The sequence below is a fragment of the Acomys russatus genome, chromosome 2 (genome assembly GCF_903995435.1).
Source record: "Acomys russatus chromosome 2, mAcoRus1.1, whole genome shotgun sequence".
Lineage (NCBI taxonomy): Eukaryota > Metazoa > Chordata > Mammalia > Rodentia > Muridae > Acomys > Acomys russatus.
The window spans coordinates 21,356,313-21,894,692 of NC_067138.1; the positions used below are offsets into that span (position 1 = coordinate 21,356,313).

General features: G+C 38.9%; 1 protein-coding gene across 6 annotated transcripts; it reads right to left on the reverse strand.

Moving 5' to 3' along the window:
* Positions 1-24,035: 24,035 nt before the first annotated feature.
* Positions 24,036-450,950, reverse strand: C2H8orf34 (chromosome 2 C8orf34 homolog). 6 transcript variants are annotated; one of them, XM_051159035.1, is made up of 13 exons: positions 450,704-450,950; positions 349,707-349,854; positions 344,333-344,464; positions 321,332-321,460; positions 309,690-309,718; positions 287,764-287,936; positions 279,143-279,309; positions 179,906-180,032; positions 133,044-133,129; positions 120,376-120,452; positions 59,910-59,957; positions 50,516-50,609; positions 24,036-24,129 (listed from the first exon to the last, which is right to left on the reverse strand). In XM_051159035.1, the coding sequence occupies exons 1-13, from the start codon at positions 450,770-450,772 to the stop codon at positions 24,050-24,052; spliced, it is 1,359 nt and encodes a 452-aa protein (XP_051014992.1). In that variant the 5' UTR covers positions 450,773-450,950; the 3' UTR covers positions 24,036-24,049. The 6 variants fall into 6 exon arrangements, with proteins under 6 accessions (XP_051014992.1, XP_051014983.1, XP_051015015.1 ...); XM_051159026.1 differs by having other exon boundaries at positions 179,897-180,032; XM_051159058.1 differs by lacking the exon at positions 321,332-321,460 and having other exon boundaries at positions 179,897-180,032.
* Between the last annotated feature and the right edge of the window lie 87,430 nt (positions 450,951-538,380).

Genomic DNA, 538,380 nt, shown 5'->3' on the forward strand with positions numbered 1-538,380 from the left:
CATTAAACAAGAACCAATAGTATTTGTATCTGATTCTAGAAGTAATTAAGGTGAAAATTGTCTAGAATCATGATACCTCCTTTCCATTCCTAGTTTGCATCCCACTTAATCTCTTAAATTGAACAGGATATGTCTTTCTCTGCGTATTATCTACACAAAATCAGATATAAGGCAAGCATGGGAAATGCTGGGACTAGCTCGCTGGTCTTGTCAGCACCTATTTTTAAGCACCTCACTTCCTTGCTCTATGGTAAGTGATGAGATGCAGGCAGTCTAGAATCATCCAAAGATGAGTTGTAACTAAGCATAAGTATGCACCACAAGGCAGAGCATTTTATGCTGAAATACTAGTTTGTCACTTGCCAACACATCACAAAATCTGACTTTGATTTAACATTATAGACCACCCTAGGGGTATATGACAAATGCACAATCTCAACTAGAGACCATGATTTAACTCTGATATGTACCAGAGAATGGGGTTATTATATTACTGAGCTCTCTGTAGTAACATATCTTTTGGATTTGGGAAAGTATATTTGAATACTGGTTTGAAGATAGATGTTAACATAAAAAGTCAATGCCACTGACGGACAAATGACATGATAAATGTAAACTTTGCAAAAGGACATTGTGGAGAGTCCCGCACATCACAGCTCACCTCTTTGGTCTGGATATTTTGCTGGAAATCTCATAAAATTGGACTGCTGTGTAGATTTCCTGTGTGTCTTGGATTTGACCCTGTCAGTAATACCACAAGTGAGGTTCTCTTTCTTCTATGGTATTGATCTCCCTCCAAGTCTATGAGTCTATACAGCAAAAGGATCAAGCAAGCAAAACAAAGAACATGAAAAAGAAAAAAGAAGGAGACTTAACTAATGACCTCAAATCTCCTCTAGGATCTGGTTTGATTTTCATGGCACTTGCTGGAGGGGCACTCAAACCAACCCCAGATTACCAGGTTTCTTCTCTTCATTTCACATTCCACTCAGCAAGATTTCAGCACAGAGATGCCAAGCTGGTGCCTCAGATTTATTATTGTATCTTAGTGTCACTTCATATGAGAAACCTGCCAAGAGACCCTGAACCTGCATTTGGCACAGGTTGACTAGACAGGTGAAGACCTTCAACCTGTAGTGAAAGCAATGTTGCTGTGTTTCCTAAGCGGCTGTCATCAGAATGTATGTGGCACATCATTTGCTTAGAGATGATGAACTCTTCTGTTGAAATGCAATGTGAAAAAGCAATGCTTAAGAGGAAATTCTCATCACTGAAGGTGCTTGGCTTATAGCTGGTGGCTTTGATGCTGGTGCAGGAAATCATGCCCAGGTCTTCCCAGTCAAAGGTCCTTCCTAGTATGGAAACAAAATATTATGAGCACTCTACTACAGTACTCAAGAAAATAATATGAGGTGTGACTGGACGGAGGCAGCCAAGATTGTCAAGGAATGAGGTATTGAGATGGGAGCTGTTCCAAGTTCTGCAGAGTTTTCTTTGACCCATCAACACTCAAAGCTGCCTGGCTGTTGCTACCCTTGGGAAGCCCTTCACTTTCATCACACAGCAAGAAGTTGGGCCTGATGGCCTCCAGCGAGGTGCCAGCTTAACCTTTGAAGCAGTTAGCTTTTGAACAGTGTGTACCATTGGCCTGCCTTCAGTTGTTCCTAGATTCAAAGTCTCTTGAAACATCTGAATCAAAGGAAAGGAACAGGATGACGAAATCACCTCAACAACCATAAAACAGTCACAAATACTTACTCTGAGTTCTTTCCTGCTCTAACTCTGCAAAGCCAGTGGAAAAGAAATATATCAAAATCTCACAGCGGGAGTAGAAAATGAGGGCCACACCTTGCTTTGCTGGACAGCTGAGCACATACACTAACAAACACTGAGGAAGACAGATTAATGTTCAACAGTTACATTCTTGGCTTCACGCACCAGGCAACTGGGATTGTTGGCTCTACTGCTCTTGACTTGGGCAGTTACATGGGGAATTGAGACTAAACTCTATTTTTCTCAAAAGAAGAGAAAAAAAGCAGAATGATTTCCTGTGGGTAAACAAAAAATTTGGTGCACATTCAGCATTTGAACGACAGTAAGCGTGTTGACTTATCTTTGTTATGACCAAACATACAATTAAACCTCCATTAAAATATCTTATAAAACAAAATGCTCCTGGTGAAAAAGGGATTTACAATCAGAGAGGCTCTGCCTGGGTGCCTAAGTAGACTTGTTAGTTTACAGTCATTAGAAAAGCATCCTTAACATCATGATTCATTCATTTCTTCTGTACTTCATTAGCACCACACGCGCTCTCTAGCAACAACACTGTCTAGTTATTGACACACTTTCAAGTCTGACCCTTTGCTCTAATGCCCACAGCCCAGTGCCTCATAGCAAGAGTTTCCAGATGGGAGGATATGGTGATCTTTCTTCTCGATTGCTCCAGCAAAAAAGATGTAGGCCTAAGAAATCGTCCCCTAGGCTACTGGATCAGTATATGCACATTTACTGATGTTCTGAGATGCCATTCTGCGTAAGAACTGACCCTATAAATACAAAATCAAGTCAGAGGCAATCATTGCTGAGAGTGTCACTTAAGAGATGGGGCCATGAACGAGAGATGTAGCCAGCAAAAATAGCAGCATAGATTACTCTCTGATGTTGCTGATATGAACTCTTAGGAGACCACGGTCTTCTCATGACTAAGATTCATCAAGGTATTCTGAAGTCAGCTCCATCTGGGGAAGTCTTAAACTCCCTGGTCTCCTGTTTTACAGGCTTGCTCACAAGCTGCACCATCATCCAGATGAGTTAACTCACATCTTTCTCCTCTATAAGAGGAGTGTGGTGGACAGTTTTTTTTATTAATTTATTCTTGTTACATCTCAATAGTTATCCCATCCCTTGTATCCTCCCATTCTTCCCTCCCTCCCATTTTCCCCCTTTTTCCCCTCCTCTATGACTGTGCCTGAGGGAGATTACCTCCCCCTGTATATTCTCATAGGGTATCAAGTATCTTCTTGGTAACCTGCTGTCCTTCCTCTGAGTGCCACCAGGTCTCCCCCTCCAGGGGACATGGTCAAATGTGAGGCACCAGAGTACGCGAGAAAGTCATATCCCACTCTCCACTCAACTGTGGAGAATGTTCTGACCATTGGCTAGATCTGGGTAGGAGTTTAAAGTTTACCGCCTGTATTGTCCTTGGCTGGTGCCTTAGTTTGAGCGGGACCTCTGGGCCCAAATCTGTCTATCATAATGTTCTACGTGTAGGTTTCTAGGACCCTCTGGATCCTTCTACTTTGCTATCCTCCCATGCTTCTCTCATCTAGCATCCAATAGGATGTCCTCCCCTCTGTCCCAGTTTCCAGGTAAGTGAAGGCTTTTGTGGGACATGCCCCTTGGGCTAGTATGCAGATATAAGTGAGTATATACCATTTGAGTCTTTCTGCTTCTGGGTTAACTCATAAGATAAAAAATTCAAGCGACGCCACATGTTGGCGAGAATGTGGGAAGAGAGGAACACTCCTTCATTGCTAGTGGGAATGCAAACTAGTACAGCCACTTTGGAAATCTATCTGATGCTATCTCAGAAAAATGGGAATAGGGCTTCATGAAGACCCAGCTATTGCACTCCTTGGAATATACCCAGAAGATGCTCCAGCACACAACAAGAAAATTTGCTCAACCATGTTCATAGCAGCTTTGTTCATAATAGCCAGAACATGGAAACAGCCTAAGTGTCCCTCAGTAGAAGAGTGGATAAAGAAACTGTGGTACATATACACTATGGAATACTACTCAGCTATTAAAAACAAGGAATTCCCGAAATTTGTGGATAAGTGGTAGACAGTTTTATGACAACTTGACATAAGCCAAAGTCTTCTGAGAGAAGGGAACCTCAATTAAGAAAAATGCAGCCATAAAATTGGGCTGCAGGCAGACCTGGGGGGCATTTTCTTAATTAGTGATGGATTGGTGAGGGTGGTCTCTATTGTGTGTGGTGCTTTCTGTAGGCTTGTGGTCCCGGGTTCTATTAGAAAGCAGGCTGAACAAGCCATGGAGAGTAACCCAGGAGGCAGCATCCCTCCATTATCTCTGTGTAAACTCCTGCCTCAAGGTTTCTGGCCTGTTTGGGTTCCTGTTCTGACTTACTTCAATAATGAACAGTAATATGAAAATATAATCCAAATAATCACTTCCCTCTTCAGCTTAGTTTTGATCATGGTGTTTCATCACAGCAGCAGAAATCCTAACTAACACAGAGTGAAATGGTCCAAAGACTATTTCTTAGGGCTGTTGTAAATATTAGATGATAAAATGGACACAGACTCTGTGGGGAGAAGCTAAAATGGCAGACACCCAGACGTAACTTACTGAGAAAAAAAAAGTCATTTTCCAAAAAGTTACTTGAAGGTTTGTAACTATAAGTCCATTTTGCAAGGAAAATTGTGTGCTTGGCTACTGATTACAAAGAAAATGTTGTTTACAGATCCACTTCATGTGCCATGTCACGTCATATTTTAAGTTGTGCTTCTGAGCCTCAGTGTATACAGAAGGGTCACCCAGAGAGGCTCACATGCATTCATGGCTGGCTTCATCCTAGATGTTCTGAATCATGGCTCTGGGGCTATATCCTAGCCCTGGATCTTTTTTAGAATCCTTACTAATGATGAGGTAGATTCTCTAGAGAATGTGGTGAAGTACTTAGGTTAGAAAACAACAAGGTCAAGCTGATGCATATTGAGTTGGGCCTGTACCCTACAAATAGGGTTTTCTTTAGTTAATCACTATGAAGTATTGAGAAGTCACAGCCAACTAGGGTATTTTGGAAAAAAAATAATATTAAGATTAACACATCAGGTTTCTTCTATAGGTATGTTGCAGATTCAGTGCAATTTCTGTGGCTCCAGAAAGGGCTGAAGATAAGTGCCTAGAGCTAACATACGTAGTTCAACAGTTGTCTTAGTTAGGGTTTCCTTTGCTGAGAAGAGACACAGAAAGAATTTATTTGGGGCTGCCTAACAGCTCAGAGCTTTAGTCCATTATCATCATGGTGGGAAGAAGCACAGAGGCCCTCAGGCAGACATGCTGCAGGAGAGGTAGCTGATAGCTCTACATCTGGATTGGCAGGCAACAGAAGGAGAGAGAGTCACTGGGTCTGGCCTGGGGTCCTGAAACCCCAGAGCCCAACCCTTCAGTGATACACTTCCACCAACAAGGACACAACTTCTCCCACAAGGCCACATCACCCAATAGTGCCAATCCCTATGAGCCTTTGGTGCCATTTTCTTTCAAACCACCACAACACTCCTTTCTTAAGATGAATAATAGTGCTACTACTATCAGAATGGTAGTCACTACCTTCTAGTTAGAATTTACTGTATCTATTACCCAATGAACATTTGTGTCTCCTAAAGTGCATATACTTAAGCCCTAACTCCCAGTGCAATGGTACCTAGAAGGGAGCCTTTGGTTTAGATAAGATCACAGTCTGGGACACTGGTGTTCTCTCTGCAACAGGGTGTAATGAGAATAGAGTCATTCACAAGTGAGGAAGCAAGCCTCATCATAACCTGATCACCTTGTACCTGGATCCTGGTGATGCAGTTCCAGACAAATGTGTAGTAGCCATCTTTTATTAATCCATTTAATGGCTGATATTCTCTTTTTGAGGCTCAATGACCACATCTCTCACTATGTCAGAATATTAAAAACTGCCTTATCTAACTTCATTTAAATATAGATATTATTATGTTGTAGCTGAATAAGCCTCCCAGAAAAGCTACCGATGAGAGGTGGACTAAGATGCACTGGTTATGAGCCTCTGTCTACCCTAATGGCAAAATCAGACGTGGACTGAACTCTTCCAAGTGTTATAGAGGCATAGTAATAATGGACTCAGACCTCAGGGTAACATCTTCCTGGGCTTCTTTACCGTAATAATGTTATTGTGCTGAGATCTAGTGTAAGTATATGCTTATTCAGCCTTTGAGGAATGCAGCAAGTGCTAAAACCCAATGTGAACAGCATTTATAGTCTGGGAATTATGACATGCTATTTCTATCTTTTCCCTTCAAGAGATCTATTTAACATAATAAAGTTCCTCCTAATATGGTACAAGCTTAAATCTCAATGTCATTGGCAGGTTACTGATGCAGAATTTGTTTTTTTTTTTTTTCTGAGAGCTTCCTGAGGGCTATAGTTCTTGTCTGGGAACAGGAGACACCAAGAGCACACTGAATGAAGGCTCATTTCATGCTCACATTGCTTGTCCATAGCAAAAGAGCACTACTCCACCCAGCTATGAACTAGTCAGCTTTATATGCTGCTATCTCAGCTTGTAACATCCATTAGGAAGAAGTGTGTATGCCCAAGACCTCTTTCAAGTGTCTTGGCTTGGAAGTAATATATGTCATATCCTCTGATGACTCATTGGCCGGGACTAGCCATGCAATCTACCTAACTACACAGAGTTCTGGGAAACCTTCCAAGAGTCTAGGAAGCAGAGAATAAGGAAAAAAATAGTAATCATCACAGATCCATAAAACAGTATTTTACCATGAACACAGAGAGTGGGTATATAAACATTACCAATACCGTGTCTTTTCTATGTCTTAAGGTAGACATATAGCTGTTTCCCTCGTGGAAATACAAACTTCCATAGCCCAGCAGAAACCACTAATGTATGATCTTGATTGTGCTATAGGAAAAGTATGTGGTGCAAGCTCACCGTTATTTTTCTTAAGAATTTCAAGGTCTAACGTGAAGTTTCTACAACCACTGTTATGCTCTTTTCACTGGGAATCCACATAGTGATACGTGCCTTGGGGCAGTCACTCATCAAATACCCATTACTCATAAAGGCCTTCATACAAAGCTGATAAGCTGTGTGCTAGATCTACAACCTTCTCAACTGGTTGTAAACGCTCTCTAAACCTCCATTGTAAGTTATATGGAGGTAAATCATATGGAAATCGTGCTCGCCATTTCATCTAAGAGGCTGTATACTCCTGTTTGCATGTACTAAGCAACATCTAAAAAATTCGCTATGTGGTTTCTATCTTACTAAATCAGTGATTCAATTCTTCCCATACAGAGGACTTAATACTCTTCATACAAATCATAAATTGTTTATGCCCAGCCCCCACTGTCTTTCAGATGCTCACATGTTGGTTTTCCAGAGGAGAAGGGGGGTGTCTATAAACTTTAAAGACAAGAAGCACCACACGAAAGTTTCAGAACAAAGAACACAAGTTGAAAACCCACAGGTACCAGAAGTTGGGATCAGCAAGAGGGCTTCTCCAAGGTCCATACCTAGTGGCAGTGGCTCTCTGTATACTCAGTGGAAATTTATGTTTGATTAGTTTGAAAACAGAGAAGATGTATAAAAATATAACAAATTAAAACTATAGAGAGAGGCTAGAATTCAGTGGGTAAAATGCTTATGTGCAAAATTGAGCACCAGAGCTTGGATACCCAGAACGCTTGTGGAGCTGGAAATGGTAGTGCGTATTCAGGTTTCCTATAGGGAGATAGGAGGTAGAGACAGTGGAAGTCCTAGAAGAATGCTAGTCAGCAAGCCTGGCATAGAAATCAGTGAACAACAGACACTGTTTCAAACAATATGCAAGTGTGCAAGGTGAGGACGGATACTCAATGCTGCCCTCTGACCTCCAAATGCATGTTATTGTGTATATGTGCCCACATACTCACACACGCCTAAATGTGAGTACATACACACATATACACACATACACACACATGCACGCATGTCCGCATGCATGCACAAAGATAAAAATAAGTAAGTAAACAAATACATAAAGACTACACAGATATAAGCCAGCCAGACAAATCTTTAAACCCCTAAGGAAGTTGATTGGTCCTTCTTTGCTACAAAATCAATAAATTAGTGCTCTCAAAGTATATGATGTGAGCATTCATGGGCTGAAATTTAGCTCATTTTTAGGAAGTAAATGAGGGAAATGCTAAGCTTCTTACATGCCTTCTTCTATTCCAATAGAGCTGTTTTTATTCCATCCACCCACAGGAAATTTCTATAGCCTAATTAAACTTAACTACTAAAAGTTGCTCCACAAATGAGGCCACACTTGTCTTCCCTTGAAATCCAGCTGCGCTTATGGGAACCAGAGATGTAGAGGTTCAAGGCATTTGCCCTTCTGCTTCCTAGATGCAGTGTGTGGACCACCCACTCTGTGAAGTGTCCATAAAATGTTTACTTTTGAAATCACTTTTTTAATCTCCTAAATCCCAGTGTTTTCCTAGGATGCCTGTCCTCTATCCACCACACAGTCTCCCATCAGGTGACATCATCTACTGCCTCGACTTCTGTTATGCTCTGTTTGATCATCTGCACAAGGATGACATTTAAAATCTTGGCTCTATCCTGAGCTGAGCTGAACATCTGCACATCGTTTAAAGATATTTCACCACCAGGTGTCCTGGCCAGAGATTTGAACAATATCTATGACCCTTTCTCTCCCATCTTTAATCAATTAGCTGTCTAGATTCCTCCCCTCTTTGGGCAGTTTGGTCTCCACTTTTGAGGCTGTAAGTGCCCTAGACATTCCTACTGCACCCAGTCTCTATCTTTTCTGATCAATTTCCTCACTATGCCCCAAAACTATATTCCTAAAAGACAAATTATGTTGTTTATGTGCTCAAAACTTTTCCTTGTTTTCCTTCCCCTCTGGACTGGGTGTATCTTGCACTTGCCCTTGTGATTCAGCTGCTAGTAGCTTCTCCTCCTCTCTACTTGGCAATGCCATCCGTGCAGCCCTGTTTCAGCTACGCTCTACTGTGCACTTCAATTGGTTGACTGTTCATGCTTGTCTTGGCCTCTAGGTCTCGACACATGCTAGCCTCTTGAAATACCCTTTGCTTTCTCTTTCATTGCTATCTGAAATTCTCCTCAACTTTCCTGTACCTCAGACAGTGAACTCTCTTTGTGCTTTAGATTGCAAATAGATCAAAGCCCATGATTCATTATGTGTGATGTAAATTACATGCTCCTCAGGTGTGGTCTCCTATAATTAACATATGTTATAATGGCCTATTTGCCAGAGTTATACCCACCACAGCCACCTAGCTAACGAATGGAAGGACTATGTGTATCCTTAGATTCTAACATGATTTTAAACAAATGGATGTGTTCAAGGAGCAAGGGCGAGACAAAGCAGAGTGATACTAAGCCTTCTGGAAAGGAATTGTTACCTTTTCTAAAGAAAAAAGGGCAGAGCAAGCATCAGACTTTGCTCTGTTTCCTGTGGGCTCTCTGGTGACAACAGTCACTGTCCTTGTCTGCATCATCCCTGGAAACTCTACCAAAGTAAATATTCTCCTTGGTGGCCAGCAAAAGGGAAAGCTATTACTTAAGGAAGTGTTTTCTAGGTGTGACCAAGTTTCGAAAGTGCCAACTCACACTTGAATGTAAGAAAAACTGCTACAAAAACATCTTACAAGTCACGGTTGTCCATTTTCATGGTATTTGTGAGACCTTTTGCTTTACTTCTTTCTGTCAGACTTCCTACTACTTCATTAGGTCTCCTCCTTTTACCTGATTCTTAAACCTGGATGCTTAGAAAAATATCATTCATTCCATAGGTTCTTTCTTCTCAGGCATGTGGCTCCATTTCATCATTCTGAAAAATCTCACATATGCACATAAACAAAAACCATCTTCCTTCATCTCTACATTTTAGTACTAATGCCTGTGGGGCAACTCAGATCAAAGGTCCTCTAAACAACTCTCACCACATATGCACTATGGATGTTTCTTCTGCTTTTCCTATTATTGACCTAACTAAGCTCCCAGACCCAAGCTAAAGTCCCCAGAGACACTTGGCAATTACCCTATCAAGTCACCTTTGCCATATAGCGCTACAGGCATTAAATATACAAAAGCTATTCATGTATCTTTAGTTTTCTCTTGTGATGCCGTTAGTTGGATATTCCAAATGCATTTAGACATTTTTTGCCATACTTTGGTATTAATAAGCCAAATAGAACTTTATGATCTTATCTTAACTTCTGCAATTGCCTTCTAATTCCTTCCCATGCTGACCTTGCCCACTTCTTCTATCTTTTACCATCACATTTATGGCTTCTGGGGTGACCGAACCTAACTCTGAACATACCAGTCTCTTCTTCCCTGATGACAATCTTTATTTGCTCTTTAGTAATGGAGGTCATCTAGTGCTACTCAAGTGCAAAGCTTCTTAACACATAGTGGTCACATCAGTCCATCTGAATACTAATCTCACGTAAGAGACCTGAGATTCCTTGACTTTGATGAACATTCAGAGTTGAAGACCATGTGACTCCTGTGACCATGTGACGAAGATGTGACTCTTCTTGGTCAGCTTCCATCCATCTCTCTACCCAATCAAGCCCTTCATTATCTTAATCTGTGTGCTCTGTCTTCCATTCACAGCACACTTTGTTTTGCTCTCTGCTCAGTCATCCCTCACACAAGATTCCTTCATTTGTCATTACACCTCTTTAGCCCTGCCAGCATTGACCTCTTATCTCCATCTCATCTTTAGAAAAACAGCAGAGCTGCATCCCTTCAAGGGAGGCTTGCTTAACCCGCAACCCACCCAGAAGTCATCCTTTCTTTGACCTCTAATCCGTTTTGGGGCCAGATCCCCAATGTGTTAGTAGCTGCTCTTCAATGCTTCTCATGAAACCCTGGCTACAAGTCATTACAGGTTAATGCATTTTGCTTACAATGTATCATTATAAATTCCTTCCTCTCTAAACTGTGAAGCCCTTAAGAGTAAGGGTCTGGGCTTCATGTCTGGAAGGTCAGAGGCTGCAACAATGCCTGCTGTGGACATGCAGAGGCCATGGGGGACAAAAGGCCTAAAGCTGTTGTTATACAGTAACGATACATTTGAGTGGGGAATCTTAAGCCTCTCAAGAAGCTAGTTTCATGTTGAGTTTCTTTCTTTCTTTCTTTCTTTCTTTCTTTTTTTTTTTTTTTTTTTTTTTTGTCTTCCTGCTGTTGTTATTTTTGTTGTTGTTTTGTTTTGCTTTGTTTTTGATACAGGATTCCTGTGTAGTCCTGGGTGTACTGCAGCTAGCTTTGTAGACCTCTAACTCAGATCTGCCTGCCCTAGCCTCCCAAGTGCTGGGATTAAAGGTGTGCATTACCATGCTTGGATGATATTAGCTTTTTTTTTCTTCTAATTTTTAATTTGTTCACTCTACATCCCTATCATAAGCCCCTCCCTAATCACTTCCTGATCCCACTCTCCCTTCCTCATACTCTCTTTCTCCCTTCCCTAGTCCTCAGAAAGGAAACCCTTCCTTGCCCAACATCTGACCTCAGCCTATCAAGTCTCATATGGACTGCCTGGATCCCCTTCCTCTGTGGCCTGGGAAGGCTGCTCCACTAGGGGGAAGTGACCAATGTGGGGGGGGGGGCAGAGTCCGTGTCATAAGTAGTCCCTATGCCCCATATTATGAGACCCACAGGAGATTTCCTGCCTATGTATTACATCTGAGTAGAGGGTCTGTGTCCACACGGTGCACAGTCCTTGGTTGGTGCATCAGTCTCTTCAGCACCCCCCTCCTCTGCCTGGATTTTTTTGGCTACATTGGTCTCCTGGTGGAGCTCCTAACCCCCTCCAGGTCCCTCTATTCCTCAAGTCTTTCATAAAACTCCCTGTGCTCCATGATGGAATTTGGCTGTGTGTCCCAGCATCTGCTTGGATCTCTTGCTGGGTGCAGTCTATCAGAGGACCTCTATGGTAGGCTCCCTTCCTGTTTTGTCTCTTCAACTGCTTCCAGGGTCTATTCTATTTGCCCTTTTGAATGAGAATTAAGCATTCTCCCTTGGTTCCTCCTTGTTATTTAGTTTCTTAGGTCTGTGTATTGTGGTGTGGTCATCCTGTATTATGTAACTAATATCTGTTCATAAGTGAGTATGTACCATATGTGTCTTTCTGGGTCTGGGTTATCTCACTCAGGATGATCTTTTCTAGTTCCATCCATTTGAATGCAAATGTCAAGATTTCCTTGTTTTTAGTAGCTGAGTAGTATTCCATTGTGTAAATGTACCACAGTTTCTTTATCCATTCTTCAGTTGAGGAACATGTAGGTTATTTCCAGATTCTGACTATTATGAATAAAGCTGCTATGAGCAAATGTCTTTGCTATATGGTGGAGAATCTTTCGGTATATTCCCAGGAGTGGTATGGCTTGGTTTTGAGGTATCACTATTCCCAGTTTTCTGAGAAAGCAGCAGATTGATTTCCAAAGATTTTTTTACAAGTTTGCACTCACATCAGCAATGGGGGAGTGTTCTCCTTTCCCCATATCCTCACCAGCACGTGCTGTCACTTGAGATTTTGATCTTAGCCATTCTGATAGGTGTAAGATGAAATATCAGAGTTGCTTTGATTTGCAGTCCCCTGATTACAAGGGACATTGAGCATTTCTTTTTTTCTTTTCTTTTCTTTTCTTTTTTTTTTTAACTTTTATTGAATGTCTATGATTTACACATCATGCACCAAAATCCTTTTTAGCCCTCCAGTAAAATAAAACAGACAAACAAAAAGTCTTGTCACAGAAGCTGTAGAGTATCACATAGTATAGCCTTTTGTTAACCTATGTTTACTTTCAAATGTTCATTGCTAAGAGCCATGGGTCTGGGTGGAGGCCAACACTATCATTACCAGATCCTCACTGGGACTGCTGTCAGATATCCCATTGTTGCTGTGTGTCAAGGAGATTCTTAATCTTTGAATCTGCAGATCTGCCCCCTTCATGTATTCTAGCAGGTCATACATGGGGTAGATGCTGGAGTGAGGTTCACTCAGAGCCCTGGATCAGAGCTACTCCCTTGTCCTCAGGGCAGGGCCTACTCTCTTGCTCCCATATCATCCTGGCAGGGCCAGCTCTCCTGTTCCTGTGTCTCAGGGAAGGGACAGCTCACCTATTCCTTTTTCCTCAGGACAGGGCCCACTCTCCTGCTCCCATGTCATCAGGGCAGGGCCGGCTCACCTGCTCCCATGTCATTGATCATCTCTTTAAGTGTTTTTCAGCCATTAGATATTTCTCTGTTGAGAATTCTCTGTTTAGTTATGTACCTCATTTTTAATGTATTATTTGGCTTAGTAGTGTTTAATTTCTTGAGTTCTTTTTATATTTTGTATATTAGCCCTTGGTCAGATATGGGGTTAGTGAAGATCTTTTCCCAGTCTGTAGGCTGTTGCTTTGTTCTGTTGACAGTGCCCTTTGCCTTACAGAAGCTTTTCAGTTTCATGTGGTCACATTTATTAATTATTGATCTTAGAGCCTGAGCTATTGCTGTTCTGTACAGGAAGTTGTCTCCTATGCCAATGAGCTCAAGTCTTTCCCCCACTTTTTCTTCTAACAGATTTAGTATGTCTGGTTTTATGTTGAGGTCTTGGACTTTAGTTTTGTACAGGGTGATAAATATGGGTCTATTTGCATTTTTTACAAGTAAACATCCAGTTAGAACATCACTATTTGTTTAAGATGCTACCTTTTTTTCTTGTGTGGTTTTGGCTTCTTTTTCAAAAATCAAGTGTCCATAGGTGTGTGGGTTTATTTCTGTGTCTTCAGTTCTATTCCATTGATCCATTTGTCTCTTTTTCTGCCAGTACTTTGTCATTTTTATTACTGTTGCTCTATAGTACAGCTTGATATCAGGGATGGAGATGCCTGCAGATCTTTTATTGTGTAGGATTGTCTTAGCTATTCAGGTTTTTTGTTTTGTTTTGTTTTGTTCATTTTGTTTTGTTTTTGTTTGGTTTGGTTTGGTTTGGTTTGGTTTTCCAAATGAAGGTGCGAATTGTTCATCAAAGATCTGTAAAGTATTTCATTGGGTATATACCTTGTGAGTCTTTCTGATTCTGGGTTAACTCACTCATTATGATCATTTATAGTCCCTTCCATTTGTCCACAAATTTCGAGATTTCCTTGTTTTTAATAGCTTAGTAGGATTCCATAGTATAAATGTACCACAGTTTCTTTATCCATTCTTCAACTGAGGGACATTTAGGCTGTTTCCAGGTTCTGATTATTATGAATAAGGCTGCTATGAACATGGTTGAGCATATGTCCTTGTTGTGTGGTGGAACATTTTCTGGGCATATTCCAAGGAGTGGAATAGCTGGGTATTGAGGAAGCCCTATTCCCAGTTTTCTGAGAAAGCACCAGATAGATTTCCAAAGTGGTTGTACAAGTTTACATTGCCACCAGCAATGAAGGAGTGCTCCTCTTTCTCCACATCCTCACCAGCATGTGATGTCACTTGAATTTTTCATCTTAGCCATTCTGATGGGTGTAAGAGTGAACCTCAGAGTTGTTTTGATTTGCATTTCTCTGATGACTAAAGATGTTGAGCATTTCTTTAAGTGTTTCTCAGCCACTCTTTGTCCCACAAAAGTCTTCACTTACCAGGAGATTGGGATAGATGTGAGGAAACCCTACTGAGACTCTGGGTAAGAGAATTATAGCAGATGGGGAAATAGAAGCACCCAGGTCATCCTAAAAACCTACAAGAAGAACATCATGATAGGTGGATCGGGGCCCATGGCAGTTTGCTCAAACTATTGTACTAATCAAGGACAATACAAGTAGTAAACATCGAACCCCTATTCTGATCTTCCCAATGGACAGGACATGCTCCACAGTTATGTAGAGAGCAGGGACTGACTTGGACATGAACTATGGTGCTCCATATTTGACCACCTCTCCTTGGTGAGGAGGCCTGATGGCACCCAAAGAAAGAAAAAGCAGGCAACCAAGATGAGACTTGATAACCTATGACCATATAGTGAGGGAGGTGCTCCCCCTCAATCTTAGACCTAGGGGAGGGGAATAGGATGAAAGCGGGAGGGAGGGAGGAATGGGAGAATACAAGTGATGGGATAACAATTTAGTTGTAATCTGAATAAATTAATATAATTAAAAGAAAAAAATAAATAAATGAAACATTTTTAAAAAGAACTGCATTGAGATTTGGATGGGAATTGTATTGAATCTGTAGATGGCTTTTGGTAAGATAGCCATTTTTACTATGTTAATCCTGGAACTGTAGTGAATCTGTAGATGGCTTTTGGTAAGATAGCCATTTTTACTATGTTAATCCTGGAACTGTAGTGAATCTGTAGATGGCTTTTGGTAAGATAGCCATTTTTACTATGTTAATCCTGGAACTGTAGTGAATCTGTAGATGGCTTTTGGTAAGATAGCCATTTTTACTATGTTAATCCTGGAACTGTAGTGAATCTGTAGATGGCTTTTGGTAAGATAGCCATTTTTACTATGTTAATCCTACTAATACATGATCATGGGAGATCTTTTCATCTTCTGACATCATTTTCAATTTCTTTCTTCAGAGACTTGAAATTTTTTTCACACAGGTCTTTCACTTCCATGGTTAGAGTTACACCAATACTTTGTATATTTTGTGTCTATTTTGAAGGGTGTTATTTCCTAATTTTTTTCCCAGCTTGTTTGTCTTTTTGTATAAGGGAAAGCTACCAATTTTTAAAAATTGATTTTGAATCCAACCACTTTGCTGAAGGTGTTTATCAACTATAGGTGTTCCTTGGTAGAATTTGTGGGGTCACTTATGTATACTATCATATCATCTACAAATAATGATCTTTATTTCCAATTTGTATCCTTTTGATCTCTTTTAGTTGTCCTATTGTTCTACCTAGAACTTCAAGTACTATATTGACAAGATATGGAAAGAGTTGGCAGCTTGTCTTGTCCCAGATTTCAATGGAATTGATTTGAGTTTCTCTTCATTTAATTTGATGTTGGATATAGGTTGTTGTATATTGCCTTTACTGTGCTTAGATATATGTCTTGATTCCCCAATCTCTCCAAGACTTTTACAATTAATGGGTGTTGGATTTTTTCAAATGGTTTTTCAGCATCTAAGATGATCATGTTGTTTATTTTCTTTCAGTTTGTTTATAAGATAGATTATATTGATAGATTTCTATGTATTGAACCACCCCTGCATGCTTGTGATGAATCATAATTGTTCATGTTGAATGATATCTTTGATGTGTTCTTGGATTCAGTTTGCAAATATTTTATTGAATATTTTTGTATCGTTGTTCATAAGGAAAATTGGTTTGAAGTTCTCCTTGTTGGGTCATTGTGTGGTTTAGGTATTAAGGTGACTGTGGTCTCATGGAATGAGTTTGGTAGTATTCCTTTGGTTTCTATTTGTGTAATAGTTTAGAGAATTAGTATTAGCTCTTCTTTAAAGATCTGGTAGATTTCTGCACTGATTCCAAATTGTCCTGGGCTTTTTTTGGGGGGTTGGAGGAGACTTTTGGAGACAACTTTTATTTCCTTAGGAGATATAAGACTATTTAGTTTGTTTATCTGATCTTGATTCAATTTTGGTAATTGGTAGCTATCAAGAAAATTGTCCCTTTCATTTAGAGTTTCAATTTTTTTTTTTTTTTTTTGGCATATAGGCTTTTTAAGTAGGACCTAATGATTCTTTGGACTTCCTCGATATCCATTGTTATATCTCCCTTTTTATTTCTGATTTTGTTGATTTGAGTACTTGCTTTTGGCCTTTTAGTTAATTTGGCTAAAAGTTTTTCTATTTTGTTGATTTTCTCAAAGAACCAGTTCTTTGTCTTATTATTTGAATTGTTGTCTTTGTTTCCAAGTTATTGATTGTAGCCCTGAGTTTGATGGTTTCTAGCTATCTACTTCTCTTAGGTGTATCTGTTTCTTTTCGTTCTAGAGCTTTCAGGAGTGCTATTAAGTTGCTAGTATGGGATCTCTCCAATTTCTTTAAGGAACTTATTGCTATGAACTTTCTGCTCAGCACTGCTTTCACTGTGTCCCATACATTTTGGTAAGTTTTCTTTCATTTTCATTTAATTCTGTGAAGTCTTTTATTTCTTTTTTTTACTTCATCCCTGACCCAGCAGTCATTGGGTAGATAGTTGTTCAGTTTCCGTGAGTTTTTAAGCTTTCTCTTATTGTTGAGCTCCAGTTTAATCCTTGGTGGTCTGATAAAATGCAAGGGGTTATTTTGATCTTCTTGCTTCTGTTGAGGTTTGCTTTGTGGCCAAGAATATGTTCAATTTTGGAGAATGTTCTATGAGTTGCTGAGAAGTAGATATATTCCTTTGTGTTTGGGTGAAATGTTCTGTAGATATATGCTAGGTTCATTTCATTCATGATGTCTATTAGTTTCATTACTTCTTCATTTGGTTTCTGTCTCAATGATCTATCTATTGGGGAGAGTGGGGTGTTGAAGCCTCCCACTATTAAAGTGTGGGGATTGATATATGACTTAAGCTTTAGTAGTGTTTCTTTGATGAATTTGGGTGCTCCTAAATTTGGGGCATAGATGTTTAGGATTGAGATGCATATATTTCCTTTTGAATAGTATTAAGTGTCCTTCCCCATCTCTTTTGATTAGTTTTTGTTGAAAGTCTATTTTATTAGATAATAGGATGGCTACTCCAGCTTTCTTCTTGGGTCCATTTTCTTGGAATACCTTTTTCCAACTCTTTACACTGAGGTAATATCTATCTTTATTGTTGAGGTGTGTCTCTTGTATGCAACAGAATGATGGGTCCTATTGTGACATCCATTCTGTCAGCCTGTATCTTATTATTGGGGAGTTGAGGCCATTGATGTTGAGAGATATTAATGACCAGTGGTTGTTAGTTCCTGGTTTTTGTTTGTTTGTTTTGTTTTTTATGTTGATATTGGTGGAGTGTGTGTGTGTGTGTGTGTGTGTGTGTGTGTATGTACGTGTGTGTGTGTGTGTGTGTGTGTGTGTGTGTGTGAGAGAGAGAGAGAGAGAGAGAGAGAGAGAGAGAGAGAGAGAGAGAGAGAGAGAGAGAGAGAGAGAGAGAGAGAATTCCTTGGTTTTTCAGATATAGGTTATTTACTTTCTATGCCTTCCTAGGTTTAGTTAGCCTCCTTGAGTTAGAGTTTTCTTTGTAGTATCTTCTGTAGATCTGGATTTGTGGCTAGGTACTGATTAAACTTGGTTTTGTCATGGAATATATTCTTTTTTTCCATCTATGGTGATTGAAAGTTTTGTTGGGTATAGTAGTCTGGGTTGCTGTCTGTAGTCTCTTTGTGTCTGCATGACATCTGTCCAGGCTCTTCTGGCTTTCACTCTCTGTTGCAAAGTCTGGTGTGATTCTGATAGGTTTGCCTTTATATGTGACTTGGCGTTTTTCTCTTGCAACTTTTAATATTCTTTCTTTGTTCTATACTTTTAATGTTTTGATTATTATGTAGGAGGAGGATTTTCTTTTGTGGTCCAATCTATTTAGAGTTCTGTAGGATTCTTGTGTGTTTATGGGCATTTCTTTCTTTAGATTGGGGAAGTTTTCTATGATTTTGTTGAAACTGTTTTCTGGGCCATGGAGCTCGGAGTCTTCTCCTTCTTCTAGTCATATTACTCTTAGGTTTGGTATTTTTATAGTGTCCCAGATTGCTTGGCTGTTTGTGTGAGGAACTTTTCAGTTTAACATTTTCTTTGACTGATGTATCAATAACTTCAATAGTATATTCTGCCCTTGAGATTCTCTCTTCCATCTCTTATATTCTTTTGGCATTGCTTATGTCTGTGGTTCCTGTTCTGTTCCCTAGATTTTCTAACACTAAGATTGCTTCAGATTGTGTTTGTTGTTGTTATTGTTGTTTCTCATTCCTCTTTTCAAGTATTTCTATTTCAGGAATTCAGGAGCTGTGTTAAAAACTCAAAAGAGGCCAAATGGATAACAGATATTGAGCCTGGGTTCTGTGAGAGATGCCTGGAAGATAAGATAAAGAAAGCCACCTAGAGAAGTTTCCTCACTGTTCACAAGTCTTAGGCTCTGAAAGTGAGTAAAGGCATTAGCAAAAACTAGAGGGCATACACAGAGATGAAAGACAGAGGGATGGAGAATATATAGATGGGTTCTCTGAGTTTTCTCACCAGCAGAAGCCAGCCCTGGCCTCTCTGAAAGGCATGGAGTTTTAGCACAAATGATTCCATATGCCCTTCTGTATATTTTTAAAGATGTAAAAAATTCTAATGTAGAGTGTCATAGCACAAAATCATATGCTTAGGATACTAATCCAGCCTGCCAGGTTTCTGCCTATGAAAGCTCAAAGCTTCCAAAAGAATTCATTGCCTGTTCTAGGTAGAACGTAAGGCAGAGCAACTGTCTACCTGTCTCTTTCATAGCTTAGACATGTAACTTTGGAAACACCCATGAGCAAGGCCAGATGAGTTTAACCTGGACCAAATAATGTTTTTCTTTTACTCTTTCTCTCTTTGCTTCTTTTAAAATTTTTTTCAAGAAATTTCAAATTTCTCGATGTAGCCTTGGCTGTCCTGGACTTGTTTTATAGACCAGGCTGGGCTTGACTCTTAATTATGGAGATCCAACTGCCTTTGCTTTCCTGAGTACTGGGATTTCAGAGGGTGCCAGCATGCCCACCTATAATCATCCTTTTTCATTCCTACTTTTTGAAATTTCTATTTCCCTGACTCTACTCAAACCCTCAGCTCTCCCTGTGTCTATTCATCCATTCTGTCTTGAAATCACTCTCTCATTTTTGTATACACTGGGGTTGGGCTTAGGCCATACTAGACTCTCTTCTGTTTGAAGAAGTTGGTTCTTGATTGGCATCTAGATGTCCTTTCCTTTCACTTAGTACATGATGTTGCCTATTTTCTATGGTGCATTCAGAAATATCTTTTCTCACATCCTGGTGTATGTGATTCTAGAGATTCATGTGGGACAATGAGGCTGATAGTCTTGAGGAAATGTCAATTGGCAAGTAGAGGACTAAGTCTGAGCAAATCATTGTTGGAAGAAAATGACATTCTCAGGAAAACACATTATTAATGACATGTTTTAAACAAAGAAAATGTCTAACAAGAAAAATATTTTGATACCTCAGTTGAATCTTTTTGAAGTTTCATTCATGATGCAGATTTTAAATAAAAAAATATCCTGCTCCTGTAAACTTAGTCTCTTGCCGTCATGTTTTCTGCTTTAAAACTCACTGTTTTCTCAGCTGTTATAATTTGGATAAATAGTGTCCCCTCTCCAAGACTTAAGGGTTCCCAATAACATTTTCAGAGGTGAAGTTTTTGAGAAGCAATTGGATCTCAAGTTGTCAGACCTAAATCAATGGTATAATGTATTGTTGAATTGTACAACCCACAGTAGACTAGGTTATCTCAGTGCAGTGAAAACTGGAAAGCTGGGCCTGGCTGGAAGAAGTAGTACCTGAAAGAATCTCTTGTACCTACCTCCCACTCTCTATCCTTCTGGGCCTTCATGAATTGAGTGATCTCATGTCACATACTACTTCTGCCATAACAATCTTCTTCATCACAGGCCAGCAGCAAAGGAGCCAATAGACCATGTTCTGAAACCTCCAGAACCATGAACCAAAATAGTGCTTTTCTCCCTTAAGCTGATTGTACTCAGTTATTCTGTCACATTCATAAACAGCAATTAATACATGAACCTTTATTTATATCAGTAAAAATAGCTATTACTAAAATTATTTTTATCATACAAGAAAACAATAATGTAAGAAAATTTATTACATAATTTATAATTTTGTTATTTATATTTATGAACAAGACTTAATTCAGAAGTCATGAGTTGACTGTTTATTCCTTAGCTATGTGTAGTCTTTAATAGCTACACAGTTTCTTTTGTAGCTGTACAAAGAATTAATTTAGCCTTAATTCATTAAAGCCCACCAAAAAATTCCTTGCATTAAGACAAGTAAAATAAAAAATATCAGATACAATCAATAGATTGACTGAAATTCATTAATTTAGAATCAATATATAGAACATTCCAAGAGTAAGCATCCATCAGATTGAAACTGGATAATCTTAATGTGCCTTAATAATTGCATAAAATGATCAAGTCATTTTCCTTGAAAATGCTCTGAGGGCATGCGTTTCATTATTCATTGTTTTGTTTTACTGAAGTAACATGTCAGTCATATTTTAATATGCATGGATGAATATAATCATGTTAGGGCAATGGTGGGGGATAAACTTCTTCCTGTTTCAGAGAGTTTACACCGAACAGTCAACTGGTGCCCAGGACTAATGCGGTATCTTGGCACATGTGGGCAACTGTAATTCTTTGTAATCCAAAAGATGAGATCCTGTTATAAAAAGAGAAGTAGGAAACCCTAGATAAGTTAAAATCCAGAAATTTTTAAGTATTTGAGTCAGGCAACACTTCATATATTAAACATTAATTTAATAACTACATATAAAGTAACAAAAACCCTAGACAATGATGAGATTGAAAGGTATTAGATTTGATGACCAATAGATTTCTCTGCTTAAATTAGTGTTCTTGGACTATACATAGGTGCACTCCCTCCTTCATGAATGCTTGTTTATTGTTGATATTAGAAAAATAACATTTCTTTAGAGATTACATTTAGTCTATCAAATTGGGACTATACATATGTAAGGATTCATTCAGCTATCATCTCCTTAATCGCTGGAAACTTCCTTTGCCTGTTTTGCAGACAGACCTGTAGAAGAGAAAGAAAGGAAAATGCATTCAACAACGCATGGATAGAGCCTCATATCAGAAGGAGAGACTAGGACTTCAGTGCCTTCTTCTACTCTGCATAACGTCTTCCTATGGCAATGATCTTAGCATACATTGATCTTACCTACATAAACCACATGTTTCTAATAGTATGTAAGTTCTGGTATCTGCATAAAATTCTGATTGGATTGTTATTTTGTATTTTTAAGCATTGTGTCATAATTATATCTAGTATTTTTTGGTTCACCAATTATGACATAAACATATTGGAAGAAAATTATCAATCTCCACACTGCTCACAGGGCTTGGAGAAATGCTTTGCATTCAGCAAATTTTTCAATAAATATTTATTTAATGAGAGAGAAGGAACGAAGGGAGAAAGGATTGCAGAGCAATCCATTTTTTTTTCTTTTCTTTTTTAGTTTTTTAAAACAAGGTTTTCCTGTAGCCTTGGCAGCTTGGCTGTCCTTGACTTGCTTTGTAAACCAGCTTGATCTTGAACTCACATCCACCTGACTCTGCCTCCCTGAGTCCTGGGAGTAAAGGTGTGTGCCACCATGCCTGGTACCTCTTTCTTTTTTACCCAGAATTTATTATTTACTCCAATAAACCCCAGGTAACTCCTTTTTTTGACTAATTCCTATCACCCTTGACTACCACTCTCTTGACCCTCAATCAGAATTGTCTGGTGCATGGACTTATCATAACAATGCTTAATCATCAGGATTTTGTCCAGAAGATTGTTCATTATCTATTCTGTCCATGCCTTTTTCCTCTTCCATACATTCCTTAACGGTAAACTAAACAGTTTGGCATGCCACCCACAATTGTGATATGCTATTTTCTGGTATATTTCCAAATCCACTTATTAGATATTAAAAAGCAGAGTGACAGAGATTCAGGAGCTCTTGGAATGAAGGGTAGTATAACTATGTACCATGCAAAGATCATTTGAAAGACGAAATGGCCTTAACAGTTGTGGATCTAATGGTAAAGTCATTCTGTGGAAGACAGGTGAAAATGGACTGAAACACAAAGAATACTGGAAGGGCTCAAAGCTGGGAGCAAGAAAGATAGGATTTCTTTTTACCACATTTTCAAAGAAAAGATTTTAAAGAGTTTTATAATTTATATAATATCTTTTCATTATATAAATATGATAGAAAAAACAAAAGCAATTGTCATATTACAAAACACAACATTAGGGATATTTTCCTAATCATTTATATTCAATAAATATGAATTTTTATGTTTGTGCCTATATTTTACATAACATAAATTAGTTTATATTTAACATTTCATCCTATGACTTGATCTCTTTTTATAAAAATACTGGAAAAAATCTTTACATCAAAATCAGGATGTATGTGTGTATTTGTGTGTTTATGTATTCAAATATATAAGTGTTCTTGTTTTGTTTTGTTTTGTTTTCAAGACAGGGTTTCTATGTGTAGCCTTGGCTGTCCTTGACTCGCTTTGTAGACTAGGCTGGCCTCAAACTCACAGCGATCCATCTGTTTCTGTCTCCCGAGTGCTGAGATTAAAGGCATGCGCCACCACCACTCGACTGAATGTTCATTTATATATCTGATGCTTCTTAATAGAATCAAAGTTCTCTAGTATGTAAATTTATAAATTTAAAATTAACTTTTGTTGTTGGAAACTAGATTGTTTCTACTTTTATATGCTTTCCACATTTGCTATAAAAACTTTCTCGTGTTTTGTAGTATAACTTTTCATATTTCATTTAAAACATATGGAGAAGAATGGACTATTATGATAGCTATATAAAATGCATTGAAAAGATTTTCTTCAAGTGATTTCCTAATATGGAATTCACATGTCAATGAGTAGCTAGGGCAGAACAAAACCAAAGGAAAACCATGGGAGACTCCAGCTGCTGAGAGGCCCCCTTTTCCAGGGTCCACAGTGACTCTGAATAGCCACATGTAAGGGGTACTGAGAAAAGAGTGCACCCGTGGGTGAAGAGAGGGGTAGAATATTTCAAAGTTTTTTCTAATTTGACATTTTGCAACTCGGAGGATATGAAAGGGAAACACAACTCATTTGCTTCTTTCTGACATATGTCAAGAAAAGATAATTCTGAACTTTATTTTATATTTTAAAATGTCTGCTGTACAGTTTTTGCACACCAGAAAGCACACACTTCACAGAATGTAGTGTTTGCTGTTCTGAAACTCCAGGAGGTAATCAATGGCAACACGGAGTCTAGCACAGTTGGGAAGTGTGGTTTCATCTCATACCCATCTAGATTCTAAAGTTAGATTCTAGAAGTTATTTGTTCAAGGACAAAGAGCAGAGGAAGTAGAAGGGAAGGGAAGAAGGAAGACGACTTGACACAAACGTTCTTTCTCATGCAATCCTAAGCAGTGTGTATTTTAAGCAATCTGAGCTATGAGCATTCAGAGAATAACTACAATTACCTGTCATTGGTATTAAATGCCCTGAGCAAACATACCAGAGTAGGCCAGGGTAGGACAAGAAGAACATGGGACACAAAGAAGATCAGCAGAACCTGTACAATGGAAAGAAAAAGAGGTAATACACTAGATCTAGACAAAAATTAAAAATTTCTGTTAGCTTATCCTGTTCCTCAAGAAAATTAATTACAATTAATATCAAACTTGCACCTACAGTATGTACAGAATGACAGCGGCATTTTACATTTAACACTGTATAGTTTATCATTCTGTAGCCCAGTCACTTTCAATTTTAAAGTTTTTTTAAATCAAATATAGAGGAAAATAGCTCTCTTGGTCATATCCTGGGGAAGACCCCCATCTAGATTGCAGTCAGTGGTTGAGCCTTAGTGTGAGTTAGACAAGGTAAACTGAATAGCCATGTAAACTATATTATGATGCTATAAAATATAGAAAATTTTATTGTCCTAAAGCTGGAGATTTACATATGGTAGTGCACATGAAATAACAAACCATATTTATAACAGGGGCCTCACAATATTACAAGCAATGGCATTTCCCTAAACAAGTCATGAGGCAGAAAGGGAGACTGGTTTGTTCTCTAAAGAAAGGGGAGAATAATGACTACTAGGATGGTGGGACATGATTGTCTTATTCCAAAAAAAAGTGAAAAAAGGAAATGAAGAAAAATCAGAAAATATAAAGCTGTGAAGGAAGACATGTTTTAAAGAGGAAGAAAGTGGGGAAGAGTACAAAAGAATCCTTGGCAGCTCTAGGAACACCAGTCCTGAGTGTTATGATAGATGATCTACGATTTTGTTTATTGCCCAAGGGTTTTGGACAACATTATACTATGTCTGCTCTTTAAAGGGTCAAAATGCACAACTGTCTATTAAAAAGACTTATAAATGGGACAGTAAAAGGAATTAACTTGACAGTCATCAAAACTACTCAAAAACTTTTTTTCTTCATGGAGCATTCATTGTAGAGGATTCCATTAAGGGCTCTCATGAGAGGTCAATGGCTAAAGTATTTGCTGTGCAACCATGAGCACCAGAATTTGGATTCTCAGCACCCATGTTAAAGGCAAATGGATGCAATGGCTCACCTTTATCATCCTAGCCCACTGTATATGACATAATGACAGGGGATTCCTGGAACAAGCTGGCATTTAAAATTGGCTAAATCCGTGACCTCTGGATTTGAATGTGAGGTCTTGTCTCAATAAAAAGGTGGAGAGGACTGAAAAAGATGTTATTCTTGGGCTTCCATATGCAGATTCATATGTGCACACATATCCATACATATATGTGCATCCCTACACATTAAAACACACATACTCACTAGATATATTTATAAGTGGAATAAAAAAATTTATTAAGTATCTGCTTCAACTAGAGTGCAGAAGACATTGACTATTCAGTCATTTTTACATAATTCATCAGTGAACTTGCAAAAGCATGATTTATGCTTTCAATAGACTAGGATCCAAATCGTATCATAAGTAGGTTAACATTTCTCATCATTTGCAAGAAGCAAAGCAGCCCTGGAGTATCAGCAAGGAATGAACATTTAGCATTTTCATGGTTTTTAAATTCAATTGACTTGGAGAGATATAAAAGACATGAAAACAGTACTGAAGTGTAGGAGAAGTGGAGAGTGGGAAATGGTGGAGAATGTGATATATTTTTAGACGGCTTCCATGTTATAGAGTTTGGATGAATTCTTATTCTTTCCATGCTTGAATACGCACTAGAGCTTGAAGATATTAAAGGTACTGAGAAGTAACCACATAATCTCTCATTAAGTTTATTAACTAGACATGCTAGTTTTTAAGGCACAGGCAGCTAATAAGCAAATACTTAATGAGTATTTATAATGTAACGTAGGAGAATGAAGACTGAGTTTTTTTAGTAGACTAACTCTTTAATTAGATAAAAGCAATGGTCAAGGCAAAAAATTGTCTATTAATGGTACAAATTAAAAAACATCATTTTAATTGCTAACAATGGATAATATTCTGTGTCCTAGTATGAAAGAGGATGTCACTTTTAATTTATGCCTCAGAATAACACAGAAAAGCCATGTCTTTGGTTTGAACAATGTTTAATTATACTAAAGATGATATACAGTTCTAAGCTATTTAGTCAACATTTCAAAACAAGTCATTTTGAAGGAATTTGGCAGTATGTTTTGAACAGTTGTTCTACTTTTAATAGCTGACTATGAGACTGAAGACATGCCTGATGTAATTACTAAGTAATATTTATTTTATTCTGTCAAATATCTAATTTTTATGTTTATCATATATGCCTCCCTTAATTTTCTGGATGACTTTCCTCATAGATAATAATTTGGAACACAATGTAAACATAATGAAATCAAGTTGGAGTTTCTATTAAAACCAGATTTCTTGCCCAAATGTATTAGTGTCTCTGTGCCTTTCTCTCCTTATTTTCTTGTGTTTTTCCTATGCTACACAATGCATTGTGGAATGATCCTTCCCATTATGCTATGCATATGCACATTTGTTCACAGTATAGTTTTTTAGCTTCTATTATAATTTGAATGTTAGATGCCCTTTATAAGGGATGGTTGGCATAGTTTTGAGAGTTTCTAGAACCTTGGAGAGCAGAGGCCAATGAGAGGAAGTCCGTCACTGGACATAGTTCTTGAGGTTTTATGGTCTCAGTCCACTTCCTGTATTGTCTCTGCTTCCTGGACTGTGGTAAAGTGAGGAGTCCCAGTCCTATACTCACATCACAGCACAGTGAGTTCCATGATGCCTTCACTTACGTAATGAACTGCACCCTCCCACACCATTAGATAAAATAATTGCCTCCTTTAAGTTGGTTCTTATCAGGTATTTTGTCACAGCAGTGAGAAAAGTAACAAATATAGCTGTCATAGATGTAGAGACATTCCTAAGTAGAGCACACAGCCTTAGATTAGGCTAGAGTGTACATTGTAATTCAAATATTCTTGTGAAGTGAATATTTTTAAAAGGTTAGTTTATAAAATCAAAGTAATAATACACATTATCTTGGTTGCTTTTTTTTATTATATACAATTTATTTAATAGCTTAAGATCATTCAAAATACAATGCTAGAGCATTGTGCAGTTGAACAAGCCACGTTTGTCATGAGGTACCTCTGTTCATGTGATATGGGTGGTACCCCACTACTTCTAGTGGTTTCTGAAATTAAAGCCTAAGCATTGCTAGTACCTGCTCTTCTGCACCATCAGTGCAGACAATCCCTGCATGTTTCACCTTTCTAACACTACCCCCACCCAAATATACACACATCGGGTTTAAAAAGACACACCGAACATCTCATCTCTATCAACTTAAAACGTCTATCTAGACCTAAAAACATCCTAACCCCTAAACAAGTAAGCTTAATTGTAAAACTAAACTATCTGGTCTTCAACTCCATTAGAGACTTGGGAAGGAATAAAATTAGTTACCCGAGTAAACAGGAAATGCAGGTTAGCAGCGTCCAAAGTGTAAAAAAAAAAAAAAAACAAAATGACAGAGACAGTTTGCTGGCTGCACAGTCACCCAAACTCTCTATAACGTTGGAGCATCAACTTTAGCCTTCTGGCCCAGTATATCTGACAGACGTATTTGTGGGACAGAAACTATTGAGGAGGTGGTTACCCTGTCTTAGCAGAGTTTAGCCTCACCAAGATAGGAAATATGTTTTCTTCAAGGCTACCAAATAAAAATAGCCAAACCACTGTGAATGTAACATTAATATAACTCCTGATTGTTTTGTGGTTCTTCTTACTGTGTGTAGTTTATTTTATATGCGTTTAATAATATAAGTGTATATGTAAAAAATTTAAAATATTTTCAAAAACACACCTAATAGATACTTACACACAATCACTCTACAGTAATGCTCGTTACTAAATTAAGATGTAATGACCTTGTTAATCCACTCTAAATCTTTCTAAGATGGAGTAGCGCATCAGCAACAGGTGGCCAAATACATGAGACAACATTAATGTAATATAGAAATTGGAGGCATTTACTGATTACAGCTTCACATAGATGTGCACAATGAGGGACTAGCAATTCATTTTCAAGCCCAACAACTCAAGTTCACATGTGGTAAGTGATGCCTAAATCCTTTTTATTTTATTTTATTTCTGTGATAAGACGCTGTGACCAAAGGCAAAATTGAAATGCAAACATTGAACCTGGGGCTTAAAGTTCCTGAGGTTAGTAGAGTCCATGGCCACCACTGGGGAGGGGCATAGCAACCAGGTGGAGAGGCACTGGAGCAGTTGCTGACAGCTTATATCTGATTGAGAGGATAGAGAAGGAGTGAGGCAGGAGTGCTAATCATGGAATGATGTGGGCATTTGGAACCTCAAAGACCACGCCCAGTGACACACCTTCTACAACAAGGCTACACTTCCAAATCCTTCCCAAATGGTTCCTCAGACTAGGGACTAATTAATCAAACATAGAAACCAATACATGTCATTCCCAGTTAAACCACCACACTGATCACATTTCCAGAATGATTATAAAATATCTTACATTGCATATAAAAACTAAGGTTCAATACATGTTGGTTTTCTTTCTTTTCTCACCTTTTTAAAAGGTGTTTTTGGGGGGTTTTGTTTTCTTAAGACCTTAAAATGTCAAATACTCTAAAGTGTACTGACATGCTTTAGTGTTAAAAAGACTCTACAAATACACTAGGTGGTTCTATTTTATGCTAGGGTATAGGGGAGTTTTCAAATTTATTGTTAAATAAGAATTCTTTCAGAACATTTGATGACTTATTCAAAATTATAGATGTCTTAAGCTCTGTTTTTAGGTTTCTTCCTTAAACCTTATCTTGTTCCTGTCTATAGCCCTGGCCTCTATAGTCACCCCCAAGTTAAGCACACCGAGGACTTGCAGCTGGTATCTGCAAATGAGAGAGCACACACAGCATTGGTCTCTCTAGGCCTAGGTTACCTTAGTCAGTGTAATTTCTAGTTCATCTATTTCTTACAGATTTCGCCTTTATTTACTGTTGTATACAATTATATTGTGCATCTGTACCACAGCTCCATTACCCATTCTTCAGATGGAAATCGAGCTGGTCTCATTTTGTAGCTATGGTGAAAAGAGTAGCAGTGAACATGGATATGCAACGTGTCTAATAGGATATGGGGTCATTTGTGTATATGCTCAGGAGTGGTAGGCATTGGGTGACATGGAAGTTTTACTGTTAGCTTTTGAAGGGCCTCCACACTTGTTTTCATAGTGGCTACATCAGTTTCCATTCACACCAACAATGAATAATGACAGTTAATTCCTCTCATGCTCATATGATGTGTTGTCATTTATTATTTTTTTTAGTAGAAGCTATTTTGACTAGGGTAAGTGCCATCAAACTGGAATAGGAGAACCCTTATTCTGGAGCTAGAACTGGTTAAGTGGAAGAGGTATACGAGTTTATGACAGAGAGGGATGACCAACACTAAAGATGTTTGGAAAACAATAAGAAAATCTACTGGTTACTATCCTCTCGGAGGCTCATAAGTTCTTAAAAGCCACATAATAGTAGCAGATATACAATACTTCTCTACACATTGTTGGTCAGGAGTTCTGGAAGATACACTAAGCTGCCCACCAGAGCTTGATGATAAAGCCATCTAGCTGAAGATATGGCACTCTGGGCAAAATATGCAGAAATCAAATAGAAACTGACCTTGAAACTTCCTCCCTCCAGGCTAACTTTAATAATGCCAGAAGATTCATCAACAGCCTTACCTGGTCAAAGTGCCAAGAGTCAATTACAGTGGAATTCATGACCCTAAATGGAATGCTTATAGCAATTCCCCCACCAAGGCTCAGGGAACATTATAAAAAAAAGAACAGAAATATGGAGAGGGTAAAGTATAGGGAAGTATGCTACAATAAACACTTTTTTTTGCATGTAGCAGGGCTGTTATATTCATGAAGTCACTGCAGTTGTGGTTGCACACATAAGACTTGAGCAAGATTGGACTTATCAATATTTCAACATGGCATGGGAGGGGCTCATGAGGACCCACCCTTCCCTGAGGACACTTTGATAGTTAGTGCTTGCTGTAGGACGTGCTGCCACTTTTATAAACGGTATAGCTGTGGATAAATTTCTGTGCTACAACAAATAGCATACAAACCATGATCATTAAAACTAACCTAACTAAAGTCAGACACACACACACACACACACACACACACACACACACACACACACCATGAAAATAACTTGGAGACTTGGAAGAAGAAGAAGGGTTTCACAGGAAGAGGACAGGGCAATGAGAGAGGCTATGGTGGTTTGAATGGAAATGACTTTCATAGACTCAGATATTTGAATATGTGGTCTTTGGTCAACAGACCAGTTGAGAAAGGACTGGAGGAGGCATGTCACTGAGGGCAGGCTTTGAGGTCTCAAAAGCACACACCATTCCAAGTTAGCTCTCTCTGCCTTGTGCTACTGGGCAAAGGTGTCAAATAGCCTTCACCTGCTGTTCCAGTGCCATGTCTGCCTACATGCTGCCATGCTTCCCACAATGATAGTCATGGCTTCTGACCCTCTGACCCTCTAAGTACCAAAAAATCAACCCCTCTTTTTATGGGAAGTTTCCTAATTTATTTATGTTGGTTAGTTTTACATCAATTAGACACACGTTAGAGTTACTAGAGAGGAGGGAGCCTCAATTGATAGAATGCCTCCATAAGATCAGCCTATAGACAGGTCTGTAGGGTATTTTCTTAATTAGTGTCTGATATGAGAGGGCCAGATCACTGTGAATGTGCCCACCCTTAGGCAGGTGGTAATAGATTCTATAACAAAGCAATCTGAGCAAGCCATGGAGAGAAAGCAAACAAGAAACCCTTCTGTGGTCTCTGTGCCTCCAGGATCTTGCCCTGTTTGAGTTCCTGTCAAAACTTCCTTCAATAATAAACAGTGATATGGAATTATAAGGCAAATAGATCTTTTCTTCCTCAACTTACTCTTTGGTCACAGTGTTCATGCTAACAGTAGAAATCCTAAGACAGTCACGTGTCTTATAAAAAACACACTTACAAAAGTAGCTGAAACGTCTGTAATGAGAATAAAAATATTCAATTTCATCACATCTCCCATCTATTGAAATCTACATGCATGGTCCCTTATTAGTTCCATGAATTCTATGGGTACTTTCCAATGTAAACGCTTATCTAAAGAGTGAAAGCTATCATAAAAACGTATGAGAGAGAACATGTGACATTTGTTTTTGTGGGTCTGGGCTATCTCACTGAGAATGATTATTTTCATTTATACCTGGAAATTTTGTAATTTCATTTTTTTATGGCTGAATAATATTACATTGTATGAATACCCTACATTTTTTTTTGTTATCCTTCCATCAGTTGATGGACATCTAGGCTATTTCCATTTCCAACCTATTGAAAATAGAACAGCAGTGAGTACACTGGGTGAGTACCTCTGTAGTAGAATGCCTAGTCCTTTGGGAATATGTCTTAAAGTGGTGTGGCTGGATCATATGGTCAACCTAGATCTAGCTTTTTTACTAGCAACCACATTGATGTAAATAATTTTAATAGACTTATCTGTTAAAAGTGAATACAAAATTTCTTAAAAGTTAAAGAAAGAAAGAGCATTTACACCAACACTAACCAATGCCAGGTGATGTGAAAATTAATGCAAACTTATTGCTAAGAATAAGTAGTTGTATTTCCTAAAAATTCAAATTTATCAGAAAAGTGTACTTCTAAAATTGTGTAAAATGAATAACAAGGAAATTTAAAAATCAAATCAAAAGTTAACATACATGAAAGAGAACAAATCCATATCCACACTAGGAGTTTTTAAACATATATTTCATAGTGATGAATACAATACTGCCTGCCCGAATAGTCGACAATGACATGGAATATATGCCCATCAAAATAGCCAACACCACACAGTAGACATATCAAGAAAACTATTGCTAATGACAGAACTGATTTTTCTCATTGCTGTTCAGGAATGTGTTGCTTCTAAACAATTTTCTCATGCTAGTCATATCCTGGATCACCTGTGCAGTATCAACACATCTCAAATGATTTAAAGCAGACACATAAAATAAAAGCAATATGAAAACAGAATTAGACAAACAAGAAACACTTCCCTTTAAGCCATGGGTCTTAAATGAAGAAGGGCTGAAAAAGAGCAAGGCCAGCCTCTACTGTCAGAACCATCTGTTTCCAGGTGTATGTTTTGTCATTGGTGCCCAGCTTTCCACCAGAAATTTCTGCCTCGTGGTCTGTCTATCTGTGGAGCTCTCAGTCCTTCTACTGTCATGTAAGATTGCAGTAATGAGGCTCAGTCATGAATAGAGGAAAGCAAGGCCTTCACTCTGCTGGGTCCTTGGTACCTGTGTTAATTTAGTTTGCCTCTCAATTGAAAGACCTTAGGGAAGTTAGTTTAGACAGATTTCCTTAGTTCTGTCTCATTTGTTTTCTTGAATATATGTAAAAATAATGAAGAGCTATTAATTTCAATATATAGACTGGTGACAGCATTATTATACTTTGAAATGGTTTCTAATTTTGTACACCTGATTTGATTCATTAGAGCATGGTTTATAATTCTTAGGTATTAAATTGCTAGCCTTGATGGAGGGATAGCAGCCCCCAAAGATATTTTAAGTTGGTGAGGGGAGAATTTTATTTTTGTGAAATTTCAACAAACGATGTTAAATGACTCTATGTCTGAGGAAAATCTATATGTGGTGCAGAATGTTTCTGTCAGAATTCAGTTGCATAGGAAACGAGAGTCAGTGCCACAGCCAGTGCTCCAAAGATTGTGTGACTTGTGGGAGCGGGCTGACTCTATGTCTGAGGAAAATCTATATGTGGTGCAGAATGTTTCTGTCAGAATTCAGTTGCATAGGAAACTAGAGTCAGTGCCACAGCCAATGCTCCAAAGATTGTGTGAATGCTTCTATATGACTTGTGGGAGAGGGCAAAGCTTTCACAAACTGTCGAATGACATTCCATATAGAAATCACTTACCAGGGGCCAGAGAGATAGCTCAGCAGTCAAGCGTGGATATAGCTCTTGCAGAGAACCTAAGTTTGGCTCCCAGCACCTGAACCAAGTGGCTCATAGCTGCCTTTAACTGCAGCTCTAGGGGTTCTCATGCCTTTTTCTGGCCTCAACAGGTCTGTGTCATACACATAGGCACACATACACAAATACATATACACATAAACTTTAAAAAAAAATAGTAGCACATTTTAATAATTCAACCATGTTCAAAAGTAAAGAACAAAAATATTTTAAGCTGCTAGAAAGTCAAGAACATTGTAAGGCTATTTCTCTGAATTCTTTTTGTTAAGTGAGTGATTTTTAAACTATTATTTTTTTATTAATTTATTCTTGTTACATCTCAATGGTTATCCCATCCCTTGTATCCTCCCATTCTTCCCTCCCTCCCATTTTCCCTTTATTCCCCTCCCCTATGACTGTTCCTGAGGGGGACTTCTTCCCCCTGTATATGCTCATAGGGTATCAAGTCTCTTCTTGGTATCCTGCTATCCTTCCTGTGAGTGCCACCAGGTCTCCCCCTCCAGGGGACATTGTCAAATGTGAGGCACCATTTAATTAATTTATTCAGATTATAACTCAATTATCCCATCAGTTGTATCCTTCCATTCCTCCCTCCCTCCTGTTCTCACCCTATCCCCTCCCCTAGGTTTATGACCAAAGGGGACCTCCTCCCCCACTATATGGTCATTGGCTATCAAGTCTCATCTTGGTAGCCTGCTTATTCTTTCTTTGAGTGCCATCAGGCCTCCCCACCAAGGGGAGGTGGTCAAATATGAGGAACCAGAGTTCATGTCAGAGTCAGGCCCTGCTCTCCATATAATTGTGAAGAATGTTCTGTCCATTTGGTAGATCAGAGTAGAGGTTCGATGTTTACTACTTATATTGTCCTTGGTTAGTGCCCAGGGGGGTCTTCTCTGAATTCTTAAATGTAATATCATACAGAAAAATACAAAGTACTAGGTAGTTCAGTGATACAAACAATGCCACGAAGCTCATTAATCACCACTCATGTTGATAAATAGAACACTCTCAACCAAACATGAAAGTATTATGCTATAGTCGTACATGGTTTTAACTCCTTAGTTTTTTCCAAGATCATCACTAGCAATTTAAAACCTAAGAATTATAAACTGTGCTTTAATGAATCAAATTCGATGTACAAAATGTAAAAAGTAGTTTCCTAGATGTTTCTGTGTAGTACAATAGAAACATGTTTGTACTCTGTTAGTTTGTATTTTCCTACAGGACACATTTTGTTCTCCCTCCTGATCTAAACAGAGAAGGTTGCAATTTTGCATTGTGTAGTTTGCTAAAGGGATTTTTTTTAGATTAACAAATTTACCTTACATTTAAAGTAAACCGAGTCTTTTAATATAATTCGTTTATTGGTTAAAATTCTACCCATCTATAAATTTAAACAACACGTTCACCGTGAAGACCCCTCTAAGCCAGTGTTCCTGCAATCCACTCTGAGTGATAGGTCTGTCTTTTAACCACCTTAATGTGTTTGTCTCAAGAAATGGTGTAACCAATTGTAAGATGTGTATCTATATCTGTGCACAGCAGTAGAGAGAAGAGAAAGTCGATTTCTTGACTTATCTCTGCATCTGCAGTCCACAAAGCCCAGCACGTGGAAGCCACTCAGTATGCATATGTATCCTTTTAAGGTCCATAGAGGGGGCTGTCCCAAGCTGATAATCTGGCCTGTATGGCTCGTGAGATTTATGTTGGAAGATCTTAACTGTTTCTAATTTGAGACAAACATGTCCAAGACTGTATGATTTGTGAAAGTGTAGCCAGTTAGTGCAGCCAAAAGAGCCACAGAGAATTCTGAAACAGTTCAGCTGCTGTGAATACACTCAAGTCTTTTCAATAACAAAAAAGGCAAGGATAAAATCCAAAGCACCAGGGATAAACTTTGCTTCCAAGCAGCCAATTCCTCACATTCGTGAAGATGTACTCCATCTGATATCAAAGTCTGTCCCAAAGTATACTCATCAAGGCTTGAGAATGAACTAAGGTTTCCCTGTTCATTTTATTGTCACTATTTTGTAGTTTAAGGCCACACCTAATGCAAAGATAAGAATATTCCAAGACAAACAAACATGTTTGGTAAAAGGATTAAAGGCATATGTTATTCATTTATAACTTTGATTTCTTAAAAAAAAATATTGCATGATGTAGCTCCTATTTTTAGTTTAGGGAATTCAACTCCATGAACAAATCTAGCCCAAAGAATTTGCAAAATAGTGTTTCAGTCTTCTTGTTTAAATACACCCTTTCTGATGAGTCTAACAGCTGCTCTTTGTGACCTAGAGTTTTAAATAAGGGAAGCATGTAGTTTACAACTTGTAAACCTATAGCTTGCTGAGCAATGTGACACATTGGTTCTGCTATACTTAAGACAAGTGTATTTGGTGAAATTTAGATTTTATATTATTAAAAGTTACCTTTAATTTTTCCAGGCCCTTAAGAATTAATTTAACATTTTATAATTTTTATAATTTGAGCATCCCACTACAGACCTAGGGAGGATTTCCACAAAAGACTATTACATGAGTCATTCACAGGCATTTGCCCACTATAAATTGTAAAATCTTTTTCATAACCAAAATAGTCCTCACCATTAAGTTTGTAGTAGACACTTCCAATTTGACACTGGAATTGATTGCTTTTAACAGCTAACTGTAACTACTAAAAATTATTTTTATACTGATGAAAGATCAATCTTAAAATGTTTATTATAAGCCACACATGGGGTGGTTCAGACCTCTAATCCCAACACTTGGTAGGCAGAGGCAGTTGGATTTCTTTGAGTTAGAGGCCAGCCTGGTCTACAAAGAGAATGCAGGACAGCCAAGGCTGCCCAGAGAAACCCTGTCTCGAAAAGAAAGTTCTTATAGTTATATGTCTGCTGTGTCAAACATAGAAAATGTACTGTCTGACGTGATTCAGATTATCTAAGCTATGTAGGAAAAGCCTTGTTTTCTAAAGAACATAGAAAGTTTAAAGCAAAAAAAAAAAGTGAATCAAATTATTACTACAATTTATATAATAGTAAAAGAACAGCTACTCCTGTTTGCTGTCAAGTTTTGGCTGTTTTCCCTGTGACAGCTCATCTTCGTCGTTACCACATTTTGGTTTTAATACTTTTCCTACTATTCTTGTTTATTACTTTTGTTGTGATAGTCTTAGCTTCTTTGCAGCATGTAAGTCTTTTCACTTAAAAATGTTCATAGCATGAAGATAACTAACATGATCCTTAAATTACCACAAAACACCAAAGCCTTATGTCCTCTGACTCTTGTGACATGGATAATATAATATCTAATCCTGACTTTGATGACACAACTCTAATATTATAGTAATCCCAAAAGTTCTGAGTTTCTTGATGTTTTCACACCTGTCTGACCTAATTTATCATCGAGTAGTTCTTCTTCTTAGGTCTCAGACCATTCACTACCCTCACACACATTTCTTCTACCACTTTCTGTATTATCCCCACCCATTAGTACTTTATTTTGGACATGGTGATGTAATCGTCTGTGGATCTCCAACATCCATACCTTATACGTACTTCAAAGCCAAATCTTGGGAAACTACCTAGAAAGAAAGAGCTTAGGTAAGTTAGGAGGAGGTTCTTCAAGGTCAAATGCCTAAACACAGATACAGATTCTGTGACTTCATTCTGTGCCCCACACACTTCTGATGTAAAGGGTCACAAACAGCCCTTGACAATGGGATTGAGGTAGGGGAGTTACAGCACCAGAACTGGCCAGAGAATCTTGGATCTGACCTTTTATGTGTTACTCTGTTAGAAAAGAGGTGAGAAGACAGTATTGGGGAGTCTCAACTTTCCCATTACTTGGTTGAGAGAGGTAATGTTGCAAAGGTTATATTTGATGGACGGCTCTTAAAAGCCAGAGCATCCATTCTTATAGAAGTGTAGGCTGAAATTATAGATGGCGTTCTTCAAAGGGGATTCATGCTCAATGTAATCAAGCAAACCTTGTATGTGTAGAACTAAGTAGTGACTTTAGTATGCAAGTATTTTAGAAGAATATCAGAAACATTTCCTCTATCCCAAAAATGGACAATATTTTAACCATTTAAGCCATCACACTGGTTGTATTTGGTCTGCACATTTACAAGTATACAGTTACTTTGCCCTTTTTGAAAATTGGTCTCCACATCAATGACTAAAAGTTGCAAACATAGTAATAAGTAGAATCTCCCCAAAGTTATTTTACTGCATTTTATTAAAAATTTATTTTTCTTTTTAATAGTTTCCTTTGAATCTGAGACTCAGACAGATACTGTTTGACTCTACACTCCATGGTGAATGGTCACATTCCTACTTCTGAGACTAAAAACATTAGGTCAAGAAAAGCAGATGGGTCACCAAAAGCCCTGAGTTATGCACAGTTTTCACTGCTCTCTATCAATACAATTCTCTCTGGCCTAGCAGTACCCACAAAAAATAAAGTAGCTTTACCATGGCAGAAACTGTGATCAGAACATCGTAGCAAGCTCAGAGGGTAGAATGGGTTTGGAATCCCTAAGTGCACATATTTAGAGAGTTATTAAGGTTTAACTTCTATGGAAGACACTCAGACAACACCACTTTGTGGTCTTCTATGTCTAACTTAAATTCATTCCATGAGAAAACACATGCATCTAGTACATTTATTAAAAATAAACAGAATTGGCCAGCCTGGTCTACAGAAAAAGTTAGAGGACAGCCAAAGCTACCCAGAGAAACCCTGTCTCGATACCTCTCCCTCAAATCTCAAGGATAATATTTGTGAATACCAGTCCCTGAAGCAGTTACAACAGTTGGAACAAAATCAAAAAAGGGAGGTCAGCTAAGAAAAGAAGAGGAGGAGAGATATGGGAGAGAGAGAGAGAGAGGAGAAAAGGAAGAAAGGGGAATGAAGGAAGGAAGGAAGAGAGATAGAAAGAGAAAGAAGAAAAAGACAGAAGGAAGAAAGGAAGGAAAGAGTAAATTTAATGAAACTGGTTTCCATAAGAAGCTGCATACATATGCAAAGCAGTACATCTTACTACAAAGCCCTAATATGGCTCTCTCTCACCTTTGCTTGACTTACAGACCCTGCATAATCAGAACTGTAAATGATTAATGTTTTCATGGCATATGATACCTTGTGGTGGTTTGTGTTACAAATGCTTGCCTTTCCATTGGCGGCACTATTTTGAGAGGACCTGGAAACTTTTGGAGATCTAGCTGAGCTGGCAGAAGATGGTCACTGGGAATGGGCAATTGAAGGTTTTATCTATCCTCTGGATCACACTGTATTCTCTGCATCCTGTCTGCAATGCTGTGAACAGCTGTTTTCTCTCACAGATGCTACAGCACATTAAAAGCTTAAGTTCTAACACTGCTCCAAGAGTTATAACTTGCTGTGGGTCTATATCATTTCCTCTATATATGTATTTCCCAAGCATATGGCATCCAGTTTACAGGGCTAAAACCCTGTAAACTCTGAGTAAAATAAAATAAACTTTTTACTCTCTTGAGGTATTTCCTTACAGATTTTTGATCACCATGGCACAAAAGTAAGTAGTGTGTTACATGTTATTATCTGTCTAGTTGGTACCTACGCCACTGAATAGAGCTAAAGTAGTCAATTCAAAAAATAATAGACCATGGCAGCGGGAATGCTCCACGGTTTGGAGGGACCAGGGTGCGGAGGACCTGCGTGCCCCTGCACATGGGAGGAGTGCAGATTTTCTCGGATCGGAGTGGCAGCGGCGGAGGCATCAGCAGCACCAGCACACCAGCATCAACAGCGGCAGTGGCTGAGGTTTGCAGCTCGGAGCCTTCCGATGGAGGCGATTGGTGTGGTGTCCGGTGAGAGTTGCTGCAGGAGAAGGGACTCTGGGCAGGATTTGGGTCGTGTGGTACCTTGGGACCCAGACTGGATTTGGCGGACAATTCGGCCACAGAGTCCCGGGTGCAGCTCAGTGCGAGTGCCGTGGAGACGTTGGCTCGACTCTGAGAGCAATTCTGCCTGAGGCACTAACTCAGTGCAGCCACAGCTCCCCTGCTGGGCTGAGCGCTCAGTTCCACCCATGGCACCAGCTCAGCTCAGCGGCAGCTCCCCTGCTATGGCACAGGCTGGGCTGAGCGCTCTGTTCCACCAGCAGCGCTAGTTCAGCGCAGCCGCAGTTCTCCTGCTGTGACGTGGGCTGGGCAGAGTGCTCAGCTCCTCCGGCTCTAAGACTCTGGTTGGACAGTGTGCAGTTTGAATCCAGAATTCCTGGCTGAGCTTGGCAGACAGTATGGGCCCTGAGTCAATAACTGACCACAGTACACACTTTGGGCCAAAAGCCCCTAGCTGGGCTTGGTGCGCAGTCCCAGCCCAAAATTCTGGCTGGACCCTGTGTGCATTTTGGGCCCAGAATCCCTAGGTGAGCTCAGCAGAAGGTTCAGGCCCTGAGAATCTAGCTGAGTTCGGCCCATGGTTTGGGCTCAGTGTTTCTGGCTGGACTTGGCAGGGGACACAGAAGGCTGTGGATACCTTGGCCTGACCCAAGGCACATTCAGAGACCCAGAATGATTGCAGGACCCACAACACAGGGGAGCTGAGGATCACTGGCTGTGAGAGTCCAAAACAACAGGGCTAGCCTCCTAACATCCACACGAGTGAAGCATCAGCGCTTCCAGCCTAGGGAAATCATGAAAAAACAAGTGAATATATCATCAGACTCCCTCCATCCAACTCTGGAAGCTACCTAACAAAAACAAAGATGGCAAGATGTCTAAAGGACAGCATAAAAGCATACGCAAAAAACCCCAAAACAACATGGCGTCTCCAGTTTCCAGCTATCCCAAAGAAAACAACCCAGAGAACTCAAATACAACAGAAATATAAGAAAATGACCTCAGATCCTTAGTAATGAGGATGATAATGGAGGAAACAAATAAAATTCGTAATCAAATGCAAGAAGACACAGCAAAACAGGTGAGACATACAAAAGAAGCACATAAAGTAGAACTGGAAAAAATTGCAGGAAAATGCAAACAGCCAGATGAAAGAAATAAATAAAACGGTTCAAGCTCTGAAGACCTATAAAGAGGCAATGGAAGAAACTCAGGAATATACAATCAGATGAAAGAAATCAAAAAATCAGTTCAAGATCTGAAAATGAAAACGGAGTCAATGATAAACACACAGACAGAAGAAAAACGAGAATGTGAGAGCTCAGAGAGGAAGGCAAGCAACACAGAGGTGAGCTTTTCAAAGAGAATCCAAGAGATGGAAGAATGAATCTCAGGTCTAGAAGATACAATCACAGATCTTGAAGCAACCATTAAAGATAATGCCAAATCTGGAAAACTCCTGACACAAAACATCCAAGAGATTAAGGACACCATGAAAAGAAGAAATCTGAGGATAATAGGCATTGAAGAAAGAGAAGATATCAGATTCCAAGGCCCAGAAAATATTATCAACAAATTCATAGAAGAAAATTTCCCCAATCTAAAGAAAGAGATGCCTATAAACATACAAGAGGCCTACAGAACACCAATTAGAATTGACTAGAAAAGAAAAACTGCCCATCACATAATAATCAAAACACAAAACATACAGAACAAAGAAAAAATATTAAAAACTGCAAGGGAAAAGGGCCAAATAACATTTAATGGCAAACCTATCAGAATTACACCCAACTTCTCAGCAGAGACCATAAAAGCCAGAAGGGCCTGGACAGAGATCCTGCAAACCCTAAGAGAACACAGATGCCAGGCCAGACTACTTTACCCAGCAAAATTATCAATAACCATTGATGGAGAAAACAAAATATTCCATGACAAAAACAAATTCAAACAGTACCTATCCACAAACCCAGCTTTACAGAAGGTACTAGAAGGAAAACTCCATCCCAAAGGGTCAAGCTACAACCAAAACTACTCAGGAAATAGATAACTATCCCATGGCAAAAACACAACTACACAAATGCTCGACTGGAACCAACATCAAAATTAAGACTCTTAACAGTCACTGGTCATTAATATCTCTCAACATCAATGGTCTCAATTCTCCAGTAAAAAGACACAGACTAACTGAATGGATGCATAAACAAGATCCAACATTCTTCTGCATTCAAGAAACACATCTCATCCATAATGATAAGCATTACCTCAGGGTAAAAGGTTGGAAAAAATATTCCAAGCAAATGGTCACAAGAAGCAAGCAGGCGTAGCCATTTTAATATCGAACAAAATAGACTTTCAACCAAAATTAATCAAAAGGGATGAGGAAGGACACTTCATACTCATCAAACGTAAAGTCAACCAAGATGACATCACAATTCTGAACATCTATGCTCCCAATACAAGGGCACCCACATTTGTAAAAGATCTGCTAAAAAGCTTAAACCACACATTGACCCCCACACAATAATAGTGGGAGGCTTCAACACCCCACTTTCACTGGGGGATAAGTCATTGAAACAGAAACTAAACCGAGAAATAACATCATTAACCAATGGCATGGGTCAAATGGATCTAACAGATATCTATAGAACCTTTCACCCAAACAAGAAAGAATATACCTTCTTCTCTGCACCCCATGGAACCTTCTCCAAAACTGATCACATCGTAGGTCACAAAGCAAGTCTCAATAGATACAAGAGGATTGAAATAATACCTTGTATCCTATCAGATCACCATGCTCTTAGGCTGCAATTCAACAACAACAGAAATAACAAAAAGCCTACACGTACATGGAAACTAAACAACTCTCTGCTAAATGACACCTGGGTCAGGGAAGAAATAAAGAAAGAAATCAAAGTTTCTGAAATTCAATGAAAATGAAGGAACAACATATCCAAATTTGTGGGATACTTTGAGCAGTGCTAAGAAGAAAATTCATAGCACTGAGTGCCTTTAAAAAGAAATTGGAAACATTGCACATAAGCATCTTAACAACACAACTGGAAGCCCTAGAAAAAAAAGAAGCAGAAACACCCAAGAGGAGTAGACGTCTGGAAATAATCAAACTCAGGGCTGAAATTAACAAATTAGAAACTAAGAAAACAGTCCAAAGAATCAACAAAACCAAGAGCTGGTTCTTTGAGAAAATCAACAAGATAGACAGACCATTAGCCAAACTAACTAAAAGGCAAAGAGACGGTATTGAAATCAACAAAATCAGATATGAAAAGGGAGACATAACAACAGACACTGAAGAAATACAAAGAATCATAAGATCGTACTTTGAAGGCATATATGCCACAAAATTTGAAAATCTAAAAGAAATGGATGATTTTTTTGAGAAAATTTCATGCCAAAGTTGAGCGAAGAACAGATAAACAAGCTAAAGAGTCCCATTTCCCCTACAGAAATAGAAGCAATCATTGATAGCCTCCCAACCAAAAAAAGCCCAGGGCCAGATGGTTTCAGTGCAGAATTCTACCAGACCTTCAAGGGCAAGCTAATACCGATACTCTTCAAGCTACTCCAAAAGATAGAAATGGATGGAACATTACCAAATTCATTCTATGAGGCCATAGTCTCATTGATACCTAAACCTCACAAAGACTCAACAAAGAAAGAGAATTTCAGACCAATTTCTCTTATGAACATCGATGCAAATACTAAATAAAATACTTGCAAAATGAATACAAGAACACATCAAAGATATCATTCATCCTGACCAAGTAGGCTTCATTCCAGGCATGCAGGGATGGTTTAATATATGGAAATCCATCAATGTAATCCACCATATAAACAAACTGAAAATAAAAAAACACATGATCATCTCTTTAGATGCAGAGAAAGCATTTGATAAAGTCCAACACCCATTCATGTTTAAACTTTTAGAGAGATGGGGGATACAAGGCACTTTCCTCAACATAATAAAGGCTATATACAGCAAGCCAATAGCCAAAATCAAAGTAAATGGTGAGATACTCAAGGAAATTCCTCTAAAATTGGGAACAAGGCAAGGCTGCTCACTCTCTCCATATCTCTTCAATATAGTACTCGAAGTTCTAGCCAGAGCAATAAGACAACAAAAGGGATCAAAGGTATCCAAATGGGAAAGGAGGAAGTCAAATTATCCCTATTTGCAGATGATATGAAAGTGTACATAACTGACCCTCAAAATTCCACCAGAGAACTCCTACAGCTGATAAAAACCTTTAGCAAATTGGCTGGATACAAAATTAACTCAAAAAAGTCTGTAGCCTTCCTATACACAAATGACAAGCTTGCAGAGGAAGAAATTAGGAAAACCACACCTTTCACATTAGCCACAAGCAATATAAAATATCTAGGAGTTACTCTAACAAAGCAAGTGAAGGACTTGTTTGAAAAAAATTTCAAAACTCTGAAGAAAGAGATTGAAGATGATCTGAGAAGATGGAATGATCTTTGTTGCTCATGGATCAGGAGAATTAACATAGTAAAAATGGCCATCCTACCAAAAGCAATCTACAGATTCAATGCAATCCCTATCAAAATACATACACAATTTTTAAAGACATTGAAAGTTTAATTCTGAACTTCATATGGAAAAACAAAAAACCCAGAATAGCTAAAACAATCTTGTACAATAAAAGGTCCTCCGGAGGAATCTCCATACCTGATCTCAAACTGTACTATAAAGCAATAGTAATTAAAACAGCATGGTACTGGCACAGCAACAGGCTGGTTGATCAGTGGAATAGAATTGAAGACCCAGATATGAATCCACACCCATATGGTCACTTGATTTTTTACAAAGAAGCCAAATCTATTCAATGGAAAAAGGATAGCATCTTCAACAAATGGTGCTGGTCTAACTGGAGGTCTATGTGTAAAAAAATGCAACTGGACCCATATTTTTCACCTTGCACAAAACTCAAATCCAAGTGAATTAAAGACCTCAACATAAAATCCAGAGACACTAAGTCACTTAGAAGAAAAAGTGGGAAAGAGCCTGGAACATACTAGCACAGGAGACAACTTCCTGAACAGAACACCAACAGCACAGGCCTTAATGTCAACCTCTAATAAATGGGACCTCATGAGGCTGAGAAGCTTCTGTAAGGCAGGAGACACTGTCAAGGGAAAAAAGCGACAGCCTACAGACTGGGAAAAGATCTTCACCAACCCTACATCTGACAAAGGTCTAATATCCAAAATATATAAAGAACTCAAGAAATTAAACACCACCAAACCAAATAACCCAATTGAGAAATGGGGCTTGGAACTAAACAGAGAATTCTCAACAGAGGAATATCAAATGGCTGAGAAACACTTAAAGAAATGTTCAACCTCCTTAGTCATCAGGGAAATGCAAATCAAAACAACTCTGAGATTCCATCTTACACCCATCAGAATGGCTAAGATCAAAAATTCAAGCACACCACATGCTGGCGAGGATGTGGGGAGAGAGGAACACTCCTTCATTGCTGGTGGGAATGCAAACTAGTACAGCCACTTTGGAAATCTATCTGGTGCTATCTCAGAAAAATGGGAATAGGGCTTCCTCAAGACCCAGCTATTCCACTCCTTGGAATATACCCAGAAGATGCTCCAGCACACAACAAGAAAATTTGCTCAACCATGTTCATAGCAGCCTTATTCATAATAGCCAGAACATGGAAACAGCCTAAGTGTCCCTCAGTAGAAGAGTGGATAAAGAAACTGTGGTACATATACACTATGGAATACTACTCAGCTATTAAAAACAAGGAATTCCCGAAATTTGTGGATAAATGGATTGAGCTAGAAATGATCATAATGAGTGAGTTAACCCAGAAGCAGAAAGACTCAAATGGTATATACTCACTTATATCTGCATACTAGCCCAAGGGGCATGTCCCACGAAAGCCTTCACTTACCAGGAAACTGGGACAGAGGGGAGGGCATCCTATTGGGACTCTAAATGAGAGACGCATGGGAGAACAGCAAAATAAAAGGATCCAGAGGGTCCTAGAAATCTACAAGTAGAACAATATGACAGGCAGATTTGGGCCCAGGGGTCCCACTCAAACGAAGGCACCAGCCAAGGACAATACAGGCGGTAAACTTTAAACCCTTACCCAGATCTAGCCAATGGTCAGAACATTCTCCACAGTTGAGTGGAGAGTAGGATATGACTTTCTCACGTACTCTGGTGCCTCATAGTTGACCATGTCCCCTGGAGTGGGAGACCTGGTGGCACTCAGAGGAAGGACAGCAGGTTACCAAGAAGCAACTTGATATCCTATGAGCATATACAGGGGGACGTAATTCTCCTTCAGGAACAGTCATAGGGGAGGGGAATAAGGGAAAAATGGGAGGGAGGGAAGAATGGGAGGATACAAAGGATGAGATAATCATTGAGATGTAACAAGAATAAATTAGTAAAAAAATTTAAAAAAATAATATAGTAAAAATCCAAGCAAGTGACATGTTACAAAACAAATAATTTTTCAAGCCAAAATAAAGCAGATAATAGTCCCCAGGGAAGTATAGATAACAGGTACACAAGCTGAAGGCTTTAAACAATAATGCATTGTTAAAGATATACTAGGGTAATTAACAACATGGTGTCAAAACTATGGCAAAATATGAGAAAGATTTCTTGATAAATATAAACTATCATTAAAGAGATGTGAATTACAAAAGACAATGAAATAGAAATTCTGAAGTGTAGTGGATGTAAGCATGTTTTTATTTGATCCCAAGTCTGTGATGGAAAACAGACTTGTGAGAGAACAGGTGATGTTTGTCCACTAGAAGAGGAACTGCCCCTTTTGGGGGCTTGGTCTTTGCTAGCTGAGGCTTCTTCGGCCTTGTCATGCTTTCCTATGATTTCGGTGTTCATTGCTTCACCCTGATAGGTAGGTTGGAAGGGAGGTATAATCATTAAAGAACCTAAAATAAAATATGAGAAAGTGTGAAGCCTACATTGGAGTTGAAATTCATATTCATTGAAGTGAGTCTCAATAGCAGAGGTGAGTTCACGTAAGAAGGAATCACAGAGTTTAAAGATTCAATTGAATGTGTGCATTCTGAAGAGTAAAAACATTAAAGAAAAAGACACAGTAAGAGTAACTTAATTCTTCAAACAATGCCAGGAATGTATACAGATATATATTGGAATTCCCCCAAAGAGATAAAGAGATTAAAAGGGACAGATTTTTTGAATGAACAATGGTAAATAAACAAATTCTGTTAAACATTAATTTAGATAACCAGAGCTTCTAAAAAGATATTCATACCTACACAGATGTTGTCACAAACAAAATGCAAGAGATAATCCTGGAAATAGCTAGAGAAAACATCGTATCATCTATAAAGTGTCCCTAATAAGGCCAGTATCTAACTGCTACTCAGTGCGTGTCAGACCCATGAATGCAAAGCAGCACTGGTGGTTTGCTTACAGGACACAGAAGGTAAAACATTAACAACTAGGTTAACCATGACTTTATGGTGCTGTAATTAGAACACACTGCTGTGTAAATGATCCAACCTTCTACACTGAATGATTTCTTTCATATCTTCTAAATATCCACCATTTCTAATATTGTTAGCCATTTAGCATGCTTATCTGGCTTTCTTTTGTAGTTTCAAATTGTTGACCAGACGGCCCTGTTCCCTTGCATCCTGATGGGACCACTTCTCTTTTCTTCACCCACTAACTTGGTCTTGAGCTCCAGTGACTTTTCACGGAGTTTGTAAAATCCTATCTGAGAGCTCATCTCCAGAGAGTTGATTTTCAAATCTTTATGGTCTTCAGATATTGCAAGGGCCATGTGAATTTCATTTAAAAAGGTGAATTTCTACCCCAATGTAGGTTTCTAACAGTATATGGCATTCACCTTTAAACTCAATTAAGTTGAGGGGCTGACCAATTGCTCTTCTATGGATAACTGCTTTTTTTCAGCTAAAGGCCACAGAACAACACAGATTACTCCACATCTGGAGATCACAGGTTGTTCATACTTGTGGGGACTCCTCAGAGTTTGAGCATTGTATAGCACACCTTCCCCCAAGGACACAGGATGCCTCTATGACTTTTAGAGCATAGGACCTCAACCCCAACTTCTTCTGCCTTCCTAGAACATTAAGCCATCTCTGACACCTCAGTGCATCATGAAACAGCTGGCTTCTATGCACCATTCTGACCCTTGTTTGTTTTCTGAGACAGTGTCTGGCTGTGTAGCCCAGACTGCTCACAAGCTCAGACCCTGCTCTGGCAGCTTCCAGGGTGCCAGGCTCACAGCTGCAAGCCACATGCCTGGCTGGTACTTATTTATTTTGGACATCAATTGTTTTGTGGATTTGGTTGGACATTTTGTATCTTTCCTTGTTTGCTTTTAGTTCTTAGTTACTCTGTGGTGCTAAAGATGGAACTTAGGGCTTCACACATTCTAAGTGAACCCTGTTCACAGGAACTACGCTACACCAAACATCACTTTATGCTTTCACACACATTTCTTTTTAAAGAAAGCAAGATGTAACTAAACAATGCTGTCTGATATTTCAGCCTTGACTTTAGAACATAGACGTCAGTGTGGAGGACCTGTCCCATGTTCCTGTCTACACCCATTCCTTCTGATTTTAGTCTTCCTTCAGCTACCTCATATTTAACATACAAGATTGACTTCTGCATCAGGGAAAGAAAAGATCTCGAGAAGCAAGGACCAGTATGAAATCAATACTAAAACAACAACTTCTAGTTTGTTGAACTCTTCTTTGCAATAGTTACCAATTTTTAGGGTGAGCGAATTTTACCAAGGGTTTATTAAAAACGCAGAAATCAGAGTCTTTTGCAACGCACAGAGCTCCTGGTTTGAGGTCCTGAAGAACTCTAGTAGATATAGACATTTGTTCTTAACCTCTTTAGTGGCTTTGGATTATAATCTGAGAAGTCCAAGCACACATGTGCACTGTAGACATGAGTTAGGCTATTCTGAAGCATAGCATTTGTTTGTAAAAGACAGTAAAAGAGAAAATCTCCATAACCAAGTGCTATGCTTGCTTAGAGCCAAAGCATATAAAGATTTCCTTTCAGCTGTTCAAAAGTATCTTTTCTACCAGGTGCACATTAAAACAAACAAGCAAACAAAGCATTTGAGCTAAATTTTTATTTTAAAACAATGCAATAAGAAATGTGTACTGCTACAAAGATCCTGAGATTTTCTGGAAACTTTCTTCCATGATGTTTTGATGCCAGAAGAAACTAAATAGTTTCACAATATTGCCTAAGCATTATTTATAAAAATCTGAGTCTAGAAACAGGAGTTAGTGTTGGGGAGATAAGCTTGTTTCCTATCACATTTATAAATTCCCAGCCTATATAGCTGTAAATTACAAGATGCTCTGTTCATAGAGATTTATGCCATCTACTTTCTTGCACTGAGAATACAGACATAGGTGATCTAGCCGTGTGTTGCCAGCTGTTCCACTCCACACAGAGAGTTCAAGTAGATCTGATGCCAGAAGTTCAGTGCCTCCAACTTGCACATGTCCTATTACCTAACTATTAGAAGCCATTTTTGTCAAATATTTGCATGCCTATGCTTTGATACAGCTACAATGCATGCTAACATTCCATTTCCAGATGGCTCTTATTACTACCTAATTATTTTTAACCCTGATTTTATTTCAAACAATTTACCATTGCCAAGGGTCACTTCTGTATAGCATTAGTGAGAACAAGTACCTTTGGTCCTACATCTCATTATAGGAGTTTAGAAATGGCCTTCTTTAAAATGATTGATTGACTCAACAAAATCCATGAATAAAACAATGTACCCAATATTAACATTGTAATATAGCTACAGATACAATGATAAATATAAATTATAAATATACTATTTATAATAATATTATTAATACCTTTTTAAATCTATTTTTTTTCTTATTAAGCAAGCTGGAAAGCACCAAATCTTCCTATCATCCATTCAGTGAATGACTCATACTTCTGGTATTTGTGGAGGCTTGTTAAGCATCTAAATAAGATGAAGAAAGTACTAATTCGCATCTTATGGGAAGAGAAGAAAATTCCAATTTATTTTCAGAAGTTTGAGAAGATTACATGCAAAATCGCGGCATGTATTGAATGCCCACAGTTGAAGAAAATTCTCAGGATTTTCATTTCCTTTATATTGCTTGGCTGTGTAGTCTCATCTTAGGACTGCTCTAAGCATGGGTTTCAGGGAAAGGGGAAAGTCCGCATCTGAGATTGCTCATCAAACACCGTTACACATCTTTCTCTTGTACCTAGATTCCAGGTCATTATCACAGTCACATAAATCCACTTACCAGACAGCATTCTATAAGAATTTCGGTTTTGTCAAATTCCGGCACCTTTGTTTGATTTAATAGATAAACTAACTCACATCATACATGTAGCCTGTCTATATAATACTAGCAACAATGGTTTGGGTTTTTAATACAAACTTCATAAAGGCTTCAAAAGAATTTGGTGAAAATTACTGAACAATATAATAGCGTATGACCTCATATCTATTTAAGTATGTATAGCTAGGCCAGGGCGAGGAGTGGCTTTCATGTGTGTATAATGACACTTGCTTTGATCGCCAACTTCTGAATAATGACACAGAGACCTTTCATTAACTATGAAAGCTCAGTCTTAGCTTAGTCGTGTTCCCAGATAGCTCTTACAACTTAGATGATCCCTTTATACCAATCTTCATTCTGCCACATGGCTTATTACCTTTCCTTAGTCTCTCAGCCCTTGCAACTCTTTCTTCCTCCATGTCTTGCTGGTGAATCTCCTGTGCATGACTCTTTCCCAGACTTCCTATCTCTATCCAGAAGTCGGGCCTATCCTTCCCTGCTTTGCTATAGGGCATTTGGCTCTTTGTTAAACCAATCGGAAGGTGATGGAGAGGATGTTTACAAAACACTGAGACAGATTATGCTTCATAAAAATTACGGTGCCAAAGTCAAGCCTGTTCTCAGCTCTCTGCTGGTACAGAAGTCAAGATTTAAATATTACAAACACAACCTTTACACAGTGCACAAGAGATTATCCAACATGTGTGTGCATGTTTTTTCTATGTATGTTCTAGGTTGTTAGTAATTGCTTCAGATATAGAAATTTTCTATTTTGTATTCCACAATGCTTGTTTCAAGATTATTTTATTAATAATTTAACAGATAAGTATAATTCCTCATATAATATGTCCTATGATAGTGTGAAATTTCCAAATTCTCCGAAGTTGTCGTTAACACTATCCTATACATAGGACATTTTAGCTGGACCTTCTCCTGCTGATATCAAGATGAACAATTGACATTTCAAAAGTTAGTTAGTTTATCAGCCTCTCTCCCACAGTTAAGATAACACTGAACCAATGCCCTTGTGGAGTTGGATTAAAAAGTCATCTGTCACAGAACATGGACTTTACTCACGTTTGTCTTGCTCTGCTTCAATTCCTTCACTTTCTGTGTCACTTGGCAAGAGCCATGGCTGATGCACAACCTGCAATTGCTTTAAAGACTCATCCTGCAGAGAAAAGAGTATTTTATATTAAAGTCTAGGTTGATGTCACAGGCATCAATGCAGTTAAGAAGTTCAGTTTCCACAAATTGCATGTTCAAAATCCGTAAGACCTCCCCATAGCAGAGAAGTATTCGAGACGTAAATTCATTTTGAGGTCATACATATTAATCCCTTGGCTCTAAAGTAGTTTTATATTCTTCTACAGTAAAAGTCAGACAATAATAATTAAATCTAGACTGTTATCCTTCTGGGTTAATGTTTTGTGTAAATGTCAACTTTCGTTCTTGGAAATCCCATCACAAAATGCACAAGATAGAATAGGAGAAAAGGAGCCTTTACTACATACAGACTTTAGCTTCTTACAAGAGTGGAGATTAGCACGATTGGCACTTGTCTATCTCCGTTGCATCCTCAGTATTTGCTCACTACCTTCTCTCTCTTTCTGCTGAGTGTGCCAGGACTGCAGATACATACGACTATACACAGCCTCAATTGTGTGTTTCAGTTAAGAAATTCCTCCCTTTTTGATCTTCTTTTGCTCCAACTTAGGATATTTTGCTTTATGTCACTCTGACGAACGCTAACAATATCAAATCTCATAACTCTAAGAAACATAGGATACAGAATTAAATGTCTTCTTTACTTATGATGGCTCCCATGTGTGAGAAATGAACTGTACACAAACGCTTGATTTGATGGTAAATTCTGGGGGTGTTCAGTCCTTGTGTAGGCTTTTTCCAAAGCCTAGTTTTCCAGGGATGTAGAGTTGGGGTGAACAAGGGAAACACAAGGACATTTCAAGCCAGTCTGTCTAGTATTACAGTTAATACATGACAATGCACACAGGTTGAAACCAAACCAGCTCCATGCAACAATGAAAGTTTTTAATGTGCTCTGGTAAAAGAAAAGTCAGGGAATCTTAGGATGGACAATGGATTAGGAAGAAAGTATGTAAATGCTTTAAAGGTAAATGAGACACTCAAATTTAAACCTGGAGTACGTAAATTCGCATACTAAACGGGCATCATAGAGGAACTGTACTTTAGGTGATAAGTTTACTATGGACTTATATCAGCATTATGTTACTAAAGACAGTACAAGCTAAGTATGAATCCTTATTGCTAAAAATAAACAATTCCACAAAAGAGTGTGCGAATGACTGATCATAGACAAATACACATAGGAAGAAATTGGGAAGTTCATGTACACACTATGCCCTTAAATTAAAAAATAACTCTCACTCTGAGCTGTGTACAGTGAGTTTAATTTCAAAGGTGGCACAGAAAAAAGACTAAGTTCACAACAGAGTAAAATGACAAAAACACTGAAAGCCAAGCAATCAAGGGCAGTCAGTTGATTGCACTGGTCATGCACACCCTCGTTAGTAAAGAGTGGAAATGGGATTTCATTTCTTTGTCACTCTTTTGTATTTATGTCAGTATATTTGTGATTCTAACTAATAAAACTAAAGACAGTGAGTCATGACATGAAATGCGTATTCTTCCATGGGATCTTGGAACAAAGCAGATTTTTTTTTGTGCTAAACTTTCCTTCAGTAACCCAACTCATGGCATTCTGAACAATGTGTATATTTTGTTACTAATATACCAACAATTGGCAATTGAGACAAATGTCCCATACTATATTCTATAATAATGTGAGATGTCAACATTTGCTGGAATCTAAGTGAGAGAAACATAGGTACTATCTTATATCTTTACAATAATACTGTAACACTAAAACTGCACTAAAATTAAACCATTTATTTTAATAATTGAAGCAAAAGAAACAGAATTTTAGAAATGGTTTTCATTTAAAAATTAAAAGCTTGATTTTTGTGTGTGTGTACCAGCAACTTGTATAAACATTTTGTGATTTGGACTGAAGTATAAATTCCTATGAAATGAGAGATAGGTTCAACAGTGAAATGTCTTTGCCCCAGGAGGAATCATGGCTGGTCCAAGGCCATCAAGTTCTCATCTCTGTTAGTTACTCTTCCAGCTGCTGTGGAAACATACCTAACAGAAGGAAGAAACCTAAGGAGAAGCAACTTACTGTGCTGTGTGGTTTTAGCCCATCACGGTGGTAAAGAAATGGCAGAACTACTTAGTCTGTGATAGTAGAAACCTGTGGCAGTGAAGGATCATGTGGTGACAGACCAAGAAGCAAAGAGAGGAGGCTGCAGGCACAAATGAGGAATAGCCTTAAAAGCCCACCTCAGTGTCCTCCTTCCACCGCAACAGCAGTACACCCTAATGACCACAGCTTCGAAAACAGCAACTAGCTCCACACAAAATATTCAAAACAGGAGGGTATGGGCATTCAGATTCAGACTGTGCCACCCTCTCAGAACAGACAGAGAAGGGGAAGATCTTAGCTTAGACAATGCCTAATTCCAGCTCTTCAGAAAATTTAATGAGAAAGATTCTAGTTGGGTTATTGAAGGGAAATTTAGCACACGTTATTCTATCTTGGAATACACGTAAATCGATGTTTATTCTTAGGATTTAATTTAATTTTTCAATTCTTGTCAACAATGAGATTTGGCCTTGCAGAGCTTCCCAAAAAGGCTGTGCAAGTATGAAAATATTGGTTTTATTTGGTTTAAAGTTCTGTGTGCATGTGTGCACGCAGAAACACAATATCGGAATGTTTCATGTATCAAAGAGGGAAAACCACATTCCTGAAAATTCCCAAAGCAGAGTGTGCAGTCTCCTGTGTTTAAAGAAGGAAAATGAAAGATGGCTTTAGTTTTCTAAGGAGAAATCAAAAGGCCAGAGCTCCTCAATTAAAATATAAAGCATAAAGCAACCAAGAAAAACAATGTTTATTGACTTAGAACAGCATTTTTGTTGTTTAGCTTCTTGTCCCAAATATTAAAATCCATTTTATAAGAAAGGATATGACTAATAAGTCAGTTTTGTTATTTTCCCCATAATAGTTCAAGATAATAAACAATATAGCCAATTCCCTTCCTATGCTAATTCTTCTGAGTGAAGATCATTCTACTGGTCTTGGTTTTATTGCAAGTAGAATGAAGCAGAAACAGAACAGGATTCAGTAGAGTTTAAGGCGAACTTTACACTGTTGACACAGAATCATGAAGACAGAGCATGGATTACTATCAGATGATTTCAATGTTGTACTTAAGTTCTCCCTGGACAAGAGCTGGAACTAGAAGCCCCCCAGCTTGCCTACCTCTGATCGACAAGAGCACTGCACGTCCGAAGCTCACCCTTCAGTCTGCATATAATTCTTTGTGAAAGGGTCAAGAAGTTAAAATCCTGAACATTTTTCAAAAACAATAGCTGATGTGTTTGCTCCTTCTTGCTAAGTTTATTCACATTTTTTTTCTGCAGTATGTTAAGCTATATCCCAGTGTAGCACAAACGTTTTCATATTCCCTAGAGCAAGTTCCCGGGGCTGCTTCTAGAAAATGCCGTTCATCCTTTTTCTAAAACATTTTTTGCCATAAGTGCAGCAAATTCCCAGGGAGCAGGGGTGGTGAGAACAGGTGACAAGGATCACATGGAGAACAGCGACTAGTCCTGACTCAACAAATCCTTCTATGTTCTTACAGAGCAAGAGCTTTATAAACTAGCAGTATTGTTGGTCCTCATGCATAGCTTATTTTTGTATTCTTACAATTTTAAATCACCGATTTATGTCACATCTGGCCACAGAAATTCAGTATATTTAGAGGGAAAAAAAGTGTTCCTTTGTCGAAAGCAACATTTTAATTCTGAATGAACTATTTCTTTCCCTTGGGTATGAACAAGTAAACCACGTACAGCCAGCGTTCTCAGTATTCTTTTTCGGAACCACTTCCTCAGTTTCTTTGAACTCTCAAGTCAAAGAATCCCTCTGAAACGGTGGTCCATAAACTATAGTAGGTTTACTAGGTGAAGGCATTTGCCACCAAGCCTAATGAACTGTGTTCTATCCCTGGGGCTTACATGGTGAACGTTGTCATCTGTCCTCCACACATGTGCCAATACATACATGTGAAATAAATAAATGTAATATTTTAAAGTATGTTGTACTTAAAACAGTTAGTCTGTTCCAGATACATTTCTTGGGCTGCTTCAAGTGACAGACAATTAATTCTGTACTTCTGTTAAAGTAAAATTTCCCCTAAGTAATTTATACAGTTAAGTTAGCAAGGTTAATACTGTTTCTTAGCACTTGTTAACAAAAATCTCATATAATTAGTCTGAAATCACTAATTCCTTTTTTTATAAATAGTAGTTCTGTAGCCCAATTATTTGAGAACCATAAAAGCCAATTAAAATATCAGAAGAAAGTATTAACTAAGTGTGGGAGCTGTAACTTTTAATGAATAGGTTCTGAGGAAAAAGAATAACAAAATTATAGAAAAATATGGTAAATTTAAAAAAAGGAAAAAGTACAAAATGACTGAAATTACTTCAGAAAATATAAACATCTGCCCTGTTTGCTCTTCTATATTGAGCATTGGAAATGCATGAAACTGCACTATGGTGTCCTTAGGCTTGATGGCTTCTTCCCCAGAGAAAAAAATGAAATGTTATTTTAGTCCATGAAAGTTTAATCAATGAGCATATACAGGGGGAGGAGGTCCCCTCAGTCACAGACATAGGGGAGGGGAATAGGCGGGGAAGCAGGAGGGAGGGAGGAATGGGAGGGTACAAGGGATGGGCTAACAACTGAGATGTAATTTGAATAAATTAATAATAAAAAAAGGAAAAAAAGAAAATTTAATCATTTCCCCATCATTCCCTTCGAGATGCTTGAGTCTGTGTGATGTCCTTTAGACATCAGCTATTCCACAGTCTGTGATTTGTAGAAAATGGTAACACTATAAATGACCCTTGTCTATGTAGATGCAAACTGCATCCACAGTCAATGGTGTTGATTGTCACCCTATGGAAACGGGTTCACTTTCTCACTTTTGCCTCTATTTATAATGTCATTTTAACATTTCTTATTTGCCCTTTCATGTAATTGAATTCTCCTTTGAGTGGTTTATAACATCTAACTTGTTCCTGCATTAATATACTGGTTCTATAAGTTTGACATGTATTCCTCCCCATGTGTATGCTGTGTGTGTGCGCACTGTGTGTGTGTGTGTGTGTGTGTGTGTGTGTGTGTGTGTGTTCATGTGCACATGTGGAGGTTGCATATGTATAGGGAAGGGACACAGGACAACCTCAGGTGTCATTATGCACGTGTTACCCACTATCTTTGAAGCTCACCAAGTAGGCTAGGGTGACCCAAGGAGTCAAGCTTGTCACTGCGTCCCCAGCCATGCAGCTATAAACTTCCTCAATCACATTTAGGTGTTTTGCTTTTTAACACGGCTCTTCAGGGATGGAACTTCGATCCTTGTAGTTATAAAGCAAACAGTTGACTGACTTAGACATCTCCCTAATCCAACTTCATTTTAAATTTCCACAAAGGCTTTGGGCATAACCTTTTAGGAAATGTTATTTAGCAACCAATGCCAAAAATGTTAAACGGCAATGGTGAAACAGGGTTTTATTTTGCAAAACATAATACAATTCACTCGTTTTCTAAAGGGAATAAACTATGATAGTGACAAAAGTTAATTTGATTTTCTGAAAGCTAGTAAGTACATCTGAAGAACACAATGTATGTTATTGGTTTTCTACAAGTAAATGTGCCCTTTCCATCAGAAACACAGCTGGAATTTCATTTACGTTGGAGGTCGTAGAGGGCAACCCTGGTGAAGCCAGACAGGTCTGAATGGGTGTGAGTGATGCGGAGGCCTCGTTTTGTGTAGAATCAGCCCCATTCCTGCACAGATGGTGCATCTGGCAAGCTGCGTCCACGAGTCAGGAAAGTCTTCACTTTTGTTTCCTGGCTGGCACCGCTAGAGGTGGCAAAGCTGCCACTTGTCACCCTGAGTGAGTTCACACTGCTTGTGTTGTTCCTGTTTTGCCATCTTGCCATCATCGACTTGGTGGAGTCATGACTGCTTTCTTGAAAGTTACAGAAACTGTTGACTTGAATCTGTAGTTCCCTGTAGCTTCCTGACTGTTGAGGTTACTAGCACTTCATAGATATCTGTGTCCACACCAGTACCCTCCACCAGTGACTAGGGCATATTAAGGCAGCTCATTCCACACTATTCCTCTGGGTATTGTGATGTTTTAAATAATTCATTTATTTAGGAAAGGAATGGCAATGAAGATATAGAAATATTTAAATTTGATAAATTGTTTTTAATTTATTGAGTAAAAACTAGTATTATGATGGCAAATGATAAAGTGTTTATACTTTGAAATTATTACTAACTTGAGTTGTTAGGCGACTCCCATGTGAAAAGCATACAATTTCTTAAATTTAAGATCAGATTTTGGGAGGCAGAGACAGGCATATTTCTGTGAGTTCAAAGCCAGCCTGGTCTACATAATGATTTTCAGAACAGCCAGGCCACACAAAGAGACATTGTCTCATACTTTTTCCCTATCAAAAGAAAAATGCAAATACTTGACTGAAACACTATATGTTAAAATAGATTACATAGAATAAGACTTGGCTTATTATTACATAGAATATCATTATATGGAATAATTTTAGGCTTAATTTTAAAGGAACTAATATTGCCTCAGTTTTTCTATTTAGACATCAACATAATTCCCCAATGTCATGTGGTTACAATTCATGACTAGAAATAAGTAAATATATAAATAAGAAAACAAAACAAAACAGAAATCCCAGCAGAAGGAAACAAAACAAAATAATAGAGATGTTGACCTGTTAAGAGTTGTTTAAAGTTTAATAAGAACTGTTCAATGTATTTAAGCATCAACAGTATCGTTTATTTGTGTTTTAGTGTGTGCTAAATAAAAACAAATGTCTGCAAGCTCAGTTTTTATTCCAGTGTTTCTAACATTCACAAAAACTGGTTTTTTGTTTGTTGGTTGGTTGGTTTGTTTTGTTTGCTGATCCTATTACATAAAGAAAAAAGTAAAACAAGAGTCCAAATGAGGAAAAAATGTTATTTTATATCTCACATTTGAAACAGGTTCCCAATGGAGAATTTAAATATATATTTTCTAAAAATGAAATGTAAAAAAAAAATTGAAAGAAAAAACTAGTAGCTAATTTCTAAGTCACTAATCAAGGCCACACAAACTTACTGTGATGGTAATGTATTGGTTTATGAAACAGCTAATACTTAATGAAAATATTCCACGTAATAATGAGCCATGATGATAGGTAACATTTACACTGGGTGGTTCACACATGCTTACAAAGCTCACATGGAGAGTCAGTAATGAATCTCATAAGCTAAAGACATTTATACTCCCAACATACAAACAGAAAATGACTCAGAACAGATGAGTGAACAAACCTCCAATGTATTAATAAGGTTGCCCTCTTTCTCCAGACTACAGAATGGGCATGGGGTTTCCCATGATGCATGCCTTTAATTCTAGCAAGAATCTTGTACAATCATTACATTTAAGGTGAACATTGGAAGACAATAGTTGTTTTCTAGAAGCACTGTTTTCTATTTTCTATTGCTGTTTTTCTGAAGGCGCTTTACAACCTTTGCATGACTGGTCAGAAGACTCCCCTGGCATGCCTGGATTGCCTTGCACATTGATTACTATAAACAGTGCACAGTAAGGACTGAGGGTGCAGGAGCATGGTGGTTTCCTTCAGGAAACATAAAGATTGGATTAGGGGCTTTGGTATCAGGAACTTGTTTTACCCAGTGCTGCCAGCAAGGCCTTAAGTCATCCTTGAGTGACCCTTTTTCTTTGATCCTCCCTTGCTGCTCAGAACACCAACATTTCATCTCTGAAAATCATTGCAGAAAAAAAAAACTAGCTAGAGAACTCTTTCCATAGCTTGGGGTATCTGTCATCTCATGGAGACCTTAGCAAGCTTAGCAAGATGAACACCGCGCGTCCTTGGCACTGGCAGAATTCTGAGGTTTCTTGTTTCCAACAAACCTGCATCTGATGCTGATCTAATCACACTTGGGCATCAATGCCTTTCAAAGAACTTCTAATCAGAAGACACAAATATCAGAACAAAACTGATTCCCACATGCCTGTTCTTGGTTGGCAGCCCATACAAGCCTCAGCGATCTCCTTTCACAGCTTTAGACCAGAGGAGAGGCATCCGCAGCCTTTCTGTGCAAGCTTGCCCAGCTCCACCAACACAAGGTGAGGCTGGGGTCAAGAGCCTAAGTGACCATAAAAATCCCCAATCTCTGAAAGTAACATTAATTGTTCAAATATATTGTAAGCCTTTGCTTCAAATTCATTAAATTCAAACCTAGTATTCATGTTCAAATGCTACCACGTTTTGCCCACTTATTTGGATGCATATAAACCTGGATGTCTTCCCTGCTGTTTCCTTCATTTTGTTATTCCTAGCTGTGCTTTTTCAAAAGCTCCAATTATCTCTGGACAGATAAGAGAACCTGGAGGGAATGTGCATCATATAGTCCCTCCTAGTGATATTTGGAATCAAGGGAGAATTTCAGGATCCATGTGCCATCCTGAGCAGGAACTGCAACACTGTGCCCAGGAGTTCTCTGGCTTTTTTTTTAATGGACTCTTGAATTAGGAAGAAGTGGAGGAGCACATCTGACCCTGTTGAGAAGGAGAATTCCAAGCCAATAGTGGGTACTATCCATGGACGGCCTTCACTCTCAGCAGATTCACACTGCTTTCTTAATGAGCACCATGGGTTTGCCTCAGGTCTTAGGGGCTCTGCAAAAGTTTCTGAGGGTTTCCAAATGCCTGTCAGTCAGTGCAAAGCTCCCTGACACAGAACACTCTTCAGTACCTTCCCCAATAAACCAAAGAATCTAAGGCATTTTCCAAGAATGTGCCTTCCATTTTAATAGGTGCAGCAAATAGCACCATGACAAGCATTTGCATATGAATGAGTGCAGATCTATTATGACTGTTCTGATAAAAGCCAAGACTGGGTATTTCTTTTTTCCTTCCTTTTGTTTTTGCTCATGTCCGGTATAAAACATATGTTTCTCATTATCATATATCAACAAATGTTTGCGCATGAAAACATATGACAGCACTAGGTTCATGCACTTTCTTCTCCATTTTCAGGATGACTGGATCGATAGAAAGAATCTCTCTACCAATGAAGAACAAAAGCAATTTTCATAACAATATTTATTGTCTTTTTCTAAACATGGCCCATGAACAGATATGTCTGAGCAACCCAGAAGACAGATGGGAAAAGCCCAAGTGAGTGTTTCATCCTACATGATAGACTGATGGCATGCTACGTCTGTGAGATCCTCTTAAAACTCACTTCTTCCATGTAGGATTTCAGAGAGTGCCCTCCACTGGAGGCTTCTTCCTAGAGGCAAGCAGAGGTTGAAAAAGTCAGAAGGGGAAAGAAAGAGCAGTGTAGAGGGCAAGTGAGCTGCCTAAGTGATGCCTGTGAGCCCGTCACTTGGACAATTTCAGAATCTCTGAGGAGAATAGCATCCCCCCCGCCAAAAGACACATCTTACAAATACAGATATAAACAGTCAGTCGGTGAAGCTTATTACGTATAGGAAGAGAATGCTAGGTGGGTTTGTGAAATTTTCCGTTATTAACTTTCTCATTATGCTCTTAAAATTAGATGCAGTCACTAATTCCATGTGCTATGAATTTTCAGGAAGATCTCACATCTGGACTTAAGACTATCCTGTAAGAAGAGGATACATTTCTAATGATTTTGTCTTTGCATTGAGTCTTTCTAGCCATGCTGGTATGTGGTTAGTCAAGTCTCCATCATCTGTGTGTTTTGCTAATACATCATTGAACACTAGAGACCCATGAGGCTGAGATCACTAAAACTTAAAGCATCAAATTAAATATATTCTAGACTGTCAATCAAGTTGTTGGTTTGTATAAATTATATTTTTAGAGTGCATAGGCAGAGACATTTAGAAATAAATTCTGGGATGTCATGAGTTGATAAATTTGAAAAATAGCTAATAAATGTGAATATGGCTTACAAAGGTTTCACAGTGTCTTTTGTGACTTTTCAGGTCCCTCATATGTGTTATCGCATTGGACTACAGTGGGTTTTTTAAAAAGCACAATTTAAGGACAAGGCAACCTCAGGTCAATTTGATATGTTGAGAAATTGAATCTAGGAGGAGTGGAGGGAAAACAGTGAACCCAGGAGCTAAGCATACTCAAGGTGGGTAGAGGGCCTGTACTTAGCCTGACACTCTCCTATCATGCTATGATTAAAAGCAATTTATCATTAAAAAATTAAAATCACTTTTATTTAAAAAGTTTTCTTTGGTTTGGGGTTTTCTTTTGTTGAGTGTTGGTTTTTGAGAGATACTGGTTTTTTGCATGTTCTCAGTAGTAGGACTTGGGAAAAATAAAGACAGCATGCTTATACGAAAACAAGAATCTACTTAGGAACAATAGGCTAGCGTTTCTGAAAATTTAAACATTACAGATCAATCTGGTACTATTTCTTCCCAACTCATGGTTCATGGTTTTCATGAGTATTGAGTACACACACACACACACACACACACACACACACACACACACACACACACACACACCAATATACTACAAAATCTCCAAGTGCTTCTAAGCTTGTGGGATTTTTCAATGCATAAAGCAGTCAAAAAGATAGAATACTCCTATGCTCTTAGATTACAAGCTATTTGGGGAAATCAAATTCGTGCAAGTTTTCTAAAAACTGAAGGAATTAACTTGAGTCCCCGAGTTGAATATTTAATCCCTCATTTGCTGAACAACTAGCCCGAGAATGCTGTAGACCTTGCCGTGTGGCTCTTTCATGGCTATTTTTCTTCCCTTTCACTCAGTTGCCAGGAGAAGGAGGACAAGACGGCAAATTGCTTTTGATGATAAACACACTATCATTGGGTGAAACCTGCATGTCAGACTCCTGAACACCGGAACGTGAAGTGTGACTTCAGACCTCCTTGCTGCTCACCAGAGGGATTCTATTGCTTCCAGCTAGAAAACAATAGTTTCCCCCAATATGTCTAGATTACTACAGTCTCCTTCTAAGACTTGGTGATGATTGAAGATTTTCTTGACCATCAAGTATCAATATACAATAAAGATGGCTTCTTGACACCCTTGCTTCTTCAACTGTGCCAAATTTTGAATGTCTATGCCATAGTAAAGGATGGTGAAAGGTGATGATACCAATATAAAATTGTTCTTGTGAAAGAAGCAGTACCACAGAGTTAAAGCAGGCAGACATGGGAAGGACTCATGCCTTCCTGCCCAGCCAAAGGACTTTTTAAGAGATCAGAAGAAATGTCTCATTGGGCATACAACCTGTACTTCGAAAACCTCACATATGCCCACAGATTTATGTTAGACGTTAACAGTCTTTAAAGTTGGGCTGGAGAGATGTCTCAGTGTTTAGGAGCACAGGCTCCTTTTCCAGAGGTCTTGAGTTCAGTTCCCAGCAGCCACAGGATGCCTTGCAATCATCTTGAGAGTGATCTGGTGCCCTCTGACATTCGGTACACATCTTTAAAACTACAACAGTCTCAACAAAGTGCGTGTCCAGCAACAGAGCCTCCACGAATGAGCTAATGTCAAATTCCTCAGTGCTTTCCAACATCAGTGATGCTTTCTCCATCACCTTTAAGGGTGTACCATTGCCTCATCCTTCTTGATAGACCAAGTTTAGTGTGGTTCATGCATTCCCATCACAATGCTCTTGAATCCCACATAAATAGCATTATTCTCCAAGAAGCTTTCTCTGCTCTTTAGGTTGGCAAGAGAACCCACACTGCATTTGTTTCACACACTGGAATCTGGCTACAAGCCTCATCCACAGACCACTGAGTTGGTGCCTCCAATAAATGAAGAGCATAAAATTAATGTCTCTAGTAAATAATACAGGGAAAGGATTGTTTGGCAGAAAGGATTACAAATGTACCCATGTCCAAGTGAACAGATGCAAAGACAAGATGGAGGTTCTCTGCTTTTTAGAGTCAAAGGAGCCCAGTGTAGGACAGGGCTTGACATGTCTGCTTCAGCTGTTAGGAGTCTGCTTCAGTCTACCTACCTGTAATGTCACTGCTTACCTGCCATCGGGGTGTGCTCCTGCCCAGGGTCATATAAAAGACAGACCCTCCACTTGGCTCGCTCTCTCTTTTTTCTTTCCTCTCTCTCTCTCTCTCTCTCTCTCTCTCTCTCTCTCTCTCTCTCTCTCTCTCTCTCTCTCTCTCTCTCTCTCTCTCTCTCTCTCTCTCTCTCTCTCTCTCCCTCTCTCTCTCTCTCTCTCTCTCTCTCGTACCTCTTTCCACTTTCCTTCTCCCCACCTGCTCATTTAATAAACTCTGTGTAACATAATATCTGCTGCCTGGTACCTTGTATTCTATCATTATCTTAATTTTTATATATAACAGCAGCTTCTTCAGAGACTTCTAAATAATGCATCTTTCCTCCCACACTGAGGGTGCTAAGGAAATTAAACACCTTCATATCACAAATGTGTCCATTACAGTCCACATTTTCTTAAGATTAAAGACTGGTATGGTACTTTTAATATCAAGCCGTCCTAATAGCATAATGTTTTGATAATCACCCTTTAGAAAAGAATCGAAAATACCCAAATGCAATTTCCCTTGAAAAACAAAAAGGGTAAAAGGCATAAAAAAGAGGAAGAAAGGGGCGTGTGAAGGAGGGAAAGGGCAGGTATATGGAAACTATTCCTTTAAAAACAAAAACAAGAGATGGTATTTCCTGCAACATGGTTTCACTTACAATGAATTTCTAATATAATCACAGTTGAAAATTTAAAATGTTTTAAATATGTATCAGAAAATACACTGAGAACTCAGAGATTGGCAAGAGTGAGGCTGAAGTGAAGAGGACCCAACCAGATGCTGTGAGCTGTTAAGTACAGTCTATCTTACCTTCCTAGATATTTTATATTTGAAGAAAACATTCTCAGTAGTATAGAGCATCCAAAATTTACTTTTTCCTCATTCCATTTGCATTTTAACTATCATATGCACCTCCTGCTCCAATCAGTAAGTATTTTGTAATTTATCTCTTACTAAGTTTTAGAGGAAATACAGACTGGCTTTCTCACTGGGGATATTTATTTACAACAGTAAATATGTCTAAGACCTCTGGTGCCAGCTTCCTTCAAAGATAAGTTCATGAAAACCTTACTTAACTGAAATCTTCTTGCCTCCCACTCGCAATAATGCTAGCACAGTCTGCCTTTTTCTTCTCACAAAGTTCCTGAGTTATTTGTCACTCACAGAAGGATTGAAAATCAATGGGATTGGCCAAACCATTCCTAACCCCAAGCAAAACATCAAATGTCATCATCATTTATTTCAGTGAAGTATCAAGCACGTAGTGGGAGTCACAGCTGTTTGTAGCTGTCAGGACAAATAGTTGGACATGAACCTACCCCCATTGCAAAAAGTTTGCCATGGGAGAACAGACAGACAATTGGGATCCAGAACAAAAGTTCTTTGATACACGTAACATTAGGCTGCCACGGGAAAAGCTAAAAGGGAAAAGCACTCAGGCTTTCATTCTTTCCTAAGCAGCTACTGAGAAAGCTGACATGCTGAGACCTGTTGTAGTCACTGTGCACATCAGCTGAGGGCAAAGGGCTCATGCTTCAAATTGTTTTCAAACATAGCCTTGAAGACTTAATGAATTAGCCTCATATCCAAGCAAGATAAGGAGGTCTCAGAAAGAAGGAGCATTCTGTCGAAGACACAATAGAACAAACTGAAGAAACCATGAGAATCACAGGGAAAAGCACTAAAGACACCACAAAGCTTCCTGAAATGTCGGATACACAGCTACTAGCAGTGTGCTGGGTCCTAATTTCTTATGGAAAGTGTGTGTCATAGAGATACAGACACGGGTGATGTTCTGCTTTCCAGATGCATCATCATGCACCATCCTCACAGGAGATGAGGAGAATGGAAATCAGCCTTTGAGCTTGGCAGACCCTACAGAAAATGGCTATTATTGTCCAAGAAAATAAGCCATGATATCTGTTCGGATTAGTGGAAAACTAACATGATTGTCCAAACCCGGGATACTGTGGTGAGATCAGAGGTCTGTGAAGTCATTTATGTATTTAGGAAGTTGAGCTTGGTTTGTGTTCATACTTGCGTCTGTGAACAAATGCTGCTTCTTTGTAAATGCCTCACTATTCTTTCATATTATGTGTGAAATTTATGTCTTGAAAATATGTCAACCATTTTATGGATCTACATAATCTCACAGCACCTTTTTCCACAAATGACACCTACATTCAGTAGCGGACACTTGAACACTTTAGCACTGTTTAAAAAAACAAAACAAACAAACTAAAAATAACAACACAGATCAGTGGTTCTATTAGGGCACTGAGACTGTGATTCACTCCACTTTTAAGGCTTACTGGTGTAGCAAGCTGAGTCTCTTCTGGCATCATCAAGCTGCCTCTAAGGAAAAACAAAACAGGGTCTGGAGAAGTGGCTCAGTGGTTAAGAGCACTTTCTGCTCTTACAGAGGACATAGGCTCAGTTCCCAGCACATACACATTGCCTTCTGTGGGGGCAAAACTTATTCAATCTCTATGCAAATAACCAATTTCTAAATTTAAATAAAAATGATTCCCATCTTTCTTCCAACTCCTTGATGCCGTGTTCAAGAGTTCATTTAGTAACAATGGAGATGAGCAGGGATAATTATGAGAATAATGATTATTATTAAGAATGTTCAATTTTGAAGGCTTTAAATCATTTCATTGTTCCCGTTTACTTAAAAGTGGCTACTCGAGGAGGGAGGGAAAGCATGTTCATGCTTTGCTTTCCTTCAATGCTGTAAAAACAAAGGTGGGTGTGCTAGAAGCAAGGCAATCCACATCAGGGGGGATGGTGACCTGCAAGAGTGAACGCTAGATCAGAGAAAGAACAGAAAAAAAAGATGTGACTCACTTTTACAGCTGTTTTATTGGAAGGAAATTTTCCCCCTGAGGAGGAGGGAACACGTTAAGTCTCAGGTTGAAATTTAAGGGGGAAAAAAAGGTTGAAATTTAAGAAGGAAGCCTTTTTAAAAAGAAAGTATTTTAGGTAAAGTAGAAAACATCAAAAATAGGCAAGAAAGACCAACTATGTGAAGAACTTGAAGCTAGAAACATAAACAAACAAAACAAAAAGGAAGATATAGAAACCAGTTATTTCTCAAGAAAATGTTCCTATGGATTTTAGCAGGCATACTAGAACAAAACGGGAGAGACAGGAGACATTTACAGCAAGGGTGTTGAAATAAATATCTGGATCCCTAAGGAGAACAAAGATCAGCTACAGGGTCCAGAGGTGCATACGAGAAGAGAAATATTTTACTTTGGAAAGTTATGTGTTGCAAAGTTAGAATCATACTTGACAAACATAGGATCGGGGGCTATATACAGGATGTAGGCCACTGAGGCACAGCTATCTGGTGAAGATAAAGTTATTAACCTCTGTAGGTTTTTCTCTCAATGTTGATTAATTAAGGCAAGTATTTGAGTGCTTTTCCTGTATATATATAACAAAATAGGCTTTAAAATAAATAGCAATGTATTTCTGACATTAAGTTGTATTTTGTACGTGGATTGAGAGACCAAGTGAAACCTTTAAAACATTAGAATGAGATGTTATCAAGCTCTGCTTGTTGGTGGTATTGTCCATGATCATGTCCCCAAGCCATGGGTCTGTAATGTGGTACATATATCCAGAGGAGGGAGAAACACTCTTAGTGTGCTAATTTAATCTTGTGGGTAACCTAATTATAACAATGACCTCATAAAAACAAGGTGACAATTTGAATTTTTACTTTTTGAAATCCTTAAGCCTTTAAATTCTCTTCCATTATGCTTTTTAAAAAATCAATAAGTGTCACTTTGGAATCTGTAAAGTACCTGGATAAACTCTCCAAGGTCAGTAAAATATGAATGTGAGCCTCATAATTCAAACCAAACACACAATGTATTCTTTTAAAATTAAATTAACCTGTGCCTCGCAAAATGACCAAATGGCTAAAATGACTGCTTCCTGAACTGAGACTCAAATGGGAATGCAGAGGAAAACTGATCCACGAAGTACAAAAGCTCCTAAAGTACCAAGGGCTCCCGTCTCTAGGGTTCTCAGACTACATTGTTCTGATTTTAAACTGTGATTGATATTTTAGGTACATCGTATCACCAGGCATTTCTCTGGATTTAGGGAAATACACTTCTCTTAACATGTACATCAAACCTAATTTTGTCTTTGCCATTTTTAATGTCTGTCTTTGATTTTTGCATTTAATATAGCAAAATGATCAATTTCATTTTCAGATACATCTGCATATTATTTAATATACAATAAAAAGCTATAAGAAAACAGTAAGAAACATTACTTTTACTAACTTGTAAAGAAATCTGGGCCATAGAAAGCAGAAATTGTTTGTCTGATTTGAGACAGTGTCTCAGCTAAAGCCAAGGCAAGCCTCAAACTCACATTTTTCCTGTTTCCCTTTCACAAGTGCTGGGATTATAGGCAGACAGTCTTACTCTCATCAACAACACAGGCGCACTATTCAAGTTAAAATTTCATTTTAATCTTTAACACATTTCCCTGAAAGGGCATTATTTTTTTATTCTATAAGTAGTCCATAGAGAATAATATCTCCAGTGTCAAACTGCAAATCAACTAATAAATAAAATATCTGAATGGATGATGTAGCTTTTCACAAATTAATAGCCGAGGCCAGTAAACATCACTAGCAGAATTGTGGCTTGTCGGAGGAAAATGAACAGAAGTGTGAACAATTGTGCAAGCAAAGCAAGTCAGAAAGGCTGGTAGAGGGTATTTTATTTTCCCCTGTCACTTGAAGGGTACTCTGTAGAGGTGATACACTACCCACTCCTTACTCTTGTTTCTTCTGTTCAATGTGTGGTAGATATGAACTGGTCATCAGAGGACAACCAGATCTGGACTATGCTCACGGAATATGAGACAGATGAGAAATCAGGCTTTTATGTATGTGGGGTGACCCAAACATTTGTTAAATCTCTTCTTCACATATGCTCTTGGGCCTGGATCTTAGATTGCTCACCTGTAAATGATGACAGGACCATTTCCTCCAGGGTTAAATAAAATTGTATCCATATGGCACCCAACCAGAATGAAAAACGATCTAGTAATACTGATCACTTTAATAATAAATATGAGTACTAGTTTCTAGAGAAACGGTTTTGTGGTTAAAAGCATTTCTTTCTTTTTTGGAGGACTGAGATAGGTTCCCAGAACCCCACCAGGTGGCTCATGACCACAATTAACTTCAGCTTCAGGAGGTAGATGCCATGTTGCAGCCTCTGATTTTGTCTTCTATGGGTACTCTATCATACGCTTCCATAGACTAATGTACAAACACATAAATAAAATATTATGAGGTTTAAAATAAACAAACAAAAGTAACATGTGGGCCCTGACCCCCATCACCTGCTATACTAAAAAGGCCTGTGTGGGGCCAAGTAACATTCAGTATAGAGACATCTCTGCCTACACCCTCTCTGCCTAGTCTACCTGGGGCATATCCAGCAGAGCCAGCAGAGATGAGCTGCATGTGGACCTCAACCCTCATCACTGCCATCCTGAGCAACATTCAGCATACAGCCCTCTCTGCCTATGTTCTACCTGACTGATAAACCTGAGGTACATCCAGAAGAGCCAGCAGGGCCTTCTGGATCCCAGGAATATTCAAGTTCACCTGAGGCCCAGCTACCACAGCCACCAACAAGAAGGGCCAGATGGCTAAAGGCCAGCTTAAGAACACAATCAACAAGACACAGAACAATATTGCACAACCAGAGCCGAGCTATTCTACAGCATGCCCTGAATATTTATTCTAAAACAGCCAAAGCAAAGGAGGATGAACTTAAATCCAACTTTATAAAGATGAGGCCTTTGAAGAGTCAAGAAGGAAACCCCTTAAAGAAATACAGGAATATACATTTAAACAGACAAAGGAAATGAGTAAAACTGTTCAATATCTGAAAATGGAAAGATAAGCAACAAAGAAAAAAAAAACCAAACTGAGGGAATACTGGAGATGGAAAACCTAGGGAAGAGATGAGAAACAACAGACCCAAGTATCTTCAACAGAATACAAGAGATGAAAGAGAGACTCAGGCGTAGAAGATATAATAGAAGAAACTGAACACATCAGTCAAAGAAAGTGTTAAATCTAAAAAACTCCTGACGCAAAAATCCAGGAATTCTGGGATACCATTAAATGACCTAACCTAAGAATAACAGGAATAGAAGAAGGTGAAGATTCCTAGCTCTCAAGACCAGACAGAAAATACTTTAAACAAAATCATAGAAGAAAATTTCCCCAAACTAAAGAAATAGGTGCCTATAAACACACAAGAAACATACAGAATGACAATTAAGACAATCTTCCAGCACATTATAATCAAAACAGTAAAACTACAGAAGAAAGAAGAATATTGAAGATAGAGGCGGGGAGAGGGGAGCAAAATAATGTAAAAAGGCAGACCTATCAGAATTACATCCTACTTCTCAACAGAGACTCTAAAAGATAGAACCTGAAAAGATGTCTTTTGACCTCTAAGAGACCACAAATGCCCACCTAGACTACTATACCCAACAAAACTCTCCATCACCATAGAGAGAGAAAACAAAATATTCCAAGACAAAACCAAATTTAAATAATATTTATCTACAAATGCAGTCCTACAGAAAGTACTAAAACCAATTCTGACCCAAGGAGGTTAACTACATCCAAGAAAACAGAGGAAATAAAAATTCAATAACAGTAAAAAACAAAAAAAGGGAAACACACACACACACACACACACACACACACACACACATACACACACATGACCAACATCAAAATAACAGGAATTAACATTCATTAGTTATTTATGTCTCTCAACATCAGTGGACTCAATTCCTTAATAAAAAGACACAAGCCAGGAAAATGGATAGATAAATAGGACCTTTCATTCTGTTGCAGATGAGAAATCTCAGCAACAAAGATAAACATAACCTCAGAGTAAACAGCTGGAAAAAGGTTTTCCAAGCAAATGGACCCAAGAAACAAGCTGGAGTAGCCATTCTAGTATTTAATAAAATAGACTTTCAACCAAAATTACTCAAAAGATATGGGGAAGGACTCTTAATACTCATCAAAGGAAAGATCCATAAAGATGTCTCAATTCTGAACATCTATGACCCAAATGCAAAAGTACCCACATTCATAAAAGAAGCATTACTAATGCTTAAATCACACATTGAAGCACACACATTAATAGTAAAAGACTGCAACACCACTGTCTCATCAATAGACAGATCATTAAAATGTAAACTAAACAGAGAAATAATGAAATTAACAGACATTATGAATCAAATAGACCTAAAAGATACCGACAGAACAATCCATCCAAACACAAACGAATATATTTTTTTCAGCACCTCACAGAAACTTCTCCAAAATTGAACACATAGTCAATCACAAGCCTCATCAGGTACAAGAAAAATTTTTTAAAAACACTTATATTTTATCAAGCCATGATGGATTAAAACTTGATTTCAGCAACAGAAATCGTACAATCTCATGGAAACAGAACAACTCTTTACTCTATAACCACTGGGTCAGGGAAAAAATAAAGAAATTAAAGACTTCCTAAAATTCAATGAAAATGAAGCTACAACATACACAAACTTATGGGACACAATGAAAGCAGTACTAAGAGGAAAGTTCATAACACTAAGTGCCTTCATAAATAAATTGGAGACATCCCATACTAAACTTCACACCAGACCTGAAAGCTCTAGAAAAAAAAAGAAACAAACACACCCCCAAAAGAGTAGATGGTAGTAAATAATCAAACTCAGGACTGAAATTAGTAAATTAGAAACAAAGAGAATAATACAAAGAATTAGTAACACCAACATCTGGTTTTTGAGAAAATCAACAACATAATTAAACCCTTATCAACACTAACCAAAAGGCTGAGGGGCAGTGTCCAAATTAGCAAAATCAGAAATGAAAAGGGGAATATAACACAGATACTGACAAAATCTAATCCAAAGAATCATTAGGTCTTACTTCAAAAACATATACTTTTTGGTTTTATTTTGTTAAATATATTTTATTAATTCAATCATATTACATCTCAATTGTTATCCCATCCCTTGTATCCTCCCATTCCTCCCTCCCTCTCATTTTCCCCTTACTCTCCTCCCCTATGACTGTGAATGAGTGTTACCTCCTCTCTCTGTATATGCTCATAGGGTATCAAGTCTCTTCTTGGTAGCCTGCTCTCCCTCCTCTGAGTGCCACCAGACCTCCCCATCCAGGGGATGTGGTCAAATATGGGGCACCAGAATTTATGGGAAAGTCAGTCCCCACTCTCCACTCAACTGTGGAGAATGTCCTGTCCGTTGGCTAGATCTGGGTAGGGGTTCAATGTTTACTGCACATAATGTCCTTGGCTGGTGCCATAGTTTGAGCCCAGATCTGCCCATCATAATGTTATTCTTGTAGGTTTCTAGGACTCTCTGGATCCTTCTATTTCCCCATTCTTCCATGCTTCTCTCACGTAGAGACGCAATAGGATGTCCTCCCCTCTGTCTCACTTTCCTGATAAGTGAAGACTTTCATGGGACATGCCCCTTGGGCTAGTGTCCTGATATAAGTGAGCATATACCATTGACTCTTTCTGCTTCTGGGTTAATACACTCATTATGATCATTTCTAGTTCAATCCATTTGTCCACCAAGTTTGGGAAATCCTTGTTTTTTAATGGCTGAGTAGTATTCCATAGTGTAAATGTACCGCAGTTTCTTTATCCATTCTTCTACTGAGGGACACTTAGGCTGTTTCCAGGTTCTGGCTATTATGAATAAGGCTGCTATGAAAATGGTTGAGCAAACATATACTCCACAAAATTTGAGATTCTAAATAAAATGAATGATTTTCTTGATAAATACCACTTACCACCTTTGAATCAAGATCAGGTAAATAATTCAAATACACCTATAATGCCCAAGAAAAAGAAACAGTCACTAAGATATTTAAAAAAGAAAAAAAAGAAAAGCCCGGAGCCAGATGGTATTAGCACAGAATTCTACCAGACTTCCGAGGGAGAGTTAATACCAATGCTTCTCAAACTTTTCAACAAAATAGAAGCACATGGAAGATTGCTAAACTGATTCTATGAGGCCACAGTCACCCTAATACCTGAACCACACAAAGACCCAACAAAGAAAGTTTCAGAACATAAACATTGACCCAAAAATATCCAATAAAATACTTGCAAACCAAATCCAAGAATGCATCAAAAATGTTATCCCCCATGATCAACTAGGCTTCATCCCAGGGATGCATCAATAATTCAATATATGAAAATCTATCAATGTAATACATCTTTTAAACAAACTGAAAGAAAAAAACTCCACATGATCATCTCATTAGATGCCAAGAAGGCCTTTGACAAAATCCAAAACCTGTTCTTGTTAAAAGTCTTAGAGATATCTAGGATACAAGGCAGATACTTAAACAAAATAAAAGCAGTATACAGCAAGCCCATAGCCATCATCAAGTTAAATGTAGAGAAACTTAATACAATTTCACTAAAATCAGGGACAAGGCTGCCCACTATTCAATGTAGTACTTGAAGTTCTAGCTAGAGAAATAAGACAACTAAAGAAAATCAAGGGGATACAAATTGGAAAGGAAGAAGTCAAAGTATCACTATTCACAGATGAAATGATAGTATATATAAGTGATCCCCAAAATTCTACCAGAGAACTTCTATAGCTGACAAACACCTTCAGCAAAGTGTCTGGATACAACATTAACTAAAAATAAGTCTGTAGTCCTCCTTCGTACAACTGATAAATGGCATGCAAAAGAAACTAGGGAAATAGCATCCTTCACAATAGCTACAAATAATACAAAATATCTTGGTGCAACTCTAACGAAGCAAGTGACAGGCACATATGACAAGAAATTCAAGTCTTTGAAGAAAGAAGTTAAAGAAGATATTTGAAGATGGAAATATCTCCCATGATCATGAATTGGTAGGAATAACATAGTATATATGGCCATCGTATCAAAAGCAATATACAGATTCAATGCAATTCCTATCAATATTCCAACACAATTGTTTACAGACCTGCAAAGAGGAATTCTCAAATAAAGACTCAGGACAGCTAAAACAATTTTGTCCAATAAGAGAACTTCTAGAGGTATCACCTTCCCTGATTTCAAGCTATAATACAGAGTAGCAGTAATGGTATTGGTGTAAAAACAGACAGGCTGATCATTGTAATCAAATTAAAGGCCCACTCACCTACAGACACTTGATTTTTCAACAACGAAGCCAAAAACATACCATAAGAAAACAAAAGTATCTTCAACAAATGGTGCCTGTCTAACACTTTCTGCACGTAGAAGAATGTAAATATATCCATATTTATCATCTTGCCCCAAACTCAAATCCAAGTGGATCAAAGACATCATCATCAAACCAAATACCCTAAATTTATTAGTAGGGAGAACAGAGAATAGCCTTGAATTCATTGGCATAGATTACAACTTCCTATACAGAGCACCAATAGCTCAGGCTCTAAGATCAATAAGTAAAAAATGGAACCTCATGAAACTGAACAGCTTCTGTAATGCAAAGCACAGCATCAATGGCATAAAATGGCAGCCCGATGAATGGGGAAAGATCTTCACCAACCCTACATCATACAGAGAGCTAATATCCAAAATATATAAAGAACTCAAGAAATTAAACATTAACAAATCAAATAATCTGATTGAAAAATGGGGTATAGAGCTAAATAGAGAATTCTCAAAAGATGAAACTGTAATGTCTGAGAAACACTTAAGGAAATGTTTAAGGCCCTTAAGCACAGGGGAATGCAAATCAAAAGGCCTCCTCTAAGATTCCATCTTACAACCATCAGAATAGCTAAGATAAAAAACTCAAGTGACAGCACATGCTAGAAAGGATGTGGAGTAAGGAGAACACTCCTCCATTTAGTAGGAGTGCAAACTTGTAGAATCACTTTGGAAATCCATCTGAAGGTTTCTACAAAAATTAGTAATAATTCTAGCATTTAAACACAGTGAGACAACTCTTGGGGATATACCAAAAGGACACCCCACCATACCACAAGGACACTTGTTTATCTATGTTTTATTTGTAATAATCAAAAACTGGAAACAACCTAGATGTTCCTCAACTGAAGAATGGGTAGACAAAAGTGGTACATTTACACAATGAAATATTACTCAGCTATTAAAAACAAAGACATTGTGCAATTTGAAGGCAAATGGATGAAGCTAGAAAAAAAAAGATAAATTTGAAGGTAACCTAGATCCAAAAAGACCCACATGGTATGTATTCACTTATAAGTAGACATTAGCCATAATGTACAGGATAACAATGCTATAATCCACAGACCCAAATAAGCCAAGGAGGACTTATGGGAAGATGCTTGAATCTCATGCAGAAAAGGAAATAAAATGGTCATCTGAAGTATATGGAGGGAGGGATCTGGTAGGATAATGGGTGGGGACAGTAATGATGGTGGGGATCATATATGAGGAGAGCTGGGTGAGGGACGGTGGAGGGTGACAATGGAAGGATGAAGGAAATCAGTGGGGGAGCATCTCTGAAACAGAGGAGGCCCCTGGAAGTCTATAGAGTTAACTCCAGCTGAGACCCTTAAGAGCATTGATCCTGACCTTGCCACCTTCTATAGCCAGGAGGGACTCTCATTAGAGGGAGGGTGATCCCACTGCATTCATAAATCCTTTGACCTAAAATTTGTCCTGCTTACAGGAAGTGTATGGATAAAGATGGAGCAGAGATTGAGGAAATGGCCAACCAATGACTGGCCTAACTTGAGATCAACTCCATGGGAGAGAGTCAACCCCTGACACTATTAATTATACTATGATATGCTTTCAGACAATGGTCTGACATAGTGTCTTCTGAGGGGCTTCATCTAGACGTTGATGGAAAGAGATTTAGAGACCCACAGCCAACAATAGGCTGAGCTAAGGGAATTTTTTCAGAGTGGCCTGAAGGTTTGAGGGAATCAGAAGGGTCAAGGATACCACAAGAAGACCCACAGAGTCAACTTACCTGGGCTCATGGAGGCTCACAAAGACTGAACCATCAACTGAAGAGCATGCATGGGCTGGACCTAGACCCTGCTAAACATATGTAAAAGATGTATAGCTTGATCATTATTAGGGTCCCCTAACAATGAGAGTAACGACTATATTTGACTCTGTTGCCTGCCTGCACATGTCTACATCTCCAAGAACTGGAATTACCAAAGGTTGTGAGCTGACACATGGGTGCTGGGGGTTGAACCTGGGTCCTCTGGAAGTACAGGCATTGCTCTTAACTACTGAGCCATCTTTCCAGCACTTTCTATATCTTTTCCAATTACAAAAAATCTAAAACTTTCCATAGATTATTGTATTGGATATAAACATGTTTTTGTTTTGATCCCAACTGTGGGACATGAAACAGACTTGTGTAAGAGGACACCTAGTATTTGTTTGCTAGAACAGGAACTGCCTCTTGCAGGGGCATGATCTTTGCCAGCTGATAAACATCCTTGTAGGGACTCTGAGAGGAGATATATATGAGGCTAAAACCAAAGGCTTGGCCTTTTGGTTTTTGTTTCACTTCCTTCCTATTGTTCGGCTCGTTATCCCTCTACTTTGCAACAGTCCTAGAAACACTCCAGCAAATGCTTCAACATTATGGGTTCTACATGTTGCTTTGGGCTCTGGCTGCTGCGGTTGCAGTCACCTTTACTAAATTGCTGGTGTGCTGTTTAACAGGTCAGCTGGAATCCTGACAATGAAGAGTGGAATCTCGACAAGGAACTCAGTCGACAAAGGTCGACTTCTCCTGTCCCCATTAAGCTCTTTTCTTTCCTGTCTAGGGTAGGTGAGTAGGAAGGAAGGTATAGGCATTAAAGAACCCCAAATAAAGTAGGTTCCTAAAATTTCAAAGCCTACAGATTATCTCTGAATTTTTCTAAGTTATTTTTCTTTCAAAGTAATGGTTTTAGCAGTACCTAGACTATTAATTGTAGTCACTTTACTCCTCTCACCAGCATCTGCTATGACTGGAATTTTTTTGTTTATGACCAGTTGGAGGGATTTTGTTCCCATTTTCAGCCTGTCCCTTTTTATACGGCATCGTTTTATATCGTATGTACGTTCTTATTCCGTTTGCTTTTGAACTAAGGGAAGACTCTTGTCTTCGGCAAAGTTCTGTTGCCACAGGACACACCATGACCAGGACAACTCTTATAAAGGAAATCACTTAAGTGGGGCTACTTTAAGTTCAGAAGCTTAGTTCTTTGTCATCATGGAGGGAAGCATGGAGCAGGCAGGCAGGCACGCATGGTGCTGGAAAAAAATCAGAGAGTTCTTCATCAGGAGCTCATCTAGCAGCAGGCAGAGAGAGTAGCACTGGGCCTGACTTCAGCCCTTGGAACCCCAGAGCCGGCTTTCTGTGACATACTTTCTTCAACAAGGCCACACCTCCTAATATCACTCCCTAAGCATTCGATAGGTGAGTGTTGTGGCAGGATGGGATGGGGGTGGATTCTTACTCACACTGCCACAGATCCCAAATGTTTTTGTAATACAACTAAGTCTTTTGAAGAAAGCTCAAGGGTGAATGGAAAGTTGACTAATATTGAATAGACAACTAACAAAATATGGAGATGCAGAACTGGAAAGCAGCAAATGGTGAAAAGCAAGAAAAGTCAGTGCCTGATACAGATGTAGGAACATTCTCAGTAAGATTGTCCCTAGCCATAGAGGCTTCTTTACTTAACCACCTCCTAACTCTCTAGTGACAGACAACACCCTGCAGGCCCCCAGCTGTCAGTCTTGTCTTTGTTTTTCCCTCTCCTTCCTACTTCCTATGACTTTTCTTCTTCCTCATCCCACTCTCAGATATTGTAGGCCTTTCCCCCAATACCACCCAGTAATATTTCATTCTTATCAGGTCATATCTCTGTTATCATTTGTTTGGGGAAGAATCCTCTGATGCCACACTTCCCTTCCTCCAATTTCTTCCCTACTCCCTTCATCTTATTTTCCTCCCAACTCTTGTTTTATTTTATTTACTTTTTTTATGCCCAGAGTCTTCTCAGTGCTGCCTCTATATGCATACTAAAGGACTATCTACTGGATAATAGGAGATAATAGGAAGGCTTTCGGGGCTTGCATCATTGAAGACATTTTTACCAACACCATCTGTAGCAGTCAGCAATTGAAATAGCATTTTAGTTAGGGTGATGTTTTATGAGTTCTTCCATCATACACATTGAGGTTTTGGATGTTTACATCTTGTATGTGTGGGCGTGGCCACTGTAATTTTCTATGTGCAGCAACCCTGTGAAGTCCTGAGAATACTGTTTCACCATGGACATCTATATCTTCTGGACCTTAGAATTGATCTACTCCCTCTTCCACAGTGGTTGCTGACCCTTAGCTGGTGGAGGTGATATAGATACTTCATTTACAGATGAATAGTCTGTAGTCTGCTATTCTCTGCACACTGACAGTTGTAGGTCTGTGTATTCATAGCCATTTGTTACAACAAAAAAAGCTTCTCTGATGAGAGTTGAGAGGTGCATGAATACATTGGTATAAAAATTAAGAACTTACAGGATCAGTTTAATGCTATAGACATTGAGCAGACTAGTAGTATTAGATTCTCCCTTAGCACTTATGACCTGCCTAACCATTCATTTGGAGTCTATGGGATCCCACTGACCAACAAATTGAAAAGATGTAAACCGTACTTGGTAGCAGGACTGTGTTGTCTAAGAGAAGCATTGCCCTGCTGTTATAGAGTGACACTATTTAAAATCCTTTTATCTATTTTTAATAACCTTCTACAATAGTAGGTTTCTATATTTCTTTTTCAAAAGTTTTAGTATTAGATATACATCCATTAGATAACTCTTCCTCTATCTTGCCCTTCCATCCACCACTCCAATTAACCGTCCTATTTTTTATTATTGTTCTATTATTCTCCCTTTCCTTTTCCTATGCCATCTGTGCTTTATTCTTCTTCCTCCAAAATTTCATGCTTGTTCCCTGCCTTCTGTGGGCTGTCCTATTTAAGCATGTATATCTAGAGTCAAATCTACCATTTACACAAAAGAGAATACATACAGAGTTTGTCGTTTAGATTCTGGTTACTGACTCGGTGTGATGATTTACATTCCCACCCATTTATCTGTGAATCACCCAATTTCATTTTGGTTTTATAGCTGAATAGTATTCTATTAAAGTAACCTCTTCTACACTGTTGGCTCCTAGGACTAAACCTCAACACTTATGGGGCCTAGGACAAAAGGTCAAGCAAGGGTGACATTGCCAAGACTTGTTGATATGAAATGAATCCTAACTGCCAGGCAATCTTAGGCAACCAGTTTCAGGGTTGGAATTATAAAAATAGTTGAACCTGAATTTTTGAGCCATACTGGTGGAGTGCATAGAGCAGCTAGACATGGTGGCTCCACTACCCATCTCCGCCCCTTTACTCAATAATTATCACTGTACCTCAAAGCAGTGACTACTTCTCCCTGTCTGACCCAGAGCTCCCTCATACACTCCAACAGATACTTCTTCTTTACTTCTTAGGTCTGAATCCCTTTTGTAGGAGTTAATCAGTTAAGGACAGTTCTCCCAAGTAGGCATGGAATCATTTGTACAAGGACCCTGGGATCTTGGTACCTACCACATACATGGTAAATCTCTCATTAAATGTCTCTTCTTGGCAGCATGGCTTCCTCATGACACATGGACAGAAATGGTCCTGGGCTCATCTAAGGACACTACTACATCTCCCACAAAGAAGGACATACTCATCTCATTACCACTGACAGCTCAATCCTGGCACCTGATTCATTTCACAGTTGGTGCTGAATAAGTGAGGACTATTCCAAGAAACATACATCTCTGATTTAATGGTGAAAACAGCAGAAAATGTAGCTAAGACTTTAGCTTTTTTGAATAACTCAAATTTATAAAAATCAAGAAGAATCTAAAGGCAAGATATAAAGGATAGCATCATATTTTGTATCTATAAAGCAACAGAAAATACGTTTGAATACAAGGCACAGACAGAGGTTTAAAACTGCCTACAGTTATTTTAAGTTTTTTAACTGTCACCAGATCTTAGATAAACAAAATTATGCTAAAGATAAGATATCTGGATAAAACTAAAGGAAAGAAAGAAATCAAAATTTTCTACCAAGAAGAAGGCTTAGGTCCAGCAGCTCAATAGTAATTCTGGGAAGGGCTTAAAATGAACGGTTTTCTCAAGAACAGGTGGGGTGGCTTGCAGTCATTATCAAGGATAGCGCACAAAGCTTAGAGATGACATACAGTGGGGAAGGACATGGAGGAAGTCACAGAAAACATCTTTGTTATCATATTTCTCTAACTGGAGTACTATTGTCTAGAACCTATCAGTTGAATCTTGAACATTCTATTCAAAACTGAGTTTAGTAAAACACTAGTGCAGCATGTATTGAAAAAACAAACCATGGAATTCATTTCCATGACACAGAATTACAAAGTAATCAATGGAGTAAACATATTAAAGACAAAACCATGACACATGCCAGACATGACAAGCTGAAGAAGCATAACCTGAGACAGGGCCTCATCTGCCGGTCTAATAGTGAAGCTCATTGTCTCTTCAGTGCAGCACAGTTTCTCTTTCAGGGTCTAAATCTCTTGCCCCTTTGAGGACCAGAACTCCAGGATGTTTTATTAGGGGAAAATGCTTCTGTGAACTCTCAAGCCTGCAGTGAACTTAATGTGCTGTGCAGAACAAAGCTTACTTGGGATCCTGAAAAGGGCCAAACCACATCACACAGAGAAAGAGGATATCTTCTATTCTCATGAAGGTATGCCTGCCTGGAGGACTACGTTCAAAGTAAATCTCTTTTGAGGTTTTACTGAACATGACTGAGCATTGAGGTTCATTACAATGTTTTTGCATGTGTTTGCATTTTGCGAAAGCAGCTGGGAACAGAAATAGAAGGGCCAAAAAACTCCCTGCTAGTTTTGGAGTCTAAAAGACATTTCCAAAGAAAAGAATAATGTTTATGTCATGTGTCACTTGATTTTATATTCTTTCCATATTAATTGAGATGAACACTTTGAATGTTGGATGCTTTTTGATAATCAAATTCAGACAAAACTATCCCTGTTTAAAACTCAAATCAGCATTTCAAGGTTATTCATCTTAAGGTCACTGCAAGTAAGTTAAACAACTCAATAAATCCAAGTCACAAAAAGTCAATCTCAATATTCTTAAGGATTCCCTGTTCCCCTGAGAAAGTATTCTTTTTACTCTTGCGCGGTGCTTCCTGAAACCCACAGACAGATCACGCTTACCAAGGAATCTTCCAAAATCTTACCTGGGAATATTGGTAATTTTTAAAAACGTTTTATATCTTATTTAGTATTTGTGTGTGGTATATGCATGTGTGTTGCATGCCTTATATGCGAGACAGCACACCCATGTATGTCGGTGTGGGAATGAGAGTGCCCTTCTCCGAGGAGCTCTCCACATTATTGCTTTGAGATAGGGTAACTAAGTACATAGGAATCTCAACAATTGGGTGGGCTCCATGACCAGAAACCCCCCAGGACCCTTCTTTATCTCTCTAGTATGAGGGTTACCGACATGAGCCGTTATATGCAACTATGGATCTGAACTCAGGTCCTTAGGTCCTTATGCTTACCCAATGGCTGAGCTACATCCTCAGCTTGGGAATAGTAATCCAATAGCAGATATCATTTATGAGAGTGTCATGCACTGTGCATCATTGATGGTTGGGTAGTAGTTGGCCAAAGGAGAGAGCAGTGATTTTAGGCTAGGTGGTGTGTGAGAAAAAGACACAACAAAATGAAAAGGGAAGGCTGCACAAGGGATGTTTGGAAAAGGCATCCTTTTTAAAAAAAAAAAAAAGAAGAAGAAGAAGAAGAAGAAGAAGAAGAAGAAGAAGAAGAAGAAGAAGAATTACTACTGAAAGAACAATACCATAACTAAGTGAAAACTTTTTTTTTTTCAAGTCGAAAAAAATGAAGTAGTTTTTTAATTTGTGGGGCTATTTTAAGTCTTCCAGGCAAGATATTCAAGGAGGTCAAGACACAGATAGGATATACACAGACAGGATCAAGAAGACTGAGAAAAGAGTTAGTGCCTGAAATCTGAAGGCAGTGGGCCACGAAAGAAGCATTTCACCAAGGAAAATTTATGCCATGTTCCAACACTAAACGTCTCTGAAACAGTTTTGCTTACAAAGGTCAAGCTGTTCCCAGCATTCCAAAGCTGGATTTAGAAATGAGAGATAACAATTAAGATGTAATATGAACATATATATATATATATATCTTGCTGCTGAGGAGCAGGGCTACTCTGCAGCCTTCAGTTAAAAATATTATTGAATTCAATTTGGGAGAAAGAGGTAAAACAGCTTTAAGACAGATTTGATTCGATTTGGCTGCATTGTCCAAACGAAGGAAAAGGAAACAGCCTTCTCCGGCACTCACTGCAGAGCAGACATGTCCAGGAATACTCAGTCCTCACAGCCATTCTGATGAAATGTCATCTCCACTGTACATCTGAAGAACCTGAGACTAAGAAACTGATGGTGGCGTCTGGTCTTAGTCCACAGCCTATGGTTTCTCTAGAAGATGAAGCGAACTCAATCATTGTGTCAAAGCATGAGTTTGAATGTGGAGTTTGCCATCTTTGAACACCAAGTTTACTTCATTTTTGTAATATTATTGTTTTCTTCTTTGTAGTTTCACTGCTTTGAGGCCAATCCAACAAAGATTCACAATAAACTTGAATGCAAATTATTACTGTTACAGACAAAGGAACTCCAAATAATGTCTAAAACATCACTTCAGGGAAAGAAAATTCTGTAAGTCATCAAATGGAAAGTCTTAGAATTTAAAACATAATGTCACAGAAATTCACTAACAGATAAATTTGTCCATTTTTCCAAGGAGAAGGAAAAACAAACATTAGAATAGTAAGCAGTGTCCTCCAATATGTAAAAAGACTATTGGTCTGGATATTTTTCTTTTTCATCTTTCACACGAAGCAAGACAAATAAACTATTCAAATTGCCCAACTTTGTGTTATAAAGAGAATAAAAATAAAAATACATTAGATTAAAATAAATAATGATTATGTCAGTAAATCTCAGTTGTGGGCACTGGATAAATGACAACTGTTTTTATTATAATCTGTCATGCCTAGCACCATGGTTAGCTCTCCTCCCTTGTTAGGCATATGAATTGTCACCTGGGTGTCCTTTGCAGTAATGATAGTAATGAATCTTTTAACTTTTCACTTAGCCACAAAATCAGAGGCTACATTCTCCAATGATGTTTTCTTTGTTCATTCTCTATCCTTAAGGGACATTCTTTTATTATCTTAAATTTAAATATGATAACTACTGATGTTCTATTAATTGCCCTTACATTGCTTGATAAGGAAATCTGTGAAAGAAAATACAAATATCCACTACAATTACATCCTTGACAAAACAGACACATGCTTGTCAATTATAATTGTGGGTTCTGTAATTGCTCACATGGTACTTATAACTACCTTCCTCTACTAGCTTTTCTGTATTCCTCTACCCTCGGCAAGCACCTCAGTAGGTCTTGGTCCTTTTCCTAGAAGAGGGACCCATACCTTCATTCCTGAAGGGTCTGTGCTCTTTGTCATTCAGCCTAGATTAGGTTGTTGTAGTTTTTCATTGACTTTAGTCATGGGACGTGGTAGTACCAAGAGATGTCATAACAGATTCCCTGCACTCCAGACATGATGTGTCTTATCTCCATGTGAAGAAACAATCCAATTTCCCCTCGGTAATCTGGATCAGTCATTAGTCATTACTTTTGTTATTCCTTTCTTTGCCTGTAGGTTTAAGGGCAACAGAGACCCATAGTGGCCAGGGGGAAGTCTGGCTTCCAATTCAATGGAATGTTTGGCAGGAGTGCTCCTCACTCTGAAACTAAAACTTCTAGGACAGTTACAGAAAAAGAAAATAAAAATAAAAAATCCTAGCGGATCACTAAGAGGGATGATGAGTGGAACTATTCCCTTTTCATGCTTTGGTTCCTGCACTCATGTATCCTGACTATGGGAGAAATAAATAGTACAATTTTTGGTGTGGTACCATATATTGGATGCTAAGTCACGGCATATCCTGCCTTCTGGAGAACTCTGTCCCAGCCCTCCAGGCTGCTGCTACTTAGTTGGTACTGTCAGTGTGTCTTCAAAAGGCCATTTTATCTTTCTATTGGTCCAGCTGTTTCAGGATAATGAGAACATACTAAGACCAGTGGATGCCATTATAACCCACTGTTGTACATCTCTGGTTGTGAAGTGAGTTCCATGGTCAGAAGGAATATTGTGTAGAATACCATGGTGGTGGATAAAAGCATCCTATCAGTCCACAAATGATGGTTTTAGAAGACAGATTATGCACAGGAAAGGGAACTCTATAACCAGAATAAGTATCTACTACAATAGGGACAAAGTGCTGTTCTTTTCATGGAGGAAGTGGTCCAATGCAGTCAGTCTATGACCAGGTCATTGTCTGGTCACCCAAGGGAAGGGTATTATATCTAGGGCTCCTGGCTGGTCTCTGATGGTAGAAGATATGAGGCCCAGAAACACCTGTAGGCAGGTCAGCTTTGGTGAGCGTAAGTCCATGTTGTAAAGTCCATGTGTAACCTCCATCTCTGCCATCATGTCTACTCTGTTCATGGGCCCACCAGGCAGTGACAGGGAAGGCTAGAGAAAGAGGCAGCTAACTGTCCATAGAATGAGTTGTCCAGTATACTTCATTATTGATATTCTCTTCTGCTGGAGTCACCTTTTGATGAGCATTTACATGGGACACAAGTATCTTCATATCATATGCCCATTTGGAAAGATTTGTCCACATATTGCCTAGATGTTTCTCTCATCCATTTTCTAATCATTCTCTTTCCAAGTCCCTGACCCTCGAGCCAATCCATTGGCTACAGCCCACTAATCAACAACCAAGTGCACATCTGGTCATTTCTTCTTCCAGAGAAAATTCTGGCCATATGCCCTGCTCAAAGTTGTGCTCACTGTGAAGATCTCCCTTCACTAGTGTTTTTCAGAGCTGTCTCTTAAAAGTTATAATGCCACCATTGTCCACTTCTGTGTGGTTCATGAATAACACTAAGAACCATCAGAAAATAGGCCCTAGTCTTCCCTTCCCCTGGCAAATGATCATAGAGCACACCTCATGAACCTGTAGCTGAATGCTTGGCAGTAGATGCTTGTAACTCGGGTATAAAACATAGACATTTGGGCAACTTCTACATGTAACTTGCTTGTGCTTTCAGGGCCTACTCCATTCCAGTCACATATAGAGCACTTCTATTGGGTAAGGGATTACTTCTGTGCACAACCTACTTTATGACTTGATGATAAAATAACACCTAGCTCATGATGTGCAGTTCAGGTTGTGTAGTAACTTGGTGACATGTCTTCAAACATTCAACTTCTAATAAGGTCCAATATCAGGCCAAGAGCTGTCTGCAGATGGTGGTAGATCTTTGCTTCAAAATCTCAAAGATGTCTTCTTTTATTTACTTATAAGGGCATGCCAAAGGCTCCAAAAAGCACCCCTATGGGCCACTTACACCTCCAGTACCGTCAGGTCTGCTGGCTCACACAATTTAAGTGGTAGAGCAGCCTACACAGCAGCCTAGACCGGCTGAAGAGCCTTTTCTTGTTTTAGGCCCCACTAAAAGCTCCCATCTTCTGTGCCACTTATTATTTGGGCCACAATCACACACCCAAATGAGTAATGTGCTGTCTCCAGAATTCAAATAGGCCCACTAAACATAGTGTTTCCTTCTTGGTTACAAGGAGGGGCAGGTTCAATAACTTAAGCTTCACCTTGGAAGTAATATCTCCTCATCCCCCATACCACTGGACTCCTAAGAATTTCAGTGAGATTAAAGACCTGGAATTTTGGTTGGATTAATTGTACATCCTCTGATGCACCTACCGGTTACCAGCAAATTTAAAGTTCTTGCTACCTCTTAATTGCTTGGTCCATTCAGCATAAGGTCATCAATATAGTGTACTAAATGTGGTATTATGTGGAAGAGAAATGTGATCAAGATTCCTTTGAAGTAAGTTTTAACACAGGGCTGGAGAGTTAATATCCTAGAGGGAAAACTGTAAAGGTATAATGTTGACCTTGCCAACTGATATCAAATTGCTTCTGGCATTTCTTATAGAAAGATGTTGGGGAAAAGGCATCTGATAATCACTAGCTGCATATTAAGTACTAAGAGGTGTGTTAATCTGCTCATGTAAGGAGACTACGTCTAGTACACCAGCGGTAGCTGGAGTCACCTATTTGATTCAGTTTTCCATATTCTACTGTCATTCTCCATAGTCTATTTATCTTCTTCACTGGCCTTCGAGGAGAGTTAAAGAGAGGTATGGTGGGAACCACCACTTCTGCATCTTTCAAGCCTCTGATGGTGGCACTAATCTTTTCATGTCCTCCAGGGATGTGACACTGCTTTTAATTAAATATTTTCCTTGGCAGAGGCAAGTCTGAAGGTTTCCACTTAGCTTTTCCAACCATAATAGCCCTTACTCCACAGGCCAGGGAACCTCTGGGAATATTCTGCCAACTTCTCTATATGTCTATCCCAAGTGTACGTTTTGAACATGGGTAAATAACCACAGGTGAGTTCAAGGACTCGCTGGACCTACCATGACTTCAGCCAAATTCTTGTTAATCACTTGACCTCCATCAGCTCCTACTCTAACTAGACTGCCATGGTGTTTGGTGTTTCTTGGGATCTCCTAGAATCAGCATCAATCCAGAATCAGTATACAATAGATCCCAGAGACTCTGATTACTTCCTTTCCTCTAGTATACAGGGACCTTTGTAAAAGGCTTTACATCCCTCCAGGGAAGTACTGAAGAAAGGCTAACAGTAAGCCTCTTATATATTTTATCATGGTCTTTTTCAGAGGAATTGCTCATCCCTTCATTTAAGGGGTTCTATGTCTCAAACTGGGATGAAATGCTCTTTTGACACAATCCAATGGAGTCTTTCACTTGTTTGAGAATTTTTTTCGCTTATCCTGATAAAACAAAAAGTCAGTAGGCTTTTTACCTATTTCTTATCTCAAAACACCATGATTGATTAGCCAGTACCATAGGTCCATAGTAGTCATGGCACCATAAAATTCACTTTCCCTGTACTGCCCATTATGGCTTAGGCCATTATGGACATTGCTTTGTCCATATGGACCATTATGATAACTAAAATCATCTTGTTCTGTCAATTCAGTCCTGTCACCCAGCCCCTGCTACTTCAAGGCCCAATAAACTCTTTGTATTCCATCCATCCTGATTCATCCATTGCATGGATCCTATGCAGCAGCATCTCCAACCCTAGGGTCTAGCACAAGGAAAGGGGGGACAGCAGAACTCTTCAGAAGTGCGGCACCCTCTCACATGTTTGTGCCTCATAGAATTAATAAAGAGCATGCTTACTGGGCTTCCACATTGTGGAGAGTTAGGCTTTACACAGTGTACCCACTCTTGCATTGCAATTTCCCTGAACCTTATAATCTGTTCAGCAACACTAAGCCAAGGAATAGCAGGCATCACCAACTCTTTTACAATAAGCCCATCTTCTGAAAACGCTTCAGCCAACCATTCAAACAAATGTTTCAAACCTTTTGTTTAACCGTGTGAACTTCCATATTAAATCTAGAGTCGCTGGTCGGTGGTCCCATAACATTAAATTTGGCCTGACCCAGTTTTTTTCCTCCTTCCACCATTATATCACATTCTTACATCCATTTCCATACATAGTCTCCAGACTTCTGCTTGAATGAATTAGCCAACTCACTGAATTCCTTAGTAGTATAATGAACCTACTCACGGACTACACTTTCCATCTCCCCTCCTCGAGCATTCTTGGCCCGTGCAGTCTGCTTATCGCTCTAGAAGCAACTATTGGTGATCTCTGAGGCACATGAGGATTATCTTGACTGCTATCTCTGTTAGAGAAAGTGACTTCTGGCTTAACAAATAATGAAGGATTAATTTCCTCAAGCAAAGAGAGAAAAAGGCAACGTTTCAAGAGGTGGGTTGGAGTGTATCTTATGCTGAAGGGGGCGTTCACACATTTTGGCAGGCAATTTATTTAAATTCAGAATGGAAAGAGGGAGGTGAAATAATGGGAGTAACCAGATAAGCAAAAATAAAAAGAAAAAAATTCAAGACTTTTTTTTTTTCTAAATTGACTCCTTCACTTAGAGAAAGCTAGGCCCTTTTTCCATTGAATTAAATTAACACACCACCTGAAAATTTAGTCGCTACTAACTACATTTTATGTTGATTACTTCAGTTCTGTCTCTCCTTAAGTAAGATGAACATGTTATAATGAGTTAAAATATAATTTGGTTATACAAGCAAAATGTTTGGTTAGAATAATTAAAAAGACTGTCCGTTTTGAGTGTCGTGTGTATAATGTATGTTCATATGTGTATAATGTTCACATGTGTGTCTTTACCTCATCTTAGTTAAGAATATAGCTCATGTGTAATGTGCAAATGTGTAACATATCTATGCACTGCTTTAAAAAATAAAGGTGTCTAAATATATAACATGTACATGTGTGATAGATTCATCTAAGGTACAGTCACAGATCATTTTAAGGTTACTTCTTTTAATAGTTAATTTCATTTAGGGCTGAGTGTTCCAAGGTCCTTTGTTCTGAACATTGTCCATCGTGTGTCTCTGGATTGTTCCCATCCACTTCTGGAGGAAGCTTCTCTGACGATGGCTGAGCAAGACACTGATCTATGAGTAGAGGACAGTGTCATTAGGAGACTTTTTTTTTTTTGCTATGTTCCTTTAGAACTGGTGTTGGGATCCTCCCTATGTCCGTGTTCTATGAAGTCTCAGGTTCTTGCCTACCAGAGCAGTGTCAGGCTCCATCTCATAGAATGCCCTTAAACCCTATCAGATAGGGGTTGGTTACTCTTACAAGATTTTGGCCACTGTTATACCAGCATATCATGCAGTCAGGCCAGGTCCCATTGTAAACTGAAACATTTGTAGCTGGCTTGGTGTTTACCTTTTCTTTTCTGGTGGCACACATAGTCCCTTACAGTAGCGTGGACATCATTAGCAGAGGTGAAGGCTTTAGCTGGGCACCAGCTCAACTTTGTGTTCAGTTAGTTACCTAGGTGCTGTCTTCAGCAATAGGACCTTACCATCAGTTTGTGGAGAATAACTAAAAGCCTTGTTAATAGCTGTGGTTGTTTGGGGGTTTTGATTTCCATGGGGTCCTTTTAGTCAACAACTCAATTAGTTGTAACCCATTGGTGGCAATGAAGAATTCATTTGTGGAGAGGTTTCTAATTGGGGCTTTGTCTCCCCTGTTATTTGGAGATCTTTGCATAAGAAGAGGAAGAAATATTTTACGAGACAGTAGAGATGAAGTCACCAAAGAAACAAGGACTTCTTGACACAGCAGGGCTTACACACATATGAATTCACAGAGACTATAGCGGGTTGCACAGGGCCTGCCCAAGTCTGAGCCAGATGAAGGCCCAGTGCTGAATGGGGACCTGGACACAGTCCCCATCTCAACCCAGAAGAAATGAGGATTGTTTCCTCCAATAATGTCTCACCGGGCATACAAACCACGTTTAAGGACAGGCTCCATGCCCAGCAGTAGAGACCCAACAGAAAATGAACTCAATGGTATTTTTGAAGTGTTTTTATTTCATAATACTTTATCTGGGCATTTATTTCCCTACAGTTCTTTTGCCTATATATGATAGTTTATGACTTTGTGTTTTTATGGGATTTCTGTCTGTGAGTCTGAGCATTTGAATATGGTTCCCTTCTTGGGCTTTTCTCCCTGTTTCTTTGTTTGGGTTTGCTTATTTATTTGCTTATTTTTAGTTCTCTGTTTTCTAATGAGAGAAGGAAAGAAAAGTTGTGGATTTGGGTGGATGGAGGGGTGAGGAGGATCTGGAAGGAGTTGGGGGAGGAAAACCATGATAAGAATATATTATCTAAAAAGTTGATAATAAATCAGCCATAGAAACAAACGATATTACTTAAAAATACAAATAAGGTTTTTAGTTAAATAAATATAATTAAATCCCATTATTTTGGTGGCAGAGTATACTTCCTTTGACATCTTGAGCACTCTGTGTTAGAGGTGTTTTCAGGATAATTATCAAGGATGACAATAAGGCTGCAGTTGTAGCCGTGCTTTTAAGAATCATGGAAAAGCAAGATTGATTGCTTTTACTACTATGTCTAGGACCTCTTCCATGCCCTGAATGAGGGAGTCTACCTGTTGTGCACAGAACACCAGATGAGTGATGAGCCTACAAGGAAATAAAGGAGAATCAAGTCTAAGACCATGCGCTACACAATCTCTGCTTGGAGTGGAAAGAGGTACAGTTCTAAAGGCCCCCAGTTTCCCACACAGACAGCAAGCTTTACAGCAGCCCCTGCCAGCACTTGGAATAAAGTTAGCAGACTAGAAAAGGCTTCATTACAGATAGATAGCCCTTAATAATGGTGCTTTACTCCCGGATTTCTCAGAACTAATGTAAATATGTCCATATATCACTTGGTCTGGAGAGGCTACGCCGGCCTGATAGTCCTGGCCAGTTAACTGCTGACTAAGCAGTGTGACTTGAGTTCAGTTTCCAGAGAGGATCATCCTGTGCTTCTGCCCTGATTCTGACTTAACTCAGGAATTCGCTGCTACAAAACAATGGACCATGGGAAAACACATAAAAAATCCACATGGGGTGGGAAAGGGGGATCAAATTTTATAGTTTGCATAACAGAGAATTAAATATATGTGTAAGATTTATACATTGGCACGCTTCCTCACTATTGTTGTCACAGTGGGATCTTAGGCTGGACAAAGTGCATATTGTTACTCAAGCCCCCTAGGACAAAAGTTCTGCCTTGTCATAATTGGGTCCCCAGTGTTACTAGACTGGTGGACACCCAGTGGGTCTACTATCATTATTTACTCACTATCTGAATGGCTACCTGGACCACTTCAATCTAAGTGCTCAGGGCAATCTTTAAATGTAAATAGATTAAACAGCTGCCCTTCTTAGCATTTTTCTCAGTTTACTCTAATGATATGTAAAGTTGGTGCTGAAATGCTTTATGAATGAAAGCAATGGGTTTGAAGATTCAATTATGTGTCAATATTTCTGCACCAAAGTCCACATGTGCTGGATTTACTCACGGGTCTCTAGAGCACAGATGATGCCTTATTCAAGGTACACTGCTTTTCTTAGAGCCAAATCAAACTTTGGTCTGGAGCAAATTTAAATTTTTGACAAAGTCTGACCATGTACAGCAGAGCACTTCAAGGCAGTGACATTTTTGTTTTTAACCTACTGTGTTTGTTATGGTGAACCATTTAGCCTGTATCCCCCTGACCCACTCGCTCCCGAACTTTCTACTAGGCAATGGAAGGAGATAGAAGCTTAATGCCTTCCTGTTTGAAGCCCAGAGTACTTTCTATGTTTTAAAAGTCAGTTCAAAAGCACAAACAATATAGAACAAATAAATAACAAGAGGTTTGTCTTTTCTCAGTTGCACGAAAGATCTAAAACAGAACCAAATTTATGTTCACACTGATGATCCCACTTGAGCACGAGGTGCAAGCGTACTGATAAGAAGTCTTTTATGTCTTGGAGGAGGGGCATTGCCACTCATGAAGAGAATGCTAGACATGTGTCTGATCACCTTCTGTGTAAACCATCTATTAAACTTTCTGTCAACTGCCTTTATCCAAACACAAGTTCCCTTTCATCTTTAGGGAGAAATATCGATATGTTCAGCTTCCAGGTTCTCGGGGGGGGGGGGGGGGGGAATGAACTCTGGTCCTGTTTAAAATTGCATCACTCAGCATCCTCTCAGTTATTTAAGAGGATGACCAGGACATTTATTCACTGATACGAGTCTTGGAATGTTTTGATGTTTTGATTCACGCCCCCAACCCCCACGCCTGGACTGTGGGATGAGCATTCTTTAATGTTATTCCAACTGGTATGTGAGAGAGTACAGAAACTAGGCCACAAAGGTGCCTACGGAAGAGGCCAAATGTCATCTTTCTCTTCCTCCATTCTTTTCCTTTAAGCTTATGTGATTTCTTTTAGCCCTTACTGACTTCATTTTAAAATCAAACTGTCCTCTTCTCTCAAGCATCAAACTTAGAAGAAAAACGTAATAAGTGCTTAGCAAAAAAGTATCTGGATGAATAATGAGGGGTTTGGGTTACTGTCAGTTGTTCCTAATAAGAAAATGAACAGGACGTTTTAAAAACATTCCTAAATGAGTAGTTGGACAGAAAGTTCAGCAGAGCGATGCTCTTCAGATCAGAATACATTGATTCTGGGCTGAAACAATTTTGTGCAAGCAGTCTTCTACAGCCTTTCAGGTAATAAATGTAAAAGCAATCAAATCTCCTCATCTTATCCTTCATTTAAGCATTATTCTATATCAGGATACTAAACCCAATCTAAGGGACATCAGAGGACATAGGAGAAAGAGTGGGGCTTATGTTGCATCATCTCCATGTGGGCAGCACTGATGCTTTAAGGACATAGATGCATTGTGCCTGGGCTACCTTTTAGCTTCAGAGGATTGTGTTTTCTTGTCATTATAAAAGAACTTTGAGCAACTGTGGTGGTTAGATGTGCTCACAAGCGACAGCATGTGGTACACTCCTGAACACATGCTCTCAGCCAAATATTAGAGCAGCATTTATCACCTTGCTGATCTTGAAGGGCCACTGTCCTTTCAAACAACTGTTTTGGCAGATATAAGGTTGGAATAGTAATTCCTATCATGAGGACAGATAATTGTGAAGAGCACTGCACTCTAACGACGATCACAAATTTTCAGTATGTAGACGGTGCCTCTAATGATGCTCACATCTTATTCAGATACCTGTGTTATTATTTGCTATGCTACTTTCTTTTGTTGTAGTTCTAGCACATTCAATACCTCCATTGTAAGGAACGCTGCACAGGACACTACACAGATCTCAAATGCAATTTTTCTTCATAGCTCTTTTAAGCCTCTGCCTGGGCTCTGTTTGAATGCAGTGACCACGGTATCTTTATAAACACCTCTTACAGGTGTCTCTGTTGTCTGAATTTTTCTGTTTTAGCAAAATATATGAAAAGAAACTCTCTAAAATTTCAAAAGATTTGCTCCAATTTATGGACGCAGATGTCTCATCTTATGGTCACTGGCCTGTTGCTTCTGGGTCCGTGGGAAGGCAGACCATCATGGTGGTGGAGAGCTGGTGGCTGAGCAAAGCAGTGAACGTTGTGGTAGATGGAAGAGGAAGACAGCAAGAGAGGGGAATGACGGAAGGAAGACAGAGAGGGAGCAAAAAAGAAGAGAGAAAAGGGGAGACAAGCCAGGGGCAAAATTATCCTTCAAAGGCTGTGTTATTTCCTCCATCTAGGCCCCAGTGCCAAATAGTTTACTGAACAATGAACTCATTAATGAACAAATCTGTTATCAGCTAAGAGCAGCTCAACACCTTACCTCTGACCGTGATGCCCTAAGGACCATGTGTTCAGCGCAAGAAGCTCTGAGGGCAAGCTGAGTGCAACCATAACAGCGACCAGTGTAAAATAGCTATTGCAAGTAGAAAGGAGAAAACTGGACATGATTTTAATATTTATAATGGGATATATTCCTTCACCAGGGTGAGTAACCAAAACATGAACATGTATCACAGTTAATGCTATAAAAGTTTTCATTTTATAGGTTCTGGTATTTTCCTATGAGGCTTAAATATGCCACAGAAGACTTTATTACATAAAATATTTTAATATAATTCATAATGGCTAAAGGTTAAGTGAACATTTAAATGTGTCAATGTATTTATCTTATGGCCAGTGAGGTTTATATGTAAATAATATATTTACTTGCTTATTTATATACGTAACCTGGGAAACCGGCTTCACCCTGGTTTGTCCTGGCAAAGGGAAGCATTTTATATAACTATTTCTATGTAGATACTCTTTCCATGACTGGTGGATTTTGATGTTTACAGCACCCAGATATTTCAATAAAGTGAAATTTCAAAGATGGAATTTTGAATAGCACTAGTATTTTCATCATCTTTATAATCGTAAAAATTATATGTGCAAATTATAACATTCTGCTTAGCTGGATATGAATCAGTGCTGCCTGCAGAGAGTGCCTGCAAGGTTCCTTGCCAGCACCAGATTTATTCAAAAGCCAGAGTAAATTGGGTAGGTTGATTTTACTTAAAGTCTTCTTTGGCCTCAAGGTTCTAGCCTCTACCTGTTGTTTAATATTCCTCTCCAGATTCTTAACATCCTTGTTTACACCAGAAAGGCCTCTCCTCTCTGCCTTAATAGAGAGTGATTATGAGAGAATGCACTTGACAACTTCACTCCCCAGTAGCAGGTTTTGGCTTCTTTTCTGTCTCCACTTTGCTAGAAGGTAACAATTTAGTATAGCTTCAGAAAAGTGTAAAAGTAACAATTTTAGTCCAGGGTATGCTTTAATAATTTATAGTGTGATTTATGAGTTTGGTTTCTCTCATCCAAAATGTGATATGTGTATCTCTGTAATTCCTGACCAGTTTTCTTAACCAAATGGCTGCTGAAATTTTAACACGAGTTTTCTTTTTTTCAGTTAATGCCTGCAAAAAATTTTTTGATAGAACACAGTGCCAAGCACCAGCCATCAATCACGGAAATAAGACTGTGCACAGGAGCTGGAAGGTTTGTTCTCCTAGCTTTCTCTGAGCTTCACTTGACCCCACCCAGCCACAGGAAAGTTTTGACTCTGCTGACTGTCTCCATTCCTGGCCAAGAACAGAACATACACCAGGAAACATCATGTGGGGGGCCGTGCATGACTGATCAAAGCTATTTGTCAATTTCAACAATATGGAACATGTTATTCACACATCACAATCCTCTTCCTCATGTTAGAAGCCACATTCTCCAAAGAACGAAAATGTTTTGAAAAGATCACTTCTATGACAGGACCTATCTGAGTCACATGTAAACCCCATCATCAAATTTCTTGGGGTCATATAAAGTCTGCCAGAGGCTCTTAGCTCTCTCTTCATCTTATTTTCGCTGGGAAGAAGTAGGAAGATGCAGTTTAGTGATTACTAATGCCTTTGAGCAGCACAAATTCTGAGACACAGAGCTCCAGTTCAGTACTGCCCTGAAACTCTAGCCGTTGTTTCCGGTAGCTCTGGCTCCCTTAAAAATCATCCTGTATATACAGTCTTCATCCTGCAGTTTGATTAATTGCACTCAATTAAGAGAGGCAGCATTATGCATGACTAAAATCATGTCACTTCACACTTTTCTCCTAAAGGGCCTTGAAATGAAATGGAGGGATGGTACATATTATGAACTTAATATTTATGATCGCAGTTGATAAACAATGCCTACAAAGTTTGACATTCAGCAGTCACAAGCATGTCCCTGTCATTAAAGGTGCCCAGTTTGTTGAGAACACCGTCCTTTCTGTAAGGAACATGTCTTCAATATTGAAGCGCTGTGAATATAAACTAGTGAATTGTCATTTTCTTTTAAGTACTCCATCAAGAACAAAATAACGTACAGTAGTGTGGAGTCTCACCAGATACCCTCATTTCCAAAATTTCAGCATTCTCTGCTGAATTGAGAGGAAATTAGGTGTATACTATTTACAAAATGAGTAACATATGAATTTATGGGCACTTTCCTGTTTTTAAAGACACACATACACACATAGATGTGCACACATGTGCACACACATGAACATACAAAAACAATCTGAGAGTTAATTAATGGAAAATTCTGAGTTAAACCTAACATACACAGCTAAACTTAAGAAACATTTTGTAATCCAACTAGTGTATGTCTGATCCTCAGAGCCTGACAACCCGTTGATACATTATGTAAGAACAGGAGACAGTTTTCCTACTTTAATTGAATTTGGAAAATGTTAATCGTAAATTACTTGTACAAGTCTGGGGAAAAACTCCTTGGATGTGTGGGCCTGAGATACAAGTCGTGGCATCCCAGTTATGTGTCCCTAACAGAGCTTTCCAGGAGTGATTCTAAAAAGGTGGCTTGGCAGTCTTTAAAGCATCATTCAGTTTCTCACAAACATACATGTAAAAGCTTAATGACTAGTTTTATGGGGAAAATCTTAAGGCTATTATTTGAGAGTGTTTTTTTTTCTGATGTATGTCATTTCACTATTCCCAGGGGGCTAATTTCAAGGTACCACTGTAATGTCAGTAAACGTTGTTGAGGGGAGAAGTCAGCACAAAGGCCAGGAGCCCAGCACTGCCTGAGCCAACGGAGAACTCCAAATGCCACATTAGATCATCAGAGCAGAGGAAGGAGTGCCCAAGGAGGAACACCGAAGGAGGAGTCCTGCCAGGGGACTGTTTAGAAACACTTCCCAGAAGTGACATGCCATGGCGTTCTGAGGAAGGAGAGGTCGAATTCAGTGTGGCATAAGTCTAGACGCTGGAAGGTCAACAGAATGATTCTGATCACCTGAACAAAGGAAGAACTCTTGAGTGAGTGCAATAGAGACATTTAGTTTCCTTAATGTAGAACGTTAAGAAGGCTGAAATATGGGGAACTGAGGAATTCCTGAATGAGTGAGTGTGTGCTGTTGACATAGGTACAGTCACAGAAAGGACCCCATAGCCTCAGCCACATGGGAGTGGCCAAGCCACCATGCTCCGCCACTGCTGGCTAGGTGAGACCACGCCTCCGCCCTCTAGGTGAGACTCAGAAGTCTAGCAAAGCCTTCCTCTGGTTTGTGTGTGAATGGTGATAAGGTGTACAGAAATCGTCCACCATAGCTTGGCCCTGACGCCTCCTACAGAGACTTCATTTCATATCTGTATTAACTAATCTCCCCTTGATTCAGCTGCATTCCATAAGCCCTGCCTCCTTGTTTATCTGTTTGTCATAACAAACAGTTATCAAAAAGTGCTCAGCTGTGTGCCAAAACCCAACCTCTCTGTTCAACTCCATATAATAAAGACGCTTAGCTTCCAGGTGCTGTGGTTTCTCCATCAGAGGGCACAGTCTACTTGATTCCAGCTTTTCTATAGGTCTCTGTGGTTTTTTTCTTCCTCATCCCCTTGTCGGGCACATCTCAGGGGCTGTGCAAAAACTTGGTGCTGGAAGGCTATTTATTACTACCAAGCTCAAAGTGCAGGTACTTTTGGAATCCCTCTCAAATCCGATAAGCCTATGAGGCTAAAACCGAAGTTAAATCAAAACACACAAAAACCCCTACCTCTGTTATCTTGTGGTCTGAAGCAACTTCGTACCATCAGTATATGTTTGAACTTACAAAAGGAATTCTGATGAGCTTCTTTGTAATGAGATTTTAAATCACATATCCATCTTGCATTTTGTACAGAGTAACCCAGTTTATATGTAGCTACTAACTTCAGGAACAATCTCCTGATGGGATGATTCAAATATGGTGCTTAACTTCTTAGGTCATCTAGTCAAACTTGGAAATGGAGGCATGGCTTTTGTTTTTTATTTGAATTTTGGTATACTGTTTTATTTCTTTTTGTATGTTCCTACAGTCCCCAAAGTATTTTCACTATTTTTTTTTCTCATAATTCCTTGTACACATTAATTTTGGATTTACCTCTATCTGAGGAGCCTATTTGGAATCCAAGCCTCTAACATCTTAATACAATTTAGTGTGCAATAATTTTTTAGGTTTTAACTGGGGCACCATATTAAACCACCCTATGCAGCCTACATCTCTCTATTGAGGCTCAGCAAGCATTAAGTCCTTTAACCCTCGTGGTGTTTTCAAGCATGGTCCTGAGCTCATCCTCTTGGTCCTCACAGCAATCTAAGACAATAATCCTCCTCTGAACCTTGTTGCCGTCCTGGCAGTCACCTCTAATCTCTTCCTCCAATATTAAGACATGGTTCTACTTGAAATACCATGTAATTTGAATTACAAGCTCTTCATTCTGCCTGGTGGCAAGCCAAAATACTTGAAATCTGCTTATAGTAAGCACATACTGAGCTATGCGCTGTCATGTTGCAATGTGGGATAAATTATGGTCATTGTTCCAGTTGACTCAGGACCCCACTGGCATGAAACACGATGTGAATGGTTCTACAATATGAATTTATTTCCAGTTTCTTCTGCCTTCTCCAATAGCACTGCTTTGTTTGACTGTTCTTTTGTCTGTGGTGCCTTCCAGCTAGCACATACTCACTCAATTGTCTGACAATTAACTATAGCATAAAATCCCTACTCTTCAGAGGATAAGAGAACGTCTTTCAACTCCCAGTACTGCTGTGACCACCTCTGAGTATGAGTGTGTTAACTTCTTAGTGTTTATATTTCCAGATGTTAAAAATGGGGATAGCATACCTTCCTAGATGGATTATGCAAACTATTGAAGAGGTCATTTCTCATTCCTGAGTAAACTTTGTATGACTATATTTTCATGCATTCATTAGTTCATGGTCATGGGTTGTGTCTACCTTCACATAGTCATATAAAATTTTTTATGTATAATCTTTTTAGTACGTACTTAGGAGTGGAATTGGTGGGTTGTATGGTAATATTATAGTTTGTAGCTTTAATTTTTACCCTAAAAACTGCAAAGCAAAACTTAACTCAGAACATATCACTAAGCAGTTCTACTTCTCAGAAGCTCCAACAAGACATAAACCTAGTTCCACAGAAAGCCACACACATTACTCTTCATGGAATCATTATGTAAAAGAGCCCAGAATTAGAAACAACCTATGGATCAATCAGCTCATGACTTTTATCACAGTGCAGCCAGCATCAGAGCACTACTGTTTATTAAAGAAAAGGAATTGCTGATCACAGTAGGAAATGTAACCTCATGAATATTAAGTTAAGTGAAAACAACGAGAGGCACAAACGATCACATGCTTTATCATTTCATTTTTATCAAAGTTCAAAGTAGGCATATCTGCAAAGAGGCAAGGTAGAAGTCAATGTCTAAGAGTAGAAATGGACCACGACCTAACATAGACCTTGAGGTAATACAAATATCCTAAAACGTTCTCTAAACCATTGATTAGGCAGTTGCTATGGATCAATATTTGTGGTGGTTTGAATGGGAATGACTCCCATAGGCTCAGATGTTTGGATGTTTAGTCATTAGGGAAGGTGGCTACTTGAGAAGGATTGGGAGGTGTGGCCTTGTTGGATGAAGTTTGTCACTGGATGAGGGGGTTTCGTTTGGGGTTTTCAAAAGCTCAAGTTAAGCCTAGTGTCTTTCTCTTCCTGTTGCCTGCAGATTGTGATGTAGAACTCTCAGCTATGCTCCAGTACCATACCTGCCTGTGTGCCATGCTTTCCCCCATCACAGTGGACTAAACCTTTGGACTATAGGCCAGCCCCAATTAAATATTTTTCTTTATTAGAGTTGTCATGGTCATTGTATGTCTTCACAGCAATAAAATACTGACTAAATCAATATTCTAGTCTTTCAGTTACATCTCAGTAAAATTATAAAAGCAATTGTAAAGGTGAAATACAAAGTAAATGCCATCTTTTTCTTCATGTTCAGCACAATAGCTCTGACTGTACACTCATCATCACATTGAAAGATAACAAAAGCAAGGCTGGAGAGATGAATCAGTATTTAGGAGTGTTACACACATACAGATACACACGAACACATACACACACACACGAGAGACAGAGAGAGAGAGAGAGAGAGAGAGAGAGAGAGAGAGAGAGAGAGAGAGAGAGAGAGCAGGGGTGTGTGGGGGGGAGAGATTTAATTACACCAAGTCACCTAAGTCACTAGCATGTCAGATGGTTTCATCTAATATTACAAATGAATCAGACACCCAGGGAATCCTGCATGTCTCTTTTTTGTCTCAATTGAGTATTCAAGACCCACAAACCATCACTACTATATCTTTATGAATGACTATATGACTATATGGATACAGCTTTTTGTGGCTACAGCCGTCTCATGCCACGACTATAAAAAGTGGTCCAGAGGAATCTCAATTTTTTTTCTTACAAAATTTTCCTAGCTAGCAACAAAGAAACCACTAGAATCATATGTAGGACTTTACAATCAGACCCCCAAAATCCTGGCTGTACCTTCATTATTACTATGAGATAAAAACAAGTGTGTTCCTATGAGAATGACATCCTATTTGTCCTAACCCATACACATAGCTCTTTAAATTTCAGGGATACACTTGGTCTTGCAATAATCCAGTGCCACACTTCTATTAGTAACTCCCCAAATAAACGACCTACTGTGTGCTCCTTGATCTATCTGTCTCTTTCTTCCATATCAAGGTATCTTCAAGCTGATCCTTATGTACAGGACTGAGAAATACTGTAGCACAAACCATCTGTCACAATTGTATAAGATTCTGTGCTTTTGCAATAAACTCTTTATTCCTAGCCAAAAGGCACACCAAGGAAATATAAAACAAAACAAACAAACAGAAAAAGCAACCACTCCTCAACACTTAACCATGTCAACTTCCATTTTGCCAATAATTCTTTTCTATTTTTACGTGTATGTGATTGTTGACACTAGTAATGTTGGTTATGTTGAAACACATACGGTGCTGAGCCATAGAGAGCTTGTACCCAGGCTACGTGAGCTCGAATTTTTACAAATTCTTCATAAGTTATGCCCTCAAGATATTTTAATTAACCTTTAAATAATTTACTCATCAATGACACCAAGGTAACACACCATTTGTTTGTTTTGGGTATTGTTTGTCGTGCATGAGAACACCGAGTATAACAATTCACAAAGGAAGGAAAATTTGTCAGTGTCAGTTCCTCTTACAATTGCTAGTACTGTTCTACATCGAAGTTTAACCTAGCAGATTTCTAATTAAGGAATATTTTATTCCTAAAACTGGTATACAAAGTTTGATTATAGAAATTGTGCCCAATATGATTTTCTATTCTCTACCGCATGGGACCAAATGATTGAACAAATATTTTGGGTTGGATTCTGTATGGAAAGATCAATTAATTTGAACACCTGAAGAACATGGTTTCTATGTCTACCCTGAATGGGGGAGGGGTTCCATTCCTATGTGAGTTCCTTTTCTCTGAAGCATGCTTGTACTTGATTCCAATGCCCAGAGAGCAATGAGGAAGTGAAACAATGCAACCATTTGTGTTATTTGTTACATCTGTTGTGTGTAAGTTGTTATATTTGCCAGTGAGCATCATCAGATAGTAAAACCAGTAGAAAAAGAAGTAGAGTTTTTAGAGACCCATAGTGGTGTCATTTTCATTGACTTGTGCAATTATTTGTCTATACAGCTATGCCTTGAGGTAAAATACGTAATACCAGTACCCAAATTTAAAACTTTAAAATCTAATATTAATCAGACAGATTAATATTAATTTCCCTTTAAAAATCATAACACATGAAACTGTAGTTGGCTCCCAAATGCAGCAGCAACAGGGCAAGAATTAAATGTGTATGTAATACTTAAGGGAAAAAGGGAAAAATTAAAATTTTATTACTAAGTGTGGCAGAAGGTATTATCATTGAGACAAGATATAGACTACTTATGCATGGAATCTGAGAGCCAGCTTGCTATATCACAAGTGGTTGACAGTGGTTGAAGAGGGAAAAAAGAGGTAGAGAGATGCTCAGGCCAGGCTATTGAGGCTCATAAGTGTCATGGCACTATCATAACAACTGTGGTTTTAAAAGAATGAGTTGATAGAGCATCAGTCTGAAGCCTAGAGGTAATTTTTAAAATGTTTTGAGTGAAACATGGCAAGACATTTTAACTAAAATTAAAATAAAGAAAATTACAATGACTTTAGCTTTGACTTTAAATTTCTTAAGCATTATTATCACCTATGTAAATGGTGAGTATAATTAGGCATACAGTAGGCAGAGGACAACTTTGCGGAGCTGATTTTCTCTTTATAGATTTGTTGGGATTATGGGGAATCAAACTCAGGTCACCAAACTAGTGTGATAGGTAACTTTACTCACTGAGACACAACACCAGCAATAGACGCACTGTTAAGATGATAGTGCTAAAAGTACAACTCTCTCCTCAAAATGTCAAAAGATATTTTATTCTGGAGCCAATTTTGAGTGACCCTGGCCAGGAAAATCAGATTTAAGCTACTCCAAAATCCCATATTTCAACATAGTAACAATTTAATGAAGTTTTTATAGTTATAGAACAAAGAAAACCATAAATCAAGACACTTTTCAGACACATTGGTGTGAGATTTAAATGGGTGCATTAAAGCAAATTGGGGAAACCTCTGGTGTTGACTCCAGATGCCAGCTGATGCATTTTTAGCCTCAAGGTTGGTAGAAATCAAGATTGTGCTAGGTTAATACATTCAAAGGGTTTATCTGTTAGTCACAAGATATTGGGTCTAACACAAAGGTTGTAAGAAATGGATATTTAGTTTTTCCACATGAAGTTGAGAATTATTCTTTCAAATTCCGTAAAGAATTGTTTTGGAATTTTGATAGAAGTTGCAATGAATCTGGAGATTGCTTTTGGTAAAATGACCATTTGTACTATGTTAATCCTACCAGATCCAGGAACATGGGAGATCTTTCCATCTTCTAGTATCTTCAATTTATATTTTCAAAGACTTGAAGTTTTTCTCACACAAATCTTTCACTTTCTTGGTTAGAATTACATGAAGATACTTTGTGTGTTCTGTGGCTATTGTGAAGGGTATTGTTTGCCTAATTTCTTTCTCAACCCATTTGTATTTTGTATACAGGAGGATACAGGAGGGCTTGTGTGTTTTTTTTAAGCTGATTATGTGTTTAGACACTTTTCTGTAGGTATTTATCAGCTTTAGGAGTCCTTTGCCATAACTTTTGGGGTCATATATGTATACTATCAGAAATCTCACAAGAAGACCAAAAGAACCAACAAATCTAGGCCCAGAAAGGACCTGCAGAGACTGATATACCAAGTGAGGACCATGCATGGAGAGGACCTAAGACCCTGTGCAGATTTAGCAAATAGGCAGCTCAGTCTCCATATGGATCCTCTAGTAAGGGGAGCAGGGTCTGTCTATGACATGGACTCTGTTGCTTGCTCTTTCATCATTTTTTTTACGGGAAGGAAGAGGATGCAGGCAGTCCTGATGAGACTTGATAGGCTGCAGTCAGTTGGTAGGGGAGGAAGGCTCCCCCTTTCTGAGGACTAGATGAGGGGTATAGGGGGAAAAGGGAGGGACTGGGAGGAGATGAAGAAGGGGGCTACAATAATGATGTAAATAATAATAAAAAATAAAAAAGAAATGGATATTTAGGGGGCCGAAGATAGTTCAAAATTAATTGTGTTCAGGCCCTAGACCTGTAACATTCTCAGCTTCTCCACAGTCACTGCAACTTTAATAAGTTAATCAACATTACAGAAAGTTCAGCTAAGGTTGCTATTTCCTTCTGGGAACTTTTATTCACAAAAACCAAAGTTGCACAGAACAATAGTGGATAAGCTCATTTGTCTTCTTCTCCTCCTCCTCCTTCTTTTTCTCCTTCCTTCCTTCCTTCCTTCCTTCCTTCCTTCCTTCCTCCTCCTCCTTCTTCTCCTTCCATAGTGTCTTGATTTGGGTTAGCTTATTTTGGTTTTGTGCATATAATTATGAACCTGTAGAAGATATCTTTAGGAGATGAGTTAAACTTAGTAGTTGTGTGACTGATATCACTCAGAGTGAGCAAGAAGAGAAGAGAAAGATTCTACCTCCCAATACTGTCATAACAATGATCAAGTTCTAAAATATAATTTATGAGGATGCCTTCATAACAAAGCCAAAGCCAAGACTCTCTTTCCAAGAACATAGTGTGAGGTGAATCTAGAGTAAAGGTGGGGGGCTATGTAGTGAGTGTGAATCGTTCATTTTTTGTTTCCTATTTAGACAGCTTGAAGATGTTGCTGGGAGGACACTGGTAATTGAAATATTCAAAGATGGCAAAAGAATAAGAAGTGTTAAAATAGGATTTATGTAGAAAACACTGGGGACAGGGTAACTCAGACCCTCTTGAGTTTGGATGACAAGAGAAGAGAGTTGTGTGTACCAATAAGTACAAGATTACATGATATCAATGTACTTCAAGCATGAGAAGCTCAAGTGTTTCAAGTTTTGTTTGGCTGTATTTGTTTATTAGTTTTGTCTTGAGAAATAAGAGGCTAATATGATGTCTGGAATAATTGATGTGAGACAGAAGGCCAGGGGGAAATTAAAACAGGGTGTTAGTAGCCATGGGAGTGTTAACAGGTGAGATATCGATGTGATATCTCTGGGAACTGACTTATGGTCTGGAGTCCTTAGGAAGGCAAAGAAGGGCAAACATGGTACTAAGGTGAGATGGATGCACATGAGCACTTGAGTTCAAGTCCAGAAGAAGAACACAAGTAGATTTTGGTAAGGCAAATGTGAATGAAGGCCTTTGATAGCTGGTTTCACCATGATTGCAGAATATGAGTGATGCTGTGGCTATGATTTGTCCCCCAAAATCAAACATGAACTTAATTCCCAGCACAGTAGTGTTCCTTGTGCTGGGAAGCCCAATGAGAGGTTACTGGACACTGGTGCTTCTGCTCTTATGAAAATATTAAGACCTATATTGCAAGAGTGGGTTTACCCTCAAGGGAGTTGGTTTTGTATTTTAAAAGCTACAAACAAAAGTAAGTTCAATTTCTCTCCTATCCCTCTTCACACACACACACACACACACACACACACACACACACACACACACACACTCACACTCACACACACACACACACACACTACTTTGTGCAAAGAAAATTTCATAAGATGTCCAGCCCCTAACTTTGGATTTCCTTATCAAATGACCCAACAGTCAGGTAAATTTCTGTTCATTCTAAATTACTCGGAATATGTTATACACTAAGACAAACATTAAAGTGGTGCTTTGTTAAGTATAAGTTGTAAAAGATGCATATTACATTTAGAGTTGAAAATGAGTCATAAGTTGCATGAAATTTTAGAAAGAAGTGGAATGCTGCCTCATAATTATTATAAGAATGAGTAATATAATCATAAGTATTAATGAGTATATATGTGCACACTCATATTTATATATGTATTTTGTATATATATGTGTGTATACACATATGTATATACAATATGTATATTTTTATATATATGTATACTCTAATGAGTACTAACATCAAATGACATGTGAGTAATGTTTGGAAGAACATTATTTTTTATGGACAAATGGATGTGGCCACAAGTAAAAAGTTAAAAATATGGAACATTTCAATTTACCTCAAATAAGTTCAAAATGACATTGGTGGTTTTTGTTTGTTTTTGAGGCAAAGTCACACTGGGTAGTCCTGGTTGGCCTTAGAAGTCACTGTATGCAGAGCAGTCTGCCTTCAAACTCACAAGAGATCTGCCTGCTTCTGAATCCAGAGTGTTGACACTGAAGGTGTGCACAACCACTCCCAGCAGAATATGACGGTCTTAAGTAAATTCTTGTACAGGAGACCACATCCAGCTTGTTTTAAAATATTGTTTTCCACATATATTCTAGAGGCTCACTTTTGATGTGCTTTGTAAGCTCTGGGACCTAGAGCTTAATATCACTCAAGCAAAACTAAGCCCAATTATCCAAACTTACACTAACAGCCACAGTAGCAGTAATGCTTTATCATGCTGAAGCATTCATTGCAGTTGAAACATTTTATGTAATCAAAAAAATTTCTGAAAATAATAGAACTCAAGAGTAGAAATGACAGAGCACACCTACACTCCTAGTTACAAGAGAGGTTGAAGCAGGGAGCTTGTGAGTTTGAAGTTAACCTGGGGAACTTAAGAGACCTTGTCTCATAACAAAAATAAGTTTAGGGCATCTGATTCAATAGCAGGCAACTTGCTAGAATGTGCAAAAGCCTATGTTCAATTCCAAATACTGAAAAAAAAAAATAATCAAATACATATTGGAAACTATACAGGTTCACATCATGCCATGTTTCTGAGGCTATAAAAATTCTAGAAATCTAGGGCATGCTTAAGAGACCAGAGTGTATGCTGTCAGTGGAGTTAAATGGAACTTTTGAAGTATACAGTATTATTCCTTTTGGAACAAAGCAACTCAAGGGCAATGTCTAAAGAACAACAATAACCCAGAAGAATGTCAAAACGACTTTCTCTCTTTCAGTTCAAGCCACCAAACCTGCCTTCAGTGTCTCCAGCACATACATGACACAGCGTTAAATGCTGACTATCTTGAGATACATATGACTCATTACAATACAAAAATCTATTATCTATTTGTCGCATTATTGGTTAAAGTATCCTAATGCTGATGATCACACCACTGAACTCTCTGGACTGACATCAAGCAGGCTAACACAATGCATATGCTTATTCTTCAAGCTACACTGCCATCTATTTACAAAAATTCAGAACAAACCTAGAGGAGATGTGCAGTACCCTGAGATTTGAGGTGACGTTCTTTAAAGTGAAAACAGCAATACTTAGCAATACTTTCTTGAACTACTATGAGAGCGTCTAACAAACTGAAATGCACATATAAATTTGAGTTATTGATTATTGAGAAGTGGCCTCAGAGTTGTGAGCAAACAAGGTTTATCAGTCTGTTTTACTGACTGCAAAAACACATCAGAACACAGCTATTTATTTGACAGTTATACATTATGGTTGAGCAAAATTAATAGCCACAGATAAATTAACACATTGCGCTTGCACCTCCAGTAGACAAAAGACACCTTAGTAAAGACTTCTAGTTTCCCTGTACATGAACAGTTGTATGAAGTCCAAGAAATGGAGTGCTTTGTCCCAATGTTCTCCAGTAGGATTTTGCCAGGTCAGAGAGCTTAGTGTTACTGTGCATTGTTGACTGAAACTTTGAACTAATTGCATTCTGTTAATAAATCTTCAAGAGCAGAATTCCTCAACAGTTACACAAGACACACACACACACACACACACACACACACACACACACGGGGAAGAGAGAGAGAGAGAGAGAGAGAGAGAGAGAGAGAGAGAGAGAGAGAGAGAGAGAGAGAGAGAGGATATGGCATTTTTACAATTCTAGATTTAAAAGAATTTATTTAAAAAGTACCATTCCTTAAAAATGAAAGCAATTGTGCTAGCTAGGGTCTCTCCTTAAGTAGGAGACAGCTTCTAAAGGTTTCTATCAAATAATCTTGATTTTTAATATGTTGAACTTACATTTTTTTCTTTTTAAATTGAGGAGCTGTTGAAAGATGCAGTCTAAGGTTTAATTAAATTTGGAAAGTCTGAATTTATCAGATACAATTGCAGATTATTTAATATTCAACTTTATAACTATGTTCTCTTCTGTCTAACATTAATCAGTCTTTCAAAATTTAATGGTCTTTTGTTTAATATGCTTGGATATGCTTAATTCTTACTTAACCAAAAGAAGCATAATTTTTAGGCTTTTAAAAGGCATTCAAAATATCCAAGGCGAATTTCTCCGGAAATAAAAATATATTTTAGTTATTTAGGGCATTAAGTCATCAGTGTTTAATAAAGTAGAAAACTAGTGACAAAATGCAAAAGGGCCAAAAAATTGCAGGGAGTGGTGGCGCACACTTTTAATCCCAGCACTTGGGAGGCAGAGGCAGGTGGATCGATATGAGTTCGAGGCCAGCCTGGTCTACAAAGCAAATCCAGGACAGCCAAGGCTAACACGGAGGAACTCGGTCTCAAACAAATTTGTTTTGATAGTACTGTATGAGAACCTAAATGCTAAGTTTCAGGACAGCCTAAATTGTTGTAAGTTCAAAGTTTCTATACAGAAGCACAACACAGAGATGACCACCCTGGGTCGCTCTGGGTGACAAGGACCAGAGACAAAACCAGTGTGTCCGTGTATAAGCACATACTTCCTGGCCTCTATTATTATTACGGTGATGATGATGATGATGTTTGTTGTTGTTGTTGTTTTGGTTTTTCTAAACAGGGTTTCTCAGGGTAGCCTTGGCTGACCTGGACTCGCTTTGTAGACCAGCTGGCCTCGAACTTTGCGATCCGCCTGCCTCTTCTTTCCGAGTGCTGATGTTAAAGGCGCAGGCCACCACGCCCAGCCTCTAAAAGTAGTTTCAAGTCCACTCCACAGGAGGGAGTGTATGCTTGATGTTATAAGCATGGTCAAAATCAATGGCTAGGGAGATTATAGGTTCATATGGGGAACCTGCTGATGTTATTGGAGTTACTGGTCGCGTTATCAACCAGGTTTCTGGATGTTTATGCTTATAGACTTGTGCTGCTCTCAGCCTTGGTCAGAGAAGCCGCTCATTGCGGAGGAGAGTAGTTAGTTGATGCTCGCGGTCCAACTGTTCAAAGTACGGAGAACAGGCTGGAGTCTGTGCTCAGTCTTGGGGAGGATAGTGACACCTTCCCACCCAGGGCTCAAGGGACATCAAAAAGGAGGCGGTATTAAGACTGCTAGATCCTGAGGGAGTGCTATGAAGCGCTGCCCTCTGCATATGACACGCCTACTGCACACTGGCACTCTCAGTAGCTATGGTTACCTGCCCAATATTCTCCCAGATGATATTCATTGATGTTTTTTCTAGTCCTGTACCACTTCAAAAGTAAAAGAAAGGAAAGGGAGTAATATAATAAGCACCATTCTTAGGTGTGCATTTTCTTTTTTGATATAATCCTAAAATTGTTTTCCTGAGGGATAAAGTATGTCGTGTGAAAGAAAAATAACATTTTCAGAGGATTGAGAAGTGCTAAATAAGCTATTTAAAGTTTGTTTATTTATTCACTTTACATCCTGATTGTAGCCCCCTCTCTCCTCTCCTCTCAGTCCCACTCTTCCACCCTCTTCCCTGTATCTTCCCTCCCTTTCTCCTCAGAAAAGGAGAACCTCTCCACCAACCCACTCTATCCAACACATCAAGCTGAGCAGAGCAAAGTGAGCCACTCTTCATCGTCTCCCCTTCTTTATCAATCAATATCTACAGTAGCAGGTCTCCAGCAGGAAGACCTGACCTCCGGAAAGGCTGTGTGCCTTCTCCGCGGGCTAGGAAGGGGGAGGACAGCCATGTGGAGGGATAGACTCCAATGAGATATCAAGAGATATCTAAGTAGCACTGAAGGGCACAGATATGGAAGGCCCCGGCTTCCCAGGCCATGGAAGCCCTGAGGAAAGCTGACTCCTTCTTCAGAATAAAACATGAAAGAGAATGAGACTCAGATTTGAAAGCTACAGTGGAAATACAAATATTACAAGTGCAATAGAATCACTCAAAGGAGTCTGGGTTTTCCCCTGTTGACAGAGCCTGAGCCTGAGGAGGTCTGCCCCAGGACAGCGGAAGGAACCAGTACTCTCCTGCAGCGCCTCAGAGCTCTTGCTCCTGGGGTGCGCTCCTTTTCTTCTCACTTTAGATTCCTTTAGGCTGGCACATGTTCTTCTCTTTACCTTTGAAAGACAGATTCTGCAGGACCACGTCTCACCTTTTGTGACCTCTATGTTTCTGGACAACGTTCAGCACACAAATATCTTTATGCGCTGAATACTTCACTATTCCATCACTGATAACGTAATCTTTCCAGAAGTGTCTATTGAAATGTAAATACTTTCCTAATAAACATTTCCAAAACATGAGTGAAAATCCAAGAGGAAATGAGGAATTTCCAGGAATTCAGATTTAAGTAAATACAGACATCCGTTCTTAAATTCTTATGAAACACAAGTATTTTTTTTTCCTGAGCTGTGACATCATGGAAACATATTTGCTTACAAATTATCCAGCTTCATTTTTACTCCTCAAAACCGCATTGTCATTTCTGGATCAAGACTTTGCTAGAGACTGACCAAAATAATTGGAAGCTAAGAGTTTGATCCCTCCTCTAAATCTTGAGATTCTTGTGAATGCTATTTAAGCTTTACTGATGAAAAACAAAACAAAACCAAACAAAAACCCACCAGACAAAATGCTTTTTAATAGTCTCATCAAACTAAATCCAAAAGTGATTAAAATATACCACTATGCTGGCAAAAAAAGAAAAAATCATCACCTCTCTAGAGAGAAGAAAAATTTCACCTTTATTTGCCATGGTAGTACACAGTTGGAATTTCAACACTTGAGAGTAGGTAGCAGAAATTTTAAGTGTTTGAGCCCAGCCTGGGCAACTTAATGAGACTAACAGATGCACACACATACACACACACACACACACACACACACACACACACACACACACACACACACACTACCATCAAACAGAAATAAACTTATATTTTTAAAAATTATATACAAAAAATATATTACAAAGCTGAGAGAGAGAGAGAGACAAATGAATAATTAGCTATTATTTGATGGCTTAACTCTGACTTTGCAGGATGGAATTAAAATGGAACTCTGCCTCCTTTGTGCTAAACATGTAAAGCCATATGACTAAGCCACAAGAAGCACAAACCTTCCCTTGATAGAGTGGATACATTAACAAAATCCAGATTTGCATCATCTCGGGGTGGAGTTTCCCATCTAGCTTTATTATTTATGAACAGAGGAAATCAAGACAGATCATCACATGCCACATAATTTCAGTTCTTTCATTTATAAATCATGTAAGAAGATCATTGGTTAAACAAAAGTGGGGTGGTGGAATTTTCAAACAAAAAAAAAGTTAAAATTCAGTAAATCTTGTGCCGTTATTCTCCAGAATATATGCAAAGAAAATCTCAGACTAGTAAGAAAGGAATGCCATAATAACCTGGACAATAGAAGTTTCCCAAAAGCCTGTGCTGAAGGTGGGGGTTTCTGATCCATGGTACTACTGGTGGGTAATGACATGTGGGAATCTTGGACTGAGTTAGAGAAAGTAAATTCCACATTTTATTTGGACATATTATTAATTTTTTGCCTCACAAAAAGAACTTAATTACGTTGAGGAAAGTGTCTTGTATCCCCATCTCTCTAAAAGTTTAAACATGAATGGGTGTTGGATTTTATCAAATGCTTTCTCTGCATCTAAAGAGATGATCATGTGGTTTTTTATTTTCAGTTTGTTTATATGGTGGATTACATTGATGGATTTCCGTATACTAAACCATCCCTGCATGCCTGGAATGAAGCCTACTTGGTCACGATGAATGCTATCTTTGATGTGTTCTTGTACTCGTTTTGCAAGTATTTTATTTAGTATTTTTGCATCGATGTTCATAAGAGAAATTTCTTGCCAAGAAGAGACTTGATACCCTATGAGCATATACAGGAGGAGGTAATCCCCCTCAGGAACAATCATAGGGGAGGGGAATAATGGGAAAATGGTAGGGAGGGAAGAATGGGAGGATACAAGGGATGGGATAAACATTGAGATGTAACAAGAATAAATTAATATAAATAAATAAATAAGAACTTAAGTCTGATTGAGGAGTTCAAAAGAAAACTGCAAATAACTAGAAGGTATATGTTCATCGAATACTGGAAAAGAAAGTAAGTGTAAAAGGAATGAAAATTATAAGAGAAAACTGTGACTTCTGTATAGCTAAGCTTTAGAACACTAAGTGCTAAACTAACGGCTATTGAAATAACTCGCAACAAATGTGAACCAGAGTATGTTACCATAGCAATGTAATGAGTGTTAGCCAAGTCAGTTGAGGAAAAAAAAAAATAAAACAAGAAAGACATGAGCAGTGGAGCAGAAAATAGTATTTAAAAACCCCACATTTATAAATAATATGTAAATGTATTGATTAATATGGTCAACAAGATAATCATGCAAGCCTCGGGACCAGAGTTAAACTCCCTGGAAGCACACGGAGGGGAAAGGAAAGAACTAACTCTATGGAGCTCTTTGCCAGCCTCCACATGCTTGCCGTGGCCCATGTACACACCACACACATCATACACAGAAAAAAGATACATTAAAAAAAAATCAGTAGATTATGGTGCTTGTCACCAAACACACCAACCTGAGTACAATCACAGAACCGATATGTTAGAAAGAAAATATCAAATCCCACAGCTTGTCCTCTGACTACCACACAAACCCTATTCCACTCATGTGCATGGATGTACACAGACACAGAGAGAAAATTAAATAAATAAATTAATTAATTTAAAAATATTCATTAGTGATCAAAGAAATGTGGTTAACTAAGATATCCAAAAGACATAAATGGTTCATTTTGTACTTACAGACATAACAAAATAATTTTACAATATGTTTATTTGCATTTATATATGTTAAAAGAATGTTTAATCCTGGTAAGTGATTCTGATGCTTGGCAAACAAGCCAAATAGACTTTTTCAGGAACAGATAAAGAATTTTAAAGTACCCTAGGCTTTGACCTTTTAAAGAATTTAGTCTGCAGGAAGCACTCAGACACCATCCATAATTTATATGCACAGTGTTTTCTCTAAAGAATTTTTCTCCATGAGCAAAATCCCAAGCAAACTAAGTCAGTGTTTGCAGCCCTTTTCACATCAAAACAAACAGAGAAAATTAATATTTGTGCAACACATCAAGGGACTCAGAATTAGCTGTTTGCCAGGAAGTAAGACATAAATAATCACCCGTGGGACTGGAAAGGTGAGTTCCCAGTAATGTCATCAGCTCTTGCTCGTGCCCGCCCCCCCCCCCCATCGTATCGATAGCCTGGACAACCTGCTGGGAAAATCTGAAAGCCTGACATTTGTTCAACTATTTGCTCAAGACCATATTGTCTTCTTGTTTCACAGTGAAGTTTAAGTCTCCCACTTTCAAAAGTGAACAACAAGACATTAACACACTGTAAGACGTGGCTATGGTAATAAAAACTTTATAACTAGCTCTATAAATTCTGTGAGAATATGATCATCATTTATTTAAAATGAAGGAAATGGGGCTCATTGATCAAGGCCACTAGCTACTCTTCCAGAGGACCTGGGTTCATTTTACACCACTCACATCTGTCTGTAACTCTAATCCCAGGAGATCTGATGCCTCTTTAGATGCCTTTTGTGCCCTCTCCGAAGGCAGTGGACACACAGTGGGTGCACTGACATACGTGCGAACAAAACACTCATTCATGTAGAATTTTAAAAACATTAAATAATTTAAAAATCCTACACAAATAAAAGGTAATTTCTTGTAATGTGGATCATATTAGGTCAACATATAGAAAGAACATCTTTTAAAAATTTTTTGTTTCACTTTCCATTCCTGTAGGCCCCTCCCTCATCATCTCCCGGTCCCACTCTCACTCCCTCACCCCCTCCCCCTTTCATGTTATTTTAATAACCACACTCTTTAGACTCTAGTTATGTATCTAACCATCTTCTACAATAAGAAACAAAAATGACTTAGTCTAAGTGAATATGGTTGGAAGATGAAATCTACAAATGTGTGAACTTCCACAGGAAAACGCTCTGTAACTGGCTATTTTAGACTATCTAGAAAGTTTTCATAGTTGAAAAAAGAAAACAAGAATGTACAGAAAGCCGTTGACAGGTAGCACAATTCCTTCCTACATCCACTAAGGGAGTCAGTATTCATGTGCTTCACGGAAAATGCCCGCTACACAAGTACAAATTATAATCAGAGATTCTGGGCTTCACTGCTCAGCACAAGCATAGCCCACATCCCTCTCCTCCCTCCTAAACTCAGTTACATATAAATGCAGTAATATTTGAATGAGCAAACATGAACTTCAAAACATTGAAAATGTCAAAACATATTTTCCTTTTTGCTTATCATCTTTGCAAAAGTCCATGGAACATGATAGGCTCCCTGGACAAGAAAAAAATGATGTCCCACATGTTCTTGGGTACCGTTTACCTAAGAAGATCAATTGTGCCTGTTTGCATCTGAGCACATTAAGTCATTCTCTTGTCGCATTACCATAAAAGATAAGTGCAAAATTTAACTAATTTCAGTAAATAATGCCATACTGTTAATAAGATGCTCTGGAAGGACAAAGAGACTGAATTACTTGACAAAATCCCAGTCCATGCTTAAAGATTTATTATGCTGTACTTCATTTTGTTAGGCCATTTTCCTATGCAAATATAACAATTAGAAGTTACTTGTTAAAAAAACTCATAGATTTTTCAAAGATAATTTTTGCATAGATTTTGTCCAATGTTTCCACACTTGAAGTTTTAGAAACCAAAATCCCCTGCTATTCCTAAAGGAAAAATCCCACCTCGTCCCAAAACTTGGTCAGATAAACGTGCCTGTTGTAGGACCACATTTTAAGCAGCTTTTTTGGCATCCTGAAACTGGAAGTCATAAAAATCAAGTAAAATTCCACAAAGAAAATAAGGAAAATGATTAAAACCTTGAGTGTTGAGCAGAACAGTTACTCATCATCCTTTTCTGGAGAAAATTCATTGCTAAAATACCTGCCAGCAATTTGTCAACTTATCATTTCAAGACACAAAATCAGCCATAATTTAAGACTTTTATCTGGTGAGATGGTAAGGAACATTCACCTCTCTTGCTTTTCATTTTACAAGAGTATAAGCCAAATAAAATATGCTTAGAGTAATGTTCATAAGTCCGGATTGTCTATCTGTTTTCCATGCAAACTACCTAACGCAAGAGAAAAACATTACAACTTCTTCACCAACGCATTCAATCTTTACATCAATTTGCATAGAATTACATACTCTATAAAATATGTGAATTGATTTACTTAACATAATACTATATGTCAGTGTGGAAAAGAATTTGCAGGGTGTCTCAAGATTATCGCCTTGTAAAGATGATAAAGCAGAGAGAATTTTTGTGGGGTAGGTTTGATGGGAGTCGGAAATAGCCACATTAGTAAGAAACAAGGAGAGAGTAGAAACAGCAAAGGTGTGGCTAGGTGAATAGTCCAATGGTTATTCGTATATATTGGAGATATATGAGGATGCTATGCTGCTATGTGTGACTTACAAAAGAAGCGATAAAGATCAGGGCAGAGGGAAGAAACAGAGGAATCTGTCAGATGAGCACACACTGCTTGGCCAGACAGCAGGGGCAGAGACATAAAGATATGTCACCAACCTGCGTGTTACAGAGGTCACACGGTTACAGCAGATTACAGGTCTCCTCCAGCCTTAGCAATCAATGTTCATTGTGTGGAGGAATTCCTCTTTTACTATAATTCTCTGAAGCATGCAGGATTTAATATAAGAAGGTTGTACTCTGCTTATTAACACTCAGACAGGGAAAAGATATACAGCAGAGACTTTGTGCTAACCTTTGCACTGCATTTGAAGATTAATTTTTAAACGAACAAAAACCAATTTATCAAATTCTTCCCACTATAAAGAGCTCATTTCGGAACAATGTTCTTGCTGTCAAAACTCTCTGACGTGATCAGGCAGTTGTTTGTGTTGCAGATGCTGTGAACACACTTTAAGTTTTTTTTTATCAAGTCTTTGAACTACCAAAATCTACTATATTTAGACCTCATGAAGTTGTTCATTTTAAAGTCCATACGCATGGGGTTGTTGGGAAACGGCAAGTGTGCAAGTTTGTGCTTCCAGACAGGTCCAGTCTCAGTACTGAGTAGGGGCTACAAATATCAGCAAAGCATGAAGGTCAGATCTACGCACTTTGCAGCAGAGGATCAGATAAAACATGTGAGCTGTGTGTTGGTTTCTCTTTTCATTGTCAGTTTCTCCCTTTTGTCCTGACACCCTGGTCTCTCAGATCTCTCCAATTGTAGGAGACCTAAGCAACCCTAATCTATACAGCCCCAAACTCACATGACCCCTCGCTTCCGTAAAACGCCACCTCCTAGAATCTAGTTCCTCAAACTCCAGCTTTCTACTATGTGTTTAACCTAAGGATGAATTCTAGCCTTTGTTACTAGCCAATGAGGATGGCCCAGAGTGTGTGTGTGTGTTTTACATCGCATGTAGTTTTTAACAGGAATTTCAGATCCAAAGAAGCTTCCCATTGAGAAATATCAGTTGTTTGTGCCTGTGACAGGAAGTATCCTAAAATGTAGTGAGAGCCCAATGTGCTCACTTAAAAGTAAATGCAACTTAATTCTCATGATGGCTGTCAAATTCAAAATGATTACATCACAGAAAGACAAAAGTCCAAGAATATTAACGTCAGTGTGTCAAATGCTCCATGAAATAACGGTGCCCTACACATCCATGCTGTTACCACTGCTCCCACTCTAGCCAATTTTACACGCTTCACTCAGTAAACAATACTCTTCGGAAGGAAAAATATAACTTCCAGTAACTCCTGGGCATTTCAGGAATCCTCAGCAGAAGCCATAGTAACCGGTTAAAGACTTATGGGAGTCACTAAACAAAATACGTATTTATGAAGGAAGGAGACAATAAGTCACTGAAGGTCAAATCTCTTCCTTGATTGTCTTTTCATCTTTGCTCTGTGTCCATACATTTAATTAATTTCATGAAAACAAAACAGAAAACTGAATATCAAGAGCACCGTAGGAATTGTGAAATGTGAAAAATCTTTCTGTAAATGTTCAGCAAGCGTTGATCTAAAGCATCTGTCTATTATGCCCAGGAAGCTAAGCCACAGTGATCAGTACCTGCTGCTTGGTATTTTCCTTTTGAAGACCTTTTTTTTTTTTTTTTTGTTCACTCATTTTTAATAAAGGGATTTACCTGACAAATCCAGTTTTAATCTGCATGGATTATGTGTATGCTAAATAGCCTTCCAGAACAGAAAAAGAAGAGAAACATTCCAGAAGAATGGTTTCCTCTGGGGGGCGGGGGGCAGAGAAGGATAAGAATTTCTAAACCTAAGCATTGCCTTTCCAAAACCAAAATACTCAAGATATATTGAAAGCACAGAGTCAGGTGTGGGGGAATTGTCTAACGGGTCAAGTCCGCTTATTAATGCACATCAGCCAAAGAAATAACTCTACTATTTGTGACATATTTCATACTTTTGCAGGACATCACTGAAATTTTTCTTTGAAATGTTTTATATTTATGACAAAAATACATAGAAAAGTTATTTATTTTTTGCTTCAATTCTGTATTAGTTCTTAGGAAATGTTATGAGCTGGGTTTACTTAAAATAATGTCCAAAAGTATTACAAATACACATTTTAGGGAATTTATATCCAAAAATATAATTATCTTAAAATAATTTACTTTTTAAATCTGCACTTTCTTGGTACTAAAAACAGCTACTACTTAAAAAGTGCCATGTTTATAACACTAATTTATCTATCTATTATTTTAATTATTACTAATTTCCAAAGGAGATTTATATAGATTATCTGATGTTAAACACAATCAAAGTTTTAAGAATTCAAAATCTAATGGATGAATGTAAATAAAATTGACATATAACAAAGTTTTTCACTAGGAAAGCATTGTTTGATTATTCTGGGAAGAAGACAAAGGTACTCTAGGAGCCAATATCAAGTCACTTACAAATCACTTGACTAAACAAAGCTATTTTCCCCACTGGGATATTAGAAGTCCTAATGTAAATTAAACACTGTAGGCAGGGATTAATTTGATAATGCCATTAGAAAAAGAACTCAAGAAATTAAACACCAACAAATCAAATAATCCAATTTAAAATTGTGCAAAGAACTAAACAGAATTCTCAACAAAGGAATATTGAATGGCCTAGAAACACTTAAAGAAATGCTTAACATCCTTAGTCATCAGAGAAATGCAAATCAAAACAACTCTGAGATTCCACCTTACACCCATCAGAATGGCTAAGATCAAAACCTCAAGTGATAGCACATGCTGTCTAGGATGTGGAGAAAGGGGAACACTCTTCCATTGCTGGTGGGAGTGCAAACCACTTTGGAAATCAATCTGGTGCTTTTTCAGAACTTTGGGAATAGGGCTACTGCAAGTCCCAGCCATAGCACTCCTGGGAATATATCCAAAAGATGCTCCACCATACAACAAGGACATTTGCTCAACTATGCTCATAGCAGCTTTATTCTTAATAGGCAGAATCTGGAACCAACATATAAGTCCCTTAACCAAAGAATGGATGAAGAAGCTCTGGTACATTTACACAATGGAATACTACTCAGCTATTAAAAACAAAGAAATCTTGAAATTTGCAGGCAAGTGGATGGAGCTAGAAATGACCATGCTGAGTGAGGTAACCCAGACCCAGAAAGACACTCATGGTATAGACTCACTTATAGGCAGATACATCAGTCACATGATGCAGTATAACCATACTACAATGCACAGACCTAAAGAAGCTAACTAACAAGAAAAACCAGAAGCAGTTGCAGAGAAGGCATAGGATGGGAGCCTACCATAGTGGTCCTCTGAAAGACTCTACCCACTGGAGCGTCAAAGAAGATCCTGAGACTCACAGGCAAACTTTGGGCAGAGCTCAGGAAGTCTTATGGAAGAGTTGGGGAATAGAAGGACACAGAGGAGACCAACAGATCCAACAAATCTGGGCTCAGGGCAGCCTGTAGAAAATAACGCAACAACCAAAAACTATGCATAGTGAAGTCCTAGACCCCTGCTCAGATGTAGTTGATAGGCAGGAGAGTCTCCTTATGAGTCTCATAACACAGGGAGTAGGTGCTACCTCTGACATGGACTCTGGTGCCCACTCGTTCACTTCCCCCAAGCAGGGCAGCCTTCCCAGACCACAGAGGAAGAGGATGCAGGCAGTCTAGATGAGACATGATAGGCTAGGGTCAGACGATAAGTACGAGGGCTCCCCTTTTCTGAGGACTAGGGAGGAGGGCAGGGAGGAGCAGGGATAAGGGAAGGAGGGTAGAACTGGGAGAAGATGAGGGAGAGGGCTACAGTTGGGGTGTAAAGTGAACAAATGAAAATTTTTTAAAAATTAAAAAAAAAAAAAGAATCCAGAAGTATCATTTCTAATTAAAAATATTTTTTGTTTTGATTAAATAGGATCTCATGTAGCCCAGACTGGCCTCCAACTTGCTATGCACCCTGACATCTTGTTTCTCCTGTCTCTGTTGCTTAAGGGATAGAATTACAGGCATGAGGCACTATGCACAGTCTGACAGCATCCTTTTTTCACATGCAAGAAGAACTATAAACTTTGCTAGATGTCCCAGCTGATTAAAAAAGCTTTTGAGAGAGTTGTGACTCACAAGTTATTACAGTCTGAACAATAATCCTATCATGTCATTATGGATGTACACTGAACTATGGAAGTGAGAAAACAGCCTTTTAAAGAAATGTTGATGCATTCCTAATTCACAGTCAAAAAGTAATATTTGTCTCACAGATCCCATCGTCCTCTCTGGTGTAGCAGCACTGTTTGCAATGCTGAATTTTGTTATACGGTAACTCATAGTTTACAGGAGGCTCAGCAGGCAAGAATGCATCAGACAAAGTATCCAAGGTATATAATGAAACTATATAATGTAAGAACTGGTTGAAAGTATAGATTGTATGTTGGCTGAATAAGTTGCCTTAGACAGGACATACTGACAAATTGTGTCTTAGATTAACCTGTTAACCTACATGGCCTAGAGTCATGTGAGAAAGGGATCTCAACTGAGAGATTGCCCAGATCAGCCTGGCTTGTGGGTATGTCTGTGGGTGACTCTTTTGATGTGAGTGGTAGCATTCCCTCGGCAGGCAGTCTTGGGCTGTATAAGAAAGCCAACTAAGCATGAACCAGAGAGCCAGCACACAGCAGGCCTCCATAGGTTTTGCAACAAGATTCTTCATGAGTTCCTGACCTATTTCCCTCAGTTGTGGACTGTGGACTACAGGCAGAAGCCAAATAACTCCTTTTCTCCCCTGAGTTGTTTTGGTCAGAGTATTTTAGCATTGCAACAGAAAGGAAGCTAAGACGGCTCTGAGTAGCTAGTCTAGTTAGCTAGTATTAGTTACCTAGTATTAGTAGCTAGTATTAGTTTGAAGGAAAACAGCCTGGCCTTAAGCTGTCACTCCAGAAGTACAATTAAGACTGGTAGCTAGGAAGCAGTTGTAAGGTACACAAGAAAATATTTAACAGGAATACACTGTTCCAGAAAAGGTCTGGGGACTGAGCTTCTCTGAGCCTGTTTTATCACCTCTGGCTACTCATGCTGAGGGCAAGCGGTAGGCGGTGGCTGGGAATGCAGAGTTAAGGGGAAATAACCTTTTTGCTACATAAAATGAAGATGGCTCCTCCTGTTCCTAGGGCTCTGACATGGTTAACACGATGCTGAGGGATTATTTCCAAGTAATGTCTTTATCATAACAGACATGTATTATTGTCCTACTATGTGCAGAAAAGAGAAGAAGAAAACCAAAAATGACTTTATATTATGGTGGAAGGGTAAGGATAATAAACAAAGGTGTGGGCAGTGTATAACCCTGCAGGGTAAGTAATAAATAAGTAAGAAGAAACACACAAAAAACGGACATTTTAATAACGACTAAGATACCTACGGCAAGAAAGTAATATTTTTAGAAAATAGCATTAATTTCTTTAGAATTTTTGGAATTAACTTTATTATTATACCCAATAGAAAAGATTTCAGATGTAATAAACTGCTGTATGATCTGGGTGTCATTTCACCATAGTGGCATGGGTTATATTGTACACCCATAAAGTGCTATGATTACCTCAAAATATGTTTGTAATTGGGTAATAAAAGATCTATTTCTCTAAAATACATTGAGCAAGGTAGATTAAACCTAGTGTCCGTGGTGATTCTGGTGATACATCTTGGTTAGAAGGAGGACCCGGGACAGCACCAGCAATGAAAAGGGAAGAATATGAGGGCATGGGTAGAAGACAGACATCTCCAAGGCCCCAGTGCTTTATCTCAGACTTGTATCGCCAAAGCTAGGAGGAAATACTTTTTTATTGTTTACCCACTTGCTCTGTGGTACCTTCTTATGGAAACCTAAGCAAACATACAGAGACTAGATGAACAACATATAAACACTGCTTAAATATGAAAGACTGCATTAGCCCTAGCATTAGAGCAATGCAAACTCCTTTAAAATTTTTAATATTTAGAATTCACATAGAGATGTTTGGTTTTCCTGTATTTATTCTTTTAATTTTGAATTGCATTAAAATCAGAAACTGCATCTCATTACACCATGGTGAAGAATTAACAAAAATTACAAGGAGTTCACACCTCGTGATAGCATGCACCAAGGAACATGGCAGCTTTTGAGATACAGAAAGCACTTACTTTTCTGTTCGGATGTACACAGCTTAATTTATTGAAGTATGACATGGCAGCTCACCAGCTCTTGGGATGGGTCTATGTTGTAGTAACAGCTGAGCTCATGGGAACTAACCACTGCCTCAGTCAAGTTTCCCACACTGTCAAAAGAGCTTCACACAGCCTTTCTGTGTACACAGTAAATGGTCACCTACTGCTGCAAGAACTCTGCCACGTTTAAAGAACAGTGAATACACTTATGTGTTCTTTATAAAAGGAATGCTTACTTCTATTCCTTGTGTTGTTTGGAGATGTTCTCTTAGTGAGCTCTCTCTCTCTTTGACCCCCCACTCAGTGTGTGTATACGTGTGTGTGGGTATGTGTGTTTCTCTGTGTGCTGCACAATTAACAATAACAAATACATTCACATACTTACAGGTTCTGTTATTTTAGGCGTTTTCTCAAAATCTTCACCTTCTTCCATAAGAGTTTCTTCAGTCCCAGGTAAAGAATCTATTTTAATTTTTAAAAATGAAAATTATACATTGTCTATGCATTATGTATATATAGTGATAAGAATGATATTAATATTATTGAACTACTTATTTAAAATCAGATAGTGTTTATAAGTAAACATTTGAATGGCATTTGTTTAGCTTATAGATAAATATACGAATGAATATGTTTTTTTTCAATGAGAATATATTTTTAATTCAGATGTGTATGTTAAAATTTTAAAAGTGCAAGAGCCAGTTACCTTATTTTTACATATAAAGCAACTCAGGCTGGAGAGATGACCCCATGGTGCTTTAGAGTATGAACTCACAGAGATTATGCAGCGTGCACAGAGCAGGTACAGGTCTAGGGAGACAAGGCCCCAGTGCTGAGAAAAGAAGTAGATGCAAGCCCGCGTCCCTGCCTCAGACACTATCTTCAGTTACTGCCTTCAAAGAAAAAAAGGTAGCTTTCTCTAACAGAGTCTTCATGGGTATACAAACCACATTTAAGTGTAGGCCATATAACCAGCAGTAGATGGCCAAATAAAACTTTTTTGTTATTGTTGTTGTTTTACATTTTTGTTTTGTTATCATTTTTTTCACTAAAGTATTTTATTTTTTAAATGCCATGTTTTTAAGTTATATTGAAATCATTTTCTTTTTTTTTTTTTTTCCACTAACTTATTCTTGTTACATCTCAATGGTTATCTCATCCCTTGTAACCTCTCATTCTTCCCTTCCTCCCATTTTCCCCTTACTCCCCTCCCCTATGACTGTGCCTGGGGGGGGGAATTCCTCCCCCTTTATATGTTCATAGGGTATCAAGTCTCTTCTTGGTAGCCTGCTATCTTTCCTCTGATTGCCACCAGGTCTCCACCTCCAGGGGACATGATCAAATATGAGGCACCAGAGTACGTGTGAAAGTCATACCCCACTCTCCACTGAACTGTAGAGAATGTCCTGTCCATTGGCTAGATCTGGGTAGAGGTTTGAAGTTTACGGCCTGTATTGTCCTTGGCTGGTGCCATAGTTTGAGCGGTACCCCTGGGACCAAGTCTGCCTATGCAAACTAGTACAGCCACTTTGGAAATCTATCTGGTGCTATCTCAGAAAAATGGGCATAGGGCTTCCTCAAGAACCAGCTATTCCACTCCATGGAATATACCCAGAAGATGCTCCAGCACACAACAAGAAAATTTGCTCAACCATATTCATAGCAGCCTTATTCATAATAGCCAGAACATGGAAACAGCCTAAGTGTCCTTCAGTAGAAGAATGGATAAAGAAACTGTGGTACATTTACACTATGGAATACTACATAGCTATTAAAAACAAGGAATTCCCGAAATTTGTGGGCAAATGGATTGAGCTAGAAATGATCATAATGAGTGAGTTAACCCAGAAGCAGAAAGTCTCCAATGGTATATACTCACTTATATCTGCATACTAGCCCAAGGGGCATGTCCCACGAAAGCCTTCACTTACCAGGAAACTGGGACAGAGGGGAGGACATCCCATTGGGACTCTAGATGAGAGAAGCATGGGAGAATAGCAAAGTACAAGGATCCAGAGGATCCTAGAAGCCAAATAAAACTTAACGGTATCTTTTCAGGGATTTTTGTTTCATAATGTTTCATTTGGGCATTTTTAATACTATATTACTTAAATATTAATATTTCTGATTTTGAGTCTTAATGGCATTTTTGTGTGTGCAAACATGTGTTTCTCTGTCTATTGTGTTCCTTGTGCTCCTTCTTTGGCCCTCTATTTTTTTTTTCTGTTTGTTTGTTTTGTCTTATTCAGCTAAGATTTGATTATTCTTATTTCATTTTTTCTTTTCTTTTTTTTTTTTTCATTTTAGTTTCTAGCTTAATTTTTAATGAAAAAGAGCAAGAAAGGGTGAGAGAGGAAGTGGAGAAGATCTGGGAGGAGTACGGAAAGGAAAAACCATAGTCAGAATGTTCTGTATGAAAAAGAATCCATTTTTAATAAAAAATACAGTGTGTGCTGCTATCGTAGAGGACCTCAGTTTAGTGTAGTCCACAACAGATGGACTACAACTGCCTGTAACTACAGCTCCAGGGAAAATAGCAGTCTACTCAGATTTCTGTGGCAACTGCACACATATGCACACACACACACATACACACCATACATGCATAATTAAAAGTAAAAATTAATCTAAGACTAAGGTAAATCTTTTTTAGTGCCTATTCAACTATATTTTGCTACGTATATCTTTAATGTCTTTTTTCTGTTTTGTGATGTTATGCTTCTTGTTTGTTTGATGCCTTCTTTTAGATGGGGACAGGACAATACATGTATGAGTTCTGAAATTTAGCATTCTCTTTTAAATCAGATGACAAATTGTGAATGGGACAATGAGAACGCAAATATTTAAATTATCATAGGCTCACAATTAAAAAAAATAACATCAAGCAATACCAACAGAGCCAACTAACGAGGGCTCAAGTTGGAGACTGAAGCTCCAACCAAGGACCACACGTGGACTGGACCTAGGTTCCCTACACAGATGTAGCTAATGGGCAGCTCCATCCTCATATGGGTCCCCTAGTAAGGGGCCTGGGGACTGATTCTGACATGAGTTCTGTTGCCCATTTTTCAATTACTCCTCCCTAATGGGGTTATCTCAGCAAGCAACAGGGGAAGAGGACACGCTCAGTCCTGGGAGAGAGGGGCTCCCCTACTCTGAGGAGCAGAGGAGAGGGATAAGAGAAAAACAGAGGGAGGGTAGGGCTATGAAGAGAGAAGGAAGGGAGCTATGACTGGGGTTTAAAGTGAATAATTAATAATAAAAAAAGAATTTGTAGCTATTAAGTCTAAATTTTAGAGAAATGAGTGAACGGTTAAGTTAATTAGCGCAGTGCAGAAAGATATTTACAGTTAGTGGATAAATCTATGGTAATGGTAATTATATGTAACATCTATACATTATCTATACAAGGTACTGTCTATTTCCTTGGGTAATTTTAACTTTATACATTGAAATTTAAAAATCACTCAGGAGGCAGAGGCAGGTGGGCCTCTGTGAGTTCGAGGCCAGCCTGGTTCACAAAGCAAGACCAGGATAGGACAGCCAAGGCTACACAGAGAAACCCTGTCTTGAAAAAATAAAAGGAGGTGGGGATAAATTTAAAAATTGGTTTAGAGGAAAGTATTTCAAACCATTGTGGTTAATAAATTTGATTTCTTATATTTATTACTATTAAGAAATCCCTCATCAAAAAAGCTTCTCTTTATAGCGAATGAAAACCAATACAGTAAATTAAAACTAGGCACAAAGCAAAGACCAACATATCACAGGAAGCTGTGATCTAATGTACACATCCCTGCCATAACTCCTGCATGCCTGTCTCACAGAACATGGCTGAAGAGAAGGCTGAAGGAATGTAGAAGACAGAATGACAGGAAGTCTGCTGCTAAATAGTCTGTTAGAAACTGCTACATAAACAAAACTGGAGCAATAGCAATATCCATAGATATGTTAATGTGAAAAGGGGAAATTTTCATAGGTCCCACCCCTAGACAAAGAATGATAGACAACCATTGACAGCTAGGAGGTGGGAATAAGTAACCCTTCCGAGAGATGAGCTCTGTTATTGGTTATCAGATACAAACTGGTCAGCCCTAAAACCATATATACACAAACAACAAAAGCAGATGTAACAGCTTGTATTTATGTATTTGTGCATGTGTACACACATGCAGATAATAATAATAATAAACATCAACTTCAAGGGAGACATGAGAAGGGTTAGAGTGAGAATACCAGGAAAGAGCCCCAAGGATCAAAGAGAAAAATGTATTTCTATTTTAATTTAATTTTTGAAGCTATATGATTACATAAAGAGAAAACCATTTAGACTCATATGCAAATGGAGATAGATTTTTCTAATGCATGAAATGAGTGCTCTGGGAAAGAAATTAGAATGTTGAGATCTTGTAGTCACTTATGGTCAAGGAATAGAGAAACAATAAAAAACTTGGCACAAGCCCATGGTTCTGGCTCAAGGCATCTCTATCTCTGGCAACTCAGAGTGTTTTTATGCAAGAAGAAAAGCTAACAAATCTCTTGGGTACACGCTTATCTCTATATAAACATAGATATCATTGTAGAACACAGAATGGGTTCCACTGTGATACCAACTCTGGAGAAACCATAAATTAAGATAATTTTCCTACTACCCTTATAAACAGAACAAAACCATTAAAAGTAGCAAATTTTAGTTGATAAAATCAACATCGATAAGAATAGTCATTCAGTTGTGAGAATACTTTGGCACCTATTTATTAAAACCAACTTCTAAGAGCTTATGAGCTAGCATGGACAGACTCATTAAACCAAGAAGCAACTTGGACTTCATTTACATCTTCTAAAATTAAGTTACAATCCCCTCCAGAGAAATAAGTAGCCTAATCGAAGATCTTCACTTCTCCATCGATTCCTCCAAATCCTGTAGTTTCATCCCCAGGTCTGTAGCATCTCTTCTGCTGTGGCCTCTACCCACTCTCTGCTCTCATTCCCAGGGAACTAACTAAGCAGCTCCTCTCCCTCCTATGAACCCCCTTTCCCCATCCCAGTTCATCTCTATTTCCATAGTTTCCAATACCCAGGAACAGGAACACATTCTTACTGTGTCCCCACTGGCCACACCTGACAAAAAACAAAGGACTTCCTCACACACAGACACCACACTCTCCTAAAAACCAAAGAGAAAACAGTAACCAAAGAACAAAACATCCACCCATCAAAGACAAGAGTAGACACCAATACCTAGAACTACAGTCTTCCCAATCCAAGATGCCTAGACACCAGCATAAAAACATAACAATACCCAGGATAATATGTCTCCACTAGAACCCTGCGATCCTATCACAATACGCCCTGAATATTGCAAGATAATTGAAACACGCATGCCTCTATGTTTATGACAGAGCTCTTGAAAGAAGAAGTGATTAAATACTTACAGAAATCTTTGAAAACACAAACAGTGGAAGAAAATGGAAAACAAAAAGCAGAGAAACAAAAGCATAACTGTTTGAGACCTGAAAGAGTTTCAGTTAGAATCAATAAACTGAATTGATGAAAAACCCAAAATGAGAAAAATGTAGAAATGAAAATTTTAGGAACTAAAGCAGAAACCTCAAAGGCAAGCTTTACCAACAGAAAACAATCGATAGAAGAAAGAATCAGACATGATAGAAGAAATAAATATATAGGTCATAGAAAATGTTAAACTGAAAAAACTCCTGGCACAAATATCCAGAAAATCTAAGAAAGACTACGAAAAACTCAAGTCTAAGAATAATAGAGTAAAGAAAGGAAAAGAAACCAGAGTAAAAGAAATGGAAAATATACTCAAAAAATCAAAGAAAAAAATCCTAACCTACAGGAAAAGAAGCCCTATTGAAGTACAAGAATGATACAGAATAGCAAATAGACTGAACCTGAAAAGAAATTCCACTTGGAACATAGTAATCAAAACATTAAACATTCAGAATAAGGAAAGAATGTTAAAAGCCTCAGGAAAAAGACTAAGTAACATATAATGTCTGGCATACCTCAATTATATCTGACTTCATAGAAAATCTGAAAGCCAGAAGTTTCTAGATAGATGTGCTGCAGACTCTAAGTGATCATAAACACCACATTACTATACGCAGAAAAACTATCAATTACCATAGATGGAGAAAAAAAGCTATTCCATGATAAAGTCCAATTTATACAACATCTATCAGAAAGTGCTAGAAGAAACCTCTCACCTAAGGAGATTAACTACATTCAAGAAACCCAGGGGATAACTAATCAGATGAACAATATCAAAAGAAAGAACACACACACACACACACACACACTTGAAAGCTCTAGAACAAAAAATAAATCACACCTATAAGGAATAGAGGACGAAAACTAATCAAACTCAGAGCTGAAATTTAAAAAGACAAAACAAAGCAAAAACAGAAACAAAGAGCAACACAAAGAATCAATGGGACAAAGTGGTGGTTCTTTTAGAAAACCAGTAAGATTGATAAGCCCTTCTCTAAATTAACTAAAAGGCAGAGTGAAAATATCTAAATCAACAAAATAAGAGATGAAAAAGCGGACATAACAAAAGACACCAAGGAAATCTAAAGAATCGTAAGGAAGTACTTTGATAACCTGTGTTCCCCAAAATGGGAAATATAAAAGAAATGGATAATTTTTTGATATATACTATTTACCAAAGTTAAATCAAGATCAGATAAACAAGTTAAACAGACATATAACTTGTAGTGTAATAAAAATGGTTATAAAAAGCCTCCCAATTTTAAAAAGCCCAGGGACAAATAATTATAGTGCAGAATTCTACCAAACATTCAAAGAAAAGTTAATTCCAACACCTCTAAAATTATTCCACAAAATAAAAACAGAAATAACATTGCCCAATTCATTTTATTATCAGTACCCTGATATCTAAACTACATAAAGACAAAACAAAGAATTACAAATCAACTTCCTTTACGAACATAGGTGTAAAATTTCTCAATAAAATACTTGCAAACCATATTCAAGAACAATTCAAAGAGATCATCCATTATGATCAAGCAGGTTTCATCCCAGAGAAGCAGAGATGTTTCAACATTCATAAATCCACAAATTTAAAAAACTGAAGGACAAAATCTACATGATTATCTCATTAGATGCACAAAAGGCATTTGACAAAATCCAACATTCCTTCATGATAAAAATTTCTGGACAGATAAGATATATAGTAGACATACCTAAACATACTGAAGGTAGACTGCAGTAAGCGCATAGCCACCATAAACTTAATTGAAGAAAAACAGAAATTCCATTAAAATCAGGACCAAGACAAGGTTGTCCACTCCCTCCATATATATGATATATATTATATATATCATGTCTATATACTATACTAGTACTTGAACTCTTATCTAGAATAATAAGACCAATGAAACAGATCAAGGACATACAAAATAGAAAGGAAGAAATCAAAGCACCTTTATTTGCAGATGATATTATAATATGTATAAATGACCTGAAAAATTCCACCAGGAAACCCCTGCACCTGATAAACCCTTTCAGCATAGTAGCTGAATACAGAATTGACTCATAAAAATCAGTAGCCCTCCTGTACATATATGACAAAAAGACTGAGAAGGAAATCATAGAAACAACACCTTTCCCAAATAGTCTCAAGTGAAAAAACATCAATTATTTGAAGAAGAAATTTGAAGAAGATAACAGACTATGGAAAGCTCTCCAATGCTCATGAGTCAGTAGGATTAATATAGAAAAAATGCTACTCCCACAAAAAGCAACCCACAGATTCATGCAATCTCCCTAAAATTCCAACACAAATTTTCATAGATCTTTAAAAGACATTTTTCAGCTTTATACAAAAATCCTGGGATAGCTGAAACAATCCAAAATAGTAAGGAACCACTAGAGTATCACCTACAAAGATATAGTAACAAAAAACAGCACGGAGCTGGCACAAAAACAGACTCATTGACCAATAGGTTTAAATTGAAGACCCATATATAAATCCACACAAAACAAACAAAAACAAGAGTAGTAAAATGACCCTTAATGCTATAGCCTCATAGGTCACTACCTTGTCCAGCCATCATCAAAGAAGTTTTCTCCTGCCGCATATGGGAATGAATTCATAGCCCCACAGCCAGACATTATGCAGAGTGATAGACTTGGAGCACACACCCCTAAGTGGGGATGTCTCCATCAAATTTCTCCCCTCAGAGCTCAGAGAACCCCACAGCGAAGGCAGAAAAAAATGAGAGCCAGAAGATTTAGAGCAAGGCCCTCTAAATCGTGAACAAAGCTCATACAAACTCACAGAGACACAGAGACAGCATGCACAGAGCATGCGCGGGTCTACACCAGGTCCTCAGCATATATATTATGAGCTTCAACTTAGTGATTTTTAATGGGATTCCTAAGTGTGCAAATGAACTGGGTCTTTGGTTCTTGTGCCTTCTCTTGAGCTCTTTTCCTTCTGTTGATTTATTTTGTCCAATTCTGATGCAATAATTTTTTTTATATTTTATCACTTAATTTTATCTTAATTTATCCTATTCTATTATTATTTTATTTCATTATTATTCCATAAAAGCCTGTTATTTCCCACTGAGAAACAGAAAGTGAGTGGCTCCAGATGGGAAGGGAAATACAGAGGAACTAGGGGAAGTAGAAGGAGGGGAAACTGTAAGACTGTAACCAGGATATATTGTATGAAAAAAAGAATTTAATTTCTATAAAAGAAACAAAAAAAAATTATAAATAAAATTAAGTTACATTCCATCAAACTGTGGGAAAATACTATGTAAAGTTATAACTTACTATGGTTTTTTTATTTTATGAGTTGAGATTTTTGAGTAAGACATTTACTTAATATTAAATTTTTATTTTCTACATGAAAATAATTTGTATATATATGTATAATATATACAATTTAAAAGTTTCCAGGAATTTTCTGGCTTTTTAATGTTAGAAGTACGGCGTGTGTTCTCCATTTCCTCTCATGGAATATGTGACAGTTTGGGATAGATACTTTCTGCTTGATCTCATTTGTGTTGATGCGTTCATTCACTCATCCATTTATGTATTTTTTTATATTCATTTACTCAATAAATCTTATAGGTCAAGTACCGGCTATGTGATTCCAAAATACATGACTCAAAACTATTTTTCATTACTGTCTCATGGAACTAACTTGAATACATACACAGTATCAATATTTTAACCACAAATGAACACTTACCAGGTGACAGTAACATTTTAGTTTGTGTTCTGCTAGGGGCTTGTTTTGAGTATTCTTTGGTTAGGGGCATCCAATCTGCTGAAATCTAGGAGCTGATAGTGGTCCTAGAGCCTAGCAGAGCATTTGTATGGGGAACTTCCTAGAGCAGCTGAGAATTTCAGTGTCTTAACTTATTTGAAATTTACAAAGGCAAATGGACTCAGCCAGAAAGAGAAAAATTGTGATGGAACATCAATCTAACAAGGTTAGGTGAGCAAACAGGCATCCTAGAAATAACAATCCATTGTCTCATGCTTGAAGGGACAAACTTCTAATGTGTTTGAAATACATTTCTTCCAGAGTGCTCACTAGCACATGCAGATATATCGACAATTACGGTCTTTTTACTGCAGAGAAGTTTGTCTTATGAGGTAGCACGTTTTCCAGAAAGATACTATAATTGTTTGCCTTTTCAATCACATAAGGCGTAGCAGAAATTGAGTCTTCAGTGAAATAGCACAGAGGCATAAAAGTGAGGCACGGAGCAATAAAAGTGATTTTATTCTTTTAAATCTGTCTTCAAACTCTTGGATACAATTTTAATCTGTTGGTTGAGCCTGCTGATGGGATCTGGAAATCTTGACTGCTTGTCACAATGTTTAGCTTCAATTAGCTTCCTCTTGTCATCATTTTTGCCATGGCTGCTTGTGTTACAAGAACTTCTCTGCACAAGATTAGCCCTATTTATAGAAATGTGTATCTTGAGCCAAGTTCAATAAGGACGCATAGTTGACATGTAAATCACATCAGAGATTTTTGAATGATGCTAATGATTCTTAACTTTGGAGTCTCACGATCTGACTAACTTCAGTGGAAAGGAATTCACTGAAGCAGAAACTCCTGTTTTGCAATTTCCTAATTAGGTATTCTAATATTTGAATGTGGAAAAAGCAGGATATAAATATTTCAAGAAAGGAGCTTAAACTTAATGAATGCATTTTTTCCAGAGGATCTTTTTATAATCAGAAACATATTACTAGATGTGTTGTTTAATTTTCCAGCATAGTTGTCTCTAGAGTTCTCAGTAAATATGTATATGTAATAGCTAAAGAGTACAGATCTGTTAACAAATTGATTGATTAAACTATATTTGATTGCATTTAAACAGCTAATGGCCAAGTTGCTAAAGAGTATCTGTGTTGTGTTACTTTCATGTTGAGCATGAAAACCTTAAGAAGCATGAAATCATTTGAAGTGTGAAAAATACTGAGTGACTCAGAAACAATTATGAGTTTAGAAAGAGGAAGCATCAGTGTAAGCTGGACATCAGGGACACTTACTATGACATTAGGGCACATGGTCTGAATACTACAGGCAGCCAAAGGAAGCTGTTACTATTGAGGAAACAGTGGTCTATGCAGAGGAAACTATGCAATATACGCAAGAGGAGATGGTCGGGTGGAATACACAAGATAAATGAGTGTTGATTGATAGGTAGCATAAAGCTCCACGTTGCTGGTCATCCAGAACTCTGCTTTCATTGTCAGGGTTTAAGAACTGTCTTCAGAATATGCAGACCTTAGCTCTATAGCAGATCTGAACATATGGACAAAATCGTGCTTCTAGTCACTGGTATTGGTTTATATTCCTCTATCATTTTATTTTGAAATATTAGTGGGTGATTTTTACATATGAAGTTATGTGTATATATAAAATTCCAAATAAAGTCCATAGAATTGTGTTATCTGGAAAAGAAATATAGTAAATTTAACTTACGATGTACAATAATTAAACATCTCAAGCTTGTGACCTTCCTTAAGAACCAGAGCGATTCCCAACAGCCTTCATTTGCCTCTCTCTGGCTCCTTCCTTATCACATCTCTCAGCTTCCTCATACCCTGAAGATCACTGCTCTCTTACATGTACAACAAGCACTTTCCCTGATAAGCAATCCTCAGCTCCATAGTTCTTAATTTTTATAGTTGGTTTTCATTATCTTTTTCTGTCATTTTAAAATTTAAGTTAAATTAATCCAATGACAAATTGTAACATAGAATTATATACATTAGTAGAATACCTTAGAAAGCTTCGTTTCAACTCATGTAAACATTTGTAAAATACTAGTATAAAATTAAAAATATCTTATACACATAAATTATTTCATTTGTTTGTTGTAAAATCATTCAAACATTCTTGCTCTAGGTTTTAGAGTGTATAGTCCGTTACTGTTTCATTACATCTCTCTCTAATGCTTATGAACTTTGTGTCTACTTTAAGATGTTCCTCACTCAGACATAAGGAAAATATTTTCCTACTTTAATTCCTCTAATGATCCTGATCCCAGGTGCTGAGCTCTGCTAGAATACAGTTAAAATAGTAGCAATGCGTCTTAGGTACCACTGCAGTAGCATTACATGTACCATTGGTTTGTCAAGCATTTTGAAGCACTCCAGTTTTACCCTCATATGTTAAGTTATGGAGTTTGTACTGAATCCTATAGAAATGGGTATGGGCTAAGTATTTAATAATTTTTATTATTAAAAACAGCTATGATGCTGAGTGTCATAGTTTTTGTGAACCTGAAGAAAAACCTAGACATACCTGGTTAGTTTTGGTCTACTTGATACAAACTAGAGTCATCTATGAAAAATAGAATCTCATCTGAGCAATCAAATTGGTCTATGGACATGTCTGTAGAGCATGTCCTTGGGTACCATTTGATATGGGAAGATCCATCCCACCACTGGGGGTACTACCCCTCAATACATGGGCCTGGGCAAGCTGAACAAGCTATGAGAAGTAAGCCAGGAAAACGCATTCATCCAGGTTTATGTTCTTACTTTCGGGTTTCTGCCTTGGCTTCCCTGGAAGGGGGACTATTACTTGTAAGTGTAGGCTGAAATACCCAACCCTGAACAAGGTAGTCTCTGTCCGTGAATTCTAAGAGCACACATACTAAACTAGGGCACCTAAGAATAGGGAATCTGAAGTGAGGAACTGCCTCCATCAGATTGGTCTCTGTGTGTGTGTCTAAGGAATATTCCCTTGATGGAGAATTGATACAGGAGGGCCCTGCCCACTGCAGATGATACCATGCTGAGGCAGGTGGGCCAAGGTTGTGTAAGACATGTAGCTGTGCAAGCCAGTGGGACAAGCAAGAAAGCAGCATCCTTTCCTCCATGGTCTCTGCTTCAGTGCCCAGCCCCAGGTTGTTCCTGCCTTGGCTTCCCTCTCTGATGGACCCAGAAACTGAAATCAACGCTCCCCTGCTCACACTGTGTTTGGTCATGGTACTCGATCCCAGCAAAAGAAAGGCAAGCTAGAGCACAATACAGCGAAAGGAAAAGAGGAAGGCATACACGAGACACTAAGGGAACATGAAGTTGGTCTTAGAGAGAAAAACAAGATTTATAGTCTCAACACCAATTTAACTTGTGACTGAGAGATAAGTTGTATGAAGTCTCCAATATGATATTGCTGTTCTCCTCCAAAAAAACTAACTGGGTCGGAGGCGTGAGAGAGGGAGTAAAACACGTGCCAATTTTCAAGGAACTCATAAGAAATTTCACTTTCTATAGAGCCAACAAGGGAGAAAACGTATTGAAAAAGTTAGAATTAGTAGTATGATTTTAATAGAAGCTAACATTTAGTTGTCTCTTCAGAACCCACACTTTCTGATTCCTTTTCTCATTTGTCCGTCCCAGCCCAAGTGAGAGGGGTGTGCCTGTGACTCAAGCTTGCAGGCATCTGATTCAGTGAAATTATTTTTGTAAATCATTAAGAGTTATTAAAACTTCTGTGATACCTTTGAGTTTAAAACTTACCCAATGAATCTGGGATGATCTCATCTGGAGAATGAAATATTTGTAGTGTATCTTCGGTTCTTTCCATCAGGTTGTCTCCTTGAAGCCTAAAGAATTAAAAAGCATCATTGGAAACTGTGACATTGCTAAATGGTGAGCTATGAAGTGCATATCAGACTTCTAGACTCTGAAATCAAACACACTTTTTCAAAGTAAACATAGACATTTACTAGATCCATCTTATGCTCAGGTTGTTGCCTTTTCCAGCCTGATACTCTGTGTTCAGTTGACTTCTTCTGGGTCCTGGACTCATGAGACAGATTTTTTTTTTAATCATTGTACAGAGGTTTGCCACACACACACACACACACGCACACGCACACGCACACACACACACACACACACACACACACTTTCCAAATCAACCTGTCTGAGAAGAAGGGCAAAAGGTCAAAATCTGTCAGTGGTGGGAGGGAGGATCCTAGTGTGTACAACAGCCCAGGTCTGATGGAGACACTAGGGAACCCTTGGTAAAGGAACACTCTCTAGGTCCTTTACAGTGTGTATCCCGCAACTGACATATGCTCATGTCTACACTAAGAAGTGATACCTCACAATACTAAGTTCAACCTGGGTTTATGGAACACTCTGAAAGTGTATTCTCAGAAGAAGGTGGGTATTAGCAATGTGTCCCAGAATTCTGCCCTAAAAAAAAGCTCAGTTCTGTAAATGTTGAAGGAGAGACTATGAAACAGTCCTGAGACTGGAAGTTTCTACCAATGCTTTCACATTTTTTGTATGTTGAGGAAATGACAAATGCTTTCCTAGGGAAATACTAATAAAATATGCCATATAAAACTAAGGTTTATTAAAAATAAAAAGTATAATTTGTAACTACAATGAGATCTCATGTTAAAATTCTTAGTAATACTTTTGTTTTTTATGCCATGGTGGAATTACACAATAGCTCATTCTCTTTATCTTTAGTAAAATTATAAATAATTGTAAATTATGCTTTCCTTTTTATATTATGGATTTCTGTGTATTTCTCTATATGCCACAATTTGTACTTTTATATGTAAATACAGGTTGTATTGTGCTATACTGTTACATATTGTAAGTTAACTAGGATGGTCATCAGGTTAAACAGCACTTGTTGCCAAGACTGAATACGCACATTTGTTCCTTCAGACCCGCATAGTAAAAGAAGAGAACTGACTCCTGCAAATTGTCTTTTGACTTCCACATAAGAGCCATGGCATGCGAAAACCAGCACCCAAAAATAAACAAATAGTGAAATAAAAATAAAGACTTGTCAAGGAGAATTTTCTTGCAACACTTTTTGGCCCACTTATGTATGCACTTTATACCTCAACAAATTTTTTTTTCATGATTATAATTTTATCAATAGAATACAAATGGAGTGACTGGTTTGTTGGATAGATGGATGGATGATGTACATACATATATATAGATACATGATGGATAGATATTTTCATTTTCTTATTTATGCCCATTTTTTATTACTGTTATTCTTTTTTTATTATTAATTTATTCTTGTTACATCTCAATGTTTATCCCATCCCTTGTATCCTCCCATTCCTCCCCCCCCCATTTTCCCATTATTCCCCTCCCCTATGACTGTTCCTGAGGGGGATTACCTCCCCCTATATATTCTCATAGGGTATCAAGTCTCTTCTTGGCTACCTGCTGTCCTTCCTCTGAGTGCCACCACCTCAACAAATTTTAACTAAAAAAACTGCTTTAAAATAATTAAAGAGCTATACTTTCTCCCAAATCTTTCCTGCTACTTTCCTCTTTTCAATTCATGTAAACAAATTAGGAAAAATATTTTTGATAAGCCATAATATCATATATTGGGTTCTTTTTGGTTTTTTTTAGAATATATTTTATTAATTTTTTTATTTTTTACATATACATTTATATTATTACACATTTATACAATAAACTACCTATAGCAAGAGGAGCCATTACACAATCAGGAACTGTGTAAATGTTACATTCTTAATGTTTTGGCTATTTGTTTTTGACAGACTTGAAGAAACATCTTTCCTATCTTGGTGCATCTAAAATTCTAAATGTAAATCAGTATCTATCATATCTCATCATTATCAACTTAAAACATTTATCTAGACCTAAAAACATCTTAAACTCTAAACAACTAAGCTTCATTGTAAAACTAAATTATCTGGTCTTCAACCCCATCAGAGACTTGAGAAGGAATAAAATTGGTTACCTGAGTGTACCCGGAGTGCAGGTTATCAGCTTCCCAAACGAGAAGATGACAGAGACAGTTTGCTACCTGAGAAGTCACCCAAAACTCTCTATATTGTGGGAGCACCATCTTCAGCCTTCTGGCCCTATATATCTGATAGGTATATTTGTGAGGCAGGAAACTATTGAAGACTTTCTTACTCTGTCTTGACATAGTTTGGCCAACAACTCTGCCTGCATTCAAGCCTGCCCCTTTTAAGGCAGAATTCTGCCTGTGGTAGAAATGAGGACATTTTGCCCAGTGGCTTGTTTGCCACATTTGAAGCCATCTCCATAAGGAGGTTCTTTGATGCTCAGCATCCTTTTTGAGGTAGGCTGGGTGTTGCCAGGAGTTAACCTGTCTCACTGTCAGTGAGTCTTTAAAATAATAAAAACATCTTAAATGCAATATTCTGTATATATCTCTGAGGGTTTTGAAGACCATATCTAACTATCCTACCTTATCTTTCTATGCATGCATATCTGTCTGTTGCACCTAAGATGCATATTCTTATGATAAAGTAAACAGTAATTGATATAACCATTATTTGATCAACTAACAATTAACTTGTATAACTTATTTATCCTAAACAACCTGCGATAGCACTTTCAAAGTATTAGAAATAAACCTTGTATTATAATTGAGTTATATGGGTACAACAGCTCATGTTAGAGTAGAAATACATATATAATGTGTGTGAAGAATAATCTTACATTTGAATTCTATACGACTGTATCTAAAATTAAACTTATTTTGCATATATATACAAAATTCTATACCAGTGAATTAAAAATAGCCTTGTGAGTGACAATTGAGGCAATAAATTGAGTAGTAGATTCACTAACCTACCTTTTGTTCTATCCTCCCTATATATTTCTATATTCCTTTTGAGTTCTTGTTCCATTACCATTCTATCAACAGTATTAAAGAGAAAGTGTATATTTCAAGATATAATTAATAATTGTTATTAAAAATTCACAAGGAATATGGTTTGTTGGTACACGCCTTTGATCCCAGCATTGGGGAAGCAGAGGCAGGCAGATCTCTGTGAGTTCAAGGCCAGTCTGGTCTACAAAGTAAGTTAAGGACAGCCAAGAATACACAGAGAAACCCTGTCTCGAAGAACAAAACAAACAAACAAACAAACAAACATAAACTCACAAGGCAATAGAAAGATAGGTTAATGATTAAGAGTGCTTACTGTTCTTGCAGCAAACCCAAGTTCTGGTTCTGAGAACAAACCATGGGTGGCTGACAAATGCTCATAACTACAGATCCAGAGGATACTATGCCCACTTCTGCACACTGAAAACAACCTCACTTATGTGTACTGTGTGTGTGGATGCATGCCTTGAGCATGGGGACACACACACACATGCACACACAGATGTTTAAATTAACCTTTTAGAATATTTGCAAATGCTTCAGTATACTTGTGTAATTAACAGTAGGTTTGAATGTTAAAAAAAAAAAATCTCCACAAAGATGAACTAGTTGGGACATAAAGACTATGTCTGCCTCTCTAGGGTACCAACACTTGTCTGGGATGCTGTAATCCCAGTGTGTGAAGGTGGAAGATCTCCAGTTCAACACCATCCTGGTGAGAACCTGCCTGAGAAATTGAAAAGGGAATTTTTAAAAACCCTGTCATCCATCATCTTTTAGAATGAGGTTGCTGGTACATGACCACAGTGAAAACTCGGGAGTTCCAAAAGCCCATGATGATACTCAAAGTGTTGCAGCCCTTTGCTAAGCTGCCATGCTGAGCACGGCAGAGGATGGCAGGCACCCGACACCAGCCTGAAGGCAGGTCCAGTGAGAGGCAGACCCAGCAGGTGCTTTGCTGGTGGTCAGCGCTGAGCTTGCCTTGATGGAGTGGGCTTCAGCAGCTGCCAAAGCAGTTTTGCCATCGCTGCCCCAGGCATCCAGCCGCAATTCTTCCCCAGAATAAATGATGAATTGCAAATGATCATGGTGGAGTGAGAGAGCAAGGCAAGCCTTTATTTTTGTGAATCAAGGGTTTATAACCCCTGGGCAGTGGGAAGGGGTTTGAGGGTGAATGTGTCTGTTTCACTGGAGCTTGAGGCACCAGGCAGACAATCTACATGTATCAAAACCATCCTACCATAAGAGGGGAAAGCAGTACTTAATTATCCTATGAGTGGGAGGAGATCTCCTGGAAAAGTCATAGGTCATTGGTTAAAAAGCTAAGACATCTTACTAACATAGAGTGGATATCTTCAGGAATCCCCAGGTGCTTGCTGAACTGGTTCTACCAGGACAAAAGGAGTTGCACCTCAGGTAGAGGATGTGGGGGTTTGGGATCCCTAGATCAGGCAAAGAAGAGGGATCCCTGCTGACAAATGGAGTCCTTCATACTATACCCAGCTCAGAGGCTAACCGGAGATGCCAACAGTAGATAGGGTTTCCCGACAAACCCATTTTTGTTGTCGGTTTTGTTTCTGTTTTGTTTTATTTGTTTGTTTTAAACATCTCATGGATCAGTAGAGGCAAATATTTACTTAGCACTTATTAATTTGATCAGTGATGAGACAAGTGTTGCAAGGATCAAAGGAAGTTCTGTCTTTGATTTTGGGGTCCTTGGTGTAACTGAGTTGCAGGAACCAACGGCCATGAGTAACGCCCAGCACACTGGGTGTCCTTGAAGCTGGCTCATCTTTGTCCAAGCACTGCCCTCCAGATGCCTGAGAAGCTGTCTGCTGTGACTTGGCACCTTTCCCCAGGGGAGAGATGTGCCAATGTTCCCCAGGCTACAAGACACACAGCACTGCTGTTGTCAGAGCTTAGTAGCTGCTGCACAAACAAGGGTTGTGTGGGCAAGTCCGGGAAATGAAGCCTTTACAAAGTTCAACTTTTTACCACAGAGCTTTTCCAAGCCTTTTCTATTTGCTTTCTAAAACCACTCTTTCATATGAAACAAACTTCCTTATATTTTTAACCCCTACGTGGGATGCCTCTGCTCTCCATTGTCACACCCCTATGCATGGTAGCCCTATCCTTTATTGTTACACTGAAGCTCTTCTCCTGGGGAGTGAGATGGGGTTCAATGGTAGATCATGTGCTTAGCCTGAATGTGAAAAAAAAAAGTATTCTTACTATATTATTCTTCCCCCAAGGAAAGCTGCCTGCCCCCTCACCCCTTAGGTCATTCAGAGTTGTGTGGATAAACATTTCTGCTCTTTGGTAATAAAGGCTTTGCTCAGGTCTTCAGTTCCCTCCTTCACTTCTTGTATCCCTAGTATCTGGAATGGTTGTGTAGTCATGTGCACGCATATGTGATAATCTCAAAGTCCCTTGATTTCCTCAGAGCTGGGGTGACTTTTTTGTTTGTTTGTTTTTGCTTTGTCACCCTAAACCAATGTCAGGAATCTCACTGTCACTTGGCATCAGAAATGCCTAACTCCATGTTCCTTGGAAATACCTCTTGCATTATGCTTTTTTATAATGCTGCGCCCGCTAACACCTTTTCAGGAATGATTTTAATTGTATGCTCCTGTTCCTTCTGAGATGTTCTGGTTTTCCTAATTGCCATTTGTCCCTCCTCAGTTAGAGTTCATATGTCCACAGTTCCTTTCCAGGCAATCCCTCCACCGTTTCATGTCTCTTTTGCTCTTTGCTTACTTTTACCAGCCTTTCTCCTGCCATTGTTACTCATTCTGTGCATTTCCTCTATATGAACAAGCTTACTTCTCTTTCAGCCATAGAGTGACAAACATACACACATGCAAACATATACACATGAACACACACACCCACATGCACACACACACACACGAGTGCATGCCCGCGCACACAGACTTTGGTCCAACATTGTCTAACACACATTGCTGTTTTCTTTTCTTATGTACTGCACTTGGAGTCAAGCTCCTGAAATACTCCTCATTCAGTACCTTTCAGCAGAGGCGGCCTTATCATCAACATTTTTAGTGGTTCCATAGACAGGTTTTAGGAATTCACCATAAATTACAATGAAGAAAATAGGGAGTTGTAAGTGTTTGTGACCTCTTTCTTTGGAGAGAGAGAGAACGAGAGAGAGAGAGAGAGAGAGAGAGAGAGAGAGAGAGAGAGAGAGAGAAACCATAATTTTAGCTGGTTTCTCAAAATAATCTTTGACTCCAAAGGGTTTAAGCACTCCCATTTGTATTGCCTTCTTGTCTCCTGTAAGACGAATTATGGTTTCCTCAGCAAATTATGTGAGTCCCGCAATTGGACAATCCCTGCTTGTGTCTGCAAGTCCATCTTCTTGGATGTTCTCCTGAGGTTTAATAGTCTGTGACCTCAAAACTCCTTTCACTTTTTCAAAAATATGTCATTGAGAGTCCTCTGTCACTGTGCTGTTATCTCTGGCAACATGCCCCTGTCCTTTTTTTTTTTTTTTAAACCGTGGGGCTTATTTCCCATTTTTCATTCTGTGTTCTCCCCCTTTAAAAGCCTTCCCTCTGGAAGTCTTAGCAGATTCTGCAAATCTTTACCATTTCTCTCCTTCTGTGTCTCACCTGTTTATACAGATGTCTGTTTGTTATTTTGGGAAAAGATTTTTGTCTCTAAAAATCAACCCTAAAGGTTAATTGAGTTTGGTATATTACAGGCTCCAGGGGGATTTTTATGATATTTTTCAGTGATTATTTCAAATGGAAATAAAAATGTATGTGATCCAAAGGAGAGGCAAGAATTCTCTACTGACTATTTATTTATAGCAACATGCCCTTGAGAAATTCTAAATATCATCCTGCATGTGTCCTTCTTGGGTCAAATAGTTCTGTGCCAGGTCCACTATGATACAGAGAATGAGTCAAAGGCTGATGTGTAGGAGCTTATATCGTTCCAGAAGAAGGGAAGAAAGGCATGGGTATGTGAAGTAGAAAACCAAAGTCATATGATAAGGGATTATTGAGTCAGCTCATGTAGCCATGGCTTCTACTTAAACCACATGAGGTTCTAGGGAATCTAATGTGATGTAATTGAGGAAGCAAAAGGCAAAGCATATATTCAGGACTAACCCTTGGGCAATGGCTTTCCTTAACCTATATTTGGAACATGCACTAGTAGGGCATGACTGCCATTTGTTATCCCTGAGTAGGAAATAAGATGTAACAGGACCAAGAAAAGTGAGAGGCTGAACTTTGTGCCTGTATAAATGCAGTTACCTACTGCCCCTTAAAGCAACTCAGAAAGAGGCGAGGCAAAGAAGGTCACAGTGGGGCTCACATGGTGCTAAGAAGGGCTATAAGTATATTTGTTTAAAACAAATTAATCATCTTTCCATTTATACAAGCCAGTGAGATCCAGCTAGGTAGAGGAAGTGCTGTTATAAATACTGAAAAGCAGTATCCTAAATTCTGTGGGATGCTTTCTTGCACAGTCTTAATAAAGAACTGGATGATGACAGATGTGTCCACAGGAGTTATTGTGCCTGTCACAGGACCTGGTAAATGTGCATGATTAGTGAACACCTGTTACATAAATATAGTGAGGATTTACCCAGATGGGAAAGGGATTAATCAAGAAGTCAGAGCTCATTCAGGAAACTGGTTGTGATAATGTGGGCAATATGTTGGTAACCTTGGCTAGTTTTCATGATTTCACCACAAAAACCAGAGAAGGAACATGTAAGTTCTCATTCAAAAGAATCAATACTAGCACAGGACTAACTGTCCTCAGGAGGGAGCTTGAGCAGACAGGCAAGGTGATTTCTCCTTTTTAAGAACCCAAAGGGTTCAATAAAGTGATATACTTTTAAATGTTTTTTTAAAATCTTTTTCTTAAATCCATCCTGTGGTCTTGGGATACATCTCCATGGCAGAGTGCTTGTCACACATGCATAGTGTCCTGCGTTTGAGACCTAGCAAAGGGCAGACAAACTCTCTGTCGCTGGTGGTCCAGCTGAACCCCGACGTGGGCAATGAGACATTCACACAAACAAAGTATTGTTCCTAACATTGCACTAGAAGACTTACCAGGGCTGTATAGATAAATGATCACATTATGCACACATTCATTATTTTGTCTAAATATGTTCTGGAAGGAAACAGTATGTGACTTAAAAGTAGATAGATATTCATCAGATGCGTCTTTGTCACTGAGTAATTAGTTGAAGGCTTACCTAACGCTTCTAGTACATACAGGACTCCATAAGGATACACTCACTGAGGAAGCTTTGCTGGAGTGGGCCAGAATCAGGATGGGGTTGGGGGAAGAGAGCATGAGAAACCCACAGTAGCTTATAGCTTCATTAAGAGCTCAGATGGCTGACCTAGCCTGAATGGAAAGCCCCGATTGTCTGACATGCCTAATGTGATAAAGCTGTAACAACAACAGCAGCAACAACGTCACGCTCAACAGACTGATGAAATGCATGGCATCATCTGGAAATCCTGAACAATAATCCAGAAAGAGAAGAGCATGTCATGGATGAGGGTCCTGTGGACAGTCAGTGGCACAGGAGCTGGAGACACTGGGAAAAGACACTGTCATTCCCATCCTTGTGGAGTTTAGATTCGGGCAACCAGAAGTAAGGGATAAGTAAAACACAGCTGAGGGCTTATAAGAAATCCAATTTATTTTAAAGAAAGGAAAAGTGAACTGAGTATGGAGGACGAGTGTACAACTACCCAGGGAGTGTACAGGGAGGGCTGCTCTCAAATGGAAAACTTGAACTGAAACATGAAGTGGTGGAATGTTCTAGACTCCTGAAAAAACGGTGCTCCAGTATGGAGAAATTACATTTAAGTGTCTTCAAGCCGATGACTCCAGTCAAAGGAGGATGGTTTAAATAGCGGGATATGTTCTCAGAGGGAGAGAGACAGAGAGCTGGGGTTTAATTATACTGGACAAGCTACAACTTCATTCAGATACTTGATGAGGAGAAACAGCACATCTTCTTCCCTAAAACCTGGAGAAAGCACTGGAAAGCTTGGGAACAGGGTGACATGATCATATCTATTCTTTGCTGGGGCTTGCCCTGCCTGTGATGCTACAGGAAAACACAAAAGCCACAAAACACCCACAAGCAGAGTGAGTCCTCCTGTCTCCCTGAGGGCAGCAATGATGGAGTAGGCTGTTTGTGGATGCTCCTTGGAGTTGCAATGATATGTCTGATGGCTGACACATCAGTGTGGCATTTCAAAAGGAAAGGAACCTGCTATCAGCTTTTGGGGGGGGGCACAGATGGAACACTGAGCAACTGAACTGATAATTCAGCTGTTGTCTGAGAAATGAAAATTAAAAGAAATCTGGTGGAGATTAAGCAGAATTTAGTTTCGGATACAACAACATTAAACAACATTTTAGACATGTAGGCAGTAGCACAGAGAGACAAATAGGTGGCCACATGGAGATGTTAAACAAATGTCGGGAGCTGTGGGGAGGTGATCTCCTTCTGGGTTATAAAATCTTACCCCCAAAAGATCAGGATGTGAAATACGATTTAATACAATTACTTTGAATCCTGTAAATTCTCTCTTCCGTTGAAAAAGCAAAGGCATCCCTGATGAATGTGAATTAAATCAGGGGAATCCAATTAAGCGGTTTTGGTTTGGGGGACCATTTTGGACCACTTTCTTTGAAGGGATGGGGAAACCACTTCTCTCCCTACAGACGGCTGCTTTGGATTCCCAAAGCCGCTTTCATAACTGCGACCACTGAGCTACTTTTAATTCTCTTTCTAAAGGTTAATTTGCCATTGTGGGACTCTAGTATATGTCTCTATGTTTTGTTGTAGAAGAAACCTTAAGAACTTATTGCTCACTCAGTCTTGATGCTGTTAGAACTAATTGAAGTGGCCACCAACAGCAAAACAAAATCCCCACTGGGAGTCTTTAAGGGCACTGTTGTATTCTACGGCTGAGGCCTGTCATCTAGCGTGGCCTGTGAGTGTTGACATGTGTGCCCCGTTGACATCACAGGTTTCCTGAAGCCAGAGCTCAGGCCTTGTGTTCTCCACTCAGCATGGATAAGAAGAGCTTAAACTTGTGGCTCTCCGAGTATCAGATTCACCCTGCAATTTGATGGTCTCTCTCCTACCCTACAACAACAAACCAACAGAAACAAAAACAAACAAACCAAAGCCCTCACTGCTGCCATGGGGATCAGTTACCATGTCCCAGTTTTTCAGAAACCACCTAGATGTCCTTTTCCCTTCTCACTTTCCAAACCTGCTTCTCCATTTTGCAACCTTTCGTCACCTCCTCCAATTCCACCTATCTGTGGCTGACCTGTTTGCACTGACTTTGACTTTTTGGCACAGTCTCCCAGATCTCCTGGATAGAATTCCTAGACCCTAGACATGGCTTTACCCCAGGAGCTCCACTACCAAGAAAGAAAGCCCAACAGTGTTCTGTCCCCTTTCCTATGCTAGAGCATTAAAAAATCTCCTTCCCAGCATTCATCTGTGGACGCCCATGGCCTCACTCTCACTCAGGATAGAACAGGCAGATGAGCAACTGCTTAGACAAAGCTCCTTTCCCACAAGCAGAGCAACAAAATGATAGACCCATTTACCCCAGAAAGCTTATTAAGTTCTGCTTCGAAAATTCACAAGAAGCTCAGAGCATTAACCTCTGGAGCATAGCGATTAATGATGATGTTGAGATAGCAACCATGCTCCTTCCTCCTAAGTCTCCCTCTTAACGTCCTATCTCTTGTAAGTGAGATATGGGCCTGTAAACTCCCTGTAACTCTCTAATCAAATTTATGGTTCTCTCAGACATGCAGCACGGCAGGCACGTAGCTGCCACGGTTGCCTCTTATCTGAGCTGCTGATTATTTCTTTGGCAGAGGCACATGGATTTTAAAATCAAATCTGAGAGAAACGAACTGGGAGAATAGACATTTTGTTGCTGGTCTCTTCTGCTTTTCCTCAGATTAAGCATAAAACTGTCAACACAAAATGCGATTCAGACGATGAGGCATGGGCCAGGGCCGACGGTGAACGTACTTACAAAACCCCACACCGGATTTTCCAAGCAGACAGGGCCTGAACGGAGACCACTAAAGGGCACATCATAGCTATGTATGCAAAGGATGGCCCCGGGGACATTCTCAACTTCCTGAACACAAAGCAACCATAAGAAAGGGTAATCTCATATTGCCAGGTGCTCTGGAGCTAGAGGGCCTATGGAGAAACCAAGGCAACAGAGTAAGCCACAGACAGCCTTGACATTGGACTCAGCAAACACTCTTTAAAAACTGACTCCCACAGTCATTTTTACCTAGATTTCATATCCATAAAAGGATCCATCATGCTTAGGGTGGATATACACAGTGACAGTCCTTATTTGAAACTGTGAGCTGGTTGTTCTCAAATCTGGTGTCCATGGAGTCTCCTGGGGCTGAATGGGTGGGGGACAGGATTCTGGACACAAGTTACAAAGTTTTGCCCACTTAATCCATGATAGCACAGGAAATCTTGGGAAGAGCCAGTGAATGCCTGCTTCTAACAAGTGTCCAGATGGTGCCGATACCCAGAGCTGGGCCAAAGGATGTAGAGTTCCTGGTTGTGAGGATGTGACACTGAAGGGACACAGCATCCCACCTTCCCTACCATGGCTCTACTACTGCACTCTGGTGGGGGTGGGGGGGGGCACTGCCAGGATATAGAGGTTTTCTTCCTCTAGCTAGGCCTTGCCTTCTAGTTGAATGCTGTTTCCTTCCATGCTAGCTCATCTCTGAATATCAGCATCTGACTGCACTTGAGCTCCAGATGCTATCAACTTACCCTAACTTACAGACACTGGATCAATACGATTCAAGACCAGCAGCAGCTGTGAAGAATGTAACATGCAAGCTAAAAAGTGAGACTGTTTAGATCCAATGCAATTTATTAATTGCCCAAATTTTTATTTTTCTGTTCCCCCTTGTTTCCTTTAATGAAAACCTCTCATTCGTGGTTACACAGCACAGGGCTGCCTCACTCAGGCGTATGACAGAAGACCATCCTTCTATGTACCTCTGGGAGCCTCACTTACAAGTCACGTTCTTTTACGGGTAACCAACTCCTTTTCCTTTCCTTCTCATGTCCCTCTCTTTCCCTTTAGCTGAAAATCAAATGCTACACTCCTAGACTTCTCTTCTTGTGGTGTCAGAAGTGTCAATATGTTTCTTAAGTTCTTTCCTTGAGCTTCTGTCATTCCAAAGGATGCGGGATACTTAAAACTTTAATTTTGAGTTCTAGCTCAATAACGATACATACTGGGAGTTCTAAGTTAATGTTGGCATCATTTTTTACCAGAGAGGAATGAGGTCTTTATGGGTTCTATGGAACCACAGATACCAAGTGAGAGAATTCTGCAGGAACACACACCATCACAAACGTCATTAAATATTTTAAAACTGCTGCTGATACGAAACCATACAGAAGAATCAGGGAAAGCTCTAGAAACCTTTTTAGAAAGCTGTGCTGTTATGGAATGATACAAAAGCAGCATTGTCTTTTGTATCTCAAATGGCCCATATGTTAAAAGCACAGACAATTCCCTGTGGGCTACTGAGAGAGTGAGGAGACCTCCAGAAAAGAGTGGGAGAAAGTTAGGCCATCGGGGCTGAGCTCCTGAAGAAGTTTCATTGCACTAGCCTCTTCCTCTTCTTCTCTTTTTTTTTTTTGGGGGGGGGGCAGCCATGGAGGGGCCAGACCTCTGCTATATGCTCTCACCAGGAAATACTGAGCTCCCCCAAACCCAGAGACCCAAGAAGATGAGGGCAGATAATCATTGATAGAAACTTCTGACTCTTTTACCAAAATAAACATTTTCTCCATTTGTTTCTCTCAGATATTTTTCATAGCAATGGAAAGCTAACAAAATAATCTAAGACACTCCAACCAAGTTCCATCAAACTGAGAAGGATGGAGGGCTAGGGACAGAAAATACCAAAGAATATTCTTTTGGATAGCAGAAACAGCCAGGTTGCAAGGTTCCAGCATAAGGCTGTGGAGTTGGTATACACGCACATCAGAAAGAAAGCGTGTTCCAATGGGAAGCCCGTGACCTGGCCTCAGAAGGTTTGGGGTCATATTGTGTAGTAATCCCACTGCTAAATTGCAGGAAACATCCCCTAAGGCAGAGCAGTGAGGCCTGAAAGTGAGGAGAGTCTGCACTGAGAACCTCTTCACTTGGAACCACTTGCACTGTAGAAGTCAAACAAGTAGCTCCTACAATGCTTACCAAAAAAGGTGAGATGTTCTACACAAGTTGCCGGCCAATTGAAAGACATGGACAAGTTCAGATTTCTATATCCTCTGTGTATATCCAGTGTCCTGACTGGACTTCCCTGGATCCATTAGAGAAGAAGAAGCAAAGTAAAGAACACATTCATAAGCAAGATACATAACTAGAGATGAGTGGCCAGCTCTGAAATCATCTGAAGAATAGAAATATTTCTACTACTCTAAGCTCAGAATGCATATGGTACAATTCTAGGAAGAGAAGAAGGATGTAAAGGGAAGAATAGTAGTGATGCGCCATCATCAACAAGTGTAAAACTAAAAAAAAAAAAAAACAAAAAAAACAAAACCAAAAACAACAACAACAACAAAACAAACGGGAAGGGGTCCTCTGAAGTTTAGGTCTAATAATTCCAATAATTTCACACTTTAGAAGAGAAGCAAAAGATACTTTTTTTGACACTTCAAAGATCATAACTTAGTAGTTTTTAAATAGGCATAGAAATAGGATATGTACAGCCATAGACAATGGTAATATGGTATTATGCACTTCAGAGTGTTAAAACATTTTCACCATAAATATGATAAATGTCCGAATAGATATGCTCACTTCAATTAAAATCATACACTATACATTTGCACCAAAAACATCACATATTACACTATAAAGATGTATAACTTTTATGTTTTTATACTTCAATTAAAATTTTAAAGCTGGGTGGATCGGTACACACCTATAATCACAGAACAGGGAGGTGAAGGAAGAAAGATTATAGATTTGAAGCAAGCCTGGACTATGTAAAGAAACACTGTTTAAAAGGAAAGAAAATTTAATTGCGAAAAGAAAACTGGGTACAGGAAAGAAGAAAATAGGATGCAAGGTTTATAAATTACTGAAAAAGAAATCCATTGTAATGTTTAGAAGAGCAATAGTTATACATCTCACTTCTCACAGCCCTGTAGCTGGGACACTATGAGTTTCCATTGGTTAGATTACATAGAATTAAGGTATGTGAAGTAATTTTATTATGAAAGTTTAGCATCACTCAGATAGAAATGTGTTCACTTGACTTTATATATTTTTGAGTCACTTTCTCCCCTGAGAAATTTATGTTAAGAAGATGATTTAGTAAGTCAGAAAGCTACTCATCATTGTATTGAGAAGAACCCAGAGCGATTAAAAAGTAAGGCCATAAGTATGATAGTGTGTTAAATGACAAGAAAACCCAATGCAGATACTCAATAATCTGATAGCTGAGGCCCATAAAATTAAATGGATACTTATAGATGAATGATCTCTGTTTTATAAAAGTATATAGCTATATGGCTGAGAAATATAATGATGATGAAAATAGATAGGCAGGTTGATGATAGTTAGATAGACACAAGATAGATAGATAGATAGATAGATAGATAAATGATAGATAATACAAAAGAAAAATAGAAAAGACTTTATAATATGTTCAGAGTAAAGTATAGCTCCCAAACTCAGAAAAAAGTCTCCTAAACTTTGTTTCATAATACACAGCATAAATACTAATAGGAAATCTATACCAAGTTTCCAAATTTTTATCTCTTTGTGACCTTCCTATATGCTAGGAGACCAGGATATTCAAACCTACCCCAGGAATTGGGTCTATCCTCCCTTCACATTAGATAGTCCTGATGTACTCCCAAGCCTGGACAGTGGGCACTTGCCACTTGTAAATGTCTTGTTGGAGGATTTCCCTTGAGCTTCAACATGTTCTTGAGGTATCAACTTTGTTGTGGGGCAATAAACTAGGCCTCTTTTAGTTTCTGTTTAACATAACCCTACGAATGGAGGCGCAAACTCGGATGATAGTTTTTTTTAAACAACATATTAAATTTCTTTGTTTACTGGTATTTTAGCAGAGTCCTGAGAGAGGTTGATAAATTGCTTGAGCAGGTGGAAACGATCTGTTTAAGGAAAGGTGAATGAAGTATGTGTACTCTTGACAATGCTTCTTAAATTGTGCATCCATACAAAACTGCACACACACGTCTGCATAAGTAGAAAAGCCAAAGCCCTTCAGGCATAAGAATATTGGAGTCACTCATCATTTAGCATAGTGTTTAGGACATTATGTGCTGCTGTGTTAACTTGTAACTGCCATCGTCTGGACTGTCCATTTTCTGGTATACACAGCAAATGGACTCTAGAAAGGCCTATAGGATTTACATGCAGTGAAGCGTTTTCCCTATGCCTCTGCTTTCAGAAGTTAAAAATGGTAGAGGTAATCAAACAAGTCTATAAATAAGGGTTTTCAAGCATCTTAAATATTTAATTTTCTTTATTTTATGTAACTCTCATATTTAGAGTTTTAATTCTTTTCCTTGTCATTTTTTCTTTACAGTGTAAGCCATAATTTAGACATAACAGACTTCAAGAATAGATGGCTATATTTAAAATTATGGAGAAAATTTCTAATTGGAAGGCAGGCGCCAGTGACTGTCAAGAAAATGAAGGCTTAACAAAGCACAAAGCCTTCCTAGCAGTGTTATTTTCTGCTCCGGTATTTCATTATCTGATGGAAACGCTAAGTTTTCTAAATAAAATGCATCTTTGAAGACTCCCACTTCTTATGAAATGTTACTAAACATTCAATATTCTTTGATAGTTATAAAGTCACCAGAAAAGGTTGGTTCTGAAAGGTTTCTTCTGATTAGTGAGGCTAACTTCCCACAGATGGTGGAGACAGTAGAAGATATTCAAGCAGATAAACAAAATCTTTTGTTTGATACATGTTATACAACACGTTGTGGAACTGTTACTCCATAATGGATGCAGTCACCATAGGGAATAATTGAAATAATTTCAGTTTTGCTACAAAGTGTACCAGGGAAGTACAGGGTATCACACGGTGAGTAATCAGTAAGAAGTCTTCGGCCACAGGCAAAAACACAAGAATTATGGTTTCTCATTTTTGTTTCAAAATGGCTCATCTTCTGCCTGTAGGAGCCATCTAAGTCAATACCCCATCTCAACAACAAAATCAACATCAATAATTCTGTTTCAACACTTAAAGTGTGTATCAACAAAATCAATATTCGAGCTAGAACATTCAAAGCTACTATATTTATACCAAGATTGATATTTTTGTCAAAACTGAAATATTGTTACCTGTCATAACAATTTCTGTGATCATTTTATGAATAGAATTATATAAGTTAAATTCCTTCTGAACTTGCTTTCACCCAAACCATACAGCATCTCTTTATTGTATGTTATTCTGAAAAATTCTTTATTTTAATAGGCCAAAAGAGGTATGGAGATCAAATGCATTTAAATCTACTATTCTGTTTTCCTAAATTTTGGGGCTTAATTAATTCACTTGTGGGATTGTTTCCTTTGTGCTCTCAGAAAGCATCCCACACACTCTTAACTAAAGGTGCTTAAAGGGGAGCTTATCAGAATTCCACTTTCAGGGGCACCTAAGAGGAAAGAAAGCAGACGTCATATAGTATTGCTTGTACCAAGGCTTTATACGCAGCTTGTGCATTGCGACATCCTTGTTCTTCTTGGAGTGCCATACTGGTTTGCCTTAGCCTCTTACCATATTATGTGAAGCCATCTACATCTGCATGGCAGCTGCTATATATTTGGGACTAGCTCTTGTGAAAGACAGCTGAGGGACATTCCGCTTGGAATTGACAAAATTGGAGCACTGTTCAAAACTCAGGTTAAAGTTGTGTGTGTATGCAGACACAACCCCCAAGAGGTGAGGGGAACTTTCTTAAAAAATGTTTTTCAGACAGTCTTCCTGGTATTAAAGGTGTACACCACCTTATCCAATCGAGCAGGAACCATTTTCCTAGGATCTGTTATCATATGACAATTAAACCAGAAAGCAAAATACAGATATCAAACTGTGCATTTCCTTTCCGTACGCAGCATAATCCATATTTCCCAGAAAGACACACTTGTTTTTCTCCTACTCTGGGAAGGCCCTGTGTGAACAGCCTTATCCATCCTGGTCCTCTTTGTTCACACAGGATGAGGTTCCCCCTCAGAGCTGTTTCACTTCATCTTTGCAAGAGCCATTTTCAGATTTGTGATGGAGGCCGAGGAATTAACAGGTGCTGTTGAACAGTGGACAGTAAGTCAAGAATGCAAACATGCACCCTTCCATCTTAGATTGACTATCTCTACTGAGAGCATACGAAGGAGACTTTTCTCAGAATTCTTCATCACACTGTCACCATGTAACTCAGTACAACAGGCTCTGGCTGCTGCAGCTGTGACCTTCCATGGCAGAAAGAGGTTTCTCCTAGGGCACTGAGCAGTCAGTCATCAAGTTAGGGCGTAGGACTCCTTCATCAGAACTGAAAAAGCAGAATTCATATATTTTGGAGGGGAAATCTAAGAATTCAAGAAGTGGGGACACGATATATACTTCATAATATTTTTTAGACTTGTGGAAGTTAGGTCCATATTTAGGAAAAAATCTCATTTTTAATTATTTTACCAATGCAGCCAACATAAGACAGCTGGAGGAGCTTCAGTAAAGACAGAATGTAGTTTAGTTTACTTGTTGTTTGTTTTTCTTTTAAATGGGGTCTAGTGTCAAGCCCTCTGGCCTCATACTCTCTGTGTAACTGAGGTTCGCCTTTAAGCCGCATCCTCCTCCCTCCAGCTAATGGGTGCTGGGGATGCAGAAAAGCTCTACCATCCTACTTGGGCAAGAATTTTGGATAAATGGTTTCTCTAAGTTTTTCTCTGTTTCCTCCAAGATATCTAGTATTATTCATTAACTCTTTAAATTATGTACTGATGGTTTCAGAATATTAGCAAAATTGTCCCTTTAGCCCATTGTAAATAACCAGCAAGCATATGCTATCACCAGAAATAAAGGGTTGTTGAACTGAAGGTAATTAGGAATAAGTGAATGAAAGCCTCCTTAAGTTCCTCCTGTCTGCCTAAAAGCAGGAATGTGTTTTCAAGGACAAAAAGACCCCTCTACCTTCTGCCCAGGAAATGCGAGGTTAACCACTGCAGACAGCTTTAGATCTTCATTGCTTGGGGTTGCTCACAAAGAGATATATGGAAAAGGTGCATTAGCTGGTCTACCTGCCATTTGATTATTTCCCACAGGTTGCTCCCCTACAGACCAAAGTCCTTTATCACTCTACTTGTCTAAAAACATACTGTCACTTGTTGAAGAAGCTATACAAGGTAAAATTCAAAGCCGGCACTTTAAGAACTACTCCAAGAAGAGACTTGATAACCTATGAGCATATACAGGGGGAGGAGGTCCCCCTCAGTCACTGTCATAGGGGAAGGGAGTAAGGGGAAAATGGGAGGAGGGAGGAATGGGAGGATACAAGGGATGGGATAACAATTGAGATGTAATATGAATAAATTAATAAAATATATTTTTAAAAAAGAAGAACTACTCCTACTAAGAATATCTCCACACACATGTGACAAATACACATCAATACACTTGTATTTTGGTTTCTATTGTCAATCTGTTATTAGTAACGTAGATTCATCTCAATAGAAAGATCTGTTGAAAACAAGTTGTTCATCTTCCTCTGCATCATTGTGTTAGTTTTCTAGAACTATACAAAATTCCTGAGACAGTCATCTTAGGAGGATGTGGGCTTATGATTTGGGGATATTAGTGTATGATTGGCTAGCTTTGCTGCTCTGGGCCTGTGATGTAACAGCACATCAGAGTGCAGTGTCAGCATGTGGTGCAAGGTGCTCATCTAGTGATAGCCAGGATGCAAATGGAAAACAAGCCAGTGCTACCTAAGACAACATTTAACATCTTCACAGTAGATCAACTTCCTTAAAGGTTCCACTGTCCACATGTAGCACCATGGGCTTCCACATATGGACCTTATCCAAATGGCAGTAACATCAGTCTGGTCGGAAGATAACTGCTAAGTCACAGTAACCTCATTCTTGTTGTTTCTAGCCTTTGGTTTCTGTGCTTTGTGATCATCTTCAATCCACCCCTTTTCCTGCTGCATACAACAAGAAAAGCTGCTTCTGACTTCCTCTAGAATTCTGTCACATTTCACATATCCAGCCCCTCCAGATGGATGCCAATTTGTTACCTGCAATGCATTTTATCTACGGTCTAGCTTCTACACACCTTGTTCATGTCAGATAACAATGATATTCCAGACATGGCTGCCATTAGCTCATGTTCGCTGGCTGACCCTCCTCTATAACACATTGCATTCTGTCACATTGTCTCTGATACCCACCTAAAGGCAAGGATTTCTCCTATCCTGTTACTCAGGAGTTGCTCGATTTGACTCCTAATTCTTAATACAACCCCTTATCACCATTATGTTCTGAAACCAAATCAGGCTCAGACACTCTACATTTCTTTCAGGTTGGTATTAGTTTAAGAGGCATAATCCAAAGGCAAAGGCATTCATTCATCATTACAGAGAAAGTGAGGAATGCGCCTTGTCTTCAACCTCGACACTCTTTTGACACTGTAAGGGTCATAAGAAACTGGCCAAGTCTCTGGACATCATTGCTCAACTGCAAATAAGACTTAGAAAGTATACCCTTGGAACTGCTGTTTGAGAAGACACAGATGGTGGATCTTGGTGCCCAATGTAGTGTTTGGCACACATGTGGTACTTTGCGACAGCTGCAAAATGCTACGGAGCAAAGGACTCTGTCATTGTACAAAATTTGGAAAAAGGAGATTATAATACATTTATAATACTTTCTCTTTTCCCTCCCTCTAATTCCTCTTATATAATTCTCCCTTTAAAATTCATAGCTTCTTTCCTATTAATTACTGTTATATACATATATGTATACATATGTACATACAAATTCCTAGATACATAAACACAGTCGGCTCGGTTTGTATACTGTTACTTGTGTGTATGTTTTCAAGGTTGACCATTTGCTGTTGGGCCATCAATCAGTGTTCTCTTCCATGGGTAAGATTATTTCTCCCACTACCCTGGGCTAGTAAAGTCATGAATTTTGGAGGAGAAATTAAAACCATTTTACTAAACCATCATAATCTGCAAGTACATTGTAAATATTTGTACCTATAGATAAGCTCACCCTTCATCAAGAAGACTTTTCTTCGCCACAGATGGAGACCATTACAGAAAATCATTGTTCTTTTAAAAGCAGTTTCTTGGGATTGGACAGAGGGGTCCTTGGTTAAAAGCATGAACTGTTCTTAGAGACATCTGGACTTCGGTGCCCAGCACCCATGTCTGGATGCTCCCAGCTACTTGGAAAACTACCTACAGGATACATAAGTGAATACCCTCCTCTGGCCTGAAGTTACATGAACTTACGTACACACACACACACACACACTTAAAAATAACAAAGATTTATTTTAAAAATGTAGTTTCATTCTATAACTCCACTTGGAAATAGTCTCAATATTTTATATAATACCAATGAAGTCATCAGTTGTTCACTGAAAATGTAGCTGCATTGGTGGTTGGTTGTGGAGTTCCATGGCTCTACATAAGATACTGAAGCCTTAAACATGTCTTCAAGTATTATTAAGGTCAGAAGAGGGAATCACATCACATTAGAGATGCTTGTGATGCACCATGTGGTTGCTGGGAATTGAACTCAGGGCCTTTAGAAGAGCAGGTGGTGCTCTTAACCACTGAGCCATCTTTCCAGCCCATCATCTTTATACCATTCATCTTTTCCTCTCTGGGGGCTCAGGGAGGAAAGAGGATCATCTCACTCTGAGAATTTGCTGAGCTGTTGAATGCAACTTTTTATGTCCGTATTCCTGAAATTTGAATCTGATCAGAGGGCTGAGCAGAGTTCTCAAGAAGCAGCAAATGGTAAAAAAAAAAAAAAAAAAAAAAAGGAGTGAAATGGATTCTCAGCACTTCCGTGATGGGCAGAGTATTTTTACTTCTTAGATATGTTTACGTTATTGCCTACACAGTGCCCCCAGTTTGAGATACAGTGACTGGTACATCTTTCTGATGTTCATTTTCTACAATAAAATATTTAAAAGAAAATTTCTCAGTTTACCCATTCTATAATAATAAAATAACATTAGAAAACTTACACCATAAACTTATGTCATATTTTAATCATTTATTTATCTAAAGATAACACTAACCCTGCTGTCCTTTTACTATATAAAAATTCCAGCTTTTGTTTAAGCAAGCTGTTGCTTTTTTTTTTTTTTTTTTTTAGAAACTAGCTTGGGAAAGGTGATGAGTTTTTAAAGCCAACTTGACCCATTTTTATTAACTAGTTCTTATGACTACTGGTCCTACCTTATTACTCTCTAAATATTATGCTACTTTTATATTAGCCTTAGAAATCACACATAGTCTTGCAGATTAAAGTTCTCTACTCTATCAGAGTCCATAGTAATTTTCAAAGCATTGCTGCAAAGACCAAAGTCCAGAGCTTCGAAAAGGGACTAGCCAGGCTTCTCAAGGTCTCTTGCTTTTTCAAAGCAGCAAATCTCCTAGCAAATTTATAACTATTTCTTGCAACCAGGATTTATTGTATGCCCAGTTTCCCTCTAAACCGTCTCTTGACTCCGGGTTCTTTATACTTTTAAAACTTTCTGTGTGTGGTGTGGAGACAAATCACAAAGAAAATGCTCGGGTCCATTCGAATTTTCACTCTTCCCTTGATCCCTCATTTTCTTTTTCCCTTGAAGTAAACACACTCCGAACTAACAGTGACACACACTGGATCGCAAAGAAAAGCCCCCAATCCATTCTGTAATTTTATGAGTTCGTGGAACGTGTAAAAATAAACAGTGTCCAGCTGGTCACATACGGCTTCATTCAGATGGTGAAAGAAAAGGGAAGCGCGGGCAAACGACTACAGGAGATGAAAGACACAGGCAGGAAAATCGCGCAGCACAATGCCCTTCCGGGATCCTCGCTGTTTTAACGGGCTTTTCATTTTGAATGTTGATGTAAAACTGTTAGCCAATATTCACAACAGTTGGAAGGAAAACTCACAATACCACTCCTCTGTATCCTTACTGTTGACCATTTTCATAATCCCAACATGAAAAAGAAATCCCAGAAAGCCTCCTGTCAGGAAGCAGAAAATGTACCCTTTCTCATTGCCGTCGGGCCATCACCTGGATTTCTGTTCTGTTTGTTGTCATGTTTGCATTCTGTTTTTCCTCTAGCATACATACTTGTTATTCAAACATACATTTTCCTTCTGAAACTCAGACCTCTTTCTAGACCTTCAAATCTGTCATTCCAATTCTTACATTTTGAATGCTCATATCTCACAATCCTGGCGTATCACTTTACTTCTCTTTGTCTGTCATCAAGAGAGAAAAAAGTAACACTGCCCACACGTTCTCTTGTGTTACACTTCCTCCAAGCACTTGAGAAATAAGTGCTGGCTGCAGAAGTAGATCAGTACTCCCCAGGAGCTCAGGGTGTGGCCTGTGTTTCTCTTTACATGAGTCAGCACCAATGCTTCACCATGTAAAGGAGCTCAAAAACTCTGTGAGCAACAGGGAGGCTTGAAATGGACTCTAAGTCACACTTTTGCCTGACTCTCATAAAGGTCCCTTTAAAGAAAAATTGAAACTCTGGAGCAATATTCTTCAGACAAAGGTAACATTGTTTGACAGTTGTCATCCACATGAGCCATTGGCACAGGGCCTTGGGGGTTCCCTGGTCTCCCTGCTCTCAAATACAACTGAACAACATCACATTCCTTTCTGCTCAATATGGCTGGACTATAAAAGCTTACTTATAAGAGCAAAAATTGCTGTTGACTCTCCACCACAAACCAGGCCATTCCATCTCCTTGCTGTTGCTTGACTACAGTGAATCCATGAGATAAGGCAACCACTGGCGTCATTGTTCCAAGCACAGGCACAAGAAATGTTTTCCTTCCTGCTGAGAACTCAACGGAAAGACAAAGATTCACGTCCTAATTTAGGAAAAAAACTAAAGAAGGTCTGAAATTTAATTTTATGAGTCTATCATAAACTTAGTCTAGATAGAAAATATTAGGGGTAATTCTGTGCTTTGGTGCCAGTTTCTTCTCTTAGCCCATTCCCTGTTGCTGTAAGAGAACGTGATATCCCAAGAATATCATATCACAAAGAAAAGACATTTCTCTCAGCTCTGAAGGCCAAGAAAACCAGGATGGAGCTGCCAGTACCATTTTGCTGTGTCAAAACAGGATGGAAGGCATCACACAGAGAAATAGGGTGTTAGCTCTGCTTTCCTCTTCTCTTAAAAAAAAAAACTTTCTTGTTATTTCTTTTTATGTGTATGTGTGATTTGCCGACATGTAAGTCTGTGCACCGTGTTCATGCAATGCCTATGGAGGTGAGAAAATGATCTTCTGGCACTAGAGTTACAGACAGCTCTGAGCCAACATATGGATGCCCTCAGGAAGAACAAACAAAGCTTTTAACCAATGACCCACCTCTCCAGACGCTCTCTTTTTCTAAAGCCAGTCATGGGAGGCCCCAGTCCCATCACCTCATCTAACTATTATTGTCCTCCAAAAGCCAACCTCCAAAGTCCATCAATACATAAATTTGAGCATGAATTTCCCAGCACACCAGTCTTGCCAAACACATCCAAACTATTATACCTATGTAATTTAACAACTGGTAGTGACGGTAAAGCATTGCAGAAGATTCTCCCAAATATGACTGTAGGAGAGGTCAGAAGGCTCTATCTCCCAAATATGCTTCTTGAGCGTAGAACTATTTTCAGAAAGAGCAGAAAGAAAAAAAATCTGACGACAGTGTAGAAATGAGCTTTCTATAATGGAAATTTATATTGATAAATGAAATGACCATTTTGTCCTTATCTCTACCTTAGTGGCAAGCAGGGAAGGAAGAAGTTAAATCAGTAAACATCTTGTCTGCAGAGAAAGGACCCACAGAAGTCCAAATAATGATGTTTGTGCTCAAGGACTAAGCCTTTCCTGTCCCTCTCCTAGCCTGGCTTTTTCTACCTGTACACTCATAAGCTTATTTTATCTTGTTAAGCTGTTTTCTATAAGAAGTGGCTGCTAACAACCCAGAAAGGAAAGAAAGAAAATTATTTTTTTCTCCCTAAACTTGTGGTTCTGTATAGCAAATGCGTGAGTCAAAGCAGCTGAACCTCAAATGTAACTGTTACAAGAAAGTAAGTCCCTGGAAGTCCAGTATTGATTATCATTTATTTTATGTTAATTTAATTAGAAGTATTTAATAACAGACTGTGTTTCATATGTACATATATATTCCATGGATGACTCTTAACCTAATATTTTTTGCAAAATTAGGAAAACTTAAATTTTTAACACTAGTTTAACACATGATGCTGAGCTGGAGAGTGTGGTTCTGTTCTTCCACACTCCTCTCTTTTCTTCATTTGAACTGTTGAAAAAGCTTATTTCTTATGGTGAAGCAAGATTTTTTTTTTACTTTCCTTATCTCTAAAATAGATGTCATGTAATGCAGCTATTTCTTTTCTCAAATAATCTGTTTCTTCTCTGGCATCCAAACATGACACAAGCATGGTTTAACGTGTGTGTGAGTACTGAAGTCACGTGACAGTCCTCAGCAGTCAGAGGATCATCCTATAACAGAGAATATGCTCATAGTTCTCTAAAGTTGGAACCCAGTCACTGCTTAAGACATAATACATAGATCCACAAAGTAAAACTTAGTTTGAAATATGCTAGATGAGTCAATGAAATTGGATGGATGTCATATGTTCACCTTTGAACCGATTATAATGTATGGTTTTAGTGGTTGAACCAGCTATAGCTCTAGACATAACAATTTTATTCTGGGAAGGGTTAGCATAATTATCCACTTTGCTACTCAAAATATTATCGAGTGTGTCATATTTGTTCTATAGTTGTGTCATGAATGGAAAATGAGTTAGTATATAAGACTCTCAGTCTAAGTTTCTCTACAAAAAGACACATCATTGTTGGGGCATGACCTAATGTATTTTGATGCTAATTACTGCTTGCTGTCTCTGTGACCCACCTTTTGATTAATAAAAAGCCATCCCAGCTGGCCAAGGCAAAAGAGAGAGGTGTGGCTAATGTTCCCAGGTTTAGAGAGAGGGATCCTGGGAAGAAGAAAGACTCGAGGAGAGGGAAGAGAGGAGAAGGCCACCATGGGTTAGATGGAAGAGAAGCTCATGGCTGGCATGGATGGAGAATCCAGCCCAGATGAAGAACATTAGCAAGTATTTGGGATTATGGATGGGAGGTAGCTTGATAGAAGTTATTGGAAGCAGATGGCATGGGATTGAGGCAGGGATCCCATACCTGCCCCACTATGGGGAGTAGTTTAGAGGATTGATATCTGCCCTGTCCAGGTTAACTAAGGCTATTTTAAAATATAACAAGTGTCAATGTCTTAATTAATTGCTAGCCGGGCATACTGATAATAAAAGTAATATTAACAATAATACACCATACTACCAAACCACACTAATGATGTTCTGTAATATTTAAAGGTACTTCCTAAAATTGTCTGATTTAGCTAGAACACTTAACTTAGTCAAGAAATTGAAAAGAAAAAGTAGAGGATACAGATGCCTTCCAGGACGAAGGAAAAACGTTGGTCACACAAAAGCTTCAAATCACAAATGGAGACCAAGCCCCACACTCATGCAGAGTTCCTGAGTGGGAAGAGGTAAGTATGCTGTTAAGCTCATGCTACTGTCCTCAACTTCAAAAAACCATCCGAAATGTGGCCTGAAATGACATTTCCCTGAGCTGATGATGCACCTAAGCTAAACTCTGTCCATCCAATGAGTTGTTCCATCTATCTCTTCCATTTAAAAGGACTCCACTGAGAAATCCAAAGGTTTGATTCAAAGAACTAGCATGCCACATAATAGATATATAAATCCATTCGTTATTTCAAAGCTGTATTCATAACCAATATTATGGGTAGGACAGTATTGTAGTTAGTTTTCCTGTTGCTACAACAAATACTTGGCAGGAAACAATGTAAAGGAAGAAAGCTTCTTTTGGATTACAGTCTGAGGGAACAGTCATCATGGATAGGAAGATGTAGTAGCAGAACATTGGAGCAGTGGGTCACATTGTCCATAGAATCATAAATTAGAGAGTAGACAGGAACCAGAGCAGTTATAAAACCTCAAGACCCACCTCCATGACCTACCTACTTCCTCCAGGTTCTTTAGCCTTGCAAAAAATCACCGCCCTTTGGGGACAGCATGTTAAAACATACAGGGTCTCCAGAGGACATTATACATTTAGACAACTATAAATAGCAATGTGAATCTTAAAACATTTTCATAAGTTAAGCAGCTAACAGTCCAAACACTGTTTCCCCCATTACTTCCCATTCACTCACTTTGCATACAATAACATTCTTGCAAGCCACCTTATTTCCTGAATAAGGTATTAAATAGGCGTAACCATTTTTGCTTTGACAATGAAGCATTTTAAAAACATTTTACTGGTTTGTAAAGCAGTTTTAGGTTTACAGTAAACCCAAAAGCGTAGAAAGGATGATTTCTGTATATCCTCTGTTTTACACACACACACACACACACACACACACACACACACACACACAGAGCCTTCCACACTCTCTATATAAAGAAGGACATTTGATCCACATGATAAACCTTCAGCATACATCATTGTCACTAAAAACATGACAGAATTTTTAAAGTTGTAGACATGAAACAAATATTTTAGGCAAGATTTTTGTTTTTTTCTGTTGTTATATAACAAATGACTATAATCTTGGTGGTTTATTGCAGCAGATATATATTATTTTGTATATAAGAAGTCTTGGGCCATGGACTGAGACATGATTCAGTAGTTAGGAGTGCTTACTGCCCTTTCAAAGGACCCGAGGTTAGTTTTAGGTTCCAACATTGATCAACACAGAGCTACCTGTAACTCCAATACAAAGACATCAAATCCCTTATTCTTCCCTTCATAGATAGACACACACACACACACACACACACACACACACACACACACACACACACACATAAAAGGAAGTACTCTGTCTACATATATACACATGTGTGTGTGCCTTTTAAGAATGTCTCAAGGTGGCAACATGGCTAAGCAGAAAGAAGGACTTGCTCCCAAAACTGGGAACCTGAATCCCCAAGACCCACAAAGTAGAAGAAAAGAGCCAATTCCTTTAAATTGTCCCTTGACTATAGTGGAAGCTTTGGGTTCTTTTATGTTCTTTGTTTTGGTCCCAAGTATGGGGTATAGGAGTGTTTTTCCACAGCTGAGGATAGTCTCTTTACCTTTGTTGTCTGAGAGCAGACCCCTGAGAAGGCACGTGATATTTTGCTGGAAACTTTCTTGTGAGAGGGCACATGATGTTTTTCTGAAAGCTGTCTTGTGAGAGGGCATGTGATGTTTTGCTGAGTGCAGGCATGTGAGAGGGCACATGATGTTTAGAAAGCATATGAATAGAACCCCATGAACAGCGAGACATAGCTTTTGCACTGCTATCCCATGCAAAGGTTTACATTTCTTCACTGGTCTTCATTTTGTAGAGAGAAATGTTCTAAAGAACTTCTTCTGGTACATTGACTGAGTCTGTCCACTTCTGCTGATTTGTGCCAATTAGGTGGAGCCTTGCTGTTTCTGCTGGTTCGTGCTGTTGCTACTGATTTGTGTTGCTGTTTGGAGTTTGCTATTGGACTGGATTTCTGGTATCCTGGCAAGGCAGTGTAGAAATGGCCCAAGGAAATATGCCCAAGAAAGTCCACATCCCCCACCTCTATTAATCTTTGTTGTTTCCTATCTCTGGTGGGTGGGTTGGAACAGAAGTAGACACATTTAAGAAGCCTAAGTAAAATAGTTTTTTGAAAAACCTAAGCCTACACTTGACCTCCCCACATATACTGTGGCATGTGTATGCACAGAGAAAGAAAAATAAGTAAATAAATAAAATATGTTTTAAAAAGCAAGCCTACAAAACAATGGCTGAGTTTCCAGGATCTCACAGAAACAAAGGGTGTACCAAACTTCATTTTCAAACTCATTCAAGTTACTGACTAAATCCAGCTCCTTCGGATTATAAGTCTGCAAGTCCTTTTACTGGAGGACTGCCAGCCACATGCTAATCACAGAATACACCTGACTCCATCTCAAGATTCTGCACTGGATACTTTCTCTCTGTCCCTTCCACCATCGCGGTAGAAAGCTCTCTCTGCCTTGACTTGTAAGATAGGTCTGGCCCTTCTGGACACTCTCTCTCTCTCTCTCTCTCTCTCTCTCTCTCTCTCAATATCTATCAACAGTGGCACACAACATGACACAACACAACAAACACTGAAGAATATGCTTAGAAAGTACCTTTGCAAGTCACCTTGTCTATTGCTTTAGAGAACATCTTCCCCAGAAAATTATATAATAAATGCTTGCTTCAAAAGTTCATTTAATGCAGCCCACGTTCTTGAGAAGAGGTGCCTTTCCACTGCCACCTCACTTGTCCCACTACCCTTTCGGAAGCAGAATAAAGCCTTGGTATGCTTGGCTTTAATGCCTGTACTGCTTTTCAGAATAACAAAAATAAGTATATTTTTTCTTCCATGGAATTGCCCTTCCAACATGCACAGCTCTATTTATTCTTGTCCAGTATAAACAATAAATTTTCCTATTTTTTTTAAATGTTGAAATTGTGTTAATGTTTGAGCTAAGGAAAATTTTATGTTTCTCATGTGCTGTACAATTCAGTGCTAGGACCCCAGGATATTTTCAATGGCAGTTCAATACACACACACACACACACACACACACACACACACACACACACACACAAACACCTTTAAGAATAAATACAGGAGCCATGTAGTCCCACTTTTAAATGAAACTGGTGCCTATTTAATGAAATTCCTTGGTTATTTAATAGCTAAATGATATCCTAGATCTTCTGAGCTCCCAATTATCTATGAATGACTAGATCTTTTCTAACTACATTTTCTGCTTTACTTTGTCCCACAAAATCAACTCATTTCCTTCTTTATGTTTGTCTTGCTGAATGAAGCTGTCAGAAAATGACTCCATTTTATATTTTCACAAAATGTTTTTCAAAGTGTGCTGATGAACTGTGATCAAGAACTCAGATGAAAACTCACCACGATGAGCCCAGGTTCCTAGTATGGCAAGGTGTTACTCAAGTTTCCAAAGGAGGGAAACACCCGACATCTGAGATCCACAACAATAACTATGGTAGTAATATATCCCTAAGAGTGGGACAATGGCATACATATCTGAGCAGTAAACATTGGCTGTCCAATTGGACTTAAGGACTAGTAAACAGGAGGCAAATCACACCTCCTATTGAAAAATCTAGTCAACTACCTGGAGCTAGTGAGGTCAGAAATCTTTTTTTTATTAATTTGTTCATATTATATCTAAATTGTTATCCCATCCCTTGTATCCTCCCATTCCTCCCTCCCTCCCTCCCTCTTCCATCCTATTCCCCTCCCTATGTCTGTGAATGAGGAGGACCTCCTCCCCCCCCCCATATGATCATAGAGTATCAAGTCTCTTCTTGGTAGCCTTGGCTCCCAACAATCCTTCTTCTTAGTGCCACCAGGCCTCCCCATCAATGGGACATGGTCAAATATGGGGCACCAGAGTTCATGTGAAAGTCAGTCCTCACTCTCCACTCGACTGTGGAGAATGTCCTGTCCATTGGCTAGATCTGGGTAGGAGTTCAAAGTTTAATGCACGTATTGTCCTTGCCTGGTGCCATAGTTTGAGCAGAACCCCTGGGCCCAGATCCACCCATCATAATGTTCTTCTTGTAGGTTTTAAGGACCCTCTGGATCCCTCTATTTCCCCATTCTCCCATACTTATCTCGCCTAGAGACCCAATAGGATATCCTCACATCTATCCCAATTTCCTGGTAAGTGAAGATTTTCATGGGACATACCCCTTGGGTTAGTGTCCAATTATAAGTGAGTATATACCATTTGACTCTTTCTGCTTCTGGGTTAACTCATTCATTATGATTATTTCTAGTTTCATCCATTTGTCCCCAAATTTCGGGAATTCCTTGTTTTTAATAGCTGAATAGTATTCCATAGTGCAAATGTACCACAGTTTCTTTATCCAATCTTCTACTGAGGGAGGCCAGGAGTCTTAGAGAAGTTTACACTGCTACTTTATTAAACCAGCATCATTCCTAACTGCGTTCTAAATACTTATCTTTGTGTCCACAGATAAGTGTATCTTTCCCTCTATATCAAAGAAAGTTCTCTTTACAAAAGTTCAAAACCATTATAGAAAATCATAACTGGTAAGATGCAGAGAACAACCGATCATGGGGTATCCATCCTTCATTGGTACACTTACAATACAACTCCCACACCTACAATTCAGGAAACATCATAGAAGAGAGGGTGGAAAGATTGTAAAAGGTAGGGGACCAGAAAATCTGCAATGGAATTTTGTCTTTCAGAAATGAAAGTGAACGTTCACCTTAACACTTCAACAATATGGCTGCCTAAGCAAGCTCTGAAGAAGGACAATGACAATAGACTAGAGTTGGTAGTTTGAATGCGAATGCTCTTCATAGGATTTTGTATTTGAATGCTTGACCTCTAACTGATGGAACTGTTTGGGAAAGATTAAGAGGTGTAGCCATGTTGGAGGAAGGGCTTTATGGGTTTGTAATTGAGATTTCAAAAGCCTCTCAGGATTCTCAGTGTGCTCTCTCTCCCTCCCTCTTGCCCTACCAACCCCCGCCCCCCCTCCACCCCATCACTGTAGATGAAAAAGTGATATCTTGGCTGGTATTTTTTTCTGTTGGCTTTTTTGTTTTGCTATTTTTGGTTTGTTGGTTGGCTGTTTTTGTTTGTTTGTTGTTTGTTTTTTATTTTCTGTTTGTTTGTTTGTTTGTTTGGGCTTTTTATCTTCCATCATGGACTCTTGTCTTCTGAATTGTTAGCCAAGTTTTAAATGCTTTCTCTCTTAAGTTCCCTTGGTCATAGGATTTTATCACAGCAACAGAAACATAACTAAGATACATGCTAACAAGGAAGGGAGATATCTCCTGGAGTCCCAATCTTATTCAAAGAACTACAAGCAAGTAAAGGATGCTGAGAATAAAAGAAATACTCTTCTCCAGGAAGAACTCCATAATTGGTTTTCCAGTATCAATTGGTCAGCCCTGAAATTATATACAAACAAGAATCACTAAAGAAACAGAGCAATTCATAGTTATATATTGGTTCTCTCTCTCGCTCTGTGTGTGTGTGTGTGTGTGTGTGTGAGAGAGAGAGAGAGAGAGAGAGAGAGAGAGAGAGAGAGAGAGAGAGAGAGAGAGAAACAGCAAAAGGTAGAGAGGTAGATGGGAGGAGTAGGACTGAAGAAAGGGAAGCAGGGGAATGGTGTGCTTATTTTTCTAAGAGTAAAAAAATAATTCAAAAAGATTATTATTGAATCTTATCATTAAATAAGCTTAATAAGAAGACAGCACATAACAATTTTGCTTTTACATTGTTGGTTCACGCATAGCCACATTTTAGGCAGTTGTAATCCTAGTTTTTAATGGAGCTCACATCAGTTTCTTTTGCTTATTGTGAAAAGTCTTTTTTTCTGGTTGCTATATAGTCTTTGTAGTTGGTATTATTAATGACCTCCCTGAGTCAGGTAAGCATAGGAAATAGCAAATTGAAACTCTGGTTTCTGCTATACACACACACCCCTATCCTAAGAATACAAACGGTATGCTAGAACCCTCACTCCAAAAAGGCCCGTGCATATGTGCTTTACACAATGGGAACAAGGTCTTCCCATCTGAGGTTTATACATGTGTTCATGAACATGATTAAAATCAGATGCATTGTGGGAAAGAGTACACTCATTGGGAAAAGGCTTAGACACTCCCAAGCAGCTAACTAAAATGAGAAGCACCTATGCTATGCTACTTAGCAACCAAGCTCCTTCTCTTGAACCCCATAAAATGGAGTCAGAAATAATCATCAAGGTCTTTGAATTTTTCTCATTACAGTGGTCCACTGCCATTCTTGAAACTATATTTCTGATCAGTACTATCAATGAATAAAGTTCCGTTGCTACGAAGGGCTGGGGGGAACCTCTGTTGGCTTAGTCTTAAATATTTAATACTTTCAAATAGTTTCTTTTTTAGTCACCCTATTAACTTTCTAGTGGCTAAAAATTGCTTAAATATAAGCACATATTCACTTAAACAAAATGCTTTTCTGTGATAATTAAAGTGAGCTAAAATGAACCAAGAATATGAAATATCAGGCTGATTTTTGAAAGAAGGTCAGGCATAGCATGAATCATACCAACTGAAGAGCTGCAGTCTGCCTGGCATATCACGTTTTCCTTTGCCTACTGAGTTTTGTGGCTTTTTACACATGGAGGGAATTCCAAGAAGATTGAATTTAGCCAAGTTGCTATGACAAAAGCTGCTGCTAGACACAGCTTAACAGAAAGAGCAGATACAGAAGAAAGAGAAAAATTCAACCACTGCAGTGATAACAAGATGCTGATGTTCCTCCTCTCTTATAATCATGTCCAAAAATGGAAATTTAAGATCTAGAACCTGAAAGAAAGATGTCTGTTATGGAAAGCTTTGTATCTCCTTTGGTTTGATTTCTCTTAAAGGAAGCTATAAGACATTACCATGAGCCTATTTTAACCTTTCAGGTATAAAGGCGGCATTAAGTCCATTCTACCCTTACCCACATTCTCATCAAAGATAAAGACTCTTTGATACCATAGCAACATAATATTTACAACATAAATTTATGTGTGTTCTAATAAAAACATACCAACATATATGATATATAGAAAATAGAGATATTAGATACATAGGTAGATGCATAGACTGAAAGGAAGGAGTTCTCTTATACTTCTTTTTGTAAAAATCATTGGAAAATTAGCAATATTTTCTACCCTCCAGTAACAATTTGTATGCACTGTGTTCATGTCTCTCTTTTTCTCATTAGCATTATTGTATCTACATTAAAAACATTCCATCAATCTAGGCAAAGTGGTGAGAGCTTTTTTTTTTTTTTTTTTGGTTTTTCGAGACAGGGTTTCTCTGTGTAGCCTTGGCCATCCTGGACTCACTTTGTAGACCAAGCTGGTCTCGAACTCACAGCGATCCGCCTGCCTCTGCCTCCTGAGTGCTGGGATTAAAGGCGTGTGCCACCACGCCCGGCTTTGTGGTGAGAGCTTATAATCACAGTACTTGCAAGAGATAGGAGGGTATCCAGTTTAAGGACAGCCTAGGATAGACATCAAATTCAGAAAAGAATTAACTATATACTGTTTAATCAAATAGGTAGTAGGTTAATATACTATAGAGGCTTAGTGACCTATCCCATTAAAATAATACATGTATTTTATTATCTATCATACAAGATTTTACAAAAATATTGATATAAAGTGAAATAGTATTAAGCCAAACCAAAGCCCATTTAAGAACATTAAATGGGAACTAATCTTATGAAAGACCAAGACTCAATTTATTTTTCTAAATTTGCTCCTTTTTCTATTAACACAAAACATAATTCAGGACAACCTTCTACAAGCAGTACCATGTGTGCTGACAATTTTATTAGAAACCCATATAAAATGGACCAAACTCTTGAATAGGGCCCATTTGCCATGATTTCTACATCAACAGATAGAAAGAGCATCCTCAGTCTTATGAGTCTTTGCTCCCAACACAGTACCCAACTGTCAATTTGAAGATCTGAGCATAGTTGTTTTGTTTTTCAAATAACCATCCTCTGTAGATGAGTCGCTGTGAGGAGGGACCTTGCAGTAATCTGATTTGGAGAACTTTGAGGAGTCCTTCATTTGATTTAAGTAGCTGGCAATGTCCATTTTGATCCATACTCCAAAAGAGACAGCACCAAGTGCCAGTCAATTTATCCTCGTTTATTACTAGAAAGCCATGGGAACCTCATTCTGGAAAACAATGGCTGCTTTGGGCAGTAATATTGTATTCACTACTTTTTTTGTTTGTTTGTTTGCTTTTTTGCTTCTGCAATAAAATACCATTAATAGAACCAACTTATGGAAGAAAGAGTTTAGCTTGCCTCACAGTTCCAGAGGGAGAGTCTGTAATGGGGTTGGAGAAAGTCATAGTCATGGATGAAATAAGGAGGGAGTTGGAAGATCAAATCTCCATCCACAAACATAAACCAGAAAGAAAACTAGAAATACAGTGAGGCTATAAACTCTGAAGGCTTATACCCAGGTGTGTGCTTCCTCCAGCAGTGCTGTTTCATCTCCACACACAGTACCATCACCTAGGGACCCAGTGTTTCAATACCTGAGTCCATGGGGGACTTTCACACTCAAAACACCACACTTGATAGTCACATGCCACATAACCACATCATTTCCCTCCTGTCTTTTCCTATGCCACCTTCCCCTTCCCCACCATTGGCTACTGAGGTATTAAACTGCTGCAAAGGGTTAGAGTTCCTAGTTAAACTCCTTGCTCTGCTGTTTACAGAGTATTGCTGTGCCTGTTGCCTTTGAGATAATATACGTAAACCCAGATTTAGGAAGATACTTGGCAGAATATGCTCAATAGAATAGCTATTATTAGTAATTCTAGAAAGTAATACACCACACACTCTTGCCTCTAATTTACACCATTGTTCAGTACTTATATGTGTTCCAGACTGTCTTCTTGATGCTGAGGGACAGCAACATGCAAAATACACAAAAGTGTGTCTTTACTTAAGTGAACTCCCTTCACCAACCTGTTTGTGTAGATTTGTCCCCCATGCTAACAGCATTACTTAGGATCCCCAGCTTCCAGAACCTATAGAAAACATCCAGTGTTCCTTTCTTTATCATCAGTCTTAGGTAGTCTGTTAGAGCAACAGAAAATAAAGATAGCATCTTCCCAAGAAGAGGCCAGAGGAGAGAGCACATGTAAACTCACTATTCTACAGCCTAGAAGATACCCTTCACCAGAATTAAACTGCATTAACCCTTGACCTCAGATTTCCAGACTCCAGGATAGTGAGGAATAAGTTTCTATTGTTTATTATCTACCTGTTGTATGATATGTGGTTGGAACAGCTGGACAAACTAAGGTAGCACCAGGAATCTAAAGCTTTGGGGATTGTTAACAGTTCTCAAACTGAAGGCCAGGTGAAAACATAGAAGCAATAACTCATCAGAGAAGTGGGCAAACTATATTGCCACAGGGAGTTTGGCACCACAAATGACTCTCGAATCTCTAAAACAGAGAATATGGTCTATTTGGAGTAACTATTGTAATCTGAAACAAAGAGCCATATAGACTTTTAAATTTTAATTTAATTGGTTTATTTCTGTCATAATTATATATAGAATATTTCAAACATCTTCATTTTTGAATAATTTGAGAACTTTAAGCTGCATTAAAAATGTGCAATAATGTGATTCTTACATTTTTCTTAGTAATTTTTGAGTTGTCAATTTAAGTAAATAAATAATTATTCATTTAATAAGAATAATGATCCTCATCACTAAAGGATCTTCTAATATAAAAGCACTAATTTGAGTAGGAACATTGTACTGTCATATGGGATTCAAGATAGGACTATCTCTATGTCCTACAAAACAGCTGTACTATCTTATTTCTAGTCTTCACTACTAAAATAGCTAGAGAATACTACCACACCAATGGAGGAAAGTTGCTGCTGACAAGACTATTTCCAGGCTCACATTCAGTTACCTTTGTTATATAGTCCAAGAACACCTGTCCAAAGTGGTACTGTGTATAGTGGCTTGGACCCTCCTCCATCAATTAGCAATTAAGGCATGACCATAGGCCAATCTGATGGAGGCAGTTCATTGGTTGTGATTTTCTATATTCAGGTGTCTCTAGTTTGTGCCAAGTTGACAACAAAGTAACCAGTACGTTTACAAACTGAAATAAACACTTTCTTCCACCACAACCCTGAGGAGGAGAAGCTCTCCTCCCATATCCACATTAGGAAACTAAATACAGAATTCACTGATTTCCAAATGTTTGCAGTGGCCAAACTGGGATTTTTACCATCATGCCTCCTTCTCTGAAACTCTAGATTTTAAAGCTATAACATGAAAACTGCTTGTTACAATGTGTGTATATGTGTGCACATGTGCTTCTAGTGCCACTCCTACCATGACTCAAAAACAATTGCCAAATTAGAGAGGATCTTGCATTGATTTATAGATAAAAGGAACTATGAACTTCATTTAAGATTTGAAGTGAAGTGTTTCCCAGCTTCATGCAGATCTGACATGAACAATGAAAGCCATATAACTATTTCTGAGGATGCGGGCTTTTTCCATAGCAACACTCTCTATAAAATTGCAACCAGTCACAGTTAGCAGTGAGTAGACATCCTACCACACTGCACTCATGTCCACAGCTCTGTTACCATTGACTCCAGCTCAGATCTTGGCTGTTCTGAAACACAAGGTGTTAAAGGCTCGGTTCTCTGCTAGCACTGTCAAAGCTCACAGCATCCTGACTGCATGGGGCTCAGTGAGTGTGCCTGAGATGACTGGAGATGTGCTCTTCAAGGGGATAATGTAACTCATCAACCTCCTCCTCCTCTTCCTCTTCCCTTTTTGCTTCCCTGGCCAAAAAGTAAACCATTTCTCTCCACTATTACAGAATATATGAAGAAGTACTTTGCCATGGGTCCAAAGCCAAGGAGCCAACTGGTCATGGATGGAAATCCGCTAACTAAAATGAGCATCTCTGCTATTTTATTACAGCTATGAAAAACTGACTAATATACTATTTGCTGTTTGTGTACGTGCCATGCCTGATTCCAAATAACAAGTTTCTGGTGGTCATGAGTGCTAATTTTTATTCTTAAAGGTTATCACAGTGTCTCATATAGAGTTTGTGCTAGATAACTGCATTCATTTTAAACTAAATATTGCTGCTACTTGAACATAAGTGAATGTCACATTATATACATGTCCCTAGTTTAGTCCTTTACTCCTTTTGGCTGAGAAGGTCAATTTTATGAATTAAATAAATAAATATAAACATAAACACATACCTAAATTTCAGACAATGAAAAGTAATTGTTTGTCTTTTTCAGGCCAGGCCTATTTAGCTCACCATTTCTTCTGACGAAAACTTGGTGAATGAAATCTTATGAAATCAGTTGGACAATATATGGATACACAAGTGAGCTAAACATACATGTTATTACTTACGCAGATACTCTGGATCAGCGAACAGCTCCTAACATGGACAGTTTACAGTTAGTTCATACAAGCTTTGGCGTGGGACTTTCTTCAGAGTGCTATGACCCCCAAATAATCTACTTCTGTCTTATCAAGTCAATTTACAACTAGTCTCAAAAGTTTAATACCATGGAGCTAAAGAGAAATAATAATGGACTTTTGGTTGTACAGAGGACAAGTTTTTTAAAATCATCAATGTATTTGGAAACAAATGTCTACTTAAATCTTGAGGCTGCCTTTTGAGCCAGCATCACTGTATGTCCTCTATAATCCAATTTCTTTCAAGATGACTTTCAGCTCCCAGAACTGTTTTGTTCACAACTGATGCTAAGCATGAAGGAACGCAAACACTCACACCATCAAAAGCAAATGGCATCTTACCACCCGGAACTTTCTGGCATGAATTCACACAAGGAGATTTAACTACTCAGAGTGGCAAGGGACAGACAGAACTAATGGGTGGTCTTTCTAGAATGAAAGCTTCACTGACGCGGCGATGGCGCCTAAAGACCTACATTTCTCTGCTTATCTTCACATCAAACTTCTTTGCTGTTACCTTGAAGCAAAAATCTCAAGACATTTAGTAGAAAAACTTAAAGTCGTACTTGGAGCTTTGTTTTGTTTTAAACAGAAGAACAAAACACTATTTCTTTACACTGCTGAGGATTTTCTGGTACTTCCCAGGAATATGCCTTACCATCCTAACAACACTTTACATTTTGTTGAAAGCAGCAAATGTGACTCCTAGACAAGAAAGTCAGGTCATGTGACCCCTTGGTTTGTTCAAAGATTTCAAACTATACCAGTGGGATGGTCCAAATACAAACCAAGACAGCCAATGTCTGATTAAAAACCCACCTCCAGTCACGTAATACCAAGAATTATAAGGATACTGCTGTGCTCCATAGTGCTTTTTTTATCTAATAGATTTATAATGGTTTCTTCCCTTTTGGGTCTGAGGAAGAAGGCAATGAGATATTTTAGACTGGGCATCTTGGATGTCACTCATCAAATGATGTCATCTCTTTGTTCAAATTACACAAATCATATCAGTAATCACAGCGCAATAGAGCACTGAGATATTCTGACTTACAATAACTTTGGCCTAAAACAGTTCTGTTTCCCTTGTTTTACTTCCCTAAGAATACACAAATTATTTGCCGGCAAAGCCTAAAAAGCCTTTTACTGGTTGTAAGTACAGTAATCAATAAATTTCCAAAAATGTTTTTAATCATTGAAATACTTTATAGCAAGTAATGTGGCAGGAACTTTTTAATGTGTGATGGCTTATTTTCTTGTAGATGTCTTGAGAACCCCAAATAAGAGCAGCGGTTGGGTATTTTTTAACTGCTTCAGCCACTGGCCGCACATTGTTGGCAATCTCCTTACTGACCTTGTCTTCCAATGGCTTCTAACTATGAAGAGTTCTAGGCAGATGTGTCTTTTGCATAAGGATTTTAACCACTTTGGATCTGCATGAAGAACAAGATTGCTGGAATGCATGTTGTTTCTAGGTTTGTTCCTGAGTGACCTCTGTGATATTTCTCATAAAGGCTGCACTAATACCATTCTCAGTTTCCTACCCAGCCCATCTACTCACTCTCACACCTTAGCTCTAGATTGCAGGAACTCCATTTCACAGATGAGGACTTCGTTTTTCCAAATCTTTCTTTCATTATTGGCCACCATCTAATAGAGTGAGGAGGTAAGGCCACTGCTCTCCCTCTCTAAATCAAGTTGACTTTCTAATCTACTTTTACTGTAAGTCCTGGTGGATATTTGTAAATTGATGCCATTTAGCATTAATATTCATATATTTTCTTATCCATCACCTCTATATGTGTCTAGTTTAGTGAAACTTGATATCAAACTGGACCATGTGTCTCCCTTCCTTGCTAATAACAAGTGCCAAAAAAGAGAACAACTCAGTAGCTCTAAGCATAAGTGATACAGTAATTTTCTCCATGCTCATCTAATTGATAGCCCTGGAACTCTGATTTGTTCAGTTCATCTGAATTAGGAGCAGTTACCTATGTGGAGATCTGAATGAGAAATGTACCCATAGGCTCATGCATTTGAATGCTTGGTCCCCAGTTAGTGGTACTGTTGGGGAGGTTAAGGAGTTGAGCCCTTGCTGAAGGAAGTATGTCACTGGGGGCTAACATTGAGGCTTCAAAGCTTCCCACTATTCCCTGTGCTCCCTTTCTCTGACTTGTGCTTACAATTCAATATGTGAGCATCCTGTTTCAGCCACCTGCTGCCTGCTGCAATACCTCCCCATCATGATAGTCATAAACTCTTGTCCCCGTGGAACCAAAGCCCCAAACAAACCTTCCTTCATGTGTTTTATCACAGCAATACAAAGGAAACTAATACAACTTGGTTCATTGTATTTTGCCAAAACTAAGGCCTAAACTGGTGTATTAGCTTACTGTTTTTTAATTGCTGTGATAGATGCCTGACATAAACAGACACTGGAAAGATTCATTTTGGCTTACAGTTTCAGAATGCCCAACTCATGATTCCTTAGTCCTGTGCAATTGGGTGGAACATCATGGAAGTAGGAGCCTATATAGGAGAGAGTTACTCATCGCATGTCAAAAAGGAAGTAGAGAAAAAAGAATGTTCATGTTCAGTGGTCTTCCTGGTTTCTCCCTTTTTAGTCCCTCCTGGCTCTAGGACTATGCCTGGTGCTCCCTACATTCAGGGTGGATCAGTGTTCCAGGTGATCCTAAAGCTAGGCAAGTTGACAGCTAACAGAAAATACAACATGACCCTGAGGCCTTCAGCATTTTGTCTTTTTCCTGCCCTGAACCCTTCATCCAGGGTCTTTGCCAGTGTCGTCTTGTGGACTTCCTCCAGTCACTCAACATCCTTGTCATTCCAGCTGAAGGAGCACAGGACATACCATCCAAAAAATATGCTACATGCTATTTGCTATTTGCACATATTGATTATTTTATCCTAAAGGCTTTGAGAAACAAACTGAAGTGGGAGCCTCTGATGGTCAATATTCATTGTTAGCTTGACAAGATCTTGAATCATCATAAAGCATCTGACATGACTATAAGGCATTGTCTGGCTTAGGTTTATTGAGATATTGAGTCCTTGGTTGCATGGAGTACACACAAGGGAGAAAGAGACCAGCATTCACGTCTCTCCACTCCCTGACTATGGATCAGTGTGACCAGCTGCCCCACACTGCTCCAGCTGTGGCTTCTCTGCCATGATGGATTCAAGGTGTGAGCTAAATAAACCCCTCCTCCCTTACATTCCTTTTGTTAGGAATTTTGTCACAGAAAGGAGAAAAGGAACTAATATACAGAAACTATATTCCAGAAGCTGCTTACAGACAGATCCTACAAAATGACCTCACTTTTCTTCAAGTCCCATCTTGGGCATCTGTCAACCAGGGAATATGAATCCTAGTCATCTCATAATAGCAAAGCATACTAAAAGGTCTGTGAGAGTCTACCAGAAGAAAGAACACACAGGCAACCTTGTCACAGTGTCTGTGGTTCTTCTCCCCCTTCCAAGTTATCAGTATCTCTCCTGTCTTCTCCCTGATGGAGAAGGTATGTAAGTTCTCCAGTCTTACTGGAATTAGGGCTCTTTCCTTTCCTTTCCTTTCCTTTCCTTTATTTTCCTTTCCTTTCTGTGGTTTCCCTGTGTGTATAATACATATTTACCTTTCCTCTTTCAGGCAAGCAGTAGCCTGTTGACTAATTCATATACTATGCAATCAAATACTTGAATGACAAAGGGAAAAAGATCTTCCCTAATGCTCATAGTATTTCTATAAGTCAAAGATTATAATAGAGGGAAGCTGGCTAGGTGAACAAAGGTACTCTGCAGCATGATTGCTGCCTTAAGGGTCAACATGAACAGCGTTTACTATGAATATGGGCCCGATGTTATTAGCTGTATTGATTTTTTAAAAACATAGGTTTATATAATCTTGGTAACTAACTAGTATGTGTCTAAATATTTTCATGTTAATGAAGTTTATGTTGAAACCTAGCCAGTACATGAATTATATAAAGGTATGAGAGTACAAGATTTTGGGGAGATGGTTGTGCCACAAGTTTACAACCTCCATTTTGGGGAGATATTCCAGGACTGAGGATATAGCACAGTGGTGGAAGAGAATACGTGGTTAATAAATGCAAGGCCTTGTGTTTGGTCTCCAGCATTAACAAGAAGGAGAAGGATGAGGAGGAGTAGAAGGAGGAGGAGGAAGAGGAGGAACAAAATAAAGAGGCTCATTATCTCTTAGGTAATTAAACATTAGTTGACTGGTGGGTCATGGGAGACAGCTCTGTATGTTACTCTTTTGTCCCTAATAACAGATTAATTCCTGGAAAGAAAAGTATCACAGCTGCCCTCTTTAGAATCTCCGACAGCTTGTGGAAAGAGGCTGGAAGCATCACAATTACCCCCAACATTAGGACATAATTCCACACTAAAGGGGGAAAGGTGGAGTACCAGACAGATATAGTTAGGAGAGGGAAATAGAATGGTTAGTTATAGGTGAATGAGAAAAGCTGAAATGGGAGGGTCTAGTAGGAAAGGAAAGGAGAGAAGAGAACAAGGGAGGAGACACAATGAGAGATATCTAAAATGAAAGGGTTGTTTGAGAGGTACTATGAAAACCTAACAGAGTGGAAGCTTCCTGAAATATATACATATCTGAAGGTGATCTATATGAAATCATCAAAGAATGAGGGAGGCAGAGTTGCAAATGGACATTTCTGTCTCCAAACGAAGCTTCCAGTTCTGGAGCTGGCTTACATCTAATTGAATTGTCAGCCAAACAGGTCCCATGAACTCTCTAAACAACTCAGGCAGTCGACAATATTATAGGCTGCCCTCCACAGACCAACAGCAAGTCCCCATTGCTGAAGACAACACCTACACAGTTCATTGAACATGGAGATTTCAAACTGGTTCCTACATACAGTCCCAATGCTCTAGTGTCCTTAATACAAGAAGGTACTAGGCATGCTACCAAAAGAAAAACATAAGTGCCAAGCTACCTGAAAACCCTTTGATTTATAATGCTGTCTGCCTGCTAGGCAGTGGTGGCACAAAGTTTGTTCGTTAAACAACATCTGATTTAGACTTATTTCGTGAGATGGAACCTGTACCTGTCAGTGCTTATATAACCAAAAAACCTGAGACTAGATAGCCCAGGGACCTAGGGTAAAAACAAAAATTACTGTTCTTAAAAGAAGGAGTCCTCATGACATTCTGCTATGCATATAGATTAGTTCCTTGTTCATCCATTGTCAGAGAAGCTTCCTCTTAGAGCAGATAGGAACAAATACGAAGATGCAGAGAATGAGAAACCTTGGAATACTCAGTCTAAAATGGGGTGTCTCCATCAAATCTCTCCTCTCAGGGCTCAGAGAAACTCATGGAAGAGGAGGCAGAAAGAGTGTAAGAGCCACGGGGAATATAGGACACCAGGAAAACAAGGCCCTCTAAATCAACGTAGCAAAGCTCATAGGAACTCACAGAGACTGATGCAGCATGCACAGGGCCCGCATGGATCTACACTAGGTCTCTGTGTATATACTATGGCTTCCAGTTATTTTGTGAGATGCCTAAATGTGTGAACAAGTGAGTGTTTTATTCTTGTGCCTTCACTTGGTCTTTCTTCCTTCTGTTTGCTTATTTTGTCCAACTCTGATTTGTTAGTTTTGTTTTTATCTTATTATACTTATTTTTGTTTTATTTTTGTATTATCCCTTAAAGGCCCGTTCTTTTCTAACAAGAGACAGAAAAGGGAATAGATCCAGATGGGAGGCATGTGAGGGGTGGACCGAGAGAGGCACAAGGAGCGAAAATTGTATTCAGAATATTTTGTGTGAGGGGTAATCTATTTTTAATAAATAAGAGAAAGGAAGGAAGGAAAAGGATAAGAGGTAAGATGGTGGACAAGAACGTTTCTGGATACTACAAAGTTTTAGCTGAAAAGAGAAAAAAAAAGTACTTCAAGACTTCATCAAGACAGAAGGTATACCTAAAATTAGCTGCATTTTTCAGTGGCTAATACTATTTTAAGAAGCTTTTTAATCAACTTGTATCTCATTTTCATTATCTGTCAAGACAGGATAGTCATTTTATTAATTCAGAATTTCCTGAAAAACTACAACTTAATATGTATGATGTTCTCACAAAATTATATAATGGCTAGTGTCAATGCAAAAAATATAACTACTGAGAAACACAAAAGAAGCCGAACAACCACCATCATCACTACCACCACCTACCCCAAGCCTTTAGCAAACAACCACCATCATCACTACCACCATCCACCCCAAGTCTTTAGCAATTTAACCTTGGATGATTGGAGCCTGACTCAGTGGCTTGTGCTACTTCTGGGAAAAGAAGAAAGAAGTTGGTCAGGAAGTGTGGGGTGGGAACCCCAGAAAGGAGCCAGCCTGCTTCTCATCCTTGACAACCAGTTCTCTGTTGACTAGACATGAAAATGTCATTTCTATGAGCAGCTCTGTCCTGGCCAGCAAACAGAAATACTAAAACTGTTTAGGGGAGCTGTTTCATGTTCTGATTTCTTGTTTTTAATCTTTGTGCTCTTTTTACACAGGAACAAATGAGCACAGAAGCCTGGAAGCTGTGTGTGATGAGGTATTTCCCTAGTTCATGAAAGTGTGCCTAAAACTTCAGTGCAGTACAGACATCGACGTAGAAAGAATCACAAAACATTCTGGAGGGACAACTGGATTGAGTAGGTCATCCCTGCATTGCAAAGCCTTATAGCCTTAGGGCAAACCCTAAATAGAACCCTTAGTGTTGTAAAACACAACATTAAAGACTTTTCTGTCAAACACTGTAAAGGTTTTCAGTATACAAGAAATTTCAATCTTTTTGTCTCCCCAACCTTGTAAACCATTTTTGCAAATGTTTTAATTCCCCCACCTTGTAAAACTTATTTTCACAAAGTTCTTGCTGAATTATCAGAACTAAGTGTCAGTGTCATAACATGACATAAATGAAGTTTTCTTCATTTCTTTTGTGCTGGCTCTTTTAAAACTAGCCAATCACAAAACAGTGTGAGGGGACTGTAGCCAACAGGGGAAGGACACACTCACCACCTGACCTAGCATAAAAACAGTTGAATTTCCTGTTACTTGTGCTTCTGCTTTTGTGAGTAGCACGCATGTCTCATCAGAAGGACAGTTTATCTTTGTTGGGATGTCTTTGAAACTCCAAATGTACTTCCAACAACGGCAGTCCGTGCTTGGAGCCCATTCTTGTTATTCATGAGTTCTGCTTGCCCCCTTTCTCTTATCCTTTCACCTATAATAAAATTATTGTCTGAAACCTGCCTGCCTTGTATGTGAAAATTTATTCTGTAGCATTGTGAGATGAAGAATCCAGAAGCCGGCCGTCTTGGATCCTAGTGCACCCCACCCCCAAATTATGCTTAGCTGAGATAAGAAACTGTCTCAAGGGCCTCTTGTCCTCCTTTACACCTTCCAATGTCTTATACAAATGATTAGGTCTTAACCCCCTACTTCCTCATAAAGCTGAGCCCTGAATGGACAAGTGTACTATCTAAGAAGATAGTGAAACATCTACTTTTTCCCTTCCCATAAAAGACCATACAAAAGAACTCCAGAGGTAAGGCCTTAGCTATTATAAGAGGCCCTCCATTTCTACCCAAGAGGCAGCTCTCTCTGAGAATTCTTTCTCTGTGTTCCTATCACTCATGCAGCATATATCCTTTATTAAAACTTTTGTATTGATTCTGGCCTTGTAAGTACTTTCATCTACATTCTCTTTCTGACACATCAGTAACAGAATATTACTTGGGTGGATGTTTCTTGAGTAAATTCGCTTACGGATTCATGTTAAACACAGATTGTGATTACAATCTAAGTCTATCATTTTGAAAGTGGAATGACAAACAGCTAAACATGTGCTTGGTCTCTTCTCAACTTCATCTTTAATAGCTTAGCAAGCTATCTGGACAGGCATTCTTTTCCGAGTGTTTCCAACACACCTGCAGTTGTTACAAAAAGCTAAGTACCCACACAATCCAATCAAACTGTATTTATACACATACTGTAAAGTTTTAAATACAATGTCAAAGAACTCTACCATAAATGACCTATAATGACAGAGAGGCCATTATATAAAAACTGGTAGTTTTCTTCACAGCTCTAATATAAAAAATAAAATAAAATAAAATAAAGACAGTGCACTAAGTATTCCAAGTCTAAGATGGTGTTCCCACTCCTGTTACCACTGCACTGTGTTTTAGTGTTTTTCTTACTATCCCCAAACAACTTCCCTGTATTTTCTGAAAGTTTTCCTTTATCTTTTTCTCAGCCATCGACAATTAAAATAAAAATTCCAAAGGAGTAAAGCCAAAGAGGAAAAACTACAAGAATCGGATTTGATTTTCCTACCCTTACCCCTGCCTTATTTCCAAGCAACTAATCCCCTCTCAAGCAGCACTGTAGACCAGCTAGACGTAAAGAGGGAGGGATAAAATTGGCCGGCTACTCCATTGTCCTTGCTAATCTGAGCCATTTACATAAGGGTTAGCAGGCTTGTTTTATCATTTAAACAGACTTAAAAACCCTTTGCAAATGAGATTTAGTTCCTACAAAAGAATGAATTGGCACTATTTGGTGACCTGCTTCTAGCCCAGAGCTGACTTGGCACTAACCAAGCTACTTCGAGGGCCACATGCAGTGTCTGCAAAGATTGCTTCCAGCTGCCAAAACTGAGAAGCCTAAAACTGATTAAATTCTTACCAGGTGGTGAACAGGATGATGAGGCCAGGCTAAAAAGCCTCGCATACCAGAATTTGAACTATACCTGAACAAACTCTTCTTAGGAGAGCCTTTTAAAGGTGGCTCTGAAGGTTCAGAGATCCTTGACTCTTCTCTTGAAAGAGCAATGAAGAGAAGACAGGGAATGAACTGCAGAGACTGAAAGACTCAACACAGTCCCAAGCTCCTAAGAGAAGATCATCCAAACTCATTGATTCGCTGTTGGCCCGATTGGCCTTGGGCACAAGCACAAACTGTAAGACTAACTCTTTTGCCAAAAAGCAATGGTAATTAAGATGAAAACATGTTCTTAGCACAGACTACACTCTTTGCATGAAAAACTTAGATCCAACATATCTGGATGATAATTACATACACCACACACCAACTGTATGTTTTACCTGGCACACCTTGAACAGATGTTCAGTGTGACTTTGGCCTGTGGCTCAGCAGGGTGAGTAGGTCGACCTTGGTTAAATTTGCTCCCTGAAATGACTAGGGTGGTTACGCCTTCCATCCGTAAATCGTCCAGATCTTCTGCAACAACACAAACAGTGACAGACAAAATTAACTCCAGTTGAATCAATCAGAAAAAGAACTTGTTTTAAGGTACCCATTTGTAATTTGTGAAGCAAATCACCATTTTGTATTCTTTTTGCAAAGCAAACAAAAACCAAAAATATCCCAAAACTTCATGTATAAATGATATTTTTCAATTTTCTCTAGCTGTACTTGTGCCCAGCACAGCTATGCAGCCTGACACCTCCACCTATGTCTGAGGGGCTTGTCTGCTCACAGAAAGCCAGATTCTGCCTATACCAAAGAATCAGGATCAGTCAGTATGAAGCAACATTGGGTTGATTAAGTAGAGATACAAACTTTTAAGTGTAGGCATCAGTGAGCGAGACAAATGCTAAGTCTGAAACAGATCCCCAAAATGGTTGTATTGGTGAAACATGTCCTTAACAAAAAGCACTCAAACAGAAACCTAAATTCAGCACCCCCAGAAATGCCATTTAATCCTTCAGGAACCTTCCTTAGCCTGCCACAAAAGGTCAACTACCTTGACAAGGACTTCCAGTTTCCTATTGCCCAGCCAATCAGAACAGCCTGTTCGATGGCTTTTCTGCCATTTTGCTTCTCTCTCTGCCCCAGCTCAATTCATAACCTTGATAGTTTCATATTCGATAAATCTTTGTTTCTACCCATAGAGTGGTCCAGTTCAGGGGTTTCACTGCACGTCCACTTACAACAAACATGCTTAAGTATCTTGATAGCACAAATGAGTTTGTGGCTTTTGAAGTTATACTGTTGCAAGGATATATTTTATAACCAGTTCCACAAATTAGGCCAAGTTTAAAATGGACATAACATCAAACTGCCTTGTAAATACATAACTCTACAACCTTAGATTATTGCAGCGCTGCTCTCTCTCTCTCTCTCTCCTTTTGCAGAAACTTCTTTGAGCAGTGGACAGTGGTTAATACTCACAACTGGTCCAAGCATAGAGAGTAAGTATCTGTGGAGTGTTCAGCCAAGTGGATAAAGTTAAATATGTGGGAGCACTCAAGCCTATCAGCCCCTAAGCAGGTGTTGGAAACACTCTCCATGTCTAACAAGCAGACACATGAACAATATGAACGTAATTGGACAAAGAGATTTCTTTTTGCAAAATGGGTAAACTGGGCTAGCAAGCACATCAGGGTAGGAACTCACTTAGTTCTTTTTCTAAAACTGGTGGCAACTGCTGCTTTTTGCCATTGTTCAGGACTGACTATGTAGTCTTTCTCAATTGGCTAATTTCAAAGAATCAGTGTCAATTAAATGAAGGAAAGCAAGGCAGGAGGACAGAGATTAATTATTCCAGGCCAGAATGTTGGTGAGGGGTGCTTTGGGTTCACAAAAGTTTGACCACGTGAGACAGATTAAAAGATTTAAATTCCTTTGCATAAAACTTTACAAGGTAAGGAGATGTTGGCCTTTGGTGAGCTACTAACCTTTGATCGCAAAAAGTACTTGACACACAAGGAAGGCTTAAAGCATTGCTGAAAACAAACCCAAAACCCTCTGTCTCACAGGACCCAAGGCAATTTAGATGTGGTCATGTATAAACAGTCTCACCTGCCTATCCAGTATCTCTATGACCATTGTCGCATAGTCTAATTCATATGTGTGGCCTATTTCCCAGGTCACTTATTAACAAAGCCTGATTTGCTTCAATGGAAGACATGGTTCTTCTCCATCTTCCTGTCAAGAGACCTTAAAAGAGGATCTCTTTTTGTCTCTCAGGCCTGAGGGTCTATGTTCAGAGCCCCACTGTTCCAAGCAAGGATAATACCTTTTACCCAAGAAGAATGATACACCTTTGCATTTCTCTGAAACCCACCTATCTCTGTAGTATTTAATTTGTGTGGGAATAAAATATTTGAGAGGCAAATCTAGGGGCATTGCCTTGGGGATACTATCTCCCCCTTCTCAGTGTACTCCCCATCTCTGTCACCCGGACTTCTCTCAGACCAGGGCTGCTGTCCTTCTCCATTGCCAGATATTCTAATTCTCCAGGGCCAATACTTTTTGTGAGTCTTCCTCAGGTGTCTTTCCTTATGGTGAGTCAGGTCTACCAGAGACCTCTACTCATCTCAATGCTAATAAACCAAAAACCCTAATGCTAGATCAAGTCTTGGTTTTGCCTAGGTCTGTGAATCTTAAACATGTAGTAATTCAACTATGCTATCCACTGTGGGTTTGAGCATACTTCCCAAAAGAGAACTTGGAATTCACAAGGCTATTTGCTTCTTTCTTTTCTTTTTTCAAACCTACTTAAAAGGACTATTCAACCACATTCACCTAAAGATTCTCACCTGAGTTGTTTTACAATTTAAATTCTTTATCCTGGGATTACACTAAACATAATCAATTAATTTTCCTTTGTAGTACTGCTCAGCCACAATGTAGCGGATTGTGGAAGTAAGTGACCAAAATTGATGCTTTTGATTCTAAAAAATCTTTAGAGATTTAGAAAACTTCATAGAATGCCAAGGCAACTGCTAAGAAATCTCTTCCATTCAAGCTTTCTTCTATCTCTGTAATGGTCCCTCTCTGTCAACCCTGCACTATATCTTAGTTCCTGTTACTGCATCCAAAGACAGAAACCACTTGATTCAGGATTGGAACTAGGATCTAAAATTCCTATCTCCTCCTTCTGGAGACTGACTCTTGGATTTTGATCCTACAGAAAATGTTCCTTCTCCTTAGCCCAAAGATCCAACTACCCTCAACTGTCTTCCTCTCCTCCATAGCATTCAGCCTAAATGGTCAAAGTCTGGCTGATGACTTACAGCCTGTGCTTGTCTCTTTGCTACTAACTTAATGCCAACCAGATAAAGTCAAACATTAGAGAGCACAGGAGGCTGTTAAATCCTAAGCAGGTATTAGAAACAAATATTCCTGGTGTCTCACAAAGAAGCATCCCCTATAATACATTTATTCAAGCTATCAAGAAAACAGATGATCCACACTGGCTAGTTCAAGACTACAGGACCATCAATGAAGCCATTCTACAAACAGTACCTTTGGTCCCCAGCTCCTTCTCTATCTTTCTATGCCTGCACAAACATCCAATATAAATGTCACTGAACTTAAAGATAAATTTTTTAACCACTACACTTGGCCTTTACTTACAAAGCATTGTTGCTTTCACCTGGATAGTCCCTTCCAATGGCTTAGCCCCATGATCTCTACTCTCCTGGCAATTTTGATATATCCCTACACCATTGTCCCTTTCTAAGCATATCCATGATTCTTTCTCTCCTTGTTTCCATGAAACCATAAAATACACCTCACACTTTCTTTGAGACATTGGATCATTTTTCAAGCCCTTTCCCAACATTTCTGACTCTCCCTTGACAGTCATCTCCCCGCATGCTTTATAGACAGGCATTCAACCAAAATGGAGGAAGCTGCCCATGGGGGAAGCATTGCAGAGATTTTGGACTCAGTTCTAGACTCTGAGTCCCTTCTGTCTGAAAACATCTCACAAAGAAGCTGATCTCATTGTGCTAACTATGGCATCAGCCACAGACAAATGATTATCAGCAAATATTTATAGTGATTCTAAATATGCTTTCCACATTATTCATTCCACTTCATCCATGCACTTGAAAGGGGAAGCAGGGTTTGAACTTGTAAGGAGTCTCTCAGTATTAACAATACTAACCTCAAAGCTCCTACATACTGCTTCTGTACCATAGAAGGCAACCATCCTCCATTGTAGGAGACACCAAAAACAAGACCCCATTATTAACTTAGGAATCCACAAATCTAATAGAAAAGCTAAATTCTAAGCCAAACACATTTTCTTTCATGTTGCCTCTCCATTTAAGCTTTTTCTTTATTAACCTGAAGCAAAAATTACCAAAAGAGGGAGTAATCTTATGTTCAAGTTGGCTTACAAAAGAAAGGAAGTAATTTTATATAAGGCTGGGAAACCTTAAAATCTTAACAATGCTTCATGGTCAATTACATTTAGGTCATTTCCCTCTGGCCAATCTTCTCTCACAATTAAGTGATGATTTCTCTCTTGTTAAAGATCCCCCTGAAGTTACACAGTCCTGCCACATATGCTGTTACTAACCTTGAGATCCGAGGGGTTTAAAGCATTACCTATTCTTTGAGCCCATTGGACTCTCTTAAAAATTATTTACTACCTTTCAAAATTACTTCCATCTTCATGGTTCTCTTTCTTTAACAAAGAGAAATTAACTGTCATGATCTCAGTAGGTTACTGGGTACCCAGGTCTCTGTGATACCTCTGTGCACATGAGTTCATTTGTATACATTTTCTCTTGTGAACCTGCCTATTGTTAGGGCAGGAAAGAAAGACTGGGAGATTATGAGACTATAGGAAAAGAAAAGGGGCTCCTCCAGAATTTGAGCAAAACAAAAACATTCTCTGTAAAGGCCCCTGATATAGAGTGCATGTTCTCATACACAACTGTTTAATGTTAAAGAAACAATATGGCAAGCTTAAGTCATGAGTAAGCACTACATTCTGTAAGGTTTTGTTCCTTCCTGCAGACACATCTCAGAGTGTCAAAGAAAATTGTTGACTTTATTTACAGTAAAGACATTTTACCTTCCTGTATTGTGAGACAGTATTCACCTTGTCCGTTTAATTCTAGCAGGTGTGCAGAGGGAACCACTATGTGTGATCTCATTTAGGTTTCTTTCTTCTTGTTGTTTTGAATTAATTAATCAATTTGTATTGCATTTATGTGCCTCTCTGTCTCTATCTCTGTCTCTGTCTTTCTATCTTTCTGTCTGTCTCTCTCTCTCTCTCTCTCTCTCTCTCTCTCTCTGTGTGTATGTGTGTATGTGTGTTTGTGTGTGTGTGTATCTTTCTCTATGTCTGTGTCTGTATTTGTGTTGAGCAAGGCCCCTGGAGTAAAAAGACAGCTTGTTGGAGTAATTTCTCTTTTTTGTCTCCTTCTACCCTATGGTTCCTTTAGATCAAGCTCAGGTTGTCTGAACTTATTGGCAAAGATATGAGGTTGAAAATTATATTGTTGTGTTTTCTTCAGTGTTAGTGAAGGGCCAGAGTGGCCCCCATTCTCAGATATGTAACCCATGTTGTGGATTACCCCTTGCCCTAGATTCACCTTAGTTGCAGGAAATGTTAACTAACCCTGAGCATAAACAGATATCCCGAGACTGCCATCTCCTGGACTAAATTTTTTCTTAACATCCCTGGACTTCTGGTTGTGGTGCTATAAAAGGAGCGTACTTCCTGCCCCCAGGGCTGCATTTTCAGCTCCCTAGCCTGACTGCAAACCTAACTGTCTAGAAGTGCTCCCCACAGTGAATTAAATTGGTTTTGGTTTACTTTCGACTCCAGTGGTCCTGTCCTCATTATTTGTGTGACCTGAGACTTCAACATTTTGGGGGCTTGTCTGGGATAGCACAATCTAAGGAGACCGGGGACCCCAAGTTCCTAGCAACTTTATTTTTGTTTTTCTGTGCTGTTGTCTGCACAAACTGAGGGCTCACCAGGACCAGGCAAACATGCTAATGGACTGCTCAAAGCTGAAAGGGGCCCCAAGCACACTTGAACCTCTCTTCTGGCTAGGGAGTCAAATTGTGACCCTTTGGGACTAACATGGTGCCTTCAATACCTGGAGTTATTTGTTCTATGTTTGCCGGTCTCTGTCATGGCATTTCTGTCTTATCTCCCTTTTGTTCATTGTTAGTCTCATTGTTGTGTTACATTGGCTATCTTAGTAAACTCTGAGAGGCAGCTCTCTGCGAGGCCTGTGCCTGGGTGCCGTGGAACACTGTGGGTAAAGCAAGCTCTAAGCTCCGCAAAACCTGGCTGCTTTGAATTCCTGAAGTGTTGGGGAGCCATGCCAAATTCTGCCTTGTTAGAAATCCCGTGATTAGGCTGCTTGCTATGACGTGCGAGTTGCTGACCTTTGCCAGGGGAGGTCTTGTGTTCTAGGCTATCCTTGGATTATTTACCTTTGACAGAAGTAGAGAAGTTCCTACTGGGAACTACCCAGAGGATCAAGGAAGTTCTTACAGGGAGGTTCTCAGAGAAATAGGAAGTTCTTACAAGGAGCTATTGAGGCCATTTGTATTCTTGCCTGGGGACTAGGGAGAGTGGAATTAGAATAGATCCTATTGACCTTTATATATATATTCTTATTCGTCCGCATTAAAGTCTTGATCAGAAATTTCCAGACTTGGCTCATTTTTCTTGCATCTCTGTATGCCACTTTCAGTCCCCACCCCCTCTTTCAGGTGAACCCTGGTTCCATTTGTCCTGCAGGCCAGGGCATATCACTGCAGCCTGGGCCCTGCCTGGGATGCACAAGCTAAGGTTCCAGCCTGGGCTCAAGAGGCTCCCACAGGATCTAGGCATACTGCCCTGGGGACCATGAGACTCCTGACAGTTTTTGTCTGTTCTTCGCCACACAGCAAAGTTTTCACCCTGAGACCTTCATGACCTGGGGCTGGAGCAGCCAAGACTGAGTACCCCCACCACCACCCCTTTCAAGGGGTCACCATCTCCTAGACACCCACATGCTGGCTCTGGGATGTTGGCTCCAATTGGCTCTGCGGTGAGAGTGTCAATGCTGGCCCCAAGAGGCACCTGCAGCATGTGGAGCCCCCGGGCTTGGCACCTCCCCACCTTGACCCCCTGCACCCATTGCAGACAAGCAACACTGCTGAAAAGCCCAAGCTCCTTCCTGGATCGATTGGATTCAACAGATAGCGAGGTGCTCTTCCCTTGAAATTATAGCTGGAGGAAGTAAGAAAAGTTTTGTCTGTTTTGAAAGGATGGATAATATAGCTGCTACATGTTTATTTCTGACTGGTCTTAAATTATAAGGTACTATATTCTATATGTCTTGGTTATAGATTATTGGTTATGGTTGAAAAGATATAGCATCTGTAACAAAAAGTTTCTGAAAACAATTAACTTAGAGTTGGAGTCATTCTGGGCAATAACACAAGGCATGAGGGGACCAAGGAAACATGCCTCTAAAGATATTTTAAATTAGAATAAGAGTTTGTGTAATTCCTGCCTCTGCTAAAAACCAGACTTATAAAAGATAGGATTCAAAGCAATGTTTCTTAATGAGGTATTAAAGCTGAACCTCCAACCTATGTATGTTAAGATTATATTGCAAACTCTTATGTAAGGATTTATAATATGCCTATAGCGTATGCTGTTTAAGTTTTAATTTCAAACTCTTGTTTAGAACATATATACATGTGCATATGTGTATAGAAACAGATGTTTTTAATTATCAACCATGTGGATCACATGGTGTGCAACCTACTGTATGACTATACCATCTTGAGATATCCACAGGTTATAAGGCTGCAATTATAAAACCTTTTAGTCTAATGGACTCTGTTTATTATCCTATCTCCTTTTAGACTAAGAAAGCAACAAGTCTCATTTTAAATTGGTATGGGGTTTTTTTTTTTTTTAAATAGAAATTCAGTTATATTCTTACAAATTTTTGTAAGATTCAAACCTAGTTCAAACTATTCTTTATATGATGATAAAAAATTAAGGTTATAAAGGTTGATTCAGAGTAACAAGCTACTGTATTGTTGACTCTGGAAATGAGTTATTCTAAAGATACTTCTAAGTTAGGATATATTAATTTTTAGCAACATTCAAGTATTTAAAATGTTAGAGCTTGTTTACAATGCTCTATCCACACTCGCAAAAGCTTAAAAATCACTGCCTTAAATATGCTTAGCCTTATTTTTGGTAATGTTACTAATATATAATATAGCTTCAGATTTTTATAAGCTATAGACTTCTTATAAACTAAGTCATACAGAAAACTGTTATATTCTATAATGGCATACTGTATAAGGAACAAGAGAGTTCCCAGTCTCTATATTTAAAAGTCTTATCATGATACTGAAAGAGCTTTAATTTGGGAATTGTCACGTGATTATAAACTGTTAAGGATAATTAAGAAATGCAAGTTAATAGTCATTTATAAGTGAACAAATTCTTTAATGTGTTCAGAAATATATTTGTTGTAGTGCTAAGAACTTATACCATTAATTGCAAGACTGAGCTTTGTTTAACATTGTAGGGGACAGGCTATATGGCCAATGTTCAGCCATCTTGTCAGAGCCTAGGTTCCTATTTCTGTAACAGTCTGTCATTTACCAGACACCAGCTGACCCTGTCATGGCTCAGCAGTTAGACTAAAGATATGATTTAGACGGAGCTACCCTGTTGTAGTTTAACAGTTAGATTAGATAAAGATAGCAAAATATTCAGTGTGGCAGAAGGTTGTGACCTGCTTGGAATTCCTTGCATCTTGAGATAGCCTACAGCTGGGTTGCCATAGCAGTATGCTTCCCTGCCCTCGCCTTATAAAAAATCTGTGAAATTTCTCAATAAGCTGGGTTTGATCAGAATCTAGACTTGCCCCCTTCTTCGTATCTTGTGTCCTGTCCCTATACAGGAAAATTCTCCTCCCAAGCATTAGTCGAACCCCGGCGGGCCGGGGCATAATATCCTGCATGTTTTCAAAGTTAAAGAAAAAGCAAGTATAAACAAAGTCTGCCTACTCAGATCTACTTGAAGTAGATGTGGGCCTCAAACACTTATCTACAGAATATTCCATAATTATATATCATAACATTCTGTTTTCTCTTTGCAAGGTAATGTTTAAAGGAAATAACTAAAAAAAGACAGATTAACTCAGATATAGTAACCCTCAAGCTTGTCAGAGACCTTCTGGATATGGCATTAAATTTATCTGAACTTATTATGACAGAGACTCCTAAATTCTAGCAGTAACTCCCCAAGGTTTCTGAGAAGATTTGTGCATGACAGATGACTTCAACTCTGAATTGTGGTATTCTAACCAATCCTTGCTCATTCCTAGGGCCCTGCTTGAACTGTGGAAAAACTAGACACCTGAAGAGTTACTGTCTCATGTTGATGAAATCAAGGTGAGGTCAATCTCTCCCATGTTCTTCATAAATAGAAGAAGACTCTAGTCTTCTGTGCCTGATGCCAGACTGTCTCTGCTCTCATTAACATAGAGACCCCAGAAACTTGGGACAACTCTCTAGGTAGTGGACTATAGACGGAGTAGTCAGCTTTGTCATTTTGATTGATAGATAAATTTATCTAAATTACAATTTATCTTTCTTGGGTCTCTGATCACATTGACAGCTTGAGAACCGACAATTAGATCCACTGTTAGTTCATTAGTCAATTCATTAGCTAGTTAAAACTACTAGGTACTAGGTCTCTTATTTAAAAAGGCAAACAGGTTTTCCTTGCTCACAGACTTCATGTTAAAAGGCAAACAGGGAGGGTCTGGAAAGATGGCTCAGTGGTTAAGAGCACCTCCTGCTCGTTCAGAGGTCCTGAGTTCAATTGCTAGCAACCACATGGTGGCTCACAACCTGAGGTGATGCCCTTTTCTGCAGATAAAGCACTCATACACAATAAATAAATAAGTCTTTAAGAAAAATAATTTTTAAAAAGGCAAATAGGGAATCAAAAAGCTCAAGTGGACGGCAGAGTAGTACACCTGACTGAAAATGGGATTTTTTTCCCTTGGTGGTGGTATTCCTCACCTTCCCCAATTACTAGACAATTTAAACTTCTGTCTCTAGTCTATATTTGTCTCATCAGATTTTCACCTCACTAACAGATTACATCCAGGTATCACCTGTGGATTGCAAGCTGCTGAGATCTAGATTTGCTGAACTATAATGTAAACCAATCCAGCCAATGTAATTGCTCCCTGTTTCTTCAATTGGATTGGTTAATAAGATGTTTCTGATAAATGCCCCATTTTCTAACTATTAACTAGCCTTTCAGCCTCCCTGGACCCGAATAACAATGTCCTAATGTCAACTGGAAGTAGTTACAGAAGAAAATACATTGTCCGTTGTCCCACCTAACATCCTGAAATGCTAAGTCAAAAGAAACTCTCTGGCATGAAGGACAAATAGCCACCTATTGACATACCAGAAAATAGGCCTTTAGTTAGTTCTGTTTCTCCTGATCATGCTTTGTGCCTGTTATACATAATAGACTTTATTTCACATTTTGTCCAAGACCCTATTAATGCTGTTAAACTTATGGGTTTGAGGACACAATACAACCCCTTTTATATTGAACAGAAGTCATAACATCAAAGATTTGATTCAGGTCCTTAATGATAGGGGTGAATGAACGGCCAGAGTGATAAACCTCCCACCCGCATTCTCAGATATATAACCCATTTTGTTGAATGTCCTTTGCCCTAGATTCAACTTTGTTGCGGGATATTTGATCTCAATGTGATCTATGAGATTGTGAACTGTAAAATCTGTCATTGATCACATTGCGATCCCTGAGATTGAACTGTAAATTTCTGTTTATTTTGGTTAAGCCCTAACACATCTTTAATCCAAGAACTTTTGCTTATTTCAAACAGGTGATTAAGGTATGCCTCAGCCAGCCTTATACACACGCTTAATCCAAGAGCTTTCAGTACACAAAATTTAATAAAGTTAACCCTAGGTCAAGAGACAGAGCAAGAAACCAGCTGACAGGGATTAAAAAGTAGGAGAAACTTTGAGTTGAGGGGTATTTAAGACAGTGCGGAGAAGTAGAAGGGCTCTTTTGTGCTTTTAGCTCTTGGGAATTTAGTTCTCTAGCTCTTGAGATCCTCAGCTCCTTGGCCTTTGGCTTTTTGGGCCTTGAGATAGCAAGTCTTTGGCCTTAGGTTGTTTTGTTTTGTTTTATTTTTGCCTTTTCCTCCTGGGCCTGTCATCTCAGCTAGTGAGCTTTTGGGGCCTTCTCTATTGGGACATGAGCTGAATAGGAAGTTCAGCTGGGTGCTTTCTCTGCCTCTCTGAGCTAACAAGTTTTTCACCATAACTGGGATTTTCTTTTTGTTTTTGTTTTTGTTTTTTATTTGTTTGCTTGTTTTTGTTGTTGTTGTTGTTCTTTTTTGTTTTGTTTTGTTTTGTTTTTCTAGACAAGGTTTCTCTGTATTAGCCTTGGCTGTCCTGGACTCACTTTGTAAACCAGGCTGGCCTTGAACTCACAGCAATCTGCCTGCCTCTGCCTCCCACGTGCTGAGATTAAAGGCCTGCACCATCACGCCCAGCCTGAATTGGGATTTCCAATTAAAACAACACACCTTAGTTACAGGAAATGTTAATTAACCCTGAGCTTAGACAAATATCCCGAGACTACCACATCCTAAATTATTTTTTAATCATCCCCTGGGCCTCTGGTTGTGGTACTTTAAACGAGCCTACTCTCTCTCCTCAGGTCCATAGTTTCAGCTCCTGAGCCTGAAGTGTGACCCTAGCTATCTAGAAGTTCTCCCCGTGGTGAATGATGTTGCTTCTGGTTTACTTTTGACTCTGATGATACTGTCCTCAATATTCGCATAACTCCGGACCCCAATATTAGTCATGGTGGAGTCCTCCTGACAGCTAGGATTTCTTTCTGTACTTGGCTTAATAAAACAGGTAAGACAGAAAGCCCCCATTTGTCTTAAGGGAAAAGCTACTTGGCTTTGTAATTTGGGTCCTTGTATCTGTGAGGTTGCTCTTTCAGCCTGGATTGGAAAACTTGGTTCTGAATCATCATAAATACGCCTTTCATTGTGGTTGGCTTTGGGCATTGGCATCCACATTCAATTCTGCTACATGCTCAATCTCTTGTTACATAATCTCTCTGACAATACTACAAAATGTTGTTAAAATATATTAGGATATAATTGATTATAAAGAAAATGTACAATCAGTAGACAGTAAATATCTGCTTCTCTAGGCTTTAACCAAATTTCTTAAAGGCAGAGAGTGTTCAGAGCAGGAGAAAAATAATATACAAATGTATAACGGTTAAAAGATACATGACATTCTGGTACTAACCCATAACCCCCTTAGCAATTGGCACCAAACACTAAGAATTTGCTTAATAAATTGAACATTAAACTGGTTTCCCACCTTTTTCTCCAATTTTCAAAGTTGCCCTAAAGAGATAGACAGAGTCACCGAGTTCATTCCTGTTGTGCGCTTGCAGCCCAGCGCTGTTGTACCGTTGAGCCACTGTGAGGTTCAGCTGTCCTTTCCAAGCCCTGATTAACAAGAAATAACTTTCCATTGTTTTTCTTTCTCAGCCTCCTTCCTCACATGCTGGCTAGAATCTTTTTCTTTCTGATTCTTTGGGCTCCCTTGCTCTTCCTCTAAGCTCCTTGCCATGTGGTACCTCATCTGCCTTATGTGTAACCTCCAACCTTCCTCCTACTTCCTTTCCTATATTCTTCTCCTGGCAGCGGCTGAGATTGATTGACACCTTCCCTGCCATGGTGTAGGGTGGGGTAGGGACATGTCTTTTAAAAGCCAATAAAAGTGTCCTTGTGTTTTCATTTCAGTCAATTCTTAAAGTCTTTTTTATTAATAAGACTAAGAAGCTAAAGAATATATTTTAATTTCCCTTGCAACAAAAGTTGCTTCCTTAATTTTAATTATTTTGAAATTAGTTATTTGAAAACCTGATCCTTACATATATTGGCTCCTTGAAACAAGTTTTTGAAGGAATGTTTTAGATGCACTTATCTAGAGATGCAGATAAAATAAAATACTCATAGAAATAAAGAAGCTGTTAAGTACACTAGGCAAGAATAAGACTACTACCACAATTTTTGAGCCAAATTTGAAACAAGTTGTATCAAATACTGGCCAAGACCACAGATAGCAGCTAGGTCCATACTTGAGACCCATGTTCAGAATTTAGGACCAAATCACAGTAGTCAGGGGCTTATAAAGGCAAACCCCACAAGGCTATGTGCCTCCCACCTTTGTCCAATCGGAGGCAAGCAGCAGGCATCCAGACATACCGCCTGCCTATTTACACAAGTCTGCATGTGATCAAGCACACACAGCTTGTTTTCTGACATTAACAGCAACCCCAGCACTCTGGGTAGTTATGTGTCCTTGACAAATGGGGCTTACAGATTAGAGGCATTTTTGTTTTATAGATCTCTTAGGCACAGTAATCAAAACTTAAAACATAATATTAGCCATCTCAAAGCCCGAGTCAGCAGGGTGTGTATTAACTCCGAGGCTCATAAGAGAGAAGCAGCTAGAAGAGAAAGAAGCGTATTAGAAAGCAGAGGATGTCCAATGTGGTGTGAAGACGAACTGAAGGCCTGAATGTGAGATTTGAGCACATTTCTGCATATTTTCACCTCCCAGGGAGACCTGAAAAGGGATATCTTTGGTTTCACACATCTTGTCCCCAAGACACCTGTACAGATGACCCCAGATAGACTGGGGGAACATGTTGAGAATGCAGCTATTGACCAACTGGCTGACGAAGCCTGACAGTTCTCACCCCAGCTTTACATCGAGCAGAAATACTTCTTTTGTTTAACATTTACCATGAAAAAAGTTGAGCACATTGTGAAATAGTTGTTTTCAAACTTTTGAGAGAGCACTACCCCTTCCTTCCCAATAGAGAGCCCAATGCATGGATTCATGTTTAAAGGTAGCTTATAAAATCAGGCACATCATCTGAGCCCCAGAAATGCTTCTGAGAACAACGAACTAATGTACCACTGGAGGCACAAACATTCTATCTTCATTCACTGGCAAATGACCAAGAACTAATCAAGCAAAATAGTGTTTTGATGTCAGAAAATAGCATCTGCTTAGATAAAATAATCCCAAGACCTTCATTTCATTCAAGTGTAATCCATGAAATAATTACAGCTGTTTGAACTAGACAGTATGGGAGATGAGTGAATTTTCACATCTGTTTCCAGGAACTTTATAGAAAAATTAAAAGCCTTTCAAGTATAAACCTCTTCACAGTGATTCATTGATGAATTGAATTAGAATTATATGGTGGTTTTCCCTACACTGCGATTGGTTTTTTGGCTTATATCAATAAAACTGATTTGTCAAATGTTTTGAGCAGATGTTACATATTCTGAATGAATTATTAAAATTAAAGCAAATGTTAAGAAAACATCAGAAATCAGGGAAGATCAAAATAAAATATGTATGAAATATTTCTGTTAAAAGAGACAGCTACATTCCCAAAAAAAGAAAAGAAAGAGAATGCAACATAATTTAGGTTGCTGGTACATGCCATGGTAGAGACATGGGGCATGGATAGAGAAAGGGTAGAGAGACTGTACAAACATACAAAATATCTCCATTTTTATAGTCATAACTGAACTTCTGCATTTTTCTCCGTGTATCAGAGTAGCATGACTTCAATTTCACACACAAAAAAAGAGTTTATAAAAATAATAAAATCCATAAATCACTAGAACAAAGTAGTAGTGAACAGAAATTACAGGTCTCCAGTTTTAGATCAATGGTCACTAACAAAATATAAAATAGCATTTTATTTGGGAAATAAGTTTTGTGAAATTTAAAGGCTGTGTTGAGCTTTTCTATTTTAATGTTATAAAAGGAAACAGAATACAGAATATTTAGTTTCCTTGACTAAGTGAATCACTAATCAAAAGAAAAGATTACACTCATAAAATATAGGAACTATTTGTATTGGTTAAAATCATGCATATTTTGTCTCTTCTGTTAAGTGGAAAGTGCTAAAATTATAAGGACATGTCTTTTCTAGCTACCAGTCATTGATGATAGCTAAGAATGGAATCATCTACAGAAAAATGTAAGTTTTATAAGGTTGTATAGGCTAGAACTTGTTTGTTTAGATCACAAGTGAATCTCAAGTCTTGGGTTAATTGCCCTGATCATTATTGTGAAATTTTTTCATTTTGTGAAAAAAAAATAGTAAGAAATCTGGCAATAGTTTTTCTTTCAACCAGGAAAAAAAAAATGCTAGTTCTTCTAAGCATTCAAACCTACTGTTCAAATCAAGGATTCTGCATCAGAACACATCATCATTTCTCTCCATTTTCAGTAACCACAAGTTCAAGAGATTATTTTGCATACACTGAAGGGCTGGCTTATGTCTCCTGAAATCTTCATTAGTTTCTGAAATTCTGACAGATAATTTTATGAACTATGTAAACTTTTCCTTAGTAACAGTCCCAGCACGTGGACTTAGCTCATGAACAAAGTGGCCTTTTATAATAGAAAACTCAATTATTGCCCCCATTCAAGTCATGACATACCATTACCAACACAAAAACAAAGACATGGGCAGCTAAGGGATATCAGGGATTGGAACCATGGATCGTTGAGGGGGACTATAGGCGAGAGACTTGGGAGGAAGCTGTTTACTAATAAAACTAGAAAAGAGAGTGAAAAACATTAGGAAAAATGCCCAAAGTCCAGACAGAAGTAAGGTAAGGATGATAGGCAGTCATGAGGATTGATAGGTCAATCGAAATAAAAGGATTATGTAAATTACCAAATCTTCATCAGACAGAGGTAAAATGTATTATAAATTAGTTACTTTCTATTGGTGTAATAGGACATGGTGCCCGAGGCAATTTCTAGAAGAAAGTGTTTAATGGGGTTTACAGTTTCAGAGAGTGAGTCCATGACCTTCACAGTGAGGAGTGTGGGAGCAGGTACCCAGGCATGTCTCTGGGAAGTAGCTGAGAATTTATAGCTGGAGAGGCAGAGACAGCTAATTTGAAAATGGCTGAGATTACTAAACTTCAAAGCCTGCCCCCAGGGACAGACTTCCTCCAACATGGCCACACCTCACATGAACCTATGAGGCAGATCTGTATACCTCTAGGTGTACCTGTGAGCATATGGGCTAAGAGGATCAAGTAACTAGGAAAAGACTTACTCTGGAAGTGAAGGGCACAGCCTCACTGTCTGGGGACCTGGCGATAAAGAGAACAGGAAATGTCAACATTTCCCTTTCCAGTATTTCCCTGGGTCAGTTGCAACCACGGCTTCTGTTTCTTTGGCACACCATGATATTAAGAGAATCTTTTTGCTATACACCTTTGGTACAATGTGCTGAGTCCTCTAAATCCACTGGCTGATATAAGTCTTTATTCCTTTAAGTTTCTCCTACCTTTCAGGTATTTTTGTCATAGTGATGCAAAAGTAAGTAGTACAGAAAATTGATATCAGAGAAGTCGTGTCATTATTGTGATGAGACCCGAGTATGTGATGCTTAAGCATTTGAAAATAGCATTTAGAGGTATTTGAAAGAATTCAGAGAAATTGGTTAGATAAAGCTTAAAATTCTGTAAGCAGACCTTAGAGGAAAGTTCTGGTGGAAGCATTAATAAGCCAGGGTAGCCATATGAGAATGGGTCGTGAGGACTGTTTTCATGAGGTTTCAAAGTCTGCAACTGGACTTGAAGCTTTTCATGTTATACTCCAGCAAAATAATAATAATAATAATAATAATAATAATAATAATAATAATAATAATAATAATAATAATAATAATAATTTCTACATTTTGTTAATGTCTTGAAAATTTGTGGAAGACTTAGTCTAAAGGTGATGGGCTAATCAAGCTGGCAAAAGAAAATTACAGATGGGTGTAGTATTTAGGCTGTAGCATGGTTATTGCTTGCTGCTTCATGTAAGGTTTTTGGGAAGAAAGAAAATCAACAAAAGAAAGAGAAGAAAGATTTGTGAAATATGCTATCTATGCAGGAAATGTTTGACTTGAAAGTTGTGGATGAGAAAGTTTTAGTTATTAAGAGACTAACACCATTAAAGAGAATATGAATACATTTCACTAGAAAAGTAAGAAATTAGACAGACCCCATCAATCACAAATGTCAGGGCATAAAACAGAATACCAATTTGAAATATTTCCCTTGATAAGTTAGAGTCACAGGACTCTCTGCTCACATAGGCTTAGGGAAGCATGTTCTAAGGTTTAGCTACACTAGCAGTCAGTGGCCACTTTGGCCATGATCTTTTGGGTGCCTAATTGTGCTCAAACTAGTAGCAACCTGGCATGGTTCATGTGGCACCGGTTTCAGAATCATGGTGAAGGCAAGGATGATGAAGTCTTCCACCCAAGTTTTAAGGATGGCATGAGAAGCCAAACCATCATATACAGCATGATGAAACTGTGCTGGTAAAGCCTAAACCATAAAGAAACTTCAGGACACAGAGACAAGAAGAATGCAGAGTGTCTTCCAAGAAAAGCTACAACCAACTCAAACTCATGGGACCTGCATATAGCAAGGCCAGAGGGGGAGGACTTCCCAATCCCACTGGAGTACATATCAGATCATGTGCACCAGACACCCAACATGGAACTAGAATGTGTACTATTTGCCTGTACTATTTTTGTTTTGCTTTGGTCTGATCATTTCTATTCTCCCATTTCTCCTATTTATACAGGGATTGATTTACACTGTGACACTATATTGCTATTGATATTAATATGTGTGGGGATGAAGGGTGGTTTACCGAACCTCACAGCTGACTGTTTGCTTTGAGTCTCAGGGCACTCTGAATTTAGATGGTATAACAGTGGTCAAAGTGTTAAGACTAAGAAGACTCTTGAAGATTGAAAGTGCATAAATGCACTTAGGAGATGGAGTTGAGATTGTTAAGGTACTAGAGGTAGAATTTTCTAATCTACAGCAATGGGTTTAATGTCAAATTGACAAAAGGTAGATTTTGGAAGGTAATTTGCATTGTCAACGTGACAGAAGTTTAGAACCCTTAGGAGATGGTAAGATACATCTACACATTCGAGGGACATTTCTAGAAATTATTGACCAACAGGCAAAGACCTGTCATAAATATGAGCATCATCATTGTGTGAGCTGGAATCTCAGATGGGATAGAAGCAAGTAGAGTCTTGTCATTCTCCATATCTGCTTTTCAGCCTGCCTGGACACAATGAACTGAGTCCTCAGACACTATAAGATCAATCTGACCCCATTAATTTGGTTCTGTCAAGTTACAATGACATGAATATAACCAGGACATTTCCTAAGTTGAGAATTTCTTAGGTGTATTCTCTTAACTTGTTGATTGCTGATGAACTTAGACCATAAACCTAATCACTTTGCCTTGTACTATGATTTAATGATATTTTGGTCCAGACTACAGATATTTATTGGGCTTATTTTGATGACTATATCTTGATGGGGTTATGTAATATGCTTTCTTAGTTATTGATTTGGGAAGAGTGATAAATTCATACACTAACTAACACAGTCCAAACCACAGCAGTTAGGTTTTGTTTGAGTGACCTAAGATTGCCTGTAGTTGTACTGACTCTGCTTGAAGTAAGAAGACTTCAAATGCAAACACAAAACTACTAGCAGGTATAAAAGCTAGGATTTAATGAGAGTGTATTTTTTTTCCATCAAAGTGTAATAATGCTTAAATGGGTGACATCAATATCTGTTTGCTTTAATCTCTTTCTTCTTCCATCCAACCCTTATAGTTTCTTGAACTTTGGTTTTTGACATTATTCTGCCTTTACCAAATCCTTGATGGTCTGCACTCCCCCCCCCCTTTAACTGTCCTTCCATTTATTTACTTCTCCACCCTTCCTTTATTTCATCACCATTTTTAACATGACTTCTTTATGAATGGTTTAAGCTAATATTTGGAAAATATTCTGAAGTATTTTGGTTATTGCTCTTAAGCCTTTCATCTCTTCATGGAATATTCTCAATGAAGCAAAGTAAGTGTCCACTGAAAATTGGGGGAAAGTATATCATGGGAGTCATACTTTGCAAGATTTTAGTCCAATGAGGTTAATTTAAAAGCAATGGTATGTGTCATAGCTATCTCTTTTCCCTTCTCTTCAAACTCCTTTTAATTTTCTCATGTATGGAGTTCTTTAAGACAAATAAGAAGGAGTCAAAATTAAAGAAAGCCATGAAAGATCACGGCTTGTCAGATCCTAAAATTGCTGTTGATGTGTTTTGGCTCTGGATACCGACTTCTTGGTGGTGTGCCACAGGTGAAAAGCAGAACATGACACACCTTCCCCAATGCAGAGAGAAGCAACCCACATGCCTCACGATGCCGCCACCGTGTCTGACACATTGCACATCCATTTTCCATTTTGTGATGCTTTCTTGGAACCCATGTGCTGTTCTCATCCTTTACACTTCAAGTCACAGAACACTCTCACCCAAAATGAAACTTTACAAAATCATTTCCAATTTTGTTCTATTTTCTTGGAGAGCTGTCTCTGTGGAACTGTGTCTTAATAAGAAGTGATAAGGCATGACATTACCTGTGGGTGGCATCTCACTTTCTGCAGTAGCTACAGTTTCTCATCACGTTATTATTTTTTGAGATTATAATATGATTACAGCATTCCCCCTTCCACTCCCTTTTCTCCTTCCAAGCCTTCCTTGCTTTATTCATTAATTGTTGTTACATGCATATAACATATCTATCTATGTATAGATGTACATTGAACAGGACATATATATGTATATGTACACATGTATATCCTATTCAATCTATATGATGTTACAAGATACATTTTTTAGCATCTTAAAAATGAATATTTTGCGATAAAAATAATAAAATATAGCAATACCAATTGACTGTATAGCATACTGTCTTTATATACCAACTGGAGAGTCTCGAAATACTCAAGTCAGCACTTTCCCCACTTCCATCCTAGAAAATCATCTCCTCAGATATTCCACTATGCTCTCTCCCTTCATTCAATCTTTGCTTAACTACTGACTTTTAATAGGGACATCTGAGGATTCTAAGACAGAATCCTCTATTTCTCTATTTTCTATTGTTATCTCTGTAACATCATTTATTTTCTGGAATCATTGCTTGTACTGTTTACTACTCAACTTACAGCAAGTGTCGCACAGTGACTGCTGTGCTCTTATTTTCAAGAACTGTCCTTAGAATATAAATGCTCAGTGGTCTGATACCAAATAAATAAATAATCAATCATTCAAGCATCATGATTAGCACTCTACAACTAGCACCACTTTATAGGTGATGTATTTTATAGGTAAAGTTCTTTAACAAGTCTTCTGAGTTTCTCCAATGAAAGAGTTAACTGGAGAAAGAAGAGTGGAAATAATTTGTTTGGCTTGCAGCTAAGGGTCACTTTTGTGTAGGCTCAAGTTCAAGAAAGATTTCTTGAATCTGTGTTGCATAAACTATCCTATTACTTACCACCTATGTTTAACAAGTGTGTATTTAGTTAACTCCATGCATTAGATACCATTCTTCAAAGTCAAAATTTTAATGCAAAAACATCATTTGTTGAATGTCTGCTATATTTTAAGCAAGTGATGAAACAGCCAGCTAGGAACTCAGGCCCAGAGTCCAAGAAGTTTTGAGATACTGAATTTTACCAACAATTGTGTGATGCTGGCACCAGGCACTGTTTCTTTTGCCTGGTTTGACATTCTGGTTATAGTCATGTGATATACAGGAACGCATCAGGCTGTACCCAGATACTCTACCCATACAAGACAGGAAGTAAGAAGTGCCGGTTATTTTAAGCTTCTGAGTACATGGTAATTTCTCATACAGCCATCACTACAAATGCAATATTAAAGTACTTTTTCCCTCAAACTTAATAAAAATAAAATATTTAGTGATACTTTAAGGAAGTATTTTGCACTGAATAGTTTAAACTGAAGATCAATTGAGAAATACCAATAAATATTAAAAAAACAAAAATAATTAAAATTCCAGACTATCATATTTTCAGACATTGGCCATTCAAACTATACTTTCTGCCATTCACCTTTTTTTCAAGATGACACAGAAAATTCCACATTTAAGATTAGAAGAGGCCTGTGGGGCACAAGCAGTTTTGGGCTTGGATCTCTCTCTCGGCCTGCTCCTATCCAGCCTGGCTCATCCAGGACACAGACAGCTAACCAGTAGAGGAGGCCTGTGGAGCACCCAAGTGGATGTCTGCTTGGATCTCTCCCTGTCCACTCCTCACCAGCCTGGCCTATCTGGGAAACAGACAGCAAACTAGCAGAGGTGAGTCGGGTGCAGACCACAATCCACTTTGTCTGCCATACCAAAGAAGCCTGTGGGACACCCAAGCAGATCTAAGCTGGGTGTGAGCTCCAAGCCCCATTGTCTGTTATTCTGGTAAGGCCTCTTGGGACACTGTCAACAGAACAAAATGACAGTCTATAGACTGGGAAAAGATCTTCATCAATCCTACATCTGACAAAGGGCTAATATCCAAAACATATAAAGAACTCAAGAAGTTAAACACTAACAAACTAAATTATCCTACAAAAATGGGGTATAGAGATAAACAGAATTATCAACACAGGAATATTGAGTGGCTTAGAAACACTTAAAGAAATGGTCAACATTCTTAGTCATCAGGGAAACACAAATCAAGCCAACTCTGAGTTTCTATCTTATACCCTTCAGAATGGCTAAGATAAAAAATTCAAGTGACAACATATGCTGGCAAAGACGTGAAGAAAGGTGGACACTCTTTCATTGCTGGTGGAAATGCAAACTTTCAGAGCCACTTTGGAAATCAACCTGGTGCTTTCTCAGAGAATGTGGAATAGTTTTACCTGAAGATACAGCTATTCCACTCCTGAGCATATACCACCATACAACAAGGACATTTACTCAACTTTGTTCGTAGCAGCTTTATTCATAATAGCTAGACTCTGAAAACAACCTAGATGTTCCTCAGTCAAAGAATGAATAAAGAAACAGTGGTACATTTACACAATGGAATACCACTCAGCTGTTAAAAACAAGGAAAATTTGAAATTTGCAGGCAAATGGATGGAACTAGAAACAATCATTCTGAGTGAGGTAACCCAGACCCAGAAAGACACGCATGGTATAGACTCATAGGTGGATAGTAGCCACATAATACAGTATAACCACACTACAAGACATAGTCCCAAAGAAGCTAAATAACCTAGGAATGATGCTTAATTATTATTTAGAATGGCAAATAGAATAGACACCCGGAGCAGTTTAAGAGAAGGAGCAGGATGAGAGTCTTTCTTAGAGATCCTCTGAAAGACTCCACCCAGATGCTGAGACTCACAGCCAAACTTTGGGTGGAGTGCAGGAAGTCTTATGGAAGAACTGGGGGATAGAAGGACCTGGAGGGGACAGGAGTGCCACAAGGAACCAACAAATCTCGGTGGGGGTAGGATGTGGAAGGAGGGCTGTAGAGACTGATGTACCAACTGAGGACCATGCATAGCGAGGAACTAGACCCCTTGCTCATATGTAAACTCTAGGCAGCACAGTCTCCCTGTAGGTCCCATAATATGGGGAGTAGGGACTACCTCTGATATGGACTTTGGTGCCCCCTCATTGATCACTTCCCCATGGTGAGGTGGCCTTACCAGGCCACAGAAGAAGAGCATACAGTGAACTCACATGAGACTTGATAGGCAGAGGTCAGGTGATAGGGGAGGAGGGCTCCCCCTTTCTGAGGACTGTGAGAAAGTAGAGGGGGGATGAAGGAGGGAGGGTGGATCTGGGGGGACACTAAGGAAGGAGCTATAATCGGAATACAAAGTAAATAAATTAAAAATTTTTTAATTAAATTAAACACACACACACACACACACACACACACACACACACACACACACAAAACAAAAACAAAGAGAAAGATTAGTAGAGACTAGGTATGTGTCTTAATGGGAGAATTCCATTCCACCGTTGTGGAATAAAACTATTATAAGAGAAATAGCTATCAAAATTTAATGTTTGGCTAAGTTTGTAGTATTCCTAATTAGTCCATAGGAGATTTATTAGAGACTTTGTGCATGCTTCTTTCAGTTGGTTTACCAAGCTCTTCAAGAGCTGGCTTCCCCTTCTCTTTGCTTTACAGTCTTGATTACATCATTTAGCAGCTTTTCCAGAAACACATGCACCCCACCCCCACAGCACATGGCCCATTTTGTCCTGCACTACCTCAGCATCCCCAGATGTACTGCACCTGTGGCTTAGATAAGTCACATAAGGAAGAGTACTCTCTGTGCACCCAGCATCTCTTCTGGAGCTGTCTTGGGGAGCTTTTGCAATTGTAAGCAGCACCTTTTCATATAAAGCTTTGGACTCCATCTCCAGGCGTAATGTCAGTCCATCAGTGTCGCCCACATCCAGAAACCTATGTTAATAAGTTCTGAAATCTATGGAACAATATTTCCTAGTGTGAGCTCCTTCATAGAAGGCCACACTTATCCAATCTCCAAAACACTCGTGGTGTACCTTAAAACTGCGATTGGGATGGGTAGGCAATGTAGCATCCTTCAAAATGTGTGGTCTATGTTCTCAACCTCTTTACCTCTGAACAGGGGAAAACATTAAAAACCTAAAGAAATTAGTGCTGCTGCTGCTGCTGCTTCCTTAAATTTGCCATATATGGGTATTTTGTTCGCTTCTTTACACTTTTTCCTTTAACAAACATAGTCTCTTTTTGACAGACACCCAGTGAGAATGCCATTCTTACAAGTTCTTTCTTCTCTCCTTTTCTTCTGAAGGTGGCATCAGGGCTGCATGTCCTCAGTCAAAGCCTGTGGCAGGCTGAGTCTGTCTTTTGAGCTCCTTACCGTCTACTAGGAGAAAGCTCTTCCCAGAATTGGGAATAGCCATGTATTGCTCTCAGCCTTCTGACGCAGCCTTCTTATCATGGATTCAACGTCACCTTTCTTTTTCCAAGACCCAACCACCCCCTTCTGTCCTCTGGCCCAGGCTGGGACAACTTACTCTGCTGTGGGTCATTTTTCTCCTCGCTACAATGGACCTAGCATTTCCAGTTCCTTTTGATGTCCATCTCTTCACAAGTTACTTAGTAGCTTCCGGGGCTCTTCTATGCACATGGGAGTCCCAGAAGCTTAGAGGTGTTCAATGAATCACCCAACTGATCACATGGTTTTTTACTCCATCTATTTTGATCCTCTGAGTTTATGGATATAGGATGGAAACTCATAACTGAATGATCTATATTTTACAAAAATAAAAATGAGGCATTATTATCATAATTATTGTTTACTTTCATTTACTTACTTTGTGTGTTTGTGTGAGGGTGTGTATGAGGTTGTCGTGTTGCCCATGTGGAGTTCAGAGGACAACTTATAGGAATTCCTTTTTTCCTTCCACTATGTGGACCCTAGGAATCAAACACAAGTCATAAGCGTAACAGGAAGCCCTTTTATCCCCTGAGCCATCGCTCCAGACCTCAATCTGGCTTTTAAGGAAAGATTTTTGTCATCCTTTTGCCTCTATTCTATCTGGATATATGCTAGTATGTATACCCTAAGGAATAACCAACAACAATTGTTTCTGACCCAATTTTATTTCTCTCTCTCTCTCTCTCTCTCTCTCTCTCTCTCTCTCTCTCTCTCTCTCTCTCTCTCTCTCTCTCTCTCTCTCTCTCTCTGTCCTTCTAGTGACTTAAGTTTGTGGACTTTTATCTTTCATCTGTTGTCCTCTGTGACTTTCTTTAAAACTGCATGTGATCTGCAATTAAGCCTTGGAGGAGCTTCTCTTTGAAAGTCTCAATGTGTAGCTTCTGAAATTTAGAAAGTACTTAGCTCTCTCCACAGGCCATGCTGTAACATGGCTGTATTTTTCTGTTAGTGCAGTTATTGGTGAAGCATATCCCTGGTGACTTTATGCCCTCTTTATTACAGGCAAGGTTTCTTCTTTCAGGATGTGATACCTTCATTGTGGTTAGAAGCAGCAAGAAAGAGTAACATAATTAAAACATAGTTATTATGGGATGAATTTGGAGTTCCCCAGGGGTTCACGTCTTTGAAAACTTGGATGATGTTTTTGCAGATTGTAGAACCCTTAGAAAGTGGAGCCTTCCTATAGGAATTACAGGAAGCTATCCTTGAGTTTTGATAGCCTGACCATACTTTCTGTTTGTTTTCTCTGCTTCCTGACTGCCAACACAATGTAACCAGTCACTTCTTTGTAACCAGTCACTTCATTCTCCTGCAACTGTATCTGGCCTGCATGATGGGCTGTATCCTCTTAAACTTGAAGCTTAAATAAACCCTTCCTTGCTTGAGTTACTTCTTGATAGATATTTGGTCATAGGAACAAGGAAAATCACCAATATAGTGATTTTCATTAAAAACACATTGGTGTGGTAGCAAAATATTATTCATATTTTCATGATGAACTTATTCTGAAACCTTTTGCTTTTTGAGCATGCATGTTCTTGTTGAGTTGCCTGACAACTGCAAAGTCCTCTCATGATTTCTCCCCTAACAAACATCTCATGTTTTCTTCAAGTTGAGCTCAAGCATTATTATTCCTGAGGTTGTCCACATTGCCCTCACTCCTAACAATCAGAACAATACCTATGACTTAAATCTTAAAAGCATATCATCTTGTATCAGTATCTGATTTTTATTAGCTCCTGTATCTATCATTGAGTGATATCATTTTGTGTGTGTGTGTGTGTGTGTGTGTGTGTGTGTGTGTGGTGTTACCCTTTTCTTCTTCCTGCCATGTCCCTTCAGCTTCTAGAAACTTTCAAATGATTGAATTATTTTAGTATTTAATTTCGTTTGTACTGATGTAATTTGGATCTTAAATGTTCCCCAAATGCATAAATCAAAGACTTAGTCTGACAGGCAACAGTGTTTGGAGTCAAAGCTTTGGGGAAATTATTGAATGATGGTTGCTGGCTTCATCAATGTATAAATCCACTTACGAGCTTAAGGCTGAGTAGACTGATGGAGGTGGATACCTTAAAAGGATATTATATCATGTCTTCTTGTTGATGTTTTCTTTCTCTGTTTCCTGGTACAGAAAGATGAACAAATTTCTTACAAATACCTTTTAGGCAAGATGTTTCTGTCTTGTCATGCATAAAAACAGTGGAATCTACCAACTATGGACTGAAACTCCTGAGACTGTAAGCCAAAATAAACCTTTCTTTTTTTAAGTTACTTATCTCTGGTATTTTATCATAGCAATGGAAAAGCTGTAATACAAATTCCTAGCGGTACCAATGTGGGAGATGATAGGTCTGGCTACGAAACACTGCAGGAAGCACCAGGTCAGAGTACAGCTGCCTTAGAGTTGTGTAACAGGACACTGTCTCATCCCACTCTTCATTTGACAGGTACAGAAGTCTATGGTGCTTCACATTCAAAGTGACCTGAAAGAATTTTAATTTCTTGAACTCATGAAAAGGCAGGAAATCCTAAACTTGATTGTGTTCAATAACCAAGCTACAGGAGTCTGAAGGTCATGAGCAAAACAAAGCAATATTTGTTCTTGGTGTCAATCACTGAAGTATTGAATCACACACAGTTGGTGCTTTCACTCTTGAGTCCTCTACTTATATACTTGTAAGTATGTGGGCATTAGAAGTCGGGAACTAAACTAACATTCATTCATTTCATTCACCGCCTACTCAAAATTATTAGAAGATCCCAAATCTATATATAATTAGTAGGTAAAAATTAATATCTGATGAAATATCTCAGAAATGGAAACTTTCATAAGTAGTTAATTATATCATAATTATATAATTATAATGATTTATGATAGTTATAATTTCATAATTAGTTAATGCTAACTTAAGTTTAGGACACTAAAAAATGAAAGTTTGTAAACTTGAGGAAAAGAGCTAAATTTAAAGAGTAACAAAATCAAGTGTAAGTAGTAGGTATGCTTATGCTCTAACCTAAATAAAACTTCCCACTATACATTGATTTGTTATATAAGTACTCTTATTGAATTCTAAATTTTTAAAGATCTTTACTAATGAAATACATCCATAAGAGACATACTGGTATTTCCAGAAACTTTAGATGTACGAGTCCTCTAATTTCCTTTTATCTTTAAGAAAGACAGCTGAATTCAGATGATAGGAAGGAAAACAAATATAATAACAAATTCTTGACTCAAGCTTGCTAACCAAGCACTGTATCATGAAGCTGAATCCTCAGCCCAGATATCCAGTTCTTGCTTGTTAAAACCTCATCAGTTGGTTGGGAGATATTTTAGTCAGCAGAGTGCTTGCTTGTCAAGGAGAAATATATCACTTCAGTGTCCAATATCAACTTTTAAAATGTCAGGCAGGATGTAATGCACTTATAATCTGTGGGTGGCTGAGCTAGAGCTAGAGATCCTTGGAACAGCAGTCTATTCTACTTGGTGAGATATAGACAACTGGTAGACCCTGTCTTCCTCCACAACCTCCCAAAACAACAAAATAGTTGTCATCCAAAGAAAAGTAGCCCTTTCTTCTTTGGTCCCCTCATGCTTGTACACACACACACACACACACACACACACCACACACACCTGAACCTCATTAATTTTCATATCTCTCTGGAAACATTCCATGCTTGCTTCCATCTCTGTCTGTTTGCTCATGTGATTCCCTTGATCTGTCTGAATTAGTCACTCCTTTAATAACCTGCTATTGTTTGATTGTGAAATGTCCCAATGTCCCCTGTAATGTATTAAAAGTTTGATTATCAGATGAGGGATTTGGGGAAATGATCTTGGAATTTCTGATTTTTATTGAATGAATGCATGATGGTCTTATAATTTAATGACTTCATTAGGAGGTAGGAGGTGATGGACACTAGGAAGGTGGGTGTGACTGGAAGAAGCAGATTGGTAGAGGTGACTTTGGAGAGTATATTTTATGCCTTCATTTTCCTTCTTTCTTTTGTCTCTATGGTTTTGGGGATATTGCTATGTCACACACTCTCACCTATACATTGTCTTGCTTCAGCACAGGCTCGATGAGACTGAGCCAGTCAATTATGAATAGAAACTCTGAAACCACAAGCTTTCTGCGAGTCAGTTTACTTGAGCATTTTGTTCAAGCAACAGAGACTGACTAACACACTATTTTCAATTTTCTATAACAAAAAGTCTAAATACAAAATATAATTATTACTAATTTTGTCATCATCAAAATACATAAATGAAATATGAACTACACCAATACCCCTTATTAATTATCGTTACTTAATCCTTATATTTTTTTCACATAATTTTCAGATGTTAAGAACTAAGTTAAAATGTTAAGACAGGACAATAACATCTTCTACCTTCTTCTACAGATGTAGATTAGTAGCTACCTAGCTTTTAAAAAATGATGAAAATAAAAATGTACCTAAAACTGGTTTCTGGAAAAAGATCCTGTTATTGCCTGTCTTGCATCACTCCTAAAACTTGACCCCCAACCACCAGCCTGTGTTTTGGAGTCGGGACTCAGAAGAAATCCTTGTTAACAACAGTTTTGTCAGAGGGAATATCTACAGAGTACCTTGTAGGCATGAGGTGACTGTGCTCGTAAACTTTCACAAAGGGCTTGAGTTTTGATTTCTTGCTGATTTTGTTTTGCCCATGGAAGTTATCACTTTTTGAGAACAGCAGTCAATTCCAGTCACTACAGCATAGCTGTGAGGTGCTCTGATGCGCCAACACCAGTGTTCTTCACAATGATGGTTTTGTGTCTGAAGGGGCATCCGTCCTTGGTCTCTTCTAGTCTGAAGCCATTGATAATTTAAACCTGTTTTTTTTTTTTTTTTTTTTTTTTTTTTTCTGTTGTAGCTTTGCCAACTCTTTTTTTTAATGGCCTTTGTTCAATGGCTCTTCAAGATCCCATGCCTAATTATTCTATTATTTTATTTTCTCTTTGAAGTTCATTTTTATTTCTCCACATGACACTGCTAGTAGCTCCTAAGTATACAATCAGATTTGGTGAGCTTAGCCCACTAAAGTCTTTAGAAACTTGAATTTATAGCATAAAATAATTGTGGCTTTTATGTGAGCTTCAAATTCCTCCTTCAGCACTTCCAATCATTTCAAGTTGGCTCATTTGTTTTCCAGCTACTTCTTATACGCATTTCTTTCACCCTTTGTTTACTGTTGATGTTGAAACATTCACCCTTCATCTACTGGAAATTAGAAGAAGCCTTTAGTTCTCATTCTTATGCTGTCACTTCTAATTTACTTTTTGGATCCACGTTTCTGTATATCACATTGTTACCTTCAAAACATTCTGGCCTGCAGAGCTGCTTTGGATTTTCCCTTCCTTTCCTGTCTATCACTGGATGACTGCTTCCAGTTTTAACTCATACACCATAATTATTCTTAGCTCTGCATCTTTGATCATATTGCTCTCTTGGTATTAGAATGCTCACTGCAGCCCCTCATCACTTATGCCATCTTCAAGAGAGAAGTTCCAGCCAAAAGTTTAGACTCTCCATCCTTCCCTCATGTACCAGACTGCTTTGCTACACTTTCCTCTATGTCTGCACTAAAATCCCATCTCCAACACATAACATTATGGTGTTTACTTAATAGATCTCTCCCCTACAGTGCATAAAATGTTTGTTGTTCTTAGGGCAAGGTCTACCTCATTACTTAACATACAGTTTTATTGAGTGAGATAACCAATTTGTTTTTTACAAAACCTGATGCACAATTCTGCCTCACGTATTCACTCTCTTGTGTAGAAAGTTTGTTCACTTTGCTCTTAAGAATCTCACTGGCTGTCTGACCATACATCCTGCTGGAATTGTCCTATAATTCAATTTAGTTAGAAGCTTGTTGATGATCAGAACTGCCCCCTTCAGGGCAGGCATAAGTGAGACTTTTGCCAAAGTGTGGTGAACACAAGACTTGTACAACCCTCTAAATGACACGACTCACTGTTGTTTGTTCTTCTTGCTACAAAACTAAGGAATAATGGATCATTCCTTTAATACTTTGATAGTCAACAGACTTCAAAGCTTATTTATATTGTTCCAGGAATGATTCCTAACTCTTTCAATAAAATCTGCCAAGCTTGGATGCAGGCAGAGTTGACAGCCAAACTCTGCCAAGACAAGGTAAGCAAGTCCTCAACAGTTCTTGCCTCACAAAAATGTCTGTCAGATATATTGGGCCAGAAGGCTGAAGATGATGCTCCGATGTTATAGGGAGTTTTGGATGACTGCTCAGGCAGCCATCTGTCTCTGTCATCTTCTCATTTGGGAAACTGCTAACCTGCATTCCCCATCTACTTGGGTAATTAATTTTACTCATTGTCAAGTCTCTGATGGGGTTGAAAACCAAATAGTTTGGATTTACAATTAAGCTTAGTTGTTTAGAAGTGCAGATGTTTTTAGGTCTAGATAGATGTTTTAGATTGATAAAGATGAGAAATGATAGACACTGATTCAAATTCAAAATTTTAGACTCACCAAGATAGGAAAGATGCTTTCTTCAAGGTTGCCAAATACAAATAGCCAAAATACTATAAATGTGACATTTATATAATTCCTGATTATTTCATGGTTCTTCTTGCTGTAGGTAGTTTTATTGTACATATGTATGATAATATAAATGTATATGTAAAAAAGAAAAGAAATAATAAAATTAATTTATACCATATTGGGAACATAAACACACAAGAGAAGGTGCAAGTTGTATAAAAAATTTAGCATTTTTGACTATCTTTCCATCCTCTTCTCTATGAAAATCCTTTACTTATAAACAATGTGCAATCTATTAAAAAATCTAGCTTTTCAGGCATCACAGTGACCATCAAGTAATGATATGAGCTAAATTGCCTTTCCAATATCCAGCTGCTGAGATTCTAATTTTTTGTGCCTTAAATATGACTGGTTCTGAAAGTCAGTTGTCTTAGCTCTCATGAAACAAAGATGCTGAAGAAACCCAAGTTTGAATTGGGAAAACAAATGGAGCTCCATGGTGAAGGTGGTAGTTCTGGAAAATCAACTGGTGACTTAGACAGGTGCTGAAGTAGAACGAGCTGATAGATAGGAACCACCAGGCCAAGAATCTGTTTAAAATACAGATTTTGAGTAGTGAAAAATAAAAGTCCTATCTGTGAAAAAAAAAAAAGAGAAATATTTAAGTTAATATTGGTTGTCAACTTGGCATATTCAGGAAGAGGGAAGGTTAACTGAAGAATTACCAGGTTGTCTTTTGGGCATGTCTATAAGGGTATTTTCTTGAATGCTAATTGATAGAAGAGGGCCAGCCATGTATGGGGAGCCATCCCTCAGATGGTGAGACTGGGCTGCATAGGAAAGTGAGCTGAACAAAGCAGGGAAAGGACTCCAATCCGCAGAGTTTCTCTGCTGTGTCTGCTCCAAGCTCCTGTGTTGATTTCCTGCTTTGGCTTCAGTCAGTGATGGACTACAACAATGTCCTTCTCAAGTTGCTTTTGGTGTTTTATTCAGTAGCAGAGAATTAAGTAGGACATCAAATTAAACTGAATTCATTAGGATGGGTCTTGAGACAGCATGGCTGCTGTCTTTGGCATCAGAGACATGAGAGAGTGAGATAGCTCTATCCATTGGTAAAGGCTCTTTCACCGAGGCTGAGAACCTGAGGTTACTATCCAGAACTCACAAAATAGAAGAAGACAACCAAAGCCAGCAGGTTTTGACCTCCACACTGGTGTCATAGGATGTGTGTGGGCCCTCTTTTCTCAAAAATAAATGCTCATTTTTTTTTACTTGCAACCAATCTATTTTTTATTGTTCTCTTATTTTCTTTTTTTAAAATTTTTTATTAATTTATTTTTGTTACATCTCAATGGTTATCCCATCCCTTGTATCCTCCCATTCTTCCCTCCCTCCCACTTTCCCCTTATTCCCCTCCCCTATGCCTGTTCCTGAGGGGGATTACCTCCCCCTGTATATGCTCATAGGGTATCAAGTCTCTTCTTGGTAACCTGTTATCCTTCCTCTAAGTGCCACCAGGTCTCCCCCTTCAGGGGACATGGTCAAATATGAGGCACCAGAGTTCGTGTGAAAGTCATACCCCACTCTCCACTCAAGCCTGTGAGAAGTTCTGTCCATTGGCTAGATCTGGGTAGGGGTTTAAAGTTTACCGCTTGTATTGTCCTTGGCTGGTACCTTAGTTTGAGCGGGGCCCCGGGCCCAAATCTGCCTTTCATAATGTTCTACTTGTAGGTTTCTAGGACCCTTTGGATCCTTCTACTTTGCTATTCTCCAGAAGCACATACAGAGGGTTCTGCTACAAAGAAACAGAGAGGGAAGATGATCATATGCAACTCTGAGGGAGAGAGGAAGAAAGAGAGAGAGAGAGAGAGAGAGAGAGAGAGAGAGAGAGAGAGAGAGAGAGAGAGAGAGAGAGGCAGAGGCAGACAGACAAAGACAGAGACAGAGAGTGAGACAGAGAGATATTAGGAGAATCCAGCTCTGCTGACATCATAGCCCCTAGAGCTATTGTTAGGTCATTAAGTCTATGGTGCTCATCACAAGAGCACTAGTAAGCTGCTACAATAAATAGCTTTCCATATTTTATACCACTGTAGGAAATTCAGAAAATCTTATTGACAATGAAACAAAAAAGATAAAAACGTAATATCCTTTTTTCTTTGCCCCTCCCCCTTTTGATGAATGTACCTTTGGAAGAGGCCAGGGAAACCTTCCACAGTGAGTGACACTGACTGGGAGTGAGAAGCACATATGGTCGTTTTCATTTTCTAAGGACATTCACAAATGGTAAACATCTGGAGATACAGAGTGTGGGGGATGTTTTCTAAAAGATGCCATCGTGCAAACCCTTTCCTTTGGCTAAACTGCTTTGATGGTAGACATAGGGAGATCTTAAATTAGCTCCATGAGTTTATTCATGTTTTAAAATATCCAAGAAACAAGTAAATTCAAGCAAAGGTCTATCTTAATGTCAGACTCTACATAAAGAGTACAGTGCCTGAGATGTTTTAGTTAAGCAAGTTTCCTATGTTTTCTTCATCTATGCCCATACCAGCCTTTGTCTATGTCCCAGTTTACGGTATATCTGAATGGCTGTTGCTTTTCCATTATCACATTTTTTCCAATAGTGAAGATTAGAAGGCAAGGTATCACACTGGCTGTGCTAAACCAGCTATCAATTTACTGAAAGACATTAACCTTGCTAAATCCAAACTAAGGACCAACAAATGCAACTGGTCATCTTGCAAAAGTTTGCAGTCTAACTTCAAAGCTCTCAAGGTCACCATCTTTTAATCATTTAAAAATGAATTTAGTGGTTCTAAAATTCTTTATTCTCTTACCTGACTGATGATTCATGAATGATAATGTTTATCTGTAAGTATTTTGCTTACTTATGATTTTTTCAGTGTCTGATTAAAATATTTAAGAAATTGTCTTTTCCATAAACACTATATGTAAACATTAATCAAGGCTCAGAGAGATGAAATACTGTAACAAACCTTGCATGGTTAGTAACATGGTTACCCAGGACAAAACTCTGTCTCTGGACCACTCATCAGTTTTATCACTGTTCTAGATCTTGGTCATTCTGGTAATATATAGTAATATCTTGTTGTTATTTTAATTGGCAATTCCCTGATGGCATGTGGTGTGGAACAACTTTTCAAAAAGAATTTTCACTATGCACATCTTCCTAGGTGAGGTGTCTGCTAAGATCTTATACTCAGTTTTAAATAGTTATTTGTTCATTTACTTATTATTGAGTTTTAAGGTAGTTCTGTACACTTTTGATAACCATTCATTATTAACTATATATTTGCAAATATTTTCACCCAGTCTGTGCCTTGTCTGTTCATTCTCCATGTGCAGAGGGGTGGATTTTAATGACACATAGCTCATTTTTTTTTGTTAATAAATATTGCTTTTGGTACTGAATCAAAAAGTCATCTCTAACCAAAGATCATTTATGATTTCTCTTGCATTATCTTCTAGAACCTTTATAGTTTTATAGTTAACTCTAAAATCTATTTTTATTTTTGTTTAGGACCCAAGAGCTCTTCAAATTTATTTTCAGCATACTCTATAGGGTTTGTGTGGTTGTTTCTTTGTTTGCTTTTGGTGTTGAGAATGAAGAACACACCTCTCTCCCATACAGTCAATCTTGTCAATCCATCAACATAAAGTTTTCGACGTTTTCATTTTCTTTATAAATTAATATATGGCATTGTCTATATCTGATATTTTCCCTGGAAGCAGACTGATAAGTAGCCATTGAATGTTTTCATTCTCCACTTGATTCCTATTAAAGTATCTCTGAAATCTGAAAGGGAAGGCTTTATGGATGAGAACATCTGAAAAGTATTCCATGAACAATATACTTAGAGTTGGCAGGGAGATGGAGCCTTGGGTGGCCATAGAAGAGGAATCCTATATGCATCTGCCTTCCAGTTTTACTTCCTTATTTGTTGATAGCCTACAGCCACTTTCCAGATTTCTGCATCCACATCAGCATGGTCAAGTGTGTCACAGCTTCTTCCAGCTAAAGCTTTTTGCTAGCTGGGAAATTAGCCTTGCAACATCGGGCATAACATAAACCTTGGGGGTCCCCAAGCCCTTGATGGTAAATAAAAAAGCGCTGCCAGATGATGCCTTGCTCTAACACCCCACACTTCCCAGCCACTGGGCATGTGGGGAAGATGAGCTGGCTGTTGTGTTTTTACTAAGGAAGAGTCTTGGAGCTACCTTTTGAAGTCTCATTTTAATCTCTGGTGTGGTGCTTTCGCTGCAGGGTTTCAAGGACTATAAAGATTGGTTCATCTCTTTGTCAGTTCAAAATCCTCTATTGATTTTGAACATTGTGTTTGTCAGGAGGAAGGAGGAAGACAGCCAAATACATTCAGGTAAACACCTTTTAATTTTTAAGTACACTGATTAATATTTTAAATTAGTAATTTATCAAATTATTATCAAAATGCTTTTCTTAAGTATCACAAAGAAAAACTGGGACAGCGTACTCAGAAGTACTTAAAACTAGGTGGGGGCAAGAAGAAAGAGCTCTCTGACTTTTAAAGTAAAGTATTTGCCTTCTAAAAAAATCATCATAAATATCCTTAGAACTAAGACATGAGCGAATGGCTGTCAGACTCTGATGAGAAACAGGAAGAAACATTCCTCTTTTCTGGTAGTTACAACACTTTAAGGCTTAAAGTGGCTTTAAAACTCTGATCTGCAACACGGAAAAAAAAAAATTCATTCTTACAAGTTCTAGTTCTTTGGACCCCAAATAAATGAAGGCAAGAAACCTATATGCAGTTCCCTCTGAGTGAGGGAGCATTGAGCATGTGCATGATCTGGAAGAGGATTTAATTTATTTCCCTAAATTCCTAGGATTTATTCTTAAAATTAGATGCATTAATGACTTTTTTCACTGTTACAGTATAAGGATGTGATATACTTTAAGGAGCTTGGTAGTTCACTTAAGAATACTTTTCAGAATCAAAACTTCTCACTGTGTCTGGGAAAGTCTACATGATTCCATGGAGTGGTAGATATGATTATATACATATACATATATATATATATATATATATATATATAATCATTTAATATATCATTTAAATAGAAAATAAGTAAGAAAGGTTGCTTTACGTTTCTTATAAAAAGCTTGAGATTAATTTCCTATATGAAACTCACATGTATCACCTGGTCATGTTTGCTATGAAAGTATAAAGAACTGGCATATGAAATGTTAATATTCTGCCCACTAGTAATGCTATAGCCATTCAACTTTGTCTCTCATGTCTCTCACAGCTACTTCATGCATTCCATGAGGTCAAATTTATAGGCAACTGTTTATATGTTTAAAAATAAGAAGTTTAGGGCTTTCGTAATCACTGAAGGTCACGGGTGTATTTTAGAAAAATGTATGCTAAATTTCCAAAAGCAAATGTGTTCTTCAGAGTAAAGAGTTAAAAGAACATGAAAGAAATCTCAGAAAATGAACTTTTGGGAGAATATACCCAGCTCATGAGGACAGGAGAGAGGCAGTAGGTGAGACTGTGTTGTCACAGCAAAGGTTCTTTATTCCATCTGTGACAACAGCTCCCCAAACTTACCTTGGGATTGGAATGAGGCTTTTTCTCTCTGTCCAGATATTTCTTAGATTAGCCACAGGGTTTATCCAGAAGAGAGAAAGAAATCTTAGAGAATTCAAGGAAATAAGTACAATAAGAAGACAAACAAACAAATATACCAAATGGAATTGGCTTAAAAGATCAGGAAGAAGCTGGGCGTGGTGGCGCACGCCTTTAATCCCAGCACTCAGGAAGCAGAAGCAGGCGGATCGCTGTGAGTTCGAGGCCAGCCTGGTATACAAAGTGAGTCCAGGATGGCCAAGGCTACACAGAGAAACCCTGTCTGGAAAAAAAAAAAAAAAAAAAAGATCAGGAAGAAGCTTCCTGTCGCGGCCGCCATCAGAGAGCCCCAGCCATGGCCCTGCGCTACCCCATGGCCATGAGCCTCAACAAGGCCCACAAAGTGACGAAGAATGTCAGCAAGCCGAGGCACAGCCGACACTGCGGGCGCCTCACCAAGCACCCCAAGTTTGTGCAGCACCATGGAGCTGCTCAAGGCGTCCAAAGACAAGCGTGCGCTCAAGTTCATCAAGAAGTGGGTGGGCACGCACATCCGGGCCAAGAGGAAGCGGGAGGAGCTTAGCAAAGTGCTGACCGCTGTGAGGAAGGCAGCGGCCGAAAGGACTGACTCCGCCTCCCTCAATAAACGTTTGTGCACAGTTTTATGTGTTAAAAAACAAACAAACAAAAAAAAAAAAAACAGAAGATCAGGAAGAAACAATGTTTATATATTCAGAATTTAAAGGATGGTATTGAAAACTGATAGCAAAATTCACTGTAATAAAAATGGCTTGTAGCTATTAAAGATGAAAGCAAAACATGTAATATTTAAGCTAACTGAACTTATTAAATAAAAGCATAGACACGAATAAAGAAATAAAACTAATGTTTTGGAAAATAATCTTTACTAAATCTGCTTAAACATTTAGACTAATGAGGCCTAGACTGTCAGTTCCCTCCTGGTTAAAGTGTGAAAGTGGTAAGAAAGACACTACTCTTTGAAGGAATAATGCCTGGAAGTTTTCTTAATGGCGTATGTGGCTGCTCAGATTGAGATAATTTATCAGGTGAACATCTAAAGAAAGAATGTCCAGTTGCATAGAAGCAGGGCAATACTTTAAGGAGATGCAAAGTAAAGGTGATGAACTGTGAGGAATTATTAAATTTTACAGTGTCCATTTTAATATTTATAGATGAAAGATAATGTAGAAAAACACTGTGAGGACACAGGATCATGTTAACAAGTAGAGACCAGGTCTAGCAGGATTACCATCCCTATGTGTGTATAAAGCTCGCATGCTGAGGGGTTAGGGATGGAACACATCTGACAAGTGGGGAGACAAGATGTGGAAGTGCAGACATCCCTGGGTCAAGAGAACAACTAAGTAGACTGCTTGAGAGTGTATTATTAAACTATATTAACACACATACACACCACAGCACACACATAGACACACACATGCAGGCACATGCACACACAGTTGTACCCTGCCAAGTATAGAATATAATACATACAATATAAACAATCTGAAAAATCTTCTAAGGCCACTAGTTACCCAACACACTTCAACTCATAAACAACAAGACTCTGACCCCTAAAATGGCAACTTAGAGAAAAGAAAATAACCCTAACTCTTAAGTGTGAATTAAAATAAGTCAGTATTAAATAACTTTTAGGTTATCAGGGACGTTTTATAACAACTAAACACAAGAACAAAAAACTTTATACTACTAAATTAAGTGAAAGACTTCTACTTCCAAATGTGTAGGCCACAACCAGATGAGCAGAAATGTAGAATTGTTTACGTTATTAAAACCAGTCAGGCAGGAGACTAGAGTAGAACTAGAAGATAATAAACCCAGGGGCACCAGGAGAAACAGACTGATAGAGGCAGAAACCAATGGGAGGAAAATTAAATAAGCAATAATAAAAAGCTAGCTGATACCTCTGAAAGAAGTTTCTTTGAAAAGACAAATAAAGGATAAACCACTGGCAAGGTAGAGGGGGAAGGAAGGAAGTTAGAAGTAAACATCACAGAAAACATGAGCAGGAAAATGCACCAAATATAATACCAGCCAATACCTTACAGGGAAGTTTTTTTGGGTAAACTTGAAAAGTTAATGAAAAATTAAAGTTTTTTTGAAATGCAATTCTGTCCATGCCTATGTGGTGACAATGAAGTAACAAGATGCAAAGAGAAGAAAAAGGGAAATATATATTTATAAAATAAATGGAGTGTGGAAATACACTGTAAATTGAGGTAAACTGTCAGGGCTAAGCGTATATAGGCTAAGGTTTTGTTTGTTTTAAGGTAAATCTGAAGTAATTTTACTTTGAAAAGAATCCTTTTTGTTTTTGTTCAGGAGCTCTTTATTTAAAACAGCGATCTTGATCAGGGATTTTACACATGTTGTAATTTAAGAAAATACAATATAGGAAAAAAGAGGTCCAAGCATGAAATTCTGTATTTCTGGGCTAGCTGCTAAAGGCAGTCTGAGCAGGGCCAGTTGGCTCACGGTCTCAGCTTTTTAGTGTCACCAGAGCCCATCTGAGAGGTGCATGTAACACTGCACCGCATACCTTATACATCTGTGAACTAGAGGAGCTTGCAAAGGCAGTCAGCACACGTGCTTGGGAAATGGAAGTTTCCACAGGAGTGTCACCTGGAGCACCTGGTCAGACAGGACATTAGTTAACCTGGATTCCCTGGTGGAATGTGCATGTAAGGACATGAGGTACAGGGGGAAATGGTTTACATTAGCCAGTTGCTCACCTCCTTCCCTATCAAACATTGGAGAATTTCCTGGGTATCACCTTCCAGGACCACTTACGCATTTCATTTTCTGAGTCCATTTCGTATCTCTATAAAATAGCAAACAATCCGTTACTGTCATGAGGAAGCTGTTTAGTTAACGTCAGAGCCATATGCAGACATTGTTAAAGATGACCAATCTTGTTGAATAGTGACTTCATATCAACAGTGCAAAGACAAGATGCCTTGTTGTTTCTTTTGGGTTTAATACTATAACGGTCTCTACCTTGCTGGATACTGGGACAAGCAAAATAGCAAAAATAGCCTTATTTTGATAAAGAATGTGTTGGTGTATGTGTGTGTTGTTAATCATGACTAGACTGTGGTGTGTTACTTCTTGCACTGTGAGTTTCCTCTCTTCTCTTTGTGCTAGCTGGCAGAATCCCTTAGCAACAGTAATAGGCAAGGGGCCCTTGCACCTACCCAGCACTGCTGTGGACCCTCTTCTGTGTGGAGGGCGTGATTCTAGCCTTGTCTCCTCCATACTGCTCCTCTTGCTGTTCCTGTGTGCCATTCTCACCACCTGCCCTCCAATTGCCCGCCAAACATTCTCACACATCACACATCTTAGCCAGGCTTGGCCAATCCCCCGGCCTCTCCCTCCCCGCCCCACCAGCTGAGGCTCACGTCCTATGCTCAGCAAACCTCAGAGCTGATGTCTTGGGACTGTCACTAGATGCTCCTTCTGCCATCAGAGCTCTGCAGCTCCCACTGTGTGTTTATGCAGCTAAGGGCTGGGCGCCTCTCAGAAGTCTCAAGCTTCACTGTGCTCTGTATAATATTTTGAGACTTAGATCACTGGGAGCTCCCATATGAAGTCGGGTGTTTTAATGATTTCCATGTTAATGGTTTAATGATTTCAATCCTTTGATATTGACTTTTAGAAGGGATAAAAATTAGGACTCTTTCATCTCTTTGCGCCATCTTCCCTTCGTCCTCTCTGCCAATTCCAGCAGGAATGCGTTGCCTTCCCGTGTGGCCAGGCCATCTCATGGTGGCTTTCTGACACATGAATAGCTCAGCTAAATGGAACATGCCAGCTCGTGCTTGTTCTTAAATGCATGTCGGGTTTTTGACATACATATATATATATATATATATATATATATATATATATATATATATATATTCAATTTGATTTTTTAATTGTATGTGTCAAAAAATAAAATGTATAGCTCTACTTTAAAAAAATTTTTGTTGTTAGGGGGGTGTTTTGGGAGGGCCTAGACAAAGTATTATTTCATCCAGGTAAACCTTGACCTTGCAATCTCCTGTCTCCTAACTATAGAAATACAGGCCTGAGCCACTTTTGACCACTACACATTGTTTTTTAACCTTACTACTTGTGTGTCACTCTCAAAGCCAATAAACTTGGCACCTGTTATTACTCAAGTTTTGCCAAAATATTCATTAGCACCAATGACCAAAGAGAAATCTGCCTGAGGTTGAGTTTGTTAACCAATGCAGGATCTATAAGACAATACTGTAATGGAGTGGTAGAGGAGATGTTTGTGTTCAAAGCTGTACACTGAATTTCTCTAATTTTATTACTTCTTGATCATCTATTAAATAATGATCCTAAATCAAGTAGGGCTTTATTACATTAGGTACGCTGATAGATAATATTTCATCTAGGAAAAGAATGCCTGGATTCTGTGTATGTAAGAAACTAAGTAACCATGCTGATGTCACAAGTCCATACAAGGTGATAGCTAATTGAGATGATTAGCTCAGGTTGATATCTTTAATCTCTAGGTTGTCCTGTATTCAGCTTTACCTCAGTTGGGTCATCATTACAGTGCCTGTAGCTGGGAGTGCCAAACCTCCCTTGTAAAGGAAACTACTTTCCCTTCTTAGCCACAGAATCCATCACAACTACTTCACTCTGCTACAACAGCTCACAAGTGTCCAGAGAACTTACATGACCATCTTCCCTGTTTCCTAAGAACCTTATGTGGAAACGTTGGTACAGAGTTGGGTTTGGTCCTTGGGCCATAGTTGGCCCATTATCTAAGTGGCAGGCTCATATTTCTTTATCAAAGTCACATGCATTTTGAGAAATTCTTTAGCCACAAAACAGGCTTAAGAAGCAAAGAGAGGATTGAGCTTGAAATGGTCATAATGAGTGAGTTAACCCAGAAGCAGAAAGACTCAAATGGTATATACTCACTTATATCTGCATACTAGCCCAAGGGGCATGTCCCACAAAAGCCTTCACTTACCAGGAAACTGGGACAGAGGGGAGGACATCCTATTGGGACTCTAAATGAGAGACGCGTGGGAGAATAGCAAAGTAGAAGGATCCAGAGGGTCCTAGAAACCTACAAGTAGAACATTATGATAGGCAGATTTGGGCTCAGGGGTCCCACTCAAACTAAGGCACCAGCCAAGGACAATACAGGCGGTAAACTTTAAACCCCTACCCAGATCTAGGCAATGGTCAGAACATTCTCCACAGTTGAGTGGAGAGTAGGATATGACTTTCTCACGTACTCTGGTGCCTCACATTTGACCATGTCCACTGGAGAGGGAGACCTGGTGGCACTCAGAGGATGGACAGTAGGTTGCCAAGAAGAGACTTGATACCCTATGAGCATATACAGGGGGAGGTAATCCCCCTCGGGAACAATCATAGGGGAGGGAAATAAGGGGAAAATGGGAGGGAGGGAAGAATGGGAGGACACAAGGGATGGGATAAACATTGAGATGTAATAAGAATAAATTAATAAAAAAAAGAAGAAGAAGAAACAAAGAGAAACTGTTTCAAATGCGACCTTGTCCTTGCCCCATCCACGCCCAGAGATGCAAAAAGTCAATCCTATTCTTGTGGCATCAGCCCTGTTATGTTATTCTAACTTACAGGCCCATTTCAGGGAAAGGGCATGAGGTACCCCAAGGTGTAGACAGGATATTCACTGAGCACAGTGGACAGTGGCCTTGCATCTGTCCTCGGTAAATTGCAATATAGAATGGTTTATCTTGGTTGATGAATGGATTGACAGATTTTATTATCTAGTTTCACAAGTGGTCTTTACAAAAATTAGAAAGGAGGGATGGTTTAAAAAGCTTCTGATTACTAGTTTCATGTTAAGAAAAAGCAAGCAGAACATGGAAGAAGGGACTTTTTATGTGGCACAAAGGCTTTGCCTACCACACAACAAAGAAATGAATAAATAAACAATCTAATCATATCTATGCAGACTTTTTATGTAAATGAATATTTATGTTTGAGATATGGTTAGTGGTAGATAATGAGATAGTTTGTGAAGAAGTATTAAATAAATACATATGTACTACTGATTTCTCTAGCCTCTTCAATGTAGATAGGTACATAAGCAAATCAGCTGCACACCATGTTTCCTCTTTCCTTTCTACAAACTGAGAATGGACCTCTTTCCCACGTTCAGTGCAGCCTGTAAGATGGTTCCTAACCATCCCTGTTCCTCTTATTCTCATCCTCTTGTCATTCCTTGAATACCCTATCAGTGTTGAATTGAGTTAAGCAAAAATGGTGCTGGGCTGCTTCTCAAGAAAGCTCATAGCACAGACCTTGGGGCCTCTACCATTTCCTCCTCCCCAGTCCTTATTTCTGAGTTTTCTCCTGGCTGCATTGTTCTGAGGGGAGTTAGATTTCATGCCACGATACCAGCAGCTGCTTGTGGTGAGGTCCACACAGTGATAAGCTAAGTTCTCTTTAAACATCAATGTGAGTGAGCTTCCTTCCGAACAGAGGCTCCAGCCCCAACAAGCTGCCTGAAACCCTGACTACAGTTTACTAAAAGGGCCTGAGCCAAAGCCACCCAGCTGTGCTCTTCCCAAATCCTGACCCACACAAACTAAAATAATAAATGTTTATTGTTTTTTAGCCACTAGGTTCAGCATAGACTGTTCTGCCACACAGAAAGTGAATATAATATTGCAACTTATAGCAAAACAAAATAAGTTATCAACGTCCGTGGCTGCAGACAATTCTCGCCTCAACATCTCACTTAAAATGCTGCTTTTATCCAAAACAGAAATTCATCTTTTATTTAATGATGCACTAAATGTCGGACTCCTGATCAAAGGATACTCACAAACTATTCCATAACATTACTTTGAATTCTTTCAAAGGTTTTCACAGTCACAGCACTTCCAAGAAGCTACATTGTGGTTTTCTTTCTCATGTGTGGATCTGCTCCCCACACTGTTATTTTCTTATTTTGTTCAATGACTGAAATGTAAGCATCCTCAGGGCAACTGAAGTTCACTCCTCCGTGCTTTTAAGTTTCCATTCTCTGCTAGGCCAGGAGGCCCAAAGCAAGGACCTCAGAGCAGAGTTTCTCTTTGACCCTTTTTCTTCTTATGTCACTCCTTACAGCCAGCCAACCCCAGAATCAAGCTGTAGAAATTAGCATTCTTCTCCCTGATATGAGTCAGAAACCAGAACATTTCCCTAAAGCTAACCTTAAGACTTAAAAGGTTCTCTCTCCTCTCTGTACAGGAACTGAACATGAAGAATTTCTCCCATCTGTCTTGATAGATTATGCATTGTAATGTTCCCATTCCAGAAGGGACCCTCCATGTTATCAAGGGGAGAAAACATTTCTACAGCTAAGGAGCCAAGAAGAGGAAGAGCAGAAAGACTGTGCTGGCTTCTCCTTTGATCTGTTATACATAAAACCTTGTGTCCAATCACATTCCTACAGGGCCGTCCATATTTCATCCAACATGAGTATTAAAATGGACAAGCCAGTTTAAGTATGTAGGTTAGAGTCTTTTGTGTCAAACTGTTTTGTATACTCACAAAGCTTTTCTCTTCCTGTTTTAAGACTGTCACCAGGACCTTTGTGAAAGAGATCACCCTCAGTAAGAAGTCCTTGTATTTGAGGTATAGAGAGAGTAGTGCTTCCAAGTTGACATAGTAAGAATTGTGCACTAGAGTCAGGGATGTGACTTCTCCATCTAATCTGATTTATACAACCCCATTTTAGAACAAACAATCATGTTTGTATAAGAGCTAGTGAGCTACAGAGCCGGAAAGATGGTGGGGAGGTGGTGTTGGGGGGGGGGCTGGGGGCTAAACCCAAGTCTGTGTTTCTCATGGAATCCTTTAAGCTCCATAACAATTCAATTCATGTTTATTATTTTTAACAAGCAAAGTATTCCATTTTAAGCAATACCAGCTAGATTTAAACAAAAGTGAAAGAAAGGGAAAAGAGAAAATACCAAGAACAGAGGAAGTTGTAGCCATGATTTATTTTAAGACCTGTGTTTTAAACAGTGTCTCTCTTTCCAGAGTCCTGTATAATTTTGTTCAGAACACGCCACCTGCCAGGCCTGTCCCCTTGATCCCAGCTGTGGTTTCACCTAATGATTCCCAGTTGTTCTCTTTGTCATGCATTAATTTTTCCTATGTGGTTGCTACCTAAGAGAAGGGGCGTGGAAGAATTGGCCATCTGTGTGTCTAAATACTCTCAATACGCCCATGGGGAAATGAGTTTACATGTATATGGGCATGATTTTCTGAGAATAATGTGCGTCTTCCCTGGTGGGAGGAAACAGCTGCCCTTCGGGGGAGAGTAGATACCACCAATATGGCGTGCTTTCTCATCTCTCCTTGTTTGCATTTAGTCTTTGACCAGGGCCCAGCCAACAGCTTTTCTCTAAACTCAGATTGAGGAAGGAGTCTCTATAATTGTCCTGGTTGGCTTTGTGAAGCAAAATCGAATTCTATCAAGGATCTGCCATTTGTGAATTAGGGACAGCTTCTAATTGCATCTGTGCCATGCGAAGCAAACAGTAGGCACTTGAAAAAAAAAATACTGTTGAACTGCAACAACAACAACAAAAACGTGTAGCGAATGGAAACCCATGAACTCCAGTTAGAGGGAAAAGAGTCATGAACATTTGACACCAAAAGTTTCCCAGCTGTTTTTTCTTCCACGCTAAGAATATCATATTCACATGACAAATAGTATATATTTATTAATGTTGATGCTAAATAACCTACTTTGAGACTTATAACACTGTTGAAACCTGTGTAGGGTTAATATTAAAATAGTGGCTATTCTTGGTTGTCAACTTGACTACATCTGGAATTGACTAAAAACCAAGCAGCTAAGTATACCTGTGAGGGATTTTTTTCTTAATTAAAAAATTGGCCCACTTCTAATCTACATATTTTGCAATAAGAAGAAGATCGACCTTTAACTTGGGCCACACCTTCTGCTGGCAGCCTGAAGAAAGAACATGGAGGAAGATTTTGCTCTTTGTTTGCTTGTTCTCACGTGCTCTCATTCTCACCAGCAAGTCCATCCCTTCCTGGTGTTAGAGCCCTACTTCTTCAGTATCTCAGCATCTACTGAAGACCAGCTGAGACATCCAGACTTGTGGTCTCAACAACTATTGGATTCTTGAAGTATTATTGATACACAGTTGTTGAATCACCTGCACCAAAAACTCTAAGCCATTCTAATAAATCCCCCATGTGTGTGCGTACATGTGTGTGTGAATTATTTAAATATTTATATATTATTTATGATAAAAAATATATGAATTCTCCAGTTTATATTTCTCTAGGAAACACTGACTAATTCAATGGGTCTGGTTAAGAAGAAGGCAGGATGGTAGACTTCATTCTCAGGCTGTTTTTGTTGCCGTTTCCTCTTATGAGTACAAATTAAAATCAAAATCAGGTAATAAAATAAGCCTGGCTTAGAAAATTTGCACTTACAATGGGATGTAACCTGAATAAATTATAATAAATTAAAAAAATTAAAGGTCTAGAGTAAATAATCAATCAATCAACCTTGGGACAAGAAAAGACACATTAAAAAAAATCTAAAGTAATCAGTGAAAGCACCCACTATCAGTCTGGCCTAAACATGTATGTACCACACATGCCAGATAAGTAAAATTTTAAATAAATAATAATTATATGTGGAAAAAAAATTTGTGCTTGTTCTAACTTAAGAAACAGCATCCTTCATGAGCTTTTGTCTTTTGTATATTCGTAATTACAAGTTTCACAAGCCTTCACAGCTGATGATAACAAGGAATATGGATTTATACCTTTGGTGAGAACTGTTTCCAAACATGACCTATTGGCTTTTAAAGATGTGGTGTTAGCATATCACAGTGGCAAACACGACAGTGGGCATTTGAGAAATAGTGACTGGTCAATCCTCTGAGAGCTGATCTTTATAAAGGTGCGTTCTCTCTCTTGGTCTAAACAAAGTAAAGAAAAAATGATAGCCATGTGATTAAGATAGCAAATGTTAGATGGTCTTCTTTCAAATATACAAGACTTGTATTTGTGCTAAACTTTAGGGTGTGTCAGGAAGTACAAGATGACACATAATTTTCAGAAAAGTAATGTGCTGACTTAAAGAGTTATAAGAATAGTTACCAAGAGGTCTAGGTCAATGGTGATGTCCCAGTCAAGGGTTGTGGGAAAAAACAGCCTGGGGTGATGAAGACCATAGCCTCCCTGCCCACTGAGATGACCTGCTTCTTATATTTCCATGTAAAAGACTTTTCCTGAACTGGGATCTCAGACATGACTGTTTTAGGATAGAAATGTCTCCTGCCATCTTCTCAGAATATTAGCCTTTGAATAGATGAACTTTTCTTCCCAGCAATCTTTATATTCCACCGACTGGCTTTCAAGCTCACCCGAGGAATTAGATAAGTTTAGAGCCATAAGTAAGAGATAACTTTAGGTTAAGAAAGAACTAAATTAAAATACTACAAATAATAGGAAATTTGGCAAATTTCTTAAATCTAAAATTTTTATCTTCAAAGTAGAGAGAAATATCGAACAGTTGTCAGAATGCTGTTAGGTAATGAAGATAGAGCCTTTTGTGTTCTCCTCCCTCATATCTGTTTGCTCTGCATTATAGAGTCAGCCAACTGTTGAATGAAAATATTGAGGGCAAATATACCTATACCAAACAGAAGCAGATTTTTAATTTTGATATTATCCCTAAACTACAACAATGTGACAAGTATTGGTGGCCTTTATATTATGTTAGTCTCAGTAACCGGGAATGACTTAAAATGGGCTGAATGAAATCCATAAGCTATGTGCCAATATTTCATAACTTTATATGAGGGACTCCAGCTTCTGTGGCATTTTGTGTCCACAGGATGATTGCTGCCAACTCCCTGTGGACAGGAAGGGACAATTATTCTCTTCCTGAGAGGTATGGTTTTCTCACTGACATCTGGTTGTTGTAAACTTCTGTTACAGGATATGATAGCATATGACACCAAAGTGTGACTTAGGAGACTAGACTATGAAGCCCTAAGTGCCACTTGTAAATCCTGCCACTCCCTCTCTGTTTTCTGAAAAAAAGAAATAAATCACAGAAGATTTACCAAATGAGAAATTACCAACTTAACTTTTGTACAAAACCTTACTCCTTCACAAAGATCGCCGGGTCATCACCGTACCCTTGCCTTCTCCATGCCCTTTGTTGTTGAAGATGCTGTGTAAGCCAGGGTTCTAGGCCACTCATGGGATGTACTCACTTCTCTGTACCTTCTCATACATGAGATATACCTGGAAATAAACGTTCTTGTATTTTTGGGTTTTGTTGGAAAGAAAGAGGAAAACTATTTTTTCTTCACCCCTACTTCTCAGCACCAATTATGTGATCATGTTTTTACGTTTGTAATTTTAAAAATTTCATAGGGACTGGAAGACCGAGAAGTTTTGTGCTGAGAATTTCTTGTAGCCAGAATGCTGGGTGAAATTTGTTCGGCTAGGAATAAACACTGGAGAAGAATTAGAAGGTCGGGGATGAGCGTGTTGCCTCAGGAAGGTAAACTTTCACAAATGCTTGTCCGTGCTGCTGCCTACAACGATCAGGTATCATGTTGGCAATAGAAGAGGAGCAATATATATATAGATTTTGTTAGTTGCCTTAGTCATGGTGTGTCTTTTATTGCTGTGAAAAGATAGCCTGACCAAAACAACTTATAAAATAAATCATGTAGTTTTGGGGCTGTCTTGCAGTTTCAGAGGGTGAGTCCTTGGCAGGGTGTGCACCAGTAGGGGTGTGCGTGGGATGCAGGGGGCGGGGGGCTCCTGTGGTAAAGAAGCCTGTTGGCCCAGATCACAAACCTGCCCCCCCTTCAGGAAGGACCCTCCCCTTGCAGACAGCACAGAGGTATCTTAGCTGTGACGTGGAGTTCTTACGTGGTGATATGTGACACATCTGAGTCTCAGATAGGAGCAGCACCTTCAGAGAGACTGTAGCACATCAGTCTAAGCAAACCGGAAGGCCGCACTTTCACCTCTCTCTTTCTATCCCCTATGCTGGCATTTGGGAAGCTCAGGATTTATTATCCATAAACATGACATTTGGGCAAATGGGAAAAGCAGGCAAGTTACTGCCAATTTCCCAATAGTTTTCTCCCTTGAAGCAAATCATAAAACATGGAAAAGATTTTCTGACTTTCCTAGGAATGGTATCCTTAGACCCATGTTGCAGAAATGACTTTCCCCAGAGGAAAGTGGGGACACAGAGACAAATCTGGATAAATGGGCCTTGTTAAGAGTGATGATTTCTGTCTCGTGTCAACTTGACAGAGTCTAGAATCAGCTTGGAAGGGAGCCTCTGGGAATGGCCCAGGAGGGATAGTCTTGAGTAGATGAACTGAGGTAGGAAGATACATCCTAGCATGGGCAACGCCATTTCATGGGCTGGAAGTAGACTGGATGGGAAGAGCTGATGAGCAAAGCATCCATCCTTCTCTACCTCCTGAATGCAGATGCACTATGACCCAGGATTCTGCCTCCAGGATGTCTCTGCCTGGTGGACTGTGAAATGTGAGCCAAAACTTTATCCATGAAGCCACTTTTTAATTGGCAGCAAGAGGAAAGGGACCAAATATGACAAACCATTTCTTCTTTACTCCCATCAGGCTATGCTTTTTGCTCTACCACACTTTTCCACAGTGACCCATTTCTACCATAAGAAATATAAAAGCTTAGTATTTTCTTCAGGTCTTTCTTTCCTGATCAAGGCTCCCAAGCCACATAAAACATATTAAGTAAACCTGCATGCTTTTCTCAAGTCAATCTATCTTTGTCAGATTTTCTCTTGGATGCAGCCAGTCTTTAAGAAGCTTAAGGAAGAAAATTTCCTTCCTTCTCCATTAATTCTCTGTATTAAATCACACCGCACTTTGAATTCTTATGGAATTTTTTACACTTAATCTTAAGTAATTTACCATATTAGATTTTCACCATATTCCAAATACTGAGAATTTAAAATAGAAAACCCTTTTTAAAATTAAATATTATTTAAAGCATGTTAAACTCTAGGAAGTAGGCAAGTCAGCCAGAAAAAAATCAATATCTTCATTTCTTTGTAAGAAAAACTGTACTATACCTTATACTAAATGAACAGGTGATTCAAATGACTTGATTTCCTGTTTTCTCAGAAGTAGCTAAAGCTATCCATTTATGATTTATCAGTAGTAAGTAGTTATTATACTGTGAACAGTGGCCACTCTCCATCATTTGTCATTTTGGAGCCACTGTCTCTATCTACAGCTCAGGGTTACAGCTGCAGCAAGTTCCCAATGGACCTCAGCCTGATTAGGTGCCAAGGTACTATGTGATAATTACATCCTTAGTGTTTGCTCCAAAACTTTCTGGATTTTCATGACTTTCAATAAGATAATTATTTAAAAACCCTTACTAAGTCCAGTTTTTGAACATTAACATAATACAAATGGTTAACAATTAATGGTGTCTTAGTTATTTTTCCACTGCTGGCAAGAGACACATGATCAAAACCATCTTATAAAAACCATCTATTTTGGGGTCTTTCTTAGAGTTTCAGAGGGTGAGAGCATGGTCATCCCAACAGGGAGCAAGGCACATGGGCATCTTATCTTTCTGTTGGAAGCAGTGAGAGCACGAGAGACTGGGGCTGGTGTGGGCTTTGAAACACCAAAGCCCAAGCTCCAGTGACACACGTCCTCCAACAGGGCCACTCATCCTAATCCTTTGTAAATAGTTCCATCAACTGGGGACCAAGAACTCAAACGCATGAGCCTGTGGGGCCATTCTCGTCCAAACCACCAGAAACAAGGAGTGTGAGTACTTTCAGTCCTTCTTGGTTGGTTTTCTGTCCCCCTCCTCTTTCTCCCTGGTTTTTCTCCCAGTACTCCTCTTCCCATTTATTTTATTTTATCTTGTTACAATTTTGAAAGATGGAGCATTAACTGGACTAGGTGGTACCTGCATGAAATGCCAGCTCTTGGGAGATAGAAACAGAGGAACAGTAGTACAACACCAGTCTTGCCTACGTAGTGAGTTCAAAGCCAGCCTGAGCTACGTGAAAGTCTTTCTCAATATAAATAAAATGTAGGCCTTTGGTGACAGCTGCCAACTCTGCCATCTGCTCTTCTATGAAAACTCTAGTTACTTATGTTTTATTTTAGCTTCTATGGAGACCCCTATCAAACAGCCATTTATAAAGTAATTAATCTTAGAGTTCTCTAAAAGTAAACAATATAATCCACCTAAGTGTCACTGGCTTCACTAGAATACAATACATACACTTTATTCGAACCCTATGTTAGAGGTTCCTTGGAGACATGGGCTGAGCATTTGTCTTAGGTAATATGTGGGAATTAAGGAGAAAGAAAACATTATGCTTGCTTAATGACACCTGTTGGAGCTCCATGGTTCAGTGGATAAAGCCAGAAGCAACTATACCATGCACTTGCCATCGCCTGAAGCTCACTCAGCGAGGCAGCCCTTAGTTTCTCAGGTTTGGCCTGAGCAGAATGGGACAGGTGTATACGGTACACAAGTGTCCACAGGCTGCTGCCCTTGCTGCTCTGCAGAGCATGCTGGAAACAGGCTGGAAGATGCTTGGTTGCATTAAAATAAATGAAGTAAAGGAATTTGGCTTCCCAAGCAGTCCTTACCAGGGCCAGAAAAATACCTTAGACAAGCCTCGAAGTAACGGAAGCCAAGACAGTTGTCAAAGCTTAGCTATTGCATAGAAAGGGACAAAGCCAGAAAAAAAAAACAGGCTTGAAGAAGTATCATGTCCTATTCACTGTTTCTGTTTCCAGTTTCATGGATGGAAAACCTTGAGTGAAGTCAGTTTTAAAATTTGCATCCTATGAAACGTTTTCATTATCTGTTCCTACTACATTTGCTAATGGGATCCTAGGGGTCTCCTTCTCATGCTCAAGATGAACCAGAGAAAAGTTACATCCATCTGCACTTCAGACCAGCAGGCAGCATGGTTGAATTATGGCCACAGTAGTAAGATGGAGAGAGGAACTCAGGGGTTGATGATAAGAGCTCAAAGGAGCAGCCAGTTAAATATGAGTTGATCCTTAAACATTTGGACACTGAGGAAATTTATTTTCTATGCAAGTTTGGAAGATGCCCTATGTTTTAATGAGGTGGGCTTAAATCTGTGAGCATCTGATCACTGTAAACCTTATCAAACAATACACCTTCATTATTTTTCTGTTCAGTCACTGAGGCTTGCTATGAGAACAGCACAAACAGAAAAGTAAATGTACAAGTTTAGGGGCTGTGGCCATTTGTTTATTAATTAAAGAATCTAAGAAAGCTCTTTTTCCATAATTTGAAAAGCAATAAGACAAATTTAAAGTAGGTATACAGTTGCTCTGAATTTTCATATACTAGTGTCATTCAGGTATCAACAATGGGGAAAACCTACTATTCTATTAAGTTAAATTCTTCAGAATCTGTGTATGTGTTTGCATATCATATCAAGTCAATGAAAATCTCTCTCTCTCTCTCTCTCTCTCTCTCTCTCTCTCTCTCTCTCTCTCTCTCTCTCTCTCATCTCTCCTAGGTCTAACTTATGAGTAAGTTAATAAGGAAAGTTGCCTACTGACAACCAAGTCCAGGTTTGCTCTCAACTTTGTTAGAACTATCAAGTCATGTCAACTCTGTGGTTCATAGACTCAGTATCTCCTGCCAGAAGAACACATGGGTAGTTTAGGCTTCATCTCTGCCTAGAGATGACATCTTGAGAAATATCTAATGTTAAACAGGCACAAGCTGGAGCCTTATGCTTTATTTATTAGGTTCCTCACGTCTCACACAAAGACAGGACAGCCGAGAGCATATATTGACATTGTAAACAGTCTGTAAGCATTCACATTTCCAACCCTTTCTTTTTGTGTCCTAAATATCCTTAAAAGTTTTAAGTCTCAAACAAATTCAAAATCAGAATAACCTAGCAAATGAGCCCAGGCTCTCTCCTTCCCCTCTCTCCAACCCTTTATCCTCCCCTCTTCCTTTCACGTCTAAAGTTATTTTTAAGCTGATTATAGATGCAATCTCACCATGACTGTGTTGGGAAACAAAATGGAAAATAACCATATGCATGTAGACAATGGTGGCCATCTCTTACATTATTCACCTCTCAAGACATTTACAGTGCAGCATGTTTGCTTCAATATTTATATGCTAATATGTTTCCTAAGCTTTGCAAAAATTTAAATAAAAGCATTTTCAGATATTTACTTTAATTGTTCATTTTGCATAAAAGCATATTGTGCAGCACTTTTCATTTATAACTCAAGTTTCCATTTTAACAGCCAATGTCAGGGTTTCCCTATGACTGGTTTCAGTGAAAGTGTTTAAAATCTACAAATCAAAAGCATTAGCACCCCCTTGTGGTGGAACAAACTTACAGCACAAAGTAGTAGTCAATTTGCTTCCATTTTCTCTCTAATCCCACTGTAATAGTGAACATTCTATTTTTAAGTCAATCTGTAATGTGCAGCTTAAAAGACATTTTGATTATTTGCATGTGTGCGAGAATAACAAAACTTCTTCAAAATGTACAAAGTAATACACGAATTCATAGAGAAATTTAATACCGTTTGAATCTGTTACAGCACTCTGCTATGTTCATTACACTGTTAGCCTACACTTAAATCATTCTAATTAGTAATGATTATTCTTGGCTTTATCATTAAGGTTTTTATATCAGTTTATGTCTATGCTATTCACGCTGGACTTGAACTCACTATGTAGCGCATCCTGGCCTAGTTTGCCCACCCCCTTTTCTGAACTCTGCAATTACAGACACACTCCCCACTATATCCAACTTTTAATTGACCCTTGAAATTTGATTTTCAGTTTTACTTTTGTATTTGTGTACTATACTAATCAGCTGTGGTTTTGGTTAATGGAAAATGATGATTTAATAAATGTGGGAGGCGCCCTTAAAGTCTATGTCTGAGGCTGCTAATATTGGCATATCTAAGGGGCCTATTGATAATAAGCACCACTTAATAAAGACAATATTTAAATTTTTATATAATGCAATGGAGGAATTCATAAATATTTCATATGACTACTTAAACAGAAAATAGAGATATTATTTTAGGAATTAATTATACTTTTATGAGGCAAGAGTTCATTGTGTTGTCCAGAATAACTTGAAACACAGGGTCTTCCTGCCTCAGCACTGTGCAAGTTGAGAATGCAGCTAACCTATTCCACCATTACTGGGAAAAATGTATTTTTAAAAAGAGAAATACCTTAGGAAATGAATTGATTTATATGTATTTTCTTATATTATTAAGAAGTTCACAAAATGTCCAACTTACATATGCTTTATTATTTTCCAAACGCTAAAACAAAAGCTATTCTGATATATATTTACCTTTAAATATTTCCTATCTGATAAATTTTTTAACAGCAATTTCTACTTGAATGATGAATCAGTTAGAAGGATGAATTTTGACCACAGGGCTTTTATCAGCACCAGTTATCAAGACAATGTGCATTTAGTGCAGTAGTTGGTACACGGTCAACTCTGTAATCTTTAGTTTACTTGGCTATTATATCAAGGCATCAACTATGGTTTTTAGGCAGTGCCTCCAACCATGATAGAATTATTAATAAAGTTTTACATTTTATATTGACACATAGAAATCTAAAATATGCCCATATAATAAACTTTTATGAAGAGAACGATGACTAACAACGATGATGTAGGCAAAGGTTCCTTTCCCTGCTAAGGCACTCTCCTTGTGACCTGACATATTATGTGGGCATCTGAACATTTTCAGTTGTTTCATGCCACTATGCCTGCGCAGAGGTCAGAGAACAACACACAGGATTTGGTTCTCTCCTTTGATCTTTTAGGTCTCAGGAATCAAATTCAGGTCATCAAGTTTGGCAGCAGGAACTTTTACTCTCCGAATATTCCAACCAGCCATTAAAGAAACATTCTAAAGCCTCTTAGTTTCATTAATTTCCATCTCTAAATTTGTATGATATTTAGCAAAAAAACCAAAATAAACAAACAAACTTGAATAACATACATATAAACATAATTTATATGTATATATATTCCAATATATTTTGGATTTTCACCTTTATCACAGAGTCTAAGTATCCTTAAATCATCAGCAAAAAGTTATTATTTCTTTTAAAATATTTTAGAATATGTCCATATAATTATAATTTTGTAATAATAATTATTTCTAGATGAGAAAGTGGGTAATACAAGAGCTGTATGTGTTTGCTTGTATGTCAACATAAAATACTATTTAATAAGTATTGAGTAAATGGTATAATACCTTGAATAATGTGTTACAAATAAAAGTAATTATTGTGACTGTCTTAGAAAACTTAAGGGATAAGAACTATTTTTGATGTATAAATAACACACTTTCACTTATTAAAAAGGAGAAAAGAACTCAGGACTGCCTTTGACATGAACTCTGGTGCAGGTGATTTGATCACTGCCCATAGGCAGAAAGGTCCTGTGGGCACACAGACGAAAGGGTTGCAGACTATCCAGATGAGACCTGATAGGCTGTGGTCAGATGGTGAAGGAAGAGGCCCCACCTCTCAGAGATCTAGTGGAGGGGAATAGAGCAGAAAAGGGAGGAAGGGTGGGAACAGGAAGATAAGAGCAAGGGGATTACAATCAAGATGTAATATGAATAAATTATAATAAGAAAAAAAAGTAGAAAAGAAAAATATTTATTAGCATTGTGTTGTTCTAGTCCACTACACTCAAAGGGATCATGCATTGTCCTTCAAATAGTTCAAGTGAAAAAAATCAAAATGCACAGACTTTGATAACTGGCCTTAGAACTGGAAATCAATTATTAAACAGAATTAAGTCCCCATAAAGGGATAGAACTATAGCTCTCGAAAGCCCGTAGATCCCTAAAGGACATGGCATGTGGAAAGTCATGTTTACATTGGTCTACTCAACTAGAAGACCACCATTGGCTGCTGTCCCCAGAGGGGTGAGCACTTCAGCCCCTACCCAGACTTGTGCTATCATTGCATTGGAGCTGTTGGAATCAATCACATACCCTACCTCTAACACCTCTTCACGTGAAAGGTAAGACTCTGTCGCTAATGTCCAGTGCTTAGCATTACCGCCAGCAATGCCAATGGTCTTGGAACTACAAGGAGGCAGAAACATAACGCAAGCAAGTAATGAAATGACAGCATGTATGATTAGAAAATGACCGTGTTTATAGTGACAGAAGTAGCAGTATAAACTGAGGAACAACAGGAAGAGTGGCTGGAGAGCAACTGTTAAAATTTACTTTTAGCCGTAGTTGTTTATTTTGTGCTGGCTTAGGTGTGTAAGCTATCTCGTTGGCATTTTAATATAATTACCAGGAATGAGAATGCACCGTGCCAGCTGTCTAACAATAAGGACTATTTATAAGTAAAAACTTGTAAACTTATGACACTGTTGGCACCTTCCTCCTAATGATATTTCCAACTTATAATGGTGTGTTTTTCTTCATTTGTAGACATTAAGATGTATAAGCTAATAATCACATGTCATTTTGAATTTAGATCTTACATAAACTTATTATTTTACTTAAAATAGCTTCCAGCTGCCAAGCCAATAAATATTAAAATTTCTATACACAGGAAAGTAAAGAAATTGCTATTTGCTTGATTTAATTTTGAAAGACATTTTTCACTGAGGAAACTCTAACAAGCACGGAAAAATCTTTCAGTGTTGGCTCATTTGGAATCTATTCTGCTTTTGAATAAATTATCACTGCTGTTAGGTTTTTTGACAAGTTAAATGATAAAATCTGGGGGCTGGGGGTGCAGCCTGAGGGTAAAATCCTTGCCTAGGCTTTGGTTTGATCCCTAGGACTAGGGAAAGAAGTTAAAACAGGTACACAAAGTGAAGCAGAATTGCAAATCAGATCTCCCGGTAGGTAGGATGGTAGTAGCCTCTCCCGCATGTGTTTTGAGTTTATGTGAAACGAGAGACAAATGCAAGCATTCAGTTCTTACATATAAACCCAAAACAGTAACAAGTGTGTTGTTTCTGTGACTTAAACTGCTAGGATGCTACCTAGCTGACTTTGTGTCATCTTCGCACTGGATCTCCCTCCCTGCAAAAATAAATAAATAAGTAAGTAAGTAAGTAAATAAATAAATAAACAAACCAAAAACAAAGGTTTAAGGGAAGAAGTTTTGTTTGATGCACAGATTCTTAGGTTTCAGGGCATACTTGGTTAGCTTTATTACTTTGCGAGGTGTGTGTGTGTGTGTGTGCAGAAAAGTATCTAATGTGAGGAAGTTCACAGGGGAGACGAGCTTGGAGCAGCTAAAGGAAAATGAGAGGCAAGGCCAGGGTACCCATATCTGCATCCAAACCAAGTTCTGATGACTTCCAACTCCCTTTGTTAGGTTTGCTTCCTAAAGGTTCCACTATCTTCCAACAGCACCATCAGCCGGGGACAAAGCCTTAATGAGGTTCAAAATTTTAATAACTGTAAGCAACATAATCTGTTCTGGATTTCAAAAGCTGAAGCACAATGAATTGCAACAGGGAGGGCCTTCACTGCACGCTACAGTGAGAAAGAAACAAAGGAACCATGTGAATTTGAAACACTGTATAGTATTCTTATTCTAGTTTTCTAAGCCAAGTGAAAGAGTGTAGGATGGATATGTCGGGCATGTGACTAACCCCTGATTAAATAATGATAGAGGATATTTTATAGTGAGAAAAATGATAAGGTAAAGAGGATTTTTAAATTAGTTTGCTATAATGCTACTTTTCAATACTTTTCCTATTATTTTGGATAAAGATAAATCTATTCTTGACTTACAGGTTTGCACAAATGTAGAACTAACTGATAATATGGGAAAATTGAATTAAATATTTACAAATATTATAAACCATGGTTAACAATTCACAAAACACACTGAAGAGAATATAAGTTTATTGAATGCCAATGACATTAACTAAAACATAATTTAGTGGTCAGATAAACCTGAGAAATTACAGGATAATGACATTTGCTTTGGATCAGTGACTGTTGCCCTTCTTCAAACCTTTACTCATCAGATGTTCACTGAAAACCTACTAGACAGACAGGAATGTAATATTAATAGTTTAGAATTGTTGTTTGATGACAGGCTTCCACTTTTCTCTTAAGGAACATCTCATAGGCTTGTGTTCTGAGATGAACTTTCTATGTGGTAATACAAATATCCCAATAACTAAAATTAAGTTTAACTAAAATCATTGTAAAACTGTATGTTTAGAGTATATTTTAAAAGATCACTGAAATGATTAGTGAATGACAAGGAATCACTAAAACATATTGATTATATATGAGCCAAGAATGTTTAGACATTGAACATGGAGGTGGGAATAAAGAAGTATTAAGTAATATGCAGGGTGGGGCTCTAAAGCTGCGCTGTACTCAGTTCTTTGAGAGCCACCATTCATCCCATCACTGTGTGCGCAGAAGCATGGTCACCAACGTAATGTTAGAGGACCGCACATTACTTGGTAGTATTTGCCCAAAACCAAAAATCATCACACTGTGTCAGTCAGATCACCATATTTTGTCTAGGATACTACATTAGAGAACTCTGTAGCTGTCAGCAAATACATCAAGAGGAAACAAAACATCATCTATACATGTCAATTTTTTTTCACACATCTGCAGCTATGGTTGAACAGTGATGCCAGTCACTGCTGGGCATTGATGAGAGCCTGGCTCTTAGCTAGAGATTCGATATGCATTGGTTCTATGCGTTTCTCACCATTCTTTGGATAAACAATTAGCCATCAACATTCTGCCTATGGGAATAAAGAAACACAAGACAGAAGTGTTAACATGTAACATGTTGGCTTCCAGTGGTCTCATCTACAGCCAGCACATTGCATTTCCATCTAGTTTTCCTTTTCTAATGCAAATGACAGACATGGTCCACACCCAGGAGTTGGAGAGAGCACTGTGTTCTGAGTACAGTAGGAGGAGATGGACTGTATAACACACAGGTAAGTGTATGGATACAGAAGAGAAGAAAGAGCTGGAGTTAATATAAAAGTACATTTAACCAGAGTAATTCAAGAAGAGAGGCTTGGGCTAGTACAAGTCCTATGAATTAGGGCATTGCAGAACAGTTGCAGCACATTAGAGTTCTTGGCAGAAAGAAAGAAGGCTTGAGGGAGCCATGATCACTGTTCTAAAGTACCTCAGGGGCTTGTAGGAAAAAGATCTATGAATTATTAAGAGTTGCCTCAGGAGACCTAAACAATAGAAAATGCTCTATTAAAAACAATCAGGCGATGCACTGTCATTATTCTGAAACACATAAAGTGAGTCAGGTGCTAAGCAGCAGTCATCACACTGCAATCCTGCAGAGCTGAGTACATTTAGAACCTGGACAACAGGCATACAACACAACCAGACAGCAGGCCTACAACAAAGCAGACAGCAGGCCTACAACCCAATCAGAGAGCAGGCACACAACTCAACCAGAGAGCAGGCTTACAACCAAGCAGACAGCAGGCCTACAACCCAACAAGACAACAGTTATACAACCCAAACAGACAACAGGCCTACAACTCAACCAGACAGCAGACCCACAACCCAACCAGACAGCAGGCACACAACCCAACCAAACAGCAGACCTACAACCCAACCAGACAGTAGGAACAAAACTCAACCAGACAGCAGGCACACAACCTAACGAGACAGCAGGCATACAACCCAACCAGGCAGCAGGCTTACAACCAAGCAGACAGCAGGACTACAACCCAACCAGACAGAAGCTATGCAACCCATCCAGATAGCAGGCACACAATCTTCCCAACCCCCTTCCCAGACACCCTCTGTGTAACCCAACGAGACAGCAGGCATACAACCTACCCAGACAACTAGCAATCTACCCAACCAGACAGCAGGCTACAACTCAATTAGACAACAGCCACAAACTAACCATAGTGTTCATAGTGCACTCAAGTACAGTAGTCAAATTTAGGACAATAAAATACTTTTAAAAAAGTATTACTCAAGATGGCTCCAGGAGGGGCAATATTTCTCTGAACTGATAAAGTATCATATATGCAATGATCAAAATGTAGATCATTGAAGTGGAGTTTGTTCCTGGATCATTAATGTCAGGATTATGCATTTTCTCTCTCTCTCTCTCTCTCTCTCTCTCTCTCTCTCTCTCTCTCTCTCTCTCTCTCTCTCTCTCTCTCTCTCTCTCTCTCTGTCTCTGTTTTGTGGAAGCAGTGATTATAAGAATACTGTAACACAAAGGCCACAAATGTAATTAACTTTTGTATTTATAAGGCGAAAATGTGAGATGCACATTACAACCTGCAGAGATGGTACTATTTTAATGACATCATCTAGAAACAGCTATGGATATCAATTACTATAAAATATTTAATAATTTGTTTGATTGAAGCACTATGTGTATATATGTATACATATTCAACATTATTGTCAATATCTAAAACTTCCATATTGATTTTTATAGTAGATAGAACCCTTAGTAATATATGTATATACTTAAATCTGTGTGAGCAGCAAAAATGAGCACCTCAGTATCCTTAACATTACAGTATTGATAAGGCCAGCTGGCAATTTTTCTAAAAGTCTTCCTGATATGTACACACTAGTTTAAGCATGATATATGAGCCTACATAGAGAAAGAGGCTTTTTTCTCTTTGTCTTTGCATGTATATATGTGTGTGCATTTTGCTCATGTAGGAGGATATATTCCAACCCGTGAGTGCACATGCATAAGCTAGCAGCCCATATTGAGTACTTTTCCCCATTGCTCTCTACTTTATTTCTGAGACAGAATGTCTCACCATTTCAGCTATCATGGCTGGTAGTAATCCTCAGGTATTCTCCTGTCCCTGGCCATCCAGGGCTAGAACTACAGGCTATGCCTGGCCTGTGGGTACTGAGCATGCAAACCCAGGCTCTCATGCAAATGTGGCAAGCATTGTATTCATGGAGACTGCTTCCAAAGCAACTCTTTCCCCCTTCTAAATATACACTCTCCTGCAAAGGCCACCTGCATGGCGTTCATCCACTGCTAACAGAATAAGCACTGCAACTCAAGGCTGGTTGCGAAAGTATGTTATGGTCTCACATGATCCACACCAACATTTAGCTGAAAGAATAACAGCTAGAATTTAGATACGCATGAAATGTTCCTTAACCTAAAGGGTCCTTGGAGCACATTGAGAATGGCTTTCCTAATGGATCATAATGCTGCAAAGAGACCACCACCAATCAAATCTGGCCCTGTGGCTGAGAGGTCTCTGTCTAGGCAAAGGCACAGGGCTCTCATGTGGACAAGAAGTGAACTGGTGCTGCCTTCTTGGTGTTACCCAGCTTGAGTTATGTGTGCTCTTGTTAATCTCATTTTTCCCTCAAGAACAGACAAAATTCTCCCTCCAAGATTCTACAGTTAAAGCTTCTCCCATGAGCCTTCACAACCAGTTGAAAGATAGCAAAAGTAGGCTGCATAGCATTCTCTTTGATAAAAGAAACTCTGGTATGCAGATCTGAAGCCAAATATTTAGCAAACACCATCTCATTTAATGCTTTTGCCCATGGTATATAATATATTAATTTCTAATTTAGAAAGAACATCACTGGAGTTAAATGGCACTTCTGATACCTTGCTCTGCATATATATGGCAAAAGAATCTTCCTGAATTCTAGGTTATGCCCGAGCAGCTGTGGCTAGAATAAGAGACTGCTGGTTCTCTGCTGATGGCTGTTTAGTTGGCACAGGGATACTGGTAGCAAGAGGTTAATGGCATATCATTAGGATTAGATTTCATTCCATCACTATGAGGGAAGTCATTAGTAAGTCAATTTAGGGGCAGAAATGGCTAAGAGCTTTGGAACTTTCAACCGAGGTTGCATGCTCCTTTGACTTGACACCTATGTCTACACAGAAACATCATGGTGAACAGGCATGGCAGAGAACAGCTGCTTGTTGAGAGCTAGGAAGTAGAAGGAGAAAGACAGAGAGAGTCCAGGGATAAGATATACCCCTGAAAAGCACATCCTCACTGACCTAAGCTCCCCAAAACCCTATCTTCTAATACCCCATCTGACTATTAACTTACCTGTAGCTTAATCACTAAATGAACCCTTTTATGAGATCAGTGCTCCCTTGACCCAATATCTTTCCATAATGATAGCAACTGGGAACTAAGATTTCAATCCGGAGCCTTTAGGAATAACACCTAGTACCTACCTCCTAACATGGAGCAAGGGTTACTGTAAGATGTGCAGCACTAGGCAAGAGAAGTGCAGCTGATTTTGAATCCAGCTCCAAAGTCACAAAAAACTAGGGTTGCGTAAGGATCACATGCCTAACCTGAAGTGGGCACAGAGATAATGTTGCTGCAGGCTGACCCCATTGCACCATCTGCCTAGGTGGGGCATGCAGCTCCTTTTCTTGTCCCTACGGTTGAGTCTGTTCTGCTTAGCGCCAACAGCATGGCTAGGAAAACACACTTGATGAGGAGCTTCTTAGAGATGAAAAGCAGACAGAAGATACAAGAGAAGAAATGAAGAAACCAAGGGAAACCATGAAGATCATCCCAAAGCTTGTATTTTCATAATCCAGATTCATCTTCTCAACTCTATCTGCTGGCCATGGCCAATGGCTCTGCAGTCATGTTGATGTTTGTCCTCTGTTAATGTTTCTGCTTGCTTCCAAGGAAAACACTGACTTTTAAAAAAGATGAAATTCAGGTTTTCAGAGAATTATTTTCAGATCTTAGGAGCCATGAGGGAAAGAGCTGCGGGGGGGGTGGGGGGTGGGAATAATCCATGAGAGGGGATGGTCACTGGGAGACAGAAATGAAAGCCCTGTGGAAGCACTGGTACTAACAGCAGCAGTGGTAACATTCACTGGTGATGGAGTTTCCTATATCCAGATTGGTTGCCAGTCAATGGGGGGTGGGGGGACATATCTTTTCTTCAGCAGCTGCTTCCAGCCACTACAGTCAGCCGTTCTGTCCTCCAGCCATCCCATGAGCTGAAGCAGAGATAACTTGTTTAACCCTTAATAATAGTAACTGCCACTGTCGTCATGAACTCAGCTATGGAATTCGTACTACATCCACCCAGCTTTGTACAGGTTTTCTCCTGGGTTCTGTTCTTGTGGAGATCAAGGTTATAAATGGTACAGGGGACCCTTGCAGGGGTTCTGGGTAAAGTAAGGGAAGCCATGAACAAGGTGTTCCGGCCAGGAGATCAGGAAGCCTAATTTCCCAAAGCCTCTGGAGTTATTGGCTGATGTCTGCTGTGGGTCTAGGGGAAAAGATGGCTTATCTTGGCCATCTCTGCTATTACAAGAAATGAGGTGGTGTTCCAGCAGGCCTCTGTGGGTTCTTGTTTGCCTTTGCATGCTCAACATCTCATATCTTTCTATTTTTTTTTCATGCTTTATCTGAGAACTTCAGCCTAATAGTGAAAGAAGCAGCTCATAGACTGCTTATCCAGACTGTGAGCTGTGTGTGAGTACTCTCAGACTGCATCCAATCCACCTGCATGTCATCAAAGGCCACGACTACTCCTGTGTTCTGTCTGTTCCACTCAAAGGACTTTTGGTCCTTTCAGAATGCAAGTGGAGCAGGGATTTCTTCTTAAGTAAGGCCAAGTAGACTGAGACTGAAAGCTTTGATGTAGAACCCAATCATTATTTTTATGATTCAATAAACCTGGTGGTTATGTATCTGATAACTGGTCAACCTAGAATTTAGATTCTGCCTCAATCAATGAACCCCTAAACCCTCAAACTCTACTCTTATTATTAACCTTATGGTCTCTCCTAATAGTTTTTATATTTAATATTTGGGTAATTCTTACTAAAACCTAAGGCTTAATATACCAATTCCTCACAAAAATAAAATTTGAAATAATATAGGCAAAACTTTAAAAAGAGAAGAAAAGCAAACTAAAGGGACTTGAGAATGGATGTACAGAGGTCAACTTCTACCCACTGTCTGTCTTTCAAAATAAAGCTCTATTGGGATGCAGCCTTTCTTAATTGATGGACATTGCCATCCATGCAATGGCAGAATTAAATGGTTATTATCTAGGACTTTAGGAAAACTCATTCTCTTATTCTGTTCTGGAAACTATGTAGTCACTTAGAAAAATAGGTCTAAAACTAATATGTCATTGTTTCCTATTTTAAGAAGTCTTTTTAGAACTTCCTATATAAGAGTGGGGCATAAATAGCAAAACACTGAACTTCTATAAAATTTCAAACATACCTTTAATGTAAATACCTGTGTACTGCTCATGAATTTGAGAGTAAATACTGAGCAAGACAAATAATTGCTACGGTTATAAAATATACTAAAGCATTTTACAGAAATGAAAACTAAGAATTTAAAACCATCGAACTTCCCACTATCACACAACTAAGGTGACTGCACCAAAGTTAAAATCCAGACTCTATATAAGTGCCGGAACACCCTACCACTCTGCAGTCTGAGATAGGAGGATCATTATGAACTCAAGGACAGCCTGATTTGCACACTAAGTTCCAGGCCAACCTCGAACACAAATTTAGATTCTTTCTCAAAAAAAGAACTCTCAGTGTCTCAAATTCTTATTTAGCAATTAACTCAGGATCTCTCTGAAATATTTAAGAGAGTTTTGACACTAACTAAAGTAAACTAATATTACACACACACACACACACACACACACACACACACAAAGCAGCACTTAGTAGAAGTGTATGTAGAATTAAAAACACACCTTTGCAAGTAACTAAATGTACATAAAAAGTTGGAAATATCTTGGAAATTCCTAACAGAAAAAGATTTAAATGGAAACTAAAACCAATTTAAAAAATTATTTATTATTCATTCAGTAGTCTGCCTGTGTGCCAGAAGAGGGCACCAGATCTCATTATAGATGGTTGAGAGCCACCATGTGACTGCTGGGAATTGAACTCAGGACCTTTAGGAAGAGCAGGCAGTGCCCTTAACCTCTTGGGCCATCTCTCCAGCCCCTAAAATCAGTTTTTTTTTAAATCTTAAGTGTTCTACAATGTTCTGTTTAAAGGCAGAAACTTGAATAAGACTCCTACATAGCTATCTTTAACCTTAACTATTCCTTTGTAATTTGGACTTTCTTCTAAGCTGTTTTCTGCTCCACTTTACTCTCCTTCCCTCCTCTCTTCTCCTTTTCCTCCTCTTCTCACCTTTCCTTTTCTTCTCCATCTTAGACACAAAATTGAAGACCTGGTTTGCAGGGGCAATGTTGAGAAGCTGTTTGCAGAGTGACAAAAATATTTCCTTTTGCTTTTAGCCTGATCTCTAAGCCACTAGGGAAGCAGCCTTGTCACTACCCAGTTTGATTTGCTTCCAAAAATGTAATTGGATTCAACACTGAATACACAAGGACTATATACTAGAGATAAGTTAAAAAGGTGGCCACGATGTGGCCACATAGCCTCCAAGGATACAATAGTAAAAGAAAAAGTATGGGGCAAAGAAAATAGTTAAAACTCAACCAAAAGAAGTGAGAAGAGGGAAGTGATGGCACAATGTGCTGTAGATATTTCTGTCTGTTCTTGTCACACTAAAGAAAAGAAGTGGTCACTAACAGTGCTTCATTAGAAGTGTCCTGTTCTCTGGTAAGAGAATTGGATCCCAAAAGTAAGACCACCAAGGCAACCAGAAGCTTTTGCCTTCTTGTTCCTGTGCACTGATTTGATAGTAATCTTCCACAAAACATCAGTGTGAACCAGGGCTAGACTTCTGCTATTTATTCCTACAGAGATGCATGCATCAGGGTGAGAGACATTCACAGAAGACAGGTGACTGTCCAGCTCCTCACTCTGTCTACACACCTCAGAATGTGTGTGTGTGTGTGTGTGTGTGTGTGTGTGTGTGTGTGTGTGTGTGTGTGTGTATAACTCAGAAATACTTACCAATGATGCTGGGTAGTAGTAGTGCATGCCTTTATTCCAAGCAATTGGGAGACAGATCCAGGTGTGTTTCTATGAGTTTGAGGCCAACCTGGTCTACAGAGCAAGGCCAGGACAGCCAGGACAGCCAGGACAGCCAGAGAAACCCTGTCTCAAAAACAAAAAAACCCACAAAAAAAGAAACCCCACAAACAAACAAAAACCCAAAAAACAAAAACAAAAAGAAAAAACCAAAGAGAAATACCAATGAAAATCTACTCTATTCATAATCCCTTTCAGCTGTGCCTCTACTAACCATGTCAATCAGATTATTGGAAGCTTAATACAGTGAAAATCATGCAAATGAGAAATCTCTCCAATGTGCAAGAGGCAATCTACTCTTAAATGACTTACTTAGATCATTTTAAAAGGTTTATTTCTTTATTTATGTTTATTTATATGTATATAAGTCTCTGTGTGTATTTGTGTGCAATATTTGCATGCAGGCATGAGCATGCCAGATTGTGTTAGATTCCATGGGGCCAGAGTTACAGGTGGCTGTGAGTTAACTGATGTGGATGCTGGCGGCTAAACACAGGTCTTCTAGATGATTAGCAAGTACCTTTAATCACTGAGCCAGCATTCTAGGTTCTAGTTATCTGGTTATTTTAATTTTATGAGGATTTATTTTATTTTATTTTATTTTTAGAGAAAAGAGAAATTGTAGATTTATTTTTTATGTATACATTTACGTTACTACACATATATAAAATAAACTACATACAGCAAAAGGAACCACAGAACAATCAGAAATTACATTCATGTTACATTCATAGTATGTACATTATGTACATAGAATGTACATAGTATGTAAATTCAAACAATTTTGGCTGTTTGTATTTGACAACCTTGAAGAAAACATTTTCTTATCTTGGTGAGTCTAAATTTCTGAATGTAACTCAATATCTACCATATCTCATCTCTACCAACTTAAAACATCTATCTATACCCAAAAACATCCTAACTCCGAGACAACCAAGTTTAATTGTGAAACTAAACTATTTGGTCTTCAAGCCCACTAGAGACTTGAGAAGGAGCAAAATCAATCACCTGAGTAAACATGAAGTGTAGCTTAGCAGCTTTCATATTAAAAAACAAAAACAGAAATGGCAGAGACAGTTTGCTACCTGGAGAGTCATCCATAACTCCTCTCTAAAACCTTGGAACATCATCTTCAGCCTTCTGGCTGGGTATATCTGACCGACATATTTGTGAGGCAGGAACTACTGAGGACATGCTTTCCCTGTCTCGGCAGGGCTCGGCCTTCAACTCCTTTTGGATCCAAGCTTGCTAAGTTTTAGGCAGAATTCTGTCAGTGGTTAAAACAAAGACATTTTGCCTAGTGGCTTGTTTGCCACATTTGAAGCCATCTCCATAAGGGGGTTCACTGATGCTCATTGTCATCCCTCAGGTAGGCTGGGTGCTGCCAGGATCCAAACTGTCTTATTGTCAAAGATTCATTAAAACAATATAAGCATCTTTAAATGCCATATTCTGTAGGACTCTGAGGTTTTTTAAGACCTTATCTAAGTATTTTACCTTATCTGTCTATAGAATCACACCTATCTGCTTCATCTAGGATGTGTGTCCTCATGATATAAATAGACTAGTAATTGAAATGACCACGATTTGATCAGTTGACAACGTACATGCCTAACTTACTTGTCCTATACAGCGTGCAGTAGGTTTTCAAAGGATTGGAGGTAAACCTTGTATTCTACTTGAGTGGTGTGGGTACAATGCCTCACATTAGCCTATCAATATATATAATGTGTGTGAAGAATAATCTTAAATTTGAGTTCTATGTCAATGTATCAAAATTAGACTTACTTTTTAGTCAATGTACAAATTTCTATACCATTCAATTAAAAATAACCTTGTGAGCACAGTTAAGACCTTAGGTTGCGGCAACAACTCAATAACCTACTTTTTGTCCTATCATTCCTACATATTTTCATATTCTCCCTTCTTTCTTCCAGGCCCTATCTCCAATCCTAAGAAAGAAAGATAAAGGAAAAGAAAGACATCCCTAAGTCCATTCTTGTTTTCTTTCTGGATAAGACCAATAGTAGCTTATAACCAACTCCCAATAAAAATAAATATCTAAAGCACAAGAAAGCAACTAAAAATCCTACCTTTTAAATTTTTCTGTAATATTGCTGGCTCCATCCTCAATACCTCCTAAAACTGTGTCCACATGTTTTGTTGTATCTCTCATCAGTATTGTTATTATTAAAGAATATATCAATTCCCTCACCCATATGAGAAGGTTTTTAAAACTATAACAGGTTTTACTTAAGTTCAAGTGAAACAGAATATACCATCAGACACATGCTGAGCATTGAAAATGTCCTTTTTCCTATTCCAATTTCAACTTTCTCAAGCAAGTAATCCAAAATATGAAACACAAGCCCTCTAAAATCTTTTAGCTGGATTTCTGCTCCCTTTATGCCTCTGGGACCTGCAGTTCATCCTATTTAAGGAAACAAGAAAATACTTTTAAAAACTCTGAAGACTTAGGCTTTTATTTTAATTGTCCACAGGTTTTGGCTGTGGTACATGAAAGCTTCTTACAATGCTTCTAATGAAAAAAAAACACACAATGATATATATATATATATATATATATATATATATGCGTGTATATATGTATATATACATATATATTCATGATATGATGTGTAAATTTTAGTTTCTATACAAAGTCAGTTATAATTAATTTTATTCCTTCTCAAGTCTCTGATGGGTTTGAAGACCAGATAGTTTAGCCTAGTTGTTTAGGGGTTGAGATATTTTTAGGTCTAGATAGATGTTTTAAGTTGATAATGACAAAATATGATAGATATTGATTTGCATTCAGAATTTTAGACTCACCAATATAGACAAGATTTTTTTCAAGGCTACCAAATACAAGTAGCCAAAATACTATGAATGTAATATATAAAAAATATATTATAGTATATAATTCCTGATTGTTTCATGGTTCTTCTTGATGTAGGTAGTTTATTGTATATATGTATAATAATATAAATGTACGTGTAAAATATTTAAGAAAAACAAGAGAAATGTCTATTATGTTATGTAAAAAGAATTTTCTTTTAATCCAAAGTGTGGGACATGGAGATGCTTTTAGTTTGTCCACAGCTGACAACAGCCTCTTGCAGCTCAGAGAAAGGTGTGTTATTTACCAGCTATAATTAGTTTAACTCCCAGGACTATGAGAGCGTATAAATTCAAGATCCAAGAGGGGCTTGAAGAGAATGCATCCAGATTGCTTTGAGGAGATGGTTAGAGGAAGAAAAATGCTACTGGTTCATTAGACTGCTGGACATTCTGATGATTGAAATTGGCATTGCCTTAATGAACTCTACAACCTTAATCAGGCAGAAGTACCTAAAGAGAACTTCCCCCTCTCCCTTCCAACCTCCTTTCTTTCCTACCTAGTGTTGGTGGCTTGGTGGCAGGGAGGTAGAGGCATTAAGGAACTCCAAGGAAAAAGTAGTATTAGAGGGGACTACACATGGCACCTAGTTGTGGCTAGGCATAATGGAAAACTTGGTTTTTAATGCCATAGAGAAGACAGTAGGTTCCAAAGGAATGAAAATACTGTTTTAGGATGTCAGCAAAATCCAAGAGGGCAATTGTGTTTTTTTGTCTTCTTCCTGTATTCCATTTTTTAAAAATTTTGAGAGAACAAACAATTGAAGAAGTTGTGAGTGGATATGAAGGGATCTGAGAAACAAAAAATGCATGAAATAGAAAAAACAGAAGTGTCACTCACTTCTCTCATTTTGGAAAGAATTGCAGAGTTAGCTGTGCAACAAAAGAGTTTGTTGTAGAGATGGAAGCACTTGGGAAGAAAACTATGCCACTGGTAAAGGGAAAACAACAATTCACACCTGCTAACTGAGAACCAGAGTTTCCCAGTTTTGCCATTCTACCCTGTTCCACACACTTTCCCTGCCAGGTGCCTAGAGGCCCTGAGTGAGGCAAAGGGCTGGGAAGAGCAGGAGACTGTATAGGACAAAAGGGTGAATCTTTAACCAAATGCACTGCCAGAGGATTTGCTTGGGACTACAAAATCACCAGCAGTTTCCCCAGTAACTGTGTAGCGTATGCCTGCTAATGATGGTGGTCATTATTATGATGAGATAACATGACATCCAATAGAAATGTTAGGTTTAAAGTGTTTTTTAAAGAGTCTATTGTGTCCAATGGAATGCATTCCCCATTCATTAAACAAATATTAAGTAACTGGGCTACTCGGAATTATTCCCCAAGATTGGAAGGGATTAGCATCAGCTGTGCTAGAAACTGGTCAATAATTACAATGGTAATCATGGCAGAGAGATGAAGCCACAAAAATAGAACCACAAAATATAGCTAGAGGGATAAATGTTAAAGATCTCACTATAGATAGTTATGAGCTACCATGAAGTTTCTGGAAATTGAACTTGGGATCTTGGGAAGAGCAGCCAGTTCTCTTAACCTCCAAGCCATCTCTTCAGCCCCCTAGTTGCAAACTCTTAATGATTTTCAAATTTTAATGGGAGATGTTAAGTGGCTGAGGCCTACAATTGGGTTAACTACATATGAGTTAAGTGATTTGTTTCAAACATTACAAGGAGATTCAGATGTAAATAGTCCAGAATGTTCAGCGACTAAAGTACAAAAGGAGTTAACTTTGGTAGAACAAAGACTACAAGATGCATCTATATGCTGGAGCATTTTCTGGGTATATTCCAAGGAGTGGAATAGCTGGATCTTGAGGAAGCCCTATTCCCAGTTTTCTGAGATAGCACCAGATAGATTTCCAAAGTGGCTGTACTAGTTTGCATTCCCACCAGCAATGAAGGAGTGTTCTTCTATCCCCACATCCTCACCAGCATGTGGTGTCGCTTGAATTTTTGATCTTAGCCATTCTGATGGGTGTAAGATGGAATTTCAGAGTTGTTTTGATTTGTATTTCCCTGATGACTAAGGAGGTTGAGCATTTCTTTAAGTGTTTCTCAGCCATTTGATATTCCTCTGTTGAGAATTCTCTGTTTAGTTCCAAGCCCCATTTCTCAATTGAGTTATTTGGTTTGGTGGTGCTTAATTTCTTGAGTTTTTTATATATTTTGGATATTAGATCTTTGTCCGATGTAGGGTTGGCGAAGATCTTTTCCCAGTCTGTAGGCTGTCGCTTTGTTCTCTTGACAGTGTCTCCATCTATTCCACTCCTTGGAATATACCCAGAAGATGCTCCAGCACACAACAAGAAACTTTGCTCAACCATGTTCATAGCAGCCTCATTCATAATAGCCAGAACATGGAAGCAGCCTAAGTGTCCCTCAGTAGAAGAATGGATAAAGAAACTGTGGTACATATACACTATGGAATACTGCTCAGCTATTAAAAACAAGGAATTCCCGAGATTTGTGGATAAATGGATTGAGCTAGAAATGATCATAATGAGTGAGTTAACCCAGAAGCAGAAAGAATCAAATGGTATATACTCACTCATATCTGCATACTAGCCCAAGGGGCATGTCCCACGAAAGCCTTCACTTACCAGGAAACTGGCACAGGGGGGAGGACATCCTATTGGGACTCTAGATGAGAGAAGCATGGGAGAATAGCAAAGTAGAAGGATCCAGAGGGTCCTAGAAACCTACAAATAGAACATTATGATAGACAGATTTGGGCCCAGGGGTCCCGCTCAAACTAGGCATCAGCCAAGGACAATACAGGCGGTAAACTTTAAACCCCTACCCAGATCTAGCCAATGGACAGAACATTCTCCACAGTTGAGTGGAGAGTGGGGTATGACTTTCACATGAACTCTGGTGCCTTATATTTGACCATGTCCCCTGGAGGGGGAGACTTAGTGGCACTCAGAGGAAGGAGAGCAGGCTACCAAGAAGAAACCGTATGAGCATATACAGGGGGAGGAAATCCCCCTCAGAAACAGTCATAGAGGAGGGGAATAAGGGAAAAATGGGAGGGAGGGAAGAATGGGAAGATACAAGGGATGGGATAACCATTGATATGTAACAAGAATAAATTAATAAAAAATTAAAGAAAAGATGCATCTATAGATCAAATTGATCTTAAGCTTGATTGTAGTTTGGTTGTTTTGCCTTCAACTCATTCTTCTGCTGAGCTTATGGTGCAAAGAGGAAACAGTATTATGGAATGGATTTCTTAGCACATAAAGTAAAAAAAAAAAATTAAAATGTACATAGAAAAGGTTTCTGAATTGATTATAAAGGGTAGAATAAGACTTCATCAATTGTCAGGAACAAACCCAATCAAAATTATAGTGCTTCTTAATATTGCTGAGATTATGTCTTTGTGGGGGAATAAATGAAGATTGGCAAAGAGCTTTTAGTAAGTATTTGGGAGAAATTAATAACAAATATTCTAAAAGCAAATCTATACAGTTTTTAAATAGAGAACTAACTGGATTCTTCCACATATTGTAAAGGGAACATCAATCCATGAGGCACTTACTTTCTGTACTGATGCAAACAAGATGGGGATGGCAAATTATAAGTCAGACAAAATAAAAAGGTAATCCATATACCTCAGTTAAAAAACCAGCATTGTATACAATCCTTATAGTATTATTAGATTTGCCTGAATCTTTTAATATACTTACTGACTTTCAATATGCAGAAGGATTTGTTGTACATGTAGAAACTGCTCAAAATTTCCTGATAACTCAGAATTAACTTTGTTATTTATGCAGTTCCAATAGGCCATCAGAAGTAGAAACTATCCATTATATATCACCCATATTCAGTCTCATACAGTTAGCAAGGTGCAGAGAAATGAGGAAATCAACCAGTTACTAATAGGAAGTATGTAAGAAGCCTCATGAAAAACACCCTGTTTAAAAAAAATCCCACCATGTTAACAGTAAAGGTTTAAAAAAATTCTCTATCACTTGGCAACAAGCCAAGAAATAATTTTTAAAAATGTGCTACATGTTCTCTCTATAACCAAATTCCATTACCATTACGATTGCTGGAAGCAACCTAAGGGTATCAAAAGAAATGAAGTCTAGCAGAGGGATGTGTTTCATTTTTCAGAATTCATAAAACAAAGATATGTATACCATACTATTCGGGGTTTCAATGAGCAACTGCTTTAATTTCTGAAAAAGCTGATTGTGTAATTGCACATTGATTGAAAATAATGGCAATTATGAGGATATCTGCACAACCTAAGATTGATAATGCCCCAGCATATGTAGTCATAGAAAGAGCTAATTGTATTGTAAAAGATATGCTTAGAAACAAAAAGGAAGAGTAAAGACCCCCAGGAACAGACTAACCAATGCTTTGCTAACAATACATTTTCTTAATGTTAGTGAAAAGGAACAAAAGCAGCTGAGAGACACCGGGTTTTTTTTGGAAAAGCTGAGGAATTAGGTCAATCCATATACTATAGGGATGTGTTGACATCATAATGGAAACCTGAAATAGTTTTAATGTGGGGACATGGTTTTGTTTATGTATCTACAGAGAATGAAAAAAATATACTTACCAACAAAACTTATAAAGATTTGACCAGGGAAGACCTCCTACTAGCTGAGACATGAATATCTTCCCATGACAAATGAATCTTATTGGCTACCTGCTCCTCATGCCATCATTTCATATATCATGGATAGAGATTTATATTACAGTCCAAACAGATTTATAAAGTGACAAATGTCATTTGCTTGCTCAAACATAGAGCAGAAAATTATCTTTAACTGATTTGTGCAACTTGCATATTATACATGCTCTCACACACACATACACACACACACGTGTGTGTGTGTGTGTATGTGTGTGTGTGTGTGCAGAAATGTACCTATAATATATCTTTAAAAGTTCATTTATTTTCAGAACAAAGAAACGAGATAACCATGCAGGCAACTCAAGTAGCCCAGTCGATTCGGCCTCACTGACTACCTCAGTTGCTGTTTCCTCGAGAATTTGCATCCAGGTCAACTTTGCCCAGGTAGCCCAAGACTTTGCCAATAACCTAATTTTCTTAGGTTACCCAAAAGGTAGCTTTGCCCCCAGATAGAAAGAAGTAATTTTAAGAACACAATGCCCCCATTCCCAAGGATGGGGGTGAGTGTTTTGGGTTATTTGGTGGGTTATGGATGTTTGTTGTCATCTAGGGGAAGGGTGGGTTATAGTTGTTACCAATCACAGTTAGAGGGGAAACAAAGAAAAGATTAGAACCAGGGATCTCTTTTTTCTTCCCTCTATCACTCTTTTTCTCTTATTTTTCTCTCCTGTCTAGTGTTAAGGAAAAAGAGGGGGAAAGGAAAGATAGAAGAAAGGGGGGATATAAGATGATAGGATGAAAGGTACATTATTTAATCTACTAGTCTCAAATATTTTACATTGGTATGGTTTATTGTATATTGATAGAAATCTAAGATTATTTTTTCAACTCTTGCTTAATGTATTGTATATATGCAAGTCATTTATTGTATATTGATAGAAATTTACAATTATTTTGTCCAATTCTTGCTTAATGTATTGTACATATACAACTCATTTGAAAATATGATGTAAAGTTCTAGTCTAATGAAAGTAAGTATTGCAAACTATTTGGGGTAATTAAGAAATGCAAGTTAGTCACCTATAAATCTCGTAGTCTTGTTAGATGCTAGTTTAGTGAATTACAGAAATAAGCTTTATTTAGTCTCTTGTACATATTTTCAAGGTTAAGTAGATAGTACATAGTTAGAAACAAGCAATGTTTTTCTATTTAGATATACTGGGATAAATAGGTAGTTTTCAAATACTTCAGAGATCTATAGAATATGGCATTTAAAGATGTTTTAATAATACATAGCTTTTCTGACAGAGGGACACATCTGCTCCTAACATCACCTCCAATATACTTCAAAGAAGATGATGGGGATCCAAGAAACAAATGTGACAAGATGACACTGGACAAAAAACTGTTCTTATCTTGACTGCTGATAGCAGGCTGTTTGCCCAAATTGTGAACAAGTAGGACACTGGAAAGTTGACTGTTCAACTTTGCAGAGACTGGGTAGGCCAGTCTTTCAAAATTCCTGCTTCACAGAAAAGTCCGTCAGATATTCTGAGCTGGTGGGCTGAAGAACAGATGCCCCCAAAACACATAGAAACCTATGCTGACTGTCCAGGTAGTTAACAGTCTCTGTTATTTCTTTAGTTCTGTAAGGTGCTTTCTCTACACTTCCTGCATACTTAGATAATATTATTTCCTGCTTAAATATCTGATGGGGTTGAAGACTAGACAGTCATAGTCTTACTACAGTAAGCTTAGAAACTAAGAAAATGTTTTAGGTTTAAAAAGATGTTTCTAGGTTGATAAATGCAAGTTAAAAGAAAATGATTTATGTACAGAACTTTGGACTCACTAGGATAGGATAGATAGTGGAATACTTTCCCAAAGTTGTCAAATGCAAACAGACTAGAGATTCTTAATGGAATTCTTACCTGATAACTTTCATAATTATTCTTATTGAGTATAGTTTATTAATATTAGAGGAAAGCCCTTTTTGTTTGATTGTGAACTGTATTTGACATTACCATTTAATAAACTCTTAAAAACTAATGGCATAATACATGAACTTATTTTCCTGTGTTTCTATCATAGCATTTTCATTTCCAGGAATTTGATATGTGTGTAGTCATTTCTAACACACAGCCTATATACAAATATTCTTAAATACCCATAAAATATTCTCTATAGTGTGTTAAATATGCCATACTCAACCTAGGACTGCATTTGGTTGCTATGGCAAAGATACACTTATTTTTTTTTTTGTTAATAATTAACAAATTATCCATCTTCCCTTTTATTCTGTCTTTACTGAATTCCCCACCCAGTCAAAGTCTCCTGTTTTCCTCTGTCCCTCCCCTCATGCTGCAGTCCCTTTGTACTGTCCTGATATCTGTGGTTACTACAAGTAATACACACACACACACACACACACACACACACACACACACTCACATTTAGATATTAGCAGCTAAGAACCCACAAATAAGAGACAAAAAAACTTGAAAAAAGGGGAGCCTGTATTAGAAATTTTGTTTTCTTTAAAACTCGGGTTATGTAAACAGGGTATTGTTTTAACCCCAAGTGTGCGATATGGAGATGCTTTTAGTTTGTCCACAGCTGATAACAGCCTTGCGAAGCTCAGAGAGGGTGGCGTTCTTTGCCAGCTGCAGTTAGTTTAACTCTGTGGACACTGAAAGGGTATAAATACCTAAGCCAAGAGAGGCTTAGAGAAGACGCTTCGAGGGCTCTTTGAGGAAACAGACAGAGAAAGACTGATGCTGCATTTGCTGGACTGCTGGATATTCTGATGACCGAGATTGGTGTTGCACCAAAGAACCCAACCACCCTAATCAGCGGAACTAAGTCTTAAAAGATCTACTTTCCTTTTCCCTTCTAACTTTCTCTCTTTCCTACCTTGGGTTGGGGACTTGGAAAGGAGGTAGAGGCTTAATGAAACCAAAATAAAGTAGAGTTAAAAGTAGCTCCTAAAATATAATCCCATATCTTCTCTCTAATTAGAGTTGGACATATTTAGAGATATTGTACCCCTAAAATGTACACAGAATATTTTTTTAACTATAGAGAGGTATCTATGGCCACAATATATTACTTCACATATCTTTTATATGCTTGCTTATTTGAAATGTAAAATACATCTTAATTGTATTTCTTGTTTCATAAGTATTGTCTGGCTACTGCCAAGATTAGACGGCTTTTCTGATACTTTGTGAATTAATGAAAGTAATGAAAGGTGGGATTATATTAGTAGTAAATCAATAGTTTTGGAATGAGTAAGTATCACTACCACTGTGTTGGAGGTCCCCTCCAAAAACCACATTTATACGTCTTTGGAAGTTATTAATTTACTAACACAGTAAAGGAACTTAAAATATAAAATATCATTCAGTACATTTACCTTTTAAATGTTATACTAATTAGTAACACTATAGCAATTAGTTACTTTTCTGTTGCTGTGATGAAATATCATGACGAAAATCAACTTAAGAAGAAAAGAGTTTATTCAGGTTTATGTTTACAGAGGGAACAGTCCAGGGAAGTTATTGCATGGTGACTAGAACAGGAAAGAGAGAGATCACATTCCATCTGCCCACAGGAACACAAACCAACAAGAGGAAGCTTTAAAGCCTGCCACCAACGACATATGCCCTCCAGCAACATCTGACCTCGCAAACAGCTCTACCAGCTAAACACCAAGTGTTTAAATAAACGAAGCTGGGGACACATTTCTCATTCAAATCACCTTAGTAATATACTATATTTGGGTGCAGCTTTAGCAGTCATGTATAACTATGAAGGTTGGGATATAAATAGGAATCCTAATTTTCTTGGGAAAATTTATATTTTAATATTCCACAGGTATTTGGCTTGCCAGCACTATTCCAGACACCATGTTAAGTAACTGAGTGTAAAGACAGAAAAACCAAAATCTTGTAGAACAATCTGCTAAAAGAACCACACACAGAAGCAGGTTACACAGACACTGTGGTCTACACAAAACATGCTCACATTTTTATGTATAAACGTCATCTGAAACTCTACACCTAGTATTTCTGGTCATTTAGTATATGTGGTATTTTATCTTTGTTTGTTTTTGTTTTTGTTTTGTTTTTGTTCTCAGTATCTTCTGTTGCCTGGTTGACTTCAAAGTAAATATACATATTAAATTACTCACATTTTCATTCCAAGTTCCAAATAACCAGAAGCCCAAAATTTGATAAATGTCATGGTGTAAGATGATAGAAATAACTTACTTAATGTTGGGTAAAAATAAATGCCTTTGTTGGTTTCAAAGCACAGCAGAGGCCCGAGGAGCAGCACAGGAGAACACGCTGCCCAAGTGCCTGACTCATTTTTGATATCATACTTTCTCTTTTCCTGAAGATTAAGCTAAGGCAAATCCTCTGTATTAATTTTGACCCTGGTCTTAGAACTACAAATAGCAGGAAAGAATGAACAGTGACTATTGGAGCAGAATGTTCATGACATGAAACTGTAAAACTTCTTTTAGAAATAAACCTTAGTGAACATAAAGGCCAGAAAGAGAACTTCCTGTTTCTTCCCCCTAACGACTTTTGTGAGATTTTTCATGTATTTGTGCATATGTTTTTCTTATCATAACATTATCTACACTGCCATGAGAGTAATATTTCACATACAAAAACAAAAACAGAGAAGTACGTTGTAGCTCACTGGTTGTTATTTTCCTCAAACTAAAGGAGAAAATTCAAGCCATTTAATGAGATTTTCATATTTGACCTCTGTCAATCTCTTGAGTGTTCTTCCATTTGGGGGTTTTACCCATAAGAATGATTCCATGACCTCTGTTACCTCATAGAAATCCAGATTTCTGTGGTTTGACTAGCATTTTCATGAATTCTTCTACTCACAACTCCCCATAAGAATGATTCCATGACCTCTGTTACCTCATAGAAATCCAGATTTCTGTGGTTTGACTAGCATTTTCACGAATTCTTCGACTCACAACTCCTACAGCCGCCTGGAGCAATCCACAGACTCCTAGGGTAGTCGACCATGTGTCTGGTCGCTCTCTGTATTTCAATTACTCATTGAGTGCATTCCTTTATGAATGCTTTGATGCTTCTGGCTGTGTTCTTATTTCATGCCTATATCACACTCAGATTTAATTTTTGAAGTTGAGTAGCTGTAGACACCTGAGACTATTATAAGAACAGGTGTTGGTAATCTTTTCACAAAAATGGAGCTTCTATATTGACCAAGGTCCTACATTCTTTTTTTTCTTTTTAAGATTTATGTATTTATTATTTATACAGTATCCTGCTGGCATACGTGAGCACAGGCCAGAAGAGGGCACCAGATCACATTATAGATGGTTGCTGGGAATTGAACTCAGGACCTTTGGAAGAACAGACAGTGTTCTTAACCTCTGAGCCATCTCTCCAGCCCCTACATTCTTTTTATGACAACTAAAGGAGAATAATTCTTTACCGTGTGATTAATACACCCCTTTCAAGTTTCTGAATGTATTTCTCTATTTTTATTTTAATACTCTCTGGACAGTTCTAAACTGTATGACCAAATTTCCCATCCTATCTCTGTTGTCAATCTCACTCCAATGTACAGATTTAGAAGCTAAATCAAAATACTATTAAACTATCTTAATATGGAATTCTTATTACAAGACCAAAAATTAATTTTTCCCTGCGTTTCTTCTGTGTCAGGGACAGCACCCTCCACACAGGTTAGACATATAGAAATCACCTCCTGGTGTATGGAATGTGGTTACCTTCCAGCTCGGTTCCTGCCCTCTCAATTTTGAACTCCAGACCTAAGGATGGCCCCTGCTTCCACCACTATGCAACCAGCAAAAAATGTTTCACAAGATGTAAATCTGGTCATATTCTGTTTTAAGTCTTTGCCCACTCTCATTGCTGCATCCCTCAGCACTCAGTGGTCTCATAAGACAATTCAATTCCATCCCTCAATATCCTAGGAAACTACCGCCTTTTCTGTGAAGATATCCATCCTCTCCTCTGTGTGCCTTATCAAACCTAAAATTGTTATTCATTGTTAGGTCTGTATTGCTTGATTTTTGCCTTTCTTTCTACTCTATTGTAGCAATACCCTGTTCTCTATATTGTTGGATTCATATGCACAAGCATGGTAACACCTCACGTGGCTGAGTAGCTGACTTTCCACTGCAAGATGTAGTGCAACCAATGACGTTCACAGGTAACAGGAAATAAGACCGGAATCCACCAGTGGATTGTGTTATCTTTTATAATTATATTTTATAAGTAAACATCTTTTACTAAAAGACCAAAATTTTTCTTACCAGTAAAGTAAGAACCACCCCCCTCTCTCTTTTCATCCCTGTGTTCTCATCATCACCTTACCACTCACATTTCTAATAATTAGGAGCGTTTTCAGCTAACTAAATTTTTCATTCTGGTACATTCTATGATGAGACAAAAAGGAAGGAACTATTGGGTCAGCAATTTATTTGTTTGGTGAAATGTTTAAATTGTTTTATGGTAGACGTAATTTAGTTTTGCAAAAAGGAATGTAACATACATTTGCTTTTTAAGATTTAAAGGAAAATACCAAAGTTATAGTTGAAGCCCCAAATAAAGTGAAGAATAATTCCACCCATGTCAGTGAGTGCACAAACATGAGCCCTGATTAGACAGCCTCATTTTTGGTCTGTGTTAACTCAGAATAAGAGTGTACAGGATCAATGCAGCAGCAGTTTGATATGCTTTCTGTAACTCTTTTTTTTTTTTTTTTTTAACAGAGCTTGTATTCATGAATAGATGGCATCCAGAGTCACAGAAGACTAATTTCTGACCCATGAGCTGTTAAAGAATCAGTTCGTAGTTTGGGTAGAAATTTTCCACTTACTCTTTCTCTACTTCTATGGTCTAGTTATTCAAGTGGACAAAATACCAAGGCTGATATTATTTTAAAATAAATTCATTACCATCTGTTCTCAATTCTTTGTCTTGAATCTCTGGCTGCCAAAGGCCATGTCTGTCTATTATTGTCCTGCTTATGGCATGGACGCCTGATTGGAAAGCTCTTAGCATTCAAATCCCTAAGTGCAAAACAGCATACGTGGGCTGGATGCTAAGTAGAAACCATAAGGGAAATTTTGCAATATTCCCAGAATTCCAAAGTCTCTCAACTCCTCTTTGGGAAGCTAAATGCTGATGTCACACATTTGTCTGGAGATTGTTGGATGGCAGGTAGCTCTTAAGGAAATGAAACACAATTTAATGGCCCTTGAAAGCAAGGTGGGGGTTTTCTACTTACCTGTAGGCTCTGGGTGCACATGCAGCAAGAAACAGCCAACCAATGAACCAAACAACCATCAAAACAAAACAAAACCAAGCAAAAAATAAAACAAAAACCATAGTAACAGCCTTGCCCTGACAAAACACGTATTTTTCTGGGATAAGCAGTCTTATTGCAGGTCTGATACACAGTAATTTGAATGGAGGGCCTTTTTGAAGTCATCTGCTAGTTATTTCTTTAAATATGGAAGTTTTTTTTTTGTTTGTTTGTTTTTTGTTTTGTCAAAATTTTGGGAATGAATCCTACAATCAGCTTTTATAAGGAATAAGGTAAGTAGATAATTTCATTCACAAGAAAATGATTCATGCACAGGGAATGTTAATATTTTTTCACTATAAAATTATATGCCTGAGAGGAAGTGCTGATGAAGAAAATCAAAATATAAGTAGGTAACACAGTAGTTAGAAAACGCAGAAGCTAACAAACTTTATTTTACAATTCAGGGGAAGACAGCACCTTCAGGAGTAAAATTCAGCCATTACATAGATCCAAGACTCCTTCTCCCACCATGAATTTATCAGTGCAGTGGAATTTAATAAAGCAAACACTTTCTCATTCATATTTACAGCTTTTGTCTAGGTAGAGATGACTTATAAGCACATTCAATAATAAATTTAACAACTTGGGTTTGAGAAAATTTATTATAACCATTCTTATGAGAAATAAAGACTGGATTCTCAACAACCAACAGTGGTACACTACTGTGTGTGCCGAGGTGTGTGCTGATGGAGCTGGAGGGTGGCTGGTGCAAGGAAGCTGGTGCTAGCTGTGACAGAGAAATCCAATTGACTTGCACATGCAATTTGGGGATGGAATGCATTCCACCTACAAATTACATTAGAAAACATGTTTAAGACGCCACAGAGTTTGTGGTTTTCTATGAAAAAAAAAATATATGTAAGATTTGAGAGACAAGGAGAACAGAAGCAGATGACCGACCATATCATCACCTGTGAAGCCTTGTGATCACAACCTGTTTGTGTGGTCCTCATCTTCAGTGAGCCTCAGAGATGCTGGATGCTCTTTCCCACTCCACCATGTGCTCCTGTGCAGGATCCCAGGGCTGCCAAAGCACACTGCACTGTGCTTCTTCCTTTGATTTACATGCTACACGCAATCTATACAACAAGATGCCAAACTTCCTTTCAAGTTCACTAAGTTTGCACTGTTAGTAAGTCCCAAAATGACAGTTGAGATTAATTATGAAATCATTTATCTTAAAACAATCAGTAGCTCTAGTATCTTTTTCTCATCATTACTTGCTTGTGTATAAAATCAAATGATAAGGACCCATGTACATTAGAAAATAAACAATAGCCAGATGTGGTGGCTCATAACTTTAATCTCCACACCCAGAAGGCAGAGACAAATGGACAACTGTGAGTTTGAGGCCATCCTGGTCTACATAGAAAGAGTATGGACAGCCAGGGCTATACAGAGACCTTGTCTCAAGACAGCAGCACTTTACTATTGAGGGGAGTATATGCTACTACAACTGGAGCGGAAGCCAGGCGTGGTGATGCACGCCTTTAATCCAAGCACTTAGGAGGCAGAGGCAGGCGGATCACTGTGAGTTCAAGGCCAGTCTGGTCTACAAAGCAGGTCCAGGACAGCCAAGGCTAACACAGTGAGACTCTGTCTCAAAAAATAAATAAATAAATAAAAAACAAAACAAGCAAACAAACAAAAAACCTGGAGTGGGATTCTGGCTAGCACAAGTGAAGTTGAAGGTGGGTGTGGTAGGGAAATTCAACTGACTTTTAGAGGTTACTTGCAGAAGGATGCAATTTCATAATAATAAATGTTTAAAGACTAGATTAAATGCTTTAGTAGACAAAAAAGAGGATATACATCAGCCAGAATGAAAGACTAAAAAATAGGAAGAAAATAGCAACATATGAAATTGAATACAAATTTAGCATGTGACTAGACATTAAAGTAAAGCTGTTAAAATTAAAACTATCAATGTACAATGTAACTACATATCAGACTTATAGGAAGAACCACATAATGGAATTGGATCTTTTAAATAAACCATAAACAAATAGACAAAGGTTTATTTAAAAAAATAAAAATAAACTGCTATCTTCACACAGAGTCAAAGTGGTAGGAAAACAGGAACTGTCATCTACTGAGGCATGAGGGCAAATTGGTTCAGTGACTCTAGAGACCCATGGCAACTTGAAACATATATAAGATATTTATGCTGTGTGAGTCAGCAAATTCACAGCTGTGTTTATTCTCTTTAAGAATGCATGTTATGGGGCTGGAGAGATTGAGCAGCAGATAAAAGCAGAGGACCAGGTTTTATTTCCAACACCCACATGGCAATTCACAATCTTCTAACTGCATTTCAAGAGGATTCAAAACCTTCTTCTGGCTTCCATGGGCACTGTGTGCACATGGTACATGTGCATACACAGTGGTAAAACACACACACACATTTACAAAAAAGAATATGGGTCTACAGGAATATCATTTGCAATTTAAATAGGTTTCTTTTTGAGACAGGGTTTCTCTTTGTGCAGTCATGGCTCTCCTGGAATTCACACTGTAGACCAAGCTAGCCATGAGCTCACAGAGCTCCACCTGCCTCTGCCTCCCAAGTGCTGGGATTAAAGGTGTGAGCCACCACCAGTTGTTTTAAAACATCTAGAATAATTTTGCACAACACAGGAAGGATATTAAAAGGCCCCAGCACCTGCATAGTGGAAACCATTAGCAATCCTAGATCTTTTGGCAAGTGAAGATGCCTTCACAAATTTACAGGCACTCTGGGCTGGATGGCATGGCTCCTGGTTGAGAAACATTCACATGTATCAAACTATGAAGATGGAGGTGGATAAATATAATTTATAATATTCGTTTTGTAGAATGCGGAGTGGCAGCCATTCTGAATGCATTAGATGTACATTCATATGTACAACACATACAATTCATTGTGAAGCAACTGCTGTAATGCTATGTACAATATGGTACTGTATGCATAGAACTTTAAAAAATGTGCATCAGTCTAAGTACATTCACTACCACCTGAAACAATGGAATAACAGAACAAAAACCAATTTGGTGCTGTCATTATTTCAAGAAGGGGGCCAGTGCAACAGGCCTGGAATTAGAGCAGTGAGAGACTTGCCTGCAGTTTTTATTAAAAATTACTTACAGAAAACTTAACAAGATCTTGACATTAGTAAATCTACCAATGAGTTCATTACATCTAGTTGACCATGTCTCTACAATCTTCCCTATTTGTGACCTATTTAATGATCACATTTTCCTTAGAAGTATATGAGAAGGGTATTAAGACACACAATTATAAATCACAGGGAAAGAGTCAGGCCAAGTGAAGAGTCTTGTCACAAATAGATTCCCTGAACTAAGGTTCCTAATTGCTGATGAGAAATGATCATCTTCCTGGAATCATGGTACTAACGGTAGTGCTATGTGAAGATGCCTGGGGGTTAGTACGGATCCAGGGGAGGAAACAATTGAAGGATATTTTTGGGAAATCAGGCAAATGAATTCAGAAGGAAGAAACAGAACCAAAGAAGCATTTTTAAATATTGTGTCTGTTAACAGAAAGGTATGTTAGGAAATCTAATGAATCTGACTTTAAACATGACACGAAGTTCTGAACATTTAAATAAAAAGAGACATTAAAATTCTAAGTATGAACAAGTAAAATGGAATGGATTGATGACGTAATAGAAATAAGAGTTTAAGTTTATATTCTTACTATGAAGAAGGCTAGAACTAGGGGTTAAACTTGAACTTTCTTAAGCCATGTTACAACTAAAGACTACAAATTAAACATACAGATTTCACACAGTAAAATGTATAAGGAAAAAATAGGGAGAAAATAAGCATTCATTAAATATTTCCAGAGTCCCATTAACCAAGTGATAACTGACAACACATCTTCAGTCTTTCAGTGTTCACAGTGGGCCTCTGAGTACTCTTCATATGTGTTGCAAATGAGGCAAAAGATTATCCCTGTACATGTGTGACTATGTGCATACATGGCATTGTACAAATGTGTTATGCATAGTGTATCTGATACATAGATGATTGCTGCATAGCTTGTATGCTTGTGCAATCTGTGCAACAAGAATCTGATAGTACTGTATATCAGCACTGTGCAATACTGCTCCCCTCCAATATTTAGCACCACGTGTCTGCCTGCATGCACAGCACTGCAGTATGCCTGGTACATAGACTGTACCTGGGAATGTATGTCTGTGTGTATGAACAGTTTCACAATGTATTTGCTACACAACATTTGGATCCTGTACCTACCAAGGGCTATTACCTTGTTCAAGTTACTAGATGTCTCTGAGCCTCAACAGCAATGGTGTGGTGTCACTTATAAAGGAGTACAGTAAAAATTAAACATTATGAATCATGTAAACATTAAGTATGGTGGCCACCCTTTATTAAACTATATAAAATACATAAAATTTCATATGTAAATGTTTTATATAAATGAAATTATAAAATCTCTTATGCATTAATTTATTACAATTTTTTGTTTTTTTAAGTGTCTCTGTATGCATAAGCATCTATTGCTCTGTGTGTGTGTGTGTCCACATGTGTGTGGGTCCCTGCAGATGCAGATTCTTTGGTGCTGGAATTATAGGCAGTTGTGATATGACAGACATGTGTGCTGGGAACCAAACTCAAGTCTTCCACAAGAACAGCAAACTCTCTGAAGCACCGAGCATCTCTATAGCCCCCGATGCACTAGCATTTACATCACAGGTGTGTACATATTTACTTGTATATTGTCTATTCTTCTGCTTTTTTTGTCCTGTGGAACACACACACACACACACACACACACAGAGAGAGAGAGAGAGAGAGAGAGAGAGAGAGAGAGAGAGAGAGAGAGAGAGAGAGAGAGAAGGTTTCTTTTTGTAGCCATGGCTGTCCTGGAATCACTTTGTAGACCAGAATGGATTCAAACACACAAAGATCTGCCTGCCTCTGCCTCTCACATACTGGGATTAAATGCGAGTGCCACCACCACCTAACAAAAACAGAATATTTAAAACTTAAAATGTGATGTGTTATCGTGTACGTAAATCTTTTTCTTGGCTTTTGATTACATGTAACTTTCTCCAGTTCCTTCAACTTTCCCATAGTTGAACCCAGAATAGTTTCTAAAGGTTGAAATGTCTCATCTTATTCACAGAATTTCTTTTGTCAGATCAAATCGACATGTTTATAGTTTTGTGTAAGAATATAAGCAAAAAGTCAGTCAGTCAAACAGAAAAGGTTCTGACACACACACACACACACATGTATATATATATATATATAAGCTAGCTCCACAAAGAAAAAATGTGAAAAACCTTCAAACATTAAAATGAGGAATGGGGTTAACAAGATGGCTCAGCCAGAATGAGGGCTTTCCAATAAGTCTGGGGCCTGAGTTTGATCCTCAGAATCCACAGGCAGAAGGAAAACACCTCCTCTGAAAGCTGTCCTCGGACCTTCACAGGTACTCTGAGGATCATGTGAACTTTCTGTTAAAATAGATGTAAAAAATAATTTGTAAATAATCTGGAATGAAAATGTGTTCTTACCACTAAACTTCTACCTCAGTAGAAGAATGGATAAAGAAACTGTGGTACATTTACACTATGGAATACTACTCAGCTATTAAAAACAGGGAATTTCTGAAATTTGTGGACAAATGGATTGAACTAGAAATGATCATAATGAGTGAGTTAACCCAGAAGCAGAAAGAGTCAAGTGGTATACACTCACTTATATCTGCACACTAGCCCAAGGAGCACGTCCCATGAAAATCTTCACTTACCAGGAAACTGGGACAGAGGGGAGGACATCCTATTGGGACTCTAGATGAGAGAAGCATGGGAAAATAGCAAAGTAGAAGGATCCATAGGGTCCTAGAAACCTATAAGAGGAACATTATGATAGGCAGATTTGGGCCCAGGGCTCTAGCCAAGGACAATACAGGCCGTAAACTTGAAACCCCTACCCAGATCTAGCCAATGGACAGGACATTCTTCACAATTGAGTGGAGAGTGGGGTATGACTGTCACACGAACTCTGGTGCTTCATATTTGACCACGTCCCCTGGATGAGGAGACCTGGTGGCACTCTGAGGAAGGATAGCAGGCTACCAAGAAGAGACTTGATACCCTATGAGCATATACAGGAGGAGGAAGTCCCCCTCAGTCACAGTCATAGGGGAGGGGAAAAAGGGGAAAATGAGAGGGAGGGAAGAATGAGAGGATACAAGGGATGGGATAACCATTGAGATGTAATAAGAATAAATTAATAAAATAAAATTAAAAAAAGAAAACTTTAAATGAGACAAAAAAAATCTGGAATGAAAATGTGTTCTTACCACTAACCTTCAAGAACTAAAAATCGTTTTAGAAAGAATGATCACATTGCAGTGGATTTATATAACTTTGAAAAAATGACACATTCATAATAAAATACACATCGTCAAAACTAACAAAAACCCAAGAGATTTACAAACAAATAAAGAGATTAAATTAGTAATTTAGTAGTCTGTGTATATCAAATGGCTTTCCCAAAGAATTCTTCCAAATATTAAATAATAAATATGAATGCTTCACACGCTCACAAAATTTAAAAAATGGAGAAAATATTTGCTATGAAACCAGTGTATGACCCAGATGCCAGGTGAAGACATTAAAAGAATATAAGTTTGATATCTTTTTAAATATAGACACAAACCTCAAAATATGAGCAAATGGATTTCAGCAATATGTACAGGATTTTGACTTGTCAAATAGGGATTTATACCAAAAAGGCAGGACTGACATAACACATAAATATTAATGCATATGCCACAGTAATAGCATAATGATTAAAAGCACATGCTTGTATCAGTATGTGCAGTGAACACCAAAACTTTAACATATTTCACAATATGAACATAACCTGGAGAGTAAATGATGAAGGAGAAGTGCAACGAGAGTAAATGCTCAGGGGAACAATGCTGGGGACTCACACCTTCCAAACTAAGATCTTATCACAGAGGAAAGAAGTCAAGTCGGTGCGGTACTGGCATGAGGAAGAATCCAAAGTCTGTGCATCTCAATGAACTCCTGACAGCCTAGCTGTTCTGAAGACATGGCGCTTCACATTAGGTCTTAGACCAATATGGACTTTGGACCTGTTGAATTTTCTTGTCCGATCGTTTACAACTTCTTCACCATAAAATTGTAATTAAACGGAGGGGGAAAATCTCTATAACAATGAGTAAAACCAAGATTCCAGAAATAAATTTGCATATTTAGGGTGAATTGATATTCAACAAAAATTCCACACAAATTCAAGGGAAAGAAAATATATCTTTTTGACAAATGGAGCTGGAACCGCTGAATCTCCATAGCAAGGAGAAAGAACCAAACAGCCGCTGCATACACAGTGAACTTGATACGGGGCAGACAGAATCTTATATAAGATAGGAGACTACCAATACAAATAAAGCTAAGAGTTTTATCTTTAGAAATCCTGTCCTATCTGAGGGTAGATGAGAGAACAGCACTCTTGCAGTTCAAAGCCAAGAAGCACAGGGTTGCTGAAGGAGGGAGCCCCAAGCACACAATTGTAAAACACTGTTATCATTCCATATCTTGGCACTGCCTTCTGAAGGCTTATTTAATATGGATCCTTTTATCTACTATAACATGCCTGGCTGTTTAAAACAATTATGAAACAACTGAAAGACAACAAAAGAAAAAAACATCAGCTTAAGGAGTATAAGGCTTCTGGTGTGGCAGGGAAGGTGGGTAACTGACTCTATTTTTTAAATCTGTGAATGTTACACTAAATACTTCAATAGATAACTTAGTCATTATTATAACCATGGCAGAAGTCCTAAGAATCAAGGAGGATTGCTGGCTATCATAAATATTGTAAGAGAAATGAAGATCAGTTCTGATAGTCCCATTGGAAACTGAGCATGGGAAACCTAAGGAAAGGATCATTAAACTGTAGGGTGTATCAATAAAAGCTTACAAAATAGAATAACATGGGGGAAAAGATTAGTATGCCAAAGAACTGCAGAACAACTCAAAAATCAGCTTGATGGTAATGTGAGTAGGAGGCCAATGAGGGAGGAAAAAAAAAAAAAAAAAAAAGAAAGAAGAAGGGAAAGAAGGAAGGGAGGGAGGGAGGAAGGAAAGAAGAAAGAAAGGAAAGAAGAAAAGAAGGTAGGGAAGGAAGAAGTAAGGGAGGGAGGGAGGGTGGGAGGAAGGAAGCAGAAATAATATTTGAAGTAATAATGTTTGAAAAGAGACTCCAAGATACTCTGAGAACACGAGACAGTATGAATGCCACACACATATATATATATATATATATGATAGAAAATAGAAATGAAGAATTATGTTTAGTTTTGTATCATAAAGCACTAGGTCTGCCAAGAACGTAGTATAATATAAATTAAAGGTGACTTGCCTCTAATGGAAAACTACAAGCTGTGCAGTAAATTCTAAGAAAAAAAGAAAAAGACTGACAATTTGACAAGAAAGGGCGTAAATTGAATCATATAAATGTTTAATTGAGAACAAGGGGCGGGGACAGGGGAGGTAGCTCATCGTTTAGTAGCACTTAATGCTCTTCCAGAGGACCTGGGTTCAATTCCTGGCACAGACATGAGGCCACAGGCATCTGTAACTCCAGTTCTATTGCCCTGATATGCTGTTCTAGAATCTATGAATACAAGGCATGAACATAGCACATACACATGATGCAAGCAAACCCTAATGCACAAAATAGATAATCTTTAACAGAAACTAAAAGCATGACAACAGGACTGTTGTAAACTCAGCACTTGGGTAGCTGAGACAGGGGGATTGACTGTTGGAGGGTAGCTTGGGCTACACTGTAAGTTTCGGGTCAGCTAGGGCTCTACAGTGTCTCAAAAGATTCCTTCCCCTGAAAAAACTCACAACAATTAAAAAAAAAACTCATAAAACTGAAAGCAAACAAACAGAAAACCTAAGAGCCGGAAGAAGAGTAGAAGACAATAAAAACAGAAAACAGAGACAATTCATATAAAGCAAACCGTAAATAGTAGCTACTATTATGACACCAATCAACCGTACTTTAAATCTCAGTGACCTAAATTACACCCAACTAAACACAAGCTGTCAAAATGATCATAATCAGGTTATGTTTCCTCTCTACAACTTCTTCTATGAATAAAAAGATGCATAATGATTAAAATACATGAACCCTGAACGACAGCCCATACCGACACCAATAACAAGAGAGCTATATTCCAGGCTGACCAAATGTCAGAGTAGCAGAAGTTATCCGGGATGGAAAAAGAGAATTAATAATGATGACGTGTTGTCATTTCAAAAAGATATAATCACCCTTAGTATTTATGTGCCCTACAAACCAGCGTTAAAATGTATGTTTCAGGAACACCAATACCCAGTTTGATTTTTGGCTTAATGATGGTTTATTCCACATAAGATTTAGTGATTTTTAGATTTACAGCATGCAACGAAACACACGATGTACGAATGATTTTGTGGGTTGAGTATATCTATGCATCAAAGTATAAAACATTTTCATCACCCTTGTACCAATCCTAAGGCAGTCCTTCACACTCTTCTAGTCCTATCTACTGACCATTATCTTCACCTGTCCATACATACACTATAATTAAATTAATTCAGGGTGTAATCATTGGTGTCTGCTTTCATTTGCTCAACAGTATTTGCGAATGTCTTGGGTCACTCACAGTTCTGGAGGATTCAGTGCCCGAAGTCATAGTTGTAAAGGGAGTCAGCATCCAGTTGGCACACATTCACCGTGTCCTCACATACCCTACCCTGCACGTGGTCACAGAGACTGAGGGAGATTCGTCTCATAACAAATGCCATTCCTATCTAATGAGCAAACACCACTTAGGAGTGCATTTAAAGTTGATTATTTTGTAAGAGTCATAGCTCAGGGTGCAGTCACACTGGTCTAGGCTGTCAATAGCATAGAGGTTTCTGGGGGAGAGAATCAGTTGATGGCAATGGAGGTCATCTATGTTCTTAGATGCATTGGTGCTTTACTTCCACTTCTACTTGCTGAGTAGTATTCTACTGCACGGATATACCGCAGTTGTTCATAGGATCATCAGTGTCATACTGTCCTAAGTGTTGGGGTGTATCTTGACACTGCATATTATAATTACTCCCATAGTCTATTTTTCATTATTTTGTCCACTAGAGATCATTATTTTATATAACTTTCTATATTCTTTTATTTCCTTCTTCCTAATTTGGATTTTCTTCTCTTCCCCCTCCCTTCTCTTTTTATATCTATATCTTTTGTTTTTAAATTTATGTTCCTGGACATCTCTCTATGTCTGTCTTTCTCTCTGTCTCTGTCTCTGTCTCTGTCTCTGTCTCTGTCTCTGTCTCTCTCTCTCTCTCTCTCTCTCTCTCTCTCTCTCTCTCTCTCTCTCTCTCTCTCTCTTCCCCCGCCCTCTATTAAAAACTTTTGTGTCAGAGAGTAACTCCTCTCCCATTTTCAATTTCTCTTATCAAAACAGAAATGAAGTAGCTCAGAGTTTCTCTGGTCCTCTTTAACAAAATTTTTTTTTTAGTTAGTTAATTTATTCAGATCACAACTCAATTGTTATCCCATCACTTGTATCCTCCCATTCCTCCTCCCTCCCACTTTCACCCTATTCTCCTCCCCTAGGTCTATGACCTTGGGGGCCTCCTCCCCCACTATATGGCCATAGGCTATCAAGTGACATCTTGGTATCCTGCTTATTCTTTCTTTGAGTGCCATCAGGCCTCCCCATCAAGGGGAGGTGGTCAAATATTTCTGGTCCTCTTATGTTATACAAATAGATACATAGTCTCTATCTTAAACTACAAATCATGCCTTTAACTCAGTTACTAAGGTGGAGGAGCCAGATGGTATCACAGTATTATTAAGGGTTTTTGAGAAGTTTCAGGTCATAAATGTCAAAAAAAATCCACAAAGGGGAGATAAGGCTCCCTTCCTTCCTCTTTCCCCCACTCTCTTTCTCTTCCTTCTCCTCCACTCCCCCCGCCCCCACCTCTTCACAGGCTTACATATATTAGAAGGTACTGATTCCATACTGGAAAGGGGTACAGCTGAGCACGTTTTAGAAATGGAAACAAATGAATTCTCTAAGCCAGTCTTTTAAAGCCAAGGCTCCTATTCCCATAGCAAAGTGAGACTCACAGGGCCTGGGGTCTGTGGCTTTAAGCCCAGATGCCAACTTTCCACCTACAGAACTGCACTGACCATGACTGAAATCCTGGAAGCATCTGGCAACAAGCTCCAATACGTCTGAAAGAAAATCACGCCAATGTTTTCAGCTTTTGATACTTTGAGAAACAGCAGAAATATTAATGTTGCTGTGATGAACTGTTCGGTCACACTATCAGGAAATTGTGAGCATGGCTGTGTTCCTTATAACATGAGCACTGGGTTAAATTGCCATGATTTGCTTTAAAGCACTGGGCAAAATTAGCTTCATGTGTTAAAAATTTCCGAAAGTTGTCAGCACCCATTTTAAAAAAAAAAGGAGCCAAAAGACCAATATCAGGATGACAGAGCTAGTAGAAATATTTCATAAATACATGGAGCAAACCTAGGTGTTCCTGTGGCGTCGTATCTTTTTTCTTTTCTTTTCTTTTCTTTTTTTATGTGAACTCAATTTCACACATTAAAAGGAAAGAAGAAAAGAATTTACTTAAGAATTACACGAATTTTCTAGCCTGCCTGTTGGTCGAGAACTTTAGCATGAATTATTTTATTTAATCTTTACAAAGCCCTATAGAGTGTGCATTTTTATTAATCCATTTTCTAGCACCATCTCCACAGCATGTTCCTGGCCTCGGATGCTGCTGGAACCGTGAGGAGGTGTCCAATAGGCTGCCCGTGCACAGATTCCCTTCCTGCTACTGTACACTGTACCGTTCCAGAAAAGTTTGCTTCCTAAGCTTAATGGCAATTTTGCTTTATCCAACTAATGCCACACTAAGTTCATATTTTGAACCACACATTCAGTAAATGCCAGTGATTAAGATGGCCCACTAAACCCTCTCTCCTGATGATGCTTGAAAAAGCAGGTTTTAAAGAAATTAAAAATTTTAAGTAACATCTAAGAAGACTCTATTCTAAACTTAACAAACCCATCCACATTGAAAAAGCACTCAGCTATGTTCTTTGCAGGAAGGAGCTAAGTCAAAAAATATAATAGAAATGATTAATCTTTATAATCTGCATTAGAACATTGTTATCTCATCCACCATACTTCTTAGTGATCTTTAAAAACTTTACACTAATAACTAATGTAATTAAATTTATTGTTAAAGATATTTGTCTTTCTGAATTCCAGAGCATAAAAATGGCATGTGAGCAAGTAATATTTTCATTCTAAAAGCAATTTACCATAAACCACTAAAAATAATTGGGATTCCCAAAAATATACATATAGCATAGTTGTTAACGGTTTTTGAAGAAAGTTTTATTTTATAAGAACAACTGTTTGGGGGAAATACTTGGCAGTTTTGCGAGCATTCTTTTTAACATTCTATTTCACTTACGGGTTCTATTTGAAAACACGTAAAAGTGGCTAGGTACATTATGATATAGAAATATCTAAACAGATTCCTTAAGCTTTAAAGCCATATTTAAAGAAAGCAGAAGAATTGCAACATCTTTAATTAGCTATTAATTTTGACATTAAGTCGCAAACAATTGCTTAAATTAATTACAATTCATTTGTATCAACCAACAAAAATAGAACAAAGTTGTGATTCACTGTGACTTTCAAGTGAGTCTCATATAAAGCAAAAGGTTCTCATTTAAATTACATGAAAATAGTTACAACAGCTAAACAAATCATCCTAAAACATCGCATCATCTTGTATGCAGTATTTAAAAAGGACAAGTTTATTGCTAAAGTAACAAAAGTCTAATAATACCTAACACTACAATGCATTTTGGTTGATTTTTATCATTCAGTGAGTTAATACCGAACCAAAATTGTTTAAATATTTTCATTTTTTCAACATAATATGAAAGCACTATTAACTCCTGTATATTTTGAAAAGTTCAGTATTTGATCTGTTCAGGAACATGAATTACAGCTCTAGGTTTCTAAGTTTGCCCCCGGGTTCCCTTCTATTCTTTCCAAGGTTGTGTCTGTTAGTGGGGACCTCTGTGTATGTGCAAAGCCATTTTCTTTTCCTCCTATAAATTGTACATTTATAGGAAAAGCATAAAAGCAATCTAGTAATCTCCTGATTCTAAATGAGTCACAGAAGCCATGATCCCTACCTAAATCTCCACACTGCAAGTGAAAGACGTGCTGCAGGCGGGCAGGAGACAGGCTTGTGTGCCACCACCCTCGGAATCTCAGTGCCTTCCTCTCCGAGTTTTTGTTGTGCTATGAGAAACAGCAGTTCTTACTGTGGGTAGAGTTTGCCCCACAGTTAAAGAAAGCATGCATTTCCTTCTGCCTCCAATTACATAAAACAGACACAGGTTAGAGAGCATAACTGTCTGGGAAAGGGTTTTATATATAAATCCATGTCTTTTTTTCAGTTTCTCTGTTAGCTATGATGGGAAAGGCCCATGTCACTTTCTGAGAATATCTCATCACCCCATGCCATGCCTGTGGAGAAGGGAGGGCCCATGGTACAACTAGCATCTTACAATTAACTGCTTGCAGCTCAGAAATTAGCAAAAGATTAAAAAAATCAATACTCAAGCAGCAAAAATGGGACACGCTAGCGAGAGGTAGCATGGCGGGAGGCGTTGGGCCTTAGAACTGAAGCACAGGTCACCTGCGTCACATCAGCATAGGTATGAAAAACACATTAAACACTGCCATTGAATGGTGTCAAACAATTCATATGCTAGCCTACGTAACCAATACATGTTAAGCAAATATATAGACAGAGATAACTGGAAACAGTTCTCTGCTCAATAAAAGAATTTTCACCTGACATACAATTGACATTGAACAATTTTTCTGTGTTTAGAATTTGTTTGCAAACTATTAGCTCGATTCTACTGGATCAATGTGTTTTCTATTGAAATTGTTTTTTTTTTTTTTTTTTTTTTTTTTTTTTGCGAGCAGAAAGTGAGGCATTTCTCAGCACGTGCCACACAAGTCATATCAGAAGGTATATATGTCCTTGGTGGAATTTTGTATTATATTTATTTGAGGAGCAATTTCCCCTCACAAATATTCATTACTATTAGCCAGAATTCTGGTATCGTTGAAAAGAAACAAAAGTAAGGAATGAAAAGAATGAAGCAGGAGTAGAAAGAATTTCAAACACAAAACAAATTACATGAGTGTGGGTGACTCAGAACCCTCTGTCTCATCATCTCCGACCATGGAGATTGATAATGGAACATCCTCATTTACTGCACAAAACTTTTCTGTCAAGGTTTTTTATGAGTTGGACAGACTCCCTGTGATGGAATGTACTTAAGTAATGGGAAAGGCATCCTTACTGGGCAAATACTGCTTCAGGGACTGGATTCAAACCCAGTCAACCAATTATTGGATGTGGGGAATGCTGCACTCTTGTTTAAAGGTGAGCCCTTGGTGATCACAGGCAAGCCAAACCTGGGCCATCAGGACCCGTAATCCAGGCTTTTGTGCATATTTGTTCAAATCTGAAGTCGTAACGAACGTGCAAACCCACCCTGTGAATCATAAGATACACATTTAACAAGTAAACCTGGTAAAACTGAGTGAATGGCTTGAGAGATGGAGCATGGCCATTTGCTTTCCTGCAATACTCTTATCTCTAAGATAAAATAACTTTCTAAAATTAAACATAAGCTGTAACATTCCTTGTGCTGTGTGCTGACATTCTCACCCAGCAGTTTGCCATAGGAAGGCACGTTGCGAAAAGTTATTTTCTAAAATGGCATTCTAACTGGAAGAGGCAATCTTGGTACTGAAGTCCTTGGAGCACATAGTGACTGTGTCTGTGTGGCATTCATGTAGGCAATGATAACGTGGGAGCCAGCTAAGTTCCAACTCAGAAGCATGGGTGCCAACACAGGAGCGGGTGTTCTACAGAGTTCAGGTCACAGCGGAGATGTTTTAGCATGTGACAGATATGATATTGGGGGTCTTAGGTTTTCAATTGCACTGACTGATCTAGAGAACTTGTAAAACTCGATCTGCAGCTTGTCTATACAGTTTGTGTAACTGTGATAATTAATTGTACAATAATTTATGGAATTCATTAGAATATTTTATGTGTGAAGATAAAACTATTCGGATCAAGGCAACTTTTTCAATACCTCATATTAACTTTCTGAGTATAATAATTATTAGATCTTAAAATGTTCCCTACCTTGCATATTTTATCTATAATGGCCACTTATTTAGATTAACTTGCTTTTGCACTATACTGAATGAATTAATACTTTAAGCAATCTTACAGGTAATATTGAAACACCCAGCGATTTAATGTTTGAAAGTTCCTAGAAATTTTATAAAGTATCATTTTTATGAAGACTCTTCAGTTTATTTTAAAGTGATGATCAGTTCTAAAGAAACAAAACTCAAGAGGTTGATGGTCCCTTCTGCTTCTCATTGGTTTTCAGACATTGTCAGTAAAATATGAAAAATGTTTGGAGCCTCTTTTTTTTAATTCTCAAATCACAGTCACAGCACCCATCACTCATCAGATGTGATGCTCCATCTTACTTACTTGTAAATATAGGAAATTTCTGCTGGAAAAAAATTCCAAATTAATCAAACACATGACAGTGAATAAACACCTTCCAAAGTGCTCATCACAATGCTGAAGAATTGGCTGAAAGAGCATCTTACCTTAATGAGTCCCACTAGTAAATTTTCTCTATTTTACTAATAATGAGTTCATTTATTTGCTAAGATATTGGAGCCCTAGAAACTGCATTTGGCAAGAAATGACACTATAATTATACTAGTTATCAATTATTCATCATAAGACAAGTTAATACATTTTCGACAATCTTATATGTTTGGGGCAATGTAGAGTTAGCTTTAAATCTGTTTATATAATTCTCAGCTAAGGTTAAAAATATAACTAAGTGTGATTAATGGCGTTAGCACCTCAGGAATATGATTTTTAGATAGTCTCTCATCACTAAAAATGAGAAGGACTAAAATATTTTTTACAATAGCTTAAACTCAAGTGCATAAGAAAGTAGTTGTGCCTTTTAAGTCTAGTGTTTTTGATAAGTATGAATCAGTATAAATGATGTAGAAAGCAGTCAAACAAACATTACTGTTATAACATGGTGATGAAAATATGCAACGTAAGGAAAATGGGGTGATGTTTACACAATTAAATACCCTTAAACCGTTCCCCCAGTTCCTTGTGAACATAAAGGAAGAAAACTTATGGAGGCTTTTTGGGAAACTCGTCTTGTCTCATACCATTTAAAAAAAACTCTTGATGTCGGTACACATTTAGGAAATGTGATCCTTTTCTGTAACTATTCTCTGTTTACTCTGATTATTACATGCCAATATAGATGAGAATAAATAATATTTGAGAATAATTCTCAAAATATTTGAGAATGCCTTACATTTATGGTTGAGACCGGCATCATCTGACGTGAACTGGAAGATGTTACTATTCTTCATTTTATATATCTAGAGACAATTTCAGAGGTACTTAATATTGGTGTACTTATAAAGTCCCAAGTTCTGAGAGTTTATTCTTTGATAGCTGATATTAATTTCATAAGGAATCATTTCTATACTACATATTTACAAGTAGGATTTAAAGTAATCTTATAGAAATTAATATAAAAATTGTTTCTAAAGTATATTTTCGCATGCCTAATAGATTTACTAAATAAATCCACAGACATACAATTAAACAACCATGAGTATAATCAGCACATGTTAACAATACTACATTTCAATAAAGACAACAAGAAGAATTAATTTTATTTGTATCTACTATTTTCACTAAAAGATTCCCTTCCCGAGTCAATAAATTTTATTGATGGGTAACTCATTTTTATAGTAATATTGGCTAAAATCATATATTCTACTTATTACTTCATATTTACAAATTACTTCCCATGCATGATACATTTTCAGTTAACTTTATCATGGCATAGACAGTGAAAAATTAAACCCTTAAAAACACATTGCAGCAATCTCATTCTACAACACACTGTAGACCCCAAAAGATATTTTAAACACCAATATCTGTCACATCTTAACAATAATTCTGTGCACTATATTTTGATTTCACATATAATCTCAAGGTGTTAACATTTGTGTGTTCTTCAGAAAGGTGCAATTGCATATTTTTCTGCAATCATTTCCCAAACCATGGAGAATGCATATGGAGTCATTTGGGGCTTGTGCTGTGTGCTTGAACACCAATGCTATCATGAGGAATGCTCCTCAAGTAGCAAGCAGCCTCATGCTCAGCCACCTCAACTGAGATACTTGAGATCATAGGAAGGAAAAGTTTCCACTATTCTTTGCATTAGGCCTGGTCAGAACGCTGGCTAAATATCTAAACTGAGAAGAAGAATTGATGACGCCAGTTGTTAGTGGCTTGGCAGGAGGCAGACTCTCTGATCCCACCCTCTGGTCTTCAGCTTAGAAAGCTAGAAACTTCTGGACAGAGAAGGTGGGGTCTAGAGACAGTCATCATGAAGTGGACATGTGACTCTCCTTAGAGTCCCTTGATCATCCCTTTCACTGTCACTGACCAGCTGGGGAGCAATTTATAGGCACAGTTATAAGGGACCATATATCTGTGAAAACAAGCCCGCCCCCAGGAGTCTGGATACTCCGCTTTCCAAGCTTACAACCTTCATTCTGCAGGACTAAGCAGAGGACCCATCTTCTCGAAACAAGCATGCTGGGACCTCTGTCCCTACTTCCACACTAGGAGTCACAACTGTGATCGCATAGGTAAAGAACATAGTGGCTGTGACGAGTTTACATTTTTAACCTAACTGCAAAGTCCCTGCAAAGAGAAATGATGTCATCTCACTGCCTTGGGCCAAAATCATTTGTAGTGAATGAAGGACAGATAAAAGCGCCATGGCAACATCTAGAAGTGCTGCCACCTTATTGATTTGGAAGTAGGGAAACAAGGCTTAATTGATTAAAAGAAAATAAGGACCAATAACATCTAATGAAGAGTGTCATGATACAGGCTCCTGAGTTCTAGACCATTAGGAAGATCTTCAGCCTTGCAGTGGACTGAATAAGCTGTTTGCAGCTGCAGCTGGAAACATGTAATTTATTATAGAAAGTAATTTACTTTCTAGACTAAAAAAATGGTCTAGAATTTTAAATAAAGTATTTTTCCTGTGCATCCATACTCTGTATGTAACTATAGTATTTATTCTCTTTTCAGTTTAAATATAATGAAATGTTGTCATAAAAGCATAAACAAATTGTTTTAAGTCTCTACAATAGAATATCTGGTATGACTCAATTAAAAACACACCATTTTATATGTTGATTACTTGCAAAGAAAACTTCCTGTTCTCTTGCAAAAATGATTTTCCAGCCATGCATTGTGGTGCACATCTGTAATCCCACCACTGGAGAGGCAGAGGCAGGTGAACCTTGGAGTTCAAGGCCAGCCTGGTCTACAGAGTGAGTGTTCTAGGACAGCCAGGACTATGCAGAGAAACTCTGTCCTGCAAAAAGAGTTTTTCCAAAGTATGTTTCAATTAACAACTTATATGGAGACATTTCTATTGGGACGGGATCCCATACTTTAACCACTAAAAATGAAAATAAATAACAGAATAAATAAAAATAAAGAGAGCTATAAATATAGAAACTGTACCCACACCATTAATGAGTTTGTGTGAAGCTAATGAGTCTCCTTAGACTTTGAAATCTCTTTAAAGCTTCTTATCACTGATGGAAGTCATCAAATATTAATTTACTGTCATCATCTTTCATCTCTGTGACATTTTTTCTAAAGCAATCTTATAATCACAGGGACTTCTTAGGAAGAGGGTTATTTTATAGACAATAGATATAATCAAGAAAATGAAACAGACAGACTTTCATTTTTTTCACAATTGCACATAGAATAGAGCTTGATAAAGCCAGAGTATAGAGTCCTGCATACACAAAGCACACAGTACAGTCTAGAGAATAGTTCACATGCGTCCATGGGTTCAGCTTAGTTCTTACATGCAACTTTATAAAGTTCTAATGAAAAGAAAGTGTAGCTTAAAGGGTTCCCTTTGCCTTAGACAAAACTATTCAAAATGTTTAAAGCCCCTTAACTCCTGCACACTTTTACAATGTCAGAAAAGACAAGAAAGAGAAATTATTAATTTTTAAAATTACCCAGCAACTCCATTGCATCGTCTTCATTGTCAATGTCTTCTTCTATTACAGATGGTGTGGGGCTATGAACGGACTCGAAGGAATCCTGGGAAAGCATTGCAGCCAGAAGTTTCTTATGCTGCTGCTGCTGCTGTTTTAATCCTTTAGTCTTGGGCTCCATCTTTAAGCTGAAGAAATATAGGTATGCTAGTTAGTTGTGCTCAGTAATGAAAATCTAATAAACTAACACATTTCCATTCCACTACTGTGCCCCACAAAGGTTTTGCACATTACTTGCTTTCCCCAAGGGCATGGGAAACAGTGTGTTTATGAAGCATCCTTTGATACTCAGTGTTTGCACAGTGTTGGGCTGCCAGCTCCTAACCTCTGAAGTGCCTCTGTTGCTCTTGCATGACTCATACACATAATAGCTTCTCTGATCTAGTAAGAGCTAGAAAGTCTAAATTATTTCCTGATGTCTACAAGTGTGTGTCAGGCGAAACACAAGTGTCAGAGTATTGGTGACATTTTATTTATTTTATTTAATTCATAAGAATCAAAACTAATGATGATAATCCACTACATACACTCATGTTTTGTGTTTCTTCCTCCCTTCTACCAAATGTTCCAAGATTTCCTCTTATCAGTTCTTTTCTGTGTGAAGAATTTCATTTCATTCATCCTAAACTTGGGAGAACTTCTTGCAGAAACAGTTTCACTAGGCACAAAATTTATGGTCATTTACTTGCCGTGCTTCCTCTACTCTCATATTTTTAGATGAAAAAAATCCATTGTCATTCTAATGATTGTTCGCACACAGGTGGTTTGATATTTATCTCTGCCTGCTTTTCAGAGTTCTTCATTGGGGGCAGAAGAGATGGCTGAGCAGTTAAGAACAGTTCCTGCTCTTGCAGGGGGCAGGTTTCAGTTCCCAGCATCTACCTGGCAGCCCACAACCATCTGCAACTCCAGCTCCCTGGGACCCAACACCTTCTTCTGGCCTCTATGGGCACCAGGAACACACAAGGTGCACAGATATATATGAAGGAAAACACCCATATACATAAAATGAAATAAGAATAAAAAAATTCTTTCTCTGATGTTGGTTTCTAGAAGTCTCTTTAATTAAAGATAGGCCATTGTGTAAAAGCCTTGCTTTTCTCAGTTTCTAGTTTCTCACTCATTCTGGTTCTTTTCCAACCCACCCACTTTTCCCTTTCTCTTGGAACTGAACACAAATCTCAGACCTTTTCTAACTTACCCATATGTCACTGAAGCTGTATCATATATTATTTGTATGTGTGTGCATGAGTGCACATCTGTGCACACATGCACGCAGGTGCCCACAAAAGCCAGCAGAGGTCACTGGTTCCCCTGAAACATTAGGCACAGGTGGATTGTGACCAGCCTGATGTGGCAACTGAGCCCAGGTTCCCTACAAGACCAGCAAATATTCTTAATTTCTGGGCAATATCTCCAGACTTTGTATCTTATATTTTCAGTCTATTTCCTTTGGTTGTTCACAACAGGCCAATTCAAAAGACCTGCTACCACAGCCTGCAATTCTGTCTTCTGTCATTTTTGCTCTACTATTAAGCTTACACTATTTTTATTTCTGTAAATTCGTTTGTCAGTGCTATAATTCTCATGCTGGTCCTATAATTTATGTTTATTCTTATTATGTTACATATTACCAAGGGATTTGTAATTACTTAAGAAAGCATTTTTTATGATGACTGCTTTCATTCTTAGCCAGATAATTTTATCATCTGTGTTACCTCAAGGAGACATTGGTTGACTTTCAGCACTCAGGCTGTGGTTGCTCTGGTTCTGGGCATTACTGGTATTTTATAAAATTGTGCTCTGTACAATTTGGCTATTACTTTAGGACTCTGTGTGCCCTATGTGATGCACAGTTACTGAACTAGTTTAAAGTCTGATAACAATTTAATTGTCAGAGCCCTTGCTCTACTTTTATTTCCTTATTTTATATAGTGTTGCTGTAGCTACCACTGGTCCTTCCTTGTGTCTGATAAGGGACATACTCAGGTTGTTAAACCACTGCCTCTATGTAGATGAACAAACTGTCATACTGTCAGGACACAAAGGCTTTCTTGTGCCCAAGCTATGTGTCAGAGATCCTTCTCAGGGATGTCTGAAATACCATCATCCCACATGCAAGCAGATGATTAAGGGCTAGGAGAAGGATTGTGTAATGAACAAGAGAAGTGGGTAATTGTGCTAGGCTAGAAGGCTAAGGATTTATCTCTTTGCCTCAGGTAGCTCACCCCTTGCCACAGAAGAAGGCAGAGGACCTGGGCACAGAAAAAACAGAAGCCAAGAAATGCCATTTGTTTTTCAATGAAATAAGGCACAGCTTCATCAGTACAGAATAAGATGGAGAGTTGGGTACTTAGGGAAAGAAGAAAAGGCATAGTGCTCTAAGTAATTAGAAGAGATGTGTGAACAGAGCAGGTGTAAGTGGTGGTTTCATTGGCAGGACCATTGTGTTTGGGTTTTGAGCACTGATGGTGTAGAGACACTGGACAGTGTGGAAAGTGTTCTCCAACCTCTGCTGGTCCCATCTCAGAGCAGAGTTTTATCAAGAAAGAAAAAGAGGAAAGGGGAGCTGAGTCTATACGCAGAGGATTCTCCTTATTGATGGGCTGGGAGAGAAGACAGATGAAGAATGAGGAACAAGGTGAATGACAATCAATCAGTGCACCGTGGGCTCCAGTTCCAGGTGAGTATCAGAGAGAACGCAAGAGAAGGACAGGAGATGATGAGGAGTGAAGCACCTGAAGCAATATTACAGATTCCAGATAATAATGACAAGATCAAGAAGTTATAGAGGAGATAAGTGGTTGAAAGAGTAGAAGCCAAAAATATTGAGAAAGAAAAAGAGAGACTATGTCTGGAGCAGAATTAATTATCATCCCATTTTACCAAGACAGAAAAACAATGTGTTCAGGGGAAGAATGGCATGAGAGTTGGCTAATTATTGCTCTGAGAAGATACTGGGTAGATGTAAAGACTGTGAAGAGTGTGATTTGTATTATTCCTACATTATGTCTGAAGACAGATGTACTATAGAAAAGGAACTGTTTTAGGGAGAGGGCAGTGGGCAAGGCATATAAGCACAGGCCATGCCTCCTTTTCTCCAGCACCATAGCCTGAGAATGGAAGAGGCGCAAAGAACACCATGCTGCAGGCAGCCTGAAAGTGCAAAGTGGTAGGTAGGAAGAGATGGGTGTTCCTCTCTCTAAGAACACTGGATGCTCCATACCCCATCATCTGAGTCTCTTCAAGATTTGAAGCTATCAGCCTTAAAGTTTGTGGGATTTCTAGATGTCTTTTCCAAAGAATGGGAAGTTATCTTCTCCAAATATCCTTAATTGTGAATTTTGGTGTTACCTCTACTGTGTCCACAAAATCCCAAACCACACCATCTTTGTTTTTGAGGTTAGTGCATGAAAGAGTTACTCCTGCTTCATTCCATTCCCTTACTCTTTATCCTGATTAGCTTGGCACAGCACCACACAGTATGACTTTAGTGTGTGCCTCTCACTTGTCTATTCAGCTGCCAACTGTCTTTCTAGGGAGGGCAACAGTTCCAGGTTTGTGTGATGAACATCAGTCAATCTGAATTTCAATGAAATGAAACCTTAACAGGAAAAGAACTGAGCTTTAATTTAAAGTTTATTTATAAGTTGTAAGATTCCTATTAATTTTATGAAACATTTACATTCTGATAACAATTCTCATTCTAAAAAGCCAGCTTCCTGGATCTACAATATTGATGGATTCTATTCTTGTTTTAATTAGATGGTTGAGCTTTAAAAGAACTGATTATGTTTTCAAGGCTTGATGAGCCTATTTACTAATTCCACATTAAGATCTATCAAGTCATTTTATGAAATTTGTTATACAACTATTGCAAAGTCTAATTAAGATGGCTTGAAATAAGATTACATAGGCTTATTAAACTCGATTTTTGTTTACACTTGATAAATGTGTGATTATAACTCTAAATGTGCAGTGGATACATATGCTATTCCAAAAGCTAGCTAGACAATCTGTAGAATTAGGAAGCTATGAACAAATAGAAAAAGTCTTCACTCTTTGCTTAGCAGCACCCACTCTCTCTCTTCTCCCCTCCCTGCCCCCTCTTGTACCTCTCCTTCCCCCACCCTTCTCCCTCCCCCTCCATTTCCTTTTCTCTCCTGTCTCTCTCTCTCCCCCATCTCTCCCCTCTTTCTGTCCTCATTAAGATGCTCTCATTTCTTCCTTGAGCTCTCTTAATTGAGAATCCAGAAAAGAAGGATTAGGGAAATATCTTCCATCCTGTGCACACACCATTTTGACTGTATCATCAAGACAACCACAGATGTCTTGAGCATACCTAAGGACCATCAAGGCCCATGATTTTAACATTGGAGTGTCTATGTTATTCTAGTAGCTTCTCTGTACTGTTCTTTCAATTGTCTTTCTGTAGACAGCAGTTAACTCTTTAGTTGGCAGTCATACATGGCATAAGTTGTTGACTCTTTTATTTAATGTATTTGAGGTAGTTAAGTTAAGGTAAGGATTTTTTTCTAATAAAAGCTCCAGGGGCTGGAGAGATGGCTCAGTGGTTAAGAGCACTGACTGCTTTTTCTTAGAACCCAGGTTCAATTCCCAGCACCCACATGGTAGCTCATTAACTATCTGTAATTCCTGTTCCAGGGGACCTGACACTATCACACAGATATGCATGCAGGTAAAACACCAATGGACATTAAATAATAATAAAAAAATTTAAAAAGCACCAAGAAAATATTTTCAATAAGTTTCTGCCCATACGACTTTCAGGGTTTAGTTTGCCATTTATTTAATTCTCTAGTCTAGCAGTGAATGTCTATTCTAAGTATCTGCTGTTCAGTATAAAAGGAAAAGTTGTCTGTGTGCTAAGATGAGTATTGCAATAACAGCCACTCACATAAGGCTTCTTTTGTTTTTCTTTTCTACTAGGAAAGAACAAGTTATAGCAATGGTCCAAAAATAAAAACAGACTGCCATCGATTTTTCTTGGGAATACTCTCTATTTAACATGGGCCTATGATAGCCCACACCTCCTACACCCATGTAACAGATATTTATTGAAAATAGCTCTGTGCCAGCCTTGGTGAGGAAACAAATGGAGGAAATAAAGCTTGAGAATCAAATTTTCTTTGAGGAGTTTGGAATGTTCTTATGCTTAAAAACTCATTGCTCAAGACTGATAAATTATAGAATGTGTTATTACTGTTTAGTGACAAAAGTTATTTCTATAATTATACACTGGAAATTTTAAAACTTCCTCTCCAGCATTTCTTATTCAATCAGATGTTGTTTGAGCCCCCAGCACAAATACAAGAATCCTGTTTTGTAATTTCAGATAGGAAAAATTTTGTTTGTAACCTTAGTTGTTTTTCTGCATGTGATTTCTACACACACACACACACACACACACACACACACACACACACACACATACTTCTAAAGTAACTATGGTTTAGCGAAGACACTCACCTTTTCAATCCACAATTGACAACTCAGCTTATATTTTAAATACAGGGTGAAATAAGACTGAGTTAGCTTTTCAGGGCATAAGGACAAATATTTAAGAAAGGTCTTTATGGACTGAGCAAGAGATACAACAAGGATTAAGACTCTCAGGGCAATAAGAGCTCTCTGAAGTAAGGAAGAAAATAGAAGCACTAACGTTTGCAATAAACAGCTCTGGACATTATTATGAATAAATGAAATCAAGATAGAAGTTGACATTCCTCTATTTTACATTTAAGTATAAGAATCTACCGATGAATAAAGATAAAAGTTGTTTGAGTTTCATAAGTCTAGCATTAGGAACCAAACGGCCCCCATTGACAGATGAAATTGATCTGGCATTTCCCAGAAGAGAAATGGACTTTTAGAAATGGCGTGCCTTTCCTATCAGGGCACTTCAACTATTTAAATAATTTAAGGCTATTTCTCGTGGAAATGGAATCAATTTTCTCTAAACCTGAAGCGCATTAATGAGTATTCTGAACTTCTTTCCCTCAAGCCAAGTGGTAAGTGAGAGCCAAGCAACCTTGAAAGCTATTACATTGTAGAAAACACAATTTTCTCTCCTTGGGAAAAAATAGTTTTTGGTTGATGGTAAATTAACATAGGAAATAGGAAGTTCTTTGGTGATTCTGTGCAGAGAAAAAGCCTTTGGTAGGGACCAGCTAATAGCAGTCACAGGGTCTTGTGGTCCTGTCACCTTTTCATTTATGAATATTTAAATGCATTTCTCCGTGTTTCATAATTCTTGCCTCCCATAATGATTTTCACACTAGCTTCCTTGACCTACCTATTTTCTGTTTTAAGTTGTACTTCTCATGTCCCCCAAATGATAATGGTGATTATGCTTTCTTTATGAAACATGATCTCAAGTGGTAATAATGAATATGCTTCCCCTAATAAACATGATCTCAAGTGGTAATGGTAAATATGTTTTCCCTAATAAACATGATTTCACATCTCAAAGTTGCTCCACTTTATTACATGGACATTTATGGCACATCTGATTTCACCATTCTGCGAAACATAATCTAAGTAAAATGAAAGTTATATGTAGTAGTGCTTTGAAAGAGGATGCCCCATAACCTCATATATTTGAATGTTCAGGTCCCAGTTGGAGCACTGTTTGGGAAGGATTAGGAGGTGTGGCCTTGTTGGAGGTGTGTTATCATGGGTGGGCTTTATGGATTCAAAAGTCCATGCCAGATCCAGTTTGGCTCTCTCCCTGCCTCCTACTTGCAGGTCAGATATAAGTAAGCTTTTCTTTTTTTTCCCACAAAGTATTCTTTTATTTCAAGTTATTTCATTGTGTAGTGCCTGTGCACCACAGTGAAAGTACTTCCATATGGCTTAATTTTGCATTATTTCCACATACACGATCTTCCAAGTTCATGAAAGGAACATATATTAACCCTCACACACTGATAGTGGGAGATGTAGATACTCCACTTTTGATAATAGGCAGGTCATCCATACAAAAACTGAAAAGAGAAATGCTGGAGTTAACCAACAAATAAACTAAATGGACACATTTCACCCAGACACAATAATAAATCCTCCTCTTAGAACTGCCTTCTTTTTTATCTCATAGATTTGGGCATGTTGTGTATTAACTTTCATTCAATTCTAAAAATTTGTCATTTTTTTTTTCTTATTTTCTATTTTTACCCATTCTTAGTTCAGCAGAAAGTTGTTCAGTGTGTAAGATTTTTGTTGTTTCTGCTGGTGTTGATCTGCAGCTTGAATCCATGGTCGTCAGATAAATGAAGGGTGTTATTTCATTGCTTGTACCTGCTGAGGCTTTCTCTGCGTCCACGGATGTGGTCAATTTTGGGGAAGTTCCATGAAGTAAGTAAGCTTTAAGCTACTGTTCCAACACCATCTCTGCCTGCCTGCCTGCCACCGTGATCCCTATCATGGCGGTCCTGGACTGGCCTTCTGAAGATGTCAGCAAGCCACCACTTCCCAACTTGTATGTCATGACCATCTTAAAACACATATTTCCAGTGGTCTTAGATACCCTCAACCATAAGTTTATTTTGGTTGCTACATCATAACTAGTTTTGCTGCTGAGCAGTGTCTCAGTTCCTAAGGCCGCAGGAAATATGTGTTTTCATATGGTCACAAGCCACAGGCTGAGTACCACAGAATTCAGTGCTTTCTTCTAAAAGCTGCCACGATAGTGGGTGCACCTTCACACCATACGTACTTTTAAGTTCTTAAAAATATTATAGTTCATAAACTAAACCATTAAATGCAAGAAAACATAATTATATCCAACCACAGTGATGACTGTAATAAAGACCTTAACTGTGCCCCACAATTCCTACCCAGTGAAGATTCTCCCCTAAAGATGCCTCTTCCTAGCACTGTGGAGTCTCCCTCACCCAGGGCTTAAACCCCCCTCCTAGTGCTATAGAGGGTCTTTACTTTCAGTTTAGAACCTCGAAGTTATTTCTCCATTTGGTGTTAGTAACAAAGAAACAGAACTTACTTAAATAAGAAAAAAAAAAATCAAAACACAAATCCAGGTAGGGTGCTTGCCTACTGTATGTCTAAAGTCCAGCATTCAACTCCCAGAACTGCCCAAGTGACAGGGTGAGACTTTGAGAACAAAACTAAACAACACCATTTTTAAAAAGTTTTTTGCTATAATTTTATTTATTTTTTATTTACTTCATGTATGCGTGTTTGTGTGTGGGTACACTTGAATTTGCATGCTCATTTCCAACATACATAGGAGGTCATAGGACAATTTGAGGGAGTCTTTTCTTCTATCATGTGGTCCCCAGGAAAATCAAACTAGCCTGGAGGCAAGCATCTTCACCCTCTAGGGCTGCCTGAAGTTTTAAATCGAGTAAATCATTGCTTCCTTTTGATGAGTCTAACTGTGTCCTTGTAGGACACATTTTGGAATGAGAATCTAGTTAATTTTTTCACTATATGCGGAGTCTAACAATTTTCTTTATGAAAAGAACAAAACCATGTTCTTAAGTTTATTTTCCCCTTCCCATTTAATGACTACTAATCCAGATTCACCAAGGAGGTCCCCTCACCTTCCTGCCTGGCTAGAGCCACTGTCTTCACTTTCCCAGGAGTCATTCTTACTCCGTGGAACCGGAGGCTGCAGCATTTCAGCCGCGAGGGGATCAGCGTCATTTTCTGCTCTGCCAATCCACTCCCCGATCACGCGAGGTCTCATGAGGGAAGAATTGAAAGCCACTGTCTCCTGCAGGTACGAAAATAAAAATAAAAAGCGCTGCTTTAGATGACATTTTCTCGACAACAGATAACAGGAAGACAGCCTCCAGTGTTTGGGCTCACTGGAACCAAAGTATCCCTCCACTTCTCCCCATCCCCCGTTCCATCTACGCCTTTTCCTGTGAGTTAGACTATTTCCTGAAGATCGCTAGGATTAAATATCTAGGACTGAAATGTTGGATTTGGATTCCACGGTCTGTATGTGTGTTCTTAGAAAACTGGGGCTGGCATTCTCCGTGGAGAGAAGAGAAGGCTGCAAGGGCCACGCCCACAGCATGCAAGGGTGTTGTGCTGCAGCTGGGAAACTGAGTAATCTCTCAGGAAGGAACCAGCTTCTGCAGCTAGAAAACACAACAGTGCGGGTGTCAGGTGGGTAGGATGCATTTCTCACACTGTGGTGAATTCTGGACTTCCAGGGACACCGTAGACATACGAACAGGTCCATAAAGATGACAAGCGGGTTAGGTTAGCTGAAAACATGGTGGTGTCTTTTCATACACTTGAAATGAGGGAACTCATTCAATTCACCTGTTTGCTTTGATGCACCCAAGAAAATATTGATGGAGGGTGTTGAGTGTATGTAATCAAGAGAGATATTTTAAGTGGAAAAGTCAAGTAAAAACTAAATATCTGCATGATCTAACATTTTGTCTGAAGCCGCATCTAGACTTATATTTATCACTTGACTCAATCTATTCATTTATTGTTTTTAATGTGCACATAGATTTATTTATAGCACATACTGATTATATTTCAAAATTCAGTATTTCTGAAATATAATCTTTTCATCAACATTTCCTATTTATTTATTTATTTATTTTACATGCTGACAGCACTTTTGTCTCCCTTTTCCCCTCCCAATCCCTCCTCCCGACCTCCTCTCTCCACCCAGCCCCCATCCACTCCTCCTCTGTTTCTCTTCAGAAAAAGGCAGGCCTCCTATGAATATTAACCAGCTGTGTCATATTAAGTTGCAGTAAGACTAGGCACCTCTTCTCCTATTAATGACAGATGGGGCAACTCAGTAGGATAAAAGGGTCCCAAAAGCAGGCAACAGAGTCAGAGACAGCCCTGCACCTGCTGCCAGGAGTCCCACAAGAACTTATGTACAGGGGGCCTAGGTCAGTCCTGCGCAATCTCCTCAGTTAGCGGTTCAGTCTCTGTGAACCCCCGTGAGCCCAGGATAGTTGATTCTGAGGGTTTCCTGTGGTGTCCTTGACATTTCTGGTTCCTACAATCCTTCCTCTCCCTCTTCTGTGGGATTCCCCAAGCTCTACCTAATATCTGGCTGTGAGTCTCTGCAATCTGTTATCACCAGTTTCCAGGTGAAGCCTCGCTGATGACAGTTGGGCTAGGCACCTATCTACAGATATAGCAGACATCATTAGGAATCACTTCATTGACTCCCCCTCCCCATTTGTGTTTTGTTCTCTTCTGGACTATGGAGCCTGTGGGTCCTGGTCCTCCAGGCCATGTCATATCAGGGGTCAGCTCCCACTGATGCATAAGTGAACATAAGCCAAGAAGTAAAGGATAACCATGCTACAATCCACAGAGCCAGAGAAGCTAAATAACATGGAGGGATCAAGGGGGAATGCATGAATCTCATGGTGAAGGGGATATAAAATAGGCATCATGGTGGGTGGGGGAGGAGGCTCAGTGGGCCTTGGGGATGGGAACAGGAGAGATTCCGGGGAAGATAGAGGGAGAGACAACTAGAATCTAGTGGCAGGGTATCTCTGAGATGAGCTAAAGACCTAGTGCAATGGAAACTCCCTGGAGTCTACAAAGGTGACTTTATTTAAGTTTCCTAGCAATAGGGAATTTGGAGTCAGAACTGGCCATCACCTGTAACCAGGCAAGACTTCCAGTGGAGGGACTGGGACACCAACCCAGCCACAAAACCTTCCACCTGCAATTTGTCCTCCATCCAAGAAGTACTGGGGTAAAGGAGGCTCAGAAACTGTGGGAGTGGCCAACCAGTGACTGGACCAGCTTGAGACACATCTACTAGATTTTACTAAGGCTTAGTATATGCTAAGAGCTGAGTGCTGTGCTGGGAGGAGCAAGAGCAAGAATGAACAGCATTTTATAATGGTTTTATCTAAAAGGAGATGTAGGCGATTTTAATATCCTGGCTTGACATTTCTTTATCTTTTCAATATTTCATGATAAATAGCTACTTGTCTAGTCATATTTGAAATATCCTAATTTGAGAAACGCATCCTACATAAATCTCCTTTACTGAAAAATTTCACCATTCTTGAAAAATATAAGCCTGGTGTTCTGTACCTTTATAAATCACAAAATATGCAAATATAATGCAGAACATAATATATACAATATTTAAATATCCAAATGTAATAAAAACACAACAGTTTAAACAACATGTAATAGTTTAGATACTAATTCAAACATTAATACCACATAAAATGTGCCTTAGGCTATATGTAAAGGACAATTCTCCGCGTTACAGGGAAAAACTGGGAATTTAATTAAATGTTATTAATTAATTTTATTTACACAATGGGGCAGCATAGACACAAATTTTCATTGCTATAAACTCACAGGAACATAAGAACTGGTTTAAAAAAAAGAAAGTTATAATTGCAAAATCAAAACAAGTGGCCTCAGGAATTACGAAGGAAAACACGAAACAGGACTTAAGATTTGGCAAGATCCAAATGCTGAGAACAGCAGAGATTCAGAAAAAAAAGTTTGGCTGTTTGCTGGGAAGATAAATGAAGTGGTAGCCACCACCACTGTTGAGAAAGGGAACACACGGAGGGTTTAAACGCCTTGCTATCTGGGATGGTTAGTTCCAGAGGCACTGACATTTAATAAGAAATATCTGACCATTGGACAGTGGAGGGAGCTGCCCACGGGGTCAGGGCAGTTGGGAAGCCTTTGTTTTACAGTATTAAAATTAGCACTTGAGGACTTGTACTTTTCTAAATGCACGAAGCTCTTTGTGTGGTGGTAGCAATGAAAAGATGGAAGAAACAAGTACTGATTAATTTTTAAAAATTTTGATATTGAAAATTCTTGAATTCAGTCTGCCCACATGCATTATATTTAAGAAACATTTTTTCTTTGTATATTTTATTTAGATTGGTTATTTAGATTGGTTTCTGAAAGTGTTTAGATAAAGTGGACTATTCTTAAAAGGATGTAATTATACCACAGTAAATAAAAAATTAAATATATTTAAATACACACACGCACACTCATGCACACAGAGGAAGGGTTGTGTGCATGTATGTGCATGTGCGTGCATTCCTGGTTATCATGAAACTGAAACTTCTAATGTAGACAATGTTGGCCCAGACTCACAGAGGTCCGCTTGCCTCTGCCTCACACCTACGAGGATTATAGGCCAGGGCTAGTGTACCCATTGCAAATGCATACACACAACACAGCATCTTTTAAAACTTTTTTTAAGTTCAAATGGGAACATCTCACTTAAAAACTGAAGGATAATCTTTGTAAATGTGTGAATTCTTTAGAAACAGAAAACCCCACGTCCCTCTGCCCTCTTTGGTGTTGAGCTCCCCAATCTTCCAAGAGTTCTGAGATATGATTAGAACAGCAGGGAATGAAATGTATCCAAGGAGACTTTGAAATAGGAAGCAGAATTCTGGATTTGCCTAAGTTCAAAAGCAAAAGCATTCCTTGTCAGAACCCCTGCCAGAGGTCACAGATGCCCTTGGCTTTGCCTGTTAGCAAGAAGTGTACATATCCTGGAAGTAGCTCTCTCACCCCATACCCACTCTTCCAGGAGCATGCTCTCTACAGTCTGATCCACAATTAATTCAACTGCTCTTCCATGTTGTGCTCTTGCCAAGCTTGGGATTTTAAATGTCCCCCAAAGTCCATGTGATAGAGACTTTGTCTTCAGCCTGAGGGGCTTGCTGTAAGAGAAGGGACTACTGGAAGAACTTTGGGTCATGAAAGTAGATATCGGAGCTTTGCCTCCTCTCTTCCTGACGCTCCTAGACACCAAGAAGGACACAATTTGCTCTACCATCCATCTTGAAGCCCTGTCTTGCCACAAGCTGAAGTGATGACGCCAAGTGCCCATCATCTAAAATCTTCTGACCTGGCAGCCGAAATAAACAATGTAAATCTAAATAGTTTAAGGGATGTGAAATCTCTGCCGGGTCCATGAGTTATGATGAGAAAAACAGGAAATGCAAGGTACCCAGTGAAGGAACATTAGCTAGGAAACAGAATCCTGTGACTTGATCTGTTTGATTTCCTTACGGGGGTGATAATAATCGAAGTAGAAACTAGTGTAGCTTCCCCACGGATGTAAAAAAAGGATGAACTCTGTCATAGTAAATGTCATAACAGCAACAATTAAAAAGGAAACTGGCACTAAAGCTGGTATTGAGACAAAGTAGATTGTGTGTGTGTGTGTGTGTGTGTGTGTGTGTGTGTGTGTGTGTGTGTGAATTAGAGATTCCTTTTAGATGAGGTTTTTACTAACTTTTTTTTTTTTGCTTTGACAATTTCATTTTATTTTGGTTTTTTTTCTTTTTTCTTTTTTTTTAATTAATTTATTCTTGTTACATCTCAATGTTTATCCCATCCCTTGTATCCTCCCATTCCTCCCCCCCCCCACCATTTTCCCATTATTCCCCTCCCCTATGACTGTTCCTGAGGGGGATTACCTCCCCCTGTATATTCTGACTAACTTTTAATATAGAGACAAGCAGTAGAGTAGTGAGAGGAGAACAGGCGATAAGAGTGGACACAGAGCAATGAGAAGCTTCGACTGCTTTGTTGCTTTGATTTAGTATGAAACAGAACCGCGAATCATAGGCTGTGGGAAGTGGAGTTTGTTCAATGATGGAGCTTTGATAGCCAAGATAAAGGAGGCAGTGTAAAAGCAGAAATAATAATTTTGAGCGCTGTAAGGTTGAGGTTCAGTGCAGTCCCTGCGTGTTGGAAACTGACAAGGAGGGCTCCTTGCTGCACAGTAGCTTCTCGGGCTGGTGAAACTGCATAATAACTGCTCTGAAATGAGAGTGTGAAGTAAATTTTCAAATAAAAATCCATCAAATGTTTGACTTGATCAGAATCTAAAGGACATAGGCGTGATGAACAAATTCATGTATTAGGCCTGAGTTAGAAGTGAAGGCCAGATTGTGAGCACAAAGCTAAATGCGTTTTCTCCACTAGCTTCTTCTCTCCTGTGATTATCAGGGTAAATTGATGATGTCTCGTTATTCACCACATGGTGCCCCAGCAGAGCATAGTCAGGACACCTTGGTTAAGTCCCCAATGGAATTTACCTATACACACAATTTGTTCTCTAAATCTTTGCATCACATTCACTGAAGGGGGAAAAAAAAGAGACTAGAACAGTCTATGTTTTACCTTCACCTTGTTAAGCTGTCATATGAATAATACAAAGGAAAATCACTTATTATTTGTTTCAGAACATATTTGCTCAAATACTTATGGCTGTCAAGCTTCATTACTAATTTTTAGCTCTTCTGTTTGCATATACTTTACATAGCATCAATTATAAATGAAATACAAGACCCCATGATGGCTTCAGTTTATACCACATTGAGATGGTTCACTCTGAGAAGTTATTTAAAAATAAACATGCCAGTCTTTCTGATGTCCATGTATTCACATTCATAGAGTGCATGTCTGACATGTCTTACTGAATTAATTTGCACAAAGCAACTGGGCATTTGAAGACACACAATGAAATGAGTAAGGGAAGGAGGATGAACTCCCAAAAGTCAGATCCTATCCCTTAAACAATCTGCTTACATGCATTTTGCAAAGGACTGAACTATGTGATCATATACACAGCATTTGTGCATGTATACAAGACACAGCATCTCACAGTAACTTCCCATGGTTAAGTCATTTCCACTCAACAAGTCTCCCTGTTCAATTGCTTTGTCTGTGGCATTGCTGCCTCATTACTTTTATTCAGACAGACAGACAGACAGACAGAGACAGTGCCTCACCATGAGCTCTTGCTGGCTTGGAACTTGCCATGTACACCAAGATGGCCTAAAAAATCTGTTCAGGCAGCAAAGTGTCTCTGTCATTTTTTTTTTCATTTTGGAAGCTTCTAACCTACACTTCCTGTTTACTCAAGTAATTAATTTTACTCTTTCTCAGGTCTCTGATGGGGTTGAAGACCAGATAGTTTAGCTTTATAATTAAGCTTGGTTGTTTAGGGGTTAAGATGTTTTTAGGTCTAGGTAGATGTTCTTAGGTTGATAGAGATGAGATATGATAGATATTGATCTACACTCAGAATTTTAGACTCACCAAGATAGGAAAGATGTTTTCTTCAAGGTTGCCAAATACAAATAGGCAAAGCAGCCTCTGTCTCTGCCTCATGTTTGGCTTAAAAGCATGAACCACCATGCTCAGCTTAATGACCTCTTTAAAGTGATCTCATATTATAAAATTTCACTTCCTTCTCTGATGAACTTTGCCTTTCTTGCATGCCTTTTGATATAGCTCCTGCTTGACCAACAAATGCCTTAACTCTAATTAGCTGAATAACTGTTACAGCGGTGGAACCCACTTCTCTATTATAATTGTCTATATAGACTGGGTTTTCCAAAACACCCCGTTTCCAAATATCCAGCAACACTCGATGAAATGAATATTTTTAAACACAAAGTTCAGAGAAAAGGGCTGCTGCTGGCACATCGGCAATAGGTCCATCAGGAGCTACCAAAGAACCAACAGCTTTAGAGTTTAATGACAGTTAGTGTGCAAGGCCAATTTGAATGACCCCAGTCTTTAACATCCCTGGTCCAAGTCTGCTCTCATGTGACTTTTGAGTGACTTACATAAAATATATGTAAAATACATTTAATTCTACATATGACTTGCTTAGACCAATGGTGAGGTCAGAAATGATCATACCAGATATAAACAAGCCGAGCTCTCCAGAGGCCTTTCCTATCACATTTGCTGTCCTGCATGTTTGCCATTGTCATGAGAAAGGCATGCCTATCGTAGATGCTCTGGGTTCTCAGAAGATGCCTGGCTGGTCATGGTGGCACATGCCTTTAATCCCAGCACTCAGGAGGCAGAGGCAGGTGGATCAACCTGAGTTCGAGGCCAGCCTGGTCTACAAAGGGAGTCCAGGATACACAGGCTACACAGAGAAACCCTGTCTCAAAAAACAAAAAAACCCAAACAAACAAAAAAAGAAGATGCCCAACCTCAGGTAACTGGACAGACACACAAGACATCCTACAGACATTTAAAAAGGTTCAACCACAGTCCCTTGAACAATTCCATCCAGAAACCTGTACAAATCAGCCTAATCCCAAAGACGCAGCAAGTGAGATAAATGTCATTAAACCATGAAGTTATGATGAAAAATGTGACCTAGCATCACTTGAGACTTAGCATGGTTAAGTAAAAGATTTACTTGCTGTTGGGATATTGGAACACTTGAAAATGGCAAGGAAATGATAAGAAACTGAGAAAATGGACAATAGTGTAATGTGGTGTTCAAGTACTTGGTTAAGTTGTCAGCTTGCAAGATAGAAATTGTATCTAATAGATTTTCAAAATTGAGTATGGAAACATTTAGGCAAAATATTGTAAACATCAGCCATTTCTTTTTAATTCCATGCAAGTTGTTTCAAGAAGACGGACAGAGAAAATAAGTGGCCAATTTGCAAGGCAAGTTTCAAAGGAAACGTTGAACATAGCCAAGTTTCTCAGCAAGCTTATCACATTTCAAAATGTTCAAAGATTAATTGTAGTTCTTCCCAAATGTTAAACTTAGGTCTTTTTAGATAAACAAAGCTTGAAGGTAAAGAAATGCCAAGAATATGACAAATCTCTTCTTTAGAAATCTCTGAAAAATTAAAACAATTTACTAAAGGCAATGTTTCATATACCTACTGAAATATTAGTCATTATATCCATAAAGAGGCAATCATTAAAATATTTGTGGATATTAATATGGCAGAAAAAAGGATGAGGAATCAGATATAGGTAACATCTACTTGACAAAGATGGAATAAACAGGGGGGGAAAACACATTTGTTTGGAACAAAGGGGGCTGAGAGAGATTAGGATGAATGCTGTGGATCCACTTTCCTGCAGTGAGGAGGCAAGTGGAGGAAGGTGCTCAGGGGTCTCTTTTCCTGCATCCCTGTAAGGTTCTTAAGAAAAGAAGAAGCTCTTACAGGGTGAAACCCAGAAAAGTAAACAATGGGTCAGGACCGCCAGGGAACCCACTTCCCATAACTCAGCACAGTGAAGGAACCCCCGTTCCAATGTGCCACCATGGCTGACTCCACACACACCTCATCATCCTTTCTCTAGGGCGGAAATATTCATAACATCATCCTATACCAGTCCGGTCATGTAACAAAAACAAAGAAAACTGTCATCATTCATATACAGTTATTTTATACAAAAATAACAAGAAATTTCAGAGACAAATGTAGGGTAACGTATAGCTTTCTTACAAACTGATCAAGAGTCAGCTAAATTGACGAAGGGGACGCTCACAGAGTGACTCAGAAATGTGATGATGTTGATTCTCCCCCGCACACTAAGTACAGTCTGCGGCAAACCCACTAAAGTAAAAGAAACTTGGAAGAGGATCCAGATGTGCACTGTTCCATAAATGGTTCTAGGAAGTTTTTCTCCGTATGGGAGAAAATATATCCCAACTTTTTGCTGTACTGAACAATAATAATTTGAGGGAACCAAATATTTACATGTTATTAAAACAAAACCTGTAGAGGAAAATTTTATGCAATTATTTTAATGATTCCATGTAAGAATGGATTTTGTAACAAAATACCAGTATTTCATAAAAATGGTAATTTTTCTTCTAATAATAAACACAATTTAAAATGTGATATCAATGCTCAAAATAAAAATACTTCAGGCACACAGAATCCTGCATCTAGAATGTATGATGAACTCATAAGAAAAAATAATTATGTAAAAAACTAGGAGGGACATGTGAGTTGGCCCTGGACCTCATTAAATATAAGATTGTCAGTTAAGTCTATTCAGTTTTTTATTATTATTAAAATTGTGGATAAAGGCTGCAGAAGAAAAAATGTATGATACTGAACTATTGGTAGGAGTGTAATTTGACACAAATACTTTATATTTTAAAAATGCTACCTCATCTAGTGAAGATGAGAACCCACCAAAGGCTCAGCCCACGCAGCCTAATGAGTCTGTTTCTATTTTTGTACCAGAGGGGCCACTGTTTACACAGGCAAGGGAGTGGAAGCACCAGTGCCTACAGCACCATATTTTCTGAAAGAGAAAATTGGGGGGGGGGGGGGAAGGCAGTTGCTTAGAGTAAAACATCATTTATAAGAAAAAAAATTAAACCATAGATAAATAAGAAACATATTGTTAGAAAGGTGTGTGTGAACCTGGTGTAATGGCACTTGCCTTTAATTCCAGTGCTTGAGGGACAGAGGCAGGTGATCTCTGTGAGTTTGGGGCCAGCCTGTTCTACATAGAGTGTGGCAGGGCAGCCAGAGCTACATAGAGGGACACTGCCTCAAAATCAACAAATAAAACAAATAAAAATGTGTCAAAATAATGGGGGACGGAGAAAGAAGAGAAAAGCAAGAGAACAAATAAATGATGCAGGCATGCTGCCCTTACTCAGGGCACACAGGGCTTCCTGCTGGGTCAGCAATGGTCTACTCTTTGAGTTTACTATCCGCATTTAGGTATTTACTGTAGTTATACTTTACATATTATACACTGTAATGTACGACATTCGAATTTCTTGTAAAAAGGCGCCATATCACTTCACTAGTCTGTGGAGAGTCATTAGAATGGCACATCCAATGGCTGATAGATGTATCTCCGACTTTTCTCTACTCCCATTTTTTTGCCTTTATACACAACAGGAAGTATTTCACTCCTTGTTGTGGGTATTTTCACACTTGTGCAAGTGTGAATGCAATCCCTCTCCTCTCTGACATCTCTCCTGAATTCTCCTTTCTGCCTCAGATTATATGTCAGCCAACTCTGCATATGCAAATATTCCAGTATTCAAACTGGCACAATGGCTATTTTGTAAATAAATTCCATTATCTTATTTAACATAAGTTAACAGTAATTCTTTTTAATAGCAATTAATATTTAGCTTTAAAATTTCCCAGATGGTCTTAGAGAAGTTATCTGTTAGTTCAAGGCAGGATCGAAGTACTTCTCCACATGCTGCAGCCAACTGTCGTTCATGTTGCTATTAATTTGAATTCTCTTCCTCGGATTAATTTTTCTCCTATAGCATTGTTATTTCTTAAAAACTCTGAGGTGATGAGACTTCGTCCTCTGAGTACTATGAAGTCTATGTTCTTCCGCTTAGAACCCTGCGATGTGGCTTGGAATGTTCCTTTCCTCCGTATTATATTGGCAGATTATCAGTTTGCTCTACAGGAATGCCTGCTGTAAATAAACTCCATTATCTTACTTAACATAAGTTAACAATAGTTATTTAATACCAGTCGATAATTAGTTGTGAAACTTCCCTGATGGTCTTAGAATACTTAACTTTTCTCTGCTCATACAGCTCAGAGAGAATGGGTCTGGTGTCATTGCAAGGCACACGGTCTCCCAACGACTGCACATCTGTGCGGCTGGTAGCACTGAGCGTTTTATTATTCCATGTATATTTATTTCTTGGAATACTTCGATGATGAGAAACTTTGTCATACGATGCCGTGTTACCCCGAGTGATGATTTATAACTTTACTCTTTCTCTTGGCTCCAGCAGGCTTTTCAAAATAATAATCTTGGATCCCTGCCATCCGTAAAGATGACTAAGGAAGTTTGTGATGAAACTATTGGTTTAAAATCTAGCATTACTCACAGTTATTATTATTACTTGTGTTAAAGTTTCACAACTTTCCCCAGTAGGAGACGATTCTAATTGGCTTCTGAAACAACCTTGGTGTTTAGAAGTTTGTCGATCTGACTGAGACACAATAGAGTTTCTTTTTATACCTCTTCTACCCCAGACCTAGAATCAGCCCCTGTGCCAAGGCACTTTGCTTACCGGTAATGTGAGATATTCAAAAACTAGATGCACAGCACTAGGTGTGTGAATCGCTAGGAGGCTACACTTGGTGACAAAGCTAGCAAATGTACTTTTCAAATATATTTCCTTGTCACAAATGGTGGCACATGCTTTTAAACCCAGCTCCCAGGAAGAAGCAGGCAAATGTTTATTTGTTTGTTTGTTTGGTTGGTTTTGGTTTTTGACACAGGGTTTCTCTGTGTAGCCTTTGCTCTCCTGGACTTGCTTTGCAAACCAGGCTGGCCTTGCAGCACAAGCAGATCTTTATCTTTGAAACCATCGTGGTCTACAAAGAGTGCTCAGGGCCAGCCAGTGCTACATAGTGAGACCCTGTCCAAAAAATAAAAAAAGGCAAAAGTCTTTACAGATCACAGAATTCCTGGGAGAAGAAAGCATAATAAAGAATCCATTTATACTCTTCATCAGAGCTGCACAAGTGCCACTTAATCCAACAACAGTGTTGCTTGACTATCTCGCTTGCTATTTTACCAGTCACTTTGCATCATCATTTACACATACTGTGGGATGTCTATGGGTATAAAATACATGCATTTTATGTTATGAAGTGTTCTTAGAACCACTTCTTATATGGTGCTTTTCCTCCTAGGTACTTTAAAGTAGAGAACATTTTGTTATATATTTTAGTATGATATTCACAATCAATAATTAACAAGTGGTAATTTCCAACTTTAATCCTCCCCAATTGCCTGAAATATCTGATAAAATTGCTCACAACAAAAGAGAATTCTAGATCCAAGATGGCGGCGAGCAGTGTGGACAGTGTTTGGAAGCTCCAGTGAACAATTCAGGGAATTGCACAGATTTCTGAGCCAGGAAAACCAAGGTCCCCACACCACGGCAGCAGGAGTGCTCCACGGTTCGGAGGGACCAGGGTGCAGAGGATCTGCATGCCCTTGCACTTGGGAGGAGCGCGGATTTTCTCGGATCGGAGCAGCAGTGGCAGAGGCAGCAGCAGCAGCAGCAGCCAGCGGCACCAGTGGCAGCAGCGGCGGTGGCTGAGGTTTGCAGCTCAGAGCCTTCTAGTTTGCAGCTCAGAGCCTTCCGGTGGAGGCGATTGGTGTGGTGGCCAGTGGGAGTTGCTGCGGGAGAGGGGACTCTGGGCAGGATTTGGGTCCTGTCCATTGGCTAGATCTGGGTAGGGGTCTTCATATTTGTTTTTTCAAGCTGACAGACTCGTTTTATGTGTGTGATGAATATCACTAGAGCCTCCTCAGGAGGCTGTTGTGGTGTGAGAAGTTATACTTTAATGACTCAGCACAGTGGTCGTCTCACTATATATTTTAAAGATGTATTTATTATTTTTAATTATGAGTGTGTGTGTTGGGGGTATGCACATGTGAGCACAGGTACCCGTGAGGCCAGAGGCTTTGAGTTCAGCTCGGGACTCAACTATGGTCATGTGGAAAAGCAACACACACTTTCTTCCCACTGACTTATCTCCCTAGCCCCATCACCGCCGAATGCATACATATCTAATTTCAGCCCATTGAAACATTATTTGTGGGGCACCATCTGTGCTGGTTAATTAGTTTGCTTGTTTTTGTCAATGAGATATAAGCAAGGGCCAGATGGGAAGAAGGGACCGCAATTGACAAAATGCCCCTATTAGATTGGCCTGCGGGGTAAGTCTTTGGGACGTTTTCTTGATTGATGACAAATGTGGGAGGAAGCAGCTCACCATGAGCACTGCCGTCCCAGGGTTGGTGGTCCTGGGATGTATACAAAGTGGGCAAGCCTGTAAGCAGTATTTCTCCATGACCTCTGTATCAGTGCCTGTCTCCAGGTTGTCTCAGTGATGGGCAGGTACCTGGATTGAGTTGCTTTTGGTCATGTTTCCACAACAATAGAAACTTAATTAGGACACCATCATCTTCCCCATTTTTAAATTTTAAATAATTTATTCAGATTACATCCCAAATATTATCCCCTCACTTGTATCTTCCCGTTTCCCCTCCCGCCCTCTTTCACCTTATTCCCCTCCCCTAGACCTGTGACAAAAGGGGACGTCCTCTCCCACCATATGATCACAGCCTATCAGGTCTCATCTGGGTAGACTGCTTCCACTTTCGCTGAGTGCTACCAGGCCTCTCCCGCAAGGGGAAATGGTCAAATAGGAGGCACCAGAGTTCATGCCTAAGTCAGTAGGACACCATGTTAACTCTCCCTAGGTCCCTACATCGTAAAATGTAGCGGGAAATGTTACCATCAGAGTAACTGAATATAATATGAAAATAATAAATAACTGAGATAAAATGTCTTGATGTTGAGAAGACTTACAAAGTGTTGTAAAATGTAGACCTTAAATATGACAAATAACTGTTTAATTAGCTCCAGAAAATATGTATCCAGCAATTACTTGCCAAAAGCTTAGTTAATATAAATCTGTGAAGGTTAGCACTAGGAACAAACAAGTTCACCTAAAACTGACTGCTAACTTTTCCAGAGACAGGGCTGGAGCCCTGACTGAACCCAACACAGAGGCCACCAGCATGGACTCCAGGAAGACAGGGCTGGAGCCACCAGCTGAGCCCAGCACAGAGGCCACCAGCATGGACTCCGGGAAAGAAATTGCCTCCATGTTTTACTTTTAGTGTCCTTTCTTGATGTGGAACCACTGAAGATAAAATCATAAGATATTCCGAAATTGCGTCTCTTCCACCAGTAAGAGTTTAGCTCTCAAAAGCATGGCATGATTGTTAGAAGTGCAGGTTCTAGAAGAATCATGTCCTCCTCTGTACCCCACCCTTGCTCTTTAGGGCTCCCATGACTGCTCCATGTCCTACGCTTGATCTGTGTCACCCCTGCTCTTGTCCCAACTACTAGGTGTGCACCCTCTAGTAAGTTCACTCATCTCCCTGTGTGTCAGTGTCTCAGCTACCAAACATGGAGAGCACCTCATTTCACAGGTAGAGAATGCTAAACGGAATGACACAGGCAGGTAATATAGAGCATCCCTGTGAGCACCCCAAATGAACCCTGTGAAATGGCATAACCTATGCTTAACCAACATATGGAGTATCGTAGGCACTAAGTAGGGCATTACTGCTTATTCTGCTCATCATCACGATTATGTATCTATTTAAATATTCACGGTGAGAGAGTCAAGACCAGCATGTACAAGACAAGATAACAGTAGTTCTGATGACTTTTCCAAAAGCTGTGGTGCTGCTGTAAAGTCTATATATTTTTTTTAATGAGAGCATCGGGGAGGCATGGCCCTGCTGTGCTGTGAAGATCTCCTGTGGAATTCATCTGACTGAAGGTTGCTTGTGTTTCATGGTGCATCTGGCTCTGTGCACACTTTTCTAAGAACTGCTATAAAAATAATGATCTTACACGTGGAAAGACCAGTATTTGAAATTCTAATAACCTTATGTGACATAAAGCTAGCGCATTGGCCATATTTACAGTACCCCTCAGGTGTGTTGAATACAATCCTTATTATGCTGCCTATATCCAAGCAAATTACATTTATGAAGAGATGTTTCACACTGTTAGGCAACACCTATACTCATTCAACAATTCCTCCTCTTCCCTGAACCTAGCCCTTGACAACTGCCATTGTACTTCTCGTTATGTAGGTGTGACTGTTAAATCCCACACAGTGGAAACCGTATAATACTTATCTTCTGTGACTGGCTTATTTCACTTAGCACAGCGCCTCCAAGTTCATTCACGCTGTACCTGTCACAATGTGTCATTCTTTTAATGGCTGAATAATATCCCACATATGTATATATTTCCTGACTAATGAGCGCTTGGGTTGCTCTCATGTCCTGGTGAATAACTCCACTGTGAACATGGATATGAAAACACTTCCCACAGATTACTTTGGCTTCTTTTGGATGTATATTTATAGGTGGGGTTTCTTTATTACATGCCATATTAATTCCTATCTACTAGTATTGCAAGATATCTTAAACTAGGGAATTTGCAAATAATAGGAATGTAATTCTCCAGAGGCTAGACCTCTAAGATCAAGGTGCCCGAAGTCTCCGATAAAGGTGCATGATGGTGAGTTTTGCTGCAGTATCACAGAAAAAAATGGTGACTATCATGGCCCCACAATGGAGAAGACAGAGGAAGGGCAAAGCAGGCTGCCAAAGCCCTACATCGATGATCTAATGCCGTTGAGTGCTGCCTCATTACACAATCACTTATAAAGCTTTGCCACGTAATACTGTGAGTTTCAATACTTTGAGCATTAAGCTTCAATGTGAATTTTGAAAGGACACAAACGTTTAAAGCACAGCATATGGTGAGCTTATTTTTAATTACTTGAAGAACTGCCAAACTCTTTTCCATAGTGGCTTTTTCATTTTATATTCCCACCCAAACTCTGGCATATGGTAATTTTGCTTTTAATTACTTAAAGACCTGCATACTGACTTCCATAGTTCCTGTTCTATTTCATATTCCCACCAACAACAATGCACAAAACCTGAAATCCTCCAAGTCATTACTCATACTCAGCGCTTGCCATATTTTGTTTGGTGGAGTCCCTATGCTGGTGTTTTCTGTGGTGGTGGCCCACTGTGGCTTTGCTTTGGGTTTTTCCGGTGGTTGGTGACAGTCTGTACCTATTCACATCACTTGCCTGATTTTAACCCAATTAAATGTGTACTTTGTGTTATTGGGCTTTGGAGACTTTTTCAATTACTTTGGAGGGCACCCTTGACCACGAGTGTGATTGAAAAATTTTCTCCCTCCCCATAAATAGCCCCTTTACCCTATGACTATGTTCTTCATTGTATAGAAGAGTAATGTTATTTTTGAGAATATTATTTTTTTTAAAAAGTAATTAATTAACTTTATATCCCAATCATAGCCCCTTCCCTCCTCTCCTCTCAGTGCCATTCTCCCTTCCACTTCTCCTTATCCTTCCTCCCTTACTCTTCAGAAAAGGGGAGCCCTTCTCCCAACTCAACCACAGCACATCAAGTCACATCAGGACTGAGCACATCGTCTTCCCCTGTGGCCTGGAAAGACAGCCCTGCCAGGGGGGAGTGATGGAAAAGCAGGCAACAGAATCACTGTCAGAGACAGCTCCTGCTTACCTTTCTAGCGAACCTACCTAAAGACCAAACTATACATTGGCTGCATCAGTGTAGGGAGTCTAGGTACATTCTATGCGGGATGGTCCCTTTTTGGTGCTTCATTCTCTGAAAGGCCCCCTGGGTCCTGGTTAGTTGGCTCTATTGGTCTTATTGTGGAGCTTCTCTCACCTCCAGCTCCCTTTCTCACCACTCCTGCCCACTTTTCCACAAGATTCTCTGCTCTCCACTCAGTGTTTGGCTTTGACTCTCAGCATTAGTTTCCATCTGCTGCAGATCAAAGCCTCTCAGAGGACAGTAATGCTAGGCTCCTGTCTATAAGCATAGCAGGGTGTCACTACTACTGTCAGGGATTAGTTTGCCCATTGGGTCTCAAGTAGGACCAGGCACTGCTTGGACGCTCTATCAATCTCTGTTCTATTCTCATCCCTGCACATCTTGTAGACAGGGTAAATTTTGAGTTGAAGTTTCTGTGGATGGGTTGGTGTTTCCCTCCCTCTACCAGGATTCCTATCTAGTTAGAGGCTATCCTCTTTAGTCTTCATAACCCTTTGCTGCTAGGAGTCTCAGCTAGAGTCACCCCTATTGAATGCATGCTACAGCAAAGGATAAATGAGATATGTTCCTCTTAGTTCTGAGCAGGAGGAATGATCAATCCCCCCAAGCTGCTGTTTTGCTTTGGTCTTGTGAGGGGTGGTGACAGTGAGGCACACAGTTCCCTTGCATGGAGTGGAAACATAGAAAGTTGGTGCCACGCTTGTGTGGGAGGTCAATGCTTTACTTATGTTCTGCTCTTTTTGAAATGATTTTTCATATATATTTTTAATATTTTGTATTTTTGATATTTTAGCTATGCATATAAAGTTATTTTCTATGGAAAATTCATGTCATATTTTTTCATAGTTGCCATCTAAATGAGGAACAATGAGCCAGTATCTATAAATAATTCCTGCCAGGGGACAGGATGTGGTTCATATTTCTGAAATGAAAGACTCCAAAAGTCAATCCAATGCTGATATGTATGGTTTCCCACAATAGTAGACTTCTTTTCCAATGAGAAAACACAAAAACCCATAGTGTCTGAGCAAGAGGTTCACTTTCATGAAGTCACTGTGTCCTCTACGAAATTGTATGAGATCAGATCACACCTCCAAGGCAGACTTAGGGAAGAGAAGCAGGATGGTCAGAAACAAGAAAACAAATAAAAACTACCACTTAGAAGCACTGGCTTAATGCCTACCTCACTCTCCTAGGCCTTGCTGAGTACAGCATAGCATCTAAATAACAAAGAGGAAGATCAAAAGTGAAGTACGGATGTGAGGCAGAAGATGGAGACTTAATTCTAGTCTTAACAATATGTACATAGTTTGGCAGGTAGCAGATGTTCCAAAGAAAATGTCCAGCCAGATTCTGCCTGAGTGAGTTTCCTCTGCTGCCTCATCTCAGGTAGAGCATCTTAGCATCGAGAAAGCCATTGATTGAGGAGTTTCTTCCAAGAGAACTCTGCAAAAAACAAAAGTCAGGGAGGAAAGGAGAAAAGAGTAGCTATAAGGGCTATAGCTTGGGTGTCAGAGCGCTTACTGGCATGAAGGAAGGGTTCTATCTCAGCACACACAGGCCAGATTTAGTGTGCATACCTGTGTGCCTAGCACTAGTGTGGTGGGTGTGAAAGGACAAGAAGGTCAAGGCCAAACACAGCTTAACAGAATGGCCTCAAAGCCATCCTGGGCGGCCTGAAACCCAACATCAGTTTATATAGACAGACAGAAAAACATAGATATGTGTCAGATCCCAGATGGCATTCCTGAACAGGAATACTTATAGCTGAAGTGTAGCCCAGAAATTTTATCTACTATGTGGTATTTTGAAGAGTTAAACAGGAATCAAGAGTTTAAAAAGTTTATACTCAATAAATTGTATGTTCATCAAATAGAGCGACAGGCAGACAGACAGACTCACCACCTATAGTTGTGGAGTGGCTGTGAAGGGAGGATAATGACTTTTTCAGGATGTCTAGTTCCTAACCCTTAAGACACATGAGCACACTGTTCTACATGACAGATAGAACATTGTAAGAGTGAGGCTAAGGACATGGGTGGGAAGGGTTCCTGTGGTTGCGAGGCACAGTAACAGTGATTATCCTTTGCTGGCTGAAGTTAGACAGGAGAGATGGTGCAAGCTGTAGACATCTTCCCGGAGGACCTCCTCCTGAGGAGTGCCAACAACCTGTACTGGAAAATTCAAGGAAACAAAATTCTCTCCATTCGGGGATGCAATTCTGAGGACACCCTGACACTGGTACAAGGACACAACTCACACCAATGTCTAAGTTATAGAAGAGGAGGGTGGGTAGTCAGTTTGAGCTATTGCACTATTACAGGGTGACAGAAAGCTGGTATGCCCACACAGGAAGGGAATAAAACCAGCCTGTGAGCAGGCATGATGGGATCCATACCATTCATTCATTTTAAGGGAAAATAATAAATTTTAAGAATTCACCAACTTCAAAAGTCATAGAGAAAATATTTGAAGGAAATGGCTGTTGAACTGGCACAAAATAATAAAAATTAGTATGTTATAAAGGATGGAAAAATATATCTCCATTGGAGTATCAAAGTTGTTGTGGGATTGGAAGTAAAAACCTGTATGTGCATTTATCATTGCACTGAAGACACAGGGACAAAGCCAACACAAGCAAAGACGACAATATTTGATTGTTTAGTGCCAAACACACATACGAATAACATTCTACAGACTGAAGAGGTGATATTTAGGAAGATATGCGTATATACATAGACACATATGAATGCAGTTGCATTTAGTGAGGGAAAAAGAGGCCATGAATTTGAAGGTGAGTGGAAAGGGCCATATAGAGAGCTTCAAGAGAGGGAAGGGAAGCAACAAATATTATAATTTTATATTATGTTATGCTATATTACGATATGATATATGATGTGACATCATATCATATTAATTATATTATATTATATATTATGCTATATTAATTATGTTGTTACATTAATTACATATTCCTTTCCCTAGAAAGAAACTACTTCAAAAAATAGTATCTACAGGTACCTGAATTTGGAATATTTTTAGGTCAGGAAAATTCAGGACTATGAGCGTCACGGCCACAAGGGGGTGCTGTGGGACAGGCTCTCTACTCAGTGGCTCTCCCATGGCTGGCAGAAGACCCATGACCTTGAAAGCCTGGGATCCTCTCTCATCCTTGTTTTCAGATATGAATGGCATCAAGATTTTGTTCACGGACATAAATATCTTTTCAGAAAGGGAATTTACTTATGATAATTGTTGGTGTTTTCCTCAACTGAAATAAACATAATAAATTCCCAAGTTATCAGAATCAGAAGTATTAGGTAAGCTGACAAAAACAGCAGGGTCAGGTAGGTTTGTGCATTGGATTCGCCTCGCCCTCCCACTCCTCCCTCCTCCACCGGCCCCCATGGCCCAGTAGAGAAAGAAAGTGTGTGGGGAAGGATGTGCTGTGCGAGGCACCTGAATACGTGTCTGGGCAGCTCTAAGTCACCCACTGAGAGGCAAACCCATTTCAGTGAAAAGAAAGGGTTTGAGCTCCACAGGAAAGTTCAGCAATGCCCCAGGACAACTCAGCTCACAGGAAGAGGGGAAGTGGAGCAAAGCCAGTGAAAAGCTCCATGCGTTCTTGGTGATAGGTGAGGTCTTCAGGGTTTTGTAGAGCGTTCTTGGTGATAGGTGAGGTCTTCAGGGTTTTGTAGAGCATATTGGGGGTGGAGGACGAAATTTAGAAGGGTGTACCACAGTATCTTTTTATTTAAAATGAAGGTAGGTCGTAGAGGCAAAAGATTAGACTATAACTCATTGTTTTCCCGGAGTTCTGAGGAAGTTTCATGGCCCAGGCAGGCAAGGAATGAGAGACGTGGAGAGAGAACCAGATATGATGTGCAACGCCAGGAGAGTACAATTTGGCTTTCACTCCACAGTCGAGAGACCTAGTCTAGCAGACTTATCCCAGATAGCTGTTCTACTAGGTTTAGTGATGGTTACTGAAGGAAACCGTGTCTAAGAATATATCCAGGCTATTCTACTAGTGACTTAGGCAGGCTTTTTAAAACTAAAAACAAAAAACCAAAACAAACAAAACCAAAAATGAAACAACAACAAAAAACCCACAAAACACACACACACACACACAAGTCATGTTAATACTTGACTCTTTGCTGTTTTTAAATGTTGTGATTTATATGGTCTCAATCTGTGCAATACTTTATTGTTAATGACTCTTTCCATGTCATCCTTGCTAACTATGTTTCTTATGCTAAAGAAGAAAACTATAGCACATTGAAGGAAAACAACGATACAAGAATCCAGCCACTTCCAGCTGTTCCCAGGATAAAAGAGGTTTATAAAGTTCAAAGTCCTATTCTTCAGTAATGTTCTGTTTTGGAAAATAAAGCATTTTCATGGATTTGTTATTCTTTTGCCAATGTAACAACTTGTACTATTACTTAGGACTGTTTAAAACTAATAAACTAAAAATTTTTATCTGTTTTAATTTCTTACATGGTAAATAATCCCAGATAAAATGTGCATGAAGTCAAGGTCTTTAGTGACCTCTGTAATACTGATAAGCTGTAAAGCCATCCTGAGATGAACAGAAGTTAAAAACTTAGATCTAGGTAATTTCCAGGTGTGTTGTTTGGGGCAGATGTGCTCTGTGAGCACCAACTGTACAAGCATGTTTAATAGACAGATCAAGATGAATAGAAGTAAAGTGATGTCTTGATCACAGCCCCACCTGCCCTTTCCCCACTTTCCCCAAGCTCCACAGTTCAAGCAGAAGCTCATCTCCAAGACTCAGGAGTCTCTGCCGACAGGCGACGGTATGGAAATACATATCCAATATACGTATTTCTATTCACTCTGTTTGCATCACCCTGACAACTGCCTCATTTCAGACCATCATCATATTCTCTTGGCATCTTGGGAAGCTAAATCAAGCAAGCAATAATAATTACTGAGGAAGATCAGGAGTAGAAAATGTCAAGTTCCTTCCATATAATCGCTACCACGGTCACCACCATCACCATTATCATCATCATGTGGTTACCACCATCATTACCATCATTTCCATCACCAAGGTTACCATAAGCACCATTTCCAATCATCACTATGGATTCCACTATCTCTACCAACAGTAACATTACCACCATCATCACAAAACTCATCATCAACTTTGCCATCATCATCACCATCATCATCATTATCATCATCACCATCATGATCATCTAGATAAGGCCAAATCCAAGTAATGTACATAGTATCATTAGGTTTTTTATTTTTATATAATGATTTGGTGATTCTGTTCTGTCTAAGCAACTTTTAAAGGCATTGACTCAAAAAGTAGATGGTATATATTTAATGCAATATTTTCATTAGGGATTATTAATGTGTTAAAATAGTAACACCAAATAAACTGTACTGGGACATTTTGTATGTTTCAGGTGAAATTAATTTAGATGTGGATTCAAACATAAGTCTTGCGCTTGGTCATTAGATACAGAGCTCATCTTACCTTATCGAGTTCATCTGAAATCGCAATACCTGGGATACAAAAGAGATTTACAAGACAGTTTTAGAAGCAATCTTTGATAACTTCATGCTACAAATAACAAAAGTTCTAGTTAAAAATTTCTAGTCATAAATCAAGTGTGTTATTTATTCAACTTTGTTCTTTTTCACTGCTTCTTTAAAAAAAATGCATCCATTCTACTTATGAAAGCAAATTAAGAAATAAAGACAAGGATGACTTCCAGGACCTGCTGAGGCAGCTTGATGAAGGAGATGAAGGAAGGAAATCAAAACAAGCAGATGTTTCTTGCAGATCCTTGGAGTCAGAGCCAACTTGCAAGACTATTGTGGAGGTGTTTTTCAACTTCCCCCACTCCCATCTCCCCCGACACCCTTTTTTTCTTTTCTCTTCCTCCTTTTCTTCCTTCTTCATTTCTTCCTTCCCTCCTTCCTTCCTTGTATGTCTTGAAGTGTTGTTTTTCCTGATCTTTTTTTGTACCCTCCCCAGGAATTCTCTTGGGGAGGCTCCTTTCTTTAATACCAGGGCACCTTGCTGAAACACCTTTACTTCTCACTGAGTATAACTCCCTTCAAATAACTCACACCAACATGTTTGCTCCTCCACAGGATAACTTCCTATTGCCCTTTCAATCTCGTTCTTCTTAATCCATTTTGTTTTTATTTTATAGGTTTTGATAGGATGTTATGTTGGGGCAAGGCACTGGACTTAAGTTTGGGACAGACAGAAGAAATGAGCTGCAATCAAGTCAGAGGAAGAAGAGTCAGGAGACAGGAAAAGTCTGAAAGTTTAAAGTACAAGGGAACAGAACAATGTCAAAATGGGATTTGAAGCAGAAGTTCAGTAGAGTCTAAAGGGCAAGGCAGAAGCAGCGGATCCAGAGAGCAGAACCAAAAAAAAAAGCCCCAAGAGACAAGACATGAGCAAGAGTTTTCATCATTTCCTCATATATACTCAGCCCAACCTGCAGAAGCTGCAGAGAGCCCTCCACCAGTTCCCACATAACCCACACCAGCCTAGAAAATCAGTTACACATGAGCCAGAACAACGTCCATTGTTTTATTTCAGTAACTGGCTCCATTCTTTTTTTTGTAGATGAAACAAAAACACAGCATATCTAAAAATGTGTTCCTCAGTGCAATATTCCATGATGTTCTTTTTGATAACGGTTGCTGGTGGGGATGGGGAGATAGCTCCACTGATAAAAATGTTTGCCACACAAATATGAAGACCTCAGATCAGAACCCTGGTACCTATGTAAGAAGCTAGGCATAGCTTTGCACACTTGTAATACCAGAACTGGGAAAGCTGAGGCAGGGACAGCCCTGGGCTTACTAGTCAGCCAACCCAGCAGAATTGATTATATCCAAATTCAAATAGAGAACTTATCTCAAAAACCAAACATAAAGCCATTAAGAAATGCATCTCTTGTTGACCTCCAGCCTCCAAACACATGGGAATACATGAGCGCGCGTGCGTGCACGCACGCACGCACGCACACACACACACACACACACACATACACACATACAATGTACACAAAAAATTGGTAACTAATAATTTATTTGTTGTAGTGGAAGATATAGCTCATCACTAAAGAGTATTAGCTGCTGTTCCAGAGAACTGGGATTGGTCCCCAGCAGCAATATGGTAGTTTTGACAACCATCTGTTGTTCCATTTCCAGGGATTAGGCTGCCCTCTTTCAGCTTCTGTAGGTACTACACACACACACACACACACAGACACACACACACACACACACACACACACACACACACACACACACACACACACATAAACACGGTACAGATGTGTTCACTCAAGGAAAACACTCATGAACATAAAACAAAATGATTTGTTAGTGCACTAAAAGACAGTCTAGCTTCTAGTTTAGAGATGGAAGTTGGTGGCTTAGGCATAGCCCTGATTCAAAAATACTGTACTACAAAGGAGAAAACTCCACAGGGACCAACATGGGAGCTCTTGTGCCATGGTGCTATAGAAGGTCAGAGTGGAGCTATTGGGCTGTGGTGCCATAGGGCTAGAGCTACAAAAGGTTACTGTACGTAGTTAAAACTTTAAGCAAATGAATGAACTCTGGTATTTCATATGGACCATATTATGGTCTACAACACACTTAAAATGCACCATTCCAGAGTATAAAATTAAGTATGTAAAAAACGCTGCCTTTGCATTTAGTACAATTCTACAGAAATGGTCCTTGCCTGTACTACTTCAAGATTAAGATTAAACACCTTAAACATAAATATTTAAAAGACTAAGTCTAGATCAACATAGATAGAGAGGAGTTATAGATGCTGTGAAATAAAATTCTCATTCTCCTTCAAAGTCACAAGGCTCAGCCATCTGCAGTTAAACACCCTACAGTTCAGCTGGCTGGGATGTTTGATTCTCTTGATCTTTTTAACTTGCTGGATTCCTGGAATGTGAAGACATAGTTTTCTGATCCAACTTTTGGAAAACTATTATTAAATCTTTGAATTTCATTTATACCTCAGATTTGTGAACCAGGTATTCATAAAGGTAGCAGCAGTGCACCACTTAGCCAACTTATCTGAAATGAAGCCAATTACTACTGGCAAGTCAGTTTTTTTTTTTTTTTTTTTAACGCACAGCATCAAGTGTGTGCCACAGGGTATAGGATGCTCTCATGGCAGCTGCCACTGTGAACTGCTCTCAGGATTAAGAAATGTCCAGCCATGGTGAAGGGAAGTTGAAGAAGCAATGAGCCCCAACATGAACTCAATCTACCTAAGAGAAAAACTTGCTTGAAAGAAAGACTTATCCCTTTAACTGTTCCCAGTGCTAGTCTGATGACCATACTTTATGGAAATTCCAATTATCAGATAGTCTTAACATTTGCATAGTTCTAATAACCATTCTATTAGATATGATTCACTTAACTTTCTGTTTTCAGAGTCAAAAGGCCTAGGGTATTTCTCATTTCAATTTTAATCAAAGCTTAACACTGATTAAAAGTAGTTGTAGGAATTTTAATGAAACTCTTTTCTATGGCGGCAGGAAACTCTAGCAGCAGCCTTCCATATGAACAGTCAGATGGTCATCCCAGGGCCTAGGACAACATCCATAGCCTTTCTCTCTAAAATGGGACTGAAATTGTTCTGCGTCTCATTAGCCCTGTAAAGCTCATAGAGAGTGGGGATCAGTACTAAACCAAATACCCAAGAGTAGCTTGCTGTTACACTTGGCGTGGAAGGATTACATGGGTTCTAGAAAAAAAAAAAAACAATTAGAAGGAATGTCCCAGTGGAGGACTGAATTTGGTATAGCCTAGAGGAGTAACAGTTCTCCACCCTGGAAGCTCTGGAGGCTCTGTGAGGGTCAGCTTCTCTCCTTCTGAAGCTAAGACACTCTCAAGGTGCAGTTCAACAGGGAAGCAGCTTGCCTAGGAAGCAGAGGGCTACCATCCAAAAACCAATAAATTCAATAGTAGCACAAACTATCTCCCAGGCTTCCATTGTCTCCTCTACTTCCTGTTCATTTTCATCCCCAGAGGGGTCTCCATGGCATCAGGAATCAGTCCTAAAACACTGTCCTTGGGTACCCAGAGTTCCAATGTGTTCACTAAGCTATGGGCTTCATCATGACATCCATCTCCAAGGCCTGGGCTCAGATCTCAGCTGTAGCTACAGGAAGCAGAAGTGGTGGCTTTTCAGAGTTCTTTCCACCTTGGTCAGTGTAATTCATTTCATGAAAGTAGGTCAGGAAATTTACATATGAAATGATTCTGTTTCTCCCAAACCTGGCCCCTTCCTGGGGAAAGCAAACTTTCATGATAAAATGGTCTCAAAGCCCTCACTGAAAGTCTTTTTTCAATTTTGAGGTAAAGTGTGGAAATAGAGTCTATAACATGTAAATACTTATTTGGGAATTGTAGGAAAGAATTCTGCACATTCCTTTTGAGCATTTCCATGGAGACATCCCATTGTCAGCTAGAAACGAGCTATGGTGGGCTAACTGCACCAGGGAACTTGATAACTACATATCTGAGCTCATTTGTTAAGAATAAATTAATTTTTAAAAGCTTACTATAATAGATCATTATAAAACAGACACCTGAAAAAACCCTGATATGCATCATGTAGTTGATCAAACACCCTTGAACATTTGTCAACTAACCTCTCTTTAGACCTGTTGCTTTCAAGGCAGAAAATCCCTGTTTGCTTGCTTATTTTTGTATCTGAATCTTGAGACAGGGTCCTATACTGTAGCTGAGGCTAGCCTTGAACTTAGAGCAATTCTGCCTGAGGCTTATGTGTACTATAGCTTCAGACATGTGCCACCACACCCATCAGAACTGAGGGGATTTTGATTTTAATGGATTAATTTTTTAACACACTAAGTAATACATATTTTTGTTTTTATAAACTGCATATGGCCTATTACTTTCTAATCTTCCTGTTTTAATCACACATACATTCATAAGTATTTCTGCTTTCCCCCCTCTCTCTCTACACACACATACACACACACATACACGCACACACGCACGCACGCACGCACGCATGCACGCACGCACGCACATGCGCACACACAGGCACATCCTTAAGGGAAACCAAAGCAAAATGTCCCCCAACTCTGAACAACACCACTTAATGTTCTACGAACTACTGCCTTCTCTCAGATCTTCCCTTTTTAAACAAAGCAAACAAGGGAAACAGGGTCTCCTGTAGTCTAGGCTAGCATCAAAATCAATATATAATGAAGGTTAACTTTGAACTCCCTCCTACCTTCATCATCCAAATGCTGGAGTTACAAGTAAGCACTACCACAACTGGCAGTCATCTTCTCTCTCTACAAATACTTTTAGCAGGAAGGTTGACATGGCTGAACACTTCCCACCTTTGGCCCACCCTCCTCCATGGACTACATGCTGGCTTCTGCATTCAGTCTTCTCTTAGAACTCTGTTTGGACAAGTATGATAGCTCCTGATTATCACATCAAACAAGAACTTTTCTATTGTAAAAATATAACATTTATATTTCATGTTATCAAATCGAAACCTGTTTCTTACAGGAGGGAAAAAAAATACAGAATGAATGTAATAGTTTGCATATGAAATGTCCTACAAAGGCTCATGGATTTGCTAGGTTAATCCTAGACTGTTGGGAACTATTTGGGAAAATGGTAAAAACTTTAGAAAGTGGATCTAGACGTAGGAGGGTCACTAGGGGTGTGCCTTTGAAGGTTATACTTGGATTCTGTGGTTCCCAGTCCCTTCCTTGCTCTGTGCTTCCATCAGCTTTGAGATGAAGCATATTCTCTATCATCTATTCTGGCCTCCAAGATGTACTACACAAGAGCACGGAGTCAAGCAGCAGCAGACTGAGTACTCCAAAACTGTGAGCCAAAGATGACCTTGCCTCTCATAAAGTGTTTTGTCAGATAAACTCTGCAACACGAACTAACACAGAGTTAAAAAATGAGAAACTTTCATTCACTCTCAGACAGCTAATGAGAACAGAAGAATAACCCCCTCATAATATATTCAGCTTAGAGTACGTAGGAAAATAATGTGGCTTCCGGCTGTTCGCTAGTTAGACTGCCGCCATAGTGAACAATGGCGGCACAGCACACTGACAACTCTAGAGTCTATATAGACAAATATATTCTATAGATATAGAAATATATTTATTTCTTTCTCTTACAGACTAACACTGGACACATGCCTCTATGAAACTTGTTCTGTAATCATTCAACCTCTCTAAAGGTTTATTTTATTTTTTCTATGTTGGGTCATTTACTACCTGAGACCCCAATGTATGTGTTCCATGCCTTGTGAGTTTCTTTATCTTTGCATTATTTGTTACTTCAACTCCACCCTACTGCCACCTGAATATTCACTTGGTTTCTGGAAATACAGGGCAGTGGCCAACTCTGTATAGATACCCCACAGTACCTGGAAGCAGAGTTTGAAGCTTATTGCTATACTACCCTCAAATGTTCCCAAATTCTTATTTGGGATGCAGGTAGCAGACAATCTTGTTTATGAAGAAAACCTAAAACAAAACAAACTAACCACACTCATCCTTATTTTCACCCTTCCTTCAATACAATCAGAATATCTTGGTCACAGAAACTTCTCAATGTGTGTGTGTGTGTGTGTGTGTGTGTGTGTATAAAATCTTTTACATTTTACAACACAGACTGCTTATAGTATGACTCTCCAGAGGCTTTGAAGTACTCCTGTCTTCCTATTCTCATAGTTGTCTCTCAACAAACTTTCAGCTTCAGTGTCCTGCCTGACACTTTGTGTACCAGCAATCCAAGACTTGCCCTTTCTTAAGCACCTTGTCGGGGCATCTTTCCTCCCTTCTGAGAAACCTGTATCCCCATGGTGCACTCTGGCTGTTGCCTCATCCTTATTGTTGTACTTTGTGATGAAGCTACAAGTTCTGCTACACCCTCACAGCTCTTACATTACATTCTGCTAGATGTAGAAATGATCATTTTCACACTAACCTCCCCATACATGGAACCATGAAGTACAGGTCCATGTATCCACCATTGTTGCTACTTCTCATTGGCACCAAGTAAGTGTGGTAATTGATGAACCATCAGATGTTACATAATCTACCCCTACTTTTTCTTGTGAGTTGTTAGTCTTGCTCCTCAGACTGTTAGATCAGAGAAGATTTATTTTCATATGCTCATGATTGGCTGACTACAAAAATTGTTGTTACATTTTATCTTGACTGGGTCCAGACTGATGTTATCAGTAATGGTGCATTGGTGTCTGTTTTCTGTTTTCCAGCAGCTGGGTGCATTTTCAATGGAAAAGCTCCAGCCAATTTTTCCACATGAGCTGTGATGAACAGGGCAATGTCTGGATGGCCCAAAGATACTTATTCACTACATCCTCTTCCAGGGAAGCTGGCAGGTGCAGGGGAGGACGAGGCTCAGAAACTGCTAGGAGCCTTGCTACCTTGGGAGTAGTAGACCATTGATGCACAAAATGGGGAGTTGCTGCCTTTTCCCTAGAGCTGGTTTGTTCACATATTTACCTACTTGTTTTTATGCACAGCCCTCCAGTTTATGTCACAGTTTCAGTAAAATGTGCCAACAAGCAAACTTATGATCAACCAAGCTCATGTGTTCTTACATCAATGGCTCACAATGTAAGAAGCTGAAGGTAGATAAGAGATGGAGACAGAGACATCCCAAAGAAGTTATATGTACAAGACATGGGATCAGCCAATCATTTCAGTGCTAATCACTGCCTAGGGAGTCGGATAGCTAAGGAAGCCTTATCCTAGAGCCATCCAAAGAGGAGATGAGTGACAAAGAGATGGGGCCAGGTAGGTGCAGTCAGGGCCTCAAATTGTCAAATCCAAATTCAGTAGAGAGCCAGAAGGCAGTAGAGAAGTCATCTCGGAGGGTTTGTTTGACCTGTGGCAAGGTTGGGCTTGTTAGAAAAGGAATTCTTGCCAGAAGATGAGATTTCAAGGAGAATGACATAAGGAGATAAATGGCAGGGAGGCAGACTAATGGAATGGTGCACACCCAGAAGCCATAAGATGTGACAATGAAAACAAGGTAACGGCACTTCCTCTGAACTTGTAAGTGGAGCCATCTGAAACAAGTTACCAGGTCTTTACTTGAAAGGCACGACACGTGCAGTGTGGGCTTACTGGAGAAACAAACTGTGAGTGTGAGGAAAGCTAGATTCCCTTCCTAAATTAGTTCCATACTTCTCCTGGTTTTACACGCTAACCAATGTCCAGACTCCCTTGCAGCTTTTGTAGAATGCATATAAACATGATGTACGCCCCTTGATGGAGAAACTGGCCTCTCTAGGCTCTTTTCCTTCTGCAACAACATGGAATGGCCTGTGTTAAAGATGGAAGAACCACAGATTGGACAGAGCCTGCCGTCTCTAGGAACACTACATCAGGCCATTCTCCAAATGAGAATATGTTTATCTTGCATCACCCCACAAGATTCCTCGAATGTAAGAATAAGGCAACTGAGCCTTATTCTTGTGTCATCAGGGCACAACACAAGAACTGGATGAAATGGAACAAATAAATCAATCATCTAGTCAGTCATATTAAGGTGTAAGGGACAAGATTCTTATTATAGTAGAGAAATGAACCAAATTCAAAACATATATGAAAGGGAAAATGACCAAGACTTTACAACTTAGTTGAGGTAGGGATACAACAAGGAGAGAGAGAGGGGTCTGATAAGCCATAGTAACACCACCCATGACATCACGCCATAATGCCACCTCATCTCGAGAAGAAGGTTCGTTCCATTCACTGGTACTGATTGTAATGTGGGGCACCTGAGTGGAAATACATGTCAAGAATCCCCTTCTGTGAAAGCCTGAGGGAAAAAGACTGGGTGTGAAATAAACACATTTGAGCTAACTGCTTGGGAGTGATGAATAAATGATGAGAGTGGGTGAGTCAGAGAGAGAGAGAGAGAGAAAGAGAGAGAGAGAGAGAGAGAGAGAGAGAGAGAGAGAGAGAGAGAGAGAGAGAGAGAAGAGCATAGTGAGCATAAATCACAGGAAAGAAAGAATTCCCATGAAAGACCTACAAGAAATGCTGTCAGGGTTCCAGAGTAGATCAAGTGGTTGCCAGCCCCCCAAACATCAGGGGTCACAGAGTCTAAAGAAAGCACTGAACAGCTGGAAACCACTGGAGCAGTTCAGCTGGATGAGAATCACAAACCATTTCACTCTCTTTGGCAGTTGTAATCAACTGGTGACGGCAGTGAAAAGAATTTCAGCAGAGTCGTTGATGCCTTGTAGGGTGAAAGGAAGCCGACACGGCGGAGACACCAGACACTAGCTATTCTTTTTGACACTTGTTTTTGTTGTTTGTTTGTTTTTCAGTTTTTTGAGACAGGGTTTTTCTGTGTAGCTCTAGACATCCTGGACTCGAGACCAGGCTGGCCTCGAACTCACAGTGATCCACTTGCCTCTGCCTCCCGAATGCTGGCATTAAAGGCATTTGCTACCAATGCCCGGCTCCTTTCTGACACTTTGTATGGGAATTGATTTTTAAAAATCTGAAGCTGTTTGGGGTCAATTAAAACCCAAGAGTGGAGCTTTTTCTCTCTGTGTTTAACATTGTATTTTGCCTGGTAGAGCAGCCTGTCCTCATGTGGAGACCAGATACTGGAAATGTGCTGATCCACACTGTGGTGTGCTGGGAATTAAAACTCATATTACTATTCAAAGACTAAGAACTAAGAAGTCAAGATAATAAGTGCCAGTGTTCATTTTATATGGTAAATACAGAAAAATGCCAGTCTATACATTAGGGTAAGTATTTCACTAAAATGAATTTCATGCAATGGTTTTGATATTTTAATGAACCTAATTGAAAATAAGAACTCATGTACGTGACTTATATTACATTTCTCTTGCGTTGTATGTAGCTCAACATGTTGTGGGCTGGTAAGTAGTTCTGGTAGGCAGAGTAATGAAATAGTTTCCAAGACTCATGCCTGTATAGTCTCTCTCCCTGATTCAGACTAGGACTACTGAGTGTGAAGAGACAGTTCCTTCTTGACCAAAGCACTATCCCAAAGACTTTGAACAAGTAAGATTAACCTGTGTGAGCCTGACCTGACCAGGTACACCATTTAGAAGAGATGCTCCATCATGCCCCATAAGAAGTAGCGAACTACCAAAGAGATGCCCTGCCCCTGTTCTACTGCTGCTAGTTCCAGTGGTTACTGCTTCTTCAGATTACCCCCACACAGAACTCAGGTGAGTGGACTACCTGTGTGCAAGTGTAAATGTTTGTGACTTCTTTAGATTCATATGTTTAAGTCTGAACTCCAATTTTACAGTGATGAGAGGTGAGGCCTGGAAAATGATTATGGCACTAAGTCTCTTATGTCATTAATGGTATTAGTGAACAATAAAAGATCCCACAGAGCTGCCTGGCCCCTCAACCACACAAGGATGTGCAAAGAGGGCACTATCTACAAACAAACAAACAACAACAAGGGCTTCACTAAACAAGGAGTAGTTCAGATGTTGATTTCAGGTTTCCCAGTATTTACAACTGTGAGAAGTATGTTCTACGCATATAGAATCCACCAACCTGTGGTGTTTTGTTACTGAGCACAGTGTAAACGGACAATTCTGCAACAAACTATGTGTGTTCATCACTAAATACTGGAAAGGCACCTTAGTAAACAGTTTTGGGGTCAGAGAAGATAGTATCCTTGAATGAACTATAAGATAAATATTTACTTGGCCACTGCCTCGTTTTAAAGGACACAATTTGACGGATATATATATATCTCTGGCATGTTCTTCATTCACCCTTCTCTTAGCTTACTTTTATAAATAATTAAGAGGCCTTTACAGCTCCAAACATTTCCCCCAAATAGTGAGATTTAGAAATATTAGAATTTGCCTTTGGCATTTTAGTAGGATCAAGATCCTTTCAGGGATATAATTTAATAATAAGCTGAATACCTACTTTATTTTTTTGTTTTATATGTAAATCTAGCTCAAAGCAGGGCTTTCCTAAATCCTATCTTGGAGCTTAAAATCTTTTAGCATCTTAGCCTCTCAAAGCCTCATCCTGGTTTAAATAAAGTGATGTTTCTAGAAGTATATAATATATAAATGTACGCATAAGTTTACTATATAACAACACAATATACATAAGTGTGTATATTTTAAAACTTTGCCAAAATATGCCATGGGATAATAACAAACTTTGACACATGAAATTAATAAAACTGTAGTACTAGAAAAAAATCTAGAGCTACATTTCAGAACCCTTAGTCTTCCATTATATCAAAAGAATTTTTGAGGAAGCCATGATGTGAAATTGTTTATGAAGATGTTTGAGATTTAAAAAAAAAAATAAATAAATACCTATGCAGACAAAGATAAGAATACTGTGAGCTTGCTTCTGAAAATCATAAAGTACACACGAGTGTCTCCAAATTCAGTACACAGTCACCAAAGTACACCATCAAATGCTTGTTGGGTTGCTGATCCCATGATGGTGGTACTGACTGAAGAACATCTTGTCTCACAATGTGCCCTTCCCCAGGGTGCCACATCTCAGGGAAGATAAGTGATTTATCTGTGGTGGCCACCTTACAGATGACATAGTGAAATCCCTATGCCATGCCCTCAGAGAATAGGTGTGACTTTTGGAACAAAGTAAGTTACCTGACACCATGCTAGGCTCTGAAAGAAATCTAAGAAGAATTTAACCCAGCTACTGCCTTGCAAAAAGTTTATAAGGATCCGAAACTCACAGAGGTGAAAGGAATGCTTCTTAGTGAGAATGATGCAAAGTGGTACTTTTCTAAATAGAAGAGTGAAGAAGATGCCATTAAGTGTGCGTTGGAAATGCGGGATGGAATCCATGCAGGGGGATCAGCGTTCAGCTTCTACAAGATGTCCCATAGCTGCTGCCCTCCTGCCCATCAACAGATCTGTGCCATGGGCACAGTCAAACCTCCTTTCAAGTCCCACTCTCTTAGTACTCCTCAGCCTCACACAATGAGAATGAGAATGTCAGAAATAATTGTTGCCAATGGTGATGGATTAAAATTGGCTCTGAATTTCAATTATTGTCAAGAAAAAGAACTTACTTCGAGAGAGATTCTCAAGGGCTTTCCCCAGCTTCTTGCTCTCCTGAAGAATGTGGTTCAATTCATCAAAATCACGGCTTTGTGGTTTAGTCCGCCAGTTCCACTTAGGGTGTCCTACTGACCTTGGCACTATGTTAAAAGAAATGGTTATTTCATAAGCATGTCATACAATGATACAAACTCACCGTTTATTGTTTGTGCAAGACGCACCAAGATCAATGTACAAAATTTTAAAAAATGATTAAGTTGGAGATGGTTTTCTTGTGAGTAAAGCATCAAGGGGACTTATAATTGGGTGTGAAGAAAATGTTTGAACTCAATAAATAGAAGAAAATGTGGCACTGATTATGGAAAATGGGAAATTGAAGTACTGATTTAAATCTAATTACTTCTATAACTTAAGGGAAACACAAAGGAAAAGTTTATTCCATATAATGCTAACAGCCTAAAAATAATTACCAATCCCATCATTAGCAACGAGTCAACATTTTTAAGATGCCATTTGTTGTGTCTTCTAAAAACCATGAGACTGAATGTTTATACCACCATTTCTCCCAAGTACCCATTAAAATTATATTACAGTTAGGGATTTTTTTTTAAATAAATTAAACATGGAGACATTATTGGACAAGGGTTTTGTCTGAGAAGACATAAAATGGGGTGATGATCAGCAGTTAGACTTAATGAAGTAGAGAAAAATCATATCCACAGAGAGTTGGATGCCTAATGAGTTGGCACTCCATTCTATTTAAGTACGAAACCAACTCAGGATTACCACATCAAATCAATGAAGACATAAGAATTTAATGGTTTTCCAGATTTAAAGAGTCCAGAAGAATTCAACATTTGTTATTTCAAGCTTTTAAAAAATGTCAATAGAGATATGATTATAAAAGGTTTTGGAGGACAAAAATAAGAAATCTGAGTAACTGTAGGCTTCTTAACAACAATGTATGCTCTAAAAGATAGGAGAACAATTCCTTAAAAATCCCAACAGAAAGTTAATTCTACCTTAAAGGCCTATACCAAACATAGATAGAACTGATATATTTAAGTTCTTGAGAATTCATGTCATAAACATTCTTTTTAATAAAGTTGTCAAAGGATTGGCTCCAGCTCAATGAATAAATAAAGTCTTAAAAGACTTGGAAGTCAGGAATGGGGGATTTTAAAAGAAAAAGGGAAAATCTCATGATGATATTGAATGATGGTATCAACATACAGTTAACAAATATCAGTGGGAGAACAACCTGAGAATGAAGAAAAAAGGCAAAAGGATGCAGTAGAAGGGTCTCTGAAATGTCTTGAATGACATGTAAGAAAAAGAAAACCAAATAAAGTGGCATAAAAGAGGAGATGAATTAGAGCATATTGAGAAACCCTTTGGGCAGGGCTTGCAGGAACATTAGTGATGAATATTTAAAAAGCAAGGTAAACAGGAGAGAACATTATTGATTCTAGAAAATATTAATAATCAGACTGGGTTGGTGATAAGACATTAATGAACATAGTTAATATTGATGCAGAACACATCTTAAGGCAGTATCTGAGGTGATCACATTCCTCTGCTGTCAGGATGAAATGAGAACTGATGTATGCACAATAAATATGGAAGAGATCAGTGGATGATGCCTCAAGCTACGAAGGCTAAGGCTAAGGGCAATGTTAGAGCCTTATGTGTTCAGATTTGTAGTCTAAGAAACTAAAAGAAACATTCCAAATGTTGAAACTAATTGCAGTTGGAGTTGAGAAGGAAGGATGGAAGTGCTGTGGTACAGCTCTATGTTTAGGCACAGGAAAGAGTCTCAGCTGAGGGAATAGATAAAATAACATTTGTATCATATTCTTCAAAGCTCTTGAAGGCAGCGTTTAGTAAACCGCTGTGAATAATTTCTTTGATGTGCAGTTTGTATCAGTGCATCATCTAATTTCCTGTAAAACCATGTATCATCAAAGTCTTTCCTTAGCTTTCAACTTATGAGGCAGTACAATAAAACCACAAATACTCCACGTCCACGTCCAGACGGCCACCAAACCATCTGCTGATTGCTCCAGGTTGACAAGGCCAGGTTAGACCAGCAGAAGACCCGATTGACCTACCAACACCACATTACAGGAAACTATACACTAGCTTTAAGGTATTGGGTTGGAGGGGCCTCACAGGACACCCAGAGTTTCCCGTGTGACTTCACAGAGAAATTGCCATCCTTTCCTTTGTAAATCTGTAGCCTATGGTGATTCCTGAATGTAATGACAACATAGGAGCCAAATCCAGAATGATCATGGTTGCTTTATGATCATGGTCAGGTTGGCTACACTTCCATTTTTATTTTTTTATTTTTTTAAAGATTTATTTATTTATTATTATGTATACAGTGGTGTACCTGCCTGCACACCTGTGGGCCGGAAGAGGGGCATCAGATCATGTTACAGGTGGTTGTGAACCACCACGTGGTTGCTGGGAATTGAACTCAGGACCTTTGGAAGAGCAGGCAGCGCTCTTAACCATTGAGCCATCTCTCCAGCCCACACTTCCAATTTTAATAGCTGTTCTGATAAGTAACAAAAAGGAGTGGAAAGTCATCAGTCCAGTGTGCAGCCCTGGACAAGAGCATTGCTGTGGTTTCCTGGCAGACTGAAACCATATTAAGTTTTCACTTAATTTTAGAAGTTGGTGCTGCAGTTAAATTTCCTTGGGGGAAATAGAAAACAGTGGCAGAGTATCTCAACATAACATAAGCCAGAGGAGATGATGATGACACTAAGAGCAAGCTCAATTCAGCACAGGTGACCCTTGTCTTCCCTTAGTTTACTATAACAAGGCTCCAGTGCCACTTAACAATCACACTGCCACTGAGCGGGGGTGATTTTTGAACAATTCCTTACATTAATCAAATTCTAGCACACTTGGCTTCCATTAGTTGTTTATGTCCATGAGTTTAAAACTTAATTTGTTGTTTCTTTCTCATATTTTTGTGTCTTTTTAATAATATATTTTTTGAAATTATAGTGTAATTATATAATTTCCCCCTCTTTCCCTTCCTCCAATTCCCCTATGTTCCCCTTTTCTCTCTTTCTCAAATTTATAGTCCCGTCCCTTTAATATATTAATTTAACATATAACTTGTTTCCTTTAGTATATAAATATAACTTGTTCAAGCTGTATAATATTGTCTGTATGTATATGATATTCCAAAGGCTGACAATTTGGTATTAGATAAACAACTGGGGAGTGGGGCGTCTTATCTGGGCAAGACTATTTCTCTCACTCTCAAACATACCTTGTCGATAGCTAGCACCTGCTCAGCAAGAGAGAAACCATGCCTGGTACTGGAAATCATCAATCAATTCATCCATCCAGTGCTAGCAGTGAGGTCATGGATGTCCAAATAGAACTTATAATCACCCATTTACTAAGCCATGAATTTTTAAGAAGCAGTTGTCCAAATTCTATTAAGAGGAACTGAGAGCTCTGTCACCAATAAATATGTAAAACTGGACAATCTTTACAGAACAGAGTCCAGAAATACTACTGTCATTCTCAACTAGCCTGACTTTTAGTCTCTTATTCAACTCTATTTAGAAAAACACAAAATTATATGTATTTTTGAGATATCTCATAATTTTCATACACATATGCATTATGCATATTTAAAAGAGGATGAATACATGTGTCCTACATTTGTTATTTCTTGGTGGTGAGAATACACAGAATGCTTTCTTCAAGCTTTAGGAAATGCACTGCATTACCACCTATGGTCAGTCTACTGTGCAGGAGCCAGCAAGACACAGACTCTTGATCCATGCTAGAATGAGGTTCTTATCAAATAAATGCCCACTGGGATTATCTATACCTTTCAATTCTGATTTCTAAAACAAGAAATGTACCATGCTTTCATTTTCAGTATGCCAGGAAGTGTCCCCAATACCATAGTGGTGGTTTACTGGGAGTTGGTTGTGGTAAGGTGGTCTCTTACTTCTGATTTCTGCATGTGCAGCTTCTAAATTGTGGACACTATTTTGATGTCTTTATTCTCTTGTACTCAAGTAATTTGTACTGATATCTTTACTCACCATTCTTTCCTTTTTATCCTAAAAATTTCCAGATAATATCTACATGTCTAGGCATGGCTGTTTATATATTTTATAATAAAACATTAGAAGCAATCAAACATCTGGAGCAATGATTCAACAGCTCTGAGCACTAGCTACTCTTCCGGACGGCCCAGGTTTTGTTATCAGCACAGTGGTTCACAATCATTTGTAACTACATTTCCAGGTTCTCTTTCAGCCTCTTCAGGCACCAGACATGCATGTTGTGTATGGACATAAAATAATAAATAAAAATAAACTGAGACACATTTCCCCAATGCAAAGAAAAGTGTTAATAGAATTACCAAGAGCTGGTTTTAGTGTTTCTTTTTAACCTAAGCCAACATATTTCTCTCCATTTTCTTAACTGAATCATGAATATGAAAAGGCTAAAAATTGTAAGCATTTATCTCCATGCATAGTAAATTGATGGACAATGTAATTTTCCTTGCTTCTGCCAACGTTTTGTTCACTATATACCATCATCCCACATACTAAAAAACTGAAAAGAGTACTTAACACCACATGACAAGTACTTAAGATCACTTTATCGACAACAGCCTGTCTTATCTACAGCATATAATTATTGAAAGTTAATAAGCCACATGGTGTGCTAAAGGTGTTTGGTTTGTTGCAAAATTAGCCTTATAAATGGTGTCTATTTACAGTAGGTCAAGAAGTGAAGATTTAAAATTTTTTATTTTATTTGAGAAGAAAGAGCTCTCTCCAGCCCCTTATAGCCTCAAACTTACCTTTCAAGTGTTGAATTACAGACATGTGGACTAAATAAAGAGGAAACAAAGACAGAATGAGAGAGAGAGAGAGAAAGAGAGAGAGAGATTTAAGTTTGAGGCATACTGGGCAACTTAAAGGAACAGCTGATAGAAATAAGAAGAAGAGAGAGGGAGAGAAGAAGGGAAGAAGGGAAGGAGGGAAGAAAAGAGGGAGGGAGGGAAGGCTGATAAATAAGGAGAATGGCGGAACTCCATTGTGTGAGAGAAATATAACTGTGTAGTAAAGATCTTACATTTTATCATGGATACAATGCACACACACACACACACACACACACACACACACACACACACACAGAGTTGATATCATTTTTTCTTATCTGAAAGTCAATAATACTTAAAAATATTTATTTGTATCCTTTTCCTTAGAGTCTTTAAAAAAATTCATTCTTTAAACTTGTTAACAACTATTTTTATTTCTAAATAAGTTTTTACTTAGTAATTTAAAGAAAAAATATAAATAACAACTTGAATACTACTGCTATCATTTTTCTACTTTATTGATCTGTGTGGAATACCAACATATAAGTGTAATTCAAAAATGAAAAAGAAATAAGAAGAAATATTAAGGAAGAAACATGAACTGGATAAATCGTACAAACACTAATGAAAAATGATCTGTACTGCCTTTGCTAACATCAAGCAAAATATGGCTATAAAACCTTTTCTTTGTACAGAGAAGGAAAAATGTGCTGGTCAAAGGGTTAACTCACAATAACAATATGTCACAATTATTATGTTTATGTCATACAACTGTCCTCACAGTCTCAAAACTAATACTACTGAAAATATATGGATCTAAAATAAAAACTGAAGAGCTTAATATTCTTCTCTATAAAAGTTTAGGATACTAGAGAGAAATCAGTAAGAACAAGATAGACTTCAACACTACAGACTAAATAAAGCCAGCAAACAATCACAGCAGAAATGAACACCCTGCTCAAGCGAAGACAAAGAAGTCTTTAGCTGATATCATATTAATACAGATGAGTAATATCAACAAATTTAAAACAATCAAAAGATTGCAAAATATGTTCTCTGATCATGATAGAATAACAGGAAATCAAAGGCAAAGCTGCTAAACATACAGGCATGAAAGAGTTAAATAACACATAAATAAAACCAGAAGACAAAGAATTCAAAGAGAAAGTGAAAAAAAGACTATATGGAGAAAAGATACATTCTAACCCCTGGGGTGTGCTGAAAGCAGTGTTCAGATAGGAATCCTTAGCTGTGTGCTCACATCCAAAGAAGAACTTTAAGTAGTTATCCCAATTTTGTTCTGTCAGTAATAGTAGAGCTAAGTAGACAAAGAAGAGCAGATTAAGCCCAACCTTACAGAAGGTGGACGTAATAATTATTAGAACTAAGAAAAATGAAATAAAATACTGAAAAACGATAAAGACCAAAGTGCTAAAAGTCACCTCACTAGACTTTTTAAAATAACAAGTCTCTTGCAAGAGGGATGAAGAAAGAATTGAAAACTCATATTATTAAAATCAGCCCTCTAAATAAGACATTCTTATGAACTCTAAAGAAGGAAATTGGATACTCTAGATTTAAAAGAAAAATCCCAGGGACTCATAAAAACACCAAAACTCATTAAAGAAGAGATAAAAGAGTGTCTGGAGAATTTCACTGTAGATGTAAGAAGTCCAGACACTGTCTCAGTTGTAAAAAAAAAAAAAAAAAAAAGAGTCCAAAGCAATCTTTCCAAAAGAGTCGCTCACAAATTTATAAACTAATCAACATCAAAGTGTTCTTATTGGTCCAGAAAATTGAAAAATAATGAACACTTTGTACCTCATCTTATAAGAAAAACTTTGCTCTTAGCAAGGACACAGAGGCAACAATTCATATATTTGATGTAAATATAGCAGAAATCCTCAGCAAGATAGTACCAGCCAAATACAGCAGCATATTGACCAAATTATGCACCGAGAGAATCCAAGTGCGGTTTAACACAAGACAGTAATCAGCATAATATAAAACACTGAGCAAATACAGAGAAGTAATTGCAGTTTTCTCAAAATGTGACATAACTTTGAATATATTTCATGATAAAATACAGAAGGAATCTTGTTGTATAGATGCAACAACTGTCAATTTAAAAACGTACAGCCTATTACTGAGGCGGGAAATAGATGGGACATCCGGACGTCAGAAGGGATTCTGGGATAGAGCCAGGTGCATGAGATTTCAGGCAGCAAGACATGAGGAGGATGGATACATGCTGCTTGAGCTCAGGGAATCAGCCATATGGCAGAATGTATATTAGAATAATGGGTAATTTTAAGTTATAGGCAGTCAGAGAAGATCCTAGCCTTATGGCCTAGGTATTTGTAAATTATAATTGAGTCTCATGAATCGTTATTCTGGGAGCTAAGGGATGGGAGGAAAAACTTTCTACTACAGTAAAAATATTTTACAGGCTAGAGGTTAAAGAGAATATCCTCACCATGATGAAATGAAAATAGGAAAATCTCACAGTAAGTTATTGTACTGGGTGCTGTGAGGCTAAAAAATTTTCTTCTAGGTAATAACAGGGCACAGACTCCTGGCCAGTTTTTGCCACTTTTGGACAACATTGCATGTGATTTTATAGATATAGAAATTAGGTAAGTAGAGAGAAATTGAAAAGCAGTCCATTGAGAAAAGAAGTAAAACTATCACTTTCTGAAGGTGGCAGTGATCTTAAATTTAAAAAGTCATAAGAATCCATGCATACATGTAAGGGTAACACTAATAAGTTTCAGGAAATAAAATGTCCAGGGAATCATGAAGTTGGTCTCTCCTAGCTGCCTTGAGAGGCATGTGCCATAGGTTTTTCAGGTTAGAGTCCATGGCTCCTGGGGTACAGTGTGTCTTTCTGTTCCTGAGAGACCAACACATACACTCAGGCAGTAAAGCATCCAGGTCTCTTTATGTTCCTCGGTATGTTTCCTTGGAAGTCAAGGAAGCAAGGAATCTTGACAAGACAGTTGGTCTTAGAAATCTTTGTACCTGTAAAGTCTGCAAACATCCAAGCCCTGCATCTTGTCTTTTTTTCCTGTTGCCTGGGTGGGCTAGTGCCCATCAGCCACCCCCAACCCTCCAAGGAAAAGGAGAACCACAGAAAAAAAATCGATGCTTTAACTTTATAGGCATGGCACACGCTACTGGAGTCTGAAAAATTGTCAGAGGAACTTTCTACAATTAGACAAGAACCTGATGAACCATAACAAGATATTTTTCTCTTGTTTTTCAGGCAGCCAGTCATCCAATGGTTGATGCTGAGGTTGGAATGATTATTGTTAAACAACTGGCTTATGAGAATGCTAATTCTTCATGTCAAACTGCCATCAATCCTTTTATTTAAAAAGGGAGATATTAATGATTGCATTTGCCTCTTTGCTGATACTGAGCCTTCATATACTCAGGATTAATTCTAGCTACATCCCATCAAGAGCAGACAATGCCTCAACTATTAGCAGTAATTCAATAAGGAAAAATACATAAATAATGGCAAATAGTACAAATGTATGTCAAAAGTTTGTTGCTCCTGCTTCTAAGAAAGCTAAAAAAAATCTGTTTCCTCTTGCCTTTATTATGCATTATATTCTTGGTATTTTGACTTCTACTAAAAATAACAAAATAATAAAAGGTCTGTTTATATTTGTATTTCTTTAAATTTGTATTCCTCATTTAAAATTGTGTTTTTTTCTGTTAAATGCTTTGAGTGACTTAGCATTGGCTTTTATTATTTTATATCCTTGCACAAAATTTAAAACTAACAGTGCTCCTACGTACACTGTTAAGCCTTTTCAGACATTTTGCAAACAGTTTGATGTAGACAACACATCAGAGGCATTTCAGAGAACCCTTCGTAAATCTATTGCAGAAAGAGCTAATGGACAATTCAAACACTTTTCAAAAGTAAAGGAGTGGAGTTGAGTACTATGGCTGATCTTCACAATACTTATCTTCCATTTTGTGCACTTCAATTTTTTTTTTCTGTTAGGGTAAGGATGGCCTTACTGCTAAAGGACATTTTTGGACCCATCTGAAAGGTCACAGTCATGGTCCTTTGGAGGGCACTTATGTCTGACAATTGAATGGCTGGATTCAAGTAATTCACCAGAGTTTATGTTGTGTTTGTGTTTTTAACTCAGGGTGCTGGAAAGCTGTGTGGATAGCTGAAAGACTGATGGGAACTGTGGAAGATAGATGAAGAGCTTCCAATGTGTCTGCAGAGGCTACATTAAGAGAAGGAAGAAAATGAGGAGACAGCGTTACCAAGCCATAAAGAACAGGGTCTGCCTACCAAAATGACTCAGGTGAAGAAATCTCTCAAGGAAGCATGGAAGCTTGGCAAGGCAATTGGTCTTAGACAAAGTTTGCAAGCATCATTGTATCCTAGCAACTAAAACTGTATTGATCCTGCTGATAGCCACTATATTTAATTCTCCATGACCATTATCAGGTGACCTGGCCAGGAAAGTAAGGGCAGGCACTTACAACAATGAATACCAAAAAAAAAGGGCAATTTGCTCTCTGCACACCAGAAACAATAAGCAGAAGAAAAGACTAAGACGGCTCCATGAATGGTAGAGCCTAAAAGAATAAAATATTTAGGACTAAATTTATTTATTCAAAAAGAAACCAAAAACATAATTAAAAGAATTAAAGACGATCTAAATAAGTGAAGTGGCATTTCCCATTGAAGGCTTAGAAACTTCCTGCTTTTAAATTCAGCACACCCCCAAAATAAACTATTCATTTAGTAATGTTACTATCAAAATTCCATTTGTCTTGTTTAGAAAGGAAAAACAAACTTTTAAAGGCTATTTAAAGTTTGAAGTACAGAAAGCATCTGAAATGATCCAAAAAGAGAATAAAGAAGATAGAAAAACAAAATTCCAAATGCTCATGCTTCCTAATAAAGAAAACAGCATGGTGTTGACAAAACTACAAGTACACAATTAACAACACAGTACTAACAAAACAACAAGTACACAATTTAATTAAATAAAGTGGTGGACAGTGAATAAAATCACCCTCATATTAATGGTCACATGGTGTTCACCAAAGCACTAAGGTTATGAAGGTTATGCATTGAGGAAAGAATATTTTCAACAAACGATCCTGACACAAGTGGATATACACACATAAAGGAATGAAATCAGGCCTCCACCTCCACCTCTTACAGAAAGAAACTCAAGATGCAGCAGTAAGTGCACAGAAGAGTGCATATAACAGTATAACTATTAGATCTCAGAGAGAGAGAGAGACAGACAGACAGACAGACAGACAGAGAAGAGGAGAGTCTTGATGATCTTAGCATTAGCAAAAGACATTTATATTACATACTAAAGGCACAAGCAAAAAAACACATAAATTGGTTATAAAAAATAGAAGCTTTGTCAGTGAACACTTCTAAGAAAGTTAAAAAATAGAATGCAATATGGGAGAAATAACTACACCATGTATTTGATAAGAGACTTGTGTTTAGATTATAAAAAGAACTCACGCAACTCAAGAGGACAAGAAGTAACAAAACACCTACCACTTGGCAAAGATATCAATAATTATCTCTAGGAAGGCATACAGATGGTTCAGAAGTCACTGAGAAGAGGCCAGCATCACTGGCTCTCAGGGAAATTCAAGTGACAAGAATGAAGTGCCTCTAAATGAGAGACGCATGGGAGAATAGCAAAATAAAAGGATACAGAGGGTCCTAGAAATCTACAAGTAGAACAATATGATAGGCAGATTTGGGCCCAGGGGTCCCGCTCAAACTAAGGCACCAGCCAAGGACAATACAGGAGGTAAACTTTAAACCCCTTCCCAGATCTAGCCAATGGTCAGAATATTCTCCACAGTTGAATGGAGAGTGTAATATGACTTTCTTACGTACTCTGGTGCCTCACGTTTGACCATGTCCCCTGGAGGGGGAAACCTGGTGGCACTCAAAGGAAGGACAGCAGGTAGCCAAGAAGAGACTTGATACCCTATGAGAATATAGAGGGGGAGGTAATCCCCCTCAGGAACAGTCATAGGGGAGGGGAATAATGGGAAAATGGGGGGGGGGAGGAATGGGAGGATACAAGGGATGGGATAAACACTGAGATGTAACAAGAATAAATTAATAAAAAAAAAAGAAAAAAAAAGAATGAAGTGCCATTTCACATCCACTTGAGGGGCTATGTTTTCAATGAAAGTAACAAGCACTGATAGTTGCAGCACTTACACATTACTGATAGCTATGTAATGGAAGCGTCCATAGTAACAGTGGGTGCTCCTAAAAGGCTGTACACAGAATTACATATGGTTTTACAATTCCATAATAATGTGTCTACCCAGATATCAGAGAAGGCTACTTCAGTAAAATGTGTGTGCAAGTGCCCATAGCAACACACTCCACAATGGTCAGAAGGAATAATCATTCAGAACACCCATGAAGGGTTGAATGGATAAGCGATGTCCTCATAACGATGCTATTAGAATAAAATTATGCCCATGCTGAAATGTGGACGAGAAACAAGAGCTTCTAAAATTAAATAAGCCCACTCAAAAGGTCCCACTGTAGAGTTCCACCTACATTATTCCAACAGATAAATGAGAAATCACAGATAAATGAGAAATCAGGTAGCCAGGGACTGGTGGGAGGGAGTGGTGAAAAAATTCAACTAGAGAGATGATGTGGCATATGTACACACACATATATATATGTGACTGTACACACACACACACACACACACACACACACACACACACACATAGTGACTTACTAAATGTCATCAGGTTGTGTGTAAAAATTATTACATTAAATTTCATTAAATTTTGACACACACAGAAGTCATTTGGAGCGATTTGGTTTTCCTTGTTGATGTCCAATATTGAGGAAACTTTTTCTGTTTTATTCTTTAATCTCGAAGAAGTCCAATCTGGCACTATTTTTTGTGTTGAATTGATTTATTTTTCCATCTTTCCACAATATCAAGTTATATTGAGAATTATAACTTTTTAAAATAATTATTTCAATTTCTAGAGTAGTTCTTACTGAAGATTTGGATAGAAATTATGTTTAAATTTTATCACAAATTAGAATATTGACATTTTAACAATATACAACACAGACAGGGCATTGATTTACCTCCCCCCTCACAAATACCTTATAAATTTTTACTCAAATTTATTCTTAAATATTTAATGCTCTTTGATCCTATTGAAAATGTTATTTTAAGAAATTTTCTAGTTTACATTGTTGCTGTATAAATACAACTGCTCTTTATAGATGAACTTTTCATCTAGTGGCTTTGCTAATTTTCAAAACTAATCTCAGTTTATTTTTTGTAAAGTCATATACATTATTCATCTTAACTGATGAAGTCTCTGAGTAAATATGTCTTACATGCTCATTTGCAGTTGTGGGCATTTACTGTCTGATTTCATTTTCTGTGCCATCCACTGTAATGAATGTTATAAGCACTCATGCACAGAAGGTTTAAACACTTGTTCTCCCAAAGAAAGGCATTTACTATTTTGATGAAGAATATGATATTGAAGGAGAGATTTTTAATTTTCCCTTTCTTGGGCCAAGGACGTGCTATGTTCCTTTATTACTATTTTTTTTTTTTTTGAGGGTTAGTGGAAACTTCATGGATTTTTTTTCATTCGTGTGTGTGTGTGTGTGTGTGTGTGTGTGTGTGTGTGTGGTTTTGTTTTTTGAGACAGGGTTTTCTTGTATAAAAACCCTGGATATACTGGACTTACTTTGTAGACCAGGTTGGCCTTGAGCTCATAGAGATCCACTTGCCTCTGTCTCCCAAGAGCTAGGATTAAAGGCATGTACCTCTATAGCCCGGCTTTTTTGTTTTGTTTTATTCCCATTTCATAGTTTTGATCATAATGGTTGTATTTTTGTCAAATGCATGTTTCCTTCTTTTGAAGAAACTATTTTTTTCTTAATTTGTTCAATTTTAGTTTAAGGTGACAAAAATTCACCTTACATTTCTTGGATGAAATAAATATAACAATTTATTACTCTTTTCTTGCAATATCTGGTAAAAGCTTTAGTTCCTGTAATGGTTAAATTTTGCCAATTTGTAATTGATAAATTCCTAGGAGATTATATGGCATGCCCTGGTATGTGTGTGATAGATTGTCTTTCTAGAGGATGAATATATAAATTACTTAAGGGAATAAAATCATGGCAGCATTATTTGGATGTTAAAAGTGTGGGGTTGGACTCATCAAAAGGAACAGGATCACTAAGGCAAGACGTGAAGGCGACATCTTGCTTGGCTTCTTTCTCTATTGCTTTGACTCAATCTGATACTATGTGAACTGCTCCACTGGGCCCTCCACACAGAGGTGGACTGGTACCACTGAATTCAGGGGTCAAAATAAATCCTTCCTCTTATAGGTTATTATGTCAAGTCTTTTGAAACAACACTGAGAAAAGTAGATAATATTGTATTTGCAGTCAGGAGGGATATTCTGGTGTTCTAGGTGAAGTGTTGGGTACTTAACATCAATTGTCAACTCAATGGGATCACTGGAAAGACAGACTTCTGGGAATCTCTTCAGGGTATTCAGATCAGGTTGATTAAGGTCAGAACACCCCAATATTACCAGTACAGTGTTAGCCTGTGGCTCTTGACTTCAAAAGAAGAGAGTGCAAGCATCCATTCCTTTCTGCGTCCTTCTCTGGATGGTGGTCTCTGCATCTTTCCCTGCACGCCTTGTGGCCAACTGCTACCTCATGCTCCTTTTGCTTCACATGACAAAAATCAAACCTTTTTACTTTAAGTTGAGTTTCTCAGGTATTTTGTCAAAGTCAAAGGACAAATAACTAGTACAGGCATCCTTATCTGGTTTTAGCAATAATGTCCCCTAAAATTAGTTGAATATGGAACATTATGCTTCTCTATTTTCCATAATAAAATCCTGTGGCACAATTTCCTTTCCCCTAAAAGGTCTGTTTTCTAGTGAGGCCATCTTGGCTTTAGGTTCTTTATATAGTAAATTTTTAAATGAACTCAATTTCATTCAATGATAGAGGAAATTTAAATATTTCTATTTTCTTCAAACAGTTTTAGAGGCTTTCTTTCTATGAATTTCTCTTTTGTATCCATTGTTGGTTCTATTGGCATAGGTCACACAAATTATTTTCTAAACAGCCTTTTAATATATTTATCATATGTGATAATGCTTGATCTTCCAATAGTTGTGCTTTATATTTGATAGGTCTTTCTAGATGTTCTTTAAAAATATTTTCAAATAAACAGCTGCTAGGTCTATTAATATTGCTTTCTATTCAATTTCTTTTAATCATTTTTTCTCAATGTATTCTGGTTTCAATTATAATTTGCTTTTTATATATGAGTGCTGATGTTATCAGTTTTCTGCTATTTCTATCAAAATGTTTACATTAGAGCCAGAAATTTTTTCCTAAGTATTACTAATTTAGATTTTACGTATAAATTTATTATTTATAGATCAAAACATTGTCTAATTTCTTAATGACTTCTGTTTTTAATTCATGAGCTCTTTATGCATGTGCAATTTGAATTTTTAGTATTTGCAAGGCATGATCATTGTTTATTTTCCTTTACATACTTTCTGGAATGCAAAACTATATATTCTAACTTTATTTGGCACAATTGTCTATATATGTGAATTATCACAAAGTACTTGGCTGTGTTCAAATTTCCTGTACCTTAATTATTTTTCTGTTCTATATACTTTGCCTATCATTAGCTCTGTAAATTTCACATCATATGCTTGAGAACTTTGCTACTGGTTAAAGGTAGTAGATCCTGGGTATATATTCTCTCTCTCTCTCTCTCTCTCTCTCTTTCTCTCTCTCTCTCTCTCTCTCTCTCTCTTGCTCTCTCCCTCCTTCCTTTTCCTTGGTACTGAGGATTAAAGCCAGGGTCTTGTGTGTATGCCTTGCAATAACACTAGCAATGAGCTGGTACTGATCTTTATCTCAAATTCTGTTTTGCTTGTTGCTGCTGTAGCCATTGAGACAACATCATCATCATCTTCTTCCTCCTCCTCCTCTTCCTCCTCCTCCTTCTCCTCCTCCTCCTCCTCCTTCTTTTACTTCTTCTTCTGTTTTTTTGAGACAGTGTTTCTCTGTGTAGTCCTAGCTGTTCTGGAACTCTCTTTGTAGACCAAGGTGGCCTCAAACTCATAGAAATCCACCAGCCTCTGCCTCCTGGAGTGCTGGGATTAAAGAAATGTGACACCACTCCTGGGTCCATAGAGGCTTCTTTGTGTTTGTTATTTAAACCTTTTGTTGCATGCTTCTTTTGATTTGTGTGATTTTCTTCTATACTCATTTTATGTAGCATCATAGTGTTTGATTTTTAATTGAGACACACAGTCCACTTATTTAATGTAATTATTGACATAAGGATCTGAGTTCCTATCTTTTTTAACACATTTTTATTGAAAAATAAAATAATTCATATTACATCTCATTTTCTATCCCATCCCCTACATCCTCCCATTCCTCCCTCCCTCCCACTTTCACCCCAATCCCCTTCCCTATGACTGTGACCGAAAGGGACCTCCTCCCCCTGAATATGGTCCTAGGGTATCAAGTCTCTTCTTGGTAGTCCGCTATCCTTCCTCCGAGTGCCATTGGGCCTCCCCCACAAAGGGACATGGCCAAATATGGGGCACCAAGGATCCTGTGAAAGTCGGTCCCCAGTCTCCACTTAACTGTGGAGAATGTTCTGTCCCTTGGTTAGATCTGGGTAGGGGTTTGATGATGACTGCACGCTTTGTCCTTGGTTGGTGCCTTTGATCAAGCAGAACCCCTGGGCTCAGATCCACCCATCGTAATGTTCCTCTTGTAGGTTTCTAAGACACTCTGGATCCATCTACTTCCCTATCCCCTATATTTTTCTCACCTAGAGTCTCAGTAGGATGTTCTCACCTCTCTCCCACTTTCCTGGTAGGTGCAGATTTTCATGGGACCTGCCCCTTGGGCTAGTGTCCAGTTATAAGTGAGTATATACCATTTGAGTCTCTCTGCTTCCGGGTTAGTTCACTCATTATGATCATTTCTAGTTCAATCCATTTGTCAACAAATTTTGGGAATTCCTTGTTTTTAATAGCTGAGTAGTATTCCATAGTGTAAATGTACCACAGTTTCTTTATCCATTCTTTTACTGAGGGACACTTAGGCTGTTTCCAAATCTGGTGATTATGAATAAGGCTGCTATGCACATGGTTGAGCAAATTTTCTTGTTGTGTGCTGGAGCATCTTCTGGGTATATTCCAAGGAGTGGAATAGCTGGGTCTTGAGGAAGCCCTATTCCCAATTTTCTGAAATAGCACCAGATAGCTTTCCAAAGTGGCTGTACTAGTTTGCATTCCCACCAGCAATGAAGGAGTGTTCCTCTCTCTCCACATCCTCGTCAGCATGTGTTGTCACGTGAATATTTGATTTTAGCCATTCTGATGGGTGTAAGATGGAATCTCAGAGTTGTTTTGATTTGCATTTCCCTGATGTCTAAGGAGGTTGAGCATTTCTTTAAGTGTTTCTCAGCCATTTGATATTCCTCTGTTGAGAATTCTCTGTTTAATTCTGAGCCCCATTTCTCAATTGGGTTATTTGGTTTGGTGGCATTTAATTTCTTGAGTTCTTTATAAAGTTTGGATATTAGACCTTTGTCAGATGCAGGGTTGGTGAAGATTATTTCCCAGTCTGTAAGCTGTCGCTTTGTTCTTTTGACAGTGTCTCCTGCCTTACAGAAGCTTCTCAGCCTCATGAGGTCCCATTTATTAATTGTTGACCTTAAGGCCTGGGCTGTTGGTGTTCTGCTCAGGAAGTTGTCTCCTGTGCCAATGTGTTCCAGGCTCTTCCCCACTTTTTCTTCTAACTGATTTAGTGTCTCTGGTTTTATATTGAGGTCTTTAATCCATTTGGACTTGTTGATTTTCTCAAAAAAAAAAAAAAAAAAAAAAAAAAAAAACAGCTCCTGGTTTGGTTGATTCTTTGAATTGTTCTTTTTGTTTCTAATTTATTGATTTCAGCCCTGAGTTTGATTATTTTCAGACATCTACTCCGCTTGGGTGATTCTGCTTCTTTCTTTTCTAGGGCTTCCAGATGTGTTGTTAAGTTGTTTATGTGGGATGTTTCCAATTTCTTTTTAAAGGCACTTAGTGCTATGAATTTTCCTCTTAGCACTGCTTTCAATGTGTCCCACAAATTTGGGTATGTTGTTCCATCATTTTCATTGAATTTCAGGAAGTCTTTTATTTCTTCCTTTATTTCTTCCATGACCCACGTGTCATTAAGTAGAAAGTTGTTTAGTTTTCATGTGTGAGTATGCTTTTTGTTATTTCTGTTGTTGTTGAAGTCCAGCCGTAGACCATGGTGATCTGATAAGATACAAGGTATTATTTCAATATTCTTGTATCTGTTGAGGCTTGCTTTGTGACCTACTATGTGATAAATTTTGGAAAAGGTTTCATGGGGTGCTGAGAAGAAAGTATAGTCTTTTGTGTTTGGGTGGAAAGTTCTGTACACATCTGTTAGATCCATTTGATTCATGATGTTGGTTAGTGATGTTATTTCTCAGCTTAGTTTCTGTTTCAAAGACCTATCCTTCAGTGAAAGTGGAGTGTTGAAGTCTCCCACTATTAATGTGTTGGAATCAATGAGTGGTTTAAGCTTTGTTAATAGTTCTTTTACAAATGTGGGTGCCCTTGTATTTGGAGCATAGATGTTCAGAATTGTGATGTCATCTTGGTTGATTTTACCCTTGATGAGTATGAAGTGTCCTTCCTCACCTCTTTTGATTAATTTTGGTGGAAAGGCTATTTTGTTGGATATTAGGATGGCTACACCTGCTTGCTTCCTGTGACCATCAGCTTGGAATATTTTTTTCCCAGCCGTTTACCCTGAGGTAATGTCTGTCCTTGTGGGTGAGATGTGTTTTTTGGATGCAGAAGAATGTTGGGTCTTGTTTATGCAACCATTCTGTTAGTCTATGTCTTTTTATTGAAGAATTGAGACCATTGATGTTCAGAGATATTAATGACCAGTGACTGTTAAGTTCTTTCATTTTGATGTTTGTTTAAGTTGAGGGTTTGTGAGGTTGTGATTTTGCGATGGTGTAGTTATCTATTTCCTGTGTAGTTTTGGTTGTAACTCATTCCTGTGTGGTGGAGTTTTCCTTCTAGTAGCTTCTGTAATGCTGGATTTGTGGATAGGTATTGGTTGAATTTGTTCCTGTCATGGAATATTTTGTTTTCTCCATCAATGGTTCTTGATAGTTTTGCTGGGTACAGTAGTCTAGCCTGGCATCTGTGGTCTCTTAGGATTTGCAGACCTCTGTCCACGCCCTTCTGGCTTTCATGGTCTCAGCTGAGAAGTCGGGTGTAATTCTGATAGGTTTGCCATTGTATGTTACTCTGTCTTTTTCCCTGCAGCTTTTAAAATTTTTTCTTTAGTCTGTATATTTTGTGTTTTGATTATTATATGGCGGGAACATTTTCTTTTCTGATCTATTCTATTTGGTGTTCTATAGGCCTCTTGTATGTTCATATGCATCTCCTTCTTCAGATTGGGAAAATTTTCTTCTATAATTTGGTTGAAGATATTTTCTGGGCCATGGAGTCGGGCGTCTTCTCTATTCTCAATGCCTATTATTCTCATGTTTCTTCTTTTCATGGTGTTCTTGATTTCTTGGATGTTCTATGTTAGGAATTTTTTTCTGATTTAGCATTTTCCTTGATGGTTGATTCGAGTTCTACAATTGTATCTTCAAGTCCCGAAATTCGTTCCTCCGTTTACCTAGATTCTGTTTGAGAAGGCCATCTCTTTGTTGGCTGCTTTCTTCTCTATGGTCTCTCTGTCACATTTTTCTTCTGTGTGTTCCTTTATCATAGATTCCATTTCTGTCCTCAGATCTTGAAGTGTCTTTTTTTTATTTCCTTCATCTGCTGTTTGTTTTTTCCTGAAATTCTTCCAGTGCCTTTCTATATGACTCTTTTATGTCCTCCACCTGCTTGGTTGTCTCCTCCCGCAGTTGTTTACAGATTTCATTCCTTTCTTCCATTATCATCTTCCTTACTAAGGAATTGAGGTCATTTTCTTGTATTTCAATTGTTTTTGGGTTCTCCGGGTTGCTTTCATTGGGATTGTTGGGATCTGGAGATTTCAAACTGTTTTGGTTTTTGTTTGCATTCTTTCGCTGTCCTCTTGTCATTTTGGTGTCTCTGATGTTGGGAGGTAGCTTCTGGTGACTTTCACTGGTTGAGAGTGGATAGTTGGTGAATGATTATTGGTCGCGTGCTGTTGCCTGTAGGGATCAAGTAGTTTTCCTCCTGACTCAGGCAGGTGGTCTAGTTTCCACTCCTGGAGACTTTGCTCTACACCTTAGGCTCTGGGCTGGGTCAGCAGAAGTAGGCTTCTGACTGGTTCCTTTCACATTAGTGTTGTGATTCAGGCCTGCTGTTATGGGGTCTCAGATCGAGGCTGGCAAGCTCTGATTGGGCAAGATGTTCTCAGTTGTCTGCACTACCCCAGGACCTGTAGCTCAGATCTCGCCCAGCTCAGACCCACTGAGCTAAATGCGCCTTTTAAACCAGCATATACACACCTCTGGGGTGTCCAGCCTTTCCCGAGGGGGTGGGAGATCCTGCCGAGGCTGTGTGTAGTGTCCACACTAGGTTCTAACTGCTGTGATCTGCAGGCTTACGCCCTGCGCTCTGTTCCAATATGGGCCCGGTATGGCCCCGCTGGCTGCACGCTGCTATCTCTGAGCTAGATGGACCCAAGCAGCTCAGTAACCGGCACTCTGTCCCAAAGTGTGCCTGGTTTGGCGCCACGGGTTGTGCGCACTCTCTCTGATCTAGGCTGACCCAAGCAGCTCAGTATCCTGCGCACTGTTCCAAAGTGGGCAGGGTATGGCACCGCAGGCTGGGCGCCCCTCTCTCTGAGCTAGGGGGATCCAAGCAGCTCAGTAACCCGTGCACTGTTCTAAAGTGGGCAGGGTATGGCGCCGCAGGCTGGGCGCCCTTCTCTCTGAGCTGGGCGGACACAAGCAGTTCAGTTTCCTGTGTATTGTTCCAAAGTGTGCCTGCTTTGGCGCAACGGGTTGTGCACCCTCTCTCTGAGCAAGGCGGACCCAAGCAGCTCAGTATCCTGCTCACTGTTCCAAAGTGGGCAAGGTATGGCACCGCAGGCTGGGCGCCCCTCTCTCTGAGCTAGGTGTATCCAAGCAGCTCAGTAACCCGTGCACTCTTCCAAAGTGGGCAGGGTATGGCGCCCCAGGCTGGGCGCCTCTCTCTGAGCTAGGCGGACACAAGCAGCTCAGTTTCCTGCGTATTGTTCCAAAGTGTGCCTGCTTTGGCGCCACGGGTTGCACACACTCTCTCTGAGCTAGGCAGACCCAAGCCGCTCACTATCCTGCGCACTGTTCCAAAGTGGGCAGGGTATGGCGCCGCAGGCTGGGCGCTGCTCTCTCTGAGTTAGGTGGGCCCAGTTGCCTGTGTTTCCACGCGGCGTGGGGGTCCTCAGCAGATTTGCGTGGGACAGGTGGATGGGACCAAGGGCAGCTTCCCCTGTTTCCCTGTAACTTCCACAGGCCCGGGGCTCCGGTCCCAACCCACACTCTGAACTCGAGCTTTATCTACCAGCCCGCAGGTGGGTTCAGTCCGAGCGTCCGGAGAGTGGGTTCAGGGCCTCCGTGGACTGATACTTGACTTGGGGCCAGGCCCGCCGGTGGTCTGCACTGTGCAGGACCCAACTCACCTAAAGTTCCCTGGATTTAACAGTCTGTGGCTCCATTCAAGTCCCTGGTCTCCGTGCAGTTGATCAGATACAGTGCTTGCTGGGCGCCGCCATCTTCTGAGTTCCTATCTTGATGTTGTGTTGTTTCTTTTAATAAGATGGTCTTTGTTGATTTTTAATATTCATTTATTTATTGCATATTGTTGTAATTCATGCCATGGCATTAACGTGGAGAATGGAGGTCACCTTGTAAGTACTGGTTTTCCCTTTGCAATATGTGAGTTCTAACTCAGGTCAACAGGCTCTTATGGCAAGGGCCCTTACTAACTTGTTTACCTCACTGGCCCTTTATTCTTTACTTTTATTTGTTGTTACTATCACTTTTCTGCATTAGTTTTTAGAAAGACAAATAATTTTATTTCTCATTTTGATAAACTTAATATCTTTTTATTTGTCTACTTTGTAGACGAAAAGATGCATCTTTAACAACCGCCTCACAAATGCAGTAATTTTGGCAATGTGTTTCCACAAATGGCTTAAATTTATGTATCTTTATTGTCACATACAGTATCTGTACATATTTCAGGGAATATGGTTTATTTCATCATCATTAAAAACTTCTTGCTAACATTTTGCAATAAGTAGACATTGTAAATAAGTTAACCAGGCAGCAAAGAACCTAATGAGAAGCAGGCCACACCACCAGCCATACTGTGCCTGGGCAGGCTCCTTTTAAGAGCACCCAGCTTGCAGATGCACAGCACAAGGCATGTCCCCTGGGAGACAAGTGATTCTTTGAGCTTATAGACTTAACTTGAAATAACAGACAAGTCAGATCTGGGGATACCTGGTGGCACTCAGAGGAAGGATAATAGGTCACCAAGAAGAGACTCGATACCCTATGAGCATATACAGGGGGAGGAGGTCCCCCTCAGTCACAGACACAGGGGAGAGCAATGGGGGGGGGGGAGAAGCAGGAAGGAGGGAGGAGTGGGAGGATAATAGGGCTGGGCTAACAACTGAGATATAATTTGAATAAATTAATAATAAAAAAAGGGAAAAAAAAAGAAATAACAGACAAGGAGAGAGCTATTGACATGATTCATTTTGTGTCTAGTTTTTTTTTCTTCTTCATGTTTTTCTACTTTGCACTTATGTTGAATCAATGACTTAGTGTTACTGGCTGTAGTATAAGTTGTGCACACATTAAATCTGTATAATAAAAATGGTTATGATTTAATCTTATATTCAACCCATTGAAGCTATAAATTTTCATTACAAGTACAATCTATCATGGGCACTTAAAGTTATTTTCCATACACTCTTCACTACCAGTCTGTGTCAATGAGTATTGTCATGTAGGTGAATACAGAGTTAATTTCAATCTCCTACACAGATTACCCACATTGAATTTTCAGTGAGCACACAGTGCTTTTTAAAATATTTAAAACATATGTTAAATTTCCTTTCTCTTATGATTGAAATGAAGCACCCACAGTTTGATAATTAGAGGGAGATGTCTTGTCTTCCAAGGCTAACCGGGTTTGGTATAAGCCTAAGGTGTTTGGCATGTTCCCATGCGTGCTACCATAATAGAGCACTGGAAAAATCAAATGGTGACCAAAGCAGTGGATACTGAGGGACGTTTAGGACAGTAGGACAAAGAAGGAACATGGAGGCTAATCATGAATAACAGAGTAGGATGCTTCTTTTCTAAAATTCTGCTTTGCCATTTTGTAAGTTCGACCTGCTTCAAAGGAGGTCTATTTCTGCACTTGGCCAGAAGAGGGAAGAGATATATACAGCTCATATCCTTCAAATAACAGAATATAAAAAAACCCAGCCAGCTACACATGTGAGATATTGAGAGAATATCTTGTGTCTGTATGGATATTTCACTTGTCAATACTAAATCTGACGGCCTAAAACTTAGGCAGGAAACAGGAGGTGGGCATCCAACAGGCAGAAAGGATTCTGGGATAGAGCCAGGAGTGCAAGATTCATCCAGAAAGATGTGAAGGAGACGGGAGCATGGTGCTTGAGCAGAGATAACCAACCATGTGGCAAAAATGGAGATCAGCAAAATGGACTGTTTTAAGTAATGTGCTAGTCAGAGAAAAGCCTAGCTATGTAGTCCACAGAGTCTTCATTTCAGGAGGTTGGGGCCAGGAGGAAAAATTGCAGCAACGAGGGTATAAATGAACATATTTGTGTGCACTGAAGTTCAGTGTAAATGCTGGAATGAACATGGACTCATTAGGATTAACAGATAACTAAAAAGAAATGAAATGCTTGAGTTCAATTGATAACTTCTCTTAGCTTCCCAAGCTCCAAAGACTTGCAAATTCAGTAGCATTTAAACAACAAACTTACATGATTTGGAGTCTGGTGATGGTGGAGAAATATTAGACACAGCAAGGTCACTTTTTGATTTTTTAGGCTTCTTTGCAATCATCTGCCAAGGTTTATCATAACTTCTAAAGTCCCTTCTTGTTCCTTTGGGTTCTGTTAAAATGAAATATAAACACATCATAGTAATAAGGATGAAAAATTCTGTCATGAAATAGAGCATGTTACTGAAAAGAGCTAAGTTTGATAAAACACTGTATTTTGTGGATTCTTTTATACTTTCGTCCATAAATCGTATTAGTGAAATAACTTAGCCAGGATATCTTTCTTACCTAGTTGGATAAATAAATGTGAGAAGCAGAAAATCACCCATCAGTGTAACACTTACTCACAAGATTTGACTGCTACTAAAGATGTCAGTAGCAGTCATAATTTGTCATTATATATATGTAAAGGTTCCAAAGTTTCAAGTTGTGTGATAAAAGGGCAAGAAAAACTGCCTGCACTATCTACTGACGTACCTGAAACTAGATACCACACTCCACATTTAAGTTTGTGTCATTACAAAACTATTGTTCCAGAAAGAATTAATGAAATATGTTAAATGAAAAAAGAGAATATTTAGTACACCAAGGAAAATTACAATCTAAAAGCTATTAAATGTCAGAACATGACTTTTTTGCCTTCTCAATGAAAGTAAAATAAATCTGTGAAACAAAATAATCAAGGAAGAGATGGTGAGTAAGCTGTAATTAAAACACAGATGTACACAGTACTTCATTTAAATGAAGGGTTTGTGCTTCTTTAAAGCTACACACAGAAAACTAAAATGCAATACCACATTACATTTGTATTCAGTGCTGGAAAACGAACCCTGATAGTGTTGAAAATTGAATCAGGGACACAGAGAGCACACTTCACTCAATAAAGATCCAGAGCAGACAGGCTGCGAAATGAGAAGGCACTGTCAAATGAAAGGGGCAAATGATTTCCCTTAGAGGAGACACAATTTGGACAAAAATGATTTTCCTGAAGAATCATAAAAAATATCTCAGCTACGGTTTTGACTACCAAAAGTGTGTGTGTGTGTGTGTGTGTGTGCGTGTGCGTGTGTGTGTGTGTGTGTGATGGGCACATGCATGCCAGTATTCCACAAAAGGAATTGTTTTCCTTTGCAAAAATGAAACAAAAGTACGGTTTCTCCTCCATGTTATAAAATGACACACAAATGAGGACAGGCTGTGTCCTGAGCTGCTAGATGAATTGAAACAAAGGAATAGGGCAATGCACGGTATTTTGGGAAAGAATTTTGTCCCTGAGATTGAGCTGTTGAGACATTGCATAACTGATTAGAGTATGCACCCAAATAATGCAAAATGGCAGCCATCCAAATAGTCACTCTTTGCTTTTATTAACACCCAAGAACTGATTGATTTCCTTCTCTTTCCACATCTCTCCTCTGAAATATTTCCTCCTCTCCCATGACCATTATGCTCCATATAAACAAGTATCGCTCCATTTTCAAATCTCCACTTCATAGCTTAACATGTACATCATTTTATTTTTTACATATAATATGCTTCCTTCTTTGCAGCTTCCTGGAATGGAGAGTGTTTTGCTCATAGCAACACACACCAGCTGAAAAGGCTGCAGACTTCCTGCAGCCTGGATCCTCTGCCATGGGAGGTCTCCACAAGGGAAGGGAAGAGAGAACACTGCTCACGCTGTGAGCTTCACGCTGCTCACACTCACCACTGGCCTCTGCTTTGCTCCACAGCAGTAGTCTAGACCTTGCTACACTCTCTCTTGTCCTCGGACGACATGGATGAAACATTGGGAACCTCTTTACATTGACATAAGCCATACACTTCAGACCCTCTTGCTTCAGTTCCCAGGAGTTTCATTTCAGACACCCCAAACTAAGTTTCCCCACTGGGTCTTCTCAGTCTCTGGAACCACTCTACCTTAAATGACTTGGCATGAATTAGCACTTTCAGCACAATCTCTTGATTTTACTGTATCTGTCTAGCATAGATTTCTTGATCTCTCACTGGGATTCTATGGACAACTATGTTTCCCCACACACAATTGTCATCTTCCATGCCTGGCTGTGTGCTTCAGTCACATGTACATTTTGTTCATCAATATCCTCAACCTTCCCACAAAATTTGTGTCTACCCTGGTTCTAGTTGCACAACCGCCTGCCTCAAGGAGTTCTTCAAATTTATTGGGCTCTGCTGAAGAACATCTCTCTGGTGGTTTCTACAAGTTGTAATTATGACTAATTCATGTCTTCAATTCAATTTTGCCCCAGAGTTGTCTGAACGAATTTTGGTTTTTCTTTTTGTAACATATCCCTTTTCTCTCCTGGTAACTTATCAGGACCAAGGTCCCTTACTTCGCCTATCCAATCTCCAGCTCTTCTCTTCAACAAGCAAATTTACCTCTTAATAAACATCAAAATTGAAAGCACACAGAATAACCTCACACTCATCCCCTCCCAGAACAGCCCTTACTGGGCACAATGTAGGACATCTTTCTTCATGCTGTCCTTCCTGTGGATTGATGAGTGGTCCTTTGATACTGAGTAAGTTCCATGTCTGGGCCTCCTGCCTTGACTGAGCCCAGAGATTCAGAAGCATGTTCAAATGTCCACTACTATTTCTTCCTAAGATACTACACAACATTCAAATTCACCAATAGGAATTCAGCCTCTCTTTCTTATTGGAAATTCAGTTTCATGTTTCACCTTGACTTATTAAGTGGACATTTATACCATTACTTAAGTTAGTAAGCTAGAATAATCTCCTGTCCAAGAAAAGCCAACAAACACTTGTGGGAATAGAATTCTAAAAAACATGGGATGGTAACATAGTAATGATTAATCATGATCTACATTATTCTTTTTTATTTAATGATGACAGGAGCATTGATTTTCCTCTGTCAAATACCATATAGTAAAAGTGTTGCAATAATAATGTCACAGTTACATTGTAATCATTACATTGTAGACTTCTGGACTTGGGGGAAATACCTGTCCTAAGGTAAGAATCACGTAGCAATGAGCTCTACTTTTATCTAGCTGCTACGAAGAAACAGAGACTAAAAGCCACAAAGGAACTAGGGAAGTCAGTAGAATGCTGTGGAGTTTATTTGCCAACAAGCCAAATTGCCTTGCAAATGTGTTCTTCTCTAGCTCAGTATCCAGATGAAGATGCAACCCAGCCAACAGTGTGATTTGTCTTCTGAAGCTGAGTAAAGCTGGCCAAGCCATACATAGGCATCTGGCACATGGACACTGAATGCCAAATGTGTGTTGATAAATAATTTAGAGTTTAATATACTACTTTCCATAATAATGAAATTATTTATAAGATATGGTCTTGTGAGTGTCTGGAGCTTCACAGATGCCCACTTGATCTTCTGTCAGAATGTGGGTACCATCTTTGGACCTAGAAACTAAAACATTTGCCAATAAACCCACTTGACTTATAAACCCAAGGAAGTGATGCCAAGGGGGAAAGAGGAAATAGGAGACTATTTTTTGTTTGCTTGTTTGTTTTTTATATATGTTTTAAAATTCTTTTTATAGAAAACTGACCTTTTCTTTTTTTAAATTTAATTTTATTAATTTATTCAGATTCTAACTCAATTGTTATCCCATCACTTGTATCCTCCCATTCCTCATTCCCTCCCACTTTCACCTTATTCCCCTCCCCTAGGTCTATGACCAAGGGGAACCTCCTCCCCACTATATGGTCATAGGCTCTCAAGTCTCATCTTGGTAGCCTGCTTATTCTTTCTTTGAGTGCTATCAGGCCTTCCCACCAAGAGGAGGTGGTCAAATATGGGGCACCAGAGTTCATGTCATAGTCAGTCCCCAGGAGACTATTTTGTATGGCAAAACTCATGTTCTAGTTTCTTATCTATTGAAGATAGATAACACTTATGTCAATATCATCACCATCAATGTCCACTTTCTTCAGAGGTTATTCACATTCTGTCTTCTTTAATGTAGACTTGTAAGAATATCAAAAGTTTATTAATATGATAATATAGCAAAAGAAGACCAAAATTCTTTCCTGAGATTCCACAGAGTATGAGGAGAAGAGAGCATGGCAGCATCCCAGGAAATCATTTAGAGACTAGACAGTCCAGTCCCCATGGGAATTAGGCAAAGAGCCAGTGACCCATGCAACAGACTGGTCTTACTTAGGGCTTCTACTGCAATGCTACAAAAGCATAACCAACAAGAAACTAGGAAGTAAAGACTCCATCATCTTAACTTGCACTAGTACTAGCAGCAGTTGGAGGCAAGAACCCAGAAGTGTGAATGAAAGCAGAAACTATGAAGGAATGTTGCTTACTGGCTTGCTCTTTGCGTTGCTCGGCTGGTTTTCTTAGAGATCCTAGAACCATGATCTCTGGGGGTAGCACTGCCCATACTGAGCTGGCCATCCCACATCAATCATTAATCAAGAGGCTAATCTGTGGAGGCATCTTTTTAATTGAGGTTTCCTCTTCTAAAATGCCTCTCTGTCGTATCAAGTTGGAATGAATGGACCAGCCCCCAGCATGCAAAGATTAGGGCTTGCCAAGCCTGAAGAACAGTGTGCAGAAAGATTGAAAGCGCATCTACCCTGTTGTTTTCTCCACTTAATGTGGGAAGAAGCCTATTTAGACTTGGAAGACTGTCCCCCAAATGGTCAGAAATGCCCAGGGATCAACTATTTCTAAAGGTAAGTTTACTATACAAGATAACAGAGTTGGGAGAAATACAGAACAATTCGTTTTGAGAAAAAACAAACAAACAAAAGTACGTTTGTAGACACTGCCTCATTTCTTTCCTGTCTAGAGAAGCTGTGTGCCTTTAAATCAAGTTGTTTATAAATGAAACACAAGAGTAGAATCATTACTTTGACTCCATATGAAATGAAATAGTTTCATGCAAATCAAAAATCATTTCTATTAAATAAAACACTCCAGTTTTCCTTTATAGAAGCAGAATACATTTTAATATATTCTATCTCAAAACTATTTTATATGAAAATTTAACATTTAACTATAATCACAGAAGAGTTCCTGAAAATTTTAGGTTTATCATAATATAATTAAAAATACTGGAGAAAAATTTCTATTTGATCAATGATTCTCAACCTTCCTAATGTTGTGACCATTTAGAACAGTTCCTTGTGTTGTAGTGACCCACAACCATAAATTTATTATTGTTTATACTTCATAACTGTACTTTTACTACACTTATGAGTCATAATGTAAATACCTGTGTTTTCCAATAGTCTTAAATGACCTCTAGAGGGGTTGTGACCCACAGGTTGAGAATCACTGTATTGGATGTATCCGAAAATAACATATTCATAGGATTTTTATTTTCAATTACCTGATGTTTCACTTTCTGCCCAGAGAGCTGCTGACCCAGACAAAGTTCTTTGCAGTTGTCCTCGGTTTCCTTGTTTAGATTGAAGATGATCGATGAGAAATGGGATTGGCTGGTCAGGTGTCTCAGTTATTAACTTGGTCATTAATTCCTAAAGACAGAACAAGACACACATTTACATCTAAGAGGAAGAAACACTACCTGAGCATCCACCATTGCTTAGCACTACAACTGTACACACAGAGCAACTAGTTAAAACTCTCCCATCATCCTTGTAGGCAGGCACAAGTTCAGAACTCCTTACTCTGAGGACAATGAATTAGAGACCAACAACCAAAACACAGCAAGAATTAACCAGAAACATAGGGGAAATATTATCTAAATTCTTTTTGGTAAGTATGATGATTTCTAAATTTTGATTCTTAAGGGATCTATTAGAAACTAAGCTTCACCTAAAAGAAACAATACAGCTTTTTATAATAAATTAATGTTATTTCCTTTGGAAACCCCGCAAAACATGCTGAAATTAAAGAAATGATTTACCAGTCACAAAGTCACATGAGCCTTACATAATCTCCAAACAATATAGAATGAATTTTTTACATTCTCTCTCTCTCTCTCTCTCTCTCTCTCTCTCTCTCTCTCTCTCTCTCTCTCTCTCTCTCTCTTCCTTCCTTTCTTTCTCTCTCTCTTTCTCTCCCACTCTCCCTCTCCATTCCCTCTCACTGCCTCTCCCCTTTCCATAGAATTACACTCCTTACTTTTAGCTGCTCTAATGATATCTTAAATTGGGCCAAAATCTGCCCAAGGATAATGTCTGTGCATTGTTTTTATCAAGTTAAGAAGAGCAGAGAACAGTCTCCAATTTGTGGTCAGTTACGATATCCAGACATAAACAACTGTCCCAGCACAAGGATGAGAATGCTGTTTAGTGCACTGTAATTGAGTTTGTGAACTGCCATTCCTCTCTTACATCCCTACCTGTCACATCTCATCTTTCCTGTTTTATCCTACTGTCAATTGTCACTTTAACTTCTATTCTGTAAGTGGCAATTGTTCTACTGAGTAGGTTAGAAAGGTTAGATATTAGGATTACTTAGGAATGAAGGGGTACCAAAAACCTCCCATTCCATTTTTGACTTTGCTTTTTTCTCTGTCTCTTTTTTGTTGCTTATGATGCTGGCCTGTTTCTTCTACTTTAACACTCTTCCTTGGGTGCTTAGCATTCTTATTTCTCATCATTCTGTCTCCAGTTATCTATTTTGGGAGGCTTACCCTAAATCATCTTTATAAGTCTGTATTATTTTTATCCAGAGTCTTGTCAGATTTCTCCCTCTGTTCACACACACACACACACACACACACACACACACCACACCACACAAGGCAAACAAAAGTCATGGTAAAATGAAGCAAAGGATTTTAATCAATGTCAGTTTTGGAAGCAGAGACTAAGCATTTCATCTCACCTTTAGAGTTACTGAAACAAGATTTGAGGTTAAATCAAGAAAGAATTGGGGTGTGACAATGTATGAGTGTAATATTTAGGTAGAGACAACATAGATTTTATAGTTGAAATGTTGTAACTAGGGACACAATTACAATAATAAGGGAATAATTACAATATTCTGCTTGAATTACAAAGACCACAAGGAAATGGAGGGAAAAGGGAATGAAAGGACCAACAAGCTTGATCTTGTCACAGAAATCCTGCTCATTAAGATTAAAGCAAAATTAGGTCATATCAAATGGCCCAGGTACACAGCAACTCTCTGTTGTGACCCTGGGAGATCACATGTGGTATCTTTCAAGCCAGACAGAACATTTCTATATTTTTGTTTCTTTTAAAAGAAAGTGAAGTGTTCTCTTATTCTCTGTAGAAGATTGATTGCACAGCCAGAGTAATCAAGTAGCCTCTATTTCAAAAAATAATATTAATCTAGTAATTTCGAGGATATATTTTAATCTACTAATAAGTATATAAGGTTAAGGAACAAAAGAAATTCTGCCATAAGCAATTAAAACAGTTAATGGTTTTGGTACAAAATGTTGCTTGGTGGAAAGTCTGTCTTGAGATGACTCTGAACGCAAGAAGTGTTAGCTGGCTTCTCAATATATGTATGCAGACACTTTGTCCTTGAATGATCTTGAGGACTTTGAACTTGCAGAAATCCCTTTTCTATACTAGAGCATTTAAATCCTTAGATTTGCAAAGGAGCTCCTGGCAATAGAATATCAGTCCCTTTCAGCTCTGAGGGTGTAGGGACACAGGAATATAACTGAGCAGCTGGTAGATTTGGGAGGTGAGAATAGAGCTGCACAGGTAGAATGTCAAGTTAGAAGTGGGAATTGCTTGCTGGGTGGTTCACAAGGTTCATTCGGCACCAGGGGAAAGTATTTCAGGACCTTAAGCCAGTCTCAACTACAGGTCTGAATACCTTCAGAAAATGATCTATAATATATAATCTTTACAATGAATATAAGGCTACTGGTATAAAGGTCCCTGTAAGAATTTGGTTGTATTTGTTTATAAATAAAAAGCAGAGTGGAGGAAGCAATGCCATCCTGCTTCCCCCAAACCAAATATTTGTGGGTATTTTAAGTTCAGTACCTGGAGATTGATAAAATGCAAATACTAATTTATCTGGGACCATGTTTGCACTCACAGGCTAGAACACATTCTAACACACTCATCCACAATTGATTAAATAATTCATAATTACTACTACTCATAGCACTGCTGACATAAACAGTGTGCAACAGAAGGTACAGGAAGTGTCATGATTCAGCACCCAAGCTCTGAGAGAGCTCTTGCGAATCACTCTTCCGTTTACTGGCTGTGTAGGTGAAGGTAAGGCTCTTCACCACCTTGACATGCAATCCTCCATCAACTAAGTTGAATGACAATGATAATGTGAATGATAACAGTTTGTAAAGTGCTTAAGCTGTGTACAGACTGCTGGGGTGGGAACTGTTTCTCAGACCTCACTCCTTTATCGCTCTGGGTTAGATTTTCCTAATGCGGACTTTGTAGAGGCCTTGGAAAGCTGAGCAAAGCAGAAGAAACTGTTCCATAGAGACAATTGCGGTTAGAAATGAGGCCACATGAGAGACTTGCAGCAGCTTTCCAGAGACTCTGGAAATCTCCACTGCAGACTGGGGTAGAAAGCCTGCAAAAATACCCAAGGACTGCCGCAGCTCCCAGCACACAATGAATAGCCATCTCCTTCTTGTGATGTAGTGTGAGATCTCCAGGGTCAATTGCTGTGATCCAATGGCCACCTTTCTTGACCTGCAACAGCAGTTCTCTGACCCCGGAGCTCAACGTTTTATCTCTCATCATGTAAATTCATCATTACTAACTCTATTACAACCAAGGTACATAAAATAGTTCCAGTTTTTCTGACTTAGTGCTTAGTAATGCCCCTCAAAAGAATTCAACATTTTGATGTTTACTGCAACATAGAAATGTGTATAGGTTGCATACTTGTGTAATATATCTTATTTTACTATTAGAATAACTATCCTTTTATTAATACATATTTGCAATATTATAGCTACATGAAATATTCACATTATATTTATTTTGATATTAGTGCTCTCCTTCCTTTCCCTCCCTCCAGTCCTTCCATGTCCTCTCATTGACTGCCCCTCAAATTCATATCTCACTGCCTCTTTTTTATTTAATTGTTATTAGTTAAAGTCCACTTAGAGTTACAGGAGTGTATATTATTTCAGAACTGGCCATTTGGTACTGGATAAACAATTAGGAGGTTTTGTTCCTGGAGAAAACTCTTCCTCCTTCTCTCTCAACAGACATTTGGTGCCTGGAGTTCTTTGTCTAGGCCAGAGACCCAATAAGATCTCCTTTTTCTGGGTTAGCAGGTCTGTTGTGTTGTCCTTGTTCAGGTCTTTTCTTTTGAGGTATCATGGGTGATGCTCTCCTGTCATTTAAAGGAGGCACAGTACCACAATAGATCCCCCAGTCCTCTGGCTCCTCTGTTTCCCCTACCTTCCTCATATTCCTTGAGCCTGAGGTGAAGGAGCTATGGTGTAAATGTATTCGCTGAGACTGTGTATGCCACTTTAATTGTTCTCTATATTCTCATTGCCTGGGGTTCTCTGTAATGGTCTCTTGGTTAAAAGGAAAATGTTCTTTGGTCAGGGATCAGAGGTACAGTTATCTGTGGACTTAAGAATATGCATTTAGAATGCAGCTAGAAATTATACTGGCTTAGTACACTAGTGATGTGAGGTCCTCCTCTAATATCCACGAGCACCAGTCCAGGTATTCGGCTAGCTGTCCCATACTAGGCATGATTTTCCTCCTGTCAAATCGATCTTAAGGCAAATTAGACAGCTGCTCACTATAGACAGGATACAAGCAGCACAGTTGCACTCTTAGGGATGGATAACTTGCTCTGCTGTTTATTTGTGTGGATTATAGGTGTCACGGATGGGTAGAACCATTGCCTATTTCCACCTCAAAGTTTGAACAGCACCTTTTGGTACTATGAACATTTGTTCTTACTGATTAATAATGGTGGTAGTATCAATAAATGTTTGTAATCTTTTTATATTAGTAGACTATAGTGCATTACCATATGTAGAATTTTATTTTGTTCCCTCAAAACTGGCATTAGATCTGGTGACTGAATTAATTCATTCTAAATCTGTGTATGCATCAGTGTTCTAAGGTAAGTAGGTTCCGTAAATGTTGTACGTGACATAATTACCCTCTAAACATTTACTTCCCAGCCCAACACCCAATTATGATTCCTCAGTAGTCAAAAAGGGACATTGAGTTCTTAACTTAAAATGTGTGAATCCATATTTGATTCTTGATTGTTTGTGAAACCAATGTTGTTAGTCTTCCCAGTGGATTGAACTCTACTTGCATACACATGTCCTGTCCACGCTTACCTTCCCCACCTGTTTCATATGGGTGTATACTTGTGTTTGCCACCTACCTCAAAGCCCATACTAGCCATTCTACTTGGCTCATAGCTCTTGCTTGCCTATTTCAATGTTATAGCCCGTTGTTGCCTATTTCACCTTCCTCATAGCCCATGCTTTTCTATTCTATCTGTCCCATAGTCCATTCTTGCCAATACCACTTGCCCCACAGTCCTTTCTTATCTGCCCTGTAGACCATGCTTGCCATTTTACTTGTCACTTAAGTCATGATTGTTTTCCTTCCTGAACCATAGTCCACACTTTCTTCACTTTTTTAACTGGAAAACATACACACTGGAAGAACTTTTCTTGCCTCGTTGTACATTCAAGCAGATCTATAAAATTTGGGCATAGCAGAAAGGGGTTCCAATGCAGGACATAAATCTATGCTCAATGATGCTGACAGAATAGCCTTCTCTTTAAGGCTGTCCACCAGACCCTTCCAGGGGAACTCAATTTTATTAATGTTGTTGATGTTGTTGCTTTGTGTCCCCTGCCCCCCACTTCTGAACTACCTTAACCTTATTTCTCTTTTTACCAGCAAAGACTCAGATTTAATTAGAAAGCTGAGATCAGCAGCAATGAAAGTTGTCTAAATAATAACAGCTCCCCTCCAGCCAAACACTATGCACAAAGGAAAGAAGGGGGCCCTGCCCTCCATTGTGAAGAAACAGGAGGCCATAATGGTAATGAATCTTGTATTTAAGAAAAAGCCTATGAACTTCAGCATCGGAAAAGCACATTTAGCCCCCAAAGAAACCTCACACGTTTCAGCAAATGGCCCCTATACATCAAGATAAAGGGCAAAGGGCCACCCTCTATAAGTGGCTTACAGAACCTCCTGCTATTAACCAGTTCCTTCAAGCCCTGGGCCCCTAAAGAGCTACCCAGCTACTTAAACTGTTACAAGCCAGATGCAAAGCTGGTGCTGAGATAAAGACTGGCCTGTGATAAGATGAAAGCTGCAGACAAAGGGGAGATCCCAACCAGAGACCACCTGTTCTTCTAGCAAGACCTAATACAGGCATCACCTTGGTGCAGAACAATAAAGCTCACATGGTGGTGTTTGCCTATGGCATGTAGACCCCATTGAGCTGGTGGTCTTCCTGCCTGTCCTGTGTCCTAAGATGGGGGTCCCCTACTGCATCATGGGGAAGGCCAGGTTGTAGATGGTCTACAAGAAAACATACACCACAGTTGCCTTTATACAGCTTAACTTGGAAGGTAAGGGTGCTCGGAGTAAGCTAGTAGAAGGTATTAGTACAAATTACAAGGACAGATACTTTGAGATCAGCCACAATTGGGGAGGCCACATCCTGGGTAAGGTAGAAAAGCCAAAGGTCAGAGAATATGCCACTAAACTGTGTTAATTTTATACTGCTAAGTTTTTTGTGCATAAACATATTTACAAAGTTATAAAAAGTAAATTATCAGTCACTTATTATGCCTGAGAAGGATAGGTGGTATTTTTTACGTATTTATTTGTTTACTATGTATTGAAGAATTGAAAAAATTCACAAATCAGCCAACAACTACACATGTTTCCATGGTTTTGTTAACTCCATTCTTATTTTTCCCTAGATCACTTGACCTTCATCATATACAAAGCAGGCAAGCCTGGACAGTAAAAGCAGCAATATGTCCTCTCACTATAAATTTTGGAATATTTAATATTTATTAAGAGATTGCCCACCGATAAGAATCACAAACCTTCAAATGAGTGTCTAGGCAAATACTGAAGTCTCCCATGATAAAGCTGTCATCTCACATCCAAATCCTGCCCTTTACTGAATTATGTCACTTGGCATAGCATTCTGTCCAAACAACTTACTTAGCTTTAGGCATGATGTTCTACACTGCTACTTGAAAATACCTCTGAAGCAGTATAACACATTGACTCCTCATAGAAATAGTGAGTTGGTTCAGAACTCAATCTAGTTACACAGGTCCGTGATGGAAGCGACAGATTTATAGAGAGTCACAGAAAAAGAAACTTTCTCCTTTGGATAAAAATGAGTTTCAATTTCTATTTTTCACTTTAAAAACAACAACCCCAGAGCACTCTGCCTAGCATAATAATGGCAAAATGTCCTTCTGTACACCCAGCACCTCCTTCTAGGACTGATGAACTAAAGCAAAGACATGCATGTTTTTCTCTTTCTATGGTAAGTAGAGATTCAAATGGCTGATGTCTTCAAGGGTCTTTTATGGGCAGACACACTGTGCTGTAGGTCTCACTCGGTGAACTCTACATGAGAACTTGGAAAGATAGCGTAGCTTAATAGGAGGACTGGGTTGCTGTCTCACCTGGATTCATGCTCTGGCTCCCTACCTACTCTACACATTCCGTGCAGTTGCTCCGTTTCTCTTAGCTGTCTCGTCCTTAAAATGGGTAGGGCACTACCTACCTTATCTGTTGGTTGTCAAGAGCAAAAGAAACATTTATAACATGTCACATGGATATGTTTGGGATCATATTTCCAAATAATGTGACTCCACTTTAGTTTCCTACAAGAAAAAGGATGTGCAGGGTAGAAAGGTTGCCCATTTGGCCTCTCTAGAAGTTTTTCTCAAGATAAGTGAACAGTTTTTTAGATTTGCTTATTAGTCACTCCTAAGAATGCAGGCAACATTTGGAGCTGCTCATGTGGAGACAGCAACTCCACACCAACCCTTTTACACCAACTTCTAAAATAAGCTACTGCCAGAGCTATAGTAAAGTCTCACTCTGCGCCTTTGATTATACATTTGACACCCACTCAGGAAACTTTCTAAGCTGTTTCCCAACACCAACACCAAAACACTATGTCTCCAACAATGATAATGTAAGAATGGACAGATTAAAAGTCTCAGTCCCACAAGCCTGTCCTCACTTACTATGGAAATGGAAAGTCCCAAGCCACGTCTGTTTCTGACTGGTTATATATAAAGCATGATGTGTGTGTGTATCATGGGAGATACTCAACTGCCTTTAGTAAAAGCATTAAATAAGTAAATATTGGTATATGTAACCAGTGACAAATTAGACAGCAGTGAAAATGAATACTACTACTGCAACTTAAAACAGAGGTAAACTAAAAATTGAGGAAAAGCCATAAAAAATGTGTGTGCAAACCTGTGCAATGACCACAACACAGAACAAGGCTATATCACTATTTATTATTATTATTATTATTATTATTATTATTATTATTATTATTACTATTATTGTTATTATTATTATTACTAGTACTAGTATTATTATTATTATCATTATTATTATTATTATGACTACTACTATAGTATTATGTTGACTATAGGTTATGTCACTAGCCTATAGGCAACATAATACTGAATGGAGGAAAGCTGAACACATCCTTCTAAAGGCATGAATGGGATAAGATTGGAAATTCTCATCACTCTTAGTTAGTGCTTGAAGTATTACCCAGAGTAAAGGTAAATAGTTTGATACAAAACAGATAAAACAGGAAAGAAGAAGTCAAATTATTCCATTTGCACAGGGAATGATCTTATATTTAAAAGTTTTAAATGGCATATCTAAGAAACACCTTTGGTGAAATACTAGGATACAAAAATCAGCTAGAAAACAATATATCAAAACAGGAAATTTTATGAGAAAAAAGTAATCATATTCATAAGAGTCTCTCCCCAAATGCAGTACTAAAAATAACCCTGACCAAAATACAAAAGGCTTCTACAATTATGAAATACAGAAGAATAGAATGAATATATGAGATTTTTAAAACCCTCAAATTTGTAGCCACCCAAAATAATATTATAAAAATGGTCCTATTCCCCAGGTCAATTATAGATGCAAGGCTATCACCTTCAAATTTCAAAAAAAATTGTACCTAGAATGATAAAAAGTCCTAAAATAAATTGGAAATACAAAAGCTTATGAAGAGCCAAAGCAATCTGTAACAAGAAAAGCAATGCAGGTGGTACAATAAAAGCCAACCTCCAATTATCTCATAGAACCATACTATCAAACACTCTATGCTACCAGAACAAAAATAGACAGATAGCTTCATATCTGACTAGTATAGAATAGGATACAGAGCTAAACTAAGCAAACTACAGTCTTCAAATTTTTGGTGAAAAATATTTACTGGAAAACAAAGAATTTCATTAGCAAGTAGTATTGAGAAAACTGGACACACACATGAAGAAGACTGCAGCTTAATTTCTACTTCTTGCCCTGTACCAAACTCAACTCAAAGAATGTTCAAAGACCTTGCGGTTTGACCCGAGACACTGGAAAGGCTAGGAAGAACCACTTTGAGATACAGATATTGGCAAAGACTTTCTGAATAGAACTCCAGCTGCCAAGGCACTAAAAAACAGGTGTCAATAAGGACTGCCTCAAACTGAAAAGCTGTACAACTATGGAAACAACAGAGTAAAGACACAACATACACATCAGGGGGAAAATGTTGGTTATCCTCCATTTGTTAAGAAGGACTGTCTTCTAAGACAAGCAACTGCCATCTTGGGGCACTGAGCTCTACCTGGTTTGAAAAATGGCTCAAATGTTAAGAGCACTGTCTGCTCTTCCAGAGGTCCTGAGTTCAATTCCCAGCAGCCACATGTTAGCTCACACCATATATAATGTGATCTAATGTTCTCTTCTGGCTTGCGGGCATGTTTGCTGGCAGAGAATTATATACATAATAAGTAAATCTAAAAAAAGGCTAGAAGGTCCTTCCACCTGGGCTTAGTGACAGTTTACATCCCTGCATAGAGGGGTAAAGTGGGGTGCAGGAGTTCTGCCTCATTACCCAGTTGCTCCCTACCATCTGGCACCTTTACATGTGACCTAGGCGAGGGGCAACATTATATAGAGGCAGAGTAGACCAAGAGGGGATTGGAGGCAGACACATTCATTTCTGAGGTTATGGGGAGCCCTCTTCCTGATGTGGCAAGCTTTTCAGGTGAGTCTATTGGGGGCCTAGTGCCTACACCTCAATAAGTACCCTCTCCCCTGTGTTCTGTGAGAAGCCCAAGATCTCAGTGCTCCCCCAAGTGAACTTGGGTGGATATTGTCTCAGTTTGTTGTGGGGACCATGCTAGGAGAAGATGGTGCTTTGTGTCTCTCCTGCAAAGGGATGTTAAGTTTACCATCTGACATAACTATATCCAGAATATAGAAAGAACTAAAAAACTTAAGTGTCAAAGGAAAAAACCATCAATATAGAGTTAAATGAATTATTGAGGAAACACAAAGTTGAATGAATATATTAAAAAGTTACATATCCTCATGCATAAGAGAATTGTAAATTGGAATTACACTGAGGTTACACTTATACTATCTGAATGGCTAGTGTTAGGAGAAAAATATATAACACATTAAGATGATATAAGGGATAAGGAATTCTTATATGTGGCTGGGGAGAATAAGTTAGTGTAACCACTCTAGAAGGCAGTAAGGTGGTTCTTTGGATGCTAATCTTCACAGCCAGACTTTAGAGTGGAGCTCAGGGAGTCTTATGGAAGAGTTGAAGGATAGAAGGATGTGATGGAGACAGGAGCTCTACACGTAGACCAACATGGCCAACAAATCTAGGCCCAGGGGGACCTGCAGAGACTAATGCATCAACCAAAGATGGACTGCCTACACTTCAATAAGTTCCCCCTCACCCATGTTCTGTGAGAAGCCCGTCATCTCAGTGCTCCTCCAAGTGAACTTTGCACGGCCCTAATGCATGGAGAGGACCTAGATCCCCTGCTCAGATGTAGTTCACAGTGTCCATGTGAGCCCCACAACATGGAGATTAGGGGCTGCCTCTGACATGGACTCTGTTGCCAACCATTCATCACTTCTCCATGGTAAGGTGGTCTTGCCAAGCCACAGAGGATGAGGATGCAGGCAATCCTGATGAAACTTGATAGGTTAGGGTCAGATGGTAGGGGAGGAGGGGTCCCTCTTTCTGAGGACTAGGAGAGGGGAAAGAGAGAGGGAGGGTGGAACCAGGAGGAGACAATAGAGGGGACTACAATCAGGATCAAAAGTGAATAAATTTTTAAAAAATTAAAAATATAACAAGATCTAGCATATGATCCAGCCATACTTAAGTAAGTACCTGAAGAAGGTGAAGGTAACATAATGTAGAGACACCAGCATGCCTGTCATTTTTAGGCACAAATTTCAATAGCGATCATGAAATCAATCTATGTTTCTATGAAAAGATGAATGGATAACATCAATGTGATATATATATATATATGTGTGTGTGTGTGTGTGTGTGTGTGTGTGTGTGTGTGTGTGTGTGTGTGCATATATATGTATATATAATAGAATATTATCCAGACATTAATAAGAAGTAGTAATACAAAATTTTAGAAAAAAGATGATGAAACTGATGATCACTGTATTAACTGAAATAAGCCAGACACAGAAGCTAAGTTTCATGTGTTATTCTCAAGTGTGAAATCTTAAAATAATTAATAAGGGCTAAAAGCAAAAGGAGGGCCATAGGAAAATGAAAATAAGAGCAGTGAGGGCATGATATGTGTGGGAATGAAATTTTTATACTGAAACCCAGTGTTTTTCACACTTCACAGCAACTCTTAAAGAAGAGACTTTATTCTCTTGACAGTGTCTCCTGCCTTACAGAAGCTTCTCAGCCTCATGAGGTCCCATTTATTAATGGTTGACATTAAGGCCTAGGCCATTGGTGTTCTGTTCAGGAAGTTGTCTCCTGTGCCAATATGTTCCAGGCTCTGCCCCAATCTTTCCTCTAAGTGACTTAGTGTCTCTGGTTTTATGTTGAGATCTTTAATCCACTTCGATTTGAGTTTTGTGCAAGGTGACAAATATGGGCCCAGTTGCATTTTTTTACACGTAGACCTCCAGTTAGACCAGCACCATTTGTTGAAGACGACATCCTTTTTCCATTGAATGGATTTGGCTTCTTTGTCAAAAATCAAGTGACCATACAGACTGGGAAAAGATCTTCACCAACCCTACATCTGACAAAGGTCTAATATCCAAAATATATAAAGAACTCAAGAAATTAAACACCACCAAACCAAATAACCCAATTGAGAAATGGGGCTTGGAACTAAACAGAGAATTCTCAACAGAGGAATATCAAATGGCTGAGAAACACTTAAAGAAATGCTCAACCTCCTTAGTCATCAGGGAAATGCAAATCAAAACAACTCTGAGATTCCATCTTACACCCATCAGAATGGCTAAGATCAAAAACTCAAGTGACACCACATGCTGGCAAGGATGTGGGGAGAGAGAAACACTCCTTCATCGCTGGTGGGAATGCAAACTAGTACAGCCACTTTGGAAATCTATCTAGTACTGTCTCAGAAAACTGGGAATAGGGCTTCCTCAAGACCCAGCTATTCCACTCCTTGGAATATACCCAGAAGATGCTCTAGCACACAACAAAAAAATTTGCTCAACCATGTTCATAGCAGCCTTATTCATAATAGCCAGAACATGGAAACAGCCTAAGTGTCCCTCAGTAGAAGAGTGGATAAAGAAACTGTGGTACATATACACTATGGAATACTACTCAGCTATTAAAAACAAGGAATTTCCAAAATTTGTGGATAAATGGATTGAGCTAGAAATGATCATAATGAGTGAGTTAACCCAGAAGCCGAAAGACTCAAATGGTATATACTCACTTATATCTGCATACTAGCCCAAGGGGCACGTCCCACGAAAGCCTTCACTTACCAGGAAACGGGGACAGAGGGGAGAACATCCTATTGGGACTCTAAATGAGAGAAGCATGGGAGAATAGCAAAGTAGAAGGATCCAGAGGGTCCTAGAAACCTACAAGTAGAACATTATGATAGGCAGATTTGGGCCCAGGGGTCCTGCTCAAACTATGGCACCAGCCAAGGGCAATACAGGCGGTAAACTTTAAGTCCCTACCCCAGATCTAGCCAATGGTCAGAACATTCTCCACAGTTGAGTGGAGAGTAGGATATGACTTTCTCATGTACTCTGGTGCCTCACATTTGACCATGTCCCCTGGAGGGGGAGACCTGGTGGCACTCAGAGGAAGGACAGCAGGTTGCCAAGAAGAGACTTGATACCCTATGAGCATATACAGGGGGAGGTAATGCCCCTCAGGAACAGTCATAGGGGAGGGGAATAATGGGAAAATGGGGGGGGGGAATGGAAAGATAGGGGAGGGGAATAATGGGAAAATGGGGGGGGCAATGGAAGGATACAAGGAATGGGATAAACTTTGAGATGTAACAAGAATAAATTAATAAAAAAATTTAAAAGAAAGAGAGACTTTAAATTAGTTGTAATTTGCTCACACCCTTCTACCTAGTGAGGAAACAGCAGAAGGGCCCAACGGACAAAGACATCCAGTTCTAGGAAGAGTAAATTCCTGATATATATATATATATACATCAGAGAGGACATTGTCAGCAAGGTATTTGTCATGTGTGTGTGTGTGTGTGTGTGTGTGTGTGTGTGTGTGTGTGTGTGTGTGTGTGTGTGTATCTATGTATATATTTGTGTGCATACATGTTTATGTATATATGTATACAATTCATACATAAATATATACATGTACATAAATCAAATACACAGACAACACATATGGGAAATGCCTTCCAGACAATCTTCTCTCTGTGCTTTTATAAAAATGCCCTTTCTTCAGTAATAACTGAATGACATTATGCTATAGCCATGAATTTTAAAAGACCAGCTCTCTTATGCAGTAGTAAATTTGATTTTATCATGTAGCTGGCTCTTTTACTTACCAAGATACAAGTTCATTGATCAATCAAAGATCAATGGTTGTCTTAGAAACCCTGTAATGGCTTAATGTATTGCCTAGCTACTAAGTGAATGACAGAAGATGAAGACATTTTTTTTTGACCATGTCCCCTGGAGGGGGAGACCCGGTGGCACTCAGAGGAAGGACAGCAGGTTACCAAGAAGAGGCTTGATACCCTATGAGCATATACAGGGGGAGGTAATCCCCCTCAGGAACAGTCATAGGGGAGGGGAGTAAGGGGAAAATGGGAGAGAGGGAGGAATGGGAGGATACAAGGGATGGGATAACCATTGAAATGTAACAAGAATAAATTAATAAAAAAAAATTTAAAAAAAAGAATATATTCACTTTGGGTGAGTAGAGTTATATTTCCTGCTCCTCCATTCTAAATCCATCTGAAGACCTTGGATATTGTTCAAAGAGAGAGGGTGGAGGAAGAAATACATAAATCTGGACAGTAGGTATGGTGAGTAATAGTGTAATATGTTTCTAGAATTTTCATCTTCTGAAGCTTAGGGAGATATTTTCAGTGAATAAAGTGCTTGCTATATGGATACTCAGAACCCATCTGAGAACCAGGCATGGTGGCACAAGTCTGTGACCCTGAGCACTAGGAGTTTGGGGGGCGTAAAGACAAATGGATTTCATGGATAGCTGACCTGTCATAGTTTCCTTTCAGATGTGTGATAAACAAGATTACCAAAAGTAATTTGGGTAAGAAAGGATTTATTTGACTCACAAGTCCATCATGGAGGGCAGGCAAGGTAGGAACTCAAAGTATGGGACCATGGAGAAATGATTACTGGTTTGCTTTGGGTTCATGTTTGGCTATGTTTCTTACACAGTTCAAGGGGTGGTACCACACACAGTGGTCTGGATTCTCTTATATCAATATTAATCAAGAATATTTCCTGAAAATATATTATAGGTCACACTATACTGTAGGAGGAAATTCTTCAACTGTGGCTTCCACCATGACTAACCATCACAATGAGTGTTTTAGTTAAATGAGACATTCTGTCTCAAAAAAGAAGGTGGAGAAGCAATAGAAAAGGGCATCGCAAGTCAGACTTGGGCTTCCATGCCTTTCTTTGCAAAGGTAAATGATCCCACCTAAATGTCAAGCTTGAATCTGAATCACTAGGTGAATCTCTCTCTCTCTCTGTGTGTCTCTGTCTCTCTGTCTTCTTTCTCTCTCTGTCTCATATAATATATGTGTTGTTATGTATACACACGTGTGTGTGTGTGTGTGTGTGTGTGTGGGTGTGTGTGTGTGCATGTCTATAGGACCAAGAGTTCCAATTTGCACATGATAGAGCTATGGAGTAGCCCATCATATAAGACCAGGATCGTGTATATAGTGCATATAGTATTTTTATTTTAATGTGTTGTAATGTTATTTTTCAAGGGAGGGATTGTAGTTACTTAACAGACATTTACTAAGCATCCATCACAACTGGCTTGGTGGGCTGTTTGTGGTCTGTGAACACAATAGGAAGACATTGTGTGCCCTACAGTGATCAGGTTCTGGTCTTTATATTTCTACATGTTGCTTTGATTCTCCAAAGAAACTAGACCACAGCAATGGTGGGAGAGGATGGATACTGGTTCTATAAAGTGGACCAAATCTGAAATCATGAGCCCAGAGTATACCAGAGTGATGCACACTCCGGATTAGCAGTGTTAGCTGTAAAGCCTGACAAGTAACCATGGCTACTCGAAGGCATGTCCCGCTCCACCAGTGTAATGATGAGGGGAGCAGAGTTGTATTGTGGAGGCTAAAGACTTTGTTATTTGAGTACAACCAACTGAGAAAGGAGCAGTTGCTCCAACACAGATGCATGGGGCAGTTAAAATAACTGGCCACTGGGGCGAGAATTTAACCAGACCAGAAATAACATGAGAATATCTAGAAAGTAGGGGAAAATAAAAAGGTGATAGAATTCACAGAGTAGATATTCACTTACTGTCAAAAGATAATTGGAGTGTAGATTATAAAGTCCATAAGATAAAAAGATGATGAGCTGTTCTGAGAGTAGGTTTAAAGTGGACAATGTGGAGAGTCAGCAGCTATTGTGAACAGCAGCAGAAATAGGTGACAAAAAACTATCACAAACATCACCGGAACAAAGGAGCTCAATAAAGGATTTTAAAAACAGCCATGTACAAGAATGGGAAAAATCACCAAAATGGATACAAACACACTGTTCTTGGAGAGGATGGCAATAATGAAGCGTTCAAGCTGTTGATAAAGGGAGGTGGCTCCGGGAGCCAAGGCAAACACAAAAACAGACAGTCTGACCTGATGAGGAGTTCAAGCCTGCTGCTGCAGTATATCTGCAACACAGTACTTCTGAAATGTTTGAATAGTAACTATTCCTCTCCACCAGAAATATTTTCTCTGCTAAATAAAGCTATATTTAGGCTTGGAAATGGCTCACTAGGTAATAAACTTATGCAAGTATCAAGATCTGAGTGTTGATTCCCAGATGCCACATGAAGCCAGGCCCAGAAATATATGTCCGTAACCTTAGCACTCCTAAAGTGAGGTGGGGAGTAGTGACGAGAGAATCCCCAGAAACTATCTAATGAGCTACATCCTATCTCAAATAATGTGGAGGATGAGGATCAACACTCAAGTTTGGCCTCTGACCTCCATGTGCACTCCATGGCACACAAGTGGAAGCACTTGCACAAACACACATTGATATTTTAAAAGCTACAGCAGACCTATTAGAATCTAAGGTTCCATTACTACTTATATTTGTACACAGTGAGAATTCTGGAATTTTGGTTTCTTTTGAAAGCACAGAAATATAAGAATATATATTTTTTGTTTTAATCCCAGGTGTGGTGATATGGGACTGCCTTGCAGCAGTTGGCTCTGATTTACCTTGTGCTCTAGCAGAGGCATGGTTTTGTCAGCTGCAGATAGTTTCTGCAATTGTGTGTTTAGAATTTCTAGGAATTTTTCAGAGCGTGCATGAATGCTAGAGTTCCAATAGATAAGATTAGTGGTTATTTGTCACTCAGGGATTTGGTGGCAGTTTGTTAGTACTCATGCTCAAAGGAGGAAGACATTAGATTCAGAGAGCTCTAATTTTTCTCCACTCTATCCTTCTTTTTTTCCTATCTAGTAATAGAGGGTGAAACTTGGGAGCGGATAAAGTGTAAAAACAAAAAAAGAAAGAAAGAAAGAAAAAAGAAAGCACAAAGTAGCAAAAAGTCCGGTTACATTTGTACATTTATTTTAAAGGAAGAGCTACACTGTCTATGCAAAGTACCCTGCACACAAAATAAGCTAACTGGTTAGGCATATACTTGTACATCTGCATGGCAAGAAAAGCCCCCTTGTGGGCATAAACAACATTTCATACAGAAATTAGCAACATGATGACATCACATAGTCCCTGTGGGCTATAGAAAGTGAAAAAGCACGTTGATGGGCTAGGAGGAAGCTCAGGAATAAAGTGCTTGCCTCGTAGAATAGACACAAAGTCCCACACTCCATCCCGAGCATTGTAAGAGAAGGAAAAATGTAGTGACTGCATTGGTAACTGTTGGTAACCCAATTCAAACTTAAAGATGCTGAATATCATTACAAAAAACATATCCTGAGTTCTGTACACATGCCTTCATAACATTTTTATAAATGATTTGGTAAATTAAAAAAACTATCTTGGGTTTAAACTATAGTTTCTCAATGAACAACATGGTTCTGAAATATCTGCATGACAAGTTCAAGACACATTTTTTGTTTTTAATACAGTGGAATGTGCCTGCATTGTGACTGGCCCTACCCACAGAAGCCAAAGCCCTATTCAAATAACAGTGAGTATAGCATAGGAAAGAATGAAATGCATCATCAAAAAGCTGGAAGTTTAGAGAAACCCTGGAAGCATAAGGAATGAAGTATGGTTGGCTACTGATGACAGCTGTCAGGTTCTACAACCAAAGATTCCAAAACTGCTAGTGCAAGGAAGGCAGAGAGCATTCACACCAAACCACAAGGCAGAAGCCAGGGACATGCCATCCTGTTCCTTAAAGAATGGCGCTGTGTGCATCTAGGTAGTCCCTCCCCACTTCTTATGGGTACCATCAACAGTGGGAGCTTTTATTCCCACTCACACTGGGTGGCTAAATAACCCAGCTCCTGTGTGACCCACTATAATGAAAGCAGTAAAGTTAGCTTTACTAACTATGTCATGCTGTAACTTTAGGTAACACTAACTTCATGTAACATGGCAGTCAGTAAGGCTGGGCTATGGGTCTCACAGGATGGAAGGACAAGTGAGGATGGAACTCTACACTGAGGGAAGGTTTTCCTTGATTTGGTACTTTGGCTTCCATTTGTGCACTGCACAAGAAATAGTGACCGCTGTTCCCTCTAGGAACAAACACAATCCACTTAGGAAAGCAGGGGTCAGCTAGTCAGATACATTTAGCTAAGGAGAAACTTAGGTAAGCTTCCTATCAGTAACCTTTTCTTGCATTTATAGATACGAATAGTCAATAATAAATTACCATAAAATATACAATTGGGTAAATAAAGAGAATGTTTAAAGCAATAATAGATAAAGCTATTTCAGAATATGAAAACTAGGGACCCGATGGGACTGGAAAGAACATGACATTTATGAAATAAAAATGTGCTGGCATAAACAATGAAATATTTGCAGAAAATATCAAACCAATAGGTCTTGAAAGTGTTGTTCTAAACTTAAAATATAATTGGAACGACTGAATAATTAATCAATGGCATGTTAATGATTTAAAACGTATAAAACTGATAGGCCAGCAGGATGACTTAGTAGGTAAGGACACTGGCAGACAAGCTGAACAACCTGAGTTCAGTTCCCATGACCTATATTGTGGGAGGAAGAAACTGATTCCAGCAAAGTATCCTCTTTGAAGTCCTGCATTTGCTACTCGGTATGAACACACACACACACACACACACACGCACACATGCATGCAAACAAGTAAATGTAATTTTAAAATAAAAATTAAATTAAATAACCCTAATAGGAAATGGAAGCCCAGTGGCAGTGGCACATGTTTTTAATCCCAGTACTTGGGAAGTAGACTTATTTCTGTGACTTCAAGGCCATTTCTGGTCTACAAAGTGAGTTCTAGGACAGCCAAGGCTATACATGGGAAAATCTTGTTTCAAAAGAAAAGGAAAGAAAGAATGAAAGAGAGAAGGGAAACAGAAAACACCACATATATCTCTTAATGAAGTTTAAGAGAAATAGACATATAGAACAAACAACATATTTTTAAAGAATTTTTGAGAGAACACAGTGAATGCAGATGAGAAAATAAAGAAAAATGTAAGAGATTCCCTAGACTAAAATGATGCTCAAAGCATCAGGCAGGAAAATCTCATAATAAACAAAAACAACTGTAACCAAACACATGCTGGTTTAACATGTGCTTTGACCTCAAATATAGATGTAAATAAGCATTTCAAAAGAGAAATACTAAAGAGATCTTTAGTAACTTCAAACTTTCATTATTCAACCTGGGTGTTAAAAGAAAGGAAAGGAAGGCAGAGAGAAAGAGAAACAGAGACAGAGACAGAGAGACAGACAGAGAGAGAAAGAGGGAGAGAGAGACAGAAAGATGGACAGAGAGAGACAGAGGGGGAGGTTGTCACTTGGTGATCCTTAAGTATCTTATGAGCATTCTGTTGAACATCAAATACAAGGGACAAGAAGTCAAAGAGTTTATCTCTTTCACTCTCTACTTGGCATTTTGTGGATTGGTTTTTTATAAATAAAAAGTACAAAAAGAATATGAGGATAGAACAGGGAGATTATTAGAATTAACAAATTCAGAAATGAAAAGGGAGAGATAACAACAGACACTGAGGAAATGCAAAGAATCATCAGGTCTTACTTCAAAAGCCTATATGCCACAAAATTTGAAAACCTAAATGAAGTGGAAAATTTTCTTGATATCTCCCAACTACCAAAATTCAATCACGATCAGATAAACAAATTGAATAGTCCTATCACATCTAAGGAAATAGATGCAGTCATCAAAAGTCTCCCAACAACAACAACAACAAAGCCCAGGACTAGATGGATTCAGTACAGAATTCTACCAGACCTTCAGAGAAGAGCTAATACCAACTCTCTTCATACGCCATAAAATCAAAATCAGAAGGTACATTACCAAACTCATCCTATGAGGCCACAGTCACCTTGATCCCAAAACCACAGAAAGACTCAACAAAGAAAAAGAATTTCAGACCAATTTCTCTTATGAACATTGATGCAAAAATACTCAATAAAATACTTGCAAACTGAATTCAAGAACACATCAAAACTATCATTCACCATGACCAAGTAGGCTTCATCTTAGGTATGCCGGGTGTTTCAATGTATGGAAATCCACCATTGTAATTCATCATATAAACAAATTGAAAGAAAAAAAACACATAATCATCTCCTTAGATGCTGAAAAACAATTTGACAAAATCCAACACCCATTCATATTAAAAGTCCTGGAGAAAGCAGGGATACAAGACACATACCTAAACGCAATATACCTCAAGCCTATAGCCAATATCAAACTAAATGGAGAGAAACTTAAATCAATTTCAATGAAATCAAGGACAAGACAAGGCCATCCACTCTCTCCATATCTCTGCAATATAGTACTCAAAGTCCTAGCTAGAGCAGTAAGACAAATAAAGGAGATCAAGGGGATACAAATCGGAAAAGAAGAAGTCAACTATCACTGTTCACAGATGATATGATAGTATACATAAGTGACCCCAAAAATTCTATCAAGGAATTCCTACAGCTGATAAACATTTTCAGCAAAGTGGCTGGATAGAAAAATCAACTCAACAAAATCAGTAGCCCTTCTGTATAGAAATGACAAAAAGGCTGAGAAAGAAGTTAGGGAAACTACATCCTTCACAATAGCCACAAATAATACAAAGTATCTTGGTGTAACTCTAACCAAGCAAGTGAAAGGTTTATATGAAAAACAATTTCAAATCTCTGAAGAAAGAATTTGAAGAAGATTTCAGAAAATGGAAAGGTTTCCTATGCACTAGGATCGGGAGAATCAACATAGTAAAAATGGCCATCTTACTAAAATCAACCTACAGATTCAATGCAATTCCCATCAAAATACCCACACATTTTTTTACTGACCTTGAAAGATCAATTCTCAACTTCATATGAAAAAACAAAAAGACCCAGAATAGCTAAAATGATCCTGTACAATAAAAGATCTTCTGGAGGCATCTCCATCCTGGATATCAAGCTGTACTATAGAGCAACAGTAATAAAAACAACATGGTACTGGCATAGAAATAGTCTGGCTGATCAATGGAATAGAATCAAAGACCCAGAAATAAGCCCATATACCTATGGACACTTGATTTTTGACAAAGAAGACAAATCCATATAATGGAAAAAAGACAGCATCTTCAACAAATGATGCTGGCCTAACTGGATGGCTACATGTAGAAAAATGAAAATAGATCCATATCTATCACCCTGCACAAAACGAAAGTCCAAGTAGATTAAAGACCTAAACATAAAACAAGACACACTAAATCTGTTAGAATAAAAAGTAGAGAAGAGCCTTGAGCTCATTGGCACAGGAGACAGCTTCCTAAACAGAACACTAACAGCTCAGGCCCTAAAATCAACCGTTAATAAGTGAGATCTTATGAAACTGAAAAGCTTCTGTAAGGTAAAGGACACTGTCAACGGAACAAAATGACAACCTACAGACTGGGAAAAGATCTTCACCAACCCTACATCTGACAAGGGGCTAATATAAAAAATACATAAAGAACTCAAGAAATTAAACACCACCAAACCAACTAACCCAATTAAAATGTGGGGTACAGAACTAAACAGAATTCTCAACAGAAGAATATCAAATGGCTGAGAAACACTTAAAGAAATACTCAACATCCTTAGTTATCAGGGAAATGCAACTCAAAACAACTCTGAGATTCCATCTTACACCTATCTGAATGACTAAGTCCAAAAACTCAGGTGACAGCACATGCTGGTGAGGATGTGGAGAAAGGAGAGTACTCCTCCATTGCTGGTGTCCAACCACTTTGGAAATCAATCTGGTGCTTTCTCAGGAAATTGGGAATAACTCTACCTCAAGATCCAGCCATACCTCTCCTGGGAATATACCTGAAAGATGTTCCACCATAAAACAGAGACATTTGCTCAACTATGTTTATAGCAGCTTTATTCATAATAGGCAGAATCTGGAAACAACCTAGAAATCCTTCAACAGAAGACTGGATAAAGAAACTGTGGTACATTAACACAATGGAATACTATTCAGCTATTAAAAAAAGCAAATCTTTATTGATCATCCTGAATGAGATAACCCAGACCCAGAAAGTGTCTTTATGAGTGGTTATACTCACTCATAAGCAGATATTAGTCACATAATACAAGATAACACTACAAAAGAGAGACTGAAACATCAACCAAGGACCATGTATGATATGGATTTAGACCCTCTGCTCAGATGTAGTAGCACAGTCTCTTTGTGGGTCCCACATTATGGAGAGTAGAGACTACTTCAGACATGCACTCTGGCCACTGAACTTAGATCACTTATCCCTGACAGGATGGCATTGCCAGGCTACAGAGGAAGAGGTTACAGGTAGTACAGATGAGATTTGGTAAGCTGAGGTCAGGTGTTAGAGGAAGATGGCTCCCCTTCCTGAGGACTAAGAGAGAGAAGGAGAGGGGATGAGGGAGGGAGGGGAGATCGGGAGGGAATGAGGGAGGGCAATACAATCAGGATGTGAAGAATTTAAACTGCAGAACAAACTGGTAACTTATATTGCTAATCCCACTATGGGACTAGCTCTGAGAGTGGCAGAGACATGAATGTCTAGGCATAGACAATGTTTCTTGTTGACTACACAACCTCTATGAATTACCATTAGATGCCATTCTTCATGTGGCATGAATGAAGATTTATAGTTGTCTTTTTTCCTGCTCATACAAAAATCAGAAAACCAACTTTAATTGTTCTGTGCATCATGCACAACCTTATACACTTATAATTTTAGGACTTTATAATGCTTGTGAGAAATTATATGCTTTCAGAACAAAAGATGTAGACACTGACATTAGATCAGACCTCACAGGATTCATTTCTCTCAGAATCCTGGACACTGACATCCTGTATCCTTCATGTTCCAGCACCAAGTGCTTCAATTGCTGTTCCTCATCAGAACAAGACAGTTTCCAGGACACTTTCAAAGAAAGGTTCCAATCCCAATTGGTCCAGCATTTCAAACTGTCCCACACAGAACTCTAATTAAGCCTGGAATTTCTCAACATTTAGAAACTGGACCACAAATACTATTCCTAGCTTGTTTAACCATTCTCCAATTTTATTTGGGACCCTACAAAGGTATTATTCATCCCAAATGACCAAGAAGAAACCTTAAGAGAAGGATGCCCCATTTCATTTAAAAAGAGTTGGATAGGTTTTTGGTTGCTTTCTTGGGCTATATAGGGTTATTATCAATGAGAGTTGGTTACAAGTTATTATTGGTCTGATTTAGAGAGAAAAGGGTGATATCTCTCTTTTCCTTTATATCACATTCTTAGGTTTGGAGATAGAGGTTGAAAAAAAGAAAGGGGGAATATAAAAATACATAGGGAAGATATAACAAAAATTAGATTAGTAAATTTAGTACTTAATTTAATGCCTCAATTTTCACTCACAAGGTTATTTTTTAATTCACTGCTATAGAATTTTGTATATAAATGCAAAATAAATTTAATTCTAGATACAGTGGTATAGAATTCAAATGTAAGATTATTAACAAACATTATATACATATTTCTACTTTAATATGAGGTATTGTACCCATATAATTCAATTATAATACAAGTTTACTTCCAATGCTTTGAAAATGCTATTGTAGGATTAAAAAAAAGTTGGACATGTTAATTGTTAGTTGATCAAATCATGGTCATGTCAATTACTAGTCTACTTTTATCACAAGAAAATACATCTTAGCTGTGACTGGTAGATATGTTTCTAGATAAAGATAAGGTCTTCAAAAACCTCAGAGACATATATAATATGACATTTTAAAATATTTTTATTATTTTAAAGAGCCACTGACAATGAGATAGGTTAACTCTTGGCAACACCCAGCGTGCCACAAAGAGGATGATGAGCATCAAAGAACCTCCTTATGGAGATGGCTTCAAATGTGGCAAACCAGCCACTGGATAAAATCTCCTTCTACCACAGACAGAATTCTGCCTTAAAAAGATCAAGCTTGGATGAAGGCAGAGTCGATGGCCAAACGCTGGCAAGACAGAGTAAGCAAGACCTCAATAGGTCCTGCCTCACAAATATGTCTGCCAGATATATTGGGCCAGAAGGCTAGAGAAGATGCTCTAATATTATAGAGTTTTGGGTGACTAGTCAAGTAGCAAGCTCTCTCTCTCTGTCATTTTCTCATTTGGAAAGCTATTGGCCTGCACTCCTGGTATACTCAGGTAATCAAGTTTATTCCTTCTCAAGTCTCTGATAGAATTGAAGAAAAGGCATCTTAATATTACAATGAAGCTTAGTTGTTTAGGGGTTAAGATATTTTTAGGTCTAGATCAATGTTGTAAATTGATAATGACAATATGTGATGAAGTCTGACTTACATTCAGAATTTTAGATACAGCAAGATAAGAAAGATGTTTTCTTCAAGGATGTCAAATACAAATAGTCAAACCACTAAGAATGTAACATTTATATAATTCCTGATTGTGTCATGGATCTTCTTGCTATAGGTAGTTTATTGTATGTATGTATAGTAATATAAATATATACATATATATAATAAAATGTTTAATTAAAAGAGAACATGAGGATCAAGGGCAATGCATTGAGATATTCAAAGAAAACTGTAAAATCTAGAACTGGCTTTAGAAAGTTTGCAGTGTGAGTAGCTGAATGCATTTCCTCATGTACAGTTGCTACATGCACTTCTACAAGCCGCAACAGAAGTGTCTCCCCTGGCTCCCCTGCATAGCTTCCTTTAGTTCCTGGATGACCTTGAACTCCATGAGCCAACTTCATTATGCCTCACCCCAAAAAAAGTCTCCCAGCATCATTGTGCATGCCAATCCACCTAAGAAAGCATCTCCTTGGGAGAGTGCCACCAGTGGGGCATGTTACAATAAAAACATGAGGCTGGAGAGATGAGTCAGGAACCAAATACTACTCCTGTAGATGTCCAGAGATAGAAACTATGTTGGACAGATCACAATCTGCAGTAACTCCAGCTCCAGGGTGCGTACAATGACTCTGTCCTTTCAGGGCACTCAGGTGTCTTGTCCCCACCCATAGCTAACCAGACTGTGTTTCAACTCTCATCCTCAGCAGACCACTTGAATAAAGAAGCAGAAAAAGACTTATCGAATGTGTTCACCTTCGGGAGAGGGACAAAAAGTTCCAACAATACTCATGAAGCCCATGAGTATCTTCAAGATTCTCACCTGAGGTTTAGGTTAAAACAGAGGGCAAGAGTATGTATAACTAAGGTCAAGATGGGGTCCTTCCAATCATTGATCTGTCATTGTCTCATTCCAATTTCTATAGCAACATTTCCTGAAAGTTTCAGAACCATGTGAGATCTCATTTGAGTCACATTCCCTCTCTGGCTCACACCATGTTCTTTATTTTCTTTCTCTAAGATTGAGTTTTCTACAGAAATTCCAGTTTCTTAGAGCCAATTCTTTCAATAATGTGGTAGTCAAATGGAAAGCCCCAAGTGTCTCTTTAGAATATTTTTGTTACAGGATAATCAGAACTTCCTCAGCCTGTCTTCCCTCCTTTGACTCTCACAGATGCTCAACCATGCCTATAACTTCTCCCACCTGAGTTATCTCACCAACATGCAGAAAAGCATACCATCCTCCATTTTATTCCAAGGCAGTCACATCATTCAACTTGATGCCCCTTAATGACTGAGGAGTAACAGTTACTAGAAAAATGGGACCTATTCTACAGAACTGTGCTCATGAAGGTTTCAGTTTTCATCATTCACCGGCCACTGGTTTCAATCAACATGGTGATGCGAATTGAGTTAGTCAGAAAAAAATTTACTGTCATTAAGGTTAATCAGCATTGATGTGGGACATTTTGTAATAAATAGTCATCATTCAAAACAAATTACAAATTCTGAACATCAAGAGTAGGGAATGAGCCAGGAGCGTGGGTGAATACCCTGACAGGAATGCTGGGATCTGTTCAGTGAGGGTGCACAGAGCTGGCAACTGCTTTTTCAGTAAAACTTCTCTGTTCAAATCACATGTTTAACAAAACAATTCAAATACAGGCTGGATGTCTCAATTGTTAAAGAAGTACGAAATCATGTCTTGGGTAGAAGCCTGGGTTCTGTTAATGAGTTCCTCTAAAATAGAATATTATCTTTTTTATATATAATGTAAGATACAGACCATGAAAGTTTGATATGCTCATCTGTGACAAAGTGGTAGCTATAAATTTAACAAATTAACACATCCAGTATCTCAATCAGTTGCCTATTTTGTGTGTGTGGCTCTTGCCACCAAAGTATAAAATAAACTTTATGGTAACACATTTGACACTTCAAATTATTTCACTATACAATATAAATATTTCTAAATAATTATGCGAGATATACTTTTGGGCTTATGCTAATTCATCTGTGAATTCACATGTGATAATCCTTACAGATATTAACCATCCTTTTGACTATGACACTTCCAACTAACTTTATTTAAGTATACATATCATATCTGTATATATAGTATTCATATTAGGCTTTTAAACAAGCTAAATGCTATGAGGTAGAATGAAGCAGAAAAAATATCAAATGTGAGTTATTACCATTGTGTTTCAGAGTTATTTACTTCTAATATGCATATTTTGCATTACTTTAGAAGATATATCACAATAAAAAAAATAAAACAGATTAAAGGGAAGTAATAAGAAAATATGCAAAGCCAGTTCAAAAGACAAAATAGCTTATAAAACAAGAAAGTTTGACAGTATTTACATAATGTGAAGTGCATTCTGACTTAATGACCCCAAAATGATAAATGAGCAAGAATATGTACTGGTGATATGTATCAAAAAAGAACAAGATAAGTTTCTATGAAAATTTTGGCTAAAGAAATCATATTATGACATACTTTAGAGTGTTCTATAACTATTAAATAGGGACTCTGCCTTCCTACAAGTTAAGTGGTAAGATGAAAAAGAAGTTAACACTTGAGAATTGGTTTATGATTTTCATATTTTATTTTTATTTTGTCTGGATGTTTTATCTACATATAAATGCACAGATGCAGTGGCCATGGAAGGCAGATCTCTTGGAACTGGAGTTATGTGTGATTGAGAGCTGGCAAGTATGTGCTGGGAACTAAGTCCTCTGCAAGATCAGCAAGAGCTCTTAACCACTGAGCCATCTTTCCAGTCCCATGATTTATGATTTTAAGATGATTATTTAATAACCTGGAAATTTAAATCAAGTTGGGGCAGTAATTAGAGAAATGTGGATTGAAGAAAGAATAAAGAAATATTTTGGAGCATAGAAGAAAAGCTGATTCTATAAAAAAGCAATGAAAAGGCAGAGATGAGAGAAGATAAAGATTTAAACATTAAATCTGAATGGACCCTTGGCACATTCACTACAATCCTTGCTTTACAGATCTAGGGACTGAAGACCCTAAGGATACATGAAGTTGCCCAGGCTGACAAAGATAGGGATTGTGCTGTGTGGTACCAAACAGAATCTATCATTTATTGGCTAATTATTAATGATCAGTTAATTCATCATGAAAATTTTACTAAATTCAACTGAAATATACTGGTAAATTTAGTTCATAGACATCAAACATTTTTTTTTCTTTAAAATGGTATGATGAATGCTAAAGCAGGCCTGGGTAATGGTAGGATGGATGTCTCCTACTGTTTGCAACTAAGGATAGCATGGGCAAAGGGTTGAGAAAAACAACTATAGTTCAAAGGACTTCGAATAAAGGGCTTTATCTTGCTTAATTATAGTAAAATACTCAGAAGCATGGGCACAGAAATAACTCATTAATATGAGAGTTACTAGGTTTCCCTGACTATAATCTCTTAAGAACAGACTTAGAAAATGCCTTTTTGTCTTTTATTGAGCATAGATTCTCTTCTCATACAGAAGACTCTGATTATAATTTCCCCTCTCTGTACTTCTCCAAGTTCTTTCCCACCAGGTCTACTCGCCATATGTCTCTCATTAAAAAGAAACCTTCTAGTTCAATCCATTTGTCCACAAATTTCGGGAATTCCTTGTTTTTAATAGCTGAGTAGTATTCCATGGTGTATATGTACCACAGTTTCTTTATCCATTCGTCTACTGATGGACACTTAGGCTGTTTCCATGATCTGGCTATTATGAATAAGGCTGCTATGCACATGGTTGAGCAAATTTTCTTGTTGTGTGCTGGAGCATCTTCTGGGTATATTCCAAGGAGAGGAATAGTTGGGTCTTGAGGAAGCCCTATTCCCAGTTTTCTGAGATAGCGCCAGATAGATTTCCAAAACGGCTGTACTAGTTTGCATTCCCACCAGCAATGAAGGAGTGTTCCTCTCTCTCCACATCCTCGACAGAGTTAACCCAGAAGCAGAAAGAGTCAAATGGTATATACTCACTTTTATCTGCATACTAGTCCCATGAAAGTCTTCACTAACTAGGAAACTGGGACAGAGGGGAGGACATCCTATTGGGACTCTAGATGAGAGAAGCATGGGAGAATAGCAAAGTAGAAGGATCCAGAGGGTCCTAGAAACCTACAAGAAGAACATTATGATAGGCAGATTTGGGCCCAGGGGTCCCGCTCAAACTATGGCACCAGCCAAGGACAATACAGGCCGTAAACTTCAATCCCCTACCCAGATCTAGCCAATGGACAGGACATTCTCCACAGTTGAGTGGAGAGTGGGGTCTGACTTTCACACAAACTCTGGTGCCTCATATTTGACCACATCCCCTGAATGGAGAGACATGGTGGCACTCAGAGGAAGGATAACAGGCTACCAAGAAGAGACTTGATACCCTATGAGCATATAAAGGGGGAGGAAGTCCCCCTCAGTCACAGTCATAGGGGAGGGGAGTAAGGGGAAAATGGGAGAGAGGGAGGAATGGGAGGATACAAGGGAGGGGATAACCATTGAATTGTAATATGAATAAATTAATAAAAATTTTTTAAAAAAGAAACCTTCTAAAGTATAGCAACCAAACATAAGAAAATAAAGATAATATGATAAAGCAAAACCCATCATATTGAAGCTAGACACAGCAACCCAACAGGAGAAAAAGAGTTTCAAGAGCAAATACAAGAGTCAGAGACATACTCAGTCTCACACTCACAAATTCCATAAAATTACTTAGCTAATTGCCATGATATATAGACAGAGGACCTGATACAGACCCATGTAAACCCTGTGCTTGCAGCTTCAGTCTCTGTGAATTCATATTTGCTTTCTTTAGTTAATTCAGAAGGCCTTGTTCTCCCTGTGACCTCCATCCTTTCCAGCTCTTATAATCTTTCTGTCTCTTCTTCCTCAGAATTTCTAGAGCTCTAAAGGAGAGATTGGATGGAGAGACCCCATTTAGTATGTATTTCTCCACATAATGTCTGGCTGTGGGTCTTTGCACGTTTCCATCTGGTGCTGGAGAAAGCCTCTCTGCTGGTGACTAGATAAGGCATTGATATGTGAGTAAAGCAGCATGTCACAAGAAATCATTCTATTGATTCTCTTCCTTTAGACCAATAGTGATTGGGTTTGCCGTAGGTCTCCGGGCCATCTATTCTCTGGTTCTTGGTTACCCAAAGCAGTGTCAGGCATGAGTTCCATTTCATGAACATTAAGTCAATCACACATTGGTTGTTTACTCCCAGAGGTTCTGTGCCACCATTGCCCTAGTATATTTTGTAGGCAGGACAAATTATAGGTCAAAGATTTTATGGCTGAGTTGGTGTCAACATTTCTTTTTCAGTACCCTGCAAGATACTTTTCTGCACCAAAGAGACTATAATGTAGGAGTGAAGGCACCATGTAGGCACCAGCTTAACTTCTACATGTTCAATGATTTATGTGCATATTGTCCTCAGAAATGCCCACCCACCCATGCTGTCGTTTGTGGAGAGCATCCTTTTCAGTTAGTAACAGCTTAGGTTGTATTGGGAAATCCATGGCCAACAACACAATTTAAGGGAAAACAGTCCCATTACTGGAATCCTCACCTAGCTACAAGAGATGGTCAGTTGAGACTCAGTATCTTCCATTACTAGAAGTGTTCATTAGTATTACTTTCATACATTTCCAGAAGTTTCTACTACAGTAGCTTTTCACATCACCCCACAAATGCCACCCAATTACAGCTATTTCTCCTCATACTCCCCCTCTACCCCCTCTTCCCATTATGTGGTCCCCTAACTCCAGTCCCCACCTGCTCCTAGTCCACACATAAAATCTGTTCTATTTCCTCCTCCAGGGAGATTTGTAGGTCTCCCCCTAGATCCCTGTTCTTTACCTAACCTCTCTGGAACTACGGGCTGTAGCTTGTTATCATTTACTTAATGGACAATATATACTTATAAGGAAATTCATACAATATTTGTCTTTCTATGTCGGAGCTACTTCAATCAGGATGATTTTTTTGTAGTTCTATCTATTTGCCTGTAATTATCATACTATCATTTTTTAATAGCTGAGTAATACTCTATTGTGTAAATGTACCATACTTCTTTATTCATTTTTCTTTTGAGGGACATCTAGTCTATTTCCAATTTCTGCCTACTATGAATAGAACAGCACCAAACATGGTTGAGCAAGTGTCTTTGGGCTAGCATGGAGTGTCCTTTGTGTTCATATGGATAAGAGTGGTGTAGCTAAATCCTGAAGTAGATTGAGTCACATCTTTCTGAGAAACTTCCATAGTGAGTTCTATAGTGAATATACAACTTTGTACTCCCACTAACTATGGGGAAGTTGTCATCCTTGTTAACATGAGCTATCACTTGTGTTATTGATTTTACCATTCTGACAGGTGTAAGATAAAATCTCGAAGTAGTTTTGATTTTCATTTCCCTGATAGCTAAGGATGTTTAGATCTATATCTTATAGGCATAAGGTTATGTATAATTCAAATGCTGATTTCTATACCCACCATATCTGGTTGTAATCCTTGTCCTGAGAATCTCTTGTCTCAATGTTGTATAAACACTGCTCCCTATTTGTCCCTTTATATGCCAATAAAGCAGCTTACAGCCAATCATTGAGCAGGGGAAAGAATAGTGATGGACTTCCTGCCAGCAAGCCAAGGGAAGAGGAGTTAAAGAAGAAAGTAGGGGATTCATCAATGGGCTAATGTCTCTGTCTAGGAGATATCAGAAGAGAGGAGCTGGATCAGAAAAGCCACAAAATACAAGTATGTCTGTGATTAGCTTAGTGAGTTAAAAATAGAGTAATAACTGCTCAAGTATTGTGCTGTGAAACTTGTTAAAATAATATAGTAGAGTCTCAATTATTTGAGAGATAGCTAGGTTAAGAGAGAAGTTAAGAAACAACCACAATTTTATAAACATAACTTTAATAGTACCCCTGGTTTGTATCTGGTTTTATGTTGAGCTATTTGATTCATTTGAACTTAAGTTTTAGGCAGGGTGATAAATATGACTCTATTTGCATTCTTTTACATGCAGACTCAAGATTGACTAGCACTATTTGTTAAAGATGTTTTTCTTTTTCTGTATGTTTTTCTGGCCACTTCATGAAGTAAATCAGGCGTCCATAAGTCCACGGGTTAATTTGATTCTATTTATCAACTTGTCTGTTTTTATGCCAATACTATGTAGTTTTAATTACTCTAGCTCTGTAGCACAACCTAAAAGTGGGAATGGTGAAGCCTCCAGCAGTTCTTTCATTGATCAGAATTGTTTTAGCTATTCTGGTTTTTCTTTTCTTTTCCATATGAAGCTGAGAATTGTCCTATCAAGATCTGTGAAGAATTGTGTTGAAATTTTGATGGGGATAGCAATGAATCAGCAAATTGCTTCTTGGAAGATGAATGTTTCTTACTATGTTTGTCCTGCTGATCAATGAGCATGGAAGATCTTTTCATCTTCTGATAACTTTTTCAATTTCTTTCTTCAAAGACTTCAAGTTGTTATTATACAAACAATTCATCTTGCTTAATTACTGCAAGGTATCTTATATTATTTGAGGCTTAGTGAAATGAGTTGTGTCCCTGTTTTCTTTCTGAGGCCATTTGTCATTTGTATATAGGAGGCATACTAATATTTTTAGTTAATCTTGTATCAAGCTACTTTGCTGAAAGGATTATCAGCTTTAAGAACACCCCAGTGAAATTTTAGGGTCATTTAGGTATACAATGATATCATTCAGAAATAAAGATTCTTTGCTTTCTTCCTTTCCAATTCGTATCTCTTTGACCTCCTCTCATTGATTTATTGCTCTGAATAGGACTTCAAGTACTATATTGAATAAATGTGGAGAGTGGACAACCTTGTCTTGTTCTTGTCAAGGTTTTAATGGAATTGCTTTTTTTCTCTCCATTAAATTTGGTGTTGGATTATAGGCTTGCTGTAAACTGCCTTTATTATGTTTAGGGAAGTTCCTTGTATCCTTAATATCTCCAGTACTTTTACTATAAAGGGGTGTTAGGCTTTTGCAAAGGCCTTTTCTCTATCTAATGAGATGTTCGTGCATTTTTTTTTTTTGTATTTCAGTTTGTTTATATGATGGATGATATTTATTGGTTTTCACATATTGTACCATCCCTGCACCTCTGGTATGAAGCCTACTTGCCCTGAACCTAAGCCTACTTGAATATGGTGGATGATCTGCCCTGAACATAACCTAAGAGGCTAATAACTCTTCTTTGAAAGTCTGGCAGAATTCTGTCCTAAAACCCTCTTGTTCTGTTTTTTGTTTTGTTTTGTTTTGTTTTGTTTTGTTTTGTTTTTTGCTTGGGAAATATTTAATGATTGCTTATATTTCCGTAAAGGTTATAGATCTATTTAATTCATTTTTTCTGACCTTGATTAGACTTTGGTAAGTAGTAACTACTGAGAACATTTTCCATTTCTTTTAGATTTTCCAATTTTGTGGATTACTGGTTTTGACATATTGTCCTTAAGATTTTCTGGATTTTCTCAGTTTTTTCTTATGCCCCTTATTTTAGTTTCTGATTTTGTTAATTTAGATATTCTTTCTCTACTTTTTAGTTAGATAATATAATGGCTACAACTGCTTGCTTATTAGGTCCATTTGCTTGAAATAATATTTTTAATCCTTTTACCCTAAGGTGATGTTTATCCTTGATATTGAGGTGTATTTCTTGGATGCAGCAGAAAGATTGATCCTATTTTCATATCCATTCTGTAAATCTATTAAGAAATATCAATGATCAGTGATTGTTGATTCTTGTTATTTAGGGTTTTTGATCCTTATTATTTTGTAGTAGTAGTAGAAGTTGCCGGTGGTAGTGGTGCTTGGGTGGGTATATGTTTGTGTGCTCCCTTTCTTTTAATTTTGATGGTGTAAGATTATTTATTTTTCATGTTTTCATTGGTATACTTAGCCTCTTTAGGTTGGAATTTTCTTCTAGCACCTTCTGTAGATCTGGATTAATAGATAGATATTGTTTAAATTTGACTTTATTGTGGAATGTCTTATTTTCTCCATCTATGCTGATTGAATATTTTTGCTGGGTAGAGTAATCTGAGATAGCATTTGTGGTCCCTTAGAGTCCATATGACATCTGTCAATGCCCTTCTGGATTTTAGAGTCTTCATTGAAAAGTCAGATGTAAGTCTAATAGGTTTACCTTTATATGTTTCATGATCCTTTTCCAGGGAAGCTTTTAATATTCTTTCTTTTTTTCTGTATGTCCAGAATTTTGATTATCATGTGGCAAAGTGACTTAATATCAGGCATTGAAGATACTATAGAAAAAAATGGATCTATAGGTCAAAGTAAATGTTAAATCTAAAAAATTCCTGACACAGAACATCCAGGAAATCTGGGACACTAACAAATGCCTTTAAATGTTTTTGACACAGTACTTGCTCCAGCCTATAGGCACTGAAAGACAGTTTTCTTGACACTGAATGATTAGAATGAATTTGATGTTAGTTTTCTGCTCCACACAGCAAGTGCAGGCACAGACACTTCTTTAATTTTAGGCTTTGGTTCCAAACTAGATCCTCTTGGCATCCATGCCTCTCCCTTTTCTCAATGATATAGTTATCATAATAACATGTGTTTCTGTAATGTCAGAGTTGTCCACCCTTCACTCCTATCACAGACCTTGAATGATGACAGCATCATTCCCTAGGGGAGGCTCATACATATGACTCATATTGGTCTCATCAAGATTCTAATTTTATTTTTCTTGGCTTGGCAAAGCAAGCCTTAGAAATATAAAAAAAATAACATATGCCCTGTCATCAAGAATTTCAAAATTAGTATTTTATCAGTGATTCTTAATAATAACAGGCAGTTTCCTTTACAGACAATCAGAACCTTATAATATTGGTCAGAAATGGGGGTGGGGCAGTAAGTAATCTGGGTTCAAGAAGGATATAATCAGTATATTTTGACATCTTCTTCTATGAAAGATATATGACTGGAGAAGATATATGGCTAGAAGAAATTCCCTGTTCTGTTCCTTGTTCTGCCTTGCCCTTCACAATATGATTTGACAGTACTGGCTTGGGGCCACACAGAAGTAGCTGAGTAGGTCTTTACATGTTGAGAGTTACAGATACCTTCTTATATCCTTTCAAAATGTATGTTTTCCATTGAGGACTATCCTATTACATGGCATAAAATGATGTGCATGAATTCACATCATGATTACATTTCCCCTAGACTGCTAAGCTAGACTGTTATAAGTTCTGTACAGTTACAAAAGTTGGCTAGCATCTTCCATCATTAAATCTGGTAAAGTGTGATTCATCCAAAGAAACGTAGCCATGGACCTTTTCAGAAAGAAAGAAAATAAACCTGTGTTTTTAGTTATGATTTATTACAGGCTAACTTGTGCTAACCAAATAATCTTGTTGAAGAGATGTAATCTTAAAATCAAAAATGTAAGGAGCACAGGCCACTAGATGGCAATAGGGGAAATGCCGTGGTTTTGGTTAGTGTTAAATTGAAGCTGCCTCCCCTTAAAATGATAAATGAGGCCTAATGTAAAGTTTAGGTGGCCAGAACAAAACACAATTCACTGACAAATGGCAAAAATATTGGAAGGCTAGAGACAAAATTATTTCAGACAGTTGACCCTTAAGTCAAGCAATGATTGCCAAGGATGTGCTTTGTCTCATAACAGCAGGTATTCCTCCCAGCTTCCCTGCAGAAGGTTTTAACCTACTTATTTTTCTGCTGAGACATTATTTTACATATTTATAGGATATAATACAGTACACCTGCATACAAGGTGTACACTTCAGGATAGTTAGGTTTCAGTATCCTAACTTACATGTCTCTGCTTTGGGGTGCTTTGAATTCTTTTTCTTTTCTTTTTATTATTTTTTACTTAATTTTTTTCTTTTTCTTCACCTATAGTAAGTACCTATGGATTTATTGCTTATGTTTTCCCTGCAACACTAGAGTATGCTGGAAATAATTCTTCCTAACTGTACTCTGGTTCTCTTTATCTAACAGCTTTATTATAAATACTAATTATCCTTCTACCTTTGATTTCATAACTCTACTATTTGACTCTATGTCCATAAGATCAACTTTTTACCTTCTGCCCATTAATGAGAGAATGTGATATTTATCTTTTAGTACCTGGCTTATTTTACTTAACATTATGTTCTCCCTTTCCGTCATTTGCCATTAATGACAGCATTTCATTCTTTACCATGGCTGGGTAGTATTTCATTCTCTCTATATAATCACATTTTTAATTGTTTTTGTGTAGTTGGACACTTAAGTTTCCTTATCTTTGCTATATGTTGCAGCAGACATAGGATTTTGTGTATGACTTTGCTATCATAATTTATACATGCAATTGTGAGATGGCTGGATCATATGATCAATGCATTTCTAGCTACTTGAGGAAATCCATGCTACTTTCCTTCATGAACATTTCCATAGCATATTAAAAGAGCTTTTCTCACAGACATTTCATTCTGTATTTTGTGTAATAACCATTATAACTAGAATGGAATGCATATTGCCACAGTTTTAATTTTCATTTCCCTAATGACTGGTGAGCTGCAGCATGCTCTGTTCAGTCCTCACATGTCACCTCTCCTAGATGGTTACAATGCTCCTAATAGGCTTCATTACTTCCAATCTTGCTTCTTGGCAACCCATTTGTCAATCAGGCAGGAGTACACTGTTGACTGCCTTATCTTACTACACCATTTTCCTGTCCAAAGCCTTCCAGCCCTTGCTCTTACCTTAGGACTAACAGCCAAATTGCTATTAAATTACCTAATTTTATACCTTACCACTTCAGTGTCATAAAACTCTACACAATGGTAATATGCTGTCTTTTGTAACTTTTCTTCCAAAGGTAATGTTTTCTCTGCTTCTACTATGATAAGCATCTTCTTCCTGACCTCATCCTTAGGAATTCTGACCATTGTCACTGCAACCAAGGGCTCTTGCCTTTGGTGGTAAAGAGAGAGCAATTTAAATTCCTCATTCTATGTTGATGTGGTCACAATCCCATGATTTATCTCACCAAAGGTATAGAGATTAGTATGTTTTATTTTGTTTCTCAATATCCTCCTTTCCCTACAGTTCTGAACATGTCAGCCAAACAGAATAATCAAGCTATCCAGCCTCTTGTGTTTGATCAAGTTGCCTCAGCATATTCACATTGCTTGAAATATACGCAGTGAGTTTTCAATTATCCCCGTTTCAGACCACATAGATATGACCAACCTCTTCTAGTACTTAGATACAACTCGAGTTCTCCACAAAAGGCTATTCTGTGTGAAATTACTAAATACAAAGGTATACATGCATTTCCCTCTAGCACATTCCTCCTTCACCAGCCCAATTGATTGGCTTAAAGCATGTGTGAGAACCACAGTAGTGCTTAATAAGTGAATTGAAATTCTTACTGATAGATTATAGATTGAATAAAATTAGTGTGTGTGTGTGTGTGTGTGTGTGTGTGTGTGTGTGTGTGTGTGTGTGTAAGAGCATTTCCAAGGTCAAGTCTCAATTATTGGTTTTTTTTCAAAGCTTAGTCTTTTATTACCAAAAGCCAAGAACACGATGTTATCACTTATTAAAAAAAACCATAACATCCCATTAAAAAGAAAAATAGAACTATGGTTCTGACTCCAGGAATATTTCTAAAGCCAGGGATAGACTTTGCTTCAGCCTCCTTACAAGTGAATTATCCACTTTTACATACTTAGTTGGAATATCATTATGTTAAACACTTTTAAAATAAAGAATAGTTGGGGGATAGAAAGTATGTAATAAGAAAACTTATTTTGTAAAAGAATCTTTTCTGTAGAGTCTTCAAAAGTTTTTGAAGAAAAACTAACAATTGTGAAAAACATTACATAATTTTAATTTCCATTTTTATAGTAAACAAAGTAGAGTATTATAAAGAAATAGGTATCTTCTATGCTCTCAAATAAATCAGAAAACTTGAGACATAACAGAAATATTCTTGTATCTTAAAGAAAAATTCTATGTTTTATAAGTGTTCTCAGAGTAATTTGTTTTCTCTACACAAATAAAATAAAGTTAGGTTCCTAATTCAAACCTCATGGAATCATAAACTACATATATATTAAAAACCTAAAGATTTTTTATATAAAGGGGAAATGTATGATCTTAGATAAATATGTTTTAAAGATTAGACAAAAATCATGGCAAAATAAAATTCATATTCTCTTAAAATTAGTTACTCTTTAATCTATAAAACACCAAAATATCATGACTAAAACCCCTCATTTTATATTAATTAGTGATCTTCATTAACTTTTCTAGCTTTGCTCTTTCTAGGCCTTCAGTAGGGCTATACTTTCCTAGTTCTTTAAACTTCCAGCATCCATCCATGCGATTGGTTCTTCTTGGTCAATGTAAAGGGTGTATGAATGCATGTCACTCTGGTCTGGGAAGACCTTTAAGAACCCATTCCCAGCCTGCTATACTTTTCTCCATCCTCCATGGGCCCATGTGTTTCAGAATATGGAGGTTCTGGGTTGAGATGATAGAATACACTGGACCAGCGAGTCAAATGTGCACAGAGTGCAACAAGACTAGTCCGAAGCTACTGACACTTCATGATTTGTGGTCACTTCTCACTGCCACTGAGTTATGAGCACGGTGTTAGTCCCTGGTAAAAGGTGACAGAAGTGCAACTCAGTTTCTCAGAAAGAAAAAAAGGGGGAAATATTAAATGAGGCCAAATTATAGAAGAGAAAAGAGCTTTGGACTTCTAAGGATTCCCTTCTTTGACTCTGCATCATTCTCTGAGTATGGTCCTCATGACGGTAAACAGCAGTAGGGAACATGACCACCCGTATGACAGACACAGCCCTGGGCTTTGAGACAATAATGGGATTAGGTGAGTCTAAGAACAATTTCTATCTAAATACTCTACCCTGGAATCAGATTTTGCTTTCAGTGTGAAAAAAAAAAAAAAAAGAATATACTTTACATAAATTCACCAATGTTTTTGGAAAGCAAATGAAAAATATATGTAAATGTGTGTATGTGTCTATGTATACACACACACATATATATTTTACTCAGTCATACCTTCATATTTTTAATTTGGAACTCTTTATCTGAGTAAGTCTCCAAGTGCCTGATAAATACAGAACTTTTGAGCAACAGATGAAACAGACAGCTCCTCATGTCCTCCACAATACAAAAATTACAAAATGAATGAATAGTCCTTTATCTAAGAGGCTTCAGGTTCATATGCAAGGGGTTTCAAGTGTTATGTAGTTTAAAATGTGTCTATATATCATTATCAGAATGTCATTATTGTAGTTTCATCCTGAAGAGACCTTCTTGTTTGCAGTTTGTAGCACCCATTTGGACAGCCCTTGACAGCACAGTATATGATACTTAAACTATGAAGCCCCTCTTAATTTCTAGCCATCATGTACCTATTGTCATCATCACTACACCATGGACATGAAAAGTAAGACAGAACCCCAAGACTGCAGGTAATAGGCCTCAAGTGAAACAGATGAAATGACCCAACCCTCCCCACAGGCTAAGAGCACAGATAAATACAGGTATTGCTTTTGAGACAAAGTACAACCCAAGCTCAGAAGGCATTATCCAAGACATGGTGGCTTCATTCAGCTTCAACAGGATCTTTATGCCATCATAACACCCAATAAACTCCAGCAGTCACTCCCCCCTCCCTGCCGAGAGAGGGAAAGCTTCTTCTGGAGGCCCAGCAAAGAGCCTGTGATCAGGGTGAACACAGAAGGACTGTGCTATGGTTGGTACAAATAGAACCCCTCATTTGACTATAGTGTGAGGGCAAACACCATCACTACTTCCCCAAGTTTGGCAAGAGAAGCAAGCTGTGCCACTGTTCTTGTGATCCAGGGTCCATTCACCCGGACCTGCCCCTGGGGCTATAACATTAGAACCAAGGTTAGGACTGTCTCAGAGGAGGCCTTCCTTGCTGCCTTTGCCTCTTATTGAAAGCGGAGTTAGCCGGGTTGGTCACATGATGTTGCACCCATGGGACAGATGGGACGCAGCGGTGATTGTAGATCAACGGCAAAACAAAAGTAGCAACAGCAACACTGGCAGCAAAATGGTGACTAAAGAGTTCCAGAGCATGGCCAGGGATAGATATGATGGACAACAGAGGTAACAGTGATGCCAAGGGACAGCTGAAACATACAGGATGGATCAGGTGGAAAAGTAAGAATGAAAAAAGAGAGAAGCTGTGAGGACCCAATGAGGGAAACTACACAGCCTGGTCTCTAGAAGGGAGGGGCCAAACTTTACAGGCTAATGGTCTCTGCACTGGAGGCTGTAACAGTGCAGCCAGGAGCTATGATGTTGGCAAGAGCTGTGACAGTAGCAGGTGCTGGATGCTGTTGCTGCATAGAGACGAAGATTGCAGCAGCTGCTCCACACTGCATCACTGGCAGTTGAATTCTGAGTACTAACACTAACCTGAGTGCCTACAGCTCTGCCTTCTAAAACCTTAAGTCTAAAGTTTATTTCTCAGAGGCTGGAGCTATGAACATATGGGTCTGTCAGCCCAGTCTATAAGCCTTCTGCATTGAAAGATTCAAGAATGGCAACACAGACAGCCTCTTGTGGAAAAAGCAACAGGCAGGTCATTAGTAAAACAACCAAGATGAAAAACACATACTTGAACTTTATAATTGGCAATTATTCTTCATTTTTCTTCAATACATTAATTATAGGGTACTTAAGAACACTACTATATTTTGTTCAGTATTCTATCTTCACTTTGTATAATAGATGGAGGATTGAATAAATCTTGGTACAATGAATACATATAAAAATATGGATATCAGATCTTAGTAATGATAAAGCTGAAACTTGCAGATGGCCTACTGAGCAGCACACCTGGTAACTGATATTTTCTTTTTTTATTAATTAATATATATATATAATTTATTCATATTACATCTAAATTGTTATCCCATCCCTTGTATCCTCCCATTCCTCCCTCCCACTCTCCCCCTTCTGAGGGGGATTCCCCCCCCCCGTATATGCTCATAGGGTATCAAGTATCTTCATGGTAGCCTGCTATCCTTCCTCTGAGTGCCACCAGGCCTCCCCATCCAGGGGAGGTGGTCAAATATGGGGTACCAGAGTTCGTAAAAGAACATTATGATGGGCAGATCTGGGCCCAGGGGTCCTGCCCAAACTATGTCACCAGCCAAGGACAATACATGCAGTAAACTTCGAACTCCTACCCAGATCTAGGCAATGGACAGGATATTCTCCACAGTCAAGTGGAGAGTGGGTAACTGGTATTTTCACCTGTATTCCTTATCCATTAGGAATCCAAAAGGATTGTGGTGCAGGTACTTAGCAGAGAGAAACTCACCAAGGCACAGTTTTAAACAGTACTTCTCAAAATCTCATCAAAGTGTTTGCGGTTCAAGCCAAATTAAAACCTCTGAGAATGGGAAATATGTCTTTAATAAACCATGGTCGCACATGCTCCAGCTTTGAGAAATGTTAGTGTCACGAGGTAACATCCAGAGAGATCACTTAAAGAACGTGATGCCTCTCTATTCCTCCTACTTAAAATACAGGCCGTGTCACTTTTGTCCTGTGTACTATGACTTTATGATTTGGTAGCCAGAATCTGGTCTGAATCAAGAAAGGATGGTTAATATTTACAAACAACAAACAACCTTTCTGAATACCAATTTGTTATGTCTCAGTTGATTTAATACTTTAACATCATATAACTTCAGGTTTCTAATCTATCTGGAGGGCCAGGTTTCTACTTCCAGAAGGCTTAAATTTTGATATTGAATAAAATTTTTGTAACAAAATGCCTACCATAATGACAAAGGTGGAGAGTGGTTATAGACACTGTATACTTCTGAGAAAAAGTGGACCTTAGCTAGCCAAAGCAATTGAGCAAGACATTCCTTTGTCTTTATCTCTAGAGAGGAGAAAATCTAGATGCGATGCCACTAGGACTCTCGATTGAAATATGATATAACCACTTAGCAGCTGAGGTTGGTAGATACAAAATGTCAGTAATGGCGTAATAGCCCAAACCCTTAATAATTTGTGAAAATTTTTCCTTTGTTGAATAATGAATAAAGAGTGACGAACAGAAAATTGAGTGTCTGTTTTGTCTTAAAGCATATTTCTTAGGAAAAAAAACTTGAACCAATCCTCATGGAATTCATGATTTTAAGTGATGGGTAGAAAAGAGAAGGTAATCAAATATGTGTCTCTGTGTTGGAACTGTCAGGAAAGACTTGAACACTACTGGGCAGAATGTAACTCCCTTCCTCCACAGCAGAGTACTGCAGCAGTGGAGGAGAGCTGCCTATGAGAAATTCAGTGTGCTCCACTAACTTAGACTCAATATCTGAACATCAAATATATAGATATCACATCATTTTCTTTACCTAAAAGTGACATATATTTTTACTCTCTTGCTAAATTAAGGAAAAGAAACATGAGCTACAGATGTAGTATTCTTCCTATACTGCCTTTTCTTTTGATTTTACTAAACAGTGAAACATGTGACAAGAAATGAACGGAATAGTTCTGATTCTGCAGGTATTAAAAATAGCCTTCTTCCTTCTCACCGCCTTATTCTGAACAAAGCTGTTTGTCTATGGCAAAGCTCCATGTATTTCTGCTTCTTGCTTTGGCACTCAGTGTCTGTGCTGACCTCCCACTGCCATGCCCTCCATCGCTGTGGTGGTGCTCCTCCCTGTCTTCAGTGGGACTGTTGATACATTCCTATCTACACGCAAAACATCACCATCACCCCTGCCTAAATCTCACACTCCATTCGGACTCAATTAAACCCCTGCTTAACAATCCCATCTACTGCCTCCTTTTCCTATTCCATTTAACCATAGCCTTAGGGTGGGTCACTGTCATGTATCCTGTAGCAATGAACTTTAACTGGCACCATTCACACCCCAATAATATCCACATATAAAAGATGTGCCTGCCTAAAAGAGCAATGTCATGAGCACAGTACTCCTGCAGGACATGGGAATGGCTGGATGTGTAGAACTAGCACAGTGCCCCATCAGTCAGCATCTTCCCCCTTCCTTCTGCTACATTTCTACCATGAGTTAAGTACACCACGAAAGCATTCCCCTTGATTCTTCTATGGCTGTCTTCGTATTGTGCCATTCTTGAACTTGAAATGCTTCTAAACTTCTCAATCCTCCTCTGATCATTTCTTCTTTTAACAGCAATTTCAGAAGCATCCATGGCAAGACACTGTTGGGAGATGCTAATGCACAGCATGGAGCCAGAGCAGTGTTCCTCAATACACAGCAGCCCCTTCTATTAACTGACAAGTTAAAAAAAAAAGAACATTTTTACCAAGAAAATCTTACTAAGGCCTAAAAAAATTACAAAGTGGGGAGACAGTTCAAGGTTGAAGGGGGCTCATGCTGTGGGGTTCAAGAGTAAAGATGGCATTCCCTTCATCTTATATTCTTTATATGGAACAGCATGGGTGATATATGCTTAATGAGAAAAGGAAGCATTTTCCCCTTGAATTGAAAAGAACATGTCCCAGACACTCCCTCCTGGGCTTGAATTCCTCTAGTCCTCCCCCCTGTACCTGGCTATTGCAGATACAATATTTGTTCTACCAGCAAAGTCTTAATATACAATGTAATTGTATACAAGAGCTAGTTCATTCATGGTGGTGCCCTCATGAGGAGACAGTGACCATGACTGACATGAGAACCAGAGAGCACCTCATGGTCAACCTAGTGAGAACTCAGGGAGAAAATGGCCACCTAAGAGAAAGTAGTTCTTCTGGTGAAATATGCAAGAACCTCCATCTTGGACTTGCCAGCCTCCAGAACCATACAAAATAGCTGTCTATATTGGAAAGCCACTCACTTAAGGTATTTTTATTATAGCACACAAGTAAGCTAAGACACTAGCTTTGGTGAGTCTTGTCATGTTGTCTCCCTTGAAATATATTGTTTTATTTCCAGGTAGAGCTACAGTACTAAGTAAAATGCAGCAAAAGTGAAAAATTAGTGACTGGTGACTGTTTTACACACCTCCTACTAATACTTGTGTTTCTAACAAAAGTTCAATATCTTTCTCTTAAGGAGAAAGCATCCACCTGTGATCTTGTTCCTTGGGGAATATTTGTCAACATTAAGAGACGTCGTCGTCGTTGTCATCATCATCATCATCATCAGAAAGCCTATTCCCAAAATTTGCTAGATAAAAACCTATAATGTTTCTAAGTATCTAAGAATAGCCTGTTGACAAGGATTACCTGGTCCAAAGTGACTGAAATGCTGAAGTTATTCAACCCTGCTCCATTCATATAATCGAGGGCATCTGAAGGTGGGTCTGTCAGGGATAGAGTGATAAAGGCACTGGGAAAGCCGGCGAGGGGACTCTGCTGGTTCTCATCTCATAGCACTTACCTCAGGCGACCCTCTTTGCACAAATATTTAGAAACTCAGAGGAGGAAAACAGCTCATTCAATTTTCCCATCACTGGGAACAAAATACCAGCAGGGAACATTTAAAGGTGAGATGATTGATTTTCCTTGAAGAGGAAGAGATGTCAAGCCTCAGTTCTTTTAGCCCATGTGCTTGGGCAAGGCATCAATGCAGTGAGGATGTGGAATAGGTAAATACCTTTATGTGGAAGAGATGGGAGTTGGACAGGAAGGAGCATGAGACAATATACCCCTCCAGCCCTACCCTTAGTGACTTACTCTATCTGGAGTCTTCTTAATTGCCACCAACTGGGATAAGCTTATGGAGTCCCTTTTGCACTGAACCAGGACAATTGTTAATACCATGAAGATGTTGTTTTTACCTGATATTTCTAACTTCATCTCCTGGGGGCATACCTAGAATAAATATACATTCTATATATTTCTTTCATACATTTGGAGGCATGTGCAATTTCCCCTCTATATTATCCTTGTTATACTTAACAGAAGTATTCCAATCCTTTCTTATTACTTTAGACAATGTGGCTATGATAGTTGCACTTACACTATTTTAAATGAAGAGCCAGGGACTGGGATGTAAGTCTGAGTTGCCTGGTATGTGCAAGTCCTTGGGACTCTCCACAGTGCTGCAAAAATAAGTAAGTTGATAAAGTGAATACTGACCTCATACTAAGTCCTGAGAGCTTCGCATCATTCTTTACTAATTCAAGCTCTGTTTGGGGTTCTATTTATTTGTTTTAATATATTTAAAATACATAGTTTATTTTGGAGTTTGGAGTTAGAATAATTAACGAGACATATTCTAGCAGCAAAAAGTCACTGGGGCTGGTCCTCCAGGCTCCCGTAATGTCCATCTCATCCTCAGATTGGGAGTCACTCAAAAAGCTACACCCACTCTTCATTTTCCTATTGCACATGAAAGGCCTTCTGATTAGTGGTGTGGAGGACTTCAGAGAAGCATGCCTCCTACATGGCTTTTATCTCTGAGCCCAGCTATCCTATCAGAAAGAGCCATTAAGCTGGTGTGAAACAACTTGTTTTCAGTAAATCATCATGGTTTCAATAGCACAAATACCTTACTCACTTTTGTTATTCATCTATATTTAATAAAACTTTACAGTTTTACTATAGATAAGTCAATTTCATGTTCTGTTGATCCACAATATGGCAAACCTATGTTCTCAAACATCAAACACAGTCTTCCTGCTCTACTGTCCTGGAACTGCTGTGAATCAGCAAGTAGAACACGGGGTAGAGATGTGGATGCTGCCCATTGAGCTATTGGCTTTCAGCCCATTTCTTCTCCTTTCATGTGACATGTGAGCTTAATAATAATAATGACTGCCAACTTCACAAGTTCTAGGTTCTCAATCAGTGGTTGTGACTCCTCTGAGGTCGAACAACCCTTTCAGAAGGGTTGTCTAAGACCATTGGAAAGGAGATGTTTACATTATGATTCATAACAGTAGCAAAACTACAGTTATGGAATAGCAGCAAAAACAATTTTATGGTTGAGGGTCAACATAGCTTGAGAAACTGTATTAAAGGGTAGCAGCACTAGGAAGCCTGAGAATCACTGCTTTACAATCACTTAGGAAACAAATCTCTGATCACGTTTGTTGGGAGAGTTTGCAGACTGAGGAGGGATGGGAGTCTGCAGACTAAATGTCAGTGGCGTCTTTTGTTGCCCCAACATTCGCCACTGTATGCTTCCTGGCCAGGTATACAATGTGATCAGTTGCTTCATGCTCCTGAGCACACATCTTCCTGTTATCCTGCCATGAAGAACTGCAAGCTTGAACTGTGAGGCAGAATAAGCCCTTCCTTCCATAAGTTGCTTTTGTGTCATATTTTGTCACAAAACTGAGCAAATAAACTACTACAGGCATTCATTTAACTTCTCAGTTGCAATATTCTTATCCATATACTGGGGGGGGGGCGCGGTGGCTAACATAATTCCAGAGAGCTATGAGGATTAATTCTGTTCCTAACACTTAGGAAGCATTGGGCACATAGATGTGGCCAGGGAATTCACTGCTAATTAAAAAGAGTCTACAATGCACTGCTACCTTAGTTCAAGTTGCTAAAATCAAAAGTGTTCTCACTGCTCTGCCCAAAACTCAAAGAAGCATATTGCACTATTTTACCCCTTCTCCTGGTATTTTGCTTCATCTTGGTCAAGAGTGCCCTATTTTGTGGAATTTAAAGATAATCTCCTTCGATAGAAAATATATCAGCAAAATAGACATTGAATTCTTCCAGTCTCTCATGTTCTATTAAAATTTCACCATCTGCTGTCTCCAAGGGCTCAGTTACATCCTTGGTATTATTAGACTCTACATGTTTAATCTCTTGAAGTATATGGAAAGAAATGGAGAGAATGTGAAAATACAATACTACAAATTTTTCAACTAAAAGGAAACAAAAGTTCATATCTATACATAATTATTAAATAACCACGTCCTTGTCAGTGCATTAAATGAATTTAAATAACTGACTTTTGCTTATTAATTTGTAGTGACAAGCAACAACCAATGACAACTTGACTGAACATCCTTTCTCTTTCTACACAGAAACCACTTGCTGTTACATAATGTATAAACACATGTCTTGGAGTTATACTATTCACCAATTAATCTTGCATTTTTAATGAAGTAATGCAATCTATTAGTAAGGCATACACAGGCAGAATCAGAAGCTAGCTTCATATATTTCAGATACTGCCCTTTATCCCAAGCATGTTGCTAGGCTTGTCTTTTCATCTAGAGCTGGTGCAAACTAACATACTTGCATTCTGAATGCTAAACTGGCAAAAATCATTGAACATATTATTGATGGACTATTTTTGCTTGCATGTCTTTCCCCTTTATATAATTAAGAAGTCTTTTAAAACTTCAAAGGAAACAGTTGAAAACTCTAACATTGACTTAAAAAATGGTTGAGAATTCTAAGTTACAATGACTCCAAAAAATAACAAAAATTAAAATAATAGTTTCAGAAAATAGAATTGGAAGAAGCTGAGTTTTTAATCTCTAAAACACTTAGGGACATGGATTTTTTTTCTCTGTTGTACCACTGACAGTGGCACTGTGGTTACAGATTGCTTTCTAAATAGCACACACCCCTAAATGAAGCCTTCTTGACATACAACCATTTCTACCCCGCAGGCTCGACTGTTGCTTTATTGAAATACAAACACTCCATGTAGGTGCCCAAGGAGGCCACAGCCTCCTTCAGACTGCTTACTGCCATACACAGGAATTCTCTCACTGAAAAGCTGATTCTATCTTTATTCAGGACCCTGGTCTTTCCCAAGGCATCATAGTGTGGGTTGTCCTTTGAGATGGCAGAGACCATGCAAAACATATGGGCAGTTTCAGTAATATATTGAAATAACCAGGAAGGGCAGACATGGATGGAGGGAGTGTTTGCTACATGTTCTTCTACAAGAGAACATGATTCCATGCTCCACACCTTGAATCAGGGTGTAACACTTTAGGAACATACTTAACATTATCACCTTGTGCATACAGATTAATATACTGCACATGTTATTTTTTAAAAAATGTTACACATGTAAATATGTCTCATCATAACAAGCTTTGTGAAAGAATAGGCAGACTATCAAGATAAGACTTATTAGCCTGCAAACATAAAGTGGGGGAGGAGATCCCCCTTGTACATGGACCTAAAGGAGGGGAATAGGGTGGGGGGGTGGGAGGGTAGGAGGATCAGAAAGATACGAGTGATGGGAGAACAATTGAGTTGTAATAGAAAAAAAATCATAATAAGCTTTGTGATTCCACTGCAAAATGTCCACTGCAGGCACTTATACTTGAACACTTGATTCCCCGGTAGTGGCACTGTTTGGAGAGACTTTCAGTCATCTGGGACCATGGTCTAAAATGGGAAGAAATGGGTTTCTGGAAAGCATAACTTGAGGGTGAAATTCACAAGGAGACCAATGAAGCCAACAAATCTGGGTAGAGGAGAGGGAGGCATGGGAGGGGGCTGCAAAGACTGATGCAGCATCCAAGGACCATGCATGGTGAGGACTTAGACTCCTGCTCAGATGCAGTAGATAGGCAGCACAGTCTCCTTGTGGGTCCCACAATATGGGGAGTAGGGGCTTTTTCTGACATGGACTCTGGTGCTCCCTTTTTGATGACTTTCCCCTTGCCAGGCCACAGAGGAAGAGGATACAGGCAGTCCAGATGAGACTTGATAGATTGAGATCATATGAGAGGGGAAGAGGGCTCCCCACTTCTGAGGACTAGGGAAGGGGGAAGGAGGGAAGAAGAAGGGAGGGAGGACAAGGAGGAGATGAGGGAGGGAGCCACAGTTGGAATATAAAGTGAATAAGTTTTTTAACATTTAAATTTTTAAAAAACCTTCTTTACCTAGCACAATTTATTTCATTTCCTTCCTTCCTTCTTTCCTTTCTTCCTTTCCTTTTATATTTTATTATTTAAATATGTATCATCAGCTAGCATATAACCACAGAACACAGCTGAACGCATAAAGGGGAGTTAAGGTGTTGCTACATGAATCTTCCAAAGCACATGCATGTGCTCTGAATTCTGACTGCCTTGAGCTTACTATAATACACAGCCACAGAAGCCCTTCAAACCCAGGCTTCCATCCTGAGTTTCTGTCTCAACTGTCTGCACACAGAAAATTTTTGATGAGTTCATTACTGCATACTTGTATCTGTTTAGCACGCTGAACAACTGAATTCAGTTAGTCTGACATAAAGTGGCTTTTCATGTCAGTGAAATATTGATGCATTCAATAAACCACAGCTAAAACCCAGGCATCTTGAGTCTATGCTCATCCAATCTAAAAATCTTGTCAATAATTTTGCTGGCATGACATCCACACAGCCAAATAATGATTTTTTTAAGTGCTACATTGGAAGGAGGAAATTATCTTTATCAAAATGTCACTTCTGTAAATATCTTCTTTAAAACAACAATGCTGTAAACAGCAATCTCCACACTGACAATTAAGTGTAATTAAACGCTAGACTTCTCATATAGCTTCTTTCATTCTTGAGACCTTATTTTTCTGGGCTGAGCTCAATTTCCTTCTCAAGTACATCTTGTTCTTGTCAGGGGAAAATGAAGCTACCAACTGGAAAAATTGTTACAAGACATAAAGGCATATTTAGCCATATGACAACCCCGATGACTCTAAAGATATCTAAACAGAAGCAGAGAGTGGGTTAACAAACAACAGGGAAGTTGTAACCATAAGGAACAGAAGGTATCCTGAAACGTCTGTGCCCAAGACAATGGTGGGGTCCTCACGCTTTTTCTGCAGAGTGGCCAACACTGGTCACATTTTGCTCTATTTGAATTTTTCAGTATATATTTATATGACCATAAATCAGTAAAAATGCTTTATGGATGTGGGGGAAAGTCAAAGCTATAGTAGCAAAGGAGAACACTGGTTAATTTTAATGTTTATTTATTTTCATGTACTTTTATTCATTTGCTGAAAATGTAATTCCAAAATCATATGCTGATGCTGTCCGGAGGTCCAACCTTTGGGAGGTACTTTTGGATTAGATGAAGTGAAAGGAGCTCTCATGATATTATTATTGGCTTGAGACAAGGCGAGATTTGCTATATGGTTCCTATCAGATTTGCCAAACATTGCTGGGGAGGGGAGGCACACAAAATAGTGATGGAATTGGGGACCAGAATTCTCTAGAGAAAATGCTCAGTGTTACTTGGCATTAGTTGTTCAACCAGCCAAATAAATACATCAGTGGAAAACGGCAAAATGTATCCATTTTTCTAATCTAACTTTGATCTGTAACTTAGAGATATTGTTATTTTGAATTTGCTGAAAGAATTAAAATATAGCATATTTATACAATAAAAAAGAAGAGGAAGCAGGGAGAACTGAGTTTCCACATGCAGTGTGATGGCCCCTCTGCTATGTCATGATGCAGCAGGAAGGACCTTTCCACACTAAAAACATACTCCAGGAATCCCAGCCTCCAGAACTGGGAGAATAAGTTTCCCATCTTTAGCAAGCAACTCAGTAGAAAGTGTTTTATGAAAGCAAGAGAAAACATACTAATACTGGACAAACAACTTTTTAGAAAAACCAAGAATGGGACCAAAGTCAGAAAGATAAGCAAGGGTGGTAATGATAGTCAAGGTCACATTTTCATGAATTTTATCTCACTCAATACAGCTATGGAGAGACAGGCAGAGCAGATGCAGGATCAACTTTATTCTGAGGGTAATTCAGAGATTCAGGTCCTTTCCGACATCCTTTTCAGAAAATGGTCTGATTCTTACAGACAAGAAGGGGTGGGCTTAGGATAGACACATGAAGCAATCCTGGAGTTTCTCAGAGTTCACTCAGTCGTTCACTTTCACACTGATAATACACTTTCTGTCTTAAAATAACAAAGTGATATGCCATCATTTGCTAACTTCTGCAATATCAAATTTTAATTGCTGAATTATGAAGTACATTTGTATTGTTAATATAAACATGTTTATGTACATGTGCTCATTCTGTGCATTTAAGACGTCTTCTTCCAACGGAACTTATTTGAAAAAGCACTTGAGGATATACGTAAGTGTTTGATTCTTCATTTCCCTTTTTTGTCTCAAAGATAATCCTTTTTTTTTAATGTTATAATATTATAATTGTGCTCTTAGTTGGATGTACTTACCAATGGCCTTTATAAAATGGGGAAGACATTAAATTTCCTTTCAACATTGGCATCCCAGTCTTTCCATTTATCTCCCAATGTGCTTATATTACATGATACTATTTAAGACTTGTAGGTTTGTAAGATAAAGAAAATCTAGGTCTGACTATAGTAAGTAAAAAGATGTAGACTTATTCAGCTAGAAAGCTCCCAGCTTGTACACTCTGCAAGTTGGTGGATAGTAGAGTCAGTGATGTTACTAAGACAGTTGTTTCTGCTTTGCTAACTGAAGCATAGATTTCATTGTAAAGTAGGCTCCCTCCTTTGCTCTATGGAAAACATAAATTGAACCTTACCAATGGTGCCAGGAAGTTATTACCAGTCAACCACAGAACTTGGAAAATTTATATTCTAAATAATAGTTTAAATGTCTTACATTTTAAAAATATTTGTTGAACAAATGAACCAAGAAACAAATCAATATAATTCCAAGTCAGTTGCATCAGGTCTCTGCCTTGACAAACATCCACAAACCTTAGCTAAAGCTCATTGTTTTCATTACTTGACTCTACAGTTCAATGGGTCTACATATTACCATAAGACATGACATGTACAACTCTGACTAGATTTTAGTAGCATATGGCATGCAATTCAATGCTCGTACATTATAAATGCTCATGAAATAAATACTCACTGATGTTAGAGTACAGTGGGTTATGCTAAGATGTGATGGTAAGAATTCTGGGGTTTTGTTGTTGTTGTTGTTGTTGTTTTTTCTTTCTTCTACAAAGTAAAAGTCATTTCTAAAGGCCTGCTCTCCAGCAAGTATTCATGAACCAGGCTTTTTTTTTTAAACTGGGCTTGACAAAATTGTGAATCAACAATATCAACATAATCAAAAAAGAAAATACTTGAACACCCCACATAATGAAATTTCACCTCAATAATGACTGTGCATGCCTACTGAATGATCCATGTAGTGGTTTCCCAACAGAGTAAGTTCACACAACCATCTGTTAGAGACTAGAAAAGAAACATCAAGATTTACCCTCAGATTTATTTTTATGTTAAACTTTTATGCCACTCTTATTTATATGTTGTTTATTATATGTAAAATATGTTATTTCAGTTTTATAGTCATATAATTTAAACATACACATTGGTATTATAATAAAAATAATTTTGAATCCACTTAAGAAGTAGAGAAAACATTTCAGATGCAGTTCGGCTACAATGTGAGAGCATTTTATGGCCTCTCATTGAAACTGAGTCTAGAGCACCTTTTCCTATATAGAGAGATAACAGTGTTATGAGTGGCTTTGTACTATTCACTATGGCATCCTAACAAAATGTTCTCAGAAACACACAACACACGTGTGCACACGCACACGCGCGCACACACACACACACACACACACACACATCAGAGAAGATAATCCAGTCAAGTTAGTGTAAGTGGACATACAATCACCATGGAGACAGGACTTTTACATGTGGTCCAGACTCGCTGTCCTGTGCGCTTCCAGGAATCTGTGTTTCCATCTCCCACCTCACCATTGCTGGTTTTCAGGCACATGCATAAACACAACTGAGTCCAGCTTTTTGCATGAGTCTTGGGCATCAGAACTCAAGTCTTCATTCTTTCAGGGGAAGTGCTTCACTGACCAAACCATCACCCCAGCCCCTGAGGTACTTCTGAATGTTATATTTCTAATAAAAAGAGAAACATGCATTAGGCAGTTTCCAATTACAGAGGCCAGGGCCTTCCCCGCAAGACAGAATCCTCATTTTGGCAGCTGCGAGTGATCTTAAGTTAATTATTGAGCCTCTCTGAGCCTAGAGCTTTTGTTTTTAAAAAAAGGAATGAAGGTGATTACTTGTAGTCAGTTATGAGGTTTCACTTCGGGAATGTCCATAGTCTTCAGAGGAAGATGCTAATGACTTAGGGGTTACTTGATGTCCCCCAGGAGTCAATCTTCCATTCACAAACTCACTATTTACAGAAAACACTGGTGTCTTCAGCCACATTTGATGGATTTCCAAAGCCTGAAGTGATACCTATGTCTGGTCGATTGAAACAAACAAACAAGCAAGAATGCAAAGCACCCACTTATATGAATAATAAACTGATCTTCAAATGTGCCACCATTGGCAATGGGGAAATCTTTACTTAAAAATGTCTACCACAAGAAAAAAAGTGGCTTATGAGTTAAACTCATTGTTTAAGAAAAAAATCACAACCTATCATTTGAGTAATGATATAATATTCCATGGTTACTTTCCTTTCAAATATATGATATACTAATACTACTGATTGGATAATAAATTAAAAATACTTGTTTTAAAATGAATATAGAGAAAAGGACTTAAATATTTGGCCATATGCTACTAAATGTGTTATTATGACTTAAGAATAGGAAATAAAGAGTGCTCCTAAATTAACCAATACAATAGGGTATGGATTAGACAGCTCTTTGTGTCTTAAAGCTCTGCACTAAAGCATCCAATCTGGGAGGAACAGCAAGCAAATCCCATTGACTGAGCCCATCTGCACTGGATTTGCTAAGAGAAACCAAACTGGTCCTTCTGGCAGCATCACGGTGGCCATGCTTTTGAGAGACTGCCTACAAATACAGAGAAGGATTTTTTTCATCTCTACCCTTTCCTCCACTAAACTCCAAAATCAGGCAGGAATGTCCTTGTGCTGCTTATGAAATTATTATTTCTTGGTAAGTTCACACTCCCATATTCTCTGTCTTATCGAGAAGAGTCCGTGACTGTGCATATTTAATTTCCTTTGGCAGCTGAAAACTAACATTATAAAAATAAGCACATGCAATCAAACCTGGAGAATGTAAAGACAACAGGAGAGGCTCACTACATCCCTGTGCTGTTATCCCTGTTAATATAATCTCTTGGCTGACTGGGTTCACGTCTGAGCTTCTATAGACCCTTGTGGATCCATCTCAACTCTAACCTTCTGAGATCAACACCAGCTAAGGCAGCTTCATGCTCAGTATGGGGGAACTTTCTCTGAGAGTCTAAGCTTTTCTTCACGTGTGTGTGTGTGTGTGTGTATGAATGCATGTATGTATGTGCTCATATGTAATGCATTGTCTACATTACTTTTTTTGGAAAACCCTGGAGCTCCACGGATTCAGCTAGGTGGACTGGGGATGCGCAAGCTCCTAGGATTCTCCTACTTCTACTTCCCAGTGGTGGGCTTGAAGGCTTCTGCAAGTCCCTCAGCTTTCTACCTCGGTGCTGGAGACAGAACTGGGGTCCTCGTGCTTGTGCTGTGTATGTTGGTTTTCTTTTTGCTGTCACAAAGTACTTGAGAAAATCAATGTAAGGGAGAATGGGTTTGTTTTAATTCAATTTGAGGGTGCGGCTCGTCATGACAGAAAGCATGGTAGCAGGGCTATGAGGCTGTCCATATTGAGTCTTTTCTGACTAGGTCTCAGTTCTCTTCCTCTATGCAGGATGGGAGCCCCATCAATGGAATGACATTGCCCACGTTAGGGGTGTCTTATCTCCTCAATAAATCCAGTGTTTGTAAGCCCTGTGATACCTCACAGACATGATGATTTCAGACCCTGCCTAGTTTTTCAATATTAACCCCACTCGTAGCAAGCCATTCACCATCTACATTATCTCGCAGGTAGATTCTTAAGTTCTGAAGTTTTTACTCTCTTGGGCTCTGAATTCTGTTGTTTACTGAAGCTGTTTGCTGTGCCCCATCAGCTGTCCAATTTTTTCCTCTTCGGTCCCTCAAATCCTAGCCCTTCAATTCTCCATAATAAATTTCCCCTTCTGAAATAGAAAATGGAGTTTTGTTTTCGCAACTGCGTGCTGAAAGATTCAGTATTTAGGATTAAGACCTTCAGTGATAAAACTTGAAAGCTAGGCCTTGGGAGAGGATGTTCAACTCTGCCAATGGAAATTACAATGCTGACAAAATATGGCATGGGGGAACATGCTGATTAAAAGTACTATCATCACAAATATTTGTGTTGGTCATTGTTGCTTTCTGTGGCTGTGATAAAATACTGACAAAAAACAACTTGGGGAGAAAAGGGTTTATTTCATCTTATGTTTCACCAAGAGAAGCCAGGGTAGTGGCTCAAGGTAGAAACCAAGGCTTCTTTCTCTCTTTGGCTTTCTCAGTTGCTTTGCTTATATATTCCAGGCCCAGCTGCCTAGCCCTAGGCAGCACCCATATCAATTAGCAATTAAGAAAATTATCCACAGACTAATCAGATGGGAGTAATTCTCCAATTGTGCTTCCCTCACCTTGAGTGATTATAGCTTGGTTTTTGTTTGTTTGTTTGTTTTTCATGTTGACAAAAAAACTAACTGGCACAGTGATAAAGTATTTAAATGATTCAAAACTTTAGGGAGCCAAGAGCTTGTGATACTTGACCATTACTGCAGTTATGGAGGTCATACAGACTCTAAGGTGACACTTAATTGGCTTTAAACTTTTATCTCAAGTCACTTTGGTTTCAACCACACCCATAAAATTATCTTTTGTTGCTTGCAACTATGGATATGACTTCATGGACAATCCAATTGTAATGTTGAAATTTGCAAATTTAGATTACACTGCCAGCCCACAATTCAAAATTAGTGTGATTCCAAATTATACCATAAATTCACATTCTCCCTAAATATTAGTTATGAAATAGATTGAGAAGTATTGAAAAACTACGGTTTAGATTGAGATATTTGAACAGACACAAAAGATTCTAAACCCATACACCCGCTAGCTTCTCTGGGTTTCCTATACCAAAAGAATCAGTGTTCCCTCTTGGTCTGAGCATAGCAGCCTTTTATTAATGAAAGTCTCAGGAGGGAAAGGGGAGACACTCACAAAAACAGCTGGATTACAAAGGGATAGCTGTTTTCCTTAGGACTTACCCCATTATTTTCTTATTCTGTACAAGATATGAGATGTAATCAACATATTTTGATAGAACTATGGGAAATGGATATAGAGTTTAATTCTATACCCATGACAAACCAAAGCAAGTGTGACCTAACATCAGATTGTCCTGGATTACTAACATGGCAGAACACAACACATGCCCCATAAAATGCTAGCTTTTGGGTCACAACAACCTGATGTATTAAACACCTGACATCTAGTCCAAGAAAGAGCTGCACGCACTGAGGATAATGTGCTCTGCTCTATCATGACACAAGAGAACGAATCAGGAAGAGTAGAAAAATTAGAATACAGAGTAAATTTATCATGTACAAACCGCATACTCACCCTCATTCCAACTCTAGAAAAACCAAGAGTACATTCCATCTATCAAAGTATTAAGAAATACATCCATGACCATCTCCTTAACAAACTCTGTACTATCTGAATCTTGAATTTCAGGGACAGCAGAAAGGGTGTTATCATTGATAGGCTCTTCATTCTACTGTGATGATGGGTATCGAAGACCAAAGGCAAATGCCTACTTTCCATAGACAAGATGGGCACATATACCATAATAGGGAGCAAAAAATATTTACCAGAAAGAATATTTTATATTGCCTAAAACAAATCAGGGTGCCCTAGAAATGCAATAGTCAGACAACCACAGCAATGTAACTTTGTCTACATGAAGAAAGAAGGAAAGAGAGAGAGAGAGAGAGAGAGAGAGAGAGAGAGAGAGAGAGAGAGAGAGAGAAAGAAAGAAAGAAAGAAAGAAAGAAAGAAAGAAAGAAAGAAAGAAAGAAAAGTCTGGTATGATTTGACCTGATTTGAGTTATCACAATGGAAGGTCTATTTCATTGAAAATGAAGCTGGGCTGGTGAAGTTTCTGAGGCTCCATTAACAAGATCACTATCTCAAAGTCACATGACTTAACATTGCATTAGGACATACTGCTCTTGGATTTGGAAGTATTGTATACCAATTTCCTGATCAACATATAAGTCTGCCCTTTCAAGTGAAGTCCAGAGATTGAGAAGTTTCTGAAGTTGACAAAGCTGCAAATGCTGCTTTAGCGTTGAATCCTGCTGTTCCTGGAGAAACAATGGAAGTCAAAGTGTCAGTGCAAATGAGGATGGTCCACACGAGAATGGCAACCAACCACAAGAGCAGGACAGCACTAGTGGGCAGGGATGGGAGGATCTTTAGTGAAGTTCTCTTTCCTCCTTCAGAGGACTAGTTTCTTTCTAAAACCTGGGCTGTGAAGAACACCCAATTATGGTGAACCAACTGCTGTGAGACTGGAGCTGCCCATCATGAACTCTAGTTTCTTGGACTCAATAAAGCCTAAGATTGTATGTAAAGCTGGTGTCTAGAGTGCACTGGTTACATGTAAACATTGTCCAGATTCATTCAATACACACTTCTGCTGTATTGTTTCCTTTCTTTTAATCAATCTGTGCTTACATCTTTATGGGAAGTTCATATAATCAGTTGAAGAAAAGCAAAAGGAAAAAGGGGCTAAGGTGGAAGAAGGAGAGGGGCTTGAGAACAGTTCAGAGTACAGGGGTTCCCAACCTTGACATTGCAGAATGACATTGTTATCTACCAATGTGCCAAGCCACATTCAGAGTTTCTCTGTGACTATTGGACCTGTCTGATTTAGGCCACGTTCAGAATGATATATTGACATAAAATAATACAATGGAAGTAGACTGCAATAGTATTCCATGTATACACACAAGTCTGCTACAAAGGCAGAAAGGTCCAAAGAAGCAAAGCTAGAAGCATGCTTGGTTGGCCACTTGAGTGATCTATTACCAGGGGATCCACTCTTTTGTGGTTAGTGAACAATTGTGTGGCTCAGAGATTTACATAGCTCTAAGGCTATCTAAGGAGAGCTGTGTGCAAAATCCACTTAAAATGTGAATTAAGAAAGAAAATAGGAAGAGTGTGAAACTGTATGTTCTCAGATTCTAAGTTAAAAACACATTCTGCAATAACTGCAGAAGAAAGAAATTAACTGTGACACTTCAAAGAATAGAAAGATAAGAATATCTTTTAAATTTGCTACTAACAAAAAAATTAAAATCCAGCAACAGAGAGAGGAGGGAGACAGAATAAACATCGAGTAAAATCTATTTCCTTCAGAACTCCAGTAATGTAATTTTCTCACTAATAGAATAAAGGAGATAATCATTGTAATCTCAATACATAAAGAACTTGAAATAATATTAGCTCCAACTTTTAATTTAAAATTTTTAGCAAACTATTAAGATAAGAAACTTTTATCAACTTTATTATAAAAGGTACTTATCAAAAAAGCTGCTAGTATTCAGTTGTACTTCCTTGTAATACCCAGATGTACATATGGAAATATTGCCTACTACTTCTGCTCAACATTATATTTATTGGTTTATTCAGCAGAAATAAAAAAATTATAGTTTGAATTACAACAAAACTGTAATCCTTTTATTAATAATAGACACCCCTAATAAAGCAAATTTGGGAAAACAAAAGAACACTATCAGTTGCACAAAGAGGACTCTGAGTGTTGAAAATTCAAAGTGTTTTAAATCTCAAAAGTGAGAGAAATAGCATGATTCTAGATGCATATTCGTTCCAAAGCTGAAAGCTTTATCTTATTACGGCTACACCGACTTTCTGCTCAATCTCAGGATGCATATGTGAGAACCCTATGCCCAATACTGGCTTTTAAGGAGTAAGTTGTCATTCCAACTTATAGTTCTGTCTTCCTTAAGCTTTGTGATCCCCAACATTGTATTTACAAGTACATTAAAATATTAAAATATACCTCTCAAGGACTATGTATGCAATAAACCTAGACCCCTTATTCAGATCTAGCCAATTGACAGCTCATTCTCCATGGTTATGTGGAGAGCGAGGACTGCCTCTGACATAAACTCTGGTGCCCTCTATTTGAACACTTCCCTTTGGTCAAGAGACCTGGTGGCACTCAGAGGAAGCAGAAGCAGGCTATCTGGATGAAACCTGAGGCAGTCCCCTCTGTCACAGATCTAGGGGAGGGGCATGGGGTGAACAGGAAGATATAAGGGAAGGGATAACAATCAGGATGTAATCTGGATAAATTATTTTAAAAGTATATATATATTAGAATATAGGAGACTAGAAAGCTGAAGGTGAGGCTCCAACATTATAAAGTGTATTGGGTTACTGGTCAGGCAGTAAACCATCTCAAATCAATTTGTACATTTTGGAAGCTGCTAGCCTGTACTGCTGGTTCACTCAGGAATTTAAGTTTTATTCCTTCTCAAGTCTCTGAGGGGCATCGAAGACAAAATAGTATAGTTTCACAACCAAGTTTAGTTGGTTAGAGGATAATATTGTTTCAGATCAAGATAAAGAAGTTAAGCTATTAGAGTTGAGATAGGACAGATATTGAATTTCATTCAGAAATTTAGACCCAACCAGACAGGAAAGACATTTACTTCAAACTGGACGAATGCAGATGGCCAATTCACTATGAATGTAACATACATAGAACTCATTATTCTCATGATTGTCACATGGTTCTCCCTCCTGTAGTTAGTTTGTTTTATACATGCATAATAAAATAAATGTATTTTAAAAAATAATATAGGAGACATTAAACTAAGTGGATACAGTATCTATATCAGTCTCTTTGGGGCATAATAGAGTGGAAATTATCAATTTTCTCTTCATTAGCTCAGAGATACATTTGCAGGCAACAATGAAATACAGTATGGACTCAGGATCCAAGATGGCACCACTAAGCACACACCTGTCTGATCAGCAGGACAGCAGTAAGTGCACAATGACCTAAGGACTGAACTGAGAACTACAAAACACTAGTGCTGGTGATTCCGAGGTGAGAGGGGTCCATATTGTGTGAAGCATGGGCAGGTATGGCTGAGGGTCACTCCAGTAATCCACAGAAAAGTCCCTGAGGCCCTGCAGGCATGTGCACAGTCTCCAAAGTCTAGCCACGCATCTGCTTGTATGTTGCACCTGTGATCTTGGTATCAGACTGAACTGGGGATGAGAGAACACCAGTGTCTGAGTTTTCTAACCCAGAGGACACCTCAAAGTCTGAAACAAATGAGACCCAACATCAGGACACCTGAACAATTCACAGAAAGGTCCCAGGTCCATGCAGACTACAGTGCAGGTTACAAGGTCTAGCCACATACCTGGCAGGGTGCACAAAACCTATACTCTGTCTGAGAAGGAACTGTGGGCTAGAAAACACCAGTATCTGAGACTCCCTGCAGAGAGGAGACACCACGGTGTGGAACACAGGTAGTTCTGAGCTCAGATTACGTGGCTGGTCCATAGAAAATTCTGAGGTCTGATCTAAGGTCCCCCACCTGATCCACCTAAAGAGTTTCTTGATCTCCCCAGGTGAGGGGTCTTAACTCATAGCCAGTCAGCAAGGAACCACTCGCAACAGCCAGTGAAGGAAACAAGAAACTACCATCCAGTTTCAGAGATAGCAAGATGCTAAAAGCCAGCATAAAAACAAAAACAACAAAAGCTAAAATATTATGGCATCTCCAAAACCTAGTTATTCCAAAGCAATTATCCCTGGAAACTCTAACACATCAGAAACATAAGAAAATTACTTCAAATCTTTCCTAATGAAAATGGTAATGGAGGAAATGAATAAAATCCATAAACAAATACAGGAAGATACAGCCAAACAGATTGAGGCCCTTAAAGAGGCCATGACAGAGGCTTATAGAGAGAAAATGAAAAAATTACTTGATGAAATTCAGGAAAATGCAAACAATCAGGTGAAGGAAGTCAATAAAATGGTTCAAATTCTGAAGATGCAACTGGAAACAATAATAAAAGAACAAACAAAGGAAAACCTGTAAAAAGAGAACTTAGAGAAGAAACAGGAACTACAGAGGTAACAGACAAAGAAAAGAATCTCAGGTGTAGGAGATACAGTAGAAGAGTTTGGTGCAACCATCAAATAAAATGTTAAATTTAAAGAAATCCTGACACAACATATCCAAGAAATCAAGGACACCATGAAAAGATGAAAACTAAGGATAATAGGAATTGAGAAAAGAGAAGACACCTGACTCCAAGGCACAAAAATATTTTCAACAAAAATATAAAAGAAAATTTATCCAATTTAAAGAAAAGGATGCCTATAAATATAGAAGAGGCCTACAGAACACAAAATAGAGTAGACCAGAAAAGAAAATCCTCCCACTGCATAATAGTCAAAGCACTAACTGTACTGAAAAAAGAAAATATATTAAAAGCAGCAAGGGAAAAAGACCAAGTAAAATACAATGGCAAATCTATCAGAATCACACCTAACTTTTTCAGAAGAGACCATAAAAGCCAGAAGTGCCTAGTCAGATTTCTTACAAACCCTAAGAGTCCACCGATGCCAGTCCAGACTACTATACCAAGCAAAATTTTCAATAAGCACAAATGAAGAAAACAGGATATTCTTCAACAAAAACAAATTTAAACAGTACCTATCCACAAAGTCAGCCTTACAGAAGATACTAGAAGGAAAAATCCAACCCAGGGAGGCTAGCTACACTCAGAAAAACGCATGAACTAGATAACTTCACTTTAGAAAAACAATAATTAGACAAGCACACAAACACACTACCAAAACCACCATCAAAATAAAAGGACCCAACAGATACTGGTCATTAATGTCTCTTAACATCAATGGTCTCAATTCTCTAATAAAGAGACACAGACTAACAGAATGTATGTGTAAACAGTACCCAACATTCTGTTGCTTACAAGAAACCTCAGCCACAAGATATACATTACCTGAGAGTAAAGAGCTGGAAGAAGGTCTTCCAAGCAATTGGACACAAGAAGCAAGCTAGAATAGCTACTCTAATATATAATAAAATAGACTTTCAACTAGAATTCAGCAAAAAAAAATGAGGAAGGATACCTCATAGTCATCAAAGAAAATCTCAACCAAGATGACAGCACAATTCTGAACATCTATGTCCCAAATACAAGAGCACCCACATTTATAAAAGAAACATTAAATCACACTTAGATTTCCACATATTAATAGGGGGAGACTTCAACATTTTCCTCTCACCAAAGGATAAGTCAATGAAAGAGAAGCTAAGCTAAGAAATGATGACAATAACAGATAGCATGAATCAGATGAACCTAACAGATATCTACAGAACATTTCACCCAAACACAAAAGATTATATCTTCTTCTAAGCACCTCAGAGAACCTTCTCTAAAATGACCATACACAAAGATTGAAGTAATCCCTTTTATCCTATCAGACCAACATGAACTAAAGCTGTACCTAAACAACAACAGAAATAACAAAAAGCCTACACATATATGGAAACTGAACAACTCAATAATAGCTGGATCAGAGAAGAAAGAAAGAAAAAAATTAGGAGCTTCCTAAAATTAAAAGAGAATGAAGATACAACATATCCAAAATTATGTGACAAAAGGAAAGCAGTGCTAAGTCGAAATTCATAGAACTAAATGCCCTCATAAAGAGATTAGAAACATCTCATACAAGCATCCTAATGGCACTTCTGGAAGCCCTAGAAAAAAGAGAAGCAGACACACCCAAGAGGAGTAGATGGCTAGAAATGATCAAACTCGGGCTGAAATCAATACATTAGAAACAAAGAGCACAATGCAAAAAGAACAAAATCGTGAGCTGGTTCTTTGAGAAAATCAACAAGATAGACAAACTCTTAGCCAAACTAACTAAAAGGCAGAGAGACACTATCTAAGTCAACAAAATCAGAAATGAAAAGGGAGACATAACAACAGACACTGAGGAAATCCAAAGAACCATTACATCTTGCTTCAAAAGACAGTATGTTAAAAAGTTTGAAAATCTAAATGAAATGGCCAATTTTATTGATAGTCTCTACTTACCAAGGTTGAATGAAGATCAGGTAAACAAGTTAAACTGACCATATAGTAGGTCACAAAGCAAGCTTCAACAGTCCTATATAGCCTGTGGGAATAACAGTCATCAAATGTCTCGCAACCAAAAAATGTCAAGGACCAGAAGATTTCAGCACAGACTTCTACCAAACCTCTGAAGAAGACCTAATACCAATACTCTTCAAACTATTCCACAAAATAGAAATGTAAAGAACATTACCAAACTCATTCTATGAAGCCTCAGTCACCTTGATATGTAAACCACACAAAGACTCAACAAAGAAAGAGTATTTCAGACCAGTTACTGTTATGAACATTGATGCAAAAATCCTCAATAAAATATTCACAAACTGAACTCATTGGCACAGAAGCAACTTCTTGAACAGGATACCAATAGCTCAGACTCTAAGAACAACAATTAATAAATGGGACCACATAAAACTGAAAAGTTTCAGTAAGGCAAAAGACACTGTTAACAGAACAGACAGCCTGCAGACTGGAAAAAGATCTTCACCAACTTTACATATGACAAAGCACTGATACCCAAAATATATAAAGAACTCAAGTAATTAAACATCACCAACCCAAATAACTCAATTAAAAATGGGGTACAGAGCTAAACAGAGAATTCTAAACAGGAATTTTGAGTGGTTGAGAAGCATTTAAATGCTCAATGTCCTTAGTCATTAGGCAAATGCAAATCAAAACGTCTCTGAGATTCCATCTTACATCACAGTGGCTAAGGTCAAATACTCAAGTGCTGCCACATGCTGCTGAGGACATGGAAAAAGGAGAACACTCCTCCATTGCTTGTGGGAGTGAAAACTTGTACAACTGTTTTGGAAATCAATCTGGTGCTTTCTCAGAAAATTGGGAATAGCTCTACCCAGCTATATCACTCTCAAAAGTTCTACAATACAATAAGAACATTTGCTCAACTGTGTTCATAACAGCTTTATTTGTAATAGACAGAATCTGGAGAGAACATAGATGTCCCTCAACCAAAGAATGGATAAAGAAACCGTGGTACATCTACACAATGGAGTACTATTCAGTTATCAAAAAACAAGAAAATCTTGAAATTTGCATGCAAATGGATGGAACCAGAAAATATTATTTTGAGTGTGGTAACCCAGATGCAGAAAGAAATGCATGGTTTATACTCACTTATAAGTGACTATTAGTCCAACATAGATGTGCCCTGAAAGACTGCACCCAGAGGGGGTATAGAGCCAGATGCTAGGTCTCCCTGCTGGACTCTGTGTGGAGCGCAGAGTGGTATGGAAGAATGGGGAGATGAAAGGACCCAGAGGATTCATCCCTACAAGGAGACCATCAAGGTGGAAGCAGCAGGGAGTAATGGACTCAGGAAGACCTGCACAAATTGTTGCACCAACCAATGACAGTGCATACAGAAAACCTAGACAACCCTGTTCAGATCTAACTAATGGGCTATTGATTTTTCCATGGTTGTGGGGAAAGTGGAGACTGCCTCTGACATGAACTCTGGTGCCCCAGTTTGATCACTTCCCCAAGGTGGAGAGGCCTGGTGGGCACACAATGGAAGGGGAAGCAGGTCTCTGGATGAGACCTGATAGGCTGTGGTCATATGGTAGGGGAGCAGGTCCCCTTCTGGCAAAGGTCTAGGGGAGGGGAATAGGATGGAAGAGGAGGCAGGGTGGGAACAGAAAATTACAAGTGAAGGTATAACATTCAGGATGTAATCTGGATAAATAATAATAACTTAAAATTTATGAAATGAAAGCAACATCAAATTTGTACTTGGTACAAATCCAGTGTTTTTAATGGTCTTTTATTTATTAATTTTTATATTTATTTATATATTATTTTATGTAATGTGAACCTGAATTTTAAAAAGTACTTCCATTTAAGAAACATAAATCTAGAGGAGAAGGCAAGATGGAAGACATACAATCCAGCCTTATATTTTTAGTGAAATTTTCCTATTCTTGCAAAGACTCAACAGATTTACATGCATTTTTTGAGTACATCTTCACACAAATCACAATATTTATATCTGCATGGATCTTGATTCAAAGAAAAGAAAACTTAAGTCCTTCTGGCTCGCACAGAGCAGAGGCTCCACCAAGCCATATGACCAACTTTAGTTATTTTACTTCTTTTAATTTCAATGGATCACATTTTAACCTGTGAAATCTTTACATTTCTCACTTGTGAAACTTAGGGAAGGTGGAAGGTTTGAAGTTGCTTTAAGTGAGAAGAAAGATTAATTCAGTTTCTGTAAGCTGCAATGTTCATATATTTGTTTAACCAGCATTCATTTTCTCACACACACAACCAAGTTAGATACTTATCAGAATAGTGAGGGGGAAATGTAACAATACAAAAAAGATGGAATAAAGAGATGTGTGAAATGGTTCCTGGGTGCAACAGAAATCCAGAGAGAAGCCACCACAGTCGAACGTACTTAATTGAAGACTCACAACTTGTGTTTCCCCTATGAGTGGCTGATAGCTACACAGAGAAGTGTAGTAAATACTGCAGTGGGCTCACCCATCCTTCAGACACAAGAAAACCTTCTCCCTGCTTCCAAGGATGCTGCCTACTGAAGGATCTCAGCAAAGTCCTCTACAGAATCCACCTTCTATAGAGGCAGCTGCCACTGCAGGCCACACTCTCTGAAGGAAGCCTCCTCCTAGGAGGAGTTGGTTAGTGTACAAAGTTCCATCTCTATTCTTCTATAATATCAGCCTCAGTGCCCTCCAGTTCTAAGACATCTTAAGTAAGCACCAGAGTGACAGGCCAGACTGTTGTGACTGCCTCATGGCTCAGCTTCCTCCCTCACCTCGAACCTCTTCATTCCCTGCTGGCTGTTCTTGTAGAAGGTGCCCATAATAAACTGCATGCAAATGTTCAAGATTCCATTTTCCAAAACTCTGATCTAAAGTCCAATGAAAAGTTGACCTTGTGTGCCCCAGGCAGAGGAGTGCTGATGGACAAGCTGACCTAGTTACCACAGGAGGGAAGCAAAACCCAGACAATGGAAGTCATGGCTCAGGAGACGGCAAAACCTGGAATGCCACCGTAGGTTACAATCCAGCTCATCAGTCAGCATTTCAAGCTTTCAAATGCTGAGTGGTCCAGAGCTGTGAATTCATCCTCCTGGATAAGGAGGCAGAGCTAAAATTAATAAAAATGCAAGCGTGAAAATTCTCTAATTTGGTACTACTGAAAATCCACACAAACTTTGCATTTTACCCACAGTGATTGGCACAAGTTCAAAGAACACATGCCTACTGCTGAGCTGATCAGAGAGTGCAGTCATAGAGAGGGAAAAAGCAGTATGTGCAAAGTTTTTGGTATAGAAGTTGTCATAATAAACATCTCCTATTAGAATGGCCAATGCATCAAGCATAGGTGAAATAAACTCAAGCATGATGATGTGATGGTATTGTCCAGCTTCAAGAACTAACCTGAAAATCAAGAGAGAAAGAAGAGTTGATGCAAATTGCATTCCAAGAGCTGATTGGGAGGTTTAATAACGTACCAGAAAAAGGATAGGAAAGAGGAAAACAACTGGACTCAGGGAAAAAATTTTAAGGCACAGATGAAGAACAGATATATATTAGAACATCTTTTCTTTGTGCTTCCTCTTTGGGGTCACTTTTTAGTTCAAGGCATATTCAAAATTATCTACATAAAGCATTCCTTCAATAAATGTTATCTCAAAGATAATTGTGATATTGGCATGCTGCCTACACAGTTGCTGACATATTCACACTTGTGTAGATTCCAGCTTGACCTTGGACGTGTCCAAATGAGCCACCTGTAAAGGAAAGATGTTACACAACAGGCTTCAGATGCCTTCATGAAGCTGTTTCAGACTCTGTGTCCTTTCCTGTCTCCTGTAGTCTGTGAAAAGTATTCTACAAAGGGTTGAGAGACAGGATAAGGTACTGCAAAGCTTTGTGGCACCAGGCTGCACACACCATCAATGTCATTCATCTCTTTAAAGCAGAGTCTTTAAACAGAGGAGCACAGTATTTGAAAGTTCTATCTCCTTCATACCTCCTCCCTGGCTAGCACCACTTTCTTCACCTGACTGCTGTTCACATCCATCCTGCCCCTTAGATTTCACATGAGAGAGAGAGGGAGAGAGAGAGAGAGAGAGAGAGAGAGAGAGAGAGAGAGAGAGAGAGAGAGAGAGAGAGAGAGAGAGATTGTATGTACTTTTAAATAATTTAAAATATTGTTCAAATGGGCATAAGTGATCAAGCAGTATTAAATAAAAAGTAGTGTGAAATAGAGAAACTGAAACAATATAAAGGCAGTCTGAGAAAAGAATGTTCATGATAATGACCCATAGTCTGGCTATGGCTGAGGTCTGGGATTGCCAAGACCAACATGCATGGAGGATGGTCGGATGCTGTTTAGCATTTCAAAATGCCTAATAACTACTTTTGGCATAATACAGTAATCTTTATAAAAGACCACCTAGTAATGCAATGACAGCATATTCCAATGAATGAACCCAACTACACTGATCTGATTCTTGCAGTGATGCTCAGCCAAGGCTTCATTCTTTATTTCACTGTATAATCTAAGGAAAAACAATGCCTCACAGTGCAGCCTGATAGAGACTGGGCAGCTAGGTCCTTCTTCAACTACCTTATCCAAAATATATATCCTTTAAGAACTTGGAAGTTAGCACATGAAGCCCATGAATTCTTCCCTGAATATTATGTCTTAAAACTCAATGACTGAGAAGCCTAATGACACCAATCCATCTTCTATTCCTTACAGTCTGTAGGAGTGGAAAGCTGCCAGCCACAGCAGACCTCAAGGTCGGAGCTGAATGTGCTATGAGGGTTAGGCTGAAAATAGCCCTACAAGTGTGGGAACTCTCTTGTGAAACTGTGGGAAGGCTTAAAGCTTTCACAAAGCAAGCTATTTAAAAATCTGTACAAAGTTAGAGTATGGTTACTCATATATTCACTACAAGGCTAAGAGGCAAGGTAATGAAGAATGGAGGAGTAAACCTGTTGGCACAATAGAGTAATATTCTCTGTCTAGTACACACATCTGTTTTTCATTATCTCTCAGATAGTTCTAGAGAGACTGTTACACCATAGGTAAAAAAGGGGATGGGGGAGGTAAAAAACTAAAACCAATACTATATTTTCCATAAATAAAAAGAGCATGAGGAGATCCAAGATGGCAGCGAACAGTGTGGACCATGTTTGGAAGCTCCAGTGAACAATATAGGGAATTGCACAGATTTCGCAGCCAGGAACACCGAAGTCCCCACACCACAGCAGCAAGAGTGCTCCACGGTTTGGAGGGACCAGGGTGCGGAGGACCTGTGTGACCCTGCACATGGGAGGAGCACGGATTTTCTCAGATCGGAGCAGCAGCGGCAGAGGCAGCAGCAGCAGCAGCGGCACCAGCGGCACCAGTGTCAGCAGCGGCAGAGGATGAGGTTTGCAGCTCAGAGCTTTCTGGTGGAGGCAATTGGTATGGTGGCCAGTGGGAGTTGCTGTGGGAGAGGGGACTCTGGGCAGGATTTGGGACGCGTGGTGCCTTGAGACCCAAACTGGACTCGGCAGACAGTTCAGCACCAGAGTCCCAGGTTCAGCTCAGTGGCAAGTGCCATGGAGATGTTAGCTCACCTCAGCAAGCAATTCTGCCCGAGGCACTAGCTCAGCTCATCCACAGCTCCCCTGCTGTGACACAGGCTGGGCGGAGCGCTCAGTTTCACCTGAGGAGCTAGCTCAGCTCAGCGAGCAGTTCTGCCCAAGACACTAGCTCAGTTCAGCAGACAGTTCTGCTGCTCTGACTCAGGCTGAGGTCAGCACGCAGATTTGGCCCAGAGGCCCTAGCTGGACTTGCTGGGCAGATTGGGCATGAGACTCTAGCTGAGCTTTGTGCAGAGGTAGCGGCCCTAAGATTCTGGCTGGACTCTCCACACAGTTTAGGCCCAGAGTCCCAGGCTGAATTCTGCGTGCAGTGTGGGGCCAGAGACCCTAGCTGAGCTCAGTGCACAATTCCGCCCCAAAGACTCAGGTAGAGCTTGGCGTGCAGTTTGGAGCCAGAGTCCCTAACTGTGCTTAGCAGACAGAATGAGCCCAGAGACTCTAGCTGAGCTTTTGGCAGAGTCCCGGCCCTAAGACTCTGGTTGGACACAGAGCACAGTTTGAATCCAGAATTCCAGGTTGGGCTTAGCAGACGGTTCAGGCCCTGAGTCTCTAGCTGAACACAGCACGCGCTTTGGGCCAAAAGCCCCTAGCAGAGCTTGGTGCTCAGTCCCAGCCTAAAAATTCTGGCTGGACTCTGCGTGCATTTTGGGGTGAGAATCCCTAGGGGAGCTCAGTGCATGGATTGGGGCCCAGAGTCACTAGCTGAGCTTGGCAAATGGTTCAGGCCCTGAGTCTCTAGCTGAACACAGTACGAGCTTTGGGCCAAAAGCCCCTAGCAGAGCTTGTGTGCTCAGTCCCAGCCTAAAAATTCTGGCTGGACTCTGCGTGCATTTTGGGGTGAGAATCCCTAGGGGAGCTCAGTGCATGGATTGGGGCCCAGAGTCACTAGCTGAGCTTGGCAAATGGTTCAGGCCCTGAGAATCTAGCTGAGCTCCATGCGGGGTTTGGGCCCAGTGTCCCTGGCTGGACTTGGCAGGGGACCCAGAAGGCTGTGGATACCTTGGCCTGACCCAACGCTCATTCAGCGACCCAGAATGATTGCAGGACCCACATTACAGGAGAGCTGAGGATCACTAGCTGTGAGAGACCAAAACAAAAGTGCTAACCTCCTGCCATCCACACCAGTGAAGCATCAGAGATTCCAGCCTAGGGAAATTGTGAGAAAACAAGTGAATCTATCATCAGAGTCCCTCCACCCAACTCTGGAAGCTATCCAACAAAAACAGAGATGGCAAGATGTCTAAAGGAATGCGTAAAAGCATAAGTAAAAAAAAAACCCAAAACAACATGGTGTCTCCAGTTTCCAGCTATCTCAAAGAAAACAACCCAGAGAACTCAAATACAATGGAAATACAAGGAAATGACCGCAAATCCTTAGTAATGAGGATGATAATGGAGGAAACAAATAAAATTTGTAATCAAATACAGGAACACGCAGCTAAACAGGTGAGAGACATAAAAGAAGCACAAAGAGTGGAACTGAAAAATTTTCAGGAAATTGCAAACAACCAGATGAAAGAAATAAATAAAATGGTTCAAGCTCTGAAGACCTATAAAGAGGCAATGGAAGAAATTCAGGATTATAAAAACAATCAGATGAAAGAAATCAAAAAATCAGTTCAAGATCTGAAGATGAAAATGGATTCAACGATAAACACACGGACAGAAGAAAAACGAGAACGTGAGACCTCAGAGAAGAAGGCGAGCAACACATAGGTGAGCTTTTCTAACAGAATCCAAGAGATGGAAGAACGAATCTCAGGTCTAGAAGATACAATCACAGATCTTGAAGCAACCATTAAAGAAAATGCCAAATCTGAAATTCTCCTGACACAAAACATCCAAGAAATTAAGGACACCATGAAAAGAAGAAATCTGAGGATATTAGGCATTGAAGAAAGAGAAGATATCAGACTCCAAGGCCCAGAAACTATTCTCAACAAAATCATAAAAGAAAATTTCCCCAATCTAAAGAAAGAGATGCCTATAAACATACAAGAGGCCTACAGAACACCTAATAGAATTGACCAGAAAAGAAAACTGCCCGTCCCATAATAATCAAAACACAGAACATACAGAATAAAGAAAAAAAATAAAATATTAAAAGCTGCAAGGGAAAAGGGCCAAATAACATTTAATGGCAAACCTATCAGAATTACACTCGACTTCTCAGCAGAGACCATAAAAGCAAGAAGGGCCTGGGCAGAAATCCTGCAAATTCTAAGAGACCACAGACGCCAGGCCTGACTACTTTATCCAGCAAAACTATCAATAACCATTGATGAAGAAAACAAATTATTGCATGACAAAAACAAATTCAAACAGTACCTATCCACAAATCCAGCTTTACAGAAGGTACTAGAAGGAAAACTCCACCCCAAAGGGTCAAATTACAACCAAAACTACTCAGGAAATAGATAACTATACCGTGGCAAAAACAAAACTACACAAATGCTAGACTGGAACCAACATCAAAATTAAGACTCTTAACAGTCACTGGTCATTAATATCTCTCAACATCAATGGTCTCGATTCTCCAATAAAAAGACACAGACTAATGGAATGGGTGCATAAACAAGATCCAACATTCTTCTGCATTTAGGAAACACATCTCACCCATAACGATGGACATTACCTCAGGGTAAAAGGTTGGAAAAAAATATTCCAAGCAAATGGTCACAAGAAGCAAGCAGGCGTAGCCATTTTAATATCGAACAAAATAGACTTTCAACCAAAATTAATCAAAAGGGATGCGGAAGGACACTTCATACTCATCAAAGGTAAAGTCAACCAAGATGACATCACAATTCTGAGCATCTATGCTCCCAATACAAGGGCACCCACATTTGTAAAAGATCTGCTAAAAAAGCTTAAACCACACATCGATCCCCACACAATAATAGTGGGAGACTTCAACACCCTACTCTCACTGAAGGATAAGTCATTGAAACAGAAACTAAGCCGAGAAATAAAATCATTAACCAATGCCATGCGTCAAATGGATCTAACAGATATCTATAGAACCTTTCACCCAAACAAGAAAGAATATACCTTCTTCTCTGCACCCCATGGAACCTTCTCCAAAATTGATCACATCGTAGGTCACAAAGCAAGCCTCAACAGATACAAGAGGATTGAAATAATACCTTGTATCCTATCAGATCACCATGCTCTTAGGCTGCAATTCAACAACAACAGAAATAACAAAAAGCCTACAAGTACGTGGAAAATAAACAACTCTCTGCTAAATGACACCTGGGTCAGAGAAGAAATAAAGAAAGAAATCAAGGAGTTTCTGAAATTCAATGAAAATGAAGGAACAACATACCCAAATTTGTAGGATACATTGAAGGCAGTGCTAAGAGGAAAATTCATAGCATTAAGTGCCTTTAAAAAGAAATTGGAAATATCGCACATAAGCATCTTAATGACACAACTGGAAGCCCTAGAAAAAAAAGAAGCAGAAACACCCAAGAGGAGTAGATGTCTGGAAATAATCAAACTCAGGGCTGAAATTAACAAATTAGAAACTAAGAAGACAGTCCAAAGAATCAACAAAACCAGGAGATGGTTCTTTGAGAAAATCAACAAGATAGACAGACCATTAGCCAAACTAATTGAACAGGCAGAGAGACAGTATGGAAATCAACAAAATCAGAAATGAAAAGGGAGATATAACAACAGACACTGAAGAAATACAAAGAATCATAAGATCCTACTTTGAAGGCATATATGCCACAAAATTTGAAAATCTAAGGGAAATGGACGATTTTCTTGATCAATTTCACTTGCCAAAGTTGAGTGAAGAACAGATAAACAAGCTAAATGGTCCCAATTCCCCTACAGAAATAGAAGCAATCATTGATAGTCTACCAACCAAAAAAACAAAAAAAAGCCCAGGGCCAGATGGCTTCAGTGCAGAATTCTACCAGACCTTCAAGGGCGAGCTAATACCGATACTCTTCAAGCTACTCCAAAAGATAGAAATGGATGGAACATTACCAAATTTATTCTATGAGGCCATAGTCACATTGATACCTAAACCTCACAAAGACTCAGCAAAAAAAGAGAATTTCAGACCAATTTCTCTTATGAACATCGATGCAAAAATACTAAATAAAATACTGGCAAAACGAATACAGGAACATATCAAAAATATCATTCATCATAACCAAGAAGGCTTCATTCCAGGCATGCAGGGATGGTTTAATATATGGAAATCCATCAATATAATCCACCATATAAACAAACTGAAAATAAAAAACCACATGATCATCTCTTCAGATGCAGAGAAAGCATTTGATAAAATCCAATACCCATTCATTTTTAAAGTTTTAGAGAGATCGGGGATACAAGGAATTTTCAAGCCAATAGCCAAAATCAAAGTAAATGGTGAGATACTCAAGGAAATTCCTCTAAAATCGGGAACAAGGCAAGGCTGCCCACTCTCTCCGTATCTCTTCAATATAGTATTCGAAGTTCTAGCCAGAGCAATAAGACAACAAAAGGAGATCAAGGGTATCCAAATGGGAAAGGAGGAGTCAAATTATCCCTATTGCAGATGATATGATAGTGTACATAGTGGCCCCAAAATTCCACCAGAGAACTCCTAAAGCTGATAAACACCTTAGCAAATTGGCTGGATACAAAATTAACTCAAAAAGTCTTAGCCTTCCTATACACAAATCACAAGCTTGCAGAGGAAGAAACTAGGAAAACCACACCCTTCACATTAGCCACAAGCAATATAAAATATTTAGGAGTTACTCTAACTAAGCAAGTGAAGGACTTGTTTAAAAAATTTTTTTCAAAAGTCTGAAGAAAGTGATTGAAGATGACATGAGAAGATGGAATGATCTTCCTTGCTCATGGATCGGGAGGATTAACATAGTAAAAATGGCCATCCTGCCAAAAGCAATCAACAGATTCAATGCAATCCCTATCAAAATAAGTACACAATTTTTTAAAGACATTGAAAGTTCAATTCTGAACTTCATATGGAAAACAAAAATCCAGAATAGCTAAAACAATCTTGTACAATAAAAGGTGCTCCAGAGGACTCTCCATACCTGATCTCAAACTGTACTATAAAGCAATAGTAATTAAAACAGCATGTTACTGGCACAGCAACAGGCTGGTTGATCAGTGGAATCGAATCGACGACCCAGATATGAATCCACGCACATATGGTCACTTGATTTTTGACGAAGAAGCCAAATCTATTCAATGGAAAAAGGATAGCATCTTCAACAAATGGTGCTGGTCTAACTGGAGGTCTATGTGTAAAAATATGCACAAAACTCAAAACCAGGTGGATTAAAGACCTCAACATAAAACCAGAGACACTAAGTCACTTAGAAGAAAAAGTGGGCAAGAGCCTGCACATATTGGCACAGGAGACAACTTCCTGAATGGAACACCAACAGCCCAGGCCTTAATGTCAACAATTAATAAATGGGACCTCATGAGGCTGAGAAGCTTCTGTAAGGCAGAAGACACTGTCAAGAGAACAAAGCGACAGCCTACAGACTGAGAAAAGATCTTCACCAACCCAACATCTGACAAAGGTCTAATATCCAAAATATATAAAGAACTCAAGAAATTAAACACCACCAAACCAAATAACCCAATTGAGAAATGGGGCTTGGAACTAAACAAAGAATTCTCAACAGAGGAATATCAAATGGCTGAGAAACACTTAAAGAAATGCTCAACCTCCTTAGACATCAGGGAAATACAAATCAAAACAACTCTGAGATTCCATCTTACACCCATCAGAATGGCTAACATCAAAAATTCAATTGGCACCACATGCTGGCGAGGATGTGGGGAGAGAGAAACACTCCTTCATCGCTGGTGGGAATGCAAACTAGTACAGCCACTTTGGAAGTCTATCTGGTGCTATCTCAGAAAAATGGGAATAGGGCTTCCTCAAGACTCAGCTATTCCTTTCCTTGGAATATACCCAGAAGATGCTCCAGCACACAAAAAGAAAATTTGCTCAACCATGTTCCTAGCAGCCTTATTCATAATAAACAGAATGTGGAAACAGCCTACGTGTCCCTCAGTAGAAGAGTGGATAAAGAAACTGTGGTACATATACACTATGGAATACTACTCAGCTATTAAAAACAAGGAATTCCTGAAATTTGTGGACGAATGGATTGAGCTAGAAATGATCATAATGAGTGAGTTAACCCAGAAGCAGAAAGACTCAAATGGTATATACTCACTTATATCTGCATACTAGCCCAAGTGGCATGTCCCACGAAAGCCTTCACTTACCAGGAAACTGGGACAGAGGTGAGGACATCCTATTGGGATGCTAGATGAGAGAAGCATGGGAGAATAGCAAAGTAGAAGGATCCAAAGGGTCCTAGAAACCTACAAGTAGAATATTATGATAGGCAGATTTGGGCCCAGGGGTCCCACCCAAACTAAGGCACCAGCCAAGGACAATACAGGCGGTAAACTTTAAACCCCTACCCAGATCTAGCCAATGGGCAGCACATTCTCCACAGTTGAGTGGAGAGTGGGGTATGACTTTCACACGAATTCTGGTGCCTCATATTTAACCATGTCCCCTGAAGGGGGAGAACTGTTGGCACTCAGAGGAAGGATAGCAGGTTACCAAGAAGAGACTTGATACCCTATGAGCATATACAGGGGGAGGAAATCCCCCTCAGGAACAGTCATAGGGGAGGGGAATAAGGGGAAAATGGGAGGGATGGAAGAGTGGGAGGATACAAGGGATGGGATAACCATTGAGATGTAACAAGAACAAATTAATTTTAAAAATAAATTAAAAAAAGAATCCTTTAAAAAAATAAATTAAATAAATAAAAATTTTAAAAAAGAGCATGAAATTCAAGATAATATTTATGCTGCATGTGTTCACTTCAATGTACATACAAATCAAGTATGTCTTCAATGTAACTCAGATGGCTATCAGTACTTTTTTTTTTTTTTTTTTTTTTTTTTGGCTATCAGTACTTTAAATCAGTAGGTTCCAACAGTGGCACAATCACCAGATATAGACCCTTCAATGTGCCCTTTATTACTTTTTAAGGTCATAGTTCTCATCTTTTTATGCTACAGAAACAACTTTCAACTTAAAAATGATCAATGTGTTATCTGTAGACCAAGGTGATTGACGAGATCTTTTGAATAACCCAGTCCTTTCATTTGTGCTGAGAACATCTATGAATAAAGCAACAGTAAAAGGGATCAGTCTCTTTGCTCCAGTTACATACCCAGTTCCTCAACACGTTCCTTCAAAGGTAGAGGCTGAAACTGAATTTTAAGTGAGAAGTTTTTATTTGTAGAATTATAACCATGAACTGTATTGTCGTATGAAAAGTCACCAGGTTTATAAACGTGCTATAATGTAATCACTTTAGGGCACTCTGACTACACCAATATTTACTATAGGCACAGAGAATGCCCTATGCAGGCTTCTTTTTTCTCATTACTCAATACAGCATCTGAACATGTGTGTATATGTCAAAATAGTATTGTGCATTGAATGCAAATACTATGCACTAAAGAGTAAACAGTTGTTGAAAAGATAAACAGACTGGGATGAACTCTCAAGACAGTGAAATATTTTATATGCTGCAAAAATATATTCAAACTCCTAGTGACAAATGATTATTTTGATAAAAATCATATATTAGGTCTTGATTATTTTCAACCAAAAATGTGTTTGAAAACTATATAACATACCTACTATGTTATGTATCAACTTTTTTTTGTAAGTGTGTTAATAAAAGCTAAACATACTGGCAAAATATCGTCTTTTAAGAAGTTACTATTCTGGTCAGAATAACTGGAATATTAGCTAAAATCAGGGAATTTGTCTGAGAGACTGTCAAAAAGTGGTAAGGGATACAAGGAGAAGCAAAGACAAAGACAGTCATCCAGGCAATCAGACTCTCTGCTATTTCAGTTAAGATTTGTCCAGTCTTGCTGGAAATAATATATATGTTCCCGAATTCTACCAAAGCATGTGGCCACTTTGGTGATCCCCCAACAGAAAAAGCTAGTCCCTGGTCTAATCAGTGAACACAGGCACACATTCACATACGCATGCCCATGTACATACTCACAGACATACACACATGCACCCATGCACGCATACATGCCCATAGGCATACATACATATGCACACATGCATGTACACACACACACACACACACACACACACCTACACACATGCTCCTCTACAAATGGCTACCCTTGGCACCATCAGCACTATACCTTTCTAGTAGTTCCAATACAAAGCCATAGCACAAAGCAGCAGGTGTGTATTCTGATTTCTAGTCTGAGGACATAAGAATCACAATTCAGGGGCTGGAGAGATGGTTCAGTAGTTAAGAGAACTGTCTGCTCTTCCAGACATCCAGAGTTCAATTCCCAGCAACCAGTGATGGTGTACAACCATTCATAGTGGGATTTGATGCCCTCTTCTGGCTAAATCTTTCAAAAAATAATCACAATTCAAAGCACCTCTCCACTTGGCTTGAACTGGACCACAACATTACTATAAAAGAGAAACCACAGCTTCTAATGTGAAAGCCGCCTACAGTTCTTCATCCTTTTCATCTTCTGTGTTCCTCATCCCATCACAAGCATTTATCAGCTGGATATACCAAAGTGTTTAAGAATTAAATAATGTGCTTAGGATCAAGAAAAGGGGAGGCTTTCTCTGAGTTGTCAACAGAGGTCACCCTGTACCACTCAGACAGATGGACAGGTAGATATACTCACAGATAAATAGATAATGGGAAACACACACATACACACACACACACACACATATATATACACACACATACATATATACATACATACATACACAGATCGTGTAACTTCTTCCTATTGAATGCAGATGTGCAGAAAGTGTTATGCATTACACCTCACACTTCTGTTTGAATTGATTTGGCACTCTCTCTCTCTTAAAAGCAAATACTAAAGTAGAAAACATAAACCAATTAAGTAGCTAAGAACATAATTACAGTTAGTTGCTGTGCATAAAGGTAAATAAATTGCATGTGGACTATTTTTAGCTGATTGTTAAAATAATAATTACCAAGGTGATATTTACTATTTGGTTTTACTGCTAATGGTTTTTTTTTTCCTGTAGAAGGATACAATTTAAAAGTTGATGCTTTGCCTGTTTCAACAGACATCTATGAACACCTGGGCTAGACATCGTCATAGACAGCATAAGAAAATATGGGACACTCTTTCCATGAGTGTTCCATAAAAGTTCAGGGCTACATAGAGACACAATGCAATACACCTGCCAACCATTCACATGGGTGACTTTAGCCCTCACTATGGCCATAGTGCCCTCTTTAGACAAAGAGAACGGCAAAGCGACACTACCACTACTTGCATTCCATCTGTCAATTCACTCACCTCTGATGATACAAATGAAACTCTCATGGCTCTTACATGCAAAGGATGTTCTAACTATTTAATACATGATAAAATATTCTAGTGAATGATAATGAGCTGCCTTGAAAATTCATGGTTCACTATGGGAAGAAAAACAGGTAAGCTAACTGTGAACCTTCAATCATTCCTCTGCTCCTCCAAATCCACTCTCACAGTTTCCTCCCCAACTCTGCAACAGAACACATGCTGCACCCTCTCTTCCTTTCCCTGTGCATCTCCAGGGCATCCCACAAACCTTTCCCATCTTCCATTCCATTCATGGCTTTATCCCAGCCCACCAACTCCTCCAATGGCAACCTCCAGCTCTACAACAGAAGACCTGCTCCAGCCTCCCTTCCCACTCTGTCCCCATCTGCCTACATCCTTCCAAGTCCCATTCCCCCAGTCTCATCACCAGGACTTCAGCAGTCCTTCTGCTGTGGCTCTTCTCATGCTGTGCCCTATTCCCTTAGTGTCAACTAAGAAGATTATTGTAAAAACACCCTGTTTTCCTTCCTTTTGTGAATGCCTCACCCCCTGTCAGCCCATCCCCATTCCTAAGTGTCAGATCCTAATATGTAGAAACACATTGATCTGTAACCTGCAGTGCCCATACATAACAGACCCAGAAGAATTCCTACCTGGCAACACACAGACATCATGCTCTTCTTCTAAGAATGACAGAGGAAACAGAAACCAAGGAACAAAACATCCACACAAGGAGACAAGGCCATGTGTTAGTACTTAGAATTACAATCTTCCCAATTCCATATGCCTAGACTCTAGTCTAGTGTGAAAACATAATCAGTAACAGCATGGACAGTATGCCTCCACCAGAGCCCAGCAACCCTTCTGTAATCAGCCCTGAGTATTGCAACATGATTGAAGGACAAAACAAAGTGCATAAAACAGCCTTTTTTATTATGAGAGTATCCTTCAAAGAAATTTATGAAAGCACAAACTATGGGAGGAACTGAATAAAACCTTTTAAGGCCTGAAAGTAGAACTAGAATCAATAAACTAAGTCAATAGAAAACCCAACCTGAGAAAAATCTGGACATGGAAAATTTAGGAACTTGAACAGGAACCACAGAGGCAAACTTCAACAAGAGAATACAAAAAAGAGTCTCATGCACTGAAGACAATATAAAAAAGAAATGGATACATCAGTCAAAAAATGTTGAAACAACAAAATTCTAGAACTCTGGGACACTATGAAACAACCAAATCTAAGAAGAATATGAATAGAGGAAGGAGAAAAATCCAGGTTAAAAAAGGAGAAATATTTTTTTTTAAATCACAGAGGAAAATTTCCTTAACCTAGAGAAGGAGATGTCTACCAATGTACAAGAAACATACAGAACACTAAATAGATTGGATCAGAAAATAATGTCCTTTTGTCACATAATAATTAAAACACTAAATGTACAGAACAAAAAATTGTTAAAAGTCATAAGGAAAAAAGACCAAGTAACATATCAAGGCAGACCTACTAGAATTACACCAGAATTCTCAATGGAGACTCTGAAAGACAAAAGGGCCCGGGCTCATGTGCTGCAGACTCTAAGAGACCACAAATTCTAAACCAGCCTGCTATACCCAGAGAAACTTTCAAACACCATAGATGATGAAAATAAGTCTTTCCATAATAAAAACCCAATTTAAGCAATATATATCTACAAATACAGCCCTATAAAAGTTTCCTAGAAGGAAAACTCCAACCCAAGGAGGTTAACTACACCCAAGGAAAAACAGAGCATAAACAATACAAGGGGAGAAAAATCAAAAGAGGGGAAATAAATAATCATACACCAGCAAAATCAAAAGAAGAGAAGTGCACATACACAGACACATACACACACAAACACACACATACACACCACCCCCGCCACTAACAACTACAAAATAACAGAAATCAACAATCAGTAGTCATTGATCCCTCTCAACATCAATGGTCTCAATTCCCCAATAAAAAGCCACAGACTAAAACAATGGATAGAAAAAAACAAGATCCATCATTCGGCTGCATCCAAGAAACACTTTACCATCAAGGATAAACATCACCTCAGAGAAAAAAATGGAAAAGGTATTCCAAGAAAACAAACCTAAAAATTCAATTGTAGCTATTGTATTAGCTGACAGGAGAGACTTTAAACCAAAACTAATGAGAAGAAATATGTAAAGACATTACATACCCATCTAAGGAAAAATCCACCAAGAGTATACTGCAGTTCTTAATATCTGTGCCCAAAACAGGAAAGCACACAAGATTGTAAAATAACATTATTTCAGTTTAACTGACATAGCGATCCTCCCACATGGATAGTGGTAGGCTTTAGTGCCCACTCTTACCAATAGACAAGTCACACAAACAAAACTAAACAGAGAAATCCTGTAGCTAACAGATGTTATGAACCAAATGGTCCTAACAGATATTTACAGAGCATCTCACTCAAATACAAAAGAATTTATGTTTTTCTCAGCAATGCCTGGAAATGTCTCCAAAATTGAACACAAAACTCAGTCACAAAACAAACCTCAACAGTTACAAGAAAATTAAAGAACACCTTGTATCCTATCTAATCACCATCTCTGATTAAAACTAGATACTAACAACACAGAAACTACGGAAATCTTACAAACACATGTAAACTGAACAAGTCACTATGTAATGAAAAATGTGACAAGACCAAAATTCAGAAAGAACATAAGGACTTTCTAGAATTGAATAAAAATGAATATATAGCATACACAGACTTATGGGATGCAATGATGGCAGTTCTAAGAGGCAAGTTTATAGCACTAAGTGCCTACATAAGTAAGGTGGATACATCTCATAATAACAGCTTAATAGCATGCCTGAAATTTCTAGACTAAGAAGAAGAAGCTACACCAAAAAAGTAGATGATTAGGAATAATAACCTTTGCGCTAAAATCAATAAAATAAAAATAAATAAACAAGAAACCAAAAACAGTAGAAAGAATCAATGAAACAGAGAGGTGGTTCTTTGACAAAGTCAGTAAGATTGACCAACGCTTATTAAAACTGTCTAAAAAGCAGAAAGAGAATAAAGAAACTAAAAGAATTAGAAAAACATCGGTTTTGGAGCATAATAACACCAAAGAAATCCAGAGAATATTAAGGACATACTTTAAAAACCTATACTCCACATAATTGGAATCCAAAATTGGAATCTAAAATAAATAGATAATTTTCTCAATACATACCACTTAAATTGTTAAAACAAGATCAGATTAGCAATCTTAAGAGACCTATAACCAACTCAATCCCAAAGTAAATAAAATCACTCAGTAAAATTCTCCTAATCCCCCCAAGCATGTCATATGGTTTCATCTACTAGACTTTCAAAGAATAGTTAATGTCAACATTCATTAAATTATTCCACAAAGTAGAAACAGAAGAAACTTTGAACAGTTCATTGTATTTGGCCACAATTACCCTGACACCCAAACCATATAAAGACCCAACGAAGAAAGAGAATTGGAGACAAATTTTTTTTAAGAACATAGATAAAAATTTTTTCAAATAAACTACTTATAAACTGAATCCAAGAGCACATCAAAAAGATCATTCACTATCATGTAGGCTTCATCCCAGATATGTAGAGATGGTTTAATATAAGTATGGCACCATATGAACAAACTGAAAGAAAAAACATATGATCATATCATTAAATGCAGAAGAGACCTTTGACAAATTCCAACAGCCCTTCATGATTAAAGTTCCAGAGAGATTACAGATACAAGAGACATACTGAAAGTAATTCCACTAGAATCAAGGACAAGACAAGGCTGTCCACTCTCTCCACACATATTCAATGTAATACTTAAAATCTTAGAGCAATCGATCAACTGGAAGAGATCAAGGGAATAAAAATTAGAAAAGAAGCAGTCAAAGTATCTTTATTTGCAAATGATAAGATAGTACACATAAAAGATTCATCAGGAAATTTCTACATCTGATTAACACTTTCAGCAAAGTAGCTGGATACAAGAGTAACCAACCAAACAAACAAACAAATGACAACAGTAGAGCTACTGCATACAAATGACAGATGAATTGAGAAAGAAATCAGGGAAACAACATATTTCACAATAGCCTCAAATAATGTAAAATATCTTGGAGTAACTATAACCAAGCAAGTTAAAGACTTGTATAATAAAAACATCAAGTCAGTGAAAAAGGAAATTATAAAATAAATCAAAAGATAAAAATATCTCCCATATGAGTGGATCAGTAGGATTAATACAGTAAAAGATGGCCATCTCTCCAAAAGCAATCTACAGATTCAATGTAATCCCCATCAAAATTCCAACACAATTCCTCACATATCACTAATGAAACATTCCCAGTTTCATATGAAAACACACACAAATAAATAAATAAAACAAAAACAAGGATATTTAAAACAATCTAGAATAATATAAAATCTGATAGAGGTATCACTATCCCTGATTTTAATTCCTACTACAGAGCTATAGTAATATAAACATCATCGCACTGAAACAAACACAGACATGTTGAACAATGGAATCAAACAAAGACTCAGACAAATTGGCACACTTATGGATACTCAATCTTTAAAATACAGAAGTCAGAAATACACACTCTAAAAAAAACAGCATCTTCTACAAATGGTGTTGGTCAAGTTGCATGTCTGCATGTAAGTAAACCCACACTTATCACCATGCATAAAATTCAAATCGGGATGGATCAAAGACCTCAACATGGGGGCTGGAGAAATAAACCAGTTCTTAAGAGCACGGACTACTCTTCCAGAGTACCCGGGTTCAATTCCCAGCACTCACATGACAGCTCAAAACTGTTTGTAACTTCAAGATTTGAAACTCTCACACAGACTTACATGCAGGAAAAACATAAATGCACCTTAAATAAAAAATATCTTAAAAACATCAACATAAAGCCATATGCATTAAACCTGATATCAGAGAAATCAAGAAACAGCCTTGAACTCATTGGCACAGGAAACAGGAACTAAGATCAACAATTAATAAATGGGACCTCATAAAACTGAGAAGCCTTCTGAATGGTAAAGGAAAACATCATTTGGATAAAGTGGAAGCCTACAGAATGCTAAAAAAATACAAAAAAGTTACCAATTCCACATCCAATAGAGGACTAATATCCAAAATATGTAAAGATCTGAGGAAACTAAATAGCAAGGAAATAAATAACCCAATTTAGAAATTGGGTTCAAAATGAAACAAAGAATTCTCAGTAGAGGAAACTCAAATGGCTGAAAGACACTTAAAGAAATGTTCAACATCCTTAGCTATCAGAAAAATGAATGTCAAAACTACCTTGAGGTTTAATTTTATACCCATCAGAATGGCTAAGAGCAATAAAACCAGTGACAGGTCATGCTGAGAAAGATGTGGAGTAAGGGGAATACTCATCCATTGATGATTGGGAGTGCAAACTTGTATATCTACCATCAAAATCAGTGGTCCGCAAGAAGCTGGGCGTCCAACTAACTCAAAGGCCAGTTATACCACTCTTGAGCATATACTCAAAGGATGCTTCTTCCTACCACAGAAACATTTGCTCAACCATGTTCATTGCTGCCAGAAATTGAAAACTACCTAGATGCCCCTAAAAAGAAGAATGGATAAAGAAAATATGGTACATTTACATAATGGAGTATTACTCAACCATCAAAAATAAACAAATCATGAAATTTGCAAGTAAATGGATGAAACTAGAAAAGTCATCCTTGGTGAGGTATCACAGATCCTCAAAGACAAATATGGCATATATTTACTTATATGTGCACATTAGCTGTTAAGTCAATGCTTACCAAGTGATTATGGATAGAACCACAAAGGTTAGTAAAGAGTAATAGACTAGAGGGTACCGATAGAGTTCATCTCATTAGGAAAAGGAAATAGAACAAATATCTATGGATAGATGGGGAAAAGGCTAGAAATGGAGAGTCAAGTGGGGAGCTGAAAGGGGTAATGAGGGATGGAATATAGAGAAAGACAGTTAAAACTAAGGGTGACCTGAGTGGTAGTATTCATATAGTAGAAACCTCCTAAAATATATACATGCACAAAAAGTGACTTAAATAAAATTTACAATAATGGGGGAGACAGAGTCCCAGCTGGGTATCTCTTGTCAACAAATTAAGATTATAGTACAATATTGGGTTATTTCTAATTGAGTTGTTGTCCTATGTCCTACGGGAACCCCCAATGAATCCTGGCTGTTGCTTGGAATATAGTTTGCTCTCCACAAGATGGTGGCAAGACCTCATTGCAGAAGAAACTTACACTGTTCATTGAACATGGCAAAGTCAGGCTGACGCCTACATAGAGCCTTCACCCTTAAATCCTAGCATTGTGGGTACAAGCAGATATGCTACATGATGCCAAAAGAGAAGCATAAATGCCAAGTCATGCACAAATCTTTGATCTATGATGGTCTCCTGCCTGCAAATATATTAGTGAAATGGTGGCAAAAAATTATAGGAATAACCAACCAATATCTGATTTGACTTAAAGTCCACTAGGTGAGATGAAACCCATACCCAACACTGCTTTGGTAATCAAGAACTGGAGATAAGATAGCCCAGGGTCCTGGGGTAAAACTAAATACTATTGGTCACAAAAAAGTATCAAACAAAAAGAAAAACAAGTGTAGGTATTAAATTACTCCTAATGAAATCCTGCCAAACTTTACTAAATCAGTGCTTTGTTCAGCCATCTTTAAAGACTTTTCCTGTAGGGTTAGGTTTTCAAAAACCTTCTTTACTTAGGGTACTTAAATGATTTTTCCTCCCTTCCAACCAGCTGATCATAGGTAGGAGGGAATGAAGGTTAGTAGGGGTGAGCGATGTGGACTTCTTACACATAGTTCCTTGGGGGCAATTGCACTCTTTTTTGATAGACTACCAGCAGTCCAGTCAAACAGCAAACACCAAACAGTAGCAGTAGCATGATCCAGCAGAAACAACAAAACTCTGCCACTGAATCAGTAGGAATCAGTGGACTCAGCCAGAGTGACACAAGAAGTTCTCTGATGCATCTCTCTCTGAAGGGCCAAAAAAATCAAGCGCAGCAAGGTGATGTAAACCATTACTAGGTGTAGCAATGCAAAAGAGTCCTTTTTGCTTGTTGGCTTCTCTTTATATATTATTCTCTGAGTTCACCCAAAGTGGTTTTTGCAAACCATGTCCCTTGCATGAGACAGTTTCCAGCAAAACATCATCCCCAAGATCCCCTGTGTTCCACCCAGTATTTGGCTGTCAGTCTCAGCATCTGTTTCCATCTGCTACTGGGTGGAGCCTCTCTGAGAGCAGCTATGCTAGGCTCCCATCTACATGCATAGCAGAGTATCATTAATAGTGTCATAAGTTGGCTCTGTCTCCCATGGGGTGGGTCTCAGGTTGGGCCAGGCATTGGTTGGACATTCCCTCAATCTCTGCTCTATCTTTATCCCTACACAACTTGTAGGCAGAGCAAATTTAGCATCAATTTTTTTTGTGGATGGGTCAGTGTTCCTATCTCTCCACTAGGAGTCTAGTCTAGTCAGAGGATGACCTCTTCAGTCTCCATCACCCCTGCTACTAGAATCTCAGTTAGAGTCACCCCTATATCCTTTCAGGAGCCCACCCTGTGTAGGTCTCCTGTTTGTCTCAGAGATGCCCCTGCTCATGATTTTCCTTCTCTCTGAAAGTCCTCTGTCCTCCTGTACCCTCTCCTCATGTCCAATCTTCACCCTTAGTTCTCTTCCTGCTCACTCTTGTACCCTGTTCTCACTCTTCAAACATTACACTGTCTATGCTATTTCCCCTTCTAAGTGAGATTTAAGCATCTTCCCTAGGCTCATCCTTGTTATTTATCTTCTTTGATTCTGTAAAGCATGGGTATCCTGTACTATATGGCTAATATCTGCTTATAAGTGAGCACATACCTTGTGTGCCTTTCTGGGCCTGGGTTACCTAACTAAAAATGATATTGTCTAGTTCCATCCATTTGCCTGAAATTTTTATGATTTCATTGTTTTTAATAGCTGAGTTTGTACAAATGTACCACAGTTCCTTTATTTACTCCTTGGTTCAGGGACATCTGGGTAGTTTCCAGTTTCTGGCTATTACAAATAAAGCTTCTATGCACAACATTGAGCAAATACCTTTGTTGTATGGTGGAACCTCCTTTGGGTATACTCCCAGGAGTGGTATAGCTGGGTCTTGAGTTAGAGGTATTTTTAATTTCCTGAGAAAGCACAGTTGATTTCAAAAGAGGTTGTATAAATTTACACTCCCACCACCAATGAAGGAGTGTTCCTCTTTCTCCACATCCTCACCAACATACGCTGTCACTTCAGTTTTTTATCTTAGCCAATCTGACTGGTGTAAGATGAAATCTAAGAGTCATTTTTATTTATGTTTCCTTGATAACTAAGGACATTGAGCATTTCTTTAAGTGTTTCTGGGTCATTCGAGATTCCTCTGTTGGGAATTCTCTGTTTAGCTATGTTCCCCACTTTTTAATTGGATTATTTGGTTTGTTGGTGTTTAATTTCTTGAGTTCTTTATATATTTTGGATATTAACCCTCTATTAAACATAGAATTGGTGAAGATCTTTCCCCAATCTGTAGGCTGCTGTTTTGTTCTATTCATGGTGTCCTTACAGAAGCTTTTCAGTTTCAGGAGGTCCCATTTATTAATTTTTTATCCCATTTATTAAATGTTGATCTTAGTACCTGGGATGTTGGTGTTGTGTCCAGGAAGTTGACTCCTGTGCCAATGAGTTCAAGTCTCTTCTCTATTTTCTTTTTACTAGATTTGATGTATTTGGTTTTATATTGAGGTCTTTGATGCACTTGGACTTGAGTTTTGTGCAGGGTAGTAGATATGCATTTGTATTCTTCTAAATGGAGACATCCAGTTTGTTGAAGATGTTTTCTTTTTTCCATTGTATGGTTTTGGCTTCTTTGTCAAAAATCAAGTGTCTGTAGGTGGACTTATTTCTGGGTCCTTGATTCATTTTTATCATCACCCTGTCTATGTTTATGCTAATATCATGCAGTTTTTATTTCCATTGCTTGGTAGTATAACTTGAAAAAAGGGATGGTGATATGTATAGAAGTTATTTTATTGTGCAGAATTGTTTTTGCTATTCTGGGATTTTTAATTTTTCCATATGAAATTTAGAATAGCTCTTTCAAGGTCTGTAAAGAAATTTGTTGGAATTTTAATGTGAACTGCATTGAGAACCTGTAGATTGCTTTTGGTAAGATGGCCATTTTTACTATGAGCATGGGAGATGATTCTTCTTCTGATATCTTCTTCAATTTCTTTCTCCAGGGACTTGAAACTCTTGTAATAAAGGTCTTTCACTTGCTTGGATAGCATTATACCAAGATATTTTATGTTATTTGTGGCTATTGTGTAGAGTGTTGTTTCCCTAATTTCTTTCTCAGCCTATTTATCATTTGTATAAAAGATGACTACTGATTTTATTTTAGCTAATTTGGTATCCACCCACTTTGCTGAAAATATTCTTCATCTGTAGGAGTTCTCTGGTAGAATTCTTGCGTCCACTTATATATACTATGATATCATCTGCAAATAGTGATACTTTGATTTCTTCCTTTCCAATTGTATCCTCTTGATCTCCTTTTGTTATTTTATTGTACTAGCTAGGGCTTCAAGTACTAAGTTGAGTAGTTATGGAGAGAGTCGACAGCCTTGTCTTGTCCCTGATTTTAGTGGAATTGCTTTAAGTTTCTCTCCATTTAATTTGATGTTGGCTATAGGCTTGCTGTATATTGCCTTTATTTTGTTTAGGTATGTGCCTTTTATCCCTGATCTCTCCAATACTTTTATCATGATGGGATGTTTAATTTTGTCAAAGGCTTTTTCAGCATCTAATGAGATGTTCATGTGTGTTTTTTCTTTCAGTTTGTTTATATGATGAATCACATTGATGAGTTTTCACATATTGAACCATCCATGCATCCCAGGGATGAAGCCTACTTGGTCATGGCAGATGATGGTTTTACATGTTATTGGATTCCTTTTTGAATATTTTACTGAGTATTTTTGCACCAATCTTCATGAGGGATATTGATCTGAAAGTTTCTTTATTGGTTGAGTCTTTGTGTGGCTTAGGTATCAGGGTGACTGTAACTTCACAGAATTAGTTTTGCAATGTTCCTTCAGTTTCTATTTTGTGGAATAGTTGAGGAGTATTGGTATTAGCTCTTCTTTGAAAATCTGGTGGAATTCTGTGCTGAAACTATCTGGCCCCAGGCTTTTTTTTTTTTTTTTTTTTTTTTTTTTTTTTTGAGACTTTTAATGGCTGCTTCTATTCCCTTAGCAGTTATAGGACTATTTAGATTGTAAACCTGTTCTTGATTTAACTTTGGTTCATGATCTCTATGAAGAAAATCATCTATTTCATTTAGATTTTCCAGTCTTGTGGATTATATACTTTTGAAGTAAGACCTGATAATGCTTTGGATTTTGTCAGTGGCTGTTGTTATGTCCCCTTTTCATTTCAGATATTATTAATTAGGACATTATCTCCCTGCCTATTAGTTAGTTTGGCTAACGGTTTGCCTATCTTGCTGATTTTCTAAAATAACCAGCTTTTAGTTTTGTTTATTCCTTTTATTGTTCTCTTTGCTTATAAATTATTTATTTCAAACCTCATTATGTAGTTTGGTTTGGTTTGGTTTAGTTTGGTTTGGTTTTTTGAGACAGGGTTTCTCTGTGTAGCCTTGGCTGTCCTGGACTCGCTTTGTAGACCAGGCTGGCCTTGAACTCACAGAGATCTACCTGCCTCTGCCTCATGAGTGCTGGGATTAAAGGCATGTGCCACCGCTCCAGGCTATGGTATTTTTTAAATGATTTCTTTATTTATTATGTATACAGTGTTCTTCCTGCATATAACACCTGCACACAAGAAGAGGGCACCAGATCACATTACATATGTTTGTGAGGTACCATGTGGTTACTGAGAATTGAACTCAGGAGCTTTGGAAGATCAGCCAATGCTCTTAACCTCTAAGCCATCTCACTAGTCCCCTCATTATGGTATTTTAAGCATAAATTTTCTGTCATCATCCTACCAATAACTTCTTCCTCTCCCTGGTCCTCCTACCTTGCTTTTCCACCCCAATAGTTCCTTTCGACTTTAATATTATATGTGTCTTAGTGCCCTTCCCCACTTCCTCAACACCTTTTTTCTTCTAATAGTCCTTTTTCTAGTTTCTTGATTTATACTTAACACACACACACACACAGACTCACAGCCACACACACACTCTCATGTGCATGTATACACCTTGAGAGCTAGTATTCACATGTGAAAGAGAATATATGACATATCCCCTCCAGTCTTGAAAGCCACTCCAGAAATATTTGTATGTTCCTGTTTATTGCTACTTTATTCACAACAACAACAGAATAAATCATTCTAGATACGAATCAACAAATCAATGAACCATATAAAGGTGCCACAAGTACACAGTATACTTTTATTCAGCCACGAGAAAATGAAACTTTGAGATTTGCAGGAAAAAGGATGGATCTGAAAATTGGCATGAGATAACTTAAGTCTCAGAAAGAGAACTTTTAAATTGTGATAATTTAAGAAAATTTTCAATACAAAAATTCACCCAATCTTATCAGGAAAACTATATTTATATATCACAATAAATAATGCATTCCTACTTAATAGAACATGATTCCAAAATGTTTGATTCTTTCAATAATTACGTCATGGAATGTAAATATAATGCAGTATTATGTAATATTTTTATTGATAGCTGGAGAATCAGTAAGATTTGTTTTGCAGGGAAGTGTACAATTTTTTTCAATTCCTCAATTTAAGGATTTATTAATATTTTTGTTGATATAACAAAGGCCTAAAATTACAAAGGCCTAAAAACAAGATTTATGTCTATCTAGTGAATATGTGTATTGTGATCACTTAGTCTTCCAGCTAACTAGTTCTCTAATTTGCTTTATTTGTTCTATTATGGATCCTAAGGCATTCTGCCTTAGGAAATGATAGATGAGACAATAAATGTGCCCCAGGTGTGGTGCTGTGGGCCAGCTGCAGAAATCTGGCGTTTATAAGCCAAGCAGAAGGAAGCTCATCTTTGTGGACATGTCCCTGAGGGAACACTGACACTGAGACAGCATCCCTCTCCTCTGCCTCTCTCTTCCTTTGCTTCATGAGCTGAGTGGCTTTTGTCCCATACCTTTCACGGTGATGTAGCTTTCACCACAGGCCTAAAACCAAGCGGTCCATGACCTGATAATTTGAGCCAAATCAACCTTTCCTCTTTAAGATAATTTTCATGGTTATTTTGTTACAGTAGCAAAAACTTAACCATATGCAGACTTGGAACATTTTTCTTAAAATTTTATTTTGAAATAATGGTATGTGCATATGCTGTTGTAATAAATAACACAAAGATAGCTCTCATATCCATGTCCTCCTGATGGGAATATTATGTAAGTTAAATTGTAACATCAAGACCAGCATATTGACATTTGCAGAATCCGAGGCAATGCATCATTGCCACCACTACAAAAATGCCCCATATTGCAGAACATCCTACTCAGTTTTCTTATTCCTCTATACTACTCTCAACACCTGAAAATAAAAGTGTTTCACATTTTTATGACTTTGCCACTATTACATAAATGGACTCATGTAACTTTTGCTTTTTCATTCATATAATTACTTGGGGATTCTCCTGTATTGTTGTATATATCAATATTGCATATTTTATTTAAAATATTACATTATCTATGTACACTATTTACCATTTACAAGTAATTATCCTATTACAACGTTTCATAATTTGGTTATCAGAAGCTAAGCTGCCATATACAATAGAGATATATGTACCTCAGTATTAATTTTGGTACTGCTACTTACAACAGCCAGCTTATGAATTTAACACAAGTATCCATAAGTAAATGAATGCATTAAAAATGTGGTATATAGACATGGCGGGACCTTACATGACTACAAAAGAAGTTTCCACATGAAGCTAAAAAGTCAGATTTAGAAACATAGGTTTTTGTTTTCATATTTGGATCTAAATTTGCCAGGGATGGAGAGCAAAAGAGAAGATGTGGGGCCGAAACACGACATAAAACTAATAAAGGTGAACTAACTAGAATAGGTATGAGAGAGTAATGGGTAAATATGGTCAGGGAACACATTACAGTTACATGAAAATGTCACCATAAGACTCATCACTTGTACAAGGAGCATAAACCAATGAACGTGTATTAAAATTGCTTTAAATTTTTATGTGTTTTGCATATGCTTATATACAAGCACCACCTGGGTGCGTGGTGTCAGCCAATAGAGGGTGTCAGATCCCCTGGGACTAAAGTCACAGATGGTTATGAGCTGCCAAATGGAAGCTGAAACAGAACACACACCCTCTGCAGTAGTAACAAGCACTGTTAACTTCTAAGCCATCTCTGCCACACCCTAACAAATGTAATTTTTGAAGAAACAAAGCTGCCAAACTATTCTCCATACAGTTGCACAACATTTCATTCTATCAGGCAGTTCCTGTGTTCCTGTCGCTGCACATTTTCACGCAGTCTGACTTTAACAGCTTCAGCCCGTGTGCAGTGGGCTTGTCTGGCCCTGCACCTACGATGTTTTGTCACCTATATATGTTGCCTCACAGAGGACATTTATTCAATTACTCTTATCTATTTTTTCTTTTTTTGTATTTACTTTTAACATATGTGTATACATGCAGGGTGGGGTGAGTTGTGAACTACCTGATGTGGGTGTTGGACCTGAGCCTCCACAACACAGTGTGTACTCTTAACAGCTGAGCCATCTTTCCCCAGTTGCCCCACCTCGTCATCTCTTTGGGTGCGGTCTAATATATCCCAAGCTGGGTTTGAATTCAACACTTCACCAAGGACTACTTTGAACTGATCCTTCTGCATCCTCTTCCTGTGTGCTGGGGTTTAATTTGTGTATCACTGTGCCCAGTTTACGCTGTTCTCTTGATCAAGCACAGGGTCTGTTCCCTTGGGGAAAACACTCTACTAAGTAAGCTTTATCCTCAGGTTAGCTACTATTTCTTTTAGGTTACCTACTTTTTAATTGAGTGTTTGTCATCTGATCACAGTTTCAATATAAGAATTGTTTATATAGAGGACATGTTACAACACGTCCTCTATCGGAAGCTTCTTACAGCAGCTGTCTATTTCGAGGCAGGCAATGCAGAAGTCCATAATTGGCCAGAGGGCTGAGAATAAGCAATGGGGGAGTACTTAGCACTAGGTGAGCTGTAGAGCTGTGAGAAGTAACTCTGTGCTCCTTCGGCGTGTCCCAGACTCAAGTGTTACAGAAGGCCAAGACTGAGCAAGTCAGCACTGATCCTGTGTCCTGAAGAGGGCAGCACTCAGAAGAAAGAGAAAACAAGACTCTTCCTCTGCGCTCTTTCTTATCCCTGGCACATGTATGCATTTGTTTCCTTGATTTGCAAAAAGTATTCCAGCAACATTTTAAGATGAAAGAACAAAGAAATGTGTGTGCTTAAACAAAATTATATCTTTTCTTTACTGGGATGTTTACCGTATTATTTATTGGATAAAATATTCCTATGTATAAATATTGATCAAAGTCTAAACTAAATGCATCTGGTTTATTCCTTTAAAACCAAGATGAACTGTGTTCCAAATACTTATTTCTTTTATTTACATTTTAATGCTTTTATTTTGAAACAATTTCCCATTTATAGAAAAACTATCTGAAGAACGCAGAGTTCTTCACCTCAGCCCTTCCCCAGCACCATCCCCCATGGCAGGAGTACTTGGGGCTAGAGCCATATTCCATACTTAGTCACCATGTATTTCAGACTGAAGACTTCTTCACCTGAATGCCTTGATAGTTTTTGAAGACTCACAGAAATTCATAGTATAAACTCTGCCCCATTAGGTTTAATACCTATCTTTGAATTATTTTATTAGTTATACATAATAGAAACTGGTGCAGAAACAATACTGAATGAATCAGTCTCATCCTCTCTCTATTTCTGTCTGTCTGTCTGTCTGTCTGTCTGTCTGTCTGTCTCTCTCTCTCTCTTTCTCTCTCTCTCTCTCTCTCTCTCTCTCTCTCTCTCTCTCTCTCTCTCTCACACACACACACACACACACACACACACACACTCCCTCTCTCTGTCCCCAACAAATGTCACTCATTAGAAAAATCTGGTACAATGACTTACTGTTTTTTTTATGTTTCTTTATGAGTTTGTGAGTGCACCTGTGTGTGTGTGTGTGCACGTGCATGCAACAGTGCACATGTGAAGGTCTGTGATAACTTATGGGAACTGGTTTTCTCCATCTCCACATGAGTCTAAGAAACCCAAATCTGACTGACAGGATTGTTAGCAAGCACCTTAACCTATTGATTAGCAGTTGTTAGATTCTCCCTGGCTCCCTGAGCCAAAAGACTGCTGGTAACAGCCAGTATGAGGATCCTTATTTACATACTCACTGCCATTTTGATTATTCCATGGTTTCCTGAAGAAAATTACACAATGATCACAGCTGATGGCTTCAGTTCCGGAATGTACAATCTCGGATAGGAAAGTTTTATTTTGTTGCAGATTTTTGGCTATCCAAGCCTTGATGAACATTAGAAAGCTCTTCAACCTTTTCTACTTAGGACAGAGGGGCTGGTGCTATGGAGGCAAGGCTGTGATTGTGCAAACCCAAACCTCCACTTGTGTGTGAAATACACTGTGAATAGTGCAAACACAAACCTTTATATCCATGCACAATATGCTGCGATTGGTTCTAACAACCTTCTCCAACTAGATGAGTATGCTTCCCAGGCTTAGAGAGTAAGTTGGGAGATACCTCCTGCACTGACTCCTGTGTTACAGTAACAATGTCCTTGTAGGGAGGCCCAGTGGCACACAGAGGAAGGGGAAGCAGGCTATCCAGATGAGACCTGATATGCTGTGACCATATGGTGGGGGAGGAGGACTCCTTCTGTCTGAGGTCTAGGGGAGGGGAATAGGGCAAAAGAGGGAGGGAGAGTGGGAACGGGAAGATACAAGCAAGAGGATAACATTCAGGATGTAATCTGAATAAGTTATAATAAATTTTTTAAAAAGGTTTCCTTGCAAATGCTCTTCCCTTGCCTACTTTTAGTAGTTTTTGGTGGGCTGGTAACACAAAAGCACAACAGCAGAGATGCCAGAGGTACTGGCATGGCAGAAGCACCAATTGTGGAACCATAGACAGGCTGTGCTACAAAAGTAGGAAGGCAGCATTCGTCATCACATTTTTTAAAAAGCAGCAAAGTGTGGTATTGCTAATGGCCTGTTTGCAAAACAGACACATTCTGTGCCTAAGAGCACCCTGGCCATTGGCACACTAAGGACAGAGAGAAATGATCCGTACAGCAGATGTTTCCATCTCATGGATATGGGAATGTGCAATGTCCAAGGAAGTAAAGCTTCTTCTGTTTCTACATAGTTTTCTGTCTGTAATCCCTTGTCTTTGTTCTCTCTGGAGATCTGTGAAGCAAAGCATTCTAGTTTATCATAAACATGGTTTAATTATTGTAAATCTTATTATGTAGTTATGGTATTAAGTATTAAGAGATGACGTGACTTGGAAAGTACAGTGCACCATCTCACAACACAGGTATGGGCATTATTTTTAATTTTTAAAATATTTTCATACAATATATCTTGATCATATTCCTTCTGCCCACACACTCCTCCCAGGTCTTTCCCTCCTCCCTACACTTTGTTTTCATTTTCATTTTTTATTTTGTTTTGCCTTGTTTTGTTTGGGAGGAGTTAGTTGGTTGGTTGAGAGAGAGCAGGAACACAAGATTGCATAGACCACTAAGTGCAATGGCCACTAATATAGACTCAGCACTGGAGAAAGTCTGGATTCTTAGAGCTTCTTGTGTGCTCTTGTGTCTCCAGCCTCTCCCGCTGAAAGTTCACATTGTCAGCTCTAAGCCTTCCTTCATGGACTGAGCCCCACTATCCACAGCAGAGTAGTCTGCTGCCTGAGTTGAAAAAGCAGGAAGTGGCCTCATTGCTTGACAGCTAAAGAGAAGAACACTAAGCACTTTGAGGCAGTGCCCAGTGTAGGAACAAGGAGGAAGGAAGGAAATAGAAAAGCTAGGAAACTGAGGCTGAAGGTAGACAGATGCTGTGAGGAGGCAAAGAAATGGCAGGTCCTGGCCACTAGCAAGTGTTCCAGACAATTGTAAAATCTTTAGCTCCGATGGGCTTAGCCACCACAGGCCTTAGAGTTGTAACAGCGGTCACTGCCCAAGGCCAGCCCTTGAGGAGGTTCTCCTTCCCTACCCATGAGTTCAATCCACATGGTGCACAGACCCTGCCAGCATCTGATGAAACTGGTGTGTGCCAGGCTTCTCTACTGGAGGGTTGCCTTCTCATTTATTATTCTAAGTACTTTGGGAGATAAATCCTAGGGACTATGTAACATCTCATCATTCATCCAACTTGCACTCATGAGTTGCAACACTGATTACTTTTTCTTGCCTGGATTATGAAGAAGTGATTTTTCTCAGTCTAGTATCCTATCCCTTCAAATGTTACTGACTGGCGTCCCACTGGTTGGTTAGCCTTTCTCTTCTTCCGAGAATCAAACACATTCTGTATTTCACTGAATCTTAGTGGAATAAAATATTCCATTTTATCCTGTAAGATAAACTGTTAGTTTGATTCCATATTTTGATCTTCAGCTGACTCCGTCTTAGGAGCCTCCTCAAACTGGTGTCTCTGTCTTTGTGAGGGCCACATCACTCTTTTAACATTGGATGGAAGATGCCCTGAAGTCTTATACAAATCTGAGACCAGCCGTCCCTTTGGCGATATCTAATTCTCTTCTTCTCCTTTTTTATTAATTTATTCATATTACATCTCAATGGTTATCCCATCCCTTGTATCCTCCCATTCCTCCCTCCCTCCCACTTTCCCCTATTCCTGCCCGCTATGACTGTGACTGAGGGGGAACTCCTCCCCCTGTGTATGCTCATAGGGTATCAAGTCTCTTCTTGGTAACCTGTTATCCTTCCGCTGAGTGCCATCAGGCCTACCCATCCAGGGGACGTGGTCAAACTCTGATATTTAGTTCTTCTAATGGGAAGATATGTAGACACCACAGGCTGGATACCAAGTGTGTTCATTGCTACTTGGGTGTTGCTATTTCTAGCTTCTCCCAGCAAATGGAGGAAGGATATAAATGGGGTGCAGACACCTTAGCATAAGGGAAATCTACATTTGTTATTGAAAGACATGAAATTACATGGTCTCTGCAATTCAGTTCTAATCCAAGCTTTTCTCCACTTTTAATCAGTGATCACTATCTTCATCATTGGCAAAACTGCATTCAATAAATGCAATTATTTTCTCAACACCCTACATTACCTAATATATAAAACATATGCTGGTCTTTCTAAGAGGTTGTTCCTCCCAGCACCCTGAATCTTGTCCACATAGCCCCAAGGCCACCTGGCACACTTAGCTGTGCTCATTGCATAACTCTGCCTAATAGTTGTTTAGTTTAAATATTAAGGAAAGAAGAAAAGAGATCCACATTATTTTCAAAGCCTTATATTTCCATTGGTCACAGTATTTTAGAAGAGGCTTTGAAACACTGAAACACTGCTTCTTCAAATATGTTGGCATCACTTTTTATGTTTCTATGCATTATTTTTAAAATTATATGATGAGTTATTTATAGTTTAGTTGGCTTAGTGATATTTGGTTTGTTTCATTTCTTTTGTTGGTAAAAAGAGTCCTTAGGACTGAGTCCAGGTCTTGGCTATAAAAGGCATGTGCTTGCCCACTGTACTACATCCCCAGCACTATTTCATTTTGGAGTCACTTTATTTCCTTATTAACTATTTGAAAATAACATATAACAAGGTAGAGATGAAAAATGAATGCCCTGTAATCTAAAGCATGTCAGATACATTTTTAAAGATTGTTTTGAAGTAAATCAATAAAAATGTATTAACTTTGACTCTAGGAAACTTGATTAAAATGGACGTCTTTCCTCATCTATGGCTCTCTTAACTGTTCCAGGATTATAAGGTCAACATAAGTTTAGAAACAAGAAAAGTTCTTATAACTTCAAGAACTTGGGGGGAAGTCTCTGACAAGAATTACTTGAAAATGTATTGGCTTATCATTAACTTGAGGACTTTGTGAGTACCAAGCTGGTATTTTTATTACTTCTCCCCTGGAAGCATTTTGCTAAAATTACAATTTTTACATTAATCTTTCAGAATAAGGTAGGCATGGAGCTTAGCTCTTGAGTTTAGCAAAAGTGGCTAGTATCCTTCTGGATCTTACAGAGACACCTGTCAATCACAGCCTTTACCATGTGTGCTCCCTCCACATCCAGGAAAGCTCCCTAATGACATCAAGGGATTCTTTTCAGACTATAACTGATATGAACAAAGGAAAGCCATAGAACTTGGGAATTATGGAAGCACAGTGGAGTTTAAGCTTCCAGATGTGTAGGTACCAGAAATGAGCAAGTGACACCACAGCATAACATACAACGATAGGTACAGGGACACTCCAGATCTGACCATGAGTCCACCTCACCCTATGTACAGCAATCAGTTCATACAATTTTATGAGTGAGTAGTAGGACACTGAACTATAAACATGATAGGAAAGTGCCTCTGCTCTACTTATAGAGAGTTAAACCACACTTGAAAATACAAGTGTCCTCACTTTTCTGCTTTGCACTGGTTCAGGATGTCACACTTTTGTGTGAGGCCAGAACCAATGTACATGGCCATCATGAGGATCTTTCCAACCAGTAGCCAGGAAATAATTGTTCTGCATATTTAATGGAAATGGAGGAAACTAAAAATTGCATACTTCTTGGTACGGAAAACGAGGAATTTTGATGACCCACACCACAGAATCTCTTGAGAACTAAGTCGAATGGTTTCTCTCAGAGACTTTAATTCCGTAAGCAGGTATAAGCCACACAATTCAAGTGCTCAATTTTTTTAATGCTATTAACTTTCTGGCCTTAGGGTTTGATACAACTTCTGTTTCCATTCCACACACTTTGAATATGTTATTCCTCTTTGGTGAAACATGAACCATTTTACACCCTGCCATTTAAATAAGAACTTAGATGTAAATTTTAAAGTGAGCCAAGCCATAGTTCTGCCATACCTCAGCTCTGTGAAACATCAATACCCAGGCTGTGCTCGCCCTACCTGCCTCTAATAAGTCAAAGGGAAACTGAAGTTATTACACGCTACATAAACTTCAGAGTTTGTGGAATGCAAGTCATTTTCATCTTACGAGTATTCATAATCTTTTAAAATATCATCACCCAGGACTCTTATGCAATGATTTTTAGGCATGGTTTTATAATGTTTTAAACTATTTTTAGGCTTGTTAAAAGGTAATTTCAATATTTGCTCTTTGTTCACTTGAAATCAAAGTTATTTCCAACTTATTTGGGAAGTGATGTTTATAGCACTTCTTAAGTAGCACAAATCAATATATTAATGATAGGGCCAGTAACTAAGATACAGACTATGAACAGAAATTGAGTAAATACATTTTACAGATTAAAAAAATTAAGCTTGGCATAATGAGGCATGCCTTTAATTCCAGGATTCGGGAGGCAGGAGACAGGTGGATCTCTGTGTGTGCCTAACCTGTTCTGCACAAACAGTTCTAGCCAGGGCATCCAGGGCCACACAGTCTTTTAAAAATTCCAGAAAATTCAGTCATATTTCAATGCTAGGAAGGAGGTTATCTTTCTTATTCACTGGTCTTTTAAAAACTTTAATAAGCTCCGTTTAAAGTGTTTCACTATAAAAAGGAGTCTTCTCCAGACCTTCCTAATATACAAAGTTCCCAGTGGGGTGCACTCTCAAGTAGTTCACGTTTCCACAAGAGAAGAAGCCTGTATCACTAACACTCGGTCCTCCATATAACACAGTGTGGGTGCTAAACATGGACGATGCCCATTTTAATTTGTGGTTTCCCCCCCCCCAAAAAAGAATTTTTAGCTTGCATTATCATTTCTAAAAATGTGGCCCAGTCATGGTAGCAATCTATTGGACCTTTCTTGTCCGTCTGGATCCCAGGGGCCTCCAGTGAGCTTCCAAGTCAGTTCTGAGAATCACCGAGCCACAGGAATTTCACATCACCAACATCCATCTCCATAGCGGCACTGTTTTTTTAATTTTGGTTTGGTTGGCTAGTTTTGAGTTTGTTGTCTTTGTGATTTGTATCTCTCTTTAGCCCAGACTATCTTTGAATTCCCTGTGTAGCTCAGACTGGCCTGGAGACCACGGTGAGCATCTTACCACAGCCCTACAAGTGTCATCATGATGGGTGTGGCCTGTCACATCTTACTTCTGCGCTGACTCTAACTTAAGGAGAAAAAGATTACAATTTGGTGTTGAGTTCCCAACTGTGTAAAATTGGCTCATTGAACTCTCTGAGCCAAGCTCTATCACAATCATTGCCTGAGGCTCTGCACCAGTGCTGCTCTTAGCAGATGAGAACTTATCTCTTCTCTCTCTCTCTCTCTCTTCTCTCTCTCTCTCTCTCTCTCTCTCTCTCTCTCTCTCTCTCTCTCTCTCTCTCTCTCTCTCTCTCCCTTCAGTTATGGAAAGTACACACCAAGTCTTAAAAATTAACTGCTCACCACTTCAAGGCAAGCTAATGGTGATATTATGTAATGCGTGTTCAGGAAAATCAAAGCATGTGGTTGGGTTTGGGTGAGGAGATCCAAAGCACTCAGGAAACAGTGGCCTTCCCTTCCTTCAAACTCTTCAGTGGGGGATTAGCTGCTGAGCGTTGAAGAGGAGGAGGCAGCTGATAAATATCGAGTTGAGCCTATTTCCTAATCATGTGGAAAGTTCATTCCATTATTGTCACCTGGAAAGAATGGTGAGGTTTTTAAAATAAGCTCAGTGAGGAGGGTACCTATTAAAAGCAATTCGCTTATTTTGCTGTGGCTAATCGTGCTTTATGTTCCAGGATGGCAGCCAACAAATACAGTCTAAAATGTATTCATTTTGTCATTTTGATGCAATTCCTGTACTATTTGATATTCTGCCTCTGTGTGCTTTGCTGATGTGAGGTACATGTAATTTATGATCATTACACTACGGGTAAAGAAAGGATCCAGGTTGCTCATGGACTGTAGGGTATGGATTTAGCAGAAGCAATATTTCCTTTGCTAACATTTTAAAACAAACAAAGAAATAAGAGACCCTCAAGGTTTTGTGGCGCCTTTAACAGTTTTGTTGAAATAATTCTTCGACTTTTCAAAATATCATCGCATAAACTTAAAGCTGGGCAGAAAATTTTTCAGAGGTTTCCCAAAGTTTAGTTGTTTGAAAATAGTTGAACCCCATGATCCTTTCTTGCAGATTCTCTCTCTCTCTCTCTCTCTCTCTCTCTCTCTCTCTCTCTCTCTCTCTCTCTCTCTCTCTCTCCATTCTCAGACTACCAATGCGCTCCCTCTTCCTCTTTCTCCCCAGGTCTTTACCCTAAGAGATCTGCAGAGAATTCCAGGGGTGGTGTTGGAGGAAGGAGGTCCTTCCCTTGACTGGCTCTCCTCTAGCTGGTACCCATCTAGGATAGTGAACTGAAGAATAAGGAACGTGAGACATCCCTCCCTTGTGAGCCTTGCCACCAGAGTACCTGACACCCCACCACCCTCCAGCACCCTGCGACCTGAGGACCTTTAGCGAGTGCCTGCTTTCTTGTCCCGCTCTTTTTCTCCGCTATGTTATTGTCATCAATTATTTGAAGGCGAAAGAAAACAACTCGAGATAGTCTCCTGCTCAGAAAATCAGCATGGTTTTCTAAAACACTTCTCTGCTATTTCTTTCACCTTTTTCAGGTTCTACTACTGCCCATATTTAAAAGAAAAAATTCAACATACAAGATAGTGTGTATTTAGGGGCCGGGGAAGTGTGTGTGTGTGTGTGTGTGTGTGTGTGTGTGTGTGTGTGTGTGTAAATAGTCTGAGGATGTATATTTGGATTGTCTGTCTCACACTCTCTTAGCCCTGCCATATCACTACTAGATGCAGGACAGAATCAGATGGCTCCAACTGTCCTGCTAGGTTCAAGCTGGGGCCTCAGGAGCTCACCTGTCTGCGTCCAGGTAACTGGCCAATTGCCCCGCCTGGCCGCATTCCAGAACACCAAGCAGGATAGGGCTCCCTCTCCTGCCTATTTGCTCTGCACCCTACCTTCGCTTAAGAGGATTCTTATTTTATTTCCGCACCATCCCTGCTACTCACAAAGAGAGCAGGACCATTCCCCACTAGGGTTCCTTACCTCAAACAGAGGACCAATCTTGTTTTTCTCCAGGTAAGCCTGGATTCGGGTTTGTTGACGAGACGCCATGGAGAAACGATGGGTCAGCGGCGAGAGGACAGTGCGCCTTGGCTGGGGACAGCCCTCCTCTGCCCCCAGATGGACCCGGGACAGGACCTCAGGAGCCTGGGCTTCCAAGCACAGCGGTGAGCAGCAACCCTGTGAGCAGCAAGCCCTAAGGGAGCAGGGAGCAGGGGACCCGTGCGAGGCTCTGCCAACTCAAACAACTCCGAGGCGAGGGGAGAACTCCATCGAGTCCTGCAGCTCGCGCCCACCCGCTCCGCTCTCCGCAGCGCAGCCGCCTCGGGGAAAAAGCGGGCTCTTCTGTCCTCTGGGCGGCAGCAGCAGGAGCCGGTGGCTACAGGCTAGCGTAGCCAAGTGCAGAGCCTCTCGGAGCCGACGGGGGGCGGGGGAGATAGCGCTGACCAGAGGGGCCACAGCGCATGGAGCCGCCCAAAGCGCGCCGCCACGGTGTGTGCCCAGCTCCTGGCTGCCAGGAACCAGTACCCAGGCTGTTCCCCGAGGCGGTGCTCGCTCCCTAGCGACAGCGCCGCTCAAAAAGCCAATGGTAAAGGTGCTTCTTTCAAAGTGCACATAAATCCGGTGCTTGTTGGCTATTCCTTGGCAGCTACAACTGCAGTTCCAAAGAGGACGGTCCTCACCACCCAGGGGTGATCCTCTCGTGGGCACGTGCTCTGCCTTCACTAGCTGGAGATGAGAGAAAGCCAGAGATGAAAACTAGTGGGTAGGTTTTGCCGCGTAAACAAACTTACTCATCTTTTTTTTTTTTTTTTTTTTTTTTAAAGAAAGCAGAACCAGATATCTGGCTTGGCTTTGAGCAAGGCAACTGGCGTTACAGGCTGAGAACCGATTTAAATTTCCCGAAGTGCAGACATCCAAAGGCTGGAAGCAACCCCTGGGTTTTTAGCAGGGAGATAAAACAAAAGCGAGCTCTGCTTCCAAGTTTCCTTTTCTGCCTATGCCTTCAGCTCTGTCTTCATATGCCTCTAGCTAGGGCTCAGGGGCTCCGCGCTTCTTCCTAGCCGTCCATCCTCTAGATACCTCCTAAGCACCTCGGTTTTACCTAATACCTTCTTATTATGCAGGGATTTTTCACGTTGAAGATCGACAGATACCACGGGATTCCTCACAGAGTTCTTTGTGAATTTTTTGTTAAAGCATGGTATAAAACACTAAAGCCTCACAGACAATTTGCCTGCTTCCAAACCATTATGTATTGCCAAATCAAAGCCCTTATACTACAATTGCTAGTTGTCTCTACAAGAACAGGCACGGGCTTCCTTAACGTACACTACGACAGCGTACATTTTGTCTTTTTCTCACTGTGTTCCAGATTTCTGTGGCTTGTGCCTTTCCTGCTGTCCAAGCTTTTTTTCTAATAATTTTATCCTGATAATAACACAGTAGTTAGGATGAGAATGGATTATTCCTGGAAGTATTATAGTATTAAAATGTCTTTAATAATTTACCTACAACAAATCTATTACTCCCACTTGAAGCAAACATGATTTGGGATGGAAAGATGTCTGAGCTATTACTTTTGCAGTCAGCCTCAGATGACCTGCTGGGTGCCAGCAGGAGGAAACAGCAGTGTATATAGAGTAAACAGGGCTTTCACATACTTCCTGTTAGGTATTTCTGTTACAGTTCAAAACTATGCTTACTTGTGCACTTTTTAGTACGATTGGGAGAGATTGAATATACAAAGTGAATACCAATATTTCTATGAAATACGTTGTAGAGGAAGGCCTGGGAGTCATCTAAAGGGCCAGGTGTTTTAGATTCCACACTGCAAGATCAGGACAGGGCCTTCCCCAAAGTAAGTCTTTTTTCCTCTAAGAGAGATGAGAAAGATCTTTCTTTAAATCTATTACTTAATATAATTAATAAGTCTTCACCAAGCCCAGGAGTTCTGCATCAAGAGTCTTGGCAAAAAAAGACAAAGCATAGGCTGCCGAATACTTGAACATTAAAGAAGACCCATAATAATATTCTCAGTAGGGTGCTACATCACCAAGTACCCAAACTTCCATCACTAAGACATTTCCAAGGCCACTCTGCTCCTACAACAACTGCTACTGCCACCCCAAGGCCTTCCTATTTGTCCCAAGATCTAACATCATTGCCACTGAAAGTATTTTTTGCATTCTTCACAGTAGACGTACTATTAAAACAAGAACTTCAAAGACAAAAGGTTCCACCCTTGTCCTCTAGGTTTCAGTCCTGTCGTGACTGTGATGCACTAGGGATAACATGGCCCTACTGTGGGTACGGTCTTCTTGAGGGATGCTGTCACGATTGTTGTGTCTGGTGTCCTCAATGAAAGTTCGATAAAGGAGATGGTATCCATACACAGGGTTGGAAGATTTAAAAAGTGGTTTCCTAGCTAAGACTGGGAGAGCGAAATTGGAGGATGAAGGGTCAAAGCTTCGATATTAAAAATTAGCATGTAAACGTGCATAGGCATGCAACAGCTAGTGGTTGGAGAAGCATGGGGGGAACACAGGTGCGGATTGCATGAAGTGAAAACATAGTCAACGCTCAGCTCACTGACGTCTTACAAGTCTTGCTCAGGAATGACACTTCTTGTGGAAAGTGACTATTTGGGTCTTGCTTTCTGTGATAAATTATGACAACTCGGGTTAGAACTAGGGTTTGGCATGAAAAATGGGATTTTAAAAATATATTTTATTGGTTTATTCATATTACATCTCAATTGTTATCCCATCCCTTGTATCCTCCCATTCCTCCCTCCCTCCCATTTTCCCCTTACTCCCTTCCCCTCTGACTGTGACTGAGGGGGACCTCCTCCCCCTGTATATGCTCATAGGGTATCAAGTCAATTTTATGATGACATGCTTAAGAACAAATCTGATGATTAGCTGTCTGGGAAATGAGATAGGAGAAGCAAATAAAGAATGGCAGTGGTGCCTGGAATGAAGTAAGGAGATGGCAGTTACTCGCTCAAGCCACCCACTGTAAAACTGGTTGGTCTATGTGTTAATTCAGACTCCCTAGTGCTCAAATGGAGCCTTTTTTTATACCTTGTACCCTACAGTGTAGAAATTATTCAGTGATCGAGCTCATAAATATTAGCATTCCCTGTGAAGAGCTCTCCATCTAAGGATGTGTCATTCTGTAGTGATAATGAATGAGTTACCTTTTAGTAAATCCATCCTTGCACTTTTAGGCTAAAGTTTGTCTCTGATTCATTGTATTTATAATCTGTTGTTTCAGTTAGTTCATTAGATACATGTTTTGGCCTCTAAAACTGCAAACTATTTAAAATCATGAATTGTGTTTTAATAATTTTTTATGCTTACCACATGCAGTATGTTATGTAGTCAGCTCTTCATAGCTGGCTCTTTAGAACCATATGACTCTGCATCTTAATAATTTTGATCACTTATTCACTTTATGGTTGATTGGGGGCTGGAGAAATGGTTCAGTTATTAAGAATATTTGCTGCTTTTCCACAGATAAGAGTCTGTTTTCTAGCGTCAGTGTCAGACTGTTCACAAACACCTGCAACTCTAGCCCCAGGGTGATCTGATCCTTCTGGTAGATGTACATAAACAAATTAATAATAAATAAATAAATATTTATAAAAGATTGATTAAAATTTAAGCCTGGCCTTAGATTGAATTTAGCAAGCTTTTCTGCTTTTCTGTCCACATCACCTTGGTACCCTTACAATCATTTCTCCATTTTTTGGCTTGTGTACAGCCTTAAAGGTCAATTTTTAGTGAGACTATTTTGACCCTGTTGTGCTCTAGGAGTGCCTGTCAGCATAATTTACAAGTATATAGAATCCAATTTATAGAATGTGCTAAAGCCCTTGTCTAACTCCATTTGTAAGACACCTTGCACAGCTCCTAAGACAAATGATTTTCAATGAAAGCCCAATTGAAGCAACTCAGAATCACTAGCAATGTGACCTCTTGAAATAGATTTAACACGGAGGGCAAGCAATGGGGACACATCCTCTGAAGGTTTCTGGAACTGAGATTCCTGAACCCTGAAACACAGTCCTCCCTTCCCTTAATGATTTTTATCTTGTCACTTTGCAATAAACAGTGACAAGTACCTTCCCAAAGATCACAGTGCCTGTGAGCGATCTGTCCATTCAAAGGGAATGAACACCGAGTTTTCTTTATTTCTGTCTGACTGCCACATCTGCCATCTGAGCACAGCCACATCACTTCCTCCACGGAACAACGCATTTAATCCTAGAGACAATGTCAAGAAGTTGGTGTTTTCATTTTCATCATCTTTTCCAGATGAAGAAAATGAAGACACCCAACAAACAAATAGCTTACTACTCAAGGTATGTATGTGTATATATATGTATATATATATACACATACATACATACACACATACACACATAACCTAACAAGTAATTGAATGTGTTCTTGGACCTCTGTGTATTTGAAACACTCAAAGCCCTGGCTACCAACCAAATGCTTTGCTTTCCTTTGCTTTGAATTTGTGCTCACCAAGAGTCATTTTGATAAGGAATTGCAACTCCTCGGTGTGTAGTTGTGGGAAAGAATATAGCTTGGATGGCAGAGACCAAGATAATTGCTGGCCCTGTGTTAAAAGAAAACATTGTCTCTCGTGATTTTCAGAAAAAGCTAATCAATCACATTCAAACTAACTGCTCATAGCGGCTAGTAACACAGACTCACTGTTCCCACGGAATTGCGAACTGCAGTGATTCTATGGTCTGACACAACTCTACCTTCCACTATTATTCAGAGTAATTCCATCTCTTTTATTTTCACACTTAAATATTAGATTTTAATATTTAATTTTTAATATGTGGGTTGTTTATAAGCCATTTCCATGTCAAACTCCTTAGTTTATGGCAATAACTTTACAGCAGGCTTATTTATTAAGGCATGAACCATCTGAGCAAGGCCTGCTAATAGCTTTTTCTCATTTTTGTTGGTAAATTCTTAATCCTGGTGGGATCGTGCCTATGATTTTTGCAATGGCATTGTCTTGGGTTTTCATTCCAGTGTGGGTCTTTGTTAGGAAATAGGAAGTGATGAGGAATCCTACATGATACTGTGTATATATTGAAGGGAAAGAAATGAAAACACAAGAATGTCTGAGGAAACGAAAGATCATGTGGTATGGCAGCACAATTCCACTCAGGAAACACCCTGGGGCCCCAGGCTCTCTGCCTAGGACAGCATGTACTTTCACGCCAGTAGAGCTATCAAGGAATAAGTAACCTGAGACCCATTTCTCAAATACACATCTCCATAAATGAGGGTTCATTTTTGGCTGTAATTAAGTGAATCACAGCAACACTAGCACAAAAGGTTGAAGGTACATTTTAGGTGCATTAGTGGAACTGCCATTGGCCAGCATGAATTTAAACTTTAAATAGGAAATTGTAGGATGACTTTGCACTCTGCAAAAATAATGTAGATTCTCCAGTCGCCCAAAATAATCAGCAATTTCTCTCTTTCTGAAGCATATATTACCTCATGTCTCATGGCGAACACTCACCCTCAGATGGTGTTGGTCCTAGGAGACAGAAGATTTTGAGGAACTTAAGAATAAGCTAAGTTTTCACAAGCATTAGCTAACCATACTTACTTATACACCTTCTTAAAAAATTGAATGAAATAATAATGAAGGCAGCAATGATAGCCGGTTAGAGAGACTGAAAATCAAAACATCTGATGCATGAGTGGGGTAGAAAGATGAAAATTAAATGAATTGGAGAATTGATGAAGAAAAACAATGCTGCTGGAAAGACAGCTCCGTGATTAAGAGCAACTCTTGCTCTTGCCGAGGACCCAGCTCAATTCTCAGCACTTACACAATGGTTAGCAAGGAGCCAGGTACTGAACATTTTACATTTCATTGTATTATTTATTCTTACAACACCAAGTAGGTAAAAACAAAGTCAAACACTGACAGAATCACACCCCTCATAACATGAAAGACACAAACACTGGGTTGTCTGGAGCGATTAATGTGCTCGGGGCAGAATTTAAAGCCTTGTCTAGACTTCACCACTGTTTGATACACCACCCAATCAAGAGTGAATCTTTGCACAAGTATGTTTTCTCTGCTCTCCAGGGTAAATGCTTTTTCCCCTCTATATTTTGTAATATCTGCTGATAACCATCATAGTTTAGTGCCTTCTGAGGATGTAATTTTTACAAAGGTGGCTAAACTAGCTTTGGTGTCAAACCTGAAATTGAAGCCCAGATTTGGCAACTGTGTGACTCCCTATCACCCGTCACTATCACTCTGCATTTACAGGAGACTGGGAAGCAATAGCTGGGCAATAATACAACATACTAACTCTGGTGGAAACCCCAAATTTCAAACCTGATTTGTTTGACTCTAAAAATCTGTTTTCATTAATTTCATTCTACAGGATCAATTTTAATTGTCACTACTTTTTGTACTACTAAAGAAATACTCCTGACAAGTGATGAAACATGCCATAGACTTTAAAAAATTTATTATTAGGCCTATAGTGCTCTGCCTGCATGTACACCTACAGGCCAGAAGAGGGCATCATATCACATTATAGAGATGGTTGACTATGATATGTAGAGGTTGTGTGCAATAGGGTTTTGCAGAAGAGTCACAGATTGGGTTCAGTTTCAAACACCTCTGGCAAAGTGGGGATTCACAGCAAAGGAGTATGGGGGAAAGTAAATAAAAAAGAAAAGGTATTAAAGACTCTGGGAGATTGTGACCGAATTGGTAACTTACTAAAGCAGAACAAATGATCACAGCCATCCCAAAGTTGGAGGTCTGGTTGGAGAAACACCCAAGGAATCTGTCTGAAGACAAATAGATCAAGGATACAATTAGAAATATTCACTAACTCCTCTATTAAATTTTAATTATTACTAATAAATCTGATTCATAGATATGAAGAATAGGTTTGTACATTATTGTATATTTTTGATGATTTCTAACTATTTTTAGAGAAATGATGCAATATTAGAAAATACATAAATGTATGGGGTATGAAATGTGATGTTTTGGCATTTTGAAAGTTTTCCTCATTGTGGACAGAATGACCCTCCCATGGTTTGTCTACTTTTAAATAGAGCAAAAGACTAGGAGGGGGTCACATCTCTAACATGTAGTGGCCAATCAGAGCCACTCCTCCTCCCAATAGCACAAAGATGCTAAATGATAATATTTCTCTGCTTTCATCTTCCCGGGATAAGTGGCAGGCAACTGGAGGTCATCTCCAGAGACGAGAGGTAGCTGAAATCACTCAATGTAGCCAACCCTAACCTGTATCTTATCCTGGCCTTTCTACAGAAATTCCAAAGAGGTCATGACCTAGGGTGCCTCCTCCTTTCTGCTTCCTGTCTCCTGACATGTGGCTTCCCCAGCATGTCCTCCATACTATTCAGATGTTCCATGGCCTCAAATGAGTTCATTTTCCTCAGAAGCTCGGTGTAAATTGAAGATACTGTAAATCAATGCATACTTAATTCATCTCACATACCAAGCACCCTAGCCCCCCAACACAATGCACTTGAAACACCAGTAGTTTTCACTTGTGGTCATGTGACCTACTGGGAGCTGCTACTGCTAGTATCAGGAGAAAAGACTATACCATGCTTGCCAAAGGGGAAAAACCCAACTTGACATTCTTTTTCCCACTAATTAATAATTTATTCACTTTACTTCCTGATCTCAGCCTTCCTTCTCTCCTCCCAGCCCCTCCTCTCACACATCCCTTCTCTCATTCTTTCCTCTCCTTCTCCTCAGAGAAGACGAGGTCCCCCATGGGTACCAACTTCCCCTGGCACATTAAGTCACTGAAAAACTAGGCACTTCCTCTCCAATTGATGCTAGACAAGGCAGTCCAGTTAGAGGAATGGGATCCAAAGGTAAGCATCAGAGTCAGAGATGGCCCCCCCTCCAGTTGTTGGGGGACCCACATGGACACCAAACTGTACATGAGCTACATATGTGCAGGGGACCTTGGACCAGCCGCTGCATCCTCTTTGGTTGATGGATTAGTCTCTGTGAGCCCGCATGGGCCCAGATTAGTTGACTCTGTAGGTCTTCTTGTGGAGTCCTTGACCCCTCCAGCTCCATCAATCATTCCCCAACTCTTCCATAGGAATCCCTGAGCTATATCTAATGTTTGGCTGTGGGCCTCTGCATCATCGGCTGCTGGGTGTAGCCTCTCAGAGGAGTTATACTAGGCTTCTCCCTACAAACACAGCAGGGTAACATTAATCATGTCAGGGATGGCTATTACCTTCTCTCCCATGGGATAGGTCAGGTCTCATGTAGGGCCGATCTTTGTTCCATCTTTATCCCTCCAAATTTTTCAGCAGGACAAATTTTGGGTTAAGACTTGTGGGTGTGTTGCTATCCTTATCCTTTCACTGGCAGTCCTGCCTGGATATAGGAGGTGCCCATTTCAGGCTCCATATCCCACTGCTGCTAGGAGTCTCAGCTAGGATGATGCCCATAGACTTCCTGGCGCCTCCCTGATAGCCAAGAAACACTTAAAGACATGTTCAACATCCTTAGTCATCAGGGAAATGAGAATAAAAACCACTCTGAGATTCCATCTTATACCCATCAGGATTGCTATGATAAAAAACAAAAACAAACTCATGCAACAGTACATGCTGGCCAAGATGTGGAGAAAGTAAAACATTCCTCCATTGCTGGTGGGAGTGCAAAAGTGTGCAGCCACTGTGAAAGTCAATCTGGCCATGTCTCAGAAAATTGGAAATAGTTCTACCTCAAGACCCAGCTATACCATTCCTGGACATATACCCAAAAGATGCCCCACCATATCACAAGGACACTTGCTCAACTATGTTCATAGCAGCTTTTTTATTAATAGCCAGACAATAGAAATAACCCATACGTCCCTCAACTGAAGAAAGGATAAAGAAATTGTGGTACATTTACACAATGGAATACTATTCAGCTACTAAAAATAAGAACATCATGAAAATTGCAAGCAAATAGATGGAGCTAGGAAAAACCACACTGAGTGAGGTAACCCAGACCCAGAAAGATGCCCATGGCATATGCTCAATTATAAGTGGATATTAACCATAAAGTATAGGATAAGCATGCTACAAGCAGCATACCCAAAGAAGCTGAGTTACAGGGAGGGCCCAAGGGAGGATGCTTAAACTTCACTCAGAAGTGGAAATAAAACAGGCACTGGAGATGGATGACGGGAGTGAAGTGGTTAGGAGAGGGGAGCAGGGGTGCAGATTGGAAGTAGGGAGAGTGGAGTGAGGAACAGGGCCAGATGAGAGAACAGAAGTCAGAGGTGGGGGCATCTCTGGCATGTGCCCAAGACCAGGGATAGGGGAGGCATCAAATTCACATTCTTAAATATGTTTTCTACTTCACACATGGCCACTACTGTAAAAATGGAACACTGGCAAGTAGAACCGTTGTGGATTGAGAGCCCATCCACATAAAATACTTTTCCTGAGTACGAGTCTTTTCTGGGTCTCTACTGTGAATGCAGAAGGCTGACAACCACACAGAAGAAAGTGGTGTAAACTTCTACACTTTTAACCATATCACCCTACAGTTCTGGGCAGGTAGATCTCAAAGTTTCACCTTCTTCTAATGCAACACTAAATACACCAGTATGCCTATTGTAGGGTTGCAATGAAGCAACTTTCAGGACAGTTTCTTACTATTTTTAGACACAAGGTATTTTTACTGTCTATGGCTGCCAAAGAGTAAACACCTGGTGAGCATTATGTTACTGCTGATGGCAGAAAGTTATTGCATAACTCACCTGTGTTCCTTCCTTTCTTTCTTCCTTCTTTCCTCCCAGCATTTTGAAAGGTAAGTGTAGGCTAGCCAATAAATAAACAAATAAAATTGCCTGCCCTTCTCAATTGTATTAATCTTAGTCTGAAACTATTTCTATTTTACTATTTGGCCACTGAGGATAATCTGAAGATTTATAACTGAACAGACTATATATACAGGTCAATGTAAAAAACGAAAAAGATAAGAAATACAGAATAACTAAACTAACAATGTCGTTGCATCAATCTAATACATTAGTCTCATTTGGAGGCCAAAAGTGTAAGTTCCCTGGAACAATATATTCTTTTTTATTCTGGAGCCCAACTAATACCTGTTACTGCTAAGTTTTGGGTTTGGTTATTCATAAATTATACCAAAAACATTAACAAAAGTTTGATTTCTTTAAATGAAAATATTTCTTCAGCCAAAACTTTAGACATCTAAAAATGTCTTAAGGATGACAGTTCTACATATGGTGGTGTCAATTCTGAAAAGAACCCTCCTTGTACTTTTGTATAAAAAGCTATCATAGACAGCTAATTCCCAAGACCATGTTTTAAAGTAGGACCAGTCTTTGTATCTCTTGTAGCCCCCAGAAGAGGATGAGGAGCCCTAGGGTGCCTTCTATTCAGTTGCTGATGGTCACCATTTATCTCTGAGCTTTGAGCTTTTCTTAGACAGTGTGTATGAAGCACATCATTCCTTCTCTATGGTTCCTATGAAAAAGAAACAAGCTCCTGTATTTACCAGTTCACTATTAATCACAGGAAAAAGAAAATATAGGATTATTCAGGCTGAACTTAACAGTTGAATACTGTATTGGAAATACAGGTCAATGTAATTAGTCAAGAAAAGGAAATGGAAATCACATTGGGGGAATAAGATGACATTTCAAAGGATGAAATACAAAATGGCCCATAGAACTGTGACAGAAGACCAAGATCAGCAGCCATGAGAGATATGCAAATTGAAGCCACGCTGGGAGTCCATCTCACCCTGGAAAGTATGGCTATTTTTAAGAGAATCAGAAACAGATATTGCTGAGGATGGAGACACCCTCACTCATGCTGGTAGGAATGTAAATTACTTCAGACACTCTATGAAGCTCCTAAAAAAAAAAAAAAAAAAAAAAAAAACCCTAAAAATAGAGCTGCCATATAACCCATCATGTACCAGAATGTAGTATTCCTGAGATATATCCAAATAGCTCTAACACATACTACAGAGGTGTTTGCATGTCCATGTTTATTGCTAGTTTGGATGCCAGTACCTGCCTTAGCGATCTAAGAATTCTTCCCAAATATCGGCAGCCTCACCTCTGAGGGAGATAGAGACAGGAGGACAAGTGACTTGCTTCCCGCTTAGGAGAGATAAGTTCTGGTTTCAGAGGACGAAGCAGAAAGGGATGGAGCAGGACGCCTGGTACTCCTCTCTTCTGACCTCTGCATACATGAACACACACACACGCACACACACACGTGCACGCACGCATGCACGCACCTACACACAGACGTACAAACACTTGCACTGACAAATAAACAAACAGTTTAAAAAGCTAAATTTCTTAAGTAGAAACAATCTAAATGCCCAAATATCAATCGCTGATGAAAATATAAATAAAGTATATATCCTTATAATATAAACTTTCTTTCTAGGGTGATAAAAATGCCCTACAGCTCATTGTGTGAATGTTTGTATATATTTTTGTGAATATGCTAAAACTTTTGAGTTCTGCTTTTTAAATATGTGAATGGCTTGATTGTGAAACTAATCTCAAGAAGTTATTTTAAGGACATACCATACTTGTTAAATTTTATTGTTTCCAAGTTTCTCTTAGAGTAAGGATTCTTGTTATAGAAAAAAAATGTATTTCATAACACACACTGATGGATTACTAAACGGATTCCTATAAGAACTTGTATTTAGTGAGCAGAATAAATTCTAAAGCAAAGAAGGAGTCAAGTGGCCTTGCATTAGCATAAACCCAAGAATATTTCCGGGCCTCCAGGAAGTGAAGTCAGAAGGAGCAAAGACACTTCCCTGTAGAGAGAGTTGCAGGCAGATGGGGTGATTTTAATTTGAGTGAAGTAAGACACCTAAATACAGTTTGATGTAATTTTGTTTCATTTACTTCCTCCTCTTCTTAGAAATTGGCAGGTAAAAACCTTCACCCTGTCTACCTTACTGTACCATGGGCCCTGTTTTGAGGGTAGACTCAGGGTAGATGTGGGCTAAAAGAAGCTGGTACCAACACAGTGGCTATCGGGTCTCTCTCTTTCTCTCTCATCCCCCCCCCCCCCATCAGCTCTTAAGTTTAACGCTGAAAATATTCAGCAATTTGCTTTTTTATTCTTTACAAAAGTGACACTTTTTTGAATTACCCCCATTGATACATGGTCCGAAGTACATCGAATTTCATTGCTCTTAACCCTCCAGTGTGTGATTAGAGCACAATCCACTCATCAGTGCTCCTGCTCTGCGCTTCTATTAAGGCAAGTGCTGCTGCAATGAGATTCCTGTACATGTCTGAGGTTCCCATGGCCTAGAGGTTCTTCAGCCCATGAACCCTCTCAAGGATCTGCTCCTCAGTCACAAAGACAAGCACATTCACATTGTAAGGTGCTGTGACATTGCCCTCGAAGGTGGTGGCATCAATTTGTAATCTTTCCATAATTTCAAAGCAATTCCTTTGCCAGAATCCTCATCATAGTAAAGGGGCAGGACCATAAAATGTGTGAGTCCCTGTCCCAATTCCACCAATCTCACACTAGTACATGAAGTGATAGAAAGCCCCAGGGCACACACATTGTCAGCTCTGCAGTTTGCTGTCCCTGTTTTCAGCCCTTTCTTTATTTCTGGCCCAAGGCAAGCTCCCTGACTTTCTTAGCAGTTCAGCCATGTATCTATAAGGATGTTAGTTATAATTTATTGAGTGATTCTTGGTGCTCAGAGCAGGGGGCTTTCAAGTTATCTGTATTGCACAGGCACTTAAATCCATGACAGTGTTTTCAGCGCCTGGCCGGTCTTGAAACACCCCCCAGATGTTGGACACCATAAAGAAAATAGATGAAATCAAATTAGCAATGGTAATGAGCTATTAAACTCCTCTCTCGGGCTTTCATTAGTTGACATGAAGGCAATACAGCATAGCAATTAATGGAAGCAACTCTACGGCCAGTTGCTTGGGTTTGCCTGCCAAATGCATAATGCGAGGGCAAGGAGCTTCATTTCTTGGGGCCTTGACTTTGTGCTATGTTGGGTGGGCATGGTAACAGTAGTGCCAACACTATAGAGGTGGTGTACAGATTCAATGAGTTACAATTCATAAAATGCATAAGTCTATATCTGGCAATTAGTATATTAATGTGTGTTATACAGTAACTTGATAAACAATTAAGATGGAATCCGGAATACCTAGCGTGCATTTCCAGGTTACTCATGAATATTTTACTAATAGTCTGTTCCCAGGATTCCATCTGCAGCCTAGGCAATATAAAGTTGGCAATACTGCAGCACGACTTTTATAATTCTAATGACCAATGGATTTACCCCAAGGTATCTCTGTACTTATTCATACAAGTGAACTAGTTGGTTCCATTGTGCCCTAGATACAAAGAAGCAATTGTCTGTTCAACTAATCAATTATATATGCTTAAGAATAAGTGTGTTATGTGTGCTTATACAAACAAGCAAGTGCATATACCGTGTAAGAGCATCATACTGATAGGAGTAAAGACGTGCATATACAGTGTGAGTGCACAATACAAACAGAGGTAAGGAAGTGCATATACAGTGTGAGTATATTATACAGACAGGGGCTAGCAAGAAATATTCTGTCCCATCATTTCTGCGGCCCTGAAGTTGGCCAGACTGCTCCATCAGCATCCTTTCTTCTGACCTCCTTCCTCCCTCTGCCACTGATCATTGTTCTCCAAACAGGTCTTTCAGCATTTTTGTGTTCAGAATCACTAAGTGTGCACAAGCCAACAGAAAGATTTTGTGTTTGTGGGTGTTGTCAGTTTTACAGGATGCAAAACTGTCTTAGAGAAAAACCTCTGGGCATGTCTTTGAGGAATGTTCTAGATTGAGTTAACTGAAATAGGAAGACCTGCCCTAAGTGCATCTCACAATTCTACGCTCTGATGCCCTTGGCCAGTGTTTCTCAACCTGTGGCCTGAGACCCCTTTGGTAAACCTCTATCTTAAAAAATATTTACATTATGATTCATATCAGTAAATTTGTAATGGCAAAAATCATGAAGTAGCAACAAAAATAATTTAATTGTTTGGAGTCAACACAACGTGAACAGCTGTTTAAAGGGCTGTGCATTAGGAAGGCTGAGAACCACTGTCCCTAGACTGAATACAAAGCAGAAAGCAAGCAAAGCCTCAGCATTCACTGTTCCCTGCCTCCTGACTCTGGATATCACATGACCAGCTGCCTCATGCTCCTGCTGCTGTGCCTTTCGCCCCACGGGGAAGGCACCCTCTGGTCACAAGCAAAAGTAAGCCCTCCCTTCCTTCCTTTTGTCAAGTATTTTTTTACACAAATAACAACAACGTACTATTCTTTTCAGTCTGTCCTGGCCAATTCCCTTGTCTGATGGCGCTTCGGCTTTAAGTAACGTGCATCTAGGAGTATGACCCTTCACAAGGATGGAACACTGAAGTATCCTATGTTTATTATCCTGTTTAAAAAAAAGTTTTACAAATTTATTTTTAACAATCCAATTCACTTTTATTGGCAGTTCACTAAAACTGGGCATTGTCTTGCCAAGATAGTGGAAAAGAAATCAAGGACGCTGAGCACAGAGCTGGCTTTATGGGTAGAGAGTATAAAGTGGAAACCAGAAGTAAATGGGTTGGCTAGGTCAACATTACGTTCTTTATAGGAGTAACACAGAGAGGCCTCCCTTAACATGCCAATGTAAACATTCTGGAACTTGTTTCTGTAAACTGGAAACCCAGTAGAAGTGACTCCATGCTTGCTGGCATCTTCTGCACTTACACCATCTAAAACAAAGCATCCTATAAGTTCTATTTAATATGATGTCCACACCATATACCTGCTATAGTCTTTTATACTCAGTAGGCATTTAAAACATGATATTTAGCTAGAAGTAAATTAATTAAGATACACTGCACAGTTGATACAGAACACCTGGCAATGACTCACAGCAATACGAATTTGGATAGGACACAATAAACAACTAAATGCATTGTCTTTATGGTACCTTTCTAGCTTGCTTTTCTAAAAATGTGATAAAACCCTGGCCAAAAGCAAATTCATGGAGAAGGGAGTTTATTTGGCTTGTGTGCTTCAGCCCCTGGGCCAGCTAAAGCAGGGCTTCAAGCACAGGGCACAAAGGACCTATAGCTTGCTCGACTTGCTTTCAATGCCACAGGACCACCTACCAGCCACGGGTGTCACTGCCTACGGTGGGACTGGCTCTTCCACATCAATCTTCAATCGAGAAAATGTCTCCCTGATGTGCCCACAGGACAACCTAAAAAAGGCAATTCCTCAACTGAGGTCCTGCTGGATAAGGCTGTAGTCTGACTTCTCCGGATAGCCATTTCACCCTCAGCCTATGAAGGTAGACTCCCTTTTCTTAGCGGGGTTCTCACTCCACTTGATTTGGTAACCCCAGGTTTAGTAAGGAGTGTTACAAAGCCCTAAAAGAAAACTACAGGCCTGACCTTTCCTGAAAAGGACCCTCTTCAGCAGCACAAGGAATTCCTGGAAGTCCCCTCACCCTATGCTGAGATCCTAGCCTCTAGCAAATGACCTTTAATTGTACCCAGAAGTCATGCCCTAACACAAAGGATAATTAAGCACTGTTTTCTCCTTCTTGTGATAGGGTCAGGAATTACTTATTACTTGCAGTAAATGAGATGCTGTACCATAATATATGTAGATTAAGTACCCTGGCACCCTTAGCCCTAGCAAATCAAACACAGTCATCCTCACCAAGCCCCCAGCACACACACTGCCCAAGGTTTATAGATAAATGGCTGGTTGGCATGTTCCAACTCTTTCGTGATTGTTCTCGGGCTTACTCTCTTGACATGGCAACCTGAGACTCCATTTATTCTAGTGGGGGGACAACCGCTAGATGCCCCGTGGTCAGACAACAATGGCAAAACTGCCTTTGCAGCCACTGGGGCCTGCTCCACCTCTGTGGCTATCTCAACGCTGACAGCTGCCCCCCCCCCCCCATCCCCCTGAAACACTGCTGTGCATTTGTCTCACTGGACCTGCCTGCCAGCTCATGTCACTTCTCTTCAGAGAGGGAAACGCTCATGGTATTTCAGCTGAGTGGCTGCTTCTGCTGATTAATGCCCACTTGTTGGAGCCTGGCTGTTTCTGCTGGATCATGCCATAGCTACTGAGTCATGTTTCTTTGGTGTTGGCTATTGGACTGAACTGCTGGTATCCTGACAATGCAGAGTGGAATTGGCCCAAGAAACTACATCTAAAAAGGTCCACATCCCCAACCCCTGTTAACCTTCCTCCTCGCCTACCTCTGGTCGGTGGGTTAGAAGGGAGGTAGAAACATTTAAGAACCCTAAATAAAGTAGGTTTTTGAAAAAAAAAATCTATGTCTATGAACTCCTTCTAACCAAACGTAATAAATATCTTTCAGCCCTTTCAAGGAGGCATCTGTGAATGATAGATGATGAATCAGAAAAGGCTGGGAAAGAGATGAGGTTAAAAGCCGATTTTAAATTCTTTTTCATTTTTAAAATAAAATACTTTAAGATGATTTAAGCACGAGTATCAGTTTAATTAAATTAATTTCAAAACTGAAATATAAACAATATTAATATAACATCCTCTAAACGTTTTCTTTAAAAAAATTAATTACACATATATGTGCATGTCTGTGTGTGAGTTTGTTTACATGAGTGCAATATCCATGGAGAATGTCAGATCACCTGGGGTTGGGTTACAGGCATTTGTAAATTTCCTGATGTAGGTACTCAGAACTGAGCATTGGTCTTCTACAAGAGCGGTATGCACTTCACCATTGAGCTATCTCTGTAGGCCCTAAGGTAGCATTCTTTTCTTTTCTTTTCCTTTTTTAAGATAGAGGCATTTTAAAGAAGGAAAGGAATCCTAGCAACAGAAACCCTGTGGAGAAAAGCTGGTGATGAGGAGTGGCAATGGGGTGCATGTTGACTCTGCCAAGGGGCAGAGCACAGAGCTGGTTCCCATGTGACTGTGGGTGAGCACAGACAGCTCCAAGGTCAGAATGAAAAGTTCAAGCTTTACTTGAGGTTTTGGAGGTTCGGGTGACCTCCTGAGGCCTGTGTTGTGTGAACATCATTCTGACTAACAAAGTAGCTCAGCAAACTTCTGCAAGACAACCAATCAAGTTAATTGCATTTGTTCTAAATAAATCCACTGTGCCATAATTTCCCCTCTGTTTTTGGCTTACTTTTAATATTTCTATGTGCTAGGCATGGCAGTGCAAACTTTTAATATCAGCAATCTAGAAACAGGGGTAGATAATATCTCTGTGAATTTGAGTCATGCCTAGTCTACATAGTGAGTGCCAGGTCTGCCAAGACTATGTAGAAAAACCCTGTCTGAAAAACAAAGCAAAACAAACCAAACAAATATTTCAACTATTCTAGCATAAGTTCCTTGAAAAGAGTCCTCTAAAAAAATATCAGTTTTCCTATGTGAAAAAAAAAAAAACCCTGGTACTGGAAATTTTGTAATAAAAATGTACATTTTTTGACATAAGAGTGTGTAATATAGTTTTCTATTATATTTTATTTTTTGTTTTCTATTTCTTTATTTGTATATATATATACAATAAACTACCTACAGTAAGAAGAACCACAAGACATTCAGGAATTATATAAATGTTATATTCATAGTGTTTTGGCTATTTGTATTTGGCAACCTTGAAGAAGACAAATGTTTGTGAAAAACTATTATATTTTCTTAATTTTCACTTCAATATTAATACTACTTATATACACTCTTTGTTTCATTCCTTCCTTCTGTTCTTTGAGCTAATTCGCACAAACTTTCTCCTCCTAGTATTAATCCCCCCCACACACATGCTCATGAGCTGCAGGTTAAGATGGTTACTCATTTCTTAGGACAGCCCCCCCCAGAGACTCTGGGTACTCCCTGCTCTCTCTAGGAGAGTTTACCACCTGATTCTCTAGCACCAGGGGGGCTTTCATCACCATCATGCATGTTTTCCCTGATCCCCAGATCCCGCATCTTTTCCTTCTTGGTTTACAAGTTTATTTTGATTGGTCACCATCCAGTAAATTCTTGGCTAAAAAAACATAAAAGATCTTGTTTGGGGGGTTTTATGGCTTTCAAAATATTTTAGAACTAGAACTGGTGATGGATAAGCACATAAAACCATATCTGATTGTGACCATAAAATCCAATGTCAAGCTCCACACCTTCTGTTCTGAATGGCCTCCCTACACGTATGGGGGTTCATTGAGTTGTACAGCTTTCAGATCTGGTTAATTCCAGTCTGTGGTGTCTTTTGTTTTTGCAATATGTTTTATAATAAAGTTTAAAAATTTAAAAAGTAAAAATAAATGTTTTGTTCTAATTTTATTATTTGATACTAACTTGGAAATAACTAAGAACTTGGCAGGTATGGTCCTGTCATCTTGTGGCTGAAAAGGCAAAGACCATGGATGGTCCCATCTTTTGTTGACACAATCCCTAACCCCTTCTTCAGGAAAAGTTGCTACTTACATCCTTCTTTTTTTTATTTTATTAATTTATTCATATTACATCTCGATTGTTAGCCCTTCCCCTGTTTCCTCCCATTCTTCCCTCCCTCCCACTCCCTCCTTCTCCCCTCTTCTATGTCTGTGATTGAGGGAGATCTCCTCCCCCTATATATGCTCTTCTTGGTAACTTGCTATCCTTCCTCTGAGTGCCACCAGGCCTCTCCATCCACTAGTCCAAGGGATACGCACCATGAAAAACTTTACTTACCAAAAAAGTGGGTCAGAAGAGAGGACATCCTATTGAGACTCTGGGCGAGAGTAGCATGGAAGAATGGGGAAATAGTAGGACCCACAGGGTCCTGGAAACCTACAATAAGAACTTTATAACAGGCAGATCTGGGTCCTGGGGTCCTCCTCAAACTAAGGCATCAGCCAGGGAGAATATAGGCAGTAAGCTTCGAACCTCTACCAGGACCTAGCTTACATACTTCTTAAGGAGAGTATTGGCGGCCTTTCCAACAGTCAGTATTGGGGTTCAAGCTTTCATTCTAATGACAAATGGATACAAAGACATTTTCCATCCTGTTTCATGCACTTATAAACAGTCTTGTTTCAATTCCTTGGCCCCTGGAAGAGCTGTTGTTGCAACTAAGGTGTGGAATTTCTTTAGATACCCTGCACATTTGCCAGCTACAGTCTCCACTAGATTCGTTGTCATGAAACCCAAGCATGTCTGTTTCATCTGTTCATGGGCCCTTTGTTAAGCAACTATATTGATTTTTTTTTTTTAAATCTACCTGACTAAATTTTCATTATTGTTATTTTTTTTAGAAGTCAAAACATGTCAGTTTATTTGTAATTGAAAACACAAACGAACAAACCAAGCTCACCAAGTTGCACTTAAATGATGAACTGTGAAAACATTAAAGCATTTTTTAAATTAATTTATTCTTGTTACATCTCAATGTTTATCCCATCCCTTGTATCCTCCCATTCCTCCCCCCCCCCCCATTTTCCCATTATTCCCCTCCCCTATGACTGTTCCTGAGGGGGATTACCTCCCCCTGTATATGCTCATAGGGTATCAAGTCTCTTCTTGGCTACCTGCTGTCCTTCCTCTGAGTGCCACCAGGTCTCCCCCTCCAGGGGACATGGTCAAATGTGAGGCACCAGAGTACGTGAGAACGTCATATCACACTCTCCACTCAACTGTGGAGAATATTCTGACCATTGGCTAGATCTGGGAAGGGGTTTAAAGTTTACCTCCTGTATTGTCCTTGGCTGCTGCCTTAGTTTGAGCGGGACCCCTGGGCCCAAATCTGCCTATCATATTGTTCTACTTGTAGATTTCTAGGACCCTCTGTATCCTTTTATTTTGCTATTCTCCCATGTGTCTCTCATTTAGAGTCCCAATAGGATGCCCTCCCCTCTGTCCCAGTTTCCTGGTAAGTGAAGGCTTTCGTGGGACATGCCCCTTGGGCTAGTATGCAGATATAAGTGAGTATATACCATTTGATTCTTTCTGCTTCTGGGTTAACTCACTCATTATGATCATTTCTAGCTCAATCCATTTATCCACAAATTTCGGGAATTCCTTGCTTTTTTTAGCTGAGTAGTATTCCATAGTGTATATGTACCACAGTTTCTTTATCCACTCTTCTACTGAGGGACACTTAGGCTGTTTCCATGTTCTGGCTATTATGAATAAGGCTGCTATGAACATGGTTGAACAAATTTTCTTGTTGTGTGCTGGAGCATCTTCTGGGTATATTCCAAGGAGAGCAATAGCTGGGTCTTGAGGAAGCCCTATTCCCAGTTTTCTAAGGTAGCACCAGATAGATTTCCAAAGTGGCTGTACTAGTTTGCATTCCCACCAGCAATGAAGGAGTGTTCCTCTCTCCCCACATCCTCGCCAGCATGTGGTGTCGCTTGAGTTTTTGATCTTAGCCATTCTGATAGGTGTAAGATGGAATCTCAGAGTTGTTTTGATTTGCATTTCCCTGATGACTAAGGAAGTTGAGTATTTCTTTAAGTGTTTCTCAGCCATTTGATATTCCTCTGTTGAGAATTCTCTGTTTAGTTCCAAGCCCCATTTCTCTATTGGGTTATTCGGTTTGGTGGTGTTTAATTTCTTGAGTTCTTTATATATTGTTATTTTCTTAAAAGTTATTTTGAAGGCTGGAGACATGGCACACTGGTTAAGAGCACGACTGAAGATCCTAGGTTCAATTCCTAGCACCCACATGGCAGATCACACCTGTCTAACGCCGTCTTCTAGTGTGCAGATATGTATACAGACAAAATAACCATATGCATAAAATGCATACAAAAATCAATATCTTTCAACAAAAGTTACTTTGTTTTTCCATCAACAATAATGATATTGCTTCTTTTTAAATGAATTATTATTGTTACTCATCTCAAATCATTTCACATTTTCAGTAATTTCTTAATGACAGAAAGTACAGTTTTCTATAATGTCACATACTTTCTTGTATTCTTTATTGCTTTTGACTTCCAGAATTACTCAAAGGACACATTCTGGGTGCTTCTGGTCAGTTAATTTTCTCTGGACTTGGTAGAAAGAAGAGTGTGTGACCTGTCCTGGAGGAAACATCGTGATTACTTGAAAGGAGCATGTATCCTGCAGTTGTTGAGTGTAGTTTTCTTATAAATAAGATGTACATATAGCAACAGATAGGGTTTGTGCTGAAAATGGTCTGTTCGATTGATTTTTTTAAATCTACATCTATCAATTGCGGAGAGAATGGTGTTAAATGTTTCAACTATGACAACAAAAATTATTTCCTTCTGATTCTGATTTTGATGTTATTGTCTCATGAATTTTGAAACTATTAAGACAGAAAAAAATTGTAAATATATTGAACCTAATGTACTGACCCTTTTAGTGTTAAACATCTTTCTCCCCAGCTCCTCTGGTGCCTTCCTGGGGACCTAAACTTGGTACAGCAGCATTTCCTCACAGCAGGAAGCCTTCCATGAGCATTTCTCAAGGGCCTGTCTGCTGGTCACACTGTCCCCTTTCCTTAGCTAAAGTTGTCTGAATGCTGTCTTTTTTATTTTTTCTAGATATAGACTTCTGAGGTTTTGAGTTGATAGATTTTTTTCTGCTACTTCAGAATTCTAAATGTATTACTGTGCTATCTTATTTATCAATTTAGAATGTATTCTTTTTTTTGCTGATGCTTCCAATATTTTTCTTTTGTTATCCATATTTTAATTTTGGGTGCAAGCATGGCTTTATTACCAATTTTTATACTGGAATTTATTAAATTTTAGAAATAACCTGTTTAAATATAATTGACATATAATAAACCAGTGTAAATTTGGGATGAACACACACACATATATACACATACATATATCCATACATACATATGTGTGTGTGTATGTGTGTGTGTGGTTTCTTTTGAACTACTGCCATCTAAATGCCTGGAAGATTCAGCACACAGGAGGAGAGACTTGTTTTGCTCGTGGTTCAGAGGGTTCAAGCCTCCTTGCTTGACCCTAGCCCTGGACTGTGTCAGTACATCACGATAATAGGAGAAAGGGGTGGAGAACAGCTGTTCGTACTGCAGCAAACAAGCTGAAGATCCCAGCAGAAACCAAGAGTGGACTACATCCTTCAAAGATCCAATCAAATGACCCATTGCTAACAACTAGGCCCCGCCTCCTAAAGGTTTCAGCTTTCCCAAAGGAACACCACCAGCTGACAGGAAGCTTTCAAAGCATTAGGCTGAGTCAGACATTGCAGCTCTAAAGCACAAGATTACAACATCTAACAAATCTATTATTCCAGAAACTTCCTTCTGCGTTCTTCCACACAACCCATGGAGACACTCACTGATCTCCTTTGCCTCTACTTGTTTTTGCTTCCAGGAGTCCATAAATGTTGACTCGTATACATTTGTCTAATAACTTCCAACCAGCATAATTATTTGATATCTATGCACTACTGAATGTGTTACCACATTGCACACTTTAATTGCTGGTTAGCATCCGTGTGTGTGTGTGTGTGTGTGTGTGTGTGTGTGTGTGTGTGTACATATATTCATCTTTTTGAAGAATATTTGTGTTAGGAGTAGTGAAGCATGCTGTAATCTCAGCAGCCGGGGAGGCAGAGGCAGGCAGGTCTCTATGAGTTCGAGGACAGCCTGGGCTACTAAGAAAGTCCAGGACAGCCAAGGCTACACAGAGAAACCCTATCTTGAGAAAACAAAAACAAAAGCAAACAAACAAAAACTAATATTTGTAGCCTTTCCTCTGACCCCATGGCAGATAGAAATTCTATGAAGATTCATGATCACATGTGTAGTTCTCTTACATAAATATCTTGTAATGGCTGGGTCATACAGCAGGCATATGCATAGTTATTTTAAAATTGCCAGATGGCTTTCCACACAAATTTGACTATTTAATGTCCCCTCTAGATGTATTTAAACGTTCCAGGGAGTCTAAATGCTCATGAACACTTAATGATAGTAGACACAAAAGTATATAAAACAATAATTCTATGTAATTTTATTACCAGTGTGGTTTCACATACCAAAAAGTTTATTGCAACTTAAATTTATAATTAATGTGTGTTATATATAGTTTCAGAAATACAAAGTTGTGCAAAACATATAATCACAGTCTTGTCTTGGTCCTAATGTCATTCTTTTTCATAATTCAGATATGCAGGATTTAAAAACTGAATTATAGGATTCAATTTTATAAATTTTCCCTTATAGTGATCCATAAGCTCTTTAAATAATGAACTGCCTTTTATTAATGGTTCACCTGCAGAAACTGTAGCATATTTAATCATATAACAATGATATACTTTATACGGTCATATCCTTTGCTTTATATTTGGATTATTTCTAGTGTTTCACTTCTTTTCAATTTTGCTAAAATGTACAAACTGCAAGATTTACCAAATTCCTCTGAGTGCTGCCAGGCCTCCCCAGCAAGGGTAAGTGATCAAACTGGGGTCAACAGAGTTCATGTCAGAGGCAGCCCGCACTCTCCCCACAACTGTGGAGACTGAGCTGAAGCAGGCTATCTGGATGAGATCAGATAAGCTGTGATCCTATGGTGGGGGAGGAGGTCCCCTTCCATCAGAGGTCTAGGGTAGGGAAATAGAGTAAAAAGGAAGGGCAGAAAGATATAAGTAAGGGGATAGTCTGAATAAATTATTTAAAAATAATAAATAAATAATAGATTTACCAAATTCACTGTGAAATACAGCATTAATGCATTCAACCGAACATTTTCATCACAGAGTTACATCTCTATGCAAAATAAATAGCTCCTACTGTCTCCCCCTCTAGACTGTACAAGCTGCCATGCTACTTGCTGATAGATTTTTCTAGATCACGCCCAGGGGGTCATCTAGGCAATTTGTCCAAATGAAGTTCAGAGTATTCCTCATGAGCTTTTCTGAGGTGTTATAATTTTAGGTTTTGCATTTATGTGTATGACCCTCTTGAGCAAAACCTTGTAAGTGGTGGATGGATATGCTTAGAAGCTCATTTTTGAGGTACATGATAAAAACCTGTTCTTAATTGGCACATAATACTTATCTTTATGGGCTTCATTATAATAATTTGATGCATGTAGTGAATGTAATAATTACCAAATTAGGGTAATCAATGTGTTAATTTCGTGTCTTTCTCACTTCTATGTGCTCAGAAACTTCGTATCCTTCTTCTCCAACCACTTGGAAATTTATCAGTTGTTGTAGACTGCAGCATCTTGCTACTCCACAGAACATGGGAGGGAACCTTCATTCTTGTTCCATTACCATGTTAAAATTATCTTTTCTCAATTGAATGCCTTTTATATCTTTGTAGAAAATAAGTTGTCCATATGCTGGGTACATTTCCAGACCTTCTTGTCTGTTCCTCCGGTTCCACTGTCTCTATGCCAGGACCACAGTCTATATTGCTGTCACTTTACTCAGTTGTTAAATTCACATAGCATTAGCTCTCCAACTTTGTTCTTCTTTTTTACATATGTGTTGCCATTTTTGGTACTTGCGCTTAACATACATTTGATACCATGTAATTTGTGTGGATTGTACTTAAGGCTCTGTTGGCACACAAATGAATATAGGAACACTTTACACCTTCACGTTATTGAGGCTTCTGATTATAAACCCAGTGTACCTTTTCATGGAAATCACTAGTACTCCAAACTATGTTTTCTTGTAATATTTGAAACACTCTGTGTGGTACTAACCTCGCATTACTCTTAGGTTAAAAACAGCTTTAAATCTGGGGAGTGAATCTCTTCTTTCAAATGTCAAGTTTTCCCCAGAATTTGCCTATGTTTATTCATTATACACTGCCGTTAGACAACTGTGATGCCCGTGCCACCGCGGTAACGAGTCCAGGGCGAGGGACTGCGGATTTAACTCATGCACACACACGCGCGTGCACACACACACACACACACAATAACACAGCGGGTCCTTGGTGCTAAGAGGGCAGCAGCCGCAGCAGCAGCCACGGCAGCGTTTTATTATTCTCCTTTCCAGAGTCCCAAAGAGCCTTCTTATGGGCAGCAAAACAGGAATCCTCCTCCCAGATGAAATCCCTCAAGAGGTAATCGCACACAGGAGGAAAAGTCTCGAGGAAGGGAGGGGCACATTCTCAGAGCAGTAAACATGACTAGCTAACCAAGATAAACACAGACGTGGAAGCTGCTAGAAACAGGACATGAAACAGCAAGACAGGCAGGCAGCCCATTCGGGCCTGGTTCCTACAGACAACTATCTCCTATAATTGACTGTAGGCATAAAGTTATTCTGTAATTCAAATACTGACTTCCATACCTCCCATATCTGGTTTTAACACTTGTTCTGAGAATCTCCTGTCTCAATGTTATGCCCCCTTGTATGCTAGTAAAGCAGCTTACAGCCAATTGCTGAGCAGGGGAGTGAATAGGGCTGGACTTCCTTCCTGGTAGAGGAGGAGTAGTTAGAAGAGGAAGTAGGGTATTCAAGCAGGGAATTCAGCCACAAGCAGAGTTGCAGGACAGACGAAGAAGATGCAGCTGTAGCAGAAAGGAATTAAAAAGCCTAAATACAAGTAGCCAAGTCACTATGAATGTAACAATTATATAATTCCTGATTGTCTCATGGTTCTTCCTGCTGTATGTAGTTTATTTTTTTATGTGTGATAATATAAATATATATGGTAAAAGAAACATAATAAAAAAGTAAAAAAAAAAAACAGAAAAAAAAAGAATTAGAAAGCAAGTAACTTGGGAATTTTGGCAAAGATGGAGGCAGAAAAAGATAGAGGGTTAATAATACACTTAAATGGTCCACAATTATGTTGTAAAGATTTATAAACAAATATAAAAGCGTTTCAATTATTGGTGTGATAGCTGGGTTAAGAAATAAACTATTTCTTTATAAAGAAAAAACCCTTAACAATTGACCTAAAAATTATACGCAGTGTCAAAGGGTTATTTTGTCTGGTGATAAATTACTTGAGCCCTGCACTGAGAGTGATACCTCAACTAACTTGTTTCTAAAGTGTTCCACTATTTTCTGCAACCTCTATTTCCATTAAATATTTTCTTGTATTTATTTGCTTCAAATTCTCTTTTCTGCAAGAAGTTGTTGTTAAATGTCTCTGGTGATCTTTAATCAGCCTTTCATTTGTAAACAAATGCCTTAACAGGCAGATTGCAAAACCCACACTGATTTGACAGTCAAGGTCTCTTGTATGTAACCATGCTGAGATTTTTCTGGCCAGTTTGATAGGATGCACTCAGATGTGCATACATCTGGACCTTTCTGATGAGCTTGTGAGTAGAGGGTCAGATGTCTCCTTCTAAAGCCTTCATCTGTTGGGTCAATTTTCTTAACAACTATATTTTATTATGAACTTAGTACGTGAGCCTACCTCCTTTACAACCCAAATAACCCAAACTATAGGAAAAGGAGATTAAAGAACACAATAATGAAACCTTAAGAATATTAACCCTGAGGAACAAATCTCCTGGCATAGTCAGTAGGACCTCGGCAATCCAGCAATCATATAAACGTTGCTGCTGGAACCTGGAGCAACCTGAACCTGAAGCCTCAGCTGGAGTCCAAAGCCTTGAAACGTTCCCTGGAGCAGTTCTCTCTGGGAGCATCTCGAAGTGCAGGGATGAACAGCCAAAACAATCCCAAGTCCTCTCTCTCTAGCCTCTTGTTTTGGATATATGTTTTGTGTGTGTGTGTGTGTGTGTGTGTGTGTGTGTGTGTGTGTGAAGTCTGTTCCCCATCCCACACTTGGTATCAACACAAAAACATGTTTATCTCTTCTACATTCATCCTTGAAATACACCATCTCACATGGCTGTAGTTCATATACATCTAGACCTTCAAGAAACTTCTTTCTTCATATGTCTTACATGGAGGTTATTTTCATTCTCCTATGTTTTGCTCATCAGTAAATATTTGCCTTTGAAGGAACTAGATAACCCTGTTTAAATATGAAAACAAAACATCATCAAGCAGAAATCCCTCCAGCCTTCTGAATTTTTCCTAAGTGTTACTTGATGTTAGTATTCTAATTGCTATTTTTACTGGAATGTACCTTGACCTTCAGCAAGCAGGTTTTTTCTCACGGGCGTTCTACATGGTACTTATATCAAGCTACATCTGGCTTTTGTCAAAAAGATCTTTTTCAAAATTTTTTATTAATTTGCTCTTGTTACATCTCAATGGTTATCCCATCCCTTGTATCCTCCCATTCTTCCCTCCCTCCCATTTTCCCCTTATTCCCCTCCCCTATGATTGTTCCTAAGGGGGATTACCTCCCCCTGTATATGCTCATAGGGTATCAAGTCTCTTCTTGGTAGCCTGCTGTCCTTCCTCTGAGTGCCACCAGGTCTCCCCCTCCAGGGGACATGGTCAAATGTGAGGCACCAGAGTTCGTGTGAAAGTCATACCCCACTCTCCACTCAACTGTGGAGAATTTTCTGACCATTGGCTAGATCTGGGAAGGGGTTTAAAGTTTACCACCTGTATTGTCCTTGGCTGGTGCCTTAGTTTGAGCAGGACCCCTGGGCCCAAATCTGCCTATCATAATGTTCTACTTGTAGGTAAAAGATTTTAATCATAACTGTTCCTTGACTTTCTGAAGAATGGTCCTTCTTCCTCCGATGTCCCATTTCTTTTTCTGTTTAGCTACAGTAGCTACAGGACTTCTACTGTCCCTCAGATCTAGCAGAGAGACCTCTTGTGTGAATATCTTTGACTTTCCAGAGGGCTCTGTTGACCTGACCTTTCTGGAGTCATCTAATAACAGGACTCACTACTGTTTTCTCTTCTAATAACCTGTTTTCAGGATTCTCTTACTGGTTTTTGGATCTGATAAGGGTGAGGACTCAATATTTCATGAAATCTTTACCCATATATAGAGTTGCTACTTAAGACCAAAAATACCAATAATATCCAACATATAAATAATATATTTATGGAAGAGCCAAAATACTCAACTAAAAGTTTACATTCTTATCACAGAATAGTAGTTAGTTGAATGTGTGTGTGTGTGTGTGTGTGTGTGTGTGTGTGTGTGTGTGTGTGTGTGTGTGCTCGTGTGTGCTCGTGTGTGCATGCCCTGGAGAAGGTACTGACTAGAACATTTTGACTTCGAACATTCAATATCCTCTATGAAGAATAGAGTCTATTCTATAAGCTCAAACACAGTCTGTATAGGTGGCACAGAGTCAGACTTACCTGTCATCTTTACTAAAATAGTTTCCATTGTGAAATTTTGCATGAGATAGTTTTTTCCTGTAGTGTATTTGCAATGTGTCTGCATTTTGAATAGAACATTCATGGGTACAGGTATCACCTGAATAAATCTGTCTAACACTTTGTTAACTAGTATACATTTTACTAAATTACGGAGACAGAATTACTATTCACAGTATTTAGATGTTCATGTTTTAAGTATCAGTGACTTATTTTCAGCCTGATACACACAAGGAGCCTAAACCTTTTCCTAGACTTTTGTATTATAAACTAGTTGGGAGACAGTCTAGCAGCTGTTATGTGAATATGCTGAAGCATTAGGAAAAAATACTCTCAAAGTAAATTTAGTTCAGAATTCTCCAGAATCCTTCAGTGATTGCATACAGAGGCAGCAAGTCTTAGCCATGAGAAATCTGACATGACAAAGTTGCGATCTTAACAGATATTATAAGACTGCCATCTGCAAGAACTTCATAGAGGCAGTCAGTGTATGAAAGTGGAATCATAGAGGAACTAGTCTTTATTTTAATAAATCTAGTGAAAGTTTTGTAATGCACAGGTGAACTACATCTCTGAAAATAAGACTGCTGCCTATTTTTAAGGATTTCTACGAACTTCTTCACCCTGAAAAGAAAGTTAATGAAAAAATGACCATGAGCATATTTGCTTAAACCATATGAATTATATAGAATCAAAGAAACAAAAGATATAACCTAATTGTACTGGTTACTTTTCTTGTTGATGTAACAAAATAGCTAATCAAGCAACTTCAGAAAAGAGAGACTTTGGCTGCCAGTTTCAGAGGGCTGCAGAAGGCAGGGAGGACATGGCAGTAGGAGCAACTTCAGCCTCATAGCATGCATATCAGACTACCTGTTCACATGGCAAGGACCAAGAGACAAACAGCACAGACTGAAACCAGAAGTGGGTATAGTTTTCAGTGACCCACTTCTCCTTCTTCCACTCAGCCTCCATAACCTCTCAAAATAGTGGCCCAGGCTCAATGGCAAATGTTCAAAAACATGAACATGAGGGTGAGCTTTCATACCAAACAGTAATAATCTAATCAAAATAACACATACTCAAAAAATAAAGATGATTAAAAACAGAACCTGATTCTGATTAACAGTAGAATTCAAAAGTTTGGAGTATTCCATTCTTCATGAAGGTGATGTGAAAAATGATGGACTGTCATGTGATCAAGGCCAAGTGGCAGAGAAGAGTATTGTCAGGATGTGTGAGAAGTGGCCAAGAAAGAAAGATGCAGTCATTCCAGGGTATGGCTCGTTAACCTAAGTCCTCCAGTTAAAGTTACACCCTTCTTTTTCCCACTTCATGACAGTAACTTGTATTGTTAATTTAAGAAGGTGCTAATGTATTCATTAGGCCATGGTCTTCATGTTGCAATCATTTCTGGAAATGCCAGCACAGACACATCTAGGGGTATCTTCACCAATCTCCTGGGAACTTTTCTCTGCAATAAAGTTGGTTGCAAAAATTACACCATCACAAGAATCTGTTTAATTCCCAGAAAAGGACTACAGAAAATCCTGTCAGGGCTGGGGAATGCCAGGCTCGTTCAGTAAGAAGGACCCAAACCATAACAGTGCAGCCTTCATTTAATTATTTTTACTAGTGTTTACAATCTGGGTCCAGTGTTTCTGTGTTCTTGGTCTCTTATTGAAGAAGTCCCCAGTACCAAGATACACTAGGAATATGTTTGAATAGAGACTAATAACCTTTGATGACTGTGAGAACAGAAGAAACGTATTTCATTTTTTCAGAGAGGGCTGCATGTACAGTTCAAGGTACATGGAGCTCCTGTGTTGCTAGCAGGTTGCCAGGTAAATGTGTGGATGTGAGGGATGTGTGGGCAGGTAAAGGAGTGAAGCAGTTAACTGCATGCTTAGAAGAGATTAGGGTATGGATAGCCCAAACTGAGTCAGGAGCTGAAAGAAAAAGGTCAGCCACCCTAGAGCTTCATGTTGAAAGGGAACATGAATCTGGGTAGGGCACAAAGTCTCTCCTATTCTGTCTCTAAGGCTGTTACAGCTCCTGGGACCCATTGGAAAGCATCCATGAAACCTCTAAGCCTGCTAGATCTGGGTAAAACAAAAGTCTGCTCTGTCCAGCTTTTGGAAAGGAGGGGAGAGGAGAGGAAGGGAAGACAAAAGAAGAGAGAAGAGGAGAGGAATAAGCAAGGAAGAGAAGATTTGCATTTTCTGTACCTTACACTCTATTTAAATGCAACATGTTATAAGAATACCATCTCTAAAGTAAAAGTAACCAAGTAAATAAACATCCTACCCAACCAAAACATCCTCTGAATGTGCCAGCATATTTCTTAGCCAGGCTGGCTATACATCTCTGTCTTGTGTCTACAGAATATCATCACTTATGAAGACTTGGTTCAAGTAAGGTTAGAGTTTTGGGTAGGCAAACAGACATAACAAAAATGATTAATTTAAAGACATTAAATATCATTTTTTGTCTGTAGTTTTACTAAAACTAGGACTAACGTTATTTTATTAAATTTAGGAATATACCAAAGAAAATTCTAAATATCTTAGACATATTTGAGGCAGGCAGGCACAAAAGATTTAAAAACTACAAGTGGGTATGAGAAATGTTATTGGAAGGCTTTTGAATTTAGTAATGTGGGTTGCCGAATTATCCTTGTAATTGAAGATGAATATTACCCAGAGTTTTTGATGTATTCTCAGAAGTTAGTATAATTCTGAGGTGAGATATATGAATCTAAGTGTGCTCTCCTAAAGGATTCCAGTACAGGAAGCCTTCAGAAGTTCTTTATAGAGTACCTTTCCCCCAGGAGTGAAGGGGATCTTTGATGTGACATCTTTACTTGATTAATGAAATGACCTGGTTTTAGCTTTAATTTATATACCCAAACCCTTTTTTCATTGTGGAAAGAATTCTATAACCACTTCTGAAGTTTTACTCATTGTGCTTAAAAGGCTCTTATAGTAATATATGTCTTTCTGTAATAGACATGGTTCATATAGTTTTTATTTTATTTTAGAATGGGTGGAAGTGTCAATAATAGTCAATGATTATATCAACTTTAAGATCAATTGGAATGACAAATGGCAGCATTTAAACATTAAGTCTTTCTTTAGTTGGAGATTAGAACAGTAGTGGGGAAGAAGCCTAAACAATGGCAAATTAATAGTGTAGTGGAAGTTTTGGTGTCTTTAAAAGCTGAGTTAAGTTATGTAAACGTGTTTTTGTTTTAATCCCAGTTGTAGGATATGAGGCTGACTCAGACTGTCCACAGCAGCAAAGCACTTGCTTCATGTGGACTCTGAAAGGGGCTCTTTGCCAGCTGCAGATAGTATAATTCTGAGGCCTCTGGAGAGGGAATAAATGCCAGAGTCCAGAGAGAGACAGAGGGCTCTGAGAAAGAGGGAGGAGGCCACTGCCCCCTCCCCCCCGTGCTGCTCCTGGTTGCTATGGATGCAGTTTGATGAGTACGAGACAGCCTGAAGTGAAGATTGGACTCACCCCAAGGAATCCAATAACCCTAATCCGCAGAAAGTAGCTAAAGAGATCCATACTCCTTCTCCCCTTTAACCTTCTTTCTCGCCTACATAGGGATGGGAAGTTGGAAAGGAAGTAGAGGCTTAAGGAACCCCAAATAAAATGAAATTTAAAAGATCCTACAAGTGGGGCCCAGGTGTGGGGCTTAGAATGGTGGAAAACTTAGTTTCTAATGTCATAGAGAAAATGACAGCTTTCAAAGGTAGGAGAATACTGTTTTGGGTTATGAGACTGAGTCGTCTCTTGCTTTGCTCCCAGAGGGGATATTCTGTTTGTGCTTAGTCTTCTTCCTGTATTCCATTTCCAAAAAGGTTGAGAGAATGGTTGAACAGTTGGAAAAGTTGCAAGTGGACATGAATCAGTCTGTGAAACAAACAAAAGAAAATGGAATAGAAAACTAGAAATGTCACTGAATTCTCTCATTTGCAGGTATAGATGGAAGTACTTGGAAAGTGAAAAGTATCGCTACAAAAGGGAGAACAAAGGGGTCAAGACCTGGTAACAGAGAGCAGGAGTTTTCAGCAATTGGTGCCATGACCCACTTCACACACTTTGGGCGTCAAGTTTCCACAGGCCCTGCTTAGGCTGGTGAGCCAGGAGGAGCAGAAGGCAGCCCATTTGAAAGAAAGAGTTAATCTTGAGCAAACTGAGCTGCCAGAGGAACAGTCTTAGTTTAAGAGATTACCACTATTAGCTTTCCTAATAGCCACTAAAAACCTTATATATCAAATTTCTTGGTGCTTTAATGGTGGTAAGTTTGGTCATTTGAAAAGAAATTTTAATCAAGCTGCTAAAAGCCTCAGAGCTCACAATGGCCAGTGTGTTAACTCTGAGAATATGGTACTTTCTTCCAGAGAAGCAAACAAGCTATTTCTGGCAGGACTTGCTTTTCTGCAAGAATTCCCAAGCTCCTTGGGGATTGTAGATGCTGTGGTAAAAGGTGTCATTGGATGCAGGTCCAAGAAAGAGCTATGAGGGGACTTGCCATTAGGAAGTGGCTGTGGAGTCCTAGCTCAAAGCAAAAAGTACAAGCTGTTACAGACAAGAGCAGCTGAGAGTTACCAGGTTATAGCAGAAACTATTGATCTGAAAAGTGTTTGGTTTATCGATACTCTCTTAAGAAAGCAACAGCAAGTCCCATTCATATTAGAGAAAAGGCCATTCTTTTAGACTAAAGGGGGGAAATGCACTGGAAGTATTGGTGTCTTTAGCTGGTCACAAGGGTGCAGGCCTGTAATCCCAGCACATAGGAGACAGATGCAGGCAGATCTATGTGAGTTTGAGGACAATCTGGTCTACAAGGCAAGTCCAGGATAGCCAAAGGCACACAAAGAAACTCTGTATCAAAAAACAAAACAAAACAAAACAAAAAACCTCAAAGCAATCCAACCAAACAAATGAAGAAAAAAACCCTCAGTTTTGTTATGTAAACCTGTTTTTGTTTTTTTAATCCCAGATGTGAGATATGGGATGATTCAGATTGTCCACAGCATCAGACTAGTTGTCTCGTGTGGGCTCTGAGAGGGGCTCTTTGCCAGCTGCAGGTAGTTTAATTCTAGGGCCTCTGGAGAGGGAAAAAATTCCAGAACCCAAGGAGGGGGCGGGGTGAGCCGGGTTGTTCCAAGAGAGAAGAAGGAGGCTTCTGTTCTCCTGCTATTCCTGGTTATTGTTGATGCAGTTTGATGAAACGAAGTTGGAGATGTCCTAAAACAAAGATTGTTCTTGCCCCCAAGGAACCCAAACAACCCTAAACAGCAGGAAGCAGCCAAAGAGAACTCCACCCCCTGCCCCTACTAACTTTCTTTCTCTCCTACCAGGATTTTGGGTGGAGAAGGGAGGTAGAAGTATAAGAAACCACAATAAAATTAAATAGAGTTTAAAAATACACATCTACATGATACACTGAAACAAAGATGATAAACTGAATATGTTAAACCTATGGATACTGACCAAAAGAAGGAGTCAAGATACAGAAAGAATACATTAATGTCTAAATCAGGAGGAAATTCTGGACTCTCAGTTACAACGGGCCCCTTCTGGTACCTTGTACTGTGATTTTCTCTGGTGAAAGTGGATTGTTCTCAAGGTCTCACATTTAAGTGTCAAGAACTGTTGATCCAAAACCACATCTCTTCTCTTAAGAGAAAAAGGAATATTTGTCTGGAGACAAATATGCATGACCATGACTCAGGAACACATATTTAGTTTACCTCAAACTCCATGAACTCTTTCCTAAATCAGCAACATTTTAAATTATTGGTGGAAACGTCAGACAAGTGTGTTGCATCAAAGCAGGGAAACCACTGTTGTAGACCTTGGACACCATCCGATGATAATTGTTTTGAGTTGGTAAACAATCAGGGGAATAATGCTAGACTCTCCCCAAGAGTCATGTCTGGAGCCCTAGGGTTACAGTCAGAGTCCCCTTCAGTTTGAGGTTCCTTTTTAGTGGCAACAACTGCCTGAAGGATGGTGCTATTTTCTGAGTATTCCCTGGGATTACCTGTCTCACTGACTGTGACAGTAAATAAAAAAATCAAAGAGAGAAATCAAGTAGTGGCTTCTATAGTGTCCTGGGTTTTTGTTTGCTTGATTGTTTGTCTGGGGGTTTCTTGTTGTTGTTTTCTTCCCATGGAAACGCCAAAAAATAGGGTCTTGTGTGTTAGCTTAGATGGTGGGAAATTCAGTCCACCTCACAGCCCTGGAATAGGGGTACATTCTAGAAGGTGAAAGGGCATGGAGACAAAAGGAATGTCACACAGATGCCTAGGTAGTGGGATATTTTGTCATTTCTTTATTTTATGTGTATAAATGTTTTGTTATAAATGTTTAAATGTGACCTCTTGCATGCCTGATGCCTGCAGAGGCCAAAAAGGGATGTCAGATCCCCTGGAACTAGAGTTACCAATGTTTGTGAGTCACCATGTGGTGCTAGGACCAAACCTGGATCCTCTGTAAGAGAACCAAGTACTCTGCACTGCGAATCTAACTCTCCAGTATTTCTAGATAGTATAACTCAACCATTCACCCTCCCTAGGTATCAAAATGGAGGCATCTGGGCAGGGAAAGCTGGTAGAATAGTAATATGGCTGGATGAACAGGATTAGTGTGAAATCACTGAGTCATGGACTGTGACTCCCTCCAGAAGCCATGGTGCATTGGCTATCAGCACACCTGCCAGGAGGAGAGCAGCTGAGCCAAGATGAAAGTCAAACTTGCTATTTCCTATTGTTAATCCTGAAAGATTACATTTAGGTTTGAGTCTAGAATTTTACCTAGAACCTGGCTTAATGGCCAGTACAAATTATTGATGTTCTCTTAAATTTAAATTTCCTAAGAGATAAATATGTTTGACCTCATCTATGGAAAGAGACATTTAAGATGGAGATAAATGATATAATGTATCATTAAAATGTCTATAGCTTTAAAAATATATTAAATGCAGTATTGCTATATTTGCAACTTTCAAATATTAATTCATACTCACCTACCTATCTATTAAAAAAGAATAATCTGACACAAATGTAGTCAACTTATTTTTGATAAAATTTCAAATGTAATGTAATGGGGAAATATAGTTTTTCTAATAACGAATGTTTGTACAATTCCATGTTCATATGCAAGTAAACAACTAACATATATCATCACAGACTTTATACTCTTCATAAAAATTTAGTCAAAATAAATAATGTAGCTACATATGAAAATGCAAACCTCCCTTTTTAATGTTTAAAATCATGTTATTATTTTATGTGACTGAGTATTTGCCCACATACACATCTGTGCACCACACGTGTGTCTGGTGCCTGTGACAGCCAACAAGGAGCATCGCATCCCTTGGAACCTGAGTTGTAGGGGATTGGTTTTCCTTGAGGCCTTTCTGCTTGGCTTTCAGATGACTGCCTTTTAGACTGTCTTTGGTCAGTATGAATTGACTCCATGGCTCTCTCCTTCTTCTCAGATTATCAGTCACACTGGATTCGACCTTCACCCTAAAGTCTAATACCTCACAGTTGCTGGAGGCCATCAGTGCAACAGCAACTGTTGTTCACGGTTGTTGGAACTAGAAAATGGCAGAGCCCCTTGGAAGAGCATTTGTCAATTTCGTACAGAGTTAAATGTTTATTACCACAAGGTTCAGCAATGATATTCTCAGATATTTGCCCAGATGATATGAGAACTTATGTTCTCATAAAAAGTACACCATGTTCATAGCAGCTTTGTTCATATTTTCCCCAAATGAGAAGCAACCAAGATGCTCCTTAGTGAATGAGTTATTGAACAAATAGTGGTCCACTCTAACAACTGAACCTTGCTTGGTTATTAAAGAAATGTGCTACCAAGTTTCCAAAATGACACGGCTGAGTGTGGCTATGCCTTAAGAAGAAGAAGCCAGGCACAGAAAGGCATGTGCCACAAGATATCACTCATGTGTCAGATCTTTTCAAAAAGTGACTTTTACAGAAGAATAGAATAGAATAGTGTTTAACAGGGACTGATAAAGACAGGGATAATGGAGAATGAGGGATTAGCTAACAGGTACAAAGTTATGTGTAGGGAGGAGGAATACATTTCAATGTGGTATCATGCAAATGTGTGACCATTGTTAGCATTATATTGCATATGTCAAAAGTACAGGAGGGGGTTTTAATGTTCCCACAAGAAAGAAGTAATAAATGCTTGAAATAATTAAGCTAAATATTCAGTATTAATTACTATACGAACACTGTATTGTACTAAAAGCTTCGAATTATCTGGGTCTGGTGACACAACTTGTGACCGAAGCTGCTTGGGGAGGGAGGCAGGTGGATTACAAGCTCACAGCCATCTTAACTAGAGTGATTGCAAGTCCAGTCTGAATAACTAAATGAGATCATGTCCCCAAAATAAAAAAAAAATCAGAAGTCAGAGACTCTGTGATAAACTGCTTGCCTCGTACACACACAAGCCTGGGGTTTGTTACCGAGCACTAAAACAAAAGAGTAGCCAAGGTTTTGTATAATAACTGTAAGAATTGCAGCTTTAAAATAAAGACTTGGACAAATATTAACTAATTGGATATCAGTAGCTGAAGGAAGCCTGTCAACTTACTTTGCAAAAGAACCTCATACTGGCAAGAAACAGATCAGTGGTTGAGCTGGATAGATAATGGTTCAGGAGAGTAAGCAGGAAATGGATTTATGGAGTAAAACTATTTCATATAATGCATATAATATAATGCGTAATATAATAATGATGGTCGCATTTGCCTAAATCCAAAAACTGCCTAAACTCCAAGGATCAACCTTAACGAACACATTTTTTTAAAAAAAAATATTGATAATTTTGTAGTTCTGTGTATCTCAGGCTGGAATATCGAATATAGAATATGAAAAAAAAACTGCATGACACAGGTGGCACTTTACCTTCTTAAAGAGAGAAGAGAGTGGCGCTGGCCAATGGAAATGTGGGGAATGACTAGAGTCTGTCAGACCAAAAGCCAAAGAATGTTGTACAGGGGCTGTACTCAAGTTTTTTTTAACAAAACACAAAGGATCTCAATTATGCAACTATGTTTAGTTATTCAAACAGATATGTTGCAGAAAAAGCAATGAGACACAGGAGTCAATGCTCAACATCACTACGTGTGACAGAACCAGCACACCACCATATAGTAACGACAAAAACAGAAATGTGAAAACTCACAGGCAGGGAGAAGGAGTACAATTAACATACATTAGAGCTGGAAAGGCAAACTGTGAAAACTGTGCTAGGAGAATGGTCATTTTAAATATATAGAGACTGATCCTTACGCATGTATCTAGGTAAATTCACTGCTGTACTCACACAAAAACCTGGATGTAAATATTTGTAACAGCTTTAATAAAATCGTCCAAACTAGAAACTACTTAAAAAGCCTTTCAGTGGACAAAGGAATAAGGAAACTGGTGCATCTCTACAGTAGGAAACTAAACCAGAGATAAGTGCAATAAGACTTTTATTGGGCTTATTTTTAATTAGTGTAAATTTAACTTTCAATGATATCTGCTCCCATTTTTGGAAATCTTTAAGGCATGTTTGGAAAAACTTGGATATTTCAATTCTCTTTTAAACTGTAAATCTTATAAACTCTAAGTATAGATCAAGCATGTCTAACCAAATGTAATCTTAAATTTGAGATGTTCTGAGATATGAAAATTGAAATATGAAAATTACGCACTAGATTTTGAGGACTCAGGCAGGCATTGTAAGTCTTCACCATTTTTGCATGGATTGCTCTTTGAAATCATGATAGTGTTGATTTATTTGGTCAAATAAAATATTTTTAAATGAAAGAAGACAGGTAGAGCATCCTAAGTACCAGATAGCAGATATAAAGACTAGGAGAGAAAAGTGCAAGATGCCAGAGAACAAAAGGCAGGAAAGGGACAAAGTGGCGAGACTGCTTAACCAAACCCCACAGTGGGGCTGATGTTAAGCTGATGAATATCGGTTCTGAGGTTTCAATTACCAAGAATTAAAAGCCATTTTTCTTCTTAGCAAACTGATCTATGGAGATCTGTGAGATTAGTGTGTTTTAAAAACTAATGGTGGAGAAGAATCCAAGTATTGCTTTATGTTCCTTCAACAACCTCTTCCTTCCAGAGAGGTTGATTCCTTATGGGATGACCCAGGGGTGAAACCATTTCTTACTGCAAGTGTTTTTGTTATATTGAGCCAAACTGTGGGCCAGTTCACGAATGTAAGAGAAAAATGGAATTTAGATTAATTAAAAAAAAGAAGACTCCATATCATATTTGTGTTTCATTCTATTAAGGCATCCAATTTTCTCCTTATTTACTAAAGAGAAACATTTGTGATGTTCAGATGGCGAACACAGGCAAACCTGAAGACAATTCTGTGTACGACAGAATGGTGTCAGGTAATTCACTCACTATAGACATTCTTCAAACACACATCAAACTGAGTAACAGTCTGAATGTTTCATCTATTCCTAGCACAGGAAGAATGATGATTAAGTCAGTGGTTAAGTATCTTTCAGGTTTCCTGTTCTTGTTGCTAAAGGCGGTGCTGTTGTTACATTAGTTGGTGAGTTGGATTGTCTTGTATTGTTGACGATGGAGTGTTATTCGATAGTCCAGGTTGGCCTAAACATGCACTCTCTCTGCCTCAACCTCTGGGGTGCCTGAATCCCAGGCATGCATCGTCATACATGTCTCTCCAGGTTCTGATAGAAGGCAGCATGTGATCTGGAGGATAGTCCAGGAAAACAAGGGCCAAGAAAGACCACGTCCTCAATTTAGTGTTTGTTTAGCCTTTCTTCATCTGTGACTAAATGTCTTGCCTTTCTCTCCTTTTAATTGTCACAGATCAGAGCGAAGTTTGCTCTGGTTTACCAACTAAGCCAGGCGATCGTGGATACAATTCGTTAAAATTCTCTGGTGTGCTTCTGTCAAATAATTCCCTCAATAAAATCCTTCCTCGCTTCCATCTGAAATCCACAAGCCAGCCATGGTTCAAATGGCATCTCCTTAGTCACCCACAAAGCAACTTCCCCTTCAGCACACACACACACACACACACACACACACACACACACACACACTCACACACGGGTGTGCACATGTGATGTGCCAAGAGTGTCTGCACACCAGCAAGCCTCTGCTCTTATTGGTTGGCTATAGTTTCTCATTCTATGACATCAGAATTATGTCATAGAAAATACAACTTTTAAATTTTCACTGACACTTGCTTTGAATTCAGCATATACACTGAGCTTCCCCTTTGGACACTAAACATAACCTAGTACATAAAAGTCAATGTAGCACTTCCTGAACAGAACACCAACAGCCCAGGCCTTAATGTCAACAATTAATAAATGAGACCTCATGAGACTGAGAAGCTTCTGTAAGGCAGGAGACACTGTCAAAAGAACAAAGCGACCGCCTACAGACTGGGAAATAATCTTCACCAACCCTGCATCTGACAAAGGTCTAATATCCAAACTTTATAAAGAACTCAAGAAATTAAACGCCACCAAACCAAATAACCCAATTGAGAAATGGGGCTCAGAATTAAACAAAGAATTCTCAACAGAGGAATATCAAAAGGCTGAGAAACACTTAAAGAAATGCTCAACATCTCTAGTCATCAGAGAAATGCAAATCAAAACAACTCTGAGATTCCATCTTACACCCATCAGAATGGCTAAAATCAAACACTCACATGACAACACATGCTGGCGAGGATGTGGAGAGAGAGGAACACTCCTTCATTGCTGGTGGGAATGCAAACTAGTACAGCCACTTTGGAAATCTATCTGGTGCTACCTTAGAAAACTGGGAATAGGGCTTCCTCAAGACCCAGCTATTCCACTCCTTGGAATATACCCAGAAGATGCTCCAGCACACAACAAGAAAATTTGTTCAACCATGTTCATAGCAGCCTTATTCATAATAGCCAGAACATGGAAACAGCCTAAGTGTCCATCAGTAGAAGAATGGATAAAGAAACTGTGGTACATATACACTATGGAATACTACTCAGCTATTAAAAATAAGGAATTCCCAAAATTTGTGGACAAATGGATTGAACTAGAAATGATCATAATGAGTGAGCTAACCCAGAAGCAGAAAGACTCAAATGGTATATACTCACTTATAACTGGACACTAGCCCAAGGGGCAGGTCCCATCAAAATCTGCAGCTACCAGGAAAGTGGGATAGAGGTGAGAACATCCTATTGAGACTCTAGATGAGAAAAATATAGGGGATAGGGAAGTAGGTGGATCCAGAGGGTCCTAGAAACCTACAAGAGGAACATTATGATGGGTGGATCTGAGCCCAGGGGTTCTGCTTGATCAAAGGCACCAACCAAGGACAAAACATGCAACCATCATCAAACCCCTACCCAGATCTAACCAAGGGACAGAACATTCTGTACAGTTAAGTGGAGACTGGGGACTGACTGTCACAGGATCTCTGGTGCCCCATATTTGGCCATGTCCCTTTGTTGGGGAGGCCCAATGGCACTCGGAGGAAGGATAGAGGACTACCAAGAAGAGACTTGATACCCTAGCACCATATTCAGGGGGAGGAGGTCCCCCTTGGTCACAGTCATAGGGAAGGGGGATTGGGGTGAAAGTGGGAGGGAGGGAGGAATGGGAGGATGTATGGAATGGGATAGAAAATGAGATGTAATATGAATTATTTTATTTTTCAACAAAAATGTGTTTAAAAAATAAAAAAAAATAAAAATTAAAAAAAAAAGTCAATGTAGCATTAACCCTCCTAAGGCTTATATTCTTAGATCTTTGACCATGATTTTACACACACACACACACACACACACACACACACACACACACACACACACACACACACACACACCTCTGTATTGTGTATTTATTACTACACTTCAAGCATTTGTTTTCACTTAATATGATGCCATGAGGTAAACAGACAGAATACTGAAGAATGAGATTTTAAATGACAGGACGAGGTATTATGAGAACTCAATGATTTGATTAACCTGAAGAAACTTTTGGTTCAGAATCTCAGGAGAATCTTGGGCGAACCATCTCTCTCATTTCCTAGGTTACGTTTTTCTTGTGGTTTATTTAGCAACAGATTTGAGAGACACGTTTTTGATGAGTCTTCCTATTTTTGCAGATGGAAAAATGAGCCAGTAGACAATTTCATTTGCTCAGACACATATCAGCTGAATGAATATAGACAAGTAGCTGGCACAGCAGCAGGGAGAAATGTACTTAAACTGTAACTTCTTATGTTGTAGAGCAGGGATCTGGCTTATGGTGATGAAGATCAGAGGCAAGTGCATTTAATCAGAGTCAGCAAGCAGAACAGAGTGTTGAAATAGAAGCAGGCATAGAGAAGAGTCGTCTGGTTGTAAAGTAGAAACATCCTTAGGACGAAAGCATGTTTTCAGTTGGCTTGTGTCTTCTGTCCAATAGAAGAAGATGCAGATTTCATCTCTGATTTTTTTCCCCAGATGAGTACAGTGATAATGTAATAAACAGTCAAAGCAGAATGCTGGTTTATGGCCTAAGAATTAAAGGGACAATATGCTTGCAGGACATTTTATTCTCTTAGCCGCAACTAAAGCCATTTAGAGCCAGTGTTTCCTCATAGACAACTCAGCAACAGTCCAGATAGTGTGGATAGTGCTCTTCCTTCCTGAACCAAGGAAAAATCTCCATAACAAAAGCACACACAGCCACTCTGGTGGCAAGAGGATTCCACTGACTATATTGTTAATATAAAATAGGGAAGTCTCTCTTTTCTTGACAGGCATGAGATCCCTCTTTCTTATTGACAAATATGACTCAGTAAGATGTCACTTGCAAGAACTGCACAATGAATAGTGACATGGCCCTGAAAACCCATTTTTCTCACAGAGCTAAGACTCCCCTTCTTAACTCAGTCAGTAGAGAGTTGTCACAGAAAGAATATTAAACCAACATTGTCAAAGACCTGACACTTCTACACAGAGTCTGGGCACTCAGGTCTAAGGTGAGCCACTCTATCCTGTCAGATATTGCCTGTAAGACCACTTAGGAATTCTAGGTATAGCAAATAAGCACATCAATGCACAGGGTCTGTGAACGTTAACTACTAGCAGAACCGCAGCCCTAAATTGGACGATAGATGCTAAGATAAAACACTGAAGCAAGACTCAGTTTTCTCACACCACCAGTGTAAAGTATGTAGGATATAGTTATTAATCATTCATCTTATGAAGAACTATGAAACCCATCACTTAAGGAAGCCCAACCATCTTTGTTAGTAACATCCAGATAAACCACTAATTCTAGAGACAGCAAAGTTTTTATCCAAAATGATAGAGCCCTGGGTAACCAGCACATTTCCCAAGCCTGAGATGAGTACTTCTAACTCCAAACACCATATCAGGGATATAGAGGCAGGGATAAAGGCATTATCAGCAAGGGAGAAAACCAAAAAGGCTTGTTGCTAGGAGACTTAGCTTTAAATATTGAATCCAGATAATATTCTTCATTGTAAATGAAAGAATAAAGTAGAGAATCTATAAAATTAAGAAAGAAGAAAGAGTAATGGACAAGCAGAGATGTGAGTATACAATGCCCACTATCACTCTTAAAAGGTGAGAAATCATATTTAATTTCTGGAAGATAAACCATAAAAACTTACATTCAAGATAATTTCACATTTAGGAAGAAAAGCGAAAGAATGTAAATAGATATAACATTCCTATGCATTTCAGGCAATAAAATGTTGGCCATAGTAAGTGTTGTATGTATGCCATAAGCCCATAACAAATGCAAAGAAAGTTACTAGTGAGTTAATTAAAATTTATGCTTTTTACCAAAACACCTAAAAAAAAAACAAGGGATAGTGCAGATTTCTTTCTGTTTATGGCTTCAGGGTTCTCTGATGCTTAGCCCCATGTGCTTAGGAGAATCTCTGAGGCAGAAATATGTGGAGAAAGATGTTCATCTCAGATAGATGGATGGGAAATACAGAAATAGATCTGGGCAAGTTATGGCTACAGGGACATGTGCCCAGGAACCCACCTGCCTCAACTAGTCCCCAGATGCTACATCTTTCCCTCTCCCAATGATGCCATATCACACATCCATCAAAGGATGGATCCCATCATTAAGTCGGAATACCTATCGCACAGTAAGCCAAAGGCTAGCATCATGCATCTCCACCACATGCCTCGGTTTGTTCAGTTTGTCAATTAAGATTTACCATCATGACAACACAGTAGGATTCTTGCTGATGTCTCATTGAAATGATTAGTCAGCACCTAGGGATGGTGGAAGATGAAGAGTTCAGTCAAATACTAAGAATAAGCAGGTGTCAAATGGTGGGCATTCCTGCTAAAATACCATAAGAGACTTCTTCATTTAAACTTTACCTTATAAGGAAATATACAAACAGGGCTCAGAGAAGACTCAGAAACTCTAAGTTTAGCCAAAGAATCATTGTTACCAGTTACAAGGACCCAGGAGGATCTCATTCTCCTAATGCTACAAAGTGTTTATTTTGTAGCTTTTGGCCCTGTAGTCTCTCTGGGACATGTGATGTCTTGCTCCTCTATGTTATATGGGTGACTAACAGATTGCTGTCAATCCCATCCATTCACTACCAGGCATTGTGTCCTTGGCCATCACCTTAGTGAGATTCCCTCCTGTACCAACAGGGTACATAGGAAGTGACTGAAATGCTGGCAAATTTCATGATGAATGGCTGATCAATATCATTGGCAGAAAGATACACGTATTAATGGAACAAAAGGAGAAGCTGGAAGCTAACCCACATAAATATGCTCAGTGAAACTGTACATAAGTATATAAAAAGTTCTATGAACAAGGGTGGCTTGTCAGCATATGTTACTGGCACAATTGAACAAAAATAGGCCAAAAAGGAAATAAAACACTTGACTTAGCTCTCACTGTACAAAAAATTAATTTATAATAATTGACACCCTGTCTTAAACACACAAAAATAAAATTATTTTTTTAAAAAAAGAATGAATCATAACTTTGTGATACAAGTCCCAGAATCATTTTCAACCATCAAAATGAAATCACTATATCTGTACTTTTTACTTTTTGATATGCAGATTTCCCATAAGACACTAAATTATAACTTGGCCTTCCTAGGAGCCTCCATCCCACAAACCCTTAAAATAACATAAGACCTATATATGAGTTATGTTATTTGTCAAAGACCCATATGTGAGTTTGACAAATAAAAGTAGTCTTGTAAAAGGAATTATTTATATATTTTATATGTATTTGAGTGTTTTCTCTGCATGTATAGGTCTGTGCTCACATGTGCCTGGTGCCCGCTGAGAACAGAAGAGGGCATTGAGTCCCCTGAACCCAGAGCTCCAGGCAGTTGTGAGTCACTGTGTACATGCTGGAAAGGGAACCTGGCTTCACTGCAAGGGCAGCATGCGCTCTTATCCAGTGTCGTAAAGAAGCCTTAAGAGCCAAGAGTCGTATTTGCTCATGAATGAAAAGAATTTAAACGTTTATGAAGCTTTAGTAGCGTCATTGTCGCAGCATAACATTATGGAGGTGAATTTGCACACCGACCTTTTTCTGCAGCTCCTGGTGTGCATCCTCTCATTTCCGTCACTCCTACATCAGAGGCTTGTGCTTGTTGTAGAGAGAAGGGAGGGGCCATGCCTGGCAGAGGACAACTTGAGCAATGGAGAGCCACACCTGGTCAGTGGTGTTAAGGAGAGCTGACTCTGCCGGGGTCCAGCATCCTGTGGGCTAGAGGACAGTTTCAACAGGGCAGATTAGGAAGAAGCGAACCGCCAAATATTTCCCTTCTGTGCCATGTTCTTCTGGGAGGCCAATGATTGCGTTATTTGTACTTTCCATCAGGGTGATGATGAGAGGCATCAGGAACAGCCACCCATTCAATATTTTTAATTAATTATTAATGATAAATAGTTTCTAGATATTCCCAGAACCCTGTGTCTCCTCCACGCAGTCAGCATTGGGCCCACACAAAGTCACTGCATCCTATAGTCCTTGGCTCTCCATCTTTCATCTTCCTCTATTCTGCATCTTTCATCTTCTTTGATTCACAGCCTTTTATCTTCCATGCTTCTCCATTTTCATCTTCGGCACTCACCTGCCCGCCCTGTCTCACTGACCTCCACACAAACCTTTATCACCCACCTTTTCTTTGGCTCTAATAGTTTAAGGTTGAACCAAGTGTGACTTTTAAAGTGCTATCTGTTTGATGGAACTTATTATCTGCCAAGAACAGTGCTAAATTATCTAAGGAATATATTATCAAAAAGAATTACCAAGTGTGTGCTGTGACTTCCCAGACTGTACTGAAAGGCAACCTTGAAGGGGTAAAGTCCCTTTCTCGAAAATCCCACCTAAAGATCCCTGCCTGAATTAAAAACCTGGGTCTACTAATCTGCATCTTCTCTTGCACCTGGGTTTCTGCAGTGGAGTTGGCAGGTCCTCTGGTTTCTTGTGATGAGGCATTGTCTCTCTACTTCTTTTTACACTTAATTTCTTCCAGGATGAGAGCTCTGCTATCTACCGCTAAATACACCCTTTGGGGACCACCTCCTTCACTCCAATCCATAGACATCCATGACTAAGGTCAGAACCTCACTGGTGGTGTGACTGCATATTTAACCATGTCCCCTGGAGGGGGAGACCTGGTGGCACTCAGAGGAAGGATAGCAGGTTACCAAGAAGAGACTTGATACCCTATGAGCATATACAGGGGGAGGAAATCCCCCTCAGGAACAGTCATAGGGGAGGGGAATAAGGGAAAAATGGGAGGGAGGGAAGAATGGGAGGATACAAGGGATGGGATAGCCATTGAGATGTAACAAGAATAAATTAATAAAAATTTTTTAAAAAAGGAATCTAAAATATGGAGATTCAAGCACTGCATTCCCTTAGGGTATACAGACTCAATCCATTTTCCTAAGAATATTAGCAAATATTTTCAGGCACTGTAGATTTTTAGCAGTTCCTTTTATACCAGCACATACTGTGTTGAACTATTGTTTTTAAAGCCCTCACATAAGATTGTTGGTAAATATTAAAGTGACCTGTCCTATCCAGGTAGAAAATTGGATGCCTGATGAGTTGTCATTGTTCTAGAGTTCCTCACCTCATTTCACCTGTCTGCACAGCCATCCTACTCATTCTTAGTCTTTTAAGCAGGAAAAAATGATGTGCTCTTATTAATATCCCAAGTCTTATTTTTCAGAATTTATAATTAGACCTGAACATATGGTTTTGTGCATGTCTGAGGACAAGGAGTGCAACAGTTCGTGCTCAGAGACTGCGGTTTCTCAGCTTAAAATGAAATTATTTTATATTTCCTTGCAGCATTTAGTCTAGAGATTAATAATCAGCAAGCTTTTGAAATGTATTTGGAGAGAAAATGTTTGCTTTATCAAATATGCTTTTCTACTCTGGAATTTCAGAAAAATATTATATTGCATGCTGAATTTTTCAAACTGTGTATTCTAAGATGTGTACTATATATTTACTATAATATGCTTCACATATCAATATATATAATAAACAATATAGTAAAAAATAACATGTATATTTTATATAGAAGTATATAGCGTAAAATTATACATATGTGAGCAATATCTTATATAAATTATAAGATAACATGTAATTTCATATACTTTTTTGCATATTTATATCTTTTTATGCAAATTTCTCTTTGATATACAGTTTTTACTTCTTTATTTTATTATTTGTTATTTACAATTTGTTCACTTTACATCCCGGTTGTACCCCCTCCTTCATCACCTGCAGGTCTCACCATCCCTCCCTCATCACTCCTCCCCCCTCCTTTAGTCCTCAGATAGGGGAGGCACTCCTCCCCATCATCTGACCTCAGCCTATGAAGTCGCATCTATAATGCCTGTATCATCTTCCTTGGTGGCCAGGGGGAAGCAATCAACAAGTGGGCACCAGAGTCCATGTTAGAAGTAGCCCCTACTCCCCATATTATGGGACCCACAAGGAGACTGTGGGGCCTATGTACTACATTTGAGCAGAGGGTCTAGGTCCTCACCACACATGGTACTGTTTCTTCTCTTCAAGCACTTCCCGTGTCTAGTCTATTTGCCCTTCTGAACGATAATTAAGCATTCTTCCTACAATCCTCCTTGTTATTTAGCTTCTTTATGTCTGTGTATTATAATGTAGCTTTCCTGTATTATGTGGCTAATATCTGCTTATAAGTGAGTATATATCATGAGTGTCTTTCTGGATCTGGGTTGTCTCACTCAGAAGATATTTTCTAGTTCCATCCATTTGCCTGCAAATTTCAAGATTTCCTTATTTTTAATAGCTGAGTAGTATTTCGTTGTGCAAATGTACCACAGTTTCTTTATCCATTCTTCAGCTGAGGAACATCTAGGTTTTTTCCAGATTCTGACTATTGAGAATAAGGCTGCTATGAACATAGCTGAGCAAATGTCCTTGTTGTATGGTGGAGCATCTTCTGAGTATGTGCTCAGGAGTGGTATAGCTGGGTCTTGAGGTAGCACTGTTGCCAGTTTTCTGAGAAAGCAAAAGATTTATTTCCAAAGTTGTTGTATGAGTTTGCACTCTAAGCACTAATGGAAGAGTGTTCCCTTTTCTCTCCACCCTCACCAGCAGGTGCTCTTGCTTGAGTTTTTGATCTTAGCCATTTTTGTAGGTGTAAGATCTAATCTCAGAGTCATTCTGATTTGCATTTCCCTGAGGATATTCCTTAGTTGAGAATTCTCTGTTTAGTTCTCTACCCGATTTTTTAATTAGATTATTTGGTTTGGTAATGTTTAATTTCTGAATTCCTTATATATTTTGGATATTAGATGTAGGATTGGAGAAGCTCTTTTCCCAGTCTGTAGGGTATCATTTTGTTCTGTTGACAGTGTCTTTATTAAGCTTCAATTTTCTTTTTTAAAAATATTTCTTGCCAGGCGGTTGTGGCGCATGCCTTTAATCCCAGCACTTGGGAGGCAGAGGCAGACGGATCACTGTGAGTTCGAGGCCAGCCTGGTCTACAAAGTGAGTCCAGGACAGCCAAGGCTACACAGAGAAACCCTGTCTCAAAAAAAACAAAAAAAAATATTTCTTGTATTTTTTGAGATTATAATATAATCAAATTATTTACCCTTCTTTTTTTCTCCCTTCAAATCTTTCCATATATTTCCTTTTTGTTCATTTTCAAATTTATGGCTTTTTTTTTCATTAAATGTTGTTAGATGCATATAAGTATATTTCTAAATATAAATGTTACATGTATGTGTGTTTTCAGGGCTAACTTGGTACTGGATAACCAATTGGTGTGCTCTTCCCTGGTGAAGATTATTTCTCCCACTCTTAGCATTCTGTGGTTGCCCATACCTCTTTGTGTAGGATTGAGGCTTAATGCTCTTTCCCCATCCACTTTGGCATGTCTGTTGTTGTTGTTGTTGTTGTTGTTGTTGTTGTCTTTGTTGACTTTTCAGCCAACCTACACACATCTTTTCGGTTGGATCTGGAATCTAAGGACCTGAAAGAATGGGATGGACTTCAGTCTAATGTTGTAGACACTCTCACTTCCCTTGTAGTGTGCTTTTATATGTGAATGTAAGAAATAAATTAATAATGCAAGGAAGGTTGTTTGAGTTCAGAAAAACATGATCAGAAAAATATGCAAATAAACATCAGCCAGCACATATTAAATATCGACAGAACACCCTTTTCTCCAGCTTTGAGGACATCTACACATTATCACATTATGTCATAGTATTTAAACTTGAAATGACCCAAAATTCAATAAAGCTTCTCCACACTTCTTTGGGGTATGTATCTGCAGTAACTGTGCTCAAGGACCCAGCTTATACATAGCAAAATTGGATTTTAATGTAAGAGCAAACATTAGCATACACATTCACATTGAAACATCCTGACTAATGAAACTTTAATGGTGATGACTTTGTAGCCATAGTTACATTATTTATTTTTCTATCCTCTTTGTGCCAGTCATTTGGGAAGTAGAACAAAGGCAGAACTTGATGTGAGACTCTGAGAGTAAACAGAGCAAACTATAGCTCCTCAAAGAAAACGAAAGGCAGAGCTCATCCACAAGTGATAACCATACGAGGAGACCGCAAACTTGAACCGCGATCCCAGCACCTGTTGATTGCCTTCTGGGATTTGTGACTGGTTTTGGACATATGGCACCCACTGAAGATCAGAGGAAGGTGGTAGGTCAAACAGACCTTACTCCATCATGTTCACAGCTGAAAGATGCATAACACCATGTCTCAGAGGATTGAGGGTGTATAACTCCGGAGCTTACTCTTCTATCATTATACTAGAGAAAGAAAGAAGAGCACCATCAGGACTTCTTTTCCACAGGCAACTCAGATTGAATGGACTCGCTTCTGCAACATTTGTAGGAATCTCAGCCATTGAAGACCGTAGAGTTTCTGCTTTAAGAATTTTTGGTTGTTTGATGGCTTCTGGGGATACAGGCTAGGTATGAAGGGATGACAACATGTTCAAAGAAAAGATATAAAGAAAAAAACTAAAAAGACATCATAATCAGGACACCCCTCACAATCAGGAAATATAAAGAAAATAAGTCAAATCTTACCTATATTTTAAAGTAAACATGTTTTAAGACATAGTCTGTTTATGGAAAAGTCCAGGAATGATAAAGCCACAAGGTAAAGAAATCATTGACACTGAAAAATACAGAATATTATTCAAATCTTCCCGAGCACAACATAGCACAGGTGTGGAGCTGGAGGGTGGAGTGCAATGGATGAGAGAAGCAGAGGGAGAGCGGCCTTTGGCAAGTGCCTGTATGGAGGAGCCCCTTGGAAGGCACATGCAAGGCAGGGTAAGCAGACCTGAGGCCGGCTAGTGTCAATAATTCTGGCAGGCGCAGGCAGAAAGCCTATCTGTATGTGTTTGGTTCCTGTTAAAAGAGTGACCAGGGTAGTGGATAGTGCCTGGAGTGCCAGAGCTACACGAAGCAGGTGGCTGGTGTGTGGGCTTTTGATTGGCTATTTGAACTTAAAAGTGCAATCACAAGTGAAGTGTTTACTCTTTTTCGAAACTAATCAATTCTGCTAGAGGAAGCCCATCCATGGCAAACAAATTCACAGAGTATATGATGCAGCGAGTAGAAGACATGTTTACTACAACATCGCACCCTGAATTTATTCAGGGAACTTGATTTCTAGTGTAGATTTCTGTGTGTAAGTGTTCCCCTGCCACTACACAGGGTGCTGAGAATTAGATCACTGCCAGATTACATACAATTAAACTACACAGATAGCACAACATAAGGCTGGCGGAGGTAGGGATATTGTTCTGGTTGATTTTTGTCCTCTTCCCCCAATGTTTATAGCTTTTTGTTTTTTTGTTGTTGTTGTTGCTGTTTTTTGTTTTTTGTTTTGTTTTTTGTTTTTTGTTTTTTTTGGACTTGAGTATCCTTATTAGCATTGCAACCAAGAAACTGGGAAGAATTTGCGGGTGGGAAATATACATACATACATACATACATACATACATACATACATACATACACACACACTTATATATATACATATAATGTACATACATATATACTTGTTCAATTTGCACAGTAATGACATTTCTTTTAAAATTCAGCATCTATTCAAATTTAAAATGTTCAAAATCACCTTGAGTTTATACAGAAAAGTGAGAAGGGGTTTGTGCCTAGTGATAATAAAGAGATTTCATCTAAATTTATGCCAAAGGAAAATTGGTGTTACTTCCAACACATGAAAATCCTCAGTTTGTACCTCCTCAAAGAACTGTGTAGTAGCCCTGGCTCCTGCTCCTTAGATATCAGTGGTACAGCCAGATTTGCTCCAGTGTGACATACACACTCCTAAAAAACACACTAACAATACAAAAATTGTGCAGTTAAAAACCAGTGTGGGTTTAGCGTGTATTTTGTAGGTGAAGTACTTGCCTGGGATGTAAGAGCTTCTCGAAAGACAAAAATATGGGGCTTGACATATGAAAATGAGATTAAAGGCACAATAATAAAATCCTCAAACATGTATGTTTTCCCTCTGAGACAGGTTAAAATGTGGAGCACATCATAAAATACGAAAAATCAAAACAAAAACAGAAGAACTACATTAGATGATTCTCTGTGACTATTACAAGTTAGGGAGGTGCTCAACATACAAAGAAAAAAATGCATGTATCTGTTGACTTTGGAGGCTTCGGTCCACGAGGAATTAGTTGTCCTTGTTGCTGTGGACCAGTGAAGAAACCCCACAGCAGAAAAACATGGCAGAACAAGTCACTCACAGTATGGCTAGGGAGGAAAAGAAAATGTACTTAATGACTTCCTTGAGAGCCCTACTTCTAGAAGGTACCATCTCTTGGCATCAGAACCACTCATGGGAACAAACTTTGAGGATATGGTCCTTTGGGAAATGTTTAATATTTAAATGATGAGAAATCTAGGTCATCCACTTTGAGAGTTTGATCCAATGGGTAGCGTTTATTTACTTGGTTTTCTTCATTTAACCTCCTCATCATGACTGGGGTCTCCACTCTACTCTCCTATCTTCCCTGAGAATATCACTCAGCATCTGAGGGCTTTGAAAACTGTATTGACCTTTAATAAAACCACTAAACATGACACTACTAGCAACAAAAGAATGATTTGAATACTTCCCTAAGATCTGTGTAGATAGAGATGACTTTTCCCTTTAAATACAGTACTATATGCTTTGGAAAGGTTTCTTTACATTGAATAGGAGGGATTTTGTACTATAAATGTAAAATTTTACAAATGCAAAAGAATCATAGAGTATAATCCTATCGGCTAATTAATACAGTGGTCTGAGTGTCTGGAGTATGAAGCGTCTGTGTTATGGTATTTTATTAATTCTTCATACCCAGATTCATCAGACTCCATTTTTATTCATCATCTTAGTGTTCCCTGTGGATGCAATTTTCTAATGAGAAAGTTCAAAACTTACTCATGTTCAAAGTGTTTTGTAATTTACTAATTGTCATTAAACTCATTCACGCTTGAAAACAAGCATTATAGTGGAAGTGACTGAACTGTGCATCAAGTTATAAGAAAACACCAAATATTTTTTTTTTACACCAAATATTTCTTAAATGTCCTTCTTAAGAAGTCAGCCACAACCCAAAGTGTGTCTCAGTTCTTCCTACTTCCGGCTGGAAAAATATCTTTGGGGGTGTGTTTCACATGTCGGTCTCATGTATTTGCTTAACTATCAAATCTAATTACCTTGCTTTCAGTCAGCCTATAGTTAAAAAATTACATAAGAGCATACAAAAGCAACAACTGAATCAGAGAAACCTAAGTAGTGCTGATGGAATGTGCCTGAGAGGAGGTCTCCAGGCACCTGGCCACTGAGGAGATGTCAAACGAATTCGTGGCTTGTGCTCTCAGGCCAACAGAATGAATTTCTCCAGCTGCTTTGGTATGGGTTCTGCTGGGTTGTGACCTTTACTAACTAAAGTAAAATGAGCTTTTAGCTATGAACACAGTGACTACTCCATAACATCACTCACTTCGCTTTAAACCCTCTCTTAAAGCATATGCTCTGCTTAGCCAAGTGGCTGATGAAGAGCAACAGCAACTAATGTGCACCAATCAGATTAACTTGTGACGGGATAGTGGCCCTCGGCTATACAAACACAGGCGCGTCCCACTGTTTCAAAACATGCAAGATGAGCATTCTGCTCAGAGGCACTGGCTGCCCCAAACTCTGCCTGGATGAGCAGTCCTTTTCATGGAGGACAACTTGAGAGCATTATGGACATCTGTCAGTCTCCTTGGAGGGAGGCCTCCTGCTTGATTTCGATGACATGTACCACCTGGGATGTTCCTACTTTGCTCTCTAGCAATTTTTTTTTTTTTTTACTTATTTTGCCTACAATTTCATTTTCCTTTTATTTACTTTTGCCTTTCTCTGCTTCTGAGTATATTACAATAATGGAATATTACAATAAATGGAACTACCTTTGTGTCACCTGGTTTGTGATTTGATTAGGGAATGAAGCACCTGCCATTTTGAAAATGATAGTCGTTGAACTTAAGTTAATACCTGGTATCAAAAAAATATACCATGCTTATCTGATCAGTGTCAAGCCAGGCTGCTTAGGTGAGACTTTATTCTTGAGTGACACTCCACCTGTGAAGGCTTGCAGCAGGGGAATGGCACCCTCTGCATTCTTTTAGAAGGATTGGTTAAAAGGCTAAACTAAAGGCCCTCAAATAAACACAAATAAGATAACACATTTCAACCTGTGAGCACCAGGAGATTCTTAACAATGTAAATAAACACCTTAGGGAAAACTAATCACTACCTTTTATTAGGTGGCTAACATATGCCAAAAAGGTTCTGTGCTCTGCCTGCAGCATTGTGATCTTAAATTTTCATCACTATCGTAAATTCAATCCATTTGTTCATATTTTTCCTGGCTCACAGGTATGACTAGGGGTGGAATTTAATCCACTTTCCAAAAGGAATACCATTAGAATGCAACCAGTTTCATGCCGGTTCTCGCAGTGTGTTTATCAACAGTGTACCTTGTCACTCAGATGTGCTATAGCTTGGGATGAACGCAAATAGAAAGAGGCCTTTGTAAGGTTCCGGTTTCCATTCAGGAATTAGTGCAAGCACTATTGGGTATTGCTCAAGATGGAAAGCATGTGTGCTGTAAACTCTAGAATAAGAATAGGGAAAAGGAGATGGAGAAGTAGATGAAGAAGAAAAAGAAAAGGAAAGAAGGAGGAAGGGACAAAGAATGATGGCAAGAAAAAGGAGGAGGAAGAAGAAGAAGAGGAAGAGGAAAGAAGAGGAACTGGATGCTCTGTGGTTAAATAACTGGCTGCTTTTCCGGAAGACCTGGGTTTGATTCCCAGCACCGACATGGCAACTCTCAGCTGTCTATAAGTCCAGTTTCAGGGGAGTCAAAACCCTCTTCTGACCTCTGAGGATACTATATACACAGGTAGTAAACAGACATACATGCAAGCAAAACACTAGTACACATAACAAAACCCTTTTTTAAAAAGAGAATAAAACTGCAAAAATAAGAATGCCAAGGGAAAAATGATGCCATACTAGGAACTATTCACCAACCCTAAAGAGGCCAAAAGAGAGAAATGAAGATTAAGTGAAGAATAGATGAGGTTATATGCATGCAAAAAGCAAAATAACAAGTTCAAAGGCAACACAGCAGTGAGAGCCAGGCAGACGCTTGTCACAGAACTAGAATGCCACTTCGAAACTGGAGCTGAGATTTCAGAGTTTAAAATTTCTAATAAGTCCAACAAAAACTGATAGTGTGGGAAAAAACAGTTGTAAGATGCAAGGTTATGTTAGGACAAAGTGAAATGCTGTTCTGAGGAGGAATGTTAATTCAGAACATCACTGTTCTGGCAAGAGATCACATTCAAAGGTCTTCTAGGTCTGTGTGATCCAGCTGAAATACAAACACACCTTTAATCCAGGTGACAGAGGCAAACAGATCTGAGTTCAAGGCCAGCCTGGTATAGAACAAATATGAAGTAAAGAAAAGCTTAGGTCCAGGCGTGGAGGTATGTGCACTTAATCCCAAATGAAGGTAAAGTTAGTTTGTAGAAGGAATCACCCACGTTTGAAAGTGATTCTAATTGAGTGGCAGAAAAGGTGACTAATCAGAAATCTGACAGACTAGGATATGCTGATGAGAAGAGAGAGGAAATGTAAGCTACTTAAGAGTCAGAATGAATAAATAAATAAATAAATATAAAATAAAATAAAAAAAAGAGTCAGAATTTTTTAAAAAGTAATTTAACCAGATTATATCCCTCTTGTTAGCCCCTCATGTGTATCTTCCTATTCCCCATCCCTCTTTTGCCCTATTCCCCTCCCCTAGAGCTCTGACAGAGGGACCTCCTCCCCCACCATAGGATCACAGCCTATAAGAGAGGAGGCAATGTTTTACCAGGACAGTAATAAAGAGATGGTTTGGAGAGAGAGAGAACTCAGGTGAAGGCAGAATGAGCCAGAAAATAAGAAGCCAAAAGATTAGAGCAGATTGCTTAATTACTTTGAGGACAAGCAGAGCAATTCTGGGCCCAGAGAAAAGCCAGATTAAATAAGTAAGCTGGGAGAAGAATTTGAGCCAGAATAGCTGAGTTGAACAAGCCAGGCCAAAACTCAGAAAGAACAAGTAAGGGTGAGCTTATTAAGCAGTAAGTCTCAGGGGCTGCAAACATTATAGGCCTAGGTTACATTGTACGGAGGTTAGAAGCTTCTAGGACTAGGCCTAGGTTAGCAGAAGGAGGCAGTAAACCTCTGAGACAACAATTGAAACAGGAAAATAAAAGATACTTTTATAGTTTTATAAAAAATATTAAAATTGGAAATTAGATCTCTAATATAGAAGTGTTTTATTTTGTTTAAATGCATAGATGTTTCTGATCATACCCGCACACAGTACAGCTTATCTGTTCTTAATGAAACCATTTTTATAAGAAAACATAAAACGATGGGCATTTATTCCATCTAGTTTCATTACAGCTAAATCATTAAACACATAAAAGAATTTTGCATTTGCTTAATAAGGAATTTAGACTTTCATAGAGACAAAATCTGGTCGACATTTAGTTTCCCATGATTTGTTTTATAAACAATAAAAGACAATTATATTTCAGAGAAGATTTTAGTGCCAAGTACTAAAATTTTTATGCCTTGTATATAGAATTTATCCACATAGCCTATACTAAATGATCATAGTGACATGAATGCTTTGTGTTGATTGGATGGAGTATTGTTTTTTCTACAAGCTTTATATTGCTCAGCTGAAGTGATAAATCAGAGAATTAAATATTTTTCTACAGACTGAGATACATTTCACATGAAGTCATCATAAAGAGAAAAAAGCTAAAAATGTCTTCATATCACAGTCATTTGTTAATTGTCAAATCCACCACCAGCTAAGTTAGGGTTTACCAGAGCTGGTTTTAACATGGGCTTTCATAATAATATGTGAGACACTTCTTCACCTCCCAACATTTAAGAGTGTTGCTTCGTGTGTGTGTGTGTGTGTGTGTGTGTGTGTGTGTGTGTGTGTGTGTGTGTGTGTTTGAAAATGGTTTTGACAGCAAATTTAAAAGAACAACTCAAATTATTATTTATATAGTGAAACCATGATTGGATTTATGCCTGTTTGCACTTAGGTCTGTTTTTTAGCCTTTGGCTATCTAGAGAGCTATGACTACTTGTGCTTTGCCTATTTCAGAGTCCTGAACAAAGTGCCCTCACATCTTATTCCACTGTACCTCAAGGTTCTCTCTGAAGTTATTTCCAGACCCCCATCACTACACCTTATTAATTACTTTATCTCTCCAAGATTCAGTCTAGTCACATATGGCACGGGAAGGCATGCTGACTGTAAAGAAATTTACAAAGCTTAAATGCCACATCTAACACTTCTGTAATAAAAATACAAGTCACTAGAGAAACCGTCTACTCTTTCAACATATATACATATGTTACATATATATGCACCACATACAAACCCAGTGCCCACAGAGTTCAGAAAACAGTATCATACACCCTAGAACTAAGGTTTCAGATGGTTTTGAGCCACCGTGTGGATGCTAGGTACCAAACCCAGATCCTCTGCAATAGCAACAAGTGCTCTTAGCTGCTAAGACATCTCTCCTGCTCCTGAAATGGTCTACTTTGTATGAGTAAGCATTGTGACTGGACAAAGAAATTTCAAATAATGTATCACACATTTAACAAGGCCAGTCTTTGCAAAAACCTTCTAGTCCTTTCTTTGTAGTACTCCTTCCTCCCAGGCTCGAACAGTGCACCTTCTGGAAGGAGAGTCTTCTAATCAGACAAGGTGAGCAGGGAGGGTCTTTGTGGCTGCCTCCAAATAAGAAAGTCAAGGAAAAGGTTGAAGGAATGCCTTGATAACTTACTTGATGAAAATGGCTCAAGTTTCTGTGATTTGTCCTACGGATGAGGAATTATGGTCTCCATGACTCATCTAGGGGCAAAGTAGGGCATGAGAGGAGAGAGGCTAGAGAATAGAGACCTCAGTGTTCTTGGTCCTATTGATTTCCAACCCAAAGTTTTCAGCATGACCAACTGCGACACTTGGGACATCATTTTCTGAGTCCAACAAGTTCACATGCAGAGTAAACCTTAAAGCTAACCCTGTGTGTCGGCGCCGCACCGTCCAGCGGAAATAAGACACCGACAACCAGACTTCTTCTCTAGATCTTTACTCAGGATTTTGCTAAGCAGGAATGGCCCCGAAGAAGGGAAGGACAGAGCTTAAGTAACAACCAAGTACCAATCAGCTTTTGCCAGGTGCTAACTCCTCATAGGTCAAAGTCAGAGCAAGGCCGCTCGTCACAAGATCGTCCGTTACCCCTGCACAGCCCTTCGCCATATGAGGACTTGTTTATCCTGGAGAGCACTCGCCAGTGGGAAAGTGGAAGGCGGAAACTGGCGCCATGTCAGGGCGCGGCACTTCGCAGCTCTCCACACCAGTGGTCTCATTTAACAATACATTCCCAAGACCACAGATGAAGGCTTTAAAATTGGGACTTGGCTCTGGATTGAACCTTGAGATGTTCATGAGTCCTGAGTTGAATCTTGAGGTGTTCCTGAGTCCCCATAGAGCTCTGGGCCATGGCTCAGGTGCTTAGTGTTCCATCTTTTCTCTCTCAGTTTGCTTCTGGAGCCCACTCCCTCAAGTGAGCAGCTGGAATTGCTTTTCTGTAACCAACAAACAAGACACTGTTTAACACAGATAAAATAAAGCCTAAAAAGTTAGCACTCAGAACCAGTAAAGGATGTCACTACTTATGAACTACTTGTTCAAAGCAGCAGCCAAAAAATACAGTAAGAAAAGCTCCATTCATGGTCAACTGTCTAGATCAGTGGTTCTCACCCTTCCGAACATATTCAAGAGTCATCTTTAATACAGTTTCTCTTGTTGTGGTGACCTCCACCCATAAACCTATTTTGTTGCTAAGTCATAACTGTAATGTTGCTGTTATGAATAGCAAGATAAATATCTGTGTTTTCTGGAGGTCTTATGTGACCCCTGTGAAAGAGTCATTTGACTCCCAAAGGGGTCATGACCCATAGGTTGGGAACCACTTGTCTAGAGGATATCACCATGTTGGGAGCTACTAGAAGTGTCTGGAGAAGTTGATCCTCCTGAGATTACAATGCCGTGTTGATAACTGAGTAGATGAGACAATACAGATAAGAGAGGTTCCCCTGTGACGCCATCAGCCTCAAACCCAAAGCCACAGGGATTTGAAAGAGAAAAGAGAACACACTGGAGGAGGCTTTGTGGAGACTCTGCCAATGGAGAAGTGTGTAATCAGGTAGAGAGATGAGAAGCAACAGTGACTAAATGAGTCAGAACGGGGAAACATAGAGCACATCCATCAAAGGACACAGTTGACTTTGGTTTGGGCTTAGCGTGTTAGCAAAACCGGTGGAGGATAAGAGACTGAAGACTTTGCGCTGGGGATGTAGATCAGCGGCAGAATGCTTCTTTCATATGTGTGAGTAAAATAAAGGTCTTGAATGTGAACAAAAATACTTTAATTCAAAAGGTAACAAAGAGCCTTTTTTTTTAATTGAGAGACCTTCAAGTGAACCTATATGTATTAAAGAGAGAGTGTTAGTAATAGGGTTTAGAATACTTTGGAGAAAATGCCTTCAGAGTGGATATATTAATTACTCAAATGGAAGCCATGAAGTTATCATATGTGACACCAAGAAAGGATGTAAAAAAGAAACAGAGCTAGTTAGTCTCTGTCTACCATGTACATAGATGTTACTACAAACTGTCAAGCCTCAGCATTTTGTTTTTGACCCCGTCTCACTATGGAAGCCCTGGCTAGCCTGGAGCCCAGTATGTAAACCAGATTGGCATCGAACTTGGGTGCCGGTTTTCTAGCCCCTACTTCTATAAGGGTGGGATTACAGACATGCACCACCACACCCTGACCACTTTCCAATCTTCAAACTCTTCTGCTTCCTTTTTGAGTGAGAAAATGATACCATCGCAAACAAAGGTTTCATCAAACTGATGTGGCTTAGGCTTTGACTTCTTCTGTTTATGAGCAAATGGTTGCTTATTTCAATAGTGACAGCAGTCTCATTTAGCAGGCTGTAGGTTGGGCAGCCTTACTAGGATGGCTGTGCTTTAAGAATACAGTGTTTCTTCTCCTTGCTCTGCAATGCAGTAGCCGACTGCATGAAGAGTGCTGTTGGGACAGCCCAAGGGCCTTTGCTTAGAATGCTTATTGAACATGCTTTTGAACAAAATGTTTCTTGTCATACTTTGACATTGGCTGCAGTGGGGGAAAAAAACAGTTTTTCTGTTCCTACTATAGCCTCAGAACAGAGTAGAAGAGCAGCAAATAGAAACTTCTTATGCTGTTTCAAATTCTACATGTAGGAAGTGCTAAGTGTAGCAGTCTATGAGTTATGAACTGGAAGTTTCATCTAATTAATACCACCTAACTTATGGGGAACTATTGGAAAGTGCATTCAACACAAATACATTGATGTAAGTAAAAAAATACTCTTCTATTATACATATAATAAGATATATACTTTTTAGCGTAATTAGTCATATTATGTTTAATGACAGAAACAAAAGCTAAGAAGCGCATCACTGAATAATTTTCTCATTATGAAAACATTATGGTTCTTCATGCAAGATGGCTAAGATAGCACTATGCAATAGGATTTTATTGAACTATCATTTGTATAGTCCATTATTGATAAAAATTACATATATTGTTATATGTGTGACTATACTAATATGTAACATAATTATGTTACTAGTACACTTTAGATATCCAATGTCCTCCAAAGACGCATGTGTTGAAGACTTGGTACCTAGAGTGGTCCTACTGGAAAGTAGTAAAACCTTTAGGAGAAGTGGATACTCTAATGTCTTTGGGTCACTGAGGAAAAGTCCCAACAAAGACCGTGGGTCTCCAAGCTCATTCTCTAAGTTACTTCCTAGCCATGAATTGAGCAGTTTGCTCTGCCATACATTCCCTGCCATGGCTAACTGTCACCCCCATAAGAAGACAGTGCGACCACTCAATGATGTATTGGAGTATAGAAAATTGACGGCCAGAATGAAACTTTACTTTCTATGAGTTAGTCATAGCTATTTTGTTATAAAACATCATGCATACCACCAGAATTAATATATTACAAAATTTGTAATATTCTATTATATAAGCTTTTAGTTATTAATTTGTTTATTTATTTACATTACCCAGTCATAGCCCCATGCCTCCTCTCCTCCCAACCCCACCATCCCTCCCCTATTCTTCAAAAGAGGGGAGCCCCCTATCTACCCACCCCAGCTCATCCAGGCACATCAGATTGTGTTCACTCTCCCCCCCCCCCCCCCCCATGGCCTGGCAAGGCAATCTTGTCAGAGGGAAGTGATTAAAATGCAGGCAGCAGAGTCCATGTCAGAGACAACCCCTGATCTTCTTCCTGAAGGACTCACATGAGGCTTGAGTGGCCCACCAGCTACATCTATGTAGAGGGCCTAGGTCCAGTCCGTGCATGGCCTTTGGTGGGTGCTTCAGACTCCATAGACCCCTCTGGGCCCTGGTTAGTTGACTCTGTTGGTCTTCTTGTAGAGCTCTTATAACCTCTAGGTCCTGTCATTCTGCCCTCACCCCCCACCAACACACACACACTTTTCCCCTAGACTCTCTATGTTGTACCCAATATTTGACTCTGAGTCTCACCATCTGTTTCGAACTGCTGCTACGTGGAACCTTTCAAAGGGCAATTGTGATAGGCTATCATCTGCAAACATAGGAAAGTATCATTAATAGTGTCAGGGGTTGGCTCTCATCTATAGGGTGGGTCTTGGGTTGGGCTAGTCACTGGTTGGACATTGACTCAATCACTGCTCTATATTTATCCATGCAAGTCTTGTAGGTAGGGAAAGTTTTGGGTCAAAGATTTTGTGGGTGGGTTGGTATTCTTCCTCCTCCACTTGTCTAGTTAGTTGTCTCGTCTAGATAGAAGGTATCCTCTTCTGTCTCCAGGGGCCCTGCAACTAAGAGTCTCAGCTTGAATCCCCCTTGTATACTCTCAGGGTCCTATTCTGACTTAGGTCTCCACCTTGTAACAGAGATACCCTCCTCCAGGCCCCCACCCCTCTCCAGATCAGATCTTTCTATGTTCCATCACTTGCTTTGTTACATGTCTTCAACCACACCTCTGTCTTTTCTATTTCTCCTTCTGAGGGAGGTTTAAGCATACTCCCTTGGGTCCTCCCTGCTACTTATCTTCATTAGGTCTCTGAATTGTGCTAAATGGCTAAATTCTGCTTATAAATGAGTATATACCATGTGCGTCTTTCTGTGTCTGGGTTATCTCACTCAAGATGATCTTTTCTAGTTCCTTCCATTTGCCTGTAAATTTCATGATTTCCTTGTTTTTAATGTCTTAGTAGTATTCCATATGTAAATGTTCCATAGTCTCTTTATCCATTCTTCAGTTAAGGGACATCTAGGTTGTTTCCAGATTCTTGCTAATACAAATAAAGCTGCTTTAAACATAGTTGAGTAAATGTCCTTCTTATATGGTGGAAAAACTTTTGGGTGTCTTCCCAGAAGTGGTATACCTAGGTTTTGAGGTAGAAATATTCCCATTTTTCTGAGAAAGTTCCAGGTTGATTTTCAAAGTGGTTGGACAAGTTTGCATTCCCACCAGCAATGGAGATTGTTCCCCTTTTTACAAAGTTGCCAGCATGTTCTGTCACCTGAGGTTCTGATCTTAGCCATTCGGATGAGTGTAAGACAGAATCTCAGAGTTGTTTTGATTTGCATTTCCCTGATGACTAAGGACATTGACCATTTCTTTTAAGTGCTTCTTGGCCATTCAATATTCCTCTGTTGAGGAATATTGCCCTGTTTTCATTGGATTATTTTGTTTGTTGCTGTTTAACCTTTTGAGTTCTTTATATATTTTGGATATTAGCCCTTTGTCAGATGTAGGATTGGTGAAAACCTTTTCCCATTTTGTTTAACTGACAGTGTTCTTTGCCTTACAAAACCTTTTCAGTTTCATGAGGTCCCATTTATTAATTGTTGATGTTAGAGCCTCAGCTTTTGGTGGTTTGTTCAGAAAGTTGTCTCCTCTGCCAATGAGTTCAAGGCTCCTCCCCACTTTCTCTTCCAATATATTTAGTGTATCTGGTTTATGTGAGGTCTTTGAACCATTTGGACATGAGTTTTGTGCAGAGTGGTAAATATGGATCTATTTTCCTTTTTCTACATGTAGACATCCAGATAGATCAGCAACATTCATTGAATATGCTTTCTTTTTTCCACCATATAGTTTTGGCTTCTTTGTCAAAAATCAGGTGTCCATAGGGGTATCTGTTTATTTCCCAATCTTTGATTTGATTCCATTGATCACCCACACTGTTTCTATGCCCAAAACATGCAGGGTTTGTTGAAAATGTTCTTACACTGGCCCATAGCCATCTGATTGTCTGTGGAGTTAGCTATTTGTTCCTTGGACCTGCTGGCTTTCTTGAGCTTTTGTGATCCAGTGAGGTCCTGCTGGTTTCCTCAAGATGGATAGCTAATTGAACTGAACCAAAGGCTGGATCTTCACAACTCTAGAGTCCAGAGTTCTCTTCAGAATGTCAGGGGAAGCCCAGAGGAATAGGAGTGGTCACTTTTTAGAGTCAGCACTAGAGTGGGTCCTGGCACTCAAATCTGGTTAGGCTCAGCCATCTTGGACCCATGCCCCTATATGCTCCTATTGTCCAACTGGTCTCCCCTATAGAACCAATGGGACTCTGGATTGAAGGTTGGGTACAGTCTCTGGTATCCAGGCATAGCCCTCAAGGAGGCAGAAGGAATTCAAGGTCTAGTTACTGGAACAGAGAGTCCCAGAACTGTGGCTGCACTGTTGTATGTGCAGGAAAAAAGCAATGGGGAGGAAGAAAGCATCAGGTGGGTGCTACAGGTCTCACCTGGACCTGGGAGAAAGCCACCAGGGGCCTGGAGCTATATACTGCCAGCTCCCAGGTTGTCCCCTCTAGTCTGGGAAACAGCAACATTGGTATTGTGGTGTCAGCTGCCAGGCTACACATTGGATCTGTAGTCTCTGACCTTCTGCCACTCAGATAAGGTATGCCTTGGCTGCCACCATCTTGGAAGTCTATGTTTTAAATACTTTATACTAAAATCACCTTTCCTACCCCATTTTCATTTCTAAACTTGATATTGCATGGTGCTAATTTGTAAGGTTTTGTGTGTGTGTATGCATGTATGTGTGTGTGTGTGTGTGTTTGTCTGCGTGTGTTATCATGTGTGAATGTGCACATGTGTTATAGTGCCTGTGTGGAGATAACAGGACAGTTACTAGGAGCCTAGGAATTCTCACCTGCCACCTTATAGAACCTTAGGATGCTATTCAGGTCACCAGACGTGCCTGGAAGCATGTCTGCCTTCTGAACCATATTCTCCAGCCCTCATGCTATTTTTGTACATGAAGCTAAACAGGGAAAAGAAAAGGCAAATATTGCAGCTACAAAATAAAAGGCCTCAAGCAATACAGAGTCAGAGTGTGTGGCATGCCCAGTGTGCTGCTGAGTGTTTAACATACCTTGTCCCCAAGGACCTTATGGATTCCCTCCTGAAAAACCTGCTGGGTGCCCAACATTACCCATGTCCTAAGATGAGACCTTTTAGAGAATGTAGACAGAGATCACACATCATTTCTGCAGTTATTGTTTAGTTCAAAGGGTGAAATATATTCTATGATCTAATATTCAGAAGTAGATTAAATAGAGACAGTTTTTCACTGGGGATAAGTGGCCCTTTTCTGTAGTAATAAACCATTTTAAAGCTCCTGATGTATTACAGGAAGATTTTTATTGAAAAAGTACTAAATGGTCCCTGTTTCATGGAGAAATAATTCTTGGACTAAAAACGAGAGCTTAGGAAAGACGTATTTATCTTCTTATGGCATCAACCCTCATGTACATCTCAGTTTTAGATCCTGAAAAGCAGGCTTTTTGGATTTACCATAGACTTTAACATAAATAGCAATGCCAAAAACAGGCAGCAAGGTTGGGGTGGGAGGGAAAACAAGTCAATGGCTTTTGTCTTTAGTACCAGAATCGTTGTTTGTAATCAATTATGCTGCAGCTTGTATAGTAAATAATGCTATCTTCAGTGGTTCAATGGACCATAAAAGCCATCAGCCCCATTGAGAGCTGATAGAATTGAGATGAGATTTTCATTGTAACATCCATAGGCTAGCACAGCTTCAAAAACAAAGATTAGTAATGCATCAAGGAAAAAATCCAAGGTTTATCACTATACTCTTCCACATTTGCTAAATTTTCCACTTGAGCTTTTACACAATTTACTAAGAAGCTGATAACACCTGAGAATCAGAAATCCTGGGGTAGAAATATTGCCAGCCACTCTCCTTTGCTAAATTCCAAGGCTGAGGAAAGGGGCCTTTTTTTATATCTAGAAAGATTGTGTTAAGGGATTACTGAAGAGGGGCACAGGAATATACAAATTAAGTACAAGGGAGAGTTCCTGTCTATAAATAAACATTTTCATGGAATTGTTTTAATACAGGTCAGGAATTGGAGTTGTGCCACAGTTTCGAATAGGGCTGACCCACAAAGGTCCCATGTGTTGAAGGTTTGATTTCCAGTGACCATAATGAGGAAGTAAAATCTTAAAGCTGGGACCTAGTGAGTGGTGGTAAAGACACAGAGGTGCTGCCCTGTGTAGCATTTAAGGTAGCTGTTATAATTATTGTGGTAGTTATTTGTTATATGCCAGAAATGTAAATTCTATGCAAATATTCCTGATCCACTGGCTGGCTTCCTGTCTTTCTGTGCAATGCTCTGCCAGATCTCTCTGCAAGTGAGTGACATCTTCGTGATCTACATAAAAAGGACCTCATTAGAGGCCATGTAGGTGACATTTCCCAATCTAGATCCTTCTTCTTCTACAACTGCTAACTAAATAAACCCCTTTGCTAAACAAGTACCTCAGTCTCGCATGCTGTGGCAAAGCGATGTAAAGAAATAACTACTACTATTACTATGTTGGGGGAGTTTTCTTGAACAAATGTGAAACATTTGATGCCACATATTATTCATGTTCTTGCAGGAAGGCCAAGGGGCCTGACAAAGATCTTCATTCTGCTTCAAATTATTCTATCTTGACCTTGTAAGAGTTTGACTTAAAGCCTAGGGAAGGTGTTTGTCATCTAATCAACAAGAAGAGGGGACTGGGAAATGATATCTCTCTTTAATGATTTTCTTTGCACCTTCCACTTTGGGTGCTACTCTAAAAAGTTAATGATAATGTGTTGCATATCCAGTTATTATTGTTTAAGTGGGTAAACATCATACTATAGTTTGAATGAAACTGAAAAGCGACAAATGTACCCCTAATAAGTAAAAACTAACTTTATTTTGATATCATACATTGCTATCCTGTTATCACACATTGCCCTTCATATTATGTAAATGACTAGTTGGCTTAGAGAGGGAACTGAGTAGATCGTTGGGTAATATGATTCAGGCAGAGCATCTACAACTGAGAAATAAAATTATGACATCACCTTGCATGGGGATACCAAGATAAAAATCACTGGCCAGAGACCAAGTCTGACCTGTGCTCTAGTCTGTTGTGTGTTATTGATGGTATGATGATGTCTTTAGCCTCTGGAAGGGCACCATTTCTATTCAGCCTTTACTTAGAACAATCATCTTTTATTGGGTTTAAAAGGTAAATTGTGATCTCTTCTTTTATCTTGAGCCACTGAAGATGTTTTCTTAACTTTTTTGGCTCTATAATTTTCACTCTCTGAAAGATACACTGAGCACAAATGATAATTACTGAACACAAATGATTTTTCTACAGAAACAAAGTTTTTGTTGTCTGCTGATTTATGTAATGAAGCTTTAACATGCACTGTATTTATCTGACTTAAGACATGGCTGCCATCTTCCACTATTCATACCAGTCTGTTCATAGTGTGGCGAAAGTCTGGAGGAAGAGATAGTGTGTCTCCTTCAGGTTTCTTTTCCATCAGATGTGAAATAGTTTGTGCCTGAGATACATGTACTACTTACTAAGTGAACTCTAATGAATTGCCCCCTAATGAACACATGGTTCTCACTGTGTTCAGAGTTGCAGATCTATTGGCTCATGGTTCTCTTTGTGACCCAATCACTAAATCAAAAAAAGGGAACACTAGAAAAGGTTTGTGATATTATTGGCAAAAGTGACAGGAATATGATGTCATCATTGTAACTTCCCATCACTGAAAAGATTCAAGTGTCTTATGTACACAACTAAGTGTGTGGACATTCATCTTTCATTTCTAACATACTTCCCAATCTCTCCATAACTGGCCCATTTGGAGTTTACTCCAGCTCCAAGCTACGGATGCTGCCACTTCTGAATCTGACCCAGATAAATCTGCTGTAGTCTAGATAAGAGTTCAACCAATGCCCATATGTTCAAAGATTAGCTGCCAGCCTGTGTTGTGTGGGTAGCTAGTGACATTTTTAAGAGACGATGATTAATGAGAGGAAGTTACATCACCATCTACACCTCCTGGAAAGGGTATTAGAGCCCTCCCTGTCTCTTTATTTGCTCTCTGGACACCATGACATGAGTGGGCTTCCTATGCTATATACTGTCACTGCAGTATAGTGCCATGACAGAACCAAAAACAATGGGGCCATATTAGTAGAGACTGACACTTCTGGGACTAGGAGCCAAGTTAAATCTTTCCTTTTGTAAGTACATTATCTCAGTGTTTCTTCACAGTGATGGAAACTTGACTAGGCCTCTGTCATTCTAACAGACTTAATTACTTTCAACAGTGAGTCCACTGGAAGTCCTTAAGTGATATGTCACCCCTCTGTCCACAAGCTGTATGGGTGTCCGTAGAAGACTTCTAAATGTGTCGTCATGATTAATGCCGGGCTCTGCCACCTTTGAAACAAAAAGTCTTCCATGGGGCAGAGATTATTCTGTAGCTTCAGACATAACTGAGTGCGATCCGTGTCAAGGGGGAAATGCCTTCACATCCAAGTCACAGAGTGCTTTGAAATGGATGAACAGCAAGCCTCTTTCCTCTCGCTATTCATTACCCTCTTCATTAGATCATGCCTGCCCATGACCTCTTGACATCTCCTTGTTCTCATTCCCATCCCTGGATTAGCAAGTCTGTCTTTGTTCTCCTCAGCCCGTAATCATTTCTTTCCATGCCGTGCTACTCCATCCCATATCGTACTTCCATACCTTTATTCCCATCCTCACATGACCTTGCCTTATAGCAGCCTCACACTCTGAGTCACCCACTTCCTCCACACAGCTTCCCTCTGCCATAGATATGTACATTCTTCGCATTCTCCACCACTCATAGCATCCTTCCTCCTCAGGGGAATGCTACGCTAAGGCTACATCTGAGCCTTGCATGCTCCACCTGGAGAAACATTCACATTTAAAAAAAGATATTCATACATGGCTTAAAAAACTGATAGCACATCAATCCCCATTAGCATCCTTCATGACTTAAGATTTAATCAACCTTACCATCTCACAGGATCTCCTAGTTACCCATCCCATGACCATACCCTAAAACTTGCCAGCCTCTGGAGCTCTCATCTTAAAGATGCTTTAATATCCTTTTTCCACTCCCTAGACATCTTTATTTCACACTTGCCTGCCATTAGATAGTCAAACTGATAAATCTTTTTTGATATACATTAATTATACTTAGTACTGTGTTTCACACAGACATTTTAATACAAGTATATAATTTACTTTGAGTTTTTTTCTATACCCCAAATCATCTTTTCTTTCCTTCTGTTACTGTCCTGTGTTCTTCTAGAATGTTTTCTCTTTTTAATTTTATATATACATACATGATTATTTATATCTATGTAGAGTCCACAAATGAGCAAAAAATTCCAATATTTGTCTTTCTGACTTTGACTTAATTCACTTGGTAGGAAAGCTTTCAGCTGTATTTATTTGACCATAACTGGTAAGTTTTGCTACAGCAAGCCCCGAACACACCATCAGAAGCTACTTTATTAATTTTAAATGAATTAATTCTACAAGCATTGGCTGAGTTTGAATGAACAAGTTATTGTTGTATTTGTTGACTTCCACAGATACTTCTTCAGCAACTTTTCAAATACATATGATCTGTTTGTGTTTAAAACTAAAGAGATGACATGATGTGCCTGGCACAAAACCTCCTGGACCAGGAATAGGAGACATTGTTTAATGCCAAATTCAGTTGCTTCGAGTGTGCGGGACTCATCTGTAAAGGCCACAGAACACAGCTGGGCCACCATGGAGGACACACAGGATGAGGGAAGCAGAGAGTGGAGAGAGCTTTCCAGTGGGGTCTGGCTGACACATATTCAGCCCTCTGGTTTCAACTGAAGCAGAGCCTCTTCAGTAATAAGCCACTGCCAAGCTTGATGAGCTCTGCCCATTACATGTTCTCATGCTAATGACCAACTGTAGCAGCAACTCTGCTTTAAAAAATTATATACTTTAAAGGAAACATTGCCTATGATACTGACAACACCACTTGCATTTGTTGGGATGTATCTCGCACACACAGAGTGTAACACACATTAGCCAAGTAAGATTGCTTCCAATCATCACATCCCAACAGTCTCCGCATAGCCTTCCTTCCTGTGTAGCCCAGCTAGGCCACTCGCTCTTTGCCGGAAAGCCTCACATATCTCAATTTTACTTCTTCCAGCCCAAGTGGACTGGTTCCCTAGAGTCTACATGCTGGGTGTGTGACCTGTAAGATGCAAGGTTGTGGTATGTCTCCTCTCTAAAGAATGTCTCCCCTCTGTTTTCTATCTGGAACTCTTCCACCATTCCTTGTTCCTGTTTAGGTGAATCAGCTCTGATTCACCACGCGAAAAGGCAGAGCTTCGAAGAATCTCATTCGACTCAGTGAAGGCCTAAGGCTAGTATCAGGTCTCCTGTCCTCTGTCCATAGCACTATGCCTGCCACCTCCTGAAGGTGGCAGGTGACGTTCGTTCGTCACTGAGTGCTCTAACTCAGTTGATGTTTCATTTCGCTGGTGCATCCAACAACAGCAGTGGGTATAGTTACCAGATAAACAGTGCTGTCTAACTCTCCAGAAAGAATTCATTATTTATATGCAATGTATTTTTTGTCAATTAGAACATCATTCATATTCCAGAGATGTCCACAGTGAGATTTGTTTCATTAATAAGCATAACACATGGAGATATTCTTAGCTTCATGAATATGAACTGGACATAATCATCCAGATTCTAGATTTTTTTTTCACAAAGCACTTCGAAGGCAAATACATCAGGATGATAACATTCTCCAAAGAGAGGGTTTCTTGATCTCTTTAGATAGAACCTAGAATTGAAATCATTTTCAACATGGAAGCAGAGCTTTCGGTGTTTCTGGAGGAAACATTTAGCAAAGGTCGAAAGGTATTCTGAAGCGATGTGTTTCCAGGGCACTACAGTGCTTTGTTCATTTCCAATCCTATTCTGATGTCTACTCTGCTTTTATCTTAACCTGGCCACATGTTTCTCTGTCAAGGCACTGTTAATAACAACGATTGAAGGAGAGCCTCCTATCCAGGAGAGCAAAGCAACATAGCACCATCCTGGCGAGGCTTATTTTTGTATTTTCTGCACATCTTAATGCCAGCTCTGCCTGCTCTTCATTATTAACTCCAACTAGCATACTCACATTCATCTTCCAAAGCCCTGCCAAGTTCACAGCCAGCTCAGGAGTCTTACTCAGATCTGTCAGCAATGATTTCTCCATCTGCTGGATCCTGAGAGATAGATGGACCTTCTGAGCAGGCACAGGGAGAGTACACAGCATCCTGAGATTCATGAAATCTAGTTTGGCTTCTCCCCCAAAATACTAAGTGAGAAAAAAAATAGGAGAAAGTGTGTCAGTGCTGTGACATAAGAGTCTATGATAGAAATAGTTGATAATCTGGAAATTTCTAATGATCATGAAGTTAGCAACTAGCTAACACTAGAACAGTATAGGCTAAGACAACAGAAATTGATTTCAAAAATAGAAAGAGCAACCAAAACTAGCTAAAATCCTACTCTTTAGATACAAACTCTCAAGGATGAAGGCTATTTTTCAGAAATTTAGAGGAAAATAAAGCTATTGTGGTAAAGAAGAAAGGAATGTGAACCAGAGAAAACAGCATATATTAAATGCTGCTATGTTCCAGGAGGGGTTTCCCCCCACTTCCTAAGATTTATTTAACATGCACTGTGAAATTCGGTGAGTTGATCAGAGTCCGGCTGTCTGCTGTTTGTACAGATGCTGGCCATCAGTACTTCTTGTAGATAAGTGTGTTTGTCCTTTTTCTACTTGACAATGTCTGAGTGAAGATCCAAGCATACAGTATCTAAAGAAACAACAAATGGACAATGTGAGTCTGTCATATTTGTCCTTAACCAAGAGGAAGCACCACCTCATAAGACTGTACTTCAAGAAGAGACTTGATACCCTATGAGCATATACAGGGGGAGGAGGTCTCCCTCAGTCACAGTAATAGGGGAGGGGAGTAAGGGGAGAATGGGAGGGAGGGAGGAATGAGTGGATACAAGGGATGGGATAATAATTGAGATGTAATGTGAATAAATTAATAAAATATATTTTAAAAATAAGACTTACTTCAGCTAGAAAATGAAATATGGGAATAATTGATAATTGTTAGCTTAGTCGGATAATAATATTGACTTGGACATTACTTTATAATTGCAACACTGTTGTTCAGCCAATGAAAAGACAAATGAAAGTTACATGAAATTCTGTGACTCAATGTTATATAAAAAAATAGATGGGAGTGATGGTTCAGCAGCTAAGAGCACTGGCTGCTCGCCAGAGCTCCTGGGTTTAATTCCACATGGCTACTCACAACTGTCTATGACTCTATCCAAGAGGATTGGATGTCTTCTTCTTGCCTCTGAGGCTAACAATTACACATGTAGCACACAGACATACACACAGGCAAAACACCCATACACGTAAAATGTTAAAAAATTAAGTTCTTATATGAATTCTTAAGTAACACTAGGCACCAGATACACTGTTGTGTGTGGTGGTGTGAACGTAACTCAAGAGTCCTGAAAGCTTTTATATAAGCCAGTGGATAAGGGTTAAAAGACACTGATTAAAATTTGGAAGAGTAAGGCTATAATTCTAGTAAATGCACCTTTCTATCATGGGAAACTACTTCATTTAAATACATTCCATTTCTACCCTCTGGGACATTTCAAAATCTCTACAGAAAAAGTTAAAAAGAAAAAAAGAGGAATATTTCCTCAGCAAGTGTTAACTGGCAAAGATTTAAAAATGGATCTAACAATTCTACTGCTAAGTCCTTTAGAAGAGTCCCTGAAATTACCTGTACTTGCGCATTTTCTTAATGCTCAAGCTACAGAATCGACTTTGACATCCACCCAGTGCTCAATGGATTTCTGAAAACTGACATATAAGCATAGTAGAATAGCGCTCACCCTTAAAAAGAGAATTCGGTCGTTTGCAAAAGCCGTGGATGAACTGGCAAACAACCCACTATCCACTTCCGTTATAAATTAGGTTATTTTGAAATCTTCAAATGATATTAATAACAGTGAATTTTGTCCTTGAAATTTTCTAAACAAGTTAAAAAGTTTAGAGGCCACATGTGTTAATTTGCTTGACTGTCATAATCGCATCAAATATACTAAATATAAAAACATTTATTTGAATATTATGCATAAATAAGGCTGGGGAAGAATGACAAAGCGGCAGAGATGGAGGTCATGTAGTAACTATCATGAGCTCCAATGCCCACCAAAACTATCTCCTTTAGAGGGAACACATCAATACCAATGTATTTATTTCAGATTTTGGTCCACTAGAGAGAGTCTGGAGTGGGTATTTCTGTTGCGTTAAGTATCAAGCTTGCTTTTTATTGTTTCTTTGGGTTTTTTTTTTTTTTTTTTTAGTTTTTTTATATTTTATTTGCTATAATTTACATATATTACATCCCAATTGTTATCCCCTCCCTCTTATCCTTCCATTCCTACCCTCCCTCCCTCTTCTGCCTATTCCTCTCACTCAGACTTCTCATATGGGAGAGGGCAAGTCTACCTACCCCAACTGTCTGGCAACAGCCTATTAGATCTCATCAGGATAGCCAGCATCCCCTTCCTCTATGTGCCCACTAAGCCATCTTGCCAAGGGGCAGTGGCCAAATTATGGGCACCAGAGTGCATGTCAGACCTTCAGCAGCAGTCCTCCAACCCCACATGGACAATAGACAGTCCATTGGTTACATCTGAACAGGGGTCTTGCTTCTCTGCATGCATTGTCCTTGGCTGATGCATCAGTCTGTGCAGGCCCCCCTGTGTCCAGATCCACAGGCCTTGATGGTCTCCATGAGGAGCTCCTGCTCCCTCCTGGACCTTTCATCCCCTACTCTGCCCTACAACTCTCAGCATTCTGCCCAGAGTCTAGTTTCAAGTCCCAGTATCTGTCCTGCTCCCCCAGTGGGTGGAGTCTCTCAGAAAATATCTATGTTAAGGTAATATTCACTTATGAGTGAGTATATACCATGTGTGTCTTTCTGGGTCTGGGATACCACACTCAGGATGATCATTTCTAGTTCTCTCCATTTGCCTGCAAATGTCAAGCTTTCCTTGTTTTTAATAGCTGAATAGTATTCCATTGTATAAATGTACCACATTTTCTTTCTCTATTCTTCAGTTGAGGGACATCTAGGTTGTTTTCAGATTCTGGCTATTACAAATAAAGCTGCTATGAACACAGATAAGAAAGTGTCCTTATTTTGTGGTGGAACATCTTTCAGGTATATGCCCAGGAGTGGTGTAGCTGGGTCTTGGGGTAGCACTGTTGCCAATTTTCTGAAAAAGTGACAGATTGATTTTCAAAGTGGTTATACAAGTTTGCAATCCTATCAGCAATGAACGAGTATTCCCCTTTCTCCACATCCTCTCCAGCATGTGCTGACACTTGAGTTTTTTATCTTATCCACTCTGAGAGGTGTAAGATGGAATCTCAGAGTCATTTTGATTTGCATTTCCCTGATGACAAAGGATATTGAGCATTTGTTTAAGTGTTTCCTGGCCAAAGAGGAATCTCCACTCCTGACCTCAAGTTTACTATAGAGCAATAGTCATAAAAATGGCATGCTATTGGCATAGAAATAGGCCAGTTGATGAATGGAATAAAATTGAAGATCCAGAAATAAATCCATACACCTATGGACATTTGATTTTTGACAAAGAAACCAAACCTACACAATAAAAAAAGACAGCATCTTCAACAAATTATGTTGATCTAACTGGATGGCTACATGTAGAAAAAAGGCAAATAGATCCATATTTATTACCCTGTACAAAACTGAAGTCCAAATGTATTACAAACCTCAACATAAAACCAGACACACTAAATCTGTTAGAAGAAAAAGTGGTAAAGAGAGAAAAAGCCTAGAACTCATTGGCACAGGAAACAACTTCCTAAACAGAACACCAATAGCTCAGGCACTAAGATCAACAATTAATAAATGGGACCTCATGCAACTAAAAATTTTCTGTAAGGCAAAGGACACTGTCAACAGAATAAAGCAATAGCCTAATATCCAAAATAAATAAAGAAATCAAGAAATTAAACATCACCAAACCAAATAACCCAATTACGAAATGGGGCTCAGAACTAAACAGAGAATCCTCAACAGAGGAATATGGAATGGCTGAGAAACACTAAAGAACTGCCCAACGTCCTTAGTCATCAGAGAAATGCAAATCAAAACAACTCTGAGATTCCATCTTACACCCATCAGAATGGCTAAGATCAAAAATTCAAGCAATACCACATGCTGAAGAAGATGCAGAGAAAGAGGAACACTCCTTCATTGTTGGTGGGATTGTAAACTTGTACAACCACTTTGGAATCTATCTGGAGCTTTTTCAGAAAACTGGTAATAGGGCTTCCTCAAGACCCAGCTATTCCAGTCCTTGAAATATACCCAGGAAATACTCCACCACACAAGGACATATGCTCAACCATGTTCATAGCAGCCTTATTCATAATAGCCAGAACCTGGAAATAGCCTAAATGCCCCTCAATTGAAGAATGGATTTAAAAACTGTGATACATTTACAGTATGGAATACTACTTGGGTATTAAAAACAAGGAAATCTCAAAATTTTTGGACAAATGAATTGAACTAGAAATGATCATACTGAGTGAGTTCATCCAGAAGCACAAAGACTCACATGGTATATAAGTAGCTCAAAAGGCATGTCCCATGAAGGTCTCCACTTACCAGGAGATTGGGATAGATGTGAGGACATCCTACTGGGACTCTAGGTAAGAGAAATATAGGAGATGGGGAAATAGAAGGATCCAGAAGGTCTTAGAAACCAACAAGAAGAACATCATAATGGGTGGATCGGGGGTCTGCTCAAACTATTGCACTAACCAAGAACAATACAAGTAGTAAACATTGAACCCCAACTCTGATCTAGCCAACGGACAGGACATTCTCTACAATTATGTGGAGAGTGGGGACTGACTCGGACATGAACTCTGGTGTCCCATATTTGACCACCTCCCCTTGGTGGGGAGACCTGGTGGCACTCAAAGAAAGAATAAGCAGGCTACCAAGATGAGACTTGATAGCCTATGACCATATAGTGAGGGAGGAGGTCCCCCTCAGTCATAGACCTCGGCGAGAGAAATAGAATGAAAGGGGGAGGGAGGGAGGAACGGAAGGGTACAAGTGATGGGATAACAATTTATCTGTAAACTGAATAAATTAATTAAATTTTAAAAAAGAAAAAATTTAATTTTAAATTTTAAAAAAGATGGTGAGAGACTACAGATGTAGCTCAGTGGGAGAAGGCTTGCCTACCATGGTCAAGGACTTGCATTTAATCTCCACTACCATAAAAACAAAATAGAGGTAAAGAAAAACCCTATGAAATGAAGAGTTCAGTTTCAAAAAAAAAAAAGGAACAGCCTGCAGATTGGGAAAAGATCTTCACCATCCCTACATCCAATAAAGGGCTAATATCTAAAATATGTAAAGAACTAAAAAAAAAAAAAAAACAACTCAAAAAATTAAACACCACCAAACCAAATAATCCAATTAAAAAATGGGATACAATGTATTTGTTTGTTTGTTTGTTTTGAGGCAGGTTTCTCTGTGTAACAGCCCTGGCTGTCCTGGAATTCATTCTGTAGACCAGGCTGGCCTCTAACTCATAGAGATCCACTGCCTCTGACTCTCTCTCTCAGCAACCACATGGTAGCTCATAACCATCTATAATGTGATCTGGTGCCCTCTTCTGGCATGCAGGCACACCTGTAGGCCAAATACTGTATTTTTTTTTTTTAAAGTATCAAGCTTACAGCACTTTATTACAGAAATTTATTCATCATTAATGTAGCGAACCAGGACTGAATCCAAGACTCGAGTTTTGTGTTGTCCTCAGATCTGGGATCCATCTTAGCAGTCGTCTCTCCTACAGCCCAGAGAATGACAACACTAAGCCAGGAAGTGTGGATCAGAGCTGGGTACTAGTGGAGTGGCACATGGTCCTGTTACGACTGTGAACTTTTGCTGGTTTTAGAATGGCCTGGAATACAGATCTGTGAGGGGCATGTCCAGAGAAGATGAGCTCAGGGAAGGTCTGCACCTTTCTGCATCTTCCAACAGCCCAGAGAGCCTCCTAGAGAAAGCAGTGGTGCCTGCTACCGGTTCTTCCTTCTGAGCAAGTATGTCTATCCCTACAGCTGCAATTCTCTGCTGACACCACATTCTAGCTTCTTTGGCCTTTTAATGAGGGCTCAATACCAGGAACTCTCCAGGGAGCATCCAGGCCATGATCAGAGCGGGACTCCTGAGGCATCCAGGGTGGCACAATGAGCAGCAAGCAAGTTCTTCGAAGCTCCAGTGTGCATATGTCCATTGTTAGACTATCCAGACCATATTGCATAAGCCAATCTGATAACCTTACTTATAACATATATTCATTCTGGGCTTCAGTTCCTACAGGGAGCCTTGCCTACTATAATCAAGAGCCAGCACAAGCCAACACAGCGTGTTCTGCCACCCTAGTGACTTCAGGGTCCTGTGGTGTGTATGATTTTGCATGTTTCAATGACAGAGGATTATAAAGTGCCCAAGATAAATTGAAAATAGTAAAGGATCACAGTGAATGGAAACTGACAAAATGCGAGCTCTTGTGCAGTTGACTTAAAGCTCCAAGTTGTTTTTTATCATAAGTGAAAATATTTTATGTACAATTCATTGAAAATGTAGTAACTTGGCTATTTGTAGTTGAATATTTTTATGGAGTCTAATTGATGCTATAATTTATGAATAAAATGTGAAGTAATTAAATTGAGCCAATTAACTTCCATCCATTCAAAAATACTTTACATTTTGTTTTCTGTTTCATTTTGCTTTTAGTTGTTGTTATTGCTGATTTTTTTTTTCATTATCAAAGTGTGAATCTAAAGCCTTGTACATGTTGGGCAAGAGCTTCCGATGTTTTGAAACTGAGTCTCCTTCCCTGTGTAGCTCAGGCTGGCCTTGAACTCTCAATCCACTTACCTCAGCTTTCTGAGCATGAGACTACAGATGTGTTCCTCTATACCCAAATAATGACAGTTTATTTTTTCAGTGTGGGGATTAAACCCAAGTCATTGCACATATTAGTCCAGTGCTCTGCAAGGGAGCCACATTCCTAGCCCTAGTTAACTTTTTTTTCTGGGGAAAACATTCCTGATAGTGTTGAGGTTTACAATGCTCTATTACTAATTATATTAAATACTTTGCAGTAAAATCTCATATCCAAGAAAACTTATTCCTCCTAAGAATTTTGTACTCACTGGCCATCATCTCCCTCTTCCCGCGGCCTCAGATTCTGTAACCATCGTTCTGCACTCTGCTTCCACGAGTTTGATTGTTTTAGAGTCTACATATAATTGGAGAATCCATGGTATTGACTTTGGAACAGAAAGTAATGAAGAGATGTTGTTTGGTGTCTATAAAGTTAGTTTAGCAAAATGAAAAGAGTTGGTTTTACAATGAGATGAGTGCACTTAGCATCAGTAAAGTGTACAATTAAAAATGGCCAAGATGGTAATATGTGTCATTTACCACAATTATAAACAAAGTTTTTTAAGTTATTAAGAGGTCATAGGCCTTGCTATTTTTGCTTTCTCCATTGTGAAAGGAAGAAATTTTGTTGCCATTTATCATAGTGGTACCATAGTCTGGAACAATGCTGGCAGAGAGTAAAAGCTAATATATTCCATGTGAACAATTTAGTTCTATTGTTGTTATCATCATCATTATATGACATAACATGCATATATTTTCTGAAGACTTGTAGATTTCAAGCTTGCCTGATGATAAAATTATCAGGGATGATTCCCAAGTCCAGCCCACCCTGCTGAGTCAGAATCTCCAGGCAACTTCCCAGGACTACTTATTTTTAAACAAGTCCCCAGGTGACTTATGTTCAAGGCAAGCTATGCACACTGTGGTTACTGCCTTTGGGATCTCATTAGACTCAGAATCAGAGGCTCCATCCAGATGCCCCGAGATTTGACAAACATCTTAGGGACTCCTAGGTACAAAGCCAAAGAGGGGCTGGCCTCAAGTATATTCTCTTAGAATTCCTCAATTGTGATCATTTAGTATAACTGAAGGGAATGCACATTCTCTTTTGATTCCTGGAGAAATTCTGAAGAAGCCACAGTTGACTCCTATCCCCCAAGTGAGACTCCCTCACTTTTGGATTTAAAGAGAAAACAAACACTTTCCTCTTTGAAAAAAAAATGTCTTTCTAGACCTAAAAACATCTTAACCCCTAAACAACTAAACTTGATTGTAAAACTAAACTATTTGGTCTTCAACTCAAGATGTTAATTGTCACTCACAAGGTTATCCTCAATTCATTGGCATAGAGTCTTGCACATTGATGCAAAATTAGTTTAATTTTGATACATTGCTATAAAATTCAAATTTAAGACTATTCTTCACACACCTTATAAATATGAAGTACTGTACCAAATCAAGTCAGGTAGAATACAAGGTTTACCTCCAATACTTTGAAAGTGATATTTTTAGGTCTAGATAGATGTGTTAAGTTGATAAAAAGGATATATGATAGATATTGACTTAAATACATAATTTTACACTCACAAAGATAGGAAAGATGTTTTCTTCAAGGTTGTCAAATACAAATAGGCAAAGCACTATGAATGTAACATTAATATAATTCCTGATATTTTGTGGTTCTTCTTGCTGTATGCAGTTTATTTTATATATGTGTAATAATATAAATGTATATATAAAAATATTTTTTAATCCATCAATGCTAGAAAACTTGTAGGGAGAAGGCAGATTCTACTGTTCCTTTGGATATCTCTGAGTCACTGAAGCCCCTGTTCTATTCCTCAGTGTGACAAAGATGCAACAGAAATTCTGGAGCCACTTGCTGGACACACCTCATTGCACATGATTTGTTTTGCCTCTCACTACTTGTCAAGGCAGAGAAGAAGAAAGCCTTGAGTGTACCAAAGACTGAAATGTAGTTAAAACTGTATATATTTAGTTAAAATCAGATAAAAAGGACATTTTGATCATGGTATTACCCCCTAACCACTTTAAAGCAGGAGTCTCTGCCTGGGACTGCACCAAATGGCTTCATAGGCAATCTAAGCATCCAGTGGATTCTTATGTCATGTCCAATTCTTAGATCTTCCAAGAATTCTATCCCTGATTCCTCCATTTTCCATCCTGTTCAAATGAGAAAGAGAGCACTGTATAGTGGAAGGAGCATGTACAGAAGCACAGAGTGCCTGGTGGCAGAACTTAAATGGGGACCCTAAACTTGTTGTGGATTCTTCAAGAAGTGTGGGGACATGTTTAAACAAGTTTAGGTTGGAGCTAAGTCAAATCACTTAGGTGGGCTCCAGGTCATTTGGTTGTCCTCTGCTGTCTGGTCCATGACCCTGTGGTAATTATGACAGGTGATAGTAGGTAGAGTGAGGTGCCATAAAGAGAAGTTGGCACTGGGTGCCAGCTCAAGGTTGGCTGTGAGATGCACACTGTGGCATGTCCTACCTCTATGAATGTTGCCCTATAGAGGGCTAGCAACAAATGAAATTACAACCCTTATAGGTTCATCACACTCTGCCATCCGAAGCATCTCTTCTATCCATCCTAGGATCAGTCCTGCTTACATGATGGAAACACGCCTTCTCACTAACATTACCTCTTCTCTGGTCTACAGTCTCTGCTATCTCTATGCTTAAAATAATGATAACTCTGACTTTGAAAGCAGAGATGCCAGTCAACTGTGACGGTTTCCATGAGTAGTAGTCATAGGGGTTGTAATCAGAGCTCCACCTTCAAAGCCTTCGAGTCACTCTCTGAATCTATCTTAATTAACTGTTGATATAAACATTGGTTTAAACAGATAGGTCAGATCTCTTTCCATGCTGCCTCTTCTCAAAAGGCAAACTTAGTGTCACTTGTAACCTAGGCCAGCTGCTGGTCAGACACCAAACATAAGACGCTCAGTTGGTGTCCCTAACTTTGATGAGATAGCCCTTTGTGAAACGAAGAAATCCCAGCCCTTCATTTTCACTCTCTGGTTGAAGTCACAATGGCCAAATGCGCTCCAAAATACTCCCAAACTGTGTCCCAGAAGCCCAAGGAAAGCTACAGTCAGGACCTACAGTAATGCTTTTCAGGATTTATAAAAACATAAAAACTTTGCATAATCAATTCCTGTAAATGCCTTTTGCCCAAAATGGCACAATACATCCTTCGATTTGAAACTCTATTTTAGAGTTACTGTTCAAAGCTGTGTGTGTGTGTGTGTGTGTGTGTGTGTGTGTGTGTGTGTGTGTGTTATACATATAGTAAACTGATGGAGTAAATATCATTCAGGTAACAATCATCTACTTCCACTCAAGTTTTTTGTTTTCTGTCAGAACACATGATCAGAAATTCAGAAGTAGACATTCTATACAGCATTTAATTTGAATTCCTAATTATAAGTGTGTTTAGCTTTTAAAGCTCACTTTTCTCATATATGCCTTATCATGTGACAAGAGAAACTGTCATCATTCAGTCTTTCAAGTCTTAGCAAATGATTATATAAACTATGAGTTTCAGATTTGGCTCATCAATATGCCAAATATGTACTAGGACTTTTAAGCTCATTTCTCATTAAGCAGGATTTCTACTGTGGTGACTGGAAACCTGCAATTGAATAGTGGATCACTAAGAGTCAAGGACAATAGACAGGAAAAGAAATTCAAGATGGGAATATTTGCTCCATGGCAAATCAGTATTTTCATTGTCAATAAAGAAATAAATATTAAACTAAAAGGAAAAAAGCTTTCCTACTCTTGCCATCCTGACTATGCTGCCGTTTTCTTCTTTCCCAGCAACTTTACAATAAAATTTACTCTCTCTGTCCCTTCTCTGTTCACTTTATAGGTTAGGGTGGCATGGCTTTTCTATGATGGATCTGTCTAAAGATAACTGTGGATTGTTAAGAGACCAGGAAAATACATAGACTTTAGATAATTTCACATGTCTGACTGCCACCCCAATTCAGGGCATACTCACTCGCGGTTAAACTTGACACAGGAACCCCCAATGCTGTTCTCCCATATCATCATGTTTAAGCCTGTCCACAATCTCTCCTGCTTCCAGTAAGCCTTGATCTTCCATTTGCCCAAGCTCTGACAGTTCCTCTCTTAATCAAAAGGTTGACAGGTCCAGCCAGCGCAGTTCTGCTTGGTCGAGGGGCAAAAGAATGCAATTCAGTCTGGACCAACTGCAAACACTTCAGACATTTATTTTTGGGAGAACTTGGGAGACGTTATTGACTATTGGTGTTCATGTGTGATCTGTGAGTTTAGTGATACAGCTAGTCCATTTGCTCTTATTGAGGGAGAGCTGGTCTAAAAAAGAGACAAAGTGGTTGGGGCAAAGCAAAGAGAAGAGATGAGAAACTCCCAGTGGCATCATTTTACCCATAAGACATCACTGGTTTAGGAACTACGAGGAACTATATCTTTGGTACTGAGAAAATGCCTCTGTGATCAACAGCATTGGCTGCTTTTCCAAAAAACCTGGGTTCAAACACAACTCCCACACTGCAGCTCACAACTGTTGGTAGTTACAGTTCAAGGGGGCCTGATACCTTCAGGTGGTTTCTACAAGCAAAGAATGCATGTGGTGTATTGTCAACAGATGGGCAAAACACCCATACACATAACATGAAAGTAAATAAAATCTAAGTGAACAAAGACATTCGTTTGGTTGTAGATGCCAATCATACTTTGATTGCTTACTATCACCTGTACTGTGCGGCAGTAACACTCTCTGGTGGAAAAGATGCTGAGCACTGGACATACTCTAATGTGACACTATATTGTGAGGTGCTGGGGGAAAAAGTTGTTTTGTGAAGGATAAGAGACAGGTATCAAGGCTGACTGTCACATGTGGCGACCTAGTTTTCTTGGCAGAACTTGTTGAAAAGATTGTCTTTTCTCTAATGTATATTTCTAGTATCTATATCAAAATTCAGATGGTTGTAGCTGTTCATATCTAGGTCCTTTATTTTGTCCAGTAAATTTGCATGCCTGACGTTGTGCTAGTGGCATGCTGTTTGTGGTATAAAGGCTCTGGAGTATAACTTGAAATCCAGTATGGTGATACATACATACATTGTTTTTCTTGCTTAGGATTGTCTTGACTACCTGATGTCTTTTGTTCCTCATATTAACTTTAAAGCTGTTTAATTTTTATGAAGAACATTATTAGAAGCTTAGTGGAAAGTTCATGAGACCTATAGAATATATTTGGGAACATAGCCTCTTTCCAAGCATGAGAGGGCCTTCTCTGTTCTAGTGTCTTCTTCAGCTTCTTAATTTTCCATTGCAAAGCTCCTTCACTTCCTTGGAACAAAATGCCACACACAATGAATACACACAATATAAACTAAAAGTAAAAGTAGTCTATCTTAAAACACTCTGTTAAAATTTTTCAAATGTAATGAAAAAAAAATCCTCAGAGTGCAAAAATGAATAAAGTAAATGAGTACTTCAATGGTTAAACAGCATTTTCCCTTTCCAATCTAGTGAATAATTTGATAATTCTCCCCTTTGAATTCTACTTTCTCAACTTTCAAGTTGATACAATTAATCATCACTCCTCCCCATCACTTCAAATACTTGTTCTGCATTTTATGCAGTTTTCCATTTTGTTTACTTTTTATTTATTTTATTTATTGTATACAAGGGCTTGACCTGCCAAAGAGGGCATCATATCACATTATAGATGGTTGTGAGCCACCATGTGGTTGCTGAGAACTGAACTCAGGACCTCTGGAAGAGCAGGGCATTGCTCTTAACCACTGAGCCATCTCCCCAGCCCTGCGTCTGTGTGCTGTCCTTGGGCTCTGTAATATTCAATTCCAAGTGCCTCTCACCAGGGATTCAATTGTTCTCACACACTCCCTAGAGCTTTGGTTCTCATTTTTACTTATCTAGAGTGTTTTTCCTAAGGACTCATGCCAGTTCCATTTGGATATCTTATAATTCGCATGCAGCCCCAGACATGTATTTTCTTTACAATTAATTCAGCCTCCTCCCTCATTATGGGATCAACTGTCTAAGCCACTTTGCACCATGACATGTCTCTTTTCATTCACTTTTTCCACACCACGTAGATGAATAGATCTTGTTAATTTATCTCATAAATCTTTGTCAAAACACTTTCCCATCCCTGTCTTCCCAGATACTTTCTTTTAAGAATTCTAATTAGAATTTTACGTTTTAGACAAGCAATTCACAAACACTAGAATGAATTTTTTTTTTTTTAACAAAACCACATAAACACATCTGGAGATTTTATGAAACGAAATCCTCAAGGGTAATTCTGCAAGGGAATTTTTTTAACACATTTTTATTGAAAAATAAAATAATTCATATTACATCTCATTTTCTATCCCATTCCATACATCCTCCCATTCCTCCCTCCCTCCCACTTTCACCCCAATCCCCCTTCCCTATGACTGTGACCGAAAGGGACCTCCTCCCCCTGAATATGGTGCTAGGGTATCAAGTCTCTTCTTGGTAGTCCGCTATCCTTCCTCCGAGTGCCATTGGGCCTCCCCAACAAAGGGACATGGCCAAATATGGGGCACCAGAGATCCTGTGAAAGTCAGTCCCCAGTCTCCACTTAACTGTGGAGAATGTTCTGTCCCTTGGTTATATCTGGGTAGGGGTTTGATGATGGTTGCATGTTTTGTCCTTGGTTGGTGCCTTTGATCAAGCAGAACCCCTGGGCTCAGATCCACCCATCATAATGTTCCTCTTGTAGGTTTCTAGGACCCTCTGGATCCACTTACTTCCCTATCCCCTATATTTTTCTCACCTAGAGTCTCAATAGGATGTTCTCACCTCTATCCCACTTTCCTGGTAGGTGCAGATTTTCATGGGACCTGCCCCTTGGGCTAGTGTCCAGTTATAAGTGAGTATATACCATTTGAGTCTTTCTGCTTCTGGGTTAGCTCACTCATTATGATCATCTAGTTCAATCCATTTGTCCACAAATTTCGGGAATTCCTTGTTTTTAATAGCTGAGTAGTATTCCATAGTGTATATGTACCACAGTTTCTTTATCCATTCTTCTACTGAGGGACACTTAGGCTGTTTCCATGTTCTGGCTATTATGAATAAGGCTGCTATTAACATGGTTGAACAAATTTTCTTGTTGTGTGCTGGAGCATCTTCTGGGTATATTCCAAGGAGAGCAATAGCTGGGTCTTGAGGAAGCCCTATTCCCAGTTTTCTAAGGTAGCACCAGATAGATTTCCAAAGTGGCTGTACTAGTTTGCATTCCCACCAGCAATGAAGGAGTGTTCCTCTCTCCCCACATCCTTGCCAGCATGTGTTGTCACGTGAATGTTTGATTTTAGCCATTCTGATGGGTGTAAGATGGAATCTCAGAGTTGTTTTGATTTGCATTTCTCTGATGACTAGAGATGTTGAGCATTTCTTTAAATGTTTCTCAGCCATTTGATATTCCTCTATTGAGAATTCTCTGTTTAATTCTGAGCCCCATATCTCAATTGGGTTATTTGGTTTGGTGGCGTTTAATTTCTCGAGTTCTTTATAAAGTTTGGATATTAGACCTTTGTCAGATGCAGGGTTGGTGAAGATTATTTTCCAGTCTGTAGGCGGTCGCTTTGTTCTTTTGACAGTGTCTCCTGCCTTACAGAAGCTTCTCAGCCTCATGAGGTCCCATTTATTAATTGTTGACATTAAGGCCTCGGCTGTTGGTGTTCTGTTCAGGAAGTTGTCTCCGGTGCCAATGTGTTCCAGGCTCTTCCCCACTTTTTCTTCTAACTGATTTAGTGTCTCTGGTTTTATATTGAGGTCTTTAATCCATTTGGACTTGAGCTTTGTGCATGGTGACAAGTATGGGTCCAATTGCATTTTTCTACATGCGGAAATCCAGTTAGACCAGCACCATTTGTTGAAGATGCTATCCTTTTTCCATTGAATAGATTTGGCTTCTTTGTCAAAAATCAGGTGACTATATGTGTGTGGATTCATATCTGGGTCTTCGATTCGATTCCATTGATCAACCAGCCTATTGCTGTGCCAGTACCATGCTGTTTTAATTACTATTGCTCTATAGTACAGCTTGAGATCAGGTATGGAGATTCCTCCTGAGGATCTTTTATTGTATAAGATTGTTTTAGCTATTCTGGGTTTTTTGTTTTTCCATATAAAGTTGAGAATTGACCTTTCAATGTCTTTAAAAAATTGTGTAGGTATTTTGATAGGGATTGCATTGAATCTGTAAATTGCTTTTGGTAAAATGGCCATTTTTACTATGTTGATTCTCCCAATCCACGAACAAGGGAGATCCCTCCATCTTCTCAAGTCACCTTCAATCTCTTTCTTTAGGGACTTAAAGTTTTTTTCCAACAAGTCTTTCACTTGCTTGGTTAGCATTACTGTTAGGTATTTTAAATTGCTTGTGGCTAACGTGAAGGGTATAGATTTCCTAATTTCTTCCTCTGTATGATTGTCATTTGTATATAGGAAGGCTACTGATTTTTTTGAGTTAATTTTGTAACCAGCCAGTTTGCTGAATGTCTACAAGGGATTTTGATGAACTTGGTCTGAGAATCCCATCCTTAGAAACACTGTTTGGTTTCTTGCGATAGCAGGAACTTCTCTGAATATGACCAATCTGAGACTTTAATTTATTCTTTGGCCTACTTTGCCAAGCTTTATCCTGCCTCCAAGATAACCTACAGCTTCTTCCTGTAGCATCTCATGTTTCCAAACTTAATTCTCTCAATGTCTTAAAGAAAGGGGTCTAGCAGTCTCCCATCCAAGTACTAACCAGACCCCACCCTGCTTAGAGATGTATTTATTCATTATGTGTACAGTGTTCTGCCTGCCTATACACCTGCATGACAGAAGAAAGCATTAGATACCATTATAGATGGGCGTGTGCCACCATCTGGGTGCTAGGAATTGAACTCAGCACCCCTGGAAGAGCAGGCAGTTCTCTTAACCTCTGAGCCATCTCTCCAGCCCCCAGATTCAGAATCTGAATTAGGTCATGTGCATTTGCGTCGTCCTGTCTGAACTGTGAGCTCCCTTGAAGCCGTAGTGAGAGGCACCTGGAATTGAATACTATAGAGCCCAAGGAGCTAAGAGGGTATCCCACCACCAAAGGCTTTCAGATAGTGGGTACTCAATGCGAGCAAATGACTCTCAGATGCATGAATGCTGGTAAGCACAAAGAAAGTTAACAAAGCAATCACAATATTTATTTGATTCTATTCATCCTCAAACTGTTACATTTATCTTTAGGGAATTACTTCCTCCTTTAAAATGACCTTTTTGAGAGGCTGTTTATACTCTTGTTATGTATGCAAACTGCACCCTTACTGAGCTAGACCTCCAACTCTACACTAGTTTTTAAATATATTTATTTATTTTAAGTTATTCATATTACATGCCAATTCTTACCACCTGGTTTGCATCTTCCCATTCCCACCCTCTCTCCCTCTTCTACCCTACTCCCCTCCCCTAGACCCCTGACAGGGGGTCCCTCCTTCCCCACCCTCTAACTGTGGGGATCAGTTATGATCATGAATGGGGGAGGGGCGGGGGGAATGGGGGAATGGGGACTGAGCCCAAGAGGAATCCCAGGAGTCAGATTCCTGAGACCAGACTCAAAGGTACAGCTCTATTGTTGTCCAGTGTAAAGACTTTAAAAGGTTACAGGAGCAATCAGACTACCCCATACTAGCCTCAAGCACCAATAGCAATCAATCAGGAAATATGAGGCATGGAGGACACAAGGTCACCTTAGGAAACTTCCATAAAGATGGGGGAAGCAGTCACCGCCCTAGCCTCTGGTCCATTTTGAGACTTCCCTAGTGTGCTAGGAGTCCCTAGTAAATCAACACTGTGCAGTGGGTCAGGACCATTCGAGGAGTCTTAGGAGCTGCTGGTGCTTTACTTGCCATTCTCTGTGGGCCTTCAAGAGGATGATCTTGACACTCTCCATGGGTTTCCCCTCTGTTTTAATTTTAAGGTTAAAAATCTCTAGTAGGAGAGCTTTCGTAAACTGATTTTGGAGGTGTATATGATTTTTAAATTGTATCAGGAAAAAGATAATAAGTGAAATTTTAATTGCCATGGAATAAACAAACTACTGGGTGAAAACAAAGTAGTGAGTTTGGAAGCCATATCCTGAAAGAAATGCCCCAGATCAGATAAGGTAACTACATCTGCTCTGGTGTTATTTATAAGTGCTATTTCCTGATGGAGCTTATGGAGAGAAAGGAAAGATGTATTCCAGGCACTTTCTGTATTTTGACACTGGAGCTGTATGGCACTACTCTAAATGGTTAAAAATTCCTCCTGATGGTCTGGCGTCTGGAAACGTGGGCTGGCGGTCACCATCCTCTCCTTCACTCAGGCATAGATTCTGAAGAGCCGTCTGGAGTGGTTCCATGGTTTCCCTCAGAGCA

Coding starts and splice junctions, on each gene's coding strand:
- C2H8orf34 (XM_051159026.1), bottom strand. CDS start 450,772: ATGGCGTCTCGTCAACAAACCCGAATCCAGGCTTACCTGGAGAAAAAC. Junction 279,310..287,763: donor GGCTCTAGCCAGGCAGGAAG/GTGAGGGGACCT, acceptor ATATTTCTTCAG/CTTAAAGATGGAGCCCAAGA. Junction 24,130..50,515: donor TGAAGCAGAGCAAGACAAAC/GTGAGTAAAGTC, acceptor TCCATTGTACAG/GTTCTGCTGATCTTCTTTGT.